This window comes from Monodelphis domestica, chromosome 1 (genome assembly GCF_027887165.1).
Source record: "Monodelphis domestica isolate mMonDom1 chromosome 1, mMonDom1.pri, whole genome shotgun sequence".
Lineage (NCBI taxonomy): Eukaryota > Metazoa > Chordata > Mammalia > Didelphimorphia > Didelphidae > Monodelphis > Monodelphis domestica.
Window position 1 is genome coordinate 262123584 of NC_077227.1, and position 493020 is coordinate 262616603.

Sequence of the window (493020 nt, forward strand, 5' to 3'; positions counted from 1 at the left end):
CGGATAACTCCTTTTTAAAGAATTTGTGAGCAGCTAGGTGGGCAGTTGAGAGAGTGTTGGACTTGGAGTTAGGAAGACTTATTTTTTGAATAATATGGAAAAAGGTATCAAGTGATACCATTTGCACAACCCAGTGGAATTGCTTGTCAGTTCTGGAAGGGGAGAAGAAAAAGGGGTGGGAAAGAAAATGAATCATGTAAATATGGAAAAATATTCAAAAATTTTTAAAAAATTTAAAGGAAGACTCATTTTCCCAATGGCTTCAGATACTGATTAGCTGTATGATCTTGGGCAAGTCACTTAACCTTGTTTGTTCCATTTCCTCATCTGAAATGAATGGAAATGGCAAACTATTCTGCTATCTTTGCCAAGAAAACCCCAAATGGAGTCAGGAAGAGTTAGATGCAACTGAACAATGATAAAAGACAGTTGGCAGGATAAAAATGGTGGAAATATTATGAGGTCCTTTGCTTTCTAAAAACATAGGAAGCAAAGCTGTCTTTATATGATTAAGGATATATATATATATATATACATATGTATATATAAAAATTCACCTGGAAGAAAGGGGACTATTTAGCTTGTTTCACAGCAATGCTTTGATCCTAGATGAAGATGTAGGGAGTCTTTATTCAGCCTTCATAAAAGAAGACCTCTAAATGGACAAAGACTTGGTATTATCCCCTTGATGAAGCCCATAGCCAGGGGACAACTTTGACTGGTGGGCTAGGGAACACTAAATGAACGAGAAGATTTATGTGTCATTAAAGGGACTGATAATAAGATATTTTACAGTAAAAATGCACTGTGCCAGGCGATTCCTCTATCACCTGTAAATATTCTTTTCTAATTTTAGAAAAGGAACAATGCCACAAGATAAATAATGATCATGACCCGGGATGGCCTTTAAAAGACAGTCCACTATTTGGAGAAGATCCTAGTTCTTCATCATTTGAAAAGTAGGAAGGATTTTCCCTTTATTCCCAACTCCTTTTGACTCTATCAGTTATTCACCCAGAAAGAGACACCTCTCTCACCCATTTAGCAGTTTAATAGTCCATCAGTTTGGGAGACTTTGAGCAGTAGCCACTGGTCAAGAAGATACCTACTTTCCAAACACACAAATGCAGAGGGGCAGTCACAAAGCCAGAAGCATTTTCAAGGAAAATGACTCCTGGCAGCAGAGAAGAGATCCATCTCTGGCAGGGAAAAGAGAGCAGGGAAGATGCCTGAGCTATAGTTTTAGAAGAATGGTCCTATAGGGTAGACCCTTGAACCTCTGGGTAGTAGTTCAAACCCTGCCTCAGACACTTACTAGCTGTGTGACCTTGGTTGAGTTACTTACCTTCTTCTTCTTTTGTTTCATTGACACCAGTGGAGAGAATGCTTAGGAATGATATAGCATTGATACAATAGAACAGTTTTCCAATTTCTGTGATGGTTGTGTTGGCTTTCAGCATAAGGGAGAGCAGCTCTTGCCTTCCCATTGGCTGTTTTTTATATCCAGACCACAACGAAGTGACATCAATTCAAGATCCAAGTCCAAGAGTTAGTCTTTTGAGCCAATCAAGTTCCAAGGAAGATTTCAATATCTTTTAAGGAAAAACTAGCTTAGCTTCCATGAAAGGAAAGAAGAAAGTAATCATTTATTAAATGTCTAATATGTGCCAGATAATGTGCACTTCACAAATATTATCTCATTTGATCCTTGCAACAACCCTGGGAGACACGTGCTATTATTATCCCCATTTTATAGGGGAGAAAATGGAGGCAGACAAAGGTTAAGGGACTTGCCCAGAATCACATAGAGAACTTGCCTGAGGCTGCATTTGAACTCAGATCTTCCTGATTCTGAGCTAAGCACTCTATTAATGACAGTTATTACGTCTTCCATAAAAACCTATGGAACTTTGGAAAATTGTTCTCATACTCCCTCTGTTTTTTGGAATCTCTAGCATCCTTAAAAAATTCAGTTCATGGTCCTCCTACATGATCCACCCAGGTGTTAGTACTCACTTCTACTAGGAAATTACTTTTATCATTTGTGTACTTTTGTACCAGAGGATATGTCATTTTCCCCTTAGTAGATTGTAAATATGGAGCAGATAAGTAGCACAGTGGATAGAATGACAGACCTGGAATGGGGAGAACCTGGGTTCAAATATAACCTCAGACACTTCCCAGCTCTGTGACTCTGAGCAAGTCACATAACTCTATTTGTCTAGCCTTACTTGAACGAAGATAAGGGTTTGTTTGTTTGTTTTTTTAATGTGGTTTGTAAACTCCTTGAAGGTAGGGGTTATTTAATTTTGGAATGGAACTGGAAGTCTTTTTGACTCCCAGACAGAACAAAATTGTCAGAGACATGGAAAGTAGGTAAGAGTTGATTGGTCAATTTTTTGGCCAAGATTTTCCATCTTAATTAGACCACCAAGTTGCCAGATAAAAGACACAAGGTAGCGGATAAATTGGAAAATTCATACAGGAAGGGAGTAGAGTGGGTGGCATCCAGCATATCTTATGCTTCTATAACTTTATGCTGAGTAGTTAATGCAAAGACTTCTATTAGGTCGAAATTATAACTAGTCATTGAATGTCTCAGACAAGTAACCTGCTTGGAAAAGTCATTCTCTCTAAAGGTTCTGGAGAGCTCTGGGCAAGTTGGGGGAGGGCAGTAACAGAGGAAAGGGCCAGTCCAATAATAGAAAGAAGTGAATCGAAACAAATTGCTAAGGACTTATTCACAAGTATGTGCTTAATTCCCAGTGATAGTAACTGGCAGTTGGTTTGCTCGTTGTGGTAATTTCTAGCCATCCTCCCACAGAATGACTTGGCTTTCATCCCAAGCTGTTCTCAGTCCCGTAGGAGTTGAAGGTCCTTAAAAGGATGGATAACAGAAGCAATTGGGGGGGAGGTGGAGTGGTTCTTCTTAATCCAGGTGTTCTATCCTTGGGCAATTCAAGTCAGTGACTATGGGCTCCAGTAGCCCTGAATGGACTCTTCATGAGAAACTCAAAGCATTTGATTAAAAATAAGTCTCATCGTAGCTCAGAGTGTCAGGAGTACCTAGCAGTTAATTCATTTTTTCCCAGAAGATCCTATGTTTAAACCTGGAAGGACCCTCAGAGATCATCTCATCCAAATCCAGTTACAGATGAGGAAACTGAGGAAATGAAGGACATAACTGTAAGGCATCATAGCCTCTCAGAGTTGGAAGGAGGTCATCTGGTCTAAATTGTACCTTTTTGGAAGAGAACCTTTTCTCTGAAATCTATCCCCGATAAAAGATCCTTGGCAGTGGTGGTAGGGATGGGACTGAAAACCTCCTTGTGAAGGGGAAACTTCCCGAGGCAAGTCAAGGAGTACATAGCATTTTGGAAGTTGCAGAACATAGGCAGTTTGGGAAGTAGGACTGCTGTAAGCAAGTTAGATATATGTCCAGAAATAGAACCCAGGAGACCATGCCTTCTAAGTTCTTCAGGCTACAGGGTGTCTTTCAATATAGCACTGGGCTTGAGTTACAACCCATTTTCATTTCTGAGAAAAACCACAGTGGGCAACAAATCTGGGAAACATGTTCCAGAAGCACTTGGCCTCTAGGGCTCAGCTCAAGTCCTAATTTCTCCATTAATTATTTTAGTTTATAGGAGACTTTCCCTCATCTGGTTCCTAAGGGCATCTCATCAGTACCTTTCTTTGATAATTACTTAGCATTGTCTGCATACAGAATGGCTAGAGCACTGGACTTGGCAAGAAAAAGAACTGAATTCAAATCCTGCTTGTTCACTTACTAATAGTGTGATTATGGACAAATCCCTTGACTTCTCTCAATTTTGGTTTCTTCCTCTATAAAATTGGGATGATCATACCTAAAGTGCCTATCTCATAGGGTTGTTGGGAGAATCAAAATGGATTCATATGTGCAAATTGCTTTGTAAAACTCAAATCATTATATAAATGTCTGTTGCTATTTTTTAAATTAAATGATTTCAACATTTATTCAGTGTTTTCTATTAGCAAGTTTCCATGATCTAATGATAAAAATGGTAAAATCCTGACCCTTTTTTATTTGGTGTTGCTATTTTTTTAAACTCTTACCTTCCATCTTAGAATCAATACTGGATATTGGTTCCAAGGCAAAAGAGTGGTATGGGCTTGACAATGGGGGTTAAGTGACTTGCCCAGGGTCACACAGCTGGGAAGTGTCTGAAGCTGGATTTGAACCTAAGACCTCCCATCTTTAGGTCTGGCTCTCAATCCACTGAGCTACCTAGATGCCCCCATGTCTGTTGCTATTTTATTATTATTATCATAAATATGTCTCTCCATCTAAGTTTTAAGCACTTTGAAGACTGAGGCTTTCTTCCTCTCTTGTAAACTTGTAACCTACAGATAGTAGATACTCATCTGTTTGCTGAACTAAAGTAAAAAAGAACAATAACAATGATGACAGCTATTATTATTATAGACATTTATATAATGCCTCAAGGTTTGCAAAGTGCTTTATATTACTTATCTCATTTGATGCTCGTTAACACTGATTCCAATGATATGGACATTATTAAAGACTATTTTGGAGAAGAGGAAACTGACTAATGGAAGTTAAGGGACTTGTTCATGTTCAAAGCTAGCAAGCTAGCAAATATATGAGGTGGGAATGAATCCAGGGCTTCCTGATTTGAAGTTCAGAAATTCCTGTGCATAGTAAGAATTTTAATGCTTTTTCTTTCACAAGGATAGCTATCTGGAAAACAATTCAGTACCTTTATATCAGAATCTTTTCTTAGAAAAGTCTACCTGGATGAAACACATAAATCTTTTTTCCCCTTCTAGTTGAAAAAGCCACATAGAAATGGGAATCTGATGTGACTAGATAAACCAGATGCCAGGATAGCTGGGCTGTTTTGGAGTATACGCCCAGCCTCAAGGGAAAGGACATCCCTATTGGCTTCACTTTCTAACTTGGATGATCTGAGAGAGTCTGGCAGAAGAAAGATTTGTGAGGCTCTGAATTCTCTGGAATTTCTAACCTTCTCTGAGCTTGGTAGGACTCAGGAGAAGGAAATGCATTGTTTGAATGGCAGCCATGGTTACAAAAGGTCTCCAGGCCTCTTATGCCAACCAGAGAGAAATAAAATACTTGGTGAGTAGAGTAATTGGAAAGCAATTGGTCATGTGTTAAAGTAGGCTGCATGGGTTAGATCCAGAACAATGAAGACTTCTGGCATAGGAACCATTTGGAAATAAGACTTCTGCCTGGAAGGTAATATTTGATGTTAAGAAATGGAAAGGACTATTGCAATCCACTTTATGCCTACTCTTCTCCCTGCCAAATACAAGATTGGCCTCTCTAACTCGTTTAGAATTATTTGCTTCAGTCTCTTTCTCAATAACCCCAATAATAAGATGTTGGCCAACTTGGTAGTGACAGTCTTCCTCACTGATATGTTTCAGAAAAGGCTATCTGTCAGGCTGGTGAATAGGACCTTGTGGCATCTGGTCCATCAAAAGGACTCTCAAGGTGAATAAGATTCAGGGTTGGACAACTGCCAATCCAAATAGGGGTGTGTTCAGTCCTTTCAGACCATTACCTCTTCCCTCATCATCTTCCCTGTGGTCCTCTTCAAAACTCCCACCATTCTGTGTTTATGCAATCAAGGTCCTCACTGGAACAGCATCATGACTTTGCTGTGTCCTTTTTACCACTGTCACCAAACTCAAATAAAAACAGGACCACTAAACTGTTCAAGAAGATCCCTCAAACGGCATATTGACTTAGAAAACCACACGTTGACATTATCTACATCATACTCTATTCTTCTTTATTTTTTTAAAACATTTCCCAATTGCATTTTAATCTGGTTCTGGTCCCATTTGAGAATGGTGCCAGTGGGCAGCATATTTGATATTTATGTCTTATACTACAAAGAAGTTTGAGTAAATCCCTGATGTCAGACCTCAAGGTAGAGTTAATAGGATCAAAGATGCAGAGCTGTGGATCTTTCCTAAGAGATCACAAGCCATCACATTCTTCTTCCTAGGAAGTAAAAAAGTGTGATTTACCTCATAGACCACTGAAGAAATTCCCAATTTGCTTCTAGGGGTAAAACTTTGAACAGAGGTTACTTCATCTCCAAATTAATGAACAGTTGTGTTTTCCTCCATCTTCAAGAAGTTCATAGTCAAGCAGGACAGATGGTAAGCAACCCTTTATAAATTTCCACCCATTTTTACCACCTTGCCCCATGTTTTTTCCTACACAACTGACTTTGAATTGGGAAAGGCAGAGAACTAGAGCTCCACAGATGGCTATTTGGGGACTGGAATAGCATCCACTGAAACACTTCTACATGGTTCTAACCAGACCATATCTTTCTTTCTCTCAAGTAGTACCCAATCTAATCCAAGAAGCATTTAAATACCTATATAGGCACTCAGGATAATGAAGACAAATAAAAAATCTCTATCCTCAAATAACTTGCAGTCTGTTATTTTTTCTTTTCTTTTCTTTTTGAAGCCCTTACCTTCCATTTAAAAATCAATATAAAGTATCAGTCCCAAGGCAGAAGATCAAGAAGGGCTAGGCAATTGGGTTAAATGACTTGCCCAAGAGCACATTGCTAGGAAGTATCTCAGGTCAGATTTGAATCCATGTGCTTCTGACTCCAGGTCTGCTTCTTTTTCCACTGTATTACCCAACTGCCCCTGTTCCATTTTATTTTCAGTTCAATATAGGCTTAACACATGGCTAATATTCAATTCATATGTATAACTATTGCCTTCTGACCTGAATGATGGAGGGACTGATACATTCTCAGAGATGCTTTATACCTTGAGCTTTGACTCTCAGTTCTTTTTTTGGCTTCTACTTTCTTTGCCAAGGAGAATGACTTTTGAACTGGAAAGTGCAGAATGAAAATGTCTAGAAGGGAACACATTGGAAATAAGGAGATACTCTAAGAGAGTACTAGGTAGCGTTAATATTAACTGCCCTTGATGAGTTCAAGTGATCTGACCCAGATGAACAACATCCTCCAGTACTGAATGAATTGGCAAATGGAAGTGGTCATCTACCATTAGTGATAGGTAAAAGATCATGGAGAATGGGGGAGGTACTAGAGGACTGGAAGAGGGCAAATGTCTCCATTTTTTTAAGTGGAGGGAGAGGGGCAGCTAGGTGGCTCAGGAGATAGAGAGCCAAGCCTAGGGATAGGATGTCCTGGGTTCAAATATGGCCTCAGATACTTCTTCCCAAGGTGAGTTGCTTAACCCTGATTGCCCAGCCCTTGCCACACTTCTGCCTTGGAACCAATACTTATTATTGATTCTAAGTCAGAAAGTATGTTGTTTTTTTTTTTTAATCAGGGGGAAGGGTAGAAAGAAAATTCTTCAAACTATAAACTAGAGAGTTTGAATTCAATTCAAGGGAGAAAAATGGTTAATAAATCAGTTTGCTAGTATTTTTAAGTGCCTATTGTATACCAGGCACTGTGTTAAGAGTTAGGGATTCAAAGAAGGGCAAAAATAATGTTCTTATTAAAAAAATGCTCTTAGGGAATTCACAGTCTAATGAGGGAGACAATACATAAACAAGATATGTATAGGATAAATTGTGGGTAATGTGAGTTTTAAAAATGGCTCTGAACCCTGAGAGACTATATCTCCCAGGACTCTCTACCTCAGCTTCCTCAGACACATCCCACTTCCTTTGTGGGAGATGTCTGAGAAGATATAAAAGAAGAGAGAAGCTCTACTTTTGGCACCCTTTCCCCCCCAGAGTGCCTTTTCCCAGAGCCTTTGGTCCCTGCATTGCTGCTGGAGATCAAATTTTCTCTAGCTTTCCCAAACTTTTATTTTATTTTCTTAGCCCAAATAAATCTATCCAACTATCCCTAGAGTCTGGCTTGATTTAATTTAAGTCCCTAGCATAATTATACTAGAAAAGAAAGCCTGCTCAATTTCCCTACTAGGGCTGGGGGAGACCCAGCTACCTTCTTTCCTTTCCTTCCTCGACCTTTCCCTCCATTTCCCCAACAGTAATCTGAGGCAGTGAGGAGACATTAAGATGAAGGAGGACTGGGAAAAGATTCCTTTATTTTATTTTATTTTTTTACAGTAAGTGACTTGCCCAAGGTCACACAGTGGGAAAGGTTTCTTACAGAAGGATTTTTACAGAAGGTCAGACTTTAACTGAGACTTGAAGGAAGCCAGGGAAGCTTAGAAAACATAGAGAAAAGGAGGCAATGACAAAAGGGAAAGAAAGGAAAGAAAAAGAAAAAAGGAAAAAAAGGAAGGGAAGAGAAGAGAAGAGAAAGTTGTGATCACAAATAGCTAATGTGGCTCCATCAAGGACAGGTTAGATTAATTTTTCTTCCCTTTTTTGATAGGTTTACTAAATTGTTAGGTAAGAGAATGTTTTAGGTCAGTTCAGTAGTTTTAGATTTGGTCTGATTCTTCATGATCCCATTTGGGATTTTCTTGATAAAGATACTGGAGTGGTTTGCCATTTTCTTTTCCAATTCATTTTGCAGATTAGGAAACTGAGGCAAACAGGGTTAAGTGACTTGAGTAGGGTCAGACATCTAGTGTTTGAGGTCAGATTTGAACTCAGGGAAATGAGTCTTCCAGACTGTGCCACCTAGTTGTCCTATAATGAATGTTGTAGATAGAGTTTATCTAAATGTTAAATCTTTTGATAAAATCTTTCATGCTATTGTTGTTGGGGAAAAATGTGGAGTTTGACTTCAAATTCTATGGGAGAAAATGGTTTATAAGTCAGTCAGCTAATATTTTTAAATGCCTACTATATTATGCCAGGCATTGTGTTAAGAATTAGGGATTCAAAGAAGGATCAAAAAAAGTTTCTGCTCTCAGAGACCTCACAGTTTAATGAGGGAGACAACATACAAACAAGCTATGGACAGGATAAATTGTGGGTAATCTCAGGGGAAGGCACAAAGATGTAGTGTGGACTAGATGGTAGTATAGTTGGACAGATTTACAAATGATTCCATGACTAGCCTCGAGAAGGAGTCTTTAAAGTCTAATATCAGCTTGTAAGGGGATCAGCTGCAGGATGACCGTGATCTATGCTCCACTCTGTGCTATACTTTTTTCAATGACATAAAGGCAGAAATAGCAGGTTCATCAAATTTGTATCTGACACAAAACTGAGGAAATACTAACACATTGACAGATCACAGATCCAAAAAGATCTCAACCAGCTAGAATACTGAACTAAATCTAATTAAGATGAAATTTAATAGGGATAAATGTAAAGTTCTGGGCTGAAAAATCAACATTACAAGGGAAAAAAAAGAGAGGAAGCTTGGTTGGTCGACAATTGGCCTGAAAAATATATAGGAGTTTTAATGGGCTGTAAACTTAATATAAGAAAGCACTGTGATGTAGTAGCCAAAAAAGCTATTGGGATCTTGGAATGCATTAAGGGAAACCTAGCTTGTAGGAAAGGGGCAGCTAGGTAGTATAGTGTATAAAGCACTGGGCCTGGAATCAAGAAGCCTTATTTCTCTGGATTCAGATCTATCCTTAGACACTTAGTAGCTGTGTGTCCCTGGGCAAGTCATTTAACCCTGTTTGCCTCAGTTTCCCCATTTGCAAAATGAGCTGAAGAAGAAAATGGCAAAACATTCCAGGATCTTTACCAAGAAAACCTCAAATGAAGTCATGTAGAGTCAGATACAACCGAAAAATGACCGAACAACAAGTTTATGGAAAAAAGGCAGCAGTAGTTCCACTGTGCTCTGCCTTTTTCAGACCATAGTTGGAGAGTTGTGTTCAGTTCTGGGTACCATTGTTTAGAAAGCACTGATAAATGGATGAGCATCCAGAGATATGTAATTAGGATAGTGAAGGGTCTCCAGTTTCTGTCACCTGAAGATTGGTTGAAGGAACTAGGCATGTTCATTTAGGATATTTAGGGTTTTAAAAAGTATTTAGTAAGCCCTTACTATCCACCAGGTACTGTGCTAAATACATACTGGGGATACAAATACAGGAGAGCAAGAAAGTCTCTCCCCTTCTAGTTTAACAGGGGGAAAGAAAGCATAAAGAGAAGTAGGAAAGGAGTTGGGAACAAAGGATATGGAGCCATAGTTTGAAAATGGTGGTCCAGACATGAAACGGGAGTCTGATTCATAGCAAGTTCTACCAGAAGAGAAGTTCTATTAAAAGAGAAGTTTTGGGGTTGGGGGAGGGTGTTGATAGTTATCTTCAAACATTTGAAGGGCTGTGGAGCTCTAAAGGACAAAATTGATAATAATGGGTGGTGGTTGTAAACATTTAGGCTTGATGTTGGGAAAACTTAGAGCTACTCAAGAGTGAAAGGGGCTTCTTTGGGAGGTATTGGGTTAATTAAAGATCATCCAGATGTTAGATGTATCATCAGCTGTATTGTAATAGGAATTATTTGGGGGGGGGACAGATTGGACAAGAAGGTCACAGTTCTTTCTCAAATCTAAAATTCTAGAAAATCAAATTCTCTGAAAGCTATGAACTTGGACATAGCACTAAGATTACATATTGCCATGTAGGTTAGCACTGGTGGAAGCTAAGTGGTCCAATGGAGACAGTGCTGTGGCTGGAGTCAGGAAGAATCATTTTCATGGGTTCAAAGATGGCGTCAGACACTTGTTAGCTGTGTGAAGCTGGGCAAGTCACTTAACCCTGTTTGCCTCAAGGTCCTCATCTGTAAAATAGCGAACCACTCCAATATCTTTACCAAGAAAACCCCAAATAGGGACAAGAAGAATTGGACCTGAAAAACTACAATTAGGGACAGAGACAACTAGCCTAAGCAAGAGAAAGATGGATCATACCCGGACCAGAACATATCAGTCTCCCAAGGACAGATGAGAGGTACTAGGTCAGAAATCTGAGTATAACACAGGAAAATAGAGAAGAATCTTTCTGGCAAGGGTTTTGAGAAATGGAGGAATAAGTTTTTTTATGGTTCATGAAAATGTTGGAGGGAGCAGAGAAAAATATTTCATGCGTTTGTTTTTTTTTTTTTTACAGGCAGTTAGGTGTTGTGATGGATAGAGTACTGGGTCTGGTGTCTGGAAGATTTGAGTTTAAATCTGTCCTCAAACATAATTCGAGCAATCTGCTTAACTTCTGTCTGTCTCAATTTCCCTAACTTCAAATGGGGAAATAATAGCATTATCTTCCAGGGTTATAAGGACCAAATGAAATAATAAAGCCTTTAGCATATTGCTTGGTATATAGTAGGTGCTTAATAAATGTTGAATTCTCTTCTCCTTCCCTTTTATTTACAAATAAGACTGTGGAATTGTATTAAAGAGCATTGAGACACTCACAGACTTGTTAGCCCAGTCAACAAAAATATATCTATATCTATTTATAATTTATCTAACATTAAGAATAAAAGAAGTCAAGAGGGAAGTAAAGAGCATGATAATGATCTCAAGTGATTATTACACTAAACCAAAATTCATACAAACCGTGTATGTAACTTAAAACTTCATTCTTTTCACATCTGTTGTTATAAGCTTGTCTGCCTAAACTTTACCTTCTAGTACTTTCCAAAAAACCTTTTAAAACACATTAGAGGGGCAGCTAAGTGGTTCAATGGATTGAGAGTGAAGCCTAGAGCTTGGGTTCAGACACTTCCTAGCTATGTGACCCTGGGCAACTTGCTTAACCCCCATTGCCTACTCTTATTACTCTTCTGCTTTGTAACCAATATTTAGTATTGATTCTAAGATGGAAGACAATGTTTTTTTTTTACTTAAAAAAAGATAGAGAGAAAATTCTTTTTTACAGAACAGGGAGAAAATTAACCTGTAGTCTTCCTTATCTCCCAATTCCCAAGGGTCATCTAGGTAAGTAAACTTATGATATATAGATTATTAGTGGAAAGAATTTGGGTGAAGAGCCATGGAAGCAGAAACAGAATGAAACTATCATCAAAATGTACCACAAACCATTTAGACAGAAAGACAAAATAGATGAGGAGGTAGGGAAATAGACCATAAGTCTGGCACAGAGTTTCCTAGAATACTGATTGGAGATCTTTGTTGTTTTTGTTGTTGATTGGTTTCAGTTCTATCAGACCCTTCATGACCCTATTTGGGGTTTTCTTGGCAAAAATACTGGAATGGTTTGGTATTTTCTTCTCTATTTCATTTTACATATGAGGAAGTGGAGGCAAATAAGGTTAAGTGACTTCCCTACATTCACACAATTAGTGTCTGAGGCCATATTTGAATTGAGGTCCTCCTGATTCTAGACCCAGCATCTATCCACTGTGCCACCTAGCTGCCCTTTTTAGGGTGGGACTTTATTTATTATATGGGACTGACTATAACTAAATATCTGCTAGAGTTCTCTCTCTACCAAGGACAATGTATCTAATAATTTTTAAAACTAGCCTTAATGATAACTCCATCCTTCAAAGGGTAGAGAAAACAAGAGAAAACTTCTTTTTAAAAATAAGCATTTATTAAATACATAATAAATGCCAAGTGTTGTGCTAACCACACACACATAAATAACAAGGATATGCTCATTTTCTGGGGTGGGAATCAAAAGAGTCTTGGAGGAAGTGATCATTTTAGAATCTGACAGTGGAGAAGAAAGCTGTGCATAATCTAAAGAATAAAGGAGAACATACATATATCAAAGGGTTCAGAGAAAAAAAAAAGGTAGAATCCCATAGCTCAAAACCTATAGGCGAAGTTGGCCTAGGAGAGAAGAGAGTGCTCTCAGGAAGGAAATGCTGAAGATATGAAGGAAAGTATTTTGACAAGGATTTAAAAAATCAGAAAGAGATTGATAAAGAATCATATGGGGAATTTGCTGACCAACTTAGATTTCATGAAGACATGCAGAAGAATGAGGTCTGATTGACAGAACTGGGATATTTAAAGAGAAAACTCAGGGTGAACATGACAGATGTCTTCAAGTATTTGAAGAACTGACACAGAGAAGAAGGATTCATTTTGGTCCCCTTGGCCCCAGAACTAGTAGCAATGGGTGGAAATTATAAAAGCAGATTTAGTCTTGGCATTAGGAAAGAGCTTATAACAATTACTGCTATTTAAATGATGGGATGAATCTCTCTGATAGATTTACATATTCTATAATTTTCACTTTACATTTTAATTGTTTACATTTTGAGGCAGCTCTTCATCCATGGAGTGATTCCATTTCTCTAGCATCAAGACTAAAATACTGGTGAAAGCTGGATTCTATAAGGAACAGATCATTTTTCTTAGGAACCATACAGATAATCTAGGAAGACAAAATGGCAAAGGAAGAATGTTTAATTACTTAAAAAAATGTGGACTACTTTGACCAATATACTCATGTCACCAGCAAAATTGTTTCATCTCCTTTTCATTACTGAAACACAAGACAGAGCTGGACTAGAAAAAGGATGGTGGAACAAAGCTAAATAAATGGTAAAAACCAAAATGCCTGAGGGCAAAGGATTTAGGCAACAATCAGAAAATATTCCCAGGATGTGAAAGAGGAATATCTTCATTCATTAATCACACAATTTAACATCCATTCATTAATTAGAAAGCTACAATGTACTAACCATGCTGGCAATGCTTTTTGGAGAAATGGGCTATAAAAATATTAATGAGATATAATCTCTGTCCTTGATGACCTTACAGTTTAAAAGATGGAGATAAAATATGTATTTACCCAAGTAACTATAATGAAAGATAGAATGGGAACGCAAAGTACAAAGAAAAAACAATGGGAGTTCAGAGGAGTTAGCACAGTATAGTGCCTAAGAGCTCATGGATACAAATTACACCTTTTATGCTTATTACTTGTGTGACCATAGGCAGGTCATCTCACTTTCTAGCTCTATATTTATGATTTATTGTTCAGTTGTTGTTCAGTCATATCCAATCCTTTGTGACCCCATTTGGGGTTTCTTTGGCAAAGATAATAGATTTTATCACTTCTTTCTCCAGTTCATTTTACAGATGAGGCAACAGAGGCAAAAAGGTTAAGTGACTTGCTGAGGATCACATAGCTAGTAAGTGTTTGAGCCCAGATTTGAACTCATGAAGATGTTTTCCTGTCTCCAGAACTGGCACTCTAGGCACTGTGCCACCTAGCTATGATTTAATTATATTATTTCTGTATGGGAAGAAGCATAACTTAATGGAAAAAGCATTCAACAAGACATTAGGAGAATTGTGTAGTAGTCTCAGCTCCACCAAGTTGCACAACTTTAAGCAAGTAACTTCATACCTCTGGGCCTCCTTTTTTCACTTGTAAAATAAGTGGGTTGGACTAGATGACGTCTGAAGTATCCCTAATATTATGGTTTTATGATGCTTTAATGTGGATGCATAAAGTGGCTATCAGAAAACTGTAGGGATGGATGAGATCACCACGAGAGAATATGTAAGAATAGGAATGGCTGAAGAATAGAACCTTGAAGAGAACTGGGCAAAATTTATAGGAATACAAAGCATTATCCAACTGGCATTTCTCACAGGAAGAAATTAAAACTATAGTCATATGAGGAAATGCTCCAAATCACTATTAATTAGAGAAATGCAAATGAAAATAAATCTGATATACTACCTCACATCTATTAGAGTAGCTAATATGACCAAAAAGGAAAATGATACATGTTGGAGGAGGATGTAAGAAAGTTGGGACACTAATGTACTCTTGATGAAACTGGAACAACTATTCTGCGAGAGCAATATGGAAGCACACCCCTAGTGCCATAAAACTGTGCATACCCTTTGATTAAGTCATATCACTACTGGGTCTTTTATATCAGAGATGGGAAAAAGGACCTATTTGTACAACAATATTTTTAGCAGCAATTTTTTTAATTTAAGTTAATTTATTTAGTAAATTTAGAACATTATTCCTTGTTACAAGAATTATATTATTTCCCTCCCTCCCCTAACCCCATCCTTCCCACAGCTGATGTGCAACTTCATTGGGTATTACATGTGTCCTTGATCAGAACCTATTTTCATGTTGTTGATGTTTGCACTAGGATGTTCATTAGAATCTACATCTCCAACCATATCCCCTCGACCCATGTATTCAAGCAATTGTTTTTCTTTGGTGTTTCTACTCCCACAGTTTTTCTTCTGAATGTGGATACTGGTTTTTCTCGTAGATTCCTCCAAGTTGTTCAGGATCACTGCATTGCCACTAATGGAGAAGTCCATTACATTCTATTGTACCACAGTGTATCAGTCTCTGTGTACAATGTTTTCCTGGTTCTGCTCCTTTCGCTCTGCATCACTTCCTGGAGGTTGTTCCAGTCTCCATGGAATTCCTCCACTTTATTATTCCTTTGAGCACAGTAGTATTCCATCCCCAAAAGATACCACAATTTGTTCAGCCATTCCCCAATTGAAAGGCATCCCCTCATTTTCTAATTTTTTGCCACCTCAAAGAGTGCAGCTATGAATATTCTTGTACAAGTCTTTTTCCTTATTATCTTTTTGGGGTACAAACCTAGCAATACTATGGCTGGATCAAAGGGCAGACAGTTTTTTAGCACCCTTTGGGCATAGTTCCAAATTGCCCTCCCGAATGGTTGGATTAATTCACAACTCTACCAGCAATGCATTAATGTCCCAACTTTGCCAGATCCCCTCCAGCATTCATTACTTTCCTTTGCTGTCATGTTAGCCAATCTGCTAGGTGTGAGGTGATACCTCAAAGTTGTTTTGATTTGCATCTCTCTGATTATAAAAGATTTAGAACACTTTTTCATGTGCTTGTTAATACTTTTGATTTCTTTAACTGAAAATTGCCTATTCATGTCCCTTGCCCATTTATCAATTGGAGAATGGCTTGATTTTTTGTACAATTGGTTTAGCTCTTTATAAATTTGAGTAATTAGACCTTTGTCAGAGGCTTTTGTTATGAAGATTGTGTCCCAATTGGTTGCTTCCCTTCTAATTTTGGTTGCATTGGCTTTGTGCAAAACCTTTTTAATTTGATGTAATCAAAATTATTGATTTTATATTTTTTGATTTTTTCTAATTCTTGCTTGGGTTTAAAGTCTTTCCTTTCCCAAAGATCTGACATGTATACTATTCTGTGTTCACCTAATTTACTTATAGTTTCCTTCTTTATATTCAGGTCATTCACCCATTCTGAGTTTATCTTGGTGTAGGGTGTGAGATATTGATCCAAACCTAATCTCTCCCATACTGTCTTCCAATTTTCCCAGCAGTTTTTTTTTTATCAAATAGTGGGTTTTGGTCCCAAAAGCTGGGATCTTTGGGCTTATCATATACTGTCTTGCTGAGGTCACTTACCCCAAGTCTATTCCACTGGTCTTCCTCTCTGTCTCTTAGCCAGTACCAAATTGTTTTGATGACCACTGCTTTATAGTATAGTTTGAGAACTGGGGCTGGAAGTCCTCCTTCCTTCACTCCCCCCCCCTCATGATTTCCCTGGATATCCTTGATCTTTTGTTATTCCAAATGAACATTATTATGGTTTTTTATAATTCAGTAAAAAAGTTTTTTGGTAGTTCAATGGATATGGTACTGAATAAGTAAATTAATTTGGGTAGGATTGTCATTTTTATTATGTTAGGTTAACAGCAATTTTTGTAGAGGCAAGGAATTGGAAACTGAGTAGGTTGTCCATCAATTGGGGAATGGTTGAACAAATTGTAGTATATAGTTGTAATGAAAACCATAAGAAATGATTAACAGGATGAGTTCAGAAAAACCTGGAAATACTTATATGAACTGATGCAAAATGAAAAAGAGTACATGTAGTAATAGAAATATTGTACAATGATCAACTGTGAAGGACTAAACTATCATCAGCGAACCAAGGTTCTAAGGCAGTGATGGCAAACCTTTTAGAGACAAAGTCCCAATCCTCATGCCACATTTGAGCACCCCGTCTTACCCTGGACAGGGGAGAGAGGAAGCACTCCCAAATGGGCTGCTGAGCAGAGAAGTGGGTGATGTGAGAAATATCCTCAGGTGCATGGAGAAGGGAAAGGGAGCAGCAACACTCTGGCATGCTCTGGCACATGTGCCATAGGTTCACTGACATGGTTCTAAGATAACCCCAAGAGACTCATGATAAAAACTTCTATCCACAACCAAAGAAGAAACTATTGGAATCTGATTGCCCATCAAAGCATCCTATCCTTTACTTTGTTTCCTTCATGAGTTTTTTTTCTTGTCTATGTGATATGTGTTTTTAGTCATGACATGAGGAACTTAAAAATATGTATTGCATGAAAGTACTGGTATAACCCATATCTGACTATTCACTGCCTAGTAGGGAGGTGGAGAGAGGGTGGGTGGGGAGAATCTGAGTTGCAAAATGTCAGAAAACAATTGTAAAAAATCATTTCTGCATGGAATTGAAAGAAATAAAATTCAATAAAAACAGAAACAAACAAGAATAGAACCCTGAAGGAAGTCAGCACATATAATCAGGATTAGACGAAAAGCCAATGAAAGAAATAGGAGAAACAATTATAGAGGGAGGAAGAAAGAAGTCTGAGGAAACAATGTTGGGAGAGCTAAGGGAGGAGAGAGTAGCTTTCAAAAGGGAATAGTCAAATGTATCAAATATTATAGATATACTAAGGAGGCTGAAGATGGATAAAAAGCCATTAGTTTTAGTGATTACGGCATAGTATCATTGAAGATGGTTGAGGACGGAATCTGGAGTGCAAGGGAGTGAAAAGTGAATTGATGGCAACCAAATAAAGGCAGGAAAGTATTAAATATAAATGTTGGGGGAAGAGTTAGGCAGCAATTAGGACAGAGAATGAGCTAATGGCAGTTTAAGGGAAAAAATAAGGGTTTAGGAAAGCTTATTTTTTTAAGACTAGGGGAAACACAAAGATGATCAATGATATTATAGGTGTTTCTTGATTTAAGTGAGACAGAGTATACAAAGTCATCAGCCTCATTCTTCCTTCCAGATTCATTGAAGTCCAGCAGCAAGATAAAAGACAGGACAACTGGTGATGGGTGATGACCCCACCAAAGGTGAATGAGCAGTCTTGGGCTCAGCAAACCCTCACACTAGAGATGCTAGCCTTTCTGGAACACCTCATATACCCCCCTCTGATAGAATATAGATGGCATGGATAGTATTAAGAAGAAGGGCTAGAAAAGTCAGTTGGGGCCAGACCATAGAAGGCCTTGAATGTCATAGTAAGAAAAAAATTGTTTTCTTGTAGGCCTGTGGTCTCCAAACTTTTTTGTATTATACATCCCTAAAGCAAAATATATTGTCTGTAATTTAAATATATATGATATTGTTTTTTGGTCATTTTTGTCATTTCAGTTTGACTGTCATATACTAATTATTATTTATGTGTATTAGGAAACAGGTAAAAAGAGACATTGAAATGGGTAAGATAAAAATGAAATAATATGATTGGAGTTTCCTGATTAGAAAGTAGAAGTCTTGCAGGTCACTGTACTGACTGAAAACTCCTCCCTACACACACACACACACACACACACACACACACACACAAACACACACAAACACATACACACAAAACACACATACACACAAGCATATAATTACTAATATATAAACACACACATCCAACCCATCAGGGGTTCTTGCTATAGTGATTGCCTGATCTGAGGGACAGCATATGCTAGGAGAAGGGGAGGAGTAACGATTTTCCCAATAGCATCTGTACAGCTACTGTGGGTGGCCAGAGAAGCAAGTTTTAAGTTTAACTGCTCTTTCAGGCTAATGCTCAGCTCAGAATGAAGGAGCTTGAGGGCTTCCAAAAAGGAGGGAAGGTGATGATTGGGGACATATGGAAGATTAAGAGTAAGAATGCTGGTGTTGGAGACAAACTCCACAATTGTTCTACCCTGCAACTCCTGGGGAACAAGATGCCCACCTCCCAGGTTAAACTCATCATCTCTAATCTCATCACCATGCAGCTAATTCAAGTATTGATTTTTTTTAACCCTTACCTTCTGTCTTGGAATCTATACTATGCACTGGTTCCAAGGCTGAAGAGTGATAAGGGCAAGGCAATAGGGATTAAGTGTCTGAGGCCAGATTTGAGCCCAGGACCTCTTGTCTCCAGGCTGACCACTTAACTACCTCCAATACCTACCTCTTTTTTCTCTCCCCTCTAAATGGAGGGATGGAGGACTGAAGGGCCAGAAGGAGTACCAAAATTTTCTCAAAGCTTTCCTTTACAGAGGGCAGAAACTGTATTTTACAAACTTGCTCTACTCTGCATTTGCTTCTCTGCTCCACAGAAGATGCCCCTAGTATACTGTCCCTTTCCTGCCTCCTTTTGTAATTAGATTGTAAGCTTCTTGAAAGCAGGGACTATCTTTTTATTACTTGTATTCCAGTGCCTGGTGCATGGTAAGTGCTTTAAAAATGTTGGCTTGATTAGATTGGATGTGACCCAACTTCTAGTCCTCTGATCAGATAATTGCATATCTCTAGGTAAGAAGTCACTGTAAGTTTTTGAGACCCATAGGATCATTGATCTAGAGTTGAAAGAGACCTTGTGGTTCATCAAGTCCAAATTCCCCCACTTTAGAGCTGAGGAAATAGAGGCCAACAGTGAACCATCAGACTTTCCTAGTATCACTTAGATAGCAAGATCTGAACCCAGGTCTTTTGATTGAAGAGCCAATCTTTTTCATTCTTGTGCATGAAGGGGCAGGTCGGTGATGCAGTGGATAGAGCACTGGGCTTGGAGTCATAAAGAATCAACTTCTGGAGTTCAAATCCAGTCTCATACACTCACTAACTGTGTGACCCTGGGCAAGTCACAACCCTTTTTTGCCTTAATTTCTTCATCTGTAAAATGACCTGAAGAAGGAAATGGAATGTCATTCAACAATCTTTCCTGGGAAAACCCCAAATAGGGTCATGAAGAGTGGAGAGCCCTGAATGACTGAACATCAACAATTTAACCCCCTCAATTTCTGGATTAGGAAATTGAGGTATAAGAAGTGACCTGGCTTGCCCAACGTCCCATAGATAATCAGTGTCAGAGCTGGCATTTGAACATAAGCTCTTCTACTCAATCCTGTGCTCTGATTGATTACAGTGGAGAGAGGATATGGGAAGTAAGCTGTTAGAAAGCTATGTGTTTTAATAAGGAAAGGTGAGGATCCCAGCTCTGGGAACTAGAATTTAGCACCTTAGAACATTCAACTTTAGAAATTAGTTAGTTCTTTAGAGTTGGAAGAAGCATTAGAGGTCATTTAATCCAACCCTATCCAATAAATTCCTCTTTACAATATTGCCAGCTAGCTGTCAACCAACCTCTGCTTAAATACTCCCATGATGTATAATTTAATATTTCACTTCCAGTGATACTTAAATCTGTCTTCTACCCTAGCCCTTTCTAGGAGCAGCAAGGCAGTGCAAGGTATGGATCACTTGCCCTGGAATCAGGAGAACCTGAATTTAAATCTGACCTAAGCTGTGTGACCCTGGACAAACATCTTAACCCTGTTGACTTCAGTTTTCTCATCTGTAAAATGAGTTGAAGAAGGAAATGGCAAACCACTCCAGGATCTTTGCCAAGAAAACCTCAAAAACAGGTCACAAAGAGTCAGACACAACAAATTGACTAAACAATAGCAGTCCTTTCCATTCTTTAAAAATTACTATTAATACTATTAACTTTCTCCTTCGTTTTGCTTCTCTCAAGAAGGCACATACAAATGTCCTCTTCTTATTTTACCTGACATTACTGGTTACAGAAATTAGTAGGACAACAACAACAACAAAAACCAGGTTTGATTTCTGCTCCTGTCACTACTAGCCCTGAGACATTGGCTACCGCCCTCCCTTAACCTCAGTTTCCTAGTCTTTAAAACGGGGATAGTAAGACCTACATATCCACCCCCGTAGGAAAGCTGATAATATAAAAGTATTTCGGTAATGGGAAAGCGTTTTGCATGGCTATTAGACAATTGCCAACCAGTTACTGCTGTCTCGCTATTCCTGGGGTGATGGGATGGAAGTTGGGGGTGGAAATGCCTTCTCTGGTTGTGCTAACCCTGTTCAAGTTGGAAGTAAGGGAGTAATGAAGAGAGCAAGGGCTTTCTTTTTATCCTCCTTGCTTGGGAATTAGGCTGTGCAAACCCAGCTCTTTTACCCAAGTCCAGCGAAGTAGTGAAGGGGAGTGAAAGAGGTGGGAAGGGGGAGAACGACCCCTCCCCCTCCTTTCCTTTTCCCATTGGCTGCTACTTGTCAGTATTTAGACTGCCACTGGCCCTCCGCACAGTCCATCAGGCCTGCCTGGCTCCGCCCCTCCCAGAGTTTATAACGGGGATTCTCATGGCCCAGGGATAAGGCTTTTAACCTGCTACCTCTGTGGGACAGGCAAAGCCCAGTCGAGCCGTCTCAGAAGAGCACGCGCTCGCGGTCCGCTGCACCCCAGGCTCTCCGCCTGCCTCCCTCGCATCCCACCCCCGCTCCCTGTTTCATGACCTTGATTTTTAAAAGCAGCCTCCAGGAGCACCCGCAGAGGGACCTCTCCTCTCTTCTCCCACGAACCGCGAGTCTCCTCCAGGGGCGAAGCAGGGGGTGGGGAGGCGGTGTGTGCCGAGCCTGCTACCCACCCCACGACTGTCGCTGTCAAAATGCTTCCCGGGCGCTGGGGGCGGCTGGTGACTTCCCAGCTGCTCCTGGTGCTAGTGCATCTCCCGCAGACTCCCAGCCACAGAGCTACTGGACCCCGGGTAAGTGCATGCCTGTATAGCCCTCTCCCTGTGCGCAGTAGTCTCTCCCGGGCAGGGAGGCAGGCAGGGGAACGCATAGACTCAGCCCTGCTTCTCCTCCTCCAGCCCACCCCGACTCACCCTTCCACCTAGAGAGAGGCAACTGTGCCTTGTTCCTATGGCATTTCCCCTTACCCCTTAAAAAGGGGGCAAAGGTCTGTTGCTCTCCCTACCTTCCTGCCCTGTGCCCTTGTTGGCTTAATTTGAGAAGAGGTTAGAACAGAGAAGGTTTTCTTCAGTTGCCTTCTCTTACTTTCCCGCAATTTCTCTGGGACTGTCAGGTTACTACAGTCAAGTTAGAAATGTGTTTGTTCCCCACCTCCCATCTCCTGGAGTATTTTGGTCTAAAGGTGCTCAATGTTCTCTCCTGCTTTGTGGTTAATTACTAGTTTCACTATCGCTCCAGTTGTTTCAGCATCCTTCCCTTTCACGACTAAGTCTGCTGATTGCCCCAATTCCTGCTGACTCCTGCTATGTATGGAGTTTCACCTAAAGTATGGGTTTCCTGTTGTCACAACCTGCAACTGCTTCCTCGGTGCTAGGGGCTCAGGCAGGGAACAGTACTCCTCTTCGCCATCACCTCCTCCCCCACCCCCACCTAGCCCGTTTTGAGTTATCTATCCACTGGCAAAACAAGATCTTGTGTGTTATTTTGTGTGTATGTGTGTGTATTTTAAACGACCATTTCTAATGAAATCAAAACAGAAAACCTTAGTGCTCCTATATAGAGAACATAACTGAAATGCTGGAGTGAGGGATTGGCAAATAGCTATATAATGAGAGAATAGAAGAAAAAATGTGCAGTATGAAGTAGCAACTCTCCATGCTTCCAACACTACTCTGTTTGGAAGTTGTATGATTCTGACCTTTGCTCTATTTGGAAAGAGGAATAAAATGCAATTCCTTTTCAGGGAAAAAGGATTGTCCCTGGTATACTATTGATAACTCTGTTGTGAATTTCCTGGATAGATTTCTCTTTGCAATTTTAAGGGGAAATGATTTTGTGGTCATTAAGAGTTCAGTTTCTTCAGGCAATTTCTAGGCCAGGAATTAGTTACCTACTCATCTGAACCCAGGAATAGCTGTTATCTCAAAGTAATATGAAAGTTCAATGTATAAAAGAAAGTAAGCTTGATTTTTATGAAAGCCAACTGATTTCTCCATCAGTGTGCTTCACTAAATATTCTCACTGGCTTTCCCCCCTTGTATCTGCTTGAAAAATCTCAGAATCTTTATTAGCCCAAGTACCTCTATATGGGAATCATCTTTATAGCAGTAGCTTGAGTATGAAAGGAGAAAATGGCAAGGCAGTGGAGAGACTTAATCACTCATCAGGCATAGTGATTTCTTTTGAAGCCCCTTTATCATTGTGAGATCAGTGCTCTAACCACTCTAAGAAAGAAAAGTGTTTGTCTGTGTTAGGCTCTACCTTGCTTTTATGACCAGATGTGTAACAGCAGCAGTTAAAATGTGGCAGATTAGACCCAGTATGTGTCCTAAATCCTTGGCAGCAGGGTTTTTCAAGGTTGAAAAGTAAAGGCTTTGTATGAGTGACTTTTATGATTGTAGATGATGCCTTTTAAATGAAGCCACTTGATTTGATATTAAAGCCTCTTAAACTGAGAGGTTGGATGAGCAAGGGTGTTCCTTTCAACTAATTAGGAACAGCAAAGATTGGAGAAATAGACTAGAGTTCTTTCAAATAAAATAAAGATGCCAGCCTCCCCACCATGATGGCAAAAATTAGTTTATCTTAACAAATGATTTGAGGGTGAAATCTTGCCTTACATTCCTAGCTTAATAAGTTCCTCTTTCTTCATTTATTACTTAGAATAAAACTTTTTTTGAGAAATGTAGCTCATATCTTTTATTTTGTACTACAATTATTTTTGTATTGGTCATTTCTTCCAGTGCCTAATACCATAGTCTGTACACAGTAGGCTCTTAATAAATCATTGCTCAGTAAATGAATTGACCAATTGATGACTCTCCCTCTGCCTCCCCTCCTCCCTAGCTCCTTTAGCTCATCAATTCAATACAAGTGGTGGTACATAAACAATAAATTGAATAGGCTTCTGTGTCTTCCACTCACACACACCCACTTCTAACCCCTTAAACACGTGAGCCAAAACACGTGAGCCAATGATATATTTTGGATTTTACCAGGAGTAAATTCTCTGTTTGAGTTTGTGGTTGCCTTAAGTTATTTAATAGATTTAAAGCATTAAAATTATGTTCAAATAAAGGTCTTAAAGGCCAGACCTGACTCAAATGTTCTGGAAGTTCAGGTTAGAAATTAGAATGAGATGAGACACTTCTAGACCACCTAATAGTCAAAGAAAGAAAATTTACTTAGCCATTGTATGGAAAGGATACTCAGCAAGGATACAGGACTCGTTCAAGTAGATGCAGCCCATTTTATCTTTGTAGAGAAATGGATCTGGTCAGCAGAGTATGATGACATACATGACAGTGGGACATTTGCTCTGACTCCCTGTGAACTAGCTTCTTTAATGCTCCTTGGTTCTGGACTAGTTCAGGCTCAAGGATAGTTTCCTTACCTTTTCTGGAAAACCCCAAATAGTTAAGATTTATGAAATATTTTAATGTTACAAGCTACCTTATGAATATTATCTCATATAATCTTCACCATAATCCTGTGAGGTAGTGCAACTATTATTCCTATTTACAGAAGAAGAAACTGAGGCTGAGGGAAATTACTTGCCCAGTGTCACACAGTGAGTAAGTATCTGGGGCAGGGTTTAAACTTGGGTCTTCCTGTCTCAAAGCCAGTACACTCCCTATGTGGCATGAACCATGGAGTAAAATATATAAGAGGCCATAACTCTCTTGCATTTATTTAACTTGTCCCAAGATCTGAGTTAATACTGAGACTCATCCTGAACTTGGTCATTATTCCTTGGCCCATCATTCCATATCTCATCCTCCCTGAGAGCTTTATCACATCAAATGTATCAACTCTTTGCCCATTTAGAGGTCTCAGCTTGGGTAGTGTCCCCTACTTCCATAAGGGCTAGGTAGAGACTCTTTCTCACTTACTTCCAGGTTTGCCACCAGGTTGGCTAAAGGCTCTTCTTTCTCTGGTAAATTCACAATGATCACAGTCATGCAACAGCTAGGTACCATGGTAGATAGAGTGTCGGACCCAGAGGCAGGAAGACTCTTAATCCTCAGTCCAGATCTGGCTCCAGATATTTACTTAATTCTGTTGGCCTCAGTTTCTCCATTTGTCAAAAGAGCTGGAGAAGGAAATGGCAAACCACTCTAATATTATTGCCAAGAAAACCCTAAATGGGGTTACAAGGAATCAAACACAACTGAAATGATTATAAAATAAAAACAAATATTATTAGAAATCAATAGACTTCACAATTCCACCCGCTGGTCTCCAAATCCTTTCTGTGATGTTATGTGAAGCATCCTGAAGGAAAGGAGATCTGCCAAATGAGTCATTTCCTCAGATTTCAGAGAGCCCTCTGAGTAGTCTGGGACCTTGACATGCAGGAAACTGTACAGGAGATGGAATAAGGAATGGTCCTCCTCTCAGGAGGCAACTGAGATAATGTCTAAAATCAGTCCATCCTTATCTGGTAAATCTTCCAGAAGCCAATGGCCCAGAGAGACTTCCCCTTCCTGGATTAGTGTTGATTCATTGAAGACATCGCTTATAGGATGTGGGGCAAGGGGCCATGATGAAACTTGCGTTTAAAAAGTTTAAATGTTGTTTAAAGAGCTAATTCCAGGGTTAAACACTCTAAGTAGTATGGAAATGGTACAAGAAGGGTTAAAATTCAGGAGTCTTGATGCTCAATCACAGACCTTCTTGAGGATGAAGTAAGAACCCTGATCAAAGAATGGAGTTTAACAAGGAAGAAGGATATATTCTGTGTGAGCTTTGGTTGTGGTTGCCACAGTGACAAACTCAGCTGGTACAATGACATATCAACAACAAAAGGGCAAACCTCTTGCCTCAAAATGAAGGAAGGCCAGTATTAGCAATATGCTCATTGGAGGCTAGTGGGAAACCATGCAGGATTGTGCCATGCTAGTCTTTTGGAGGTGGGCATTGATTGATAAGAGAAGAACATTGCTTCATCCTTAGGGGGATCATATGATCCTATATGTATTGCAAAATAGCATCATAGCCCCCCCCCCCCAAGTCCAGATTGGCTCTAGCAGAGTGTATATGATGAGTCTGATGAGTTTTGGCATATTCCATCAATAGCTATGAGTTAGAGGGAGGCATCTGGAAAATTCCTCCACTGGGGATCTAACTCCAAAAAAGAGAAACTTAGATGTCTAGCTTTGTTCTCTCTAGGCTCCAGACCACTTGACCAGTCCCATAGCTATTGCCAGGAATCAACATAGATGAAATTCCTATCTACCATGTCCCTCAAGGATCCCATATGTCAACTATGTGGTCCCACATTTGAGTCCTCTGGGAGGATTTGACAGAATCTCTATTCTGCCGGATATCCCTCTTAGCTTGATTAATGTTAGTGGTAATTAGATGGTACCGTAGACAAAATGCTGACCCTTAATGAAGACCTGAGTTCAAATCTAAGCTTCAGACACTAACTACCCAGGGTAAATCACTTGGCTTCTGCCTCAGTTTCCTCATCTACAAAATGGGGATAATAATACCCTCTTTATTGGGTTATAGTAACCTGATATAATAGAGTTGCTGTGAAGATCATATGAGATAATATTTATAAAGTGCTTAGCACAGTGCCTGGCACATAGTAGATACTTAATAAATGGTTATTTCCTTCCTTCCTTCCTTCCTTCCTTCCTTCCTTCCTTCCTAGCCTCTGAAATGCACTTGAGCATGTTTTTTCTAGCAGCAGATAGTGCTCTTGTTGAACCAGGCAAAATTGTGATTATCTCAAGATCAGGTCCTCATAGGTAGGGGTGCCATTGGGCTAGTGGAGGAGTCAAGGTGTTGGAACTTGGATTGGAGATCCCTCTCTCTGAAAGAATCAAGACCTGTTTTTGAAGGGGTGCTAATACTACCTAAGGAACTGGGTAAGATATTTAATGTACAATTTCCATTTAACAAAAGAATCTTGTGCTCTATCTTGTTAGGATGACCATCTTATTTCATGTGACTCATAATAAATAACTCTTACTAAAGTGTGATAAAATTGGTTCATTAGCAACTTGGAACCAGTAATATCTGAGTCACTGCTTTTCAAAAGTGGCAAAGTGAATGACTGCTTCTGGAAATTCTAGAAGCCAAAGTCTACTAATAATTTGGTTTGGCCATGCCTAGAGGCTTGCTGAAGGTGCTATTCTAATCCTCATATGATATAAAACCTTACAGAGATTACTGGACCTGATTCATGTCTTCCAAATGTTGTAAAATGTACTGGACCCAACTAGGAGAGGCAGATATGTGGGTGGCTTGGTCAATGGGACCATCAGTAATCTAAATGGAGAGAGTGGGTTTTCCAAATCCCAGAATTCAACAAACCTCTGGATTATCTTTTTTTTTAGGGTGGAGTTGTTTGGAGCTAATTCTTGACTTTATCCAAAATCATCTGAATTTTCCTTATCCATTCTTTGCCCCAAACTGGACTGAGTAGACTAAATATCTAGGTTCATTATAGGGATAATTTTCATTTCTTCTTCTTGCTTGACCTAAGGCATGTGTCCATTACTTCTCAAGAAAGGAAATTTCTCTTGGATTTCTGCTCACCAAACTCCAGAAGTGTCCAGAGAATTCAGGTAGGCAGCCATTGGGAAGAATTGGGAATTCCTTCCCAGGTGAAATCAAACAACTTCTGACTAGTTTCAGCTGCAGGGTTAAAAAAAAAAAAGCATTGGTAAATTCAATAATTTCATGCCTCTCACTAGGTGCCTGGGCTATCAAATTTTCTATGTTGATGAGGTCAGGAATGATTGCAATGATGAATCTGAAAATGTTGCTCAACTTTTTCCAGTTCACTGTGTGCCAGGCATCACCTCCCCACCCCCCTTTTTTTTTTACCAACAAACTAGAATCCTTGTAAAGAGAATTACAATCTCCTTCATCCCCATCACTAGGGAGGCAATATCTTTCATCTTTCTTCCATCCCAGATCTTATATTATTTGTAGCTATACAAGATAGTTCAGGTAATTCTAAGAGTTTCTGTTTGACTCAGAACACAATAACAGGCATGGAGGTTGCCAAAAGGATCATATAGATGCTGAAGAATTCATAAGACTGATTGTGGGTTGAGATCTTCCCACATTCCTTGGTAATCTGTCCTTTGAAGCCTTCAATGGACAGTAAAATGTCTTTATGATTCTATTAAGGGACCCCTGGTATAATAGTAATCTGGTTACCAGTATCTAGGAGCCCTTTGTACATACAATGGCTCTTCCCTTTCCAGGCTAGTATAACTTGGGCGTATAGGGTCTGATTTCCCCATAGTCCTACAGTTAGGATGAACTTAACCTTAAGGGAACTTTGGCCTTTGGCCCTTGCCCTTGAAGCCCCTCAAATCTATATACAGTGAACTAAAATTGGGTAGGGGCTTAAGCTTGGATAGGGCAAAAGAGTTGTTACTTCCCTGATTCCAGATACCAGAATACAAGTTTTACTGGTATCCATAAAACTGGTGATCAATTAGCTCCTTATTAACTGCATGTTCCATGAACCATATATATAGTTCCTTCTAGTCAAGAAAAAATCCACCTCAACTGTGGCACATTTGTATAGCATCTGGCCATTTCCAGTATTACTATGTGCATTGATGGCTATTTTTTTAGCCACTATTAACCTTATCTTCTATTCAGATTTAACTATTGATATGCCCATGCTTATGTAGGGTCATGGTAAGATAGGTACATAGGTAAAGCTTCATGCCATTTAGGCAAAGTTCTACCCAGAAGATGGGACTCTAATTACACAAGCTGGTCATAGGATGAAGTATGCTATGTGTTGTGGTGAGGTAGGGTTTGGGGGGAGTACCCAGACTTGGTCTCCCAAACTCATCTCTTTTAGGAACTTCACTTCCTTCCTTGCAAATCCACATTGGGCAACCAGATATAACAGAAATTCATCTTTATGAGGTTAGGCATGAACAACTTCCCTTAATAGTTCCCTAAGGGAACTTTGCAAAAATAAGTTCTATAAGCATATAAAACTTTAGAACTCATCTGAGTTGTGGAAATCTTCAAATTGGCTCCACTGGACCACAATTTCAACTACCAGAGAGTCATTAGGTTGATTAAATTTCTTCAAATTCTTCAGGTCCTTGATGATAAGTATCCCCCCCAAAACACACACACATACATATAACCCCATGAAGGGGGGTGGTAGAGATAGTAATAATATATCCCCAAGGCTTTTGAACCACCAGTGATAGATCCCAATTTCCCTTACTTTGGCTTCTATTCTCTTACTTTATAGCCTGAATCTCAACAGGATTTAACACCTTTTCCAGCTAAATCTTTAGGTTAGAGACCATATGTTCTGCCTCTATCCTGACAGTCCCTGCCCCCATTAGCATTACCCCCTTTTGCTTATACTGTTAATAGATCCATCATCCATGCCTCTGCTCTTGTGTCCTGGTCCTTAAAAACCAGGAGTTTTATTCTTAGTTGTTGAAAAGTAGTGAACTAGAGTTTTCATTTGTATGTTCCATTTTCCATATGTTAGCAATTTCTCTAGAACTGTTAGTAGTCACCAAAGTGGGCTTCCTCCCCCCCACTCCCAGTATTATCTTTAAACTCTTCATCAACCTTCTTTAGCCTAAAACAAACTAATTCCTTTGAGTTGGTGAGGTCTTTTTTCTGTCCCATTTAGAGGAGCCTCAATATGTCACTAGGAGGACCTTTACCATGGGATATGGTGCTACTTTATCTGGCCATCTAATCATCCCATCCTTGGCATACCTTTCCCTCATCTTCAGCCATAATGCCATTTAGATAAAATTCTAGTTTAATCATCCAAAATGTAATTGACTAGACCTGAGTCACACCAGTCTGATAGCTCAAATTCTAGACTGGAATGAAATGAAATATGCATAAATAGTCTAACAGTTAACAAAAGAAGGTTTACTAAGCCATAGAATGGCAAGAATACTCAGCAAGGATACAAGACTGGTTAAGGTCTACCCAATGTCTCCATAGAGAAATATACTTAATCAGTAAAGAGTGAAGATTTGCATGGCTAAGTAGTCTGATAGGCACTGACTCTTTGTGAATGGCCCTCAAGCAACAGGAAAACCACATTAATGATTGGAGTAGCTACTTTGCTTTGTGAGGTTTGGAGGAGGAATTAGATAATTCTAATATTACAAAGTAATACAAAAGGAATAAGAAAATATTGAAGGCAACTGAGTATTAGTTTAACTATGCTATTAATATCTCCTTGATATTAAACCTATCATTTGTAGAATCTCATAATTATCAGGGATCCTATTTTCTTTTTTCTTCAAGATCCAGCATATAATGAGAGTTACAAAATTCATTTTCTCACATTAAGAACAGTTCCAACTATTACACATATTGTTGACAAGATAATAATCCTACATGGCAGAATTTCCAGGTATCAGAAAGTCAACTGTAGGTAGAGATCCTAGTTTCTTGCTCTAACTCTTCAATGATTAAGAGGTGACCAAGAGTGGCACTAATAAAAGTGAGAATACCTGGTTTGCTATAGCATTCCAACTGGCAATCCCTGCATATCTTTGGTTCATCTTTTGAGTGACAGGAAATTGAGGTGTGACATTTTTCTTCAGTAGCCTCTCAAGAAAATCAAGATTGTCCCTCCTAATTAGAGAAATGCAAATCAAAACAACTCTGAGGTACCACCTCGCACCTAGCAGATTGGCCAAAGGAAAATAAAAAAAATGTTGGAGGGAATGTGGCAAAATTGAGACTAATACACTGCTGGTAGAGTTGTAAGTTGGTCCAATCATTCTGGAGGGCAATTTGGAACTATGCCCAAAGGGCGCTAAAAGACTGGCTGCCCTTTGATCTAGTCATTGCACTGCTGGATTTATACCCCAAAGAGATAATAAGGAAAAAGAATTGTACAATAATATTCATAGCTGTGCTCTCTGTGGTGGCAAAAAAATTGGAAAATGAGGGGATTCCCTTCAACTGGGGAATGTCTGAACAAATTGTGGAATCTGTTGGTGATGGAATACTATTGTGCTCAAAGGAATAAGTAACTGGAGGAATTTTGTGGGAACTGGAACAACCTCCAGGAATTGATGCAGCATGAGAGGAGCAGAACCAGGAAAACATTGTACACAGAGACTGATACACTGTGGTAAAATTGAATGTAATGGACTTCTCCATTAGTGGCAATGCAGTGATCCTGAACAACTTGGAGGTATCAATGAGAAAAAAACACTTTCCAAATTCAGAGGAAAAACTGTGGGAGTAGAAACACAGAAGAAAAACAACTTCTTGAATACATGAGTGGAGTGGATATGGTTGGGGATGTAGACTCTAATTGAATATCCTAATGCAAACACCAACAACATGGAAATAGGTTTTGATCAAGGACACATGTAATACCCAATGAAATTGCGCATCGGCTGCAGTAAGGGTGGGGGTAGGGGAGGGAGGGAAAGAATATGATTCTTATAACCAAGGAATAATGTTCTAAATTGATGAAATAAATTAATTTAAATAAAAAAAACAAAACCCCATATCCAATACCCATATAAAGAAGTAAAAAATCAAATGTTTTCCTTCTGAAAAAAAATGACAGATATTTGTACAGAAATATTCATAGCTGTGCTCTTTGTGGTGGCAAAAAATTGGAAAATGGGGGGATGCCCATTGATTGGGGAATGGTTGAACATATTGTGGTATCTGTTGGTGATGGAATACTATTGAGCTATGAGAAACAATATACTGCTTGATTTCCATACAAGCTAGAAAGACGTCCACAAACTGATGAGGAGTGAAATGAGCAAAACCAGGAGAACATTGTACACACAGACTGAAAAATTGTGGGATGATCATATGTAATTGACTTTGCTACTGATAGTAGTGCAATGATCCAGGACAATCCCAAGGGACTTAAAGGAAAACTATCTATATCAAGATAAAGAACTGTGGGAATAGAAACACAGAAGGAAAACATTTGATTTTTCATTTGTTTATAGGGGTACTGGACGTGGGGTTTTGGTTTTTTAAAAGATTATCACAAAAATGAATAATATGGAAATAAAAAATCAAAATTGTGCCCTTTAGGCTTAACTTTATCTGACTCACTAGTTGAATTCCCCTGAGACTTAATTTCTCCCCCCTCTTTTGGTTTTCATTAAATTCTTGCCTTTCATTTGGCATTGCATATCAGTCACTGTTAACTGTCAAATTTATGCCTATTCTGTAGGAAGGCCTTCATTTTTTTTTTGAAGCAAAGAGGTTCTCAGATCAGGGCAGACACTTGCAATATTAGTATTCTTTGAGGTAAAAGAGACTTTACTATTCCTTTAAAGCAGTGTTCCTACAGAAACTTCTCTATTGTGAAATTTATATACCAGTAGAAGATAAATTTGTACTGCAGTTCCAAATGCATCAAGAAAATTGTGACTCCTTCTTGATGATTATTACTTGTATACTACATGAAAAGAAAAAAACAAACCATGGTTTGTGGATACTAAGCTTTGAGTGCTTAGTTGGTAAGGAGATTTAAAAAATTTCTGATAAATATATTTTTTAAACCTTTGCTTTCTGTCCTCATAACAACTCTAAGACAGAAGGACAAGAGCCAGGCAAACAGGATTAAGTGACTTGCCCAGGGTCCCACTGCTAGAGTATCTGGGGTCACATTTGAAACCAGGTCCTTCTGTCTCCAGGCTTGGCTCTCTATCCACTGTGCCAATTAGCTGTCCCATTGATGAATTTTAAAAGAATAGAGCCAAAGTTAGCTTTTATCTTACATTAAAATTCTGTAATTACACTCCCAGTTTTAGACATACCCAAAGATATGACTCAAATTTAGTAGATGAGATTCACACACAATGCAATAATGGAGGGGGGAGAAACTAGTTTCAATTCTACATTTTTTTTGTTCCTTCTCTTTACCATCCCCTCACTTAAATCTATAGTCCACTTGATATATTAGCTCAATTTGGGTCTTGATGCTCTCTGTTCACTGGAACACCTGCCTTGTAAACACGGGGGTAGGATAGGGAGACTTACCTGAGAAGCAACTGGTAAGAATGAAAGACAAAGGGCTTAAGTTGAAGACTTTGACTGCCTCAAGACTGTCCCCACTCCAATCCATCCTCCATTCAGCTAAATCATTGAAATGATTTTCCTAAAGTGTAGGTCTGATCATCACTCCCCTAATCAATCAACCTCAGCCCTTCATGACCTAACCCCATCCTGCCTTTCCAATCTTTGATCCAGTGGTTCTTGCCTCCTGCCTCTTCTATGAGCAAGGCATTCCATCTCTCAGATCCAGACTGTCCCCCTCTCTAGCTGTCCCCCATGCCTGGAATATTGTTGTCCAACTGCTATGACTTCTAACCTCCATGGCTTCCTTTAAGTCCCAGCTAAAATCCTATGTCCTTCAGGATGTCTTTCCTAACCCCTCTCAATGACAGTGCCTCCTTTCTGTTTATTATTTTCTATTGATCCTGCATATAATATATTTGCATGTTTTCTCTCTCATGTTGTAAGCTCCTTGCAGGCAGGGACTTGTTCTATTTCTCCCTGGAACTTAACACAGTGCCTGACACATGATGCTTAATAAATATTGATTGATTGATTGAGATGCATATCTAAGATGTTGGTGATAAAAATACCATTAGCTGACTCAAGTGGCAATCTTATTGATTCCATGGATTAAATGTAGTTGTCCTCTCCCCTGGTACAGCTAACAGGTGATTAGGTCAAGAGCTTCAGGTTAAAAGAGCCTGGGCTGAAGATTTGCTTCTGAGTTGATATTTTTTCTCTCTTTCTTCTCCTTTTTACCAAAAAACTGGAGGAAGGAGCAGCCATGGCCCCATTTAGCAGGTAAAGGTCCTCCGAGAAGGATTTGAATCACATAGAGGTTTAATTGTTCAGCTAGCCAGGTTTCTGGTATTCCTGCTTGAAGCATCAGGATGCAAAGCCACGTCTTTCTACATTTGTCACTGCAAAATTATTTCAGGAAGGACAAGGGTTGACTTGGTGAAGAGAAATCGATCAGGGCAATTCCTAATGTCTGCCAAACAGGATTAGCATTGTACAATATTTGCTCAATGGGAGATCATGATTCTAGGTAGAGTAAAGGTTAAGGGGTAGATGGAAAATTGGATTTCCACTTAATTGATCCATCTTCTCCCTACCCCTAAAAAAGATAACTTTACACACCAAACTAAGTTCATTATACTAATTAGAGGACTTTCCCTTTTCATATTTTAATATTAATTTTCACTTTAGTATTCATATTTCCCTTCAAGTTTGTTGCATTGAGAAAAATGCCTAATAGACAATTCCTTTTTAAATTAATTTTTAAATCAGGCCTGTGATTTCATTGTATCAGGGTTAGAAATACCCTCAATTAATGTAGATCAGCAAACAGTGTTGATGTTACTTGAGTCACTTCGAAGTAAAACTACTTTCCTAGAGATCATAGCTCTAGTATGTGTCAGACTATCAATGCCTATGTTGCGTGAAAGATAGTATTTTCTGACTTTAAAAATATGCACTTGTATTAAATATAACATATTGTGTGAGATATACATTCTATGTTAAAAAAGTATTTTGTATTAACTGCCTAATTTATTTACTCCTGGGCAAGCTAGATGGTGAAGTGGATAGAGTGCTGGGCTTGGAGTCAGGAAGACTCATCTTCCTGAATTCAGATCTGGTTAGCTGTGTGACCCTGGGCCAGTCACTTAACTCTGTTGGCCTCAGTTTCTTCATCTGTAAAATTAGTTGGAGAAGGAATGGCAAACCATTCCAGTATCTTTGCCAAGAAAATCCCAAATAGGGTCACAGAGTCAGACACAACTAAAACAACTGAACAACAAAATTGTTTACTTCCATTCATGGTTTTGCTGACACTCTAAGTCCCAAATTCAGGCTATCCTTGAAATGTCACTGGGAAAAACATTGGGATTCTGTGAGAGAGGCCCAAGATTAGCTAGTCCAATTTTTTGGTTTACAGATAAAGAAGATGAGGCATGCATGGGGAGGTGACTTGCCCAAGGTCATCTAAATAGAAAGTTGGGAATTAGTAGAAAGTTGGCAGTGATTCTAAATCTAGTGCTTACAAAATGAGAGTGTTGCAAGAGACCCCAGAAAGCACCTAACTCAGCCTTTCCCTACTTAGGAATCCCATCTACAACTTCCCAACAAGGGATCATACCCCTTTTTCTAAAGCTCTCCAGTGCAGAGTCCTCTCCCTTACTCACCCATTCTACTCTGGGTGATTAATTTTTCCAAAGTTTTTTCTTCATATTGTGCCTAAATCCACTTATTTGCAGCTTCTATTCATTATTCCTGGTTCTACCATCCAGGATTAAGTAGAACAAATCTAATTCTTCTTTTACCTGGCAGGCCTTCAGATATTTGAAGATAGCCAAGTCCCTCTTTCCTCTAAGCCTTGACTTTGTTGTTCAATTGTTTTTAGTTATGTCTGGGTCTTCATGACCCCATTTGGGGTTTTCTTGGCAGAGATAACTGGAATGGTTTCTCATTTCCTTCACCAGCTCATCTTACAGATAAGGAAACTGAATTAAGTGACTAGCCCAAGTTCACACAGCTAGTATATGTCTGAGGCCAGATTTGAACTCAGGAAGAGGACCCAATACTTTATCCACTATGCTGCCCCTAAGATGTGGCTACTCCATACCAAATATTCCTAGTTCCTTTAGCTGATCCTCTTCTGACATGATCTTCAGTGTACTTACAGTCCTAATGAACCTTCTCCAAATACTCTCTCTTGTTAATATATTTTCTAAAAAGAAGGTAGCCAGGACAAAAACCATGTTTCATATGTGGGACCAATGTAGAACAAAGCAAAAATATCACCTCCTTACTCTTGGATACTTTGATTTTCTTAATATACCTTTTTCGTCTACTTTGTAGCACTTGTTGACTTGGTGAGCATTAAGTCCACTGAAAACTATCATCAAGCCATTCTTCTTGTTTTAGAGATTTTTACACATGAGTTTATTGCCATTAAATTCTATCTGATTTAGATTCATTCTTTCATTATAGCATGCCAAGGTCTTTTGGAGTTTTGGTCCTCAAAGCAAGCATTCTGTGCTATTTTTCTGACATTTGTGTCATCTGTAAATTTGATGAATGCCATAATGTACAGTATATTTTATTCAAGCCATTGACAAAAATGTAGCCTTGTAATGCAGGGCTAAAGATAGGTCTCTAAGGTATCCTACTAGAGCTAGTCTTTCCAATCTCTTTCCAAGTTGTCATTAGACTACTGATCATACAAATAGTTTCGAATTGACCTAACTACGTTTTTTTTTTCTTGTTCTCACTTTTTTTTTCTAACCAGAGGCAATGTGATGTAATGGATGGAGTGCTAGACTTGGAATTTGCAAGATCTGGTTTGAATCTCACCCCTGACACTTATTAGTTGTATGACCAAAGGCAAATTATTTAACTTAGCCTAAGTTTCACTAGAGGCAGTTGTGAAAATCAAATGAGATAATGTATATAAAGTGTTTTATGAACTTTAAAGTGCTATAAATGTCAGTTTTCATTAAAAATTTTTATTGATTCTGTTTCAAAGTCAGTGAATTAGGAGTTATTAAGTATTTATGATGTCAGGCACTGTGCTAAGCACTGAGGATACAAATACAGACAAAAAGAATGAAAGTTCTTTTCCCTCAAAGAGCTTATATTCCAATGGGGGGGTGTTATACATAAAAGGGAGTTAAAATTTTGGAGTAGGAGAGGGTACTGTCCTGGGGAGTCTAATAACAGAATCCAGAACATCAGAATCAGAGCCAGTAGAGGAATGAAAGGTGGTTCTCAAAGCATCTTATAAACACCCCTTATACTCCACTTCCATATAATCTACTTCCAACTGGATCACAAATGGCTTTGAATTTGTTATACTCACATTTAAAATGACCATGTTTTATATAATTATTATTACATATATTTTTGTGATTCTACTTTTTTCTCTCTGCCTTACTTCCTACAAATCTTCCTATATTTAAATTCTTTAAATTTGTCATTCCTTATGGCCCAATATTTTATTTCATCCATAGACCATGATTTGTTCAACCATTCCCAAATTTGGGGTCCTACAATTTTCCAGTTTATTGCTCTTACAAATAATGCTACGAATCTCATACAGATTATTCATTTTTGGTTGTTGTCAAATGCATCCTTGGTAATGGTATAAACTCATTAACTATTTAGCTTTAAGTGAATAATTCTGTAACTCTTCTTATATTTCCAAATCATTTATCCAAATGTTTGGATCAATTCATAGCTCTACCAGCAGTGAATTAATATGTTTGATTTTCCTCATCCTTGTTGTTGATCTTTTTTAATCATTGATGAGTGTGAAGTGATCTTAATTGCTTTTATATATCCTTCTTTGATTTGGAGCAAACTTGAATACCTTTTTATTTTTTTGATAATTTATTTTTCCAACTACATGTAAAAATTTTAACATTTGTTTTCTAAAAATTGCGTTACAAAATCTTTCTATTCCCCCCCTTCCTCCTCCTTTCATGAGAGAGTAATTTGTTATAGGTTATAAACATGTACCAAACATTTCTATATTAATTATGCTGAACACCTTTTTATATGGTTGCTGAAAGTTCATTTCTTCTTTTGAGAATTTTTTTGATTATAGCCTTTGAATACTTATCTATAGGGAAATGACTTTTTTCTTCTAGGTTTATACTTATAAGGCTTTATCGGATAGCCTATGTAAATATATATATATATATATATATAAATATATATATTTATATATATATATATATACATATATATATGTAGGACTGGAAAAGACCTCAATCTTATCCAGCTTTCTCATTTTACAGATTGAACTGAGGGCCAGGAAGTTGGAATGACTTGTCCACGATCACACAGATAATTATTATCGAAAGTAGGATATGAACCCAGGTAGAAGGGCAACTAGGTGGTGCAGTGGATAGAGAGCCAGATCTGGAGTCAAGAAGTTTCATCTTTCTGACCCCAAATCTGGCCTCAGACACTTATTAGGTATGTGACCTTGGGCAAGTCACTTAACCCCATTTGTCACAGATTCCTCATCTGTAAAATGAGCTAGAGAAGGAAATGGCAAATCACTCCAGTGTTGAAAACCCCCACAGGCAGGGGTCACAAAAACTCAGACACACCTGAACATAACTAAACAACAATCTCTTACTAGAAAGCCAAATTTTTCCTTAGTCCATATCTCTTCTTTGTATTCCATTGTTTTTATTTTTTAAATGTTTAAGTAGCCTATCTTATCCATTATGTTTCCAATCCACAGCTGAAAAATATACTTTTTTTGTTATTGTTCTAGGACTTTTTAATTGTACTATCTTTTAAAATTTAAGGCATTGGTCTGTTTTGAATTTATTGTGCTATATGATGTAAGATATGATCTCAGTCTATTTTTCTGCAAGATTATTAGCCTATTTTCATAGCAAATCTTGCCAAATAGAGTTTCCACCCTACTACATTATATTCTCACATTTATGAAAGATTAGAGCATTTTTTCAAAGTCTTAATTTGTTATATTCACCAACTTTTCAATATTTTATTCAGTGTATATAGTTTGACATATACTTTATGATATAATTTGAAATATGACAATATTAAACTGTCTTTATTCCTGTTTTTTTAATTATTTCCCTAAATATTTTTTAATTTCACCCCCCTCCCATATGAATAAATTCTGGTAGCTCCCTATAACCTGTTATATAAAATTCTCTGCTTTTAAAGCCCTTTATAACCTGACCCGTCCTGCCTTTCCAGGCTTCTTATACCATACTCTTCTTTTTACTCCCAGCCTCATGCACTCTGTGATCCAATGACACTGGCCTCTTTACCATTTCTTGAACAAGACATTCCATCTTGGACTCCAGGCATTTTCACTGGCTGTCTTCCATGTCTGGAACTCTCTCATCTTAATGGCAGCTTCTTGGCTTTCTTCAAGTTTCATCTAAGTTCCCATCTTCTGCTAGTTTTTCCTTGAACTCCTTCATCTTAATGCTTTCTTTGTGAAATTATTCCCAATTTATCTTTTAAATATCTTCTTTGTTCACAGTAGTTTGCATGTCATCTCCTCTATTAGACTGTGAGCTCCTGAGAGAACAGACTGACTTTTTGTTTGTTTATATTTTGCCTTTTTTGTACCTCCAGCTCTTAGAAAAATGTCTGGCACAAGGAAGATAACTAATAAATGCTTATTGACTGTTCGATTATTTTACTTTGTGTAATATTGGAAAATATTTCATTTGTATGGTATTATTACAGCATTAAATCTGCAGATTTGTTTGATAGTATAATCAATTTGCAATTTTATCTGACTTAGTCATGAATATTGATTGTCTATTTAACCATCTTTTACTTATATGAAAATTGTTTTTTCCAGTTGTATTTATTTAATTCTACTAGGTTTACTCTGGTATATTGAATACCTTTTTGTTTTAAGTAATATTTCGTTCCTTTGTTTGTTTGTTGTTGTTGTTAACATGGAAAGATGTTGATTTGTTTATTTATTTTTGTTTCCTGCTAAACTGTCAAAAATATCTTAATTTTTTGGTTGGTTCCATCAGATTTTTTTTTGTTTTTCTCTATCCCTATTTTTTAAAATTTAAGTTATTTTATTTAGTCAATTTAGAGCATTATTCCTTGGTTACAAGCATTATATTATTTCCCTCCCTCTCCTCCTTCTACCCTTCCTGCAACTGATGGGCAATTTCATTGGGTATTACATGTGTCCTTGATCAAAACCTATTTCTATGTTGTTGGTGTTTGCACTAGGATGTTCATTTAGAGTCTACATCCCCAACCATATCCCCTCGACCCATGTATTCAAGCAATTGTTTTTCTTTGGTGTTTCTATTCCCACAGTGTTTCCTCTGAATGTGGATAGTGGTTTTTCTCATAGATTCCTCCAAGTTGTTCAGGATCACTGCACTGCCACTAATGGAGAAGTCCATTACATGCTATTGTACCACAGTGTATCCATCTCTGTGTACAATGTTCTCCTGGTTCTGCTCCTCTCATGCTACATCAATTCCTGGAGGTCGTTCCAGTTCACATGGAATTCCTCCACTTTATTATTCCTTTGAGCACAATAATATTCCATCACCAACAGATACCACAATTTGTTCAGCCATTCCCCAATTGAAGGGCATCCCCTCATTTTCCAATTTTTTGCCACCACAGAGAGCACAGCTATGAATATTCTTGTACGTGTCGCATCAGATTTTTAAAGTTGTGCCTTCCACTTATTTGCTTTACCCTCCCTTACTTCCCTATGGAGATTTCCATAAAAGAAGCAAACTGTCTAAGAATGCCAAAAGCAACAGGTTTTTGTTTTGACATTTTTTCACTTGTATAAGGAAAGGTGCTTAATGAGACATCCGGAGGGAGAATATGAAGAGGAAGTCATGGAGTGGAGGGAGAGGTTAAGGACAAAGCTGGAGCACAGTCCCTGGTAAGAAGAAGATTCCAAGGGGCATCTGGTTAGCTCAGTGGATTGAGAACCACACTTAGAGATGGGAAGTCCTAAGTTCAAATTTGGCCTCAGGCTCTTCCCAGCTGTGTGACCCTGAGCAAGTCACTTGACCCCCATTGCCTAGCTCTTAACACTCTTCTGCCTTAGAACCAATACCCAGTATTGATTACAAGACGGAAGGTAAGGGTTTAAAAAAAGAAGATTCCACTTACATCCATGATTTAGGCAGCAGGGGTCCCCAGTGAGATGATCTACATACAAGTTACAGTATGGTCATGGATGAACCTGTGAAAAGTGACCCTCCTGACTTGGTACTTGTGTTATACTTCCTCCAGTTCTGTTCAGGCATGTCTGTGCTCTTTCCCATATTACAAGGTTGCTAATTACTTTAGAAGAAGGCTAAGTGTTTTATATGAAGGGGGAACGTATCATTCAGTTGAAGATAGTTTCTCTTATCTAGTTGAAGATAGTTTCTCTTATCTGGTGTCAGGCAGGGAGGGGTCAACTAATGGTCTTGGAAGTTTCAAAGGATAGGGGGTTTCAGACCAAAGATGGCAAGAGTAGGCAACAGATGGCACTATTGAGCAAGACAAGCCTGAGCTTCCAATGGGCAATCTGGGAGGGTGGGGGACAGGGAATCCAGTCTTTTGTGGAAGCATGACTTTATTTCCATTCTCTTCTCCATCAAAGGAGTGGCTTTCCTTTCAAATACAGTCCTCCAAGAACTGCTGTTAAAAGTTTGAAAATGAGACTACTATTACCCATTCTTGGTTCCTCCCAGATTTTTTTCTCATCACCTCTTGATTTTATTCTAGAAGTAACTGAATCTTAAAATCATATGTGAGGCACATATAATCTACTTACTACTCTTCCTTTATCTTAATTTCTTAGATCATTCCCAATGATTATACTTTTCATCTCTCCAGAAAAAGAAATCTACCCTCTTTTTGTTGGCAAGGTTTTGTAGTAGATAAATAAGATCTGACTTGAAAATAAGAGATAAGGAAATGACCAGTTTGTCTACCTGGTTAAATGAAAATAGTTAGGGGTACAGCTTTGCCAGTGAGTAGAGGAGTTTTTAGATCTGTTTCCTCTCTTGGGCCAATTCTTATTGCCTTGGACCTATGGATTCCTGACTCTGACACTCCCACTGTGTCTCATGTTGTCCAAGTCCATGTTCAGCTCTCCATTCACTTCTTCCTGATTCACTAATTCTCCCATTTCTCCTTCTTACAATTTGCTTTCAAAAGAAAGGCTAAAGCAAACTTCTCCCAGGTCTTTCTGCCCAAAAGTGACTAACTCCAAAATAAACCTTCATATTGTTGAAAAATAGAGAATTTTACCTCCTTTTAAAATAATAAATGACATTTACATAGAGCTTTTAAAGTTTGTAAGGACTTTATATGCCTTATCTCATTTTGGTCTCACAATAATCCTATGAGATTTTGTACAAGTAATATTAACACCTATCTTACAGATACACTGAAGCTCAGAGGTTAAATAGTTTGCCTATGGTCTCATAGCTAAGAATATATGAGGAAGAATTTGAACCCAACTCTTCTAGCTCAAGTATCCAATTTCTCTGACTTGTTAGTGACATACCTTTCCTCCAAATCATTGTGTATATCCTACTTTTATGTTTCTATGAACATAGTCTGTCCCAATAGATGTAAGCTCTTTGAGGATAGCTTTGTCTTTTGTATTTGAATCTCCAAAGTTTTGCTTAAAGTAAATATTTAGTAAGATACTATTGATTGGTTCATGACTCTAAGTCTAGTACTCTATTCAAATGCCACATTACTTTGACAGTGTTTATTAAACCTTAATTTGTTTTTCTTGTCAGATTGATATAACTAGCATGTCTTGTAACTATGTGAAATAATAATGATGACCCTGGGCATCCTTGTTTTACTCCTGGTCTTAGTGGGAAAGTTTCTGATATTTCTCTGTTACAAGTATTGATAGTTCTTGGTTTTAGGCAGATATTTTTAATCATGTTAAAGAAAGTCTCAGTTTTGTGAAGTTTTTTAAGGTTTTTACAAACAAAATAAGCATTATGTTTTGTGGAAGATTTTCTGCATCTCTGGATAGAATTAAATGGCTTTTTGTTTTAACTATTGTTATATGCTTTATTATACACAATGTTGAACTGTTCAGGCATTCATGCTATAAGTCTAACTTAACCATAAAGAATAAGTTATTTATGTGATAATTTTATATGTTTCCTTAGTAGGATCTCCCTATTCCAATGAAATTACAGTTTCAATTAAAAAATCTTTTACTATTTAGATCTTTTAATAACTCGTAAACTTTTCCTTTAAGAATTTAGTGTCATTTGGCATTTATGTATTCATTATGGATACTGTTTATTATATGTAGTATGCTCAATAATAATTTAGTTTCCCACCTCTTTTAATAGTATCAAAAAATGACTTTCAACTGACACCTTTTTGGATCCAGCTCAAGTGTAATAGGTTTTGTTCAATCCTTCACTTTTAATTTATACAAATTCCTGTGCTCTCAACATGTTTCTTGTAAGCATAAATTGTCACATTTTGTTTAATATTCCATTCTGTAATTTGTTTCTTTTTCACTTGTGAATTTGGCCCTTAACAATTGTTTATAATATAGGCTGTCCAAAAAGCCTTAGTGTAGTTTAAAGCTATTAAAGCTCTATGTAAGCTCTTAAAGCTCTGTATTAGGTGTGACTTAAAATCTATGATAGCCTCAATCCCGTCTTACAAAATGCTAACATTGAGACACTCTATTCTCTTGCATTCTTAAAAGGAAAGAATACTGGATTGGATATCAGAGCACCTGGGCCCAAATTATGCCTCTGTTAATAATTTTATGAATAGAACAGCAATGACAACATTATTTTCTCCATCAGCGAGAGTGGAGCTATTGTTTTTGGATCCTAATAATCATATTTCAGGAAGAAGTATAAATGTTTCTAAAGAAAAAGGACAGAAAGAATAACTGGGCCAAAATATTTACAGACTATGTCTATGAAGATGATGAAAATTTTGAGGACATTTAAGAATTATATCAAAATTATATCAAAATATGTGGAAAAAGGAAGAAATAAAATAGAAAAAAATCATGAGAACTATTCATGTGGGAAAAGGCAATAAATACCAGCTCCTATACATGCAGTTTGATGATACAGTGGATAGAACATTGGGCTTAGAATCAGGAAAATGTATCATAATCTTCAGGAGTTCAAATCCAGCTTTAGAAATTTACTAGATATATGTCCCTGGGAGAGTCACCTCATCTTTTTGCCTCAGTTTCCTTGTATATAAAATAAGTTGGAGAAGGAAATGGTAAATCACAGCTTTGTCAAGAAAACCCCAAGATGGGGTCACAAAGAGTTGGACATGACTGAAAAGACTCAACAACAATAAAAACCAACCCCTGTGCCTGATTTCTTAGTACTACAAAATCATAATGTGTGAGTATAAAGGGTATCCTTGATAAAGGGAATATTAGAGGTAATAAGATTAGGTCTACTATAGTAAGAGATAAGGTATAAACTGAAGAATGGACAAAATCAAACTAAGCAAACAAACAAAAGCTCGGAACATAGTCTAAACTTGTAGATAAAATCAGAATAGTAACTAGCATGGGGGCTAGTATGACTTTGCTCTAGAGAAGGGGATGTATACACTTCTATCCAGGACCAAACCTGCCAGATTCCTGTTTAGAATGAGTTTGAAGGCTGACTTTCACAAATTATTCAATATCAGACTGTATCTTTATAGTCATACAAGTTGACTCAAAGGTACAGAGATCAAAAAAAAGATTAGATCCATTGAATCCCACTGTTTATTGTTTGAATATTTTTTTAGCATTTGAGTCCTCAGTGAAAGATGAAGCTTTAAATGGTCTTTTCTAACAAGGTATGTCACTCATAAGTTCATATGAGATACATAGATTGATGCAATCATAGAGATAATTTCTGATTATCTTTATTACTCAAAGAATAATGCAGGGAGTTCCCCAAAATTCCCTGGTCTCAAGAAATGTCCAGCATGAAGTTGAAATAGAAGAGGGTTTCTCTATAAATGGTGAAGTTCTGCAGATGCTTCTGTTCACAAGATGACATTGTGCCAATTGCATCAACTCTGAGAGCACCATGGAGCCTCCTAAATGAGATTCAGAACTATTCAACAGTTCTAACAATCTGCTCAGGGAAAAACCATGTGGATGAAGAATGCCTATTGTCTAGGGTATGATATGCAGTTGATGGATTGGCCATTGAAGTTCATGAGTGTATATATCTTAGACACACACTACAGCTGGGCAGTGAACTGGGACCAGAATTAAATAGGAAAGAGAGAGGAGATTGAATTGCATGTGAGAAATTGGGCAGGCTTTTAAATGATTTCAACCTGTTCTTTGACACATCTTTCTAATGCCAATATTCTACCATTGGTGATATTTTACCATTGATATTTACCATTGATGATGAATCATGGAATATCACAATCTTCAAATCATCAGAATTGTGGATCATCAAAAGGAAAGATACAAATGGTGGATGCAAATAATTTCTAGCATTTTACCAATGGCTACTTGAATGAATGCAAGGAGCAGAGTAAGATGTAAGATTAGAAAAGAACTGGACCAATCCTGTAATGAGAGAGAGATAAAAGGCTGTGCTAGTAACTCCTGTAATTAAAAAGATTTTGAGGAATTTCCCCCTAACGTATTGGGTGGACACTCCATAGAAGAATTTTTTGAGTTATACAAGATTAGGAAATGTAGCTAAATTATAGTTTGACTGTTAGAGGTAATAAGATGAGATCCATTGAAGTGAGAGATGATATTATAAATTGAAGAATGGGAGAAATTAAACTTAGAAAACAAAACAACTCAGGACATAATCTGTACTTGTGCTATAAAGTCAGAATCACAACTAGCATGGGACTAATACAGTTTTGCCTTAGGGAAAGGAATCTTCAAACTACTGCCTAGGACCACCTTCCTGTTAAGAATGGTTTTTACATTTTAAAATATGAGAAAATGTTATCTATAAATATAAATACAATAAATATAAATATAAATAAACATAAATGGTTTGCAGTTCCTATATTAGAAATAAGCAACAACAAGCACAAAAGCCTGTAGACTCCTACAATAGGGCATGAACATCTAGGGGTGGGGTGTACTTTTTAGTTCATGAAAATCCAGGTTTGTGGCCATTGCTGTCCCAATGGTGACCAGTACTTACCTACTTCTTGGGTCTCCACTGGTCCATATTATTATGTGAAACAGTGACTTTCAGGTTGTTCTGCATCCCCAATCCCCACCACCAACCTCATCTAATTTCCATTATTTTGTTACCTCTGTGATTGTTCACTTTTCCCACTTAAACTGTCTATATTTGTAGGAGAATATACCTCAGGTTTAGAGAGAGAATGGTTTGTAGCTACTGTTCTTATAATACCAAGTCAGCAAATGCCTTTATTTTGAGGAATTGTATCATCTGTCTGACTCTTAAAAATAGATATACTAGTGGGAGCTTCTAGAGTATGATTTTTTTTAAGGCAACCTCACTTTGAACCTTGAACCCAGCAGTGGTTCACTCTTGCTGAGGACCTAATCAGTAAAGGCAACTGCAAGGAGATGCAACAAGAACAGACAGAAAACAAAAGCTTATAGAATAAGAAATAAGAGGAGCCAATCCTAAAAGTGGCAGCCAAAGTGAAAAAGAAGGGAGAAGGGAGATCCAAAAGGACCTTAAACATTTTTAGTCCAACTTAACTCATTTTACAATTGAGGAAACTGAGACTGAGAGATGTTGAATGTACAAAGTCATACAACTGGTTAGGGAGAATACTGGGACTAGAACCTTGGGCTTTTGAATTCCATTTTCTTTCCTTTGGTCTTATATTAGCCTCTCAAAAATCTTCTGGAATAGAAAGGAATATGGCAAAAATTCAAAAGAGGAGAGAAAATGGTTTACACTTTAGTGGAAGATTATGTTTTTGAGTTGTTTTTGGCCTATGCGCTGACAGAAATTGGAACTTATGGCTAAAATTCTGAAGCAACTATTTTGCCCACTCTGAGTATGGCTATGTTATTCTTTCTTCCTCAAACTTCTCTCACTCTGCAAAATGAATGGAACACCTGGGTTTGGCAAAATGTAAAGGTTTTGGCTATGAAATGGTGCTGTTTTTTTTTTATTTACCTCTGACTTTTTAAAGAAAAAATCAGGAAAAAAGTGAAGGGTGAGGTAGTTCTTGGTGAAGACATTGAATAGATGTTCATACATGGTACCTAAACAAAATTTTTTTCTCAAGTTATTCAGAACCTAAAGACTAATAGACTTATTAGAAGTTCTTAATTTAATAGAAAAATATGTGTATTTTATATTCAACATGGATTTTGTACAGAAGAGTTTCTATGAAGAATAAAGCAGATCAGAATTCATTTGGGATAGTTCTAAGGATTTGTCATTGGGCAGGTATGAATTTTTGTGACTGCTTTGGAGATGGGGGTCTGAATGCTTGCAGGAGAAAATGTTGAGTCTTCTTTTAATCCTATAATAAAGAATGTTCAGGATATGATTTCAGTTTATCATTAAGCATGACACTCCTTCCTGAAAACTTTCAATAGGTCCATGTTGTCTTCATCCATCAACAAACTACCTTTTCAACTTTATCTCACATAATCCCCTTTCACAGGCTCCATTTCAGTCAAATTAGACTGCTAGATTTCCCCAAAGAATGATACTCAACTTTCTGCCACTTGTATCCCTGCATTATTCAGGTTTTGTCCTTGCTTAGAAGATGCTTTCTTAATCTTTTTCTTTCTTTTGACTCAGATCAGGTACTCTCTGATTCTAACTAGCCTACTTGTACTCTTAATTCTCAAATTAACTTGTATTGATTTATCTATGAGCATGTTTCAACTGTTTACCCCCTCGTACCTGTTATATTTGAACACAGTAGGGACTCAATAAATGTTTGTTCAGTTGAATTTGTAGTATATGGGATCCCTCAGAATAGGCGCCTCTGTCCAAAATACAGTAAGTCTTTGTTTTTACATGAATTCAGCACATGTGAATTCATGTATACATAATGCAAAATTAAAAAAAATAAAAACAGAAAAATAGGTAAAATAAAAAATTTTAATTATGTGCTAAATTGGCACCATTTTCCCAAACAGGCACAGTCTTGCAGCAGTTCGCCAATCACATTCATTCTCACTCTGAGAAGTGTTAGTGTGAGTCATTATGCTGTTTGGGGCCAAACATTAGCTCTTGCATCAGACCATATTTATCTGAAGTCTTTGTTTTATTAGCGCTATTTAGTTATTAATAATGGCCCCAAAGTACAAGCATAGTGATGCTGGTAGCTCTAAAAAAAAACCCTAAAAAAAAAATAAAGTGACTAGGTATATTTGTATAAGAAATATCTATTAAATAATGTTCACTATAATGCATGATTTTTCAACTTATGTGAAGGGTCTTGGAATGTATTGGTCTAAAAAAACTCTATGAGTCCACATCCACTTAAAACAGTAGTTCATTGAGCACCTAATAATAACTTTTTTCTAATTAGCTAGAGGACACAATTAGTATAATTAAAGGTATTTAAAAATAATTTAAAGAACACCGTACCTCAGTAAACCTAGGGCACATTCTCCCACTAGTTCAAGGTACTCTATGAATCTTTTCTTTTAAACCATATATTTTAAAATTATTAAGCCATATAATATATTAAGCAATATATTATATAATATATTGTTCAATATAAATAATATAATAAATATATTAAACCATATTTTAAACCACAAGCCTCCCATAACTATTGAGCTATGCTCTCTTCAACCATCTTCTAGTTCTGGCCTAATTTCTTCAGGGCTGCCCATTGGCCATCTCAGCTTCAGTCTGCTAGAATATTGTGATATTGGTGAGAGTACTCTGAAAGTTTTTTTAATCATAACTACCACACTCAGTTCACAAAAGCCAGACAAAATGACTCCTGGCTAAAATTGTGGCTTTCCTTCTCAACTCCAGTGGCTGGGTAGTTGGCCAAAAACTCCTGTTACTGATAAGTGTCTAGCTTAATTTTAGATGTTCTTAAATACTCTCTGGCTTAGCATGCAAATGAATTTAAGTCAAGTTAAAAGGTTAGCTAAGGAGGGCCCTTCTATCTTTTACAATCTATAATACAGTTCGTTTTGTGTATAATAATAATAATAATAATAAAATGGCTGGCACATTCATACATTATCTTATTCTACCTTCAAGATAATATTGAAATAACTGATGTAACTCTGGAAGGGTCATTTAAACCTGAATCACAGCCTCCCCATCTATAAAATGGCAGCAGTAGTTGTAACTTATATAATACTTTAAGATTTGCAAAATTCTTTCCTATCAGTAACTCGTTTGGCATGTAGTATAAATGTGCCTATCTCAGGAATGATAAAAATGGTTCTGAGAGTTTGAATGATTTGTTCATGATCAAAAAAGTAGGTGCTAAATGTTTGAAACAGTATGTGGTGACCTCAAGTCTTCTGGTTCCAAGTCCAGAAGTCTATCCACTGAGCCATATTGCCTTTCATAATATCTGTAATACCTATAAGAGAGTGTGTGGTATAGTAGAAAGCTGGGCTTGAAGTTATAAAAACCTGGGTTCAAGGGCTTTGACTTTGAGTAAGTCACTTATCCTCTTAGTGCCACAAGCAACTTTCTAGTAACAAAAAGTCAAGAGCATTTGACAACCTGAGTTGTTGGGAATTTCCTCATTGGGAAGTCCCTCATTGGAAATTCCCTATACCAGTGAAATCAGAAAGCAGGAAGAAAGATCCCCTATAATATCATCTATTGAGAAGTTTTCCATCTATCAATGAAGAGTGTTTTATTTAAAAGTTATTTTGCACATGACTTCTTCACAAATTCCACACAAAGCCACTTAGAAAAAAGTTATTCTTGGGAAAAGTATAGACAAGAAAAGATAAAATAATAGATTAGAAAGTTGTAAGTGGAATATTTTATCATTGCTGGGCTTTTGATTGTAGATGCTGATACATCACCAAGGCCCCATTGTTTAGAAATAGGGAAAAAAGGGTAAATTTTTACCTCTGAAGACTTGTACTGATTTGTGAGTAATCATAAAGAAGGGCTTTTCTTCCCACCTTCATTTGAAATGAAGGTTTCTTGTAGAACTTCTATCCTTGATGCTTATTTTCCTTTTGAGTTTTTCCTTTGAGATTACATGCTTTCAGTTGAGTACAACAGACATCTATTAAGTACCTACTTTGCAAACACTGTGTTCCCCAAAGTGGGGAGATAGAAAGTTCAAATAAGACATGTTTTCAGCCTTCATGGAACTCAGTCTAATAGATCTATAGAGAGAGCAAATAACTATAGTTCCACAGATTGTCTCTATGAGAAATGTAAACAAAAGTCCAAGAAGCATAAAAGTTCTAAAGAATAGAAAGTATGGACCAATTAATCAACAAACATTTATTAAGAGCCTACTATGTGACAAACATTTGCTAAATGCTAGAGATACCGAGGGAAAAGACAGTCCCTGTTCTCAAGCATTTTACAATCCAAACTGATTTTTTTTTAATTTACTGGCATTTATTTTCTTTTTCTCTCCTCACACCCTCATTGGGAAGAAACAGAGAATAAAGAAAAAGAAAAAAACAAAGCCCTTGTAAGAGACCTGCAAAATCAAATAAAACAAATTCTTGCATTGGTCACATCCAAAGGAATACATTTCTTGAATCCTTTTTCTCAGGAGAAGAGAGTGTGGATCATTATTGAAGACCACTAACTTAGGGGGAACATTAACTGGCTATGCTAATGAACAAGACCAAGACTTTCTCAAAGTTAAACAATTTATACTATAGTAGGTTTTATATGTAAGGGTGTACCCCTCTCAGATTCCAGCAAATTCACAGGTCACAGAATCAATGAGATGTAAGGTGTATCTTATTCACACATGGCATAGTCCTATTTTTACCTTCTAATAAATATGAAATTTCAAATATGCTTAAAGGTGAGAGACTTTGAGTAGTGCTTTGGCATGGGAAAAGGTCAAGAAAGTTGATGAAGCAATCAACAGAGACTGTGAACTTGTCTTTAAGGCATAGATTGCTTTGGTATCATTTAGCACCCATTCATTTGCATGGACATATGGGAGAGAGTTGGAATTTGTTTAAAAAGTAGAAAACCTTGAATTTCTGAGCCACAGTGAATATTGGGCAAATGACTACAGTCTGAAGAGATGAACTTTGGGGAAGTTTGCTGGATTGTCACCATAAGTCAAAGTGATGTCCCTCTCTGGGGAGACCCAGCCCTATAGCAGGATATGCCACCAAGGAAAAGCTAAGAGTTTGTTAGGAGGAAGGACCTTGCTCTCTTGACCTGTCTAGAAAGAGGTAGGCTTCAGAACCCAGGTTCTGGAGGAATGAACTGAGGGAAGTTTCTGCCGTTACTAAGGGTAAGAATTTTCACTTACTCTGAAAGAGCCAGCAATACCACAGCCAAAGGTTACAGCTGAGCTGAAGCCAGAAAAAGCTAGGAATTCTGCCCTGCAAAGCAGTAAACTGAGCTTAGTAGCAGAGTGACCTGATTTTAAGAAATGTCAAGTATTGACAGTATGAATTGCCTTGGCCACATTGTGTTGCCTAAGTTTGTGCTTCCCTATTAACTTGTAATATGCGTAGCCCTTTTTCTCCTTGATGCCACATGGAATTGTGGGAGAATATACTGTGGGTTTCTGGGAAAGGGGATGCTTTAAAGATTATTATGCCCTTTAAGTAAATGCTTTTGTTTTGCGCTAACCATGAGTCTGATCATTGAAAGTGAAGCTAGGTGACTCAGTGGAAAGAAGGCTGGGCTTGAAGTCATAATGACCTGAATTCAAATGCTGCAGCCTCAGATACTTACTAGCTGTGTGACCCTGGGCAAGTTACTTAAGCTCTGTTTGCCTTAATTCACTGGAGAAGGAAATGGCAAACCACTCTAGTTTCTTTACCAAGAAAACCCCATGGATAGTATTGGTCATCACATTGGTTTTTATTTTGTTAAGAGTCTCAGTCTGCCATTACATGAAGTGATTGACATATTTAATAGCATTAATATAAGACATTTTCCCCCTTTGCCAGAGATCATAGTTCTTGGAGGATCTAAATCCTCTTCACCAAAGTTATTGGTCAGTATCTCATCGTGACGTAGAGGTTCTTGGAGGCTATGCTATCAGAGGATGGACAAAACTCAGGACAAAGAATTAAAAGGATCTTATTAAAAATGCATCATGGTAACAACATGTTGACAGGTTGATCACCAGAGGTCAGCAAGGGATTCAAGAAGGAGCCAGCTTTTATGGAAAACTTCATAGTGAGACTAGGACAATTCAGATATAGGTTAGCAGAGATAGGTCATTGCACCTCAGCTCTTCCCCAAGGTGGCAGATATGTGACAACCATCAGGTACAAACAGATAGGGAGGGGGTGACTTTCTACATGCAAAGAAAAGCTAAGTTTTCTATTGTGTTCAGAGAGAAGGACATTTTCTTGCCCTTGTCCCCACCGCTACTCCCCTGTTTTGTTACCTTATGGTAATTGTTACTTTTTGTTTTTAAATGTTTGGGTGACTTCTTATCCCGTCTACACTTCCCTCTCTGAAGGTATGTCCAGGCTGGAAAATGTGCAAGTATATAGACTGTGATGGGCTATGCTGTTTTACTTGGAAGACCAATCTTGCTGAGTTTAGAAACAAATTGTAAAATCTACAGCCGTATGCAACATTTAAAGTCATTTTGTCCAGCCCTTTTTTTTATAGAAACAGAAACTAACAGATCCCAGAGGTCAAGTGAGTTGCCCAAGTTCACATGGGTAGTAAGTTGCAGAACCCAAATGAATCTAGGTCCTGTGACTCCAAGTTTAGCAGTCTTTCCACTGTGTTGCAATAGTTGACCACTAGCAACCTGGGTGCAACTTAGCATCTACTTAGATGCAAGTAAGCAACCTCCAGTAATGGAAGAAATATCTACCTTGGATGAATGAGAAATCACTAAAGATGTCTTCTTGGTGTTTCTGTTCAGATTGATGATAGCAGTGGATAGAGGGCAGGACTTAGAGTCAGAAAGCTCTGAGTTCTAATTCTTCCTCCCATGCTTATTGTGTGAGTCTCAAGTAAATCATTCAACCTCTCTGTATCAGTTTCCTCATCGATAAAATGGGGATAATAATATACCCTACCTACAGGGTTGTCGTAAAGACCAAATGAGTAAACATGGGAAAAGCTTTGTAAACCTTGAAGCTAGCTATCATCAGTATCATTATCCTTTCAGAATTGACATTTCAAGTGTAGGCTTATGAATCTCCCACTACTACATTCAGGTGGGAGAGAAATCTAGCTGGGAGGAAGAAGGTCATCAGGAAAATTTTATATATGCCAGATTTCATGTGAAAACTTTTCAAGGTTGTGAGGTCCTTTTAAAATGTGTGTTCAGACTCTTTTTTGTAAAGAGTCATTTTCCGTTTGAAAACATTTTTGGTTTTAAATTATGCTTTGAAAAGAGTTTTTCCAAAAAATTTCAAGGTATAATAGGAGCTAGGAATAATAAAGTTCTTGAAATAATGGCCTGCCTCCATCATCCAACAGAAAAGTTAAAAAAGAAAAAAAGACTGATTATTGATCATAGAATTCCAGGAGGATATGAGTGAGAGATTTGAGGTTACAATTGTTTTGATACAAAAGATCAATAGCCTTGGGAAATAAACAAAATCAAAACCTTATGTAGAAATATAGAGAATTAATTGACTTTTTTTCTCCCAGCCCCCATTACAGATTATCCATTTCTCTAAACCAGGCTCTAAATCTAAAGGAAGAATCCTATCCCTCTCTCCCCCCAGAAATGGCCCACATTACCCATTTTTGCCTAGTGTATTTGCCAGAATTTTTAGGTGTCTTTAAGGTTCATATTGGTGGGGGAAATTACCCACTATTTAAGTTAGACACATTAGAACAAAAGGGAACCTCAGCTAGTAGGTAAGTAGAAATAGGCAGTCATGTAGCAACTTTCCTGTACAAGTTTAAAAAGTAATCTTTTTGGGGTGGCTGCTGGGAAAAGACTTGAAGTTGGCAAAGCTGCCTTGGCACAGTAAACCCATAAGACAGGCTCTGTTTACTTTTGTTTCCCAAGAATTGCATGCCAAAAATGTGGAGGGCAGTAGCAATGATTTATGATGAAAAGATTATTTATTTATTTATTTGCTTGACAGAATGCTGCTATTGCAGTAAGTCTTGGGTACCTAACTTCTAATAAACCACACAGCCTTAGCAGCTGGGTGAGGTCAAAAGAGACAGACTGTGTTTATATTGAGGAGGTGTCAAGTCAAATGTATTACTTGCCAGAAATCCAACATAGATGAATTTGCCATGTCCTGCCAATTTAGGCACCCAATACTTCTAAAGCAGTCAAGAACAATGTCTATAGAGGACTTTCAAATGGAGAAACATCACCAAGGACACTTTTTGTAAAACCTGAAACTAGGCACTTTCGTAAGAGTGGTTGTTTATATATATTACAAGAGAGAGTTTCCAAGGACAGATTCCAAATTTGGGGCAGTAGATTTAAGACTGACACGCTTAATTGTGTCCAGAATCAGTGTCAACCTGGGCAAATTCTCAAATACTGGGAGAAAAAGGTTAAAAAAAATGAGAAAAGAGCAATCATGAAACTTTTTTATGCGTTGATTATAAAGTACATTGTTTTTCTCAGAGGGCTTTGAAAGATTGCTTTTGAAAAAGTTCTTCATTATTTCTGACTTTCTAGTATCTTACAAAATTAATTGGAATGTTTCAATATTTGAGTATTAGTTGTTTGCCTACCTTCAAAGAAGCACATAGTGTAATTCTTATCTTCAAGCAAGTCCTTGTGAAAATTGTTGGCCTCTCATATGTATGCACAAATGCATAAATTTTCGGTATTGAGTAAGGTCAACTAGAAATTTTAATGCAAGAGGTAAATGTGTTATGGGCATCAATGAGACTTGGAGAAATGAGATGAATGGAATACAATTCTGGAATGGCATAGCTTATTATTTTGTTTTTAAGTTATTTGCCTCTGGTACATCCTGCCTGGGTGACTGTGGCTAAGGTGGTTTGGTTTTGTTGTTGTTGTTGTTTTTTACTTCTTAGTTCCTTGGAAAGCTTTCTAAAATTTTATGTAGTAGAGAAGGTGCTACCCTGCATTGGTAGAGAAACTTTCCTCGTTTGATTGTCTCCTATTTCCATGAAATCCATAGATCCACTCCTCCCCCATTACACACCCTTTGAACAATTAAAAAATAAAAAAAACTCCTTATAACAAATATACATCACCAAGCAAAACAAGTTCCCGCTTCAGCTATATCTAAAAAAATATGTCTCATTCTGCATTTTAAGTTCATCAAGTTTGGTCAGAAGTGGGTGATAAGTTTCTTCTTCAGGCCTCTGGACTTGTGGTTTATGTTTACACTGATAAAAGTTTCGAAGTTTTTCAAGTTTGTTTTCTCTATAATGTTGTCATTGTACATATTTTTTTCATAGTTCTCACTTCATTCTACATCACCTCCTAGAAGATATCTTGCCAGTGTCTTTTTAAGTTGTCCATTTTGTAATTTCTTATGACAATAATATTTTATTATAGTTATATCCCATAATTTGGTAAGACATTCACCAGGAGGTGGGACCCTTCTTAGTTTCCAGTTTGGAGCTACTATGCTACAATGACTGCTACAAATGTCTTTGTAGATATGAGTCCTTGGATGTCTGGGGAGTAGGCCTAGCAGTACTGTAGATGGGTCTAAGAGACAGTTCAGTAACCTTTTTTGGCATAATTTCAAATTGATTTAAATCACAGTTCTACTAGCAATGCACTGAAGAGCCTGTTTTCCCACAGCCCCACAAATACTTGTCATTCTCCTTCCTTTGAAATGAACTGTTTTGGGGTTTTTTGGCTTTTTTTTAAAAAGCTTTTAACTTTTATCTTAGAATGGATAGTAAGTATAGATTTTAAGGCAAAAGAGCAGCAAGGGCTAGGCCAGTTGGAGTTAAGTGACTTGCTGAGGTCAGAATCAAACCCAGGGCCTCCCATCTTTAGGCCATCTGCTGAGCCACATAGCTGCACCCCGCCCCCCATTCCTCTGTCTCTGTCTCTCTGTGTCTCTTTCTCTTCCTCTTTCTTTCTGCCTATCTCTGACTCTGTGTCTCTCTGACTCTGTCTTACTCTCACTCTGTCTCACTCTCTCTTGCCTTGCTCTCTCTGACTCTGTCTCTCTGTGTCTGTCTTTCTGTCTCTCTGTCTCTGTTTCTCTCTGTGTCTTGTAATATTTATAGGGAAAAATGTATTGGGGATTGAAGAACAGGGAGTATGGAAGGTTTTGTAGCAGAGAATGGAGGAGTTGAAGAGAGAGAGGGAATATGGCTGCCAATGAGGTAAAAGGAGAGAGATGCCCCCTGCTGAGAGGCTATTTTTGAAAAATGGGGTTCCTGACAAATGGGCCACTTATGATAGCCTGCAGGGGATGTTTTCTTTATGGCTTGATGGTGAAGATACACCACAGCAGGTAAGCACAGACTCTCCTGAGGAACAAGCCTCCCCTGGACCAAAGTCACCCAGCAGGGGTCCAATAAGGACAGTTTATAGTTGAATGGCTGAATCAGCTCACTCTATGTCCCCTGAAATGATAGTTCTCTTATCTGATTGTGGTTATTTAAATAAAGATAAATTTTAATAACAAGTTTGGATTGGGAGGTATTTGGGAAGAGGGAACAGGGTGTCCCTAAATGAAGTTTGAGTCTCTCTCAGCTTTTGAGCTGAGGTCAGGCCTCGCAGGCTGGTGGAGGGTTTCTTTTATTCCTGTCTTTGCTAATCTGTGCTAGTTTTCTTAAATTCAAAGTCTTAGCAGTAGACAGTGAGAGGAAGAAAACATTCTGACCTTCAGAGCTGGTTGGGCCTATCTCTTCAGGCTGACGACCCTAAAGACCAGCCTTATAGTTCAAAGTGCTTCCCTTAAGTCCTTTTGTCTGATGACACGATCACAGGAATCCAGGTAGAGCACACAGTTGGGAAAATCAGGAATAAAGGCACTTCTATCAAGAGACAGGGAGAGAGGCTCCTTTCAGTTGGAGGGCCAGGAAGAGAGTGTCAGGAGACCAAACTGCCACTCCCAGTTGCCCCTCCCCCCACCAACTGTCATTCTTATCAATATCTTCTCTAACATTCCAACTACTGTTTATTCCAACTGATTGGCAGAAACAAAACTTGCTTTAGTTTTCCTTTCCACAGTCTCTGTCTCTATCTCTGTCTCTCTGTCTCTGTCTCTCTCTCTTTCTGTCTCTCTGTGTCTCTGTCTGTCCTCTCTCCTACAGGTATGAGGTGGAAACTCAGAATTGCTTTCGTTTCCTCTAATTGCTTACATTCCTCTAATTATTAGTGATAGGGAACATTTTCACATGGTTTGTTGCCTCTCTTAATTTTTATGTTTTGAAAGAAAATTGTATGGTCATTTACCTTTATAAATGAGGCAAATCCCAAGACAAAGCAATTTATTATAAGTATACCAGAGCAGCAACACATTGACAGGCAGATCCCTGGAAATCAGCAAATGGTTTCAAGGCGAGTCAGCTTTTATTAGTTATTTTCATCTGGGTCTGCATCAGCAAAAAACTCTCACATCTCAGTTCCGCCTCAAATAGCCAGTGTGTGATGACTCGCAGGTAGGGGTACAACTATCCTAGGAAGGGGTACGTGACAAAGAGCAGGGAATGTAGAAACCTGCAGACTCGGTGTCGCCTTCTCCAACAGAACCTCCCCAACACTGATTGACAAGCAGGGCTGGGAACAATGGGTCACTGAGTCAACATCGCTTTCAATATATGGATGTGACAAATATCAACAAAGAATGAATATTTTCTTATATACAGAATAGAAAAAGAGGATTATACATAACACCATAAATCTTATTTTGTACAGCTTGGCTTTTTAAAGTATATATTAAATTTGACTAACTAGTTCCACCGCTGCCAAGCTTGCCTGTGTTTCTTTCTGAAATTCTTCCTGAGCTACTGTGTGTATTTTTAGAAATGTTTCATTGGCATTTTATTTTGAGGGTGGGGGAGTAGTATCACCCCCCCCCCATATACTCGGCAATTCCCTGTCTCACAAAAACAACAAAAATAAATCCAAATATGGGCCATGTCTGAAAATAGATGATTTACTCTATACCTCTATACCTTCACCTCTCTGCCAATAAAAGTAAGGATGGGGTGTGTGTGTGGGGGAAGTATTATGCTTCATTAGTTTTCCAGAGTCTATATTGATCATTCATTGGTCAGGGTTCTTAAATATTGCTAAGTTTTTTTTCATTAGCAATGCTGTAGTAATTATGTAAATGGTTCTCCTGGTTCTTCTCACTTTATTCTTTTTGTTGTTGAGTTATTTCAGTCACATTCAATTCTTCATGATCCAGTTTCGGGCTTTCTTAACAAAGATACTGGTGTGGTTTGATATTTTCTTCTCTAGATAATTTTACAGATGAGGAACTGAGGCAGAATGAAGTGACTTTCTCGGAGTCACACAGCTTCTAAGTGTCTGAGGTCATAAGATGAGTCTTCCTGACTTCAATCCTGGCATCTTATCTTCTGTACCATCTAGCTGCCATGCTTCACTCAAATTAATCAATAAAGACTTCTCAGGATTCTCTGAATTGATGTCTTTTAACATTTTCATCTTTTTTTTTTTTGCTCTGGTGGCAAAACTCAGTAAAGTAAAGAAGGCTTCTACCTCTCATGTGTGGTGGTCTTTGCCCCAAATCTCTTAGTCTTTTCTCCCTTGGGGAGAGGGCATGTATAGGAAGGGAGGAAGGGGTCTATGTCCAATAAATCTCTGAGAAAATCAAACAATTATTTGTATGCCATAATTTATTGAAATGTTCTTTAATTGATAGACATTCCTTCATTTTTAGTTCTTTATTTCTTTGGTATATTTAATTGAGTTATTGGGAATGCACATTTTAATGATTTTAGGAGTAGATTTCTAAGTTGTTTTACAGAATAGTTGGATCAATTCACAGCACAGCCAGAAGTGCATTATTGTGCCTTTCCTCCCACATTCCCTGCAACAATTTTAATAGGATTTTTTTTGGTCAGGTTTATCAATTGAATAATGGAACTTCAGAGTTATTTGTTTGTTTGTTTCAGTTTGCATTTCTTTCATAGAGATTTCAAGCATTTTGTTTCATATAGTTGCTCATAACTTGTGTTTCTTCTTTTGAGGATTACATTCATCCTTTATCTATTGGGGAATGTCTTGTTTTTATATATTTGAATCAATTCCTTCTTGTTTTGAATATTAGGTTGTTACTGAGAAATTACAAAGATTTTTTTCCAGTTAATAGTTTCTCTTTCAAATTCAAACTACATTGATTTTGTTTGTGCAAAAACCATGAAATTACAAAAAAAAGTAATCAAACTTATCTTCTGTGATCCTCTCTATCCTTTGTGTGATCAAGGACTCTTTCCCTATCCATACTTGTGAAAGTATCTCTTTTCCTGTTCCTTTTATATGCTTATGCTATGACTTTCTATATCTATGCAACACTAGCTACCCTGATCTCCACTGCCTGAAGGCCAGGTATGTTAAAACTTACTCTTTCCCTAGAGTTTTCTGGGGATTGGATTTGTCTAGGGTCTCTGAAAATGCTTTCAGCCCCACTGATATTGTTCTCCCAGTTGTGTGGTGTGGTTCTCTGCACCCCAGTTCATTCAGCTGCTTGTCAGTAGAATTAGCTTACACAAAGAAATATTTACTTCTAAAAGTGTTATTTTAAATATATAAATTTACTGCTCAAAATGTGAGGGTGATAATCTCATTTTCCTCCCATTCAACTCATTCTCTGAGGTAGGAAAGAGGATTAGGTTCACCACTTAGTTTAGTTCCTATGGAGCCTAATCCCAGGTCTAAATCTAAAACTCTCCTCAGATTTTAGCTACAGTGAGCTAACTATATCTATCCCTCTCCTATCTCATCAGAAATCCTGGCTCTGAAGATGCTATGGTTATGGACTCCTGGGTCCATCAGGGATCATTTCTGTACCCCAAACTGAGAAGGACAAGCAAAATAGAACAGAAACAAACACAAACATCCCTACGTCCATTTCTTAGCTAGAATGAAGAAAGCCAGTTCAGTTCATAGTATTTGTGCTGTGAGTAAACTATGATTTTCACCCTCTGGATACAGTAAGAAAGAGCATAAGCTAGAAAACCTGGTAGGAAAAACAACCATCTCATTCTCGCCAGTGTTAAAAGATAAAACCTGTTCTGATTAGATATCCCATCAAAGAAGGCTATGCCTGCCCATGTGGTAGGGGCCACAGAGGCTACCATGTTAGTCCACCTAGGCATGCTTAGACAAGCCTGGACTGCATCTAGGATCTGTATCAATTTGGAGTTCATTGTGATATATATAGCCCACACAAAGGATGAGGTGGTGTCTGAACCCATTTTTTTCTAATCTGCTTTCCAGCATTCCCATTAGTGTTTGTCAAGTAGTGGCAAATGACTTTTGCCAGTAATTGAAGTTTTAGAGTCAATCAAAAACAATTTTTCATGTTTTATTAATTTTGTAACTAATCTATTGCACTTGTCAACCTTTCAGTTTCTTAACCAGTACCAAATGGTTTTGATATTCTTTAGTGGTAAAGTTTGAGATATAGTGCTGTGAGACAATATTCCTAACCTTTCCCCCCCATTTTAGCATTTTTAACTCTCTGTTTCACTATATAATTGTTGTTATTATTTTTGTTTGTAATGATACTGAATAATACTGATTAACCTAGGCAGTATTGTTTCTGTTTTGTACATCCTTATGTCAGGTAATCAGTTACTTGGGTAAAATTCTGCCCTTTTTAGTATTAAGTTGCTTTCTCTCCTTTGCTCTAAACTTCTCATTATATTTATATCTTTTATTTTTTTGCTTATTTCATCACCTCTAGAATGCTAATAAAACTTGTGGCAAAACTATACCTCTGAGGATCTTCCCATAATTATCATCAAGTCACTGTCTTCTTCTAGGCTTAGATTGTGGATGACCCTGGATCTATTAAATGTCTTAATCATTAGTGTCTTTTTCTCTTTACTCATGTTTCCAGCTTTACTTTCTGAATTGGAACCTTTGATTAATGGTAGGATCTGATTGCTCTTGTATGCTTGGATAGGATAATGGGACTGGGAATGGTCTTAATTTTTTTTGTCATCTGTTATTGGTCCTCTCTTCTAATGTCTGTTCACCTCAAAGTTCTGGCAGGTCCCAGAATAGTCTATAATCTGGAGCTCTTTAAGACTGTTAGAAGCAGCTTATATCAGCTTGCTTCAAACTTTCAGAGACCCTAACATATGTAGACTGATCATTGTCTTCTTAGTAGGAGCTTTTCTGGTTCCTATTTGGGGTCTAGAAATTTACATTGGCTACCTACTGGAGCAGATCTCTATATTTTGGGCATTCTTGATTGCCCAGAGTCTTCTTGATCACTGTACTCCAGAGTTGTTGGAGCTGGAATAGTGACTCTACAAAAATTATGGTAAGACCCTCAGAGACATAGTTTTACCACAAGTTTTATTAAAATTTTAGAAGGGATGAAATAAGAAAAAAAAAGATATCATAAATGAAACAAGAGCTCTAGAGGAAAGGAGAATTAACAGCTTTATACAAAAAAGGGCAAAATCTTACCCAAATAACGGATACTCTGACAATAAGGATGGGCAAGACAGAAACCATGAGACTCCATGAGACATTAAGAAATACCAGAACAAATTCAGGAGACTAGAAAAAGAAGTAGATAGACACATTGTTTCAACTTTTTCTAGTTGAATATCCCTCCTAAATGTCTTCAGGTTTCTGGTGCCTCCTATTGCTGACTGTAGTTCTACCATTTATCTCTCCCATAATGGCAGTCAATACCTTCTAAGAATCTTTTCTTCCAAATAATGTCTACATGCCATATCCTCTCTACAAGAGTTAAACTTAGATCTCTCAAATGTCCCTTCAAAACTTCTTTTTTTTCTCCATTTTTATTGTCATGCAAAACACACTTCCATATTGGTCATTGTTGTAAGAGCAAAGTCATTCATAAACAAAACCCCACAATTAAACTAAAGATACACTGATATGAAAGATGACTACAACAATTCTTTCTCTGGAGGTGCATAGCATTCTCTGTCATAAGTCTTTCAGGATTGTCCCAGATCACTGCATGGCAAGAGCAGCCAAGTTTTCATAGATAATCATCATCCAATAGTGCTGATGTTGTGTACAATGTCCTCCCAGTTCTGCTTATTTCGCTCTGCATGTATTCCCACAGATTTTCTAGCTTTTTCTGAAATCAACTTGCTTATTTCTTATGGCACAATAGTATTCCATTACCAACATGTATCACAATGTGTTCAGCCAGTTGATGGATATTGCCTCATTTTCCAATTCTTTACCACCACAAAAAGAGTAGCTATAAATATTTTAGTACAAGTAGGTCCTTTCCCCTTTTTATTATCTCTTTGAGATATAGACCTATAGTAGTATTAGTTCCAAATTGCCCTTCAGAATAGTTAGATCAGTTCACAACTTTACCAACAATGCTTTAGTGCCCCAACTTTGCCACATCCCCTCCAATATTTACCACTTTACTGCCATATTGACCAGTCTGATAGGTATGAGATGGTACCTCAGCTTGTTTTAATTTGCATTTCTCTAATCAAGAGTGATTTAGAACATTTTTTTCATATGATTATTGATGGCTTTGATTTCTTCATCTGAAAATTGCTTGTTTCAATCCTTTGACGATTTGTCAATTTGAGAATGGCTTATATTCTTATAAACTTGAGTTAATTCTTTATAAATTGGAGAAATTAGGCCTTTAACAGAGACATTAGTTATAAATTTTTTCCCAGTTTGTTTTTTCCCTTCCAATCTTGGTTACATTAGTTTTGTTTGTACAAAAGCCTTTTAATTTAATATAATCAAAATTATTCATTTCACATCTTAAAGTATCCCCTATCTCTTGTTTGACAGTAAATTTTTTCTTTCTCCAAATATCTGCCAGGTAAACGAGTCTATGTTCCTCTAACTTAGTTACAGTATCACTCTTTATATCTAAATCATATACCCATTTTGACCATATCTTCTTATAGGATGTGAGATATTGGTCTATACCTAGCTTCTGCCATACTGTTTTCCAATTTTCCTAGCAGTTTTTGTTAAAGAGTAAGTTCATATTTCAAAAGCTGGGATCTTTGGGTTTATCAGATTCTAGGTTGCTAAAGTCATTTACACCTGTATATTATGTATCTAATCTACTTCATTTTTTACCATTCTATTCCTTAACCAATACTAGATTATTTTAATGATTATTGGTTTATAATACAGTTTGAGATCTGGTATTGCTAAGCCTCCTTCCTTCAATTTTTTTCATTAGTTCCCTTGGGTCTTCTAGATAAATTTTGTTGTTATTTCTTCTAGTTCTATAAAATAATTATTTGGTAGTTTGGTATGGCATTGAATAAATTAATTAATTTAGGTAAAATTGTCATTTTAATTATATTAGCTCAGCCTACCCATAAGCAATTAATATTTATCTAGTTATTTAGATCGGATTTTTATTTGTGTGAAAAGTGTTTTGTAATTGTGTTGATGTAATTCCTGTGTTTTCCTTGGTGAGTATATTCCCCAGGTTTTTTTGTTTCTATTTTTGTTTTTTTTTAGTGTTTAGAGTATTTTTAAATTGAATTTTTCTTTCTAACCCTTACAGCTGGACTTTGTTGGTAATATATAGAAGTGCTAATGATTTATGTGGTTTTATTTTATATCCTGCAACTTTAGAAAAATTATTAATTATTTCAACTACATTTTTAGTTGAATCTCTAGGATTCTCTAAGAATACCATCATATCATCTGTGAAGAATAATACTTTGGTTTCCTCATTGCCTTCTTTAATTCCTTCAATTTCTTTTTCTTTCCTTATTGTTACAGCTAGCATTTAAAATACAATATTAAATAATAGTGGTGATAATAGGCATCCTTGCTTTACACCTGATTTTATTTGGAAGACTGCTAACATCCCCATTGCAGATAATACCTGCCGAATGTTTTAGGTATATACTACTTATCATTTTAAGGAATGACCCATTTATTCTTATTGCTTTCTAGTGTTTTTTTATAATAGGATTGGATGTTGTATTTTGTCTAAGGCTTTTTTCTGTATCTATCAAGATAATCATATGATTTCTGTTAGTTTGGTTATTGATAAAGTAAATTATACTGATAGTTTCCCTAATACTAAACCAGCTCTGTATTCTTGGTGTAAATTCATAGTGAATAATTCTTGTAATATATTTTGTTGTATTATTCTCCTTGCTAGCATCTTATTTAAAATTTTTTGCATCTATATTCATAAATGAAATTGGCCTATAATTTTCTTTCTGTTTTTGCTCTTCCTGGCTTAGGTAAGATTACCATATTCATTTCATAAAAAGAATTTAATAGGATTCTTTCTTTTCCTATTTTCCTAAATAGTTTGTGTAGTATTGGGATTAATTGTTCTTTAAATGATTGATAGAATTTACTTATGAATCCATCTGGCCCTCGGGATTTTTTCTTAGGGAGTTCATCGATGACTTGTTCAATTTCTTTTTCTGATATGGGATTATTTAAGGATTCTATTTCTACTTTTGCTAATCTGGGCAATTTTTATTTTTGTAAAAATTCATATATTTTACTTAGACTGTCGGATTTATTGGCATATAATTGCGCAAAATAAGTCCTAATGATTGCTTTAATTTCCTATTCATTGGTGGTGAGTTCACCCTTTTTATTTTTTATATTAATTATTTTATTTTCTTCTTTTCTTTTTTAAATCAAATTAACCAACACTGTCTATTTTTAAATAAAACTAACTCCTAATCTTACTTATTAGTTCAATGGTTCCCTTACTTTAAATTTTTTAAATTTTTAGAATTTCCAATTTAATCTTTAAATGAGTTTTAATTTGTTCTTTTTCTAGGTTTTTAGTTACTTGCCCAATTCATTAACTTATATTTTCTCTATTATACTGATGTAAGCATTTAGAGATATACATTTTTCCCCAAGTACTGCTTTGTCTGTGTCCCATAAATTTTGATATGTTGTCTCCTCATTGACATTTTCATTAATAAAATTTTGTTTTGATAATTTGTTCTTTGACCCACCCTTTTTTAGCATTATATTATTTAGTTTCTGATGAATTTTTGACTCATCTTTCCATGGAGTTTATTGATTATATTTTTATTGCATTATGATCTATAAAGAATGCATTTATTATTTCTGCCTTTCTGCATTTGATTGTGAAGTTTTTATGCCCTAATAATATAATTAATCTTTGTGTAGGAGCCATGTACTACTGAAAAGAAAATATATTCCTTTCTATTGCCATTTAATTCTCTCCAGAGATCTATAAGTTCCAAATTTTCTAAGATTTCATTCACTTCCTTTACTTCTTTCTTGTTTATTTTTTTGGTTTGATTTATCTAGATCTAAAAGGGGGAAGTTGAGGTCCCCCGCTACTATAGTTTTTACTGTTTATTTCTTCCTGAAGTTCATATAATTTCTCCTATAAAAATTTATAGGCTACACCATATAGTTCATATAGTTTTGGTATTGATATTCATTGTTTATAGTATCTTTTAGCAAGGTGTAATTTCCTTCCTTATCTCTTTTAATCAGATATATTTTTGCTTTAGCTTGTCTTGAGATTATGATTGCTACTTCTGCTTTTTTTACTTTAGATGATGCACAATAAATTCTGCTCCAGGCCCTTACTTTTATTGTGTGTGTCACTGTGCTTCATATGTGCTTTTTATAAAAAAATATGTAGTAGGATTCTGGTTTTTAATCCAACTCTGCTATCCTCTTCCATTTTATGGGTGAGTTCATCCCATATACACTCACAGTTATGATTACCAACTTTGTATTCCCCTCCATCTTATTTTCTTCCTTTTGATCTTGCTATTTTCACTTTCACCCTGTTCCTCCTCCCAGTGTTTTGTTTTTTATCATCCCCCCACTTCCTCCTCCCTCCTATTACCATCCCCCTTTCCCCTTCTCTCTCTATATATACTTCTCTATACCCCAATGAGTATTGTCATGTAAAAATGGGGATTTGAACCCCAGACTTCAATACCCAGAAGTCCTTGGTGCTTCTCAGAAAGCCCTATAATCTCACCTGAGATCCCCACCTGGGCCGAGAACAAAATGGGTATTTAAACCAACTATACCACCTACTTGGGCTCTCTCTGCTTCCACTTCTAAGCACACGTGTCTCTCAAGATGTAGAGTAAGTGGCTGTGAATGGGCTATTCAGCCCTAGACATGTGCTTTTCTTATTCTGTATTTTCTTATTTCCTCGATTTCTAATAATCTTTAATAAACCTCTAAAAATATAATACTTTTTGTAGAGAAACTAATTTAACTGTTATAGTCGTTATTCCCTATAACTGTTATAGTCGTTATTCCCTATCTGAGCAGTTACAATGAGAGTATAGTTTAAGCATTACTTATCACCATCCTCATCCTCCCTTCCACTGTAATAGTTTTTCACATCTCTTTAGGTTAGAAAACTTATCCCATTCCATCTGTCCTTTCTCTTTTCTCCAGGGGAATCCTCTTTTTCACCCCTTGATATTTTTTTTGCATATCATATTATCCTAATCAATTTACTTCCCCACCCTATGTCTAAGTATACTCCTTTTAACTGTTCTACTACTAATAAGAATTTTTAAGAGTTACAGATATCCTCTTTCCAGGTAGGAATACATATAGTTTGACCATATTGATTCCCATTGATATTCTCTTTCTCATTTACCTTTCTAGGCTTCTCTTGGATCTTATGTTTGGACTTCAGATTTTCTGCTTAAAATTTTTTTAAAGAAGACAGTTAACTCAGTCTTTCACAAAAGTTCTCTCAATCCTTTCTTTCCTACCCATAGATATTCTCTAGCTATGACAGGTGGCTCTTTCCAGAATGACAGATAAACTATAACTCCTTAATATACTATTTCTTTTCTTTCTATTTAAAAAAATTTGTTTCCCAAATATATGTAAAAACAATTTTCGTCATTAACCTTTCAAAATTTTGAGTTCCAAATCCTCTATTCCTTCTCTCTTAAACGTATAGTAATCATGTCCAAAGTCTCTGTGAAAGAGTTGACCTAAACTAGACTTACACAAACATGAGCTTTGATGCTGTTTCAGGTGTGCTAACACTTATGGACTCCTTTGATTCCCTTATGTCATGAAGGAGAAGGTAAAAGGAGGGAAGAATACTGTTTAAGCATTTATATAGTGACTGCTATTTACCAGACACTATAGTAGATGCTTTTTAAATAAATTATCTCATTTACTCCTTACAACAGCCATGGGAAATACATGTTATTATTGGTGCGACTATTATCTCCATTTTATAATTAAGTAAACAGAGCTAGTAAGTATTTGAGGCCACATTTGAACTTGGGTCTTCCTTATTCCAATCACAGAAGTCTTCTCATTGTGTCACAAGCTGCCTCACAAAATGGAGATAACCCTGGGTTCTTGAGGAATAAGCTAGCAAGTGCTAAGAGGTTCTATTAAATTATACAAGGTTCAATTACAATGGAATATGCATATGTAATCTGAAGACCAGACTAATTAAATTGATAGAGTCCTGTCAAAAGGTTGGCTACCAGATGACACACATTTTTGGCCACTGCAAATAAGACCATCTGCTATAGCAGGAGGACTTCTGATGTATGTTGGTGGGAGCATACCCATATCAAAGAAATTACCATTGTTACCAAGGACAAGCAATAAAATCAGGAATGGATATTTGTGGAATGCCAAGTGGTTAAGTCATTATTATTTTTTAAATAATGAATTTAATTTTGTGTTTTACATTTGTCAATCCTGATATATATCTCACTTTCCTCCAACCCCAGAACACTGGGTCATCAAAGTTGACTAATATCAATATCTGCCTATGCCACATTAAGCATCCATACCCACTTCTCTTCCTATCTACATTGAGGAACTTAGCATGATGGTCAGGTTACTAGATTTGTATTTGGGGGGACTTTGACTCAAATCTACCTCAGAGAACCCTCTGTTTTGTAATCCTAGGCAATTAATTTTCTTTTTTGCCTTGTTCTACTCATATATAAAATGGGGGAGGATGGACTAATGGTTTTAAAATTCCTTCCAACTCTAAATTTATGATTCTATAATTTCATGAATATTTTATCTTTCCTATGAATTCAATATTGGGCATTGTATTTCATCTGAGTTCATCTACCTTCTTAAAGATTATTTTAGTTATTGTTAATGTCCTCTTTGTACTGTGTTTTCTGATTTGCACCAATTTATATTTATAATCTCATGTTTCTCTGAATCAATAGGCTAAATCATACTTTACATGTTATGTTTAAGGGGATATATGTGGTATATATTGCAGGGAAATCTCATCAGAATGGTTAAAACAAATTGTAGTCCTTAGGAAAAGAAATTTAACTGGAAAATTGAGTTTATTTTCTATTTGTGCAGAATAAATTAAATGTTGCTGTGGAAACCAGGGATACTACTTTCAATAAATTTATAAATTAGGACATAGTTAAATGTGCAGAATTAGTGCAAACATCAAGCTATGGTGCTGGATAAATGGGAGGAAATGAAATGAAAGATGGGAAATTATTGGAGTAACTGGAAAAAAGTAGTTTGTAAAACCTTGATGCAGATGGTAACCATCATTACTTTTTGTAGAATTTAGGAAGAGGAGGATAGGAAAAGTACCTGACATCCCTGGGGTTGGCTTCTTGAGCTTGTGGCCACATTGAATAACTCTTCTAAAGGCTTCCAGCATCCTGTGTTTTCTTTGCCTTTCCTTTCTTTCCTTGGTTTATCCTTCTTTCCCTTTTCCACCTCTCTCCCCTTCCCATTTGGTCCTGGTTCCAAAAGTAGAGCACAAAAGAATAGGATCAATGAAGTGCTAGCTTTGATCAGTCTTATCAAGTTGTTAAGTCTTTGAGTAAGGCACCATAATGGAATAGACACACATGTGTGAATTTATGTACACATGTACACACATATATGCATTTACAAATCTGTGTGCAATACATACATATGTGTACATAAATATGTCTGATATCCACTTAGTTAAGTTTTAAAGGGCCAGTAAGTGGATAGGACACTGGACCCGGAGTCATGAAGACTCATGTTTCTAAGTTCAAATAAGACTTCAGATACTTACTAGCTGCATGACACTGGGCACCTCTCTTAACCCTGGTTGACTCATTTTCTTCATGTGCAAAAATGAACTGGAAAAGAAAATGGCAAGCCAGTCTATCATTTTTGCCAGAAAAACACCCAAATAGAGTCACAAAAGAGTTGAACACAATTGAAAATGACTCAACAACAAAATTTTGAAAAGTTTCATTACCAGGTTGGCTACAAACTGATATATTTTTCATCCATGACAACTCTAGAAGACCATTTATAACATTATAGAGAGGATTTCAATCTGTATCCGTGAAAGATGGTTGCACACACTATAAGAATTAGATTCTTGACATTTTGGGAAATTGGGATTCTGAAATGGAAGTCTCCCCAGTTCTGTCTCCAACTTGTACAAATTAGAGGCAGGAAGAAGGTGTGCTTCAAAACAGATTTTTCCACCTTAAGTTGAATGAGCAAAATGTCTAAAGTATTTGAATCTGATCTCTCTACCTCACAGCTTAAAGAAGAGAGAGTCAACAATGTGAAAAGGCAGGAAAACTTTACTAGGTGTATTTTTCCTATTTAGTCTCTATTCTATACCCCGCCCCTCACCTTTACTTTCCCTTAAGATTGTCATCTATGATATTTGCTTTGATAATCACACTTTTTGATCTTTGATATAGTTCTTGGATTTAGTGTCCTTTACTCAGTAAGGGAAAAAAGACAAATTAACACATCTAGAACCAATTTATGCTATGGTATGGAGTTCATTGTTGTCAGGTTGATAGAACAGCAGTCCACTTAAAGCTAAGGTTCCATTTCCATATCTACCTTGCTTGCAATAGAGTTTAGCAGATTATTCTTTCTGCTTTGTGTTTCTGGTTCCCCATTTTGGTAAATGGAGACAATGCATTCTTCCTTTATAGTACAGACTGTGGGAGGGATGTATGAGATCATGTCTATGTGAAAGACTTTGAACTTTGGCAAGAAGTTGCATAAGTACCAAGGAGGATTCTCATTCTTCTATTCCCAACAAAAAGACCATCATCCCAAGAGATGGGGTGTACCCTTAAACTGGGTGGTCTCTACAATACTGTACAGCTGGATGCAGAGCCGAAATTTATCATGCATTTTTCATAAAAGGGTCAGAGAAGTCTTGGGAACAGCTAGTGCTTTTGTGGAAAAAAGCCAGAAACAGCAGGTTAAGAATAAATTAGAAACTACAAGGATAGAGCAAGACAGCAGAGGGCTGGCTAGTCAAGAGTTAGTGTCTCTGGGCCCCTGAAGTGCTGGGTGTTAGAGAAACACAGATGGTGGGGTGGTATGAATTATTGGCTGGCTTTGGCAGTGTAATGCTCTTAGATTCTCCATTCTCTAATTTAATTCTCTCTTTTTATCCAGAAAAAAATAATGGACACTTCAACTATTGGAATAGATTATCTTTTTTTCTCCTACCTAGTCCCAGGTAATGCAGTCTCTTGTCCTTGCATGGAAGTGGTAGAATGTGGCCTAGAGTTAAATGAACTCTTCTTGGCAACCTCAAATTTCCTTAAGAAATTGATTTTGTATCTTCAGGTAGTCATCATGTTGGTGTCTATAACTGTAGATGATTGATGAACTGCACAGTCTCATGATGGGAAAGAGTTTAAAATTTTTATTTTAAAATTTTCTTCCCCATCTTTATTTTATTTTTATTACAATTTAATTTTTAGGTTTCTGAAAACGATCTTCTTCCCTATTCCCCATTAAGAAAGCAGTAAAGTAGTGGCAAAAATTTTCAAAAATGAGTGGATGCCCCTTCAATTGTGGAATGGCTAAACAAATTGTGGTATCTGTTGGTGATGGAATACTATCGTGCTGAAAGGAAAAATGAACTGGAGGAATTCCATGGGAACTGGAATGACCTCCAGAAATTGATGCAGAGTGAAGGGAGCAGAACCAGGAGAACATTGTACACAGAGACTGATACACTATGGTACAATAGAATGTAATGGACATCTGTACTAGCAGCAATACAATGATCCAGGACAATTCTGAGGGATTTATGAGAAAGAACACTATCCACATCCAGAGAAAGAACTGTGGGAGCAGAAACACAGAAGAAAAACAGCTGCTTGATCACATGGGTTGGTGGAGATATGACTGGGGATATAGACTCCAAATGATCACCCTCGTGTAATTATCAATAATATGGAAATAGGTATTGATCAACAACACAAGTAAAACCCAGTGGAATTGTGCGCAGGAGGTGAGGGGGGGAAGAAGGGAGGGAAAGAACATAAATAATGTAACCATGGAAAATTATTCTAAAGTAATTAATTAAATAAAAAATTTCAATTAAAAAAAGAAAGCAGGAAAAATAAAAGCCATTAAAATATGTATTAATATATTAAAAAACAAATATCTGTATTACCTATGCATTTTAGAACAAAGGCAAAAATAAAGAAATATCAGAAAATATGCTCCAATCTGCTCACTAAATCCATTCCTTCTCTTTCTGGAGGTGAATACCATGTTTCATTCTAAGTCTTTTGGAATTGTGTTTGGTCATTGCATTAATCAGGAATACTAAGTCTTTTTGAATTAATTATTTTTACAATATTGCCATTATTATATAAATTGTTCTCCTGGTTCTGCTCACTTCACTTTGTGTCAGTATATGAATCTTTCCAGGTTTCTCTAAAACCATCCCCTTCACCATTTTATATAGCAAACAATATTTAGTTATATGCATATGCCATAACTTCTTCAACTGTTTCTCAGTTGATGAGCATCCCATCATTTCCAATTTCTTTGCTACCACAAAGAGTTGTCATAAATATTTTTATACATACATAGCCTTTTCATCTTTCTTTGCTCTATTTGAGATATAGACCTTGTGGTGATATCACTGGGTCAAAGCATATGTACAGCATATGTATTCTTTGGGCAGAGATTCAAATTGCTTTCCAGAAGAGTTGAACTGTTTCAGAACTCTACCATTAGTGAGATCTAGTGTATTAGTTTATCTGTTTTTCCACATCCTTTCCAACATTTGTCATTTGCCTTTTTTGTTATCTTAGCTAATCTGATAAGTGCTAGGTGATAACTCAGAGTTCTTTTTATTTGCACATCTATAATTATTAGTGATTTAGAACATATTTTCATATGACTATTAATAGATTTCATTTCTTCCTCGGAAAACTGCCTATTCATGTCCTTGGAGAATGGCTCCTATTTTTGTAGATTTTAATTGATTACACATATATTATTTTATAAATGATACTTTTATCAGTATAATTTGTTACAAAGATTTCTCCCCTCCCAGGTTTCTGTATTTCTTCTAACTTGAGCTGCCTTGGGTTTTACTTATGCAAAAACTTAGTTAAATTTCATCTAATCAAAATTATTGATTTCATCTCCCTTGAACTTTTGATCATTTGGTTATGAACTCTTTCCCTATCCATTGATCTGACAGGTAATTTCTTCCAAACTCTATTAATTTGCTTATCATATTCCACTTAATGTATAAATCATGTATCCAAGTGTGAGGTGTTGGTCTACAGTTGTCCCTCGCTATATTGTGGTTCACGTATCATGGCTTCACTGTATTACAGGGGTTTTTTTCTTTTTTTTTCCTTTAGAATATTTTTCCATGGTTACATGATTCATGATCACTCCCCGCTATCCTACCCCCTCCCGAATATGACAAGCAATTCTACCGGGTTATACATATATCATTGTTCAAAACCTACTTCCATGTTATTCATATCTACAGTAGAGTGATCCTTTAACATCAAAACCCCAATCTTATCCCTATGGAACTACGTGATCAGGCACCTATTTCTGTTCCCACAATTCTTTTTCTGAATATGGGCAGCATTTTTTCTCCTCTGGATTGTCCTGGATCATTGCATTTATCATAAGTTAAAAAAATTATCTAATTCTGTATTGAGTTTTTGCTGTATCATGGGATTTTGCAAATGAATACTGTACTGTACACAGTGGAGATACAGTATGCCACTACTGTTTGGGCACATTTGCCAATGTGAGATTGTATATGGTACACTATTGGCTGATGGAATGGAAGACAACCAACCACAGTGTTGTGTTCTGTATCCTATGTATTTATTGGTTCAGTGTTTATAAGAGTGTGGGAAAGGTTCATAAGAGTGTGGAAAAGGTTTATAAGAGAATGGGAAGGTTTTATGAAGTCTTAAAATATATTTAAATAATAAAATAAATATAACACCGCTACCTTATGGATTTTCATCTATCATGGGGTCTCTGGAATGTAACTCCTGAGATAGGTGAGGGATCACTGTATACCTAGTTTCTGCCAGATTACTTTCTAGTTTCCCAGTATTTTTTAATTGATCTTGATTTTTTGATTCATTAGATGGATTCTTTTAGTTTATAAAGTACTAGGTTTTTGTAATATCCTCTATATATTGTTTTGTGTAACTAATTTGTCACATTGATGATTTAAAAAAATTTTTAACCTAGTATCAAATTGTTTTGATTATAGCTTTGTAGTATAGTTGAGATTTCATGCTCCTAGCCCCCCTTTCTTCAATTTATTTTGATTGATTCCCTTGTCTTTCTTGACTTTTTATTTCTCCAGATGAATTTTGTTAAGATGTTTTTCTAGCTCTATAAAGGAATTCCGTAGAAATATAATTATCATAGCAACAAATACAGTACTTTAGGTAATATTGTAATTTTCATTATGCTGACCTTGCCTAACCTTGGGAAATTAAATTTCTCTAGTTATTTAAGTCTGTATTTTGGTGAAGAATGTTTTGTAGTTGTGCTGATTTAGTTCCTGTACATGTCTTGGCAGGTAGATTCCCAAACATTTTATACTCTCTATAGCTGTTTTAAATGGAATCTCTCTATCTCATTTTGATGGATTTTCTTGAAACTATATAGAAATGTCATTGATTTGTGTGGATTTATTTTACATTCCACAACTTTGTGACGTTGTCCATTATTTTGACAAAAAAAATTTTTTTTGTTGTTCTCTAGGGTTCTCTAAGTAAACCATCATATCATCTGCAAAAAAGTGATAGTTTTGTTTCTTCATTGCCTATGCTTATTCTTTCAATGTATTTGTTTCCGTATTATTGCTACACCCAGAATTTCTAGTAAAATATTGAATGATATAGTGATAATGGATATCCTTGCTTCACCCCTGATCTTATTTGAAAGACTTCTAATTTATCTTCATTATAGGTAGTTTGCAGTTGGTTTTGAATACATACTAATCATTTTAAGAAAAACTCTATTTTTATGTTTTCTAGTGTTTTTATTACAAATTGGTATTCCATTTTATCAAAAGCTTTTTTTGTGTGTATTGATACAATGGGATTTTTATTGTTTTTATTACTGATATGATTATGCTTATAGCTTTCCTAATCTTGAACCAGCCATACATTTTTGCTACAAATCCAGTCTAGTCATAGTATATGATCTTTGTGAAATATTGCTGTAATCTCCTTTTTAACATTTTATTTTAAATTTTTGCTTCAGCATTCATTAAGGAAATTGACCCAAGCTACTATTTAATGTCCTAGAAGTCCAAGTTATTATTTCATATGAGAAAAGATCTTTTTCTTCTCCTTCAAAGTAACTCATGTTTAATTGTTATCACTAACATCTTAACAGATTTGTTATAGATCCCAGGATTTCAATTTATAGGTTTAAACAATCAATTTACTGTAGTCCCTTTTAGGATCACATCTTTGAAGACTAGAAAGCAAGATTTCATTAGAATATTAACTGGTGATTCTGAAGATAAGAGCAACAACTTTATTTCCTCTTTGGGACTCTGTGCTAATTCATGCTTTACCACCTCTTGACCTCTTAATTAGGGTAGTTAAGCCCTATTGATGATTTCTCTGATTTTAGGAACTCATGCTAGTGGTTTCCACTTTCCCTGGCATATCTAACCTCTGAATTTGGTAAACTAAATCCTCTGCTTTCCTGTCTTCCTACTTTCTTTGGATTATCCAGAGAGCCATGGATCACCAATCTGTGGAACATCTTTAGTCAAAGTTTTGTCAGGTTTCAGACCTGTTGTCCTGAGCTTGTTCTAGCTTTCCTGGTGGGCCACTTCTCTCAATTCCAAATGATCCATTTCTGTTTTGTTGTGTTCTTTAAATTTTTTTTAAACTTTTACTTTCCATCTTATAATCAATACTGGTTATTGGTTCCAAGGCAGAAGAGTGGCAAGGACTAGGCAATGGGGGCTAAGTGACTTGCCCAGTGTCACACAGCTAGAAAGTCTCTAAGGTCATATTTGAACCCAGGACCTCCCATCTCTGGGCCTGGCTCTCAATCCATTGAGCTACCCAGCTGCTCCCTCATTTCTGTTTTTTTAATGTATAATCCTGCACGAGATAGAAGAAATTCTTTTGATTTCTTGATCATTGTTAATTCTGATGCACATTTTAGGTCTCTACAATACAAATTACTCATCCTTATACTTTAAGTTGTCCACAATGATTTAGGCTACTTTTCCAGCCTTGTTTCACATTATTATTCATTACATAATCCATGCATTCCAGTCAAAGTGGACTATCAACAGTTCCCCAAACTTTGCATTCCTTCTCCAATCCTTACAAATCACACAAACTGTGTCCCATACCTGGAATATGATCCTTCTTTATTTCTCAGAGAGGGTGGTAATAGTTCTACTGCACATTGCCCTGGTCAGGTTATATCTGAAGCACCATGTACCCTTTTAGGAATTAGATTTTTGGAAGGACACAAACAAATTAGAATGCATCTAGAGAGGAAAACTTGGGTGATAGTGAATTGGAGAATATGCCAAGCAAAGGGCTAGTTGAAGGAATTGGAAACAGACTAGAGAAGAAAAGGCTTAAAGGATATATAATAACTATCTTTAAATATTTAAGAGGATGTTTAGTGAAAGAAGGGCAGATATAGTGCCAAGCCTAGAACAGGGAAGACTCATTTTCCTGAGTTCAAATCTGACCTCAGTCCTTTAATAGCTATGTAACCCTGGGCAAATCACTTAACCCCATTTGCCTCAGTTCCCTTATCTGTGAAATGATCTGGAGAAGGAAATGGCAAATAACTTCAGTAACTCTATAAAGAAAACTTCAAGTGAAGTCATAAAGGGTTGGACATAACTGGAAGAACAAAAAACAACTGATGGAAGAAAGATTAGATTTGTTCTGGTTGGCCCCAAAGAACAAAATGAAAAGCAATGGATAGAAGGTGTAGATGGGCTCTTAGGTGGTATAGTGGTTTGAGTTCTGGGCCTGGAGTCAGGAAGAACTGAGTTCAAATCTGGAATCAGACACTTATCAACTCTATGAGTCATTTAATTCTTTTTGCCTCTGTTTCCTCATTTATAAAATGAGCTGGAAAAGGAAATGGCAAACCACTCAAGTATCTTTATCAAGAAAATCCCAAACAGGGTCATGAAAAGTTGAATATGACAAACAACAAGAAGTTGGCAAGGGGCAGGTTTTGGTTCCATGTAAGGAAAAAAATTGAACCATCTAAAATTGGAATGGGCCACCCCTGGAAGTAGTGCATTCTTCCTCAGTAAAGAACTTCTTCATTCAGAAGTTGGATGACTGCTTGTCAGGAATACTGTAATCAAGATTCCTGGACCCCTTATGTACCAGATTAAGTTCTTCCTCTTAGAGAAGTTTCTCTTCCAGAGACTGTGACTCTTAAGTCTATCATTCTTAGCTGTAGTCAATGGTCCCTCTATTGCACTCCTACTTCATATCCATCCTTTAAACATCGTGCTCAGTGTCACAAATATCCTTTTCAAGGGGGCACCATATACTTAGGAGATTTGAGCCCCCAGGTCAATATTTGGTCATCATGGAGGCTGTACTTGGATAGAGAAATATTTGCTGGCAAATATATATTGTTTCTTCATTGACTGAGAACTGAAAGCATACTGGGGAGGAGTAGAGTATGAACAACAACAAATTGTATGTGTATACATACATAGTTATAGAGAATATTGCGTGGTGTAACAAGTAAGTTTGGAAGACAGAAGACACGAGTTCTTGTTCAAGTATACACAAAACCTCTCATAGGTTCATTCATACAATTGCCTAAAGGAAGTGTTACCCCAGAGAAGACCAGAGAAGACAGGGGCAGGGGGCTCTCCCAGGAGGGAGATTGTTCTGAATTCAGACAACTTGAATTTCCTTCAGGTCTTGGGGACACAGCCTAAGAAAAAGGAGAATGATAGCAGCACTGGACTTGCTCTTTTTGACTTTCAATCAGGACCTAGGTAAAACAAAACTTGAGGTAGCAACTTCAAGTCATCAGTAAATGAACATATTTCTTTTCTGTCATGTTTTCTTTTTCTAAAGGGATTCAGGGAAGCATGTTTTCTCTTGTTTAGTCATTCAGTCATGTCCAACTCTTTATGGTCCATAACCTGCCAATGCTATTGATGGAGTTTTCCTGTCAAAAATACTGGAGTGATTTGCCATTTTCTAGAGTTAAGTAACTTGCACAAGGTCACACAACTTCTAAATGATTAAGGCTAGCTTTGAACTCAGACCTTCCTGACATTCTGTCCTGCACTCTGTCCACTCCATGTAATTCACTGCCAAATTGTACTGTAAAACTTAAAATTGATCTCAAATAATAAAAATATATTATATTTTAAGGAGGATTTGTTAAATGACCATTAGAAATCAAGGAGTAAAGAGGATACAAATAAAAACTATGTGCCCATTGCTGATTAACCATTTCAAAATCCCCACCTTACCACCATTACCTCTGGCTGCATGCCAAAAGAGAGGAGGAGCAGGACTGCCCCCTGGATATTTATTCCCTGTCTACAGGAAGTGTGTAATGACAGCAAGTCAGTGGGCTCTCGGGAAATGTAGTTCTCCTTTAGGGTGACAGATTTTCAATTATATAGTACTCCATGTAATTCGCTGCCAAAAATAAATACCTAAACAGTTAACCCTTAAACTGCACTCTAAGATTTGCAAATTATTTTACAAACTCTGATCTCACTGAATCCTCACAAGGGACTTATGGTGTAGGTGGTATTCTTGTCCCCTCCTTACAGATGAAGAAACTGAGTCCTAGAGAGATTGTGTTAAGAGTAAACCCAAGATCATACAATTCTTAAGTAAGTGAGGTATGAATACTAGTTAATTCTCCCTGAACTTATGTCCAAGTTACCTAAATAACAAGAATAAAGCTCAGTTTCAGGATGGATAGGGTGCATGTGTGTGTGTATACATACATATGTGCATGTATAATATATGTGTATATAGAGAGAAAAAGAGTGTGTGTGCATGAATACATACATGTACATACACATAGAGTATTGTTTAATGTAAAGAGCACATTTGAAGACAAAGACCTGGAATCAAGTCCTTGCTTGGCTATTTATACTTTGAATGACATTGGTAAGGAGCTTCATATCATGCTTACTATGTGCCAAGCACCACACTAAACATTTTATAATTATTATCTCATTTAATCCTCACAACAATCCTGGGAGGTAGGATCTGGTTGTTCACTTGATTTTTCAGTTCTGTCTAACTCTTTGTGATTATGTTTGGGGTTTTCTTGCAAAGATATTTGAGTGGTTTGATTGCACATGTAAAAGTCACACAAAATATGTTTTCATATTAACTATGTTGAAAAAGAAAGCACAAATAAAATAAAACAATAAAAATAAAGAAAATGAAAAAAGTGTGCTTCATTCTTCACTCAGAGTCCATCAATCCTCTATTTGGAAGTAGATTATGGATCCTTTGGAATTCTTTTGGATCATTGTCTTGAGCAGATTAAGTCTTTCTTTTTAAAATATTTTTTCTTTTTTTAATTACATGTAGAAACAATTTTTGACAATTGTTTTCTGACATTTTGTGATTCAAATTTTCTTCTTGTCACCTCCTGCTCCTTCTCTGAGGCAATAAATAGACAGATATAGGTTATTCCAATGCTTTCATGCAATTTCTATTTCCATATTCCCAATGCTGACACATGTTACTCATACAACACACACATACAATTTAAAAAAAAACTCATGAAGAAAATAAAGTGAAAGATGATATGCTTTGATCTGCGATCAGATTCCAACAATTCCTTCATTGGCTATGGGTAGCATTTTTATCATGAATCCCTTGTAGTTATCTTGGAATCTTCTTTTGCTGATAATAGTTTAATCCCTCACAGTTGACCATCTTACAATTTTTTGGTTACTGTATACTGTTCTCCTTGTTCTGCTCACTTCATTTTGCATCAATTCATTCAAATGTTTCCAAGTTTTCCTGAACTCATTCTGCTTGTCATTTCTTATGGCACAATAGTATTTCATATACCACAATTTTTTCAACCATTCCCAAGTTGATGGACACCTTTCATTTTCCAATTCTTTGCCACTACACGAAGAGCCACTAAGACTAGTTTTGTGTAAGTTTGTTCACCCTATATCTGAACCCTTTGGGATACAATTCCAGTAATGATATTGTTAGATATAGGTTATAAAAAACAGTAAGAGAAATGAGGATTTTTCCTATAAAAAAACAAATTTGGGGAAACTGCTTAACTCAGAATTACTTGCCATACTAATTAATGTTTACAACTGGGTACAGTGTCAATTATTTAAATAGTTTGAGAAATTGTTGTCTATAACTTATCTTATTTTTTCTTTGGAATATTAATTCCATAGGGAGATATAATGTATCTTACCCAAACTATTTGCCATTTATGCTAGCATATAGGATCATGTATTTTGTGCCTGTGGGTCTGACACTCTGAGAGTAGCAAGTAATATCAAATGAGAAAGTGTCTTCATTAAAGAGTATATTGACTCACCTGGATAGGAAGGGGACTCATTTTACCTTTTACTACCCTGTGTAATTTGTGGCACAGTCTTTTGTTTTAGAAGCAGTTAAGTCATGTAGTGGATAGAGCTGTGGGCCTGGATTCAGGAAAATCAGTGTTCAAATCCAGCTTCAGACACTTAATAGCTATATATGACTCTGGGAAAGTCATTTAACTACTGTTTGTCTCAGTTTCCTCAACTGTAAAATGGAGATGATAATAGCACTATTTCTAAGGATTATTGCGAGGTTTAAATGAGATAATATTTATAAAGTGCTTAGCACACTGTCTGGATCATAATAAATATTTAATAAATGCTGAATTTCTTCTTCCTTCTGGTAGCTTCCAGTCATCATTTATTTTATTCAGAGGGCTTTCTAAGGACTTCAGTATTTTGCTTCCTTTTGGTCCTCTAGGATCAAGCTACCATTTGGTGACCAAGAGAAGCTACACACTGACCACTGTTCACAAGGTATATGGAGAGAAAGAAATCAGCTCCTCTCAGTACCCCAAGTTTGGAACAATATTGTATCCCAAGAAGGGATACTGTGTAGGAGATATGTGGGTGGTAAAGAATTCAATATAGGAACCATTGATTACAGCTGAGAACCGTGGTCACAAGAGTCTGTGGGGAGAGAAGCCACCTCCAGGGGAAAAAATGTTAGTAAGCAAATAACATGTTACTCCAGATTAAATGCAGGTGGGCTTTCTTGATTGGTAGCAACTGGTATTTGACAAATTGTTAGCTAAAGCTCTACAGTGCATGGAGTGAACATGGAAAAAAGAAGCAAAAGTGGAGCTTGGATCCTTAAATATCTTGGGCAATGGTCGGGGTGGGGAATGCTTAAGGTTCTCAAATCTACTTGCCAGTGTGTGGTACAAAGAGTTCTCTAGATTCTGGAGGCTGTGCATTGCACCTCAATGAGAATTTGACAGAAACTTATATCTAATGTTGTCACTTACTGTCAGGGTGTCAGGGAGACAATATCAAGAGGGGCTAAAGATGGCGGGCAAGCAACAACTACTTTAGAAAGCACCATTCGCTTTTGCCTTTTTAACACAGACCAAGCTAGAAAAATCTTACTCTGATGCCCCATTCCCAGACTTTCACATGGTGTATTTGTTGTTTTTCAATTGTTTCAGTAGTATCTGACTCTATGTGATCCCATTTGGGGTTTTCTTTGCAAAGATACTGAAGTGGTTTGGCATTTCCTTCTTTTGCTCATTTTACAGACTGGATAGAAGGAGATATGAGAGTCTGAAAAATTGAGGTTAATACCCAAGTTGTGAGTGTGTAGGACTAAAAGGACATCTATGCCTTTTGATAGTATTCAGAAAGTCTGAAAAAAGGGGAGAGTCTGAGAGGAAAGATAATAAGTTCAGTTTGGGATGTGTTGAGTTTAAGATGTCTACAGGATGTCCAGCACAAGATGTCTGCTAGGCAGTTGGAGATCTGAAACTGGAAAAGGAGATAACTGAATCAATGAGAGCTGATGAGAATACCAAGTGAAATAGTCATATTACCAAAATAACTTTTTTTTTGAGGAAGGAAAATGATGATGTTAGAGAAAGGTAGGATTTGCCCAGGGTTACACAGCTGGCAAGTGTCTGAGGCTGGATCTGAAGTCAGATTTTCCTAATTCAAGCCTGGTGTTCTATCCACTGAACCACTTAGCTGCCCTTACCTGGTACAGGGTAGGTACTTAAAAGTGTTTTAATGAATATTGACCCAATAGATATAGATTTATAGATCCCAGTTTTCATATTCTCGGTATGTCCAAATGAACAGTAATTTTCTTGACTTTCCCCCTTTCTAAATTAAGTCTATGCCAGCCAAACCAGGAAGAACAACAGGTTGGGTATCACCTCCCTACACCCAGACTTAGTTTCAACACTATTTGGAGATATTGCTGCTAAAACAAGGGTGCTCTGTCCTTCTTTCTGTCATGTAAACCAAGGGGGTGGATAGAGAAAAATGGAGCAGTGCAAGTAAGACAAGAAACAAAGAGAACTATATAAGGGTATGAAAAAAGGAGGGGTCGTAGTGAAAGACCTTTGGGGTGCCTATTTGGGTTTCAGATGCAGCATTGTTAATACAGGTGCAGTCCTTTCATCCTGACTTTCAATGGGCAGATTAGTCTCATTCAATCTTTGTTCCAGCCTCACCAGCCTGGCTTTCTACACTATTCATTAGTTAGCTGCATTGTGAAACTTGGGACCTACCCTGGTGTTTGGAGGGTTCTTCCCCACCCCGCTTCCCTGCACAATTGAGTTGATGCTGGTCATGTGGATGTGAGGCACCTTACGGAAGTCTTAGTAAAAGATAACATTCACTCTGACTGCTCTCATGGGAGCCACCGAGCCTCAGATAGATCCCTGAACAGTGGCAGAAAGTTTCCAAAGGGGAGCAGTGGCAAAACTCAATTTTATAGTCACCCCAAGGGGGAGTTCTAAACTTGAGTTGAGCAATAGCATGAGAGACTTAGGACAGTTGAAAGAGAGATTTTTCTAACCTTTTGAAATCATGGAATCCTTCGATAGTAAGTCATAGATCCTTGATAAAAAGTTTTCCTAGATTTAAGGTACAACTCTGGCCCATTGGATAATGAATTCATAAGCCCCACATTCTCCAATAAATATCTGATTGACAGGCAGATCTGGATTTGGATAGAAACTAGAATGCCTGAGTGACAGATGCATCTAATCACTCTCTTTGTACTGGTGTTCTCTCTCACCTTTCTGTAACAGGCATAATATCACACTCCTCCCTAGGCGAGTAATAGAACATTCTCAGTCATAGTTGCCCTGGTTTCCATTTAGTCATGCCTTTCCCTGAGGAGTAGAGACAGAGGCATGCTTAGCTAGGTTTTCTTCTCAGGTTAGACGTTTCAAGTAAGCAGAGGACCAGCCAGGTGTAAAGATGCTCGTTTCCAGATTAGGAGTCTATAGTCAGAGTGGAGCATCATAGCAAGGAGTCCAAATTCTTTGCTTGAGTTTCCTTTTTCTTTTTTTCTTGCTTTTAACTTTCTCCATCCATAGTCTGTATTGAACAAAGGAGAAGGTATAGTAAATTCCCTCCTCTCACTTTTATCCACTCTATGAACACAACCAGGTAAGACTGAGATGTTGAACTTTCTTGGTTTTGTAATTTGAGGCAGAAAAACTAGGAACATGACATCCTACTAGATCTTGTGATACAGTGTCTAACTCTTTTTCCTCTGGTTCTGAAAAGCAACTCTTCCCTGCTGCAACCCCCTCCCCTAATTGTGGGGCTTTGCTGCTTCACCACACCCTATGAAGTGGTTACATATGCACAGTGTGCTGTTAGGTGGTATATGGTATTTGGTCAAACAGATGTGACTCGTCCCTGAGAACTTATGTTCCAAAATGCAGAGTATTCATGTAGGTCAACATCTGGGAAGCACTTAAAGTCATTTTCTTTTGATCTAATATAGGACTATGGAACTGAAATCGTTTAAAGGGCACGATCTGCTCTAATTAAAGAATAATAATTCAAGATTTCCCAATTGTATTGCTAGACCCATAGATAAAAGAGTCTAACATTGGTACCATTTACTAGAACACTTGATCCATAAATCTTATGCCTCCTTAGAGGTTAATAATTTGAACCCAAACCAGACAAGAATGGGTAGCCTCTGAGCTGTTGTCAGTCTGAGGAGACAAAGAAGGAGACTGTAGAGCTGATCTGGGAGTTTGGATCACTGTGACCTCTGGGGTTCAAAAATGAACCGACTTTCTGGATCATCAGTTAGTGGTTGTCCTGGATTCTCTTGGGCACTAAATTTAGGTGTTTTATGAATTAAAACCCAGACTTTCCTGATTTATCTCCACCTTCCAACCCTCAACACAGCTAGTGCCTTCTCTCTGAGATGACAATATGTAAGATTAGAAATTAATATCCAAATACCCCAATGATTATATTTTATAAAGTTTATTAATAAATACTTGAAGCATAAGAAAATTAATAACCTCAGTAAAGAAAGAAAGCTTCCTGGGACCCCACACACAGCCACAAGAGTGCAGAGCACCATCAGAAGAGAGAGAGAGAGAGAGAGAGAGAGAGAGAGAGAGAGAGAGAGAGAGAGAGAGAGAGAGAGAGAGAGAGAGGGCAGAGTTACACACAACTCATTTACCAAATGTGAGGACTTAAGGTGGATGAAGGGAAAAGGATTCTGGGAGAGGAAGTCCAAGGATTAAAGATTTCTAATTACACACTCCCATCTACTCTGAATATATCTTTTATGTATATACTTGTTTGCCTGTTATCTGTACTGTTCTGAATATATCAAGAATTTATTGTTGTCTAAACTACTGTGTGTCTTACTGTTTATAGCCCATAGGTATATACTTGTTTGCTGGACTCTTTGAAGGCAGGGACCTTATTTTTGCTTTTTTTTCCCCAAAATCCTCCAAACTAAGTACAGTTCCTGGCACACAGGAAATGCTTAATAAGTGCTTATTGATTGACTAATTAAATAATCTTAATTTACTGCCTGCACAGTTTAAAGAATCTTCTTGGGTATTATCTACTTAAAGTTCCGATCAAGACTATTCTCTGAATAGGGTTGGTACTCAGTGAGAGTTGTTAACTGATTTCCTCAGGAGGCAAGTAGTAAAGGTGAGAGGTCTCCTTATGAAGTCATTAGAGTGCTTGAATCTGGAGTCAAGAAGGCCAGAGTTCAAATCCTGTCTCAGAACCTTCCTGTTTAACTTGAGCCAAATCACTCAACTTCAGTTTCCTTCTCTGTAAAATGAGGCAATTAGATTCAGTGGCTTCTAAGGACCTAAGCCTTATTCTAAAACATTTTCAGGTGCAAGAATATCTTTAATAACCCATGCCGTAAATTCTCCTGGTTTATTGTTGTTGTTGTTTGTTTTTGTACTCCTCAGGTTGGGTTTGTCCTTTTTCATTAGCTTTTTTGGGGTTCATTATGTGATTCCACTTCATTTTTTTTTACCTCCTCTTCTCTTAAATATTCTACTTGATGCCCTTTGTCTTGAAATATGGAATGTGACACTTGAAGGTTTCCAGCACTCCTCATCCAAAAATTGCATTTAACAAAGAAAGCTGTATTTTGGCATGACTTAATGAAACCAAGAATTTCTTCAGTATAACAGGAGCTAAAATTACACAGATTTGCTGCCTAAATTGCAAAACATAGTAGTACAGGAATAGTGATGATGACCATCGCTACATCAAAATTAGATTGGTGCATTTACAGACTGACTTTTTAAATGGGTAAATGTCTTTTACTGTGGGGCAGGTAAACAGCTAAGGATGGACTGTTACTTTGTTAGAGCTCTTGAGCAAGAGAAAGTTAGCAAAGGTTTCCTATTCCTCTATGTGTTCACACCTGTCCTATTCCTTCCATTGAATGGCTTTGCATTATAATAATGTCCAGCTTTTGTTGTTCAGTTATTTGTCATATCTGCCTCTTCATGACCTCATTTGGTGTTTTCTTGACAAAGATCCTGGAGTGGTTTGCCATTTCCTCCTCCAGCTCACTTAATACGTGAGGAAACTGAGGCAAAAAGGGTTAAGTGACTTACCCAGGTTTACATACGAATTGTCTGAGGCTTGAGAATTCAAGTCTTCCTGATTCCAGGCCAGGAGCTTTATCCACTGTGCCATCTAGCTGCCTGATGAAGGGATTATTAGCTTGAGGTAATATAAAGAATCTAGTGACAAGATTTAGGGAATCATTTTGCTTTAGAGAAAGGATCCTAAAATTTTATTTTTTTACTTTGAACCCCTTTAGGAGTCTATGATAAAGTCTATGAACTCCTCTCAATGTTTTGAAATAATGGATAACTAAATTTCAGCTAGAGATTACTGAAACTAAAGGGGTGTCTTTGCCCCATTCAAGTTCATAGACTCCTCTGAAATCCATTTGTGAGCCCCTTGTAGACCTTGAGAATCCCTACTTTAGAGGCAAGATCTAGGCCAGTGATGGCAAACCTATGGCACTGGAGCCATAGAGCACTCTCTGTGGGCCCATAGCCACCCTCCCTTCCAGTTCATAACTAGAAAGGCAGAGGGACTCTGGTAGAGCTGCTCCCCTCCCCCTTATCCCCATCCCTTTGCCCAGTAGCCCAATGGGAGAGCTTTCTCCCTCTCCTTTGTGGGTTAAAGGGAAGGCAGGGCACTCCCAGCACTTGGTAGAAGGGGAGGGGCATGGCATGTGGTCTTTTGGGAGGGGGCAGCACAGTACTTGGTCTGGGGGAGTTGGCACCTGGCACTCCATGTCTAAAAGGTTCACCATCACTGATCTAGGCTTTTGATTCTAATACTTATGGAAATCACTTTCCATTTATTGTCCCACAACATACACAAGTTCCCTCAAAAACTTGTTTGTGTTAGCCAAAATACTTATAGAGAGGTTTTGAAGGCCCCAGTGATCTGTTTTGCCTTGGGATGGGCTTCTATTATGCCTAGTGAAGCAATGTCTAACCCAAATACATTAATGGTAAGAAGTAGAGTAGTTTGGGTTCTACATCATGGATATGGTCATATCATTCTTTGTGGATATATTCTCATCTGCAAAATCACAAGAGGAGGTTAGTTGCTAAATCACATTCTATGAAAGCTAGTTTTACTGAATCATGTTGTTGTTCTTACTTTCTGGGCCTTTGTGCTCCATCTTAGAGTCCTTATCTGGCCCCTACATCAAGGATAATTATGAAGATGGGCTTTCCCAGACATGTGGTGCCATTTTCTTTCTGAAACTTTTTCTGATGCCACCAACATACACTGACTTCCTCTTTCTCTAATGCCTGTTGCACATCTCACCTTTATTATGTATGTAGTACTTCAGAGATACATCTCACATACACTTTCAGAACAAATTATCTCCTCTTCTCTCTATGCATCCTTGGTGATCTCATCAGTTTTCATGGATTCAAGTATCCTCTCCATACAGATGATTCCCAAATCTATTTATTCAGTCCTTATTTCTCTCCTGAACCCTAGTCCTTCGTCTGACCATCTGCTATGCATCTGTACCTAGATGTCCCATAGTCCCAAACTGAACTTGTAAAAAATGTAAATATGTAAAACTGTCATTTTCTCACCCAAAGTATATGAAATTCACTCCTTTATAGCTTCCCTTTTTGAACTGTGGTCATTTCTGAGCTTCTAGTCACTCAGGAGTGTAAGCTCAGAGTCGTCCTTAACACTTTATTCTCCCTTCCCCCCTTCCCCTATAGGGGTTGTTTTTCACCTCTCCATCTTTCATAACTGCCCCAATTTTCTCTACAAACAGGGTCAACATTCTACTTCATACTCTAATTCCCTCTTCTTTTTTAGAAAAATCTTCACATTCAGTCTTAGACTCAATACTGAATGTCAGTTCCAAGGACTGGGCAATCAAGGCTAAGCAACTTATCCGGCAAGGATCTGAGGTCAGGTTTGAACCTAAGTCCTCCCATCTCCAGACCTGGCTCTCCTTCCACTGAGCCACCTAGCTACGCCTCTACTTACCTCTTGTCAGTTGTCATTGAATCATTTCAGGCATGTCTGCCTCTTTGGCTATACTGGAGTGGCTTGTCATTTCCTTTTCCAGTTCATTTTACAAATGAGGAAACTGAGGCAAACAGGGTTGAGTGACTTATTCAGGTTTTGATTCCAAGATGGAAGGAAAGGGTTTTATAATATATATGAATATATATATAAAAAATATATATATATATGTATGTATGTATCTGGAGGTCAGATTTGAACCTTTGTCCTCCCAACTCCAGGTCTGACTCTATCCACTGTGCTATGTAGCTAATATTTAGTATTGATTCTAAGACAGAACTAAGGGTTAAAAAGAAAGTGGCCTAAACTTATATATACTATTTTGTGCATCTCTTTGCTCAGCATTATGTTTATATTCAAAGTCCAAATGTAATGAACACTTGTTTTTGATATTGTGTTGGAGAAGAGTTTCTCTGCATCAGGGATATCCTTGATTGTAAACATCCTTGATTAAGGCTTTGGCAAGACTGTGACCGTGGCTGATTTGAGGGCTTAGGGATTAAAACTGTAGACAAGGCTGCATTTAGGAGCCTTTAGCTGATGACCATTTTATATATGCCCCATTCTACAGGAATGTGGATCAGGACCCCAAAGTGCTTGAGAGTCAATGATAGAATCTTGTCTGGTTTGGGGGGACTTCCCTTAGGATTAAGACCCAGTGTGTTGTTTGGTGTTTTTTTTTTCCTATGGAGAAATAATTTTTAAAAAATTATAATAAAAATAAGAATAGCTGACCTTTATATTACACTTTAAGATTTATGAAGTGTTTGAACGTTGTTGAGTTGTTTCAGTTGTGTCTGACTCTTTGTAAATCTATCTTGGAAAAGATACTGGTGGGGCAGCCAGGTGGCTCAGTAGATAGACAGGGAGGTCTAGAGATGAGGGGTTCTGAGTTCAAATCTGATCTCAGATACTTCCCATCTATGTGGCCCTGGGCAAGTCACTTAACCCCAGTTGCCTAGTTCTTCCACTTATTTCCTTAGAACCAATATTTACTATCAGTTCTAAGACAGAAGGTAAGGGTTTAAAAAAAAAAGAAAGAAAATATACTGGAGTCGTTTACCATTTCCCTCTTCATCTCATTTTACAGATGAGGAAACTGAGGCAAACATGTTAAGTGACTTGTCCAGGGTCACCCAGTCTTTGGCTAGATTTGAACTCAAGTCTACTTGACTCCAGTCCTACCACTCTACCTTGTCACATAAATGCCCTGGCAAAGTGCTTCATATTCTTTGTCTAATGAGATATTCACAACAACTTTGTATGGTAGGTCTTACTAATTTCCCTGTTTTGCAGATGGGGTGCCCAGTCTAGGGGATAACATGGGTGTCTGAATTTCATATCTTATGATCTAGACTTGGCAAAGGGCCACGTGCTTCAGCAGAGCTGCTCAGGGAGGACTGGGCCACTATGACCCACTAGACACATCTGGTACCTGGGCAAATACACAAAGAAAACATAGCATAGCTGGTTCAACTAGAACAAGTCATGAGTCAACTATGTTGGGGATTAATGCAGAGTGAAGTGGGTTTTTTTAAAAAAAAATTAAAGCAGGTCTCTATATATTTTTTCTTACATTGGCTATTCCACAACCTTTGTGGAAAGCAGCCAGGGGGGTATTTCTTCCTTAGGGTAGCTGTATCCTTGCTCAGGACTCTATAAATGTTTCCCTATTGCCTTAGCAGACCTAGAAATCTACTACAATATTATGGCATCTTGAAAATAGGCTGCTTCCCCTGGGGTTCTTCTGGCTGGAGGTCAAGAAGCATTGGCTTCTATTCTTGGCTCTGCCACTTGGATTTGGGGCAAATCATTTTGCTTCTTGTATACCTTTTTATTCTTTCTCCTGCCCCCCTTTCTATCTTCCATGCCAAATCCTGAATATATAACTGTTTTCAAGTTAGTTTACAGGGATTTGATGAATAGCTTATGACTTTCCAATCATTTTCCTTTCTCTCAAGTTCTATAGACAGAAGATTGTTGTAAATCTTACACAATAAAATTTAAAGTAGAGCTTTACTGATTCAGACCAACTGTAAGTAAGGAAAGGTTGTCTAAGTTACAGAATGCATTTTTAAATGAGGTGGTTTTATTACTTTTTTAAAAATTCAGACAGTAAGTATAGGATCTTTTGCCTTTAAGGAATAAAGAGAATTCATAGGATCATTGGATTTAGAGCCACTGGGACTGGTTCATTTAGCCAAGGTTTGGAAAACCAAAGCTTAGAAAAGAAGTGACTTGCCCAGAGTTAAGTAGATTGTGAATAACAGAGCTAAATTAAAACCAATGTTCTTTTATTCTTTTTTTCCTAATTGTTGGATATTTTTGTACTATTCTATACTGCCCCCCGCATGCTAGCAGCTACTAGGAACCACAAGTGAGAGGTGGGTGTCAGGTGAGGGTCAGAGGCCACCTAACTGTCCCCTTACTAGTTGTATGACCCTAAGCAAGTCACTTAACCCTGTCAGCCTCAGTTTCCTCAAATGAAAAAGAGCTATGGAAGAAAATAGCGAACCACTTAAGGATCTTTGCCTAGAAAATCCCAAATGGATTCATGAACAGTTGGACACAAGTGAAATAATTGAAAAACAACAAAAGACCAATACTTAATATGTACATGGCACTTTTAACTTTTCTATGAACTTTCATAGCTATGATCTAATTTTATAAATTTCACAATCCTTAATGAGTTGATTTTCTTTGGTAAGTTAATATACTTTTTGTAAACTGTGGTTATACCCTTTGCTTAACATAACCCATTAAGGGAAAATATAAAGGTTCAGTCTTAGACTCAATACTGAATGTCAGTTCCAAGGACTGGGCAATCAAGGCTAAGCAACTTATCCGGCAAGGATCTGAGGTCAGGTTTGAACCTAAGTCCTCCCATCTCCAGACCTGGCTCTCCTTCCACTGAGCCACCTAGCTACGCCTCTACTTACCTCTTGTCAGTTGTCATTGAATCATTTCAGGCATGTCTGCCTCTTTGGCTATACTGGAGTGGCTTGTCATTTCCTTTTCCAGTTCATTTTACAAATGAGGAACTGAGGCAAACAGGGTTGAGTGACTTATTCAGGTTTTGATTCCAAGATGGAAGGAAAGGGTTTTATAATATATATGAATATATATATAAAAAATATATATATATATATGTATGTATGTATCTGGAGGTCAGATTTGAACCTTTGTCCTCCCAACTCCAGGTCTGACTCTATCCACTGTGCTAGGTTTGAATTGTTACAGAATTCTGAATAGAATCTGAATTAATTAGAATTTTGTGTCAAAATAACTCAGCTAAAACAAAAATCTTTAAGTTAGTAAAGGTTCTGCTCCTTACTGTGTGACCTTGAACAAATTCCTTCATCTTTATGGGCCAAATTATATTCTTATCTACATAATCTACATCTAGATCTATACCTATAGATAATCTCTATAAAATTCTTATCTATAAAATAAGGAATTATATCTGATGATTTAAATTATCTTGAAGGTCCTTTCTGTCTTTAAAGTCTATAATCTAGATCTACAAGAAGGAAGGATGAATCATATTCTCTTTCTTAAGAGCGAGTTACATTTGCCTTGGCTTCCTATTTTGTGCCTGTAGAATTTGCCATTGTTTTATTTACCTTTCCTTGACCCAGTAGGAGGTCAGCAGGATTTTTCTCCTCTGCTCTGAAGAGCCCCACATTTGTGGGAAATATCCAATGAGCCAGGGGCCTTGGAGAGGAGCAATCTATCCTTATCTTCCTTCCTCCTTTCCCCCCTCCTCCTTTCCTTTCTTCACTCCCTCTCTCTTCCTTTCTCTCTTTCTCCCTCTCACTGATCCTATTCCTCATCCTTTGGATATTCCATACATTGCTCTTTGGCTATTACCTCTGCTTTGGTTTTAGTTTCCTTCCTTCCCAAACTTGACCCTATAATACAGCACAACTATATACTCTGAATCTTTTGTTCCTCACCCTTTCCTTCCTAATGTCTTATGAGATCCAACTATCTATTTTTTCTCTCTTCCTTTTTCTATGCTGGTGGAAGAAGCCATTCATCCATACCGACTCAGTCTGCTGTGAATTTGTTATCTAATTGGTTCATGATTCCATCTTATTCTCCATCCCCTCAGAGATTGAAATAGACAGATTTATGTCCTCTCAAACAACCTCCCAGTCTTCAATTTTTCCTCAATTCCCATGATCTTCATCTTTGCTTCACTTTAGCCATGTTCAAAAGTCCAGGATGTGATGAAAAGAAAGTTGGCTTTGCAGTCAAGAAATTCCCACCTCTGTCATACTATGTGAATGAGGCAAGTCACTTAATCTCTCATTGTCCCAAGCAACTCTTAAAAATCTATACATAACAGAAAACCAAGATAGTAAGAATGTGTTGAATGCCTACTGTATGTGAGGACCTGTGCTAAGCATCAGATTCAAAGAAAGGCAAAAACAATTCCTGAAGGTGCCAATCTGCATTAGTAGGTGTTCCTCAGTGGAAGTTTCTCCAAGAGATGAAATCACAGATCTGTTGCTGTTTTGTCCTCCAATCTCTATTACAGTCTCTGCAAGTTATCCCTCCCTTTGCCTTGATTAAAGAAAGTTCATCCATTACCAGTTCCTCCTCTCCTCCTTATTCCCAATGAAATATATAGATATATGGCACAGTGGGTAGAGATCTTGGACTGGAGTCAGGAAGACTCAAGTTCAAATCTACCCTTATAAACTTCCTAGCTATGTGATAGGGAGCAAGTTTCTTAACTTTCTTAATTTATCTACTTCAGTTTCCTCAGCCACAAAAATGAGAATAACAATAGCATCAGACTCAAAGGATTGGCATGAGGATCAAATGAGATAATATTTGTAAAGGACTTAACACAGTACCTAGCACATAATGCATGCTTAATAAATGTTCTTTCTCTTCTTTCTGAGCCCCTTGGATATCATTCTCTCCTTATTGGCTCCATTTTCTCATGCTCCTTTTGCAAAGCCAGATCCTGCATTTGTGCTCCTAATCCCTTACTTTTTTGTTTGTTTGTTTTCTCAAGGAGCTTTTCCCCTAATTTTCCATCTGAAATAATCTACTAGATTCTTTTCTGTGGCTCACAGACATTTCCTAGTCTACCTAGCCCTAAAAGGAGGGGATGAGGAACAGGTAGAATCTTCTCTCACCCCTTCTTACTATAGAATACTCTCTTCTCTTTTACAATAAAACTTTGAGAAAATGACTTTTACACTTTTTAACTCCACATCCTTACTCCTTTAACCACTCCTTAGTTCTTTGCATTCTGACTTCCCACCCTACCAAACAATCTTACTTAAGTCTGACAATTTTTCTCAACTAGGGTCCTTTATTTTTTACTGTTTTTTAAATAATTGGACATCTCTCCTCCTGAATACTCTCTCCTCCATGAGCTCCTGCAACATTGATATTCTTGTCATTCTCATACCTATCTTACCTCTTCATCTGTTTCCTTTTCTGGATCATCATCTATTCCCTGCCCCTTATATATAAGAATATCTCAAGGCTCTGTTCTGGGTCTTCTCTATGTACACCTAAATGTTGTTCTCCTCAATTAGCCTATCTAGGCACATCTGTTTATCTATATATCACCCCCCAAATCTGCATGTTTAGGCTTACTCTCTCTCTCTCCTGACTCCCAGTATAACATCTCCAACTCCTGGCTAGTCCTACAGCATTACTAATGCCTGAATATCTTGCCAGAACCTCAGATCCAACATATCTACAGAATCAATCCATCATCTTTGCTTTTAAACCTATATTTCCTTCAAATTTCCTTATTTCTGTTGAAGGAGCACCATTGTCCTTTCAGCCACCCAGGTTAATAATGTTGGAATCATCTCCATCTCTTCTTTCTCACTCATCACTCTGCTTCCCCACCCAATATCCATTCTGTTGATGTACCAACATATCTTTTATGTTGTCCTCTTATCTCAACTTACACTGCTACCACCTTAGAAAATAATAAATAATTAATAGCTAGTGTTTATGTAGTGCCTGTGTGCCACTGTTAAGTGCTTTATAAGTTTTATCTCATTTGATGTTTACAGGTCTAGGGTATAGATATTATTATTATCCCCTTTTTATAACTCAGGAAAGTGAGATAAATAAGTTAAGTAACTTAACCAAGATCACACAACTAGTAAGAATCTGAGGTACGACTTGAACTTAGGTCTTCTTGACTTAGGGTACAATGCTCTATCTATTGTACCACCTAGATATCCTAGTTAAAGATCTCATCATCCCTCCTCTGGATCTATGGTTCTCAACCCTTTCAGAGAGTTCATCAAGTCTAGACTTTTTCCATAGTAACACTAAGATTTTTAAATTTCTAATGTGGTAAATATTGAAAGCCCAAACCTACTTAAACAAAAAACATTTTGTGAGAGGGATGTTGGAGGGTTGTCTTCAATACTTTTTAAGAGTATAATGGGGTCCTTAGACCAAAACCTTTTGAGAACTGCTGTCTTACACTAATACAACAAGCTCCCTTCCAGTCTCTCCCATCTCCAACCCATCTTCCATTCAACTGTCAGATGGATGTTCTAAAAATACACATTGGATGATGTCCCACCTCTGTTCAAGGTTCTTTGTCACAATATGTCATCAGCTTACCTTTCCAGAATTGTTTCCTATTACCCTCCTTCTCTACCTCTCCACTTCTTCCTCATCTTTCTCTCCCTTTAGAAACCTGGAAAGAGGTTGAAATTGAACATTTTTTTCTCTTCAAGTTGGAAAGAGAGAAGCTCAAATTTTCCCCAATTCTGCCCCCTCCTTTCATAGGCATGGGTCCTTGAGTAATCTATCTTCATCAGTGAGGAGAGAGTCCCATATAAATGGCCCTTGAAACCAAGGGTTATTTTATTTTATTTTTTTCATGGCACCTTAGTGGTATTACTAGATAGAAGCTGGTATTTAGAGTAAGGAAAACAAGTTCAAATCCTGCCTTAATTGTATGACCTTGGGTGACTTAGCCATTGTGTGTCTTAGTTACCTACTGTTTAAAATGGGGATTAAAAATAGTATCTCTATCACAGGACTATTGTTAGTGTCAAATGAGTTTAATGTATGTAAAGTACTTTGTAGATTTTAAAAACTCTATATAAATGCTAGCTATTATTATTCCTGTGTTATTATTATTATTTAGTGCTTTGACTATCTTTATTTTACAGTTGAAGAAACTGAGGCAAACAGCTTAAGTGATGTGCTGAAGGTCATACAGCTAGTAAGTGTCTGAGGTTGGATCTGACTTTGGCTCTTTCTGACTCTAGGTCTAGGAATCTATCCATTGCATCATTTACCTGCCTTGACCTAGTATGTCTAAATTACTTAAACCTGTCTGGGCACTCTAATCCTCATCTGGAAAAAAGAGGAGGCTAGACTAGATAACCTTTAAAATCCTTCATATCCTCCCACAGCATCCACTTCCTCATCCATAAAAGAGGGATAGGCATCCTACCTCTCAGGATTGTTGTGAAAATCAAATGAGGAAATATGTATAAAATGTTTTGTGAACTTAAAAAAGCTCTATATAAATGAGCTATAAATAAAAACACTACATAAATGCTAGCTGTTATTATTATGATATACAAATCCTGTTTCAAACCTTGAACTTTTCAAATAGCTACTTGCCAAGGAGAAATATAATTGCTTCCACTGGGTAAATAAAAAAATTCTAATTTCATTGAATTTTACTCCTCAATTCATAGAATGATAGAATCATAGATTTCAACCTTGGAGGTCATCTAATCCAATCCCATCATTTAATAGATAAGAAAACTGAAGCCCAGAAAAGTTAGTGACTTACTAAAGTCACAATGAGTAAGTAGTAAAGGAATTTAAACCCAAGTCCTTTGGATTTATATCCACCATGAAGGGCAGACTAGTCATAACAAAATCAGACTTCCGAATAAAGGGAAGATTGTATTCTGCTCTCAAAACACCTTCCATGATTCAAGGGAAAGCGTACTAGATTTATAGCCAAATAACCTGAATTTAAATCATGACTTTGTCTCTTACTACTTTTGTGATCTCTTGGCCAAGTTACTCGAACCAATCTAGATATCAAATTCTTCACTGGCAAGAAGAAAGGAGTTAGACTAGCCTATCTAGACTTTTAAAATCTCTTTGAGATCTATGTTCCTATAAAGCTGTAATAACCTTGAATTGAGAATTCAAGATAATACAAGACACTTTTAAATATTCTTAGTGTATATGTATGTTTCAGCATTTGCCAGTGATCAGAATTCCCTAACCTTTTATTATTCATTGCTTCTGATTTAGAGTTAGTTAAATTTTGGTTACAAAATTTCAAGGAGAAGGGGACTGGATTTCTTCGAACTTTTGGTTCTATGAAACCTATCTAGGGTCCTGTGTTTATATCATTTATATCATTTCTACCAAATGGGAAACAAACCAGTGCTTCAATTACTGATGGAAACGTTTATAGACTTGCCTTTCGATCTGACATTTCCTCATTTGATTTTCACAACCACCCTGTGAGGTTTACATTAGAAAAGATAAAAAAAAATCTACAAAATATCCACTTGAACTGTTCAAGCCCACTTATTCAGAAAAAATGTTTGTACTTTTCTTCTCTTTGTGATCTCTCTATACTTTCTTCACCATTTGCTTTTTTCTTGCCCCTTTCTGTAGGGCAACTAAGTGGCCCAGTGTATAAAGTATCAAGCCTGGAGTCAGGAAGACTCATCTTCCTGAGTTCAAATCCAACTTCAGACAATTACTAGCTATGTGAGCATGGGCAAATCACTTAACCTGTTGGACCCAGTTTCCTCATCTATAAATTAGCTGGAGAAGGAAATAGCAAACTGCTTCAGTATCTTTGCCAATAAAACTCCAAATGGGATCAGCAAGAATCTGATTGAACTACAACACTCACTTTTGCATTTAGAATCCTAGAATCTCATTGGTTAGCTAAACCAACCACAACTGAAGTATGAATCTCTCATAAAACACCTGACAAGTGGTTCTATAACCCCTGCTTGAAATCTTCCACTGATAGGGAACTCACTACTCTTCTAAGGCAGACTATTCCAGTTTTAAATGTCAGAAAATTTATCTTTATGTCAAGCTGAAATGGGTTTCTCTGCAAATTCTATCCAATGTTTCTAATTCTGCCCTGTAGAATCAATCCTACTTTGATTTGACAGTTTTTCTTATTGAAGTTATCTTATTGAAGACAACCAGCATGCCTTCTTGTTCCAGGTCAAATATCTTTTTAGCTATTTCCCTGGTGCTTCCTATGGTATGTTTTCCAGTCCCCTCATTTTAGATCTTTTGATATGAGACAGTGAAATACTAAGTAGCTATTTGATTGTTTATCAAATTCTACTTAACTTTTATTGTCTACTCACGACAGTATGTGTCATCATCTCTCTTGGCAGTCTGATAAAGTTTATGGATCCCCTTTCAGGAAAATGTTTTTAAATACATAAAATAAAATTCATAGGACTACAAAGAAAATCAATTATAAGGAAACATGATTATCAAAATATTTTTAAAAAATAAATTTATAGACCTCCAGGTAAGAACCTCTAACTTAGGATGTTCTGCATCTTGGCCTAACACAGTTTTCAAATGCTTCAATGATGGACTAGTTCAGTGTAGGATATCTGGGCATCTTAAAATGGTAGGATATCTTTTGGGAGGGTAAGGGAGTCCTTGAATATTTTCTAAGACAGTTGTTACAGCTTGAAGAGACACCTTCACAGAGAAAACTGTCAACCCCTTTGACTAAGAGCATCACCCCTAGGCTTTCAGGCAAGGAGGATAGGGAAGAAGGGAGGATGAGAAGGTAGAAGAGTGACAGAAAGAGAGACAGAGATAAAGGAGGTCCATTTGGTGATTGGAGGGGGAGGAGTAAGAGAGAGAGGGATATAACAGGGGCCACCAGAAACTGCCAATGGAGTCTTCTCTGATGTGCCTGTAGAAACAAACAAGCTGTGGGAGCTTATTTAGCTAGCTCCCCAGGGATTCTGGAGTCTTGGCCCAAGTTTCACCTATACACGCATTTCCAAGAAACTGGCTGATGGACTGGGGACTCAGGACCTCTTTTGGACTCAATATTTTGAGCAAATTTCATTCTCTGTGCATTGGTCAGTTTCTAGTCCCAAGAATCTCAAATCTAAACACTGAATATATTTTCTTTATTGGCAGCTAACTCCACAATGCACAATTCCACCATACACACAAAAGTCTCTCTCTCTCTCTCTCTCTCTCTCTCTCTCTCTCTCTCTCTCTCTCTCTCTCTCTCTCTCTCTCTCTCTCTCTCTCTCTCCTTTCTTCTTCTCTCTGTCTCTTTCCCTTCCTCCCTGTCTGTCTGTCTCTTTTCCTTCTTCCTCTCTCTCTCTCTCTCTCTCTCTCTCTCTCTCTCTCTCTCTCTCTCTCTCTCTCTCTCTCTCTCTCTCTCTCTCTGTCTGTCTCACACAACTCTCCCTCACTCCTCTAAGGTTCTTGCTTTGTAGAAAACTGCCAGGTTGTCTTGAGGTTTCTCTTCAGTTCACAAAAATGTGAGATGAGCATACAGAGAAGGACCAAGCAGATGGAGCAAAATAATCCACCAGATCCCTTGTTTTGGGGTGCAAAGAGACAAGTCAGAAGATTCCCAGCTAAAACAACAGAAGTGTTTCCAGCTGCTAAACAGCTGGAGGGGGGTGTCTGCTTTCCCACAGTGCAGTGAAAAGAACTTTAATCAGTGTTTTGCTCTTTGTCAATCCAGTCAGTTGAGGTGTGGAGAAGAGCAGATGTGGCTTTTGTTGGCAGATCTCTCTTTTCATTTGACCCTCTTATCTCCCCTCCTCAATCTTCCCCAAATCTCAGTCTGAAGCCAGCCAAGTTAGAGAATCTCCTGTGCACCTGTGTAAATGCCTTTACAGTGGGGTCAGGGAAGGGTTAGAGTTAACAGCAGAAATAGTGATTCGGATTTCCAATGCAAATTGAAGATTAGATAATGGTGGTAAGTGGGAAGAGTAGGAGGTGCTTAACTTAATGGTTTTTGTTTCAAAGGATTCACTCCACTGGTGGCTTCTGCAGATCAGCCCCTATTGCTGGAGTGTGGATGATCACTTGTGAAGAATGTTGCAGTGGACATTTTGGTTTACAAATGGGTTAGACTAGATGGCCTCTGAAATCCTTTCCAATTTTGGACCTTGATGATTTGAGGCAACTGGTTGCTAAGTAGATAGAGCACTGGGTCTAGTCAGAAAGACCATTAAAAATAGAGCCTCAGATAGGTAATAGCTGTGTGACCCTGGGCAAGTCACTTAACTTCTGTTTACCTCAGTTTTTTCAACTGCAAAATGGGGATAATAGCAGTACCTACCTCACAGGGTTGTTAGGAGCATCAAATGCTATAATATTTATAAAAAGCACTTAGCACAGTGTTAGATTATATATAAAAGTTTGTATTTTTAATATTTATTTGCATTTATTTACATTTTTAATTTTTATTTATATATATTACTATATACACTATTTTTATTTGTCTCTATATAATGTCTGTATACATTACGATAATATACACAAAATGTCTATAATAATACATATATAATGTATATGTAATCAATATATAATTTAATGCTGTGCTAAGTACTTTTTATAAATATTATATCATTATATATACTTATCCTCTTCTCTTCTCCCACTTTCCCTTCCCATTCCCCAATGAAACAGATCATAGAAGTGGGCAAACTAAATTCTCAAAGTACAGATGAGAAATCTAAGTGTCTCCTCTTCACCTCCTATTGCATGCACCAATCCTTAGAGAATCTTGTCTTCATCTGGACTGTAGAACATAACAGCAAGGAAATCTTTTGACTCCAGTTCTTGGGCTACCTGGATGCAGAAGTAGCCTCATTGAAGGACTAGTACTAGACTCATGAATGACTCTCTTTGGGAGACTATGATCCTTCAGAAATATTTAGGGCCATTGTTCTCTTTATTTTCCTTAGAAGTGACCCAGAAGTACCTGTTGTGATTGACCGCCCATTAAATGAACAGACAGTTTTGCTCAAGTACTTGGGGATTACCAAGTACATGGCACAGTAGACAGCTCATCTCAAAGCTAGAAAAACCTGGATTCCAGACCTGCCCGTAGAACCCAGGACTAGAGCACTTGCTCTAGTCAACTCCCCCAAACCATGAATTGTAAAGATCCTATCAGCCTGCCTAGGTGGTGAGAGTTTAATTTGCTGGTAGTTTTCTATATCAACCAAATCATGGGGTTCATTTTTCCTCTCCCTGTAGACAATCAAGGGAAATTTCTAGCTAAGTACAAACAAAAATGTACTAAAATTAGTCTCTTACACAAAGAAATTTAAATTGTTGACAAAATCTTTGCTGTTGTTTAGTCATTTTCCAGTTGTGTATGACTTTTCATGAAGCTATTTGGAATTTTCTTGACAGTTTCTGTAGTAGTTTGCCGTTTTTCTTCTCCAGTCGATTTTACAGGTGAGGAAACTGAGGCAAATAGGGTTAACTGACCTTCCCATTGTCTATGCCATCTACATATAAGAGGTGGCTATTTGTTCACATAAAAATGTATTAAGCACCTGTTATGTGCTATGCTATTTCATCTGATCTTTATGACAACCCTGTAAAGTAGGTGATTCCTGATTTACAGTTGAGGAAACTGAGGCAACAGAAGTTAAGCAACAACTAGCTTTGTGACTAGCTAATATTACTAGCTTTGTGACCTTGGGTAAGTCACTTAACTCTGTTTGCCTCAGTTTCCTCATCTGCAAAATGAGCTGGAGAAGGAAATGACAAATTTCTCCTGAATCTACCAAGAAAACTAAATGGGATCCCAAAGAGTTGAACATGACTGAAATGCCTGAACAAAAACCTCTTTTCATAGATAAGGAAACATGTTTCTGGATCCTTCAGTAACAACATTTAATTAACAGTGAACATAAATAATTTAATTAATGTGACGTAATTAGTAATTTAAATAACAGATAATGTTCATTTAAGACCTAATCTTCTTAATAAGAAATGTTCTCCTAAATGGAACATTTCACTCCTACTGATCCATCCTCCATAGTAATGGAGTTCTTTGGGAAATAGCAGTCAAATATCAGAATTGCAAACTGTTTGAGCATAAGAAAGAGGAACAAATAACTGTGACAGTAAATGAAAGCCAAGGGGGGTACATGGGGGAGTCCCTGTGGAAGGGAGTATTGGTTCAACAATTTTTGCCAACGTGTGGGAAGGTGATCCTGGCTGAAAACATTACTCACCAAATTGTTCCTCAATTTCCAAATGGGAAGGACAGATTGTCTATGAGGATAAAAAATGTGCTTCTGGCATCTGTTTTGTGACACAATTCCAAAGGGAGGACAAAGCACTCTGAGTTTGCCCTGGAGTCATTCGTTCCTGAAAGTGGGGAGGGGAGGAGAACATGTTTTCTCCTTTCTGTGTGGTTCCCCCATTGTGCAATCATATTGAAGTGTTATTGTTTTGTTTCTCTTTGTGATTTTGTCTGGGAGAGGTAGGAGTATGGACAAATATCTTTATAAATAGAATTAATCCCCCCCCCCCATTCCTCCACACACACACTGAGGGAATTACTTGGTGTTTGGTGATGGAAAGACTCAAAATCCTGACAACCACCACAGACACCCAGGAACCACAGGTTCAAATCCCAGCAAGGTGACTCAGATGGTCTGAGCAAGGCTTTGTTTGAGCACACTTACCAGACCCTGGACACAGCAGATGTGGCATCTGCTTTACTTAGGCTAGGTTAGTTTCCCTCTTAAGGAATCAGGGAGGTCATTTTAAGGGTTTTATTCATCGAAGAGATTGAACTTTAAATCAGTCAGTTACTAAGCTTTAATTAAATACCTACTATGTGCTAAACCCTGGGGACATAATGAAAGTCAAAAAAATAATGCTTGAGAGCAAGAACTTCACAGTCTATTGAAATAACATGAAAACAGCTATATATGTATGTGTGTGTGTATAAAGGTACATGTTTATCTTCATACACACACAAACACACATATATGATATATCAGAGATACTCAATAGAGGAAAGGCACCCCTAGCATTAAAGGGGGTCAGGAAGTCATTGATTTGTCTTGCCATCTGAGGCATAAACATTCCAAACTATAGGGGAGCGGGAGGGGTCTATGCTCCCTGATTTAGGGGAATTCCTGTTGTTATTTAGTGGCATAAGATTTTTACGACCCCGTTTAGGCAGTTCTTGGCAAATATACTGGAGTTGTTTGCCATTTCCTTCTCCAGCACATTTTAGAAATTTGTAACTTGAGACAAAGGGCAATTAGATGGTACAGTGGGTAGTTCCTGGGCTTGGAATCACAAAGACTCATCTTCCTGAATTCAAATCCGGCTTTCAACATTTCCTAGCTGTGTGACCTTGGGCAAGTCACTTAAAGGAGTTTACCTCTGTTTCTTCATCTGAATAATGAGCTAGAGAAGGAAATGACAAATCACTCTAGTATCTCTTCCAAGAAAACTCCAAATGGGATCATAGAGACTTGAATATAACAGCACCCAAGAAACAGATGACAAGAGAAAACATATCTGCCTTTGATGAATTTATGTTCCCAAGTCAGTCTAAACTACTCAAAAAACTGGCAGAAGTCATCTCAGAGCCCCTGTGCATGATCTTTGAAAGACTGTGGAGAATTGTGCAAATAGAAATTTGATACACCTGAACTACATTTACCCAGCATTCTTTTAAGTTATGTCCTCACTTTGTGTCCCAACATTTTGGGAAATAAATTTGCTGAAAACCCTGCCCTATGGGGCTTCTCTAGCAGCTCTTTACTGAGGCTGTTCTTTCCTTTGCTTCAAGTTATTATTATTAAATCTTATAAAAATAATACTTGGAGTATTTGAATATTAATTTTAATATTACATATTGAATGAGAAATTTCAAGATTAAAGAAAGGCAGATGTCTTAATTTTCAATAAAGGAGTTTGCAAGTCACAGGACAAGGAGCATAACTTCAATTCCTGGCTACATTATAGACTATATTACAATGTGGATTGTTAGTGAACTTCTAGAAAAGGAAGTTGTGATCCTAAAGAGGCAACATTGCATGCTTAAGACCATGAGATATCAGTTTTAAAGAATTTCTTTTTTTTGACAGAATTACTGGACTGATAGATAATAGAAATTCTGTAAATTTAATTGTTCTCATTTTAACAAAGCATCTGACAAAGTCTCTCATAATCTTCTTATGGAAAAGATGAAAATATCTTAGATAGATGATAATGCAGGTTTTGCCCTAGATAAATGGCCATAACCAAAGAATGATCTAATGATCTAATTTAGAAAAAAAGGTCTCCGTATTTCCATAAAAGCACAACCAAGATGATGAAAGGTCTTGAGATCATGTTTTATTAGGAAGAGATGAAGGACTTGGTCATATTAGTTAAACTGCTTTCCATTTAAGATATCCCCCATATGTGAAGCACTTTGTTGCTGAGTTGTTGCTTTGACAATTCATCACTTCTTGCATTAAATTCCCATCTAACAACAGCAAGGAATATTATAGCCAAGTTCAAGAATTTCCAGACCAAGGAAAAGATACTACAAACTGCTAAAAAGAAACAATTCAGATATCATGGAGCCACAGTTAGGATTACCCAGGTTCTGGCTCTAACCACCAGAAAGCATGGAATATGATATTCCAGAAAGCAAGGGAACTGGATCTACAACCAAGAATCAACTACCCAACAAAATTGACTATATTCTTCCAGGGGAAAGTATGGTCATTTAATAAAATAGAAGACTTCCAAGTATTCCTGAAGAAAAGACTAAACTTAAATAGAAAATTTGGTGCCCAAATATAGAACTCAAGAGAATCATCCAAAGGTAATTAAGACAGAAAAAAAAATTAATGGACCCAATAAGTTCAAATGATTTGTATTCCTATATGAAAGGATAATATTGGCAACTCTTAAAAATTGTTATCATTGAAGTAGCTAGAAGTATACTTACAGGGTATAGTAGTAAACCATATAGGACAATATGTCAAAAAATTTCTTGTCTTTGCTTTAGATATGATTTCCTGTGTTATCATTTCTTTTCCTTTGTTGTTAAGTGTTTGACCATGTTTAAAATAAAAGAAGTGTCACTATTGTAAGTGAATGGTTTTGTGTAAAGGGAAAAAAATTGGTGGAGTAATTAGTTAGTAAAGGAGAATGTATTCCTCCCATAACAAGTTACTTGTAGAACCATGAGAGAGTTTAAGGGTAGTAGTGGTGATCCTTTTCTGGAAATCTAAACCTATCAGTGTGAGAGTATATTAGAGTGATGAACCAACCCAAGAGTGCGTAGAAGTCCAGAAACCCTTGTGTGAGAAGAATGGGCAGCCACTCCATGAATGTTTTATATTAATCTGGAGATTAAAAGAGATGGAGGGACACAATAGGTGCTTTTCAAGTATCAATAAGGGCTGTCACATGGAATAGGGACCTGGAATTAAGCATTATTTATTTGACTGTAGAGAGAGCTTGGATAAAAGCAGTAGGAAGCAATGGAAAGGAAATGAAAATGGGCTCGATGTTAAGAAAAACTTCCTAACAGTTAGAGCCATCAAAAAATAACAAATAAGCTACCTGAGGAGGGAGTGTGTTTCCCTTCACTGGAGGTCTAAAAACAAAGATAAGATGACCACATACTGGAAATGTCACAGAGTATATTCTTATTCAAATATATCTTGGACTAGATAATGCTAACAAAGACATTTGGCATTTCTGTGAGGGAAGAAGAAAAAAAAAAGATCTCGGTCAAATTCCAAGACAGTAAGAAACTTAGTAATGGAAACTTTCACTTGTGTGTCTAATCCTGCTCCCTTTCAATAGTTAGAAGCCAATCTTAGGTTAACATCCCAAACTCTATGTGTGATCGAGTCAATCATTAAATCGTTTTAATTTAATTTTTTTGAAATTCTGGACAAAATAACAAATAATCATCATTTATATATTTGGAAGGAATAACAGAAAATGAATTATATATAAAATGGCAAATCTCTTAAACATAGCTTATTTTTTTTCCTTTTATGTTTGGTACATTAGTTTCAAAGCTTTTCTTTTTCTGTTACTTCTCACTTCCCTTCTGATACTACTTCAGTATTCTTAAAATGATCCATTGACATTCTCTTCCTTTATGTTTTCTTTTTTAAAAAAAAATTTAGCTACCCTATCGTTCAGACTTTTCCCTTAAAACTTGCCTCTCTCTCTTATCCCCCATACAAAAAATGTAAAAAAGAAAACCAAAAACGTGTAAGAAAAGTACATCATCAAAACAAATTCCCCCACTGGCATGTCTAAAAATGCATATCTTATTCTGTTTTTGAGTCCACCAATCATTTCTCTGACAGAAGGTGGGTAGCACACTACATCACCAATCCTCTAGAATTATGAATCTTTATTAACAAATAGTTGATTATTATATTAATCAGAATTCTTAAAACCTTTTTTTCTTTGAGATGTTGTTATTGTATAAATTGTTTAGTGTGTCTTGTTCACTACAATGCTTCTCAGTTCTGGTGTGCCTTTCTAGTATTTTCTTTGAAATCCTTCCATTTGTTATTTCTTACAATGCACTAATAATATTTTATTATATTAATGTAGCATACATCTTATTCTTTCATTCCTAACTGGTGATTATGCCCCCGCCTTCCAATTCTTTATAATAATAGCTGCTGAAAACATCCCTTATATATATAATTCCTTTTCCTCTCCAATCTCTTTGGATTGTAGGCTGTAGTTATATCATGCTGTCAAAGGGTATACACAGTTTGGGGGTTTAGTTACAAATTGCTTCCTGGACTGGTTAGACCAAGTCAGAGCTCCATCAAAAGCAATGCATCAGTGCTTCTCTTTTCTTGGAGCACTTTCATCTATTGCCATTTTTCTTTCTTATTATCTTTGCCAATATGATTGGTATGAGGTAAAAAATCAGAGTTATTTTATCATGCATTTTCGGATTATTAGCAATTGGGTATATTCCTTGATATGATTGCTGATAGCATGTTTCTCTTACTTTGGCAATTGCCTGTTTATGTCCCAATAGAAAAAGATTTTTGTTCTTATATATTTAAATCAGTTCCTCATCTGTTTTGGATGTCAGACTTCTTTCAGAGAAATGGACTACAAAGTTGTTGAAATCTCGCCCCCCCCCTTGCCAGTTTCACTTCGAATTATAACAGATTTAGTTTTGTTTGTGCAAAAAACTTTAGTTTCATGGAATCAGATTTTCCCTTTTATCTTTTGCAGTCTTGGTCATAAATTCTTTCCCTATTCATAGTCAGGAATGACTTTTCTTTCTTGAATCAGGCAATTTGTCTTTGATGTAGCATTTAATATCTAAGGTCTAAAGTTATATATCCATTTGGATCTTATCTTAGTTTATGGTATGAGTATTGGTTAAAATCAAATTTCTACCAGGACCTTTTGCAGTTAGTTTTTTCAGCAGCTATTGTCGAATGGTAAATTTCTACCTAAGTAGTTGAGGTCTTTTGATTTATAGAGCTATATGCTACAATGCTCATTTGCTTCTGCATATGTATTAACTTTGCTGTTTTTTAAACTAAACCCAGATAGTTTTGATTATTACTTTTTTCTAGTCTGGTAATGCTAGATCTCTTTCCTTTACATTCCCCCCCCCATTATTTTCTGTAACATTATCAATTTTTTTGTTACTGTTGTTAACAGATGAATGTTTTCATATATTTTTATTTCCATAAAGAAATCCTTTAGTGATTTGGCATAGCATTGAATAATTTTACTAATTTATATTATGTCATATTCCAGCAACAAGCAATTACTCTCTAAAATTATTTGAAAACTATCCTTATTTTGGTACAGGGTGTTTTGAAATTACTTTGTTTAGTTCCTATGTGTAAGAGAACTGCCAAATGTTTTATATTTTAATGTTACAAAGGTCACTACAAATATTTTATTTAAATTCTTTGCATTGATATTAAGAATATCAGTCTATGTTTTTTTTCTGTTTTGTCTCTAGTTATCAAGACTATATTTGTATCATAGAAGGAAGTTGATAGAATCTCATTTTCCTTTTTTCAAAATGCTTATGTAATATTAAAAATAATTATTTGAATGTTTGATAGAATTCACTCATAAATTCATCTCTTCCTGGAGTTGTTTTTATCATTCTTTGGGAGTTCATTATGGCTTATTCAATTTCTTTTTCTGAGACTAGACTATTTAAATTCTCTATTCTTTTACCCCAGATATTTTGCATTTTTTAAATGTAGTCCTCTGTTTCACTGAAGTAATTTTTTGTCGCAAAGTAAGCAAAACAGTTTCTACTAGTTCCTTTTTTAAAATTTGTCATAAAATTTCCTTTTTCCTTTTTTCTTTTTCTTCTGGAGATTTGGTTTTCTTTCCTCTTTAAATTGCTAATGGTTTATTTGTTTATTCTCTCTCCAGTCTGAGGGAATAGGTCAGCATCAAAGTAACAAAAGCAAAATTAATCACAAGTATATTATGTTGAGAAAAAGAATAAAAATCAATACAAAACAAACAAATGAATGAACACATAAATCTAACAATAATCTTAAATTTTAAACAAATAATACAATAAAATGAGGGCAGTAGAATTGGATAAAGGATCAAAACTCTACAATTTCCTTCATACAAGAAATATATTTAAAAATAAATTGTGTACAGAATAAAAAGCAGATATTGAAAAATATTTAATATATTCCAGGTGATTTGGAAAGATAATAATTATAACATATGAGAAAAAACTAAAAATTAAAGTGAACAATGTCAACAGATATATGGGAAAAATTTTGCCACAAAGGTACAATAGATAATGAAAAATATGCTAAAGGGAAAAAATACTAAACATAGGCTCTAAATTAATAAAAAAAGTTAAGTGAATTGAAACAATAATATAGTAATATAATAATTTTGGACTTATTTAATGGAGCACAATGAATACAATAGAAGATTAAAAAATAGAGAACTGAGCAAACCATTGGAAGTTATATATAAAAGATGTCATTTTTCAAATGGAACATTAAAATATGCATATTTCTCAGTACCTCTCAATATAGTTTTTTTTTTAACTCTTACTTTCTTTCTTAGAATAAATTCTGTGTATTGGTTCCAAGGCAGAAGAGTGGTAAGGGTTAAGCAATGGGGGTTATGTAATTTGCCCAGGGTCACACAGCTAGGAAATGTCTGAGGCTAAATTTGAACCCAAGCCCTCCTTTCTCTAGTCCTGCCTCTCAATCACTGAGCCACTTAGCTGCCCACCCCTCTCAATATCTTTACAGAAGTAGGCCGTGTGATAGAGTATGGAAAATTATATGTGCATTAAAAAAAAAGACTAAATACATCCTTTACAAAAAGTTGAATAAAAATAATAATGAATATAAGAATCTTGGGAATCAAACTAAAGTAGTACTAAAAGAAAAAATTATATTTCTGAAAGTTTTTTTTATTAAAAAATTAGTTCCATAATGTTAGCAGTATTCCTCACTTCAAGATCAGTTTTATGCCCTTATATGATGATGCTTTTCCTGTGAAAACATTCATTAGGAAAATAGAAGGGGGGGATAATTGATTATGTATATAATTAGAAAAGCTAAAAAGTCAATAAACAAACCTAAAATAAATATAGGAGAGGGAATCTTGAATATAAATGGGAATTTAAGTGGGAATATGAATATTAAAGGAAATCTAATGGTTTGGCTTTTTAAAAGTCTAAATGATATGATTTTAACTACCCTTATCAAAAGCATAAAAAAGAAGAAAATAAAATTTCTAATTTATGGATTATATTTATATTTGTTCCTTTATTGTTTTTATGCCTTTCCTGTGTATGGAACTTCCTTAGTCCCAAAAGGTAAAATCAAGAAAGATAAAAAGGAAAAGAATTAATATAATTAATTCTCTGCACACAATTATATGTTACCAAAGTCAATAATTTAAAGGAAATGGATTATTAGGTATGCCAATATAAGGTATCCAATTTAAGAGAAAATGGAAGTCTCCACCCAATCTCATCAAATGAAATTGAACAAATTATGAAGAAATTCAAAAAGAATAATAACAGATTTTTCAATTGAGACAAATAAGGTTCTAATACTCTAGGAAGGATAATGCAAAGAAATAGAACTATAAATCAATATCTCTTAACAAATTTGATGCAAAAATTGTTCTATATTCTCCCTACCAAAAAAAAAGAAGTAGTTTTATAAATGACAAAAAAAACCCATATATTTTAAACCCAAAGTTAGCATTATTTAGAATGGAGGAGCCCCAGAAGCTTTAGATGTAGAAATAAAGTAAGCATACTCCTTCTCCTCTATATTATGTGCCATAGTTCTAGAAAGGTAGATGACAGCATTAAGACAAAAAGTAAATATATATATATATATATATATATATCTTTATATATATCTATATTGGCAAAGCTGGGGGGGATTCTTATCTGCAATTGGAATTATGGTTTACTTAGCTTCTTTTACTGATGTTCTATGGTTTTCTGATAGAAATGATTGCCAGCTTTATTAGAGTAGAAGTATGCAAAACTAATCCACAGAAATCATTCGCATTTCTATGAATAATGAAATATATTATAATACATAACATATTTCTATATGTAATAAAAAATAAAAGCCAAGAAGTTATAATGGAAAGGAATGCCACTCAAAATAAATAAAAAATTTCTTAGCTAGCTGGGAATCAATCATTAAAGACAATTCCCATATAAATACAATTATATAATATTTTTTCATTTGAAAATTTTTATTTAATTAATTAATTTAGAATATTTTTCCATGGTTACATGATTCATGTTCTTTCCCTCTTCTCCTCCCACCCACCTCCCATAGCCAACTAGCAACTCCATTGGGTTTTACTTTTGTCATTGATCAAGACCTATTTCTATATTATTAATATTTGCATTAGGGTGATCCCTTAGAGTCTACATCCCTGATCCATGTGATCTGGCAGTTGTTTTTCTTCTGTGTTTCTGCTCCCACATTTCTTTCTCTGGATATAGATAGTGTTCTTTCTCACAAGTCCCTCAAAATTGTCCTGAATTATTTATTGTATTGCTGCTTGTACCATTATGTTCAATTGTGCCACAGTGTATCTTATATAACATTATTTAAATAATTAATTAGCTAATTTATTGGAAAGGTATTCATTCTTCATGGTTGGGTTGAACCAGTATAACAAAAATATTCAAGTGTTAATACTATTTGAAATAAGTTTGCACTTTAGTTCTATACAAATCAAATTAGCAAAGGTTTACTTTTATAGAGCAAACAAAATAATTAACCAATTTCATTTGGAGAAAAATAAAAGAAACACTGAACATATAACATTGGAAAGAATTGTACTTGTAGATTTCAAATTATATTATGAAGCAGTAATCATTAAAGATATTTGAGACTAGCTTAAAAAATTAAAGTATATTAGTGAAATAGACTAAATGAGCAAGTATCAGAAAAATAATCCAGAACTCTTCACAAAAATTTATTAATAAATTTAAGCAGTTCTCAAAAAAAGTATTAGGATACATGAATGTAGTGGAATCTTACTCTACCAAAAGAAAAAAAGATTTATACACGCACACACATATATAACATATAAGGAATACAGAGAAAAAAAAGAAAATTTACATGAAATGATATCAGGAAGATGACAGAACCAAAAACACCATTATACATTGATACAATAAATTAGTTTATACAATAATGTAAGTGGAAAGAATAGTAGGATGAAACTTAAAGTCATATACTGCCTAAGCTTGATTTGGGAGAATTGAAAATGCACTTCTCTAATTTTATTGCAGTGGTGGAGGCTTTGGGTATTATTTATGCTATCAGGCACAGTTGATGCATTGTTTGGTTTTGGTGAACCTTTCCTTTAGAAACTTTGTTATAGGAGTAGTACTGTGGTAAAGGTAGAAGGGATGTATTCAGAAATGAAGGCTTCAATACATTTCAATACAATACAAAAGGCTCCAATTAAAAATAAATTAAAATAAAAAGAAAGTTTGAGTTGAGGCAAGAGTTTTTTTTTTTTAATTCTAACCTCTAAGGAAGAGGGGAAAGAGTCAGATTTATATGCTTAGGCCATTATAGGTTGGGACTTATATCAGAAGCTTCAGACCACTTGTATGGAAACTGAATTTAGAGGTTTGTTAGAGTCAGTTCAGACCAGCTAGCTGATTGTTAAATTTTCACTGGGAGCATTTATACTTCAGAAATCAGTAAATGCTACCAATTGGGATTCAATTTTTGTTTTGTTGCTTACCAAGCCTTAAAAAATAATGGAGAAAATAATAATAATGCAGATTAGACTTAGAAGTGTGCCACTGATACATTTTCCCCACTGTAGAACTGGTTGTTAAACATTTGCCAGTTTACGACTCTATTTGAAGTGGAAGGCATAGAAACTACAGGTAGCGGTAGTCTCAGAAATAAGCTACGTAAGGCAAGAGTTTGTGGCATAAGCAAAAAGCTTTTCCTTGAAAAGCCAGACTTGCCCAAAACACTTAGTAATAAAGGTGTTGTTAAGTAAGTGCTTCCACAGGGAATGAGATTCCAGGCTATAATTATATAATGATAAATACCACCACTACCACCACCATAATAGCTATCCTTTATTTAGTACTAGAAATTGTGTGAAGAGCCTCACATTATGTATTATCACATTTGATACATGCCAATGGTGCTTCTAAATTCTTCATATGTTTATTCTTACATGTAAGATAAGACATCTATTATGGTTCCTATCTATATAAATATGACTTATTAATGTAATCCTTCTCTTAATGTCATTGTCACCACTTTTATCAGATATGTTAACATCTGATATGGTAATAATGTTATCTCATTTGATCTTCACAATGAACTTATAAGTATTATTATCCCAATTTTACAGGTAAGGAAACCAGGGCTGAGAGTTTAAGTGACTTATCCAAGTTCATAGAACAGGAAAATTCTAGGAGGCAGTATTCAAACTGACATCTTCCTGACTCCAAGTCCAGAACTCTATTTGGACCCTTAGAAGCTAAAATCATGAGCATTTTTAATTCCTACCTCTTCTCATCTAAGTCTTATTTTCTTTTTTAAATACCGAAAATTTATATAGCACTTCACAAATATTATCTCATTTGATCATCACACCAATCCTAGGAGATAAGGGCTATTATTATCTCTATGTTAAAAAGGAGGAAACCAAGGCAGTTGGCGGTTAACTGACTTGCTCAGCTAGAAAGTGCCTGAGGCTGAACTTGAAATTAATTCTCCATGACTACAGGTTGAGCATTACCCACCACATCACCTAGAACAGTGATGATGAACCTATGGCAAGAGTGTCAAAATGGCATACAGAGCTCCCTCTGTGGGCACGTGGCCACCCCCTCACCCCTGAGTTTGTTACTAGAAAGGCAAAGAGACTCAGGCAGAGATGCTCCCTTCCCCCTCTCCACTGTGCCTGAGGACATACTCACTTCACCCACCCCTCTTCCCAGCAGCCCAATGGGAGCACTTTCTCCCTCCCCTGTGTGGGATAAAGGGGTGGGGCACACTTGGCACTCAGAGGGGGGATGGGCACAGCACTTGGTCTGGGGGGTGGGGATGGGTTTCTGCACTCCATCTCTAAAAGGTTTGCCATCACTGACCTGGAATGATGAGGGAAGAGAAAGCTTGTAGCTAATTGGATGGCTTGTTCTGCTACCTACTTTCTGTGGTTTAACTGATTCACTTCAATAGACCTTGACCTAAGGCTAAGAGGTGTCTTTGTAGTTTAACGAGCATCAGCATAAAATTTTATTAGGATGCACTTCCAAATACAAGCCTCCTTTGTAACAAAAAAAGGATAATTAATAAAACCAGATAAACATATTTGCCATATCTTGACAAGGTATGCATTTTTTACCTAAAGTGTAGGTGGGAATCTCCCTCTGGGATAATGCTCTATCATCAGTTCTACAAAGCTGTGATTGCATTGAGCAGAGTTCTGATTTCTTTTCATGTTTTTTTCTCTTAAAATAGAGTGATCATTGAGTAAAATTTATCTAATTGTTATCATCAGCATGCTGGATACTATCCCAAATGGTGTGCTGATTGGGTTTATCTGGTAGGAACTACCAGTGTAAACTTCACTGAGGAAGTTTCAGGAATCACATATGAAAGCCAATTTTAATGATAAAATGATATGAAATGCTAAGACCTGGGAGAGTACTTTAGATATCAATAGTCCAACATCCACATTCTATAGATGAGAAAACTGAGACCAAAAGGAATTAAGTAACTTTTCCAACATTACATAGTTATTGATAGAACTGGGACACTCTTGATTCCTCGCCTAATGCTCTTTTAGTTACATGTTGGTCTCTGAAGCAAGACTCAGTGGTAAGCTGTTAATGTTCTTTACTCTCTGTTAATCAGATAACTCCTGGTGATACAGTTACTTCTTGGGATGACCAGGGACATTTTAATTTCTTCCAATCATCCTTTTTTCACATGTTATCGAGATTCCTCATAATCTTACAATCTTAGTTACATTCTAGTTTATTATTGTGTTGTTTAGCATTTAGTTTATGTTTAGATTTTTCTTTGTAGTGTTTAGAATTGAGCCTTCTTAAAGATGAAGCCTAATCAACTCAAAAAATACAATGGGATTTTTTTTTTGTGATCAGGATTCTATTGCTAAAGTTTTTGTAAAAAAAATGATAGACCATCACACATCATCCCCCCAAGCTTACATGTAATTAGATAGGAAAAATGAGCAAACAACCAAAAAAGCACCCAACTAAAGAATTTTTATGGAGACAAAGAGCAAGGTACAGACACAGAAGGGGACAGTGAAAGCAAAGCTAACACATATGAAGTCCAAAAGAAAAACATGGATTGAACACAGATTCTGGAAGAATGCAAAAAAGACTTTGAAAAGCAATTAAGAGAGGCAGAGGAAAAGTGGGAAAGAGAAATGAAAGTGATACAAGAAGAAATGGACTAATTTAAAAAGGAGAACCAAAAACTGACAGTGGAAAATCAGATATTAAAAATCAGGATTGACCATCTAGAAACTAATGATTTCATGAGAAATCAAGACATAATAAAAGCAGAATCAAAGGAATGAAAAAAAAAACACACAGGAAAACATGAAATATCTTATTTATAAAACAACTGACCTAGAAAATAGATCTAGGAGACACAATTTGAGAATTCTTGGACTACCTGAAAGCCTTGATCAAGAAAAAACCTTAGACATCATATTACAAGAAATTATCAAAGATTACTGCCCAGAGATCTTCGAACAAGAAAATAAAATTGAAATTGAAAGAATTCACAGATTACCTCCAGAAAGAAATTCTCTAATGATAACTTCCAGGAATGTAATAACTAAATTCAAGAGCCACCAAGTCATGGAAAATAAACTTCAAGCAGTCAGAAAGAAACCATTCAAATACCATGGAGCTACAATCAGGATCCCACAGGATCTAGTGGCTTCTATATGAAAGGCATGGAATATGATATTCAGGAAGGCAAAAGATTTGGGTTTACAACCTAGAATCACCTATCCAGCAAAATGAGTATATTCTTTCAGTGGGGGTGGGGAGTGATGGACATTCAGTAAGATAAAAGATTTCTATACATTTCTGAGGAATAGGCCAGACTTAAACAAAAATTTTGAAGTTCAAACACAAAACACAAGAGAAGCCTAAAAAATGAATTGGAGGGATTTCTGTGTGAAATGGAAAGACCTCCAGGAAGTGATGCAAAGCAAAATGAGAAGAACCAGGAGAACATTGTACACAGAGACAGAAACACTGTGCCACAATAGAATGTAATAGACTTTTCTATTAGCAGCAAAGCAACAATCCAGGGCAATCCAGAGGAACTTATAAGAACACTATCCACATCCAGAGAAAGAACTGTGAGAGCAGAAACGCAGAAGAAAATATATGATCAATCATGTAGTTTGATGGGGTACCATTAGAGTTTTATTGTTAAAAGATCATTCTATGGCAAATATGAATATTATGTAAATAGATTTTGAACAATAATACATGTATAACCCAATAGAATTGTTTGTCAGGTCTGGGAGAGGGGAGGGAAGAGAAGTGGGAAAAATCATGAATCATGGAACCAGGAAAATATTCTAAATTTAAAAAAATCTTTTAATGATGCATTTTTTCTGTTTTGTCACAGCAAATATATTCCAAACTATACCCAAAGCACATCATCATACTCATGATTCACATTGAATTGATTGTGATGGACTAAAATATCCAAATCTCAACATATGATACTCTGTGATCATGTTAGACAATGATTCTCGATATATTCCTCAGACTTAAATACATACCCTCGTGATCAGAAGAACCCAAGATCAAATGTTCTAGTCATTCCAGGAGAATTCTCAAATTCCACTGGCAAAGTCAGTGGAAGAGTATCCATGGATTCCTTAAAATACTATTGCTAATAGTACAAATAATCAAATTATTTCAGTTGTGATCTTAAAATATAATACTTTAAGATTGCATATATTCATACATTTTCATTTGATTCCTGTAATAATTCTATGAGGTAGGTTACATCTTAAAGATGAGAAAACTGAGTTGCAGAGAAACTGCCCCAGTACTACCAGAAAAAAAAAAATTTTTAAACCACGTCTCTTGTTTCTGTCTAGCTCTCACCTATTCATTATGCTGCTTATCATTCCTTTTTCTGTTAGCAGGACTAAATACCCTTATCCAGAGAGGTGCTGGTAAATGTTGAACAGCAAGTTCTCTGTAAAAAAACAAACTGTAATGGATGGGGAAATGGAGCCATCCACTATGTTTATTTGAGGCTAGAGAGTGAGAGAGATGGAATAGAGCAAGAAGATGGAGAGAGGGGATAGATTGTTCCTCCTCTCTCTTTCCTTAGTAAAACCAGCACTAGTTGTCTTCAGAATTACAAAGTATATCTTTTCAGAGACTGGGTTGAATGTAAAGTCAAGGACTGAAATGGATTCTTATTCCTTGAGGAGAAAGTATAGTTCTCCTACCCAAGCTTCAGATCTCTCTCCCTGGATATTATGAGACAGGCACTTGATCTAAGGAATAACTATTTATTCTAAAGGGACATACACAAGATAGGGTAAATAGAATTATTGGGTAAGGAAGTGGAAAGTGGGAAGTAGGAGATCCCTGAAGTTAACAACTGACCCCCTTCCCCAAATCTCCTAGGTCAGTTGTGAGAGCTGTCTTGACTTCTACCTACCCAGGCTGTAGCACAAAGTTCAAGGACAGACCTTAGGGGATAGAGAGGAAAATCTTTGGATGGATGTTTTGTAATAAAAGTCCTTTTCTCATCAGCTGGATCCAAGGGGTTTGAGTTCACAGAGAGATGATCAGATGCTCAGGTCTTTCTGCTTCAGACATTTCTCTTAGACCAACCACCATTGAGGAGTTCCCAAAGAGAAATGAAGTAACTGCTTTTGAATCTTCTCAGCTCCTCTGTTCCTTCCTGGAATTCTGTTTTCATTGCTCCTACCCCCTCCCCTCCCACTAGGGTTGCTCTTTTGCATGCTGAATCAGACTTTTCTCAATTACAAAACAAACAACCCAAGTATATATGTGCATACTTTATGTTTCGTCTTCATTAACATTTTCTCCATCACTTTTTAAAGTCTAGACAATTAACAAAATAATCAACCAAGCTCTAATTGGTATTGTTGAATGATTTCTGAGGTGTAAATATTAACATCAAAATGTTAAGAGCTCTCCCATTTGAACTAGATTCAGCACACTCCTGGCTCTATTCCAATTCTACAAATATATACTCTACTATAGATTTCTACAAACTAATAGGGATCAATCCCATTAAGCCAAGATACTTTCTCAAACACACCAGTCTCTTTAGTGCCCTCCTTCAGAGATGGTAGTAGAGAACATTTGGAAGATTCTAAAATTGGGCAGCTAAGTGGCTGAGTGGATAGAATGTCAGACTTGGAGTCAGATTCAACTTCATGAATTCAAATTTGGCTTCAGATACTTATTAGCTGTGTGACCCTGGGCATGTCACGTAACTCTGTTGGCCTCAGCTTCCTCATGTATAAAATGAGCTGGAGAACAAAATATCAAGCCACTCTGGTATCTCAGCCAAGAAAATTCCAAATGGGGTCATGGAGAATCAGATATAACTGAAGAATAACAACAGCAACAAGAACAAATATTGAAATTGATTTGCCTACTATATATTTTAAAATTTAGAAAAAGGCATTGAGCAAGATAATCAAAATATGTTGTTGGGGGCTCATTAATTATTTATATAATTTATATAATTATTTTATTTATTAATTATTTAACTTCTAGATGATGAAAGGGATGATGATCAATAGCTTAAAAACTAATATGATTTTGCCAGACTTTCTTCAAGTATTAGTATTCCCATTGTACAAATGAAGAAACTGAAGCTTAAAAAATTAAATGACACAGGAACAAACTAACATGCTTAGAAATAATAGCTAGCTTTTAATTAATCCTTTAAAGTTTGCAAAACATTTTACATATATTATCTCCTTTAATTCTTACAACAACCACAGGAGGCAAGTACTTTCATTTTACAGATGGAAAACCTGAGGATGAAAGAGATTAAGTGACTTGGGTCACACAGCTTTTAAGTCTATAAGGCAGGATTTTAGCTTGCGTCTTTCTGACTCTATGTCCAGCTCACTATTCATTGTACCACCTAGCTTACTAATCATTGGTGAGAGAGAAACAATTAGTTTGAATAAACAATTGAAGCAACCAGATGGAGCCCAGGTGTATGAAATTTCTCATTGTACGCTCTACTTGGTATTTTTTTCCTCCAATGAAATTATTCAGTGTTTAGCAGCTGTGTGACATTAGACAAGTCTCTTAATATCCTTAGCCTTTGATTTCTTCATCCGTAAAATGAAGGGTTTAAACTAGGGGGCTTCTCAGTTCCCTTTGAGCTACAAATCTATAACCCTATTTAAAAAAAAAAACTCATATAGGGTTTCTCAAAAATTTTAGTGCAATTTCAAGCTACTAACTGAAACTTTAATTATTAAACACTTTACTAGCTTAAATTGCACTATGATTTTGGGATGCCCTGCACAGTAAGAAGTGTCTATTGAATTGATTGAAAAAAACACTTATCTGCCTGGATGTCAGTGATACATGGGAAAGGCACAGACAAAGGGGATGTGACTGTGGCATCATGAGACTACTGTTTCAGGTGTTTTCTTGCTACTCTTTTTTTTTTTTTGGTATTAGATAACAAAGCATTAACCCCATTTCACAAAGAAACTAAGTGATATATGGCAGCACTGTTCCTGAAGCCATCCTAAGTGGGAATCAGAAAAACTCCATTTTCACCTTGAAATTCAGACCTTTGACCTTTAGTAATTTACTTTAGGGGACATTGACAGAAAACAGTGACTGGGAATACCAGTCTCAAGAAACTATCCCATGGGAAGAAAAGTTGAAGGAACTGGGGATGTTTAGCCTGGAGAAGACTGAGGAGAGGCATAATAGTAACTGCTGTTTATAAAAAAGGAGTAGACTTGTATGGTTTGAGGATAGTGCTAGGGCCAAACAAAGCTGTTGAACAGTGCAACTATTTGCCCTATTAACAGAGGTATCTGTTAATATACCTCCATGCCTTGGGGATGGAGGTGTAGCAGACCAAGGATAGTCAACATGGTATGGCAATGGGTGCTGAAAGAATGCTGTTTTGGCAATGGGATCCTGGGATCAGCAGCCTCAGGTTCAATAAGGAAACAGTGTCATGCAGTCTTTTGATGGAGAACCACAGATAAATATTCCATCCCCAATCCAACTCCTGCCCAGAGGTAGAGATCTTTTGAACCTTGGTGGAAAAGAAAGCATTTCTCCTCTGGGCAATTGAATCTGAGAAAAATTCTAATTAGCTTTCTTCTAGTTTCAGTTCTGTTCATTAGGTTGTACAAATCACTTCCTCTCTCTGGACCTCAGCTTTCTCAGTGGTAAATTGAATAGTGTTGGATGGCCTCTAAAGGGCCTCTTAATTCTAAATCTATAATTCTATTAACTTGTCTTTTATTTTTTAATCAATGGAAGCAAAAGGAAAGAAGATGTATCAGAAAGAACAATGGAGAGAAGGGGAGGACAACTAGGTGGCTCAGTGGATTGAGAGCTAGATCCAGAGATAAGAGGTCCTAGGTTCAAATTTGACCTCACATGCTTCCTAGCTTTGTGACCCTGGGCAATTCACTTAACCCCCATTTTACCTAGCCTTTCCTGCTCTTCTACCCTGGAACCAATATATATTATTGATTCTAAGATGGAAGATAAGGGTTTTAAAAAAACATGGGGAGAAAAGCAAAAAGAAAACTTGGATCCATGTCTCAGCCCTGCTTCTTAGATGTGTGACCTTATCTTGGTTTCAGTTTCCACATATCTAAATTTAAGGTGTGTAATAGTTAAAATGGTTTGGTGTCATAAACCGTAGTGATTAAAATAGTGGAAGATATAAATTGTGATAGATATAAAGAGTGGGTGAGTAAGTTGTGACCGCAGGAAATATGTTTTCACTACAGTGTTTTGTTTTTAAATCAAATATAAGGTGGTCACCAGGGAAATATTCCCAATTATTCAAATATACCCAAGTCAGCTGGGTTTTATAGAGATTTTAATTAATACAAATGAGGAATTAAAGAAAAGGAGAGAAAGAGAGAAAAAGGAGAATAATGAGAAAAGGATAAGCCAGCCCTGGCCAGTCCTGGCCAACCCAGGCCTAAGCCCTAAGAGAAAAGATCAGTCAGTCCTTAATCACTCACCACAAGATCTGTCCAAGCAAGGGACAACAGGCCAGCTCCATCTCAGCTGACTTCACCAGCTCAATCCTCAATCTGAATGTTTCAGAATCTCTCTCGAGCTCCTATCTGAGCTCCTATTTAAAGGGCATTTTCTCCTATGTCACCTCCCCTAAGTCCTTACATCTACCAATCACAGTAGACATTTTTCAAAGGACAGACCATTCTTAGTTCACACCTGAGTAGACTAATCTTTTGAGTAATTCACACCTGAGTAGACTAGAATCTCTGAGTAAGTTCTCACCTCTTTGCTCCTTGTAAGTTCACAAGTTGCTTGACCTTTATAGGTATTTAGCACCCTTTTTATATTAGTCCTAAAATAGGCATGGCTTAAGTATGGGTTTAAGTACTTTTCATTGTTCAGAAAAGTACACACTTTAGGTGAGTTCTCACATTCCTGATCTAAGTAGAGTTCACTGCCCAAATGGGGAATGGTCTTAATCCAATCTTATGAAGTAGGGTCTGGGAATTTTTAAGGTTCACAGGTGTTGGATTAAGTGATTTTATAAAGTATCTTCCAACTCTAAAACTGTTTCTTTGTAAGCACAGGTTAGATGCTCATATGTCAGAGATGTTGTAGAAGGGATTTCTGAATAGGGTGAGTAGTAGGTTGTACTAGATAATTTAATTAATAAATGCATTAGATAATCAAGATTGTAAACTTGGTAGAAATAGAGCACTGGACTTGGGGTCTTTGATGTGATATGAGTTCAAATCATACCTCAGATATTTATTAGTTGTGTGACCATGGGCACACCACTTAACCTTTCATAGACTCAATTTCCTTATCTATGAAATAGGGATAATTCTTGCTCTATCTATTTAATAGAGTTGGTATAAAGAAAATGTGCCCAAGTTATCATTGTGATTTATTGTTATTTGTCTTTCGTTTTCAGGGGACCAATAAATTACATCATGAGGTGATTCTTGACTTGTGCATGAATTAGATTTAAGTGAGGCAGAATCGAACAAAGTCATCAGCCTCATTTTCTCTTCCAGAGTCATTAAAATCCAGTAGCAAGGCAAAAGTTAGGCTGTCTGGAATGTGATTTACTATCATAACATCAAAGGCCCTTTCTGGGGCAGTTAGATGCTGCGGCAGACAGAGTTCTGGGCCTGGAGTCAGGAAGAATCATCTTCCTAAGTTCAAATCTGGCCTCAGACACTTATTAACTGGGTAATCCTAGGCAAGTCACGTTACCCTATTGGCCTCAGTTTTCTCATCTGTAAAATGAGTGGGAGAAGAAAATGGGAAACTTTTCCAAGAAAACTCCAAATGAGGCCAGGAAGAGTCAGACATGACTGAGTAACAACAATGGCCTTTAAGTTCTCTTCCTATGACTTGGTGCCACCTTGGGTGAACCAATATTGCACATGATGTATTTACTATGATTTCTTTTTCTCTTTCCTCTCTTCATCTCTCCTAGTTTCTGATAAGTGATCGTGACCCTCAGTGCAACCTTCACTGTTCCCGGTCTCAGCCCAAGCCACTCTGTGCTTCAGATGGCAGGACTTATGAGTCAATGTGTGACTACCAGAGAGCCAAGTGTAGAGATGCAGCCTTGGGAGTGGTACATCGAGGCAGGTGTAAAGGTAAGTGTGGGCATTTCTGAATATAATGAGTGAAGTGGAGGGATGAAAGAATCCTAAATCATAAAAATATTATAGGTCTAATTATTAAAGGAACCTTAGAGGTCAACTAGGATAACTCTCCGAGGCTCAGAAAAGTTAAGTGACTTGGTCAGGGTCACAAAGGGGTAGTGTCAGTAGCAGGATTTGAACTCAGATTTTCTGACTCCAGAACTGGTCCTCTTTCCCCTGTATGACACTACCTTCCACAGTCCCAGTCTCCTCTCTGTCAATATTTTTATATACAAGCACTTGACATATTTTATTCCTCTCCTTTACTTTCATCAAAGGGAAGGATAAGATGGAGAGAGCTCCTTTATCTAAAGGATGAACTATATTTCTGAACTATTAAGTCTACCTGAAAAAAATTTGGGGAAGGAACTGTTATCCTCTTTGTTTTTTTCCTAATTGAAATTTATAAAATACAAGCTCTTAATGGATCTTGGGGACAGGTAGGTGGCTCATTAGATAGAGTGCCAAGCCTGGAGTCAAGAAGATTCATTGTCCTGAATTCAAATTTGGTCTTAGACACTTACTAAATGTGCCATCCTGGATAAGTCACCTAACCATGTTGGCTTCTATTTTCTCATCTATAAAATGAGTTGGAGAAGGAAATGGCAAACCACTGCAGTATCTTTGCCAAGGAAACCCCAAATGAAGTCATTAAGAGTTAGACATGACTGAAAAAAGACTCGACAAAAACAGATCTCAACTCTTTCTATGATACCATCCTATTGATAGCTAAAAATATGTTGTTTCAAACCCTTTGGCATATAAAATAAATGCCTTATAATTGTCGGATAGGAAGGCATCTTTGAAAAGCCCAAGTCAACAATTTCCTAAGAGAAAAAAGTAAAAGTTTGAAGGAAAGACTTCTTTCCCTGAGAGTTATTGAGGAGTAATTCCAATCTCTTGGAAAATGGGCCGTTTTTCTTGTTAAATAGTAACATTAAGAGGAAACTTAGAGTGGATGATAACATTGCCTTTTTTGTTGTCCAGGGAATCTGTTGGTCACATGTTAATTATGTGTTAGGTGGTAGAGTGGGTAGAGCACTGAGCCTGAAGTCAGGAAGACTCATCTTCGTGAGTTCAAATGCAGCCATCCATATATACATATACATCACATACTAACTTTGGTTGGAGATTAAGAGATGGTATCACTATTATTTTAATCACCCCTTTCCCTAAATATCCCCTAATTGCTTATTCTCAGTTACCTTCAAGACCATACCTCTGACAGAAGGGATTCTTTCATTACATGATACTATATTCAAGAGTTATAAGGGAACTTAGATCTCACCTAGTCCACATTTGAAGTAACTGAGCCTTAATGAAAGGAACATCTAGGTAGCTCAGTGGATAGAATACTGGGTCTGGAGTCAGGAGGACTCATCTTCCTTGAGTTCAAGTCTGACCTCAGACACTTACTAGCTGTGTGACCCTAGGCAAGTCATTTAATCCTGTTTGCTTCAGTTCCTCATCTGTAAAATGAGCTCAAGAAGGAAATGACAAGACATTCTATTATCTTTGCCAAGAAAACACTATATGGGGTTGGATACAACTGAAAAACAGTGGAGAAGGAGAAGACAACCCCATGGATAGTAATAGTCTTTGGGGTCATTAAGAGTCAGATACAACTGAACAACAATGAGAGGAAGGCCACCCAGACAGTAATTAGTGAGTCAGGATTCAAACCTAGCTCCTTGTATTAATTGATCTTTCTACTGTATTCTACTGTCTTCCACTAAATGTGGAAATTTCCTCTAATGTTCCCAACAGTAGCTTTTCCCTAAACTGCTTCTGGTGGAAATTGGTCATTAAGGTGGTCTTGATTAAAGAGCTTTAATCAAAGAATGACTCTTTTCAGTGCTTTTCCCCAATTCTCACCCAGTTTTCATCTGCTTTCAGATGCTGGCCAAAGTAAGTGTCGCCAAGAAAGGGCTCAAGCACTGGAGCAAGCCAAGAAACCCCAGGAGGCGGTGTTTGTACCTGAGTGCAATGAGGATGGCTCTTTCACACAGGTAAGCCCTTTACCATCACTCTTTCCAGGTTCATTTTTTTTAACTGAGGGTTAAGGGAGATGCTTTCTGGGTTTTGGGGAAGAGAACAAACATTTTTCCTTTCCTATTTTATAAGGCACTATGCAATTTCTCTCTTCAACAGTTTCTTGGTCATCTCTGTTTCTTCTTTCTTCTCCCCTTCCCCACTGTACCTTGCCAGCTGGCAATGGAATTTTTAAGAGATGTGTGAAATGGGGAGCCAGGAAACCTGAATTTTTTGGTCCTCATGCTCCCTGCTGAATTTCTCCTCTTAAAGCCAGACTTTCATTTGTCTCCTCTGTCAAATGTGGTCTGATTTTTTTCTCATGCTTTGCCAATTTCCATGAAATTTTACTTTCAACTACCCTCTTCTTCCCCTCGTTCCTCTTTCTTCTTCCTATATAGTCCTTTACTCTTCTCTGACCCACCCCAAAGCTCTTTAGTGAAACATTGTCCAATTTGAGTTCAATAGGAATCTTTTTCCCTTGAAAGGGGAGGAGAGTGGGGTAGGTTGTAGTCTCCAACAATCCCCTGGTTAATGTTTTGTGTAGAGGTATTCTGGCTATATCGATGTTGGCATGGAGTATTTATAGAACACAGTGCTATGGTGGACCAATTAAATGCTCCTTTGGTGAAGGATTTAGTTTGCCTCCATCTCCACCTCCTCACAAAGGTGTATCTTTCAGAGATAAGCCTATGAACCTAGTTGGGTCAGAGAGATTGGCGTATGGATAAAAAAAAAAAAAACAAGCTTGGTAAGAATTGTGGACCTCTCTGGCAAGAACTCCACAGCTTTATGAAATTAGTGAGGGCCATTAAGTGAAAACAGTTTTTCCTTATCTCTTCTCAGTCAGTAATGATTTTTGTTTGCACCATTATCATTACTAGCCGTGTCCACTCTGTGTCTTTCCAATGTCCTTTGGATAGCCTGAAATTTTGATTCTTTGGAGACTGTGGTATTCTTTGATTCAACATATCACATGTAAAATCTGAGTGTTCAAAAGATGGGGTTTTATTTCTGTGGAGGTGCTTAGGGATCTTGAAAGCACTATGCTATTTCCCAAATATATTCCAGAAACTTATTTTCTCCTATTTAGTTGTGGTCCAGCACAGTGATCATCTGTACTGTCTGTCCAAGATGTAGGAAATGATGAATAAACTCAGTGAGATTTTCCTCCAACTACATGTCATAATCTGGATAATAGTTATTAATCATCGACTTTGTTTTTCATATGTAGTGTGTTAGGCTGAGGTCTAAAATAGTTGAGAGTCTTATTTAAGAAACTCCCCAGTGTCTTGAGCTTTAGACAAATGTAATCTACAGATAAACAGGGCTGTAAAACTCTCTCCACTCATATGTATAGGGAAATAGCTATGCTCTATCCTTTATTGATAGTGGCAAACTAAAAATCTTTGGCAAGTACATGTCTTTTGGTTTTTTACATCTCACTTCAGCAAGTCCTAAGTATTTATAGAGTGCTTGCAGTGTGTCAAGCACTTTGCTATGTTATGGGAATCAAAGAGAAAGCAGCCTCTGCCCTCAAAGAGTTATATTCTGATGGGGGGTGGGGAATATCATGTAAGAAGCTGAAAAGGAAGGTCAAGTAGGAAGGTACCCAGATTGGGAGTTTGGTGGAGAAAATATAGCAATACAGGAGTGGAATCTGGAAAGGAATGAAGATAGGGCTGGAATGGGCACTTTCCTTAAAACACCTACCAACCAATCTGAGTAAGGGACCACAGGGTCAGAATGTACTTTGAGCATGAGTAAGCCAATGATGTCTTGGACTTCCAGGACAAGAAGGCTGCTATGGCATGGAGGAGAAAACCTAGAAAGTTAAGGAGTGGAACATAGAAGAGGAATGAAGATAAAGATGAATTCAACACTTCATTTTTTTCCTTTATAGGAGCAACATCACATGATATTACTTATTGTGTGTTGTTGAGTAAAATTTTCTATTAATTCTAGTTATTGAGGTTTTATTTTGTGCAGCGGAATCAGTATGAAAGGAAGGTGACCCAACAGTACTATATCTTCCATCATTTTGCAAAGCAGTAATTATCAAATCTATTTGATACTAGTTAAAAAATAGGAAAGTTAATTAGTGGACAGATTAGGAATACATGATTCAGAAGAGAACTAATAGTAGTAGAAAGTCTAATAAACCAAACTATTGGGGTAAGGACTCACTTTTCAACAAAATTTTGTGGGAAGACTGGAAAGTAGTTTGGCAGAAATTAAATTTAGACAGACATAGCACACCTTCTACCATAAGAAGCTCCAGATGGATACATGGCTTAGATAGAAAAGGTCACATCAGAAACAAATTAGTGAAGCTGGGAAGGAGATACTTTTTGAAGTTATGGATGGGAAAGACTTCTTGATGCTATAAGGAATAGAAGGGATCACAAACCATAAAATAGGTAATTTTGGTTATATAAAACTGAAAGGCTTTTGCAAAATATCACTGCAGCAAAAATGAGAAAAAATGAGAAAACTTGGGGGGAAATGTTTGTAGTAATTTTTTCTGATAAAAATCTGATATCCAAAATACATAGAGAACTGATTTAATTTAATAAAAGTATCACTTTCCAATAGATAAATGGTCAATTGATATGAACAGGCAATTCTCAAAAGAAGAAAGGCAAGCTATCAACCATCTTGAAACAATGCTCCAAATCAATTAGAGGTGAGAATAAACTAAAACAACTCTCATGTTCCACCTCTTACTTATTGAACTAGGAAAGACATGGAAAAAGACCATTGTTGGAGAGAATGTGTGAGTTCAGGCACACTAACTCAATATTGGTGGAGTGTGGATTAATTAAACCATTTTTAAAAGCAATTTAGCAACTACTAAATTCTGTATACCAATTTACTCACTGATACTAATGGTAGGTCCAAAGAAATAAAAGAGGCAAAGGACCCATTTGTGTAACATTATCGAAAGTAAAATTATTTCTTGTAGCAAAGAACTAGAAACTAAGGAGATGTCCATTGACTGGGGAATTGCTGAACCAGTTATAGTATGTGAATATATGAGATTCATGATAAGAAATGACTAAAGGTAGAGATTCAAAAAAGCTTAGGAAGACTTAAGTAAATCAATGCAATCAAATGAGCAGTACCAAATTGCTGTTTTATATACAATCCTCATTTTTTGTTCTTTGTACATGAAAATGTTCATGTTTGAGAGTGTCAAATGTAGGTTGCTAAAAAAGAGTCGTTTTAATTTAAAAAATAACCTAACAAAGTTTTTTTTTTTTAATATGGTTTGATCAGAGTTCAGGGTTCCATATCTGGTCTATGTCAAGGTTGCTATCTACCAAGGTCAGTAAGACAGCAGGGTATATTAAAATTGAGCATAGGACTGACTTGGGCCATGTCATTTTTTTCCCTCTTACTAACTAGTCATATAATCTGAGGTGACACTTCTTTTGGGGGCTTAATTTCCTGATTGATAAAATAAAGAGGTTTTACTAAATGATCATTAAGAATCTTCCTATAATATTCTTCTAGTCCACTCCTTGGGGTGAGAGGTCCATGATTGTGCCATATCACATATTTTAAGACTTTTTCCAAAGTATTGAGCAATTTTGCTGATTTTTTTCTCTTCTTTGTTTTTTATGCTTTAAAATATAAATTGTTTTATTAGAAGCAGGGGCAGAGGAAGGGGTACTGGATAATTTTTGTAATTAACAAAAGATATCAGTAATTTTTTTAAGTTAACAAATCTAAGGTATCGAAGAAAATATTTAGCATTACTAGGTCAGAAGTAATATTCTAAGTTTTGAACCACTAGGTATGTTGAAAGAGTAGGAGGCATGGAAGAGAAAGATTTCCCCTGCAGATTAGGTATGGGTTGGGTCACTATACACACACACACACACACACACACACACACACACACACACACACACACACACATATATATATACACATATATAAAACATAGATTTTATAATTATATAATTGAAGAATTTCATAACATATAGATCTACCAATTTATATTCTGTTATCTGAGTCTTAACTAATGCTATATTATCCTTACTATGTTGGTGTATTTTTTTTAACCCTTACCTTCTGTCTTGGAATCAATACTGTGTGTTGGTTCCAAAGCAGAAGAGTGGTAAAGGCTAGGCAATAGGGGTTGGGGGTTAAGTGACTTGTCCAGGGTCACACAGCTAGAAAGTGTCTGAGTTCAGTTTTGACCTTAGGACCTCCCATCTCTAGGCCTGGCTTTCCATCCACTGAGCTACCCAGCTGCCCCCTTATATTGATATATTTTAACTGAAATTGAGGCTCTTGGATTAGGGGTGGGTGGGAGGCCATTGGAAGATTGCTTTCTATATTAGTTTATCATACTACTAGATAAGCATTGTCTTGGACAGTCTTCCCAAACTAGTGTTTTTGTTTGTTTTTCTTAAAACCTTATTTTCCATCTTAGAATCAATATTGTGTATTGGTTCCAAGGCAGAAAAGCAGCAAGGGCTAGGCAATGGAGGTTAAGTGACTTGCTCAGGGTCACACATCTAAGAAGCATCTGAAACCAGATTTGAACCAGGGACCTCCCATGCCTCTCAATTCAGTTGCTGCCCCCCAAGCTAGTGTGTTTTTTTTTTTAAATAGCATTTTTATTCTGATCAGCTGTCTCCACTTCTGGGGAAAAATGTCTTTTAAAAAAACCCTTGGAAGACAAGCATGAACAGATGTAAAGTGATGAAAGCAGAACCAGAACTACATAGGCAACTACAGTAATGTAGGGTAGCAAGATGGTACAATGGACAGGGGGCCAATCCTGGCGTCAGGAAGCTTCATTTTCCTGAAAACAAATTGGTCCTCAGATTAGCTGGGTTACCCTCCATCATTTAATCCTGTTTGACTAGTTTCTTCATCTGTAAAATGAGCTGAAGCAGGAAATGGCAAACTATTTGAGTACCTTTGCCAAAAAAAAAACAAACAAACCAAAAAAACCCAAATGGGGTCCCAAAGAGCTGGACATGGATGAAAAACAATTGAACAGCAACAAACAATAACATAAGTTAAAGCAACCCTATAAGACAGCTAAAACTCTGATTAAAGACAATGATTAATATTGATTCCAGGGAACTGATAATGAAAAACTCTTTGCTCTTCCCTGTAGAGGGATAAATGATGCTGAGTGCTGAATGTTACATACCCTGTTAATTATAATTGTTGGTTAATTTTGCTAGGTTCCCCCCCCTCCCATGACAAAGTTCTATGTGTGTGGGAGGAGGTATTGGGAAATGCCTCTAGCATGAGAAAAAAACAAACAAACCAAAAGGCATCAATGAAACTAAACACACACACACACACATACACACATAAAACCCTTTCTTTGGGGTATGGATTAGATCATGGAGATTTTTCTCAAAAAAGTTGTTTTTGCATATTTAGTATTGGAAGGGGCCTTAGAGGCCCTGTAGTCCAAACTCTGGTTCTTAATCTGTCCTTTCTCCCCTATGGAGTAATTTAAGACAATTGAAAAAAAAAGAAAAGAAAAAATCCTCAATATTTACATGTACAGTTCCTCAGAATAAATCCCCCTGTTGGCCATCACTTCCCTGGCAGGAGATGAATGACATGTTTCACCTTCATTCTTTTAGATTCGTGGCTTTTCATTGTGTTATTCAAAATCCTAAAGACTTTTCTCTACATTGTTTCATTGTATAGATTGTTCTCAATATGCTCACTTAACTGCATCAGTCTATAGTTTTTCCCAGCATCTTCTGAAACTGTCAATTTCTTATTGCATATTTCATTACATTCAAATGCCATAATTTGTCTAATCATTCCCCAAAGAGAAGAAATTGTTTTAGCATCTACTTTTTGGCTATCCTAAAAAGAATTGCAATAAATAATCTTGTTACATCTCAAACCTTTTCCTCTTTCTTTGAGAGGAAGCTTGGTGCTTTAGGTGAAGAAGACCTAAATTCAAATCTGGACTCAGGTACTTACTGTCTGTGTAACTTTTGACAAATCACTTCCATCTACTTCAATTTCTTCAACTGTAAAATGAAGATAACAATAACACCTACCTCCCAGGGTTGTTGTGAAGACGAAATGAGATAATGGGCACAAAGCAGGTATTTAATAAATGTTGGTTTTCTTTCTTTCCTTTGGGGCATAGACTTTGAAGTGGCATTTACAGCTGGATTACAGGGTATTAATAAATGGAATATAGGCGGACATTGTGTAACTGTCTTTCCAAAAGAGAGATTAATACTTGTGAGGAATTTTTAAGCTCAAAACAATTTTATTTCTTTTAGTTTGAAACACACAGGGTGAGAATGACAAGAAGGAAAAATCATAGTAGGTTTTCTATTTAAATTAGGACTGAGGAAAAATATGCCTTCCCTTGTCTGTTCTCTTATGAGCATCACTTTTCAACAATTTTCTTTTCAGTCTTCATGGTTAGGAGGATATGCCATGACTTGGGGCATAATGGCTCCTAGTTTGATGACAATTTCAGGGATTCAGAGTAGTATGCATATAGAGATAGTCTGGGGCAGGGGGATTACTTTGGGAGCAAGATTGACATACCTTTATTAAATGTGCAAAGCATTGTACTAAAGAAGATACCAAGTTTACTCAAGATATGGTACCTGCCCTTGGTTTAATAGGACCTCATGAATCAAAGATCTTGTTCTAAGTTGTCTGATTGCTTTTATTTTGGCTAGGTAAAGCTTGACGAGACAAAGGTTTGCTACAAAAGACAGCCATTCAACTAGGTGGAAGCTGAAATATTAAATGTAAGGGCAGAAAAGTTTGGGGCAGACCCAGGTGGCAGCACAAATAAATGGTTAAGGATTGCCTCTTTCATTTGGCATCCTAAGTGTTACCATGTGCTTGCTGTTCAATCTGTGATGTTTGATTACCCTGGTGGGCAGACAGACAGCTAGATTGAAGGTCCATTTCAGCTAAAGTGATGGGAATGGATTTGCTTTTTCCCTTGATCAAAGACATTGCAATAACTTTTTGAAATGAGGCTGTCTTTTCTCGTGTTGGTTCAATTATGTTGATGGCTTCTAAGTCCTTTGAGATTTGCCTTTTCTAAACTTCTTTGTGTGTGAGTGTGTGTGTGTATGTGTGTGTGTGTGTGTGTGTCTGTTTTTTGTTTTGTTTTTTCTTCATAAAGAGTAAAATCCATAGGCCATAAGTTTCTCCAGGTCTTTAAGAATTTAGATCTATAACAATTCCAGAGTTTATGGGAGAGCAGACACTAATGTTTTATCCTAATTTCTCCCTCCTCACAAAGGAAGTATATGACACTTACAGTGAAATGTTGCTGAGTATGAATCTGAGGCAGAGATGTTTTAGTTATATCTAAGACAAGATACTTTAATGTGTCTAGTTTTGACAGTTACGTTGCAGCTATACGAATTACTACATGGCAGAATTATACTGATGTTTTTGAAGGAATGAAAGGCCCACAGATGGCTATGATTTGCCCAGCTTTGCTTAGGGCTTTTGATCACATGACTGTGATTTGGCTTTAATGGGATTCCTGCAGGATCCAGCACCACATGTACTCATCACTTCTCTCTTTGTGGTCTTGTCTTCGCTCCCACCTTACCCTCACTGAAGGAGAGAATAATATGTGCTTCTTCCTCTTACTTGTGGATTTTCCCAACCTTGTGTTTCTATAAAGTGCTGGGTTTTACAATGCTTCCCAATAGCAGAGTATCATGGTGTGAGAGGCTTGTTTGAACAGATTACATGCTATGTTGCCTTGTATTTTGCTCCTGTTATTTTCCTCTTTAGTGTGTTCAATATGCCATGCTAGACATTGAAATGCTCACAATACTTAAAAATCTTTCTTGAGCCACTTGTGTTTTATACTTAAATGCTTTTCATTCCCTCCCTTTACTAGCTACTAAGCTTCTGGTAGATGGACATTATGCCTTATTCGTTTACTTAAAACATTACCCCATGGCAAAGAATTGGACTAAAGGGATGTCCATCAATTAGGGAATGGCTGAACAAATTGTGGTATATGGTGGTGATGGAATTCATTACGTTGTAAGAAATGACAAACAGGATGATTTCAGAAAGAGCTGGAAAGACCTCCATGAACTGATGCAGAGTAAAATAATCAGAACCAGGAGAACATTGTACATTAGGAATGGCAACATTGTGAAACGATCAAATGTGATAGACTTAGCTACTGTCAGTAATACAATGATTCAAGATAATTCTGAGGGAATTATGAGAAAGAATGCTATTCAACTCCAGAGACAGAACTGTTGGAGTCAGATGAAAGCATATGATTTTTCACTTATTTATTTGGGTATATGTTTTGGGGTTTGGGTTTTATAAGGCAAGCAATATGGAAGTATATTTTGTGTGATAATACATGTATAACCTAGATTGAATTGCTTGTCAACTCTGGGAAGGGGAAGGGAAAGGGAAGGAAACAATTTGAATCATATCACTTTAGAAAACTTATATGAACATTTTGTAAAAAAAAAAGGAAAGGATGAAAAGGAAAAGGAAAAATACTACCCTACATGGAAATGGCAATTTGTAAATTTAAAATGAGTGATGGTCCTACTAAGCTCAAGTGCCTTGGTTGTTCCTATGCAATTTCAGTAGATTATTCTATCTATATAATCATGAAGCTGATTGTATTTTCACAATTATAGAAAAATGGATTTAGGGCTTGAAGGTCCTTCAGTGGTTATCTTATTTTTATAATGAAGAAAACAAGTCCTGGAAAGCTAAAGAACTAGTCCAATGTGACACAGGGAATAAATAGTCAAAAACTTAGCTTGTGCAAATAACTTAATAACTCAACTATTAGTGGAGGAAATTTTATAATGATTCTAAAGAATTAAAGTGTGCTGGGAAAACTTGTATCTTGCTCAAAGTGGCCATAGTTGTTTGTTTGTTTTTTAAACTCTTACTTTTTGTCTTGGAATCAATATTAAATATCAATTCCAAGGCAGAAACTAGGCAATTGGGGTTAAGTGACTTGACTAGGGCCACACAGCTAGGAAGTACCTGAGATTAGATTTGCCCCTAGGCCTGGCTCTATCCATTGAGCCACCTAACTGTCCCAGCCATAATTTTTATGTAGTTCTTTGATACTGTTCATCTCTATCTCTATAATATCAATTAGTTTACAAATAGTTGTGTGCCATCTGTGTGCAAAATACTATTTTAGGTATTATGGGAAACATACATGTGGGTATATATATATATATATATGTGTGTGTGTGTGTGTATATGTATACACATATATCCATATATCCATACATATATCCAAAGTTATCCCATAGTGGCTCCCATCTTGCTTTTTGCTGGGCTGTTGATAAACAAAATTCTGACAACCTCTTCAGGGAAGCATTCTTTATATTTATTATTCACTAATAGTGCTTTATTCTGAAGTTAAGTTCTGTGAACCCTTGGTGAAACAAATGAACAGAAAGAACACTGGATTTTTAGTTAGGAGAGACCAAAAGTGATGGAAAAAGTGAGTGGGGAAGAGGGATTGGAAGAGGGACACACTTTAAGTTTGGTGAATGATTAACATTTTCTCCATATCCTTTTTAATTCCAAGCAATCAACAAAATAATAAATCAAGCCTTGATTTTATAGCCTTTGGCAATTTCCAAGGTGTAAACACACACTGAAAATTTAATAATCATCTCTGAGGAGCTGATGAGAGTAGGTACCAGTACATGAGATTAAAATATACATTTGGTTGCCTGAATATGTCTGAGTTACCATGGAAGTGTCATATAACTTTTTGCAACCTGTTTCCTCATTATAAGTGGAGATAATGATACCTGTAGTGCCTACCTCCCCAGGTTACTATAAGAATCAAATGAGATGATGTATATAAAATTGCTTGTGAGCTTTAAAATAATATTATCATATGTTAAAATGAGTATAACATTAATAATTATGATAGTAAACATGAGTAAACATCAATGAGCTTGATTGGGTGAGAATAATTATCTTTTTTAATTCAATCTAAGAAATTAAAACAAAATAAAAAAGTCAGAAGCAACTATAAATTCCCCAAACTCACTCACAAAATCAGTGGAAAGGACCTCTAAGGCAGAATCTATTTTGCTTTTGTCTTTGTATTCTCAGTGCTTAGCCCGGTATCTTAGACATTGTTGGCATTTTAATAAATGTCTGTATTTTGAAAAGCAAGATTTGATTTGCTAGTTTATATATATATATCTTTCTTGATGTAGAAAGAACTTAACTGGGGGAAATTATTTTTAAATTCAACAAACATTCTGAAAGCTGGACTAGAAAATGGGAATACAAAAAAGCCACAAGGTATACAGCCTCTCGAAAGTCAAGTTCTCATCAGGTAAAGGTGAGCCTAACCACAATTCCTCCTCCTTAGATTACTCTGTGTTTGTGTATCTTAGTATTTTGAGTGTATCTGGTCCCTTGGGCACAAGAAACAAAGCTGTTTCTGTCTGTGGCTGTGGCTGCTACCCCTGTTTCGGGCTCCCTACATAGTGTACAATGTTCATTAAAAAAAATCACACTGTTAAATATGCACACTTGTCTATTATGTGGAGGGATGGCATAAATGGTAAATGGCTTCACTATTGGGCAAGAAGCTGCTTTTCTGTAATTAAAGAAAGGAGAAATTCCCAAGTTTAACATGGAGATAAAATTTGTTCTTCGAGCTTGCTGTAATTTCACTACCCACCTCTTCTCACCCTCCAACACTTCCTGGGGACAACACCTATTTAGGGAGTGAATAGCCATCTTACTATCAAAACTGTTTTTAGAATTATAAAGTAGAAAATCATCATCAAACATAAAAATTTCCATATACAAAGGCCAGAAAATTATTGACATATACATACACATCTATAATCATATATGGAATAATATATGAAATCTTTACTTTATACAGCTTATTCTTTTTCACATACATTAAATTTGATGTAGTACCTACCTGTTTGTGTCCCCCTTAAAACTCTCTATGGCATTCTATCTGTATTTTTAAAAAATGTTTTATTAATATTATTTTGATTCCTTTCTTACTTTTTAAAAAAATTATTTTTTTTTACTATTACTATCCCTATTCCTTTACTCTCCTGGTATTGGAATCTTCCTCTTCTTGCCCTTCAATGAAAGACCTCCTTTGTAATAAATGTATAGTCAAACAAAATAAATTTGAAATGTTGCCACAAATGTTGCAATGATCATGTCTTAAGAAGTGTGCCTCACTCAAAAACTGTCAATCACCTCTCTCCAGGAGCAGGGAAACATGTTTCATCTTCAGCCTTCCGTGTTGTGATTGATCAAAGTTTTTAAGTGTTTCAAAGATACTTTCCTTTACAAGGTTGCTGTCACTGTATATCTACTTCTGCTTTTTCCACAAATTTTGTTTGACGTCTTTCTCTTTTATTGTTTCTTTGACCACAATATTTCTTTACTTTCATGTACCTTAATTTGTTCAGTCATTAAATCTATAAAATAATTTACATATTATTATCATTTTTATTATATGAATATGTCTCAATATGAGAAAATACATTCTTTACCATTTAAACTTTCCTTAAGACTTGTTTTACATGTATCTTGATATAGGAACCACCAGGTATTTTATGCAATTCTATAATAATTTTGAATGAAATTTTTTCTCTATCTAAGTTGTAACACATGCAATGTGTTAGGCTAATGATTTTCATCTCTGGATTTCATAAGTAAGTTATCATGTCACTTGCAAGAAATGATCTTTTTGTTTCTTTGCTATGTTTATTCCCTTAATTGCATTTTTCAATTTTATTGCTATATCTCATATTTCTAGAACTGTACCTGATATTAGTCACCATATTGCTAGAGCATAAAAATAGGTGCAAAAAGGTGGAAATATTAAACTCATCTTTTATTTACCAAAATGCAATAAAATTTCAATCAACAAATATCTTTGAAGAAAGAATGAAAACATGTAGCAAGAAATATATAATAAAACTTATAATAATAATAAAGCTTCTATATTAAAATACTGAAAAATATGTGTGAATCAAAGAACAAATCATAAAATCAAAAGAATTTTATTAAACAAAATGGCAATAAGAAGATATGATACCTAAACTTTTGGGATACATCCAAAATAGTTAAGGTAAAATTTATGTTTCCAAATACTTCAACAAAAGAGTCAATGATTCAACCCAGCTGTCATCTTTTTATCAGGACTACTTTTAAGTTCTATTCTCTTAACACTTCATTTTTGTTCTTTAAAATGATACTCAATTTTGTAGGATAATTTATTTTTTGTTGTAAGCTCCCCCCCCCCTTTTCTATTGGTATTTTTGTTCCAATATTTTCTCTCAATTTTAGAAATTTCAGTATAATCTTACGTGTTTTCTTGGCACTTGAATTTTATCTTTCTGGCCCCTTGTTGCAATTTTCTGGACCTAGATGCACTAGATTTGGATTATAACATTACTGGGTATTTTCAATTTGGGATTTTTTTTATAGTGACTGATAAAATCTCTTTTTTTCTGTTTACTCTCTTGTTCTAATAGACCTAGAAGTTTTATTTTGTGATTTCTTGAAATATATCTACTTATTTTTCTAACAGTTATGGTTTTCAAGGAATTTGATTATTCTTAAATTATCTCTCCTTATCCTGTTTTTCAGGTCATTTGTTACTAATAATAGATGTCTTACACATTCTTCCAAAGATATTCACTCTCTTCTCCCTCATTCCAAGTTTACCCCAGTTGTGAGGGATATAGTAAGCTTCCCCCTCTTCTGTCAAAGACTAGATTCTTCATTTCCCCCAAAGCCCTTTTTTTAAGGTTCAGAACCAATAATCTAGCACAGGGTGAATATGGTTGTACCCTAAGGTGCTACAAAATGGGCAAAGGAACTATATGTCCTTTTCAGGAGAGCCTACTTCCTCCTTGAAGTAGCTGTCATTTTGCTACTTAACTTCATGTACCCCTGAAGTTAGGTGATGTATATGTTTAGTCCTTTGGGAATCTCAGGGAATGCTTTGCCCTGTCCAGGTGCATTTGTATCCCTTATGGAGTTATTTCCTACAGAACCAGCACCACTCTCTCCTTTTTTCCCCTTCCACCACCCCAAAAATTGCCCTAGATACAGTTTCAACTGATTGTACCTCTACTTATGTTCTACCATCAACTTGCTTGCCTGTCTGGGGCATTTTACCATGTTGCCAGATTAGTTGTGTGTTAATTGTTTTTCTGGGTTAGTCTACCTATGGCATTTTGGGGGGGCTAGAAATTGTGTTCTCCTTTCTTTTCTATACCATGACTATCTCTTACTCAAGACAAATAAACATGCTTCCTGGCCCTAGGCTACATTTTCACTCTTCTCTAGCCTCCTCTTTTATGAGTATTTCCACATTCCTGTTGCTAAACCAACATCTTTAAAATTCAGGTGACTGAAGTTCCATTCTTTCTTTTCAAAAAAATATTTAACTTTAGTTGGTTCCTTAACTCTCAAATCTTTACTTTTCTCCTTTATCATCTCTCTTATCCTTCCCAAAATATGCCAGTTTAAAGCACATTTCCCCTACATATAGATACAAAAATATGTTTCTCTCTCTAAACTTCTATAGATATACTAGATATTTTGGTACTGATTGTTCATTCTACTCAAGTCACTATGAGGTAATGGTTATTAGTGGACGTATTAGGTTCATGTTTATGCTTCTATTTTCAGTTAAAATATTTCATTGAAGATTTAATATATTATCTATCCCTCTTGCTTGTGAGAAAGAGAACTGTTTGAATATCACAGGTATTCATGAATTACATATCTCTACATTTCCTCATAGAGCTCTCCATTCTACCTTTATAGTAGAATTTTATTTAAATTTATTAAATTTTATTTCCCCTATACCATCCTACTTACTGTTCCTCATTCAATACTTCATCTCCTAATTTCAAGCCTTTACACTGGTTCTCCCCAACATCTGAATGTATTCTTTCCTTACCTCTGCCTCCTAGTTTCCCTAACTTCTTATTGGACTCAACTTAACTCCCTCCTTCCACCTTTCTTCATTCTGAGATTGTCTTCCTTCTCCATTGTCCTATCTTGTATATACATAATTTTGCATGTTGTTTACCCTATTAGGTTGTGAGCTTCTTGATGGCAGGGACTGTGTTTTTTGCCCTTTTCCAGCACTTAGCACAGAGCCTGGCATATAGCAGGTGCTTAATTAATGCTTATTGACTAATTCTTTACTCCAATTCCTAATAGTTGTGTATACATTTTGTTTTGCAACCTGCACTCATACACCATATCTCTTTCCATTGCCCTGTGAGTGATATTTTTGATTAGGCAATATAATATAAAGAATGGGGCACTGCGTTTAGAGTCATTAAGATCTTGGTATACTTCTCACTACTAACACTTTTTAGCTACATGACCCTGAATAAGCCACCTTAACTCTCTAAGCCTCAGTTTCCTCATCTGTGAAATGAAGAGGTTGAATTTAGTGACTTGCAAGGCCCTTTCTAGCTTTTTATAGCTATGACCCTATGAATTCTTCTTTAGATTGGAGTCTTTTGAGACTTGTGGATATACATAGCCATCACTAGATAATTACCATTAAAAAGATGAACTTTTGGTGGTGGGTAAAGAGAGCTCCATTAAAGAGGCTTTGCAATATCCTAAAGGAAATTCATCTACTCTCCTCCTTCTCTTTAATTCTATATCCAGCTCACTATCCATTTGTAGTATTTGTCTAAGATCTATATAATGATGAACAAGTTCTCTGGATTGCGCATCTTCTGAATGACAGTTGTAAGCCTACTAGGCATGGGATTTCATAAATTTTAAAGCCAAAAAAAGCTAGATAATATTTTTAGCAGTTTAAATTAGTCTTGCCCTCAATCAGATGTCTATGGCTTCATTGCATATCAGTATGCAGAATTTACTAAGAAAGAACATAACATAGAGGATAGAATGCTGGATGTTGAACTAGGAAGACAAGTTTAAATCTTATCTCAGATACCTATTAATGATGTGATTCTGGGAAAGTCACACTAACTGCTTTCAGCCTTAGTTTCTTCCTTTCTCAAATGGAGATGATGCCAATAGTTGTTACATCAAAGCTTCTTGAAAGGTTCTTCTGTGTGTGTGTGTGTGTGTGTGTGTGAAGTACTCTGTTCTCAAGAGCTGCATAAATGCTAGTTATTAATTGCTCTATCTTTGGGGCAAAAACATCTTTCTACTAGTTGGCTAAAAAGAGCCCAAAATTTCCTGGAAAAATAAATTATATACATTTTCAGGCATATCCTCTCTTTCACAGCAACAACAGATTTTAAAAGCCCTTTTTTAAAAGTGTCTAGTTTTTAAAGCTAGATCTGGTTACTCTTTAAAAGCAGTTCTTGTAGAAAAGGAAATTCACTAAAATAATTCCACCTGCCCTTTGAACTTGTTCTGACCCAAGTTTGCTTCAGTTTTCTTCTTTGCCTAAGGCCTTCTGCTATGGAGTTACTCTGTACTCCTAAACTCAGTAAGAGAATACGAGTTTTATTTTGTACTTGCTCCAAAGAAAATGGTAAACTCTCTTTCTCCCTTTTTCTCCCCTCCTTATTTCCACATCATTGGACTAGTAATCAATCCATTATTATCTTTCAGCTGTGCCATGGTAGTTCAATCTAAGCAGCAAAATCCAAGGGTAAGAATTCTAAGTTTAAGCCTGTGTGCTTTGAGACTCCTCCCATCCCTGGGGAAGAGATCCTGGCATACCAACCTCTATTTTATACAGTAAGCTTATGGAGAGCCAGAGGCTCGTTGAGTGGAAAGAGATTTCAAAGGATATCTAGTCTAACTAAAGTTTACATAATGCCTTCTAAAAGTCTATAAATTGCTTTGCATGTGTGATTTCATTTGAGCCACATATCAATCTTCTTTACTACAGGTCCTATTCCTCCCTTTTACAGATGAGGAAACTGAGCTTTTTAACAGACTTGTTCATATTTATGTAGCTTAGAAGATGAGATTCAATTCAAGTCTTGCTGGCTCAGAGTCCATCTCTATCCCCAATACCACAGCTTTCCGCTTTATAGACTTGGATGGACCATATGTCATGTCCCCTGAATCATAATATAATAAAAGTCTGGTATTACATTGTTGACCACTAATATAGATGCCCTGTTCTCTCTTGACACCAGCAGATGGTATTGACTTTGGCTACTCACCGTGTATCTGGGTGGATACAAAATTCTTCCAGAAGTAGCATGAATCTGAGATGAACCCACAAAGCTGGCTTGGCATCTCTTCCCATATCCCATTTTTCACATCTCTTCTCCAAATTCAACAGTCAATCTCTTTGGATAGGAAACTTGAACAAGCCCAGGATGCTAGGCTCAGTTGGCACTGCCTGCTTGGATGAAGACAGCTTCATGGAGCAGTAGGAGTCAAAAGAGCTTCAGATCGAGTCAGAATGGTTGGCATGGTCTCCCAGACACATCTTTCTCTAAAGATGATTTGTGTCAGAGAAGGGGAAAGTTAACAGCTAGATCTCATTAAACTCTTAGCTATAAGAGAAGAATGATTTCTGTATGAGTTTATTCCTGTGGTGCTGACAAAATCTAGAGGGGTCCCCTCCAAGTTTTCAGCCATGTTTCCCACCCAAGAAGTCCTGCTGGAGACATCTAGGGATTTAGAAAGATTCTGGGTGTTTGCCACTCTTGATGTAAGAGGTGTTTCTTTACCCAGCTGAGAGTGAACAGACCTGGGTCAGTGCCCAGTATCACAAGGGACTTGGGCTCAGCTAGACTTGTTGAGCTCCCATTCGAAGACTTTGTTCAGTGTTATGGTCTGTATAGAATGAGCTTCTCAGCATTACTATTGGCTCAAGGTACCATTGAAATAGTTATTTTGGGGAATAGATGATCATTTAGCCTCATTACTTGGAAGGCAATGATGGGAGGAGGAGAAGGACACAGAGATGCCTGCTTCCTGATTTTTAGAAACTTTTTTATACCATCCTGGAAAGTGTAGTTAAGGGGATAAGATGATATTCTTTCTCACCTAGAATACAAAGGGAAGACAAAATTTGCTGATGTAAGTTGGATGCTTTTTTGATTGTATAAGGTTTAGGATGTAGGTGTTACAGAGGATAGTGTACTAAACCTAGAGTTGAGATGATCTGAATTCAAATCTTTTCTCAGATACTCACTAGTAGTATGACTCTGGGCAAGTCACTTAACCTTGGTTTGCCTCAATTTCCTCATCTGTAAAATGGGGATAATACTAATATCCACCTCCCAGAACTGTGAAGATAAGATAAACTATCTGAAAGGTGATTTGCAAATCTTTGATTAATATATAAATGCTAGTTTTATTATGTCTCCAATATGAACCACAACATTCCATTGTTCCCACAGTCCTTCTGTTGCTTTATTATGTTGTGGTCCTCACACTAATTAAGGACAGCGAGATGGCTCAGTGTATAAGAGTGCAGGCCCTGGAGTCAAGAATATTCATCTTCCTATGTTCAAATCTGGCCTCAGACACTTACTGTGTGTCCCAGGGCAAGTCACTTAATCCTGTTAGTCTCAGTTTCTTCATCTGTAAAATGAATTGGAGAAAGAAATAGTATACCACTCCAGTAACTTTGCCAAGAAAACCCCCCAAATGGGATCATAAGAAGTCAGAAATGACTGATAAAATGGCTGACCATCATACTAATTTGATAAAATTCCTTCTGACTTGTGTCCATTACAATAGAAGCATTGCCATCATCTAATACTCGTCTCTTTGACCTTGGACAAGGTACTCAATCAAATAAATAATGTTACAAATAAACAAAATGCAGCTGGAACAAAAAGAAAAGATATGTACTAAGGTAAAATTTAACTCTGGAGGCAGACAACCAAGGTTTGAATCCCACTTCTGAAGCTTACTACCTATGTGACTTTGGAGAAATCCCTTTATCATCCTCCTGGACCTCAGTTTCTATGTCTGTAAAATGAAGAATTGGACTTGATTTCCTCTGAGGCCTCTTCTAGCTCTATACCTTTGATCCTCTCATTTGTGTTAAGACATTAACCAAGTAGAGTAAAAATAAAAAACAGTACCCTCTTCAATGCAAGTCATCTCCCTAAAAGCAAGGACCATTTGTTGCCATCTTTAATATTAAAATTTCCCCTCCTCCAGAGATCTTCCTGATTGACCCAATCTGAGAGTAACTCCCCATTTCTTACTATTTCTTCAACACTTAGGTTCTCAGTTGGTATGATATTACAGGAAGTACTGCTTTAAAAGCCTTTTTTAAATAAATTACCCTTGAAAGCAGATATCTCTACTATTTTTTTTTTTCAGTATCTACTCTTATTCCTAGGATGTAATATGGCAGGCTTTTTTTTTAAACCCTTACCTTCTGTCTTAGAATCAATACTGTGTATCAGTTCCAAGGCAGAAGAGTGGTAAGGGCTAGGCACTCAGAGTAAAGTGACTTGCCCAGGGTCACACAGCTAGGAAGTATCTGAAGCCAAATTTGAACCCAGAACCTTTTGTGTTTAGTTAGGCTTGACTCTATCCACTGAGCCATCTAGCTGCCCCCTGTAATAGGCTTTTAATTAATGATATTGGCTGACTGACTCCTTTATGTGAATACTCTCTGAAGGTGAGTATAGGAAAGGTAGAAATGGTAGTAAGTATCAATTATAAGATATGTCATTTACCTTCACATGCTAGTTCTACCCAGCCCTGCTGAAACAATGCCTGAGTCTAATGACCATTGCTCATTTCCTTAAACAGGTGCAGTGTCATACATATACTGGATACTGCTGGTGTGTCACCACTGATGGAAAGCCCATCAGTGGCTCTTCTGTGCAGAACAAAACTCCTGTATGTTCAGGTACTATGGGGTATTACGGGAGGAATCAGTGGCTGGAAAGAGAAACTCCATTGGGTCTGATAAAATGGGTCTGGTTGGAGGAGGCGTTGGAATACTTGGGAACATTGGTGGGGATTGTGAGGTCTTACTGGATCTAACAGAGGAAGACTCAACTCGAACAGGTCATACTTAGACCTGAGTAGAAATGATGCTAAGTGACCAGAGTCTATGGGCTTTGCTTCCTAGTCCAATCCTTGTGTCTTTTCTTAAAAATGCCACATTTTTCAGGTTAGATGAATATGTGATACTATAAACCACACAATATCCTTTGGGTTGATTTATGAAAGAAGTACCTGTTTCTATTTTTTGTTTCTAATTTTTGTGAGCAAAATTTCTGCTTAGACTAGTTTCATATGGTGGGATAGAGAAGAAGGGACAAAGTTGATAAATTTTATTTCCACAAAGAAAATAAAGATAGAAGTCTCATATGCTTAACATAAGGGTTTATCGTCACTCAGAAATGAATAACCTATTAATTTCCCTTCATTTTCCTAAATACTTCTTCCCTTGGACCCATTCCCAGGGAAATTTCAAGCAAACAAAAACAATTTAATGCTACCGGGACCAGGTTCATTTTTTCCTGACCAAGGTCTAATGAATTCTAATTGCACTGTTGTAGTGACTTTTCTGTAAACACCTTGGTATTTTCCACATTCTTCATGATCTTTGTAGGGGGGAATGAGTAGAAAGGGATGTAAGTATTAGCACGAGCCGACTTAAATTCATAAGACAAAATGGGAAGTTTGCTTTTTAAAAGAGGAATGGGAAAGTTTTGCTTACACAGAGAGAAAGCAAGCCTTCTTTGGCTTTGTACATCTTATAAATGATCTGGGTGGCTTTCTTTAAAACAAAGCATAACCAAACTAAATGAATTCTCCCCTAAATCCAGTATATAGAAGGATGATATTGTAAGAGTCATAGTTCCACATCATTACAGCACCTTTTTTCAAGAATATTTAGTGGTTTATCTAAGAGAATATCTTTCCCTGAGTAGTATTTCGTAGATGAGTTACCAATAGTGTCTCCCTTTCTCCCTATAACACTGTCATTTTTATGGATATGGGTTCCCTAGAGCATACAGGTGTCTCAGCTGTAGAACAGGTCTGTGGAAGACACCCAGATGTGTACAGCAGCATGTTTAACCAAGTAGACTTGACATCCATTCCCTCAAGGGACAAGCCCACTCAGTGGAAAATTGTTTCCATGTCTTGGACCATTTTTGCCCATTCAGTATGATTGGACCAACTATTTTCCAGTTAATGCAATTGGAAAATCACTGATTTCCTGCTCTAGCCAATAAGATGTCAGTTATTGCAGCTGGGATGAGAGGTGTTTTTCTTCTCAGCTTGTTTTGCTGAAGAAATTAGCCTACCAGACTGGGATACTGCTTAGTGCACAGTAGAGGTAACTAAGGGAGAGAGTTATATTGAATAGGAATAGTAGTAGTATGGAAATGATTCTTGAGTTGGGGAAATGAGAAAATCATGAATCACTTCACTAGCACTTGAATATTGGGAGCATTGAAGGAAAACAAATCTCTTCATATGAATACTATACATTAAAATTACATATGGTTATCCTAGATGTGTTTAAAGGAAATGGTTCCATACCATGGGCTTATACCATCAGAATGTACCAAAACTTTAAAAGAAGTCAACTCAGAATGCATCCTGATGTGTTTTTTTTCCCCTTCTCCAACAAAGGTTCAGTCACAGATAAGCCCTCAGGCCACGGTAACTCAGGAAGGAAAGGTGAGTGAAGTTTTGTGCTTTATTCATTGTTTACCTCCAGTAAGAAGAATCATGGTATAGTACACTGGTTATTAAAAGTGTGGTCCGGTCTAAGAGCTCTGTGTTTTCCTGAGACCTTTTCAGGGGGCTATAAGGTCAAAACTATTTTCATAATATTAAAATGTTTCAATTCTTAATAGGATAAATAAATATTATGTAGATGGGTTTGTATGGGTAATATTGTTCCAAGAACAATAGAACCATCTCTACTATAATTTAACTTCCCTGGATTTCAATTGTCTCCTCTGTAAAAAATGAAGAAATTAGACAAGATGGCCTCTGAGTTACCTTCTGGTTCTAGGTCTATGAACTGAACTTATCTACTACTACATTGTATTTCCTTTGTTTCAATGCTGGACACACACATAGGAGATAATGAATACAACATCTGTATTGGCAGACAGACTGAATCGTCTACAGTGGGTGAACTATACCACTCCATCCTTGCTTAATAGCATTTATGATGTGTTTATTATATGACTAACAATCAAGGCTCATAACTTATATGAGCCAAAGGACACCTAGTTGGTTCAATGGATAGAGAGGTGCATCTGAAGTCAGCAAGTCTCATCTTCTTAAGTTCAAATCTGACCTCAAATGCTTACTAGATGTGTTATGCTAGGCTAGTCACTTAACCCTGTTTGCCTCAGTTTCCTCACCTGTAAAATGATCTGGAGAAGGAAATGACAAACTATTCTGGTTTTTTTTTTTTTGGTCAGGAAAATCCTAAAAGGAATCACATAGAATTGGACACTATTCAACAACAAAAACCAGAACAACATGAACAGAAGCTCTTTGGGGAGGTCCTCATTGAATTTTAAGACTATAAAGGGGTCCTTAGATGAAAAAGCTTGAGAAGTGATGATATAGCAAATAGTTCAGAGCCAAGGAAACCTCACTTAAAATTTTGCCTGACATTTAACTGGCTATGTGATCCTCAGCAGATTGCTTAAACTTGATAAGTCTTAAGAAATTGTTTAGACCCACTAAGTCATCTGCTTTGGTGGAAGGAGTTCCCCTACATGACAAAAATATGAGTCCAACTTCCTTAGCCATTTATAAACAGTCAGCCCTTAGACAAAGTGGAAAGAGCCTCTGGTAAAAGCTAGATCTATCCCCTAGAGAGTCTTTGCCTCCCTTCCCTGCCCCTCCTTTTTAAAGCAAATAATTATTCACACCAATTTTGGTCAGGCCTGAGGATATGAGGGCAAACACCTGGAATCCCGAGACAAGAGCCTTGATTGTTAGTCATATAACAAACATTCCATAAATGCTATTGAGCAAGGATGGAGTGGTGTAGGTCACCACTGTGGGATGATTCAGTCTTCCAGCCAGTAAGAATGTAGTATTCTGTATCTCCTGTGTGTGTGTCCAGCACTGAATCAGGGAAAACACAATATAGTAGCAGAAAAGATCATAGATCTAGAACCAGAAAGTAACTCAGAGGCCATCTTGTCTAATTTCCTCATTTTTTACAGAAGAGAAACTGAGGTCCAGGGAAGTTAAGAGACATCAAAGATGTTCTTGGAACAATATTACCCATTATACATCCCAGTATAACCAAGGAAAGCAGGTATTCTTGAGGCTAAATCAGTCATGGTTTCTAGTTTTCTCAAACCGAAAGCCTTCAGCACAGAGCCTAGAAGGATGCCAGAAAGAGATACTGTAGAAATAAATGGACCCTTGTCAAAGAACATTGTCTCAATGGTTGTCAGTGGAAACTCAGAATCACATCTAGGGGATAACTGATGAGATGGAATGTCCTTGAGTTGAGAATTAGCTTCAGTTTAGTCATTTTGGTGTATTTCAATGGAACAGGGAAGGGATAGACCTGAGGATATTATATAGAATTTTGGCAGAAACCATTTACTGGAGATACTCAAAGACTCAGGAATTGATGGAGCTGAGGAGGCTACTTAGAGGATTTGAAGTAGTGTGACTTCAAGGGCAGGGAGAATCCCATTGAGTAGCTCCTTATTTAAAAAAAAACACTTTTTGTCTTAAAATTGACATTAAGTATCACTTTCAAGACATAAGAATGCTTAGGATTAGGCAGTTGGGGATAAATTAGTTGCCAGCAAATTTCATTTTCTATGTCACTCCAAATGCCCCATCAGAGCAAGGCTAATACTGAGGCACTTATTGAGGCTTGCCCAGGGTCACACAGCTAGAAAATATCTGAGACCAGATATCCCAGCTCCAGGTCTGGCCCTCTATCCAATGAACCATCTTGCTGTCCCTAATAGCTCTTTAATTTAACAAATTATTCTTGCTAACTAAATTACAAACTTAGTTTTTCTAAACTAAGATGTTATGAATGCACTCTAAATGTCAATGCCTGGGACAAAGTTTTAATTGCTTTGCCCTGGTTATCTGGTAAGAGATTGAGAGAATGAAAAATAATAGATAACTTAAAAACAAACCCAACACAAACAACTTTATTATATTGATGATGTTTAGGGTTTAAGATGGTTTATGGGTAACTTTACAGAAATTGAGATTGTGGGAGAGTTTTTCAATTTTCTTAAAGCATTAGAAATCCTTGCAAAAATTAACATCATGCCTTCAGGAGAGATCCTAGAAGTGGAATTGACCAACAATAATGCAAAACGAGTTACATAGGGGTTTCTTTTCTCCTGTCCACTAAAAGGAGCAATGTGGAAAACCATGAGTGATCTGCATAAAAGGAATAAAGATGAGTCATAGGATTTATTTTATTTTTTTTATGAACTAAAGAAGAACTTACCCAATAGGTTTCTAGGTTGATTTGGATACCTTCCCCCAAGGGATAACAAATGGCAGAAATATTGCTTCTCAAATAAGCTAGACTTGGGCCATGGTTCCTGTATGTTTAATTAGCACTAATAGGTGCCTCAATATTAGCCCTGCTCTGATGGGGCATTTGGAGTGACATAGAAAATGAAATTTGCTGGCAACTATCAATAGTAGGACTTCTCAAGGGTGAAATATTAGCAATTTCCATACCTTCCTTTCTGGTGCACCCTTCAGTGCTAATTTCCATAGACCCTAGTGCTCCCACAGAGGACTGTATCTTTGGAAGAACAACAGCAGTGAAGAATCTGGGGAATTGCTCCGCCTCTGATGAGAAAACCACCTTAGGGAGGTAATGTATTCCCTGCCTGTCAGGGTGGATTTGAGATGAGAGATGGTGTCTTTGGAATGTGTGGTCTCCCTCCCAGGGGCAGAGGCTCAGGCCACCTGGTGGAAATGACCACCCTCAAGCACACCTGTCCAGGAAAGCTGGATTTGAACCGGTGCCCTAAAGGTGGGAGAGGGCATTTGTAATATCCTGAGTCAACCTGCCAAGGTTCCTCTTTCAGCTGCCACTTAAGAATGGAATGTGTTCTGGAGGGCAGCAGGTGGGATAGGGACAAAAGACGCCTTGTGAGATTTGGTGCCCACCCATGGGGTCTCTACTCTTCTATACCAGAGCCTAGCATAATGACAGGACGTCTCCATCCTTCTCGAATTTGTTTTTGTAGTCAACCTCAAAAATGCATTAGGCATATGGAGGATTTAGAGAGCAGAGAGGCAAAGGAAGACAGGTGAAGAGGAGGGCATGACCGTAACCTATGTCATGCATGTAGCAGGGTAGATTGGATCCAAAGCCAATATAATGTTCCTTCCCCCCACCACCTTGCCCCTATGAACATGACTTATTGACAAGACTAGAAAAGGATCCTTCCTCTTTAGTTGGGAGAAATAAAAAGTTATATTGTGAGCTAGAGTCTGATTGTCAACCAGGAATTAGCCCTTTAAAGGATAGGAGGGGAATGGCAAGCTGACAAAGTCCATGGAAACAGGGAGTGACAGAGAAGCTCAATCACAGGGTTTGGGCAGTTTGGGATGGTGTGGCCCTAGAGGGGAACCTCTGAGTGCTCCCACTACTGGATCCCAAGTGTGAGACCTGAGGGAAGGAAGGAAGGGAAGGGGAGGCAGAAGCCCTGTTATCTTAGACAGAAACACCTGTGGGAAGGGAGGAGGGTGAAAACTGCAGACTATTTACTTAATCTTTCAGAATAGCTTTTCCTTCTCTGTTCTTTGTGCTCTGTGGATTTAACAGACTCTTTTATGGGGCACATGTGTGGTAATTAACACAAGCTATATTAGGTCTTGTGCCATATGTTTGAATTTCAAACAACAATTGATCTGAAAAGATCATATCCACAGCCTTTCCTCCACTTCAGGTCTGTCACTTCAAGATGTGTGTGTGTGTCTGTGTGTGTGTTTCACACACTAGCTAATTTTAGCAATGCCACCTGAAACTTCTATAGCAGTTTGTACTTTATGGAGCCTATTTCTCATGTATTTTCTCATGTGATCCCCAAAACAAAACACTCCTATAAGGCAGGTGTCCTCCTTTTACAAATGAAGGAACTGCATCTCAGAGTTGTGACCATCCCACTTTCATAGGGAACATAGCTGCAATTCCAGCTTAGATCTCTCTCTCTCTCTCTGTCTCTCTCTCTCTGTCTCTCTGTCTCTCTGTCTCTGTCTGTCTGTCTGTCTCTCTCTCTCTCTCTCTCTCTCTCTCTCTTTCTCTCTCTTTCTCTCTGTCTCTCTCTCTGTCTCTCTCTCTGTCTCTCTGTCTCTGTCTCTCTATCTCTGTCTCTCCCTTTTCCTCTCCCTCTCCCTCTCCTTCTCCCTCTCCCTCTCCAAGCAAAGATCATTAAACTTGACTTTAACCCTGGCTCTGACACTAACTAGCTGTGTGACCATGGGTATGGAACAATCTCTCTGAGGTTCAGTCTCTTTATCTGTAAATGAAGGAAATATTTAAACTTGTAAGGTTGTTGCAGAGGCAGCGAGAACTTGGAGGGGAAAATTCTGTTAACCTTAAAGAATTAAATGAATACATATTGTTGTTAGTATTATTTCAACTAGGGCAGCTAAGTGGCACTGCAGGGCCTAGAATCAGGAAGATTCATCTCCCTGAGTTCAAATCTGGCTTCAGACACTTATTAGCTGGATGACCCTGGAGAAGTCACTTAACTCTGTTGGCCTCAGTTTCCTCATCTGTAAAACAAAAAAAAAACTTACTAGATGTATGATCCTAGGCAAGTCACTTAGTCTTGTTTGCCTCAGTTTCCACATCTGTAAAATAATCTGGAGAAGGAAATAGCAAGAAAACCCCAAGTGGGGTCATGAGGAGTCAGATGTGATTTCAATTTTATCACAGTGCTGTAGAGCCAGTGACTTCTATAGCCTGACTGATGGGCATAAGAGTGTGAGATATATGAGAAGAAAAGACATGATGATGCATGATGAATGATTTTTTTTCAAAACTCAAGAAACTCAAATCATTCATTCATTTCTCCTCTGACAAGAAAATCATGCCCAAAATAGATGTGAGCAAAATATCTGACTCTTGGAACTTTTACTTCTATATACCTTTCTGAATGTTTTAGGTAAGATGACTGGGAAATGGAAAAACTTTTAAGGCAAAAATAAACCCCCAAATCCTTTAGAATTCTATGTAGAAGCTTTTGTCTTTTCTAGGCAAATGTTTCTGGTTATGAGGGGGAGAGAAGACCTCTTAGATTAAGAGACACATTTAGTTTTGAAAGTCTTTCCCGCATCTTCACAACTTTCTCATACTGTTTTTAGCATGGGCTGAAATACATATATAGTCTTTCAATATAGCTTCAAGTGTGAAGAACTGTGAGAATTTTCTTATCCAAAGTCTCTTTCTTCCTCTTTATTTTTAATCTTTTTGTAGCTAGTGCACTGAGTACACTGACTAGTGCCAAATCTGATACATCATCACTCATATTCTAGTTTTAATAGTTCTTAGGAGGACTTTACCTTTTTTTCAGTAGGGATGGGGAGAGGAAGATGAGTAGTTAATAGAATGAAAAACAGTCATCGACATATGGCATATTTTTTTATTTTTTAAATTTATTTAGAATATTTTTCAATGGTTCCATAATTCTTCTTGTGTCCCTCCCTTCCCTCTTCTGCTCCCCCTCTCCTGGAGCTGACAAGCAATTCCACTAGGTTATACATATATTATTGCTCAAAACCTATTTCCATATTATTTATATCTATAACAGAGTGATCTTTTAAAACCCAAATGCCCCAATCATGACATATGGCATATTAACATTTGCAAGGGCTTTTATCTTTTATTTATTTGCTTTTTGCAACAGCAGAATTTGAAATTCTTGATTCCCAAACCAGCACTGTCTCCATGATACCATACTATATATGATAAAGGGATCAATATGCTAGTAACTGAGAAGAGACCAAGTGATAATTAGGGTTGGGGCAACTCTACCATATCTCTCTGTTATCAGTGATAATCCACTGCCACATTAAAGCATTTTTTTCATTATCGCTTTACTTCCTGATAGAAATCTGTACCTTTAATAATAGTCTCCTTCAGACAGAAGGGTAGGCTGTATTCATTTGATAGGAAATCTGACACCAAAAAAAGGAAAGCAATTTGCTCAAGAGTCTTCCTCTGGTTACCAGGCAGAGTTGGGATTAGTAGCTCATAACCTCTTACTTTTATTCTGTCATTTGATACGACTTCTAACATTATTAACCCAGACTCAACTCAGATGGATGATAGAAAGTTGACTTTCTTTAAATCACCACCTTAGGTTATGTTTGTCATGGAAGTGCCTCTGGCTTTGTTAATGTCAAAGATCCATATGAATGAAGAGAAATTGTTGTTAGTATTATTTCAGTTATGTCACAATACTGTGTACTGAGAGAAATGTAATTTACAGCTATAATGAAGTTAAATACCACCAATTCTGGCTGATATTCCTTGGATGAGATGCCTCATGTCAGCCTTGCCAATTGTGTTTAATTGTTCATTTGTTTCAATCATGCCTAACTCTTTGTGATCCCATTTGAGATTTTCTTGGCAAATATACTCAAGTGGTTTGCCATTTTCTTCTCTAGTTCATTTTATAAATGGAGGAAACCGAGGTAAATAGGATTAAGTGACTTGCCCAGGGTCACATAGTTTGTGTCTGAGGCTAGATTTGAACTCAGATCTTCCTGACTCTAGGTCTTCTACTCTATCCCTTGGGACACCTTGCTATTCCTAGTTCCATTGGTTGGAGAGAGAAATATTGGCTTTCTTCTTTCTCCAATAGCCTATTCCTAATGCCCTAGAAAGGAAATAGAAGCCACAGACAGGAACATTTTAGAAGATTTCATGAAGCTAAGCACTCTCATTGCAGTGTCCATGAGAGACTACAAACCTGAGGGCATGGATTTTTTTTGGTTCTCTAGACATAGATTTGAGAAATAATACAGGACTTGATTCTTTGGCAGTTTTGACTTTGGGTTATACAGGGATAGTAGAGGACACTTTGCTGGTAAGAATAAAATGCATGCACCCTGAATTGCTGTCCGTTTCCAGACAGCAATTTCTTCTACTGTTCTCTTTTTCTCAGCTCTGCCCAAGTCCATTGGGGAATAAAGGGAACCAATAAGGTCACTGACCCTCTCATTCTTATAGGAATGGTCCTTCTGGAAGACATTTGGTCCTTTTGAAGCAACTTTGACAAAATAACAAAATAATGTTACACAGTCTCTCTCTGCTCTAATGCAGCCTCATATAATTACAAAATACAAAAGTAATATGATTAAAGCAATTTAAAGAATTAAAGAATTATCTGACTATGATACTTCTCTACTTGTGAAACTTCAGTGGCTCCCCGTTATCTCTGGTATAAAGTAAAAATTCAACAGCATGGCATTTTAATCCCTTCAGAATCTGGTTCCTACCTACTATCCCAGCTTTATTGAACTTAACTCCTTCACACACTCATTCAAGCTAAAATAGCCTACTGGTTGTTCCTTGAAGTCAGCATTTTATTTCCTGACTCCTTGTGTAGACTGTTCCCTGTGGCTGGAATACAATTTCTCTTCATCTCTGTCTCTTAGAATTCCTACTTCCTTCTAGGTTTGGGTCATGTGTTATCTCCTATAGGAATCTTTTTTTAGATACCCTGAATTGCCTTTCCCCCCCTTCTTGTCAAATTATCAATTATATACTTATCTATTTATAATTTGCTTATTCCTCAGTTCCTTTAGGGCATGGACTGTATTTCATTTTGTCTTTGTGTGTCAAAACCTAGCATGAGACATTGCACATAGTAGATACTTAATAAATGCCTGTTCAAAAAGAATAAAAGAAACTGAGGCACTGCATATAGTAGGTGTTTAATAAATGCTTGTTCAGTTAAGATGGATAAAGAAAACTGAGGCTCCGGGAAATTAGATGAACTGCCTAAAACTACAGTGAATACTTACAGAGGTGTAGGATTTGAACCAAGGTCTACCTTGATTCTCATTCCTGAACTTACCTTGAAGCTTCTGTAAAAATATTGATTCATTCTGTCTTTCCTCAGCTTCGGAGCCTGGTGTAAGTTAATTTAGAAAGAGAGGCATTGTAGTTAAGAGTTCTAGATAAGGGTTTGTCTTCTTTCCAACTTCAAAAGGGAAAAAAACATTTTCAGTTGCCTGTGCCCAGAGCATAAGAAGTAGGACTCAAATGTTCAAGATGAGGAGTCAGGGTAATTTTGAATTTGGGGGGCTATGGAGTCCCCAAGTTGTAACGCCAATTGAAGTTGGCTCCTTGTTCTTTTCCTCTTTTTGGGTGGTGGTTCTTTTCTTTTTTAAACCTTCCCCCTCCATCTTAGGTCAATAGTAAATCTCAGTTCTAAGGCAGAAGGCAAGGGCTAGACGATTGGAGTTCGGTGACTTACCCAGGATCACACATCTAGGAAGTGTCAGAGGCCAAATTTGAACCAAAGACTCCTGTCTTTAATCTTGACTGAGCCTCTGAGCCACCTAGCTGCTCTTGGTGGTAGTTTATCTTCAGATATAGAGAAGAAATAAATCCTCTCTTATAAAAAAATTTTTTTTCTAGATGTGTCAAATTTAGTTCTCTCTGGGAGAAAAAGAAGGCAAGTGGTTCCTATAACATGTCTTTGTATTACCATGGTCTCAACTTTTAAAGTGACTTAAAAGCATCCATTGATCTGAGAACAGATGCATATGTCTAAGGGCATGGTCCTTGGATCTGGTTTTTAATCCCAACCTATCTCTGAGGCTGGATTTGGAGCTCAAGTCTTCCTGACCCCAGGCCAACTCCCCCAGAGGAGTAGATAGAGTGCCTGATTGAAAGTCAGGAAGACCTACTATTAAAGCGAGCCTCAGACACTTGCTAGCTATATGACCCTGGGCAAATCACTTAACCCAGGTTGCCTCAATTTCATCATCTGCAAAATGAGATGGAGAAGACAATGACAAACCACTCGAGTTTCTTTGTCAAAAAATCTTCAACTGGGGTCAGGACAAGTTGGACACAAGTGAAACAACTGAATAGCAACAAACATCCTCTTATCTATGGGACTCTGAATAAGTTAACTTCATTTGAGTTTTGGCATACTCACCTGTGAAATGGATGTAACAATAACTGATATGATCTACCAATTAGTCAAAAGGCACTACGATGCTAAGCTTAAGGGTAGGAAAAAAGGCAAATTTAGTTCCTGCCCTCCAGGAGCTCACATTCAAATGTAGTAGCCCATTTGTCAACTCCAAAGAAGGGTGCTGGGAAGAAAGTGTTTCATAAATAATAAAGTGTTACAAAAATGACAGCTGCTTTTATAGCAGGTATCAAGAATGAATTGGCTTTCATGTCTAAGAACAAAATCTGTCCCTAAAGAAGGGATTTACCTCTAAACAAAGGGGTGGCCAAACTCTTGAGGGTTGGAGGGTAGGGAGCATTTCATTTTTATTTTTGTATTCCCCATGCCAATGATAGTATTCTGCATCCTTATTTGTTCAATCAAATTAAATTTGAGAGTAGCAGAAATTTCTTAGGCATAGGTCCAGATGTGGAACCCATCATTGAATGGGATGATATTTCCTTTCCTTTCTGCCCTTGTAGCCTGGCATGTCAAGGAGTTATCCAAACTAGCTTGACCATTCAGCTCAATATTCCCAATGTGACACCTTCAGGGAACAGAGGAGGGAGATTGGTTCCAAGAAAGCCAATGAAAACATGTCAATGTCCCTGATATTACCTTTAAATCCAGATGTCACATACTGTTCCAGGGAGAAGTAGAAAGCAGCCACGGATCATGAGCCTGGTCATGGAAAGAGCTTAGAACCAATTTGAAAGTACCACACCCCAGCTCTGAAACACAGCAATAAAGAGTTTTGCTCTTTTTTTCTCCTAGGCCTTTATCTGAGCCAAGTCTTAGTCTTTTGGCTCTTTTTTTCCTTTTTCTTCTATCACTTATCTGATTCAGAAGCACTATTCCAGCCCCCCTTTTTGGAGACCTAGGAGAGATGTGTCCAGATGAGGATGTGAATGATCTAAATCTGTCCCCATGCCTATACTCATGTATAGGGTGAGCATAAAGGCTTAGAAAATAATTTTTCTTCTTTCCTTCTCCAAAATATTTATACTTCCAAATACTAATCAGCATAGCTAATAACAGGGTTAATAGATCTTAATGGATGGAAAATGCTCACAGTAAAGATGCCCTGAAGAAATCCTGTTCAGCTTAGTAGATAAAGAAGGGGGTTAAGATTTAATTTTCCATAGCTATCCTTCTGCAGTATATATTTCCAGTCATATTTACAAAGGAATTTTGCAAACAGGTGCTATCTGCTCCTTGTAATCACTTCAATACTACCCACATTGGGGCCATGACTTTTAGAAAGTCCCAGCCCACTGGCTATGAAAAGCATGAACTTTCTTCCCCTACTCCCAAGGGAGAATTAGTGGACTAGAACTCTGTAGAGGATAGGAGTTCTTTTAAGTTGCCTGTATACATAAACAAGCACTGATGTCTCCATAATAGTCACAATGGACTCCAGGAGAAAGATGTCCATAGACAGAAGTGGTTTAAGAAGAGATCAGGAAGCAAAGAGAGACTTTGGATCATAGAGAAGCCCTTTTTGTGACATTTGGAAGGGGCAATGGTTTTCTTTTCTTTCCTCCTTTTCCAAGGCTGCGTGATCTTAGAGAGCTCAAGAGGTGCCATTAGTATAGAATGTTATTCCAGCCTCTTTGACACATTTGCTTTTGAAGGACCTGGAAGAGAAAGCTCTTTGTATATAGTCAGAATAAACTCATTGTACACCCAAACAATTAACTCTTCAATTGACTTGCCAGTGCCTTGAAAACCCCAGCCCTGCCTCTCTGGACCTCTTAGGCTCTATTCAGCCCCTTAAACACACCACCATTTTTTCTTTTTCTGTTTTTGTTTTGTTTTGTTTTTTTATTCTGAAAGGTCTTTCGCCTAGAATAGTCAGAGCAGATCAACATTCTCCTCTGTACCACATTTATCTCCACCTGCCACTGAATGTCAATCAGGAATCAAAAAGCCAAACAGAGAAGGCTTTGAATGGTGTCATTGGGGTCGAAGTGACTTCCAGCTGTCTGTGCATGGGCCAGGCTTTCTGGCAGGGCTAGGAATTGAGCTGTTACATAAACTCACTGTCTGTACTGGCCTACAGAGCCCTTTGAGGGACTGTGATTCCCTCTGGGAAACACCTTCAAGGGAACTATAATACTATGAGAGGGGAGAGAATTAAATAATGAATTTTGGAGGGCCAGTCATATAAATAAATGTCTGAGCCACTAGAAAACACTTCTGAGCTTCCAAAGCTGCTGACCTACCACAGGATTTGGGACAAATCACTGAGATTCTCTGGACCTTGGTCCTCCATGTATTCGTCCTCTGCCTTTTTCCTAGGTGGATTAGAAAATGAGTGATAAAACTTAGCCTAAAGTACACAGAATGGAAAAAAAAGGAACAAGATCTATCCAAAGTGGTAATGTTATCATTGCTATTCTTAAACTCATCTCCATGGAATTAATGCAAATTGACTTTCCTTTTTAAAAAAAATTAAATCACTTATAAACAAATTTAATTTTATTGTTATAGAAACTCTATTTTCTTATATAAAAACTATATTTTCCCAATCACATATGCATATTCAAGTTCTCCCTCTGTCTCTCTCTGTCTCTCTCTGTCTCTCTCTCTCTCTTTCTCATCTATACTTCTTTACTTTGTAGGTTGGAAATAATAACAAAACTGGTACTATTTGATCTCACACCAGAGAATCTCATTCTTTGACTCTTGGTCTTAGATCTGTGAACTGATAGCACTCCTGAAATTTGGTAACAGGTAGTTTATTCTGGCACTTGTTATCAGGCAGCTGTTATCCTGAGCACCTGATAAGGCCCACCAGGAAACTGATATACATCTTAGATCTGGGATTTAGACTTGTGTACCGGTAGCATGTTATAATGGTTTGGTCAAATATTTGATTCTTTGTTTTAAATGAAAAACCCACTGACTTCATCATGGCTTTCTGGGTCTTTGGATGTTTGGATTTAACAGTCTTCTGACACAATAGCATAAATCACTGCCTGATCTTAGTATGGTATGGTAATCTTTTTCCTAATTTTTTTGGAAGTCTGAGGGGAAAAACTACTTTCTTAGAATATAAGAAGCATCTTCCTCTTGCATGCAGGAACTTCGGAGGTTTATTTAATTAACAATGATTTGGGGTAGTTGAGTAACCTCAAGTTCTCCATCTGGGAAATGGGACAAATAGATTAAATGTCAGTACTAACTCATGATATTATTTCATCATGAAAAAACTTTGCAATCATAGCATTAAACATTAAACATTTAATAGGCTCCTTCATTAGAATACTCTTATGATTACTACTTGTAGAATGGTAATGATACTGGGTTTTCAATTTTCAATTTATTTCTTTTTAATTAAGAAGAATCTATTTTTCTCTCCCTTTCATTGCCCCCCCCACTCCTACCCCAGTAGGAAAACAAAACTAAAACCCTTATAATAGATATGTACAATCAAAACAAACTCCAGAAATGGCCACATCCAAAAAATGTGTGTCTTAGTCTTCACCCTGAGTTTATCACCTTTTTGTCAAGAGGTGGATAGAAAACTTCATTGCAGGTCCTTTAAGAATCATACTAGGTTACTGCATTAATCAGAGTTCTTAAGACTTCCAAAGTTTTGTTGCTAATGATGCTTGGCTTTCAAAGAATATACCAGTGGAATTTAAACGAGGAGCAAGTTGGAAAAGCTTTGAGAAGAGGCCAGGCTATGGTAACTCTAAAAACTAGCCCAGCTAAGTACAAAAAGGCTTTTCACCTGTTTGGCTGAAGAGGAATTAATTTTTTGACCATAGCAATGTTCAGAGATTCTACTAATTTGAATGGAATGGTTGCAGTATGTGTCAGTAAGAACTCAACATTGAGAAAGGCAGTTTGGCTTAGCACAATGAGCACTGGATTTAGAGGATCAGGGTTCAAATTCAGGGTGGCTGTTTATTAGATGTAAGCCTATGGGCTAGTCCCTTCAAGCCTCTTCCATGTCCTCATCTGCAAAACATGGGGCTGGAAACTAGATAATTATGAAGGTCTTTCCTAATTCTAAATTATGTGATTTTGTGATATTGTGTGTGGGAGGGATGTGTGTGTGTGTGTGTGTGTGTGTGTGTGTGAGAGAGAGAGAGAGAGAGAGAGAGAGAGAGAGAGAGAGAGAGAGAGAGAGAGAGAGAGAGAGAGAGAGAGAGAGAGGGAGGGAGGGAGAGGGAGACAGAGAGACAGAGACAGAGATAGAGTGTAAACTCTTATAGTTCAGTGTAGGACTATTTACCTAGAGGTTCCTTTGGCCAAAGTGTGGTCCTCTCTTTTTTAGTAACCAATCTTTAAAATGAAAAAAAAATAGCTTACCTTTTGAGGGGAAAGCTCATTATAAAGGTATAGACAAAAAATAAGCAAAATTTCAGAGAAAATACCAGTTCACCAGGCAGCAGTGAGGGGGAGAGAAAGGAGATAAATTCATTCTTCCAGTTTGGCAGTAAATTCTGTCCAGATAAGTTACACTTCAAGTGGGTCAGGGAGCCAGACAAGACTCCAACTGCTCATGATTATATTCAGTTCAGGGTAGCAACATCCTTCCTTTCAGTCAGCTAGTTGATGTTTTTTTCACTGGCATATTTCTGCATTATCCTCAGGCCATTCTGTGGAGCTCAGAAGGTTGAAATTTCCCTAGCCTCCATAGTTTCTACCTCTCATGATCTTTTACCCTTTCTTTCCACCTGAGGAAAAAAAAACTACACTTCCCATCAACACCTTTGACAATAAGAGTCCTGCAGTCCCAAAGGTCTTAGTGCAGTTGTAAGTTTTTCTCTCTCAAAGTCAAAGGTGTTTTATACTTCACAGTTCCATTGGGGATGCTTATTTTCTCTTTATATAGATTTATAAGACTTAGAACTGAAAGGAATTTTGTAGAGATCTGAATCACTCTTCCACACCCCATTCCTTTTCTCCTCCAATATTTGGGGAAACCATAGAGGTCCAAAGAGACAATCTAAGGTCACATAATTAGTAAAGGAGATGACATTTGAACCCAGGTTTACTAACTCTCTAGTCAGTGATCTTTCTATAAGATGATAGGATCATAGCTTTAAAACAGAAAGGATTCATGAAATACAACTTCCTCATTTTACAAATGGGTAAACTGAGGATCAGACAAACAAAGTGATTTGTCTAGGGGCAAATGGGTAGAATTGGAGCAGAGCCAGAATTGGAATGGTGGTTCTTTAACTGTAAATCCAACATTCATTCCATTCATACCACATTGCTTCTTGAAACTCTTTCTCTTAACACTCCTTTGTTACATGGAGAATGGATGTGGGCTAGGACAATAAACCTCAATTGGCAGAGAAGCTGAGTGTACAGAGGTATTTGGAGTATGAACTTCATATCCAGCAAGAGCCACTAAGTATATACTGGAGCAACCAAGAGGGTTTCAGTGGTTTGTTGAATTGAATGGAAAGAGGTGTTAATAGAGTCAGGGGAAGTGATGCTATAAAAATGACACTGTATGGCTCTGGGCTATGTTTATTTTCCCTCAATGACTTCCAGATCAACCTTGGTCCGCTTAGGAGTCAAAAGATCTTTGTTTCAGGAGTCTGCTTAAGACATGCAAATACAGCTGGATTTCTTATTTTTTTTACTGGTCTGGCATTTGACCCTTCTCTTCTCCAAATCTCAGTATCACGCCCTTGACAGACACATACACCCACACTCACGTACATTGCCCAGGAGTCCAAATCTGACTGGTTACTACAGACAATTCTGTATCTCTTAGAATTGTGTGAGTTGAGTAGGAGTGTGAGCTTATTGGTGTCAGCAAATAAAGGATTTAGGTTTTCATTTCCTATTAATATGAGCAGTCTTCACCTCTATAGGGATAAGCCCATCAATAGTTAAAGGACTGATTTATTTTTTTCTAGAAGGGTAAGCATTAGAGATGCTGCAAATGTGATCAGAAATCTCAACTCCCTTCTTTCACTCTGATTGCTGTTGTTTGTTCTCTGTTTTTGAAGAGGACCAATGAAATAATCAGATAATGTCTTGACTTGTGCATGAATCACTGAGGCAGATTGGCCCAAAGTTGTTAGCTTCACTCTCTCTTCTAGTCATCACCATCCAGTGTCAAGACAAAAGTCAGGATGGCTGATCATGGCCAGGATACAGTGGATGATCTTGGCATCTTTGATGTCTGACCAAGCTCCCCAAAGCATGCTTCAGCCGCCCTCTTGGTCCCTGGAACAAATTATTCTCATCTGCCCATTCAAGCAAGGGAAGTCTTCACATGCTTGGGGTAGACACTAATTCACTGATGGATTTATGTTCCATTGGTTACTCTCAACCTGGTTAGCCTATATGCTGAGAAAGAGTTTACAGGGTTTAATTTGATTAAATGTTAGGCCTAAAGGAGGGTCAAGTTTATCCTAGAACACCAATATCTGGAGAATATGCTTTTAACTGTTAGCCTCCTGTTCTGCTGTCCCCATTCCTTTTGCCTCTCCACTAAGGCTCTGACCACATTTTTCCCCCTACCTGACTGGAATTCACCACTCTAAGTGGTAGTGCATTCCTTGGTGCACTGCCATTGTAGTAATGCAGCACCATTCTTTCAAGGTCCACAGCTTTATCCATTTCAACTTACCATCTCCCTTGGCCTGATTTCAGGGGTTATGAGGTCACGGACCATTAGCAGTGCCATGGGAATGCCGACTAGACTCTCTGGGGGATGAGTCATACACTGCCTCCTCTTGTGGAGTTATGGCACCTGGTGCCCAAGGCCAATTGTCCTCTGTGCTGTCCCTGACCCTTGAATTTACTCTGCATGCAAAAATTCCCAATTTCAGCTCTAGTTAGGTCAAAGGACCTGAGAATTCCAACTGTTGGTTTTTATTGTTGATGATTTAACTAGAATTCTAGGCATTGTCTGAGAATCAGTGTTCTCTATCCTTTATTTAATTTTACTATGTGGGATTATAGTGTATATCATGAATGTATTATGCAATATGACATTACCCATGCTCCCCTGGTACCCTCATGATAAGAAGAAAGCAAGGAAGGCCTCCAGCATGTTGAGCAAACTCCACATGGTGGACTTTTGAGAAAACATGGACAAGACTTCCACAGGATAAATAGAGAGGGCAGGGAAGGGGACAGAACTATTTATTTGACTTTTCTTTTGATATCTTATTTTCCCAATTACATGTAAAAATAATTTTTAGCATTAGTTTTCTAAAATTTCTCATTCCAAATTCTCTTTCTCCCTGCCCTCCCCACCTCCCTGAGATGGCAAACAATTTAATATAGGTTATGCATGTGATATCATGTGAAACATACTTCAATATTGGTCATGTTGTGGAAGAAGACATAAAAAAACTCAGGAAGATAATAAAGTGAAAAGTAATATGAGGAGCAAAGCATTTATGAGGCACCTACCTTGTGCCAGATCCTGTCCTAAATATTTTACAAATCACATTTGATAGGCATGGATGAATTGTAGTTGGCAACATTGTTGGGACTTCTCAAATCAATGAGATCATACCTACCTCGTGCCAGATCCTGTCCTAAATATTTTACAAATAACATCTCATTTGATAGGCATGGATGAATTGCAGTTGGCATCCTTGTTGGGACTTTCAAATCAATGAGATCATACAGCATTTAATATAGTATTACATTAAAGCAATTTTTCCTTTTTTTCTGTGAGATAAGCTTTTGAAGAAAGGAGATATGCAGTAACACATGTCTGGGATTGATGAAGGGAATACCCTACCTCTGTCCTCCATCTCCAATCTCCTTTGGGGATCATTGACACTTTAAACAAGTGATTTCCTGTCCTATAGTACAGAGATATCAAACATACCAGCATGCAACCCACAGCACTTCCAAAAGCTGCTAAACCACATTAAAATGCAATTGGGAAATATTAACAAAATAAAATTTTAAATATAGTAAAACATAGATAACTACATTTTCAAACTATGTTAATATGAGGCCACAGGAATCTTTATGTATGGATTAGTGGCTCCTCATTTGGTTTTGACACCACTTCTGTAAAGGGATCAGAAAATGTTTACTCTAAGACTAGACTAGAATGCCAAAAATATATATTCCCATCTCTGTGTTAAGGACATAGAAAAAATGGAATATTTCATGTGTTTTTTTTCTTTATCATTGTAGTCCTTGCTGAGAGAGGCTTTAGATCAACGTTAAAAAATGTGCAGTTCTCTACAATCCCCATCATAAAAATATATGGGGTAAAAGTGGGTGGTGGGGCAGCTATGAAGCTCAATGGATAGAGTTCCAGGTCTAGCTTTGGGAGGGCCTGGGTTCAGATATGCACTTAGACACTTTCTAGTTGTGTGACCCCGGTCAATCACTTAACCGCAATTGTCTAGCCCTTACTTCTCTTAGAATTGATGTTTAGATTCTAAGACAGAGGGTAAAGGGTTTAAAGAAAAAAAATACAAGGGGATTAGATGTTGCCAAATGGAACTTTTTTGTTTTCTCAAAATGATGAACATCAGAGTTGGTGGTATGGCCAACCTTCTCTCTGGGAGAAGAACCTTTAAGAACTATTTTTAACTCCTTGTTTGTCCACAGCTATGAAACCTGAACCACCAGGTAGGTTTGGTGTGGGTAAGTGTCAGAGAAAGGATGGAGAAGCCAAGAGGGAGTGAGGCCTTTATCCTGATGGTAATATTCTTTTATCCTCTAGGAGAGTATGAAATAGTTATTGCAAAGCACTTAATTCTATCTAAACTTGTCTATCATGCCTATCATTCTTTCTAGCATCAGAATTGGGGAGATGTGAAAGCTGACAAAGGAATTCTTTTTCCCTTTATATTTTACTTGGGAGTAGAAGTCTCTCAAGAAATGAAGACCCACTTCCCTTTTCTCATTCTGTAGGATTTAAATTAATGTTGAATATTTCAAGTATTACTTTTTATAAAGTTTATTATCTGACAAAATAGAATCATGTGACTAAGTTTTTTCACCTGCTCAAAAATCCCTGCTCCACCAAAGCTGCAACAGGAAGGAAAAGGCTAGACACAGACACAGAACTCCACCTAATTTATATCCTGACTACATCAGTAGGATGCTGGGAATCAGAGTTTTGCTGGGGAGTAGAGTTTTTAGGGTAACAGATTCCAATTACACAACCCCCCTGAGATCCTTTGGAAGACTAGTCTCCCCCCCCCCCCCCCCCCCGCCAGTGGATCTTAAATCTGCTATAGTTCAATTTCATTACCAGAATGAACCCAAAGTTCATTCTGAATCTTTTGGTGCAGTGTGAGGTTTCTGCATGCATATCCATGGCACCTTCTTCAAGTAGTTCACTTCCTGTATTCTGAGAGGTAGCAAGTTTCTTAACTTTTATAAAACTAGAATTTTATTGCAACTATACAATTCACCCCAAGCCCTGCTTGAAACAGTAGGTACAGAAATTTGTTTTGATGGATGTCTTCCTCTCCTTGCCCCTTTTTTCTTCACCTATTCTTTCCCTCTCTGTTGCCCTCATTCCGGACTTGGCCAGGCCATGTGTAAACCCCAACCATTCAACAGTTCTGGAGAGTAGATAGTAATTTACCTCAATAATGGTAGTCTCTTTTCGTTTCTTTTTAACCCTCAATTCAGATGATGGATCTAAGCCGACACCCACAATGGAAACACAGCTGGTGTTTGATGGAGATGGTAAGAACTGCTTTTTCTTTTTATTCTACTTAGAACCTTTGATTTGGGAGAAAATCTTGTATTTTGCATAATTAAGCATTAGTTTTTCAACTTAAAAATGATTTAAATTTAAGATCAGGTAACCCAGTCGCCTGAATTTTAGCCTTTATTCTTTCCTTGCTTGTTATGTGGCCCTTTTCAGTAGCCTTCTCTTCTGGTTCTTGGTTTTTGAAATAAAGGCATGCATCATAATCTACCAAGGAAGAGGTGGATTCTACTTGACTGGAATAATTCATCAACATACCCTTTAACCTGTTTCTAATCTGTCCCACTCCAATCTATTTTATATACTGCTATTGGTAAGGAAGCATTCTTCCTCACTCTTCCTAAAACTTCCAAGTCAATCCTCATTGACTATAGGCTAGTCTAAACTCTTTATTCTGTTACTCAAAGTTGTCTACAATCTGGCTCCAATCTACTATCTGTCTTACCTCATCTACCTCCCTTTAATGTACTCAGACTCTAGTCTCACCAGGATTATCAGAATCCACCATTCATATCCCAAGGGATCTTTACATTTGTCCATGGTCTTCCTTATGGTTGCAATGTCTTGTCCTGTGTTATGTCAGCTTATCAAACCCTTAAAAATCCTCCAAGATCTAGTAGCTCAAATTCTCCCTTCTCTATAAAGCCTTATCTCATTTTTTTTCTCCACCCATCCTATAATCTTCTCAGAGCCAGAAGTCAACCTCTCTTTCAGTCAAGAAACCTTTATGGAAGGTTTCTCACACCTTACTAATTTGCCAGTTCTACTCTACTGTGTATTGTATATATTATATATCTATTGTATTATATTTTTTGTGCATGCTTCACCTTCCTTAATAGATTGTAAATTACTTGTGAACTAGGATTGTGTTTGTCTTTGCACACTTAAAGGAAGATCACACAAACCCCAGGGATGTTTTCTTGTTTGTTTGTTTTTTCCTTTGATTCATGACTTTGCTTGGCCAAAATAGCCATTACAGAAGTGGTCAGCCTCTTTACTGACAAGCTTCTCTCCACTTGGCTTGAAGAGCCCTCAGAAATCACACTTGTTGTCAGGACTATATTCCAATTCTTTTCAGGACAATGCAGCCAACTATAGCTTCTGTTCTTCTGGCTTAGCGTCTGAGAACACAGGATAACCTCCCCATCAAAATGAGGCAATGGGGTAGAATTTTTTGCCATGGATATATTGACTCCTCCTGGGAAGGAAGGCCTTTAAAATTTTTTTAAATTTCATAATTTTTTAAACTTGACACATGCACCTTTTGACTCATTTTCTAAGCTAGTATTTGTTCCTTTAGGCAAAGAACTATATGTTCAACTCCCTCTTGTTCCATATGGCAATCAGTCTGGTGTACTGCCTGAGAGAGATTCATAAATAAATTTAAACCTTTATTAACTGTCTAATATGTTTAAGATACTCTGCTAGATGCCAGGAGAGTGATAATGGTCAATAAAGCACAATCCTACTCCACAAGTAACTTTCATAGCTAGTAAATAAGTGTCTGAGGTCAATGTATGAACTTAGGTCTCCCTGACTCAAGGTTCAGCACTCTATGCACTGTGCCACCTACCTGCCTTTAATCATCTATATCAAAAATTCTGGTAGAAATACAGATTTCTTAACCTTTTTATGTCAATGTCTCATTCTCAGAATAATGCTTTTAACGCATAAAATAATATGAATTTTAAAGAAGCTCATTTTATTGAAATAGAGTTACTAATTGTTTAATTAAGTGCCCATTCTCCAGGTTAAGAACTTTCCTGGTAAATCAAACCTAAAGAAAAAAATGGTAATTATACCCAATGGAATGATAGCTCACAGGTTCCTTTTTTAGGGACAAATAAATGAGCTGATCAACTTGCTTTTATTGTGTAAACAGACAAGGAATTTAATCTCATGGGACATTTGGTTACTTCAGATTGCCATGCTTATGATAAGCATTTTCAAGAATCACCACAAAGATGATTATAACTGTTTGAAAGGATGAAGAGAGAGAAATTCAACAAAGAAATTAATAAGTTTTTCCAAATTTAGTCAATGCATACTTGATCATTTCAATGCAAAGGTGGTATTAGGGAAATAGACAAAAATATGTAAGAAAACATGCTAAGAAATGAGCAATCCAAGTTTTTACAGATTCTAAAGGGGCTTTATGCCTGTTTCCAATGAATATTTTCAAGTAGAGTCCAAAAAATTAAAATAAAAAAGTAAAGAGTCATGATAGACAAGAACATAAGGAGCACTGAATAATATCACCAAAATAGTGAAATTATCTCCTAATGGACAAGAGTTGTTAACAATATGGGACTCATTTCAAGTCAGCTGATTCTGTACAGAAAAGATAAAAATCAATACCAATTAGAAGAATAACAATGAGAAGATTATGGAAGGAAATTGAGATGGTTCTTATATAAATTATTTCAACAATATTTTGATGAATTTCTTATGAAATCTAACCCTTGATCAATCAGTTGTCAAAATGAATTGCCAATAAAACCTAAAAATTACTTTAGTAAATCTCCTTGCCAACTAGAGAATACTGAAGGATAATGCTGACTTAGAATATAAACTCCTTTGTGAAATATTTTGGAGACAAGGGTAGAAGATCATAAGTATTCCTTCACAAAATAGGAAGACGTAATATTTAATGGAGGAAAAATAATGTTACAAAAATATTAGTACAAGAACCAATTGAATTAGATCATCATGATAGCACTTGGGGAAAATAACAAAGAAAAATGGACACTGTCAAATTTCTGTAATTTTTCCATCAAGGACAGTGGAGGCACCATATTTAAGACTCAACATCAAAGAATCCTAGATGTGATACCTGAAGAGGTAAATATATTACCAAAGAAAACAAATATGGAGAATCAACTAGACTGTAACCAACATTTCCAGAAAAGTTCTAAATTACAGGCAATTTAATTTTTAGGTCATTGAGGAACAAATTACCTGAACAAGGAGAGGATACCAAATACTTGTGTCTTATTAACAAAAAAAGTTGATCAAGAAATTCCAAATCTATTGACAAATACGCGTACTTTCCTATCCTATAAAATCTTTGGCAATACCATGCACATGCATGAACAATATTCCTGATAAAAATATGAACAAAGGAATAGGTAGATTTTGGGAGATCATGCTTAAAATGGAATAAATCATTACAGATACATATATAATTAACTGGAAAGTTTTATTAGCTATATTTATAAAAGCACTATTAGCCATAAAAATCATTTGATTTGGTGTCTTTTGTATATATTAAAATCATAGAAGACATCTTGAAAGATGTAACAGAATTTTTTTACTCTATGGATTTCAATATTAAATGAGAAGCTGTATACTTGCTAATGGTGTTTTCTACTCAAATGGAGAAGAAGTCTTGGGGTATAGCAAAAGAAGTCAGTAAGTTCACATATACTGACCCATACTAGCTGTGTGACCCTGAGAAAGTGACAACCTATCAATACCCTAAGCAATTTTCTAACAATTGCAAAGTACTAATTTACATTGGCAGAAGTTATTTTTCACCAGGTAGTCTCATACCAATGAAAATCAGAGGGCCAGTCCAAATTAAAAAATCAGTTATCTGCACAAACAAATCAAATCAAAAGGAAGATTTTAGAGGATATGAAACCCTCCTCTTGTTTGCATATGACATTATACTGATTTATATAAAAGCCTAGAATACTAGAGATCAATAATTGCTAAATAATAATGATAAGAGTAATTTTTTAAAAGTTTAGCCTAACTATGCACATTATTCAGATTATGCTGTGCCATTGGATAGACAGCTTATGGAGCCCATTAATCAATATATAATGTAAATACAGGTAGCACTAACTAGCTAACTATAGATAGATATACACAGACAAAGGAATAGATAGGCAGACAGATAATTTTGAACATACAGTGGCTAGACAATGAACTGGACCCAAATTTGAAAAGAAATGATTGAACTGTCTCATAGTTGAAAAATTATTCAGTGATTCTCACTAGAAAAAAAGTTTATCAGTATTCTTTTGGTGAGTTTGTTTGGTTACATGTCATAAGATCACATAGTTTCTGATAACTTCAAGTTCAGAATCACCCAAAAGGCAGTGGGGAGAGGGTAGTTAACCAGCTTCAACAAAAAATAGTGTATACAAAGGGAAGGCATAAAGGAAACCATAAGGAAAGAATGTGCCCAGAAGAAAAGGCAAATTAAAAACAAATAAAAAACCAGAGAGGTTGGTAACTCAAGGACCCTGTATCCACCAATGCCAACATCTATCAGAAATCCCCTATTGGGTGGTTTCTCTATGGAGGATTTATGGGAAGACATGAATAGGAATCAGATGACATAAAGATTCATTTCAATTGTTATTACTGGAGGAGGTACACACATTGCTGATATCCCAGATCCATCAAAGTATAAATGAAAATCAGTACTAATTGAAGAGAAATTTGCCAACCCTCTTTATAATGGAATTGATAATTCTACTCTTGTACTAACTTCAGTTCAAAGGGGAAAATTTTGAGTTTTGCTGTGACATAGAGAATTGACATAACTTTTTTTTTTAATCAGACTCGGCTTTAAGCTCTCACTTCTACATTTGGACAAGAAATGTAGGCAGCAGGATAGGTTTTCATGATATAGGGCTGCAAGCCAGTGTTCTTCACTCCAGTGCAGAAAAGTATAAAAATGACAGTTTCCCCAATGGCCAATGGGCAAATGCCTGATTGCTCCCTGGAGTTGTCCCACCCTGTTCAGCAGCCAGTTGTTTGGTTTTTCCTTTGCATGCTCAAGTTGGCATATTGTACTTTGCTTCTCTGGAACAGCTAAGCCTTTGACTATGTCTTGAGTACAGGGTTATGCAGTTGGCAAAGAAACAGGGCTGTGAGTCAAGACACCTGAGTTTCAACCTTTATTCTTTCCTCACATGCTGTGAGGCCCTATTCAGTAGCTTTCTTTTCTGAATCTTGGTCATTGAAATAAAGATGACCATTGTAATCTTCCAAGAAAGAGGAGGCTCCTACTTGATTGGACTAATTAATCAACAAATCACCTAATCTGCTTCCAGTTTCTCTCACCCCAATTTATCTTATGTACTGCTATCAATAGGTAAGCATTCTTACTCATGCTTCCTATAGCTTCCATGTCAATTTTCATTGACTCGAAAAAGCTCTTTACTCTTCACAACCTGATTCTGTCCTAGTGTATGGGGTATTCAGGGAAAACTAGTAGCTCTAGTTCCTCTTTTGGTATTCATCTGCCATTTAGCTCTCACTGGTGGCTCTAAGAAGCTGTAGCATGCATAGCAGCTACACTTGACTGGCAGGCTAAACCAGGTTGAGGATAATCAACAGAACTCAAACTCATCTGTGAATTAGGAAGTTGTTTAACCCAGTCATGTGAAGACTTTCCTCAGTAGTAAGAACTGATAAGCACAATTTGTTCCATGAAAGCAACTAAATCAGGTGCTGTGGAATGCCTAGAGATTGGTCAGACATCAAAGATGCCAGGATCATCTACTACGTCCTGGGTCATCACCATTCATCCTGACTGTTGACTTACCACTAGACATCAACAACACCAGAAGAGAGGAGTGAGAGTGACAACTTTGTGCAATTCTGCCTCACTTAAGTCCAGTTCATGCATAATTGAAGAAGACTTCACTCCATGATGTTACCGGTCCTCTTTGAAAACAAAGGAGCAACAGCAACAACAGCTATTCCTATGATGGATATTTTCATAAGATCATAATATTTCAAGCTGGAAGCAATACTAGAGATCATCTAGTTCAACCTTCTCACCCGTAGTGTCATTTTGGTCCTCTGTGAATACAAAGGTCAACAACCAACTCCTGACAGTCTAAACTCTTTACCCTGCTATTTAAGGCTGTCTAGAATCTGGCTCCAATTTACTATCTCAGTCTTATCTCACCTACCTCCCTTTAATGTACTCATATTCTAATCTCACAAGGATTCTCAGAATCTGCTGTCCAATTAATGCATTACTGGTGGAGTTGTGAATTTATCCAATCATTCTGGCTGTCTGCCTTTTGATCCAACCATACCACTTATGGGTTTATACCCCAAAGAGATAATAGGGAAAAATATAGGTACAAAAATATTTATAGCCATTCTTTTTGTGGTGGCAAAAAATTGGAAAATGAGGGGATGCTCTTCGATTGGGGAATGGCTGAACAAATTGTGGTATCTGTTGGTGATCGAATACTATTATGCTAAAAGGAATAATGAACTGGAGGAATTCCATGGGCACTGGAATGACCTCCAGGAATTGATGCAGAGTGAAAGAAGTAGAACTAGGAAAACATTGTACACAGAGACTGATACACTGTGGCATAATCAAATGTAATGAACTTCTCTGCTGTCAGCATTGCAATGACCCAGGACAATTCTGAGGGACTTGTGAGAAAGAACACTATCCACATCCAGAGGAAGAACTGTGGGAGAAGAAACACAGAAGAAAAACAACTGCTTGATCACATGGTTCAATGGGGATATGATTGGGGATATAGACTCAAAGCTATCACCCTAATGCAAATATTAATAATATGGAAACAGATCTTGATCAATGACACATGTAAAACCCAGTGGAATTGCTCATTGAATACAGGACAGAGGTGGGAGGAGGGGAGGGAAAGAACATGAATTATGTAACCATGGGAAAATATTCTAAATTATTTAATTAAATAAAAAAATTTAAATAAAAAAAAATAAAGAATCCATTGCCCATATCCCAAGGGATCTTTGCATGTGTCCATATTCTTCCCTATGATTGCAATGTCTTGTCTTGTCTTATCTCAGCTTGTTGAACAGTTAAAAATCCTTCATAGTCCAGATCAAATGTTCCCTTCTCTATAAAACCTTATTTCATATTTCTCTCTATCCATCCCATAATCTTCTCAGAGGCAGAAGTCATTTTCTCTTCCAGTCAAGTTTTATGGAAGGTTTTTCATACCTTTTTCAACCACCTATTCTACTGTATGTGCCTTTTGAATTATTTTTTTCTTACAAGTCTCATCTCCAATCGTAATAGATTCCAAAAGAACTAGGATTATAATTTATTTATCTTTGACTTTCTCCTAACACCTAACAGAGTATCTTAATAAAATAGTAAATGATGGTTTGAATTTATTTAAGCACTTCTCAGGCAATGTACCACCATATGGAACAAGGGGGAGTAGAGCAAACAGTTCTTTGCCTCAAAGAACTAATAATAGCCTTATAAGTGAGGCAAGAGGTGCATGTGTTAAGTTGAATAGCAGTATGAGATTTTAAAAATCAAAATAATAATAGAAGGGAGAGACCCTATTTTTTAAAGCAATCATCCAAACCTATACGTGGCATCTTTAGTTGGGAATGAGTTAGTATTGATTAACCTGACTTTTAGATTTGGTGTTTAGGGCTAGTTAAATAGCAAAACTCTTTGAGTATGAGCTGAAGCTTGCCTTGGCTCAGCACTTTAAGATCTCCAAAAAGCCCTGGGTCTTTGGCAGTCTTAAATTCTCTGAATGTATCAGTTAAGTTTGGGGACAAGCTAAGAATTCAGATGACCCTGTAGTAGGTTCAGGATATCCCTGCAAAAGAATGGATTCCAGACCTCTGGTTTGTTAATTGAGAGACCTAAATAACTCTGGGTCCTAGAACCAACCTTGTTTCCCTGGAGACTTTAGGACAGAGGTATCCTTCAAGGCTGGTCTGGATCAAGCCTGCCTTGAGAGTTTGGCTTATTGAAAAGAGAACAAGAGAGAATTTATGTGATTCTTTGACTTTCTATTCCTTATTGGGTAAAGCCTCAGCAGATCCCAGTTAAAGCGGTCTCTGTGGCTTGTTTGGATCTCATTTTGTTGACTTATCCCCTTTAAATCTTCTCCCAAGGAAGCAGCTGAGAGGAAGTGGGCTTGGCCCAGCCTTCTTCAACTCCTGGGATAATATTTTGATTTCTGGTCAGAATGGCTCAGGGCCTCTGGCCTCCGACCACTTTGTGGACTGGTCCCCACTGTACAGTGCAGATGTTTCCTCAAGCAATCACTGAGGGGTGGGGAAGGAGTTAAACTTGTTATCCTGAATCAGGCCCTTTGAGCTGAGGGTAGTTAGAAGAAAAGGAGAAAGCAAGAGATGAGAGCAAGTCTGGAGGGAGAAGAAAGCATCACCTCACGAGTTTCAGGAGATACCCCAGGCTCTTAAAACGGGTACCAAAGTCAGAATTAAGGAATAAAAAGTCAGCATCTGACAGCAACTTCATGATTGGTAATCACCTCTTCATTTAACCTTTAACCCTTTATCTTTGTCTTTTTTTTTTTAGAAATCACAGCCCCCACTCTATGGATTAAGCACTTGGTAATCAAAGATTCCAAACTAAACAACACTAATGTAAGAAATTCAGGTAAATGATCCTTCTGGGACAGCATTCATTATCCTATATCCTTGCCACTAACTAGCTGTGGGGCCATGTGCATGACTGTACAGTTTGTCATTTTTAAAATGAGAGGGTTGGATTAACATGTCACTCAGTGGTTATTTATTAAGCTCCTACTATGTGCCAGGCATGTGTGAGATGACTTCGAAACCTATTCCTGATTGAACGTTCTATAATATGTGATTTAACTTCATGTTTTAATTTTTTACATTCTAGCTGCCATGCAGAATAGCCCAGAATCTGAGAGAAGCAAGGGGATTCATAAGTATATCAGACAGGGGGCCCTTAAAACCCTACACCTGGACCAATTTCAAGCTACAACTAACTTAAAACTGTTCACTGTCTTTGGATGCTGACAGCATCTGTTCTTTCTGGTTGGTTCTTTTGGACCCTGTTTGATGTTTGTTGGAACTTCTGTGATTGGGACAGATTGACCTGGTAGGACAAATGTGAACCTCTGAAAGTTAATAGATTCAGGGGAAATCTTTTTGTTTATTTTCCTCATCCTAAAGACTAACCTTGGGCTAATGTCCATAAATAGAAAACAGAACAGGACAACATTTTTTAAATTGGTCTTAGGACCCCTTTACACTCATAAAAATTAATGAAGACCCCAGAGAGTTTTTCTTTATATGACATATCTATTGATAACACCTTAGAAATGAAAACATCTTATTTTTATCATTATGAAAATAATATCTACTTAGAAACAAAGTATCTGCCTTGGAAACTGACTTAAAAAGTCCCAGGAGTTACCAGGACTCCCCAAGCGAGAACCACCAGATTAGAGATAAGATCAGTACTATAATTTCACTGATATAGGGAATTTGAGGAAACTCTCTCAACTAGTTCAGGTCACCACTTTCTCTCAAATGTATAAATTTAGGGTAGTGATTCTTAGTCACATATGTGTCTAGAATTCCTCTGGGAGTCTGGTAAAGCCTATGGACCTCTTCTTGGAATATTGTTTTTAAATGTATGAAATAAAGCATATAGGATGACAAAGGAAATTAATTATTTTGAAATGCAGTTATGAAAAAAATTTAAGTTCACAGACCTCAGGTTAAGAAAACCCTTTTCCTACAGAGTTACCTAGGACACTGAGAGATTAGGTGACTTTCCCAAAGTCACATAGCCTTCTAGTATGTGTCAGAAGTGGACAGTGAAATCTAGGTCTTCCTGGTTCTGAAATCAGTACCTTAACCACTATTCTTCTAGACTCTAAATAGGAATATATATATGTATATATATATATATATATATATATATGTGTGTGTGTGTGTGTGTGTATATATATATATGTATATATATAAACTAGTAAATTTGCTAATATATATTAGCAAATTTATTAGTTAGTGGTTTACTTGTTGTTTCATTATAAAGCATAATAATTTGGTAGTCCATCATTCTCTAAAGTGTCAGTCAATAAGCATTTATTAAGAGTCTACACTAGGGGCATATAGCTAGTAAATGACTAAGGCCAGATTTGAACTCTGAAAGATGAATCTTCCTGACTTTAAATCAGGTGATCTATCTATCCTCTGTGCTACCTAGCTGCCCCAGCAGGTCAGTTCTCTGTTATCTTTCTTTTTTAAGGAAAGTACCAGGATTCCTTTCTAAGAGGAGCAAAACCTGCTGGCTCCCATACTCCTTTGCATTGCTTTCAATTGACCAGAAGTTGTTTCTGAAAGAAATATAGATGAGGTCATTATGCTTATTGCTTTAGGATGTGGAAGCTTGGTGTGGGACAGGGATGGGGGAAGATTTAAATGGTGATTCCTCCAAAGGAATTAAAACCAGCACTGACTTCAAGGGTAGGTAGGTAGGTGAGTGGGTGTCCTGGGGATTTGCCAGTAATAATTGTTTTCTCCTCCCTGACTTCTGGGACAGGCTAGTCACTCTGCCTAGAAAGCATGAATTCCACATCCATTCTCCTCAAGGAATTTCCTCCCCTTTTTTTCCCCTTGAAAGCTTAGGCACCACTACTTTAAATCAACAACTCAATTACATAAACATGCATTAAACTCCTATTATTTGCAAATCGCAATTGTAATTGTTGAGCCAGAGAAATAGGCATGAAACAGTTCCTGCCCACAAAGAGCTTACACCTTTCAGAGGAAAGCACTTGTGCACAGGTAAATATAACACAAGGAGTGCCCTGGACAAATGGGGAGATTAAACTAAGTGTTTAGGTAGTGCAAAAGATAGAGTGTTGGACCTAGAGTCAGGAACATTTGAGTTCAAATCTAGCTTCAAACTCTTACTAGCTGTATGACTCTAGGCAAGTCATTTAACCAGCTTGCCTCACTTTCCTCTTTTGTGAAATGGGAATAACATTTACCTCCTAGAGTTGTTGTGAGGATCAAATGAAATCTTAAATGTAAAGAGCTTGACACAGTTCCTGGCATATGTTAAATGCTATGTAAATGTTAGCTATTATTTAATTATGGAAATTTGAGGAGAGGACAGCTAAAGAAAGCTATCCTTATAGAACAAGTTTTTATATATTTAGAGTATCCCAAGACTGTAGATTTGAAGCTGGAAGAGACCAAAGAAGCCATGGAATCTGAGTCTGTCATTTTACAGATGAGATCATTAAGGCATAGAGGGGTAAAACGACTTCAGTGCCCTACAGCCAGTATGTAACTGAGGTAGCATCCGAACTCAGTTCTTCCTGGTTTTCAGGTCCAGTTCTCTGTCCACAAAACCAATCGCCTCTCTTCAGGTTAAGTAGCTTGCTCATAAGTAACTGAGACAGGATTCATATTCCTTACTCTTGAGTCCAACATTTTCCACTTGCTTTGGTGCTATTTGTGGTACTTCATCTGATTTTCAAAGGAGGGGGAAAATTCTGGAAAGTGGAGAAGAAAAAGTGAGATAAGGTTTTTGAAACTGCATAAAGGTGGGACAGTTAGGTGGGAGGAAGCTGGATGGCTCAGTGAATAGAGAGCCATACCTGGAGACGGGATGTTCTGGGTTCAAATTTGACCTCACACACTTTCTAGCTGTGTGACCCTGGGCAAATCACTTAACCCCAATTGTCTAGCCCTTACCACTCTTCTGCCTTGGAACCAATACTCATTATCAATTCTAAGATAAAGAGTTATTTTCAAAAATGAAAAGGAAAGTGCATAGAGGTGAGTACAAGCAACAAAAAGTTGTCTAGTTTGACTGGAATGTAGAATGTGTGAATGGGAAGGATAAAACAAGCCTGGATAGAAAACTTGGCGACAGATCATGGAAGTCTTTTAACTCCAGGTTCTGGAACTTTTTGTTCTAGACTAAAGGGAGGACCATTAAAGGTTTTTGAGTAAGGGAATCACATAACCAGCATTAGAAAAATTATTTGGGCAATTGCATAAAGGAAGAATTGGAGAGAGTTAGAGATAAGCAGGGGAAATCAATTAGAAGACTTTTACCATAGCTTAGATAACTAGGATTGGTGCCCTGTAAGTCAAGAGAAGGATAGAAGAGATGTATGAAGGTAAATCAATACAACTTGGCATTTCATTAGATATGAGGGGTGAGGGAGAATGAAGAATCAAAGATGTCTGAGGATGTCAAAATGGGTAATTGGAAGGATGTTGGTATCTTCAATAGAAATAGGTAAGTTTGAAATAGGATTTGGAATGGGGATGGGGAAGGAGAAGATGATTTTTGTTGTGGATGGCTTGAGTATGAATTACTAATGGAATATCAAAATGGAATGAAGACATATCAATGAGTAATGTGGGATTAGAGTTAAGAAGATTCAAATATATATACATATATATATATATATATATATATAGTTTTGAGCATTATTATAAAACCCATTGGAACAAATCAGATTTCCATGACAAAGTCCAGGATAAATCATTGGAAGGATACCCATACTTATGGTACGGGGAACCAGGTGATGATTCAGAAAAAGAAGCCTGGAAAATATGACTGACCAGGTAAGTGGTAGCCTGGGAAGATTAAGACCAAAATAGTCAAAGTAATGTGGGAGTATCTACAAGCAAAGGGGATCAAAATGGTGTCGAAAACAACAGAATGGATGAGTAGCACAAAGACTTTGAAAAGTACAGAGTGAATCAGTTTTTATCTTTGTATTCCTAGCATCTTGCATGCAGTGGGCAATTAATTATTTGTTGAAATCAGTTTTATTAAGTGACTAGATATTCTCCAAATATGAAATGCTTCATGGTTTTACCCAAGTAAACCATTGCCTTAAGGGTAAAAGGAGCCTGCAAGAAAACCCTGTGATTCTTTTTTGCTTCTCATGTAAACAAGTTATTTGAACTATCTGCCTGGGAGAGTCTCCCAGAATTAGTCTGCAAAATTTGATGGAAGCCTAGAGGTTTGACTTCCATTATAATACCAATGATATTCTCTTAGAGTACAGGAGAAAAACTACGTAGTGAAATAGCTATGCCCTAATAATGACTATGTCCTAAACAGTCAGGCACCTGGTAAAAGTGTTTGATTTTTTTTCTTTTTTTCAGTGAAGATTTGATTGTAGAAATCCTTTTAGCTCTCAGCTATTTCTGATCCTTCCATTCTAGGAAGCTCACCAAGGAACCTGTTGGTGATAATCTCTGAGTACCATCTTTCCTCCTAGAAGGAACATCTCAGCTTCATTTTTACCCAAACATCCTTTTTCACACTCAGACTCTACGATTCTATTTTTTTTCTTGTTGGTCTGGGAATTGTTGGTATTGGAAATGCTCTGCAAAGCCACTAAAGGTTTTGGAAGGCATGACACATTTTCGGACAGACTTAGCCTGCCATCCCCTACCCCCAACACTTTCCTTTCCTCCCAGGTACCTTGGTCTCTCAAGTTCTTAAACTTCACCAAATACTCACCATAGTCTATATTTTCTTTGAGTTGTGTGACAGGTTCCTTTCTTTAAAAAAAAATCTTCCTCCTCCCTCCTATTCTATGAGAAACAACTTAGTGCAATGGAAAGAGTTCTAAATTTGGAGTCAAAAGACTCAAACTTGAATTCTGCCTCTGCCAGTCACTTATCTGCTCTGGGCCTCAGTTGACACATCTGTAAAATGAGAGGATCAAACTAGATTACTTTGTGGTTCTTTATACCTCTAGATCAATGATCCCATGATTCTCCTTAACCCTTTCCCTCAATCTGACTTGACAATCTTTGTTTCCAGGAAAAAGAATACATCCAGATAGATAAATCTTGGCAGTGAGCTTCTCTCAAAGCCAAGTTTTAGCCTAGGTCTCAACTCTCTTGTCTTGCATCTTTTTTTGACAAAAAATTGTCAATTTTTTGTATTTTTTTAGCAATACTCCTTTTGGTTTAGAGATTGGTTTAGTCATATCAATGACCTAGGTTAGAACTTGTATTCCAATGTTTCTAGTGCCCTAGAGCTCAACCCACTCCTCTGACACACATTTACTCACCAGTTCTAGACCCTCTTGTGCCAGAATAAATGTCTTTTTCCCCCTTTACACATGTTAAATGGTAGTGTTTCTGTCCACTGGTCTTTGAGAAGTGGCCTCACAAATAAAGACATGGTCACATGAGTCTTCCTCTGTCTACTAAATATAATATGAATGTTTGAGGCCCCAGACAATTGTCATGGAGAAAGATAGCAGGACCTAGTACATAGAGTTGTTTCTGGGTCAAGAGGATCTCTACTTGAACCCTGCCTCTGCCACTTACTAACCATGCTAAATAAGCAAATCATTTCTAAACTCTCTGACCCTCAGTTTTCTCTTTAGTAAAATAATATTGGCAATATCTATCTCATTTCATAATTGTGAGCATCAAATAAGACAGTCACTTTTTGAGCTTAATGTCAAGGTCATGTATTTTCTGTTTTCACTTCTAGGTTTTTCCTTTGAATGCATAACAGTTTTTGGCTTTCATCTATTTTTGAATTTTTCTTCATTTTTCTCTACCTTATGGTTTGATGTACACTTGGCTCCACTTTCCAAGTAATCTAGTCTCTTTATAGGATTATGCAATAAAGGATATCTTGCAGTATTAATAGAGAGAATATGTAATATAAGAAAGAGTAGAGGTCTTAAAGGAGCAGAAATGCCCACACATGCCACTTTCATTCAATGGATCCCCAAGGTAAAATACAGAATCCCTTTAGCCCAAGGATTTCTGGAACTAGACTCTATAAGTTGACTCAAAGTAGGTCATGGCTTTTTTCTCCCACTCTTTGACTTCCACTGTCCCTTGGTTTTCATGTGTAGAAGGAGTTCTAAATATCTTATATCTTCCTTTAGTGATGCTATAGTTCTCCATAATTTGTAAGAAATGTCAAGAATGTTTCTCACTGGTTTTTAGACATAGACATGGCAATGTTTACTCTTATCTAATTCTATATGTGTCAAAGCTTATGAATTTTTTTTAGCATATGCATATTGGAATATGGGACTCACCTCCTAGTTTCTGACTTGATGCTATCAGATCTTCAAGGCTACCTCTCTCGCCTCTGACAGAGAATCTGTTGTCTTTGGATTTTGATGGCTCAGAGGCTGCTGAGCCTAAAACCCCGGTGCTCCCTCACCCCCTAAACTCCGTTGGTCTGCATTGACTGCTTGCAGGAAAACCACAGAGTGATGTAATAAGTTGAGGTCTGGAAAAATAAACAGCTCTCAGGGAAACCAGTGGTAGTCACCATAAGCAAATACCCCACAGCCACCTGGAGACTTGCACATGACGTGATTGGAAGGAAGAATGAGTAATCCATGAACGTTAGCAGCTGAGGACCAGTCGGGTGCATGTACTTTAAAAAAATGTTTATTTCTTAAATCAACTTTCTGGACTGCTGCCTGCCTACCCTATGCAGGTGATTTGATCCAGTTATGATCCACATTGGTTGGAGGGGGAATGGCAAGAAGAAACCCTTTAGGAGGGAGTAGAGGATAATCCAGTGGCCATCCTCACTATAGCTTTCTTCACCATCACTAAGCCCTTTTTTGCTTTCTCAAGTTTTCCCTCTACAGAGCAGTAAACATGGTTTGAGACAGCAGTGTGGTTATTCTCCTCATTCCATTTTTACCATTTTAAAATTAGGCCTCCCTGTTGATTTTGCTCCTTCTTTTCCCAGAGCCTGTCTAAGGATGTATGGTAGGATGGGGCTAATGGGAATCGCCTGCTTCACTTTCATTAACTTGTTTCTCTGAAAAAAATTATTTGGTTTCTACAAATTAATTCATAGTCTCAACTCAGAAAAAATACAAGCTACAAAATCTACTAGGTTTCCTTTTCGCCTCATCTTCCAGAAAACATAATAACAAATGTATTGCTTTAGTTTCCTTTATAGCTGGTCTATTCCTGGTTCTGACTTAGTCTTAAATTATCATTAAAAAGCAACACTTAAGACACCTTTTAGGTAGATAGGGTACAAATACTAAAAGTGTAAATGTAAATTGTTCTTTCTACATACCTTAATTTGCAGAGGAGATAAGATGAGAGTGGAAGTGAGATGTAGAATTTAAAAAACCAAATAAGATATAATCTTTGCTGTCATAGACCTGAGTTCTAATTGAAGGTTCAAGACAAGCTTCAGTTTTATAATCCATAAAATAGGGATAATAATATCGGTAGCATCTCCCCTTGCTACATTGTTGTGAAGGTCAAGTGAGATAACATAAATAAAGTACTTTTGAGAATTTGTAGCCCTGCATCAGTGTCAAGTCAAATCAAAAGTAGAAACAAGAAGACTGGGCAACCAATCTTATATGGGTGGTGAGAGCAAGTGAGGACTTGAGGGTGACATCAATGTTGTTGAGCCTGGGTGATGGAGAGGATGATGGTGCCATCAACAATAAAGAAGTCCTAACTTCTCTTATAGAGAAGTTAGAAGGGAGACTGCATGGTATGAATAGTAACTGAATTCTGGCTTCCCCTTTAGGATCAAAGAACTGTGATTTTGGTCAATGTGGAATCTCTCACCAAGCATCCACTTGGTTCCTAAAATCTGAGAAGATAAGTCATTTTCCCATTGTCATACTGCCAGACAAAAGTCAAGAAATGAGCCAAGTTAAGTCTTCTGACTCTAAACCTAGTGCTCTATCTAAAATACCATATTGGTCTTTAATACTATCTATCAGCAACAATAATTTTTTTCTTATCCCCAGGTTTTTCTCAAAACTCATATGAGCTTTTGGTAAGATTGCTTGGCTTTTTTTCTCTTCTTGCTAAACTGTTTGTTTGTTTAATTTATTTTTCCCCCCAAGGTAGAACAGTGGCATGATTAATGAAGAGAAACAGAGCATCTGGTTTGGAGGGGGAAATGATTTCAGTTAGGATAGATTGAGATTAAAGTTCTACATCAACAATTAGATGGCAGTATCCAGCAGGGCAATGGAAATCAGAGACTGGAACATAGAAGGTAGATTTGGAAATTTTTAAAATTTAGAATAGGGTAGTTTTCTTCTTCATAAAGAAGGGTAGATAACATGGTTCTTCTATCCTCAATCTTCCATTCTAGCTTTGTGTACTTTTTTTGCAGGGGCTGCTACCAAATTTCTTTGAGATATTACTTTAAACAGGGTGGGATCTCTACCAGCATTCCTCCTCTAAGGCTGAGCTTACTGTGACACACTATGAAGAAGGTAGAAGACAAAGAGTAATTGTGATTGCCTAGAATTGAAATCACAATTTAAACATTGCTCAGTGAATCTCCTGAGAATATGAAGCCAATCGAATAGCAAAAAGTAACTCTCCATAAAATTGATAATTTCCAAAATGCCAAACTACAGAGAAAAATTCTTTATGAATCATCAGACTCAGTTATTCCTGCCTCTCCTCCTAGTCAGAAAATGCTCAATTTACTTCTCTTTCCTCTTTCTCATCTTCCAAGTCTTTTAGCAACATGCTCAGTGATCTTTTGGGGTAGAGTATATGCTTTAACTGGGTAAATATTATTCTAATTCTTACATTTAGAGCTTCTTTTAACTCTGAGTCTATGATCCTTCCCTTCTCCCCTTACCCATGTGCACATACATACACCAAAAATAAACACACCAAAAACACACACATGCATGCACAAACAACACCACTACCGCTACCAGGGAAGATGAGCTAGTCTGTAAATTCTATTGGGCTTTCTTACTTCTACCTGCTTTATTACTTCTCTACCACAATCGAGTTTTAAAAGGATATTCTGTCCAATAGAGTATGCCTTAGAGCATGGGTTCCTAACCTAGAGTCCATAAGTTTGTCTTTTTAATATGTCAATAACTATATTTCAATACAATTGGTTTCCTTTGCAATCCTATGTATTGCACTTTGTGTTTTGAATAGATGATTCTGCGAAAGGGTCCAAGATTTCACCAGATTGTATGAAGGGTCCATGACACAAAAGGTTAAGAATCTCTGCCATAAAGGAAGTGTCCTCTTCTTTTTTTTAAACATTTTTTTATTTGGTCAATTTCAAACATTATTCCTTGGTTACAAAACTCATATTCTATTCATCCCTCCCCACACCCCACTCCTTCCATAGCCGACGCACAATTTCATTGGGTATTACATGTGTCCTTGATCAGAACCCATTTCCATGGTGTTGGTGTTTGCACTAGGATGTTCATTTAGAGTGTACACATCCCCAGCCATATCCCCTTGACCCATGTAATCAAGCAGTTGTTTTTCTTCTGTGTTTCTACTCCCACAGTTTTTCCTCTGAATGTGGATGGTGTTCTTTCTCATAGATCCCTCCAGGTTGTTCAGGATCACTGCATTCCCACTAATGGAGAAGTCCATTACATTCTATTGTACCACCGTGTATCAGTCTCTGAGTACAATGTTCTCCTGGTTCTACTCCTTTCGCTCTGCATCACTTCCTGGAGGTTGTTCCAGTCTCCATGGAACTCCTCCACTTTATTATTCCTTTGAGCACAATAGTTTTCCATCACCAACATATACCATAATTTGTTCAGCCATTCCCCAATTGATGGGCATCCCCTCGTTTTACAATTTTTTGCCACCACAAAGAGCGCAGCTATGAATATTTCTGTACAAGTCTTTTTTCCTTATTATCTCTTTGGGGTACAAACCCAGCAGTGCTATGACTGGATCAAAGGGCAGACAGTCTTTTAGTGCCCTTTGGGCATGGTTCCAAATTGCCCTCCAGAATGGTTGGATCAATTCACAACTCCACCAACAATGTATTAATGTCCCCACTTTGCCACATCCCCTTCAGCATTCATTACTTTCCTTTGCTGTCATGTTGGCCAATCTGCTGGGTGTGAGGTGATACCTCAGAGTTGTTTGGATTTGCATCTCTCTGATTATAAGAGATTTAGAGCACTTTTTCATGTGCTTATTAATAGTTTTGATTTCTTTAACTGAAAATTGCCTATTCATGTCCCTTGCCCATTTATCAATTGGAGAATGGCTTGATTTTTTTGTACAATTGATTGAGCTCTTTGTAAATTTGAGTAATTAGACCTTTGTTAGAGGTTTTTGTTATGAAGATTGTTTCCCAGTTTATTTCCCTTCTAATTTTGGCTACATTGGTTTTGTTTGTACAAAAACTTTTGAAGTGCCCTCTTCTTTTGAAATATCATTGTCGGCTAAGATCTAATTCCGCCCTCTGTTTTACTTTACTATATCTTTTAAAGATTGTATACTAATTCAATTAGGCAAATTAGAGCTAACAAAATTTAAGGTAAAAGTATATCATGGTGGAGAAATTATAGGGAAAATACACGATTATTGTCATTATTTCTAATAGTGAATTATTGTATTTATTAGGGGATTTCTACCTCTACTGTGAGGTAGGTAGGTGGCACAATAGATCACTGGACCCAGAGTCAGGAAGAACTGAGTTCAAATCTAATCCCAGACACTTACTAAGGATGTGACCCTGAGCAAGTCACTTAATCCCATTTGCCTCAGTTTCCTCATCTGTAAAATGAGTTGGAGAAGGAAAGGGCACACCACTTCAATATCTTTGCTAAGAAGCCACAGAGTCAGACATGACTGAAAACAACTCAACAACAATAACCTCCACTACATCTTAGAAGTTAGCTAATGATTCTTTCTAGTATTCTCGCTTAAATACTTGTGTCAGAGACGTGGTCTTTTCTTTCTATCTTATTAAATATTTATAGATTATTCTTTACTTTTTGCATTACTATCATTTCCCATTGGTCCTCCCTACCCCAAATAGAACCTCCTCATAACAAATGAGTACAACTGAGTGAAGAAGTCCACTCATTGGCCTGTCTTATGGTTCACCACCTCTGCTTCGAGGCAGGAGGCATGCTTCAGCATCAAGCTTTCTGAACTTATGATTGATTACTGCATTGTATTGAAGCCTTCCAGTCTTGTTTTCCTTTCCATTGCTGGTGTCATCATGTAAATATTTTTCTCATGGTTCTGCTTTCTTCACTCCATATTACTTCATTTATCTATTCTTAACTTTTTCTGAATTCCTCCCATCCTCTATTTCTTATGGCACAATAATATCCCATTTCATTTATATGCCCCAATTAGTTTAGCTATTCCCTAATTGATAGGCATCCAATTTCCTACCAAATGTTTGTTGTTACAAATAATGCTGCTATAAATATCTCCACATATAGGGTTTAGCTTCCTTCTGCCTTTGAACTCTAAGAATATTCCTTCAACTTGTTTTGACATAGAACCTTGATAGCTGTGGTCCAATTAGTTTACTCCAAGTCCTGACCCCAAATGACTTGCAGCTACTTGGATTTTGAAATATCAAGTTAGCCAAGTAGGAGCTAGAGAGGTAGATATGGTCATAGCAGCTGAAGGACACCTTAGGAACAGAAAAAAAAACTGGCCTTTTCCTCTAGTTAGCAAATAATAAAGCCACAGGAAGCTTATTAATCCCTCCTGTTAAAATGTGAGAAGTACTCATGTGGGAAAAATAACATAATAGCCTGAAACCATAGGGGCTAAAACATGTTTAACTAAATAAATAAATGGGATCCTTCTTAGCACTGCATGAAAAAGGAGAGACAGACAGACAGACAGAGAGAGAGACAGAGACAAAGATAGACACAGAGGGACAGAGACAGAGACAGAGGGACAGAGACACAGAGGGACAGAAAGAGAGAAAGGGACAGAGGGGGAGAGACACAGAGGGAGACAGAGAGAGACAGAGGCAGACAGAGGGACAGAGACACAGAGGGAGAGAGACAGACAGAGACAGAAAGGCAGACAGAGACAGAGAGAGAACTACTATGTATTCCCATTAGAATAAATGCCATGGATATGAGCTATAACATAAGAAAAAATAGTAGTATATCCATTCAGAAGTTCATAGCTGACAAAATCCAAGAAAGGAAACCAGCAATAAAATTCATACCTTTAGATGTCTATACACAAATAAAACAAAGTATAGGTAGCAATCAAGATGATCTAGGTGGAGCTCAGTGGATAGAGCACCTGACCTGGAAACAAGAGGACTTGGATTAAAATATGGCTTCAGACATTTTCTAGCTCTGTGACCCTACTAAAATAAATGAATAAATGAATAAAAATAAAAGGATATCAATGTATTATTATTGTGTGCACATATATAATTTTATATTTACAAATATTTTTAAAAGATCGGAGGTCCTAATACAAAGATTCTTTAGGTGCATAGATATCTCTGAGTCTTAGAAGGATAAGCCCTTATAAATGGAATTCTATGTCTGAATTCTATAAGAATATACCTAATTCAGTAGAAACAAGAGAGGTCAATGGCAAAAGGGAACTGGAAGAGCAGAGACTGTATATTGAACTCGTATGAGGAAATCCAGGAATCAGAGTGGTAAAATATATTAAGAGTATTTGAGTGGCTATCAGTGGTGTATCCATGCTGTCACATGGAGGAGTGAATAGAAAACTGGCTTTAAAGCCAAGAAGGTCTGTGTTCAAGTCTTGCCTCTGACATATACTGGCTATGTGATCCTGGGAAAATGGCTTAATTTCTAAGTGCTTTAGATAAGTTTCAGAAAAGATATTGACATGCATTGGTAGAGGATATTCTTTACCTGGGAGTTCATTCTAGCAGTGAATTCACATGTCCAATCCCTAACCCTATCCATGGAAATAGAACAGATATTGGTTTCTTTTTTCCCTTTTAAAAATTATTTATTTATTTAGAATATTTTTCCATGATTCATGTTCTTTCCCTCTCTTCTACCCTCCCCACTCCCTGAGCTGATGAGAAATTCCACTAGGTTATGCATGTATCCTTGTAGAACAGATATTGTTAATAAAACATACTACGGGACACCTGGAAATGATGAATCTTTTGTAAAACAAATCTCAAGCCTAGCATTGAGTCAAAATATGATAGTTAATGAAGGAAGTAAATCATGTAGATGTATGACGGAATTTCCTCTCTTTTTCTCTCTTTCTCTCTCTCCACCTAAAGCAGAATAGCCATTAACTTTTTGACTTTCATCATTGATTATTTCATTTTTCAAAAGATCCAATAGGGAAAAATTCTATTTTAGACTTGATTCTCTTCAATAGGAAGTAGCTGGATATTGGAGTGGAATTTTAAAGAACCTTGAAGGGAAATGAACATTTTTTAATTTAGAACTTGGGATCTATATAGAGAAAAAAATCTGAGCATAAACTAACTTGTAAATTTTTGGAGAAGAGATTTCAAAGGGTTCAGAGAGAAGATAGGTAGGATCCCACAGATTAAAATTCTACAGGAAAAGTCACAGAAGGATGTTAAAATCTCTCAGGAATGAAATTTTGAAGACACAAGGAGAATTTCTAGAGGGCAAAAAAGAGTTACCTAAACAAACCTGTACAGAGAACTGAGCAACCAAATTATATTTTTTTAAAAACTCACATAAGATGGAAAAAAGAGCAAATAACTGAGGATGAATACAAAATCATGACACAATTCTTTAAGAAATTTTTAAGACACAATTCTTTAAGAATTCTTTAAGAATTTAAGAATTGATAGCCATGTTGAAGCTCATAAAGAACTGAGATTTGTAAGGAAAGCTAAAGATAACAAATAGGATTTTTAAAAAAACTGTTGGAGAAAAGAGGAAGATCAAAGTTGTTGTTCAGGATGGCTAGATAATGATTATAAATAGTAGCGTGAGGGCAAAGCTGTTGAAATCTTAATTTGCTTCAGTTTTCTCTGCCAAGGAGAATGATCTTTGGAAAAGATAACAATGACAAAAGAATAAAAGAAATATATTCCTATCGTAGAGAAATAGCAAGAAATCATCTACTTATCTTTATTGTATTAAAGTTCCCAGACCCTAATAAACTGGAAAAGGTGACACCTAAGTCACTGTCCATGATCTTTGGAAGATGGTGGAGAACTAACTAGAGAGTGGCTGCATCAGACAAGTCAAACCACTACCAACATAACTGCCATCACCCCTGAAAGAGGTAGTTCAAGGACCTCGAATTCAAGAGCCTTTGGAATTGCAAGACTCATAGAAGAATTTTGGCAGCCATTATCCTAGGAAATAACCCCTTTGAAGATGTAATCTGGCAACTACTCCAGCAGGAACTAGAGCAACAGCTACTGAAGACCTAGAAAAGAAAGTTCTTATCCCCAAAGTGTTTGCTACTTTCAAATGGTTTGACATCAGAAACTGAAATAATTTTGGTGAAAAATATCATTAAAGAAGGGGCCCTAATATGCTTTGTTGTTGTACCCTAAGGACTATAGGATCTTTCCATTTAATATGTAGCAAAAACCTTCCATATGTATTGTCTACTCCATTAGAATGGGAACTCCTCAAAATGAAAAATTATCTTGTTACATATATATATATATATATATATATATATATATATATTGCTTAGTATAGAACTCTGCATAGAGTAAGCTCTTAATAAATGCTGTATTCATTGATTCACCAAGTCCCAAATCTACATTATATTATCTAGAATGTACTGCTACATCCTTTCTACATAAACTGTCAAACTATATGCCAAAATCTGGATTGCTGATTTAAGAATGGAGGGTTCCTTTAAAAAATGGGATAAGATTAGTATAGAATGACCTGCTTTTGCTGAACTGTTAAAACTGGCATATTAGCAATCACCATTTCCATTTCTACTATATTTGTTCACTAGCAAAAATTTGAATAATAGTTTAGAATGTTTCTAGGAATTGGAGTAAAACTCATTGAGTCACAAATTTTATTCTCTTCCCAAATCCCCCCACCTTTTAAAAAAGCTATCAGGACTTCTTGTCTTTCTCAAAACCTAAAGCCTCTCTCCAGTTCTCCATCATCTTTCATAAATGATGAACAATGGCTTAGCTGTCAATTTTACCAGTTCATTAGGGCCTGGTAACTTTAATACAGTAATGACAAGATGGCCTTGTGATTGACACTCAATGGGGATAACCAATACCTTCTCTATAAGAGTTGCCTCAGCAGGTGATGACTGTAAAGACTAGGCCAAAAGTAATATTGATAGTCAATTTGGGAGCTGCAAATCCCAGGACTCCTTCACTTACCTGCAAATTAATGACAGTTTGGTCAATAGCTGGTGATGAGGAAAATTGTTCTTTTTTCCACAATGATTTCTCTCCTCCATGTTGGCTTCAAAAGCTGGAATAGAAGCTGGTCTGGTGGCCTGGGAGAAATTGAAATTCCCAAGGCTCTTTGGTTGTAGGCTATTTCCATCAAAATCTGAAGGAAGATAGTGGTCAAAGTGGTTGTGATAAAGTAGAAAGTTGGGGAAAAACATAGAAATATAGACATAAGAGTTAGAATAAGTGATAACTAACAACTTTTAGGAATTCATTCAAACACATTTCATCACCAGAAGGAATCTAAAAAGCACTAGCATAGAGACATAGGTTTTGCTTTCCTCACTGTAGCCTGTTGAAGGCAAGGGATTCAGGATAAAGCCAATTTGGGAAATGAATAACTATGTAAGAAGGTAGTGATAGAGAAAGAGATGGATTTCTAGATCAGAGCTTACAGTATAGGGCTTAAAGTTTCTTAGTTAGTGATAGATTATGCTGAATAAGGACCAGTAAGAATGTATATTCCAGATAGGATGGGGAGATAAGTGCTTGTGTTTATACCCAAAGTTAGTTACTATAACTACAATGAAGTCAGAATAGCAACTGAAAGATCCAGAAATTCATAGAAGACAAAAGTCAAGAAAGTGGCTGGTAGTAAAACACATGGTTCAAGTGTCCGCAAAAAAAACACACAGAGTTTTTCCCCTCTCACAATTAGATAAATCTAAGGGGAAAAATAAACAAGAAGTTAAGGAGATGAACAGAACCTTAGATAAGTTAAAGTAAATATCTTGAGTCCCCACACACCAATATGAGGTTAGTAGTAGATCTAAGTTTGAGCATACACATAATCCAAAGATGGTTTCTGATGGGAAAACAATGACTTAAAGAACATAAATATTCTGCAACTGTCCTGTTTTAATATTCATCATACTATGGAGGTAATCCTGCATCCCTGAGGGGCTGTAGCACTGGAATGAAAGTTCCACTAGGTATGACCAAGCTGGAAAGACTTGTTCTGGAAAAAGTATGGTCTTGGCAAGAGATTGTGTTGGCTGCCCAAGGGGCAATCTGGCAAAATATGGTCCTGGTAATTAATATATGTTAAGAGAGAATCAAATGGGCTAAAGGGATCAAATTAAATGCTGATTGGAAGATGGAGAAAAAAGATTAATATTACATTGATAGAGCAGCTGTGATTTTAAAACAATATGGAAACATACATCAAGAACTGTAAAGCTGTTTATGCTCATTGACCTAGAGATCCTAATGCTAGGGTTAGACCATAGGGCCATTATTGAGGAATAAAAAGCTGTGTATGCATGAAAATGTCCATGAAAACTTTGTTATGAGAAAATAACTGGAAATAACACAAATGCAATGAATCAGAGAAATAGCTGAATAGATTATGATATTTGAATATAATAGATTATATTGTATTATTAGAAATGACTAATATTGGAAATATAAAGAAAATATAAAGGGAATATATGAAGAGAAGAAAAGAGAATAAGAATAATACACATTATGATTACATTAAAAAACAATAGCCACAAAATCAAGAGAAAAAGTATCCAGTTAAAACAAGTCCAAGGAGAACTCAAAAGCAGAGAATGTTTATATAAGCATTACATATATAATTTTCATAGTTTAAACAAATTATCAACAATGTGGAGTTTGTGGTTTTTCACATAATCATTTTTATGCATTTGTTTAGTTAAATGGAGTTTTTGGCAGTGGTGGTTACTAATTATATAATAAAACATTTTTAAAGCAAACATACAAGGTTTAAGCAGCACACAAGATAAACTAGGCTTTTGAATTAACATATTTGCTAATCACCTATATATTTTATATATCAGACTTTTATCAGAGACATTTGATGCAAAATTGTTTTTCTAAGTTACCAACTTTTCTCCTTTTCCTATTTGTGTTAATTTTGTTCAAGTAAGAGCATTGTAATTGATAAAATCTATTTTATCTTTCACAATTGTCTCCTTCCTCTTACTCATAGCTGGGGAAAATGAATAGTATTTTCTTCTCTTCCAATTTTTTATGGAATACTCTTAAGATTTGTCAAACATGCATTTTGAATTTTATTATGGAATATGGTATACACTATTATTCTAAACTTATTTTCTGCCAGTCTGCTTTCCAATTTTCTAGCAATTATTTTTATAGTTTTTTCTTTGATGTTTCATATTTTCATGTTAAGAATGCAATGGGTTATTGAGTGCAATTTCTTGATTCTTCCTCATCTAGTCTGCTTCATTGATCTATTTTTCTATTTTTTTAAAGCCAGTACAAATAGTTTCTATGCCTTCTATTTTATAGTATAGTTTGAAGTCTGGACATGCTTTCCCCTTCATTCCTACCTGTTTTCATAATTGACTTTGCTATTCTGGATCTCTTGTACTTCTGAACAAATTTTTATTAGTTTCTCTGGGTCTATAAAAGATTCCTTCAGTAGTTTAATAGGTATAGCACTAACTCTCTAAATTCATTTTAGAAACATTGTCATTTTTATTATATTGGCATGGCTTAGCTATGAGTACTTGAAGAACCTTCCAATTATATAAGATGTTCTTTCTTTATAGCAATATTACATGTGCTTTGTTTAGCCGATTGACTTCCAGATATTTTCTTCACTTCATTATTTTTGAATGGTACTTTCTATTGCTGTCTCTGTATTTTACTACTATGTAGAAATGCTCTGGATTTTATGGGTTTATTTTGTAGCCTGAAACTCTACTAAAACTATTGTTTCATCTAGTATTTTTGCTAATTATAGATACAGTTTTATGTCCATCTTGCCTATCTATATGCCTTTCTGCCTTTCATTTCTTTCTTTATCATGTTGCTATTGCTAAGATTTCTAAACTTTTGTCAAAAAACACCAAGAAAAGAGGATATCTTTGCCTTATCACATGTATGTGTATGCATGTAATGCTAGCTATTGAGTTTAGATGTATTTTTATCCTATTTAAAAAGATCTTTCTTTATAAGATACTTTTTAATCTATTGATATAATCCTTTTTTGTGTGTGAGATGTTTTATTTTTAAATAAACGATCATGTAATTATTATGAGCCATCCTTTCATACCTGGCATGAATCCAATATGATCTCTATGAATGATTTTTTGGATAAATTGCTGTTAATATTTTTTTCCTGGATTTTCTGTAAATTTCATTAATATTCATTAATAATTTTAGGTTATTCATTCTTTGCTTCATCTCTCCCTAATTTAGGCATTGGGACTACATTTGTCTCATAAAAGGAGCTTGGTAGAGTGCTTTCTTTCTTGAATTTTTAGAATAATTCTTATTGTATAAGTGTTAAATATGCCTTAAAAGTTCAATAGAACTTTCCTATAAATTCATCTGAATGGTTTCTATCTTTTTGTAGTTGCTTTATAGTTACATTAATTTCCTTTTCTGAAATTGAATTTTTAAGTACTCCATTTAATAGTATTCTGTTTATTTGAGGATGTCTTCACACACAAATATGTATATGTATATATATATATATACACACATATACATGTGCATTTACATAAATATATACATATATTAGCTCTTGATAATTTTTCTTTCTTCTCTTTTTCTAATTTTATCTTGATTTTTAAATAATTTTGTTAATATCATTTTTCTATTTAGTTTGGCTAAAGGTTTATCAATTTTGTTAATTTTTTTCAAAGAACAAGATTTTATTTCCTTATCAATTCCATAATCTTTTTGGTTTCCAATTTATTTCTCCTCTAATTTTAAAGATTTTCTCTCCTGCTTATTTTGGATTTACTTGGGTGGAATCTCTTTTTAAAATTTCATAGTTCATTAATCCTTTCTTTTTCTATTTTGTTAACATATATTTTTAGGGATATAATTTTTCCTCTGAGGACTGCTTTATCTGCATCCCAGAAATCTTGGTATGTTGTCTTATTATCATTGTTTTTCTCTCAAGTAGTTATCAGTCATTTTGAACACTTGTTCTTTGGGCCCATTCATTGTTTAGTATGTGTCTCTATTTAAGGTTATGGTTTTGTTAATGCTTTATATTTTTATTGTGTTTTGATCTGAAAGAGATATATTTAGTTTTTCTGCCTTTTTACATTTGTTTTACATTTCTCCATGCACCAATATATGACTTCTTTTTTCAGGGCTGTGTGATATTGAAAAGTATATTAGGGCTCAGAGAAATTGCAAATAAGTGATATCCTAGATAAAAGTACTTAGTTTTTTGAGTCAGGAAGTCTCTACCTCATCTCAGATACTAGTTGTATGACCCTAGAAAAATCACCTGATCTTTATCTGATCTAGTTTCCCCACATGTAAAATGGGGACAACAAAAGCACCTACTTCACAGGGTAATGAGGATCAAATGAGATCACTTTTGCAAACCTTAAAGTGCTATACAAATGTTTTTAAGTTATTGTTGTTTAAAAATCAGAAAAAAAATGAAAAAATAAACCATGACACAATAATGCATGTGTACATTGTGTATACACACATACAGGCCCAACCAGAAAATGGTATAAAACATTTGGTCCTAAATTCTACAGCAGCATATTTAATTCTATATATAGCCTTTTCTCAGTATTTGGGTTGTTGTTGTTTTTTAAGCCCATGCCATCCATCTTAGATTTAATACTGAATATTAGTTCCAAGGCAGAAGAGCAGTAAGGGCTATGCAATGGGGGTTAAGCCCAGAGTCACACAGCTAGGAAGTGTCTGAGGTCAGATTTGAACCAAGGACATCTGGTCTCTAGGTCTGGTTCTTTATCCACTGAGCCCCATAGCGGACCATCTATACCTATTTCTAAAGAATTTTTCTTTGATTTTTTTTCCTCTTCATCAATTCTTTTTTCTTTTAGGCCATCTCAAAATGTTATTCTGTTTGTAGTCTACATACTTATTTAGTCCTTACTTAATCCATATTACTAAACTATATAAATAATAAAAAGAAAAAGAAAAAAGATCATATTAGTATTTCAATTGCTGCTGACAAAATAAAGCACCAATTTCTGTTTAAAAAAAAACACTAAAAACAACTTGATTCAACAAGACTTTTCCTTTATTAAGGTAGATGGTATCCATCTAAAACCTGAGTCTAACATTATATAGAAATTGTGCTAGAAGTGTTTCCAATTCAATTTAAAAAGTGGTCAACTCCTGGAACTTTAATTTCATAAATATTTTCTTTTTTTTTACTAATGCTAATTAGTTTTGATTATTGCTGATTTACAGTGTTTTGAGATGTGAAACTACTTCGCATTCCTTCCTTCCTAGTTTTTTTTTTCATTATCTACCTTGAAATTCTTGACTTCTTCCTCCAGATAAATCTTGCTATTTTGTCTAGTTCTTCAAAGTATCCCTTGGGTAATTTGATATAATACTATACTGGTCAATTAATTTAGATAGTGTTGTCATTTTTCATTAACTTGTCTCAACAATGAATAATGACTATATACTTATATATATACACATCTAAACAATTATCTATTTTAGAAGGTTTTGCTATTGTATTCTTATTACTGTTAATTTTTGTAAGTATGACATGTATATGTTTCTTTTAGTTCCCATTCAGTCATCATCAAAGATATTATATCTAACTCTTCTAAAATTATTTTCACAGTCTTAATTTCTTAATTTTTATCTTTTTTGTTAGATTTATTTCACTATGAAGGGGAGGCATTTAGCTCACTAAACATTTTAATTTTTTCTTCGATTTCTCTGCTATTTGATTAGCTTTTCTTTTAAGTACTTAGAGATGCTATGTCATTCTCTGTGTGTGCATACTATTGATCTTACTTCATTATCTATGGTGAATTCAAGTACAATGTCATTTCCCTACTTAATTCTTTTGACTATGTTCATTTTCATTATTGCTTTATCTGAAATCATGATTATCATTCCTACTTTTTTAGATTTACCTGAGGCACAATAAATCTCCTCTCTGCCCTTATTTTAACTCTGTCTTCCTTTTTGACAAATTTTTGTTATGTTCTGCTACTTCTTTCTGTTTTAAGGGTGAGTTCATCCCATGTTCATAGTTATGATTATTACTTATTAATTTTTCAAATCCCACCCACCTCCAAAATATCCTCCTCAGGCAGAAATGATAGATTGAATAGAAAATTATCCTTGGAACCAGAAATTCTTTGATTCATGTCTTGCCTTTATATATAGAGACTGTGACTGTGGTTGAATGACTTAACCTCTCTAGACAACTTTCTAAAATTTAAGTTGCAGAGAAAGAGGTAGTGTTGGTGGTAGAGGGAGTTTCCTCTTCTTCGTATTCTGTATAGCAGTGAAATCAGAGGTAACAGTCCCTATCCATAAAACTATTCATATCCTCTTATTCCTGTTACTCACTTTTCTCTCTGCCTCCCTCTACCCTTTGCAAAGAAGAAGGAAGTAAGAAAAAGGAAGGAATATGATTAAATCATTATTTATAATTTGAAATGGTCCTTTCCTATCCCTCGGCTATTTCTCACTTCACCAAGCCCAGATTCTGGTTTCTAGTTCCTATACTTTCTTTATCTCTTTCTGCCCTTCTCCCCCACCCCCAATTTATGATCTACCCTCTGAAGTCGAAGTTTTTATTATCACTGATTATTCCCTTCCCAACTCTACTCTCCTTTTTAAGCTAGCCTCTCACCTTCTCCCTTGTCCCTTCCTTATTACATTTTTATGCTTCCATATCAAACCCAATATTGGCATATAATGTATGTTCAGCATTTCTTCATCTGATATTAATAACAGTAGCCTTTCCTCCATGTTTGTGAACTCTTTTTTGGCACACTCCAATTCTGAAAAAAAAAATATTAACTTCCTCTTCTTCCTCATTTCTTCCCTAGTATATTCCTCTTGCTTCTTTTTCCTTTCCTTTTCCAAAACCAGAAAAACAGACCAAAACCACACCTAAACCCTATATTTGTCTTCTTAGCTTCCTCTGTGACCCTTGAAGATTCTGGAATTCTGAAGAGATGGGCTTTTTTTACTCTTCTAGATTAGAATATACACTTAATAATCACTAACCCCTTTCAACTATCCAAATGTGATAACCTTTCTAACTTTTTTTCCTCAGTTGGACTCCTTTATGAACTTTCATGTCACTGTCCTAACCAGAAATTCCCCAAACCAAGAAACTTAACTAGCTGTGAAAAGATCCTATAAAAGGCTTTACTTTTCGTTTTCCTTCAATATTCTATTCATTTTTGCCAGGAGTCTAGAGGGACTAGATTAGTGGGTGAGGTTAGGGCTAATTGCAAGGGACATAGCCTAAATGTTTCCTTTATTTTCTTAAAATCATACTCATATATTGCTTCCTAACTGTGGTCATACCTCCAAGGCTCTGTCTTGAGCCTCCTTTCTTTCTACTTTCTCTCTCTTTGGTAATCACATCAGCTTCCAGTGTGTCATCACTTTGCTGATGACTCTCAGATATATAGTCTGATATGAGATAGTTCTTGCCCTCCTTAAGCTTACCATCTAATTGGGAAGGGAAGGAAACAAGACCCATGTGATGTCTTTTTTAACATCAGCTCAGCATTGCCAATTAATTATTAGACATTTCAAACTTAGTATTCCATATGCATCTCAGATGCAATATAACAAAAACACATTATGATTTCTCTTCCCAAAACTACCCGAATTCTGAACTTCCCTACTTTTGTGAAGGATGACATTTACTCGGTGTCATCCTTAGTTCCCTGACTCTTCCTTCACCATCAGTTGACAATCTTCTCAGTTGTCTACCTCAGTGGCATCTCTTGCATTTTTCTCCTTCCCTCCACTCACCCTATCACCACCCTAATTCAGTCAGTCAGTCCATAAATATTTATTAAAATTCTTACTATATTCCAAGCATTGTGCTAAGCACTGGGGATAGAAAATAAAGCAAAATACAATCCCTAGCCCCAAGTAGCTCAAAATATAATAAAGGACACATGTAAACAACCATGTATAAACAAGATAGGATAAATTAGAAATAATAAATAGAGGGAAGGCTAGGATTAGGGACGGATTGGATTTTTCATCTGTATTTTCTTTCATAACCTGACTAATATAGAAATATGATTTTGTATGACTGCACATATATAACCTTTGTTAAAGGCTATGCTGTCTTAGAGTGGGGAAAAGGAAGAAAATGAGGGAGAGAATTTGGAACTCAAATTTTAAAAAATCATATGTTAAAATTGTTTTTACATTTGATTTTAGAAATATTTTTTAAAAAAGAAAGATTAAGAAAGGCTACTTATAGAAGGTGGGATTTGAAGGAAGCCAAGAACACAGATGAAAAGAGAAAACAATCTGTACATGAGGGACAATCAGTGAAAATGTCCAGTCAGAAGATGAAGTGTCTTTTTTAAGGAGGTCAATACAAATGAATCACAAAGAAGGGGGAAGGGAGTATCAGATGTAAGAAAATTAGAAAGGAGAATGTTGTATTTGTACAACCCAGTGGAATTGTTTGTCGGCTCTGGGAGGGAAGACGGAAGAGAGGAGGGAGAGAAAATTAATTATGTAAACATGGAAAAATATTTTAAAATAAAAAGTAATTTTTAAAAAAGGAACAGAAGTGGAGATATGTTTTATAGATAGCCTTTTCAGGGGGTTTAGCTCCAAAAAGCAGAAGAGATACGGAATGATAGCTAGTGGGGATAGTTGAATCAAAGATGGGTTTTTTGAGGTTGGTGGAGACACAAGCATGTTTTTTTAGGTAGTAAGGAAGCAACAGTCAGTAGATGGAGAGAGTAGGATAAGAGAAGGTGCAATATTTTGGAAAAGAGAGCATGGAATAGGATCATATGTTTGTAGAGAGTTTGACTTGACAATGAGAAGGCTAGCTCTTCATGTGAGATAAGGATGAATAAGGAGAAAATGGCAGAAGGCATTTGGATTGTGTGAAACAAAGTGTAGGGAAGAAATCAAATGATTTCATTTTTTTCCCAGCAAAATATAAGACAAAGTTCTTAGGTAAGAGGGAGGAGGAGGGAAAGATTGGGGAGATTTGAATGGAGAAGAAAAGGTTTAGAAGAGTCACCATGCAGAGTAGAATAATGCATGAATTAAGTAGGGAAATGTAAAAGGATTGCCTTGCTGCAGTGAAAGCCCAGCTGACATTTATGTTAACCCAGGCAGCACCATTTCATGACTTTCTCCAGCTTCATTCAACAGCACATGACCTTTCTATTGGCTAATTTAATACCTTCCTTTTTGACAGACAGTTGCCCAAATGATTTTCCTAAAAGCCAAGTCTGACATATCTCTCCTCTACTCATGCTCTACCTTATGGTTTCCCTATTACTGCTAAGATATCTGCTTTATATGTAAACCCCTTTGCCATCTAGACTTACCCAACCTTTGCAACTTTATTAAAATTACTACATGGTCAAAATTAAGTTTTAGGAAAATCATTTGCTTGAGGCAATATATAATCTTGTTGAGGACTTCCGGTTAAGATGGCGGCTTAGAGAAAGCTGAAGTTCAGATCTCCGGAAAACCCTTCCCGACCGATCTCAAACTAGAAGCTCCTAAGGCGCTGAAATTCAAAACGATCAACAGCACAGACCCTGGGAACCCTCCTCCTGGACCTGGACCCGGTTCAAAAGGTACGGCTCCCCTTAAAAGCCAGAACCCGAGATCCCTCGGACCTCAGGGGTAGGAGCGCAGAGTCCAAGGCTCCGGGAAGCCGCAGCCCGGCCTGGCTCAGAGAGCAGGGTCTGAGGAACAACAACCCTCAGGGTCTTCTACCCAAGTCCCAGTCCGGGTGAAAGTTACTGCCTGGGGCTTCCGCTGCAGAGAGCCGTCGGTCCCGGTGAAAGTTACTGCCTGGGGCCTCCGCTGCAAAGAGCTGGTCGGTCCCGGTGAAAGTTACTGCCTGGGGCCTCCGCTGCAGAGAGCTGGTCAAAACAACAGCAACCCTCAGGGCGGGCAAGACAGCCTCACGGGCTGGATCCTGCTATCCAAGTCTCAGTGAAAGTCTGTGCTCTCGGAGCTTGGGGAAGCGGCAGCCCATCCCCCCGCAGGCCGACGAAACAGCCTCACGGCCAGGGATTCTGAAGGCAACTTCCGGAAATCGAGCCAGGGGGAGAGTGTGGCCTCGTGGTCCGACCCTTCCATTCCAGTTCCAGTGAGGCATATTCAGTTTAACCCAGGGAAAGTCATAGAACCATCTGCCCAGGACTAAAGCCTCTGATCACCAGACAAAGACAAGAAAAGCCAATCCTCCACGTTCAGAGATGACAAACTCCACAGAAGCACAGAAGCCCCAAAATACCAAGAAAAATAAGAAGAAAGGGGCGACTCTGGACACATTCTATGGAGCCAAAATACAAAATACAGAGCAGATAGAAGAAGATATACAAGAAAATTCTCCAAAATCCTCCAAAGGAAATAGAAACTCTCCACAAACCCATGAAGAATTTGAATCAGAAAGGACCAAAAAGATGGAAGCCCTCTGGGAGGAAAAGTGGGAAATGATGCAAAAGAAATTCACGCATCTACAAAACCAGTTTGACCAAACTGTAAAAGAAAACCAGGCTTTAAAGCAAGAACTAATAAAGCAAAGCCAAAACACCAAGAAATTAGAAGAGAACATAAAATATCTCACCGACAAGGTGATAGATCTGGAAAACAGGGGGAGAAGAGAAAATTTAAGAATAATTGGACTCCCAGAAAAGCCAGAAATAAACACCAAACTGGACATGGTGATACAAGATATAATCAAAGAAAATTGCCCAGAGATTCTAGAACAAGGGGGCAATACAGCCACTGACAGAGCTCACAGAACACCTTCTACACTAAACCCCCAAAAGACAACTCCCAGGAATGTAATTGCCAAATTCCAAAGCTATCAAACAAAAGAAAAAATCCTACAGGAAGCCAGAAAAAGACAATTTAGATATAAAGGAATGCCAATCAGGGTCACACAAGACCTTGCAAGTTCTACGCTGAATGATCGTAAGGCATGGAACATGATCTTCAGAAAGGCAAGAGAGCTGGGTCTCCAACCAAGAATCAGCTACCCAGCAAAACTGACTATATACTTCCAAGGGAAAGTATGGGCATTCAACAAAATAGAAGACTTCCAACTTTTTGCAAAGAAAAGACCAGAGCTCTGTGGAAAGTTTGATACCGAAAATCAAAGAGCAAGGAATACCTGAAAAGGTAAATATTAAGGAAAGGGGAAAAATGTTATCTTCTTTTACTCAAACTCTCTTCTATAAGGACTACATTTATATCAACCTATGTATACTAATATGTGGGGAAAATGTAATGTATAAATAGGGGGTAAAGAAAGACCAAATAGAATAATGGTTCTCACACAAAGATTCACAGGGGAAGGGGAGGGGAAGAAAACTCCTATAAGAAGGAGAGGAAGAGAGGGGGGGGGGGGTTTACTTAAACCTCAATCTCAGGGAAATCAACTCTGAGAGGGAAAAACATCCAGATCCATTGGGATCTTGAATTCTATCTTACCCAACAAGGGTAAGGAGAAGGGAAAACCAAGGGGGGGAGGGGGAGAAGGAGAACAAAAAGGGAGGGAAAGAGAGGGGGGAGGGGGAGGGAACAAAAAGGGAGGGACTAAAAAGGGAAACATCAAGGGAGGGGACAAGGGGGACTGATTCAAAGTAAATCACTGGACTAAAAGGTAGAGCCGAAGAAGAAAAGGTTAGAATTAGGGAAGGCAATCAAAATGCCAGGGAGTCCACAAATGACAATCATAACTTTGAACGTGAATGGGATGAACTCACCCATAAAACGTAGACGAATAGCAGAATGGATTAGAATCCAAAACCCTACCATATGTTGTCTTCAAGAAACACACATGAGGCGGGTTGACACCCACAAGGTCAGAATTAAAGGATGGAGTAAGACCTTCTGGGCTTCAACTGATAGAAAGAAGGCAGGAGTGGTAATCATGATATCTGATAAAGCCAATGCAAAAATAGACCTGATCAAAAGGGATAGGGAAGGTAATTATATTTTGTTAAAAGGGACTCTAGACAATGAGGAAATATCATTAATCAACATGTATGCACCAAATAATATAGCACCCAAATTTCTAATGGAGAAACTAGGAGAATTGAAGGAAGAAATAGACAATAAAACCATACTAGTGGGAGACTTAAACCAACCATTATCAAATTTAGATAAATCGAATCAAAAAATAAATAAGAAAGAGGTAAAAGAAGTGAATGAAATCTTAGAAAAATTAGAATTAATAGACATATGGAGAAAAATAAATAGGGATAAAAAGGAATACACCTTCTTCTCAGCACCACATGGCACATTCACAAAAATTGACCATACATTAGGTCACAGAAACATAGCACACAAATGCAAAAAAGCAGAAATAATGAATGCAGCCTTCTCAGATCACAAGGCAATAAAAATAATGATTAGTAATGGTACATGGAAAACCAAATCTAAAACCAATTGGAAATTAAACAATATGATACTCCAAAACCGTTTAGCTAAAGAAGAAATCATAGAAACAATTAATAATTTCATCAAGGAAAATGACAATGGCGAAACATCCTTTCAAACCTTTTGGGATGCAGCCAAAGCGGTAATCAGAGGCAAATTCATATCCCTGAAAGCTCATATTAACAAAGAAGGGAGAGCAGAGATCAATCAATTGGAAATGCAATTGAAAAAACTCGAAAGCGATCAAATTAAAAACCCCCAGCAGAAAACCAAATTAGAAATCCTAAAAATTAAGGGAGAAATTAATAAAATCGAAAGTGATAGAACTATTGATTTAATAAATAAGACAAGAAGCTGGTACTTTGAAAAAACAAACAAAATAGACAAAGTACTGGTCAATCTAATTAAAAAAAGGAAGGAAGAAAAGCAAATTCACAGCATTAAAGATGAAAAGGGGGACAGCACCTCCAATGAGGAGGAAATTAAGGCAATCATTAGAAATTACTTTGCCCAATTATATGGCAATAAATACACCAATTTAGGAGAAATGGATGAATATATACAAAAATACAAACTGCCTAGACTAACAGAAGAGGAAATAGAATTCTTAAATAATCCCATATCAGAAATTGAAATCCATCAAGCCATCAAAGAACTTCCTAAGAAAAAATCCCCAGGGCCTGATGGATTCACCTGTGAATTCTATCAAACATTCAGAGAACAGTTAATCCCAATACTATACAAACTATTTGACATAATAAGCAAAGAGGGAGTTCTACCAAACTCCTTTTACGACACAAACATGGTACTGATTCCAAAACCAGGCAGGTCAAAAACAGAGAAAGAAAACTATAGACCAATCTCCCTAATGAATATAGATGCAAAAATTTTAAATAGGATACTAGCAAAAAGACTCCAGCAAGTGATCAGAAGGATCATTCACCATGATCAAGTAGGATTCATACCAGGGATGCAGGGCTGGTTCAACATTAGGAAAACCATCCACATAATTGACCACATCAACAAGCAAACTAGCAAGAACCACATGATTATCTCAATAGATGCAGAAAAAGCCTTTGATAAAATACAACACCCATTCCTATTAAAAACACTAGAAAGCATAGGAATAGAAGGGTCATTCCTAAAAATAATAAACAGTATATATCTAAAACCAACAGCTAATATCATCTGCAATGGGGATAAACTAGATGCATTCCCAATAAGATCAGGAGTGAAACAAGGATGCCCATTATCACCTCTACTATTTGACATTGTACTAGAAACACTAGCAGTAGCAATTAGAGAAGATAAAGAAATTGAAGGTATCAGAATAGGCAAGGAGGAGACCAAGTTATCACTCTTTGCGGATGACATGATGGTCTACTTAAAGAATCCTAGAGATTCAACCAAAAAGCTAATTGAAATAATCAACAACTTTAGCAAAGTTGCAGGATACAAAATAAACCCACATAAATCATCAGCTTTTCTATATATCTCCAACACAGCTCAGCAGCAAGAACTAGAAAGAGAAATCCCATTCAAAATCACCTTAGACAAAATAAAATACCTAGGAATCTATCTCCCAAGACAAACACAGGAACTATATGAACACAACTACAAAACACTCGCCACACAACTAAAACTAGACTTGAACAATTGGAAAAACATTAACTGCTCATGGATAGGACGAGCCAATATAATAAAAATGACCATCCTACCCAAACTTATTTATCTATTTAGTGCCATACCCATGGAACTACCAAAATACTTCTTCACTGATTTAGAAAAAACCATAACAAAGTTCATTTGGAAGAACAAAAGATCAAGGATATCCAGGGAAATAATGAAAAAAAACACATATGATGGGGGCCTTGCAGTCCCAGACCTCAAACTATATTACAAAGCAGCAGTCATCAAAACAATTTGGTACTGGCTAAGAAACAGAAAGGAAGATCAGTGGAATAGACTGGGGGAAAACGACCTCAGCAAGACAGTATACGATAAACCCAAAGATCCCAGCTTTTGGGACAAAAACCCACTATTCGATAAAAACTGCTGGGAAAATTGGAAGACAGTGTGGGAGAGACTAGGAATAGATCAACACCTCACACCCTACACCAAGATAAATTCAAAATGGGTGAGTGACTTAAACATAAAGAAGGAAACCATAAGTAAATTGGGTAAACACAGAATAGTATACATGTCAGACCTTTGGGAGGGGAAAGGCTTTAAAACCAAGCAAGATATAGAAAGAATCACAAAATGTAAAATAAATAATTTTGACTACATCAAACTAAAAAGCTTTTGTACAAACAAAACCAATATAACTAAAATCAGAAGGGAAACAACAAATTGGGAAAAAATCTTCATAGAAACCTCTGACAAAGGTTTAATTACTCATATTTATAATGAGCTAAATCAATTGTACAAAAAATCAAGCCATTCTCCAATTGATAAATGGGCAAGGGAAATGGATAGGCAGTTCTCAGATAAAGAAATCAAAACTATTAACAAGCACATGAAGAAGTGTTCTACATCTCTTATAATCAGAGAGATGCAAATCAAAACAACTCTGAGGTATCACCTCACACCTAGCAGATTGGCTAACATAACAGCAAAGGAAAGTAATGAATGCTGGAGGGGATGTGGCAAAGTAGGGACATTAATTCATTGCTGGTGGAGTTGTGAACTGATCCAACCATTCTGGAGGGCAATTTGGAACTATGCCCAAAGGGCGACAAAAGAATATCTACCCTTTGACCCAGCCATAGCACTGCTGGGTCTGTACCCCAAAGAGATAATGGACACAAAGACTTGTACAAAAATATTCATAGCTGCGCTCTTTGTGGTGGCCCAAAACTGGAAAACGAGGGGATGCCCATCAATTGGGGAATGGCTGAACAAACTGTGGTATATGTTGGTGATGGAATACTATTGTGCTCAAAGGAATAATAAAGTGGAGAAGTTCCATGGAGACTGGAACAACCTCCAGGAAGTGATGCAGAGCGAGAGGAGCAGAACCAGGAGAACATTGTACACAGAGACTGATACACTGTGGTATAATCGAACGTAATGGACTTCTCCATTGGTGGCGGTGTAATGTCCCTGAACAACTTTCAGGGATCCAGGAGAAAAAAGCACCATTCATAAGCAAAGGATAAACTATGGGAGTGGAAACACCGAGAAAAAGCAACTGCCTGAATACAGAGGTTGAGGGGACATGACAGAGGAGAGGCTCTAAATGAACACTCTAATGCAAATACTATCAACAAAGCAATGGGTTCAAATCAAGAAAACATCTAATGCCCAGTGGACTTACGCGTCGGCTATGGGGGGTGGGGGGGAGGAAAAGAAAATGATCTATGTCTTTAACGAATAATGCTTGGAAATGATCAAATAAAATATATTAAAAAAATATATATATATATAATCTTGTTCCCTGAGCTCTTAGAATCTGACTCATATAACAGTGCAGGCATTAATCTGGAAAATCTGTATAAAAATTTTTGACCTTCCATTTGTACCAGAAAAGAAGTCTGATTTTTTTTTCTTTTTGGGGAGGTGGGTGTGGATATTTTCAGTACCTTATTTTAAATTTTAAAAAGAAATTGTAGGTATAGCTAGGTGACTCAGTGGATTGAGAACTAGGCCTAGAGATGGGAGATCCTGGGTTCAAATTTTCTAACTCTGTGACCCTGGGCAAGTTATTTAACCCCAACTTCCTACCACCTACCACTCTTCCGCCTTGGAATCAAAATTTAATATTGATTTTAAGATGGAAAGTAACAGGTTTTTGTTTAATACGTACAGGCATCCCTTGTTACATTGCAGTTCACTTATCGTGACTTGACTGTATCATGTGTTTAAAATATATATATACATATATAATTCTATCATGGAGTTTTCACTACATGGCAGGATTTTGTATGAATGCTGTACTGTACACAGTGGAAATGCAATAGGCCACTACCTCTTGTGCAAATTTGCCAACATGAGATTATACAGACATACTATTGGCTGATGAAATGAAAGGTGACCAATCAGTGCTGTGTTCTGTATCCTGGTTGCTAATTGACTCAGTGACTGTAGCATCATTGTGCTCATATGTTCAGCATCTCTCCTTGTCCACTTCATGTCAATGTATGATTATTGCATGTAGTGTTGCTCTGTGGTATTGTGTTTTTGTGAAGTTTTCATAAAATGTTGTTTCATAAATTTTTTTTATATTTTTGTATTTTATAAATTTGACCTCAAAATTCTCTCAATCTTTTCCTTGTTGATAAGACAAACAATTTGATATAGGTTATACATGTCTAATTATGCAAAATATATTTTCATATTAGTCATGTTGTGGAAGAAAACACATACTAAGAAAAAAAGAAAAATAAGAATAAAAAAAGTATGCTTCAATCTGCATTTAGATTCCATCAGTTTTTTCTCTGTAGATGAGTAGCAGTTTTTATAATAAGCCCTTAAGAATTGTCTTAGATTGTATTGCCTATATTGATGAGAATAGTTGTTATTCACAATCAATTATTATAAAATATTGCTGTAACTTTGTATAATGTTCTCCTGGTATTTATGGCAATAAATAGCTTTGATTTCTTCTAAAAACTGCCTTTTTATATCATTTGACCATTTATCAAGTTGAGAATGACTTGTATTCTTATAAATTTGCCTCAGTTCTCTCTATATTTGAGAAATGAGACCTTTACTAGAGAATCTTGTAAAAATATTTCTAAAATTTTTGCTTCCCATCCTTTTTCCTTTTCTTTTTCTTAGCTTCACTGGTTTTGTTTGTGCAATTTAATGTAATCACAGTCATCTATTTTCTATTCAAAACTGTTCTCTGTTGTTTTGTCAAAAATTGTTTCTTTATTCAAATCTGGCCTCAGACACTTCCCAGCTGTGTGACCCTGGGCTAGTCACTTAACCCCCATCGCCTAGCCCTTACCACTCTTCTGCCTTGGAACCAATACACAGTATTGATTCCAAGACAGAAGGTAAAGGTTTAAAAAAAAATGTTTCTTCATAGATCTGATAGGTAAACTATTCCATGCTCTCCTAATTTGTTTATGGTATCTATCGCCTTTATATCTAACTTACCCCACTATCTACTACAAATTTATGGGTAAATTAATCCTATTCATATTCACAGGTATTAATACTGTGTATTTCCCTCCAGCCTACACTACCCCACCCATTTGTCCATCTCTCTCTCTCTCTCTCTCTCTCTCTCTCTCTCTCTCTCTCTCTCTCTCTCTCTCTCTCTCTCTCTCTCTCTCCTTTCATCTTCTCCTCTCAAAAATATTTTGCTTCTGACTACCACCTACCCCATCTACCCACCCTTCTATCAGTTTCCTTTGTTCTCTTATCTCTATCCCCTCCTAAATCCCTGTAGGGTAAGATAAATTTCTATATTGAACTCACCTCTATGAACCAATTCCACTTGGAGCAAATTTCAAGCATTACCTAGCACAAACCCCTACATCTTTCCTTCCTCTGTAAAAGTACTTTTGAACTTCTTTTAGGTGAAATAATTTACCCCCTTTTGCCTCTCCCTTTCTCCTTCTCCAGTGCATCCCTCCTTCTCCAGCCTTAATTTTATTTATTTATTTTTTGGATATCATTCCATTATAGTCGTCACATCTGAGCCTTCTGTCTATATATACTCCTTTTAACTGGTATAATAATGATAAAGTTCTTAAGAGTTAAAAGTATCATCTTCCCATTTAGGAATATAAAAAATTTAACCTTATTGGAGTGCTTATGATTTTTCCTTTCTGTTTATATTTTTATGCTTCTTTTGAGACTTGTATTTAACTTTTAAATTTTATATTCAGCTCTGTTTCTTTCATCAGGTATGCTCTTAAGTTCTCTAATTATATGTTCATTTTTTTTTCCTTCTGAAGGATTACATTCAGTGTTTCTGGATAACTGTTTCTTGGTTTCAATCACACCTCCTTTAACTTCTGGAATATTATATTCAAAGCCCAAAGCCCTCTGATCCTTTAATTTAGAAGCTGCTAAGTCTTATGTGATCCTAACATATCAGTATTTTCTCCTTGACCTGGAAGCTCTGGAATTTAGCTATAATCTTGCTGAGAGTTTTCATTTTGGAATCCCTTTTAAGAAGTGGCCTGTGATTCTTTTGATCTATATTTTTATTTTTGATCTCTGGTTTTAGACTATTGGGGCAATTTTCCTTGATAATTTTTTGAAATATGATATCTAGGCCCTTTTTCTGATCATGGCTTTCAGTTAGTTTCACAATTCTTAACTTATCTCTCTTCAATCTTTTTCCAGGGTTTTTGTTTTTCTAAAAATATATTTCACATTTTCTATTTTTTCGTTCTTTTGATTTTATTCTTTTGATTTTGTTCTGTTGTTTCTTGATGTCTTCTGGAGCATTAGTTTCTATTTGACCAATTCTTATTTTTAATAAATTATTTTCTTTGGTGAGTCTTTGTCCTCCCCTTTCCATTTGGCCAGTTCTTCTTTTTAAGGCATTCTCTTCAGTGGCTTTCCCCCTGCTTCTTTTATCATTTAGCCTTTTAAGGTGTTATTTTTCTTCAGTATTTTTGTGCTTCCTTTACTGAGCTATTGACTCTTTTTTAAAATGATTTCCTGGCATCACTCTCATTTTCCCCCTCAGCATTTCCTCTGCCTCTCTAATTTTTAAAATCCTTTTTGAGCTCTTCCAGGAAATTTTTTTTTTAACCTGAGACCAATTCACATTTTTCATTGAGGCTTTGGATACTGCTGTTTATTGAGATTTTCTTCCAAGTTGATGTTTGATTTTCTCTGTCATCATAGTAACTTTATATGGTCAGGTTCTTTTTGTTGTTTGCTTATTTTTCCAACTTATTTTTTTACTTTTAACTTTATATTGAAATTGGGCTCTGCTCAGAGGGTAAAGGAAAGCACTAGAAAATAGCTTGCTATGGTTTTTTAAACTAATTCTAGGGTCTGTAAATTTTCATTTCTTCCAAGGTGGTAAGGAGAGGTGTGATCACTGCTCACCTGTGCTCTGGTCTGTGAACAACCACAAGAACTTTTTTTCTACTCTAGAGCTGTTTCTAGAGTCCATACTCCTGCTTGTGTTCCTCCTTACCCTAGGACTGTGACCTAGAGCCACATATAGACAATGCAACAGAGTCCTGCTGCTAGTGCCAGAAAAGGATTCTCTATAATATCCTTCTGACCAGTTGTCCAAAACTTTTATTGTCTGTGGTCTGGGATCTCTGGGAACCACAGCCAATTCAGCCTTCCCCAAGGCTCACTGTTGGCTTGCCAGGGCGCAGCCTGCTGAGAAGTTATATACCATTCTCACCCCAGTAAGACAGACCTTTCCTGCCAACCATCTAGGTTGTCTTGGGTAGGAAAATTGTTTCATCCCATTCTTTTGTTGTTTCTGCCACTTCATAATTCATTTTGAGGAATTATTTTAACATTGATAGGAAGGAAATTTGGGAGAGCTTAGCAAGTCCCTGCTTTTACTCTGTTATCTTGGCTCTATCTCTTCATTACAGTGATGGAACTCATTGTATTCCTTTGATTGGAAAAAGGTCTCCAAGAGGAGAAAGTGATCTGCTTTTAAGTCCTTATTCCTGTGTTAAGCATTAACCTATAGTGCCATTTAGGGTCCTAATTCTCACTGTGAGACATATTGCTCTTTTCTGAACCCTTCTGAGGAAAAGCAGCCTTTAAAATAGTATCTACTTCTGGAAAGCATTTTTTTAATGAAGCCATAAGTGATTCAGAGACCTTTTCTTCTTGAATCTGGAACCAACTTCATTAACCTTGGGAGAATTTGACAGGTATGAATTCAAAGATTCTATTTGGGGAGAATAAAGTGAGGGTGGAAAGTGACAGACACTTCAAATATTGAAAGTCCAAAAGTATCTGAGATTGGGGTCTTCAGATACAGGACAGATTTAATCTAGTTTCTTAAAGTAGTTTAGAAAGAAAGGATATATTTTAACTACCTGCACAGAAGGGAGTGAAGCCAAAATGTCATCTCTACCTGGTGATTGGAATAGTTATAAGTGGGCAGAGAGGGAGTAAGTAATAAGCACTCATATAGTGCCTACTACATCCCAAGCACTCCAAGTGCTTTACAAATATTACCTCATTTTATAAATATTTATCAGTATGTGATCTTTAGAAAAGAACCACCAAATGAATTATTTGAAGCATTTAATTTCTCTTCTAATCATCTAGCCTGGACTCCATCATTTTACAGGCAAGGAAACTGGGATTCGGAGAGAGAAAGTTTAATGTCACATAGAGCAGATTCCCTTCCCCTCCTAATTTGGATGTGAATTGGGACTAATATTAAATTATCTTCATTTCATAAGGGGAAAACAGATTTTTTTCAGAGCAAATTAACAGTAACAAAAAAGCTCAAGGGACTTTTTATTCTCTGTATTAAAAAACTCAACAATTTTAAAGAATTAATATTGTTCATTGTGTAAAATCATCCTTAGCTATTCCTTTAAGAAAGACCTCTTCTTGAAAATACTGTCAGCCAACTCTGAATGACTTGAAAGCAACAAACCTTAAACTTCTTTAAAAGTATTCTACAGTTTACATTTTTACTAATTCAGACTAAGCTTCTAATTCAAATGAAATGAGCTTTCTACACATATACTTTCAGTTTCATTCTACTTTTCTAATATATGACATTTTGATTGACTCTTATAAGCTCTATGAGTCACCAAGCTCTTTGTAAACATTTGAGAATAGCTGTCAATAATTTCTAGAAATTTCCCAACAGAGTTGAAACTGTAAAGTCACTGCCCTTCTTATCTTTTAGTAAGGTGGTTTCTTTAGGGTTTTATTTCACATGTCCCCAAGAGCTGATGGATAATGATGTTGGAATCTAATGGCTGAAATTTGTATCCATCATATTTTGTTCCATCTGAAAAGCTCTAACTTCCATTTCCTAGTTTTTCTTTCAGTTGCATTTATTACTTCATAATGGTGGCCCATATAATACATTAATTTAAAGCTCCAGTCAGAGTTATATTACATAAACTTCAACACTTAAAAATATCCATGATATCATCAGTGTTAACGCTACCTCCACTGATGTAGATAGAGTCCTTCTGTTCACTAGACATACTTTATAGGTTGCTGTGGCCAAAAATAATTATCACCTGGTGACCAGTCTTTTGGCGATAAGCCTCTTGCAATTTAGCTAGACCAGTTCTAGGAAAATAGTCACTCCATTTATTGCAAAGCCTGTACTTGAAGCCTTCTTTTCTTACAAAAAAGACCCACCAAAGTTTATAATCTACTGGCATAACCTTGGAGAACCAATATCACCTCCATACCACATTGAGTCATTGGAGAATGTCAGTGATGATATATTTCATTAACAAAAGCTCTTGTTGGTTTTGTTGATGATGGGGAAAAGGGTTTCTGTGCTCTCTTCTTGTGTCACATTTTTCTTGTATCATAAAATGTGAGTCAGGAAAATAAGTAAAAAATGACCTTTGGATCTGGATACCTTGGGAAATGCTCAAGGCTTCTTCTTAAGGTAATGCAGAGATATCTTAGCTGAATACTTAAGTTTAGAATCTGAACCCCCACCCAATTTCACTGGTTTCCAATCTACTCTTTTTGACCTTGTTTCCAGGTATCATAGGGATTGATGGGAAGTAGTGTTATGCTTAGGGTCAGCATTTCTAGGATGCATAGGCACTTAACTCTCATTTTTCTTCATCAAGAAAAATTTTTTTCCATCTGGAAAGAATAGGCTAAATATGAATTAAAAAATTAAAGAACAGAACTGGAAATAACAAAGTCAAGGGCTTTTTTACTCAAAGAAATAATATTGTTAGTGGTATCTCTACTAGTTGCCACAGGTTGGAATAGGTACTTAATAAGTGTTTGAATAAAAGTTCAAATTATTTTTTGTTATATACCTTATAGAAATTTATACCTTCTTATCATGATAAAATGTATTTTATATGGCAGCCTAAGAATTCTACAAAGGACTTAAGACCATTATTGTCACTATCTAAAGAAGATTGTACAAGTTGATGGGCCACAGCCTTTAAAGAGTTCTCTATAACTGCATTTAAATGGCTTAAGTGTGTGTTGGATCTAAATTGACTTTCAGATGTTTTATGCATCACCTACAGTTTTTTTTTAATGGTAATGTCCTTTCTGTTAAATTCTCCTACATTTTGTTGCTGTTATATGGAAATGATGATGACTTTTGTGGATTTATTTTGTATCCTGCTACTTTAATGATGTTTCTTTGCTCATTCTCTAGCAAGTCATTATGTCTTCAGCAAACAGGGATAATTATTTTCTCCTCTTTGTTGATGTTTATGACTTTAGCTTCCTTCTCTTATTGCTATGACTAATATTTCTATAATTACATCAAATAATAGTGGAGCCATGGGCTTCCTTTATTTAGTATACTAGTATTATTTGCAAGGGGAAACAGTAGAAACTTTGTATATGTACATACATACATACTCATACCTCTCTCTCTCTCTCTCTCTCTCTCTCTCTCTCTCTTTATATATATCTAGAGAGAGAGAGAGAGAGGTATGAGTATGTATGTATGTACATATACAAAGTTTCTACTGTTTCCCCTTGCAAATAATACTAGTTTGGGGTTTAAATATATACTTTTATCATTAAAAAGGGGATGGGTCAGTCTTCAAGGTGAGGTGGAGAAATGAGATGCCATGACAAAACTCTTTTATTTAAAAAATAAAAACGAAGACAATACAAAGCTCAACACATGAGTGTTAAGATGAACATTCTGTAGTTCTTCCTGGTAGAGAGACTGAGGCTGGGGGGATCAGTAGAGTCTGGGAGTTCTGGGCTTCAGTAGTGTTAAAGCTGATCAAGTATTCACATTAAGTCTGACAGTATTACGTATAAAGTCAGGAAGATCCTTTCGATTTCCCTTTCTATTATTTTCTCCTACATTTTGTAACAGCTTCATGGAAATGCTAATGATTTTTGTGGGATTATATTGTATCCTGTTGTTTTAATGAAATTTCTTTGCTGAATCTTCAGCAAATAGGAATAATTATTTTCTTCCCTTTGTTTAGCCTCAGAAATATAACTAATTATGTGACCTTTGACTAGTCACTTAAATGTCATTTGCCTCAGTTTCTTCATCTATAAAATGGGGAAACAATTAAAAAAAGAAAATAATTGCCCAATAGGCAAATATTAAAATGGTGTATTTCAGGTGCCACTATTATTAGCAAGAGAAAGGAAAATCAGGTCCCACATTGAAGGTTTTTATTTAATATCTTTGGTGAAGGTGCCTTCTTCACATGTCTGGGCCAGGTCCTCATCTTTTAGTTTTGAGTCTTGTCCCAGTAACTAGACCCTGAAAGTGATAAGCTATCTGTCTTTATGGATTCTTATAGAGAAAGTCCATTCATGTGACCAAGAAAGACAGAGTGCCCTAGAAGAAGCTCGTCAGAACCCCCGGGAGGGCATCGTTATCCCGGAATGTGCCCCTGGAGGTCTCTACAAGCCAGTACAGTGCCACCAGTCCACTGGCTATTGTTGGTGTGTCCTCGTTGACACGGGACGCCCACTTCCTGGGACTTCCACTAGGTAAGACTGGTGCTCACTGCTTGCTTTGAGTCTTGAACTAGAAACTGGGGGCTAGAAAAATGCTCAAGATGAGAGATTTGTTCTTATTCTCCAAAAGCAAGCCTTCCCTTTCTAATGGATTTTCTGGTGCTTCATGGGTGGTTACATTTTCTAAACTAGAATGGTGACTTCTTAAAAGTGTTTTTGTGATCCCATTGTAAACAATTATAATGATGTCATGGAATAATTTCTAATGACATTTGTTTAATTTGTGGCATCCTGCAGAGTGATTACAAAAACAACAACTGGTTGCTCGGTGGTGAATGATAGACTAAATCAGCAACATTTCAAATTATTGGTCAGTCTTAACTGAAGCACAATTTTGTCTTCTCCAGGTATGAGACACCTATATGTGAGAGTGATGCCAGGTCAAAGAGTTCAGAGGTAGATGATCCGTTTAAGGAGCGAGAACTACCAGGTGGGATGAAACCTACCTCTTTTCCCCCTTCTTTTGCTTTCACAGAAAAACCTTTCCTCTCCCTATGGACCAGTTTTTCCAAGAAATGACACTGACTGCTTATCTCTCTACTGAATTACCTCAGGATGGATGAGAAGCTAACTTTTAGAGTGCTTTGGGATCCCCTGGAGAAAGGAGATCTATAAATGCAAGAGTGAACGTGACTCATTTGCTTTTAAATTAGTTCCCTTTAAATAGGTCACCATGGATGAAATGTGAAATATATCAGCCAGATTCAGGTTGGGAGGAGCCTCTCATTTTAAGGGCATGCTACCCACTCTCTAGGTAGTAAGCTGACTGTCCTGTTAATGTCAAATAGCATGGGATTGGATTCAAATGGGCATATCCAGGCAAGAGCAGTGGCTTCCAGAGGTGATAGCTGCCCAGTGTTTTTATCTGGCTCTTTTTTTTTTTTGCATTTACCTTTTTTACAAGGTCAGAAAGATGTGGTTTGGAATACTAATGGTACCAGCCCTGTAGTCTCTAAGATCTACACAAAGTGTATTTTTCTTATCATCACTGACTTTTGGATATAGGCAAAAACTATGGAAATCTATGTCACAAGATGAGCCCCTTTAGGAATGGTTGGTTAAAAAAAAAAAACAACCTTACCTTCCACCTTAGAATCAATCCAAATATCGGTTCTAGGCTATAGGAATGGCCTTTGGGGTATGGTATGGTTTTGGAAAGGTTCCCATGAGAGATAACAGAAAATGGATCTAAGAGTTAAAAGGGTAACATGAGAGTCCCTGTCTCTTTTTACACACACACACACACACACACACACACACATTTATAGCCTACTCCTCCCCAATAATTTCATGCATTATACCCCACCCAAAAGAACTATCGCTTATGTTAAATAATCAAAGTGAAGTGAAAGAGAAACATTACCACATCTGACTATGTAAGTACCATCCACCCGAATCCCAAATCCCCCATCTTCTTTCTGCAGAGATATGCTTCCCTATACAGTCACCATTAATCAATACACGGATCAGAATTCTGCTATCTTTCAGTGTTATTTTCCTTTAAATTATTGTGATCAACATATAAATTGTTTTGATTTATCAGTAAACTACTGAATAAGTTGCTATAAATATTCCCAAGTTTTCCAAATCTTCATATTCATCATTTCTTTTGGCAAAATAATACCTATTACATTCATCCATGACAATTTATTGTCATTCTTCAATCAATGGGCACTCACTTTGCTTACACCTTTGTATCTACAAAATGTACTAACACATACATATATACACATTATATGTTATAAAAATTAAATTAGTATCTAATAATAAAATATTATATTTTATGAGGTTTATTAAGGATTATTAGAAATCAAGGATACAAAATAAAAACCACATGAAGGGAAAACATTCATTTTGTTCCCAGTAGGCAAGAAGCAGATTTTGTTTCAATATAAGGAAGATCTTCCAAATACTTGGTTTTCCAGCTATGAAAAATGTTGCTTCTACAGAAAGGCTCCCAGTCACTGGAGCTCTTGTGAGGCATACTGTAGGAATATTCATAGAATGGGTGGCTGGACTAGATGACTTCTAAAGCTCTTCTAATGCAAGATTCTTCTAGTCGGGAGAAGCACATTCTCTGTCTAGCTGACAACAATCATCTTTTCTTTTCCCATAGGCTGTCCAGAAGGAAAGAAAATGGAATTTATTACCAGTTTGCTAGACGCCCTCACCACAGACATGGTTCAGGCCATTAATTCTGCAGCACCCACTGGAGGTGGAAGGTGAGTAGGACTTTTCTGATTCAGCAGGGAACCTGGGGATACAGAAAATCCTTTTTCCTCCCTCATTATAGGACTATGTCCAATTGAAAACTTTCCTTTTTCTCTCTCCTTTTGGCTTAGCAGAATATAATACTCTGTACCTTTTTAGTATTCTTTTTGTAGGCCAAATGACTTCTTATTCATTGGCAAAATATAGAGTATAGAATGAGAATAATTGGATTAGGAGATGGGGAATTCTAATTGGAAGCAATGATTATGGGCATGGTGGGAGGAACGTAATTGGTGAGAGCAGGGGGAAACTATGAGGGACAGTTAGGTGACACAGTGGATGGAGCATAAGACTGGGAGTCAGGAAGACTCATCTTCCTGAGTTCAAATCTAGCCTCAGACACTTATGAGCTATGCGACCCTGAACAAGTCCCTTAACTCTGTTGGCCACAGTTCCTTAGAGGCAGCTAGGTGGTACAGTGGATAGAGCACCAGGCCTGAAATCAGGAGGACTCTGGTTCAAATCTGGCCTCAGACACTTCCTAGCTTTGTGACTTTGGGCATGTCATTTAACTCAATCCCCCCTTTGTATTAGAGTTGTTATTAAGAAGATATGGGTTATAAAAAAGGAAAGGAAACAATGCAGAACTATAGAAGAACAGAGTTTAGGTAGAATTTTAAGAATATGTATATTTTTAAGTATATTTAAATACATTGGTATGACTTCTCACATCAGAAAGAACAAGCAACTAGTCAATGAATCAGGATTTGGAACTTCAGAGTTTGATACTCTCATTGCATCAATTTAATCAACAGGTTCTGCCTTCCACATATAGGTGGACCTCCAGATTGCACAGTCTATAGCATGCAAGTTCATTAGATGTGTCCCTTGTGGCCAAATTGTTGTTGTCATTCAGTTATTTCAGTTGCATCTAGCTCTTTGTAATTCCATTTGGGTTTTCATTTTCATTTTTGTTTTTTTTTTTTTGCAAAAATACTATTGCCATTTCCTTCTCTAGTTCATTTTATAGATGAGGAACTGAGGCAAACAAGGTTAAGTGACTTGCCCAGGGTCACACAGCTAGTAAGTGAGATCAGATTTGAACTCAGAAAGATGATTCTTCCTGACTCCAGCCCAATGCTCTAGCCACTGTGCCACCTGGCTACCCCCTGGGCAAATACTGGATAGCTTCTCTGTCTTTACACTGAGCATGAGAAAATCCCTTCCTATAGGTCCCACTACTATGCAAGCTGATTTTTCTTTTATTAATGAGAAATGAGTCATTCTAAGTTCAAATGGCTTTATCATTCTATATCATCAATATTATTTAAGTCTAAGGATTTAAAATTTTATATTTAATTTTTTTAATCTGAGGATTTTTTTAAATTCAAATCTGGGGATTATTTAAATCTGGGTCAGAGAAAAGTCCCTACAAGAAAAGGTCTAATTTTACTTTAGATTCTCAATCTGAGACAGTTAAAAGAAGCCATTTTCAAGCCTTTAAAATAATTTCCCAAATTCTATATAGGTCATATAGAGAGGCCTTTATTTTGTCCTTGCTTTATGGTGTTACATGCATCAGAAACACCTCTTCTTCTTAGCTTAGAGCAAATGATATTGGGACTTGATTCCTAGTGACTAAAACCCCAGGATTCTTTGGTTTCTTTGGATTTCCCTGGAAGTGCCCCATTTTGGATTTCATGTATACCATGTCACCTTGGTTCTATGGAGGTGGGAAGAGAGAGAAGAGGGCAAAAAGTCCTAGACAATCAAGATCTGTGGCAGCTACCTCAGAAGGTAGGATAGTCTTTGGGAACATAGGCAGAGGATATGTAATGCCCCAAGAACACTTCTCTCTACCAAGAACTTGGGGAAAATGCAGAAGTTTGTCTATTTTGATTACTTAGTGAATGCATGATAATTCTTATCAGACCTGGCCTCTATATTTGGCATAGATCTTCCTAACTCTAGCCATCAGACTCTGGTGATTAAATCTAAAGTTCCCTGGACTTTTGATGGAGGAATCTTACTTGAATGAGAAGTTTTTGGTCTTGATAATGGCAACCACGAAGAGATTTCTACCTCACTGACCAGCCCCCATCCAGAGTATTTTCTCATCCTCTTCTAAGCTCTCTCATAACTCTAACCCTTTTGCTATTTATTATTCTTGACTTTCAAACCTGCCCTGACAGAAAATGTATTGAAATTAGTGAGAATAGATCAAAATTTTTGTGGTGACTTCTGCCTTTCAGTCAGGCATAAAGATCTTGACTGGTTCTTGTGTTCATGGGACCATTTGGGCCATTTGCTGATGATTGGTACTCTTGTCTTTTTCCCTCAAGTTCCTCAGAATGACAAGAATCTGCTGCTATATTTGCATTTTTATTCCACTGGGCTAGGATTTAAGAGGGTAAAGTTCTAAGTCTAGTTTTGCCATTAACCAGCAAGTCACTACATCAGTCTCAACTTTGGTTTAATCAATGGCAAAATGAGGATATTGTTAATTAATTATTAATAATTAATTCTACAATTCTATAAATATTGAGATGTAAAATTGATGGTCTTTGGTCATAGGAAATTTTCCATGCCACCACTTTCAATCCTGAAGAAAGAAAAGAAAACAATCATTCAGATAGCACCAATATAGATATTAAACACCATACTAAGTTCTCTGCAAATGAGATCTCATTTGATCCTCATAACAACTCTGGGAGGTAGGTGCTATTTTACAGGTAGTCTGGATTTGAACTCAGGTGTTCCTGACTCCATAGAGCCATAGGACTTCTAGACTATGGTGAAATGGAGAAAGAACTGGGTCAGGAATTGGGCAATTGAAGCTACCTCTAAAATGCAACTTCAGGGGATAGATGATATCTGAAGTAATATTATATTGAGGATAAAATATATAGTCTTTCATCTCACCAAGCCGCGTAGGTCAATGGATTGAGAACCAGACCTAGGTCCTGGGTTCTGGCATTCTTGTTCCTTACCCCATTGAGAGTCTGCAAAGGCAGTGGCATCATGTCCTGTTCATTAGGTGGCACAGTAGGTAGAGTGCCAACCTACAAGTCAGGAAGACCTGACTTCAAATGCAGCTTCAGACACTTACTGGTTGTATGACCCTGAGCAAGTCACTGAACCTCTGTCTGCCTCAATTTCCTGAACTGTAAAATGCAGATAATATAAAAACTATGTCTCAGGGTTGTCATGAGGATCAAATGGGACATTTGGAACCGTGCTCAGCATGTAGTAGATGCTTAATAAATGTTCTCCTTCGCTTCTATGGCATAAATGCCGTAGAGGACAATAATAGGGTAGTTCCTTGGCTTTCAGATCAGAATTTCTATTTTTTCTTTACTAAAGATCAATTTTGTAACTTCCCCAAAATCTTCTGGTTGCTAATTGATATCACTCAGCAGAACTATCAAGAGTACAAGGTGATAGCTTTTTATTTTTTTATGGAGAAGTGGCTGCCAACCATATTTGCTTAATGTCAAGGAATTCCTGAGAGGCAGGGGGATTGAACAAGATCAGGATTTGAAATCAGATGAAGAATCATAACTCCTAACTGAGTGGAAAGCACTGATCTAAGAGCTGGAGGTAAGATCAAAAGGATTCTAGTCAATGACAATATGAGAGATTTACTGGAAGATACTGGGGATATTTGCTTCCTATTTTATAGCCATGTTTGGGCTGCCCTCTGCTCTGTTCCTTTGTGAAGTAGCCTGTACCTAGCCCGCCTCTTAGGGTCATAGATGTAGAGCTGAGAGGGACCACCAGCTGAGACCCAAGTTAAGTGACTTACCCAAGGTCACACAGGATATAAGCACCAGAAGTGAGATTTTAACATGAGTCCTCTGTCGCTAGAATCTTTTCCCCCCACTATCTGCCTGTTCAGTTGTTAAAGTTGTATCAGACTCTTCCTGACCCCATTCTTGGTCTTTTTGGCAAAGATCCTGGAGAAGTTTGGCATTTCCTTCTCCAGCTCATTTTACAGATGAGAAACTAAGGCAAACAGGGCTAAATAACTTGCCCAGGGTCACACAGCTAGTAAGTGTCTGAGGCTGGATGTGAACTCATGAAGAGGAGTCTACCTGATTCCAAACCCAGTGTTCCATCCACTGTGCCACCTAGTGGCCTTTAGAGCTCTATGTATTTTCAATGTGATGTGCACACATCCAGATCCCATGAGTTGGCTGGGGAAGGCTTAGCCATTGTCCTGCTGGGTTTCAACCTTGGTCAGATTTTGCACAAACTATGGTAATTTGGTTACCTCTCATTGGATTTTCAGAAGCTCCCCAGCCAACAGTGGAGTTTAAATGGTGTTTATCACACAACTTTTATCTGTTCCTCTACTATTCAGATAACTTTCCAAACAAAAATGTCCCTCCCAGGCCCCCACTCTTCCTTTTGTGTCATCCTCCCTCACTAGTACCTCTGGAGGGAATGGGCTGTCTCTGTTTTTGTAGTTGTGCCCCTAGCAGTTAGCATATAATAAATGTTTAATATATCTTTTCATTCATTAAAATTACTTTTAGGGGTTGGGGAGCAGCTAGGTGGCTCAGTGGATTAAGAGTCAGGCCCAAAGACAGGAGGTCCTGATTTCAAATCTAGACTCAAACACTTCCTAGCTGTGTGACCCTGAGCAAGTCACTTAACCCCCATTGTCTAGCCCTTACCACTCTTCTGCCTTAGAACCAATACACAGTATTAACTCCAAGATGGAAGGTAAGGGTTTAAAAAAATACTTTTATGACTAGCCTTCATCATGTGTGCTTGCTTAAAGGTATGATGATTACTCTCCCCAGATTCCCCATCTTCCTAGGGAGCTATTTTTATTCATTAAATATTGCTCTGAGTTTCCTTCCCCTCCTCTCCCCCATGAGGCGTCTTTCTTTCTGGCAGTTCCAGTAGTCTTGACTCTCTGATAGGACACCTGCTTTTTATCTGCCTTCTCTCAGCAAGAACAAGAGCCTTATCCCTTAGAAATAACTTTCCTTATCCTAGGATGGCAGCTGGAGGAGGGAAAGAAGGCAGAAGAAGAGTCACTATTGTATTGTTGTTTGGTTGAATCTGGTGGTGAGAATACTTGAGTTTCCCATTCTGAATTAGCCTAAAATGAGACTTCATCTCTTTGGGGGCTACTCAAACAGGACCCCGTGCTTTTATGCCAACTGTTAGGGGAGCATTATAAGGATCCAAAATGGCACTAATGTATAAGCAGTGGAAAAACATCCAAAGGCATGGTGCTCATTCTGACTAGGACCAGGGGAAACGCTGTACCTAGAGGTTGGAGCAGGAGAAGGGTCCAGAATTCTTGAAGATACAAGTCATCGGGGCTCCATGCTTTGGAGAACTGGCTCCTGGGCACTATATCTGGGGGCATACAGAAAAGGGAGGTGGGAGGAGTGATTGAAGCCATCAGAATGAAGCCGAATTGTGAACAGGAAGCAAGATTCAATTTAAGGATGGTAGGAAGTTTAGGCTTAAGAAATGTTAACTCCTAAGGATGTAGGAGAGGTACACAAGGGTTGCTGATTGATGTGAAATGGGGGGAAATGAGATGACTTATTGCTGTGGCATAACCCTAAGAGAAGGTAGGGAAAGCCTCTGTCGACAGAGCAGTTGAAACCTGGACAGGATGGAGCCCTGGGAGCACATGTTGGAGGGAGCAATCTTTCCTTGGCAGGACCAGTGGGTCGGATGACCCACTGTTTTCCATTTTGCCCTGACTGAGGCTTTATTATTCCATGCTTTAGGTGAGACATTACGTTATGCTGATCCTAAAGGTTAAAGGAAAAGCTTCATTTTGCCTGAGGATCCCATGACCTCCCCCTAGCAAGGGAGGGACAGACAGTAAACCTCACTGCTTCAGGGTTAGCAGCTTTTCCCTCCCTTCTTCTTAGAAATGATTCTGATGGGTAAGTAGGTGTCAGACTCTTTTTGCATCTAGCCAGTCTTTCCTTCTCAATGTCTACTCTTCATGGGGTGTGTAAGGAGATTGTGGCCAATTGGCTGGGTCACTTTTGGAACTATAACTGCAATCTTTCTTCCCCCCCCCCCCAGCAAGGAACTTCATGGGCTATAATCTCAAAAGAAATTGTGTTCAAGTGCCCACCTGGTATAGTCAGATGACAGAGACCAGCCATGCAATTTATTCCTGTAAAAAATGTACTAGAATGCTTAAAAACAGACCACTATATAACTTGAAGACAAAACTCTACCTTCACCAAATTTCTAAACTTTTTCCTAGAAAAATGTGATATTTGGAGGGAACTAGGTGATTCTGTGCTTTGAGAGCCAGACCTAGAGACAGGAGGTCCTGGGTTCAAATCAGACACTTCCTAGCTGTGTGACCCTGGATGAGTCACTTAATCCTCATTGCCTAGCCCTTATTTCTCTTCTGCCTTAGAACCAATCTACAAGATTCTAAAATGGAAGGTAAGGGTTGTTGTTTTTGTTTTTGTTTTTTAGGTTCCATGTCTAAGAATTGTATGGAGCCTGTACAAATAATACCTCCAACTGTCAATAAAAAACTATAAAAACAATTTAAAAAACTGCAACAGTTTTAGGATCCTTAAAGACAGCATTAATGACAACTTACTGGTATTTATGTAATCCTCTTTGGATTCTGTTCAGAACAGATTCTCTGAATTACATATAATCATAAGATAAATGATAGAGCAAAGACACCCCAAACTTTCCATGGGATGTTACTTTTTATTTCTCTAATTTTTTAAGGTCGTCAATGGGAACAGCCATAGAAATTTTTCTGAACAGGAGAAGGGTTGCTGCCACCAGCATAGTTCCTACTCAATCTCCTTTGTTAGGAATCTGAGCAGATCAAAGAGAGGTAATGGACTCTTTTTTTGCATCTAGTCACTCTTCCTGGCATGGAAATCCATCAAATCAAATTTACCAGGCCACCAGTTGATCCTGATCTATTGTGGGTTAATCCCTAGAGGAAGACTTGAAGTTGAATGCCCTGGATATCCATTGTGCTTATCAAATATGTAGATAACCCCAAGCAAGGAAAGGATAGCTAACACATTTGACAACAAAGTCAGGATCCAAAAACATACCCATTAAATATATAGATTGAATTTATTAAAATGAGATTTAATAGTGTTGTAATAGTACACTTGGTTTAAAAATACCAGTGGCAGAAATAGAGACTGGAAGAAGAATGACCAAACAACAGTTTCAATGAAAAACAGAACCTGGGCATATTCATGGACTATAAGTTTAATACCATAGTCCATCAAAAAGTTAAATAAAAGTAGTGTCCAAAATAGTGGGAAGTCCACATAATTTCACTATAGTCTGATCTGATCAACATGGTAGTCTCAGGTTAAGAGTTGTGTTCAATTTTGGGTGGCATATCTAAAGAAAGATTTTGACAAACCAGAATACCTCTGTGGGAGGATGAAAAGAAAGATGCTTAGCAGACAAGAAACTGGGGTTATTTAGTCTGGAGAAGGGAAGACTTCATTGTCTTCATGCATTTGAAGTCCTATTATATGAAAAAAAGATTAAGTTTTTGGTTTTGGTTTTGGTTTTGGTTCTAAAAAGAACCAAGAAAAATAGATCAAATAGATTATAGATAATATAGATTATAGATAGATTATAAAATAGATTATAGATAGAATAGAAAATTACATAGAATTAGATTTAGGCTTGATTTGGAGAAAAATGTCTTATCAGAGCTGTCCAAAAGTAGAAATGAGGAGAGGGAAGAAGGGTTAGGATGTCCCTAGTCCTAGAGGTCTTCTAGTAGATACTGGAAGACTACGTATCAAGGTGGATGTGATGCCTTCTAAAATCTTTTTTCAACTTTATGATTCTTATTCGATAATGAACCTCTAGGAGAGTTTCAAATCTCTTAAGGTCTTCTCTCCCTCTTAGTCAAATGTTTACTCATGATAACCTTCTGTCCTAGAGCTCTGTTGTCAAGGCAAGCTTTGTAGGCTTCTTTGTCTCACATTCCTTTTTCTGGAAAAAAAATTGCCCAGTAATATCAAAGCAAGTGGTGATAATGAAGTCATTTAAAGAGCTGGTGACCAAAACTGGGATTAGAAGCTATTGGGCTTTGCCTGACTCCTCCATCAGGAGATCATATTCATAATCTTCCTTAAGTGATCAGATGGAAGCTTCAGCATTATCAACATAGTCTGTCCATCTAAGAGAAGTGCCTCTATTTAGTTGGTCATGTGCTAAGGGTGTCTGATATATTTTGTTCCTTCTTTTGCAGCTATTTAATAAATTATATGAGATGACTCTAAAGCTGAGAATGGTTTCCATAAGCTGCATGTATAAATGTAACTTTATATTCACCCCATGTCAATGAGGATATATGCAGTTTTTTTTTACTCAAGAATCTAACTCCTATACAAAGTCTTCTCTGACTCATCTAACCCATTATAATCTCTCTTCCAAACTTTTGTGGATTTTTTTTACTATTTTCAACACATTTTGCTATGATACAAACATATATAATGTACATTTATATATATAGTATAGATAGATATACTATAAACTTCTACTACAAATTTATATGGCATTTCCAGTTCTACAAAATATTCTCCTTGTAACAGTCTTGAGTGATAGGCAAGTACAAGTATTATTCAGTCATTCAGCCATGTCCAGCTCTTCGTGACCTCTCATGGACCATAGCACACCAGGTCCTTCTCTCTTCTAAAGTCTGTCCAAGACCATGTTTCTTTGTTTCCATGACACTATCTATCCCATCTCATTCTCTGCCATCTCCTTCTTTTGCCTTCCATCTTTCCCAACCTCAGAGTCTTTTCCAACAATTTCTGCCATCTTGTTATGTGGTCCAAGTATTTAAGCTTTGGCTTCAGTATTTGACCTTCCAGTAAATAGTATGAATTAATTTCTTTCAGTATTAACTTATTTGATTTCCTTGCTATCCAACAGACTCTCAAAAGTCTTCTCCAGCTCCCACAATTCAGAAGCATCAATTCTGCAGTGCTCAGTTTTCCTTATAAAACAACTCTCACAGCCATAGTGTTACTACTGGAGAAACCATAACTTTAACTATATGGACCTCTGTCTATTTCACAAGGGAGGATATTAAGCAGCAGAGTAGGCACTTGGACTCAGGTCATTGGACTTTCCATTCAGTGCTTTTATACCATGCCTAATTATCTCCCCCCTCCCCAGTAATACAAGATACAATTAGCTAAATAGTTTTGTCTTATGTGTTAAAAACGTGTCTCCTCAGTGAATTGCAAGAAGCTCTTTGAGGGCAACTGTAGAAGCAAGCACATAGTATAGACTCAAATACTTAGGAGTGATTACACAGAGAATTTTGGGAAGTATGTGTCAAAATGTATATGTCGAGCAATAAGCATTGAACTAGAACAGGAATTCTTAACCTGGGTTTTGTGAACTCATTTTTTAACCTCTTACCTCCCATCTTGGGACTAATACTGTGTATTGGTTCCAGGGCAGAAGCAGAATAAGGGCTAGGCAATGGAGATTAAGTCATTTTCCCAGGGTCATACAGCTAAGAAGTGTCTGAAAATAAACTTGAACCCAAGACCTCTAGTCTCTCAATCCACAAAACCATTTAGCTGCTCCCAAACTCATTTTTAAAAATATAGTGATAATTGATTTCAGCATATTTGGTTTCCTTTATAATATTTTGAATTTTATTTCTTACATTTAAAAATACTATTCTGAGGAATCCATAGGCATCACCAGGCTACCAAAGTGTCCCGTGACAAAAAAAAGACTAAAATCCCTATTTTAGAAGGAGCTATATATTCTGACCTTTGTCTTTGACTTTCCCACTTAATCTATGGAGCCTTAGTGAGGAATCTCCTGGTCTAACTCAGGCAAGTTCTCTCAGTTTGTGGGTTCTTGAGGGAACAAATGCTCTATCTAGATTCAAATTGGGAGACGGTGAACCAGATGTCCTCAATGGTCTGAGTGGGGAAAGGAACTTACTCAGCCCAGTTCCTTGTGTGTCATTGATTCTCAGGAAATGATCCCACGTGGCTCTGACTTCTGTTTTTGGGAGACATTCTGAGGAATCTGAGTGGTGGGATTGGTATTCTTTGGGCCTAGGTTCTCTGAGCCAGATCCAAGTCACACTCTGGAGGAGCGTGTGGTACACTGGTACTTTAGCCAACTGGATAATAATGGCAGCAATGACATCAGCAAGAGGGAGATGAAGCCCTTCAAAAGATATGTGAAGAAGAAGGCCAAACCCAAGAAATGTGCCCGGCGTTTTACAGACTACTGTGACCTGAACAAGGACAAATCTATCTCACTACAAGAGCTAAAAGGCTGCCTGGGAGTGAGAAAGGAAGGAGGTAAGTGGCTAGTCTCCTCTTGTTCACCACTTCCTCACAAGTGGGGTGATTGGGCATGGTAACCTGATAATGTGAGCCTCTTCAGGTCCAAGTGTTTGGGGTTCTCCTAACCTTCTTTACCTTATAACCTGAGTCTCTCCAGATAACCAATCTAGGTCCCAAGTGTTTGGGGTTCTCCCAACCTTCTTTACCTTATAACCTGAGTCTCTCCAGATAACCAATCTAGGTCCCAAGTGTTTGGGGTTCTCCTAACCTTCTTTACCTTATAACCTGAGTCTCACCAGATGACCAATCCAGGTCCCAAGTGTTTGGGGTTCTCTTAACCTTCTTTACTTTATAGCCTGAGTTTCTCCAGATGACCAATCCAAGTCCCAAGTGTTTGGGGTTCTCCTAACCTTCTTTACCTCAATTTTCTTTTAGAATTCAGAATATTTACATTTAAAGGGAGAAAAATGACAACTGGTGATCCCTGAGGCTTGGGAGTGTCTTAACTTTCTTTAAGAAGACTATCCAACTTTGGTTACCAGACTAAAGAATAATATAGGCTCAGCTGGCTACGCAGGCATGAGCAGTGAATTGCATGCTAAAAAAAGCAGACAAGTGGTGGGGGTTCAGCATTTAGTACAGTACAGAGTTATGGTACAATGACTTAGGATCTCACTTCACTAACCAGAAAAAGTATCCTTGCCAGAAGAAAAGATGAGATGTTCATATCCCTTCCCTTTCTCTGGACCTCAGTTTCTTTATCTGTAAAATGAAAGAATTGGACTCAATTTCTAAGATTCCTTCATGTTTTTACAGACTCTGAATCTGAGAGCCTTATGGTTGCTGTTAAATTCAGAGACCTTTCTGTTTAATAATGTCACCTCTCCTCCACCTCAAGCACTGCTGTTGAATCTATAAAATATGATTTCTATATAGTGACCTGGTGGGTGATTGGGGAAAAAAACCCCAGCCCCAAAGCTCCTCAAGTAGAAAGTACATGCCTTAGTGCTAAACACAAGAGGAACTGTATTGTGAGGGAAGAAAGATAGAGCAAATAAATAGCAAAGAAGTCTGAGGGAAGTTAGGGAGCAGCAGCAAAATGAGCTATTACCTCCCAAAATATTTAGAAGCTCAGCAAGGTTTGGGAAACAGGGACATTGTAGCAGTCATCCCAAGAGGAGGCTATATTGCCCTCTGGTGGATTCCTTGGGGCTTGTACACCAGACAGAAGGAATTTAAGTTGGAGCTATGGATGGTCCTACCTTTGCAATCTCTGAAAGCGCCAGTATATGGGTGGGGAGGCAATCAGGGAATGGCGAAAAAAGGAAATCAGAGTTTTTGATGGAACAATTCTACAGAGTGATAATTTTTTCAAAATTGACCCCTCCTTTAGTCTTCTTGGAATTTGAGTTCTTGGCCCTTCATGTCACAATGAAATAGGTTCCTATGTGAGATACACTCTGCCCTTGAGTTTATCAGAGGACACCCACATTTGGTTTCAATTTTATATGTCTCTCATTCCTAGGTCATCTTTTCCCCTAAGTGTCTAAAACTATTCGTATATCCTCCTCTCTCCATCACATCTGTCTTTATCCCATCCCTTAACCTTCTTACCCACATATTTCTCCCTATGACTTTCACCTCTTTTCCCTCCCCTTCTTGCCTTTCTCCCAGTGTCTGTCTTAGTATATCAGAAACAGCACAAATTTGGAGTCACCGGACCTGTGTTCCATTCCAACTCTCCCGTTTCCTAGCTCTGGACAAGTCATTGTATTTGATCCTCAGTTTAGACTAGCTCACTTCTATCTTCCCATCCCTTATGAAATGCTGCAGGGAATGTCAAGAACAATGAGAACATAGAAAGGGCCATTAGGCTTTTAGCAGTTAAGGGATCATCTCTAACTTCGGAAAGAGCAGTTTCCATGATATCCATTGCTAGAAGGCAGATAGCTGTGGGTTTAAAATTTTTTCTCCCCACCTTCACAAATATACCTTTTCATTTTCTACTTTTTTTTGTTATTATTCATTTGTTTTTTGGTGCTGTCAGTTCTATTCTTAATGGCTGTTTTGCTAAACCACTGCTATTGTCCATATTCTGGACTTCAGGAGCTAGTAGACCCTTTCATAGATTTGTTTCTCTGTCTTTAATCCATTTTAGACAAACAATTACCACTTTTTCTTTTACCCCATTTTAAAGCTCTTTTTTTTTTTGCTTGGGTGTTTCTATTGATATTAGGAATTGAGGGAAAGAAGAAAAAGAAGAGATGAGTGTTTCATTAAGCAATAAGATCCTGCCATCAACTAGCTATCTACTTTTATATCTATCTCCTCCTCAGCCAGACTCTTTGGGAAAAAGCAGCCTATCCTAGGTACCTCCATTTCTTCTTCTCTCACTCTTTCCCAAAGTTGGACATGACCTCCTTAAGTACCAAAGACCTAATGGCCTTTTCTCAACCCTCATTCTTCTAGACCTCTCTGCAGCATTTTTATATTGTTGTGCACCTCTCCTCCTGTCTAACTGCTATTTCACCGTCTCCTTTCCTGAGGCCATCTCTGTATCATGCTTCCTTACTGTGGGGACAGGGGAACGAGGCTCTACCCTGAGCTATCTTCTAAACTCTCACTGTATTTTCCCACTAATGTCTTCATTGACACCCATAGTTTCAACTATCAATGCTATGTAGAAGACCCAGGTTTCTCTTTCTAGCCCTAGTCTCTCTCCTAAGCGTCATTCCTACATCTTTGTTGTTCAAACATGACCTCATTTGGGGTTTTCTTGGAAAAGATACTAAATATACTAAATATACTAAAAAAGATAAAAGATAAAAGATAAAAGATACTAAATATACTAAAGATACTATCCAGCTTATTTTACAGATGAGGAAACTGAGGCAAACAGGGTTAGGTGCCTTGGCCAGTGTCATATAACTATAATTTTCTGAAGGCAGATTTGAATTAAAAAAGAAAAGTCTTTCTGACTCCAGGTTTGGCACTCTATCCACTGTGCTCATTCCCCCTTCATCAACTATCTATTAGATATTTTGAATAGTATATATCCCATAGACATCTCAAACTCGACATCTAAAATACAGCATTACCATTCTCCAGAACACTCCTTCTGAATTTTCCTAGTGCGGTTAAAGACACCACCATCTTTCTACTTACCCAGGTTCAAAACCCGTGTCTTTCTTGACTCCTCACTCTCCCTTGCCCCACATATTCAACCAGTTGCCAAGAATTGCCATTTCTAACCATACAACATTTTTGTATCCATCTCTTTGAGTTTGCCTACATACCTATCACCCTGGTTCAGGTCCTGATCACCTTTTTACCTGGATTATTACCTTGCCTCAAATATTTTCCCAAACCATTCTCCATGCAGTCTCTTGTAATTTTCCTAAAAAGCAAGTCTGTCCTTGTTACCTGCCCTATTCAATAAATTTCAGTGGCTGCTTGTAACCCATGGAATCAAAGATAAATTCCTCTGCTTGGCACTGAAAACTCATCACAATTTCGCTTTATATCCTACCTTCCTGGGTTTTACTCACTTCCATGTCCTCTTCAGTCTAGTCTTACTGCCTTCCCTGCTTTACTTCACACAAAATACTTCATCTCCAACCTCTAGGATGTGGCATGAGCTGATCTCATGCTTGGTCTGTACTTCCCTCTCTTTTCTGTCTCCCATAATACAGTCTCCTTAGGATTTCACTTGAGCATCCTCTACAACATGTCTCCTTTCCTGGTCCCTCTAGCTGCTAGTGACTTCTTTCTCAAAGCTAACTTGTATATATATATATATATATATCTTTTTATTTTGCTTAGAGTCACATATACACACATATATATGTATAAAATCAGAATATATATTAGAATTCTAATTCCAATTCAGATTAATTGGAAGTATGTATGTTATATATAATATATATTTTATATAGAGAATTATATATATATATATGTATTCTAAATATACATAAAGTAGAATACATATATTGCTGTCTCCTCTTCTGGGTCAACCCTAACTCAGGCCAATCCAATTATTCAGGATCAAATCCCAAATACGTCCTCCTTTTTCTCCTTAAAAGGAAATCAGTCAAACCTACCCCAAATAAATGTCATTCCTACCTCATGTGTATTAGAATGTAAGCTTTCGGAGGGCAGTGCCTATTTCACTTTTGACTCTGTACATTTATAAAGCACTTAGCAAAGTGCCTGGCACATAGTAGGCACTTTATAAATGCTTATTCCTTTCCTCTTCCCTTCCCAAAGGCCCTTCTCTTCCTAAATCTGAATGTATAAAACAATGAACCTACAAATCAGTCTCCCCAGGCTTCAGTTTCCTCATCTGTAAAGTCAGACTTACTTTATGCCCATTTCATTATATCCTTGTTTTACGCCTCCTTGGGAACACATGAGGTATTTTGTAATCTTTTAATGTGTTATAGAAATCCAAGTTGTGGCTTAAGACTCCTGTTAGATATGTCAGCCAGAGAATAATTCTCAGATGAGATGAATGAAACAGAGAGATGAGGTCAAAGATTTTAAAGGTAGAAGGGACTTTTGAGATCATTTAATCCAACTCCCTAATCATATTAATGAGGAAACTAAGACCCAGTGAAATAATTTATCCAACATGAAATTTGCCCCAAAGGCCATTCAGTTGATTCGTAGCAATATGGGAACTAGGCAGTGAGATCTCAACTCCTAAACTCATCAATCTCTTCTTTAAGCAAACTGAGATGAAAAGGGAGAGAGTGAAAGGGAAAGTGGGATGTGGAACTAGAAGAGGGACAAGAGAGAGTATACAGAAGGGACAGCCTGGAGTTGTGAGTTTAGTCTGAATTAGACTCAGCCCCTGGCCATTCTTCAAATCAAAAACCTTCTACATTTCAAATAGAAATCTTCTTAACCCTGAGAGATAGGTGCAAGTAATCTCATTTTACAGATGAAACTGAGACTTGAAAAATCTCACCCAGAATCACATAGTTCCTAAATGTCAGAAGTCAGATTCCAACCTAGTTTTTCCTGACTCCAAGTCCAATGCTCTATTCCAGACCTTCCTCAATCTGACAGACAAGGGCTGTGAACACTTCTAGAAAATAGACATGGATTCTTGATTTCTGCTTGTTTCCCATGTGGATAGGGAACAAAAGATATAGTAATGACTGCCCTTCTGTCTCATTTGGTGACAAACTATCTTGACCTTCTCCTTACAGGTAGCAGCATGGGTACCTTTCCTCATGGAAAAAGACAAGGCATTAACCCATTCAGTAAGTCTCTTCCCCCTTCCCTCCCTTTTCTATTGGTCCTCATTTTCCCTTGACTTTTTAAATCTTCTTAGGGAATTTATTCTAGCTTCCTCTCATTTCTCAATGAGAAGATACAAAGGAAATTGCAGGGGAATGCCAGTATTTCTTTCAGCCCCAACCCAGAGGGTAGAAGCAGCTGAACACGACTGAGTTGAGCCCTATTCTCAACCACCAAAATAGCAAACACTTTCCTAGGGTAAGGAATGAGAAAAGAAGAGCACTGAAGTTCCCCATTTTAATCTGCAAAGTGATTTCCCCCAAGGATGAGGGCAGGCTACTAAATTGTGTTTACTTGCAAGCCTAGGTTAAAAGTGATTTCTGACCCAGCCCTCTACTCCCTCTTCCTAAAACCATTTCATTTGAAGCTCCATTTGACTTTGATTTCTATTCTCTTTCTTTCTTTCTTTCTTTCTGTACTTGCCCATCCATGTTCCCAGTAGGACGACTGGTATAAGAGAAGGGCAGATGGGGAGTTCATGAAGAGAGAATGGATCATCAGAGACCTTTGACCCTGACCAGTCACATCCTGCCTAACAGGAGAGGTGCCCAAAATGTTTGCACTTTTAAATCATTCTCTCATTTGTGTGTGTGTGTGTTGTTTTGTTTTGTCTTTAAAAAAAAACACTGTTATTGAATACCACAGTGGGAGAAGAGAAGAGGGGAAAAAAGCAAAACTTTTCTCTTTTGAATCAGCTACTGACAACTTTTAGGGTTTGTTTTGTTTTGTTGGAGTTTGTTCAGCCTTGAGAAGAAAGAGATTTATATACTGTATATAAATATATATGTGAATTGTACAGTTCTTTTGTACAAGTTTCAGAGTTGGTGTTTTTCTTCCTTCACCCTACTAAAGGTTTTTGGGGAAACCAATAGTTTATAATTCATCCTCATTCTGCTTTGAGACTGGCCCTCCTGCTTTATTTTCTTCCTTACTCTCCTTAATAATATGTATGGTGATATGAATCTTACCTCTTCTATTGTAGTAGTGCTGGTGGGATTGCTGCTTATCTTACTGGAAGAGGAAAGCATCCCTACTGCCCTGATGGAAACAGTCCCTGACCTGGTACCCCTTGGGGCAGATTCCTTGCCATGTTAATGCATCCTCCTTATAAAGGAGTTTGGTTTTCAACTTAAGGTCCTCTCCCTACCTTGTGTCCTAAAATCCTCATCAGGTTATCAAGGGTAGAAGTGTCTATCAGAGCACTTGGATAAAAACATCCCCTCCTTTCTCTGGAAAAGAAATCCATTGTAATCTAATTCACCAGCATTGTAGAATCCTCTGGAAGGGAAGTTTAGAGCTTCCTAATGCAGAGGAGGAAATTTTTATATTGACTTTCTTATGCATATTTCTATAAGACCAAGTTTTTAGTTAGTTGGGATTGAGGAAGAACTGAATTCAGTTGAAAGAAAGAGAGAGAGAAAAAGGAGGGGGAAAGAGAGAGAGAGAGAGAGAGAGAGAGAGAGAGAGAGAGAGAGAGAGAGAGAGAGAGAGAGAGAGAGAGAGAGAGTTCTTTAAGCCTGGCATGTCTAAGGTTACCTGGAAGTAGTGATAGAAATATATGTGTGGTGTAGGTTTCCATTGCATTAGCAGAGAAGAGAGTACTGGTGGCAGTAGTATTTCACACAAGGGATGGGACTTAAAAGTTTCTTCCCTCCTTTTCCTAGAATGGACACAGATGGGGAAAGTGGATATTGGGTCAGAGCAGAAAAGAAAGTGACTACATCCGTTCTTATGGCCTTGGCCATCCACAATGGATTTTCTTGAAAGGGGGTTAATAACCAGTAAAAGGTTATGTGTGTGCTTATCACCAAGAGGAAAATGTAAGGAATTGTGCGAACTACTCCTTTATCTAGGGGCTAAGCAAGCTCTTGGACATCAATATATTAATCCTCTCAGTCCACTGCTATGGACTTCTACAATGAGTGTCAATCTAGGAACTTTTATATCACCCCATCACTCTGAGTTTAATGCTATCCCAGGTGAAAGTGAAGACTTAAGTGGTGGTTTCAGCCAACCATCCTTGCAGGAGCTTCCTAATTTACAGATTCTCTTTAACTTCTTTTGGAAATGTGGGACTCCACAGACATGGATATCCCTCCTTTGATGCAGATAGCAATGACTCTATGTCTTGAGTTGTTGTGGCCAAAATGAATTGCCTGGTAGCCAACCCTCTGATGATGAGCCTCTGTGTATTTCATTAAAAGCCCATGGTCAAAGTCTTTCCAAAGTCTTTCAAAGAACATATTAGACTTTGCAAGCCACTGACATAGCCCTTACCAACCCAGGATCACCCCACACACAATGACCAATAATAATAATAGTCCACATTTACATAGTGCTTTATAATTGACAAAAAGCAACATGGCGAAGAGTTCAGGTACTGCTTCAGACATATACTGGCTATGGGACCATAGGCAAATCACTAAAAACTACAAGCTACATAGTAAAATCAAAATATACATTGGTAGAGTTTCTTCTCAGGGAATTCCCAATTCCAATAAAATATTGGGACTGAAAAAAATTACAAAATATTTTTATTATGTTTCATTTGATCCTGACAACAATGCCATGAAATGTTGTTATTACCTCCATTTTACAGGTGAAGAAACTGGTTCAGAGGCATTAGTGACTTATTGAAGGTCTACAGTAAATTTCTGAGGCAGGTTTGAACCCAAGTCTTCCTGACTTGAGTCCAGCCCTCTATCTACCATGCTGTGGTCTAGGCCTTGAGGGAAAGGGTGTTAATATATCATTCAAACAGACACATTATTTTAAGCTAGGATATGGGGAATAAGAAAGCCAACCTCTCACATAAAAAATAATTCCTATTCTAGCCCTTGTTCTCCCACAGAATTTTCCTGGTTCTCCTAGAAATGTAGAGATGAAACCAGAACTTTAGGGAAGTCTTGCACGTGTTCATAAGTATGACACACTTGCTTTTGAGGTGTTTCATTACTTCTTCTAACCCAAGAGAACCATCTAAAGCTTGACTTCACTTTACTTAGGTCAGGGTAGCTGTTGCTGCCTTTAATTTCTGGCTAAGAAATGCCCAAACTATGTCCTACTTCAGTGTGAATTAGCCAGTCCATTCCCTCACCCTCTCATTCCCCCACCCTGGTGACAAGGACCTGGTCTTCTGGTAACCACACTAATATAAACATAAGAGAAATTCATCAACTATTCAGGAAAGGGGACTTAGAATAGCAGTTCTTAATCTTTTTGTGTGTCATGAAGCCCTTTGGCAATCTAGTAAAAGGTATGGACCCCTTCTCAGAAAAAAAAAATTTTTTTGTCTCTATTTAAAAAAATTGAAGAAAATGCTAAGTTTCAGTTAGAGGTCAGCAAAACAAGACTTAATGTTTTCCACTCATTTCCCAGATTCCCCTGAAATCTATTCTTGGGTCTCAGATTAAGAACACTCAGCTTAAAGGTTTATCACATGAAGAGTCCAATCCATTTTGGCTTGAAAGGACCCTGTGTATCCCTCATCTCTCACTTAGAACAAAGACAGCACAGCCTGTCAGGGTGGCCAAGAGTGCTCCTAGACCTTTCTCCTGGATGGTATAATTTGGGAGTGATAGGAGCCTTGGCCATGTGACAGAGATTGATTGGAATGGGAGAGATGCTGATTCAAACCAAGAGTGCTTCTGGTCTCCCAGGAGAGAATGGCTGAATTCCAAGGTAGGTTCAGGAGACAAGGTTCTAGGTTCCCTCCTTATCTAGATGGCTGCCTGCTCTGATTTACAGATTACACTTTTCCATGGAATCATGGGCAGAATACAGATAGCACACCAGGACTTTACTCTCTACTGTGGTTTGGGTGATTTGCGAATGGAAAAAAAAAAAGGCTTTTGGTCACCTTTTAAAATAAAAAATGGATAAATCTCAGTGTCTGCATTCTTTGCCTCTGGGTCCTTCCTATTTCCTAGAAAGTCCAGTCATCTTTCTAGACTGGCTAGAAATGTTCCAACTGTGTGTGGTCTTGGAGCCCTGGGCTTCTGTCCTGCTTCTCTTTCTCTGTTTCTGCAATTGCACTGGCAAGAAAGCCAAGATGTGGCCACAAGATGGCAATATTTACTGGCAAGTCAACAGGAGAAGTTCTGATGGACTTGGGCTTTATTTGAGTTTATCTCCTTATAATTCACCCTTGCAAACACACACTGTGCACATTAGGTTACGAACAACAGACCTGAAAATCATTTAATGTTCAAGCACCAAGAAGCTGAGGCATTCTCTGGAGAACAGATTTACTCGCTGCCTGGGGGCTGGAAGGAAGGGACTGTGTCCTCTACTTTAGCAGATATCCATTGGGGACATGCTGCAAGGGAGGCCTTGATCTACTTGATCAACATCTCCACTTTCTCCATTTATTACCTGCCAACCCTCCCCTACCCCTCACTGCATTATGACCTTCCTCTCTAGACTTCTAGCCAGATGCCATTTCCACTGCTGCCAGCATCTTTTAATTTAACTCCTTATTAAAGGAAAAGAGAATAATTTATTTGTCTGACACTGAATTCACTGTTGGAAGATCTGGGTTTGAACCCCTGGCTCTACCAGGCTTTCATTTCCCCACTTATAAGGGGGGAGGGAAGGCTAGATCACCTATATGGTTCCTTTCAGTTCTAAATCAATTATCCTAAGCTCTTTGGCTGCCTTCTTTAGTTTCCTGTCACCTCTGAAAGTAGCAGGTTTTATGGTAGGTAATCAACCTGAATAGACCACATTGTCCACTAACCTGCCTTCCCTGATGAGAAGCAACTAGGCTTCTAAAAACCACACTGATAATGGTTGCTCCCCCAACTCCCTTCATCTCCGCTTAATTATACCTTCCCAGTGAGAGAAACCCAGGTCCTCGCTCTGAGCTCTGGCTCAATCAACAGATATTTATTAAGCCCCCATGTATTGGGCAGTGGGGATACAAATACAAAGGCTGAAAGCCCCTCTTCTCAAGGAGATTGCTTTCTATAGGAAGACACAGCATATATAAATAAGGATACTCAGAATAAATACAAACTCATTTTGAGAGATGGAACCACTAGTAGCTAGGATTCCTGTTTGCTTTTCTCCAAAATACATGTCCATTTATCCTTGGGTTTGGGTGGGTTTTTTGTTTTTTTAACCATTGACTAGATGATGTGAGAAATTTTTCAGGACATCCAGGAGGAAGTTAGGGATGGAATACACACCGCTGGCTTCTACATGGCAACCAGAGGGACTTATGGGAGAAGATCCTTAGATTTAAAGCTGTGGGTCTTGCCAACTAGCTTTGGCAGGCTGCTCCACTGCATCTTAGCCACAATGTGGGCATTGCCCTTGATCCCTACATGAAAGAAACTACTGCCTTTCCTAGCCAGAGCCCTTCATATCTGCTCTACAAAGTGGTGGCTGGTCCACTCCATTTGTTCAGCTTGGGAAAAGCAAGTCTTGACTTTGAGATTATAACACTACTTCAAGGATCAGTCACAGAATTTCAGTTTGAAGTTATCCCAGAGGCTTCGTCTAGTATGAACTACAACCCTTCATCCATTTTTTTAGCTATCCTGCCCACCTCTATGACACTGGCAAATTGGATAAACAAGTGATCTGAGCTTTTTTCAAGCCATTGATAAAAATATGGAAATAAAATTGTTTGAAAAGTGGAGATCTCTCTAATTCAAATGGGAAAAAAAGTGGAGATCTCATCCCTCAGATGGTGATCCTCAGCACCAAAAAGACTCTACCCTGATTTCTCCAAGTCCACTAGCCCACCCTGACTCAACATTATCTAGCTCCTTCTATCCCTGGCCCCCATTATGGCTCTAATCAGCTAGAGAGCCTAGTGGATAAAGCACTGGACTGAAGTAAGAAAAACCTGAGTCCAAAGTTCTGCCTCAGTCTCTTACTAGCTATGTGACCCTAGCAAGTCACTCAGAGTCTGCCTTAGTATTTCTAACTGAAAAATGGGGATCGTATAATAGTACATACCTCCAGGGTTATTGTGAGGATCCAATGAGATGATATGTGTCTTTTTTTAAGCCTTTACTTTCTGTCATAGTTAACAATTTTAAAACAGAAGCTCAAGGACTAGGCAAACAGAGTTAAAGGACTTGCCCAGGGTCACACAGCTAAGTAGCTGAGATCAGATTTGAACTTAAGTCCTCCTGACTCCAAACCTGACACTCTGTTCACTGTGCTACCTAGTTGTTCCATGAGATAAAATTTATAAAGTGCTTTGCAAACTTTAAAATTCTATGTAAATGCTAGCCATTGTTATTAGTCCCTCTTTCATCTAGGGAGATGTCAAGGAAGCTTGTTGCTTTTGGCACCAGTAAATAGGGGCAGGGAAGGGAAAAATACAGACTTTATTTAATCACCATTATATAAGGAAAAGTAGAGTTTTGGAAGCAATGAAAATCTCCTCTAATATGATGCCCTAGGACTTCCCAGTCCTTTCTCCTGGTTTATGGTGCACTAGCTTTGTTTCTCTCACAAAAATGAAGACTATAAGTATGTTTGGGGAGAAGGAACAGAGAAGAAAATTATTTTTGTTCATTAAAATATAATTATAATAGTAATAGTTCTTCCACAAACCAGTTTCTTCCCCCATCCCACTCTTATTCCTGAGAATAAGGCCATGTCCTTGGTCTCCCAACTATAATTTTAAATGTTGATGGTTCTCTCTCCCCCCCTTCATATATAGACCCCTAAATTTTTGTACCAGATGAGGATAGCCCACAATCTTGGCAGCTGGAACTCCTGTATTCCATCATTCTCATTTGGAAAACTGAGGCTAGTAGGGGTCTAGGGAGTGATTAAATCAAAGGATCTTAATATACGACCCATAAATTCTATGGATAGATTGCAGGGGGTCAGTGAATTTGGGTAGGAGAAAAGCATATTTCTGTCTGAAATTTAGTATTTCCTTCAATTATGAATATAGAAATACAAAACAATATCTTGAGAAAGAGTCCATAAACTTCAGTAGACTGCAAAAAAAGAAATGATGAATACATGTTGTGGGTATGGAGAAAGTGACTGTCAGGTTTTTCTATAAATAGTAACATCTGAATGGTACCCTTTTAGCTACCACTCTCAGGAACCAATATCCCAATACTCATGTTCCCTAATTCTTATGTCACTCCCTTGTTGATAATTCATTAACCCAATCTCCTTTCACAGGTCAAATCTTATTTTCAGTGGACAGTGATGTACCACAATCACTTTATTAAAAAAAAAGTTCTAATTCCTAACTTACATAGCCCACACATTTTAAACACTACTTGACACTGCATAATTTTAGTTCAGCTTGAAGTAATTTGAGGATCATCTAATGGTATCTAGTCAGAGAAAGTCAGAAAAAAAAAGACATCCTACCATGATACTCTCATCCTAGGACTTGAAGGGAAAATGTTCCCAATGGTATAGGTGCAATCTGATGAATGCATACCCACAGCTTCTCCCCCAAGCTTTTTATAAAACAGCCTAGACTCAGAGGAATAGATTTGTCCTGTTCCAGTGAGTACACAAATGCATGGAAGTCAAGAGTGCAACTGTGTTGGTCTTGCTGTCACTCTTTGGTTTTTTGGCATCTCCCACTCAACAACCCCTGCCCCCAAATCCTAAATTCAGGAGTCTCTATCAGCCTTACTGGGTAATATGGACCTTGCTTAAAGCATCCTCCGAGGAAGACGTCCTACTACCCTTCACAAGATAAAAATAGAGAGTCTAGCCATCCTCTTGTGTGGTCCAGTATAGACCTCTCCTTTTCTTCCTCGAAGAGGCATATCTAAAAGTGGTGAGGTGTAGAATTTTAGAACGAAATCCTAGCTTTGTTATATGGAAACATGGACTGAGACCTAGAAGAAACCAACCTGCATATGCATCTTTCCTTAATGCCCTGGGCCTGGAACTAGTCAGTCAGCTGGTCTTTGTTAGAGGTACCTGAACTGCTTGAACCAGTCACTAACTCCCTGAGTTCTTGGGTCCCAAAGGAGCTATATTAAAAAGCACATTTTCCTGGGCAGCTGCATTCAGCCATCTAAGGGTGTGCTGGAACATTTGTGAGCATTTACACCTTAAAAATCAGAAAATGATAAAAATCAAAGTCTGATTTATTGTTTTTGTTGATCATTTAGAATTAAGACAGTAATAGAAAAAAGTGTTATTCATGCAGATTGAACTTAAAAGTGTGCCCTATGTATATCCCCGCCCCCAGCCAGAGTTATTAAACACTTTATAGCACTGCCTTGCAACCATCTGATCTACATCCCAACCCAAGGGAAACAGGGCAGCTACTACAGTTACTGCTCCCTTTCTTACACTTTGCTCTCCCCCACATCTTCCCACAGGGCAACTCTTCTGAGGTCTATGGATCATAGAAAAATTGCATGATAAAAAAAATTTCATTTAATTTATAAAAATATGTCAAACAAGGGGCAGCTAGATGGCTCAGTAGATTTCAAGCCAGGTCCAGAGACAGGAGGTCCTCAGTTCAAATCTGGCCTCAGACACTGCTCTGTGACCCTGGGCAAGTTACTTGCCTAGCCCTTAGCACTCTTCTGCCTTGGACCAATGCACAGTATTGATTCCAAGATGGAAGGTAAGGGTTTAAAAGAAAAAAAGCACATCAAGGTAGCAGCATGCAGATGGGCTGATCCTTGGGAATCAGCAAGATGTCAAGGTGGGCCAGCTAGTTAGAATACAACTTACATACTAAATAAAGACAAAATTCTGATAGGTGGACCTCAGTCAAAGAGGTTGGGCCCTTGCAGCTCGACATGTGACAATTCCCCCACAGGTGAGGTATATGACTAGCCTGTATTCTAGGTGACATGGGGTGGGAGGACTTGACCACATGACAGCCAGAGTGATGCTTCCCTCAACACTGTAAAATCCCATTTTCTCCAGGAAGCCTTTACCAACCCTTCTTAATTATCATGACTTCCCTCTTCTGCTTATTTCCTATTTGTCCTATACACAGCTTGTTTGTACATATTCATTTGCTTGTTGTCTTTCCAATTAGATTGTACACTTCTCAAGGGCTTTTGTTTCTTTTTATATCCCCAGAATTTGGCATAAAGCCTTGCACATAATAGGCAATTAATACATTTGTATTGATTGACTCCTAAGGTCTGCATTTAGCAAGTGACCCAAAAGACAACAGAGAGGAAGATCATGGATAGAAGCAGCCTGTAGCATGTTATTAAAGACTATTAAAATACTAAAAATAATATAAAATTCATTCAGGACATTTGTGATTAGAAAACAACCAGAGTAGTGAGGGATAAGATCATAGCTCTAGAGCTAGAAGGAACCCCAGAGGTCATCTAGGGCAACCCCCTCATTTTACAGAGAAGGGCATTTAAAACCAGACAGGTTCGGTATCCTCCCCATTGTCATGTAGGAAGTGTCAGAGAAGGAATTTGAACCCAATCCCACTGATCCCAGAAATCTTTCCATTTTATCTTAGTACTGATATCTGTGAAATGTTCAACATAGAGAAAGGCCTCTAGGATGTTAGATAAATTCTCTATGAAAAATTTGTGAGAGGACTAGACAAGATTCCATTGATTAAATCAGGGTTGGTGGGTTTCTATTTGCACATTTAGAGAGAATGTCCATGTAGATAAGATCATTTATCTATTAACATCTTTGTTTTGTTTTAATCCTTATCTTTTTAAAAAAAAAAAAACCCTTACCTTCCATCTTAGAAACTATACTGTGTATTGGTTCTAAGGCAGAAGAGTGGTAAGGGCTAGGCAATGGGGGTGAAATGACTTGCCCACGGTCATACAGCTAGGAAGTGTCTAAGACCAAATTTGAACCCAGAACCTCCCTTCTCTAGGTCTGGCTCTCAATCCACTGAGCCACCCAGCTGCCCCCTAATCCTTATCTTCTGATAGAATCAACCAATTTTAAAACAGAAGAACCATAAGTGCTAGGCCATTGAGGTGAAGTGACTTGCCCAAAGCTTACACAGATAGAAAACGTCCAAGGTCAGATTTTAACCCAGGACCGCCCATCTCCAGATCTGTCTCTCTATCCATTGAGCAACCTATTGCCCTTCTCTCTCCCTCATCCCACCCCTATTAATACCTTTGTAGGGAAAGCAGTGATTTCACTGCTGGTAAGAAACAGGACAAATATCCACAGATTGTATGGACTTAAGTTAATGACCAGGAGTAGGAAGAAAAATGAAAGGAAGCTTCTCACCCTAAGAGAGGGTAATTTACTACCTAATATCACCTAATTTAAACTCTAGCTACTTAGGCAGAAGAAAAGCAGTTAAAAAGACAGGTTTCATGTTCCTGGATTTCTCTAAGTAACAGTAAACTGTGGGGTCTGAGTCATAAAAGAACAATAGACCATGCACTCAACTAAAAAAAGCTGAGACTGTTCCCCCACCAGATAAGGCCACATAGCAACTACTATTTGGCAAAGAACCATGGACAAAGAAAGCTACCAGTAGATGTCACAATAACAAAAAGAATAGACTGACTGAAAATTCCAGCATTTTGAGGCAATGAAGAAAGCAACACATACCTTGATGACATTGCCAGACCAACCAGCTGACCTTGCTGGCTAGAGAGGAAGCATGCTGCTGCAGCACTGGACCAGGAGAGCTTCCAACAGGGAGGCAGCCTGAAGGGCATCTAGCCTGAGGGCTCTTCCACCAACAATGGGAGAACAGACTTTTCATCTGGTGGTGGTATATTTTTCTTGTCACTCGTTTTCTATGCTGTTTAATTTCTTTTTGTTTTGAACTATTGTCCTTTGTTTGGAGTGTAAGAATAAACATTAATGGGGGCTTATGAGGTAATATTTAGGAGTGGATGCTTACTTAAAATGAATCTTGATGGGAGGAGATTTCAGGGAACCCACATAGGTAGGGGTGATTCCAAGGCTGTATTCACACACAGGCCAACTGATTGAGGTACCCAATAAACATAAATTTATTCAACCTCCATAAGCATCTCCATTGTAACCTCCTTGGGGATGAAGACTGTACCCTATCTAAACATTGTTTCTATCTCTCTTTCTCTCTCTCTGGATTTTGTTGCCTCATCTATAAGATGAGAGGATTGAATATCTATAAAATAAGGAATTTGAATTTTATATAATTGATTAATTTTTAATTTTATTTAATTGATTAATTAAATTAAATATAAATTAATTTTAAAAATAAATTAAATTAATTTGTTAAAATTCAACTTAGAAACTACATAAAATAAGGAATTTGAACTAGATAATCCATAAGGTTCCTTTCAGATATAAACTTCTACAATACTATGCTCTGAAGAAAAATATAAATGATTCAGAGAAAACATGAGCTGCACATAGGCGTAGAAAGTTATTCAGTTGTTTTCATTCACATCTGACTCTCCATTACCCCTTTTGGGGTTTTTCTTGGCAAAGATACTAGAATAAAGTTGGCCATTTTCCTTCAGCTCCAGTTCATCTTAGAGCTGAAGAAACCGAGACAAACAGGATTAATTGACTTGCCCAGAATCATACAACTAGTGTTTGAAGCCAGATTGTGTAGATGAGTCTATCCTGACACCAGGTCCGGCACTTGATGCATTGTACCAACTAGCTGCTGAACATAGAACTTTATACCGAAGGGCAGCTAGGTGATGCAGTGGATCTTCATGAGTTCAAAATAGGCTTCAGACATTTACTAAGAGTTGATACTGTACAAATCACTTAATCCTGTTTGCCTCCATTTCTTTAGCTGCAAAATGAGCTGGAAATGGTAAACCACTCCAGTATCTTTGCCAAGGAAACCCCAAATGGATCATAGAGTCAGACACAATTGAAACAAATGAACAACAACAAGAAGTCCAGGAATCAGAATATCTGGTTTGGGATAGCTAAATGACACAGAGGATAGATTGTCAGGTCAGAAGTTGGGAGAACCTGGTCCAAATCTGGCCTGAGACGCTTCCTTCCTATACAACCCTGGGCAAGTCATGCTATTAATGTGAATCCTGGCTTTGCTTCTTAAATCTTTCATGACCTTGGACAGATCCTCCCTGGGCCTCAATTTCCTCAATAAAATCAGGGGATCAAAGTGGGGTATGCCTATGATTCCTTCCAGCTCTCAATCTATGATTCTGAGCAATATGTCAAGGTCATAAGCTGATTATTGCTAGAATTCTAGTCTTAAATCCTAGGCAAGAAAATGGTTAGGAACATTTATAGAAAAGTACTTTTTAGTAGAATAATACCTAAAAATGGGATGTTATGACACATGTGTAATTGGGTAGATGCGAAAAGACACCTAGAGAAAATCATATGAACAGCTAGCCAGGGTGGTCCAGTGAGATCTGGGACCACTAAAATACCATTTAAATGTGAGCTTTTGGACATAGCAACCAAAAAAAGGAATGTAATTCAAGGCTGCATGAATACAGTATCCAGAATGTGGGAGGTACTATTTCTGCTCTATTCTACTTCAGTCAGACACTTTTGGACTATTGGGTTGAATTCTGGGAACCATGTTTTGAGAGAGACATGGGCAAATAGACTCTATCCAGAGGGAGGCAACCAAGAGAATATGGGACTGCCAACCACTTCATATAATATTTAAAGAAAAGAGAAAGCTTGAGGAAAACCAAATAATTGATTTCAAATATTTCAAGAAATGATATTTGGAAAGAGATTTAGTTTCGATTCAGTGAAGTCCCAAATTAGAGCCATGAGTGAAAGGCACAGAAGGAAGAACCTTTTAACAATGAATTGTCCAACAATGGGACAGAAGAATGCCTTGACAAGTAGTTAGACTCCTTGTTTTGGCTATATAAGCAGACGCTGGATGGCCATCTGTTAGGGATGCTCACATAACCCACTAAATCTAGCCAGTCCCAGACCATGTTTTATATCCATCCACCCAGAACATCTTTCCATCTGTCCTGCATGTATATTCCCTTCTCTCAACTTCCTTTCCCTATTTGCTTTAGCAATAATAATCCAAACAAAGCTACCATTGTTCTGGAAAGAATCTATCAAAAACTCTATGATTCCATTCAATATTCCTGCGATTCCCTCAGACCAACCTTCTTTTTCTCACCATCACTTTCCTATATATGTTGTCTCCTCCTACTAGAGTATAAGTTCCTTGAGGGCAAGAATGGCTCTACTTTTACTTAGCACCCTGTCTAACACATAGTAGGAGCTTAATAAATGCTTTTTCATTCATTAATTCATGCTAGAGAAGAGAATTTTACATTGGCTCAATTCATATTGCACCTCCTATCTCTCCATTTCCCAAACCCCACCAACTCTTAGTAGCCACCCTCCATATTAATTCTATATACCTTTTGTATTTCCTTCCCTGGGTCCATTTTTTTTGTTTTCTTTAAAAATTAAGTAAAAGGGCAGAAATTTATTCAGTTGTTTCAATTCACATCTGACTCTCCATGACTCCATTTGGGGTTTTCTTGGAAAAGATACTAGAATAGTCAGCCACTTTCCTTCATTCCCATTTCATTTTCATCATTGTATCCCAGTGCCTAGCCTGGAAGATAGTGGGTTATTAAATGTTAAATATACTAATTAATGCACTTTGGGTGAAGCTTTAAATTAGTCCAGCTACTCTGGAAAGCAATTTAGAAATAGGCACCATTTCTAACTAGGAATATACTCCAAAGAAGTCAAAGAAAAGGAAAAAGGATCCATAGGTACAAAAATTATTGTAACAGCTCTTTATGTTGTAACAAAGAGAAAAGAGGTAACCATTCAATTGAAGAACTGCTGAACAAATTTTGGAATATTGACATAATGAATTATGTCACATATGTCTCCACATAATGTAATGAAAAGAAAGGGTTCAGAGAAATGTGAGATTTCTATGAACTGATGCTGAGTGAAGTAAGCAGAACCAGGAGAACAATTTACATAAAGACTATAATAATATAAAGGTAAACAGTTTTCAAAGACTTAAAACTTGGCAGAAAAATGATGGATTATGGTGCAAAAGTATTCAGATATGGTCAATATATTGATTTATTTTGCTTGATTATACTTATTTGTTAAAAAGGGAGGACATTTCTTGCTCAGGGGTTGTGAAGAAGGGATTGACTCTCCCCTGCCCATTTTTAGATTTAATCACCAGAAGCATATACACCCCACTTACACTTGAGTGGGGGAGGTCTGTGACCCACATGTGCAATAGTGGGTGATGAATAAGGATCGACTGACTGCCTCCTGGGCAGTCCTAAGCAAAGCTTTAGCTGTAATTGATAGATGTAAAATGGAAAGAAGTCACAGGAAGTGATGATAAGGAATGGTCTTTAAAAATGCCAAGAAATTCAAGGATTTTTACCTTGAACTTGATCTTGAAGGAGCTCCAGTGTAGGACCTTGGACCGCTCTTGGATTTTTCCCTTAGAACTACCCTGTGGGTAAGTGGAAAAGGCTGATTCCTTTCCTGGATTTTCTGAAGGGACTAGCCTCAGGCGAGGCCTCCCCTCTTAAGAGAGGCTTCCTGACTGAAGCTGTTGCTTTATTCATCCCCAATCCTGGGCTCAAGCCTGAGGCACCTCTGGTTGAGGACTAATTAGCCCTGCCTGGATTGAGCCAGGGACCAGAGCAAAATACTTAGTGTGTTAGGTTAGATATCTTATCCTATCCTCTCTCTGATTTCCTTACTTTTACTCTTTCTATATTTTATAAATAAATTGCTAAAAATCATTTGGAATTTAATTAAATTCCTGGCTACCACACTCTGATAAATTTAGTCCAACCATTTATAATTTTACCCCTTACATTCTGTCCCTTACAGGGTATAGATAAACATGGAGGGCAGGGGAGCTGGTGAGTATGGCTAGTGATGAGAGAGACAGATAAAAACAAAGATAGACAGAAAGAAAGAGACAGAGAGATGGAGGGATAAAGTAACAGAGGAAGGTAGGGGGAATATCAATTAAAATATTCAAAAATACACAGATGAGAGCTGAAGGAAATCAGAAGGGGACACAAATAAGCTTGGCAATTTTGTTACTATTACATTTAATATGCTCATTTAAAAAACTGTTCATAATAGAAGTTCATAGTTTCATATACAATCAGTTTGCTTTGCTTTGTATATTGAATGTTCATGTTTGTTGTTTGTCAAGTTCATGTTTAAAAATAGAACTGTTAAAAAAGGAAAAATGCTTGCTGAATGAATGAATATATGAATGAATTGGGAAGGGATTTGGACTGAATAGCCAAAGCTCTCTTCCAATTCTGTTATACCATGTGCATACTTTAGAGGAGGTATTGGGAAGGCATAAAAATGAATCTGCTAGAAAAACAAAATAAGTTTAAAAATGAGATAATATTTGAAGCAGAATTTGCAAAAGGGTATATAATAAAGGGAATCTATAGGGCAGTGATGGTGAACCTTTTAGAGACCAAGTGCCCTAACTGCACCCTCCTGCTGCATGTGAGCTGCCCTCTTACCCCAGAAAGGGAGGGAGGAAGCTCCCATTGGGCTGCTGGACAGAGGGGTGTGTGATGATGTCCTCAGGTGCAGTAGAGAGGGGAAGGAGAGCAACCCCCTCCAGCAGGCATCCCATAGGTTTGCCAACTTGGCTACATGGTGTCCATTTATCAAGTAATGAAACATTATTTTGTAGGAGTTGTATGCACTCTAAGTTGCAGTGAAATATACACATTCAAAAAGTATAATAATATGGAGCTTCCAAAGTAACTGAGCACCAAATTTAGGTCTTGGCCACTCCTATGAGCTGAGTTGGAATCTTGGTTGTGGTGGCCAAATATTCCCCAGGGATGATTCATTTTAGGAAGAGAGCATGGTCCAGAGGAAAAAATTCCAGAGAGTCAGCTGCAACCTATCTCTTCTGCCACATGGTTCCTATGTGCTCTTTCCCCTTTCTGGGCCTCAATTTTCTCATCTATAAAACAAAGGGGGTGGACTAGATGAATGGATTAGCTCTCCAAGTCTGAATCTATGACTCTACAATTCTATGACTTGTTGCAATTAAGGGAGATAACCTCATTTTTCGAAGGGTGTTTATATAATATTGTGGGAAACTACTTGTACTTTATAGAAAACAAAGACCAGGAAAAATGTAAAAGCAATAGGTCTCTGACAATTTCTAGGAACCCAACTTGCTGGAGGCAGGGGCCTTGATTAAGGGCTATAGGAGAACAAAATGCTGAAAGTTTGGAGAACACTATTTATGAGACATGACCAACAAATTAAAAAGATCAAGAGAAATAAAAATTTAAGGAACATTAATAGTAAACATGATTCATCATGAGTCTCTGAATTCACTGATTGATGTAATTATACTGATTATTTTTCTTTACATTATTGTAGTCATTATATAAATTGTCCTCCTGTTTACTTCAATGTACATCAATTCACAGAAATCTCAGGTTTCTCTGAACCCATTTCTTTCAGCATTTTACGTGATGTAATAATATTTTTAATTAAGGGCTTAAGGATACTAAAGAGCAATATCATCAATGAAAGAATCCTTAACTGGGAGTCAGGAGACCTGAGCTCTAGTACCCATTCTGATACTTATTTTGCTGTGAGTTCTTGGGCAGGTGACTTTTCTCTTAATCTCATTTTCCTTGTCTTTTAAATAAGAATTTTGAACTGGAAAAAATTTAAGGCCTCTTCTGGAAGCAGCATGCAAAGGCAGAAAGAACATTGACTCTGGAATGAGAAGACCTGAATTTGAATCCTGATTCTGCTGATTGTTATCTGTGTGACTATGGATATGCTTCACCTCTAAGGGACTTAGTTTTGAACTCTATAAAATAAATGATACAGCTAAATGGCACATTGGACCTGGAGCCAGGAAGACATCTTCCTGAGTTCAAATCTGACCTAAGTCACTAGCTGGGTGACTCTGGGCAAGCCACTTAACCTTTTCTGCCTCAGTTTCCCCATCTGTAAAATGAGCTAGAGAAGAAAATGGCAAACCACTCTAGTATCTTCACCAAGAAAATCCCAAATGGGTACACAAAGAGTTGTACATGACTGCAGAATGACTGAACAATAATAAAAATAAATGAGTTGAGCTAGGTGAGCTCCCAGTTTCCTTTTATTTCTAAGTTAAGATCCTGTGCTTGCAGCTCCATAGGCTAGGGAATGAACTTGTGATTTCATTGACATAAGAAAATCCAAATAGGAAAATTCCCATGACCTTTCAGTACCTTCTTTGCAACTTGTGTTCTCAGAGGGTTACTTAAAGACTTGAGACAGTAAGGATCTGTTTAGGATCACACCATAAGGACTTTACATAGTAAATATATGGTTCCAGGGGAGAGAACACTGGCCCTGACGTCAGGAAGAACTGATTTCAAATCCTTCCTCAGACACTAAGTGGGTAGTCCTGGGCAAATCACTCAGCCTCTATCTGCCCCAATTTTCCCAACTATAAAATGGGGATTATAATGGAACCTACTTTCAAGGGTTGTTGTGAGAAACAAATAAGACAATATTTGTCAAGAGCTTGAACAGAAGCAAACAATAGTAGATAAACCTGAATTTCCTCATTTATAAAATGAGAGCATTATACTCATTGATTTCTAAGATATCCTAAGAAAAAGGATTATGATACTTTGAGAGCAACTCTGCCTAGGGGACTAAATGTATCTACTCATTTTTTTAAGCTCTTATCTTCCATCTTAGAATCAAGGCAGAAAATTGGTAAGGGTTAGGCAATGAGGGTTAAGTGATTTGCCCAGGGTCACATAGCTAGGAAATATCTGAGGTCAGATTTGAACTCAGGATTTCTTATCTTTAGACCTGGCACTATAGTCACTGAGCCACTGAGCCACTGAGCCACTTAGCCACCCCCTTAAATGTATGTACTCAAAATCTATTCAAATGGTAGGACTTGAGCTCAGATCTTCTTCACTTCAAGACCATCTCTGTCTCCACTACACCACACTGATTCCCATGGATCTATAAAAATGACTGGAGACTAAGAGACTCTATATGATGAAAAAAAGAAGCCAATTGAGGAGAAAGAAGGCTAGAAGACTCTACCAAAGGGAAATACTTAAACTCCAAGAAAAGAGAGACTAGTTGGTTTATACATCACAAGAACCTGTCCATAATAGCTAAAAGAAGACCAACAATTATACCAAGTGATGGTTGATGATGATAGGGAAGAAAGAAAGAAATTAGTCTTAAATACATAGCAAAGAACATTTGTCTCTCCTAAGGAAAATGCAAAAAGAGCTTTAATTTTAGTAGGAAGTTGATAGAAAAAAATTACCTATTGAAGCAATTGGGGTATCTCCAATTGCTAGTAAGTTTTTCTTGAGATCAAGCCTAAATATGTCACTCTAATTTCTGCCCATTGGAACCAAATTTTTAAAAGTCTAATCCATCTCCTAAACTATTGCTTTTCAAATACTTAAAGAAAATTCTCATGTCCCCCTTCTCTAATTATTTTCTTCTCCAATATATTCCTTTAATTGATTTTCCTCAACTGATTTTCCAAAACCCAAGCAATCTTGATTATCTTCCTTGGAACAAGCATTCCAGCTTGTCTGTTTTCTTCCTTAAATGTGGCAAAGAGAACTGAATATAATATTCCAAATATGATCTGACCAGGACAGAATATAGAAGCCATCACTTTCCTTGTTTTGGACCCAAATTTCTCTATTAATATAGCCTAGGATCACATTAGGTTTTTTCATTCTCAAGTCACCACCATGTTGACCCTCATTATGCTTGCAGTAAGTTCAAGTCCCCACTATTTTTCATGCAAACCATTGTCTGACTATGTCTTCCCCTTGTGTACTCATCAGTTCAATTTTTTTAATACTAAATGTTGGATTTTCTATTTATCCCTACTCAATTTCATTTTTGACATCTTTTTTGTGGTCATTCAACATTATTTCTCTCTCTCCCAATTTAGTATTTCTGTACAAACATGATGAGCATGCCATCTATGCCTTCATCGAAGTCATTGAAACAAATAATGGAAAGCATAAGGCCAAAATCATATCCCTGTGGGACTCCCATGCCACTCAAGACTTCCTTCCAGGTTGATAGGGATATATGAAGTGTATAGTAAAGACTAGCACCTCTGGTATGAGGGCTTGCTGGACCCTTTTCAGGGCTTCTTTCCTCCTTTTGTTTCTATCTGCCACCCCACTCTCACTTGTGACTTCAAGAAGCTATAGCAGGAGGAATTGCCATAACCCAATTAACTATCTTGGCATATGAGCTAAGCCAGGTAGAGGGGAACCAACAGGCCTCAAACTTTTTGGTGAGTTAGGAGAGGTGCCTACCCCAGGCATGTGAAGACTTCTGGAAGAATGGGCAGAAGAGAATAATTTGTTCCAACAGCCATGAAGGCAGTAGAAACAAACACTGTGGAGTGCTAAGTCATCCACTGCATTCCAAACCACCATCTTGGCTTTTATCATGCTCCTGAACTTTGAATAACTTTGGGAGAGCAAGACCGACAATTTCATGCAACTCTGCCTCACTTCAATCCAATTTATGCCCAAATCAAAAGACATCACCAGTGATATCATTTTGGTGCTTTTTTTTTTTTTGAGTATGAAAAACACCAACAATCACCAGCTTACTAGGCTGATCAATGCTCTTGGATTCGGTCATTCTGCTAGCTCTGAATACAGCTAACTGTACTTTAGCCCATATCCTTCTATTTTGTTTACAAATATATCAAGAGAAGCTCTGCCAAATGCCCCACTAATATCTAGAATTACCCTATTAATAGTATTCACTTATTCTTATAACTTTGTCAAAAAAGAAATTGGGATTAGTAGGATTCAGTCTCTTCTTGATGTGGCCATCTTTCTGGATGTCTCTGACCAGTTGAAAACAGACTTTCCTAGATCAAGTACCTTTGGGAAAGCTCTTTTTTAAAATTAGAGGTCTTTGATGATCAGTTAGGGTGCTTAATGAAAACCACTTTATTCCGGTGAAAATGTTTAATCTTTTTTAAATGTACTTTTGGCTACTGGAGTGACATACCTAGTCCCCTGCCTCTTCATCAACTTTGTCCCAACAGAGAAGCGACCTCAGTGAAAAGGGAGAGAGGGACTTCGAAGCTGGCCTACTGATTTATTCTCTGCAGGCAAAGAAGCATAAAGTAGAAAGGATTAGCAACACTAGCCAGAAGAAGTCAAAGCTGTGTCACACAGTCTTGACCTTTCTGAGGACAATGGGTCAGTTTAGTTTTTCTCTATTCATGCTCTTCTATATGCCTCCAGCCCTGGTCATTGGTCTCAAAAATGCTCCTTTTCAATCAAAATGACTCCTTTGATGTTCCTAGTGCAGAACATACTATCTCTGCCTCTTGGAAGGTTCCATTCAAGGTTCAAGAAGCTTTTCCTACATGTCCTCACCCTAACACACATACCACCCCATCCATTACTAGTGTTTCCTCATATACTCTCCATCCCAGAAATTTATTTTGTATTGACTTTTTGTCTTTTGGTCACAATAACTCCTTGTGGGCAAGGGGCCATATTTCATTTTTGTCTTTCTATTCTCAGCACCCAGCTCAGTGCTTGGCTCTTAATGGGCATCTGATAAAGGCATGACTTGAACTGATGAATGAAGTGGAACCAGAGAAGGGTGGTGGAAGTGGAATGATGGAATGGAACAGTGGAATAATACCCAAAGCCCTACTATGTGGTGTCCTTTTTGTACAGGAAACCGAATAAAACTCAGGACCATGGAGGTCAAAGGATTGACTTCTACATCCTGGTTCAGACTAATCATCAGTTGTATGAGTTTGGGCTAATCATTGCACCTGTGTGCTTCAATTTTCTATATGACTCCACGCTCCTTTCTCTTTCACAGAGAGAAAGTCAATAGTCTTGCATGAAACAAAATTATCAAATACTTTGATTTCTTCTTGGTGAGAAATTTAAAAATTCAGTCACAAACAAGCCCAATTAAGTCAAGTCAACAAGCATTTATTTATTAAGTACCATCTAGATGCCAGGCACTGGGGATACTATAAGAAGCAAAAACAAACAACCCCCCCCCAAAAAAACCCACCTGTTTCTGCCCTCAAGGAGCAGGATTAGTAGGAAGAAAAGTGTCTAAAGGAGCTTGGTAATTAACTCATATCTTAGAAGATAGACCCTGTACACATGAGCTTGACCAAAAATACTTGTACAGGCAAAGATTTCTAAGAATATTTCCAGGAAAAATAAAGTATTGATTGAACCAAGACTTGCGAAAAACACATGGATGATAAAAAGAACAAGAAGAATAACAAATTAAGGTTATATCTTCTCTTTTGTTGCAGGGTAGGGGGGTGAGATAGAGGTAACAGATTACAGAGAGAACACAGAACTACTCAGCTCTTCATTTTGCTTCTACTTTTTTCTAACAAGGAGTAGTATGATCGTTAACCTAGAAAAGATGAAAAATGCATTGTTAAGAGGCAATTGAAGGCCAAGATAGATAGGCAGGTTTGTAAGAGAGAATTTAGATTCTTTCTATGATTTCAGAACTACAGTCCCAGATGAATTACATCTCAGAATATAGAAAGAATTTGCAGATATATTTTTGAGAAATCATAAAGAAATAAAGGAATCCCAAAAGACCAAAGACAAGTAAAAGCTTTTTCTGATTTTGGAAATGGAAAAGGTAGGGAGTGATAGTGTGATAATTATAAATTAGGGGAACCAGGGGAAAGGAGTGTAGTAATTATAAAATACTAGGGATTCTAGAATTTATTTTTAAAGGTTTGTGAACACTTATGTAAGAAATTAGTGACCTATAGAAAATAAAATGGATTCACTAAGAAGCTATATGAAAGTAAGCTGATTTCCTTTTTTGATAAGGTAAAAGAGTCTGATAATTCCCAGGGATCTTAGACATATGTGTCAGAGGTGTGCTGGAGCCAGCTCATACTGACATACAGAAAATCTTCAGCATGAACATTTACACCTAGAAAATCAGCAGATACTACAAATCAGGGCTTGGTTTACTGTTTTGTAGATTGTCTAGACTTGAGAAAGTGATGAAGAAAATATGATTAATGTAGATTAAACTTCTGTGTTCTGCCTTTTCAGAGAGCAGGTTGTCTGACACTTACCAGCTCATCCTGCATTATGTGTCTGTATTTCAGTAATATGTTTGCTAGAGTCTCAATCTCTTTTTTGACTAAATGAGAAAATGTAGCTAGTTGAAAGACTCTATCCAAAGGATTTTGATAAATGGCTCAATCTATTAATGCTAGCAGAGGTCCAACCTGATTGATGGTCTTAGAGGGAGGTATTTCTGCACCTTGGCCGCTACTGTTCAACAACTTTGTCAGTGCAGACACATACTATTTACTTATCAAATTTGCAGATGACACAAAAAAAAAACAGAAAAAATAACTAAGATGAAAGAATGACAGAAGATGCAAAAAGTTTCTTGGGATCTTGAGTAATGGTCCAACCTCAAGGATAAAAGTTAACACAGATAATGATAAAGACTTAAATTTTATTATTTTTAATCTTAAGTATAAGCACCTGATAAATGAAGTACGTAGCCAGCTGCTATTCTAGAACAGAAATATGCACTAAATTTTGGTTAAAACACAACCAAAGTAGGTGAATCTGGAGTAGTTAATTCCTCACCACTTGGAATCTATTGAAAGATCATAAATTTGGCCTGTCCAATTTGCACTCATCTTTATGACCCCGTTTGTTTACAGAATTAAGGTCTTTAGATAAACTTCCAGCAATCTCTGTATTTTTAATTTCCTGCTTAGCTACTAAATTAAGTTCTCACAGCCCTATTATTCCTAAAGGTTTTTGATTGGATAGACTTGGATTAACAGTAAATAAGACCTGGAGACTGTCAGACTGCAAGATTGGTATGAGCCCACAAAGAATCTAACTTGGTTTTAGGATCCATTGATGAAATTAGAGTGTTCAGACCAAGTGAATTGCCATTCCCACCATAATTCTGGTCAGATCACATTGTGTTCAGCTCTGAAAACCAAATTTTAAGGAGAAAACTGACAAATTACCAAATATTTAGAGGAGGATAACTGAATAGGTCAGTGAAGGGGCTGTAAACTATATTATATGAGTAATGGTTGGCATATTAAGGATGTGTAGCCTAGAGAAAAGATGATTTGGGAAGGAGGTGGTAGCTGCTTTCAAATATTTAAAAGACTGCCCCATAGAATGAAGTTGATATTTATTCTATGTCATTCCAAAGTGAAGAACCAGAACCATCAGATGGAAAAACAAGAGACAGACTTGGGGTGAGCATAACGAGGAATATTATAATATTAGAAGAATAGAAGGAGCTGCCTTTCAAGATTCCACTAAAGACTGTCTTCTACAGGAAGCCTTTCTTGGCACCTCCAGAAGCTAGTGCCTTTCCCTCTCAGATTCCCTTCTAGCTACTCTCTCCCCAGTTAAAATATATGTTCCTTGAAGGCAGCAACGGTTTTTGCCTCTCTGAATTTCCAGAGTTTAGCAGAGTAATTGGCACATGTGAACTTTTAAATTACTCCACCCTACTTAGATAAAGTTGTAATCTCCTGATTGAACAATGAAGGTACTTAGTTCTCACCTTATAATGAAGCTAGAACTTTAATCAGTCTATTTTTATATCTTAATACAAAAAAGGTGTTAAATAACTATAAAGGTTAAATTAATCACAAAAAGATCAAGTAACTAACAAAAGGTGAACTTAACAAAGAAGTGTTAAGTAACTCTAAAGATATAATCTAATCAAAAGAAGATGAGAACTAAAAGTATGGGCAGTCCTGGAGAAAAGCCTTTGATGTGATTGGTAGACGTGAAAATTTAGAGGAGGAGACACAAGGGTGAAAGATCTATATATTGGCTCATTTCCTCTCTCCAGTACCTTTGCAGCAGAAAAACTGGCTGGTAGCAGCTTGCTGGGCATTTCAGTATCTTAGCGTGGCTACAAGTTATTTGTCTGGTTTGGTGGTGAGTTTCTGGCTGAGTTTCCTCCTTTACTTTCCAACTTTATCCTCTTAGAAGCCTCTAATCTTCTTCAGAGATCTAGAGGCAGGGATTTTAAACTCCCCCTGGCATAGGCCAGGCAGGAGAAATCCTATATCCTCTTCCCTCCTCCTTAAATTCCTTCCCTCTATATTAATTAAATTACCATAAATTTTCAGACTGACTTGGGTATTTTATTTGGTGACCAATTAAATCTAGATTTTAAGTCATAACCCTAAAATTATCTTACACACATAATAGGGACTTAATAAATGCTTGTTGTTAACTGATTGGGGAGATAACAACAACAACAATAATAATGATGATGAACAACTTACATGTATATAAGTATTTCCTAGTTTACAGAATACATTACCTCGGTTTATCAGCAGCCTTGTGAGGTAAGCAGGATTGATATTATCCTATGTAACAGATGATTACATTCTGATAAGAAATTACTTTTCTAGCTGTTTGAAATTCAGTTCCTTTCTATCGGTAGCTTCGCATGGCTTTGACTCAGAGGCACCCGCCATACTTGAGGATAAGCCATTCACCTGAAATCTCCTCACCAAGCTGATTGACTCAGACATTGTTACTCAACACCTTCTCAACCCACCCTCAATTGGCTCTCCTTCCTTTCTAGAGGGTCAGCCACCACCACCCCCACTTCCAGGTGACTCCATTTTCCCCTTAAGTTCTGCTTGGCTTGGAACTTCCCTGGGCTCTCCCTCCCCACCCAGGCCACCTAGCAGCCATTTCCCCCTGCCCTCACCCCCTTTTCAGCTTCCTGATGTGTATTGTCTTTCTCTGTTAAACTGTAAGCTCTCTGGGGGCAGAGACTATCTCTCTTTTTCTTATTTGTCTCTCCAGGGCTTCATACGGTGCCTAATACCTAGTAGGTGCTCAATAAATGATGGAACTGAAATAGAGAAGTCCAGACCCTGAAGTGGTGCCTAATCAGAGGATTTTAGGGTCCTTTGGAAAAGTGGGATGCACTATAGGAAAAATTGTATTGCTTGTTCACAGACTATTGTGAGTCTTACAGACTTTGTGAGTAGCAATTCAACCAGAACCAGACTACAGTGTAGTTGTACTATCTGATATTAATGTGTTAATTTGAAAAAAGAAATTTATAAATGTATTTTGGTTTTTTAAGTCAGCATAAAGCCCTCAGGAATCCTTATTATGTTTATGTTTAGTGGCCATTTCTGTTGAGATTGACAATCACCACTTTAGAGGATTTTCTGCGTGATTTTGGGGAAGGTCTCTGAATCTTTTGCATTGTCTCCATATTTATGTGGTGAAATAAAGATTTCCTGCACTCAATAAATATATCCTGACTATTAATATAGGACCCTTTTGCCTATGTTTATAAATACCAAATCACAAGTTCCCAGAGGAAATTCTAGGTAGTGGCATTTTAGGCTAAAGAGATGATAATTTTAAGTGGAAAACCTCAAGATGCAACTCAGCCCATATAAACTCAGAGCTTGGGGTTCTGGGACATGGTTATGTTTGTATCCCTATCTCTTAACAGTGTCTTAAAAACAGTAGGTGATTAATAAAAGTGTATTAAGTTAAACTGAATTGAAGGGGCCTTGGAGATCATTTAGTGTAATCCCTTCTTTTTTTGAAGATATGGAAACTTAGACCCAGTGAGGGAAAATGATTTCCCCAAAGCTATACAGTTGGAGAGTAGGACAGCCAGGACTAGAACTCAGTTCTATTTCCTTTTTTTTTTTTAAATCTTACCTTCTGTCTTAGAATCTATATCATTTCCAGGGAGGAAAAATGGTAAGGGCTAGGCATTTGGGGTTAAGTGACTTGCCCAGGGTCACAGTTTAGGAAGTTTCTGAGGCCAGATTTGAACCCATTACCTCCCATCTCCAAGCCTGATTCTCTATCCACTGAGTCACCTCTTTTAGTATAATGTCCTTCCCATCATGCCACACTGCCTCCCTCTGAGATATAAAACACCTGACTTGGATAAAATCTAAAAGGCTCCCTGACAAACTTTGCCCTTAAATTCATCCTTTTTCCTGTTATGATTATCCCAACAGTCATTTTGCCCTTTGTCATCCTGGAGATGGAGAATAGGAAGATGGCGAGTTTGACAATATAAGAAGAAAAACAATCAGGTTTCTCAATAGGAAGGAGCACGATTTCCCTGGCCCACCCTGTTAACTGACTCCCCCTGCCCTTCCTTCACCCTTCCACACTTTCTGCCCTCAGAGACCTCCTTGTCTCTCAGGTGAAATGCATGGCAAGTGGGAAGCCAAGATAGTTTGTTGAAGCTCTGTAACAACAGCGTCAATACACAGCACAGTGCCTGGAACACAGGAAGCCCTTACATCCTTGATGATTGAGTCACGGGTACCAATCTCAACACAACTCTTCCTTGGTCCCAAAGGTCATTCCAAAAGGGAACACTTGCCCCTGTTTACCTCTCTGACCACATGTCCAGCCTATGTCGTTTTAGATGACATCTTACTAGACTATTAGCTCCAGAAGGGCACAATCTATTGTATCTTATCCAAAGTTGGTATCTTCAGGAGCCTACTAGTTGGTCTCCCTGTCTTGTCTCTTCCCATTCCCATCCATTCTCTACTCAGGTGTCAAATGAATCTTCTTAAAGCACAGGTCTGACCATGTTTTTCTTCCCCTTGTCTCCCCCCCCCTCCCATTCAATAATCTTTAATGGCTCCCTTTTACCTCTAAGAACAAATATAAAATCCTCTATTTCTGTTTTTAAAGACTTTTGATCCCTTTCTACAAGTCTAGTGTTTTTGTACCTTACTCCCTTGCAGATATTCACTTCCAATTTATGCATTGATACCTGAATAGAATCCCTGCCTCATCTCAACCTTATATGTAGATTATATTATATAATGTGTTATATATTATATATAAAATGTACATCTAGTATGTACATAGCTGCTTGCATATTTTCTTTCCTTTACACTATGAGGTCCTTGAAAGCCACATCTGTTTTGTTTGTTTGGAGTTTTTGGCAGGAAGAGGTGTTTCTTCATATCCCCAGTGCTTAGCAAAGTACCTGGTACACTGTAGGCTTTTAATAAATGCTTGTTGACTTCACTTGTTGACATCTTCATGGTACTCTACACACAGTAAATATAAACGTAATATATTCCGAGTTGAATTGAGTTGAACACCCCATAACCTGATAATTTTCCAGACAAATGGTGGAGTTAAATCAGGTCCCATAATTCCACTTCTTTGCTTTTCAACTGGCTTAATTGTGCTATTGATTTGCATCTGACTAATGTAAATTAAGGAATATATTTTGTACAAATGAGCCACCATCAAGTTTGTTGATTTTCCCCCTAGTTGCTTGATCCCATTTCCTCTTGAAAATCCCAGATGTAAAGTTGAACTCTATTTTACCATATAAAACACCAAATTTGTCATTGTGATTTTCTGATATTGACCTTAAAAATGCCAGCATATGCATGGTCTGTAGGACATCCTAACTTGGAATTAAACTGAGGATGCTTGAATATGTTTGTGAAGGAGAAAAAATTATATGTCCTTAGATTATGAAAAAGATTTGCTTTTCCTTATTTGAGATTAGTCCTTGCAATCTCCAAGATCCCTTCCAATCATATAAGGTTCCTTCCTAACTCCCTTTTCTTTCTGCAAAAATTGTGGCTCCATCCCCTGCTACCCTCCAGGATCTTTAATTTCTAATATGGACCTACTGGAGTTTCCTCCTCAGTGTTAGCATGTCTTTTTTTTTTCAAAATCAAATCTGGCATAAATAGCATCATTGGGAACACACCTTGCCATAGATGGCATTTTCATCTCAAACACATTGGCAGAGGAGAGGACACAAAATGGCATTCTGACCTTTGCAGGTAAGAAAAACAATAATAAATGGCATGTATTTTTAAAGAGATTGAGTATAGCTTTTATTAACCACCCCAACATTTCCAATAGTGACTGTCAATAGACCTTATGACAGAAAAACTTTTTTTTCCATTTTTTCTTTAAAAATGGATTTAAAATTAAATGGGTGCTTTTTGTTCTCTTGATATTTTTTATTTTTTAAAAATGGACACGTCAATGAAGAAACCTGAAGAATTGCGGCAGTTTCATGGTGATGTGTGTGTGTGTGTGTGTGTGTGTGTGTGTGTGTGTGTGTGTATTTTAAAGACAAGACCTCTCAAACTTTTTCATGTTCTGAAGAACGTGCCCCAAACTACAATTATGACCACAGAAAAACTCAGGTAGAGAGGAGAAAATATCTTCATGAGACTTACAAACAAACCAAAACAATGAATGTTCATTAAGAGATATCTGTCCAACATATCCCACCAAACTGGCTAATTACAAGACCTATACAGGACTCAGTGCCCATCCTTTAAAGGCAAAGAGAAATTAGAGTAGCAGATAGAAAGGGTCTTAAGAAAGACTTCAGTTTCTCCCAAATTCATGTGACTTTAAGAAATGTGGTGAACTCAAGCACAATGATACTCTAGATGGTAGGACCATGGAGAAGTTGACGTTTCTCAGAAGCACCAAATAGTGAGAACACCAAATAATTGATAAGATTTTTTTCTCTTAAAAAAATAAATCTTGCTATGTTCATATATGCACGTGACTCTCATCCTACCTCAAAAAGCAAATGAGAGAGGACCAAGAAGTCACACACGGCTCCTTCCCCTCCCGGGTCTTTTCCATCTTGGACCTTACCTTCCTATTGCTTCCCCAGAATCAGTCTGTTTCTAGATGTTCTTAAAATACCATGGTTATGAAGGAACTGGCACATATACAAAAGACATGTTGTATTCAAAATGCAGCAACAGGGGCAGAGAACGAAGAGTTTTGTCTTGTTTTGTGAGCTTTTTTCTTTGTTGAAGCATGTGTTCACTTCATGCCCCAATATTCAATTTTCCCCCCAACAAATGTATGTGTGGCTATAGGCGTGTGTGTCTTCATGTGCGCACGTGCCGCATGTGTCTTTTCACCTAAGTATATTTCTTCTAAAGAACTCGGGGAGGTAGGGGGAGTAGGAAACATGATGGATATCCCTTTAGAGAGAGTGAGCTTGTTTGTGGTTGAAAAATTCACACTTTTCTTTCTTCCCACAACAACCAGGTGTTAACTCCGTTTCACCTTTGCCATGGATGTCGAGAGGAAGAGAGAATAAACAATGAGGTAAACCTGGCATCAAATAATAATTAACAATAACAATAATACAAATGAGAAAAAAAGAGGCCAAGTCAACTGATGGTGATCTGATTCACCTCCAAACCAGTCAGTTGGATGTGAAAATATTGTGTGTGTTTGGCATCCATTTGAGACCCGCAAGAGAAATCCCAATCTCAAGGAGAATGTGAAGCAAAACCAAATAAGACGGAGCTGAAAAGCAGTGAGGAGATGGAAGTGAGCCTCATTCGTGAAGGCTAGGACTGTGGGTAGGAAGGAGGCGGACTTTGATGTGGTTGCTATTGTTGGCTTGTATTTAAATACTTGATAACTTGTGACTTCTTTTGTCTTTCGATTTGATTGGTTACAACTTGACCCTTCATGTTGTCCTTTAGTCCCAGGGCCTAGGCTGGGGGAGATTCCACGGAACATGGCGCTCCCATGACGTGGATGTCTGGTGCTTTCTCTCCTCAGCCAAACATCCTGGTGGTTCCTGGAGTAGGGTGGTGAGGCCAAGAGCTTCTTTGGATCCATCAGCCCTTGGCTGCTCAGAACCCCTTGATATAACAATAAGCTTCCAGTGTGGCAAAGAGAATGTACAGGAGCCACAAGGTCACAAAGAGTAAAGTTGTGGCCAGCCTGCAGCCGCGGGGGCCACCCAACTCCCCACCAAGGTGGGGCCGTCTCCGGTATAGGAGGACACTGATGCAGACAAAAGCAAAGATGGTGAAGAGGGTGACGGAGAAGGCCAGGGTACCAGCCGAGACATGGAATTCCTGTCCTTTCAGAGCCCAGTAGATGGCAGCCACTGACCAGGCCAGGCCAATACCCAGGAAGACATTAACTGCATTGCTACCCGTGACATTGCCTATGGAGGCATCAGCATATACATCCTGGATGGCAGCTGCTTTGCTGGCAAAAGTGTCTGGAATAGGGAAAAAGATGGGTTGGAATAAGTAGTGTGAATAATTATGTCTTATACTCAGGAATGGCTTATTCCTAAGAGCTAAACTGCAAAGGGTGGTATAAAAAATGTATTGGGAATTCGGAGACTTGGGTTCAAGTCTAGACTTTGTGGAGATACTTAATACTTATAGGTCTGAAAAATGAGTGGGTTGGATTAAATGACCTCTAAGATCATTTACTTCTCTAAATCTGTGATCCTATAACAGTCCTTGAAGACTGGGACCATTTTTAAAATTCATATTTCAACATTCTATTGTCTTCCTGAGCCCCAGTCCTGGCTTTGATACAAATTAGCTGCATGACGTTGGAAAAGTCAACTCAGTTCTTGGGGCCTCAGTTTGTTCATTTATAAAACAAGTGGACGTGGTTCTCTATGATTCTAATTGGACAGATGATCTCTCCTTCAGACATGTATCCAATATGGGATATTCTAGGCATTTACAGCCTGTCCAATGACTGGACAAGATGATCTCTTTGGGTTTCTAGTTCTAAAACCATGACATGCTCCATAAATCTGGTCCATAAAGATCTTGGACTTTAGTTGTCAAAGGTTATGTAATTAGAGACAGTCTTATGGTGCTCCAGGCTCCATGGGATAGGTTTATGCTAGCTCAGAATAAATGATTTAGGATCACTAAGAGACATGGAGGCACCTAAGACCCTTGACTGCATATGCTCCTTGAGAACAGGTAGTGTGCTTTATGTGCAGCTTGGTGGTGAAGAGGATAGAGTTCTGAGCCTGGAGTCAGGGGAGACCCAAGTTCAAAACTAAAGAAAGAAATGTGCTAGCTATGTGATCTTGATTGGGCAAGTCACTTATTTCCTCTGTACCTCCACAACTCTAAAAGAAGACTGACTGGACCTAGCTCCCAGATCAAATGATAGTGCTTGGCACAATGCCTGGCATCTAGTAGGGGCTTTATAAATGCTTGTTTCCTTCCTCCCTAAATCTTACAGTTTTTGTAGAGCTTAGCACATGAATTCAGTAAAGGAATGGGGATGATAACAATAATATTTTATAGTCAGGAAGCACTTTGTAAGCATTATGTTGTTGGATCCTCACATATCGCCGTGATGTAATATAATCTCTATGTTACAGGTGAGCAAACTGAGGGAGTAAATAACTTGCTGAAGGTCATCCAGGTAATAAATGAAAGCACTACGACTTCAATTTGGGTTTTCTGATTTTAAGTCTTAAGAGGACTTCAAGGGACCAACTTCATATTTAAGGGAGTCCTGAATTTGGGTCATTTTAGGAATACCATAATGTCCCCTTTCCTCACCATGAAGCCCTGGGCAAGATGGTTGACAAAGAAGATGAGGGGGAAATGTTGATAAATATGGCAGGGTATATGAGTCACAGAGCATTTTCTCCCCACAAACCTTATATTTTCAGAATCTCTTTTCCCCCACTCTCACCTGGGACAGAGGTGCCAAAGGCCACAAAAACAACAGCTGTGACTGAGTCCTTGAGGCCAATGGTGCAGCCAAAGTGGGAAGCCAGGTCTCCAATGATGGCGGTGAGCATACCAATGATGAGGATTGAAACCACAAAACAGGCCCAGCCATGGCAATATTCTGTGGGGGGCACACAGGCAAATAGCACCTTCCAGAAGACGGTGAGGAAGTGCATTACATAGTCGAAGCAGGAAGGCAGCCTTTCCTCCCCTGATTCATCTTCATCCTCATCTCCTGCTGGAAGCAAGAAAAATGGGGGCAGGTAAAGAGTACAGATCTAGTTTACTCTTTATTCCTTCTAAGTCCAACCAACTAGCAAAAATGTTCTTTTTCTTTTTTCCCCCTGTATGTGCATGTGTTTGTATGTGTCTGTGTGTGTACATGTGTGAACTGTTATAGTTATGTTGGTATTTAGACCTTTTCCCAAAGAGAGAAGGAAGAGAATCCTGCAGACCTAAGAAAACGCCTCCTTAATTACTTCTGTGCCACAACACACTGAGATTGCTATCTCTCGGGCAATCTCAAACAGAATCTAGGTCAGAGGCCAAGAAGAATTGATGTGGGAGGAAACCAAATTTGCTTCTCTACTGTAGTGAAACAATCTGATCACAAAACTCAGATGTTGGTCATCTGTGCTTATAATACCCAGAAAGGACACAGTTTCAGACCCTTGGAAATTGAATCCTATCAGTGCTTCCCCATCCTTTTTTTCCCCTTCTTTTGGGGGATGATGCTCTGGGGATGATGGGAGAAGCTCTGGCAGCTTTCATCACACCAAAGTAGGTCCTTGAGGAAGGAGAAAGAAAGAAAATAGTTGATTTTTCATGAATTTGGATAAATGGGCCATCACTAAGCAAGAAAGAAAATCAACAGCATGTACTATCAAGGAAAACAGAGGCACAGAGCTTCAGAGGAAAGAATAACCATTGTAGTTTTAAAAGGAAGAGTTCACAGATTCATGGATTTAGAGCTGGAAAGGTTGTGTCATCTAGTCCAATTGTCTAATGGAGCCATGCTGGAATTGAAATCAGGGGACCTGGGTTTAAGGCCTGAGTTTTCTACTGACACCACCCAACTTCTTTGTCAAGGCATCCCCAAGATCTAAAGACAAGGCAATTGGATCCTACTTCAAACATGCCAAGTGAGTCTATTAGGAAAAGATAAACTTTACCTACATACATTTGATACATTCAGCATGGATTTTCCCTGTAATGGCATGGCATGGATGGAGTAGCCTGGACTTCATAACAGGCAGTGTCTAATGGCAAGAAAATTACTAAGCTCAGCATCAGAAAGCATGGATTCTATTTTTTCCTGTCCTCTGTATGACTTTTAACAAATCACTTCTTTCTGGGTCTCCATTTCTTTATTTGTAAAATGAAGGGATAAGAATAGATCTTCAAGGTTCCTCCCATCTCTAATGGTTTGTAATTCAAAGTTGAATTTTTTCAAGAGTTCCCTTAAACACTAGGAAATGCATTACTCCTCTATTTTCCTTCCCCTTTGGCCTCTCTTATCAAGGGACCAAAGTAGTGATCATAGGGTAATACAAGGAAAGGATGGATCCTTAACCATTGATGCTGGAAAGTGGGTCAGCAGCAAGTCCTCTCTCTGAGCTATAACTTTATTCTGACACTGAGACCTGTGAGATATGACCTTGTAGGTTGCTATGGCAATGAAGAATTCTGAAAGCAGACATGGCCATTCAGCAACTCTGTTTACCATTTGCTGAGAGGCAAATAGGCTTGGGCTTTACTGATATGGAAAGACAGAGGGAGAAGGAGAGAGAGGGAGACAGATAGATAGACAGACAGACAGACAGACAGATAGACTCATGGTAGAATTTCTGTAATGAGCTGCAGTCTTTAGCAATACCATGGGACATAACTAAAGGTAATCCTTTGGTCCCAGGCCAACAGAAAAGCAAAACTTCTAGCTTCTGGTTTTGATGAAGAATGTCTTCTACTTAAGGGGCTAAAAACACCTTATAACCAAGCTTGACCTCAGAGAAGAGTTGAGAAAATGCACAAGTAGGGAATTATGACACAGTGTGTACTGTTAAATGGGTTGATATGTTGGTTGGTTTCTCTGAATTGCTTTTCTTCTCCCTATTTTTTTATTATTTATTCCATGGGATTTTTGCTGGGTAGAAGAGGGAGAAGTGTATATATTCAGAAATGAAGGAGATACGAAAACAAAAGATATAAATAAAATTCTTTTTAAAAAGCACCCCCACAATTTTATTGTTCAGAGGCAAATAGGAAAGGAAATCTTGTTGTCTCTCTTTTTATGGAAAGGGAAAACCAATGTAAGAAAAGGGCGTGACTTCACCAAGTTTACCATCACCTTCAGACTTGGGATTAGAATAATGAATCATGGGGTACAGTTATCCTCAGAAATAGGAATATCCATCTTCTCTTAATCCATGGACCAATGGTTCTCCCCAGTATTACCCAGCCTCCTCAACTTCTATAACTCTAACCCGTCTCACCTGCACTGACAGTGATGGCCTCCATGAACTGATCACGCCAGGAATGCGTCCCCACCACCAGGGCAAGGTTTGTCTTCTTGATTAATTTATCCACTGTATTCTGTCAAAGAAACAGAAACCTGAAGCCATAAGGTCAGAATTCTCAGGGCCCACTGAGGAATTCATGGGCCTAGGAAGAAAGGAGCAAAATGAGAGAATATCTCATTGTGAGAGGTGGGAGAAATTACGAATGGATTTGCATAGGCTGAGGACTGAAAAGTGTCAAAGGACCCTTCTCTTTTTATTTTCTTTCCTTACATTTTTCCAGAACAGAATTACAAAAGTCACAATAAACATGCCTAAAAGGCCCTGTGCTGTTGCAAAGAGTTTATATCTCATAAAAAATGAAATTATAATGATTATGATGAAATAAGATTTAGAATTTAAAGGTATTTTAAGGATCATCTGGTCATAGGATTTTAGCATCACAGGATTTAGCTATGAAAGGGACCATAAAGATCATCTTCTTCAGGATGATGAAGAAGAAGAAACTGAAACATAGAGAGGTTAGCAAAGTTACCCGTGCATACAAAGGTTAAATAAGTAGCATTTAAAAATACCCCTCATTCAAATTCTCTAATTTGCCCTCATAACTTGTGCTTGTGACAGAATTATACCCATTTTCCAGACTAAAAAATTGAGACAGCATATTTTAAATTATTTACCCCTCTTACATAGTCATTTAATGGTGGAACAAGATTTAAACCCCAAATCTCTTGCCTCCCATCCCAGAACTCTTTCAATTCAATCTCACTGATGTCCTGACCTTGAATTCATAGGACTCTTCAATGATTACTTCTAATTTGGGGTGCTCGCCCAGCACTGGCTTCCCCATCTCTGCTATCCTCTTGGCCTCCTCCTCCTCCATGGATAGCTTCCTGTCAGTCACATCTGCAAGAAAACAAAATAAAACCAAGCTTCAGGGCATTTCCCCAGAAGTCAGTGGTTCAGTGATCTGGGTGCGAGGAGCAGGGAAAGAATATGAGCACATACATTTCTACTGCAAATTAACACCTTTAATTACTGAGCACTTTGACCCAAAAAGCTCCAGGAACATTAAAGACACCCATCAGTTTCCAGAGTGATTATTGTATCTATTTTGATATATGGGAAATTCTTCAAGGAATTAAATCCTATCCACAATCACTCAGTAAATTGCTGGCAGGATCAAATATAAACCCCAAATCCTTACCTAACATCTATCCCTAAGTCTTTCTGGCTCCTATTTTTGAGATAAGAATACTGCTAGCCTCCCCTTTACTGACATGCAAATTCAGTCACCTTTCATGTGGAAAAGGGCAACTGTTGAATGGCTGAACAATAATTTCATGACATAGTCCTGGGTGGAAAGTAAAAAACATTGGACCCAGTAGAAATGCCTGCCATTTCACATAAACAGCTGTTTACAGCACTTCAGAATTGGGATGGTGCCAAAAAAGAGAAGGAAGCTGCCTCCAGGAATATCAGCATTTAAAGTTCATGCCATTCTCACAATAAGGACTCTGGAACATTTCCCAAAAACTTCATTGGCTTTCATCTAGTGGTGCCTAAAACTGACTCCATGGGAGCCGGGCAAAATTTTCTCAAAACAATTCTGATTGTTTAACTCCAATCAGTCTCTTTACTTTCTTCCAGAGCTCCCCCTGGGAAGCATAGCATCCTGACTCTGTGGCCAACAGAGGCTTTCATGGGTTGAAACAGTCAGAGGCTCTTCCCAATTATGCTGGCAAGTCCCTTTTAAGGCAGCTTCAATATGCAGACAGATTTATTTTCTGTCTTAAAGAATAAGAAGTGTTTGGCAGCTAGTTCCTTCCAGAGCTTATTTTAACTTATACACATCCAATTCCACATGTGCTCATGTAATTAATTCTTTCATTTGGCACCTTAATTACTTCCACACTACATGCTGAGTTTCCTTGGGGATTCCTATGCTTTGGATAGTCTCAGAGCAGAGAGATGTCATAAGGCCTTTTCTTTCTCTGTAGCTTGATGAATTGGTATGAGGTAGAAGAGAACTAACTTCAGCACATGTTGAAATGAGAATCCATTAAAAAGATCAACAATGAATGATCCATTGAGGAATTTCTCCAATGTCAAGGATGGCAAATAGCCAGTGGGGACCTGAAGGAGTGTTGAAAAGATCTTCAATAGAGAGGTTGAAGAATGAAAACCAAGTAGACTCAGAACTGTCCATGGTGCTGTCTTTCTTTATCTAGGTTTTATCTATATTAATTTTATCTAGGTTTAAAACAGTCAGACTTTGACTATTCCCCAAAAGAGTTGAGAATTACTTGTGGGAAATTTTCTCTTCAGACCTCCATCATCTAAGTGTTTCAATGACTAATTCCTTTCTAATAGACCAATAGGCTATGGTTAGAATTCTTATAAGTAAACCTAGGCACACAATAGGGAGTTATCTTCCTGTTTAGGCAGCCATAAAGAGCAGCCTTGGGCTCTTCGGGCCACTCCATCTAATTATTCAAAAATCAGAGCATGGATTCTGTGTGTGTGTGTGTGTGTGTGTGTGTGTGTGTGTGTGTGTGTTATTGGATGTCACTGTCTCACAAAAGAAGGGTTATACTCTGTCTAGAAGAATCTGTGCTACTTTCCCGTAGGTCATATTTGTACATGGCCAAACAGCTCTTTATGCCAGCATAATGAGTTCCCTAGTGACATGTCATTGTACCTGTCTAAGTCTTTGTCTATCCGCCAATCTAGCAGTGTATCTATCAGGCAGAATATCGATTTACCTATTGACCTCTCCACTTCCTTGTAATGGCAGTCAGGTTTATTAACCAGCTTTCTATATAAATTTCTGGGTCTTGTTTCTGAGTCTCTGTCTAGAACCTTATACCTTGTATACTCTACAACACTTGGGAAAGTGCTTTATAATATCATATCCTCCACAAATAGTTTGCTGATGTATATGTTTCTAATTGCACTATAGATGCCAGACCTCAGTTTCATCAACAGTATCCATTTTTTGTTCTTTCATTAAACTTAAACCTCAATTAGGATTTCTTGAGAGAAAGCTGAGCCAGGAAACAATTATGTTCACTCTTATGTAACCAAAACTCCCCCTAAACCTCTCCCCCACCCATGATACAAGGGAAAGTAGGGATTACTGATGACCTGGACAATCCATTTTGTGTATGAGCAATATTTATCAAATTCTGAAGACTAGGAGAATTTCAAAGGAGGAAAGGAAGATAAAATGGAGGCTTGAAAAGCATAGGAAGAGAGGATTGTCAGACTTAAAGCAGATAAGGTTATAGATAATGATTCAAAAGCTCTTTCACATGGTAAAAGGGGACAGAGAGATTCCCTGGATCTCCGAATGCACCCCTTGGCTTGATTAGATAGTTTAACATCCAAAGGTTTCATCCCCATCACCCCACTGGCAAAGGTTGCCAACCCAATAAAAATAGTTTCAAAAACAAAAAAACAAGAACTTGAAACTACACAATGGACTTAAGTCATGTTCCCAAATGACAGATTCCCAATTTCAGAAGACTATGAAAATACACTCTTGCATCTATTATGAGTTTCTAGTCATACCGAAATTGACATCCATGGGGGTGGGGTAAGAATAAGAAATGAATAAGTTTTGGAGAAAAAGCCTTTTCCTCTAAACTGAAACCATGAAAGAACAATTTTTAAATTACTGACATTGGTTGAATGTTTTGGTAGAACTCCATTTGACAAAATTAAATCATGACAACTATCAGAGAGAAGGGGAAATGGGAACAAGTGAAGATAAGACTTCTGGAACCAAATTAATTTATTCTCCTCCCCTCTTTTCTTCTCTTGTTTTGTCTTATCTTCTCTCTTCTCTTCTTTTTCTACTTCTTTTCCTTCCTTTTTTAAAAAAAAATATCTACACTATTAAAATAGAAACCCACTGAAACAGATGTGTAATCTACACTGAGACTTGTCAAACCAGTATTAAGTTTGAAGGGTGACTTCAGCTACAGAAAAATAATGTGGATTGTGGTAGGAAAGAAGATGTTTGTGCCTCATATGACTTCAGATGGTTCTTCACCAAAAGGTCTGGAGTGAAGCAGCTGGGTGGCTCAGGGAATGGTGAACCAGTCCTAGAGATGAGAGGTCCAGGGTTCAAATCTGACCTCAGATACTTCCTGTGTGACCCTGGGCATGTCACTTAACTCCAATTGCCTGGCTCTTACTGCTCTTCTGCCTTGGAACCAATACTTAGTATGTATTCTAAGGCAGAAGGTAAGGGCTTAGAGAGGGGAAAAAAGGTCTGGAGAGATATATATGACATTTTCTTAAAAGGCAATAAAACATCTTCTAAAACCACATTTCCTTTTTCCTTGACCCTTTCTGCACTAAGTTCTTAGCTCCAGTTCCTCTCTAATATCCACAGGAAAGGTAATGCTAACTTTCACTTTGAGTCTGACTAATACTTCATAATCACAGAATAATAATAATAATAATATGTATAATACCAATAATAATATTCCATAGATACTTTTCACTCATAGAATCATCCAGAAAAAAAAAGGTTCAAATATTTCTTTGAGTTTACTTACACATTTCTTGGTATGGATATGTTTGAAGGTCAGTGATGACATTTCCAAACATTTTAGAAGCTTGAGTCTCAGCACCATGCAAAGAGTCTTGAATATGTTGTTTAATAACTTAGCCAAGTTATATTGAATTCATGAGATAGAAAAGTTCCAGTATCAACAAAATTCCCAAATTATTGCAGAATTGACTTTTCTAGTTCCGGCTGATGGTTTGAGGGGTTTTTCCCCACAAGGCCCTTAGAGCTTTTTTTCTTTAAACCCTCACCTTCTATCACTTCCAAGGCAGAAGAGTGGCAAGGACTAGACAATTGGGGTTAAGTGACTTGTCCAGAGTCACACAGTTAGGAAGTGTCTGAGGCTAGACTTGAACCCAAGACCAATCATATCTAGGCCTGGCTTTCTATCCAACTGAGGCACCAAGCTGTCTCTGCTAGAGTTTTTGAAACAAAATGATATCATCAAAATTCATCTTCAAGATCATGTTTTCAGCAGCTATACAGCTCAATCTCTCATTCCTCTATATCCTATTTGAGATATGAGATGAATCAGAACTAGGAAAGAATCTTGATACTTTTCATTTTCTTTCCAAGAGTCAGAAGAGATCAGCTAAATAATAGGCTCAAAGAATTTTGTATTTGGAAAGGATCTTTAAAAGTCATAAAGTCCCACCCCTTCTTTATTCATGAATTCTTTCAACAACATTCCTGACAAGCCATTATCCAAACACTGCTTGAACACTGTCAATGAAGAGAAACTTCTTCCTTCACAGGGCAGACCATTTCATTTTTGTACATTTCTGCCAGTAAATCCTTCCTTATATTAAGCTAAATTTGCCTTCCTGTAACCTCCAACCACTGGTCTCATTTTTTTTATTTGTACGGAATAAATGTAAAATATTTTCCATATTAGAACCCTTCAGATATTTATTTGGAAATAGTGACAATATTTCTGCCCCCTTCCCTTATAAGTCCATGTGAAAAAATTACTGAAATGAGGCCACAAGCCTTTGAAGAACTTGCCAGGATTAAATATCCTTAGCACCCCCAAACTGACTGCCAAACCTCAGTCCCTACTGACCCAATGTGTCCCTTTAAAAAGGGCAAAGGGCCGAAGCCATCTGACAACTGACAGGAAAAGAAGAGGAAAAACAAACCTCTTACCTGGAGATAACAGGAGTGCTGTTTGTAAATGGATATCATACAGGAAAAAGAGAGAAAATGGAAGAGAGTTAATGTCCCATATGGAAACATTTTCTTGGGTTTTTTAAAAGTGCCATAAAAAGGAGAGCAGTGCTATTAGTGAGAACTTTGCAGCCACAAGTAAGCATGTGTAGTAGTAGCTGAAGGATGCAAATGAAGCTGTAAGAGGGGTGTCCACCAAGGACCCTGGAATTCCAAATTGTCTCCTTTTTATTTCCAGTATCTCAGGGATTAGAATAGAGGACAGAGCAGAGTCAGGACTAGAGGAAGGACTAGGGCTAGGGGAAGAGAGAAGGTTGGTCTTGTGAGACATAAGAGCCTGAGTTCAACAGAACTGAAAGGAAGCCAAAGGAAGGACAAAGCCATCATCAAAAGCCAAAAGGAACAGTGCTAGGCTTATCATTAAGTGGTGGGTATGATCAGGGGCATGAACCCTAACGGTGATTGTACATTCTAGCCTGGGAAAATGAAACAGTTGCTGGTTCTGTGCCTCACCTCCTGGGTCAAACTTCCTGCTAGAAGGTAGGACAACCTCTCAAGTTGTGTATTAGACCTAAATAATTACAAACAGCCTCCTAGCTATTATATAAAACAAACTTCTGTCTAGAGAGGAGAAAGAGGAGATGTAAGGCATTGGATGTAGAGCATATAGATGTAGCAGTTGTCTCTGCAACAAGATTGTAAATTCCTTTTGGACAAAGTCCTTCTCATGTTTTAAGACCTGGAACTAACCAATTTTTTTGATGATAGAACACATTATAATTTGAAGTTTGTGAAGATTAAATTTAACCCTCCCCTGATTATAACAATGAAATTAATTAACTCTTCCCTGATTGTGAAGATTAAATTGTAACCACTACTTGTTTTTAGATTTAATCACAAAAAGTATAAACACCCTACTTACAGTAGTGGGAAGATCTGCCCATTTTTTATATTTAATCACCAAAGGTGTAAACACGCCATGTCACATAGTAAGTGGGAGGTCTGTGAACCACGAGTGAAATAGTGGGTGATGAATCAAAATCAACTGACTGCCCCTGGGCAGTCCTAAAAGCAAAAGCATCAACTATGATTGGTACACATAAAAATTAGGCACAAAAGAAAGTGCCTTTAAAAGGGAGTGACAACTGCCTGAGTGCAGTTCAACTTGGAACTCTCAACTTGGAGTGGAACCTCTTGTGAGAGAGAGTTCTAGTGGGAGCTCTACTGGGAGTTCAACTTGGAGTGGAGGCTGATAAAGAATCTGCTGATTGAACTGGTATGTGGTGAGTGAAAAGCTGACTCTTAACTGCTGGATTTTTCTGAAAAACTAACCTCAGGAGAGACTTACCTCTTGAGAGAGACTTCCCCAGGTCCTCAGCTTTGCCAAGGCCTAAGGGAGTAAATTACTCAGTGCTTAAGCTAGATATCTTACCCTATCCTCTCTCTGATTTTCTTACCTCACTCTTACATTTTGTAAATAAATTAAATTCCTGGTCTTAAATAATCCAGTCCAACTCTTTTAAAATAACTCCTTTTCCCCCTTACAAGTTTTACTTCTATAGCATTTCACTTTAAGGAATTCCAGGCACTGTTTCCAAAGTGCCTCTGGGATGGACAGGAAGGAGTCTGTGCTATTTTACTGATATGAATTAGTGGAAAACAAACAAGGGATTATGAGTTATATTATAATGAAAGTCTCTAGGAATGGAACTCAGGTCTTCTGACTCAAGTTTATTGGTCAATGCCACCAAAATTACATATGAATTTGCTTCTGGAAAAAGCCATTGAGGAAGTAAAACAGTGCACCTTTTTTCATTTCACTGACTATGCCCAAACTCTCAGCTAAAGAACAACCCTCCAATGGAAATAACTAACCACAATACTTTACATACATCTAAATTTGTCAGGTATAGCCCCTCTAGAAAACACCCAGGAGCCCACAGTTAGTGGCCCTAATCATTCATCTCTAACTTATTTTTTGAAGGAGGTAGACTCCAAGAGTGGTAATCAATGGGAATCTTCTGACAGTTGTCTCAATAAATCTGATGCAGCTCAGCAGCTGCTGAGTGGTTCAGAAATATCCAGGAAGAATTGACCTTTACTGACACTGAACTCCAAGGCTACTCCTTTTTGGATGCTGATGTTAGGGAATCCAGGGGCTTTTGTTAGGAACACCAAAGCAGCATTGTCCAATATATATGATCTTCTAATGCTTAAGGAAGAATCCTTTGCTCATTCTCAGAGTATTCCAGGAAAGAAGAGGAAAAGCCATTTTCTTCCATAAACAATAAGGAACAACATCTTAGTAGCCTCCACAGATTCCCAGCTTGATGCCTTATCAAGAGGTGTCTTTGCATTGTCAAAGGCTGTGCAAGCAGCTTTGGTTCTGGAAGATTCTACCCTACTATGAAGGCTTTATGTATGGTTTTTGGCAACAGAATGAATCTGCTTTCTGAAGACCAGAGAGAAATCATCACTGGAAAACCACAAAACAAAAATACAAAATGCTCCATGGTACTAGGCAGTGTGAATCTTAAAAATTCTCAGACCCTACTTCAGAACACTTGGTTATGACCATTCCCCACTTTAAACAATGAAGGGACTTAGTCAGGAATGTGAAAACTCTACTCCACCCATACTTAAGCATACTTTAGGGGAAAATAAAGTTGTAAACTCTTTACTGAACAATGTAAAAGTACTTAACTCATACTTATAGTAAAGCAAAAGCCTTAAGCTAAGTCTATTTTTAGGAAGGTGCTAAGTACCCATGAAGGTCAGGCAACAAAGAAGTGAGAACTTACTCAGAGGTTTTTTCAGGTGTGAATTACTCAAAAGTTTAGTCTACTCAAGTGTGAATTAAGAATGGTCTGTCCTTTGGAAAACATCTACTGTGATTGGTAGATGTGAGAACTTAGGGGAGGTGACATAGGAGAAAATTCTCTTTAAAAGGAGATGAGAAGCTGAGAGCAGGGGACTCTCTCTCAGAGAACTCTCTCTGGAGATGGAGCTGGCAAAAGCTGAATTGGTACGGGTCTCTGAACACTAGAGTCTTGCTTGGACAAATCTTGTGGTGAGTTGATAAAAGACTGACTGATCTCTCTCTTAAAGCTTAAGCCTTAAGGCTGGCCTAAACCGGTCTAGCCCTTTTCCTACTATTCCCTCCTACTCTTATTCTCTCCTTTTCATTAATCCCTTATTTGTATTAAGTTAAATCTCCATTAAAAACCCATCTGACTTGGGTATATTTCATATTTGGGAATTTTTCCCTAGTGACCACTTTATTTTTAATATAAAAAACATATCTTTGTGGTTACAGCTTATACCAACCACTCTTTTAAATGTTACAGCAGTCCCCCTCTTGATTCTTCAATAATGGTAGTGGCATAGTAGGAAAAGGAATAAGGGATGCTAAGAATTATGCAGGTTTTAGGCTGTCTATATATTTTAACCTTGCTGATGATGCACTAAATGTAAGATACTTGTCCAACAATTGACAAGGAACATATTACCAGAGGAAAGGAATCTTATCAATCTTGACATTCTTCCTATAAATGAAACAAGAAGAAAAAAAGAAAGTTGCAACTAATTGGAAGGATGGTTCACAAGTTCTCCTTGAAGAAACAAAGACTTTGGGGAAGATGATATTATCATGTATCCAAAAGCAATAAGACATAAAAAATGTCATAGGATGGCTCATATTACATTGCCCTTGGTAATCATTTGCAAAAAAGGCCAACATGAAATAATTATATTAAGCACCAATATTTGTTGCATGAACTGAAGGAGTAGGGAAATTCTAGGAATAACTTGATTAGACCTGCCAAATCAAATCAAAACCCAGACTTAAACTTTGTGAATTCAATTCAAAAGTGAGAATAGATGAAGGTGACAATGGAAGGGGAGAAAACCTTTTCAATGACTCAAAAACCTTCTTTTTCTATATCATAGTTTCTTTGGGGAAATAGTAGGTAGGTCCTAGATATAATGAACAGTGAATAATGTAGTATGTGCAAAAAAGAAATTGATTATTTTTAATATATAGAAAATGAGAACCATTCCTGATTCGGCTGTTTGAGTATAATCAGACCATCAACTAATAAGGACAAAGATCAAAACTGGTACAAAGCCATAAGAAATGGATTAGAAATATACACAGCAAATAAAACCATTTAATCTTAACTTTTTCAAATAAATATGCTGCTAACTTATTCAAAGTTATTGATAATGTAAAACAGATTATGGGTGGAAGATAGGATATAGACACAGTAATTTCATACATTAGTTTAAACCAATGTAAATCAATTGCTATTACAGGAAATCAAAAGAATCTTTTAATACTTTGTTCAGCAACACTCATTTCTAAGCAGTGAAAATTGTCAACCAAAGACAATGCTGGCTTAGACTATAAACTTATTAGGAAAAATCTTATAGAGAAGAATATAATGGAAATTTATAAGCAATGCCACTTCATACAATTGAGAAAAGCAATAGAAGGTAAAACCAACTTGTAGAAAGCTTGGCCATTGACTCAGCTAAACAAAGTTATCCTAAAGGCATTCAAGAGTAAAAATGGAAGGAGGGCAATAAACAAGAAAAAAATGAGGGAAATCTGTAGATTTTTTTAAACAAATTCTTTTCATTGTTGAGAACAGTACAGCTACCATACTTGGACTGTAACATAACAGCCCCAACTATACTTCTAAAAGAGGAAGAAATGACATTAAAGAGAACAAAGACAGGAAAATCACATGGTTTAGACAAAATATATATAAAGAAAGCCAATGCTGGATCAGTTGGGATGCTGTTGAGCCAGCCATCAATTCACAAGGTTGCTGAAGGTAAAGAAGATGCCTAAGGCATAGAAAAATATCTTAAATGTTATTAATGCCAAAAATTTTAAGGTAACTGAGAAACCATCAATATCTATTGACCTATATGTCTACTTTCCTATCTATATAATTTTATGAGATCATTTAGACATGTTTCAGAGGAATCCTCAGTTAGAGTACGGGCAGAGAACAGTCAGCTTTTGCAAGTGATATCCCATGCTAGGCAATATCTTTGACATTAAATAATTATCTAAAGGATATGACCCTGGGCATGTCACTTAATCTTCTCTATACCTTTTTCTCATCTGCAAATTGAGGGTGTTGAATAAGATGGACCCTTTGAGCCTTGAAATCTGTGATCGCATGACCTATAAACTTCTCTAAGAAACAAAAGTTCATATTTTTAATACAAATATGCTATTGGTGTTGTTATATGAAAGCAAGATATAGAATATAAATCTCTGAAGAACTGAAAATGAGAATCACTTAGAGAGCAATGAAGAGGTTTGTGATGGATGTGAGCAGACTATAAATTTTAACAAGTAAGGAACTTTAAAGAGTAAAGGATTCAGCAAGGAAATGTATAATAGGAAGTGTTACCCTCATGATAATTATGAAAGATAAAAAGTATACAGTCCTCTTGGAGATGGGAGGTCCTGGGTTCAATTCTGGTCTTATATACTTTCTGGCTGTGTGACCCTAGGCAAGTCACTTGATCCAAATTGCCTAGCCCTTACCACTTTTCTGCCTTGGAACCAAAGTAAATTCTAAGACAAAAGGATTTAAAAAGGAAAAAAATAAATAGCCATAATGCACTAGAGGTACACTTGTAACATAAGAAGTAAGTGAGGAATTCCATCCCCAGCATATTGGACAGATCCTCAGGAAGTAATTTATAAGAGGACATGAAGAAGAATTGAATAGGATGAGTGGGTATAGATGGGTCAGGATCTTTTTTGATGGAGAAGATATTTAACTTTATGAGACCACAAATCCTTTTGAGTGCTGAAATAACGCAGACCTAGAGTGCTAGGATATGCCATATAGACAAATGGAGGATGTTTAGATTTTCTGCTAAATTAGGGACATGGTCAGGGGTGGTTGCACACACTGTCATCTCTGCTGCTAGGGAGGCTGAGGTTGGCAAATCATTTGAGTTTGGGTGTACTGAAGAGCAGAGCTAAAGTTGATCTGGTGCCTGCATTAATACTTAATTAATATGATGGAATCTTGTTAATGTAGGTCTACTTGGCTACATATGGAGTGGCAAACTAGCCCAGGTCAGAAAAAAAGAATAAAGCTTCTGTATTGATCACTCTTGAGTCTGGGCTCATAAATGGCCACCATACTTTGAAAGATCAGAAAAAGATTTCAGTTCATTCATTTTTTTCACTTGTGTCCAACTCTTCATGATCTTTTTAGGGTTTTCTTGGTAAAGATATTGAAGTAGTTTGCCATTTCCTTCTCTAGATCACTTTAAAATGAGGAAACTGAGGCAAATAAGACTTAGTGACTTGCCTAGGTTCACATAGCTAGTAAGTGTCTGAAGCCTGATCTGAATTTAGGAAGATAAATATTCCTGACACCAGGCACTCTATGCACTATATCATAGAGCTGCCCATCTGACGAGATAGAGAGACTCAGACTTTAAATTAAACAAAAAAGTCATGTTCATGGAAACAAGGCCCTTAGCTGATGTTTCATCTTGGAACTTGACCCTACCTCAACACTCAAGGAAAGCTCTCAATGGAATTTCCAGCAAGGATGTGCCACAGTCCAAGGGGATGTCTATGGTTTCATGACTTCTGTCATAGAAAGATCCAGAAGTGACCTGTCTAAACTTCCCTTTCTTCATAAAATTTGTAAATTCCTTTACAATAAATAGTTACTGGTAAATAAAGCTAAAATTATCTTAATGATAATCTTGTTCATGTTCATTATAAGCACTATAAAATGACAAGATATATCAACTCATGAAGTTTCTTTTGTTTTTGTGAAATACTAAAACCAATTCCTTTACTTGCCTCTCAAAGGAGACCTTATGAACCATCTTCTTTCCTTCACATAATTGTCAAATTAATCTTCCTAAGTCACAAGTGTGAATATGTTGCTTCCCTGCTCAAAAATTTCAACTTTCTCCCTTTTGACCAAAACAAAAATTCTTTGATGAAGCACTTGACACCTTCTACAACCTGATATGCTCTCCAGATTTATTTCACATTACTTCCCTTTCATTTCCCTTTTTTATTGTTCCAGTCAAATTACAAACATGTCCCTTCTCATCTTCTTACATCTGCATAAGCTATCCTTTTCCCCTGAAATGTACTCTCTCCTCATTTCTGGCAGCTAGGTAGCACAAAGGATAGAACACTGTGCCTAGTGCTCAGGAAGACTCGTCTTCCTGAATTCATATCTGCTTCAGACACTTAAAAGCTATATAATCCTGGGCTAGTCATTTTATCCCGTCTGCCTCAGTTTCTTCGTCTGTAAAATGAGTTGCAGAAGGGAATGGCAAACTATTCCAGGATCTTTGCCAGGAAAACTCCAAATGGGGTCACAAAGAGTCAGATGCATGACTGAACCTCATTTACAAATTTTACAATCCTTATCTTCCTTCTATGCTCAGCTGAAGGGTCACCTTTTCTGTGAAGCTTTTCCTGATCAGTACATCTCCCTGATGTTATTAATCCTCTCTCTTTCTTCTTAGCTGTGCCCAGAGCTTTTTCTCAAATCTCTTCCTTTATCTTTGCCACTGCCCATGCCTTTTTCATCTTGTATCCCCCTTAGATAGAATGGAAGCCCTTTGTGGTCTAGGCTGTCTCACTTTTGCCTTTGTATTTCCATTACAAAGCACAATATTTGCATATAAGATCATCGAGTCATAAATTTAAGGTTAGAATAGAATAGGTACCCAATCAGTATTTGTTAATTTGAAATCAGGCATATGGATGTGAAAATGGAGAATGACAGTATTGAGTCAGACAACAGCTTAGAGAAAGACTTTGTATGGCTGGATCCATGAGCTCCACTCAGCACCCAGTTTCATGTGATGGGCCATCCCAGAAAATGAACACTTTGCCTCTGTTACCCCTAAGGATCTTTGCTTGGACATGAATTTCTGTTGCCCTAGGAATACCAGTCATCAGCTTCCTGTTTTGGGTCATCCTAAGCATCTTCTTTGACTTCCTCTTCTCTGCTGGTTTTCTTTCTACATTGGGTAACTAGTGTAGAAGGTAAGCAAAGGAGGAGGGAAGCCACATTCGCTTTTCTAATTATTTTCCATAGGAGGTATACATGGTGCTCCCTATGAACCTGGGGAAAGTATTTCTGCCATGATGTCTCTTGGACTCCTTCTCCATGTTTGAAAGTCCTGCTAAGGTATCTCAATCTCGGATCCCCAGAAATATAATAGGATTGGGGGTAATCTAAAAGATGGGAAAAGATACCAGAAGCCCATATGTCATAGTGCTGCCCCCCAAAAGCCCTCTGGATTTCTTGCCTTTCTTGTGACAGGTTGTTTCAACTCTCAGAGGAGGATAAGGGAAATCGATTCTCCTACCACCTGGTACCTCTGGCCTGCCCTCTGGAATCCCCATACTTAGAGCCCTTGGCACTTTCCGACCTGTGATATCAGAAATGGAAAATAAATCAGAGAAGCCTAAGTGAGATGTCTCCCTTCCCTCCAAAAACCTCATCTGTATTTTAGTAGCCTATTGAATGGGACAAACCCAAGTGTTTCCACATTCCCAAAGAAAATTAGAAGTGAAAAGAGTCTGGCCTAACCTGGGTAGCAGGTCAGGAAAGCAGCTTCCTACTGGAGCATTGATCTTCCTCCCCAAAGAAACCTCAAGATCATCTCATATGAAACTCAAATACCTCTTTCTCTGAAGGCTGAACCACAGATATGCCCTGCTCCTCTGCAGAGGTGGTTACATCCTCATTTCTGTGGTAGCTGTACTTTATGCCATATTTCTCCTGGACCCAGGTAATAATAATAATAATTGTTACCATTTGTATAGTACTTTGAAGTTTTGCAAAGTGTTTTACATGTTATCTTTCTTGACCTTTGTAATGACCTTGTGAAGTAGATGCTATTACTATCCCCATTTTACAGATAAGGAACTGAGGTTGAGCATTCAGTGTCTTGTTCAGGGTCACATAAATGTCTGAGCAAAGATTCAGATCTTCCTGATTCTGAATTCCTGATTCTGAATCCAATACTCCACTTTTCCACTTGGCTTACATAGCAGGCCTTCTCGTATTAGTTAGAGGTCAAATAAAGGCTTAGAATTTTTGACATCATGGGCCAGTTTGCTTCTTCCCATGGAAATATCTAAATTCCTACAAACGGTTTTAATGAATACAGCGATGGCATACCAGGATCAGTAGAACCCACTTCATTAGATACCAAATGGCTAAACAGTAAATACCATCCCCTGAAGAACTATACTTTTACCACAATTATTCTTTGAATGTATATGAAAATGGATTCTGGTGGCACAATTTAGAAGACAAGACAAGTTTAATTTTGTTCAGTTAGGTCCAACTCTTTGTGACCCCATTTGGGATTTTCTTGGCAAGGATAGTGGAGTGGTTTGCCATCTCCTTCTCCAACTCATTTTCCAGATGAGGAAACTGAGGCAAACAAGGTTAAGTGAATTGCCCAGGGTAGTGAGCCAAGGTCACACACTAATGAATAGCAAAAATGAGATTTTTAACTCAAGTCCTCTAAGTCTAAATCCAGTGTTCTTTCTACTATTACATTATCTCTCTCCCTTCCCACCCCTCCAAACTATTCCCTATCCTCACAATAGTTTTAATGATGAATATTAAGCATGCCTTGCAGAATTCCAATTCTAGCCTTTTAGGTATCTGATATTGTTCTTGACTTCTGCTGAACAATCCTCTCCTCCTCCAGGCCAGCTGTGTTCCTTGTTTCAGCCTCCCCCATCTTAGCAGCTCATCCAGAGCTTTTAATCCTACTTTTGAAATCTGCTCTGTTTTCTCAGCCTAGGGTCTTCTGTTTCTAATCCAGTTTCTTTCCATAAATGGAATTGTAATTTTGGCTACATGAAGAAAAGGGGAATGTTTAAAGCTCATCTAACTGTACCATTTTAAATACTTGATGACCCTTGCTTCAAATACCCACACCTAAACGTTTACAATAATGAAAAACGTTGTCTCTTGTATTATTGTCTGAAACTTTTAGAATAGCAAAGAATTCTGAGGATTAGGGCTTGCTGGCTAGTTTGCTATTGGGGCTCAAGCATGAAGTTTGTCTCCCTTTTACTTCTGATCTTATATACAATCACTAAAGGAAACTTAAGAAACAAAAAACTAGGCCCTCAGGATACCAGAATAGATGGTAAAGAAACTGCCCTGAATTGTATCATTAGGAAAATGTGTTTCCCAAATTCCACTGCCATTCTAGGATCATGGCCCCTGTCCCATAGCAAAATTCAGATCTATCCTTGCATCAGAACTCTGCTGACATTTTTCCATCCTAACTCCCTTAATCAAGCTAGGCACTCCACATGTGCCTCCTAACCGAAAGGAAAGGTGTTAACAAGAGATGGATGATGCTTTCTATAGCTATTTGTTTTCTCATTGGATGGCAAATTTGATCCATATTACTGACTCCTTTGGTGCTATTAAGGGAGAAGGGGAAGGTGGAACAGTAAAAGAACTAGTTGATCTGATGGAGGAAAAGAATTATGAAACATACCCTTGCTTCTTTCCACTTTAGGCTGTTGCCAAACCCCATCACCATCTTCAGCCAACTGTCTGACAAAGAACAGTTGAGACATTTTCATTTTTACCTATGCAGCTTTTACTATGAAAGTAGAGGGAAGCAGCTTCTGAGGGCCTTAGGGCTGAAGATGCACCATATCTTAACATATACTTCTATTCCGGAGGTTGGGGGAGGGGGTGGTGGTCTTTCTGGTAACCATGGCGTTTCCATGACAATCCTGGGATAAGGTGCCCAAGGGAGCAGCCAGCCAAGGCAGCATCCTCAGACTACTGCTGAGGAACTTTTCACAAGAAAGGAAGGATCCTGTACAGCCTTGGATGGGAAGCATTGAAAATGTAGATTTCTCCATACTCTGGTCTTTCTTTTTTTCTGGCGGAATTGTTAGATCAAGGTAAGAATAGCTTGAGAGTCAGAAATGGGGAAGACAGAATTGTAAGTGGATGCTGGCTGGGGAAATAAAGGCTTTGGATCACCAGTTGTAAAATATCTACAGGCACCAAGTAAGGGTAATGTCACCTTGGAGAAAGCAGAGCATTAGGACCATCAGACCTGAATGTAAGGCAAGAGCACTGATGGTGGCATCTATAGCTGAGTCACTGAGATTCCAATTGTAGGATTTGTTGCATTCTTCCTTGAGTCTCTTGGAAGGAGAAAGGTACCATTCAATACTGATGTCACACTTTTAATCTAAGGGAACAGAATCCTTCCATAATGATTGATCCCTTCTTGACTAGGATCGTATCCCCCATTGTTCCACTGTCAAATATGAAGCTCACCAAACTTAATCGTTTTTGAAGAGGGGTATAATAAGCAGATGCCTGGGCCTACCTGGACTGTCCCCAAAATGAAACCATATCCACTGTCCTGAAGTTTGTGTATTTCCAGGTACTCACATTCCCTTATCACTTTAATTTCTACCCAGAAATTTCCAAAGGAGTGGCCTCCAACAGGCTTCCTGCCCTTCACAAAAGGCAGTCTTCCTCACATTAAACATATAGTCTCATCTTCTTGGTGCCAGCGGGGCGGCAGCAGCAGCACTTGACTTTGACTTACCCCCAAACCCCAGGAGCAAAAATCCTATTTCCAAGCTTCCCTGCCTTGAAAGAAGAGATCACTTTACCTGGGGTGGTAGAAGAAGTATGGAAACTGGAGGTCCCTGAAAGTAGTCCCCATTTGCCCTGCTTCACAAGCAAAGGCAGAATTAAATCAGGTATAATGTCCATATCTTCACCCCCCAGCTCCAAATCTGGAAAACCCATCCCCTGCAGAATGGGTCAATCCTAGAAGAGGCTAGGCCACTTCCAGTTTCCATTAGATTCTGCTAGGAGATCCAACAAATGTGAAATTTCTATACTTAGTCACATCGAGATCTTGTATTCTGTTGGAAGGGTGGTAAAACATGGGACGTAGCTTTATCTCCAAAATAAACAGTAAATATGAAGATACCATCTGGTAGTGGGAAAGGGCTAGATTGCTAGCCCCCTTCTTTTCATAACATCTCTGTTCTTTGCCTTGTTTCCCCCTTCATGAAACAGGCAAGCAGGCACACTTACCTCAGTCCAAGGAAGAGGGAACATGTGGTCAGCCTGCTGAGAGCTCAATTGAGGGGGTGGAATGCAGCAAAAAAAACAAACCATCAAAGCATCCCAATAACAAACCCAGAGAGCACACAGTTACTCCTCCTTTCTCCCAGCCCCCACCCCCACCCAGCCCAGACCTACTTCCAAGGAACTCATGAGCAGCATTCAATCCAGGCTAGTGGGTGAGGGGGTGGGGAGGGAGGGAGGACAGACATGCAGAGCATCCCTTTCTTTTCCTTCTCTTCCCCACCCACCAAGGAGTTTGCCTGAGAAGAGGTTGAGGAGTGGGGGAAGGGAGGGAAGAATGCATCATCAGAAACACAAAGGAAATAAAACTAAAGGAGGAGGGGGATTAATCATAAATTGGGGCTGCTGCAGCTGCACAGAAGGTGGAAAAGGAGGACTGGAAGTAAGCTAAGGCTACAAAGGCAGAGATGATACCGAAACAGGGTGAGAGCGAGAATACAGGACAAGTAAAGAATAAAAAAAGTCCATTGATTTAAAAGAGGAAGGAGGAGAAGGGAGAAAAAAAAGGTTGGGGGGGGGGGGAGAAAATAGAGCTATTTCATTTGCTTTTTTTGTTTGTCAATTTTTCATTTTTAAAAAAATGTCTTTCTTTCTTTCTTTTTTAAGAATCTCACACCTGATATCCCACGTTCCATCCATTTCGGTTCACCAAGGGCAATGAAGAAATTCTCTTGCCTTTCGTATTCCTCCTCATCTACTATTTTAACCCTTATGGTTTTCCTGTAGGGACAACAAGAGAGACAGTGTGTATAGTGGGTTGGTTGGCTGGTCTCCTGGAGTGCATTCTGCAACATAGTACCCATTGCTCTCACCACATGCAGCCCCATCCCGCCGCGGCCTTTGGCAGGATTATGGTGGTTTTTGTTGGTGGTGGTGCTTTTGGCATTTTGTAGGTTGGGGATTTTTATTTGGTTGTCATTCTAAAAATAATAATAATAATAATAATTGGTCTCTGTTTTTCTTAGCATCTCAGTTGAAATTCTTACAGGTGAGTGGGGAAGGGAGTTGGAGGCGGCAGGAAAGACAGGTAGGAGGGAAGGGGGAAGAAAAGGGTAGAAGTCTGGGAGAAGATTTAGACCCTGCTGATGGTTAGTGGGAGGTTTCTTTCTGCCACACACATTCCATCTGGCATCACATGGTATTGATGACTGTCAGCCAAGATTGGGCAATATAGCCAAGGTGATAATTTACCTCCCATGAGTCTAATTCCCTTCTTTCAAGAAAGATCTAAGCAGTAAGGAGGGAGAGAGAGAGAGAGAGAGAGAGAGAGAGAGAGAGAGAGACAGAGACAGAGAGAGAGAGAGAGAGAGGTAGACAGACAAGACAGAGGAAGAGAGGAAGAAAGAAACAGAGAGACAAAAAAAACATAGAAAGAGGAGAGACAGAGAAACAGAGATAAGAGACAGAGACAGAGAGAGAAGCAAACCTTCCTATACTGTCTCTGGCTCGAAGATGGCTGATTCTATACTATCCCTTTGTTCTGTTTCAGAGCTTTTATTGGGAGAAAAGATGTCAAAGGTGCCCTTCAACAGTTTCAACAGACACATTGTTAAAAAGTTGCCTGTAAAGCAAAATTATGTCAATTGAATCCTAAATGCCTGTTAACTTTTATTATATAAGTGATGCTGTGTCCTAAAGCTGGCTCCACTAGATGTCATAATTAGTCACCATGGAAAAAACACTCCCAGTGCCTAACAGAATATTTGGTATATAGCAAATGCCAAATAATTGCTTGTTGATTTATCATGATATGGATACAGGAGGATAATAGTTTTCTGTCTCTGAGTAGGTCAACAAAATATAGTTTCTTTAAAAAGAAAAATTAAAGAAAAAGGTAGAGGTGGGAAATTTTCTGTGTCTGTGACCACAGCAAGGCAACTTCCATTGCAATCTACTCCTTTAACACACACACACACACACACAAACACACACACAAGCAGCCACATTCTCATCGTTATTTTTAGCTGCTTGCATTGGATTGAGGCTGAAATGGCCCCAGGGGTTGAGAGGACTTGAACATTTTTCATAACCCTGAATCTTTAGGTATTGTCTGCTGAATTGGTTTCCCACCTCATTTCAGTGAAATTTTGTAGGTTTGCTTTTTTTGTTGTTGTCAGGATCACTTGTTCTACATAGATGTTAGCAGTCTAGGAATCTGTCACCAAGGTAGATGGTTCTGCATACTTGTCCTCGGCTACCTCACATGTATGGATTTTTGTTGTATGTGTTCCTATGTATTTTCCCAATCTTATCTCCCTTAGGTCAAGGCTTCTTAACCTGGTGTCAATGAATATGGTTGTTTGTTTAGTGTTTTATTAGCTGTATTTCAATATAATTACTTTCCAGTGAAATTTTATCTACTCTTCATTTAAAAACATTGTTCCATAGATTTCACCCACTTCCAAAGGAATCATGAGTAGCATTTATTTAATTCAAGCTAGCAAGTAAGGAGGTGGGAAGAAAGAGACTGTCAGTATGTATAATATCCCTGTCTTTTCCTTTTCTTCTCCAACCATCAATGAGTTTGTTGGAGAAGAGGTTGAAGATGACTGGGAGAATGGCAGAAGGAGGCATCAACAGATTGCAAAAGGAGTCAGTGCCATTTAAAAAAAAAAGGCTAAGAACCCTTCCTCTTAGATTGTAAACTCTTTGAGGATGGAGACTGTCCATACAATTTTCTCTGGAGACAAGTGATTTTGATACCCAAGTAAAATATTTCTTTTCTTGCTCGACAGTCATCCATGGTTGGTGGAAGCCTCTAATAAAATATTGATCAGAATTTTTTCTTTCCTACTTTCTTCTCTGTCTCTCTTTCCACTCATTCTCTTGGACCCACCCTGGTTACACAAAGAAAGCAAGCAGCACTGAAGAGATCCTTATGGGTACCATGTGACAGGTTGGAATGTGTATGTCAGTTGTTAAGGACTGAGCAGAGAAATAGAGAGAAAAAGGGAGGAAGAATAAGAGAAAAAGGGAGAGTGAATAACAAGAGAAGAAAGGAGGAGAAAAAAAGGAGGTGAAAGAAGAAGAAAGAATGTTAATGTTAGTGTGGAGGACAGGGTACTACACCTTTCTGTAAACTCATATCCACCATGCGGGGCCCCATCAGTTCAATGAAGTAATTCTTGTTTTTCTCATATTCCTCATCATCAATTACCTTGATGTGAACTGTTTTGCTGTGGATGGAAAAAAAGTATCATAAGCAGGCAGAAGTGGGGTAGGCTAACCAGGGAAGGAGAGGGCAAGAGTTAAGAACAAAAAAAAATTAAATTAAAAAACCAATGAGACCAGAAGGTCAAAGTTAATTCAACCACCATACAATTTCCTGTAGACAAAGAAGATATGCTGAGGCCCCTCTAGAATCTAAACTTCAGAGGGGTCTAGTTATAATATCTGTAAGTTTCAATGAGATCTACAAAGAATAGCCAGGTCTTTGAGCCTAGAGAAACTACAATAGTGCCTCAACTTTATATAGATAACTAAAATAAGCATGGTTGGTTCAAACTGTATCTGAAATTTCTTTTTAAGGACATAAGGTAGTGTGGGAGGGCATAGGTCAAGGAGGGGTTTCAAAATCAGACTTGTTTTGAGTTCAATGAATTTATTTATTTTTTAAAATACTAGTAAATTTTTTTTCACAAAAGAACTACTTCTTGGGGGAGGAGTAGGGGAGAAAGACAGGAAGACCTCTATGCCCCCCACTACCTAGCACAATCCCTTATACACAGTAGATGTTTTACAGATATTTACTGAATTAAATTGTGACTGTTCTCAAAACATCCAGGACTTGCCTACAGGGATGGATAACATTGTTGGGTGGAATAATATCCAATCCATTTGAAATGGATTGGAGTAATGGCTTTTAAGGTCAGATTTAAGAGCTCAATCCTACCACTTATTGAAGTGTGTATTCCCAAATCCTGATATAATTTTCCTCATCCATTATGGACTAGTGCCCTTTCTATTCTTTTCCACTCTCCATTTTTTAACATCAATATCTTAATTGGCAGATGTGATCCAATGCTTCTACTCAACCAAGATTTACCAAGTCATTATAAAGTCCTTGGTTATTATCCCCTGAATCCATTTCCTGAATACCACTGCTTCTGCTGTTTAACTAAAGACAAATTTATACTCTTATTATTTTCAAAATGAAAACTCAATGCTCACTAAACCAAAAACTCAACCCCCTAACCATGAATAAAAAATTCTACACACTCATTGGCTAGCCTCTGGGCAACTTATATGGGTAATTCAAAGACTAGAAAGAGGTCACCAAAGGTCATCTTGAGGATATGTGGTCTTTCACCTTCCTTCCTTCAAAGAAGAAAGTTGATCTCTCAACCACTATTTGGGATTTGATAGTAATTCATCCAATGAATTTTCTCCTAACTTTTATTGTCATGAAAAGTAAAGGAGCACAAACATATACAACTTGAAATAGCATAGGCTAGAAACAAATGCTTTAGTAATATGTATATGATTCCAGCAGGATGTATTCTCTCCTCAAATGCAGATTGCAACCCCTCTACAATTAGACTGATTCATGGTCTTCAAGAATATTGTAGCTGAAGAGTTCAATTGCTTGTGGCCAACCTCCCCTCACTTAGTTCCATGGTATGCCATGGCTTTTACTCAAAAGACTTTCCAATTTGATAGGACCTGCCAGTTTGTGCTCCACTGACATAGTCTTCAGGGGCCCAGGTTCACCTTCATAACTTAATGAGATATTAGAATAGGAGTTCAGTGTAGGAGAAACAGAAATAGACTCAAGGTAATCTTAAGAGAAGTCCATGGGGGGCAGCAGGGTGGCTTAGTGGATTGAGAGCTGAGCCTAGAGATGGGAGGTCCATAGGTTCAAATCTGACCTCAGACATTTCCCAGTTGTGTGACCCTGGGCAAATCACTTGACCCCCACTTCCTAGCTCTCACCACTCTTCTGCCTTGGAGCCAATACACAGTATTGATTCCAAGAAGGAAGGTAAGGGTTTTAAAAAGAGAGAGAAAGAGAGAAGTCCATGGAAGGAAAAAACCCAAGTTATTAAGGAGAATTTAGGAAATGCTATAATTTCTTTTTTTTTTCAAAATAGACTTTTCATTCTATATCTAGTATCTCAATCTAAAGACCACTTTTGTACAGTTCCTGGTAAGTCTCTAGAATAATGGCTGATCAATTCAATAAGAGGCGTGACATCTTTTCAAGTTGTTAGCTTTCACCAGGTTCTTTTTTTTAAAAATCAATTCCTACCATTAGTTCCTATACCTCTTTCTGGGTTCCAATGAAATTACCCATTTTAGGGCATATTATTGTTCCATAATATATAAATGCCAAAATTTGTTCAGCTATTGCCCTATTGCATCACATCTTATTTTCTAGGTCTTTCACATCACACAAGAAACTGTTATCAATATTTGTACACTTGGGTCCCTTTCCTTTCCTTTCTTTAAGGATTTATGCCTTCTAATAATATTACTGTCCGAGTATTGCCAGTTTTTTCATTTGGGGATGGTAGGACTTAACAGCTTCACTAATAGCAAATTTAATAATATGTTCATTTTAGGAAATGCTATAATTTCTGAGGACATCATGAAACGTGGCCATGATAGTTTCCTAAAAATATTCCCCTGGTGTCTTTGTTTAAGCCACAATACCAGATTAATTGAACTAGGAGCCTAAAACAGTATGGCCTTTTTATGCTCTCTTTTATTCTGTTATGAGCAGAATTATGAAATCCAGCCTCTATCCCTGTGAAAAGCAGAGATAAGAGATTGGGAATTAAATTGCAATTAAAGGCTTGTTAGATTTCAGGTAGAATGAATTATGGGAAGAGAATAAGCCTGTATATACTAGGTACTGTGCTAGGCACTTTCATTTTACAAATACCTTATTTGATCCTTACAGAACTCTGCAAGGTAAATGCTACTATCTCCATTTTATTATTGAGGAAACTGAAGCAAACAGAGGTTAAATGACTTGCCCTGGGTCACACAGCTAGGAAATGTCCAAGATCAGATATTCTTGACAATAGACCCAGTGCTCTATCAACTGTGCCACTAGCTGCCTCAAGTTACCCAGTAAGGCTATAGAATGCCCCCTCCCCACCTACAGATTGAGTAAAAAGACACCGTGCTCAATTCATTGAGATGCTCTCTTATTTGGAGGCTTTCTAAATCACTTCCAACCCCTGAATTCTATAACTAGTCCTCATTTCTGTTCACAGCCCCAAGTGAAGTCATATGGGACAACTAGAATTCAATAAGAAACATAGTCTAGCTTGCATGGCTTCCCATGAGTTTTAACCCAAAATTTTATTTTATAACTCTCTTTGCATAAACATATGTTATATCTGCAATTCAGGTAAAACTAAGTCTTAACCTGAAAAACACAAAGAACCTAAACTTAATGGGTTTCTTTGGACCTACACACCATCAACTGAGAGACATGTCAATAGTCCCTACCAAATTCTTTGTTTCTCAGTGGAATGGTTACCATGCAAATCTTCCAAATTCTTCACACACATGCGTACTAAATGTCAGAGGCTTCTTCACATTTCTAATCATATGCATTCTCCTTCAGCCTCAAAGTTGAACTGAAATAAGGAAATCTGAAATGTGATCCAGTCTACTATTTTGGGACCTTTATGCCCAATTCATCCACCATCCCCTCCTTCATCTCCTATCTCTGTGGTCATTTATGCAATGTCCCCAGAGCCAAAGTATTCTAAGCAGTTGGTCCTAAATTTAATCTGGCACCTTAAGAGCCAAGAGTGCTTTCAGAGGTTTCCATGCCTGGTCACACCTCCACTACAATCCCTTCTGCTGAAGTCAGTGCCAGACTATGCAGGGCTTTCATCCCAAGACCTGGCTGTGGCCATGGGAAAAAGAGAAGCACCCATGACATAATGGCATTAGTAGCCAAGACAAGATTAGTCAGTGCTTACCCATGTTTGCTGGATCATAACTCAGCAGATTCCCTTGTGCTTGGGACATACTACCTTTCAGATCAGTCCCCTGGGTCTGCAAAGAGTATTCTTCCATCATTGGGAGGCCAGAGCCTTCAGTGGGGAAAATATACTCCTGCTAACTCCTAGATTTTTTCTTAAGAGTATGTGAGTTAATTGCTACAGATAAGGTTGGTGATCATTTTATTCTGCTTTGTCCCAGAGAGCAAAAGAAGGACTGATTGGCAAAGTTTCAGGGAGGTAGATTTCAAAACAATATAAGAAAGAATAATAAAAAATACAGAATCTCTGAATTAGAAAGGACCTCCAATGTCATTCATTCTTAACTCGTACCAGAAGAGGAATCTCCTCTACAACTTATCATCCAATGGACATTCACTATCCATTTAAAGATATTCAATGGAGGCAGGTTGATGGTTCAATGGATAGAGAGTCAGAGAGGTCCTGGATTCAAATTTGGTCTCATATATTTCCTAGCTATGTGTGACCCTGGGCAAGTCACTTAACCCCAATTACCTAAACCTGTACCACTTTTCTGCCTTGGAACTATTAGATAGTATAGATTCTAAGACAGAAAGTAAGGGTTTAAAAAAGCTAATCTCCATTTACAGTAGAATTCATACCCAGCCTGCTTTTGGACATCACTAATTGTTTTGGAAGTTTTTCCTTATGTTAAGCCAAAATCTCCATCTTTACCACTTCTACCAATAAGTGGGATGCTATTACTAGTTCTCATCTCTGGAGTCAAGTAGGAAAAATTGACAGCTCTCATGTCCTTTCTAGTTCCTTTCTTCTTCAAGCTAAAAATCCCTATTTCCTTCAAGTAGCATGCTTTTGGGGCCCTTCACTAACCTAGTCATAGTCCAATTTATCAAAATCCTTCCCAAAAAGTGAGTGAGCTGAGAATTGAATGAATAAGATTTAAATTATAGACAAACGAAGATATACAATATTCATATCTAGCAACTAGGTAGTACAGTGGAGAAAGTAGCAGGCCTGGAGTCAGGAAGACTCATCTTCCTGAGTTCATATCTGGCCTCAGACACTTACTAACTGTGTGTCCCTGGGCAAGTCACTTAACTCTGCTTCAATTTCCTCATCTGTAATATGAAATGAAGAAATGCAAACTAAAAAACAAAAATGAAAAAGAAATGACAAACTATTCTAGCATCTTTGCAAAAAAAAAAAAGCCCAAATGGGGTCACAGTCACAAAGAGTCAGACACAACTGAAACAACTGAACAACAACATATCTAACTAAGGAATTCAATTACTTAATTGGAATGTGATAAAGTGTTGGATCCTTTAGCCACAAAAAATGGCAAAATCAAGACACAAACCTATTTTGTTATGTAAGGTTCAAAAAGAAAAGATAATGCATTTAAAGTGTTTTCAAAACTTTAAAGTCTTATTTAATGTCAACTATTGTTACTCTATGAGATCTTTAAAGTATTGAAATTGAGGGTTCCCCAGAGAGGAACGGAGAAGTACAAGGTGTGAGCTGCTGCAACATTGCAAATGAGGAATTAGGAAAGAGAAGCAGGTAAAGGAGGTTCTTAGAGGAATGAAGATAGATTGGTCACATGGTGAAATGGAAGGATATAAAGTAGATCATTAGCAGGAAGATCAATTGATGTGTAACCTTGTGCACCATTGATATCCTCATAATGCAATAAGCCTAAAAACCTGGGTGGATGCCCTGTGATAAAGGGCATGGACAAGAGCAAGAACAGTAGCTTACCTCCTGATAAAGATATGATGAACTCAAGAGGCAGAATGAGATAAACAATTTTAAATGTGACCAATGTAGAAAGTTGTTTTGCTTCTTATAATAGTTTTGTTTTTCTCTTGAATGTTGGGAGAGAAGATAGAGATAGGAAGGAGAATGGGGAAAGAATAGAGTTCTCAAAAAAAAAGAGAAGAAAAGAACAAAAGCCCAAAAGGAATCATAAACAAGCAGGATACCTTTGAAAGTTATATGGTGAATTTGTTATATTCTTTAAAAGAAATCCAAATTCTAAATAATGGAGAATAACCATTTCCCTCCTCTCCTATAGCATATATTGAAATTATGTGGTATTTGTTCAATTTTTTTTAAAAGAAAAAAATTGATGAGCAGGCATGAGTGGTCTGCCATCTAAATTATTGGAGGCATTTCTCAAAACGATGAGATCACAGATCTATCTAAATATGTAATGAGTAATTAAGTGGTCATAAGGGACAGCATCCTCTTTCTAAATAACAAAAATATTGTGCATAACCTTGTGAATCCTCAAAACAAGTCCTGCTTTATCTCAGTGAATTTTACCACTGGATGTTTAGAACAACTTTCTCAAAATGCATTGTTTTCAAATTATATCCTCAGGCTGATAATACTTCTTACTGTCTAAAGCTAAGCTGTCCAAAAATAGCAAAAGCTATGTCACTAAATAGTGAGTTTTTCATCACTGGGGACTATATGACCCTTTTTTAGCAATGGTGTAGATGGGAAGTATATGCTTCCCATGGAAATTTGGCAAGATGAACTCTCAGGTCTTTCTCAACTCTAAAAATCTTGAATATTGGTAGTACATCCTTGAGAGAAGGATAACCAAATCCCTACATCAAGCAGATGACATGCTAACCTCTATGACTCCCATTTTTCAAAGTAACCTCCAAGACCAGGCTTTGGGTCAGGCATAATGACTTCTTCCCTTCTCATTTCTACTACATTATCAAGAAGGCTTCACTAATTCTAAATTTATCATTCTTTTCAGGTCAGCTAGAGCTCATAAATCTTTTTTATTCCAAGATTGTGGGGAAAAATATAGATAATAAACTATTGAGTTTCCCCTGGTGCTTTCTGAAACCTCAAACCCTAAACTACTATTTCTTCACCTAGACTCCTTCATATTCTTGTTGATTAAGACCAAGAACTTCCAACTTTCCCTAAACTCAGACTTTGGGGTGTGGAAAACAGGGAAGGTGAGTTTCATTACAGTCATATTGTGTTGCCAGAGCAACCTGGGTGGTTTCAGGTTCTCACTCTGGGTCTCCTTAGTTGTGAATTGGAAAACTAAAACCTAAACAAATCACTTTTTCTCAAGAATAAATAATAGACATGAGGACACCTAGAACTCTCAGAGGTATATCTGTGTTAACTGACTTACATGTGAGAGAGCTACTAAAAATGTCAACACAAACAGGTTGAATTAATCATAATAATACTAAAATATAGCTGTATATATAGCTATATGTAATAAATATAATATATATAAAAATCTGACCTCCAACACTTACTAGATGTGTGATCCTGGGCAATTCATTTAACTCTATTTGCCTCAGTTTTCTCATCTGGAAAATGAACTAGAGAAAGAAGTGGCAAACCACTCTCATATCTTTGCCAAGAAAATCCCAAATGGAATCAATGAAAAGTTGGACACAATTGAACAACAACAAAAATATGGCACCTGCTTTGTGCCAGGAACTATGCTAAGTGTTTTTCAATGATTTTACTTCATCCTCACAACAGCCCAACAAAGTAGGTGCTATTATTATCTCCTTCTTATAGATAAGTGAGGAAAACAGAGATTAAATGACAAGGTCACACAGGAAGTACATGAGGTCAAATTTGAACTCAGGTCTTCCTGACTCTGACTAGATTTGGTACTCTCCCCACTCTACCACTTAGTTGCCATGATATAATAGATCTTAAATGTCCTACTACAAGGATATCATATCCCACTGTGCTCTGCACGAGTCAGATAATATTGGGAGTATTGATTTCAAATTCACAAATATGTTTTTTTAAACTTTAAAAAATGTAAAGCTTAAATTTTCAAATAAATTTAAATTATAAAATAAAATAATTTAAGTTTTACATTGAAAAATTTCCCTTTTTGTTATTATAGGCATGACAAACATTAACATTTCCCTATACCTGTGTTGGTGAACCTATGGTATGTGTGCCACAGTGTGCCAGAGGGGGCTGCTCCCCTTTCCCTCTCCATTCCACATGAGGACATTTCTCACATGACCCACCCCTCTGCCCAGCAGTCCAATGAGTGCATTTCTTCCCTCCCCTATCTGGTATACAAGGTAGTTTGGGTACTTGGTCTCTAAGGTGTCTAAAAGGTTCGCCATCATTACCTTATATAAAGAAGGAAAAAGAAGACTACATATAAAACTGTGAATCTCTACTACTCTGAGGTTTTTGCATATTTCAAATTTTAAATGGTAGTTCCAAAACTACCTTGCTCATCTATGTCCCCATCTAAATTTCTCTCCCTTGTTTATTTTTAAATGATCAGTTGATGAAATGATCAACTGATGAATGGAAAAAATAAATTGATTTCTTCCTTTAATAGTATTATTATCTTTCTATACCCTGTACCATCACCATGCAGCCCCCTAAGTGTTTGTATACTTTAACAAATTAATTGGGAAAAGGCTCTTGTTCTTATATATTTGTTCAATTTTTTTCTGATATCAGGCTATTTGGATGATCTATTTATGTTATTATTCTGTTTTTTTTAATAAAAATTCATTATACTTAAGGCATAAGATTTCTTGGCAAATAATTGGTTAAAAGTTTTTAATAACTTCCTATTTGTGTTTTCCTTTGTTACAAAGTCTCCGTTTTCATTAATAATATTGGAGATTTATTTTTTCTTCCTTTTGTTTTAAATTAAATTAGGTATATTTACCTATTTCAATCATACCCCCAAAAGCTTCTAGTCTTAATTATCAATTAATTTTCATAGTTGTTTCATTTTTAATCTCTTTTTTGATTTTCAGAATTTCTATTTTTGTATTTGGTTGGATTTTTTTCCTTCATGTTTTTCTACCTTTTTTTTTTTAGTTGCATGTCCAATTTATTAATTTGTTGTTTATTTTTTAGTTGTTGAAAGTGTTTGGAGATATAAACATTCCCTGAAGGACTGCTTTGGCAGCATCCCAAAAGTTTTGATATGTAGCTTCATTGTTTTTTTTTTTTGTTTGTTGGATTAAATTATCCATTGTTTCTATGGTTTGTTCTTTGACCTATCAATTTTTTAGGAATAAATTAGTTTCCACATAAGTTTGAATCTTTCTTTCAAAGTCCCTTAATTGAGTAAAGTTTTTATTGTGCTATAGTCTGTAAATGATATATATAATATTTTCTCATTTTCTAAGTTTGTTTCTCATTTGGGGGGGGCTATCACATGATTAATTTTAGTAGAGCTGGGCACCTTATTTCAAGGGGATCATGGATGAATTGGAAGATATCTAAAAGGCAACTATCATGGTAAGGAATCTGGAAATCATAACATACCAGGGATGGAGCCAGAGAGAAAAAAATACAAAGGGTAGGCATGATTGCTATTGTCAAATGTTCTTAAACTCTTAAACGGTAAAGGGAATTGATTTTTTTGTTATTCATGAAGGTAGACTGAGAACCAATGGTTAGAAATTACAAGGGGGCAGATTTTAGCTAGATGGCTAAACTATATACATATATATGTATAGATGCATATATATACATATATAAACTATATACATATATATGTATAGATGCATATACATATAATTTTTAAAAATAAGTACACTGGGCCTAGAGTCTGGAAGACTCATTTTCCTGAACCCAAATCTTATCTCAGACACTTATGAGCTGTGTGATCCTGGGTAAGTCACTTAACCCTGTCTGCCTCAGTTTCTTCATCTGGAAAATGAACTAGAGAAGAAAATGGCAAACCACTCCAGTATCTTTGCCAAGAAAAACCCCCAAAAAGGGGTCACAAAGACTCAGTCATGACTGAAAAATGACTGAAGCAAAAATCCTTATCCATGTACAAAAAAACATCTGGGAGAAAGAACAGCTGCGGCAGAAAAAATTGGTTTTACTCAAAAATGCTTTGCTTCTTCTGAGGACAAGCTAAAAGGCATTCACTAAATGGGAGGGAAAGGAAAAGGGAATAAGCATTTCTAGAGAGCCTACTGGCCACTGAGGGCTCAGTTGATAAAAGGCTATAGCCTAGAGTCAGAAAGACTTAGGTTCAAATCTGGTCCCAGACTCTTACTAGTCTGACCCTGAGTAAATCACTTAACCTCTGCTTGCCTTAATCCACTGAAGAAGGAATTGGATTGTTGCCAAGAAAACCCCATGGACAGTGCTACAACCACTGGGCCACAAAGAGTCAGATATGACTAAGTAACAACAAATAAAGCCTACAATGGGCCAGACATTGTGCTAAGAACTTCCCAAATATCATCTCATTTGAATCTCAAAATAGGTATTGTCATTATTCTCATTTTATAGTAGAGGAAATTGAGGCAGAGAGAGATTAAGTAACTCACCCAAGGTCACTAAGCTAAGATCACTTTTGAACTCAGGTCTTCATAACTCCAGGACTAGCATTCTTTCCACCATGCCACCAATAGGCTCTCCAATGCTGACACACTCCCCATAGCAAGTCTACTAACCAAAGCACAGTCAAAGCACAGCCCCTAGCCATAGCAGATGTTTAATAAATATTGTTTGACTGATCAATCAGAAGTAACCTTAAAGATATATCCTGTAGGTGGGACTACTGTTTAGTACAATCTGGTCAAGTAACCTATTGTTTCTATTGACAATTCAGCCATAGTTGTTAGATATATTTAGGGGAAGTACATCTACACAAATGGCAAGTTTAGGTGACTTTCAACCCATCCACTTCACACCAAAACATCCACAACTATTCATGACAGCTAATAACTGAATACCCTCTGGTTGTCCCCATGGACTCAAGTACATAGCATGTTAGGACCATTGTTTCAGAGATGGAAGGTCATCAAGTTCAAACTAATTATTTTACACATGAGTAAACTGAGGCACCACATGTTGAAGTGACTTATCCAAGGTGACACAACTAGTAAGGGTCTGATGCAGGATATGAATACAGGTCTTTCTTACACTCCAAGTCCAACACTCTCTCCACTTTAGTGCCCAGCAATCACACTGGCTCTTGCCTGAATGGCTTCTTCTTTCAGTGGCTAAAGAGTAAGCAGGAAAGAAAAGAAAGAAAAGAAAAATGGAAAGCACCTCTGATAAAAGTCTTTGTTTCTCTGTTGGGCAACAAGATCATGGACCATGACAAGCAGCAGAATAACCACTCTCGGGAAAGCAATGAAGTTTATATCTCCAATGGTAACCATCTTCTAGAGAGCAGTAATGACCTTAATGGATACATGTCATGCCCCTGTTCAAAAATATCTAATGGCTTTGTCATGTAGACAAAAACAAGGATAGAGAAAGGAACTAGACCTATGATTTCTTTTGATGCAGAGAGCTCTTCCCCCAACACAGGTCTAAGCTTTTCTACCACTTAGTCTTAGAAAGTTCAAATTCCTCAACCTGGCATTCATGGTACAATACAATCTGGGTCAACCTCTATCCATTCAACTTTATCTACTACTACTCATATATCCATATATAGATACATATCCATATAATCTATATCTGTAGATATGGATGTAGATAGAGGCAGCTGGGTGTCATAGTAGATAGAGTGCCAAGTCTGGAATCAAGAAGACTCATCTTCCTGAGTTTAAATCTGGCCTCAGACACTTACCATCTGTGTGATCCTGGGCAAGTCATTAACCCTATTTGCCTCAATTTCCACATTTGGAAAATGAGCTGGAGAAGGAAATGACAGACCACTCCAGTAGTACTGCCTCCCCCCCAAAAAACCCCAACTGGGGTCACAAAGAGTCAGACATGACTGAAAAACAACTGCATAACTAACTCTGTATATAAATCCTCCACTCTAGCCAATCTAATCATCTCACTGTTCTCCAAGGAGGACATGGTCATTCTGTGCTCTACGGCTTTGGCCCCAATATTCTATTTTCATTCCACCCATCCAAAGTCTATCTATCCATCCTGCAGGATCAGGTTTATTTGCCCCAAACCACAGTAACGTCTCTTGTCTTATATATTTATTGATTTCAATCGATCATATGCTATGATGCCTTACATTGTCACTCGATGTAATATTTGTAGGTTTTGACTTCCCAAATTGATTCTAAGTTCATAAGGCTAGGAGTTGTGTCATATACTTCTATATTCCCCTTCGATATTAATAATTATGGTTAACATTTAAATGGTGCTTAATATGTGCTTAATGACTCTCCTATATAGAAGATCTTCCACTTATTGTCCCTTCCTGTGTGCAACCCATTTGTAGACTCTGGACTCTGGGGTAGTTTCTGCAGACAAAAACAAACTCTTGGGATTCATCAATTAAACATAGTCGCCTCAAAGCTATTCCTGGTTTTCATTCTCCATCGTCATAATTTTTTTTTAATTGAGAGTTAAGAGAAGTGAAGAAAGAATTTTTCATTATTAACTCATTTGGAAAATTTGCTTACAAATTTGACTAAGGAAAAATTTGTGTCTGTGAAAGGACAGTGTGGGGAAGATCTCCAGCCAGACTGTCCTGTGGTCAGAAGTGCTCTCACTGAAGGAAGTGGGGTTAGAAGTAGGAGAAGTGACACATTAGGAACCAACTCATGCTGGGAAAGTTGTTTCTAGGATGCCTCATTGAGGAACTTCATTAAGATGTTTGCCTACTTTTTTCCTCAGTGGTGATAGTTTGAGGTTTCCAGATCATCAGAAGGAAAATTGATCTCCAGGCTTTGAGCTATAATTTTCCTGTTCCATATAATCCATCCATTTCCCAATCTTCTCAGGGAAGGAGACTTCCAACTTCCAACTCTATTTCTTTCAATTTGTTCCTGAAACACTAGGCCAAGAAGAAAAAAATTGGAGTCACTGGTCTGGGAATAAATGATTCCCAAGCCCTAAAGTTGATAAATCACCCTTATGGAAAGGCAGTGAGAATAATCTATAAAAATCATTTCATTTAACAATGTGTCTACAACTAGCACATCAGGGAACAACTGGCTGGTTATCTGATTAATGGCTTTGACAGTGTTGTATCTGTCTGTCTTACTTTTTCTCTTTGCTAGGAATGTTATTTTTTTAAATGACTTGGATCCAAGCAGAAAGGAGAGATTCATATTGCTTTTTGGTTCAGATGCTCTAACCTCATTGTGCCTGAAAAAAGGAGAGAAGAATCCAGGTCCTGATGACCTGAGTAAAATACAATTGAAGGAGGCTCTGTGTTCTGCAGTTAATATTCCTACTGTTTCAAGCTCATAGGTTTAAATAGGGAAAAGATCTTATGTTTTGTCTAGTCTAACCCTCTCATTTTATAGATAATGAAATGGAGGAGCCAAGAACTTTCATGGCTTATCCAAGGCACAGAAATAGTAAATATCAGAAAAGGGATTTGAATCTGAACCCATTTACAAATCTGGTGCTCTTTCTACCCTACCATACCATTCTTCATATCCAGATATTTAGGTGGTAGTTTGCAAAATCTTGTAACGTACCAAAAGTTTTAAAAGCCTTCAGTTAGAACCTTGGCTTCAAGTCTTCCTGCAGTACACAGTGAATATTCAAATATTCAGATTTCAATATTCAAAACCACAAGTTACAAAACCACAGGTAAGGAAGTCTTCCTCCTTACTTTTTCCCAAGCTTCCAAAGTGGTCACATTCTTTAGCATTCTATAATCTCTGCTAAGACCCAGGCTAGACCAGGTAATTCTGGGAACCAGTAGCTTGGGTTCTAGTCCCAGCTAAGCCACCAAGTAATTAAATCACTTCAGCTGAGTCTTTTGATTGACTGCTAACTATTTTTTTCTTGTCTAGACACAAATAACAATCAACAGTCTCACTTGGATATTGTGTGGCGATGATATAAGTATTTATTTTGTGTATACATGCACACCTGCACAATATAGATGTATACATGCACACACACACACGTGTGTGTGTGTGTGTGTGTGTGTGTGTGTGTGTGTGTGTGTGTGTGTAGTCTCCCCTAGAGAATCTAAAAAATAGCCTCTGTCCTCCAGGATTACCTTCTATGATGGGCTGGTAAATATTTAACAACCAGCTCTCTAGAAAAACAAAGTTTAATGTTTAAATTTAATCTTCCTTATTGACATTTTTCCATCATTTCAAAAGTCCAGACAAGCAACGAAATAATAAAGCAACCTCTGATTTTTAAAGTGTTACTGCTGACAATGAAAATTTAACAATCAGTCCCAGTTGGAACTGGCTCCAGATTACCTCTCCACTTTGAAGTATTTAAGTTTCTCAACGAAAAGGTTCTGAAATCAAAAGCTTTTACTCAAAAGCAAGTTTGAATATCTCAAGGGAAAGCTACTAGTTGCCCAATGCAGAATGAATGAAAGGATGTATTAATGAATGAATAAGGAAGTGAATGGATGAATGAAAAATCATTTATTATGTATCAACACTGTGTTGAATTCTGAGCACACAAACACAAGCAAGCAGGAAAGTCCCTGCCTACAGGGAGCTTACATTTGAACAAGAGAGTCTTAGACAATGAGGAGTGTCAATTGATTGAAACATGGTTTTCCAGGAAATTGAAGTGTTGACAGAAGCTAGAACTGGAAAAGGGAAGGGAAGGAGGGGGTGTATGTGGCATGGTATAGAGATGGCCTGGACCTGGATCCAGACAATTTAAAGTGAAATTTCACCTTACCAGAGCCAGGAGAGCTTTATGTCACTTTGGTAATAGATATATTTTTCTTCAAAACACAAATGGACAGGCATTTTGATTATTTAGAAACTTCAGACCCAACTTATGGGATTCTGTAGCTTTTAATAACTAATTTTTTACTCATCCATGCTCTCCTTCCTTCTCTGATAAGAGTTTGATACTCACCAGAAAGAAATGATGTTTTCAACCCATCACTTTCCCATCTAGTCATCCCCTTCCTCCTGGCTACACTGCATCAGAGATCAGGTCCATTAACAACAATAACCAACAAATTCTTATTAAGCGCTTTTTATATTCCAAACACTTTGCTAGGTGCTGGAGAATCCAAGCACAAAGAATGAAATCCTTGGTCTTAAGGGAATTTGTTCTAATAGGGTTCATTTCAGGGCAAATCTCATAAGATCTCCAATTGATTCTCATTTTATATGGTCACAGGGAGGTAGAGGAGGCATTTCATGGGTTACCCTTTGGTAAGGCACATGGATGCCAAGTTCCTGGGTTCCTATATTATCTGAAGAGACTTATGTCTACATCCCATTGGATTGGCTACTTATATGATTAGAGAAGGTGCTTGGGTCTAGGGATTACCTACATCCTATGATCACCTTGTATGATTTCTAACACACATAAAGATCTGGATGCATCTACATTCTAAAAATGGGGTATCCTAGCCCTGGCTATCTATCTAAACCAGCCCTTATCCAGTACCTGGCACATTTTATTGTTTAGTCATTTTTCAATTGGTCTGATTCTTCATGACCCCATTTACGGTTTCCTTGGCAAAGATACCAGAGCAGTTTGCCATTTCATTCTCCAGCTCATTTTCCAGATGAGGAAACTGAGGCAAACAGGGTTAAGTGACTTATCTAGGATTATACAGTAGGCACTTAAATGTGTATTACATTTTGAATATAGTAATATATATATTTGTGTGTATATTTATGAGTATACAGATATGTATGTATGTATGCTTACTATCGCCTCAAGAAATTATAAATCTCTGAAAGAGATCTATGTGCCTGACACTTGGTTCTATGAAACTGGACCTATGTCATTTGCTAAAGAACTTTCCCATTTGACCTTTCAGATATAATTCACAGGCACACACATACAAATACATTTATGGAGGTCAGCTGAGGTTAGTGGAAGGAATGCTGGACTTGAGAGTCAGGAGACATCTGGGCTCAAGGCAACTATTATATTTCCCCTAAGTGCTCTCTTCTCTGGGCTCCCAGATCTTTTGATTTTTCATAAGACATGGTTTTAAAACTCCTCACCATAATAAATGACATTTATATAGCACCTAAATGACATTTAGAAGGCACTTTTTTGGATTCTAAAAGATTGCCCTAGTGCAAATACTAATAACAAGGAAATGGGTCTTGATCGATGGCACACGTTAAATCCAGTGGAATTGTGCATCATTTAGGGGAGGGAAGGAACATAAGTCTTGTAACCATGGAAATTTATTCTAAATCATCTAATTAAATACAATTTTTAAAAATAAAAAAATAGAAGGCACTTTTCGTATACAATCTCATTTGACTCTTTCATATCTAGTAAGATGAGTGCTACAGTTATCTTTTTTTCTTCTACAGATGAGGAAACTGAGGCTAAGAGTGATGAAGTGCCTTGTTTTAGGGTCATAAAGCTAGTGTGTGAAGCAGGATTTCCCCCAAATCTTTCCTGGCTCAGAGCCCAGCATTCAATCTACTACACCATGCTGCTAGTCACCCTCGTCAAAACATACTCCAGCTTGTCCTCGCCTATCTTTGGTTCTAATTCCCTCTTAATTATATTGGTTCTACCCTTCTCAGTCTGAAAATCACTCTCCTTGTCAGAGAAGATAAAAGCAAAATAGCAGATGAATAGTTCTGCTTTCTCCTTGCCATCTGTTAACAGTATAACATCTGCCCTGAGCCGCGGACCTCTCTACCTTGCTCTTCTTCTTACCCCAAATATAGCTTTAAAAGTCCTTTTTTGTTGTCTTTACCATTATTCACCAGCGTTCGCTCGCTCTGGGCTTTAACCTCCCTGACACAATTCTTACAAGGGAGTCTTTTTACACTACCCTTGTTATATACGCCTGCTTCTATTTTGGGGGACTTGTGTCCTTTTAGAAGTGGAGCTTGTTAGAGCTCAAAAACCATATTTATTTCTTTAGACATCTTTCCATTTGCTTTCTCATTAAGATCATTTCAATTTCAGCATATGAAAATTGTTAATAAGAACTTCTTGGAATCCATCACTTTCAGGTCTTCTCTTTTTTATAAGGGGTTCCAGCATGGAATTGGTGAGATTCCTGAAATAGTCGCCTAGTGATTTCTATTCTCTCCCTACTTCATATTATATTATTTTTGTTGTTGTTCAGTTCTGTCTGACTCTTTGTGACCCCATTTGGGGTTTTCTTGACAAAGATACCAGAGTGGTTTACCATTTCCTTCTCGAGCTCATTTTGCAGATGAGAAAACTATGGTTAACAGGGATAAGTGACTTGGCCAGGGTCACACAGCTAGTAAGTGTCTAAGGCCAGAGTTGAAGTCAGGAAGATGAGTCTTCCTGACTCCAGACCTGGTACTCTATCTACTGAGCCACCTGGCTGCCCTAAACCTACATTATACATCTTCCTTTTTTTTCCAGATCTTAGAGGAGCCTTTATTAGGAAGACAGAATGTTATACTTGGAGTCAGGGAGACCCAAGTTTCAAACCCGGCCTTAGATATTCACTAGCTATGTGACTCTGGACAAGTCACCTCACCATGTTTGCCTCAGTTTCTTCATCTGAAAATGAGTTGGAGAAGGAAATAGCAAACCACTGTGGTATCTTTGCCAAGAAAATCCCAAATGGGGTTATGAAGAGGTGATCGCTACTGAAACAACCAAACAAAAATTATGTGCTATAAACCTTAAATTTTATTGTTGCTATTGATTATTTAAGGTCAGAAATACAAACACAACCCACTACCTGGGATTCATTGCAAAATTCTCCTTGCTTTAGAAGAGAGCCTCAATCTGGCCCCAGCCACTTCCTAGTTGTGTGTCCCTGGACAAGTCACTTGACCCCCATTGCCTAACCCTTACCACTCTTCTGCCTTGGAAAAACAGAAGGTAAGGGTTTAAATAAAAAATAAAAAAAAGAAGAGAGCCTCAGTCCTTTGTCTTCCTTTTGGTATCTCTTTTCCCTAACCCTTGGAAAGAAATCAGAATCATAATGAGGAAGAGGAAGGAAATATGCATTTATTAAGGACCTAATATGAACTAAACACTGTGCTAATTTCATTCTAATAGCTGGGGCAAATGCATTTGGGGAAGGGAAAGGGGGATTGCCCCCAGGATGCAGGTAGGCTTAGAATCTTGCCTTGGTCAGCACATAACTACAATCACTTCTGATCCCAGGTTCCCCTGTTGTGGCATAAGTCTACAAGCACTAGATGCATCTTCCTGAAACACTGATGTCATCCTGTCATTTCCTAAGGCATTTCCTTGTTTCTGAGGAAAGCAAGGGCTCAGAACTGCCATTCCTGATTCTAGATAACCAGTTGGGAGCTTTGAGGTCAGCTTCCAGCCATATATGATTCATTGATGAGGGGTTTGCAATGGGAGATGATGAAGAATTCCATAACTTGCTGTTGAATCAGGAAAACTAATAACTAAGTGGATATGCCAAAGGGATAAGCCTGCCTCTCCACTCTTCTCTTCCTCTCTGGCTGGGAATCCTGAAAGACCAGTTTTGAGTTCTATCCTAAGAGCCAAGTGGTGGAGGGGAGGCTGTCCCATTCCCCAACCCTAAACTACAAGGGTCTGCTAGCACGAGGCTGCTCATGCACATGTCGTGCCTGTGTAAACTTGAGAATACATCTTTCATGTTTCCCATCTCCAGGACACAACCATGCAGCCTTTAGACAGATACATCAGGAAAGTACATGCGTAAGTTTAAATCAAGTAAAGGACTGTGAGTTTGGCTATGTCAGTGTCTGTGCTTTCTGGATATCCACTAAATCACCAACTTTTCTAGCTCAATTGCCAATTGGGGGACTCTTCATTATCTCCCTTTGCAAGCTCGTCACTGCTGACATGGTCAGATGCCAACTTCTAAGTACCCACATATAGTTGATCAGAATCAGGAAGGGCAGCCGTGAGCCCTTTTACAACTCCTTCGTTACATTACTAAATCAAGTCTAATTCCCCTATCTGAATTCTAAAGCCCTTCACAATCAGGTTTCATTCTACCTGTCCAAATCTATTTCCCACTATGCCCCAATATGGACCTTCTATTCTAGTTAAATCAGTTTGCTAACTGTCCTGCTGATACGTCACAGCTACTTACCAGTCCATATCTTTGAAAAAAGCATTCCTCTCCTCTGAAACACTTTCCTCTCTCCTTTATCCCAATTCAGATCCTACCCTTTCTTCTAGGGGAGGAGATCACATCTTAAACCTTATTTGCCCAGCACTTAGGTAGGTAGGTACCCAGCCAAATGTCTGTCAGTTATAATGATGAGGAAGTTCAAGGGATATCTCCTTTCTGTAACTTCCTCCAGCTCTCATTGACTGACCTCTGAATTCCTGTAACACTTAATAGTCTGCACCATCCACTTTAGCACTAAATGATATATAGTCTTCTCTATTGTTCTCTAATTGCTTTCTGTCTCTATGCCCCATCATTCCTTTAGGTGAGCTCCTTTGAGGACCAATAAAATAACTATTATTTCTGGTGTCTTGCCTAGAATTTTTACCCAGAATAGTTCTGGGCATACAATAAACACCTCAAGAATACTGATAGGAAAAAATGCTAGTAAAACAATTAGATTGATGGAATAGAGGCTGGCCATGCAACGCCAAAGCTCAGTAGGTTCAGATGTTACCAACAGCTTCCAGGATCATTAATGGGTACTACATGAAGTGTCATCAAGAGCTGAACAACTGGAAGAGAATGGTCTGGATCAACAACGTTGATGTTGTATTTAAAACAGCTGAAGTCATTTCTAAAACCATAGACTCTCAGAGTAAGAAGGAACTTTCAAGGTTTGAAAATGGTGCTTGAAAGTGGTCATCCATCTTCTCCCTGAATGCATCCAGTGGTGGACAATCGCTTACCTCATGAGACTTCACTTTTGGACAGCTCTAACTAGCTATTGCCTTTCACTTTCTTATTCCTGTGAAATCTATTTCTCCACAACTTCTACCAATATTGGAAACTGTTGTGTGTTTGTTGTTCTTTTCTTCTATTGCAATTCTTTTGTATATTAGCCTTCAAAAGTTCTAATGGGCCAAGTGAGGCGAGGAACTGAATGATAGCAAAGCAATCCTAAAAGAAGAAAGATTATTTGGATATATGTATGGAAGCCTGAAAACAGGGTGAAAAGAAGGATAAGTGTAATGGTATGCTGGAGTGCTTCTTTTGCTGTGTGGTAAACCTGTTGATTGCCCTGCAAATTCAACCACCTGTCATCCAGGGTTGGGTTGCTTCTTTCAGAAAAAAAAAATGTATTAACCATAAGCCACAAATACAGGAGCAGCTTGGTGTCCCAAGTGGACAGAGTTGCAAGAAGATTCATCTTCCTGAGCTCAGACACTAGCTGTGGGATCCTAAGCAAGTCACTTAACCCTGTTGGCTTCAATTTCCTCATCTATAAAATGAGCTGGAGAAGGAAATGGAAAAACCATTCTGGTATTTCTGTCAAGAAAACCACAAATAGGGTCATGAAGAGTTGGGCATGACTAATGACTGAACAAGAAACATAGATCTAGAATTCTTTCCTTCTTTCCTCCCTCCCTCCCTTTCTTCTTTCTTATGTTTTCCTTCCAATAGGAACCACAGATCTAATTATAGGTGTTCAATACAGTATGGAAAAGATTATAGGTCAGTACTTGACTTAGAGGAAGCATATAAGACAGTCACATAAGCATCAGTAGCTTTGATATAAAGAAGGTTTACTGGTTAGTCATCTAGACTCTACTGTCTTTCAAAACACTTTTTTTCCTGTTCAAATCTCAAAGAACTTTAGGTTGAATTTCTCCATCCTAATCACTTAAAAATAGATTTTACACTTAAGAATATAATGAAGCATGGGAGATTAAATGACTCATCCAAATTATACAGCTGATTATGGCTTCAGCTAAGACTCTTCTCAGAGGAAATCAGTTCAGTTTGATGGAAAGAGTACTTGACTTAACATTAAAAAATGAGTTCGAATCCCAATTATCACATGCGAGCTATGTGATCTTGGGTAGATCATTTAACTTTTCTGAATTTCAGTTTCTCCATCTGTAAAATGTGTATAATCCTAACTCCATTACCTGCCTCACAAGGACTGTTGTGGGAAATCAAATGAGATAAATGATGGGAAGCACTCTGCAAATACTAAGTAAAATCTAAATTAGTGTTTCTCTTCAGGGGAGGGCATTCCATAGAAATATCAATCTCATTAATTGGTTTTTTTAAAACCTCATCTTCTGTCTTAGAATTGATACTGAGTATCAGTTGCAGAAGAGAAATTAAAGGCTAAGTAATGGGGATTCAGTGTCTTGCCCAGAGTCACACAGCTAGGAAGAAGAAAAACATTTGAACTCAGGACATCTCTCCAGACCTGGCTCTCTATCCATCAAACCACCTAGCTGCCTCCTCATTAATTTTTATTTTAATTGAATTTATTTTGAACTAAACAAACAACAAATAAATGAGCATTTCCATGTACAGAGTGGAACCAAAGAAGAGGATTGTACACGAAACTGCTAATCTCTATTATACACAGTTTGCTTTCCCTTTTAAGTAATAGTAAGAAATAAACTCAATAGGCAACCTTCAAAGCTTGCCTGTGTTTCCTTCTGGCCTTCTCTTATGTTCTTTTCTGAGCATTTAAAAACATGCTTTGGTGATCCCTTTTCTTAACTTTTCTTTTTTTTTTTTGACAACCCTATCTCTATGCTCCTCTTCCTCCATATCTCCCCAATCAAAAAAATGAATAAAGCCCTTCAAATGAATATGCAAACTCAAACAAACCAAATTCCCAGATTGTCCATGTTTAATAATGCATATTCAGAACCAGTTAGTTTTAAGTGGAACAACTTCTAATTGGACTGTCTTCCGACAGCTTGTAGGTCAGGAAGAACTGAGTTCCAATCTTTTCTCAGATACTTATTAGACATGTAAATTTAGGCAAGTCACATAAATGCTAGTTGCCTCGGTTCCCTCATATGTAAAATGCAGATTAAATCACAATTACTACCCAAGGCCACTGTGAATATAATACAATATAATATGATATGATTTTATGTTATAATATGATATAATATAATTAATATAATATAACATAATAGGATATATGGCATGACACAACATAACATGATATAATATAGTATAACATAGCATGATATGATATGATATAACATAATAAAATATAATAAATGTAATGTAATATAATATAACATAATATAATGTCATGTCATGTCATATCATGTCATGTCGTGTCATATCATATCATATCATGTAGTAAAGCATGTTGCAGACCCTAGTACGATACTATATAGGGCAGCTAGGTGGTACAGTAAATAGAGAGACAGTCCTGGAGTCAGAAAAACTTGTATACAAATCTGACCTCAGTTATTAGCTCTGTGACCTTAGGCAAGTCCCTTAACCCTGTTTGCCTCGGTTTCTTCATCTGTAAATCAGAGAATCAGTTCAGTTTAGGGGAAAGACTTGCCTTAGCATTAAAAGACAAGAGTTTAAATCCTCACTATCACATGCTAACTATATGATCTTGGGCAAATCATTTCACTTTTGCTGAATTTCAACAAACCAATCCAGTACCTTGGCCAAGAAAACTCCAAATGGGGTCATGGAGAGTCAGATACAACAACAGCAACAACAAAATGCTATATACATTTTAGCTATTACTATTATTCTTAGGTTCTGGGCTGAAAGGTTTTCTCTAGACACATTAACTCTCAATTTGATACATTCTATTGGTCTCATTTGGGAGATCAGCATGGAGCCTAAACAAAGCATTTCCTGACTTCCAAAGTCTTGTCTGAGTAAAAACTACACAAGAGAGTACCTCCTAGAAGTCATATTCCTTGATTTTCTCTATTATTTCCTAGTTATAAATAAATGGATCTTGGTACACCCTTAAAGTAAATTAGTCTGGTTCAAAGATGGTAGGGTTTTGCTTTTTTTTTCTGTACCTCTTTTAATATTCCATTGGTGCTATAGTCTCACTGATTTGGCTATTTTCTCCATCTACACAGATTGCACCCCATCCATATTTCATATTCTTGTGCGACTCTTGTCCACATACTCACATAAATTTACCAGAAGTAACTAAATTTGCCCAACATGCTGGTGGACTTCCTTTAGTTTTCCTGATAGCAAGGAAATACTAATGAATCACATGTGCTATGCATTGTTTATCCCTTTTCCCCAATTCATGATATGACCATTTTTGGTCAGACATTTCTTTGATGGCATCCATTAAGCCATTTCCTCTTCATAATTCATTTTTTATAATGTGTTGACAAGCCTTCTTACACCCATAAGTGCATCTCTTCATTATACTTTGGGTAATTCTAAACCAGTTCTTTGAGGACTAGTATTGTATGACTTTGAGTCATAAAACAGCACTGAAAGAATATTGTATTAAGGCAGAAAGGAAGAGAGCAAGCATTTAATAAGAGTATACAATGTGTGAGGTGCCATGTTCAGTACTTTACAAATACTAATTTTTTTTTATTTTTATACCCCCTTGAGAGAGAAGTGCTATTATGAACCCTATTTTACAGCTGAGGAAACTGAGGCAGGTAGAAGTGAAGTGTTTTTTGCCCAACCTCACACAACTAGTTAGATGTCTAAAGCCATATTTGAACTTGAGTCTTCCTGACTCTAGACCCAGCACTCTATCTACTATGCTACCTAGATGAGCTTTATTTTAGGAAGAGGTTTGGAGTCATTCAAAGCACTTTGCAATTTCCCAAAGGCAACTGAACCCACAGTTTTCTTCTTAATTGATTCTCAGCAATAGATCTTCCCTACCCACTTGATTCCCCCCAAACCCCCCCACCCCACCCCTGTGGATAGATGACGAGGTCACATTCTTCTGAATGATTGTCAATCTCACTGTAACTTTTTCTTTTCCATTTTTTTAACATTTACCTTCTGTCTTAGAATCAATACTAGGTATTGGTTCCAAAGCAGAATAATAAGGGCTAGGTATTGGGGGTTAAGTGACTTGCTCAGGGTTACATAGGTAGGATGTATCTGAGGTCAGATTTGAACCCAGGACCTCCTGGCTCTAGTCCTGGTTCTCAATCTACTGAGCCACCCAGCTGCCCCCACATTAATGTCTATCAGTACTCATAAGCACTTTTTCCCTGCCTTTTCCCTATCCTAATTTCCTGGTGTTTGTTTCTCAGATAGGTTGATTATAATTGATTATAGAATGATTATAATCAATGTGATTATCTATGCAGCCTCTACTACTACCTATGGCTAAGCCAGATCACTGAAGGCAAGCAAATGAATTTCTATATTTCAATCTTATGGGTTAGATAGACAAAGTAATTGATTTGAGCCCTGTTTCTATAGAATTTTGGTCATGAAAGTTACTAAATTGGTATTCCAGGATGTAGTAAAATCCTCTAATAATGTTAAAAATGGTGGAGGTACAGCTAAAAAATTCCTGCATCAAAATCCTCAGCCCAGAGTTGCAGCAGCCTACCTATAAAGGCAATCCGTTGCTTTTTGGTATCCTTGATTCTCTAATGACAAGAAATCCTCTTGGGCTTACAGAGCTATAGAATCCTGATTCTGGTTCCTATCCTGTTCTCTGTATTTTGTTTTCTTTCTCTTTCCTGTCTCACTCCATGACTCCCCACCCCAGATTCTTCTCACTATCTCTAATTGATGAGCTCTGTTTTTATCTAAGATGCTTCTCTTTCCAATTCCCTTCCCCATTTTTTTCTTTCAGACTTCCTTCTCTGCCCTTTCTCTGCCTTAACCACTGACCTATATATTTTGTTCAAGGCGAGTCTGCCTCAGAGTGAGTACATACTATAACCAAAGATATTGGTCTCAGAGACAGAAAACATAGTCTTTGGTCCCATCTCAAACATTAACAGTATTACCTTGAACAAGTCATTTCTCCCCCAGAGTCTCAATTTCCTCATCTGCAAAATGACCAGGGTCCTTTCCACTTGTAAAGTGACTGTGAAAGGAGTACTCAATCTTAACTAACTCCTTGGGAATAAAACACCTAGTACTACATTATTATTTCCATTTTCAAATAAAGAAATTGGATCAGAGGGCTTAAATCACTTACCCATGTTCATGCAGCTAACAAATTGTCTGACTCCCAGGCCGGGTGTTCTTAATCCTAGGATTCTATACCCTTACAACATACCTAATACTCCTTCTCTGCAGTCTATTTGCATCCTGCTAGCCTGCTAGCTAAAATACAACATGTTTTGGGAAAATCTAGGGTGATTCAAGTTGAAGAGGATAAACAGTCAAATCCTTTGGCTCAAAAGCAGGGGAGCTGGACGTCTTGACTTCTTTTTGGCTTTCCCAATGACACTCCAAGCTTGAAACAGCATGGTAGAATCATTCACCAGAAATTCAAAAAAGTGCCACTCGAGAGTAAATGAAAGATCCTCATGGTTGTTAAAATGCTGTCATACATTCGGTCTAGATATCTGAAGGGTATTTAATCAAAGATTTCAAAGCACTTTACCTAGGCAATTCCCATTTATGCTTCCTTTTCCCCCATCCTATTTCCAGTTTAGTAAAATAGCTTTTAGTTACTGTGGATGTATAAACAGAATGCTGTATCATTAGCACTGAATATGCACACCTAGTATTTAGACAGCACTTTTCTCTGGAGTGCTAAAGGGCTTCATACACATTTGCTAATTCATTTATTTGTACATCATCCTCAAGTCTGTAGCTGTGAACAAAGCTTTGGGTCCAAGGAAATTTTAGAAGCCCACAAGTTCCCCATTCATGGGCAACTACTAATTCTTCACATCTGTGCTTTTTAAATTTTTATTTCTTTATTTTATCAATTACATGTATTAATCAATTTACCCACAAGCTTTCCAAAGTTATATGATCCAAATTGTCTCCCTCCCTTCTTCCCTCCCCACTTACAGAGCTGATAAGCAATTCAATCTGGGTTATACATGTATTATCACACAAAACATTTCCATATTATTCATTTTTCACATCAATCTACTGCATATTTAAAATAAAATTGGACTAAAAATGAGACAAGGTTCATATACATTTTGTTTAAAACAGCTGCCTGATTTCCTTTTGACCTAGTTTGATATTTCTCAGGCTTTAGAGGCTTGGGCTAATCTCTAGAAAAAGATGGAAATGGGGCACTGGAATCACCATCTCCATTTCATCAATGAGGAAATACAGAAGGTAAGAGTACAAAGATGAGCCCTGATCCTGGATAGCCACACAGGGAAGATAATGCTGCCTTGTCAAAGAAGCATAGGCTGAGAAACTGGCACAGCCTTGTCAGCCACCCTGAGTAGGGCATGAGTTTTAGGATGACCCAAATGACTTCCATTGGTAACAAACACCAAATTTCCTCTCCACCAATTCTATCTATGACAAATGGGTGGGAACTTTATTCTGTGCAGGGCTTGACCTCCTTCCAGTGACTTCGTTTTACATTCTAGAGACCAGAGTGAACTTTTGTAAGAAGATTCTTTCCTTGCCCATTGCCCTATCATTTCCGGAAAGAGAAATTTTTATCATATACTTCTAGGGCTCCCTTTACCTTTAACCAGCCAGTGTGCTAACGTAGAAAGGGGAATAGATTTTGAGTCAGAGAATCTAAATTTGAATCTCAGTTCTGCTATTTATATAGCCTTGGGCAAATGACCATCTCTCTGGACCTCATGAGGTTTCCTTTTTCATAAAAGAGAAAATTAAACTAGATGACCTTTAAGGTACTATTGAGCACTAAATCTATAGTCCTATGTCACTTCTTTTGAAGTTTAGGGCCAGAGCAATTGTCAGTGATAGGGACAAAGTGAGGATTCACCATTTCAATAAGGGAGAGCACCAAGCTGGTCATGGCTGAGATACATCACATGATACTGTCATTTGGGGGATATTCAGGGAGAAAATGCAATAGGAATATTTAAAGAACAGGAAGATTCAAGCCCAATTCTGTGAGCTAATAAACAGGTAGCTTCTATGGAGCCCTACTGCATTATTTGCTTGCCTATGGAGCACAGCTCAGACCTAGGGGAATGTCAGGGGTTCAACAAAGTCATGATCACATTGTTTGGACCCAAAGGTGTCTTCTTCTATAGATGAATTTCCCAAGATGATGACCCTTAGGAAAGTGACCTGAGAGTATACATATCACATTTGTATCTCATTCTGTCCCTTTCCCCAGGCATCCTGTCTGCTGCCAAGGGAAGGGAAAAGGCTTTTATTAAATATCTTCTATGTACCTTAGCTGGACTAAGAAGCTCTTTACAGATATTATCTCACTTGATCTTCATGAAAAGACCTGGGAGGTAGATGTTATTATGGTTAGTTATTATAAAGTAGCTTGCCCAAGGTCACATAGCTAGTATAGGAAGATAGATTTGAACTCAGATTTTCCTGACTCTAGCTGAGTGCCCTATCCAGTGTGCCAGCCAGCTGGCACTCTGCAGACTATGTGGGCTGGGAGATTATCCTTCAGAGGTAGGCAAGTCTGTGATTATAGTCCTTCCTGGGACTTCCTAGGTTATATTTCTGATAAATATCAGAAAATCTGTCTCCATTAACTCTGAGAAATGCTTGAGAACACTAGGAATAATGCCCAGGTGAGTGGGCAACAGAGCTATTCCTAGTGTTAACCATAGGCATGAGCATAGGTACATTCAAAATATCAGTTCCCTCTTTCTCTCTCTCTCCTTCCCTCCCTCCTTTTTCTCTATTTTTCTTTCTTTATTCCTTCCTTCCTACCTTTCTTTTTTCCTCCTTTTCCTCCCTTTTTTCCTCCTTCCTTTTTTCTTCCCTTCCTCCCTCCCTCCCTTTTTCCCTCCTTCTGTCCTGCCTTTCTTCCTTCCTTTCTTTCTTGTTTCTTTCTTGCTTTCTCTTCCTTTCTTTCTTGTTTCTTTCTTGTTTTCTCTTTCTTTCTTTTTTCTTTCTTTCCCTTCCTTCCTTCCTTCCTTCCTTCCTTCCTTCCTTCCTTCCTTCCTTCCTTCCTTCCTTCCTTCCTTTCTTTCTTTCTTTCTTTCTTTCTTTCTTTCTTTCTTTCTTTCTTTCTTTCTTTCTTTCTTTCTTTCTTCTCTCTCATTTTCTTTCTTCCTTCCTTCCTTTCTTTCCACTTACTTTTTTTTAGAATTGATATAAGTATCAGTCCAAAGCAGAAGAATAATAAAAACTAGACAATTGGATTTAATAGGTGATTTTCCCAGGGTCACACAGCTAGGAAGTGTCTAAGCCTACATTTGAACCCAGGACCTCCCATCTCTAGGCCTCTTCTGGAGATCTGGAAGTTTTCATAGCTTACAAATCCAATGTGAGTCAATAGTGTAATATGGCAACCCAAAACAACTAATGTGCTCTTGACTTTGTTAAGTATAGGCAGGATCCAGCCATACAGATGTGACACATTTGCTACACTCTACTCTTACCCAATCACCCCAGAAGAACTATGTTTTACAACCATTTTTAAGCTGTATGGAGGAGGGCAACCAGGATGGCTAAGGAACTCAAGATCATGCTCTATGAAGGTCAGTTGAAGGAATTGGGGAAGTTTAATTTGGAGAAGAGAAAACTTAGTAGTGACATGACAGCTGTCTTCAAGTATTTTAAGAGTTGTCATGTGAAAGATGAATTAATTGGTTCTACTTGGCCCCAGAGAATAGAATGAGACACTTCTCTCATGGCAGAAGTTGCAAATGGGTAGAAGAAAAAGGGCAAATTTAGCCCTAATATAAGGTAAAGTAATTTCCTAACAATTTTTCTTCTGGTTGTTCAGTAAGTCATTCAGTCAATCTTGTTTGATTCTTCATGACCCCATGGACCATAGCATGCCAAGCCCTTCTTTCCTTCACTATCTCTTAAAATCTGTCCAAGTTCATGCTCATTGTTTCCATGAACACTATCTATCCATCTACTCTTCTGTCATCCCCTTTACATTTTGTCTTCAATCTTTCTCAACATCAAGGTCTTTTCCAGTGAGTCCTATCTTCTTATTGTGTAAACAAAGTATTTAAACTTGAGCTTCAGTATTTGACCCCAGTGATAGTCTGAATTCTAATAGTTCTATTATCCCAAAGTGGAAATAATCTAATTGTTAGATTAAAATTGTTAGAACCTGCCTTGGAGGTTCCTCTGTATTGAAGGTCTTCTAGCAAAGGAGGGATGGTCATTTATTGGTCTGTATGTTATAGAAGGTATTCTCATGAATGTATTGTTGGTCTCCATTGTGTTTCAAGTTCCATTCAATTCTGAGATTCTAGGATTAGTTCATCCTTGCCTCTCCTTGTTACTCATCCTGCTCTCTTCCTCTGAGTATTTCTAGCTGCCACCCTCTGGGCTTTAGGCTCCACTGGAGGTGCTTGGACTCAGAGTCTATATTTAGATGTCTTGGCTGGTATTTTTTTTCTGGAAACACTATGTTACTATGGTGATGCCAGGTGGGGGAAAGGCAGCTTGGAAGGAAAGATGGAGCTAAACCTTGACATTACATCTACATTGGTTGCTGACATCAGACTCCTCTATTGCTATTTTTCTCTGAGGATCCTTCTCTCAGAGACCTCATCAGGAGGGACCATATGGAGGTTGGAGAAGTGTTAGTGATGAGGAAAGTTCTCTGAAGAAATGGAAATGTGAAGTCTGGCAGATGAAGAACTTTCAGTGAAGCTTTTATCCCATCAGACCAAACATAATCTTTTGGGTGTTAGGGAGGGAAACAAGAAGCAATCAGTGGATTGAGTGGTAGATCTGAAGGCAAGAAGCACTAAGTTCAAATCCTGCCTCAGAAACTTAATAATTGTATAACCCTGGGCAAGTAATAACTGCTCCCAGCCTCAGTTTCCTCATATGTATAACAGATATCAAAATAGCACCCTACTCCAAGTATTGTTGAGGCTCAAATGAGGTAATATTTATAAAGCATTTTGCAAACCTTAAAGTTATGTATAAATCTATTACTATTATGTTTACTTCAAATGATTGCTATTAAGTTAGTAAGGGAGCAGCTGGGGTAGAGAAAGGACACGTGGACATTCATAAATGGAATATTAGAGATCATCTAGCCCAATCATCTCATTTTACAAGTGAAGAAACTTAGAGGTGAAGAGATTTGCCAAAGGTCACACAGCTGATTAGTTGTAGATTCAGAACTAGAACACTGCTACTTTGGGTCATTGGAGGAATTCCAAACCTGATTCCTGGCTTGGATTTCTTCATGCTGAGCCTAGGGAAATGCTTGAGTCAATCAAAGCTAAGAAGTTGGAGCTATATGCTTCTTTATCTATGGTATCAGTGTCAATACCCAGAGTTCAATGTGACTCTGCTCAGAGGGAAATCTAAAGACCCATATGAAAAAGGGGCCAAAGGGAGGGAGGGGATTATTCTTGCCAGAATGAATCCATCATGGCTGAAGGTTTGAAAATGGGTCAGACAGATGCAAAGCTGATGCTCAGTAGAAAATATATGTGTGCTTAGGGCAGGCCACCACTGATGGTACAAAAGAATATGATTGGGAAATATCAGTCATAATCTAAAGATGGCAAGAAATACAAAAGAGAGTTTTTAGAGCATCCACAACTTGGAGACTATTTTCTCTCTTTCTTCCAACCTTGGAGAATTAATCAATGAGCATTTATTGAGTAGGGCTTACTCTGAGCTAGGGACTGTGATAAATGCTGAGGATATAAATACAAGCAAGGGAGTAGTGTCCAGGAAGGAGAATCAATTGATTGATATATCTTTTTCCAGAAATGGTAGTGTTCATTTGATTACTGTTTTTAGAAATAGAGGCAAAAAAGTAAGAGAGAAGAGATAATTTGAGCAGCGTAGGTGATCCAGTGAATAGAATGTTGGGCCTAAATCAGGAAAACAGAGTTCAAATCTAACTTTAGATACTTACTAGCTGTGTGACCTAGAGTTCAGTTAATCTCTGTTTGCCTCAGTTCCCTCATCCCTAAAATGCAGACAAGGCTAGATAGATAGATAGATAGATAGATAGATAGATAGATAGATAGATAGGCTCTTGGATAGATAGAGAGCCAGGACTTGAAGATAAGAATCCTGGGTTCAAATCTAGCCTCAGACATTTCCTAGCTTGTGACCTTTAGTAAGTCACTTAAACCCAATTGCCTAGCTCTTCCCACTTCTCTGCCTTGGAATTTTATACCTAAAATCAATTTGGGGGGAGGGGGTTCAGTGCATATATAATAGCCTTTGCCTCCAAGGGTTGTTGGGAAACTCAAATGAAATCATCATTGTAAAGCACTTAGCACAGTGCATGGTGCATAGTAAACACTATATAACTGTTAGCTTCCATTATGGTGATGATATGGCATGGCAGGGAGATGAATGGGCAGTGATAGTCAGTCTGGGCAAATGAAAGTTTACCTGAGTTAGAGCCCAGGATCCCAAGTCTTAGTTCTAGGCAAAGGAGGTTATTATATGGGTTCAAATTTAGACTGTGACATCCATGTATTATGTGACCATGGACACTTAAGTCTTAGCTGTAAAGTAGGAATGTTAATATTAAAATTTGTAAGGTTATTTTGAGTAAAATGCTTTGCCAAAGTGCCATATAAATATGAATTTTTATCAGGAGACTGTCAAGCCAAATTTTCTGTTCTAAAGAATTTTCTTCATGTTCTCATGACATGGATTGTTTTCCAAACTAATAAAGAAAGTTTATGTCCTTCATTTTGAAGTTTCAGTTCCCATTGTGACCCTTCTTGGTCTTGAGGACTTCAAAATATATGCAAGAACTTATCTCATTTCCTCCTATTAGTCATCATTCAGTCAAGCTACATATATTTCTGCCTTTTCATTTTTCTCTCCACTCTATCCATCCAGAGCTTTCAAAAAGAAAAAAAGAAAGCTCTTCATGGAAGAGATCACAGAGAATATTTATCATTTCCCTCATGCTTGTACATATTTTCCAGTACTTTTCCACCTGCTGTCCAACTCTGTGGTCCTGAGATGAGGTGGTATCAGGATCCCTCTTTGAGAATGTGGCATTAACAGAAGACCAAGGAGAGCTCCTCCGACAGTACTATATGCCCAATGAAAATTTGATGAATACTTGTTGGGAAGGAAGAGGACTACTTGGCTTCTAAGAGCCCTTTTAATTTATGGGTTCCATGAGCAGTGACAAGGGAAAAGGGTAAGATAAGTTGAGGAAAGGAGATGGCAAAATAGGTTTGTGACACAATCAAGGTCAAACAATAAATTGATTAGAGGGCAAGAGGAGGTCACTTCCTTCCAACAGGGTAATGGGATACTTGGGTATGCTATGAAATTACCTTTGGTTTTTCAACACATCCTGTGTTTCCATATTCCCTTTGCCAATACTGGAGCAATAAATGGGGATGAATATAGCAGTGCTAGTAGTCAAGGTAGAGAAAAGCAAGGTGGCTAAATTATGTGTATATACATAGTATATACACATATACAGTATATATGTGTGTGTGTGTGTGTGTTTATACAGCACACTTCATTTTTTTTGCACTTTACTGTACTTTGCAGACATTGCATTATTTACAAATGGAACGTTTGTAGTGATCCTGCATCAAGCAAGTCTATCGGTGCCATTTTCCCAACAGTATGTGTTCATATCCTGTCTCTGTGTCATAATTTAGTAATTCTCCCAATATTTCAAAAAGTTTACTATCATTACATTTGTTCTGGCAATTTGTGATCAGCAGTCTTTGATGTTAGTAGCCCAGAAGTAGAACAGACACTTGTCCCTTTAGTGGAATGTTCATTCAGAAGCTCAGCTTCCCTTGGGGACAGTGGCCCTTAGAAGGCAATAGTCCCTAGTCTCAAGGCTCATCCCCACAGGCCCTTTGATTCTTCCTAACTCCAGGCCCAGTGCCCTATCCGCTGCCCTACCTAGCTGCCCTGGATATCAGTCCCTGAGTTTCTACAATCAAGGAATGGGGTCTGAGGGCAGTGTGGTAGTATAACTGTTTGGAGGCACTACAAGCCACACTCAGATACGTTGGTAAACTTGATAAATATTGTGTGTTCTGACTGCTCCACTGACCAGTAGTTCTCACATCAGGCCTCCTCCCTATTCCTGAAATGCAACAATATTGGAATTAGGCCAATCAGGAACCCTACTATGGCTTCTAAGTAAATGTTCTAGCGAAAGGAAGAGTCGACCAATGGGGCAAACTTCACTGTTTCCTTATTTTAAGAAATTGCCACAGCTTCCCCAACCTGCAGCAACCACTGCCTTGATCAGTCAGTATTCATCAACACTGAAGCAAGACCCTCCAAAAGCAAAAACAATTATGACTTACTAACAGATCAAATGGTTAGCATTTTTTAGCAATAAAGTATTTTTAATGGAGATATGTATTTTTTAGACACAATAGTATTGCATGGTTAATAGTCTATGGCATAGTATAAATAACTTTTATATGCACTGGGAGGCCAAAAGATTCATGGACCTGCTTTAATACAATATTCACTTTATTGGTGTGTCCTGGAACTGAATACACAATCTCAGTATGTATGTATAGATGAGTGTTAACATATGTATATTAACAGATACACATATGTTTACATGTATTTTTCAGAGATCTGCTGGATATTTAATAATATTAGTGTTGTGTCAGGGATTAAAATTGGCTGAGAAATGCTACTCTGGAACTTCTCCTACCTCCTTCTTTAAACACACTCTGACAAGGCCATTCCTTTACTTTATTTCAACTAGACAAGTTTCTGAAGGTGCTGAAATGTTTGACAAGTTATCTGGAGAAAAATATATGTACACCACACACTTTTAAGGTTACCCTGTATTTTCTTCCACTAGACAGTAAGGACCTCAAGAAATGACTAGGTTTGTATGTATCTTTGGGTCTCTAATGTCTATCACAGTGTTTTTCATGGAGTAGGTGCTGAGCTCTGCCTAACCCAATGTTCTTTCCTGTGGGCAACACTGCCCCTTAGGGACAGTATAAAAGGACACTGGTACTACCCACCTCCCGTGAATGTGAGTTATTAACCTCTTTATCCTCCTTCTCATAAATCAGGGTCAAGATGGTCACCAAAAGAAATTACTAAATGATGGGGCAAGGATCATAACAACAATAATAATAGTTGTTATTAAATGGGGATACATTCAAGATCATGTAAATGAAACCAGAAGGGTTCTTACAAATCTTCTTGTCCAATCCTTTCATTTAGTATTTGGGGAAACTAAGGCCAAGAAAAGTCATGGGGCTAAAGTTAGAAAGGTAGTTAAGTGTCAAAACCAGAATTCAAACCTAGGATTTCTGCCCAAATTCCATTTTCTTTGCAATATACCATATTTGTGAGGCAGCTAGGTGGCTCAGTAGATAGACCACTGATAGACCACAGCCTAGAATCAGGAATACCTGAGTGCAAATTTGTCTTTACTAGCTGTGTGACCCTGGGCAAGTTATTTAATCTCCATTTGCCTTAATTCACTGGAGAAGGAAATAGCAAACCACTCCAGTGTCTTTACCAAGAAAACTCCATGGACATCATGAGACCATGGAGTCATGAAGAGTTGAAAATGCCTCAAAGACTAAACAACCAAAAAATATTTGTTTGTTTTAATTAATTAATTTGTTGTTAATGGAGAAAGATGCATGAATTTAGGGTTCCATGGAAAGAGCTCTGACTCTGAAGTCAAGACCTGAGGTCAAATACTGCCTTTGTCATCACTACCTTTGTGGCACTTGGCCAAGTTACTTTTCTGCTCAGGGTCTCAGTTTTTTCATCTATAAAATGAGAGTTGAATTAGATGGTTATTAAAGTTCCTTAAGTCTATGATTCTGTGATTCAAGAACCATCCCCTCTAAAAAACCAACAGGCTTAGCTGGAATGAGTGACTGAGATATTGACACTGTCACCATTCAGGAAAAATACAGAACTGAAGTGGTTTCTCGGGTGTATGTGTGTTTGTGGAGGGGGGGGGGAGTGCACACATGTATTTTATGATGATTTACTTCAGAAGTATAGAAATGCCATGATATAGCTTCCAAATGTTATAACCAAATTCCAAGTTGATGGAATTACTGGCATATCTGATTTAATAATTGACCTTCCATCTTAGAATCAATATTGGGTATTGGTTCCAAGGCAGAAGAATGGTAAGGACTAGGCAAAGGTGGTTAAGTGACATTCCCATAAATGATTTGTGGATGGAGCCAATATGGCAGAAGGAAAAAAACACTCATCCAAGCTCTCCCAGCATTCCCCTCCAAACAACTTTAAAGTAATACCTCAAATCAAATTCTGGAATCTTGCATCCAATAGAAGGTCAGAATAAGACATTTTTCTAGCCCAATAAAATTAAGGAGTTCATAAAGGGAGATCTATATCACAGTGATGGAGTCTGGTCTTGATGGATGAAACACTAGTGGTGAGAGAACCAGCAGCTTTTGGGAGCCCTCAAACCAGAGATGGAAAGTCCTCAGAAAGAAATTACAAGGGCCCTGGTACTAGGAATGGCACAGGGCCAGGTGTTGTTTGGCAATTCCATTGCCTATACCCATTTCTGGTTCATAGTTCAAGAGTGGAAAGGACTTTTAATCAAGAGAGAGTGGAGGCCCTAAGAAGCAGTATTGCTTTTAATCACAAAGGACCAAGGGCCCTGAAGAACAGTATCATTTCTAGTCCCAAGGAAACAGGGCTCCTGAGGAACAATATCATTTTTGGTCCCAATGGATCAGGGACCATGAGGAATAGTATTCTTTCCAGTTCAAAGGGAATAGAAGCCCTTTCTAGGCAAAGACAAGAGTGCAGACCAGGAGAGCAGTAACCATACCTCTCCCTAGATCACACCTCCTTGGAAGCACTGAAAACTTCCAAACTCTTAGAATTAGCTCTGAAAATAGTATTTAGAAAAAAGCCTGAAGCTTAAGACAGTAGCTCCTACTCATGCCAGGAACAGAGCCTAATTATTTCAAAATAAAGAAAATAGGGTGGGAACATGAGAAACAACAACAGCAAAAAAGAAAAGAAACTGACAATTAAAACCCACTAGGTTAACAGAGAAGATCAAGACACAAACTCAAACAAAGACAATAACATGAAAACATCTACAAGGACTCAAAGGAAATTGTGAATTAAACACAATCCCCCCAAAAATTGCTGTGAGGGCTATAAAATAATTTTCAAAATCAAATAAGAGTGGTAGGGAAAAAGTAGGTAAAGAAATGAGAGCAAAGGAAGAAAATTATGAAACAAAAACAACTTGGTTTTTAAAAGAAATAAAAAATACTGAAGAAAATAATACCTTTAAAACTGTATTAGCCAAATGGAAAAAGAAGTACAATTGTTCACTGAAGAAAATAATTAAAAATTTGAATGAAAAAGTGGAAGCTAATGACACCATGAACATCAAAAACAATCAATCAAAATCATTAGGGTGAAAAAATGGAAGAAAATATAAAATATCTCATTGGAAAAAAACTGACCAAGAAAATAGATTGAGGAAAGAAAGAAGCCATGATCAAAGAAAGAATCTAGGCATCATATTTCAGTAAATTATCAAAGAAAATTGCCTTGTTATCCTAGAACCAGAGGGCAAAACAGAAATTAAAATAATCCATTGATCACCAGTTAAAAGAGATCCCAAAATGAAAACATCCAGGAATATTATAGCAAAATCCCAAGGCTCCTAAGTCAAAGAAAAAATATTTCAAGCAGACAGCAAAATAATGATGGAAACACAGTGATGATAACACAAGATTTAGCAGCTACTAAAATAAATGAGTAGAGGATTCAGAAAAAGCAATTACTTTCTTATTCATTGTTAAAATATAGGGAATACCAATATATAAAGCCAAATGCCATTCTACAATGTGGGCTAAGGAGATAAATAAAAAATGTCAAAAGAACTACAAAATATTAATAACCATATGAACAATTCTTCTAAATCATTAATAATAAAGGAAATGCTAACCAAAAGACTTAAGTTTAACCTTACATCTGACAAATTATTAAAAAGATGACCAGAAAATAGACATACTTAGTGTTGGAAGATTTGCAGAAAGATCGGTACGCTATACACTATTGATGGAGCTGTAAATTGTTCTAACCATTGTTGGAAATTTTGGAATTCTGCTAAAACGATAAATAGCATGGCCATACTATTTGATCTAGAGATGCCACTGGTAGGCATATATATCAAGGAGATCAATGATAGACACAAAGGTTCAAAATACACTAAAATATTTATAGCAATTTTAAGTAGTTGCCTATTAGTTGAAAATGGGTAGAATGTGGTAAAAGTATGTGATAAAATTGTTGCCAACCCATAAAAATCAATGAATATAAAGAATATAGGTAAACATATATATTTCTTCTAGCTTTAGAGCTATAACTTTATGATACAGTGTGAAGTAAATAGAACCAAGAAAACTATATGCAAATAGTACAATAATGTATGTGGAAATAACAATAAAATAAAAAAATAGAATTACAACGAACATGTTTGTCCCCTTAGATAGATGATGGATGACTATGAATGGGGAACATTGCATATTCTATTGTACTTAATTAATATATTGATTTTGATTCAACAAACTACTTTCCCTCCCCATCCATTCTGAGAGAAAAGGGAGTAACATGTTACAAAATGATGATAATGTAAAAACAAAAATTATCAAGAAAAAATTTTAATGTTACTTATCTTGAAAGGAAAGAATAAGTATTATACTTATGTAAGTATATATACATATATGTATTTGCCAGACAATATACTGACAGTTACTTGTCATCATAGAAAAGATGGGCGAATTTGGGACATTTGTCTTTTGGTGAAAGAAAAATGCATGACATCTTTAAGTTAAATGACTCATGTAGGCACTATATCAGGAAACAACTGGTGAACCCCTATATGAAGAAAATGTTGGCATATTGTGATCTTCTTAGGTAAAGTTTTGGGGAGATGCTTTCAGGGGATAGTTTGGTAGCACATGCCAAGTAAATATTCTAAGATGAAATATTTGCATTTTCTCCAATATGCAAGTGTAGAACTCTGCAAATGTTTTGTCTGATACATTGGGTATCTAATCTCATACTTTTTTCTCACACAATCTCATTCTTCCTATGGCTCATTTCATGAATTCAAAACTCTAGTTGCATTTGTAGATGCTGAAATCAAACAAAAGAATCTCTTAAATGTTTAAATGAATCTATGAGCTCATAGATTTGGAAGATCCCTCTGATAATTATTCAATAAATATTTATTAAATATTTACTAAGTATTAAATGCTAGGAATAAAAAGGCCAAAATGAGATAATTTCTGACCTTAAGGAACTTATATTCTGTTGGGGGAGACAACATGTACACAAACAATATTTTGGGTTTTTTAACCAACACTAGGTTTTATTGGTAAAGGACTACTAGTAAGGAATTTCTTCTATTAAGGCAGATTGGTACCAGCTCCATAATTAAGAGATAGAAAAATGCTTAGAGAAGTGAGAAGTTAATTGACTTACTCAGAGTAATACAGGCATTATATATCGGAGATAGGACTTTAATCCAGATATTCTTGAATTCAAGGCTACCTCTTTCTTCATTATGCTACAAGTCAGTAGATACAGAATAGATACAAAATAAATAAATAAGGGTCATTTTGGGCAGCTAGGTGGAACAGTGGATAGAGTGCCAAACCTATAGTCAATCTTCCTCACTTCGAATCTAGCCTTAGATATTTCCTAGCTGTGTGAGCCAGAGCAAATCATTTACTCCTGTTAGCCTAAGCTTTTCATCTGTAAAATGAACTGAAGAAGAAAATGGGGAACTATTCCAGTATCTTTTCCAAGAAAACCCAAAAAGGGACCATAAAGAGTCAGATGCAACTGAAAAAAAAAACAACTAAACCACAACATTTTGGAAAGAAGGTGACTAATAGCTAGGAAGTCAGGAAAAGGTTCATGCAGAATATGATGTTTCAGGGAGAGTAACAAGTGGTCTTAGAAAGGCAGAGGTAAGGAGCAAGTGGATTCCGGGCATGGGGTGTGAGGACAGCAAGAAGGCAACCACCAAGTTCATGAAGGGTAGTAATCTTGGATAAGGTTGAAAAGGTAGTAAAGATTCAAGTGGTAAAGGACTTTAAATGCTAAATAGAGGAGTTTGCATTTGATCCTAGAGTTAACAGGGAGCCATTGAAGTTTATTGAGTAGGAAACTGACTTGGTCAGTTCTGTGCCTTAGGAAAATCACTTAGATCCTTGTGTGAAGACAGACTGAAGAGGAGAGATTTGAAAAAAGAGATCAAAGAGGAAGCTACTACCATAGTCTAGGCATGGGCCAATGAGGACCTGAACTAAACTGGTGGCCTGCAATGGAAATTAGCAAACACTTCCTATCCCACATCCTATTACATCCATCAAAAAAGTATCATTCTTGAGAATAGAATTGCAAAGGAACAAAACAATAATAATAATTAACTGATTTTTAAAAAAACACTAATTAAGGAAAAGTTAAAAATGAACATTGCTGAAACAGAAGAATGGATAAGGAAAGGGAAAGGGAGAATTAGGGGCTATACACTTAATTTAAGCTGGGATGGGGAAGGGAAAAACAAACAAGAGAATAATTTAAAATAAAAGTAAAACTTTTAAGTTCTTCAAGGGAAAGAAGGAAGGAAGAAGATATATTTCAGATAAATATAAGCAAAACAAATTTCAAAGATAAAGTTCTTTTTTTAAAAAGGTCAAGAAAACAATTATTTTTTTAAAAACTCCTTCCTGGCAGAGGTAGAGGACAACCAAGAAATAATATCATATATATTATCCAATAAGGTCTCTGTAGAGATGTTTTTCCTGAAACATTTTTCCTTCTCCTAAAGGAGATCTCAACCTGGAGTATGTAGGTAGTGATATAAAGACAAAAAATATCAAAACTATATTCAATATTTTTAAAATAAATTATTTAATAATTCAATTAATTGATTTAATAATCAAAAAAATAAGTAATTTGTTGACTTTATTAATATTCATTAATTTAAGTAGAAATCTTTAGTAAAATGAAAACTAGGATCATTTCCATTATTCCATGATGTGGAATGACTCCAGTCACCTTGGGTATAACATTAATGAAGGACTCTGCCTGCTCCTTCTATACCTTTATCACTCAAATTAGATCTTCAAGCTAAACATGAAGGGGTATTTGTTGTTTCCAAAACAAGCAAATTATAGAACTTACTCTTTCTTAAATAGTTTGTGAACTTCCTCTCAGTCATAATGCCTTGGATCAAGACATTTGACTGCTGTCTCTTCCTTTATTTTAACACATCTTATCACTCCCGGGAATCAGAACATCCACTAAACAATTGTGATTTCTACTTATCTTCCAGAAAATATCTCAGGGCAAGGGCCTTCTTTGATCTCTCTAACTTTGAGCTGAATTTTTGGACAGGCCTTTTCCATGTTGAATTTCCCATGGAAAATTGATAGGCATCTCTTGAAAATTCTAAGACTTTTTAGCCTCTCTTATTCATGGCAATCCCCATTGCCTATCACAGACAGAAAATTCGATTTTTAAGACCATTGTATATTTTTCTTTTCTTCTCTTCCATCCTCATTTCCTCCCATACACATGCATGCACAATCTGCTAAATATAAATTTTTGTTAACTAATATTTAATCAGTTGAAGTAAAGACTCCAGGGATATTAATCACAGAATGTTCAAGTAAGGAATCAACTACACCAACTCCTTCATTTGACAAGGGGAAAGGGGAAAGAAAATTATAACCCTGAAACTTAAACATCTTAAAACAGTTAAAACTTTAAATAAAACCATCATTGCTTTCAGAATAACCATCAATAAATAGGTTTTTATTTCATCATAATATTAGCTAGCATTTATATAGTGCAAAGCACTTTTAAAAATATCTCACTTTATCCTCACAACAACATTGGGAGGTAGGCAATGGTGTGCTAGTAAATATTTAATAACCAACTCTTCAAAAAATGGACATGACAGTTTATTTAAATTAATTTGACATTATTAATGGTTTGTTCAGCACTTTCTTAAGTCTAAACAATCAATAAAACAATTAGACTCTAATTTGTGGTGTCTTCTGTTTTCTGAGGTGTAAAAGCTCACATTGAGAATTTAAAAATCAATGTTTAGAAGCCATTTTGAACCGGCTCCAACAATGTATCTCTGAAATTAGATATTATTATCCATTTTTAGTTTTATTTCAAGAAACTGAGGCAGAGATTAAGTGAATTTCCTGAAGATATATTTACCAATAGTTCTATTTTTTGTTTCTTCTGATATAAGTATGTAAAAACATACCCTCAAGTTCCAATCTATTTTTGCTTCTAACCTTTCATTCCTTTTCTTTCTCCCTAAGTAGAGATATAGTGAATTGGCCTAAAGAAATTACAGAGCTCATTATTTTGTCTCAGACTACACGTTTCTTTTCAAAATGCTGAAAGCCTTTAACTCTCCTCTTGGCAAAATAAGAGAAGTGTCCATTAATAAATGAAGATGTATTTCAAAGAACTACATTTCTTACCAAAGAGAGCCAAGTTCAGCCAATATTTGCAGGGTAGAAGGGGATTAGACTTGTTCTGTTCCGCCACAGGAGGCAGAACCAGGAGTAAACATTAGAAGAGCTGAGTGGGAGGCTTAGGCTTGAAATAAAGAGAAATGTCCTAATAATTAGAATTATCCAAAAGTGGAATGGGTAGCCTCAGAAGGTAGTGGGTTGGTTTTTACCCCATGCTTAATAGAAGTCTTCAAATATATCTTAAAAGGGATTTCATTCAAGTAGAGGTTGGACTAGATGGCGTCTGGTTTCCCTCTAAACCCTGAGATTCTGTAATTTTCATGTAATGATATATTGACAACATATGATCAAAGCATAGGGATTTACTAAAACTACTAATTATCTTTGAGAGTTAAAATAGAAACAGGATGCCCAAGAATCTGATCATTATGCTTTCTTGCCATGAAGAACAAGTATCTTAAACACACTCCCTACACAGAATTTCTAGTAAATCCAGTACTGATTCATTTGAAATAGTCTCAATTCTTAACCATAAGGAGCTTTTGCATTTAGAATATGGATCGCTATCAGAGTAACATTTTCTGTTGAAGTGTGACACTGCCATATATTTCTATCAACTACTGACAGTACCCAGCTAAAGGGAAGAAGGAAGAAAGATGGGAAAGAAGTTTGGGGAGCTGCCACTGGGGATTTGGGAAATCTCCAGGCATGGGAGAAATTTCTAAGGAATTCAGAGCAGGTTTAATGTTGAAATAAAGATACCAGAGTTGGAAAATGGTTTCAAATCCACAGGATAGGACAGCCTCAAAGAAATGTGTTATGTTACATTCTTCAATCGTAGATGACCACTAGAATATTTTGGAATATTCTGGATTATAAATGTAGTTGGAAAGAGAGAGAAATAAGGGAAATTTCTTCCTTTGAGGAGTTTAAGGTTATTGTTTATACCTCGATCTTGTTGCCCATTTCCAAGTCATCATTAAGAAAGTAGGAGAAGGGCAACCCAAAGTGTAATAAATGATGCTAAGGAAAAGCAAATGGTTAATTGTTAGAATATAGGGCACTGCTACTCTACAAGAAATGTCTTTCAGCTAGCTTTCATCTCTTTCTGCACTGAATTTTTACCAAAAATTTCCTGGGGACTTTTATTCCCAGGGAATGCAGTTCTGGGTTTATAATAAAAATCAATATAAAAATTGAGTTAATTTGCTAGGAATTTGCTTTATAGACAACTGATATACACTTATTCAGAGGATGATAGATTAAAGTAAGAAATTTATCTAGTTGCTATATTTTTTTACATATGGGAAAACTGTACTTCAGGGAGGTGAAGAGACTTGTCAAAGATCACAGAGACAGAAAGCATCAGAAGTCGAATTTGGCCACAGGATCCACTGATTCCAGGGGTTATGCTATAGACAAAGGAGCTGGACATAGAGCTGGGCCTGGAGTCAGAAGATCTGAGTTTGAATGTAGCCTGAGATATATCCTAGCAGTGTGACTCTGGGCAAGTCATTTGATCTCTTCCTACCTCCTTTTCCTCAACTATAAAATGGGGATCATAATGCCATCTATCTTGCAGGGTTGTTGTGAGGATCAAATGAGATATTTGTAAAGTATTTAGCTTCTCCTAGAAAGGATACCAGTACCTGACATACATAGTAATTGGTATAAATGCTTATTCTCTCCCCTATCTCTGATTCCTTGCTAAGGCATATGCAGATATTTTGGTTTCTAGTGGGTCCCTGTGGGTCCCTATGTTAAAGACAACCGAATATGAAATCAGAATCAAAGAAAAATAATTTCTTCTCTCTTTTGAGGGTGATTCTTTGCTGAGATACAGCCATGCCATCTTTCACCTGGATTTCTAGCAAAGGGAGAAAATGATTTTTAAGACCCTTCCAGCTTTAGGCTGAACCAGGCAACCAAGCAGTGATACTGAGATAAATAGATGAATATTTCTGCAACTATCTCTTGTGTGTGTGTGTGAGAGAGAGAGAAATAGAGAGAGGGAGAGAGAGACAGAGAGAGACAGAGAGAGACAGAGAGAGACAGAGAGAGAAAGGAAGAAGGAGAGACAGAGAGAGACAGAGACAGAGACAGAGACAGAGAGACAGAGACAGAGAGACAGAGACTGAGGCTTCAGGAAGTTTGAAATTACTTGGAAGACATGTTGGTTACCAAACAGGAGATGATTTCTATAATAACTTCTCAGAGAAAAAGGTGCCTACAACCTAAAGGATGCTGTTTCTGAAAGATCTAAGAAATCCCAAGGAATACCCTTACTTGTAAGAAAATTGAACTTGTGAGCTAAATATAAAGGTTATAGATGAAAGTGAAATATCTCCTCATTCTTTCAAAGAGGTCTTTTCCTCCCTGGAAAGTATAGTCGAGGTAATGGTTTAGTGTTTTAAATATTTGTTAATACACCTTTACAAGCCTTTTGTGTTTCATGTATTTTTTCTGTGGTGGACAAAAAAAAATAGCTGTCCTATGTCTGATCTCTAGGGCAGCAAGCTAGCATAGTGGATAGGGCACTGGGCCTGGAGTTAGGTAGACTTATCTTCCTGAATACAAACTTGGTCTTGCTAGCTTTGTGATCCTGAATAAGTCACTTAACCTTGTTGGCTTCATTTTCCTTATCTGTATAATGAGTTGGAGAAGGAAATGGCAAACCACTTGGATGTCTTTGCCAAGAAAATTCCAAATGAGGTCACAAAGAGTGAAGAATGGGGTCACAGAGTCAGATGTGCCTGAAAAATGACTGAATAAAATGTCTAGCTAATTTGCAGATTAAGTACTTAAATAACTTTTCAAGCAGTGACCCTGTTAAATTCCTTTGAAGAAAACCCAAATATGATCCATACCTAACTTTGTTACAGAGATTTTCCCAAAAGTCCATAGAAGGGTGGATATAATGAGTGATAAAGTGCAAGAAAAAATCCTGATTCCTCAGGACTGAATTTAACATATGTGAGTCCAGAGCCGGGTTACCTTTGTGGAAATGACCTCCTCTTCCCCCAATCTCAGGTCACAAGTGATAACTATAGAATCTATCATTATTAATTCAATATAGAGTTATTACCTTGACTGTTGCTATTTTTGCCTCCCTTTCGTTTCTGATTGAATTTGAGTTCTTTGCACACAGAACTCCTTAACCAATACTCTAATACCTTACTCTTTTGCCTGATATTCTCTATTTGATCTATCTATTCCTGGAGCAGTCAGCTAGCAAACATGTATCAGTTCCAATCTTTCGGTTGTCTGGCATTTAACTTACTCCACATTGCTTTTCACATACCTGATTTCTGGTCCTTTCACCATTCCCTGTATCCTAGCAGGTACCCCTGCTCTTTGGATCATCTGATTTACCGATCTATTCAGTCCTTTCTACTCTAGGCAAAATTATATCAATCCTAAAATCCCCTTTCCCAGCTACCTGACCTTTAATCATTCAAAGTTATTTTTAAAAGTGTAAGTTGAAAATCAGGTCAATTTACTAGCCACTAATTAGTCTTAACCAAATGGACATTTTTCCTGCCCTCCTTATCAGCACATGACATTGTAATAGCTACTGGGATCTTATAAGATTTTAATCTTAATGTTTAAATTGAAAAAAAAAAGATTTTAATCTTTCTTTCTAAAAGAAGGATGCTATTCTTTAATCCAACCTTCTTTGTATATATGCTAACTCCATAAAATGAGTTAACACATGCAAAGTTCTTTGCAAATCTTAAAGTCCTATAAACGCAAGCTGTTATATGTCTCAAGCTGTATCCTTTTAAATTTTTAACACTACTACCCCATCATTTCAAATTTTGATTCTCATTTATTTCTCAACAAGTCCTTTCCACGCATAGTTAGATCAGCAAAAAGGCCATGAAATTTAGTTAAAGGACTCAGGTTCAAATCTCTGCTTTGCTAGTTATTAACTATATATATAACTTTGGGCAAGTAAGTCACTTCCCATCTCTTGGCCTCAGTTTCCTCATCTGAAAAGAAGGTGGTTGGACTAGATGACTTCCTAGACTTGATAGCTAGCCTCCTCCTACCTTTCCAATCTTCTTACATCTTACATGTACTCGTCCTTCCAATAACACTGGCCTCATTGTTCTAGGAACAAGACACTCTGCTCTGGGCATTTTCTCTGGAAATCTCCCATGCCTAGAATACTCCCTCTTTCACTCTGACTTTCAACTTTCCTGAGTTTTTAAAATACCAACAAAATCCCACCTTCTAAAAGAAGCCTTTCCTAGTCCCACTTAATTCCAGTGCCTTCCTTTTGTTATCTCTTTCCTACTTATCCTGTATAATTTGCTTTATATGCATTTGTTGGTATATTGTCTTCCCCAATCCATTGTAAATTGCTTGAGGGCAGGGACTGTCTTTTGCCTCTTTTTGTATCCTCAGCCCTTAGCACAATATTTGGAACATGGTAGATGCTTAATAAATATTTATTGAATTGAATTTAAGAGCCTAATTTTACAGGGGTTTTTTGAGGGATAATTATTATCCTGTCCTTAATATTAATGTCTCACTTATGCCTCTTCCCATCTTCAGTCTAATAACTGAAACATTCCTTCAAAAGAGACCAAATATCTCATTTTCTTTAGCACAGGTAGGATTGATCATGTACCAACATGATGAATGGGACCTGTGTCATCATTCAAGGGGTAAGTCCCACTTCTCAGTAGACATCTTAGAGTGATAGAATATTAATGAAGAATTCCTGTGGTGTCCAACTCAAAAAGAAATAGTCACTAAACCCTGTGGGTCATATATTGACATCTTGTTAAATCATTCAGACTCTTTGTAATCACACTTGGGATTTCCTTGGCAACAATCCTGGAGTGATTTGTCATTTCCTTTTCTAGTTTATTTTTCAGATAAGGAAACTGAGGCAAACAAGGTTAAATGACTTGTTCACGGTCACTCAACTAGTAAGTGTCCTAGGACAGATTTAAAATTGGGAAGATCAGTCTTCTAGACTTCAGGACAATAGACACTCTATTGTCCCACCTTTTTTTCCTTTTTTCTTTTGTGTTTAATTATTTTACTTTGATTAATTAATTTAGAATATTTTCCATGGTTACATGATTCATGTTCTTCCCCCCTCTCCTCTTTGCCCCCTCCCAGAGACAATAAGCAATTTCACTGGGTTTTACATGTGTCATTGATCAAGACCTGTTTCCATATTATTAACATTTGCACTAGGGTGATCATAGAGTTTATATCCCCAATCATGTCCCCATAGAACCATGTGATCAAGCAGTTGTTTTACATCTGCATTTCCATTTCCACAGTTCTTCCTCTGGATGTGGATAGTGTTCTTTCTCATAAATCCCTCAGAATTGTCCTAGATCATTGCATTGCTGCTAGTAAAGAAGTCCATTACATTAGATTGTGCCAAAGGGTATTAGTATCTATGTATAATGTTCTCCTGGTTCTGCTCCTCTCACTCTGCATCAATTCCTGGAAGTTGTTCCAGTTCACATGGAATTCTTCCAATTCATTATTCCTTTTAGCACAATAGTACTCCATCACCAACATATACCACAATTTGTTCAGCCATTCCCCAATTAAAGGGCATTCCCTCATTTTCCAATTTTTTGCCACCACAAAGAGTGTGTGTACCACCTTTTATTATTTTAGTTTTTATTTTATTTTATAATTATGGATTTATATTGACTTAAAAACTACATATCAGCATGATCTATTAGCAGTTTATTAATATGTGCTATTATATTTTATTTATTATGTCAAATATTCTCCAATTATAGTTTAATCTAATTCCTCCAGCACTCAGGAGTGTTATCCAGTAGCTACAGTTGGATACCCCTGATCTAGTCCAATCCATTCAGTTTTGCAGATGAAGATCCTGAGGTCCCACGAGAAGAAATCACTTGCCTACATATCCAAGCTAAGACTAGACCTCAGATCTTGTGCCTTTATAGTTACTGATCCTTTTACCTACTACACTATACTATTTCCCTATTGCGTGACTACATTTTTTTCGCAGATATTTAATTAGTTGTTCAGAAGAAGCACTGGTTTGGATTAAATGAGCAATTCTTTCCCTTTTAGGAAAAAGCCCAAAGAGATAACAAAAATATTATAGTCAACTTCCAATAGTGAGCCACTTAGTTTCCTAGTTAGTTTCCTGCTTGCATTTCAAAAAAAAGTAAGAAAAACTCTTACATTTCATCTTACAATCAATACTCTGTATTGATTCCAGGCAAAAGAGCAGTAAGGACTAGGCAATGAGAGTTAAGTGAAGCATCCAGGGTCACACATCTAGGAAGTATCTGAGGCCACATTGAACCCACAACTTCTGGTCTCTAGGCCTGACTCTCAATCCACTGAGCCACATAACTGCCCTCATATTTTTTAAGTAAAAAATCCATACTAGACAGAGTGTTGGGTTTGTCAGAAAGACCTGGAATAAAATCTTGCCTCTTATGCTTAATAGCTATGTTACCCTAGTCATGTTACCTAAAATTACCAGTATTTAGGAGGGGGAGGAGATGAAGAGAATTTTTTAATGGCACCTGTAGTTCCCAAGTCAGGATTAGACCATAACTGCCCTCTTTTGGACATGGGAATGTTGGGAGCTTTCCCAGTGGGTAGAAGCGGAACAGGGAATGTTATGCTGAAATATGTAAAGGTTGGTATGGTTGTGTTGGAGACAGAGCCCATGACTGGCTGTGGATGCACCCCAAATTACCACCCTCTGATTTTAATTACATATCCTTGGGGTCATGCCATGGCTCCCATTTTGGAGACCACAGTTTTTGTTTGTTTGTTTTTTTAAAACTTTTATCTTCCATCTTAGAATCAATACTGGGTGTTGTTTCCATGCCTCACAGGATTGTTTTTGAGGAATAAATGTGTTAATAGATGTAAAACATTTTATAAATTTCATAGCAATAGGTAAATATGATCAATCATTATTATATTAGCCTACGCTTCAGCAAATGCAGAGGCTATAATGGGATTGACACAGATGTTTTGGCATATGTTTCCCAAAGCAGACATTCAGAATAGACCTGAGATCCCCTTCTGCCAGGAGCAATTAAACCAACACTGTTTGACATGGTCACATGTGGAAACTGGGGGCTGTACAGTGGCCCCAAGGAAGGATGGAAACATCCACTCAGACCCCCCCAGTGACTCTTCTATTATTAACACCCCATTTTTATTGGAATTGTTAGGATTATTATCCTTACCCAACCCCAGGAAAAATAGATGAGAGCAAAATGCCTGCAGGATTGAAATACATGTCCCACTCCATCCCCTCAGAATACTACCAAGAGATGCTACTTACAAAATTAAACTGAAGGATTCCTATGCACCCATTTAAATAAAGGATCATAGATGAGACCCCTCTTTTAGGTATGAAACTTCTAATAAAACTGTGCCTAGATTCCCCACTCCCATGTACAGGCCAGGGACAAGCTTCCCTGAGCTGGTATATCAATTACCTTTCAAGGAGAGGCTGGCACATTCTACTTCACTAATTTGTTTTGAACTATTGGCTAGGCAACATGCCATAGATACCTTAGTAAAACATTAGAAAAATGAAAGCCTGATATTGGAAAAATACTTAAAACTGAGTTATGTTTTCTCTACCCCTCTGATCTCACACTTGACGACAGTGTTTTGTTGATTAGCTCCTTAGAAATTCTGATTGATTATGTATTTGATTAAAGTAATGAATAATCACTCTTAGCTTAACCACATGTCTGAGCACCTCCCAGGTTAATGAAAACTTACCTCTGACTATCCTGCCCGTGATGAGAAAACATCCATCTTTTGTAAAGCTTTGCATTTGTTGTTAGACTCTATAGAAACAAGGTATGTGGGGTAATTATAGAATGTTAATCAAATGATTTGTTAAAATTTAATGTATGACATCCAGTTATCTGTAAGGAAACATGTATGCTGACAAATGAAACTGTGTCAAGTATATATGTAACCATGAGGGTATAAAAATAAAGCCAAGCCTGAGCCAAGTGGAGCAGTTTCTTTTGACACCTGAGTACAGGTGAAAACTTTAACTGTCTACTCATCCTTTACGCTGATGCTGCCCCACCAGCCAAAGACCCCCAACTCTGCAATGAGGGCTGGTCCTACTCACCACAGTACCCTTCTATCAAACTGATGTCTTGCTAATGACTCCATATCACTTAAGTCACATAGATTATGATATATAGTGATCCCACATCTTGTATATTACATATGATTTATAGCATAATACAGAGACCCCACATCATCATATAGAGTGGATATATAGTATATGTAATATGACTTGGGGTTATCACAAAGCATTGGCTTAGTAGAAGAAGATGTCAGATCAGTTCTGGAAATCTGCTGTGGGCAACACATCTGTCAAAACATCTATGTCAATTGTGACTTCTATGTTTGCCAAAAATATAGCAACATAATAATTGTTCAAATTTACCTATTTCCAATATATGTTTATATATGTATATGTCCATATGACAGGATGATCCATCTTCCTGAGTTCAAATCTGGACTCAGATACTAGTTGTATAACCCTGGGTAAGTCATTTAGCCTTGTTTATCTCAGTTTCCTCATCTGTCAAATGAGCTGGAGAAGGAAATGGCAAATTACACTAGTATCTTTGCCAAAAAAAAATCCAGAAGAGTTATACACTACTGAAACACTGAGCAACCACAAAAATACATATATTATACATATATAATATATAAATATATGTGCATATACATGTGTCTTTGTGTGTACATATGTGTATATATGTATGTCTTCATTGTGTATATAAATATAAGGATATATACATGCAAATCTTGATAATGTATGTGTCTATCCTTATTTGGACAATCTTGATCCTTGCCATATAGAAGTTATTCATCTCCTCAAATCCATTTAATTCCCTCAGAGAATATTGCCCCAAGTCAGTGAATATCTCAGCCAGAACTTACTGGACTGTTACTGTGAAGGTTCTCACTGGTTTTCATCACAGAAGGTTATTACAACATCACAAAGGATTAGAGAAGATGACAAAGACTAAAAGGCACTACAGGCCATCCAAGGGGTGGTACTTGATGGGGAGTATGACCGAACACTCTGGGACTGAAGTCTGATTCAGTATCTCCGCTTTCCATCAGACCTCTGGGCTTGTAGTTTCATGGGATTCTAAGATTTACAGCCAGAAGGGACCAAAAACGTTTCATCCTATCTAGCTCTGCCCTCCCCACTACCATCACTACCACTACATGTTTTACAGAGGAAGAAACTGAAAGGATAAATAATTTGTCCAAGGTAACATCAGTCATAGAAAACTGGTGCAGAAATCCCAACCCAAGCATTCAGACATCAAATCGAGGGCTCTTCCCATGTCTCCACATTGGCCTTTTGCACCTTGATTTACCCATCAACTGTGATATACACAGCTTTTGAAGGAATGCCTGAGCTACTCATTCTAGGATGAGCAAGTTGGAATAAATTCCTTCCATTTAAAACAAAACAAAGCCAATCCCTGCATCTCTTACAGAACAAGCACACCAACTTGAAGTGACACATACATTTCAGAATGAAATCACTGGAAGTTATCTTCTCCTCTCTTCAACCTGCTAAGATCCAAATTTGGGGTGCTATGTTCTCTGGGCAACAAAGAATGGGATAGCCTGAGTTATATGCCTTCCACTGCTGGGGGGGGGGGGGAATAAGAGAGCTCAGAGGAGTGGCTAAGCTCAAGCCAGGAGAGACATTTTTTGTAGGCATCCCTTCCACTAGCCCCCTATTGCTTAGGAAGAGGGGTTACACAGCTAAACACTAAGACTAAACAGGCTGACAAAATAGAGGTATTTTTATATTAATATATATATTATATATAATAATATCTATATTAATAATACCTTATATTGAAAGAATATGGGAATTTAACCCTTTCAAAACACCTTCTTGAATTTTAACTCTCAAAATTAAAAGGGAAGGCAAAAACTCCCCACCCATATTGGCCTTATCAGATGCCACAACTACAGTACAGAAAAAAAAGAATGACAAGAGAAATGACCAGTGAACAGGAAGCAATAGTTTAAAAAAATAAATAAAAAGGGGACAGTTGGGTAGCTCAGTGAATTGAGAGCCAGGCATAAAGAAGGGAGGTCCTAGGTTCAAATCTTACCTGAGACACTTCCTAGCTGTGTGACCCTGGTCAAGTTACTTAACCTCCATTGCCGAGCCCTAACTGCTCTCTTCTGTCTTGAAACCAATGTGCAGTATTGATACTAAGACAGAAGATAAGGGTTTTTTTTCTTAATAGAAAAGAACCAGCAATACAGCCCATCATATGAGATGTCTCTAGACATATAGATGTCTCTATAAAGTATGGGAAATAAAGAAGATGAACTAGCCAATTAAAATTAAGGGGGCAAATTTAATCTCACATGGATCATCTCATACTTGGCCTGGAACTCAGGAATCTCCAATTTCCTCCTCTATAAAATGGAGATTATTTATAGTATATGGTATATACACACACATATAAAATATATATGCATATTATTTTTATATATGTATATATTTGACACCAGCCTCAGGGGTGGTCTGGGTTCAAATGTACATTAAGTGATTTTGATTACACCAATAGCCATATAAATGTCACTTATTACAATCAACAACTAATAACAATAGCTAGCATTTATGTATCCCTTTAAGTTTTGCAAACATTTATATATATGTTAGCTGATTTGATCCTTACAACTGTATAAGGTAGATACTATTATTATTTCCATTTTTCAATTTTAAAGAAACTGTAACAAGATGAAGAAACCAAACAAAAAGAGAATAAGTGGCTTGCTCAACTAGTACATGTCTAAGGCAGGATTTGAATTTGGGTCTTCCTGATGCTTTGTCTATGGTGTCACCTAGCTGCCATATTACTATCATCATCATCATTATTAACAATTGGAGCTGTCCAAAATACAATGGGCTGCCTTGAGAAATGATGCTTTTCCTTCACTGGAGGACTTCAAGTTGAGCCCAGTGTCTGGCACATAGTAGGCCCTTAATAACTGTTTATTAATTGATTGATGCTAAAGAGGGATTCAGGCTACAGGTTGACCTAGATGACCTCTGTGGTCCTCTGAGGTTTTATGATTCCTTAAATCAAATTTTTCTCATAACATTACTGTGAATTGGGTATCATTCTGAAACTTATCCCTGATAACCCTGATAAAATTCAATGAGCCCTTTGATCTTAGGTTTGTAAACAATAAGCATAGAGCTCTAATCACACAAGGAACAGAAAATCTGGACCTGGAACAATGGTCCGCTTCTATTTTTCTTGTTTTATTTCCATTATGGCCCAACAACAATTCAATCTAATTCAACAAACGTTTATTAAATGCTAACTATGAGGTAGGCATTGTGCTGAGCAGTCAGAATCCAAAGAAGAAAACAAAACAGCCCCTGCCCTCTAGAAGCTTATGTTCTACTTGAGCATCTTGATGGAGGTGATCTTGATGACTCCCTCTCCCTTCCCTCCATCCTCAATATAAAGGGACCAAGTATGAAATATCTTTAAGAAGCCATATGTTCCAAATTCAGTACATGCATAGCCACAGAAATAAAATAAATTGGAAGAGACAAAGAGACTCCATTTAGGTAGGATGATGGTAGCAACTGGCTATTATAACCATGATATATAGCTCACAGCAAATATGATCTGGCTTAGAATAGAAGACCTGGCACTTGAATTCCTGATTGATTAATTATATCTAAATCACATCACTCTGTGCTTCAATCTATTCATCAGTGAAAATGACAGAAAATGGTTTATGACCTACCAGTTCCACCTTCTGTCCCTAGACCCATTTGATGGGAACTTAAAAGTTAAATCCAAAATGACTGCTCCAAATATAACATGGAAGATTAGGTGTTTTTTTTTAATTGTTAATATGTACACTGACTCACCTCAGGGATTCCCAAGCTAACTGACCAATCCTTGTGTGTGTGTGTGTGTGTGTGTGTGTGTGTGTGAGAGAGAGAGAGAGAGAGAGAGAGAGAGAGAGAGAGAGAGAGAGAGAGAAGCAGACAGAGACAGAGAGAGAAGAAATAGAGACAGAGAGAGAGACAGAAAAGAGAGGGAGACAGAGAGAGAGAAGCAGACAGAGATAGAGACAGAGAGAGACAGACAGAGAGAGAAGAGATAGAGACAGACAAAGAGACAGAGACAGAAGAGAGGGAGACAGAGAGAGAGAGAGAGAAGAGACAGAGACAGACAGAGAGAGAAGAGATAGAGACAGAGAGAGAGACAGAAAAGAGAGGGAGACAGAGAGAGAGAGAAGCAGACAGAGATAGAGACAGAAAGAGACAGACAGAGAGAGAAGAGATAGAGACAGACAAAGAGACAGAGACAGAAGAGAGGGAGACAGAGAGAGAGAGAGAGAGAGAGAGAGAGAGAAGAGAGAGAGAGACAGAGAAAGAGGAGAAGAGTGATATAGAGGTCTAAGAAGCAAGGGAAGGGAAGGGATATAAAAAAGGATTCTGCCTTCTGGATAGAGCCATATTCCAGAGGTGTCAGACATTAGTTATGACCCTCCCTTCTCAACTCCATATAAAATCATGAGCATAATTGATGAAATTCCCACAAGGGATAAAAATAGGCTTTCTGAAGCTAGCAAGAGAAAGGGAGACCAAAGCCCTGCTATGTGGGCAGAGAGTAATGACAGAGAATTAGAACACTTGAAAGTGCTCTGAGTATGGCTCCTGAAACATGAGGTTGATAAGAAGATACTTGAACACTGGCCTTTGGGCTTGTTAGGAAAGCTGTGCTATCAGGTCAGTTAGGGTCCTTTTCTATCTTGCTCAAGCTTAAGGCACCTTCTAAAGCCCTCATTGCACTTGGCAGACTACTCCCAGTGGCCAGGAAAGGGTCAGGTACCCAAGAGAGAAGGGGTTTTGGGACACTAATAGCCATATCAGGTCTAAAGGATCTATAGGGTCACCTCAGTTTCCATTGGGAATTTGGGAGACCGGATCACCAAAGGGGTATCCTTGTCCAGGTGGAAGAGGGTGGAAGACCCTTCCTCTGGGTCACAGCTGTGATAGCTAACCAGAGTGAGTAGATGTGGATATGGACATTAGGGATTCTTCTGGCAACCTCTATGCTGGTTATTATGGGAAAGACCAATGAGAATCCCTGGAATTTCCTGAGCCATCCAGTGTAGTTAATACCAAACCCATTTGCTACACCACTTTTGCTATTGAATGAATGATGTAGCTGCATAGCATCACCATTTCTCCAGAGTGGCTTACAATAAGTTGGGAAATGCAAAATGTTCCTTCCAATAAAAAGGATAGAGTACAGGAGGCCTCTCTCATTAAATGGAAATAATATATTCAAGACCTAATCTTACCAATCTCATTCTGGTATTAGTGTCCTTCCCTAAGAGTTTGCCAAGGCTATAGCCTCCAGTCTAGGCCCTGCCACCTTGCTTCCTCTGCTAACCCAATGATTTTCAAGACCTGGTTTGCCAACTGCTGGACAGCTAGAAGATAAACAAGTGCAACTCAACTTCAGCAACCATCAGGATGATAACAAGGGTCAGGGGAACTAGGATTTTCTCCCAGTTAGATGAATTATGGGTTCCATGACTAATGTGTGCATGAACTTTGAGGGATGCAATGGATAAGATCTTCATCTATACTGGTTTCTGGGCAGTGGCTATGAGTCTGGCCAAGTGGCCTGAGGCTGGAGAGTTTAGGACTATATAATCAATGGCTCATTCCTTTGGGTTCAGGAACAGTGAAGGAATTCTCCAATGTCCTTCCTCCTCAACAATCCATTTTAGGGTAGAGACCTCCTATGCTCTCTGCTGAACTGAAGAGCCAAGTTGATGTTCTCAAAAGAACAACAGAACAAAGAAGGACTTATTGGAATCTGACTGCATAGCAAAGCATCCCATCTTTCACTTTATTTTCTTCATGAGTTTTTTATTGTTGTTGTTGTATGTGTGATATGTGTCTTCTGTCATGGCACAGGGAATATGAAAATACGTACTGCATGAAAACATGAACCATTTGCCACCTGGGGAGGTAGAGAGAAAGAATCTGAATTGCAAAATGTCAGAAAATAATTTTAACTGGTTTTACATGAAATTGAAAAAATAAAATTTTAATGTTAAAAAAATAAACAGCAAAAATTGGGTACTAAGTCCATGGCCAATTTGGACATTTTGAAAGGGTGGGAGTGGGAGGGTTAGATGCCATGTGAAGAGGCTAAGATAGTTACTTCTGCCCAATGGTAATCCTATCCCATCAGAGCACCCACTTCTGAAAGACCAGTATAGTATAATCATACATGGTTACCAGGACAGGTGGGTAGTGCAATGGATAAAATGCCAGGCCCAAAGTCAGAAAGACTCATCTTCCTGAGTTCAAATTCAGTCTCAGACACTATTAGCTGTGTGACCTCGGGCAAGTCACTTTACCCTGTTTGTCTCAGCTTCCTCATCTGCAAAATAAGCTGGAGAAGGAAATAGCAAACTACTTCAGTATCTTTGCCAAGAAAATCCCAAATGGGATCATGAACAGTCAGATATAACTGAAATGACTGAACCACAACAATGTGATTCCTAATCTGCCTCCTCCTGAAAAACTGATTATTTTTTCTTTCCCCATCTCAAAGCAAGAAGTTTATTCTTCCTAGAGTTGATATGTATTTGAGATATAGCACTGCTTCCTCGGTGCAAAATCTAACAACTGTAATGGAGACAATAGCACCATGGTTTGAGAGCTAAATTGGAAGGTTGGAAGGGAGGAGGTTGGAATGCCTTCAAAGTTTGAACCCTCCAGCTGGATGACAGGGCTAATCTCACTCCATTATACTAAACTATGGCTGAGCTCTTCCTGTGAAAAGTCAGAGGTGCAATCCTTGGTCCTAATAGCAAGATAGCAAAGAGGACTTCATTATGTGCTACATGCCAGCCTAAGATGTAGACTTTGTGATGATGTGGTTCTAAGGCACATCATCTTCCATTTATGGGGATGCCCTGCTAAGCACAGAAAGAAAAAGAATTGTAGTGCTAAGGCTAAGGGACATGGTAGTACTGGTCAAAGGAGATACCTAAAAATTGTTTGCCATGGATCCAAAACCATGTCATGAATCCTAAGCCTAAGAAGGCAGATGTGCAGCACCTGACACGTCTGGAAGATTTGAGTGTATGTTCAAATAAATGTTTTAAATCAAAAAACAACTATGAACAGTTCTATTAATTCACTAATCACCTTAGTCAGACACAGAAGTATTGGTATGCTTTTTGTGGGTTCTGTTTTATGGATGGGGTATTTTAACAATCAGTAATTAGGTTTACTTAGTAATTTGATCTCATTAGATTATTCTGCTTTCTGGTAAATCATTTGTAGCCAGAGAAGTAACTTGATGATGAATGGGAAGAGCACTGAACCTGGAGTAAGGAAGACCTAATTCAAATTTAGCTTCATACATATACAAACTGTGTGATCCTGGGCAAGTCACTTAACCTCTGTTTGACTCAGTTTCCTCAACTTTAAAATGATGATAATAATAGCATCTACCTCACAGAGTTGCTGCCAGGATCAAATAAAATATTTGTAAAGTGGTTATCACAGTGTCTAATAAATAGTAGATGATATAGAAATACTTATTCCTGGACTTATCTTTTTTTGTTGTTGTTTATACATCTTTATTGAAGAAAAATAATTCTACTTATTCCCCTTCCCTTCCCACCATTCCCCTTTATGCATTAAAATTTGAGAGGTTTGATAATAGAGAAGTCAGAGTGCCAGACCAGGAAGATTTGGATCAAATCCTTCCTCAGATACTCATTAGCTGTGTGATATCAGACTGAACTATTTTCAGGGAGCCCAGAATTAACAGTTAGCCTCAACCATAAAAAAAGAAACTTTTGGAACCCACACTTTTTTTTTCTTCTGCACTAGGTGAGAAAAAAGGAGATCTGACCAGAAAAGATAAAGGGCTATTAATAATGGCTAGGTCTTTAAACCCATGAAAAGCAAGTTCTATGTAGCACAGAGTTAGGGGAGAATGGATTAGGTTTGCAAAACACATACTCCATGAGTGACTCTCATGCTTACACATACCACAGTCAGCAGACTGACCTATTCCTCCCTTTACACCCTTTCCCATTGGAGGCTTTAGCCCTGGGAAAATCTGTGATCCTGCCTGCTTTCATCAGCAACACCCCCTGGCTTAGGTGACACCCAGGGCTGGGGTCAGCTGAGCTCATGGAAAAGGAGAGCTAAGGCTCCTGGGGGCATGTGACGGGGACAGCTGTCATTGCTGGAGCGCCACAGGTTTTCCTGTGGAACCCCCCTAGCCAAGGAGCAGTTATAGAGGCTCAGGCAAAGATTCAGCCCCCATCTGCTTTTATCTCTTGTTTACACACTCTTCCTTCTCATTTCCCCCATCCTGATGTCCAAAGCTGCACACCCCCCCCTTCTCATCCCCTTCTCAATTGCCACAGGCTAAAAATACAACAAGCAGCAATAATAAAGCCCAGACTGAGCAAGATGCAGATTTTAACGAGGCTTCCATGGTAACAAGAATCTCTTTGCCGTGTGTGTGTGTGTGTGTGTGTGTGTGTGTGTGTGTGTGTGTGTGTGTGTGTGTGTGTGTGTCTTGGTAGGGAGGGAAGAGCAGAGATTGGGGCTAGAGAAGATGGGGGAGTTGTTTGCTGGGAGGAGAGATGGGAGAAATCAAGAAAAAAGCTCCTGGCCCAAACAACCTTTGCAGGGAGCTGCTGCAGCCCAAAGAGGATGATTGAATTAGCTCAGAACATTCAGTGATTCTCCTTGGATGTGGCCAAACAGCCTGGTTGTGTGGGCTCACCAAAGGAAAATCTTAGCCTTTTCCAGAATCAAGATAAATATTTACAACACACTTCCCTTAAATAGTCAAACACATGGCAGGTGGAAGGTTGGGGGTGGGGTGGGGGAAGGGCTGCAATCTTGGGTTGGTTGCAGTATTTCTCATGCAGCAGAGAAAGTACATCATCTCTCCCCAACCAACCCGGGCAGAGCTGGCACAGAGGGACCTGGGTCAGTGCAGGAGCTCTGGACCTTCAAGGGTAGAGATGCTTCTGAGGATCTTCCAAGCATGGGGAGATAGGGCACTTCCTGCTTGCAGGGGATGTACTCTCTCCAGGAAAATATCTTCTCCTCTCTCTAAATCCCTGTGTGATGCTAGGCACAAAATGCTAGAATGAGCTGGTTCCTTTGAAGAGAAAGCTCTCCATCTGCATGTGGCCAAAGTTTCCATAAAGTGACTCCGGCTCTCTTTCTTTTGAGTTAGCTAGATGGTGCAGGGGATAGATAGATCCTGGGTCCTGAAGTCAGGAAGATCTGCATTCAGATTTTATCTCAGACACTTCCTAGCTAAGTGACCCTGGGCAAGTCACTTCTGACTGCCTCAGTTTCCCCATCTATAAAATACAGATAACAGGGATACCCTACCTAACAGGGATCTTGTGAGAATCAAATGAGGTAAAATTTGTAAAGTGTTCGGCACATAGTAAGTACTTAAATTAATATTAGTTTTCTCCTCTTTCCTTTTTACCTAATCAGAGATTTCAGACAGCCTCTGTGATGTTAATAGCCTGTCTTTCTCCAGGAAGATTCAATCTATTTTCTTCACTTTCTTTTGAGGAAGTTTGATGGTACAGTGGCTAGAGCAATAGACCTGGAGTCAGGAAATCCTGACTTCAAATCCAACCTGACATACTTATTAGTTGGATAAGTCTGGATAAATCGGTGCCTCAGTTTCCTCATCTGTAAAATGGGAAATATCTTCCAGAGTTGTCATGAGGATAAGATGAGATAATACTTATAAAGTCTTTTTAAAACCTTAAAGCTCTATATAAATGTTAGTTAGCATTCTTTTGGGAAGAGCTGCTAGGGGTACTCTAAAGTCATTCTTCACTAATTTACACCCTTTCCAAAAGAAAAGCGCAATGAACCCAGCATTTTTCTGTCTCTACTCCTCCAATACTCTAAAGAGGTGGCGTTATCCCTATCCTGATGACATGATGGTTTACTTAGAAAATATGAAGGAATATGCAAAGAAGCTAATTGAGACAATAGTTTTATAGTTCAAGAACTGGAATGGACCCCACGGGCCAACCCCTTCATTTTACAAATAAGTAAAGTGAGGCCCATAGAGGATTAAGAAAATAACATAAGAGAAAGTTTTTGAATTTAGGAGCTCCTAGGTCAGAGCCAGTGCCCCCTTTCCATTGTAGGGATATCCTTATTGCTTTTGTTGTTCTGTCATTTCAATCCTAACTGACTCTTCATGATCCCATTTGGGGCTTTCTTAGCAAAGATACTGGAGTGGTTTGCCATATCCTTCTCCAGTTCATTTTACAGATAAGGAAACTGAGGCCAATAAGGTGAAGCAATTTTCCCAAGCTCATCCAATTAGTATCTGAGGCCACATTTGAGCTCAGGTCTTCCTGAATCCGGGGCAAGAGCTTCATCTTCTGCATCACCTAGTTACACCCCCTGCTCCCATTGCTTTAGTCCAGAATAAGGACATAAAATAAATCCACAGCCTTTCTATGCAGAAATAACAAAATCTTGGAGGAAATAATAGATAGGGAAGTCCCATCCATTCAACAAAACCTGAGTTTCCAAGGCTAGTCCAAGCATGTGCTGAGGCTTTCTTGCCCAAAATTATCATATTAAAAATTCCCACAGCCAGATTAACCAATAATTTGATTTGTTTAGCTCAGTTGTTGCTAATGAGGTCAGTCATAGGCTCAATCTCCCTAGAGGTCAGTTTGCTTTACATAAAGGAAAAACCATACTGCATTCTAAGCTCTCTTCTCCTGGAAATTCATGTATTGGTCACAAAAGGGATGTAGATCGAAACTGCAAATAGCTCAGTATAATCAATCTCCCCTGACATCAGTAGAGAGCCCACATGAGTCAGTAGCATTCATTCATTCATCCATCCATCCATCTGTTCATTCATTCATATTTCATAAGCATTTCAAAGAATGGTAGCAGAAGGCATTGTTGGGACACAAAGATAAGTAAGACATAATCCTCATCGTCAAAAAACTTACAATCCATTGGGTGAGGAAAGGGTTAGTCATGAATTCACACAGGGTTTGCTGGAAGCCACTCTAACTTATGAAAGCTGATTGTTAAATTTTCAGTGTGAGAATTTATACCTCAGAAATCTATAATCACTACAAATCAGAGGCTGATTTAGTATTTTGTGAATTATCTAGACTTAAGAAAGTGTTAATAATGCAGATTAAATTTAAAATTATATATTAATAGATTTTTTAAATCTGGGAAACTGGTTGTTAAACATTTCCCAGCACCCACTCTTGTGACAATACCCCCCTGAAGTATCTGATTACCATTGCTTGAGGTGATCAGGATTGCAATAAAAAGCTCAGAGAATGAAGTCATCCCTACATTGGAGACCTGGTGACTGTAAGCTAATAATAATAATATGGTATTTTAAATTTTAAAATTTAAGATTTGCAAAGTGCTTTATATCCCTCATCTCATTTGAGCCTCACAACACTCCTGGATTCACACAATCTTTTACACCTGGAAGACAGCATCATTTTGGATTTGTGGATTTGTTTTGGGCACCTCCAGTGCTGGTTAGGGAAAAAAATATATAAACAGTATTAGAACATAGAGGGCAACTTGGTGGTGCATTGGTTCTAGTGGTGGGTCTAGAGTCAGGAAGACATCTTCCAGAGTTCAAATCTTGCCTCAAGCACTTACTAGCTGGGTGACCCTGGGCAAGTCATTTCACCCTATTTGCTTCAATTTACTCAGCTGTAAAAAGAATTAGAGAAGGAAATGGCAAACCACTTCAGTATCTTTGCCAAGAAAACCTCACATGGGGTCAGAAAAAGTCAGAATTGACCAAAATGACTTAACAACATTAGGGCGTAGGGAGTTCATTTGTGGCTGTGGTTTGCCACATATTGTCCCAGAAACCAATACCTTGTGGGAGGACGGTAAAGAGTATTTCAAAGCACAGTAATCATCTAAAGGGATCTCCTTTCTGGGTGCTGGATTGTGAAGCAGAATGCTGTAAACCCCTAAAGAAAATGGGTGTCTTCAGAGTTCACACAGATAAACTAACCAAGCCACACAGATGTGTACAAACATATATGAGGACCCAGGTTTTCTGATCCCTAGCCCTAGACAGGACTATTCCCACTATATGATACTGCCTCTCCTGTGGCAGTATTCTCATTACATTTTAATTTGGCATCACACAGTTTTCAAAGCACTTTCCCGTTTGTTATCTTGTTTGAACCATAAGGCAACCCTATAAGATAGGCAGAAAGGGCACTATTATTTCCATTTTATAGATGAGAAAGTTGATGCACATTTAATAAATCATCTAAGCTTTTAATAACTGGCTTGCCCAATATCACACAGGTATTAAACAGTTGGGCCAGAATGAGAACCCAGGGATTCAGACTCTTAATTCAGGGCTGCCTTTCTGACACAGAGAAGATAGAGGGATAACTTAACCACATCAAAATAGAAGAAATAAGAGGACTAGCAAAGATGAAGGAGTAGGAAAAAGCAGTGAGGCTGAGCTCTCCCTACAATCCCTCCAATAAAGACCTAAGAAGAGCACTAGACCAAGTAATGATTGGGAAATCTAAAGAGAAACCACAGGATCATTTTTTTCCCAGTCCCAAATCATAAATCCAGTGTATAGGTTAGGTCTGGAACTATGGAACAGGAGTAGCTTATTTAAATTTAAATTTAAAGCATTGTAGATTCTTTAAACTATAGAGAGACCTTGGACTCAGATCCTGGGCTCAAGGACATCATTATGGCTGCAGAAGAGAAACAAGGATTCAGACTTCTGGTTCAGACCAGGGATGAGCCAGCTGTGCTGATGCTCAGACCTGTAGAACCTTCCAGAGAGCTGATTGAAGCTTAGTCTCTTTGCTGTCACTAATCTAATCTTGGTGTATCTCCTCTACCCCCCAAATCCCCTTCTCTCCTATTACCCTGCTCAGTCCCCAAATCCCTCAATTTACTTATATTGATTCTGTCTCTATCATCAATTTCTTGCTTCTGGGTGTCTCTCTCACTGTATATCTCATTGTCTGTCTCTGTCTCTCTGTCTTTGTCTTTGTCTCTGTCTCTGTCTCTCTCTCTGTCTCTGTCTTCCTCCCTCCCTCCCTCCCTCCTCCCTCTCTCTCTCTCTCTCTCTCTCTCTCTCTCTCTCTCTCTCTCTCGCTCTCGCTCTCTCGCTCTCTTTTCTCTCTGTTTTACTCTTCCTTTTCTCAGTTCTGTGGAGAGCAGGAGGTATCTCTTCCACTCGACCTCATTCATTCTTCTATTTCAGTGATATAAATATTTAATTCCTCTTTCTAAGACATGTTATCAATCTACTTTATTATTACTTCTTTCCCCTTATAGGATACTCTGAAATCTGTGAACTTGTAAAAAAATCTTTTTATAAATACATTTTATTGTAATTGGTTTTCTTTCTACCCCTATGTATTTTTGTTTGTGCACTTAAAAACATGATTCTGAGAAGGGTTCCATACATAAAGCAGTTTTTTTAAAAATCTCTTTTGTTTCTACACATTCATTTTGAATGGGAAGGCAGTATAGAATATAGTAGGAAAAAAACTGAATTTAAAGTGAGAATTGGGGTTCAAGCTTAGCCCTTTCAGTTGCAACTAGATGTGATAACTTAAGTGTTGTTCTTCAGTCACATTTGACTCTTTGTGATCCCATTTGGGGTTTTCTTGGCAAAAGGTACTGTAGTGGCTTGCCATTTCCTTCTCCAGTTCATTTCACAGATGAGGAAATGGAGGCAAAAAGGATTAAGCTCAGGGCCATGCAGCTAGTAAGTACTCAAGGCCAAATTTGAACTCAGTTCTCCCTGACTTCAAGCCCTATGCTCTATCAACCTAGATGTGTGAAATTAATTAGTGATTATTGATTAACTGTTAAGAGTTTTACTAATTGAGGCAGCTAAGTGGCTCAGTAAATAAAAAGCCAGGTCTGGAGTTGAGAGGTTCTCAAATTCAAATCTGGACTCAGATACTTCCTAGTTTTGTGATCTTGAGCAAGTTACTCACCCCCAATTACCTCTCCCTTGCCACTCTTCTACCTTGGAGCCAATATTTAGTACTGATTCTAAAACAGAAGGCTAGGATGTTTTTTAAAAGTTTTATTAAGCACAGTATTAATCATGGTAACTAAGTTTTCAAGGCTTACATTCAGAGTAATTTTGAACAACCTTCACAATACTCGCTAGGTGACTATTAATATCACTCAATGTTAATATCACCAAAGTAACTATGCCACCTGAGGGACATAAAGATGAATGAAGGATGGATGAAGATGGATAAAGAATGATGTAACTTGGTTGGATGTTCTTCCTAGTCCTGGGTTCTGCTGGTACAGGGAATGATGAGTTAGGGACTTTCCAAAGAATATTCTGAGGGACAATGACTGAATCTATGCTCTGCTGTTACCACAGGCCCTAGAAGACCCCCCCCCAACAAGTCTCTATCTGCCACCGGGCTTTCCAGAGGATGTTGGCTAATTGTATTTTCCTTGTTGCTATAGACTTTGAAGACCCTTCTTTGGCAAGTCAGCAGTAATTATGAACCAATCACAGTCCTAGTTTAGCTTGTGCCACTGGACCATAAGTAGTCACCAAATATATAAAAAGCTTCTCTGATTACATGTCATTGGGAAAATAAAATATAAAAAAAAAGAGAAGGGAAACTGCTCTAATCTCTAATATTGGTAACTCCTAGCCTTGCCAATAAAAAGATTATGTTTTGACCTTTTTTGCCTCCTTTTCTCATTATCAAAGTTTTATTTTAATAGCTGTCTAACCTTAAGTGACCTTGGATAAACCACTCAATTTCTTTTAACTTTGGTTTTTTATCTATAAGAAGGAGTAGGAACTTCAAGGTCTCTTCCAGATCTAAATCTATGATCCTATGATCCCATAAAAAAAAAAGCCTCCCACTGAGGCATTCCTTTAACAAAGATTTTAAAAGGAGAAAAAAATAGTTTTAGAAAAAGAAAGGATACATCTGACATTCTATGTAATAATTATATGGCCATCTCTCACTTATACAATAGTAAACATGTATATGGTTATTTATTATACATAATATAAAGTATAGTGTATGTGCATAATATATAACAATATATATACGATATATAACAATACAATATATAACAATACATATAACTGTTTATATGATCAACAGAATTTACATGATGATTTAAGGTTTGAAAAGTATTTTGTAATTATCTCATTCAATTCTCACAACAACTGTAGGAGGTATTTTTATCCCCTTTTCATAGATTAGGAAACTGAGGCAGAGATTAAAAGTGACTCTCTGGTAAATATAATAAACAGGATTTTAAATCAGATTTTCCAGATGGAAGGAAGAAAATGCACTTGTGATTTTTGTTTTTAAAGATGCATCAGAAGACATCTCCCACCCCATTTTCACAGTCTTGTTCAATTGGTATATTGACTACTCTATCTTAAACATAAACATTTCTTTATTAAAAGGGCAGAAGATTGTATATGATAACATGAGTACTGGAAACAGCTAAGTTGTGTTTTTTTAAGTATAGTTAAATTGGCAGTTCATAATTCCTTTGGCTGAGAAGATTTTGACTCAGTTTACTTTGTTGGAAAGTATCTGTTGTTGAGGTGACTTTTCTTAAAAAAGTTTACTCATTTCTCTACCTCATTCAGCTTTTATGATATCAATTACTGATGGTTTTTCTGACAACTTTGCTATAAATGTGGTTTTTACCATGTCTTTGCTTTCTGTGGTGCCAGTGTTGGTGTATCCTGCTCTCCATCTTTGCTATCTGGTCTCTCTTCTCTCAAACCATGATGGTTGAGCAAGACTTTTTGGTCCTCAAGCTGTGTGAGTGACATATTGGTACACTGCTTTGGGGAAACTCCAAAAAACCAACCTACTTTTCTGAGCTCTCCTCTCCTCTCTGGGACTGACTTATTTCAATCTTGAAGCTGACTAAGAGGATAATGAAGATGTTGGGAGAGTCCCTTTGGACACTGCTGGGAGGCAGTTTCTAGGAAACCTATGCAACTGGGTCTCTCCTTTATCTTTCCTTCCCTCTTTCTATTAGTTACTTGTTTCCTCTTGAGCAACACTTGGTAGTTGTAACCAACATCCTATATCTGGGCCCTTCCCCATGATCTCATTCCCCAGCTTTCTTCTGAACTCTTGGAGTTGGTCTGATTTAAGGACCTCTACCAGTCCAGGAGGTAGCTAGATGGCACAGTGGGGAGAGTACCAGACCTGGAGTCAGAAAGACTAATCTTCCTGAGTTCAAAGCTGACCCTAGACACTTACTAGCTATGTGGCCCTGAGCTAGTCACTTAACCCTATCAGCCTCAGTTTTCTCATCTGTAAAATCAGATAAAGAATGAATAGCAAGTAAATCCAGTATTTTTGCCAAAAAAAACCCAAAAGATGTCATATAGTGTCAGATATGATTGAAAAACCATTGAAAAACAACAACCAGCCCTGGGACTGAGGCCCTCTCGTTACCCCAACACATTGCCAAAATACCAAATTTTAAAGGTACCTAAAACTATAGCAATCATTAGGGACCAAGGGATGCCTGAGGTCAGTATGACTGTGGGTAATGGCAGGAGAGTGGCACTACAAATGCCACCTAAGGGCTATTAAGCTAACCCTTCAGCTAATTTTTTTCTCATAACAATTACTTTGCATTAGGTTGTTAAAATTTTTTTCTTCCTTTGCATTTTGGTACCGAGTGGGGATAGGGAAGAAGAGAGCTGTATTCTCCTTTACCTCTTAGTCTTCCATTTTTCCAAGGTCCTGACTTTTTCCCACAATTCATGAAACCATCTAATAAACAGTGAAGGGACTGTAATCTGCCTTCATGAAAGCACATATCTTTTAAAGCAATGATGTGAAATAATAACAAAGATGATCAGGTTTCAGAATAGAATCAAAGTTAAATGACTGTTACAGAGTAAGTTATAGTACCCAGAACATCCCTTGGGAAAAGATAGAACTTAGAGAAACAGAAGTTCTAGGAGTTGGAATTTACATTTAAGCTAGTAGGAAAAAATTGATTCAGAATCAAAGGGACCTTCCTTCCTTCGCTCTTTCCTCCTTCTTTTTTCTTCTCTTCTTCCTTCCTGACCTTCTTCTCTTCTGGCCTTCCCCTTCCTCCTTTCCTTCCCTCCTTCCCTTTTTTCCACTTCTTCCTTTCTTTTCTTACTACTCTCCCTTCTTTCTTTCCTTCTTCCTTCCCTCCCTCCCTTTCTTCCTTCCTTCCCTCCTTCTCTTCTATCCTTCCCTCTTTACTTCTCTACCTCCCTCCTTCCCTTTTCCCCTCCCTTCCCAGCCTTCCTCCTTTTGTTCCTTTCCCCCTTCCTATCTTCCTTCCTTCTCTCCCTGCTCTTTCATTACTTTTTTTCCTCCCCTAGACTTCAGGGTCATCTATAAAATGAGGGAGCTGGGTGAGATGACCTCTAAAACTCTTTCTAGTTCAAAATCCCTATGGTATCCTAAGGCAATCAGTTTTGCTCCAACAGTCCTGATGAGGAAGCTGTTACTGTCTGCCCAGAATTCCTGGATTCTCTGTTCCCTGGACAAAGACAGCATAGAAACTGAAAACATGATGACTATAAAGTATCAGTGTCAGTGTTCTCTCTTGCATTGCCTATAGAGGATAAACATCATCAAAATCCCTACATACAAATATTACTGGGTTTCTGACGCTGATTTTGTGCTAAATTTTGCAAGTATCCCCAATGTGTTCAGAGACCTGCAAGCCCACATCTGATATCATTGGCAAGGACATATAAGGAATTTTTGGCAGCCATACACAGAGACTTTTGGCTTGCTCAGTACATACAGTCCTGGGCTCTGTCCAAGAAGAACCCATCCCCTTCATTTGTGGATATTGCTACCCCAGTGTGATTTACACCAGCACTATCCACTGGGGTCCTAATGTAATTCCAGTGCCTGGCAGGTCTACAGCACCCTTGCAGAGGCTACAACAGGAAACCCAAACTGTCTGCCTATAATAGAAATAAGAACTAGAGAGACTCTAAGACTTCTAGACTCTTCATTAACACAGTCATTCAATGTCCTCATTCAGCCTAGCTCCAAAATGACTCTAGGGATGAGCCTCCTGATCCTGTTTCCCTTGAGGAGAGCTGATTCTATAATCTAATTGACTTTTTTACTACCTGGAAGGTTTTTCTAGACTTTGTCTTCTATTTTTCTTTCCTGAAATTTCACACCATCTTTCTAGAACACATCTGAATTTTGGCAAGTTACAAATTTCCCTTTAGACTTGCTTCTCTCAAACCTCTTTACAATTAATTTCTCTAATAGAGGCTTCAAATAATAATGATGGTGTAGTGCTAGTTAGAATTTATTATACTGCTTTGTTTATTTGCAAGCAGTTTATATTCAAGATCTCATTTGATGCTCAAAACAATCCTGTGAACATCTTGTTACACATTGATATTTTACAGAAAAGGAAACTGAATCATGGAAAGGTTAAGGGCACGTAACTAATAAATTACAAAACCAGGATTTCAAATCTTGTCTTTCCCTTTCAATGCCCAAAGCTATTGCCATTGTACCACAGTCTCTCTTCTCTCCAAATTGTATAAACTGAGTTATTCCTGAGAGTTTGGCTTTTTTCCAATCGCCCTCCAATGTAGCAGTACCTAGAATGCACATGGTATCATTTGTCTTATGCCATTCAAAGGATGAAGATAGATGGGTCACTGATGGATCTCCTCTTTACTTCCCCATAAGGGCAACTCTCAATCAGACTGATTTCTCCTATGTCTTCATCTCCTCCAAAATCCAGGCACTGCTCCAGATGGAATCCTTGACGATAAGGAGACAAGGACACAACACTCTGGAACAGAAAAGGTTTTCCTTCCCAAATCCATTGAAAAGAGTCACTTCAACCATCAGAACAATTTCTGGGGCTCTTGGAAAGACTTATATGAATTGGTTCATAGCAAAGTTAACAGAATCAGGAGAATAACTTTTATGGCAAACGAAGTAATGTAAAAGAAAACAACCATGAAGGACTTCAGAATTCTAATTAATGCAGTGACCAATTCTGAGTCTAGAAGACTGACCCTTAAGCATATCTCCAGCCAGGAGATGCCCTAATTTGTGAGACTATTGCCTTTGTCAGGCTAATATTCAGATTTGTTTTACTTAATTGCATAAATTTGTTAGAAGAAAGGGTTCTATTGATTGGGAATGGAGTTGAGGGAAGGGAGAATGGGACTGTTTGTTGGAAAGAAACAACAAGGTAAAAAATAGCATCAATCAAACATTTTAAAATATTTTTAGATATCTATGTCTCAATTAGAAATTTATGGACAATAGGATCTAGGACAAGAAGTTACCATTTTAGACTTTGTTGTTCAATCATTTCAGTTGTGTTCCCAATTGAGGTTTTCTTGGCAAAGATACTGGAGTGGTTTGCCATTTCCTTTTTACAGATGAGAAAACTGAGGCAAATAGGGCTAAGTGACTTGGTCAGGGTCACACAGCTAGTAACTGTCTGAGGCCAGATTTGAACTCAGGAAAATGAATCTTCCTGACTCCAGACCCAGCACTCTAGCCACTAGGCAAATTCTAAATAGAGGAACTTTGAAGCAAGGATTTTCCCCCATCTTTTTTTTATGACAGAGAAGATACTAAAGTCCTCTAATTTAAATGAACTTTAAGGATCATCTTGTCCAATCTTCTGCCTAATGCATAAATTCTTTCTTGGATTCCCTTCATCTCTTGAATATGTTGTTTCATCTGTAAAATGGTGGAGTTAGGCAACTAGGCAGCACTGTGCTGGGAATCAGGAAGACTCATTTTCATTCGTTCAAATCTGGCTTCAGACACTTTTGAGCTGTGTGATCCTAGGCAAGTCATTTAATCCTGTTTGCCTGAGTTTGTTCTCCATAGGAGTCACAATCAGACAGGTCTAAAAAATAACAATAAAAGTGGAAGAGTGGGAAGAGGGGAGCTGCAGGAAGAAGGGAAGTACCTTGTGCTTATTTCACAGAATTGTTTCAAGGTACGACTGGTATCACTCCCTTGCTCAGGAAGCATTTAGTGGCTCTCCATTACTACTGAGTGAAATGCACCGATTTGAATGAAGGCATGCATGCCATGCCTACGAAATCTGTAGAAATCAAAAAACTTGAAGGGATAGCAAACATTTTATTTTTAATCAAGAAAAAATTTCCTCAACTATTAAATGAAAGGATTGAACTCAATGATCTCTAGGGTCCTTCAGCTCCCAAATCTAGGATATAAGTGATCCCTCTTGCCTTGACTCTAAAGCTAACATTCTACCTCTCTTACGCACTCAATGATTCTCTCCCTCTTGTATGAAAACTATATGTTCCATCATCTTTTGGACCACAAGCTCCTCTGAAAGCACAACACATGCCACTTTTTTCATCATAGCTATCATTTTCTCATTATCCTCTCACAGAGTGCTATAAACACTTAATAATTTTATTAATTGGCTCAAAATTAGGAGGATCAGCACAACAAATTTACATGATGATCACGATGATGCAAGAAAACAAATTGATGACTGAATCATAAATGGAATAGGACTTTATAAGTGTGGGATTTCATTTCTCTTCTTGTCAATTTTATCTTGGAACAGCCTCTCCTTTTACCAGATGGGAAGGAAGGGAATATAGGAAAGTGCTTGCCAAGTGCCAGGTACTATAAGAAGCAATTTTTTTAAACAAAATTTACAAAGGTTTTCTCATTTTTTTCTTTATAAATATTTTTACAAATATTTATGGAAGTTGTTATTGCTTATTAAATACTTACCTTCTGTCTTAGCACTCATTTTAAGAAAGATGAAAAGCAAGGGCTAGGCAATTAAGTGACTGGCCTAGGATCCCACAGCTAGGAAGTGTCTGAGGCCAGATTTAAACCCAGGACCTCCCGACTCCAGGCCTAGCTGCCCCTATACAAATTATTTTTACAAATATTATCTCATCTGATCCTCACAACAATAATCCCATGTAATAGATGTTATTATTCCTATAAAATGTGGCAGATAGAAGTTAGACGGGGGCAGCTAAGTGGCACAGTGGATAGAGTGGCAGGATTGCAGTCTATAATAGGGTCTCAGGTCTAATTCATATCCAAAAGGGTTAGGGAGACTAAGATGAGAAGGTACTTTTTGGTAGGCACAGGTATGCTCCTATTGGGTGATGGAGAAATGTTGTTATTCAGTTGTTTCAGTTGTCTCTGACTCTTTGTGACCCTATCTGGTGTTTTATTGGCAAAGAAAATTGACTGGTTTGTCATTACACTCTCCAACTCATTTTACAGATGAGGAAACTGAGGAAAAAAGTTAAGTGACTTGCCCAGGGTCACATGGCTATTAAGGCCAAATATGAAAGCCTTCCAAGCCCAGCACTCTATCTACTGTGCCACATAGTTGCCTGGTACTTTTCAACCCTTACCCTCTCATATCCCTTCTTCAGAGACAATGGTCAGAATGGTCCCATTCCTTAACTAATTGTTAAGATTTCTTTTCAAATGACAGGTCATGATTCAAACCACTACTATTCTGCTTGTTCTGTGATTAATGTTTTATTATTGCATTATTAATAATATATTGTATATAATAAATAATATTAATAATAGCTATTAATTCTATTATTCAGAAAAATAAAAAGATTTTCAAGTTGAAAACAAGCCTCAACAGAGGTCCAGTGAGGAAAAGTAGCTTGTCCAAGATCACATTGCTACCTAAGGATTTTCCCTATTCCTTCCTGTCTGTGGTTCTTGTAGGATCATTCTTTAAAATAACTTTGGTTTTATGGAAATAGATCTTGATCAATGACACAAGTAAAACCCAATGGAATTGTGTGTTGGCTACAGGGTGGGGGAGGGAGGGGAGGGAAAGAACATGAATCATGGAACCATGGGAAAATATTCTAAATTAATTTTCAATTCAGAAAATAAAATAAAGTAAAATAACTTTGGTTTGGCTTCCATGACTATCAGGCCCTTCTTTCACTGGAGGAGGCAGCTAGGTGGTTCAGTGTGTAGAAAGTCCAGAGATGGGAGATCTTGGGTTCAAATCTGGCCTCAAGTACTTCTTAGGTATGGGACCCTGAGCAAGTCACTTAACCCCTATTGACTAGCCCTTACTGCTCTTCTGCCTTGGAACTGATACTAGTATTGATTATAAGAGAGAAAGTAAGGGTTTAAATTTTTTTCACTGAAGAACTAAAAGCTTCATAGTCTTCTCTAAGACTCCTGAATTCAGTCCCTTGAGCTTTTCCGGTCCTAATTTTTTTCATCTCTACAATAAAAAGAAGAACATCTTCAGAATGATGCCACATGCATCCATCTACTCTTACTGCTAACACCCTAGTACAAAGCACTCATTACCATCCACCTGGATAATTGCCCTCACTTCCAACTCCATTTTATCCTCCATTCAATTTATCCTTTATCCTGATAACTAGAAAAATTCTCCTTATGCAGAGATCTGATCATTTTCTCCTCTACTCAAAATCCCACTGGCTACTAAGTCAATGATAAACCCCTTTATCTGGTATTCATGGTCTTCCACAGTCTAGTACCACTCTTATCTTAGATTTTTCTCTCTACACACTCCACACTAGAGATTTACTGGATGCCTTGCCTACCCACCCCATATTCTTCTGTATCTCTTGCTTTGCTCACAACTGTTTCTAACATCTGCAATACCTTCACTGACTACCGCAGTCTTTTGAATTCTCACCCACTCATTGTATACAATGTAAGAGATTGATTTGAAAGATTTTAAAGTATACAATACAGCAACATTGTACAATGATCCACTGTGAAAGACTTCTCTAGCCACAGCAATACAATGACCCAGCACAATTCTGAAGGACTTAGGACAAAGAATGCTCTCCACCTCCAGAGAAAGCTCTATCAGAGTCAGAATTCAGATGGAAGAATACTATTTTCCACTTTATTTGTAATAGAAATGTGTTTTGTATGATGACACATGCACATATAAACCAGATGAAATTGTTTACCATCTCCAAGAGGAGGAAGGGAAGAAGAGGGAGACAATTTGGATCTTATAATTTCTGAAAATGATATATTGAAAATTATTACATGTAATTGGGAAAATAAAATACCTAAAAAAATAAATCTACTCTATCTCCTCCAAAAAGTCTCTCCTGAGGCTCTAAGTTAGCTCTCCCCTCCAGTGTCACATGGAACATGGCTTATATCTCTCTTATGTAGTTATTACCATTGTGTACTTATTAGTATGCATACATAAATACACAAAGAATATATAATTGGATCAATGTGGAGCTCTCTGCAGACTGAAAACACATCTATGATAGGTTGGCTCCCAAAGGGGTGAAATCAATAGGGATGACCTTTGGTATATTGGAAGAAGAAAGTTATTAAATGGAATTTTCTTATTCCAAATGAAATAGTAGGCAGGCAATGAATGACAAACTTAAATGCTGAAGGACTTTTCTAGCTAGCCAGCCAAGTAAGTAACTAGTCTCAGAATATGACAATTGGAAGGTAATTGAATAATCCAACCCTCTTATTGAGACAATGACTTCCTCTAGGTCACATAGAACATCATTGTCAAAGCCACAACTCAAATCCATGTCTATGGGCCAGTACTCTTACCACTATATCAAAATGCCATAAAAAGAACAAAAAGAATGCAAGAGGTTGAACCTAATACTTCTTACATACTAGAAGACCTCGAGGGATCAATTTTTATTCACAGATTGTTTTTTCCCCCAGGAATTTCTGTTACATCCCAGAAATGGGATGGTTAAATTGGTTGGAAAAGTTAGAATTTAACAGAAAAAAACCCTAAAAATTATTTTCTTCTTCCCCCCCCCCACCTGCTCTCCTCATACCCACCACCCTTTGGCAATTCCAGTAAAAATAGTTTTGACTTGGAATTGGCCTGAGGATCTAATTTACAATTATATAATCTTCCAACTGAATGTATTATCATGCTAAGGAAAAACCCAAATGATGGTGGAGGCTGGGCTTCCACAGATAGCTAACCCAGTGCCCTGCTGGGTAAGTGCCAATACTTTGGGGTTGAATCTCAGACTAAACAGGATTCCTGAGCTGGGGAGCAGGAGGTTGGGGTACAGAAGCTCCCTACAGACTGATGTCCTAGGGAGGTTTTGAGGAGGTAACTTGGTGCTGAGCCTGGTCAGGACCACTGTAAAGTGGAATGTGGGAAGCCCTGAACAAGGCTGGTGAACAGCTACTTGATTTGTAGTTCTTTCAGATAAATGCATCATAGATAGAACTGACCTAAAAGGTGCAACTGATGTGCCTTACATCATATTTAATATGATAGTAATCAAGTAATCAAAAACATGTATTAAGCACTTTTTATATGCCAGGCACTGTGTTAAGGACTGGGGATAAGAGGTAAAAAGATGTCTCTCCCCTCCAACAGCTTACAATCTAATGGGGGAGACAACATACAAACAAATACATACAAAAACAAGCTCTATAGAGGATCCAGAGTAAATAAATAAGAGAGAGATGGAACTAGAATTAAAAGAAATTGGGGAAGGTTTCCTGTAGAAGATGGGATTTTAGATGGTGTATAAAAGAAGTCAGAGAGGTCAGCAGACCCACTGGAGGATTCCAGATATGGGAGATGGCCAGAGAAAATGCCTGAAGGGGAGAGATGGGGTAATTTATTTGTGGAATGGCCAGGAAGTCAGTTTCACTGGATGGAAGAGAAAGGTGTGAGAAGGTTCAGAGAAGATTCAAACCCAGCCCAGACACAACTTTTTTCTTCCCCCATCCTGTTCCTGAAATCCATTCTCCTTTTTACTTGCCAAGTCCCCTGTCTTTCTCTTAGCTACATGGTAAAATGACCCCAAATATTCCAAAGCTGCTGGTCCATACAAGTCAAACAAAGGTCTGCAATCTTCTACGATCTCTTACTATTTTTGAATAGGGGGTTTTAGACTCTCCAAGCCTAAAGGAGATTATATGAGTGGGCAGAGGAAATGGGATGCAATAGGGTATAGAATAGGTAGGGAGAGGGAACAAGGGGAGAACTGAGAATGAGATTAGAACATGCTTGAGCTAGTTGTAAACCAAGACATACAGAACAAGAGTAACCAGACAAGATTTGCTTTAAATCTTCCCTTCCTTTGCTCTCTGTGGTTTTTCTCTCCTTACAGAATCATGGAATGTTAGAACAGGAAGACACATTAGTAATCAGATAGTCACAGGAATTAAACTAGGAGGGAACTTGGAATTCATCTACCTACCACCCTCATCTTAGGGAAGAGAAAATTAGGCCTTTTTTCCCCCAAAGCAAATATTGTGCATTTACATTTCACTTTTCCTCATAGAATTCATTTTGAATTCAGGTCAATTTAGTTCAACAATATTTGTTAAGAACCGACTATGTGTAAGGCAGCATATGAGATACTAGCATTCAAAACAAAAAGAGAGGGAGGGAGGGAGAGACAGAGACAGAAAGACACAGGAAGTGGGAGAGACACAGGAAGCAAGAGAGACAGGAGAGAGGGAGAGAGGGGGAAAGAGCGGGAAAGAGGGGGAAAGAGAGAGAGAGAGAGAGAGAGAGAGAGAGAGAGAGAGAGAGAGAGAGAGAGAGAGAGAGAGAGAGAGAGAGAGAGAGAGAGAGAGAATGCGTTCAGGGTCCCCATTAAAGTAATTTTTAGAAAATCTTTCACTCTCAAGTCTAACCTTACTCAGCTAAACAGATCACTGGCAGGGGCCATCACCCCAAACTGTAGTTTTGAAGTTCTTTAACTTGTTTCTAGAACCTACTTAGAATTCCTTCAGTGCCTTCCCTAGTGAACCAGCCTCGAGGCAAGAAATAGAAGTCTGTTAACATGACACACAGGGTAAAAGCTAGGCATGCAAATAATTCCTTGATGTTTTCCAAGTATGGTAGTCATAACCACTTAAATATTTATTACTTCTAATTGTTTCCACTCATTTCCCTAGATTTTCTTCTTAAAGACAAATTAAAAGAATGAAATAAATATCAATTTTTAAATTCCCACCAATCTTTCTCTGTCTGTCTCAACTCTGTGTCTGTCTCTTTCTCCTTGCCCCATTCTTCCCTATCTCTCTCTCCCTCTCTGCTTCAGTCTATCTCTTCTTCTGCCCTTTCCTTCACAATCTCTTCCTTTCTGTCTCTCCCCTTCAATGAACATTAAAGAGGATGTCCTATGAGATAAGACTTTTGGGATACCCTACATAGGGAGAAGTAGAAAGAACTGAAAATTAATCAGATTATAATGTAATCTACTAAAGAAACTGAAAGTATTTCACACAGAGAAGAGAAGAGTTGGGCAAGACATAGGGAACTATCTTCCAATATTTAGAATGTTTTCAGACTTGTTCTGCTTGTTCTCAGAGAGCAATGGGTAGTAGCTGCAGAAAAATCAATTTAAGGCTTAATGCAGGGGGTAGCAAGGTGACTCAATGACTAGAGAACCAAGCCTCTAGACAGGAAGTCCTAGGTTCAACTCTTGTCCTTCTTAGTTGTATGATCCTGTGCAAGTCACTTAACCCTAATTGTCTAGCCTGGACCACTCTTTTGCCTTGGAACCAATACTTAGTATTGATTCTAAAACATAAAGGGTTGTTTTGTTTTTTTTTAATGTCTTGATGCAAAACAGTTCTAACAAACTTCCCAACAATTAGCACTGGAATGGGCTGCCTTGGGAAATAGAAGGTCCTCCCCAACCTTCCTCCATTCCCCATCCCCAGGTTTTCAGAAAGGGAGTGGCTGAACATTTGGTCCTATTCTAGAGCAGATTCTGGCTCAGGTACAGCTAGCCTAGATGGCCACCAAGGAACCTTCCAGCTCTGAGATTTGGGGATTCTATTTTAGAGAAGAAGGGTTTGGGAGAGGGACAGTGTAGGACCAGGACCTTCTATATCTAGGTCTGACTCTCTATTCACTGAATTACCTAGTCTCACACACACACACACACACACACACACACACACACACACACACACACACACACACATGGCTTTCTTGGGTATAAAGGAAATTCCCTCTACCAAGCTAGACCTGCACCCTTTCTTCAATTTATGGTTTTAGAGAGTGATTTTTGATGCCAAGCTCTTAAATGACTTGCCAGGGGGTACAGAGCCAGAGACAGAACTTGGCCCCAAGTCTTCCTGATGCTAAGGCCCAGATCTCTGTCCACTATGTCAAGCTGCCTCTCTGGTAATTCTATTCGAGTTTGGGTAAAATCAAGTCATATCCCATTCTAGTGACAAATCATTTGTTTTACCCTGGGTCTGATTGTTTCAATGTGACATGTATGTATATACACATACATGTATATGCATGTATATGTGACCACACACATATTTCTAATTTTTTTTGTCTGAATCTCCCTATTTTACCCAGCCTGGAAATATAGCAGCCATTTACCAGCTAAGCCCACTACTGATTAGCATAGGAGCTTTAATCTGCTCTACTTCTAACTAGAGCTTGTTGAGCAGCCTGGTAGGCCCCCCCAATCACCCACACATTCCCCCCACCCTGAGTCTCAAGGGCTCATTATATTTGAGTTGAATTTAATTCAAATACCCAAATCATCTTAGTCTACTGTCCCTGAGAACTCCTGAGCTCAAGCAATCCATCAGCCTTAACCTTCTATGTGTCAGGGCTTCTAGGTGGGAGCCAACACACTTAGGGAATCCAGGAAATAGTAAAATACTGACCAGATAAAGGCTTTTATCATATTAGGTAGATTATCTTTGGAGGATTTATGGAAGGATGTGGACGAGAACCACTCAGGATAAGAAGGGGAAAATGAGTGTGGTTCAGGACCCACAGGAGCCAGTTCAAGGGTTCCCAAAAGTATCAAGGTTGTCTCATAGAACATTCTCTTTATTGCTGGAATAACTGATTGCTTGGGTCCTATAGCCATGTTCCTGATGGGAAAAAGCCTGAGACTGTCCTAAGGCTACATATCTAGTATATTTCAGAAGTGGGACTCCCTTGCTTTTAGGTCAGGTCTCTACTTTGTCTACCATGTTTAGAATTCTCTGAACACACACACACACACACACACACACACACACACACACACACACACACACACACACAAACCTAAAAATAAAATTTTAAAAAAGGAAACAAAAAAAACGCTAACATTGCAGGGAGAGTGAATATAAAAAATACCTTCCATCCCTGGTCAAATTCTACCTTAATGGATGTGATTGTTTAAAGAATCCTGTTTCATTTCCCATCTGGACCTGGCCACAGCTCTGAGCTCACTGTCCTGTCATCACTACCTTTGATTTAAAGCTACAGGGGAAAGTAAATGCTGGGCACTTCATGTAAACTACAGGTTTTAAAATCAGATATCACTATGGGATCCAGAGCTCAAGTGAAAGAATATATTAAAGCAGGCAAGAAGAGTTCTAATTTCATAGGAGGTATTTATTGTTGGAAGGCTATTTCACTGTATCTTTTTTCTCAGTGTACTTATATTTTGGAAGTTGATGCAATTAGCATCTTAGAAATAGGGGTGCTAGATTAGGGGTCCAGAAGTCATCTAGTTAATTCTCAAGTCCATTCCACCAAATGGTCATGGGAGGGAAAAAATCAACTCTATGACTCCGTGTCCTTATCCAATAGAAATAATAAAACTTTTTTTCCTCCCTGTCTTCTACCACAGTGAGAGGACTTTAGAAGTCAAGAGATATGAATTTTATGCTCATATCTACCATTAATTAGCTTTGTGACCCTAGGTAAGCCAGTCAAAGTCTTTGAACCCCAGTTTCCTCATCTGTCAATTAGATGAGTATTTGTTTTATGGTACATTTTAAGCTCCAAAGGGCTGTAAAAATAAGAGCTATTATTACAACTAATAACAGAAATAAACACACACAAAAAACAGAAATTACTACTAAATAGGAAAAAATGAAATAACACAAATAAATTAAATAAATAACAGAAATACTGGAGAGAGAGAGAGAGAGAGAGAGAGAGAGAGAGAGAGAGAGAGAGAGAGAGAGAGAGAGAGAGAGAAAGAGAGAGAGAGAGAGAGAAAGAGAGAGAGAGAGAGATCTGACCTCAAAGCCAAGAAAGCCTGGTTTCAGGTCCCTTCTCTGATAAATATTTGCTGTGGGACCCAGGGCAAGTCTCTAAGACTAAAAGTGCATTGGTAGAGGGTGTTTCCTCGCTGATCATTCCAATAAAATAACAGATTGGGCCAAAATAGACGTAATGTACAAGTGTAATATCTGAATCTATACTCGTGGTTCACCACATGTCATCTGATCAGCTCAGCTGCCAACTTTACCCTTATCCTTCAGTCCCAGGGGTTTGAACAGTTCCTAGGGATAACACTCCTTCCTAGCATATAACCCAGAGTTAAACTTGGGCATTTGTATAAGATTCTCCTCATTGATAGAGAGGATTATCCAATGCCTTAGACACAAAGCAATCTCCAAAAATGAGGTGAGTCTTGTGCAAATACTCAAGGTTGAACTGCAGGCTACATGCAGAGTTTCATTAGTCTAATAAAAATTTCCAAAACTGCACTAACTAACAATGCACTTGGTTAGGAGAAGTAAGACAGCAAGGTGGTTCAGTAGATTGAGGAATAACTGCATTCAAATCCAGCCTCAGACACATACTATTTGTGTGACCCTGGGCTAGTCACTGAACCTATATTTGCCTTAACCCACTGGAGAAGGAAATGGCAGACTATTCCAGTATCTTTGCCAAAAAAAGCCCTTTCGACAGCATTGGCATGCTATGTTCCATGGAGTCATAAAGAGCCAGAAAAGACTGAACAACCGAACAATCACAGGAGAAGCAAGCCAATGGGAAGCAGAGTTGGGATGCTAAGAGTCCCTTCCTAGGTCCTAGTACCTGCACCCGGGTCTTGTGCCCTACTTCTCTGATGCCCCCAGATTGTTGCTTCTCCAACTCTTCAGCCTATATCTGTCTGCCAGCAATTAGCCAAGAGCACAGCCAGAGTCCAAACCGGTCCTACTCCCCAGAGATGCTAACAAAGGCAGTAATGCTGAATGGCAAGAGGAGACTAAATAATTCAGGTCTGGACAGAATGTGTGTTTAATGCCTGTAAAAGAGAAAAGCTAAATTATTAAAAATCAATTCAATAAAAGAGGCAGAATGTCTGGCCTGGAAATCAGGAGACAGGGGTTCTAGCTCTTAATTCTACAATTAGCTATCTGTTAACCTTGGAAAATCATTTAACCTCTTGAGTCTTAGTTTCCTCACCTATAAAATGAGAGGGATAGACTAAAAATTCCTAAGATCTCTTCAAAGAGTAAAATTTTTTAAATTCGAAGGATCTGACTAACACTGAGCAAGATGTCTTTGTTGTCATTGAGTCATTTTTGTTGTGTCTGATTCTTTGTGATCTCATTTTGTCATTTTCTTGGCAAAGATAATGGAATGGTTTGCTATTTCCTTCTCCAGCATACTTTCCAGGTGAGGAAACTGAGGCAAACAAGATTAAGTGACTTGCCCTAGTTCATATAGCCAGTAAGTGCCTGAGGTTGAGTTTGAACTCATGAAGTCATGTTTTTCTGATTCCAAACTTAGTATTCTATGTCATCTAGCTCAGGGATTGGTAAGAGATATAAAGCCTAAGGAAATTCCTAGCTCGGATCTCTTTGTAGTGATGGCGGAATAGTCTATTTTTTACAAAATGGGATACCAGTGCAAAGGACTCAAGGAAATAGTTTTTCATACTCTAAATACTTAGTGAGAAAAATATTCTTAATATTAAAATAGCTATAATATCCAGGGCTGCCCTCATAACTCAGATCTCTCATGTTGGTCTTGAGAAAGACATTAGCAAAACAGGTCTTAACATCATCTCTGAGTGAGATACAGCAAGCATGGAAGAGAGGCTAGTATCTCTAACCTTGGCTTAGTTTCATTAGAATCTGAATCACTTATATTGGGGTTTTGGTTATGTATGAGTGTGCTCTTATGACAATGACCCATACAAAAGTGTGTTTTACATGACAATAAAAATAAAAAATTTTTAAAGCAGATTTCAAATAAAGTTTTTTTCTCTCTAAATTCAACCCTTTTTTTCCACTAGACACAATTAAAGTCAATAAGCATAGTTCAGCTTAAACTTTTTTCAATAACCTTCATTATATGTTAATTTGAGAAAATTTCTTCTGTCTTCTCTAAAGGTACTAGTATCAATCAAGAAAAATTAATTATTTAAATTGTATAAATATGCTTAAATAATTATTGCATCTTAATTATTTAAAATTTTTTAAATGCCAAAAAAAATGAATCTGAATCCCTTGTGTCTGAGAAATGAAAGTAGAATAGTTTCAGGGTTCCTAAGTCATTCTTAAAGAAGGAAATGGCAAACCACTCCAGTATCTTTGCCAAGAAAACCCCATGGATATACCAGTGATGGTGAACTGTCTAGAGACAGAGTACCCAAACTACAACCCTCACACTACATGTGAGCACTCCACCTTACCCTAGAAAGGGGAGAGAGGAAGAGCTACCATTGGGCTACTGTGCCAAGGAGAAGGTGATGTGAAAATGTCCTCAGGAACAGTGGAGAGAGAGAAGGGAGCATCCCCCTCCAGCATGCTCCATCATGGTGCCATCGGTTCACCAACATGGGTCTAGGGGATCACAAAGAGATACAACTAAACAAATGAACGTCAGCAAGACATTCTACTCCAGAATGATTCAGACATCTCCTGCCCTGTCAATCATTTGCTATGAAAAACTTTGGCCAAGCTGTCCCCCTGCTTTGAGTTCAAGTTCCTCCAACCCTCACCTCCAGTTTCCATTGACAAATATCATGCCATTTCACTTATATACAAAAACTCCATAAACATAAAGATCTATTGAAGGCAAACAAGAGAGGAAAGTCAACTACTACCTTTTAGCTGAAAAGATTCAAACTTTTGAGAGAGGAAAAATAATCAGTTGCCATGGGAATACATCTAAGATGTTGTAGGCACTCTTCAGGAGGTCACCTTGGAGTGGAGCCCAGGAGAAGGCTTTCTTCCTCATAAGCAACAAGGCTATTTCTAAGAAAGCTATTTCTATTATCTCTCTGACTTATTCTAGGTCTGAGGAAGATTTCCCCCAGACTCCCTGACCCCACACTAGTGAGATTCTTATGGAATCTCCCAAGTCTTCCAAAACCAAGCCTTACTCCAAGCCCAGGACCTATTCTAAATGGGCACTGAAGACAATGAGGTGTTAGAAGGAAAGAGGAGAAATGGGTTGAAATAAGAGAGAGAGAGAGTTTTGCAAGAGGAGAGATAGGTGCAAGATGAAGAAAACTAGTCCCTCCATTCTATGACCTACACATTCAAGAACAATGCTCTCTATCCTCTTGGTTCCCTTCATCTTTCTATAAGGATTTGAGTCAGCTCAGTTCAGTTCAGCAAACACTGATAGTGACAAACTAAATTCAGAACACTGTTCTAGGCACTGAGAGAATAAAACATGGTTCTTAATCTCTTAGGAGGACAGCAAGGTGGTACAGTGGATAGAGTTAGGAAGACCCATCTTCCTGAGTTCAAATCTAGCCTCAGGCACTTACTAGTTATGTGACCCTGGGCAAGTCACTCAACCGGGTTTGACGCTGTTTCCTCATCTGTAAAATAAGGTGGAGAAGAAAATGGCAAACTGCTCCACTAGCTTTGCCATCCCCTTCAAAAAAAAAAAAACCCTAGGGTCAAGAAGAATCAGGTACTACTGAAATGAATAAACCCCAATAAATTTCATGAAACTTACAGTAGAAGAATAAATATTTATATACCACCTTCTACATTCAAGCACTGTGTTAAGTACCTTCCAAAAATTATCTTGAATCTATGCCCAGAAATAATTTTTTTTTAAAAAGCTATTTATTCAAAAAGTACGATACCCATTGGTCTAGGACCTTGTTCTCAATTATCTTATTTTTCACAAATTACTACTTGCCTTTACTTTATTCTTTTTTCTGCTACATAATTTATAACTTGGTCAACTTAGATCACCATAACTGAGAGAGCACTGGCTCTGTAGTTAGAAGCTATGGGTTCAAATCCTGAATCTGATGCTTATTATCTTAACTCAACATGTCCCAAACAGAACTCATTATTTTTCCTACATCCACCCTTCCCCCCTTGCAAATTTCTCTATTATAAGTCCCCCTCATCCTTACTGCTAGTGCCTTCTGACTGAAATTACCTTCCTTTTAGGAGGTGCATATCTTATACATGCATTTCTGTCCTCCATTAGGATGTGAATTCCCTGAGGGTTTTGCCTTATTTCCCTAGTGCTTAGTGTCATGCCTGTAAGTACTTAACAAGCAAGTTTGTTGGCTGACTTTGGGCAATTCATCTAATTTCTTTGAGCCTCAGTCTCCTAATCTGTAAAATGATAGAGTTGAACTACATAATCTCTTTGGTCCTGTTCAAGCTTTAAGTCAAATGGCTTAAGTTCAAGGTCATGCATGGCAGAGGCAGAATTAGAACTTGGGTCCTATTATTCTCAATCCAATCCTGTTTCTGCTCTACTACACTAAAGAGAAAATTAAAATTTTAGAACTGAAGGGACCTGTCATTTGAAAAAGATGTTAAAGTGGGAAATAGCTTGAAATTATCATTATGAGCCCAGTGTAAAACACTGGACATGAAGTCAGGAAGACCTGAGTTCAAATTTAGACTCAGATACTTCCTAGCTATATGACCCTGGGCAGGTCACTTAATTTCTATTTGCCTTAATATAATGGAAAAGGAAAAGTCAAACCACTCCATTAGCTTTGCCAAAAAAAAAAAAAAATCTACAAAGAGTTGGACACAACTGAACAGCCAGGAAAACTTGAGTTCAAATTTGCCCTCAGTGGCTTGCTAATTGTGCAACCCTACACAAATCACTTAGCCTCTGCCTGCCTCAGTTTTCTCTTCTGTAAAATGGGCATAAGAATAGCTCCTACTTCCCAGAGTTGTTATGAGGATAAGCTGAGAAAATATTTATAAAGTACTTTGCAAACCTTTTTCTGGAAGCAAGATCAGAAACATTGCCCTGGGACTGGTTGCCACAAAGCCCCTTTTTGGATTAGGAAGGCTGAGAATTTTAGTCTGTTTAGCTTGGGCCAAGATGAACTAGGTCACCCATACTCTTTGGATTCTGATGGTCTTATTCCCTTTCTACTTCCTGTGATTGGCCAAGAAAGTGGTACTTTGAGAACACAGAATGTATTATTGCATTCTTCTGTTGGTTTCTACTTTTAGGGACTGAATTCTCCTTTCATACCTTGATTCTGAGCTCAATAGACCACAGTATGGGGATATTGGGCTGGCCATTTACCAAGAAGAATTCAGTTTCAGAACATGTAGAGAACCCATTCAGGCATGTAAACCTTCCAACTCAGGTGGAGACCAACAAGAAGTCAAAACTGACTAGTATATACTGGGAAGTATCTGAAGATGTTTTTGTTTGTTTGTTTGTTTGTTTAAACCCCTACCTTTTGTCTAGGAGTCAAGACTGTGTATTGACTCCCAGGCAGAAGAGTGGTAAGGGCTAGGCAATGGGGGTCAAGTGACTTGCCTAGGGTCACACAGGTGAGAAGTGTCTGAGGCCAAATTTGAACCTAGGACCTCCCTGCTCTAGGCCTGGCTCTCAATCCACTGAGCTAAGCAGTTGCACCCCCCTGAAGATATTTTTAAAATATATTCATTTTTAAAATCAGACCCATTGCTACCCCTTTTTTATGATCACAAAAAGAAGGGATTTTATAAGTTTTAAACAAAAAAAAATTATAGCTATGATGGTGATGATGGTTTCTATGAGCTGTTCTTAAATTTTGTCTTATATTTTCTCATCTATACATTCATATTGTATAATTGAAAATCTGTTACCCTAAAAAAGAACTACATATCTTAAGAGCCCACTGACTTCCTGTCATTACATACTTCCTGTAGGCAGAGGATAAAGGGAATAGGCATTGAGGCTCCTCCTTTCTTTTTGGCATGATGTAGAATCAGCAGTGATGGTGGTGAGTGGGGATTTTTAAAATGGCTAACCAGCCATGGGCACATGGTTTTTATTTTGTATCCTCTTTATTCTTTGATTTCTAATGATCTTTAATAAACCTCATAAAATATATTTTCATTATTAGAGATATAATTTTAAAATTTACAATATGTGTCATTATTCGAAGCCTGCAACATACTTTTCCTACATCTCTACTTTGATGAAATCCTTTGTATCTTCAAGATTGAGCTCAGCATCTATCTCCTACCTAATCCTCTCTAGCTAAAGTCATCTTCTTCTCCCTCCAATTTCTTAGAGTCAGAGGTCCAGATATTTGTGTCCATGCCTTATCCCCCTGCCCCATCCCCATTTGACTGTAAATTCCTTGAAGGCAGAAATCATCCCTTTTTTTCATGGTCATATCCTTGACACCTAACAAAATATCCTGTGCTTTATGGGGGGGGGGGTTGGAAGAAGTAGGCAGGAAAGATTTTAGTTGTGTATAAAATTCCTGGTATGGAAACTCCCTTCACTGATACAGATTAGCAGCTTATGTATAGCAGTATATCCATGATCATTATACTGTTGATACCTATCTGACTCTGAGGCCAGCTCCCTACTCATTTTCCCCCACTGCCTCTTCAGTCTTGCATAGAATAGGTATTTAATAAATGTGTTATTTGATTGAATTAAAATGCCTATTATGAAGATGCAAGACTTTTTCTTTCTTCATGAATCTTCTCATTGGTCTAGGAAAGGAGTATGCTGGTAAATATTTAACAACTAGCTCTCAGAGGAAAAAAAATGCATGTAGGCACACTTTTTAAGTTTAATCTGCATTGGCATTTTTCTCATTACTTTCTCAGGTCTCAAAAATCAACAAAACAATAAAGCAAGTCCTGATTTGTAACTTGCTGATTTTTCAAGATTGTAAAGGCTCACCCTTTATACCAGAACATTTAACATTTGGCTAAAAGTGGGTACAAGCCAGTTCCAGCCCACCACTGGTCTAGGAAAACATAGACATATGCCTTGTATACACTGCTATATTCAGTAGGAAGACTGAAAATGACGGTTTTCTCCTGACCTGTTTTTTTTTCTTTTCCCACATCACAAAAGACTCATTTCCCCAGCCCACACCCAGCTGTCTCTGACTAAGACACCCACCCAAGAGGCCAAGTTCCTCTCCCATTCTTTGTGACACCTCCCAATCTCATCAGGCAACAGATGGGCAAGGAGGCTTTGGGCCAGTTAGGGTTAGCTTGGAATCATTAGAATCATTTCTAGGGCAGAGAGAACATGAGACACTGACATGCTGTTTCTTGTCCCTAATTCCCAGAGAGCCAATCTTTTGTCCATCCTTGTCCCGTCAATTGCTTGAAATAACCTCAGCAAAGTAGGAAAGGTTGAGATTCTAGGGGAATAGCATTTAATCTCATTAAACAGAATCCCTATTTCTTCAGCCTGCTTTTGAGAAGAAGCTACTTTTACTTGAATATCTGTAGGAAAACAGAAAAGTAAAGATGCTAACTGCCAACTACATCAGCAGAGTGGAAAGACCACTTCCTACAATATCCAAAACGAAAATCCCAACCATAACTAGCAGCTAGACCAGTATTTAGGGCATTGCAATTGGATTCAGAAAGAACTGAGTTCAAATCCAACCTCAGACATTTCCTAATTGTGTGACCCTGAACAAGTCACTTAGCCATTGTCTGCCTTAGTTTCCTCATATGTAAAATGGAGCTAATAATAGTACCCACATCCCAAGGTTGTCCTGAGGTTAAAATGTGCTATTTGTTTTTTGCTTTGCTTTGCAAAAGTGCTTTGCAAACCTTAAAGTACCATTTATATGCTATTGTTTTATTATTGTTGTTATTATTATTATTATGCAGCTTCATAGAGGCAATTTGAAAATGGGAAGCAACACTAAGGATCTATAAGATATACCTGTTAAGGATCCCTGTTCCTTGAGTGTCCTACTAGATTCATTCCACAAGCATTGGAATATCTTCAGGTTGGGAAGTCTTGGCTTATTGACAATTAAAACAATGGAAGTAACTAGACTAGGGACAAGGAACTGGACCTGTGAGGAAACTCCCCTTACCAATGAAAGTCAGAACATTCTGTGCAGAGAGTTGCCTAGATCACCGAGAGGGAAAGATTCTTTCCCAGTACATTTCTGAAGTGGTGATTAAGTCTAAGTCCTCCTGGCTTCAAGACCAGCTCTCTATCCACCACCTCATCTCTTATCAGAGAGGGTGGAGGCTGAAAAATGGATCTTCCATTTTAGGAATATACCCAGGCTAGCCATCATTTCTATTTCCCACCCAGCTGAATTCCTCTGGACTTCATCCTACCCCTAATTTCCTCCCTTTACCACTCTTCCCAACTTTTTCAGTGGTTTCTTATTATCATCTCCCATTCAACTGTAAGTTCTTTGAGGGCAGGAACTGCTTTTACTTTTCTTTGCACTCCTTGTACTTAGCACAGTGCCAAGTACATAAGTGTTTAATAAATGTTTACTGAAACTATGCTGTCTCTACGAGACTGAGGATTCATCAGACTATAAGAATTGCCACTTTAGGTCCATTGTCCATGTGGTCAATCCTCTGGTTCTGACAGAACTCTATTATTGAATGCTTGTCCTCCAGCGGTATTGTCACCTAATCCATCCACTCTCTCCATTCCTATTCATTCATTGTTGAACTCTGCTAGTGAAAATCACAAAATCATGCCAACTGGATCCACTAAAAATTTGTGCCATTCAGCCTCAAATGGGATATCACCAATACATAGAGATCCTTTGATTATTCCCTAATTTACTCTCTCTAATATTCCTCACAGTGGCCCTTCTAAACCTTCTCTTTTTTTCAAATCTCTAATACCACCTCCTCTGTAGTCTCTTTTACAGAAGACTTTACTGCCTGCCTACTGAATCAAGACCATCTGTCATGAGCTCCCTTGTCTCCCCTACACTGAACCTCAATACTCTTCTAAATCATCTTTGGCTCTTCTTTCCTCTGGTCTCTAAGGAAGAGGTGGCCTTTCTCCTTGGCAAGCACAATCTGTCTTTATGTGCCCTTGATTCTATTCTCCATCATTTTGAGTGTTCCCTCTGTCCCTCTCAACTTCAGCTTTCTTTGCTGTTGTTTTGGGGGGGTTTCTGCCTTTCTACTGGCTCGTTCCTTCAAGCTTTCAAAAGTCTTCAGGATTCCGCTATCCTTTAAAAACCTTGACTGGACTTTATCATTCTCTTTCAAACCAATCCTCTTCTTTGTTTCATAACTAAAATTTAAGTGTTATCTATATTCATTGACTATTTCCTTACATCTTTTTCAACACCAGGCAAATCTGACTTTCAACCCCAGCACTAGTCTGAAACTATTCTCTCCATAGTTGCTGGCCATCTTTTAACTGCTATTTCAACTGGCCTTTTCTCAAGTCTTTGTCTTGCTTGACCACTCTATAGTTTTTGAGACTATTGTTCAACCCCCAGTTCAAGGAACTCTTAAAAGGAAAATTCTTTTTGGAGGTTTTCACCGTGATTAATGTGGCAAAACAAGAAAAAGAGAAATAAAAGGAGTTTATTAAGAAATAGGTCAAGGCAGCAATACGATGATGAGTTCATCAACAGAGATCCGCAAAGGATTCAAGATGGAGCCAGAAAATTCAGATGGGTCTACTTCAGCAAAAGGGATAAACCATTTGTTTTAGCTCTTCCCCAATTGTTGAATCATAAGGAAATGAAATTATAGGTAAGGGGACTGGACTTCTACTATCTGGCTAACAGGTAGTCCTGAATAGTAGGTAATACACAAGCTGCAAATTAGCTAATGCCTTCCCCAACAGAGCTTCTCTACCACCACCAATACTAATTGGACCAGCAGGATCAGGACCAATGAGGTCACTGAATCAGCATCACTTTCAATAGCACTTTCTTTCTCTCCTGACTTCTAAGACAGTTTTCTCTTTTAGTTCTTCTCCTGTCTAACTACTGTCCTTTACTATGTCATCATCCATTGTCCATTCAATAAGCATATATGTCCTCCAATTCTCTTTCCTGAGCCCTGTTCTGTCTTATCTCTATATTCTCTCTCTTAGTGAATCAAATAGCTTCCATGGGTTCAATTAGCATCTCAGCACAGGATGACTCCCAAATTTATATATTTAACCCCAATCTCCCTCCAGCACTTCAGTCCCATATTTCAAACTGCCTACTAGATATATCCATGTGATTATTGTTGCTGAGTTGTTTCAATTCTTCATGATCCCGTTTGAGGTTTTCTTGGCAAAGATACTAGAGTGGTTTACCATTTCCTTATCCAGCTCATTTGAAAGATGAGGAAACTGAGGCTAATGGAGTAAACAACTTGCCCTAGGCCACACAGCTAGCAAGTGGCTGAAGCTGGATTTGAATTCATCCTCCTGACTCCAAGCCCAGCACTCTATCCATCACCTATGCAAATCCAAGCCCAGCATTCTATGCATCACCTAGCTGCCCCCTGTAATAACCTTCTAAGGAGTTTCTCTGCTTCCAGTTTGTCTTCCGTATAAACTACCCTCTCCAGAGCTACCAAAACCATGGCACTATCCTGCTCAAAAATCTTCAGCAGCTCCTTACTGCTTCTAAGATAAAATGTAAACTCTCAGCTACCATCTGGTTCCATCTACCTTTCTTTTTTATTTTCCTTTAATCCTTACCTACCATCTTAGAATCAATACTAGGTATTGGTTCCAATACAGAAGGACAGTAAGGGATAAGTAATTAATGTTAAATGACTTCCCCAAGGTCACATGGCTAGGAAGTATCTAAGGTTGGATTTGAACCCAGGACCTTCTATCTCTAAGTCTGGCTCTCTATTCACTGAATTACCTAGACACACACACACACACACACACACACACACACACACACACACACACACACACCCCACCACCACCACCACCACCACCATGCCACTACTCCCTTAAATCCCCCATACCTATTTTTCTAAAGCTTTATTGCACATTGCTCTCCTTCACATACTCTTTGTTCCAGACAAGCTGACTTACTAGCTGTTCTGTAACCTTTCTATGGGCTATCCTACACGCCTGCAGGTAATCCTTCCTCATTTCTGTCTCTTAAAATGCTCAGCTTCCTTTAAGGTGCCACTAACTTGACCTACTACTGAAGCTTTTCCTCATTACTTCCTTCCCTTTGTCAGTTGTTAGGGCTCTCTGCCTCCTGAAATTATTCTATATGCACTTATATGCTTACATGTTGTAGTCTAAAAATGAAATTCCTTGAAGACAAGTACTGTTTCACTATAGTCTTTGTGTCTTTTTATTTAAAAAAACTTTCTCCCAATTCCACATAAAAATAATGGTTAACATTATTTCAAAAAAATTTTGAGACCCAAATTCCCTCTTTCCCTTTCTCCCCTTCCCCTGTTGCTGAGACAGTAAGCAATCTGATATAGATTTTACATGTACATTCATGTAAAACATCTTTGCTTATTAGTCCTTTTTGCAAGAAACCCCAAATATAAAAGGTGAAGAAAGTGAAAAATGTATGCTTTGGTTTGGATCTAGACCCCATCAGTTCTCTTTCTGGAAGTGAATAGCATTTTTCATCATGAGTCCTTTGGTATTGTCTTGCATCATTGTATTGATGAAAATAGCTAAATCATTCCTAGTTGTCCATCATACAATAATTGCTCTTACTGTACATAATATTATCCTGTTTCTGCTGATTTTACTCTGCATCAATTTGTATGTAATCTTTCCAGATTTTTCTAAAATCATCCTGCTTGTCATTTCTTTCCTTTTTTTTCTTTCTTGTTTAAACTCTTACAATACTGTGTACTAGTTCCAAAGCAAAAGAGTGGTAAGGGCTGGGCAATGGGGTTTAAGTGACTTGCCCAGCTAAGACGTGTCTAGATTTGAGCCCAAGACCTCCGATCTCCAAGGCAGGCTCTCTATCCACTGAACCACCCAGATGCCCCTCCATCTGTTCTTTCTCTAGAGGCAGATGGCATTTTTCATCCTAAATCCTTTGGGATTATCTTGAATCATTGTATTGTTGAGAATAACTAAGCCATTCACAGTTGATCATGATACAGTGTTGTTACTGTGTACAGCATTCTCCTGGTTCTGCTTCCTTTACTCTGTATCAATTCATGTAGGTCTTTTCAGGTTTGCCTAAAACCATCCTGTTCATTTCTTATAGCACAATAGTATTCCAAGACAATAATATAATACTTGTTCAGTCACTCCCCAATTGATGCACATTCCCTCACTTTCCAATTCTTTTTCACCACAAAAAGAGGTACCATAAATATTTTTATGTATAAATATATATAAAAGTACTTTTCCTTTTTGTTTTTTATCTCTTTAGGGTCTTTGTGTCTTCAGGACCTAGTACAGTGTTTGGTATTATTATCATCATAAGCATAAGGGTAAGAATTTATATAATGCTTTATAGTTTATAAAATGCTTCATAAATAGTCCTTGCCACAACTTTAGAGGTAAATGCTACTATTATCCCCATTTTATAGTGAGTAAATTGAGGCAGAAAGTAGTTGAGTGACTTGCTCAGGGTCACATAGCTAGAAAACATCTGAAGCTAGATTTGACCCAGGTCTGGTACTCTATCCACTATGCCTCCTACCTGTGCTTAATAAATATTTATATGAATTGGAATGAATTAAGTGTTTTATTTTCTTTTATTCTCTTCCCATTACTCATAATCCATTCAATGGGGCCATCTCATTTCCATTATCAATTAATCAACAAAGATTTATGGATCATCTATTAGATACAGAATAAATCTCTTAATCTGAAGTCAGAATAGTTGATCTTGAATCTCAGCCATTGGAAAGCTGTGAGATTTTGGATAAATCATTTAATCTCTCTAGACCTCAGTTTCCCCATCTGTATAATTAGGGAGCCGAACTAAGTTATTTCTAAGCTCCCTCCCAGTTCTAAATCTATAATCCTGGGGTCTCTCTAGTTTTAAATCTGGGATCCTGTGAATCAGTGCTGGACTAGTTGCTGATAAGGATAAAATAAAAGAATAAATTGGCAGTCCCTGCCCTAGGGAGCTTACAATCTAGCTAGGAAGTGAGCACTAACACACAGGAAGCAATTAGAAGACAATTAAATGTTAAACCAAGCAGTGCAGACTATAAATAGACTAGAAGTTCAGAGAAAGGAGGAATCACTAACCTCCCAACACCCCACTCCCAAACAGGCCTTCTCTTAGAATTTTATGGCTATCCCATAACTCCTAGACACTGTAATGTCCTGGCCCCAATTCATGCCCAGGATGAGCTCCCAGGCTATGAGAAAGGCTCCCAGGGTGCCTCCTAATTACTGCACACAGTAGGAAGTAGCCAGGAACACATACCACCCACCCCATCATCTCTGCCTTCTGGATCCCAATAATGGCTCCCTAAAGTAATCTTGAATCATTTACATGCAAATTAGGATAGAAGGCAAAAATATTTGGGGATGGGGATGAGGTATAGTCGGGGAAGTTGTTTCTACCCAGCACCTCCAGTTGGGGGACTAATTAGCTTGCTCCTTGCAAATGGAGTCTCATGGTCCAGAAACTTGGGTCCAGGAAAGGAGCGGTCAGTATGGACCTTGCTGAAGACTACATCTGCTGGGGTCCAAGACTTTTTAAAAATTGAACAGGAATTGGGGTGACGGAACTTTAATGAAAGCTGTGTCACTTGCTGAGTACGAATTCTCTGATCCTCTTTCATCTGTCAAATGGACTTGTTGATTTCTAACATCCCTCAGGAATCTTTGAAAGGCAGCATGATTTCATGGAAATGACTTTGGTTTTGGATTCAAATGTTATGGCTCAACTCCAACAACCTCCCTCCCTATGACCTGGGGCAAATTCACTTCAACTCATTGGGGTCTGGCTCTCATCTATAAAACAAGGGAGCTAGACTAAACAATCTGAAAGGCCACTTCTAGCTTTAAATTATACAATCAACAAACATTCATTAGGCACTGTCCTGAATACTAGAGATACAAATGAAATAGTTCCTGCCTTCAAGGAGTTTACATTCTATCACAGAACACATCATGGAAATATATAAGATATGCTTTTAAAAATATAAAGTCAGGGGATGTGGACCCCAAATGATCATCCTAGTGCAAACATCAACAACATGGAAATAGGTTCTGATCAAGTCCACATGTAATACCCAGTAAAATTGTGCATGAGTTACAGGAAGGGTGAGTGGAGGGGAGGGAGGGAAAGAATATGATTCTTGTAACCAAGGAATAATGTTCCAAATTGACTAAATAAATTAATTTTTTTTAATTATTGAGGAGCCCACAGAGCTTCTGTTTATGTAGGTGATATCTATTGATATTCACTATATTAGAAGTTGAAAAAATATTTACAGATTCCACTGAAAGAACAATATAAATCCATTATATATTAATATAAATAACACATATTTATGAAAAATATGTTTTCCAGGGGCAACTGGATGACTCAGTGGATTTCTGGAGACAGAAAAGAATCAAGTTCAAATCCAAATCCCATCTCAGATACTTATTTAGCTGTGTGACTCTGGGTAAGTAGCAAACTCTACCTTTCTCAGTTTCCTCATCTGTAAAATGAGGATAAAAATAGTACCTAGTCCCACAAGATTGTTGTGAGATCAGGTAAGATAACATATATTAACATTCTTTGCCAGACATAACATGCTACATAAATCTTGACTCTATGACATTACAGTTGTCGCAGAAAACAATTTTCTTACCAACTGTGCTCATATGGATCTCTCCTTCATGATCCCAGGAACTTCATCATTCTGCAAGATTTCATCAGATCCGGTATTCTTTCTTTTTTTTAAACCCTTACCTTCCGTCTTGGAGTCAATACTGTGTATTGGCTCCAAGACGGAAGAGTGGTAAGGGTTAGGCAATGGGGGTCAAGTGACTTGCCCAGGGTCACAGAGCTTTGGTATTCTTGTTTCATCAGTACCTTCTGACTCAGGAACCACTCTGATTGGAGGGTGAGTGAAGAGCTCCTCCCTAGACCTCCATTTAAGAAGGGGGAAAGGAATAAGCATTTATATAGTGCCTACTATGTGCCTGGCACTCAGTGCACCTAGATGAGTCATCTCTTCATTTCATATCAAGCTTCACTCCTTTGGATTTCTACACTATGACCCTGAATCAGGATCCTTCCTCTCCCCACTCTCCTTTTCAGCTTTCTTTTCAGTCTGCTCCCATTGGATTATAATCTCCCTCAGGACAAGGAACATCTTACTTTTTAAAAATTGTATCCCCAGGGTTTGGTATAGTATTTGACCCAAAGTGAGCACAGAAAGTGTTAATTGGCTGACATCTCAAAATAGCACTTATATTCATCATTACTTTGTAATTATGGCTATTGCTAGAAATAGCCCTAGAATCACTGTATCACAAATTTTAAATTATTTCAACGACTATATTTCAGTACAATTATTTCATACGCCTCTGAATTTTATTTTAAGAATTTATAAACATCATTCTGTGAAGGGATCCATGATCTTCACCAGATTGTCAAAGAGTTCTATGACACAGAAAAAGTTAAGAACCCTTGACCTAAGGCATACAGTCCTATAACAAGATTATGTATAAAAGCTATTTGAAAAATGTTAATAAAGAATTTTATAAAGGCAAGGTTCTAGGGGGAAGAAAAGCAATTCAATGATCTGATATCCCTGGAATTTTTGCAGTTATCATTAGTCATGTCCAATAATAAAAGAAGTTCAACATGTTTATATTTCATAGGATAATAAGAAAAAGAGTTAACTGGGGCCCAGGTCAGTTAAATGGCTTTCCAAAAGTCATACAGCAGAACTATGATTAGAATGCTCAGTCAAAGACTTTCTAGTCAATTTTTCAAGACTCTACCAGAGAAATGCCAGCTGCTTACTGGAATTTAGTTGTTTCCTGAAATAAGACAAAGCTGAATTGGATTTAGAAATGTGGATAAAAATGGTTCACAGCCTAAGAAGTGAGATAGTCATTCAGTCAATAAACATTTATTAAGCACTTACTATGTCCCAAGCACTGTTAAGTACTCAGAATACAAAGAAAGGTAAAAGACAGTTAAGAAGCTCATTATCTAATGGGGTTGATAACAACTAGGTACAAACAAGCTATATACAGGATAGATAGGAAATAATCAACTGAGGGAAGGCATTAGAATTAAGAGGGACTAGGAAAGGCTTTCTGTAAGAAGGTAGAATTTTATGCCACCCACATCCAGAGAAAGAACTGTGGGAGCAGAAAGAAACACAGAAGAAAAACATATGATCAATCACATGGTTCCATGGGGATATGATTGGGATTTTAGCTATAAATGATCACTTTATTACAAATATGAATAATAAAGAAATGGTTTTTGAACAATGGTTCCTCAGGGAAGGGGAAGGGAAGAGGGGTGGGGAAAATCATGAATCATGTAAACCATGGAAAAATATTCTAAATTAATTAAATTTTTTAAAAGGTAGAATTTTAGCTGGGACTTGAAGCCAGGAGGCAGAGGTAAAGAGGAAGTGCATTTCAGGCTTAAGGGTCAGGCAGAGAGAGGCTGAGAATCAGGAGATCTACTTCCTATTCCAGTCTCCAAAGAAGTCTGTGAGACCTAGGACAATTCATTTCAGAACTCAGTGTCTCATTTTCCTTACCTGCAAAATGGGGATCTTGGATGAGATGATCTCTTTAGTCTCTTCCAAGTTGACTCTATGACAATCTATATCTTGTCTCCATTGGAAAAAAAGTAAAGGGGATACTAGATTGGTCCCACAATAATTCATTTCCTCCCATCAGAGGATGCCTTTAGTTAGGTTGAGGTTGCCTTGACTCAGAACCAAAAGATATATGGACCTAGTAAATGACTTTGACTTTTCTTTTCCTGTGAAGAGCTTTAGAAGATCCCAGTGAAAGGTACTGGAATCCTTTAGAGGGAAGAAAGCTGAGAGGCTATTACTTAGGGGAAGCCAAGAGAAACTTTAGCAGGGAAGTCTGGCATTTTCACTCACCCAACAAGATAAGTTTACAAGATCATAGATTTGTAACTCACTGATCATCTAGTCCAACTTTTAATTTTATAGAAGAGGCTACCAAGTCCTAGAAAAGGAAAGTCACTATGCCCAAAGTCACACAGATAGAAGTATAACTGGAACCCCAACCTAGGTCTTCTGACTTCAAATCTAGGATTCTTCCTATTTTCTAAAAATTCAGGTTTTGAGTGAATGCAGCCTATGAAGATGACACTGGTGATCCACTTTGAGATGTTTTCTAGTAATGGCAATGGTTTTCATGGGCTCATCTACACTCCTTACCATAGTCATCCTTGGCAAATCAGGCTTTGGATATATTTATATAACCAACATGGCACATTTGACATGAGCCAATGAGGAGATTCTCTAGGATAGATAGATGATCTGGGTTGGAGAAGTGTGGTCTCAAGTGAACGGACCTCAAAGGCTTCTCTGAGGAGGGCATAGGGACTGCTTTCCATGTCACTTGGGAATTCATTAAATGCAAATTAACAACCTTGCAGGTCATTTTTCCTTGGTCAAGACTTAGAAGGCCATAGGGCACTACACTGGATGTACCATATTTTGGACCTCAGTAAAAGAGTGCCTTAATGAGGAATATAGGGGCCTTTGGGTTTATTTTTGCACTAAATAATAAAGAATCCCTCCTGCAATACATGTATTTTCAAGATGGGTGGGCAGGTAGTTCTAGAAGGACTTAAGCAATCTGGTCCACAGTTTGACTGAGTCCATGATTTTCTAATCAGCACACTATACTAACCAATTACACAAATCTAGACCTCTGCTCATCTCACAAAACCCAAACTTTGTCAGATTGTAATCTGAATAGAGGCAGTGAGGTGGCACAGAGGAGAGAGCAATGGACCTGGAGTCAGGTAAACTCATGTTCCTGAGTTCAAATCCAGCCTCAGAAATTTTCTAGTTGTGTGATCTTGGGTAAGTCATTTTGCTCTGTTTACCTCAGTTTCCTCATCTATAAAATGAGTTAGAGAAGGAAATGGTAAACCACTCTGGTATCTTTGCCATGAAAACTCTAAATAGGGTCATGAAGAGTTGAACACAGTTGAACAAAAACAAATCTGAATAAAGATTTGGGGGGGATGAAGATGCCTTATTTTATTTTGGGGTTGAGGGGAAAAGAGAAAATAATAAAATTGAATGAGGTCCTGAGAACCAGAAGTTCTACTCTAGTTTGGTCGGAATACAATTGCAAAATTTTTTTTCACTCTCTCTAACATATGAAGTTTTCTTTGTTCCTTGACTTGTACCAATTCCAAGATATTTCATCGCAAGAAGTTCCAAAATGTGTGCAGCAGGGTTGCCTCATGCTGGAAAGGATGAAGCAATGAATTTATTTCTTACAAAATAAATATCAATGCAGTAGCATGCTATAATGCAATTAAAAAGGACCAATATAAAGGATATGAAGAAATGTGGAAAGACTTTTATGAAATTATTATTTGAAGTGAAGAAAGCAAAGCCAGAAAATCAGTATGCACACTGACTACTATTATATAAAAAAAATGAATCACAAATAAAGTTGTAAATGGATAGAGACAATGGAAAGAAAGGGACACAGAGGAGAACAAGTAATGGATAAGTTGTTCTAGACCACTGAGGGATAAAAGTAGCTTTTTAAAGCTAAAGTGGTTATAAATGTCATTTTAATTGCATTTGTTACTGTTTAAAGCTAAAGCCACAAAAAGCACTTATTTTTCATTAAAGGTAACATTTTTAAAAAGAATTTAGAAATAGCTTAATGTTAGAAATTATTATTTTAGAATAAATTACTTCTTTAGAAGACTGATGTGAATTTGAAAAGCGGGGGAAGTCCATGAGGGAGATAGATAGGTGGAAAGCCAGTATCAAAAGCTAATATTTTAAATACTACAAAGTTCCTTTTTTACCTCATTGACAAGTGACATTTGGAAAATTCCAGAATCTATCCAGAACATGATTATTTACTGATCACTTGTGTAGTTTTTGACTTTTCAAAAGTTTCTCAAATGCCCAATAAAGTAATTACATTTTGGAAATAAGGCCACTGGGCTAAGAGAATAGAAGTAAAAGGAAGGGCTGTAATAAAACTTTTACTTATATAAAAATAAAAGCTAACATTTATATATTCTATATCATTTGATTCTCACAACTATCCTGTGAGACAGTTGTTACTGTTGTCCTAGTTTGATAGATCAGGAAACTGAGTCTCATTGTAAAAGTGAAAATTAATGGTTGAACAATAATTTTATGAAATTATGTGGTCACCAATATTTGTTATATTTCAAGTCAGAAATTTATTTACAAGTATTTATAAATTGAGAAGAAACAATAAAGAGAAATTTGAGGGCAACAGAGAAGTTATCTATCCTATCAACCTAAATGTTTTGACCCTGGTCTGCTTAATCTAAGCACAGATTAATTAACTCTCAACCAGGAAGGCTGGTGGTGAGTAACCATGAGGCCTCCTCCAAGATGGAAGCTAGTCTCTTAGCCTTTCACTCACCTCACAAAGTGGTCCAGGAGTCAGAGTCCAAGTTAAAGCCAAGCTCCACACCCATGATCCAAGCTGCAGTCTCCAGTCAAGCTCTCTCAAAGACTCTCCCCAGTTAGAGGACTATCTCCAGAAGACTATCTCCAGAAGACAATCTCCTCAGACTATTTTCTCAAAGACAATCTGCTCTAAGAGAATTCAGACTTGCTTTTATGGTGTCTCCTTGTCTCCTCCCCTCTTCACAGGGGCCAATCACAGTTTCCAAATTGTCTAGCACTGCCCAGGGGGAAGTGTCTGTGGGATTGATTTCTCACTTTCTGAAGGTCAATTTCTTATCAAAAAGGTTCACAGTTTCCTGACTGAAGAGTTTCTGAGGGTGTGAACTCTTAAATAAATTCATAAGTTTCTGACTGACTGAGTTTTAAAAAGGGTGGAGCTCTCTAAATATCTTGCTGGCTTCTCACCTAGCACTAGGTAAGGTGTTCAATCTTTTGTTGATTCAACTTAAAAGGTAGACAAAGGAGAGTTAGGAGAGACAGCTTCAGCCTAGTGAGGTACTAAGTAGGGGTACTTAAGTTAATATTAACCAAAGTGTCAACTCCAACTAGGCAAAGAGAATAAAGTATTCCCTTTTGACAAGTGTAAACTCAGAAAAGACAAAAAGAGAACAAAGAATTCCCTTTCATATTCCCCCTGTGATTCTTTGGGAGACTAGTCTACCCAAGGAATCATTTTACATAATCAGAAACTACAATAGCTAAAAATAAGAGGGAAATGAAAGAGAAAAAGAGAGCAAACCAATGTTTGTTAGGCGCATTGACAATACTCCAATTGGGGGGAAGTCTCCATTGGCATAAGTGCTTACATTCAGAATAAATGTGTTCAACCCCCCCCCCCCAGTTCAATCAATCATGCTCCAAAGTTCACGCTAGATCTTCTGATGCTGTGATCTTCAAACAGTTCATTAATTTTGGATTTTTTTACAATTATACAATCCCTATGACAATTATGCAGTCCCCCCCCTCCCCCAGGAGGGTGTTGCAATCCCTAAAACAATTATACAATCCCCCTTGAAAAGAGTTCACACCAGACAGGTAACTTACTAGCCAGGTCTCACAAGGCTCTCCTAGTGATACAAGGGAGCTGGCCTGACCCTGTATGGTTGGCCTTTAACCAACTGACCAGCCCCCCTCACAGTAAGAGATGAAGATAGCAGAAACCAGAGAACTTGATGACCCAGAATAACAAACATCAGTGGGAATGTCCCACCCCTAACCTGAGACTGCTTGAACCAATGGTCACAGCAAACACTGAAGGAAAAAAAGTCCCAGAGCCAACACCAGCCAGGAAAAACTCAGTCCCAAATTCTGGGTTTGAAGTTGTTTGAGGGAATCAATGAATGGATTAGGATGGATGCTGTGTAACTGAAATCTATGGTTTCTGAAATTTCAGAAAGCATGTATCTATTACCAAAAACATATCTTTCTTTTTTTTTAAGGTTTGATCATCTACATACTTTTGTCTCTTAAATGATAAAGTATTAACTTAATTTACTAATACTAATTACTAAAAATAAATTGTGTCCCTGATTGATGTGTGTCTGCTCAAATACAATGGTGGGGGGCAAGGGAATACCCAGAATACCCATTGGACAGGAATATATTTTACAACTCTGGGATATTTCTATTAGAGCTGTTTCTGGCTGGGGTCTGAAAAGTATAGAAAGAGAATGATTTCTTTTTTTTATAACTACCCAAAGCAGAAAGAGAATACTTCTTCTATTGGGAACTCTCTCTCTCTAGGCAATGAGTCAGCAGTTGGATTTATGCAAGGCTGGTCCAACATTAGGAATACAATGAACACAATTAATCACCTTAAAAACAAAAACAACCAGTACCACAAGGTTATGTCAAAAGATACAGAAAAAGCCTTGGCTAGGGAAAGCTATGACTAACTAGCTGGCATTGGGAGGTGGGGCCATTGCCATTTTTCTTTCTTTTGTTTCCTGTGGCCCAATTTAAAAGGAAAACCATTGCTCCTGCAGGGGAGGAGCCAACAGATTGCCTAGAAAGGAAGAATTTGGCCTATACAAGAGTGAACTTGAGTAAGAGTGATAACTTTGAAAACTTTGAAAACTCTGCTTACCTATGCAATCTACTAGCACAACACAAGCACCGCCAAACCACTGCTAACATAACCCAGCTGTTAATTATAAAAGACAAGATTCAAAAGTTCTCCTAACTATCACCATTCTTTCTGCCCCACCATACTATTTCTTCAGGGAAAATGAGAGAGGAGCAGGAAAATGTGCTTAGGAATATGGACAATGGTTAGCTATTCAACAGATGTTTAGTCTTCTCAGAAGGCTTCCAAAATTCATAACTTTCCATTTTCAACGGGAAGAGTCTTATCACAATAGAATTGTAGAGCTGAAAGGAAACTTACAGATCATCTAATCTGACCCACTCACCTTATTGATGAAGGAAATGAAGCCCAGAGAGGTTAAGTGATTTGTCCTAGATAGCAATCACAATAGCAATCAGTAGCAATTATAGTCACAAAATGTTAGAGCTGGAAAAAGTAGTAGATGTTATCTAGTCCAATTTCCTCTTCTTATATATAAGGAAACCGAAGCCCGGTTAAGATAAAGATAACAAGTTAGTAGTAAAGATGAGTCTAGAATCCAGGTCACCAGACTTATAGCTCAATGTCATCAACACTTAATAGTACACTCATTTTCTTGTTGAAGTGAATTAAAAATGAATGGTTTGCTTTGCTTTTGTCAGGTGGAAAATGAATAGTTTCCACTCCAAAAATGTTTCTTTGGATAGAAACAGACTCCAGGAGAAAAAATACAGAAGTAAAAGAAAATTTGTTTGAAGAAAAACAAAAGGTAATAACTTTTAAAAAGCACAGAAATTCTATACTAGCCAATATGATTGATCTGAAATATAGTATGAGCATAAATAACATAAAAATCATGGGTCTCTAAGAATTATGTGATAAAATTTTAATATATGAAAATAATATAATAGGAGGCAACATAAGAATACTGCTAAGAACTTTTGAAAATGTCTAGTTAACTACTGGTTGAATGAACCCACAGATCCTGTAAAATTTCAGTAACAAATAACAATATTTTTTGCAATCAACCAGTGAGTTTTAACTATGAAGGAAACCAATTCAAAATAAGGAGGGTTAAGATTTGAGTAGGATTATTCTATCATCATTAAAAAAAATGAAGAAGATAATGGAAAATGATACTCCCCAAAGCAAAGATACTAAAACTATAGCTCAAAATATTCTGAGAAACTGAGTCTAGCCATCAACAAACAAGTTGGACCTTCCACAAAAGAGGAGCATTTAAGGTAGTTTCGAAACACAAACACATGTGTATACACAAACACACACACACACACACACACACACACACACACACATCCACAAAACTGAAGAGGGAGTGCAGTCTATTAGACTTGCAGCCACTTTAAAAGTAAGAAAGATAAACAAATGCAATTAATAATAAAAGGCTAAAAAAATGAAATCAATCCCTCACTTTTATAGACTACTATTTTTTAAGGAAATAACTAAGGAATTAAACAAAGAACAAAAAAGTATCAGCAAGGAATGAAACAAATCAAAGGAAATAAAGGTTTAAGGGGAAAACTTAAAGAGTCAGGGCAGCTGAGTGGTAGTGGATAGAATGTCAGTACTGAAATCAGGAAGGCTCATCTTTCTGAATTCAAATCTGGCTGGGCAAGTCACTTTACCTGGTTGGCCTCTGTTTCCTCATCTGTAAAATGAGCAGGAGAAGGAAATGGCAAATCATTCAAATATCTCTGTCAAGAAAACCCCAAATAGGATAACAATGACAACAACAAAAGAGTCAGGAAAAATAAGGACAAAAGAACTAAATTAAAATTCCATGAACTAAGCCCTAAACCCACCTTTTAAGTTATTCATTGGTGAGGATAGTACATATGCTATCAATTGTGGTTTACGTATAGGTTGGTTTTGCTAAACTAGTTTTTGTTGTATTTTTTGAGTCTTTGCTACCAAAGAAGATTTGTTGAGTAGGAAAAGGGGACAGATATCCTGAGAAATGAAGATGATATAAAAACAAAAGACTCTAATAATAAGAACAGGGGGAGGGAGAAAATTAATATCTTGATCATCGAAAGGCTGAAAGCTGGAAATTAAGCCAAGGTCATAAAACATCAGAGATCTTGAGATATTCAAGGTAATATTTGGAGGTCTAACACCCACATGTGTCATGTGCATGGTATATTGGAAGAACATTAGATTGGGAATTAATACAATATAATAAACATTTTCTAAGCACTTACTGTCAAAGGAACAAGTGCTAGAAGAGATATAAAGTTAAGCAATTTATCACTTAATCTCCTGGAGCCTGAGTTTCCTAATCTGTAAAAAGGAGATTCCTGAATCAAATGATTCCATGGTTATAAGGCATTTTGCAGATCTTGATATCCTATATAAGTGTAAGTTAAAACACAAGATAACATATGACTCATAAGTAGGCTTCATGGCAAGGTACTATTTAAGATAGGCTTTAAAGGACATGGAGAGATACCAAGTGGTAAAGAGGATGGAATAAAATTTTGAGAATAGCTTGAGTAAACTCAACAGAGGTATCAGGTGGTACAATGGATTTTCAGGGTTTCTGATCACCCAGGCTCCAGCTCCAGCTATACATTAGTTCTCTATATAAAATTTTGAAGATTCTTAACCTCTCTGATTAAGGGTCAGCTAGGTGGATCAATGGACAGAGCCCTGGAATCAGGAAGACTTGACTTCACATCTGGCCACAAGCACTTACTAACTATGGGACCATGGTCAATTCACATAATAGTGTCAATTTCCTCATTTATAAAAAAGAGCTAGTGAAAGAAATGGTAAACTACTCCAGTATCTTTGCCAAGAAAACCCCAAATGGGGCCATGAAGAGTTGGACATGACTGAATATAACATGACAACAAAAAGTTTATCTTTAGTATCCCAGTACTATGGGAAGTAGCATAAATTGACAGTGCTCCTCCTTCCCAGTCTTCCCTTCTGTCTGTCCTAACTTTTAAATCAAAGCCTTTGGATGTAGAGACAAGAGGCAGAAAGAACATGATCCATTTGCCAGATCAGTTTGAGGTAATGATCAGGATAATTTGAAGGAAAACTGAGGAATTGTGCCTCCCATAATTATCCATAAAATCACTTTGGTTGTCTGCTATTTACTACATTGTGGTCTTGGGCAAGTCACTTTATTTCTCTAGCCCTCAATTTCTTCATCTGTAAAATGAGGGAGTTAGACTAGATGATATCAAAGGTCCTGCCCAGCTCCAATATTCTGGGATTCTACAGTATGACTCACCTACTAATTAACTATGTGATCTCTGAGCTTCTTTTTCTTCATCTATAAAAGGGAGAGGTTACACTAGATTATATATTTCTGGGCTCACTCCCAATTCTAAACATTCTATGATGCTATGACCTATTAACCATCCTCCTTGAGTCATTCCTCTACTGCTTGTGTCTCTCTAGCACAGCAATGTGCTGTGAGACTATTCAAATATTGTCATTTTACTGAATAAGTTTAAAGGATTCTTAGGACATACTTTTTATTTCTTCTCTCTGATCCACCTACCCACATTCCCCAGAAAGACTGTAAATTTCTTTAAGGCAGAAACAGTCATATGAATCTTTGTAGACAATATAATTGGTGCATTTCTGATGGAGAAGAAAGGGAGGGAGGGAAGGAGGGAGGGAGGGAGGGAGGAAGGAAGGAAGGAAGGAAGGGAAGGAAGGAGGAAAGGAAGGAAGGAAAGAAAGAAGGAAGGAAGGAAGGAAGGAAGGAAGGAAGGAAGGAAGGAAGGAAGGAAGGAAGGAAGGAAGGAAGGAAGGAAGGAAGGAAGGAAGGAAGGAAGGAAGGAAGGAAGGAAGGAAGGAAGGAAGGAAGGAAGGAAGGAAGGAAGGAAGGAAGGAAGGAAGGAAGGAAGGAGGACGAATTTAACATAACTCATTCATTTAAGCCATGAAACCATCCAGTCAATTCAGAGAGCAAGATAAAGTTCTAAATGGAGAGGCAGCCTCAAAGCCATAAAGAACTGGGTTCAAAATTCACCTCTCCCAAACAAATCCCAGTTATTGTAAACAATGAATCTTCTAAAGTGGTCACATGTATTCAAATTCATACTTTCAAGGTTATGATTATTTAAAATATGGTAATTGATTCCAGTAGATGGAAACAGGCAGTGTGAATTCTAATGATGCTACCACTTCAGGGCAATTAGTTCTCACTAAGCAGGACCCAGCTATTCTGGCTTTGTGATCTAGGCAAATATGGCACAGTAGATAGAGCACTGGGCTAGGAGTCAGGAAGACCTGAATTCAAATCGAGACTCAGACCCTTATTCTCTGGGTGACCTTGGATAAGTCATTTAATCTTGTATGCCTCAGTTTCCTCATCTGTAAAATGAGATGAAGAAAAAAATAGCAAACAGTTCCAGTATCTTTGCAACCCCAAATGGGGACACAACTGAACAACAAATTTTAAAATTTGTTGTTGTTCAGTTGTATCCCCTAAGACACAAGAATGTCTAAGAATGAGAGTTGCAGAAAAGTAACTAAATAGCTTTTGGTAGAGCAAGTAACTAAATAGCTTTTGGTAGAGGTATAGTAGAGGGCTCTACCAAAGCTATTTAGTTACTTTTCTGCAACTCTCATTCTTATACATTCTTGTGTCTTAGGGGACACAACTGATCCCTCCCATCCACCAGCTCAATCCTGTATCCTCATCAGGAGTTGAGTCTTTCAATCTTTTACTAGGAAGGAAGGAAGATTAAAGGCATTTCTCTCCCAACTTTCTTAATCACCAAGTAAGCAAAGGTCTTTCCTGATGGATCCCAGGTCTGACTCCCAGTTCTAGCTAGAAGCTGGTCTCTCCAAAGTGACCCAGACCTCAATGGGCATAACGATTCCATCCTTGCCTTCCATTTAGAAATATATAGCCAAACCAATCTCTATCTCTAGCTTTCTGAGTTATACAACTTTTCACCAGCTCCTGTGAGCTGTCTTTCTTTTTATATTTTCTAGCTTTCCAGCTTTGATACCTTTCCTAATGGCCATACCCCGAAGCCACTGATGCAGCTCTATGTTTTGTTTCTTTCTAAAAGAGGACCTCCTTCTTCTCCTCTTCTGGTTTTGCAAAACAGCTTCATCAGCATTTAACCCAAGAGAAATACCATCCCTCAGCCAAGCCTCATTCAATCCAGCCTCCCTCATTAGAAATATTTGCATTTCCCAAGCCAAATTTATACTATGAATCTACTGCCCAGTGCAGAGCTGGGTATCTCTTCACCTTTCCCTGTCTTCCTCCTCTGCCCTCAAAAAATCTTTTATTTACCCTAACTCTGCCTCCATCCATCATATCTCTCATCCTTTCCACACACCTCTCTTGTCACTCTCTAGCAAAGGGAAGAAGATGTCGGCTGCTCCCCCAATATCACGTTTTCTGGCAAGGGCAGGGCATGGAGCAGGGGGCGACCTTGGTTGTGCTGCCAGAGAGAGGCAGGCATCTGACTTCTGGGGGGAAGGGGTTGGCACCATTTCTCCGTGGCCTATTTGGCCCAGTGAGCCGGAGGCCCTCAGGGCTGAAAGGAAGCAGCATTAGGCTTTTTTAAAGGGCAGCAGCAACTAAGAAAGTGACTCTGCCTGAGTTTCCACTGTGTCCTTCCCATCAGGACCCCAAGCATATGAGCTCCTTTCCTCTGTAAAACCTTCTTCTAAGTACTCCATTCTACAGTGATTTCTCCTTCTGCATGAACCTCTAACATTCGTTGCTAGCACCACTCACTCCTCTAGCATTCAGATTCTAACTCTTGTGGTTCAGAACCTGTCTGACTCTTCCTGACCCCATTTGGGGTTTTCTTGGCAAAGGTATTGTAACTGCTTTATCATTTCTTTCTCCAGCTCATTTTACAGATAAGGAAACTGAGGCAAACAGGGTGAAGCGATTTGCCCAGGGTCACACAACTAGTAAGTAACTGAGGCCAGATTTAAATCCAGGTTTTTCTGACTCCAGACTGGGTGCTCTATTCTCTGTGCCACCTGGCTACTAGAGATAACAGGGTATATATGGAAGCTGGTGGCATAGAAGTATCAGGGGTAACCATCCAGTGACCAAGTTGACATATGATGCTTTCAGATCATCAGAAGTGTGGCTAGAACCCTAGACTTAGAGACAGGAAAACCTGAGCCCAAATCTGGTCTTGGGCACCTCCTATTTGTGTGATCCTGGGCAAGTCCCTTAATTTCTCTCTGCCTGAGTTTTCTCAACTGCAAAGTGGGGATAATAATAGCATCTACCCCTCAGGATTGTTATGAAGCTAAAATGAAATAATATTTGTAAAGTACTTTGCAAACTTTAAAGCACTATAAATATACCACCAGCAGCAGCATTATTAAATAGAAAATAAAATCGGTGCCTTCTGTTAGTGTCCTGAATGGATCTCTGATATGTCATGTTATATCATGTAACTACCTGTGACCTCTATGTCTACTGTAAGTATTTTTTTCCATCTTAGAATCAATATTGTATATTGGTTCCAATATACAGTAAGGGCTAGCAGGGATGGAGGAAGAAAAGAAAGGAGAGAAGAAAGGAAAAGAAGGATGGAGGGAGAGAGAGAGGAGGGAAGAAGGGAAAGAAGAAGGGAGGAAGATATATTAATATTAAGAGCACTAAGAACTTTTAAAATATTATCTTGTTTTATCCTCCCTACAGCCTTGTGAAATAGGTTCTGTTAGCCTCATTTTATAGTAATGAAGACTCTACCATCCTAGATATTCTTCTATAATCATTTTAGAGCACAATCTAGAACACCTGTTCTGAACTAAAATGAAACAGCTTCATAAGTAATCATTCTGTCTCTCTTCTTCCTCTTCATTTGATTCTTCACTCTGGCATCATTGTGCTCTACCTAATGTACAGGTCTAATCTAATTACCTTCCTATTAAAAACAAAACAAAACCTTCGATATCCCAGCCCCTACTGCTACAAAACAAAATAAATAACTCTAAGGCTGACAGCCAAGGTACTTTACAATTTATTAGTTCCACCCCTTCTTTACAGCCAAATGTCACACCTACAATATACAATTCATCATAAAGAAGTGTTAGATGCTCAGGATACAAAAACTAAAATTGTCATCTCCATCCTCAATGGAGAATCCCATAATGGAGAAGACAAATGTGCAAATGACTATGCTACCAATTATAATCCAGAAGTTTATCCAAAAAGATAGTGGGTGGTTAATGGACCGTAACTTCAACATCCATCAACAGTAAAATGTGGCAGTCAAAATTTTTTACAAATAAATACAATCATAGACATCAATGAGAGATGCCCAATATCTAGGACTGGGGAGGTAACCCTGTCTTGGTTAGGTCCCAACTGAAGTACAATGTCCTGTTCTGGGAACCATACTTTAAGGTGGACATCACTAAGCTGACAAGTGTCTGGGGAAGAGCAACCAAGATGGTGGTGCACCTCTAAATCCTGCCATGTAAGGACTGGTTGAGTTACCTTGGAGAAGACATCAAGGGACATAAAAGTCTCCTTCAAATATCTGAAGAGAGGTTAGACTTGTTCTGCTTGGCCCCAAAGGTCAGAACTAGTTGAAAGAAGCAAATTTAGACTTGATAAAAGAGAAGACACTAATTAACAATTAGAGATACTGAAAGGCAAATGAGTAAGGGGCAACTAGGTGGTTCGGTGGAATGAGAACCAAGTCTAAAGAGGTCCTGGGTTCAAATATGGCCTCAGACACTTAGCTATGTGAGCCTGGGCAAATCACTTAACCCCATTGCCCAGCCCTTACCACTCTTCTGCCTTGGAACCAATACAGTTTTGGTTTTAAGATGAAAGGTAAGGGTTTTAAAAAAAAAATCAAAAAGGTTAAAAAACCACACCCTAGAATCCTTGTTTTTGTTTTGCAGGTGGCCTCTGATGTAACTGCCATTTTGTGAAGTTTTCAATTCAAGTATATGCCTTTATATTTATCTCTATTCTATTTCCTCATGTTTGTCTTGTTAATTCAATATCTTAATATAGTATAAGAACTGAGAATTAATTGAATTATATTCAGACCAAATAATAGTCATTAATAGGACAAAAAAAATGTCAAATGGCCTACCTTAAGAGGTAGGAAGGAAATAGCATCAGCCAAAGACCAGATGATCACTTGTTTAATGTTTTTTATAGAATATCGCATAGAGGGAAGGGTTGACTTGAATGATGTGGAGGTAACTTTTAACTCTCAGATTCTGTGATTTTGCGATAATGCTTGTGCCAGAGACATATGATCAGTTGTCTGTCTTTGTCTCAGTGGGTATCTCTCTCTCTCTCTCTCTCTCTCTCTCTATATATATATATATATATATATATATATACACACACATATAAAATCATATATGTATGCTTATGTTACATATAATATATACATCTACACACGCACATATGTGTATGTATGTATATATATATATGTATATACATATATATAAATACAAGTATACCTTCCACATTGCAGGTATAGGAGCACAGAACCTCTGTGATATGGAAAATTTGGGAGAATTTTTGGTCTTCTCTTTGTACCAGAGAAATCCAAATTTTTACTTTTTATTTTATGGGGTATTTACAATACATTATTGTAAAATCTGGGCTAAGTATTTGGTCACAGGCTATATAGTGTTTTTTTTAAACCCTTATCTTCCATCTTAGAATTAATACTGTGTATTGGTTCCAAGGCAGAAGAGTGGTAAGGGCTAGGCAATGGGGGTCAAGTGACTTGACCAGGATCACACAGGTAGGAAATATCTGAGGTTGGATTTGACCCAGGACCCCCTCCTCCCCATCTCTAGGCTTGGCTCTCCATCCACTGAGCCATCTAACTACCTCAGCTACATAGTTTCTAAACTTTTTCTGTGTTGTCCACTAGCCTGCATGTGTTATCTGTGGCTTCCATGAAACTTCCCAAAAATTCCTATTTAATTTTTTATGCCAACCATGATTTATCAAAACCTAATAGGGAATGTCACAATGTGGGAAAGATACTTCTGTATATGTGTGTATATATATGTGTGTGTGTGTGTGTGTGTGATATAATATTTATTATATTATTTATAATTTATATATTATTTTGTGTATGAATATATAGCATATTTATACATGTGTCCATATATAAATATATTTATATCATATTACATAATAATAAAACAGACAATATTATATTTATATGCATTAATGTATAAATGTATGTTTTATATTATGATAGATAATAGAATTGATATTATTTATATTTATTAATATATAAATTAGTTGTATATGAATATAATAATTTGCATTTATTATTCTATAAAACATACATATATATAAATATAATTGTTCTGTCACTTGTCATATCCTATTTTTTATGACCCATAGACTATGGCTTTCCATGGGGTTTTCTTCCCAAGATGCTGGAATGTTTGCCATTTCCTTCTCCAATGAATCCAGTAGACTCTTTTGTCATGCAATCAAAGGTTAAATGATTTGCCAAGAGTCACACAGCTAGGAAGTATCTGAGGCCAGACACATCATGTGAACTTAATAAATGCCAAGTGACACATCTTCCCTGACTCTTCCAAGTCCAGCTCAGGTTCTGCTTCCTACATAAGGAAGAAGCTTTCCTCAAGCATCCCAGTCCAAAATGACCTCTTGAGTCTTCTGAACTCCAAAGGTCTGGACTGCTAATGCAGTACCTAGAGTTTAGTGCCCGGTGTCATGGCCATCACTTTGGAGATGCCACTTGGTCTCAGGTCTTGGCTCCCCCCTAGACTGTCACCTCCTTAGGGAAAGGAAACATGACTTACAGTTCTTTCATCTTCTTCAATGCTTAACAGAAGGCTGGGCACAAAGGATAATAAATCTTGTTCTGTGAATGTGGCTGAATGAAAAATATGTCTTCAACAGATGAGAAAAACCAAGGACCTTGGGGACCCCATCACACGTGCTGTAAAAGCAGTCTGGAAATAGTGTCTGGCATTCATAGTGTGCCAAAGCAGTGCTTTCTAAGATTTTTCCCAGTCTGTGAGCCCCTTAAAGTTAGTCCAAAGTTCTTTTGGAGGTGGAGGGATTGGGGAAGAGGGGAGCAAAACCTATCAATTCCACCATTGCTCCTAGAATAGGGATTTTTAATCTAGAGTCCATGAACTAAAATATTTTAATAACTTTATTTCAATACATTTGCTTCCTTTGTAATCCTATGTCTTTTATGCATTTAAATCAAAATGGCTTTCAAAGCATTACTCTGGCCAATAGGCTTTACTGGATTTCCAAAAGGGTCCATAACACAAAGGCTAATAACTCATGTGCTAGGAAAACTCCTCCCCAGAATTAGTAGGAAGAATGGTATTGTGTTGGCTTAGCCATTAGAGTGCTGGAGTGAGAATCATACTGGAATTTGAGTTAGGAGACCTGGGTTCAAATTCTAGCTTTATTACTTAATGGCTACATAATCTTAGGCAAATCACTGCACCTAAACTGTGTCTCATCTGTGAGACACTTGAAAGAGCTGAATTTGCTCTCTAAGGTTCCTGCAAGCTCCAAATCCATGATTTTATGATTTCTGCCATTCTCTACTCTGCCTTGTCCCTCCCAACTTTGAAGCTTACCAATAATAGAACAGTGCCTGGCATATAGTAAGCACTCAATACGTGTTTGTTGATTGATTGGTTTTCTCATTTGCATTAAATATTTCAGGGATCTATGATTATACCCATGTAAAAATTCCCTCTTCCAACTGAGAGCACAACAACTCCGTGCCTTGTTAGGTAATAGTTATGAGTTGTGAAAGCTAAAAAAAATTCATTGTGGTAACCAACCACCTAATGTCTGAGTTAGGCTGGTTCTTGGACCAAAAATAAAAAATTACCAAGTCATTCACTAGACCTAAGCTTGAAGCCTTCCCAGTTTAGTAGGACCTGCCAGGGTTTATGCTTTGTGGGCAAGAGTACAGGGTCACCTCTCTGCCACAATGAGGCATTGGAAAAGACGTCAGTGGAAGTTTTATTAAATATAATAAATCAGTTCACATCAGAAGGAAAAATCTCAACTGGAGCCAAGAGAAGGCATTTATGTGCCTAAGGCAAAGATTGAAAATGGTGCCCCCTGTGCCTTACGGTCCCTAGGGCTGTTTTGAGTCTTCACTATAGCATATCTAACTTGACTTATCACAAAATAGATATATACATGCCATGCAGTGGGGAATTTTTTGCCATTAAAAATCTGTGCAATTACAAAAAGTCATATTTTAAATGTCCCTTATTGGCTGCCCGCCTTCCCTTTCCTCTGTCTGCTGTGTCTATCTCAAGCAATTGCCTGGCTTGTTCATTCCTTGTTCCAGCTGTGGCATAGACATTGTTGGATCATCAACATTAATCCTCCCAATGAGTAGTTCTAGAGTTACTTAAAAAGTCCTTTCTGAACTCTCAGGGGCCCCTGAATCTCACCAGAACTCTGATATTCAATCACGGATATGACTGATAAAGAGGACATTTTGTAAACTATGTCTCTCCTCTTGCCCAATAATATAATAATATTGATAATGGTGATAATAATAATAATAATAATTATAACTTAGCATTTATAAAGCATCTTAAGGTTTGTGGAGCCCTTTACATGTAATCTCACCATCAAAATAATTTTGTGGTGACAGGTAGTATTCTTAGCCTCATTTTATAGATGAGGAAAATGAGGCTGAGAGTTGACTTCTCAGTTATACAGTTAACAAATATGATATTTAGAGTCTTCCTGGGACTCCAGATCCATCATTCTATCCACTATTCAGAAAAAGTATCAGACTGAGAATCAAGAAATCTAGACATTAGTCCTTGTTTTTCCATGGCCATCTTTTCTTCGCCTCCATGTCCACAGCTGTAAATGAAGGAGTCGGGTTAGATGATTTCCAAGGTTCCTGCCACGTCTAAAAGCCAAAGCTTCTAAAATCTACTTTCTTAGCATATTCTGAGGAGGGTGTCAATGGGCAACGTGGAAACCCAACCTGAAGGTCCTGTGTGTTTGTTCCTTCAAGTTCAATGATTACAGTCCTGCTAACCAAGCTGAGCCTATGTCAAGCCCAGTCCAACAACCACATGGCCAAATCATGTCCACAATCAAGAGAATAAATATAATTGTCAGAAATCTGAGAGGGTCTGAGTCAGAGATGACACAAGGAAGCAGGTCTGGCACTGAAGCAGGTGCTATTTCAGCAGTCTCTTTACTGCCAATAATCTGATAGGTTCCAATCAGTCCAGGACAAATGGCTTTGGATGTTGACAGGCTGAATTGCTCCATACTCAGGCTGAATCCAGTACCAAAGAACCTTACTTTAAGCAAACTCGATATACAGAAATGCAGAATGAAGCAAGGATTATACCATCTTCAAGTTGGAAAGGAATGTAGAAATCATCTAATCCAAACTCCTCTCCTCTACGCAAGAGATAAATTGGTTATACAAGAGAGAAATTAGGGAGTGAATATTAAGTTACCAAAAGGATTTGCTAAAGGCTTTATATAAATATCCAGCACCCCTCATGCATTTGAAACCATTTTACCAAAAAAGAAAAAAATGAATATTTCTCTTTATAAACAAATTAATTCTATAAAACAAAAAATACTTGTGCCATTTTTGTTTTTGTTTTGTTTTTTGCTGGTACCAGTCCCAGAGTAGAGAGATGGCAGACTGTGACCAGGAGAGTGATGGACAGAGCTGCCCTTTAAACCATTGGCACATTGACTCCTCCGGAAAGAAAACTCTGGCTTCTCAATTTCTCCAGCTGAAAACTCAGGAGACATTTTTGTCCTTGTCATTTCCAGACAAATTCCATGAATGACATTTAGCCTCCTCTTGAGAAACATAAGCCCAAGTTTACCTTCTGGGTGTTGGGTTGGAGGAAAATCTTTTCATTTGGTAGCTAAATGACAGGCTTGAACAAATTCTTCACTTGCTAGTTTTCTTCCCAGATGGAATTCATCCATTGAGTTCTGGAGGACAAAACTCTGGCCTCTTCACTTACTCAGTATGAATGCAAATAAGTCTAGAATGATAGAATTCTAGTGCTGAAAGTACATCAGCTATTTAGCTCCTAATAAAAAAGAAATTGTTCTTTAATTAATTGATTTTTTTATTATTAAATTAATATTTAGATTTTTATATTTCTTTAATTTTATTAGTAAAGAATTCTTTTTAAAAATAGAATTCACTTGTAATCTTTCCCTAGAACAGGGGTTCTTAGGTTTTTTCTGTGTCCTAGTACCCCTTGAATGTTCTGGTGAAGATTATGAAACCTTTCTTAGAATTCTATTTTTAAATACATATAATAAAATCAATAAAATAATAAAACCAAATATACTAAAATAAAATTATCAAAACATACATTCAGAATAAAGTTGACAGACCTAGGTTAAGAACCCTTTCCATGAGTTACCTTTAAATCCATCTTCTGGTATTCTGTCCTCATTTCTCAACCAGGGATTGACTGACAAAGAGATGACAGAAAGAATATTTATTATATTCAGAGTCAGAAGATAGGTTCAAATTCTGGAATCCTCAATTACAAGCTACACAAATTTAGACAAATCATAGAATTTTAGAGCCAATGAGGATAATCTAGACTCCTTATTTTGTAGATGAGGAAACTGAGGCCCAAAGGGATAATATAGTCAGACAAATCATACCAATAACAAATTTCAGAGTCTCATTGAAACTCAGTTTCTTCATCTGTAAAATGAAATGGTCAATATTTTCCCCTGATGCCTCAGAAAGTCCCCATGACAGTTGAAAAATATAATGTAACCATTCTGGATGGCAATTTGGAACTATGCCCAAAGGGCTTTAAAAGCCAGGCCATAGCACTGCTGAGTTTATACCCCAAAGAGATCATAAGGAAAAAGACTTATACAAAATTATTCATAGTTGTGCTCTTTGTGGTGGCAAAAAATTGGAAAATGAGGGGTTACCCTTCGATTGGGGAATGGCTGGACTAATTGTGGAATATGTTGGTGATGGAATACTATTGTGCTCAAAGAAATAATGAACTTGAGGAAGTCCATGTGAACTGGAATGACCTCCAGGAATTGATGCAGAGTGAAAGGAGCCGAACCAGGAGAACATTGTAAACGGAGATTGATACACTGTGGCACAATCGAATGTAATGGACTTCTCTCCTAGCAGCAATGCAATGATTCAGGACAATTCTGAGAGACTTATGAGAAAGAACACTATCCACATCCAGAGGAAGAACTGTGGGAGTAGAAACACAGAAGGGAAACAACTACTTGATCACATGGGTTGATGGGGATGACTAGGGATATAGACTCTAAAGGATCACCCTAATGCAAATATCAGTAATATGGAAATAGTTCTTGATCAATGGCACATGTAAAACCCAGTGGAATTGTGCTTTGACTATGAAAGTAGGAGGAGGGGAGGGAAAGAACATGAATCATGTGTCCATGGAAATTTTTTCTTAATCAATTAAATAAAATTTTAAAAGAATAAAAAAAAATATATATATATATATATATAATGTAGTAGTTAGCAAATCTTTTGGTCTCAGGACTCTTTTATACTCCTCAAAATTATTGAAGACCACAAAGTCTTATAGGTTATAAGTCTTAAGTTATATCTATCAATATCTACCATATTAGAAATTAACATCTTAATATTATTATGAAAGAACTGAACAACAAAAATTATGATGAAAATAATTTTGATTTCATGGACCCACTGAAAGGATCTCAAAGATACCCAAAGGTCCCTGTAACATTAAAGAACAACTAAGATAATATATGTAAGCACCCTGAACACAGAATGGCTCTGGATGTAAGGCATAATATTCAGACTGTTTCAATATTTGATAGACTAGGTACTACTCCCAGCTACTCACAGGCATCTGGACAAAAGCCCACTTCTTTTCTATGCACATCTTACCTACTTCTCCTCCACCCCCTCCTCAAGAGTCCTTCTGCAGATGAGTTTTCATTTCTTGGCTATATTCACAGACTTTTTAGATTTCTTATCTCCAGAATGCCCTGGATGTTTCAACTTACCACCTCTCAGAATGAAGTGAACTCATGCTCTGAGTAGCCCTGAAATGAGCCCAGCAAAAGCATGAGCCAATCAGCCCCATGGGAGAAATAATATGAATTGGCAATGACCTGAGTGAGTCTGAATCAGTGACCACACTCTGGGAAACACCTACCACCAACATCAATAATGTCACGGAAAACATTTCTTGGTATAAGTTATACAGGTCATCTTGGATAGCCCTCAGCTTCTATACCCAAGAGCTAAGTCTGACCTTTCTCACCCTCTCTCGCTGGTCCTATTAGCTTTCTGGCCATACAACTGTGGCTTAAGACTCTCAGATACCTTTCTACCTACATCATCTTTCCCAGAGAACCAAAATTTATAATACCCTCGCTTCCATGGAGAACTAAAAAACATAGCAGGGACATTATATCATGTGTGTCTGTGTCTGTGTCTGTAAATATATATATACATATATATATACACACACATAAATATAAATATAACTTTATATTATATATAATAGTTCTTAAGAAAATCCCCACTTACTTTATTTTTGATATCTTTCTGTCTCTTCAGATATATCTAACTCTTTGTGACCCCATTTGGGATTTTCTTGGCAAAGATATTAGAATGTTTTGCCATTTCCTTCTCCAGTTCATTTTATAGATAAGGAAACTGAGGCAAACTTAACCCAGGGTCATACTAGTAAGTGTCAAAGGATGGCTTTGAACTTAAGAAAATGAAAGTTCAAGTTCCTCCTCTGACATATTAGCTCTGTGATCATGGGCACGTCATTTAATTTCTTAGTAGCTCAGGCAATTCTCTAAGACTGTTAAAATCTTTAATGTTAAGAATCAGAGGTTTTTAACCTGGGGACTATGAATATGTTTTTTTCAGGATTTTATTGGTATTATTATTTAGATAAATGTATTTCAACATAACTAGTTCCCCTTTTATTTTTTTATTTTTTTACAATTTTAATTTTATTTTGTCAACTTATAACATCATTCTTTGGTTACAAGAATCATATTATTTCCCTCCCTCCCCTCCACTCACCCTTCTGTAGCTGAAGCACAATTTCACTGGGTATTTACATGTGTCCTTGATCAGAACCTATTTCCATGTTGTTGGTGTTTGCATTAGGATGTTCATTTAGAGTCTACATCCCCAACCATATCCCCTCAACCCATGTAATCAAGCAGTTGTTTTTCTTCTGTATTTCTATTCCCACAGTTTTTCTCTCAATGTGGATTGTGTTCTTTCTCATAAGTCCCTCAAAATTGTCCTGAATCATTGCATTGCTGCTAGAAAAGAAGTCCATTACATTCGATTGTACCACAGTGTATCAGTCTCTGTGTACTTTGTTCCCCTAGTTCTGCTCCTTTCACTCTGCATCAATTCCTGGAGGTCATTTCAGTTCACATGGAATTCCTCAAGTTCATTATTTCTTTGAGCACAATAGTATTCCATCACCAACATATACCACAGTTTGTTCAGCCATTCCCCAATTGAAGGGCATCCCCTCATTTTCCAATTTTTTGCCACCACAAAGAATGCAGCTATGAATAATTTTGTACAAGTCTTTTTCCTTATTATCTCTTTGGGGTACAAACCCAGCAGTGCTATGGCTGGATCAAAGGGCAGACAGTCTTTTAAAACCCTTTGGGCATAGTTCCAAATTGCCATCCAGAATGGGTGAATGACCTAAATATAAAGAAGGAAACTATAAGTAAATTAGGTGAACACAGAATAGTATACATGTCAGACCTTTGGGAAAAGAAAGATTTTAAGATCAAGAAGGAGTTTTAAAAAATCACAAAATGTAAAATAAATAATTTTGATTGAATTAAATTAAAAGGATTTTGTACAGACAAAACCAATGCAACAAAAATTAGAAGGGAAGCAACAAATTGGGAAACAATCTTCATAACAAAAACCTCTGACAAAGGTCTAAGTACTCAAATCTACAAAGAGCTAAATCAATTGTACAAAAAATGAAGCCATTCTCCATTTGATAAATGGGCAAGGGACATGAATAGGATATTTTCAGTTAAAGAAATCAAAACTATTAATAAACACATGAAAAGTGTTCTAAATCTCTTATAATCAGAGAGATGCAAATCAAAAAAAAACAAAAAAAAACTCCGAGATACCACCTCATACCTAGCAGATTGGCTAACAGGACAGCAAAGGAAAGTAATGAATGTTAGAAGTGATGTGGCAAAGTTGGGACATTAATACACTGCTGGTGGAGTTGTGAATTGATCCAACTAGCTTCCTTTTTTAATCCAATGTATTTTCCTTCATACATTTAAAAATCTTATTCTGAGAAAGAGTTCTTTGGCTTCAGACTGCCAAAGGGATCTGTGACACAAAAAATGGGCAAGAAATCTACAAATGGAGGTTAGTTACAGAGTTGCATCGACAAATTCTCACACCAGGAATTCCCTAAACTGAAGAATTTCTTTGTATCCTGGTACCCCTTAAGTGTTCTGGTGAATCTTATGGAACCATCTTAGAATAATGTTTTTAAATATGTTTTTAAAAACATAAAATAATTCATAGCATAATAAAGAAAAGTCAAGAGTCATGGAGAAAAATAGTAGAATGTAGAAGAAGAAATAGCAATTATCCATCATCTCAATTCTAGGAGAACTCTTTCATCAATGTCACTCTGAATTCTATATGCCTCTTTTATTAAAAATCAATGTCACCACAAATGGAAGGCATTGGGCCACTGCTAGGTTCAGTGACTTCACTGACATCTTGATATCTTTCTAAATATAGACTTAGGACTCTTATTTTATTTTTAAATAAAGGAAGGAGAAACCTAGCCCCCTGGCCTAAGATACTGCCCTGTGGTACAAGATACCTAAATCCAGTTTCCTGCTAGTGCCTCCTGGTCAGGAAGGAGCCCCTGGACAAGGACCTTAGGAACCACAGATTAATGCTACTAAGCAAATGAAGAGGGCCCAAAGTTTGATATTTTCTTGGTGTGGTGAAAAGGTAAGGAACAAAGAAAAGAAATGAACTCATTTAACATGATGTACCCTCATTGCAGCTAGGGGCAGCTAGATGGCTCAAGTCTGACATCAAGAAGACCTGAGTTCAAATTTGACCCCAGACACTTACTAGTTGTGTGACTCTGGGCAAATCACTTAACTTCTGTTTGCCTTAATCCACTGGAGAAGGAAATGGCAAAAGACTCCAGTATCTTTGCCAAGAAAATCTCATGGACCATATTGGTAGGTTCTGGTCCACAGGGTCACAATTAAACAACCCACAAGGACAACTGTCATGATATCTACATTCCTCTCCTTCCTATCTCCCTTTACCAATTTATAGTTATTGTTACCTTGTCAAAGTATGCCTTCTCTAATGTGGGGAGGGGAAGGAAGGAAGGATTTACCTAGATATTTTAATATGTCAAATAAATAAATTTAAATTTAGAAATAAATAAAACAGACCATGAATGGATACCAAGGGTTTCTGATACCATAAATAAAAAATCCCAAAGGCTAGAGCTAGAGTATTAGGCATAAGTGGTAAGAAAAGGTACAAAATATCATAAAAAGACAAAGAATGTGAATATTAGCTGGAACCTTAGAGACTGAATCCAGGAGTACTTATCCATTTTTGTCTCAAAGACTCCTTTGGCAATCTAAAGAAGCCTGTGACCCCTGCTCAGAATAATGCTTTTAAATTAATAAAATAGAATATGACAGATTTCAAAGGAAACTAATGAAATTAAAATAAAACTATCAAAAAAATTTAAACAAGGTCACAGACCCACTGTTAAGAAGCCTTGCTCTAACCCAACTCTCTCATTTTCAAGATGAGAAAAAAAATGCACAGAAGTGACTTCTAAAGGCCACAGAATTGTCAGGTTAGTTTTATAATGTGTCCTTAGGAATATCCACTTTGTTTTCAAAGTGGCAGCCACCTCTGAATGATGATAGTATGACACACTAAACAGAGAGAGAGAGAGAGAGAGAGAGAGAGAGAGAGAGAGAGAGAGAGATGGATCTCATTCATTATAAGAACATATAAAATGACTAAAAATAATTATAGAAATGGTAATACAGTACCTTAAGTTTTTTTGCTTGTTTTTTAAGACCCTTACCTTCCATCTCAAAATCAGTGACTATGTATTGGTTCTAAGGCAGGAGAGTTCTAAGGGCTAGGCGGGGGGGGGGGGGGGGGGGGGGAGGGAGGAGTGACTTGCCCAGCATAACACAGCTAGGAAATAGCTGAGACCACATTGGAAATCTTTAGGCCTGGCTCTTAATCCACTGAACCACCTACCTACTCCCTTAAGTTTTGTACCTTATTTTGTCTCATTTGATCTTCTCAACATCCCTGTGAAGTAGGAATTATTACTATACCCATTTTACAGATAAGGAAACAGGTGCCAAGATGTTAGATGATTTTCTCAGGAACACACAGCTGGTCAGTGTCTCAGGCAGGATTTGAACCTAGGTCTTCCCAATAGCAAATCCAGCTCACTAATATCAATGTCATCTACTTGATTCTCATTCATTATTACCTTCCAGATGTAACAGCTGCTTTAGACTGATATAGGCAAAGAGGAAGAGGGAATGCACCCCAGGCACAAGGGCATGATATGTGTGAATGCAATAAGGTAGGAGAAGGCATAAGGAGTTGAGAGGGAAAGAATTTGGACCTCATTTTAAAAAAATGAATGTTAAACATTTTTTTACATGTAACTGAGAAAAAGTAAAACAATAATTAAAAACATTTTCTCAAAGGTGGGAGAAGGCAATATGAGACCAGAGAACAGGTTTGGCTATTGTGGCTGGCAAAAAACACATATGAAGAAAAAGGATAAAATAAGGCTGGAAATATTAAGTTGGAACTAAGTAATAGAAGAACCTTAATGTCTGGCTGAAGAGTTTATACTTTATACTGTAGACACTGGAAATCCACTGAAGTTTTTCCAAGTTGGAGAGTGATATATTCAGCATAGTACTTTATTTAGGAAAATCTCTCTGGGTGCCTCAGCTACTTTGTGTTTCTTCCCTGAGTACAGGTGATAAAGAAGCAGTGGGTGTTTATAGCACTTGAAATGGGTGTGTTTATAGTTTTGGGGGCAACTTCATGTGTTCAAGAGGTTGGGGGCAGGGTCTTCAGTCAAAGCTGGCTATACTCCTCTATCTAGGAGAGAATTACTGATATGCTTCCTGAAGAAGATGACCACCAGGAACAGGATGTTCAATCCCTAGCTTGACTTGGTTTGCCAGAAAACAAGGACCTAGAGGAATGTGTTTATATGGTGCAGAGGCAAGGTGAAATGCCAATTCAGTAAACCTACAAAATGCTACATGGTTTATGTTATAAATCTCAACCTCTCTGGAGAATTTAACAATAGTTACGTTGATACTGTTGTTTGTTTAAACCTTTGTTAACATGTATATGTGAATCTCTTGTATTTCGTATTCCTTTTATATGGAGGAAATAAAATAACTGTCACATACCCCATATTCAGTTTCTACTGACTAGCTTTCTAGTTCTCCCCCACATCTTCCCTTTTTAGGGAGATTCCTAGACATGAACTGAAGCTGGGTTTTAAGTGATTTTCCCCAAGGGCTTTAAGTTTGGGGCAAAAAGAACCAGAGAGTTCAAGGGGGAAAAAATCTCAATTTTCTTCTCTAGAGATGAATTTCCTCTAAGACTGAAGTCTGTCTTAAACTAAGGAGAGATCAAGTGTTCCTAATTCTAAACCCAGCAGTGATTCTTACTGTTACATGGAAATGACTAACATGGTCACGATGAGGAGGGAGACTGGTAGCAACTTACCTTTTGTCATAAGCAAGACATAGATGGGTTTTCAGCTAATGCTTGCACCTCCTGAGGATTCACCCATATAAGACCAGAGTGCAAGGAATTAACCTTTTGTATTGGTGAGTTTAATTCTCTACAGGGAGAAGTTTTGCTCAAGGAGAGCCAGAAGTAGTTTCAATAAAGCAATGTTATCTATGGTTGCTGATGTCCATGCAGCCTTCAGGACATTACCTGATGTAATCAGAGACAGATAAAAGTCCTCTGTGAAATATTATAAAAATATACCATTATGATTATTTAATATAGACAACACTCTATTCCAGAGCTATTGAGGGACAGGGACTAAAGGGCTAAATGAAGTCCATTGATAATCCAAACGGCAGCTAAGTGGTTCAACCTCAAACACTAGTTGTGTGATCTTGGGCAGGACCTGGATTCAGGAAGACATCTTCCTAAGTTCAAACCTGGCCTTAGACATTTAACTAGTTGTGGGACTCTGTTTGCCTCAGTTTCCTCATCAGTAAAAATGATCTGGAAAAGGAAAGGCAAACCACTCCAAGTCTTTCACCAAGAAAACCTCCAATGGGTCATGAAGCATGAGGTATGCAGAAAAATGACAACTGATAATCTGAAACCTGTTTTTAGTTGAAAGTCTCTATTTCCATCCTTTCCACACAGAAGTAATGGTTGGCACTAATCAAGACTTATTCATCTTCCTCCAAATTCACCTATGGATCTGGTAAAATCTTGTAGTCTAACCATTATTTCCTTCTCCACCCCACTGGTCATTCCCATTATTTGACAGTAGATTCTTAGATGGAAGGAAGGAAGGAAGGAAGGAAGGAAGGAAGGAAGGAAGGAAGGAAGGAAGGAAGGAAGGAGGGAAGGAAGGGAAGGGAAAAAAGAAGGAGGGAGAGTAGGGAGGGAGAAAGAGGAGGGAGGGAAGGATAAATAAAATAAGGAGGAGGGGAAAATATAGGAAAGAAAGAAGGAGGGAGGGAGAGAGGGAAAGAGAATGGGAAGATAGGGGAGATTTTAGGAGAGGGGAAGGGGAGAGCAGGGGAGGTCAGGAAGGCAAAGAAGGAAGGAAGGAAGCATTTTTTGATGCTTCTATTAAGTGCCAAGCACCGCACTGAGCATTTTACATATATTATCTAATTTGGTCCTCATGACAGTCTGAGAGTCAATTATTATCCCCATTTTTCAGCTGAGAAAACTGAGGCAAGCAAGTTCAGGGGCTTACGGGGACTAACACAGCTAGTAGGCATCTGACATTGGATTTGAATTCTGATCTTCCTGACCCTAAGCCCAACATTCTATCCTCGTACCACAAGGGGACTCATGGATCTATGAGAAGCTCTGACTAGGGATCTGAAGTCAATGGTACACCATAGGCCCTGGCAGTTGGAGCAGACTAAGATTCTTCAGCTCTGCCTATATTTTGCTCAGAAACATGTCAAATTTCTCACTGGAACCTATACTGTAATTACTGTCGACGTTCAAGCCCCAAAGTCCCGCTGGTAAGTGATTCCATGTGTAATTATCCTTGAGAGGAGAAGAGTTTTGCCTATCTCCTCCCAGCCCTTCTCCCTCCCCATCTCTTTCCTCATTTTCTTCTGCCTTGTCTCCTTCTACTTCCTCTCCCTCTGTCTCTCAGGCAAGGTTCAATAAAAAAGTTCCCTTTGGGTGGTAGAACTTTGCCCAAGGGCACCTCTCCTTTGCCCATGGCTGGGTCCCTCCTTAGGCACCACCTCATCATTTTGACATTCTCACAGAGCAATTCAGAGGCAGAAAAGTAGGAATAATGGCATTTCCCTCCCTCAAAGCCCCCTTCTCTTTGTCCTCCCCTACTTTTTCCTCCACTACTTCAACCGGATAAAATGCCTAGACTTTAAAGATCCAGTCTTTATCCCTGATGCTTGTTCTGTGCTCAGGAAAAGCATGCCATTGCTGAGTGGGGGCTTAAATTAAAATGATTCTGAGGCCCAAGTAAGGAATAAATATTTTTATTTATTTAACATTTATGTTATGCCTGATATGTCAGGCATTATGCTAGGCTCTGCAGATCAAAAGATAAAAGTGAAACAGTCCCTGTCCTCAGGGAACTTATATTCTAATGGGGGGGGAGACAACATAGATGCAATGTGTCCCAAAAGTCTTAGTGAAGTTTTAAGCCCATGTTGTGAGTGTGTACAGAGTGTGTAGGGCAGCTGGGTAGTGCAGCAAATAGAGCATGAAAATCTCATCTTCCTGAGTTCAAATCTGTCCTCAGACATTACTAGCTGTGAGACCCTGGCCAAGCCACTTGTGGACTGTCCAAAGTCCAAAGAAGAAAATATAATACAACTTAAACAGTGCAAGTTAATAATGACTTAACTGAATGACACTAGCATTGCCTTGTAATAAAGTATGGAAGTTGCCTTTGTTTCCCATTATTAGAAACTATAAACCATTACTTTTTTCCCTGTGTGTATCTGAGTGGTCCAGTGATCCAGCAGAATTAACTTAGATGCTCTCCAAGAAAATAAATATACAGGGCTAAAGATACTAGTTTCTCAACTTCTCAAGTATTCCTCAAATAGGTGCTCTAATAGCACCAAGAAGGCATCTTCCCTATCCTTTAGACCTCTTGATGTTTGACTCTAGAAGGGACAAGTATAAGGTTGCTTTTGTCCAAGATCAAATTCACAGTCTTGTAGAGCACCACTAATACATGTTTAGTATTATTTTCTTTACTCTTGGTATTTAAGTTGTGCTTTGTATTAATAGCCATTTTGGTCATTTCAGACTGTGTAGCTACATGTTGGTAGTGGGGAGATATTGTATAGAAGAGAATTAACTACCTAAAGAAGTGTGGTTTGGGTCAATAGGAATTTTCATTTCCATGTTCAAAGAGAAAAACCAGTGTGACTCTAATTAACCTGCTTGCCTCGGTTTCCTCAACTGCAAAATGGGCTTTTTGACCTCAGCTCCTCATTTGTAAAAGGAGCTGGAAAAGGAAGCATGTAAACCGCTCTTGTATCTTTGCCAAGAACACTCCAAATGGGGTCATGAAGAATCATTATGAATGAAACAATTGAACAGAATTATATGCATGTGTGTGTGTGGCATTATACTCACACAGAGAGAAAAAGAGAGGGGGAGAAAAGAGAGATACAGGTATAAACTTATGTAAGGTATGGAAAATTGTATATCAATACAAGATGATTTGAGGGAGGATGGCATTAACAGCTACAGAAATTAAGAAATGCTTAGCATAGAAGAGGTCTCCTGAATTGAATTTTGAAAGAAACTAGAGATTCTAAGAGATGGAAATGAGGAGAGAGCACTCTGGACTTGCCAGCTCCAAGACATGGAGATGAGAAATGGAGGGCCATGTCTGCTCAACAACCAGAAGATCAGTTTGACCAGACTGTAGAGTTCATGAAGGAGAGTAAATTGTATGAAGGCAGTAAAGATAAGTTATATAAAATAATAGCTCACATTTGTTATTATTACTCAATAAAATAGTTCTCACATCAAGGTAGGTCTTATGAGAATAAGGCTATGGATCGGATCTGGGATTTCACTGGTGCAGGGAACTCCCAAGTGAGGACATTTCCTTTAAGTGCAGATAGCACTACCTTTGTTGTAGCATATCCACAGACATGTGTCTGTTAGAGATGGTGCTTGAACTTGGATCTTTCTGCCTCCAAAGCTGATTCTCTATTCTATTCCCCCATTCTAGAAAAGTACCTTAGTTCAGAATCACCAGTGCATATCTATAAGAAAAATATTTTGGAAAGGGAAGGGAGTTTCCTCAGCCTCCCAATCATATTGCTAGTTGTGAAACCTTTACCACTTGCATCTGAGAGTCTCCCGTAAGATAAAGAGACAGTAGTCCATGACCTTTCCAGTTCTAGCATTCTGTGACTATGTTATTATTACCTGCTGTGCCACAGTTTCCACAGTATGACCATTAAATAATAAGAAGGATTCTCATCTGTGAATTCACAGTCATGTCATTATATTTTGTCAAATTCTGTCTATATGAACCATGGCAAAGGGGTGACTAAAAATGTAGAATAAAGAATTTTTGAAGGAAAGACCATCTGATCCCATATGCACTATTAAAAAAGACAACAATGATGAATAGATAATTGTCAATTAAATTATTAATATTCAATTAAATATGAATATCCATTACCTATTTTAGATTTTTGTTTTATTGAGGTCTTTTGTTTTTATCTTTTATATTGTATTTTGTTTTTATATCACTTTTGGTTTTTTATCATATCCATTTCTAATCCTTGGAACAAAAATTTTAAAAGAACAAGATTTTTTAAAATAAGTAAAATAAAATAATACATTAATCAGATCTGATAGCATATACCCCTAATTCCCTGCCAACAGGCCCCCCCCCCCACCTCACCAGTGAAAGGAGGAAGCTGTTTTTTCTCAGTTCTTCTCTAGAGGCAAGCTTGGTCATTAGAATCACAAAGGGTTCGGAAGTTTCACTTTAGTATACTTTGCATTTACAAAGCAACCTAAATGTCATCCTCTAATCTTCATACCACAAATTCACTCTGTCACCAAGTCCTTTCAATTCTACTTTTTAAATATTCCTCAATAAGCTCTCCTCTACTTTTGTCCATGTACAGGCTCTCATCACTTACATCTAGACTACTGCAATAATTCACTGAGGGGCAGCTAGGTGGGACAGTGGATAGAATGCTGAGCCTGGAGTCAGGAAGACTCATCTTCTTGAGTGCAAATCTGGTCTCAGATAGTTACTAGCTGTGTGACCCTGGGCAAGTCACTTAACTCTGTTTGCCTTAGTTTCCTCATTTGTAAAATGAGGTAGAGAAAAATATGGCAAACCACTCTGATAGCTTTCCCAAAAAAACTCTAGATGGGGTTGCAAAGAGTTGGACATAACTGAAAAACAGCAATTGCCTCCCTGCCTCAAGTCATTTCCCACTTCAATCCATCTACTCAGCAATCAAAGTGATCCAAATTGCAGGTCTGACCATGTCACCCATCTGTCCAATTCATTAAGTTCCAGTGGCTCCTTATTGCCTCCAGAATCATATATAAAAAATCCTCTATTTGGCTTCTAAAGCCTTTCAGAACTTCCCATTCATACATACATCTTCTGCCTTTCCAGCCTTCTAACAAAATACTTTCCTCCACATATACCACAATACAGTGACAGTGATTTTCTTGTTGCTCTTCATGCAAAATATCCTGCCTCTTCACAATGGATATTTTCACTCTGTCCCCCCATGCCTAGAATTCTCTTCTTCCCTTTCTCTGCTTCCTGAATTCCCTGATATCCTCTCTTAGCTAAAATCTTCTCTCTGTAAGAAGCCTCTCTGAATCTTATTTAATCTTAGTTCATTCCCATTGAGATTAGTTCCAAATTTTCCTGTATATATCTTATTTGTACATCCTTTGTATGTTGTCTCCCCTGCTAGTTTATAACTCCTTGAGATTGCTGATTATTTTCATCTTTCCTTCTATGCCTAGAATGCCTAGGTTAATAAATATTTGTGCTTAATACATACTCATTGACTTAACTTTGTTTCTCAAATTATTTTTTAAATGTAATGTCTTCCATGATTAATTTCAATTTTTGTTGTGACCCTTCTTGGTTTTGAAGATCTCAACATATCCGCAAGAGGATGTCTCATTTCCTCTTATTAGTCATCATTTAATCAAGCTACATGTGCCTTTTCATTTTTCTCTGTACTCTATCCATCCAGGATGGAAAGAGAAAAGGAAATAAGAGTAAAGAAGAAGAGAGCAGAGGAGAGGACAGGACAGGAGAGCAGAAGAGGGGAGAGGACAGGAAAGTACAGGAGAGAAGAGGGGAGGAGAAAACAGGAGAAGAGAGGAGAGGAGAGGAAAGTCTTTGTGATTATAGACATTTTCCTAGTATTTTCCCACTTGTAATCTAACCTATGGTTCTGAGATGGTCATGATCCCTGATGAGGACTTCCAATTTGTGGGTTCTATGAACAGCAATAGTGGGACAGAGGGTGAAATGGAGGTAAATAGGGAGGTAAATGCATCTTTTTGTGTGGGGGTGGGGGTCTGGTCCTGTGGGTATTTTCCAGTTATTTATTTCAAGAGTATAGATATTCTTTGTTCTGATTCCAGGTGATCTGGCCAAATTCCAGGTTGGGGGAATTAATAGTATAAATGATGCCACAAAAAAATGAAAAAAGGAGGACAGGTTCCATGTTACACCCAGTGTCAACGTTAATTCAAAGAAGCTGTTGGCTCCAAGAAGCTGCCCTTCAGAAATAGGCTCTCAAATTGATCTACAATTTATATCATCTCCCCAAAGTTTCTGGAATACTGGCTACTAACAGAGGTTACCAGTTGGAGGCATAAAAACTGTATATACGTATCCAACTAGTTCAAATGCTTTCCACCCAGGATTCTCCAATATATATATTCTCCATTATATATTTTATTGTGAGATGTCATCACAAGTATAAGCCTCTTGAGATCAAGAGCTCTTAATTTTTTTAATCCCTAGAATCTAGAAAATTCCTAGCAAATAAAAAGTGCTTTTTATTCATTAATAAGTAAATGTTAAATTGAATTATATATGTCCTACAAAGGGACAGCTAAGTGGCGTAATGGCTAAGAATACTGAGTTTAGAATCAGGAAGACTCATCTTCTTGAATTCAAATCTGGCCTCACGCTCTTACTAGCTGGGTGACCCTGGGCAAGTCACTTAACCATGTTTGCCTCAGTTTCTTCATCTGTAAAATGAACTAGAGAAAGAAATGGCAAACTATTCTGGTATCTTTGACAACAAATTGTCAAATGGGGTCCCAAAGAGTTGGACACAAAAACTAAAAAGACAAAAAAAATTAAAGTTGGACATAACTAAAAAAGACTGAAGAACAAACAACAAAGAAAACCTCTTGTCTTTAAGATGTTTGGTTTCATTCTCTGAACAGATAGAAAATTATCTGACCCAACACAATTTCAGCTTCTAGATATATCAAAGCCAATTCAAAACAATGGTTACAATTGCTGAAAGAAAATTATAATAGTGATAAGTCAGGACTATTTTTTTCTGTCTTTTCCCAGAAAGGGCTGCAGTTGGCTTTCAGTTGGTACTTTATTTAGAAACCAGTGACAATGGAATTGGAAGGCTTGTATTCAAATTCTAAAGTTAACCCGCTCACTTTCATTATTAATGACATACAAATTATTTTGAGCAACAAAAATGAGAGAAATATTTCCAAACATTCTTTTTCAAAATGCCCACTCGATTGCATGAGTTTCTTTCAAAAAACTGCCATAGACAACCACATCTCCCTACATACAGTGTGCTGAGGCACACCAGTTTGCTAGACACTGCCTTTAAGCACCTCCTAGATATTCTAGTATCGGATCAACATAAGAGCTGCAAAGCCAAACAAAAGAGCTAAAATAGACATCCAAGTGATTCCTTGCAGAGCAGGGAGTCTCTTCTTGGCCCCCTAAATGATCCGGGTAGTTGAGCCAGACATAAGACTCAGTAAAGACCCAGCTTTCCCCTGGAACCCTCCATGGACTGAACAAAGTGTGAACATCTTTGCAAACCAGCCTTCCCAAGCCAGGCACCCTTCGATGATGATGCCAAACTCCAGCAGAATGCTGTTCCTGAACTCGAAACATCTAAGGCTTTCAGGGTACAGGGTCGGGGCAAAGAAATCTCAGGGCAACAATACAATCTGGGAAGCCCCTAAGGCACAGTGAAAGCAATCCCTAGGTTGCAAAGCTTTGCCCACTGGCAGGGATTCATTCCCAGAGGCATTTGGTTAAGTGCTATGCAGAGACCAATCTGTACTAAGAGGATTAGTTCCCTCCCAGGGAAAGGTTTTGGGCAGCCAAGCAGGGCAGCTCCCTATGTGATCCGAGGGGCTGTCATTACAAGGCCCAGATAGGGCATAATTACATGCTCCCTGGAGGGGCCTTCTAATTGAATCACAGGGTGGTTCCTAAACATTGTGGGCTGTGGCTGGAGATGGCAGAGCCAGACGAGAACTAGCTCTATGAGCAGACTTTGGGATGGGAGGCAGAGTAGGTCACAGGGGCACCATCTTGCCAAATATTCCAAGGAAGATTGGTTATTGGGAGGGAGGGAACAAGGAAGCCTTCCTTGTGGTCCATTCATTGTCATTTAGCTATTTTTCTTTCTAATCAAAACATGGAGATAGAGGATAGAGTGCCAAACTTGGATCAAGAAGACCTGCATTCAGATGCCGTTTAGGCACTTACTTATGACCCTGGGCAAGTCATTTTAATCTCTCTGTGACTCAGTTTCCTCATCTGAAAAATTAGAAGACTGGACTCAAGGACCTCTAAGATCCCTTCCCCACTCTAAATTGAGGATTTTACCCAGTGGAATTGCTTGTCAGCTCCAGGAGGGGAGAGGGAAGAGGGGAAGGAGAGAACATGAATCATATAGCCATGGAAAAATGTTTTTAAAATAAAATTATATTAAAAATAAATCAATAAATTGAGGGGTTTAAAGCTTAAAGAGATTTCAGGGAGCAGCTATGAGAGGTTCTAATCTGGCCTCAAACACTTCCCAGCTATGTGACCAGGGAAAGTCATTTGACCCCAAATTATCTATCTCTTATTGCTTTTCTTCTGCCTTGGAATCCATATTAGTATCATTTTTAAGATGGAAAGTAAAGGTTTCAAAAGAAAAAAAAAAGACCTCAACTTTAATCTCATTTAATCCCTGTATAATTGGGAAACTGAGATTGTGAACAAATGAATGAGTAAATAAAGCATTCATTAAGTGCTTACTATGTGCTTGGCCAAGGTCACAAATAAGTAGCAGAGCTGGGATTCTAACCCAAGTCTCCTGAATCCTGGTCTAATATTCTTTCCATTGCACTCCAACTCCTAAGAAATCATGACAGTCCCATTTGCTTGGCTTCCTGGCCCCCTCCTAGCTTAATGTTCTGAAAAGTGGTGCCGAGAACAACAGAATCTACTTTATGCCCAGGCATGGGCCCCAATTAGAGCAGGTTGGACCCAAGTTAAATGTCAGGGTATGATCGATGCATCCCCTTCACACATTCAAATCAATTAGTTGTTCTTTCTATATAGGTCCACCTTGGCCTTTTGAAGCAAGATTGTTTTTGTTGTTGTTTTTAAACAATTAGACATGGATTGAAAGAGGGCATCCAACCTTTCCAGATTTAATTCAGATGCACGGCAAGAGACAATTAGCGGAATAATTGCTCTAGTAGCAGTCAGCTTGTGGCTCCCTTTCAGAGCTGATAGTTAAATTTCCAGTGTGAACCTCGAACCCTTGAAAATCAGCAAAGGCTTCACATCAAGACTTGATTTATTGTTTTATTGATTTTCTAGACTTAAGACAGTAACACAAAAAAAAATTACTAACACAAATTAAATTTATTTTTTTAAAACTCTTACCTTCCATCTTAGAATCAATACTGTATAATGCAATATTGTTCCAAGGAAGAAGAGTGGGAAGAGTTAGGCAATTGGGGTTAAGGGACTTGCTCAGAGTCAGAAAGCTTGGAAGTATCTGAGGCCAGATTTGAACCTAGGATCTCCCTTCTCTAGGCCTGGCACTCAATCTAACAAGCCACCCCTTTTCCCCCAAACACAGATTAAATGTTTTCTTTTTATTTTTTCCATGGTTATGTGATTCCTTTTTTTCCCTCCTCTCATCCTTCCCCACTCCTGGAGTTGACAAGCAATTCCCCTGGGTTATACATATACATATATGTGTGTGTGCATACATATAGATGTATATATATGCATATATATGAAAATATATATAAAATTGTTCAAACCCATTTTCATATTATTCCAGATTAAATTGAAAAGCATGACATGGGAACATTTTTTTTTCCAGTGAGGTGGTTATTAAACATTTCTAATTCATCCCTGCTACTAATCTTTACACCTTTATCCCATCTAAACTAACAATCCCTAAACTGGTATACAACATCTTGCAGAAGGGATGCTAACTACAGATCACATGTCTGCTTTTTTCCTTCTCCAGCCTTATCTCCCTAAACACTGGCTGCCCTTAGGGCCACAGAACAGGCCCTCAAGATCCTAACAAGAGATATTGGGTCAGTTTTGACCTGTAACCTGGGTCACAAAGCCAAGGCATCATCCTTAATAAATCACGGCAATTCTGAATCGACAATTCAGGGGCAAAAGGATGAAAGGAGACAGATCCTTGGTTTAGAAGCTAGAAGTTTTGGATTTGAATCTTGGCTTCTAACTGTCTGATCTTGGGTAAGATCTCAGTCCCTTCATGTGTAAAATGACAATTTCTAACATTCCTACCAGATCTAAAGTCCTACCAACTCTCTGGGTGTCAAGCCTTGATTTCAGATTTGGGGATGAAGAATCTTATGTAACCTTTAAAAATCCCTGGAAAGCTTGCAAACCTAGCTACTGCTGGACCTTCAAGGCTCAGTTCAAGGGTCATTGCTTCTTAGAAGTCAACAGAAAGTTTTGTCCTCATGTAAAATCCAGTGGATTTGTGCAATGGCTATGGGAGGAGGCTGGGAGGAGAAGAGAGAAAGAACATGAATCATGTAACCATGGAAAATTTTTCTTCTTCAATTAAAAAAAATTTTAAGTATCTATTCCTTAGACTCCAAGACTCAGATTTCTTTTGCTTCATTTAAATTCTAGCTTGTTTCATACCTATTTAGAGACATGACTTACCAGCCTCTCCCTCTCATATCTACCACCACCATTGGCCCTCAGAAAACCTTATTGTTTCTTAAAAGACATTGTACCGTAAAGGGAAAAGTCATGAACTTTCCCATTAAATTTAGAATTTAAGGATCCAAGTTCCAAACCTTGCTCTACCATTTACTATCTGTGTGACCCTAGACTTAACTTATCTTGGCCACAGTTTCTTCATCTGTAAAATGTGAGAGTTTGGACGAAGTAAGTGCTTTTTATATTTTAAAAAAAAGCTTTTTCCATAATATCCATAAAGTGGGTAAATATTCTACAGTCCCAGGAAAGATTTAGCACTCTGAAAGAATGGAGTTAGGAGGTACCAGCAGATGACTTTGCAGTCTGGCAGTGCCAATTCTTTTTTTTTTAAACCCTTACCTTTTGTCTTGGAGCCAATACTGTATTGGCTCCAAGGCAGAAGATTGGTAAGGGCTAGGAAATTGGGGTTGAGTGACTTGCCCAGGGTCACACAGGTAGGAAGTGTCTGAGGACAGATTTGAACCTAGGACCTCCCATCTCTAGGCCTGGCTCTCAATCCACTGAGCTACCCAGCTGCCCCCTCTTGCCAATTCTATAACCATAAAAATCTCTAGCAGATGTGGGCTCAAAGGGGCATATTGATATAATAACAATTAACATTTATGTAGCATTTAAAGTTTACAAGGTCCTTTACATATATTATCTCATTTGATCCTCCCAATAACCCTGTGAGGTAGGAGCTATGATAATCCCCATTTTTACTGATGAGGAAACAGAGACTGAGACAAGCAAAGTGACTTCCTACATACAGGTCATACAGCATCTAAGTCTCTGGGACATTGACTGGCAGCTTTAATTTTCTTATCCTGGATAGAAGATGGGAAACAGAGGTCAAGTATCTTGGAGAAGTCTCTGACCAGAGGCAAGTCTCCAATTATTTCATTCTTTCAATCATTGAAATGGTTAGAGCAAGACCTATCTCAGTAGAAGACATTGTATGAAGGCCTGTGGGACAAAGAAGAGAAAGATCTAATCCTCAGAGGATTTATAGTCTAATATAGAGTGGAAACATACACCAATAACTATAAGGTGGAAATAGAATCTGAAAGCACAGTAAAAAGCGTCTCCAAGTGCTATTGGGAGGCAGCTGGGTTTCTCAGGAGATAAAGCACCAGACCTGGAGTAAAGAAGACCTAAGTTCAAATCCAGTTTCAGACATTTCCAAGCTGTGTGACCCTGGGCAAATTACTTAATTCTCTTGCTTTACAGTTTCCTCATCTATAAAATGATCTGGAGAAGGAAATGGCAAACCATTCCAGAATCTTTGCCAAGAAGATCCCAAAGGGAGTCACAAAGGGTCAGATACAACTTAAATGACTTAACAACAAAAGTACTTTGGGAATTCAGAGGAGGGTGGGAGCACTTGCTTTCTTCTGAAGGTCAGGGAAAGAACAAAAGTTTCATAGATGATGTTGAATTTAATCTGTACTTCAAATAATAGAGAGGAAAGATTGAAGTGGGGTAGAGGGGAGAGAGCATACCAGTCTAAGATATGTATATCTCCAAGGCATTCTGAAAGCCAATCTGATACAGCTTTTCAATGTCTTTACTTAAGCAAAACTGTGTCAAAGAAACCCATAGCACCAAGGATCCAGCTTATTTTATGTGGGTTTTACACTTTATTTAAGTAAAGTTCAAAGGTACAGATGAAGGAGACTTGGGAGTCATGGGACATGTCCTTGGAGACATAGGTTGGGGTCAATTTATGGAGGGCCCTTATTTGCAATCTAAAGAGGATGAATTCTATTCTATAGATTATGGGAAGCTACTGAAAGTTATTTTTTAAAAAAGAATGGCATGATGAGAGTTATGCTTTAGAAAAATTAACCTAGTGACAGAGAATTATATGGATTGGAAATTTGGTGAGACCAACCGGAAAGCTGTTATAATACTTTAGGCGAGAGTCAGAGAGTCATTTTACCCCTCTCAGACTCAGTTTCCTCATCTGTAAATGAAGATAATAATAGCACCTACCTCACAGGATTATTTGGGAGGATTGGATGAGATGATACATGCAAAGAGTTTTACAATCTAGAATGCTATACAAATATAACTATGATTATTCTTATTGTTGTTATTATGTTAGCATGCCCATCCAAGGCCACATCAGCTAGTAAAAGACCAAAGTAAAAATAACAATAGCTCTTTAAAATATATTTATGCATTATTTTATGGCTCCAAAACATTTCATACAAATAATTTTATTTCATCTTTATAGCAACTTTGTGAGTGGAAGCAGTAAAAGTATTATTATGTTCATCTGTACGGATGAGGAATGAAGACTAAGAGAAGCTGATTTAAGTCACGTAGTTAATAAGTAGAAGAACTAGATCTCAAATCTAGGTTTTCAAACTCCAAATCCAGTGCATTTTCCACTAAAATTCCTGTCCAGGAATGGAGATGTGGTGATAGATGAAAGGGAATTTTGCAATAGCAGAAATGTCAAAACTTGATGATTTATGGGGGTGAGAGAGAGGAGTCATTGAATTTTGTCATCTTGGAATTATACTGAAACTCACAAATTATCCAGGCTAAATTACATAGGAATTACCTCTAAAACACTCCCAAGAAATAGTTATCCAGTCTCTGCTTAAAAGCCTTCTGTGATAATGATTAATGGTAATAATAATGATTTGCATTTATTTAATACATGAAGGTTTGCAAAGCACCTTACAAAAAATATCTTGTTAAATGGTTAAAAAGAAAATCATAAGGTAGATGCTATTTGTTATATTATCCCCATTTTACATATGAGAAAACTGAAGTTCTGTTAGGATGACTTGCTCAAAGTCACACAGCTAGTAAATATCTAAGGTGAATTTAGAACCCAAGTCTTCCCGAGAAGCCCAGGGATCTAGTCATTCATTATACCACGCTGCCTCTCCCAGTGAAGGGGAACTTAGTGACTCGTGAGGCAACACATTCAGACCAGTTTTTTAAAAGCTTTTCCTCTAACTAAATTGACATCAGACTGTATATGACTTCTCCCTGATGTCCCTTGTTCAGCCCCTGGGACCAAGCAGAAAAAGTTGAATCCTTCTCCAGTGTGATGTTGATGAGTCATTTGAGGCTTGTCCAATTCTTTGTGACCCCATTTTGGGATTGTGTTGGCAAAGATGCTGTAGTGTCTTGCCATTTCTTTCTCCAGCTCGTGTTACAGATGAGGAAACTGAGGCCAACAGGGTTAAGTGATTTGCCCAGGATCACACAGCTAGCAAGTATCCGAGGCTGGTTTGGACTCAGGAACATGAGTGAAGTTATATTTGGAAACCTTATCATCCTTCCAGAATAAATCAACCATGGAGTCAGGAGGACCTGGGTACAAATCTGACCTCAGATACTTCCTAGTTGTATGACCCTGGGAAATTTATTTAACCCTATTTGCCTAGCCCTTGCCACTCTTCTGCCTTAGAACCAATACTGGAGATAAAGTTTTAAAAAAAGAATGGATCAGCCTTAGTATTCACACATCATCAGTCACTATCCTCTGCTCCTCCAATTGAGAACATGTCATGAACTCCAAAGTTTCCATTTAAGAAGGGGGTTCAAGATAAACATTTCTTAATTTCCCACCTGACTATACTACTTTGTAACTTTTCTGACTTCTCTATCATGTCCCCACATCAGGTACTTTCTTCCCTACCCCAATCTCTCTGACCTTTTTCAGCTTCCTTCTCTGTGTTGCCTTCTCCTATTAGAGTGTAAACTTTTTGAGGATAGGGACTTTTTTTTTTGTATTTGTATCTAATATTTATCATAGTGTCTGCACATAGTAGGTACTTTAAAAAAAGGTTACTGATTGGCTAATATGACCAAGGCCACATAGGACAGTAAGGAGCCAAGCTGGTATTTGAGCCCAAGTCCATTGGCTCCAAATGTAATGCTCTTTCCACTAAAACAACAACAACAACGACAAAAGACTTTCCTTTTTAAAAAAATCAGGACAACATATGTCCATCTCTAGTGTCAGAATTTCAGCATTTCTGAGTTGGAAGGGGCCTTAGAGATCACTTAGTCCAGTGATGGTGAACCTTTTAGAGATTGAGTGCCCAAATTATAGCCTCACACCATGTGTGAGCTGTCCTTTACCCCAGATAGAGAGAGGAAGTGCTTCCACTGGGCTGCTGGACAGAGGGGCAGGTGATATGAAAAAAAAAAGGTCTTCAGGCATGGTGGAGAGAGGGAAGTGAGCAGCCCCCTCCAGCACACATGCCATAGGTTTGCCAACATGGACCTAGTCCATCCAAACTGTACTCAAAAAGAAATTACTTTCTACAGCAACCCAGACAAAAGTGGTCATCTAGCCCCAAATGAAGATCTCTTAGGAGAGACAGCAAACTGTCTCCCAAAGTTGCCCATTCCAAGTTGAGACAACTCTGTTAAAAAGTTGGACATGAACAGTCTCCCATCTTCCCCTCAATTTAATTCACCCCTCTTGTGTCTGACCAATTTGGGCTCTAGGCAACTCATTCCCCTTTCTCCATTTGCTATAGCTTGTATCTGAGCATTTTCCTTAATAATTCACATTCCAGTCAGTACATATTTTCTGCTTCCTAAAAAAGAAACTTCTATTATTTCATTAAAATTTGCAGTTGAAACATATATTATCCTCAACAACTATTTGAGAATTTCCATTACTAGACTGATACCAAAATGTTCTCTGCACTAGTGACATGGTGCACTGGCTCACAAGAGGAAATTATGACTTTGAGTCTCCAGGAATTTTCAAAGACTTACTAAATTCACTTTCCCATCAGGACTTTTTGACACGAGCTGTTGTCTGTCTATACCTTCCCAATCCTGTTCTTGTATACTGATTGGTTTAACTAAAGTGTAGAACTTAAAATTCAATGCTATGAATTTTTATAATATTAGTCTCAGCCCCTAATTCTAGCCTGTTGAGAAGTTTGGGATTCTTATCCTTCTATCTGACTTACTAGCTGTCTCTGCCAGTTTCATGTCAACTACAAATTTGATAAGCATAGCAACACTGCATGAGAAATAGAATTCTGGATTTGGGTTCAAATTCTGCCTCTGACACTTATGAGGAGGCTGAGGTCCAGAAATGTTAAGTAACTTTCCCAGAGTCACATAGGTAATAAAAGCAACAGAGCCAGGATTTCAATCTGTGTTCTTTGACTAACTCTAATACTCTTTCCCCTTAACTACAATAAGATATCTACAATATCTATCTAACTCAGAGCTGTTGTGAGGCTCAAATAAAATTGTGTCTAAAGTCTTTTGTAAACTTTAAAGCACTACACAAATGTCAAATGTTATCTGTCACTTCATCTAAGTCATTTTTTTAAGTTGAACAGAAGAGGGTCAGGGACAGAGTCTTATAGCACTTCAATATAGACATTCATCTAGAACAGCACTGTCAAACTCAAAGAGGAATGGGATGACCAGTGCTAGGAGCAGCTAGATAGCATAGCTCATAGAGTACTGAGTCTGGAATCAGGAAGATTCATCTTCCTGAGTTAAAAGCTGGCCTCAGACACTTATTATCTAGATGACCCTGAGCAAGTCACTTAACCCTGCTTGCCTCAGTGTCCTCATCTGTAAAATGAGCTGGAGAAGAAAATGGCAAGCCACTCCAGTATCTTGGCCATAAAAAATGGAATCACAAAGAGCTGGCCACAGCTGAAACAGCTGAACAACAACAAATCTGTACAAAAGGATTCTATAGGTGACATATCGATTTAGGGTTTGTTTGTTTCTTTATTTAAACCCTTCCATCTTAGTATTAATTCTAAGATAGGATTGTGGCAAGGGCTAGGTAATCAGCGACTTTTTAAGTCTTTTTCTAAGACTTTTTTTAAGACTTTTTAATTAAGTGACTTGCCCAGGACCACACAGCTAAGAAGTATCTGAGGCCAAATTTGAACTCAAGTGCTCTCAGCTCTAGGCCTGACACTCTGTCCACTGTGCTACCTAGCTGCCCTTTTGATTTAGTTCTAAATTATTTTGTTAAATATTTTTCTAATAATATTTTATTCTGGTTGGTGCTGCTTTAAGGACTGTGGTCAGTAGCTGTGGGCCACATATTTGACACCACTGAACTAGAAGGACCACAGACTTAGAGCTAAATCAGATCAGACCTTAGAGAACTAAGATAAATGTCAATTTATCATCACTTCTTGAGTCAATTTAATACACTTTTGTTGAATTGAGTTGATCATTCTCCTAGTTCAGAATCTGACTAATTATCCAACCTATATCATGCCCTCTTTTCCACAAGGATGCTGTGAGAGACTTTACCAAATGACACCAGACCAGTCTAATCAAATTATATCATTAAAAATAAATGAGGTTGGTCTTCTGTGATTTTTTTTATGAACCCAAGTGGGTTCCTAATGATTCCTTTTTAAATGTTCACAAATTTTCCCTTTGGAAAAATTTATTAGAATGAAAGTCAAGTTCAATAACATATTTTTTGGGGGGAGGGGGTCAGCTAAATGATGCATTGGGTTGAGAACCAGACCTACAGATGGGAGGTCCTGGGTTCAAATATGACCTCATACTCATTCTAGTTCTGTGACCCTGGGCAAGTCATTTAATCCCCATTGCCTAGTCCTTACCACTCTTCTGATTTAGAACCAACACACACATGGTATTGATTCTAAGATGAAAGGTAAAAGGTTTTTAATAAATAAATAACTTATAGTTTGAAGAATCTACCTTGTTACCCATTTTCAGTTTCCTCATCTATAAAATGAGGGAATTAGATTCAATGGCCTTTAAGATCCCTTCCTGTTGTATGTCTATGTTCCTATGACTTTTCTGAAAGCCTGGGAATTAGGTCACCTATGGTACCTACCTCTCCATCCACCATAATTTTTCAAAAAGATTTTTGATAATGATGTGACAATTTTATTGACCAATTCTTTCAACTAGCTGTGTGGAATGGTGACTAGACTACTGGACCCTGAACCAGGAAGATCTGAGTTAAAAACCCAGCCTCAGACATGTAACCAGCTTCATAACATTAAGCAACCTACTTAGCCTCCATCTACTTCTATTTCTTCAAATATAAAATTAGGATAATAACAGGACCTACATTCCAGGGTTGTTGTGAGGATCAAATGAGATAATATTTGTAAAATGTTTAAAATAGTGCCTGATACATAACAGCCATTTAATAAATGTTTGCTTCTTTCCACTGGGAAATATTTCATCTAACTTTGTTGACTTAAATTAATTGGGGCAAGGTAAATGTTCTCTTAACATCCCCTCGTTTATCTTGGTTTTCAAACCTTTGTTTTAATTGTTTTTCCTATCTCCCGGTCTGAAGATCATTCTCCTTGGTAGAGAAATCAGAAGCAAAATACAGCTTGAATTGGTCTACATTCTCTGCATTATCTATCTCTGCATTATCTATTATCCATATATCCATATCCATATCCATATATCCATATATCCATTGAGTATTCTCAGCCCAAACAGTGGTCTTATTCCTTCTAAATCTTCCTCTTGCTCCCATTATAGCTACAAAAAAATACAACCTTTTCATTGTCCCTTTTTTTATCTATTGCATAACTCATATAATTCTGCTCTTTAATATGTTTGACAATATTCTTAAAGGGTAGAGTCACGGGGGCAGCTGGGTGGTTTAGTATAATTGAGAGCCAAGCCTAGAAATGGTAGATCCTGGGTCAAATCTGGTCTCAGATAGTTCCTGGCTGTGTGACCCTGGACTAGTCATTTAACTCCCATTGCCTAACCCTTACATGGTATTGATTCTTAGACAGAAGACAAGGGTTTTTAAAAATAATAACAAAATAGAATAAAATCTCAGTTATCTCAACTCACTTCTACCTTTTCTACATGCCTTTTAAATCATTAGCCATTGAGTTCCACCAATGTGGCCACTTTGGTCTCTTTAGACAATCTTCTTTCTTCCTCAACAGAATCATCTCATTCATGTGGTTACAATTTTATTTTCCCTATCACTTCCTCAAAGACTAAAACCATCATCAAACCAAGCCAAGAATTTATAAGCTGTTGTGCTTTCAGTTGGAAGAAACCTTCACTAGACATCCTCCATCCTCCTACTATCTTTGTGATTTATTTCTGAAATTCATCATTCAGTTCTGTCTTCTAGACAGGAAATTCTGTAATATATTCTCACAATAATATCACTTCTTTTCCTCCTTCCATTAAGCCTAATCTAAATGCCTTTTATTGTGCCACAATCTGTAGATTTCCTCATGAGAGTTACTGGGTTTTGGCTATATGATGTTGCTTTACTACCCTGTTAATTAATCTGTTCCCTTTGAGTAATTTATGCCTTTCCATAATTTGTCATATTACAGTCATGAGTCACATTCTGCCATGTTTCACTTATAACTAATTTTATTTCCTTGAATCAAGAAAGATCTTTGGTTCCTTTTATTTATGAGCCATGTTCTATGGTTTATGAATAGGCATCAAAAACATATTATTACTGATATTCCTCTTGGACATTTTCTCCTGTGAATCATTAGCCCTCTAATAGTCTTCTTCCTATATCATGCCTACAACTCTTAGAGATATCTGGCTTAGCAGATGAATGAATGCATGTTTCTCTTTTCCTCTTCCATTCCATTCTATTTTTAAAATAAAGATCCTTTCTACCACATCTGCAAGTCTCCAGGAAAATATATTAATTTCAGTCCTCATTAGATGGACTCTATCCCTGTCCAAAAGCCCATTATTTTTCTTTCTTAAGACCAAGCAGAGAAATCCAAAATCCCATTCTGTCACCATCTTCTTTAACAAGCTAATCACTTTCCATATATAACTTTCTCTGTTAAATCCCCTTCCTTCAATCAGGAGCAGTGATGGAAAACACAGTTTCTGTTCTTAAGGTCATCAGTTTCTGGTCTAGAATTTACTAAATCCAAGAGATGTTTTCTAGCTTCCTTCTGGTGGTATCATTTGCCCCTACATGAATCAACAGAAGCGGGCATTAGTCTTCAGGTTTAAACAATTTCTGGAGACTTCCAATTATCAATCTGATATATGCCCTAGGAAGACACTATATCACCAAATTGTTCATGTCAGATCACCCTCTGCATGCCTCAGGGGAGAATTGCTAAACCTTGAGACTTATTTTTTTCTTGCTGTGAAAAGTAGTGAATGTCTTCTCTCCTAGCATAATCTATGGTTCCTCATTTCATCATCATCCCGATGAGTACAGGAAATTATGTGCAATCCTCAGAAACCAACTCTACTCTCTTTGGGAAGATCCTCAAACATTTTACATAGTTCTGACTGCTCTCCCTGCTAAAGGAGGAGGTGCCTCAGTTTCTCAACTATAAAATGAGGATTCTAATAATAATTATTTCACAGAGCTGTAGTGAGGATCAAATGAAATATTTATAAAGAGTTTAGTATGTAGTAGTGTGCTATATAAATGCTAATTGCTTCCACTTCACATACACACATACATATATATACATATATATTCCAACACCTATATTAATTGTTTCCACCTTACCTATATAAATCCCACCACCTCACCTCCATTAATGCTAATTCCCTCCACCTCCTCACCCCATTCCCTAGCTTATCAGGGAGAATGAAGTTCCATTAAAAAAATAGAAAAGTACCCCAAGAAAAAACAGCAAAGGGGAAAAAGAAGCTCAAGAAGCACAAAGAAATATCCAAGCCTCTACATCAAGGACAAGAAAACAAAAGGAAGAGGAAAAGGAGAAATTCTAAAATCTTTGGAGTTTTGCAATAGCCCCTGCCTTCTTCTTCCCCCTACTTCAATCTATCCATCTTGCAAGGATTAAGGCAAATGAAAGTTAAGCAACTTGCCTAGGATCACACAGTTGTTATGTGTCTGAGGTCAGATTTAAACTCAGATCTTCCTGACTCAAGTTCAATATTCTTTCCCCTAAGACACCTAGCTAATATGTGCTTAATAAGTGTTCATTGAATAAATATATGTTGGTTAATATTCAATAAAATAATTTTAATTAATTAATTAAAGCAAGTCACGACCTCTATTTGCCTTAATCCATTAAAGAAATGGTAAACCACTCCAGTATTGTTGCCAAGAAAATCCTTTAGATATTATTGGCATATTATATTCCATGGGTCATAAAGAGTCAGACACAGGAGTCTAGAAAGGAAAAGATGAAATCAGAAAGTGAGGAGCATCTTGAGTTGACCATAACATAAGAGTGTGTGAAGGGAAAATACTCCTCTGGGCAAAAACTGTGTCATATCTCCTTGTACCTCCCAAAACACCTAATATTACCCATTACACATAGCAGCATTTAATAAAAATGTATTGAATGAATGCTAATGATCCTGATCCACAGTCATATGGACATAGGAACTTTTAAAAAATTATCAAGAGAGGGAAACAACCTCCCTAATGGAGATGATATGAAAACTAGCTTGATAGTGAGCAGTTTATGGCAGTTAATCCTTCACATTTAGATGGACCCCAGAAAGTATTGCATGGGGCTTGAAATGATTCACTTTAAATAACAATAATGATAAGAGCCAACATCTATGTGATATTTGACATCCATTATCTCATTTGCTCTTCACAGTAACTCTGTGAGGTAGGTATGTTAAGTTTCATTATCCCTAATTTATAGGGATACTAACTCATTCATATAGGGCTTTACAGTTTACAAAGCAGTTTACACGCATTATTTCACTTGATCCTCAAATCAACCCAATGGGCTAAGCAATGCTAGTGTTCTTATCCCCGTTTCATACTTGGGGAAAGAGATGTTTGGCAGCTTTCCCAAGGTCAAGAAGCTACTAAGTGGCAAATCTGACTCTTAATTGTCCACTTTTCTCTACTATATTTCCACTATACCCTCGGGAAGGGAAGAAGAGCTCAGAGTTAGTTGTACTGCTCATAAGTGGCAAAAACAAGACATAAACCAAGTCTCCTAAGATTATAGTTTGTCTGTACATAGTTGTTTGTGTGCTGTGTCCCCCTTAGACTGAGCCTCTTGAGGCAAGGGACTAGGGTTTGGTTTTTCTTATTATTATTGTTTTTGTTTTGCTTTTCTTCTCATCCTTAATCCTTAGAATGGTTCCTGGAACATAGTCGGTGCTTAATGGTTGTTGGCTGACCAAGATGAGTGCTTTTCTCACTCTACTATGCTTTTTTTCCCAATACCCAGAGAAATTCCATGCCAATACAGAAGATCATGCACAATGGATTCCAAAGGAAAATGCAATTCAAAGAAATTTACATTGGAGAGATTGACCACACTTCACTGAAATGGTTGGTTTATGACTCTTTAGTCAGTGTCTAGGTTATTGCCCCTCCTCACACTGACTCCAGCAATATCCCCTAAGAGACATCCATGGGACAAGGTCACCCACTATGCTAGTTCATGGATGAGAGAGACTATCCCAGCTTCCTGGGAGTTCCTTGAAAGTCATCAAATTACAGCTCTTGGAGGAAGAGGGAGTGCCTGGTGGCCTTAACTAAACCTAGGCGAGCAGCTGTCCCGCTGGGGAGAGGCACAGGAAAGGGAGAAGGGGAGACACAGGGAGGACTCTTGTACTGTCATGGTATTGGCATGACCGGCAGGAAAGCTATCTGCTGGCATTTGGAATTGAGAAGTGACTCTGGGAACCCAGCCCAGGCGGAGGCTTCTAAATGATGCGGGGAAGTGTTAGCATACCTGAGAACAGAGGCAGCCCTCCTCTAACACCAGTGTGCTGGGAGAGGGGGGCCAGAGGGATAGCAAGCAGCCTTGGGCTCTGTGCTGCTGGACAGCACCGACAGGGAATATTTTCTGCTGATCCATGCAGAGGCCAGCTTAATTCCAACCCCTGGTTTGTGCTGAGCTCGATGCATTTTACCAGGGCCAGTGTCTTTCCCCTGAGCCCATCCCCCATGTCTAGTACAAGGCATAGCAAAATCAGAAGTGCCGCCCAGTTTGGCCCAGCAGACCCAGAAGTCTCTGGAAGTAGGTAGTATATGAGATTTGCAGGAAGCAGCACCCCCCCTCCTTGAGTAGAGCACGGGACTGCCCAAGGGATACTGATAATCCCTATGTGCTGTCCAGGGGAGTGATGTAAAGTTCATTCCCTGCCCAGAAGGACACTGCAAACCCTGTATATATCCTACTTGCCTAGAAGAACACCTCAGATCCCTGGACACTACATGGATTACCCAAGAAGCTGTGGATCTTGTACACGATCAATCTCATACACCTACCAGTAGGACACAACAAATCTCTGTCTAATTCTATGCAAATCATGTAGAAGAGCAATAGAATCCACTCAGCAGCACACTGCTGAATCTCCATCTGACATTGTTCTTAACAATGAATTTCTGGGGGCACCTGGGTAGTTCAGTGGATTGAGTCAGGCCCAGAGATGGGAAGTCCTGGGTTCAAATCTGACCTCAGACACTTCCTAGCTGTGTGACTCTGGGCAAGACACTTAATCCCCATTGCCTAGCCTTTACCACTCTTCTGCCTTGGAGCCAATGCACAATATTGATTCTAAGACAGAAGATAAGGATTTTAAAAATGCGTTTCTATGTATAAAGCGACCACCGGGATGCTGAAAACTCCAGATGGTGGCCACCAAGGTACAGCAAATCACATACACTGCAAATCCTTCTCACACTTCAGTAGGCTCCACACTTTTAACTGTTTTCAGTTGAACAAAATGCCTGGTGGGATACTGCAACATCGCTCTATCAAGAACACTGGTCCTACCAAAGGTACAAATCCTATGTTCTAGTTAGCTTGCTGTTAACTAAAGTACCCTGGAACACTTCAGACTCTACTTAGGGTACCTGTTCAATACATAAACTACCTTAAAGAAAGAACCAGAAATTCTCTTGAGCAGTTTGTACAAATAAACTTCAAAGAACTCTGCTTTTAATTTTCAACTGGTGTACATACAGTAGGGCAGTGTAAACAGGGATATGGACGCGCATGAGGAATTGGGAATCCAACAAAAATGGGAACAGACACAAGGCTGGTCCTGAGCTCTTAAAAATAATACCCTCAAATGTGTGAGAACAAAAGGATTATGCCTAAATGTATCTGTCCATTGTGATGAGCAAAGAGTACCGAAGCACATCTCTAGAAAAGCAAACTGTTCTGTTACTGGTCACATTTTATTTCAACTGTATCCCAATATAGTCCCTCGGAAGTATGTGAAGGCAGGGATGGGGATATTGTGGGGGATGAATGGCTAAGAAAAATATACCATAAATCCTCTTAAAATAGTCATGAATACCACCTTTAAATCTGTTTATCATTACTGTCTTCTACAGAAGTCACTGCATGAGTATTGAACAAATTTCTGGGAGCAATTTGAACCCTATTAGATCTTCCAACACTTTTTGACTCCTTACATAAGCTACTTTTGGGACTTCTGCTTTTATAAAAAAAATTATTCGTATTTTATTTCTCCAAATATTCAACATTCCAGGGTCTTCTTGAGTCCTACGAGTTGCTTGGTTTAGGAGACAAACTCATTTTTTCAATTAAAAAAAAATGAGCATACCAGGGACTCCCTTACTTCATGATTTGTCGAGGTCAAGACTAGGAGAGGGATGAGGGGAAGTCTTTTCCTGAGAACTGACACCAACTCAAACTGTAGGAAGTAAGAATCATTGCCAGATCCCTCTGCCTGACCATCCCTCATTTGTCCCTCTCTATCCTTATAGGTGATTGAGGCAACTTTGACCTTAGGAACCATACAAAAGAGCATTAGAAATTAAAAAAGAAAGAAAGAAAAAAAGGGGAGGAAGAGCAGGTCCCATGGCAGGATCTCTTGTTTCCTATTTTTGGCATTATCCAAAGCCCCCAATTAGCATGAGTAGCAGGAGAGGAAAAGCCCTCATAGATTCTGGAGTGTTAGAGCTTGGGTTTACTGAGAGCTCTTCCCTGATGGCCAACTTCATCCAAGTGTGTCCTTCTCTATAGGACATATTAAAGACTCACCCTGATGCCCTCCTTGGAGTCTCCATCTCTATTTTGGCTGGAATTTCCCCAAAGCTGATAGGAAAAAAGTCCTGGTTGCTGACGGACTAGGTGTATACAGACAACCACTGGATTCAGTGTTATTTAGACATATTTAGTGTTTGCTCTCCCTTCTGGTGGTGTCGGAAGTATTGTGTTTGTTGGATGCTAACAAAAGCTATTCAAGAAGACTACGGACATCATCAAAAAAACAAGATCTCAAGAATATTTTATTTGTCATCTTTCCTGAAGACAGGGGAAGAAATAAATAATGCCTTACTGTTACTTAAAGTTCTGTAATTTTTCTGAATTACCACATTTTGCTGGGACCCCGGGGCACTCTACAGGATATAGTTTTTACAAATTAGCTTTTCATGGGCTCTACCCCCACCAGACTGAGAAAGGCTCTAATTTGTGATTGAGCAAGCTAGAATGAAATAAAAATTTAGATAATCTAGCACCAAGAAGCTATTTTCTACTATTGCTAAAATCTTTAAGTATGCACTTATTGAGGGAGGGGGGGCAAATCCAAGCAAATTGCTCTTCCTCTCACTGTCTATTGATCTGCTGTTAGCCAGACTTAAGGTAGTGGAGGCAAATAACAGGTGAGAAGGAGCCTCAGAGCTATTAGGACATATGTCTGCTGTCTACCTACAAGCCATAACATTGGAAAGGGAACATGACCCAGAATAGGAAATGTCTGACTAAGACACAGCAATAGAAATTTTGGTATTTAAGAATAATGGGTCTCAGGCAAGGAAAAAACAACTTCGTCTTAATCATTATAGTTTTTTCCTCCTCCCATCTGTCTTATTCCCTGAGTCTTGCTTGCCCATAGTAATGAAGGAAAGAGTGGTAGAGGATAACAGCTGACCTCCAGTAGCCAGGATTTTTTTCCACCTAGTTTCTTGTTGAGCTTATAGAAGAGGGCAGATCCCACTACGGTTTGACCAAATTAATAACCTTCAAAACTGCAACATTCCAGATTACAATCCATTCTGACAGAAATCTCTTTAGAATGGAAATATCCTTCATAGATAGAGAAGGTCAAATCAGATCTACTGCTGACTTGCTCTCCCTAGGAGATCCACTAAGTCTGAAGGCTATTCTTGTCCATTCTTTCTCAAGATCTTCTAGGGCAGAGAAAGGAAGGAAAGAAACAAGCATTTATTAAGTGTCAATTCTGTGTGTGCTAGGGGACTGTACGAAGCATGTTACAAATATTATCTCATTTGATTCTCACCTGGGAGGTAGGTGCCATTATTATCCCCATTTTATAGTTGAGGAAATAGAAGCAGTTAAAAGTTATGTGACTTGCCCAGGGTCATACAGATAACAAGACTGAGGTCAGATTTGAACTCTAGACCCAATATCTACTCTATCCATATCATCATCTAACTACCCCTAGAAAAAACCATTTTCTCCCTTTCCTTGCAATTGAGATTTTCTAGCCTGACCAAGTTCTAGATGAAATCTGAGGCTGGACATAACATGTGATACAATTATTCTTGGAGAAACAATAGAAACAGAAAATATAATTTGATTTCTCCTCGATAGCACATCTTTCACCCAAGAATTGCTGTTCTGTTCTTTCCAACATGATGCAATGGAGCTTTATTGAAGGACCAAATAAATCACAGGAAATCACAGTAACTTGCCTTCTGTCAGCTTGCAAATGTCACCCACCCATGTTACCTAAAGGTCAGGGCTGTGTTTAGGAAATGATGCTAATGTTAAATCTGAGTCACTAGGACACAAGATAACCACCCCAACAATACATATTGTTTTAAAACCTTTTGGGGGTGGGTGATATCAATGAACCATCTTTGGTAAAATAGAAAATAAACCTGAACAAATGATTTTGTGTTCCCCAAAGATATTGATTTAACAGTGACTAAACTTGAACTAGATTAACTATCCTAAGGGGGGCAGGGGAAGAAAGTTCCAAATCTACAATGCTATTAGGTTTTTGTTTTGTCTTGTTTTTTAAACCTTTACCATCTGCTTTAGTATCATTTCTAAGAAGAGTGGCAAGGACTAGGCAATAGGAGTTAAGTGACTTGCCCAAGGTCACTCAGCCAGGAAGTATCTGAGGGCAGATCTGAACCCAGGTCTTCCCAACTCCAGGCATAGTGCTCTATCTACTATGCTACCTAGCAGCCCAATTTAGAATTTGTATGAAAGAAAAGTCCCTAAAGAGATTGAGGGATCAGAAACAGGGGTAAGATTAGAGATAGACTGTCCCTGAATTAAGAAAAAGTTCAATTGTCTTCCATTTTCTTTCCATTGAATGGTGTTACAATGGTAGGTAGGATATGGTGTAAAAGGAAGTTGGACAAGCAACTGAGGACTCAATCTTGGTCCTGGACTCAGACACAGCTAAGTTGACAGAGAAATATACATACATGCAAGGCAAGATTGTGGACCCTGTAACCTACTTGGAGTCCAGTGTGTTTAGGCATGCTTGGATACCTACAGTATCTTATATGCCCACACTAGGTAATATGGCTTTGGGGAAAGAGTATGAGAGTGAGAATCAGGAGATCTGGGTTCCAATCTTGGCTCAGCCACTAATTGGTTTTCATTTATTCCTTCATTCAACAAGCATTGATTTAACAGTTACAATTTACAAGGCATGATGCAAGGTACTGTGGGTATGAAGGCACAAAAGCAAATAGTCCTTAAACTCAAGGGACTTGAATTCTACTTGGATAAATGTTTGTTGAATGACTGAATTATCTTGGGCATGTCAGCTGACTTATCTCTACTTGATTGTTCTCATCTCTAAAAATGAGAGAATTCAATGAGATGAGCTCTAAGGCCCTTTCCATTTCTAAAATTCTTTTATGTTAAATTAAGATTCCTTACAAAAATAAGAGATCTAAGAAACTGGGGTCACATATATACCTTTGTTGTCAACTAAATAATCTATTCACTGAAATTGAAATGTCCCTAGTTAAATGGCCAAAAGATTTGTAATGAGTTGGGGCTGATATTTGAGCATATTTTGTTATAGAAAGATATAGAAACAGCTAGATGGCTCAGTGTATAGAGAGCTAAACCTGGAGATAGAAAGTACTGGGTTCACATCTGACCTCAGACACCTCCTAGCTGTGTGACCCTGGGTAAGTCACTTGACCACAATTGCCTACCCTTATCATTCTTGTCTTGGAACCAATAGTTAGTATTGATTCTAAGCCAAAGTAAAGGTTTGTTTTGTTTTGTTTTTTTGTTTTAAGAAAGAAAAATATCATTTGAGAAGTTCTATCTTGAAGCCTAAAAGGTCATAAAATTGTATAGATATACACTGACTGGTCCAGCAAATACCTGGAATACTGAAACTAGGAGGTGTTTCAGATGAAACATCCTATAATTTCCTAGGGGCATTTCCTTTCGCATTTATCTGGCACTCACCCTTGGGATGGAGCTCATCTTCTCTCAGGTACTTCCTGTATAAGAGCAAAAATGAACCCTTTCAGCCATTTGGACACATGCAGATAGCTTGCCTGCATTAAGAAAGATCATCTCAGCTTCTAGGTTTTAAGATAACTAGAACTGAATGGTTATGTTTGGGGGGAATAATAACATAATTGAGATCCAAAATAGTACCATTAAGAGCCAGTCACCATTGAAAGGAAGCTTGGCCAGATGTTCTTGTCATGGTCAGAGGTCTAATCTCAAAGGTCTCAGAAACCCAAAAGCATGAGGACAAGAAAAATATCTTGCTCTATTGCAAAGTGCCAAAGTCTTATATTATAATTACTTTTATCCCTCTACTCTGGATTTCAATAGATCCTGCCATAGGATTCCCTGCCCAGGGGAGAAAAAAGTTAAGGTAGGGAATCAGGAGAGATTAGAAGTGGAAAACAGCTCAGAAGTGCCTGATGACCTTGTACACCTGTGATGGAGCCAAAGTAAGAGGTTAACACGATCATGAGAAACATTTATAAAGAGTAATCCAGAATGAAGGAGGAAAATGGAGAGGGTCTGTGGGGAGAAGAGAGTAGAAAGAGGGTACTTACACAGTTTCATCATTCTTGAATTCCAACTCCCCATAGGTGTCTTCAAAGTCCTCACCACCACCCTTGGCTGTCCCTTCCACTGTCCTATAGGGGATGATGACTGTGCCCCTGGCACCTGATGTCCGGAGGACCTTGACCTCCATGATGCCAATGCTCTCACTGACATGAATGACATCACACTCAAATGTAAAGATGCCTGCATGATCATCATCCAGAATGGTGACTGTAGCCACAGATGGAGAGGATAGCACAGCCCTTGGCAAGGGCAGGTTGTTGATTGTGCCAGGGGGCAACCCTTCCTCTGACTGCTCCTCCATGATGCGAACATTGCTGAGCCTTACAAAGAAATGTTCGTCCTCCTCAAAGATGTCATCATCAATAATGCCAACAGAAAATTCCTTTTGGGTTTCACCTGGTTTCAGGACCACTGTGCCTTCTGTGAACTCATAATCAGCTCCAGCATTGGCTGAACCATCTTCCGTCTTGTAGTCCACATACATAGTCTTAGAGGTGTCACCTCCTTTCCGCACCACAGTCAAGAGGACAGCTCCACAGTTCTCCAAGCACTGGTAGGAGCATGGGTCAAAGAAGACTTTAGACACAAAATCTTCAGGCTCATCAGTGTGCACCTCACCCATGCTGGAAGATTTCTTGGCTTGTTCTGCTGCATGTTTCTTCAAGATATTACCTGCTCCAGTCATCATGCGGGTGGCTTGGATCCGGTAGAAGGCCCGGCTCTTCTGTTGATGGGAAAGGGCATAGTAGTTAGCCATTTCCACCAGCTGATCCAGATCCTTTTCTGGGTGCTTCTGTTTCAGGTCCTTGAGGATCCGGATCATTTCTCGGCGAGACTCATCCACTTCTTTCCCTTCCATGGTCACCAGGTTCCCATCCAGGAAGTGAGAGTTCATCATCTTCCCATCCATCTCAATGCCCTTGGGATGGTCACCCTCTGTTTCTATGATGATACCTCGGTGCTTGTCTGTACGGTATTTTTTATGCGTGTACTTGTAGAAGAGTAACCGTCTGTCTGCCATCCAGGCTAGGAGGACACATATAGGAAAGAAGAAGAGAGTAAGCAGGCCCTCCCACACCTGAACCACACCTGGAGAAAATACTGCCAGGATCATGTAGAGCCAGATGTAGGCAAAGATGCTCCATGCAGCGGTGATAAAAAAGACCCGAAGGTGCTTGATCTTACGGGTCTCCCCATCAGGAATCACATAGACACAGATGCCTATGATGATGAACATATTGAAAGCTGCACTGCCCACAATGGTAGAAGGTCCCAGGTCTCCAGCAATGAACCCATGACCACACACCTCAATCAGAGACAAGAGAATCTCTGGGGCAGAGGAACCTAAGGCCATCAAGGTCAGATTGGAGACAGTTTCATTCCAGACCCGAATAGTAGTTGTACTGGTCTCTCCATTAGGCTTCTTGATGGTCACCTCTCTTTCCTGAGAAGTGATGACTTCAATTGATGCCATGAAGCGGTCAGCAATGATAGACACCCCAAGGAACATGTAGATCAGGGCCACAAAATAAACGATGACCCTGGCAATCTTGTCCCCCAAGGAAGGATTCTCTGGGTACCATATTGGCAAAATGACACCCTCCTTGCAGTCTGATGACCCTGAGCAGGACTCATTGTTCTGCCCTGTACTCTCCACATCCCCAGCCGTGCTAGCCTCTGCCCGCAGACCATTGAGGAAGAGTGCAAAAGTAACCAACCCAAAGTGGAGGAAGGCAGAGGTGAGGGGCCGCAACTTTGACCACGCCATACACAAGATTTAGCTGCTGGATTCCACCAAAGCTGCAAAGGTCCTCCTGATGGGCAAGGAACCTGAAATAGAACAGGAAAAAATGGCATAAAAGGGCATTAGACGGAGTTTATAGCAAGAGATAAGATCCCATCAAGATGCTTTGATGTTTCACCCTCAAGAGCCAGATTGCATTAACATATGGAATAGTCTCTCACTTGGAAAAATAGATATGCCACTAGTCAATCCATGGCAAAATAGCAGCTCAACTCTCAGGACCATCTGGTTGAAGTTTAATTGAAGAATAACACAAAGAAATGGAAATCCTGGAACATAAGGAATGCCCTTAGCCCTTTCTCCCTCTCCCAACTGCCAATCAGAGGCAATGTGCCACAGTGGAAAGAATAATGGCCTTAGAGTCAAGAGATACCTTAGTTTGAACCTCACCTCTAAAACTTACCAGTTTGATTGTTGGTGGAATTGTGATTCAACCATTCTGTAGCCATTGGAACTGTGCCCAAAGGTCTATAAAACAATGTATACCTTTGATCCATAAATATAATTACTAGTTCTATATCCCAAAGACATAAAAAGAGGGGGAGAAGGATATATTTATATAAAAATATTTATAGCAGCTCTTTTTGTGGTGGCAAAGAATTGGAAATTGAGGAGCTGTCCATCCATTGGAAAATGGCTAAACAAATTGTGGTATATTCATGGTGATAGAATACTATTATGCTATAAGAAATAATGAACAGAATGATTTCAGAAAGAGCTGAAAAGACCTACATGAACTGATGCAGAGTGAAATATACAGAGCCAGGAGGACATTGTGGAATGATAAGCAGTGAAAGACTTGGCAACTCTCAGCAATACGATGATCTAGGACAATTCTGAGGGATTTAAGAAAAAGAATTCTATCCACCTCCAGAGAAAGAACTGTTGTAGCTGGCGTGAAGAGCAAAGCGTGCAATTTTTCACCTTAGTTTATTTAGGTTTTTATTTGGGAGTTTTGGTTTTATATGAGTATTCTCTTACAAAAATGAAAAATATGGAAACATTTTGCATGATAATATATGTATAACCCAGATCAATTGCTTACTAGTTGCAGGAGGGGTGGGGTGAAGACAATTTAACTTATATAATTTTAGAAAGCTTATGTGGAAAAATATTACTTGTAATTGGTAAAATAAAATATCTTTACTAAAAAATTAAAATCAAAAATCAAAATAAAATTTAACAGCTTGAATAATGAATAAGTCAAAGAACCATAGAATTTAGAGATAAAATCATCCAGCAATCAGGGGGTTCTTAACTTGGAATTCAAGAATATGGGGGTGCAGTTCAAACATTCTGATAACTGTCTAAAGAACTGGTTTCTTTTGTAATTCTATGAATTTCATTTTATACATTTAAAAGCATTAATCTATGAATGGGTCCATAGGCTTTACTAGATGGTCAAGGGGATCCATGACACACAAAAAAAAGAGATTAAGACCCTCCAAACCACTCCCTCAGTCTGTGGAAGAGTACGATGAGACACCAAAATGTTAAATAACCTGCCCGTGATCATCCAAGAAATCTACAGCTTAGCCAAGATTGAAACCATGTCTTTGGAATGTGAGTACCTCAAATTGCTTAACTATGAGGCAGTTCCACTATTTCAAATGGCTTAGCCTTTCTATTAACTAAGTTTCCTACTATGTAAAATAATATTCCTGATTCCTATGTCATAAGGTTCTTGTGAGGAAACTTCTTTTAAACTTTAAAATGTAAATCTTAAATGTCAGCTTATTATTTTAACAATATAATACTAATATAGTAGTGAGAACTCTCAGAGAATGAAATCCAAAGTGTCTCTCCTTGTAATGGACCCATATTAGTTCTAATTTGACTAAACTTCACATCTACCCCAAATTTTATCCTGTCCCTGAACCTTTGTCCCTTTCATCTCACCAAAAAAGTAATAATAATTTTTAAGCCAAATCAGGCTGCCAATGCCTTCCCTTATTATCTTCCCCAATCATCTCTCTAAGTTGGAGGCCAAGTCTAGACTCCTCTACAAATGCAAAAATGTTATCCACTGATTTCACTGTTGTAGTCAAAGTCAATGTTTCCTGGACTTCTGCTAATTAAAATGAAATCCTTCTACCTTTGAGTGATATCTGAGCCCAGTTTCTGCAGGTCATAAAACTTTTGAAGAAGTCCTGTGAGTCACAACATCATAGGATGATTGATTTATTGATTTAGAGCTAGAAGGAACCACAGAGACCATTAAGTGCACATTTTGCAAATTAGGAAATTCTTACCTTCTGCCTTAATTCTAGGACAGAAGAGCAAAGGCTAAGGAATGGGGGTTAAGTGATTTGTTCAGGATCCCACAGATTGGAGGTGTCTGAAAACAGATAGGAACCCAATACCTCCTGTCTCCAGGTCTAGCTCTCTTTCCATTGAGTCACCCAGTTCCCCCTGACTTTGTCTCTTGAACTCAGTTTCCTCATCTATAAAATAGGGATAATTCCTACATGCCTGTTTCACAGAGTTTTGGGGAAGAAGGCACTATGCAAACTGCAAAGTGCAATATAAATCTGAGCTATTGAAGATTATTTTCAGTTATATGGTAAATATTCTATGCAACGTTATATCAATAACTGCAGGAGATGAAAATCACCATGGAATTAAACTGTCTTAACAGGTTAGCCATCATCAAAGTTTCTAACATGATATTCTTCACTTGGTTTTTATTTGGCCAAAATAATAATAATAACTATCATTTGCATAGTGCTTTAAGCTTTGCAAAGTACATAATAAATAACATTTCATCTGATACTGATAACAACCGCTGGAAAGTTCTATTAATTATCCCATTTTGCAGATGAGGAAAGTAAGTTAGAGGCTAAAGGACCAATGGTCACATAGCTAATAAATATCTGAGGCCAGATTTGAGCTCAAGTCTTCACTGAGTCATGTCCAGAATTTAAACTGCCTCATCTAGCTGCCTTATATCGGCAACATTTCAGTACATTCATTTCTCCCATTCCCCAGCTTTCCTTGTATTATAATCATTTGTATTCTTATTGCATCCCCAGCCCCCACCTCTTTAGTCAAAAGTAAGCTTCTTGAAGACAGGGACTGTTTGTTTATTGCTTTGAATCTTCAGAAGGTAGCCCAGTCCTTTGAACAGAATAGCAAATATTTATTAAGTTGATAGTAAATCTATATCCAAAAAAAGAGCACTTGATAACATTCCATGTCCTCCTCTTGATGTCAGGATCCCAGCTAAGAGGCTAGGACAACTTTGGTTGGTACCTCCCCACCTCCTCTTGGAAATCCTTATTGTATGGCGCCTCATTCCCCTCTCTCATAAAAACTAGAGTCTTTTTAACCTGGATGGTAGAAAAAAAACGCTTTTTAAATGTACATGGGCATCTGAACTGGACAAAGATTGTATCAGACAACTTCTGGGCTCTGCCAACACATCTGTGAGAATTCCCAGGATGGACCTCATTAAATCCAAAATCAAAAAAGGTTCAGCTAACATTATTGATATCACTTTTCACTGAAGCACGGCCATCTTGTTATTGGTATTATCTTTAGCTTTTTTATCGCCTTCATTTCCCAATCTATCCCTTCCTTTACCCATTCCTTATAGCTAAGAGGGAAAGAAGGAAAGAAAAATGCAGCCATACCACAAACCAACAAATCAATTAAATCCAACAGTGTACCCAATATTCCACATCTTATAGTCTCCCACCTTTTCAAAGAAGGGAGGAAAGTTTAGTCATTCTTATCTTGGATCACTGCACTGCTGAGAATAACTAGTTCATTCATGGTTGTTCATCAAAAAATATTGTTGTCAATGTGTTCTGTATCTTTCTGGTTCTGCTCACTTCACTTTGCATCAGTTCATGTAAGTCTTTCCAGATTTTTCCAAAATCATCCTATTCCTCATTTCTTATTGCACAATAGTGCAATATACCACATATATCACAACCATATACCACAATTTATTCAGCCATTCCCCCATTGATTTCCTTGATTTCCAATTCTTTGCCACTGCAAAAAAAAAAGATGAAATAGGTATTTTTATACAAATAGGTTCTTTTCTATTTTTAAAAAATGTCTGTGAGATATACCTAATAGGGGTATTTCTGGATCAAAGAATATGCACAATTTAAGAGCCCACCGAACATAGTTCTGAATTGCTCTGTAGACTGGTTGGATCAGATCAATTCCACCAACAGTGCACTAGTGTCCCAATTTTCTCACATTCCCTCCAATATTTAACATTTTCCTTTTCTGCCATCTTGAACAATCTGATATGTGGGAGGTGGTCCCTCAGAGTTGTTTTAATTTATATTTCTCTAATGAAGAGTGATGACTACAGGTGGCTTTGATTTCTTTATCTGAAAATTACCTGTTCATGTACTATGATCATTTATCCATTGGAGAATGACATTTTTTACATTTGACTTAGTTCCCTATAGATTTGAGAAATAAGACATTTGCCAGAGATGAAAGTTCAATCATGCTTACTGACCCTGACAAACAGAATTTAGGGGACTTGGATTTGATGTCCAGCTCATTCTTCACTTTGTCTTGTGACTACAGGAAAGACATTTAAGCAATCCAAGGTTTCTCCCTTTTTTTACCTAACCTCAGGTAAGTTGGGGAGAGAGGGGTTGATCTCATAGAAAGAGAATTGACCTGGGAGTCAAGAGATTTAGATTCCAATTTCAATTCTGTAGTAACTACAGTAAATTTGGGCAAATCCCATTCTCAGTTTCCTAATCTATAAAACAAAAAGATTGTGCTAACATCCCTTCTAAACTCCAAGATTCGTTGGTTTTAGCAATTTGTTTGTGGAGGAAAAAAGAACCAGGGAAGGGGCTTTCAGCAGAGACACCATGGAAGATGTTTTCTAACATCAATCCCCTCCTCCTCCAAATAGTCAGGATACAGAAAATGGAACTTCTCTTCTGGGAAACAGCTCTATCCTTCCCACTTAGCCAAACTACGTTGCTGTCCAAAAAAAGTAGCCAAATTCTAGACTCTAAAAATAAATTATTTATAAAAATAAAAGGGCTCATTTGCATATTGTTTGTTTATAATCTGTATATTCTTTTTTTCTTCCCTGTAGAGAGAAAGTGAGATGTACTGAGTAGAGACTTTGTCTCAAAACCAGAAAGATTGGAGTTTGAGTATTGTCTCTGGCACCTACTGGCTGTGTGACCTTGGGCAAGTACCTATCCTTCTTAGTGCTCTCTAGATAGCCCTCTAAGATTATAAGGTGCAAAAAATTTGTTGGCCTATATTGGAAGTGGGAGCTTCTTGTCACCCAAGTTCCTCATACCAATGAAATCACAAGTCTGGACCTATCTCCTATCCATATAATTAACATATTGCTTATCTCAGGTCAAAATCCTCAGAAATTCCTTAAACTCCCATTCATTGATTCATTCAACAAGCATTTATTAAGAGTTTATTATCCCAAAAAGTGATGAACAAAATGATCACAAAAAACCCGGAAAGACTTATATGAAGTGATAGAAAGTGAAGTGAGTAGAGCCAGGAGAAAGGTGTACACAGTAACAGCAATAAAGTATGATGATCAACTGTGCATGACAATATATCACAAATGCAAGGATCAAGGGCAACTCCAGGAGACTCCTGATGAAAAAGGCAATCCACTGCTATAGAAGGAACTGATGGAGCCTGAATGCAGAGTGAAGCATGCCATTCTTCACTTTATTTCCTCCATTAATTTTTCTCTAGTGTAAGCAATATGTCTTCTTCCACAACATGATGAACATGTAAATATGTATTGTATAATAACACATATACAATCTACATCATTTCATCTGCCATCTTAGGGAAGGGGAAAGGGTATGAGTGGAAGAGAGAACATGGATGACAAAATGTCAGAAAATTATTCTTGAAAATTAAAATGACTTGTTATCTGGAAAAACTAAGATAAAGCAAGAGTTTATTATATGTGTAGAACACAGTAGATACTACACAAATATCAATAATGAAGAGGAGGAGAAGGAACAAAATAAAGATGATGAGGATGAAGTTCTAACTACTGGAATGGGCACTTGGCAAACAAAACAAAAACAAGCCTGTCCCTTGCCTCAAGGAGCTAACATTCTACTAGGGAGAAAATAATATAAAGGAAGACAAGCTAATGCAGAATAGACATATTGAGCAAATAAAAAGTGTAAGCTCTGGCGCCTCTCTCTGCCAAGGAGAAATGCAAGCTGAGGAGGAAGTTCTGCTAAGCAGAACAAAAATGTTTCAGTTGTCATGAGTCTTGTATTCAAGAGGAATTATGATTTAAAGAAACAGGTCAACTTTCCCTTGCCCTAGAGCAGGGATTCTTAATCAGATCTTAGCAGCTAATCACTGAGAACTTGAATAAAAAAAAATACATCTTTATCTTTGATGACCTCCAAATGAAATATAACATTTCCTTCTATTTGGATGAAGGAAACAAAATGTTATTATAAGGAGTCTAGAGGCTTCACCAGACAGCCTAAGAGGACAATGACAAAAAATGGTTGAAGACTTCTGCTTCCTAGGAAACTTCTAGATAAAAGTTAGAAAAGAAAGGACAGTGATTGGCATGATATGCAGAGAAATGGAAGGAAAAAGAAGAAAACAAACTCTCTGTCTGTTTGAATTTTTGTAGGACTCTAAAGTTATGATAAAGAATCATATTGATTTTATATTTTATGTAAATTATAACTTCCCAAAGTGGGGCAAGCTCATGAATTTAATCCTTTTTTTCTAGGCAAAGTGGGTTCTATAACAGCAGCTGTCTAGTGGATGGAGACAGCAGCTACTTTGATATAATGGTTCTTTCCTCTGTTGTTCTCCCCTGCACATGTTCACAGTGACTTACCTTCATCCTAGGGTGGATGTAAGGGCTGTTATTAGAGAATAGGTCATACCCAATGGTATCAGGAACCAGAAGGAAAGTCCTGGTGAAATCCATACTCTTAAGAGTTCCGGGCAGAGGAGTGGGAGCAAGAATTCTATCCCTCCTCTTCTGCAATAGTAGTCCAACAGATTTTTTTTTGGTCTAAGAGTCCCTCACACACTAGAGTCACTAGGGGGTACAGGGGTTAGAGTGTCAGGTATGGAGTCAGGAAGTCTCATTTTCCTGAGTTTAAATATGGCCTCAGACAATTGCTAGCTGTGTGACCTGGGCAAGTCACTTTAACCCTGTTGACCTCAGTTTCCTCATTTGCAAAATGGGCCAGAGAAAGAAATGGCAAACCATTCCAGTATCTTTGCCAAAAAAAAATGGGGTCACAAAGAGTCAGATACAACTGAAAAATGACTGAATAACAACCCTCACACTGCTAAAAGAAAAAGAAATGGGGTGGGGAAAACAGTTTTCAGAATAGTTCTTTTATAGGAGGTAGCACTTTAGCTGATCCTAGAAAACAACCAGAGAAGTTATTAGTCCGCATTCTCTTTTCCCTTAGGCAGAATCACTCAGGATTTAAAAAAATTGACACTGCTGCACCATTTCCTTTTATGATTCAGACTTGCCACTATACCCATCTCTCAAACCCTAAAGGATCTCAGTAATAAACTTAGCATTGATAGGGGGTGGATGATTCCTAAAAATCATCTACTTTCCTCCCAAAAGTCCAATAAATACATAAGGGCAGGAATTGTTTTCCCCATTTTATAGATGAGGAAACTGAGACTTAGACAGTTTCAGTAATTTGCTCAAAGCTACAATGCTAGATAAGTTTCAGAAAAGAGTCTCAAACCTAAATCTAATTTCTGGTCTTGGACTTTTCATTACACCATAGCTCTCTAAAATATAGACATGAATTTTTGAGTGGCACTCCCTAACCCCAAGGAAAAAATTAATATCTGTCTTTAAATCAATTCCTGGTATTTCATTCATTGTCCCCTGTGCCCCTTATTGAAAGAGATAGCTTCATAGACTAGTGATAAGGGAGGAACAGAAGACAAACACAGATAGACAGATACTAGACACTTTGTAGTACAAAGGTCATGCCCAATCCTTGCAGGAAGAAAGATTCCTTAGGTTGTAGAAGAAGGGTCGATCAGGAGAGCATCATAGACTAATTTTCCCAGGCAGAAGTTTAGGATATATTGGAGTTGGGAAACAGATTTTAGCTCAGTACAAAGAGGAACTTTATAAAAATGAGAGCTGTCAATGCAATGAATAAATAGTGAGTTCCCTGTCATGGGAAGAATTTAAGCAGATGCTAAATAATCACTTGTCAGATCTGTTGAAGAGAAAGTTCCTGTTCAGAAAAGATTGGGTTACATGAGCAATTCTCACATATGGGCTAAGGATTTTTAGGGGTTCCTGAGACCCTTATAAAGAATCTACAAGATCAAATCAACTTTCATAATCATACTAAGTTATTTTCATTTCCAGTATGGTAAAAATAGATATAACTCTCCCAAATAAAAGTTCTCGGGGAGAGAGTAGTCCTCCACAATTTTTAAGAGTGTAAATGGGTCCAGAAACCAAAAATTTTGAGAATTTGAAGGAGAAAGGGAAAAAGGAAGTAATGAACAAAAGAAGGAAAGAACAAATGAAGGAACAGAATCTTCCTTAGGAGGGAAATAAGCATTTATTCAGCACCTATGATGTGTGTCTAGCACTGCACTAAGCACCTTACAAACAGTATTTCATTTGATCCTCACAAAACCCTGCAAGATAGGTGCTGTTGTTATCCCTATTTTACAGTTGAGGAAACTGAGGCAGAGGTTAAATGCAAATCCCCAGAGTCACACAGGTAGTATCTGAGGTTGCATTTGAATAAGTTTTCCTGACTCCAAGCCCAGCACTCTATTTATTCAATGCTGTCTACTGATAATCGAGAAAAGCTTCAGCTGCAATTGAGCTTTTTCTTATCATACATAATATAATGTCTGAGTAAAGACACACAGGAAGAGGCAGTCACTCTGTCCAAATAGCCACTGCCTCCCCCCACCCCATCCACCCCTTATAACTATATTTCCCTGAGGTCCCATCGTGATCAGGCATCCTCTGTTGGCCCTGCTCTGAGCATCAGATTCATAGCTGAGAACAGAAGTCCCCCTGGGGAGCTAAATGATCCAGACTCCAATTCATTTCTAAGGTAGCATCTCCCACCTCGCACAAATTGTGCTCTCCTCCCTTCACCCAGAAGTGCCCTCTGTATGTCGCTACCCTGTCCCCTCCACAGTACCCCCTCACTGACTGGCGTCCTGCCAAGCATTCTGGGATTGCCTAGGAAAACCAAGGAGCTGAGTTATGCAACCAGCCCAGGCTGCACTGCAGCTAAACCAAGAAGCAGAGTTGCATCCCTGGCTCAGCTCAGAATGGGGTCCAAATACACATTGCCAGCAGAGCATGCCCAGGAGACAGTTTACAGAGCAAGCTGCAGGCAGATAAAAGTCTCCCAAAGACTCTGTTTCCTTTCTGGCAACTTCAAAACAAATGCTATTGACTCCAACCCTGGAATTGAAAAGAGCAAGGGGGAAGAAAATCTATTTTTTATTTCAGAAAAGCATCTGCAGAGGTGCCTCCATGAATTGCTTTTATTTAGATGCAGATGTGATTTCGGGGCAAAGTATAACCTTCACCTGCTGGGAAGCTCAGTCCAATAGTACAGGGTGAGTTCATAAGAATGGAAAGCAAATCTAGCTAAGATCAGAAAGTACGGCACAATAGACCTATCGCTTCTCACTGCCCTATTTAGGCAAAATGAAAAGTGGAGAGTCACGGCAAAGGTTGAAGTGGTAATTCAACCATGATTTTTCCCCTGGATTGTTTTTTAGTACTTTAGGTACTTTTTAGTAAGATGGAGATTTTCTTTTAAAGCACTGTTTTTGAAAGTCTTGGTCGTGGTGATAATGGACATTTAGAATAGACTAGAGTCTCACATAGGAGGTGGATCTGGGGAAACCACTTGTTAGCTGTTCCTTATTACTCTAAGAAGATGGGGATATGTCCGGATTGGAAATAACAATGGACTTGGAATTAGTTGACCTTGGAGTTAGGATTCCAATCCCAGCGACTTGATGATGAGCCATGAGATCTACAACAGTTCATCTAATTGGTCTGAGCCTCAGTTTCCCCATCAGCAAAATACGTGCCCCAGTGACCTCACAAGGTTGTTGTGAGGGCAATGTAAAGTACCATGCAAATATAGGGGACTATTATTCTCAAGGCGAAGAAAAAGCAAATAATTCCCAAGTCAGCTAGCTGCCCTATATCATGGCTAAGGAAAGGCAAGATGTGCTGTATCTATGCTCTGTAGAAAGGGGATTCCAGCCTTTGAATGGGAAATAAATGCACATTTTAAATGCGCTGTGCATGCTGGAGGGAAAAAAAAAGCAATCAGGCTAGCTAGATGGGTCAGGACATTGGCAATGCCTTTTATACAGGCCTCCCTAGAACCAATCTGAGAGCACATCAGGAGAAAGCTCAACTTCATTACCATCTCATGGCTGGTTAGTAGCTTCAGGTCCATTAGGACCATTAGAAATTGGCCTGTTTGTCATTCCTCTCATAAGAGAGCTTAGAAAATGGATTGGTCACAGGGGTCTGGACAGCTCTCCTGGGGAAACACAATTGAAATGAGGCTTTCCTCTTTTAAGGTCCTACCCACTCATCAGGAGACTGATGGAGCAAAAAGCAGCAGGGGCTCAGGGAGCCAGTTGAGTGGAGGAGAGAGAGAGCCTAGGATCCAGGACCTTATCTGCTGACTCACACAGCATAATGGCGGGCAGGCTACTGGAATTGGGTAGACTTTGGTTTCCTCACCTGTATCTGAGAATAGCAATTATACCATTCACAGGGACACTGTAAAGACCCTACTTCAAGTTTGTTTCTTGCCCTTTTCTCTCTTCCCTTCCTAATCCCCAATATCTCAGTATTTGCAATATACCTTGAGTATCCAATTGAATTCCATTCACAAAACATTTATTGAAGGTGTGGTTGTTCAGTCATTTTAGTTGTGTCCAACACTTCATGACCCCTTTTAGGGTTTTCTTGGCAGAGATAGTGGAGTGGTTTTCCATTTCCTTCTCCAGTTCAATTTACAGAGGAAACTGAGGCAATCAGGGTAAAGTGACTTTCTCAGGGTCACACAGCTAATAAGTATCTGAGGCCAGATTTGAACTTGGAATGATGTGCCACCTAGCTGCCTGATCTGTGTGCTTTAAGAATATCAATTTGGCAGCAATATAAAGAATATACTAGAAAGGGGAAAAGCTGGATATAAGGAGACCAATTAAAAGGCTGTTGCACTAGATCAGGTGAAAGAAATGATGAGGGCTTCATTTAGAGGTATCATAGTGTGTGTAAATGGAGAGTTGGAGATGAATGCGAAAAATGCTGTGAAAGTCAAATCAATAGAAGCTGGCAACTGATTGGATATGGAAAGTGAGGGAACCTGGCAAGTAAGAATAACTCCTGATGAAGTCTGAATGAAGCTGATGAAGTCACTAAGAGAGGACCTAAGAGCCACATCCAGGGTCAGGAGATGGGTCAGTTTTACAAAGGAGTCTTTACAAAGACTAAGAAGGATAGGTCAGACAGGTGGGAGGAGAACCAAGCTGTTTCACATAATCAAGGGAGGAAAGACTATCCAAAGAAATGAGGTGATCATCAGTGTCAAAAGCTGTGGAAACGTCAAAAACGATGAGCACTGAGAAAAGACAAATCTAGAATTCTAAGACCTTAGTATGAATGGTTTTACTCTATTAAGTTCTCCCAAGAATATCACTAACACAAATGGATGAATCTCTAGCACTGAAGTTTCAAGATATCGATCAGTGCTTGCTTATGATACCTAATCATAAAACAACTAGTTCTAAAAGGGACTAATTAAAATGATTGACTTTTTAGGGTAAAAGACAATTAAATCACATGCAAGGACTAGGTAATAGCAAGACCAGGATTAGGAGGCTTGACCCAAAATTTTTATATACATTATATTAGTTATAGTATATTATTATTCTATATCATATATAATCATCAATTATGTGTCCCTCTCTTTCCTTTCCCCTCCTTCCACCAACCCCAATGTCTTTCTCTGCTGAGGCCACAGATCTGATGTCAGTCACCAGATTACCTCAAGCCCCTCCTCTTTGCCCTCACTCAAAAGCAAATTCCTAAATTGAAGATCCTAATTTCAGCTCTAGCAAAGGCAGGAAGGAAAGGAAGGTAGAGGGATGAAACTCACGCATAAAAACCCTTAGAAAAATGCTCATCTGGGCCACTGACAAAAAGTAAGGCTCCATGTACACCAAAATATTTAGAGCAGCACTGTATGAGGTAGCAAAGCTGATGCCCATTGATGGAGAGATAGCTAAAGAAATTGCAGTATATGGATGTAATGGAATGTTACTATGATGGAAGAGATGATGCATACAAAGAATTCAGAGAAACACAGAAAGATTTATATGGACTGAAGTATTCTGCAGTAAGCAGAGCCAGGAAAACAACATACCAATGGCTACAACAATGGAAATGGAAAGAAGCGAATGTAGCAAAATCATACTGCCAAGGCTTGGCCCCAAAGAATATACTTGAGAAGATACCCCACCCTTTGCTCCTTTGCAAAAGTTGGGGTCCACAGCTGTGGGGCATTGCCTTTTACATCAGACATTTTCAATGCATTCATTGATTTTGCTGAATTGTTTTCTCTTCTTTCCCAATTTAATTTTTTTCCCTTGGTTTTCTGAATGAGAGGAGGAAGGGAGGACAAAAGAGGAAATGGAAATGAAATAAAAATAAAATATTGGAGCAGCTAGGTGGCTAAATGGATAGAACATCAGGCCTGGAGTCAAGAGGACCTGGGTTCAAATCTATTTTCAGACACTTCCTGGCTGTGTGACACTGAGCAAGTCACTTAACTCCAATTGCCTAGTACTTGTCACTTCTGTCTTAGAATTGATTATGAGACAGAAGGGAAGGGTTTATCTAGCTATTTATCTATCTGTATATAAAAATCTATTAAAGAAAAAGAAAATTTCTTAACTAAAATCTATGGACTAGCTTGTATAGGTGCTATTTATTCATGAATGAAAATGAGCCTCTTCCTCTCTTGGCCCCATTCTAGCTCTCCAACCCATTTCTAATGATTCTTAGTATTTTCAAAACCTCACAGCACCCCAAAACTTTATTGCCCTAAAAATATTAGCAAAGTCCTATAGTTTCCCATTGGTCAGTGTTGGCACCCTTTTTAACCTCAAGGACAAGATTTTGATTAAAAGCTACTGATTGAAATAATGGTCTTGTTTATCTCTTTGAAACAGCTAGGTAGCACAAAGGAGAGAGTACAGAGCATGAAGTCAGAAAGATCTGAGTTCCAATCCAGCCTCAGACACTCGTTAGCTATGTGACCCTGGATAAGTCACTTAACCCTATTGGCTTCAATCTCCATATCTATAAAATGAGATGGAGAAGGAAATGACAAACCACTCCAGAATCTTTTTTCCAAGAAAACCCCAAATGGGGGCATGAAGAGTCAGACATGCCTGAACAAATTGTCTCTTTTTAGAAGTGACTCCCAGCAGAAGCTTTACAGAAGACAGGGCTGGAAAATGGCAGCTGACTACAATTAAGTGGTAACTATCTCTTGAATCCTGGGTAAGTATAGATCAAGAATCCTTTGTGCCCAGGGTATCTAGCTAAATAAAAGATGAAAAGGCAAAACAGAACACATAGATACTGAGAGCCTGGGAGGACTTTGGTGGACAGCCAGCCAAGAAGGAAAAATGTTAAAATGAAGAGTTGAGTTGTAAAGATTTCTTGAGAGGTGGGGCTCAGTAGACACGGAGGTCTCAGGAGAATTAAGACTAAGGAAGTGTATGTAGAGGGGGAGGGAGTGGTATTCCATATGAACTGGAAAGTAGAAACTAAAAAAACAAAACAAAGCAAAAAAAAACCGACAGAAGGGCCATTTTTCCTCAGGGATCTGGAAAGCCTAGAAACAGTGAACTCTATTTTGAGCAGGACTTGAAACAGTACATAAAACAGGAAGGCAGAAAGAGAAAAACTTGAGCTAAGAGTGAGCTGAATTTAGGTGACTGAATAAAAAAGATTGAACAAAACCTACTTCCTGAGATATATATCCAGAACCCATGTCAGTTCTACGTGGGGGTTTGGGGGACTGCAGAGAGAGGGGGGATAAAATCTCTCACCCTATACTTCTAGACGAAATGATTCTGGTCTTATTAGATGATGGAACTATTGGTGAAGTGTGAAAGTGATTGAATGACAGGATCCAAAATGGTAGAAGGGACGTCAGAGATCAGCTAGTACAGCCATGACCTGAGCAAGACTTTCCTCTACAACAAAACAAACATGTGTTTAACCAGTTTCTCATGAGGCTAAATTCACCTCCCTCTTGAAACATTCTATTCCTTTTCTCAATACCTTATTAGGAAGATTTTCCTTATATCTTATTTAAATTGGCTTTTCTGTAATTTCTACCCATTGCTGCCAGTTAATATTTATAGGTAGGAGCAATGAGTAGAGGCCAAACATAGCAGGGCTAATCTCTCTTCTACTTAAAATCCCTTATATACTTGATGAAAATTTATCCTGTCCCTTCTAAGCCATCTCTTCTTCAAACCAGTCTATCCTCCCATAGCTTAAATTTAAGGTCCTGCACCATCTTGGTTGCACTCCTTTGAATGATTTCTAGTTAATCAAAGCTCTTTCTAAAATGTCACATAGAAGACTGAACACCACATTCTAGAAGTTGTTTAACAAGGACAGAGTATAATTGCACTGTCTTCTCCCCAATGTGCCTCCTCAAGTGTCACCTAAAATGGCTTTGTTGGTTGTCATCCTGTTGACTCTCTTTGAATCCACTCTTTTGTGGTCCACTCTGATTCCCAGATCATTTTCAGATGATCTGCCATCTAGTCATGCTTTCCCAATCTTGTATTTCTGAAGCTTACTTCATATGCCCAAGTATTAAGTAAGACTTTATATTTGTAGCTGTTAAATTTAATACCATTAAAGTTGGCATCATGTTCTAGACTGTTGAGATATTTTTGAATCCTGACACTATCCTTTAAAATGTTAGTTATCCCTTTAAGTGCTTCATCATTTGCAGATTTGATTAGCTTGCTTTCAAAGTGACAAGCTAGACACTTAAGTGAGACAGTGAATAAACCATTGGACTTGGAGCAAGGAAGACTTGAGTTCAAGTCAGCCTCACACAAGTAGGACTTTTATGACCCTGGGTAAGTCTCTTAACCTTTGTCTGCCTCAGTTTTCTCTTTTATAAAAAAAGCATCTAGTTTCCAGAATAATTGTGAGGATAAAATGAGATGCATTTTGCAAACCTAAAAACATTAAATTGATGCTAGCTAATATTATTATCTACATCCTCATCTATATCAAGTTGTTAAGAAAAATATTGAAATAGCCCAGGACCAAACATATATCCATGGATCCCTCCATCAGAAGTCTCCCTCTAAGTAGACATCAGATATTAAATGACTCAACTTTGGGGTATAGAAATTCAGCCATTTCTGAATCATTTAGCCCACATCTCTATCTTCTTGATCTGGTCCATACAGACAAAATAGTTTTCTAAAATCCATATAAATACATCTATAGTATTCCTCCAATTCACCAGTCTAGGATACCTGTGAAAAAAGGAAACAAAGTAGATCCAGGAGGAACTGTTCTCAATGAAGATGCCACAGTAGTTAATGTCTTTTTTCCTAGATGTTTACCTTTTAATAATATGTTCTAGAATTTCCCTAGGAATTGAAGTTAAGTTAACCAGTTAGTAAAAATAATGAATTCTAAAAAAGTGGTCACATGTATTTGAATTCACACTATTCATAGTTAGAATTTCATAAAATGGTAAACAGCCAGGGTTTTGTGGATAAATGTTTAACAACTGGCTCTCTGGAGAAAAAAGTACGTATATACTTTTAACTTAAATATGCATTATGAACATTTTCTCTATCACTTTCATAAATCTAGATAATCAATAAAACAATAAATCAACTCCTGATTTGTAACTTTTGTCAGATTTCTAAGCAGCAAATGCTCACATTGATAATTTAATAATTGGCTCTTCTAAGTTGATTAGAGCTGGCTCCAGCATCACCTAATAAAAATAATGTAATTTCTTTAGTGAGAAAGGTGCTGATCCTTCTACAGTGGTTCTGACACAAGTTTCTCTAGGTAGCCTTGGATGGTCTAAGTGTTTCCTTCTTTCACAAATACAATATAAGATAGTGTTCTTTTTCCAATACTTGACCCTTTGTTTCCATCACATTTTGGAAGTGTTGATGTCCATGAGTTCCTTTTGTTTCCAGTATGGAAGTCTTGAACAGATTGAGAAACACTAACCTTTTCTGGCCATCGTCTACACTTAACCTGACTACCTTATCCTCACCCCGGTCTCCAAAGTACTGATATATATTCCAATACCAGGATGGCTCATAGAAGCCTCTTTGATTTGGTGACCTCATCAACTCCAATGATTCCAATGATCATTTTTATCTAGATGATTCTAAGATCTATATATCCTGCCCTACTAAGGCTGCTAGTGACATCATGGGTAGAGAGCTGGGCTTGGAGTCAGGAAAATCTAAATTCAAACTCACCCTCTGAAATTTACCAACTATGTAATCCCAATCAAGTGACTTAACCCTTACTTGCCTCCATTTCTTCAATTGTAAAACAGGGATAATCACCTACCTCATGGGGTTGTTTTGAGGATTAAATGAGATAACATTCACAAAAAAGCAGTTGGCACAGTGCCTGGCACATGGTAGGTCATATAAATGTTCATTCCCTTCCTTCCCCTTTTTCTTGCTCTCTCTTTTCTGAGCTTTGGTCCCTCCTCCCCAATTTCTTCTGCATCAACCCTCTACTTACAAACCATGGGCACCATTATGCTGGGCATCCTCCTAGGGTCATCCATCCCACCGACTTATCCAGCTCCACAAAGGGCTATGCAGCCTCACAGCTATGAGTCAAGACTCAAAACAGTAGCAATCAAAGGATATCAAAACTGAAGAGCTAGTTCCCTCTACCCTTTCTGGGATCAACTCCTCTCTTAGATGGCAGGCTTTCTCTAGATGATGAGACTTTTTTGGAAACCCTTCCCTTCTAGCCTGGAAGCAATATTGTGTATTGATTCCAAGGCAGAAGAGCACTAATGGCTAGGCAATAGGGGTTAAATGATTTGCCCAGGGTCACATAGCTAGGAAGCATCTGAAGTCAGATTTCAAACCAAGACCTCCCACCTGTAGACTTGGCTCTCCATCCTCTGAGCCACCTAGCTGTCTCCTCCATCCCTCTTTGTTTTATGATGAGACTAATAAAATATCACTCCAATAGCCACAGAGACTCAGAAGATTGTTTTTTTTTCCATTCACCTTTTGTCCAAGGTATTTTTCTCCCTTAAGCTTTGTCTTTACCCTCAGAATTTTTTATCTTTGTGTCCTCAAACATCCTTCTGAAGAGCTTTTTATATCTCTCTAACTTTCACTTTGCAATTTTAGTTCACAAGAGCCTACCTAACCTTTCTCTAAACACTTTCCCTGTTTCGATACCTCATACTTCCAGTCACACAGTCATAACCTTGAGATCATCCTTAATTTTTCAATCCCCCTCTTCTATCTAATCTAATTAGTCCACGATTCTACCTCTACAGCATCTCTTGCCTCTAACCCTTTATCTCCACTCAGATCAAAATACCTTAATTTAGGTCCTCATCACCTCTCACTCCGACTTGGCTTACCACAGTGTCTAGCTCTTGTTCCTCTTTCATTTTCAAAGAGGATCAGTGATATCACATAGTGGTGTCTTGATTTGCATGTGAATTGAATTTAAGTGAGGCAGAGTTGCGCAAGACTGTCAGCTTCACTCCCTCTTCCAGAGTCATTGAAGTCCAGTGGCATGACAAGAGTCAAGATGAGTGATGATGGCCCTGGATGCAGTGGATGACTGAGGCATCTTTGATATCTGACTAAGCTCTAAATGCTCTACAGCACCTGCTTCAGCTGCCCTCACATCAGAGGTGCTAGTCCTCCCTGAACACCCAATACACAAGGTGCTTTAATCAATGGTTGTTGACTTGCTATTGATTGACTATTCTAATAGCCTCCTGATGGGAGTCTCTCCCTCTCTCCAATCCATCATTCCTAGCTGCCAAAACAATTTTCTTCAATCTCCTATTCAAAAATGTTTAACAGAAGGGCAGCTAGGTAACTCAATGGATTGAAAGTCAGACCTAGAGATGAAGGTTCTGGGTTCAAATCTGGATTCAGACACTTCCTAGCTCTATGACCCTAAACTAGTCAGTTAACCCCCATTGCCTAGCCCTTGCCACTCTTCTGCCTTGGAGCCAGTACTTAGTATTAATTCTAAGATGGAAGGTCAAAATTTAAAAAGAAAAGATCCTCATTGTCCCAAGGTTAAAGCATTAACGTACTAACTGGATTTTAAAAGCCATTCACAATTTTGCTACGGAGTATCTTCTCAGCCTTAACTCGCATTTTTACAAAAAAAAAATTTATATATTCCACAATCTAGACAAACTGATCTACTTGATGTCCTCTGAATTTGGCAGTCCAGATCCCATATTTGTCTTTGCACAAGCTGTCCCCTTAGCCTGGAATATATTTTTTCCTTTTTAAAATCCCAAGCTTCCTTTAAGGATCGGCTCATGTATCACCTCCTAAAGGAAGCCTTTTTTCTTTCCCTGCTTAATGTCTGCTCCTTCTTCAAATTACTTTGTATTTGCTTCTCTGGTTATTTGTTTCTCTCCATCAGTATAGAATAAACTGATTTCATTGTTTTCCTTGTACCTATTCCCAGCTTCTAGCATAGTCCGCCATGCCTGGCAAACCCTCTTTTCTCCTCCCTGCCTCCTGGCTTGCTTCAAATCTAAGCTAAAAATCCAACTTTCTGTAGTGGTTCTTTCCCAGTCACCTTCAATGCTAATGACTTCCCTCTGAGATTGCCTTTAATTTGTGCTGCTGATAAATATATATGTACATACATATGTGTATGTATGCATGTACAGAAATGACTGAATAATACATACTCACATGTATATATACATATCTGCACACAATTATAAACATAAATGCATGTATATATATTCATATTGTACGTGTGTCTATATATGTGTTGTTGCTCAGTTATTTCAGTCATGTCCAACTCTTCATGACTCCATTTGGGGATTTCTTGCCAAAGATACTGGAGTGGTTGGCCATTTCCTTCCCCACTCATTTTATAGATGAGGAAACTGAGGCAGACAGGGTGAAATGACTTGCCCAAAGTCACATAGCTAGTGTCTGAGGAAAGACTCAAACTCAGGAAGAGGAATCTTCCTAACTCCAGGCCCAGTGTACCATCTGACTATATTTCTGTTTTCCATATTCCTCATCTATTTCCTCTTTTTGGCCAGGTAATCTATAGAATATTCTGATGACAATATTGCATCTGTTTTTTATTCCATTGATTGAAAAACTATGGGAAAAGCCCATTTTTTGGTAGGTCTAGTAGCTGAGTTTAAATCACAGCTCTGTTATTTGCTACCTGTGTAACCTTGGACAACTCACTTAATCTTTCCAAGTTTTAGTTTCTCATCTATAAAATGACTTGGTGACCCCTAGAGCCTCTTCTTCTAGATCTATGATCTAGGGTCTCTGATCCTATGATGCTATAGCATCTTCACCCAAATGTTCTCTTCCATCCCTTCACCCTCTGGTTCCTGGATTTCCTCACGTAAATATGCCAGTTTCTTTATCTGTAAAATGGGAATAATTGTAGACTCTATCTCAAGGTTGTTCTGAGGATCAAATGATATGACAAAACACTTAACACAGTACCTAGCACTTAGTAGGTGCTATATAAATGTTTATTCCCTTCCCCCTTCTATACTCCTGCAAATGAAATGATACAAGTGAGTTGTAGTCATCAAGCTTGGCAAATCTTGGAAGGTTCTCTAGCATGTCGTATATGGAAAAGCAAACTCTTTTGTCATTAGTGAGCCATTATCCTTTTATCATTTGTGAGGTCACTATCAAGTTGGAAGATTTATAATGGAGGGCCACAGGATTCTGCCCTCTTTTCCCCCCAGTGATTTGGATAAAGGTTTTAACAGGGCATGTTTATCAAATTTGTAGATGCCACCAAGCTAAGAGAGATATTTAGTATGCTGGATGACAGTAACAGGCTAAAATTTTGGACTGAAATATAATATAGAGAAGAGGAGGAGAGGGGAGAAAGCACCTTCAGAACTTTCTTCTTTGTCCCTACAATCCTAATATATTCCATTCAGTTCCCCTCCAGTCTTCTCCAACTACTTTGCCCATTGTACCCTCTTGTAAAGTGGCCTTCCTCCTTTCTACTTATTTTCCTGCAAAAAGGCCATTCTGAATTCTACTATTTGGAAAAATAAAACAACAAAAACAGGAACACATTCTCTATATGCCTTGGAGATACAAATAAAATAGCATGAAAAGCTCCAAAATTTTAAAGCTTCAATTTTTAATTTTTAAAGCCTAATTTTTAAAAATGAATATAATTATAATAGATGGCAAATGACAAAGTCTTTTTAAAAATTCTAACAAGTAGATAATATAGAAGGTATGGCACCTTCAAAAAACAAACAAAAAAAAACCTATTTAGGGATTTTAATGGACAAAAAATGCACAATCTGAGAAAAAGTGTGGCATGGCCATCATAAAAGTAAATATATGATCTTATGCTGCATTGAGAGGCACAAAGTCCAAAAGGAGAGAAGTGGTGGTTCCCTGGTACTCTGCCCTGGTCAGACCACACCTGGAGTACCCTGTATCATGTTCGATTCTGGCTGCCACATTTTAAGAAGGGCATTGGTAAGCTGGAGGGCATCCAGAGGAGAGAAACCAAGATAGTGAAGGGCGTCAAGATCATGTCATATGTTTAGCCTGGAGAAGAAATGATTCAGGATTAGCTGTCTTCAAGTATTTGAAACTGTCATGTAAAAGAGGGATTTGATTTGTTCTCTCTGACCTCAGAGCCAGGAGTTGAAGTCACAGAGTATTCAATTTAGGAAAAGCATTTTACAATTAGATATGTCAATACAGACTTTAAAAAAAAATGCATAGCAAGTTCATGGTTTCATGAAGTCTGCTTTTTCATCTTGTATATTTACATATTCATGTTTGTTGATGATTAATTTCATAATGAGAAAATAATTTGTTGGTTTAAAAAACCATAATTAGAGCTGTGAAAAAGTCAAGAGGAAAGGGCGACTAGGTGGCTCAGTAGATAGAGAACCATACCTAGAAGCAGGAAGTCCTGGGTTCATATCTGACCTCAGACACTTCCTAGCTTTGTACCCTTTGTCACTTAACCCCAATTCTTACTATTCTTCTGCCTTAGAATCAAATCTCAGTATTGATTCTAAGACTGAAGGTAAGAGTTGTTGGGGGGTTTTAAGTCAAGAGGAAATAGTAGGTCTCCTTATTAAAGGTCTTTAAGTGAAGGTGAAATGACCACATATTAATGACAGTCTAGCAAGGGAGTTCCTGACCTGACGTCCAGAAACCTCTCCTCCCACAGAGATCCATGGAAGGGGGGAATTGCACCTTTATTTTTACTAACCTCTAACTAAAATTTCTTCTTGACCCCATTTGGGGTTTTCTTGGTAAAAAAAAATGCTGGAGTAGTTTGTCATTTCCTTTTCCAGAGCATTTTACAGATGACAAAAATGAGATAAATAGGGTTGAGGTACTTTCCTAGGGTCGCATAGCCAGAAAGTATCTAAGGTCATATTTGAATTCTGTCCACTGTGTCACCTAATTGTTAGAGTCAGGAAGACCCAAATTCTAATCTGGCTGTAGATCCTACCTAGCTGTGTAACCCTGAAAAAGTCATTTAATATTTAGTTGTTTGGCAAAAGGATCTTCTAGAGAAGGAAATGGCAAACCACTCCAGTATCTCTGCAAGAAATGCATGAAGATACAGGCATGATTAAATGGATGAACAATATCTACAAACCAAAATTTAGCATTTCCTTCAATTATTTCAAAAAATTAGTCTATAACAAAAAATGGTCTATAACACACACACACACACACACACACACACACACACACACACACACACACACGGTTAGGAACCCTTGCTCAAGAAGGAGTTCTCAGTCTGGAGTGGATTAGCTTCTGAGGTCCCTTCTAAATCAGATATTCCATTATTTCTCTGTGTACTGTGATCAGTCTTCATAGATATAGTGAGGCCACTATGATCAGTTTTTAAAAGCTGACTTCAAGTTTATTGCTGAGACCAGATAGGTACAGATGGAAAAGCCCAAGGAGGAGGCCTCCATTCCCAAGAAATATTCCAAGGTCTTAAGTAGTGAAGAAACCATGAAAGCAATCAGCCAGAGAAAATGGTCCCTTCTTTATACGTTTCCCAACTCCAGCAAGTCTTGTCTTTTTTTTTGTCTCTAGAAATCAATCTACTTGAAGATCATTCTATGACTGAAAGGAGAACCATTTAGTTAAAGGAGATTGGGGAGAGGAGAGTGGTCCTTAAAGAAGCAAAGACTCAGCTTAAATCTTAAAAGAGGAAACAAGTTTCCCTTGAAACTCTCTCAGCTTCAGCTCAAGGAGAAATTGCCCACTTGACACAGCTGCCTGGGCCAAGGTGCATACTGTAACTAAAGGTCATCCTACCCCCACCTCATGAGCACTGTGGATTACTAATGCGGTTTTATGTTTCCTAGAACAGCACCAAAGTATGGATAGACATATTCCCCATTGGTTCAGAAGCTAGACATAAGTTAATCCATAAAAGCTACTGAGTACTGAGGAAAAGGAGTCTGTATAGATGGACAGACAGGTAGAGGAATTGAGAGAGATGGAAAGTAGGACCCTCAAGCAATCCCACCACCACCACAAAAAGAATAGTGAGAACTTCTACCACCTGTTTCTTTAATGAACATTGCATAAAACAGTCATCTTAAAAGGCTTTCAGATTAAACAAAGTAAGACCCAAGAGGGTCAAACACCAAAACCCAAGAGGAGTAGGAACAAAGAAAAGGCTCAATATTCTTCCACTGCAAGTCCAACACCTCTAGAAAAACTGGAGGTCTATGAGGTCTGACCCTACCATGCACAGAAACTGAAGGCTGATACACCAGGCACAATTCTCTAATCAAAGATCATCAATATAATAAGTCCAGAGGAACAATCATGAAAGCAGACAAACTCCTAAGGACCAGGGCATCCATGGAGGGCCCTACAGTCTTCACCAATAAAGTTATATGGAGAACAAAGGAGATAAAACGGGTTTATTTAAGAGAAAAATTCAGGTTTGCTGTGAAAATGTTCCTGCTCCAACCCCCAGAATGATTGAATTCATTCTCTGTCTCTTTCTCTTCACCTCACTTGAGATTGTATAACTATAAGCTAGATGGGAGCATAGAAATTATATAGTACCGTCTCCACATTTTGCAAGGAAATGGGTCTAGGTTGAGGTTGATAGGCAGGAAAGGAGAAATTTGGGGAACCGTCAGTGCTTTAGGAAGGATGCATTTGAGCTAAAAAGCTGAGGTGCTCCAGAATGATTCCATTCCTAGAGGAATGGATGAAAATATTAGAGAAACGAAGAGGAAAGATCACAGGGACAAAGACAGTATTGTCCAAGTCAAGAAGATGACTTTTAAATGTCTTTACAGAGTTGTTGAACATGAAGAAAGATAACCTTCAAGTTTCCCTTTTCTTAGTCCCATCATAATGGGGAATGGTGTTTGGCTGTGAGATGATGGGGGACAGGGCAAATAGTGAGGGCAAGAACTTTGTTTCTTCTGTTCCCTCCCCTCCTGATGATAGAAGGCCAGTTTGGATATAGCCCTGCCTACAAAGTGATTCCCAGTAGGTGCTCAGCTGGGACCAAGGCCAGCTTTCTATTTGTTTCTCCTCACATGTAGGGAAAAGATGTGGGAAATGGCCAAGTGATGGGATCCTGCCTGCTCTAGGGCATGTATAGGAATTTGACTCAGTCTTGGGACTTTCAGAGCTATCCCAGAGTGAACTCAAGTCCCTCAAGAGGCATAAGAACAGAAACAGCCCCAGGGCAGCCAGGAGCAGTACCAGAACAAATAACTATTTGTTTCACTTTGATGCCAGATTTCCATGCTCTGCAGGATACTCCTGAGATTCAGCCTAAATCATTCTCATGAGCAATGAGAATAATTTCTTCCCCATCAAAGAAATTTTGCTAGTAATTGAAATTGTTTGGTGTCCAGACACAGCTCGAATTTAATATTGTTGGGTGTCTTTTAGCTGACCATTTCCTTGCTGGTCATCTCCTGATTGTATTTCTGCCTCCCATTTCCTAAAAGTGGACATGTTTTTCCCTAACAAACCTACCCCAACCCAAGTATACCTTCCCTATTACATTCCCATATAATTACAATATCCAAACACTGAAAGGGATCTTAGAGGGCACCAGGTTCAAATTATATCTGAAGGAAGATTCTTCTCTACACCATCCCTAGAAAATGGTCTTCAATGTTCCACCTTCAGGTTCCACCAGAAAATCAACAATCTAGTCCATTTGGGGACTGTTCTAATTGCTAGAAATGCTCTTTTACTGGAAACCAGATTTAACCACTACACAAGTCCTAACTATCTCATTTATTTCTCCCCTCTCGGCATCAGAAAAACAAATCTAATCTCTTTTGCTTAGCAATGTTTCAAATGCTTGAAGACAAATGTCATGTCCCAGTGTAATTCTTTTCTTCTCCAAGCTAAATATTCCAACTCTTCCATTGGATCTTGGATAGCATTGTTTAGAATCTTTTTCAGCTCATATCTGATGTGATCTATATCTAGATAGGTTCCAGTGGATCATTGCATTGTATTGAGTTCAGTTCTGGACATTTCATTTTAGAAAAGCACTAGCAAAGCCATAGTTTGCACAGGTACAGATATTGGGGATGTTGAAATGATTCAAGATAAAGCCAAACTAAGATTGTTTGAAAGAACTAGAGATGTTTTAGCCTAAAAAAGGAAATACCAGGGACAGGCAGAACTTTAGAACTATTTCCAAATATTTTAAGATTTGTCAGGTAAAAGGGAGATTAGGGTGGTTCTGCTGGTTCCCAGTGAGGAGAACTAAGACAAATAGCTCACATTTGTAGAGAGGCAGATTTCAGCTTAATATAGTGGGGGGAAAAACCTTCAAACAATTAGAGCTACTCTGAAGTAAAATATTCTGCTTCTAAAACTAGGGAATTCTGCATTACTGGAGATCTTAAAACAGAAGTCATTTTCATAGTAGTTGGAGAAGTAGTCCCTGCTGTGCATGTAACAGACTTGAAGACCTTTGAGGTCCTTTCCAACTCTGAAATTCTAGGATGTGAAACACAGGGTACCCCCAAACATATACCTACACACTGGTCTCTCCCATCCTAAGGGGCAGCAGAAAGCTAAATGAGAGGAGAACTGAGAAGCATGTGAGTATACCCACTCAAAGGCAGTGAGTATTCTTCAAGTGCTACAGATGCCCAGAGTATGCTGTGGATCTGTGGGAACTGCATCAGAGACAGATGCCATGAGATAAAGGAATCAGGACTCCAAGATGGAGGCTGTATGATCAAGTCTTGCAGGAGAGGAATGGGATTGGCCTTGGCTCCTTAGAGAAAGCAGTCTATTTGAGGAAGGCTTATCTCCATTTCTTAAAAGTTTAGTTATATATATATCTTATATTGTATATATATTATATATATCTTATATAAAATATATATATTATAGTATATCACATAAATTATATTATTGTTATATTTTATGTTGTTATATAAAAAATTATAACTCAAAAAAAGTTTATTTGCCTTTCTATATTCTTTTTCTTCTGAGGCAATTTTATGATAAATGTGGTTAACTATTGTGTGGCTGATCTATGTATTTCATTACTCAAATGTAGCTGAGAAGGGCCATAAAGGAACAGCAAGAAGAAAATAAATTTAAAGTCACATTATTTTGCCAGAGGATCATTTTTTTCTGACTGGGAGCTCAGAGCTGAAAAAATTTTAAAAAGAGAGAATTACCAATTCAGTTTTACTATTTATCGTGGTGAAGGGAACATAACCCAGGATTTCAGTGTAGGCAATGAATCAGCAGTTTGGCTTGGAGGAGGGATCTTTGCCACTTTTCTTCCCATCATTTCTCTCAGCTGGTTTAAAAGAAAGCCATTCCTCCAGAGGACAGTGCCTAAGTAAGGGTATGCTGAGAAAGCCATACCCAAGGGAGTAGCTGAGAGGAGTAGTTTATTTTACTAGAAAGTAGAAATGAGTTTTATTTTAAGAGGAATGTGTTCACCAGAATAGTAAAGGACCTGGATTCAAATTTGGCCTCAGATATTTCCTAACTGTGGAACCCTAACCCACTGCCTAGCCCTTGTCCCTCTTCTTTCTTAGACATGAAACTAAGACAGAAGGTAAGGTTTGGTGGGGTGTTTTTTTAATTCCATATTGAACTTATTACATATTTAAAAGTAAAAGTTGGGGGAGAGAAGGGCAGCTGGTTGGCACAGAGACTAAAGGTCCTCAGTTCAAATCTGGCCTCAGACACCTTCTAGCTATGTGACCCTGGACAAATCACTTAATTCTCATTGCCTAGCTCTTACTGCTCTTTTTCCCTGGAACTAATATAAAGTATTGATTCTAAGTCGGAAGGTAAGGGTATTTTAAAAAATAAAAGCGGGGCAGTGAGGTGAGTTGGTGGAAAAAGAAGCCGTGGCTACACAAGGATCTGAGTTCAAATATGACCTCAGATACTTCCTAGCTGTGTGATCCTGAGCAAGTCACTTAACTCCAATAGCTAGCCCTTTTCATTCTTCTGCCATGAATTGATACTTAATAATGATTCTAAGGTAGAAAGTAAATATTTTTTAAAGTAAAAGTGAGCTCTATGTAATAGAGATTTACAGTTTTTGGTAAAATCTTCCTGTTTGACTTTATATAAGGAAACGTTGATTCTATTTGGTGTTGAAGTTCAGAATAAGAAAAAAAAAATAAACATTCCCCTCCTGAATTCAAAGATAACATAGTCACTTCCTCCCAAAGTTCCCATTATGTCTACTTATCTATTTTAACAACTAGTTGGCTTTTGCCAAACTGTAAGTAGAGAAAAAAACAGGTTCTCATGTTCTTAATCTCCCTGGACCCATCTGCATGAATTTGTGTCCTCAGTAATGATCCTAGCACCTATTAATACCTTGGCAAATTTAATTAAGTTCATTATTACTCTCTTTCTCTCAATCACTAACAGACTTGACTTTCAAGCCAGACCCTGCACTGCTTCCCCCAGAGACTGTCCCCCACCCCTACACACACACAGAGCATTTCCTGCTGCCTGTCACAAGTCTATGTATCATGTTCCTTCTTTGCTTCTAAATCTGAGTGATGATGTGGAAGAAGCAACCAGTCTGCATTCATTTTTTAGGCAGAGTGAGACACTGTCACCTGAGTTGTCATTCCTTTACTGAGTTTGAAGAGCAGTCCAGAACGTCCTGCTCCAACCCAAACCTGCACCTACAACCCAGATAAAACGATCACTTTGCTCATAAATTATATTCTCTGGCTTCATGGGGCTCTTGTCTCAGGACCCCCAGGGAGGGTTCCAATCCCATGAATGCAAAGGACCCACTCGGGTACCTGATGAAGGAATTTCTGGAGCAGAGACCAGAAAAAGTATCTCTGAATTATTTGACTTTGTATCGCAGAATTGTAACTCTGAAAATGAGTCCATTTTAGTCATTTGATAAACTAAAGGGGATTACATTGGATGCTGGAGATGGCCTCTGGTCAGGATACTTTAGACAAAGGTATCTAAGAAACCTTCTATGGCTACCATTTAATCTCTTCATGCTTTTCTTTGTTCTAGAATGCCCATGCCTCACTGAGTCTTTGCATGGGGATATTAAAAAAATAAGCAGAGAATATCAGGGTTTGAAAGAGTCTTCGAGGATATCGATACCAGCCTATTTTCTGATGCATGAATTCCTTCTGTAACATCCATGACAGGTGAGACAGAGAGATTGGAACCAGGTACCCAGACAGAAGGGAAAGGTTAAGATGACACTGTAAGACGAGTTGACGAGTTCAGATGTCTGAAGATGAAGCGTGACACCAGCTTCCTGCCAGAGAGGTTATGAACTTTCAGTGCAGAATGAAATATATATATATATTGGCTATGGACAATGTGGAAATTTGTTTTGCTGGGCTATATTTTTATGAGGGTGTGGTTTTTTTATTTCAATTGGAGGAGCAGTGGGGGGATAATATAAAATATAAAAATAAATATTTTAAAAATAACATTATAGAAGCTTGAGAAAGAAACAAGAGATTTTTTAAGAGGACCTTGATTTGGGGCAGCTAGGTGACTCAGTGGATGGAGAGTCAGGACCAGAGACAGAAGGTTCTGGGTTCAAATATGGATTCAGACACTTCCTAGCTTCATCCCCCCATTGCCTAGCCCTTGCCACTCTTCTACCGGATAAGCATTTAAAAAATAAATGTTTGCTGCCTTAGAACCAACACTATTTATTGTATAATAATGTGTATTGGTTTTATAGCTCCATAATATATACATATATATATATTATATAGCCCCAGAATATATATTATCTGAAGATTCACAATTGTTCTCATATTGATTCTCTAAACTAACAGGAAATCCATCCCACTTCCCTAACTAGAGTTGTCTCCACTTCAGAGTTACTCAATCTCTTCAGATAATAATAGCCATGTTCATCTAGCACTTTTAAAGGTTAACAAAGCTTTTTTCATAATAACTCCAGAACAGTGCTTGTTCAAGCATTTTTCCCATTTTACATATAAAATCTTATAGTCCTAGGTCTAGCACTGGAAAGAACCTCAGAGGCCATGTCATACAACCCCTTCATTTTTACAGTGAGGAAACTGAGGCAGTGAAATTAAGCAACTTCCTGGGAGCATATGACTAGGAAGGATGACAGGTGGGATACAAACTCAGCTGATTTTAACACTCATGCTCTTTCTACTCTCTCCAAAGAGCTCTGTGAAGAAGACTGCTCATTAAATGGGGCATAATCTTTTATTATTGCATCTCTGACCTCATATGGGCATCATGCCCTGTCTTCCTCTCCTCTTTCCCCCCACACTCCCACCCCATTTACAGTCACTGGCGTTGTTGGCACCATCCTACTCAGCAGCTGCAAGAAGCTCTGATGAGCCACTGCTATATTTCTTCAATTCACCTCTACTCCGAAAAGCACAAGCTCCCCACAAAGGACTGAGATCACCGGCAATGTTCCAGTCTTCCAAGTGTCAGAGAAAGGGGACTGAAAGAGAGATGTAGCCCCTGGAACAAAAGCTAGAAGAGCTACTTTATAGCTCATTTTACACATGAAGAACCTGAGACCCACACAGGTGAAGTGAATTACTCAGAGTCACTTAGCTGATTTGAAGGAGGGCTGGGATCTGAACTCAGGCCATTGGATTCTAAATTGAGTAAGCTTTCTGCTCCATCATGCTGCTCTACATTTATCTGTATGTTCCCAGTCATGAAGCATTATTAGTGTCCTGTCTTGAACCATAGGCTCCAAAAGGGCAAGAATCATGGGGGTTTTTTAACCCTTACCTTCCATCTTAGAATCAATACTACCTATTGGTTCCAAGGCAGAAGAGCATAAGGGCTAGACAATGGGGGTTAAGTGACTTGTCCAGGTTCACACAGCTAGGAAGTGTCTGAGGTCAGATTTGAACCCAGGACCTCCCATCTCTAGGCCTGGCTCTCAATCCACTGAGCCACCCAGCTGTCCCCAAAGGCCATGTTTAACCTGCTGATATGTTGAGTTTTAGATACTACATGGAGATATCCAGGAGGATTGAGATTCTTAGGGCAGAAAGGGTTAGGGAGATAGGTTTTAAAGTTATGCCTATAAAGGCTGTTGATGCTTTAGAAGGGTGAAATCACCAAAGAAGAAAATATAGTGGGGAAAAAATGAAAAGAGGCAAAGACTGAGCTTTGGGGAAACTCCTACACTAAGTAGTGGGGAAAGTCAGCAAAAGGGAGACAAACAGACAGAGATAGAGAGGTCAGAGAGGTAAGACAAGTGCCATGAGAGTGTACTATCAAGGAAGCTAAGGGAAAAGAAAATAAAGTGTGGACAATAGTGCCAAATGTGGCAAAGAAGACAATGAAAACAGGGACTAAGAAAGAAAGGTGCTACATTTAGCTACTAGGAGTTTGTGGGCCATTTTGAAGAGAAGAGTGTTAGTCTAGTAACAGGGACAGAAGCTAGATTGCAAAGGGCTGAGGAACAAATGATGGAAAGGAAGTAAGCAAGCAAGGATAGATGATTCTTCCAAAGAATGTGATGCCAAAAGAGTAAGATGGAACTGTATATGGGAACAGAAAGAGGAGGGGTTTTTCTTTCTTTTTTTAGAATGAGACCCAAACATGTTGACAGGCAAAGGGAGAAGCTGGTAAAGAAGACTGAGGATGGAATGGAGAGATCATTGATGAATCAATATGATGAATCTTAGAGAAGATGAGAAGTGTTCATACATCATCAGTTTTGAGCTGGAAGAGCCCTTGGAGTTCTAAGGTCTAGCCTCCTCATTTAACCTATAACCTCTCTCAAAGGGACATTGCCATGGAGATTTGGTGCCTCAAGAATGTAACATATAGACATTACCCAGAATTCCCCAAGTTTGAAGGGTTTTGATGTGAAAAAAAATAAGTCCTTGTGTTAAGAAGTCACAGGAAGGGGAAAAAAAAACAACCAGGAGAAATAATACTGTGAGCTTTGTTGGTTCACCATTCTTTTCCTGCTCAGGTGCCAGGGTACTAGGTGACTGGGTGTTGCCTTTGAAACTGAAAGACAGGAGACAGAACAGAACTGATATTTCATGGTACCGCAGAGTATAGAGAAAAGCAGGGAGAAAGCTATTGGATTGGCCAGAAGACTAGAGTTGGGAACACTATTAGAATCTAATTCACAACACCTCCTTTCCCTCTGCTTTCTTAGATAAGAGAGGGCCAGCAAAAGATAGATATAGAGACACCAGTTCCTTTTTACCCCGGAACAATTTCACTTCCTATCATCCTTTTAAACATTGAGGACAGGAGAAAGGAAGATTTTGCATTCTTTTCTTTTTTTATTTTAATTAATTAATTTAGAATATTTTTCCATAGACTACAAGATTCATGTTATTCCCCCCTGCTCCTATAGCCAACAAGCAATTCCACTGGATTTTACATGTGTCATTGATGAAGAACTATTTCTATATTATTGATATTTGCACTAGGGTGATTGTTTAGTCTACATACCCAATTATATCCCCCATAGACCCATGTGATCAAGCAGTTGGTTTTCTTCTGTGAAACCCATTCTTTTAAGTCAGAGTTTCTTAACTTGGATCTGTTCATCTGTTTTTATTTTTAATATATTGATAAGTATATGTCAATATAATTGGTTTTCTTTGTAATCCTATGTATTTTGTTTTATGCATTTAAAAACATTATTCTGAGAATAGATGGCTAAGTTTCACCAGATTGCTGAAGGGGTCCATGACACAAAAAAGATTAAGAACTCCTGATTTCAATTCCATTTTGAGTTCTGATGATATTTAAAATCTCTATTAAAGTATATGTACATTTACAATGACTTATTTCTGAGTCTATAAGCATGTGGTTTGGAATTAAGAAAGGGGAAACTGACTCAAAAGGGAGAAGAAATTTTCCTAAACAGAGCCTGAAAAGGAGAGTAAGCAAGTTAGAGACAATTTCAACAATGTTAAGTAATCTATGATACTCCACACTACTTTCAACCCAAAAAGAGACCCAATAAGGAACTAAGCCAATAGCAGTGAAGGGTAGAAGTTGATTCGTTTGTTCAAGTAACTATCACAGGCAAACTACACAGACAATATAGCATGCCTGGATATACATAAATAAGGAAATCAGAGAAACAGTAACTTCCTCAATGTCCCACAAGTAAGTAAGTACCAGAGAAAGGATGTAGACCCAGGTTTTTTTTTTAATCTTATATCTAGAATTTGTTCTATTTTACCAAAAAGAATGGGATCAAGAGCACAGGTGAAGAGGTTAAATCTTGAAAAAGCAAAGTGAGGGGACAGCTAGGTAACATATTAGAGTGCCTGGCCTGGAGTTGGGAAAACCTGAATTCAAATCTAGTTTCTCACACTTCCTAAGTGAGTGATCTTGGGCAAGTCATTTAACCCCATTGCCTCAGCCCTTGTCACTCTTCTGCTTTAGAAGTGATACAAGGAAGGAAGGAAGAAAAGAGAAAATGGTTAAGAATTCCCAGACTTTTTAAATGATTGAAGGAGAGAGGTTCTTAAGTTCCTAACAAATTACCTCCATTTGCTAAACAAAATTAGAGATAAGACCTTCTGTTGACAGTGAAGAGGAAGGAATGGGCTTGAAATCAGACAGAATTTCAGAGCTGGAAGGGATCTCAAGAGTTATCTCGTTTAGTCCATATATGACCAAGAATTCACACGCACACACACACACACACACACACACACACACACACACACGTGCAATGTCCTGGACAAATGTTCAACCAATTTGGTACCTTGAGAACAAGGACTCTTTCGTGTTTATCTTCATACCCTCGGTGCCTAATACAGTACTTGGCATACGGTAAGGTAATAAGAGTTTATTAGTTGATGGAATGGCACAGTCTCTGCTTCGGAATGTGATTAGAGGCTGATAGGATTTCTAAAAGAATTGTTTGCCAGAAGTAAAGATCCAACTGAGATGAGGTAACTTTACTTTGTGGTAGACAAAATTAGTGCAATTTGGGGACTTTTTCCAATCATACTCACACATAGCCCAGGAACAAGAGTAGAATAAACAGATGGTAGAGATTAGCCATGGGTGGAGATTAGCATGGTTGTAAGAAAAAAAAGTTCCTTTGAAGGGATGAGGGAGACTATGGCAATGATAATAGTGTTATCGAAATGTCTGACTATTGGACCTAACTGGATAGGGAAGTAAGTAAAGACAGAACAGGAGCTCTTACAGATGACTTTGGCTCCATCAGAAGCCACTAGCAGACAAATATCTAAATGGATAAAAGATATCAGTCACCAGAAGAAGGACTGCCAGAGACCTAGCAAATTGGGAGCTCTGTTGCTGGCTAGGGCATTCTCCTTTGACAAGTGTAGCATTAATAGTGTGGTTTTATTACAATGTATTGAAATCAGTAAGGTTCTTGTTCCCCAACCCCACCCCAGACCACTCCTTCTTGGTATAATTTTCTGTCTAGTCACTCCTGCTCCTCCTCACCTCTGAAAAAAGGGTTTTCCTTTCAAAATGGAATTTAGAGTTGCAAAAGTCCCACCTCCTCTTCCATCAGCTAGTTAGTCTGCCCTAGACAAACTGTTTCTTCATTGCCTTGAGAGAAAGGTTTTGGATTGTTCTCCCTCTGTCTCTCTATCTCTTTCGGTCTTTCTAGTTCTCTGGCTCTCTGTCTCTATCTCTCTGTCAGCAGCTGTGTGAGGTAAGTGCTATCATTGTCCCCATTTTACAGTTGAGAAAACTGAGGCAAACAGGTTAAGTGATTTGCCATGGGACACATGGTTAGTAACTGTCTGAGGCAAAATTAGAACTCAAGACTTCCCAATTCTAAGAAGGAAGGAAAAAAGAGACAGAGAGGGAAGGAAGGAAGGAAGGAAGGAAGGAAGGAAGGAAGGAAGGAAGGAAGGAAGGAAGGAAGGAAGGAAGGAAGGAAGGAAGGAAGGAAGGAAGGAAGGAAGGAAGGAAGGAAGGAAGGAAGGAAGGAAGGAAGGAAGGAAGGAAGGAAGGAAGGGAGGGAGGGAGGGAGGGAGGGAGGGAGGGAGGGAGGGAGGGAGGGAGGAAATGGAAAATCACCCTTTGTGGGCCTCAGTATTATCTTAGGGGACTTTCTAAACAATATGACTAGTTCTAAAGCCAAACACTGAGGATCTCATATTAGTATTAAGATCTGTCTAAATCCAATTTTCTATCTCCATCATGGCTACATGGTGCTGCTTCTATATTTTTCCTCCTGGTCCTAGAGTGCTTTTCTGAAATACCCTTTAAGGACTGCTTAGCTGCTCATAGTCCCTTATGAATAAAGTAGCTGGGAGGCGGGGCAGCTGGGTAGCTCAGTGGATTGAGAGCCAGGCCTAGAAGCAGGAGGTCCTAGGTTAAAATCTGACCTCAGACACTTCCCAGCTGTGTGACCCTGGGCAAGTCACTTAACCCCCATGGCCTAGCCTTTACCACTCTTCTGCCTTGGAAACAATACAGAGTATTGGTTCCAAGACAGAAGGAAAGGGAAAGAGAAAGGGAAAGGGAAAGGGAAAGGGAAAGGGAAAGGGAAAGGGAAAGGGAAAGGGAAAGGGAAAGGGAAAGGGAAAGGGAAAGGGAAAGGGAAAGGGAAAGGGAAAGGGAAGAAGAGGAAGAGGAAGAAGAAGAAGAAGGAGGAGGAGGAGGAGGAGGAGGAGGAGGAGGAGGAGGAGGAGGTAGCTTGGTTATCAATTTAAATTCAGTCTTCCATCAGGCTCAGATTCTGAGAAACTCCCAGGAGGACTGATGATAGAAACATTGGACAGTATTCTTCCTTACCAGCTGGGACCTACCTATCTCCTGTCAGTACTAAAGTACATTACACACAAATAATATCAAACCCACTGCTTTATCTTAATATTCCTTCTAAATGGATAAAAAAAAATTAGGGAAGTTGAGACTTTGACCTGGGATGAAAAGTGGAGAATTCCTTGGTCAAGGGATTCAGAACAGTGAGGAAGAAACAGGTACAGAGCAGGGTAAAGTTTTTCAGTGGCTTTGGAAAGCCATAGTCAAAAGTGAGGAGAGCTATCCTCTTGATTGTGGATTTCATAAAGAAGGCAAGACTTTCTGAAGAAAAGAAGGTATTTATAGGATATCAAGGAAATTGAGGGAAAGGCTTTAGTTTGCCATGAATATATGAAAGCAAAGAGAGCACAGTAGAAGGAAGTGTCTGTATTAAGAAAACAAAACAAACCATATTTTAAAGCATTAAAGAGTTAGATGTTTAATGGCAAATTCTCTTTGTAAGTTAATTATCCCCTTGCCCCTAATTTATTCCACATAAGACTGAGTTTTCATATCACGGTTTGCTTAAAGTGGAGCAGATAAGTAAAATATTCTTTATATAATAGATGTACCATAAGGATATGAGTCTGACCAATTGGCACTGGGCTCACAACTCACCTGGCAGATACCTGCAGTGTCCAAAGGAGGGCCTTTTTGAAAATGTTAAATTATTGAAATCAACAAAGGAATGACCCTGAGAGAAATGAACAAAAACCAATTAAAGGTGATAAAGAAAGCAGTGGCACCCAGAGAAGGAGAGTAAAGGAGAAAGCATCCTTGAGATGGATCGGCTTGAAATCCTGCAGTATCAAACTGTATCCCTGATGTCTGCTCACTGAGAATCTCTTCAGTCTGGACATTTCCTCTTGGGACCAGATTTCTGACTGGCTAATTTGGAATGGAAGGGGAAACAGGAAAGAAAAAAAAATGGAAGAAGCTAGTTTCTGTCCGTTCTTTCTAGGTGATTGTTACAGAAGGTGGTTGGAGGTTAATGCTGAAGCTGGAGCTATGGCTTCAAAGGAAGAGTCTCTCTTCTCTTTATTACCACAACTCACAGATCAATCCTTAGAGTTGTAATAGTGGAACCTCAAGAAAGGATCTCCAGATACCCTTAGCTGTCATCGTTTCATTAGGTTGATGATGCGGCATGGCATAGTGGACAGAATGCCTGTGACTATGAACAAGTCACGCAACCACTTCGTCTGTCTCCTCATTTTACAAATGAGGATAAAAATATTTATACCAATATAACAAAGTTGTCACAACATTCAAATAAGATAATGTATGAATGAAAAGCATTGCAAATTTCAAAGTGCTTGAATTACTTTTTCCAGAACTAGGGTTCAGGGACCTCAAAAATTTAGACTGCTAAATGGTGAAAATAGCCATGGTAGTTATTCACAAAACCATTTCATCTGCTTATATATGTAATTACACAAAGTCGACCCATAGCTCTTCACAGTTTATCCCCAACTACATTCAGCATCTTTTTGGTCCTGCAGTATAATCTGCTCATACTCAAATAACTGCTTCTCTAGGACAGGTTGTCAAAAAATAGGACTTTCTGTCCCAGCCAAATAGGGAAGACTGGTCAAGGTCACCTTAGCATTTCTAATTCTTTCTACCTTAAGCTTCCCATCTGTTATTTGAGGAGGTCATTTGAGGAGTAGTAAATCAAAATAGACTATGTCAGAGAAGACCCTGGGTGAGGAGTACTATGTAAATGCCACCCATGGGACATCAGGTTAGTGGCTATCAAGTAGCAGAACAAAGAAAGAGTTGGTCTAAGCTTTAGAAAGCTTCTTATATTTATGACTCTGAATCCATTTCAAATTCTTACTTCTGTATAACTTATCCCTAACATCTACCTCTTACTCCCCTACTCCTAAAGCACTCTTTAGATTTTGATTTGAGGGTTCATATGAAGTTGACATAATAAACCAAACACTAGCATAATACGTTTTTTTTATCCCCAGTAGTGATAATGGATTCTTCAAATCATCCACATTCTCTCAGTCTCCTAGCATTTAGCACACAATCTAGAATCCAGTACACTCTTAATAAGTGCTTTTTTACTTGACTCCTTGTAAGAAATTCAGGGTGGTAGAGTAGCAAGGGAGACAGATTTGGTTTTGGGGGACCAGAGTTTGAATCTTGGATCAGCCACTCACTACCTATGTGACCTTGGAAAAATTACCTCTCTTCATCATCTGCCAACTGGTCTACTGAGACATATCAGAACCTCCAAGGCCTCTTTCAACTCAAAATCTTATGATAATATGACCAAAGGTAAACTTTGGCAAAATAGAGAAATACTCAAGATTAAGGAAGGTATGTGTGGTCAGGGTTCTTAAAAAACAGGACCTTTGTCTCATTGGTACCATATTCTAGCCAGATGAGCTACTCTGTTTAGACCATAATCTCAGAGGTCATGCAAAAAGTGTTAGAGTTGAGTTTCTAAAATCCGAGTTCAAATCCAGAAAAAGTTCTATGATACTTTTATGATAATTTCCTTATCTATACAAGGAGGAAACTTGGATATATGACCTTTAAGATATCTTACAACTTTGAATCTATGGTTCAATAACTGCTATATCTATGTCAATAAAACAAGTTGGGAAAATAATAACATTCCATGTTTTCTTTGAAAAATAATAATTTATTTTTGCAGTTTAATAATTTGGTAAAGGAAGGTCTTCCCTGGGAAATCCTTGTGCCAATTGAAATATCAGGGCTAGTTTGTTGGGTTGTTTTTTTTTACTTACAAATTTAAGGTTTACAAAGGGCTTTACAGTTGCAAATCATAGTGATGAAAAGGATTTTGGGACCTAGTCCCTTGCTTTCAGATAACTAAGATAAGATTTTCTCCCAAGCCATGGTGACAGTACTCTGTCCATCCTCATCATCCCCCTTGGACTCTGCTTCTAAAACCCTGGACTCTGATAGGTAAGTTTTCACCTTAGCTTACCCAGAAGCTTTTTATTATATTTTATATTATATATATATTATAAATATATATATTTATATATTTTTATTAAAAATATAAATATTATTTATCCCTTTTTATCTGGTCTTCCTCCATTAGAATATAAGCTCCTTGAGGGGAAGACCTACCTTACTTGCTTTTAACTAACCTCTAGCATCATATCAACTATTCTCATACACCTGACACACTGTGCCTGCTACACAGTAAGAGATTAATAAATGCTTTTTAGGGCATTCTTCTCCTTTTTACAGTTGAGAAAACTAAGACTCAGAAGAGTTCTGACCAAGATCACATAGTTAATAAGTATCAGCTAAGATAAGAGTGCTGACTTTGGAGACAGAAGACCTAAAATCTGACTTCTGATATATTTCTGCCTGTATAAACTTGGCCAAGTGAGTGATTTTACCACTCTGAGACTCAGTTTCCTGATCTGTAAAATAAGGAGGGTAAGCTGTTCTACACATTATCTCTTTCAGGTCCTATTCTCTAGCCTCATAAAGAAGTGCTCACTGGCTGTGAAAATTGGCAAACAGTATGGGAAATATCAGGTCTAGATCAACATATCACACCCTATACCAAGATAAATTCAAAATGGGTAAATGATTTAAATATAGGGAATGAAATCATGAATAAATTAGGTGATCATAAAATACCTGTTAGATCTATGGGAAAGGAAGGAATTTAAGACCAAGTAAGAGATAGAGAACATTACAAAATATAAAATGAATGATTTTGATTACATCAAATTAAAAAGATTTTATACAAACAAAACCAATGTAACCAAAACTAGAAGGGAAGCAATAAAATGTGGAAAAACCTTTTTTATAACAAAAATTGTGACAAAGGTTTAAAAATTTATAAGGAAGTAAGTCAAATTTATAAAAAAAATCAAGCCATTCCCCAATCAAAAAATGGTCAATGGATATGAGTAGGCAATTCTCCAATGAAGAAATCAACACTATCAATAATCACATGAAAGTGTTCTGAATCCCTCCTGATTAGAGAAATGCAAATAAAAATAAACTTTGAGGTACCACCTTACACCTAGCAGATTGGTCAATATGGCAGCAAAAGAAAGTGATAAATGTTGGAGGGGATGTGGCAAAATTGGGACACTAATACACTGCTGGGGAAGTTGTAAATTGGTCCAATCATTCTGGAGAAAAATTTGGAATTGTGCCTAAAAGGCTTTAAAAGAATGCCTACCCTTTGATCCAGCCATACCACTTCTGGGTTTGTAATCCCAAAGAGTTAATGAGGAAAAATACTTGGACAAAAATATTTATAGCCATGCTCTTTGTGGTGGCAAAAAAATAGAAAAAGGGAGGGGGCGGTCCATTGATTAGGGAATGACTGAACAAATTGTGGTATATGCTGGTGATGGAATACTATTGTGCTCAAAGGAATAATGAACTGGAGGAATTCTATGTGAACTGGAATGACCTCTAGGAATTGATGCAGAGTAAAAGGAGCAGAACCAGAAGAATATTGTACACAGAGACTGATACATTATGGTACAATCGATTGTGATAGACTTTTCTACTAGCAGCAATGCAATGATCCAGGACAATCCAGAGGGATCTATGAGAAAGAACCCTATCCGCATCCAGAGAAAGAACTGTGGGAGTAGAAACACAGAAGAAAAACATATGATCGATCATGTGGTTTGATGGGAATATGACTGGGGTTGTTTTAAGTGTTAAAAGATCATTCTATTGCAAATATGAATAACATGGAAATAGGTTTTGAACAATGATACCTGTATAACCCAGTGGAATTGCCTGTCAGCTCTGGGAGCTGATGTGGGGAGGAAAAGGGGTGGGGGTGGAGGATAATGAATTGCATAATTGAATAACCAAGAAAAAAATATTCTAAATAAATAAATAAATATTTTTAAAGTGCTTCCTGCCTTTCCGATCATCACTGTGCTTTCCGTTGAGGTTTTTTAGTACATTCTTCCCAACATATTGAAATGTTTCTTTAGAACTTAGGGATCCTATCTCCCAAGAGAGTAGGATGTCCCTAAAGGCTAGTAAAAGCTCAGCATCTCCATTTTACACACAAGGAAGCTGAGGACCTAAAAAGGAAATGGCTTTGCCAAATTTGCCCAATTTTTTCTGCAGTAGAAAAATAGGAACAGATAGAAGGAGGTTCCATTTGGCAACTACCCTTCAATACTAGACCCATCTCTGCTTTCTGAAGGGGGCCAGATGAGCCAATGAGCAGATGGCAAGCATGCTTGCCCCTTTCCCACTGACTTTTTTCATATACAACACAAACCTTTGTGCCCCTTCTTAGGGAGCTTTCACAATATAGGCCCAACTGTGGCAAAGATGGCACTGAGCTTAGCAAGGACTTTTATTGTAACAGATAATAAGCAACAAAAGGCAGGGATTTTCAGCTCTATACCTCATGCAGCTTGGCAGAATATCTTTTTGCCCTTTTCTTCCTCTGCTTATCCCAAAATGGTACTAAATATGGAGTTGAGGGAAACGTATGTGATCCTGAGATCCAATTTAAGCAGAGTTAGCTCTGATGAAATGTTCTGGGAGCTTTCTGTCTGACCCATCACCTGCTCCTATCTCCACTAGAATCCACCCATATGCTGCATCATTCATTTCAGCAGAAAGGAATGTCTGAAAGAAATCTGGGAGGATACTGAGGAGGAAAAGAAAAGCCTTCTCAAGTACTTCATGAATAATATGTTGTTGTTTAGGCATTTTCCAGTCAAGTCTTTTTGTTACTCCTTTTGGGATTTTCTTGGCAAAGATATTGGAGTGATTTGCTATTTCCTTCTCCAGCTCATTTTACAGATGAGGAAACTGAGGAAAACAGGCTTAAATGACTTGCTGACAGTCACACATGGCTGGTGTGTGAAGCTAGATTTAACCTCAGATCTTCCTGACTCCAGGTCTGGCAGTATATCCACTGTACCACTGCCCATATTATCAGGAATGATACAGCTTCTAGTGAAGATATTAGATCTTTCCAAGAAAACTCAGAATAGAAAAGCAAAGGTCCAAACCTTGATTTTCCCAACCTGTAGCCCGAAAGGACTCAGAGAATAGAATACAAGTCCTTTTCAGTGAAATGTCAAGCTTAGTCTGTCCAGATGAATCTTAAAAGTCTGTGCCTTGATACAACACTCCAAGACATAACTATTCATTCAACAAATATTTATTGAGTTCCTACTGTGCTTAAGTATATGTCAAAGAGTTCAGAGAGAACAGGAGATATAACCAGAATATCTTGATGATCTCATCAGTACCCACAGGTTGAATTATCAACTTTGTGTTGATGATTCCCAGATATATGGATTACTGAAGAAATAATACATACATATACAATATATCTCTTAAGCTTGTCTTTTACTTTAACTCTTACCTTCTGTCTTAGACTCAATACTAGGCATTGGTTCCAAGGCAGAAGAGTGGTAAGGTCTAGGCAATGGGGGTTAAGTGACTTGCTCAGGGTCACACAGCTAAGAAGTGCCTGAGGTCAGATTTGAACCCAGGACCCCCCATCTCTGGAACTGGCTCTCAATCCCCTGAGCCAGCTAGCTGCCCCCCTTAAGCTTGTCCCTTAACACCAACTGCTGATTGGACATCATCAACTTGGAGCCCAACAGGGTTCTCAATCAACTAATATTCCAAAAAACATTGATAACCTACTATAATCAAGCATGATACTCTTAAATTCAACATTCCACACCCAACTCTCCTTCTAGTCTCCAAATGTATAACCTTGGATTAACCCTGATTCTTTACTCTCACTCACCCCTTTTATCCAATTAGTGGGCAAGTTTGGTTGGTTTTACCTCCAGCACATCTCTCAAATCTATCCCTCATCTTAACTCTCGTGGTCTTATTTCAAGCCCCTCAAAACCTTTTACCTGGATTCTTGAAACAGTCTCCTAATTGGTCCCTTGCTCCCAGGCTCTCTACACTTCAGGACATCTACACAGTTGAAAGAAAAAGCTTTCCTAATGCACAGCTCTGATCATGGCACCCCACCACTCAAGAACCTTAAATCTTTCCCTATTTGCTCTAGAAATACTACCTCCTGTGGGGCACTTAAAACTTAGCAGTCTGACTTTAGCCTTGCCTTCCAGGTTGATTATACACTACTATCTTACATGCATTCCTCATTCCAGCCAAATTGGTCTACTTGCCACTCCTAAAACTATTCATTTTGTCTCCTGTCTTATCCCCAAAACCTGAAATAGACCCCATCTTCATCTTCACTTCTGCCTCCTTGATTCCCTAACTTTGTTCACAACTTAGCTTATGTGCCATGTCTTTCTCAAGCTTTTGAAAACCATAGTCATTATTTCTCTCTACCCTTTCCACAAATGATCAGGCACTGGCCTACATGATGCAAATGACAGTGTAGCTGATAGGATATTGAACCTGGAATTGAAAACTTGTGTCCAAATTTTAACTCAGGAACTTACTGGTTGTGCAACCCTGAGCTCTAAGAAGCTTAACCTCTCTGACTCTCAATTTTCTCATCCATAGAATGGCCACAAATATCTCACAGTATTGCTATGAGGATCAAATGAGATGAAATATGGAAAGATTTGTGAACGTGGAATGCTATGTAAATTTGTCATTATTGGCATTATCCCCCTGTAGAATATAAGTTCCTTAGAGTAGTTTTACCTATGATTTCCCAGTGCCTAGCAAAATGTCTTGCACATAACAATATAAATGTTGGATTAGATTGAAAGAAATTCCATAGATTCTTCTAAAGCTGGGGAGAAATAAATGGCAATTTTGTCAGAAATTGGCATTGAGGAGGAAGTAAGGGAGAAAAATTCAGGGGCTAAGCCTAAGAGGAATAGAAAACAACTCTTACCTATTTTCTTTTTTTTTTAACTATTTGGGTTGATTGAAATCCTCCCAAAGCAAAGTCTTCCTCTTGTCATCCTTTCCTGCTGTCTGTCCATTAGGAGCTGCCTACAAGTAGATGCCTACAATTATATGGCTCCCTCAAGACTTTTCTACAGAAACCTGATTTATATTAATATCATTTAATTTGCATTAACATCTTAAATGTTGAAATATGGAATAGATCACATTATTGTTTGATTGCTTTTTAGATTCCATTTGTTCTTCAATCAAAGTCATGACTTAGAGCCATGTGGGAGGGAAAGCTATAGCCCAACCACCCTTGGGGAGACCTTGGTTTCTTATTTCCCAAGACTGACTGATGGAACCAGCTTGGGTTAGATCAACACAATCTGCTGTTTGGGTTGTTATTGTTATCTTTCTTTTCTTCTGTTCTGAACTCATTCCATCCCCTCTGACAAACCAAAAGATATAGACACAAGCCTGTCCTTCCTATCTCACTATACAGAAGCGCGCCTCTGGTGTTTCCAGACCATTTCCAGACTGCCTCCTGAATCCAACTGAAGGGGAGCCTCAGGTCTTGCAGAAGACTGGGCAAAGTAAAAGAATGGAAAGGAATATGAGTTTGGTTAGAGCTCTCATAAGACTAGAACAATCATGAATACTTCTTGATTCTTCAAAGGATAGAAGTAGACAGGAAGAACTGTACACTGTGAATGTGTTCTATCCATGATCAAAATAGCAGGTCAATTCATCTAGAAAAGCACTTAACTAGACCAATCACACAAGTCATTGTCTTCATTTTTAGCTAATTTGACTAGATGTTTTGAGCTAGTATAGACACAACCCACGAAATCAGTGGGAGCAACACATGAGATACTACATTGTCACAGCCAAGAGGGTCTAGTCAATAAACACTGCTATTTTGTTCTACGGAACTCCTATGAGACGGATCTTGGTTTAAATTGGGCAAATAATATCACCTTTCAGTCTCAGTTTCCTCATTCATAAAATGGAAGCGTTAGCATGGATGATCTCTAAAGTCTTTTCCGATTCTAAATCATTCTATGATCATAAGATGGATTGTGGGGGATTGGGAGCCAGGTAAGTTTCTTGTGTTAAATTCATGTTCCTTGGTTTGATCTGGTTTTTAAGATCATGAGAAATTTCTACGTGTGCTTATACCCATGTACTAACTTCAGAAATACAGTACATTACTTTCTGTTGAGAAACAAAGTGTTAGAAGCTACCAAGCCTATATCCCAAAGAGATCAGAAAAAAAAGAAAAGGACCCGCAGGTTACAAAAATATTTATAGCAGTGTCCTTTTGTAGTAACTAAAAATTGGAAACCAAAGATGTGTCCACCTATTAGGGAATAGCTAAACAAGTTGTGAGAGATGCACATAATGAAATATTATCTCATATACATTATAAATTGCAGTTTCAGAGTAAACTAGTAAGATCTCTGTGATCTGATACATAGTGAAGTAAGCTGAACTAGCAGCAGAATTTACACAATGCCAATATCATAGGGGAAAATAGCTCTTAAATGCTAAGACATGAATATTTGGACATGGCATCATAAAAATGTTTTTTCTGTTCTGTTGGTTTGACTTCATCTTTATTTTGAAGGTGTTGGGGTTTTTGTTGTTAAGTTGAGGGCAGAGAAGAGGGAGAGGGAGAGATAATCTTACAAAAATAAATATTTTTTTGAGTTGTGATTTTTCATTTTTTAAAAAAATCAAAGAACCAGAAACAAAGTAAATATCAAAATTTCCCAACAGCTGGCTAAACAAAGCATATTCATGGATTTTGCATCTATGAACATTATTACACGATAAGAAATTATGGACTTTGAAGAATACAAAGACTCGTGTGAACTAATGTGAAGTGAAGTATATAGGACCAGAAAAACAATATAACTACAACAATATAAATGTTGTTTAAAAATTTCCTAAATACTATGCTATTTTAATGAGCAAGTTTGGTCCTGAAGAAGAAATGAGAAAGTTACTTCCCATCCTTCTTTGCAGATGTGATAGACTAGAGATCAAGGATATTTCATATTCTATCAGATTTGGTTGATATATTGGTTAATTTTTGTCTGATTGTCCCTTCTCTTTCTTATTCTTTGTTACAGAGATAGCTCTTTGGGTAGAGGAATCTGAGGTATGCATGCATTTATAGAAATAAAAGTGATATAAAAAGGAAGGTTTTTTTGTAAGTGCTCTAAAAAAAGAAGAAAAGGGGCTGATCATTGAAATATGAATTATGGCATATTGGGGGAAAGTGCACTGAATTGGGGATCAGAGGAGTAAAGTTCAGATCCCATCTGTCATTTAATACCTATGTAACCTTGAGCAATAGACTTTTCTTGGCTTTAGTTTCCTCATATGTAAAATATGAGGTTAAACTCATTGGCCTCTCTGGTACCCTTTCCAACTCTCCATCTATGATCCTCTGAGTTTTGATTTTTTATCATTTCTCCTGAAGAAATGTCTAGAAAATCTTCAGAAGCATTTCATCTTGAACCTACCTCTTCCTTCAGCATTTGGCCCATCAACAAAGATAGCTTCCATGAACTGGAACCCCATCCTCTTTTCCAAGAGAAGCTCCTAATCCCACTCCCTCCAACCATCTCACCTGCCAATTTACCTTTTGGTCATTGGTTCATTTACTATTGTTTTCTATACTTTTGAAATTCATTATTCACAATGAATTAGATAATTTCAAAAATTCTGGTTTTTGACCCACCCTTCCCCCCCCAAAAAAGGCAAGAATACATAAAAGGGAAGGAGTTTGACCTCCTGAGACCCTCTAGACCTGTGTTGGCAAACCTATGGCACACATGTTGAAGAGGGCTGCTCCCTTTCCCCTCTCCACTGTGCCTGAAGACAATTTTTTTCACATTACCCACTCCTCTACCCAGCAGTTAATGGAAACATTTTCTCCCTCTCCTGTCTGAGGTAAGTGGGAGGTTCACATGCAGTATGAGGGTGCAGTTTGGGCACTCTGTCTCTAAAAGGTTTGCCATCACTGCTCTAGACATATCATAGAGTCATAGGGTCAAAACTGAGAGAACTCCTAAAAGAAGCCACCTAAACCCCACCACACTTACAGGTGCATCCAAAAGAGGTGAAGTAATTGGCCCAAAGTCACACTAATAGTGAGTGACAAGGGCAAGATTTGAAACTAGGTTCTCTGACTTCCGATACAGTATTCTTTCTACCCTATTAAGCTACCTCATCCAGAGCCCTGCTCAGAAGTGCTTCCACCTGACCCTAATATCTGATCCAAAACCAAGAAAGTCTCTATCTGCCACTCCAGATGTCAGTGCTCAGAATGCCATTTGTCTCTTTCCAAATCACCCACTCACATAAATGAGATATTTGCTTTCCTGGATGATCTGGAGTCAAAATCCACCTGATATATGAAGGTGTATGTATGTGTGGAGGGTGTAGAAATGCAGTTAGGTAGATATGAGTGTGTGTCTGTGTGTGCATTGATGGCTATATGTTCCTATTTGTAAATGGGCAATATGTGCATAGTAGGAACACAGGTTTAGTATGAGTGGCTCTGGATAGAAGTATATATGTACAAAAAGAATACATATGGGAGCAGCTAGGTGGCTTAGTGAATCTAGAACCAGACCTAGAAATGGGAGATTCTGAGTTCAAATCTGATCTCAGATACTTCCTAGCTGTGTGACCCTGAGCAAGTCACTTAACTCCCATTACCCAGGCCTTACCTCTCTTCTGCCTTGAAACCAATATAAGTATAGAAAGAGAGAAAGAGGGAGAGAGAGAGAGAGAGAGAGAGAGAGAGAGAGAGAGAGAGAGAGAGAGAGAGAGAGAGAGAGAAGGAAGGAAGGAAGGAAGGAAGGAAGGAAGGAAGGAAGGAAGGAAGGAAGGAAGGAAGGAAGGAAGGAAGGAAGGAAGGAAGGAAGGAAGGAAGGAAGGAAGGAAGGAAGGAAGGAAGGAAGGAAGGAAGGAAGGAAGGAAGGAAGGAAGGAAAGAAAGAAAGAAAGAAAGAAAGAAAGAAAGAAAGAAAGAAAGAAAGAAAGAAAGAAAGAAAGAAAGAAAGAAAGAAAGAAAGAAAGAAAGAAAGAAAGAAAGAAAGAAAGAAAGAAAGAAAGAAAGAAAGAAAGAAGGGGAGGGAGGGAGGAAGGAAGGAAGGAAGGAAGGAAGGAAGGAAGGAAGGAAGGAAGGAAGGAAGGAAGGAAGGAAGGAAGGAAGGAAGGAAGGAAGGAAGGAAGGAAGGAAGGAAGGAAGGAGTAAAATGTGTCCTAAGGCAAATTTGTTTGTGTGGTAGAATAAGGAATATAATGTATGTGTGAACATGTCTACACAGTAGGGATGGATAAATGTGTAAGCAAACAGGTAGTGGGATCATAGGCAAGGATCCTTGAACCTGCAGACAGATTCAGTTTTATCCCCCCCAAAAAAATGCTCAAGCTACTTCCCCTACCTGGAATGCCCTACCCACTTCCACTCTGCCCATACAAAATCTAGCCATCCATGAAAACTAACCACCACCCCCTTAACAATCATATCCCCAAAAACACCAATGAAAAGCAACTGCTTGACTACAGGGGTTGAGGGGATATGACTGAGGAGAGACTCTAAATGAACACTCTAATGCAAATACCAACAACAGGGAAATGGGTTCGAGTCAAGAACACATGTGATAACCAGTGGAATCGTGCGTCGGCTATGGGAGAGTGAAAGGTGGTGGGAGAGGGGGAGGGGAGGAAAAGAAAATGATCTTTGTTTCCAGTGAATAATGTTTGGAAATGACCAAATAAAATAATGTTTAAAATTGAAAAAAAAAAACAATCATATTCCCTTAAAACCTGACAGAGACAGCCCATGTCTCTGAATCCAAGGCCCTTAGGAATAGCAAATACTTCCAGCTCAGTGCTCCTCAGACATTGTCCAGGAAAACCACCCCCGTGAAGATGTACCCTGGCAACTGCCCCAGCAGGTTCCTGAAGATTCAGAAAGGAAAGTTCTTGCCACAAAAATCACTGCCATTGTCAAATGGTTCAATATGAGAAAATGAGAGAATTTTATCACTGGAAATGACATTAAAGAAAGAAATTAATATCTGCTTTGCTTCTGTGCCCTAAGATCCATGGCATCTTTCTATCTTACTTTCAGCTGAAAGCTTCCATATGTGTTGTCTCCCTCATAAGAATGTAAACATCTTGACATCAAGGACTGTCCTACTTTTCTTTTTGTATCACCAGCACTTAGCATAGTGCTTTGCACAAAGCAAGAGCTTAATAAATAAATCATTCATTCATTCATTCATTCATTTATTCAGGCTCAGCTCAAGTCTCCCCTGCTCCAGGATATCTATTATTCCTCATCCCTGCTGATCTCTCTTTTCTAATCTGTTGAATTTATATTCTGTACCATATAATCTAGCATTTGCTAATACACCATCTTGAAGAGTTCTCTCAATTGTAAACCTCTTGAAGTACAGGAATATGTCTTTTATTGCTCTTGTCCCCTGCCCCACTTCAACAGTTTTGTATATACAGAAGCTATTCAATAAAGACTTGGTGAAACAGTCTCAGTAACTTCAGTTATAGAGGGAAAAACACATAAACAACCCAATTAGTACTGGAGGAGGTATGTAGAGATGGGTTTAAGAGCAGACCTTTTCTTCTTGAGATATACTCTCCCAGGACTTCACCAAAGGTTTAGACCACTCAGCAGAGCCTTGAGGCCACCGTCTTGGCCAGGTATTTCCTTTTTCATCCCACACTGGCTATCTAAGGATTCCCCAAGATGTGAGAAAAACAGAAATGGGCTGGGGGCAGTGTGACAACCACAATTGCTAGCATTTATATAGCATATAAGATCTGTAGAGGACTCTACAAATGTTATCTCACTTGATCCCTGACCCATAACAATGCAAACTATCACTGTCCATGGATGATGCCAGAGATTTTACATGGAGAGAGTTCAAGGAATGCCCCTGCACAGAAACAGATTGAAACACTGAGGAAAAGAGGTGTAACTTATGATGAAGAAGGGGGCATTTATCCAAACAAAGGGATATTTTACAATTTCACAAAATATCCAAGTTGTTCCTTTCAGTCTGTCCTTGTTCTTTCCTAGAGGAATGAGATGAAAGGAATTTTACAAGAGTAGGGGAAAGATCTCTTTCCTCTAGGATCATAATCTAGGAAGAAGATACACAAGAATTCCAAAGGTCAATCTAATAGCCTCATACTATCTTCTCTAAAGCAAATAAAATGGGAGATGTAAGACAAAAAATGCCAAAGCAAGATAAGAGACAAAAAGGAGATATGGTATACCCTTGAAGGGAAGGGTCCTATAATGAAAAAAGTCCTGATCTTAGTCAATAGACCTGAGTTCCAATCCAGGCTCTAACATTTCCAAGATGTGGCCATGGTCACATCGCTTTGCTTCTATAATCCTCATTTTCTTCATATATAAAATGGGGATAATATTTATACTGCCTCAAGAGGCAACAAAGTATGGTGGACATAGAACTGTCCTTGAAACCAGAAAGACCTGCATTCAATCTAATCCTGCCTCTGGTGTAGACTGGCCATGTAGCTCCAAGCAGGACACAACTTCCTAATATTCTTAGGAAACTAAGGCTATAGTTAGTGTAAGGCAGTGATGGTGAATGCTTTAGAGACTAAGTGTCCAAACTTCAACCCTGCTGTACCCCAGACAGAGGAGGGAGGAAGCATGCCCATTGGGTTGCTGGGCAGAGGGGTTGGTGATGGGAGAAATGTCCTCAGGCATGTGTGGAGAGGGGGAAGGAAGCAGCCTCCTCTGGTGTGGATGCATGTTATTACCTGGTGTAGATAGTCCCTCTACCAATGTGGATTGCCAATTCCTCTAAGTCTAAGAGGTTCACTTACTCATTCTGGGTCATATAACCAGTTTATATCTCAGAAATCTGTGGATGTGAATCTTCTTGAATAGTCTTTAAAACAGGATCAAAGGAGAGTTAGGCTCCCAAAAGGTCTTATATTCATTATCAAAAGGAAAACAGGGTACTAGATCAATAGAACATTCATTTTACTGGCTATAGAAACAAAAGTACCAGGGCAACAAGGCAGGACTAATTGATAGAACACTGGGCCTGGAATCAGGAAAACCTGGGTTCAAATCTAGCTTCAAATACTTCCTAGCTATGTGACCCTGGGCATTTAACCCCTATTGCCTAACCCTTGACCTTCTTCTGTCTTGGAATTGATACTAAGACAGAAGGTAAGGGTTTAAAAAAGGAAAAAAGAAACGAAACAAGAGTGTCTATTATGGGGAAGGTAGTTGTTGAATAAAAGAGAGTAGGGTTGGAAAGGGTAACCAAAAGTGGTATCTGGCTATATCACCATTCTTTGGATTTTGGCAGAAGGAGAAGAGAGGGCATTCATGTTTGCCTTTCTGGATATCAGCTATATTAGGAAAATTAGAAGAAGCTCAAATCAGGAAGGCATGGGACATACACTCATCTCCAATCCTCTTTTCTCCACAAGACAGAAGCCGGACTGCCTCTCACTACAAAGTGAACTGCTCTTGCCCTATTTCGGGAATAGCATGGCGCAGAAGCTATATTTGAAAACGGAGGTAAACAAGATCTCAGCACAAGTGGATGGAGCACAACAGCTGTCTAAGATTAATCGCGCACACACAGAGTCATCCGGACACCAGTAGCTCACAGGCTTTCCCTTTTATCCTCAAGGGTAGCCCCCGGATATGTCTATATCATGTAACCACACACCCCTCTGCTTCGGTTATTTCTTGACCACCCACGAGGAGTCCGGGTCCCTGTGCAGAGCAGCAGCCTGGGGTCCTCTAAATTGCATTAGGGCCATTCTAATTTCCCTCTGTTTTCCCTTCTCTTCCCTTCAGTGAATTGCACTATTCTTCCCTGGCTCTCTACACATTCATCACATTGAACACCTTCACGTGTTTGTTTTTTAATCATCAGAAGCGTGTGTATTGGGTGAAGGCAGGGAAGAAGGGAGGGGAGAAATTTATAGCACTGCATTAAAGACATTTGTTCTCTTTAACGTGCCCGCCCCCTTTACCCCTCCCCCCTTCACATACACATACACATACACACACACTCACACTCATACTCACACTCACACATCCTGGGAAGAGGAAAAGCTTTCTTTCCCCGGGTGCAGCGCTTTCTCCACCACCCCCAGGTGCTGGGCTCCTGGGGTTCCGGCAGGGCAGCCCCAAGCGGACAGCCCTCGGTCCGGAATGGGGGACGGAGTACCCACGCTGCTTTCGGCAAAAAATCCGGGTGAGGCAAGAGGAGGGGACTTCTGGTTAGGTTTTAGTCGTGCATTCTCTCCCCTTCCTCCAGTCCCCCTGACCACCATCAGAGTGGTAGCCAAACGCTGGCAGAGGCCCCGCCAGATTGTCCCAGTCTAAGCACTCCTCCTTCCCTCCCCGTTACCCAAAGCCATACACATTTTTTCTATTCCCCCTGAATGTGCCCCTACCCCCAGTTCCCCACTGAACTGGGTACTCCAGGGCTGCAAGGGCCACTAACTAAACGTGTGTGTGTGCGTGTGCGTGCGTGCGCGCGCAAGCACACACACACACAATAACACAACACACTCTCCCAGACACAAACCAGGGCACACTCGCGCAGACACACCACCCATGACACGCTCACAGACAACACAACACACATATGGCACTCCCAGACGTATACACACACATCTCCTTCCCAGACTCACAAACACATCATATACATAAAAACATTATCTCTTAGGGACACCACACCTCTACATGCATAGACACACAGAGGAACAACTTAAATCAGTACATTTCATAAGGACAATCCACCCAAGGGCCAAGACTGGGCATCCTCAGCCCTCTACCTTCCTGAGTTCCCCATTTCTAAATAGGGGTGGGGGTGGGAGAAGAGCAGGGATGATCGATCCTCTACTCACCTTTGGCGATGGCCTCTGTGCCTCGGTCCTAGCCAGGGGAATTGGGGAAGGGGTCCGGGGAGGGGCGGTGGTGGGGGGCTTGGTGAGGAAGGTGCGTGATCCCCCCACCACAGGGCCTCCAGGTTCACAGGCAGCTCATCGCTCCCGCTGGCCGGCCGCAGACTGGAGCTGAGTCCTGGGCATATCAGTCCTGCGAGCCGCGTGCCCACTGTGGCTCCGCAGCTGTCAGGGCGCCGGGAGGCAGCGCATCTGGAAAGGGAGGTCGGGATGCAAGGGGATCGGGATCAAATGAGCTCGGGTTTCGTCCCAGCACTCTGTCTTTTTTTTTTTTAATGCAACAACAAAAATCCCACCCACCCCCCCAAACCGAAGCACCGACTCTGCACAACGGCTCTGGTAGAGCCTGAGCCAGGGAAGGAGAAAGGAAACAGTAGAGCAGGCGGGGATCGCGCCGGCAAGGGAGGCGTAGAGGAGGGTGATCGATGGGGAGCGACCTGAAGGTTTAGAGGGCCCCCTCAGACCGCAGTCACGTCGACCGGGCTTCCCCCAGTCTGTGGCTCGCCCGCTCCCTCACTCACACCATCACCACGGGAGACTTCCCAGCATCTCGGCGCAAGAGGCGAACGGAATGAACTGCTCGGCTGGTTTCTGGGCGAGAGAGAGAGGCTTGCCCATTAAGCTGCAGCAAGAAGCCAAATCCAAAAGCCAATCTCCAAGCCTCCAAACCAGACGTCACCCTATCAGCTGGGAGCGAGAACTGCAACAGAATGACAAGCCTTGCATATTTATTCCTAAACCAAGGGGGCATTTTCAGATTGCTCGGGCTCCAGTGGTAGGAAAGCCAGGAACAGAATCCCTTGTTCAGAAAACACAAATGTATCCAATTTAAATTTACCACCCCTACCCCCTACACACGCGCGCGCGCTCACACACCTTTAAAACACACAGCAGCAAGGCACCCAAAACTAGTCTGGCCCACCAGAGTTCTTCTAGCAGGAGGGGAAATAGCCAAGTAGCCTGACCTGAATTTCGCCTTGGGCTCTTCTCAAGAGGGAGCCAGGAGGGAGGGGCTCCACGGAGGGGGGGGGGTGTCGAGAGGAGGGGAAAGCAGCGAGGGATGCAGAAGAGGCTTCCCCCTCTGTCATTGAAGTAGCCTCCTGCAATTTTGAAATTCAGGTCTGTGCCAAGCACATCTGTGGGGTTTAAATATAACAGGGAACCCTTACTCTGGCAGGGACCGCCCTGGTCCTGCCTTGGAGAAAACTGTAACTCTTCTCTCTTTTCCCTCTCCTCTCTTCCTAGCTTAACAGAATTCTGCCTTTCATCTTCTTAACCAAAGCCAAATAATAACTTGGGAGGGAGCTGTGGTAAAGGATGGTACATATATATTTTTTAATGTTGAAAGCTAAAAATAAAAAGAGGCTGCCTCCCAACTTGCCGTTTGGTTTGGGGTCTGAAGACAGAAGGGAGACGGCCCTTTGGCGCCTGGCTGAGGTTTGGGGCTTGGCTCTGAGAACAAACTGTACACATGTAGTCTTGGATTCGATACCTATAATTTCTTCTATATTTGTCCATCTTAGCCTTAATGGGTTGAGGGGTGAGATGTATCTCTCCTGAGGATATGCATTATCTACATTATATTTCTATCAAAATATGGCACTCCCATATTAATTCTGTGAATAATCCAGATGCCCAGATACAAATTCTAAGATTAAACCTAGATCTGGAGTTGTCAGAGAGTTTAGAGGTCATTTAATCCAAGCTCCTTATTTTGGAAATTAAAAAAAAAAAACTGAGACTGAGAGATTAGGTGATTTGACAAACTTTATACTGGTTATGAAAGTAAAAGCTCTAATTATGGTCCTGTGAGTACAGACTCATCTGCATTCCACCTCATCAGGTTGCCTAGGATCTGAACAGAATGCAGCTCTACCCAAGCCTCCAGGCCCCTGAAGCCAGGTCACAGCAAGGGCTGAAATAAGGGAAAGACTGTGAAGTCACCTGGTCTCCAAATGGGATGGATAGGTAAAGGTGGTTTCATAATACTAGGTGACCACTGCAGTTTGCCCAAAACCTTAGGCTAGATGTGAATTTTTGCCCCAGTCCCATTTTATATTTCCCATTCTTTCATTTACCAATGAGCAATGGGCTTGGAATCTGGAGACCCTAGTTCTGATCCCATCTCTGCCACAACTTAGCAAATTCCTTATCCTCTTCTGGACTACATCCCTCTCCAGTCCCACTCCTTGCCCCAGCTCCTTGAAAGAAGGGATTATTTAAGGTTGAGAGTCCTGGAGAACTAGGTTCAAATCCCATTGACACACACTGGCTGTTTGCCCCTAGGCAAGTCATTTAACCTCTTAGTGATTCTGGCAACTCTATCAGACTATCTACATTGCAGAATATTTACAGATCTGCCTTAGTAGTGAGTTTCCCCATAGAAGTTCCCTATTTCAATAAAATCAAAAGTTTAGATCCCATATATCTGCATAGCACTTTACAGTTTATTTCACTATTCTATTTGCTATTTGCTAACCTGAGAGTCACAATCCTTCACTTGGTCACATGCACACATGAGACCAAAAGAGGGTGATGGTGATAATGGGTTAGAAGTTTGCCCTTCTGCAGTAATTTAGGATTTGTCAGTGGTTTGAACTTATCTGGTACCTTCCTCAGATGAAACTTAAAAACACTTTATAATTATTATTAGTCGGGAGCTACTATTATCTCCATTACAGGGGTAGGAGAAACCTGGGGAGAAAATCCATGTGGATAAGATCTTGGATCCACTGTCTACAAAATATAAATGATTAAAAGACATAGTGGATAGAAGTCTGAGAGCCTAGGAGTCAGGAAGACCTTAAGTTCAGCTGTTGTCACTGATACATACTTATATGACTATGGACACGTCATTTAATGTTTGCAATACACCAAGCAATTCTCTAAGACTATCAGGGACCCCTTCACCCTCACACACATATACACAAAAGGTATATTGGAATAATAAAATGACTGGAAGGCTATCCACTGGAGAATGTTCTAGTCCTTAGAAATTGTTGGTTTGACAGCAATGTTCCAGGGTCCAATTAATTTCTCCTGGGAGTGAGGGTCATGCCATTTAATCATACTAGCAGCTGCACCAAGTGTCCAGTCCCCAAACTCCATCAGCTGTTTCTGGTGGGGAGAGGGATGGGTTTTCGCTTGTAACTAAAAACAGCTCTGAAAAAAAACTTGGGGGCAGATGGCAGCCCATTGTTTCCCAAATAGCCTTGGAGGATTAAACTAAATGACGATAAAATTCCATCCCAGGGCTGAGATTCTATGATTTTATGAAATGAGAGACAGTTGCTCTTTTAGTACTATATTCCAGCACCTTCTATTCTTAGGATCTCCAAAAAGAAGAAAGAGTTGGCAGGTAGTGGGAGAGGTGATCTCTCCCCACTCACGGGGGCACTCTGTTACCTATAAGGTAACAGAGACTGGACCCCAAGACCTAGATGTTTTCTGCTTCCTAATTCCTTCCCTAAACACAGGTCAACAATTTACAATCTTGAGAAATGGATATTTACCAATTTCATGGTAACCTTGTAGGTCAAAGAATTTCTGAGTTTCCGATTTGCACATCAGCCAACAAGAAGGTGATTTTTACAGCAGTACACTTCTCAGTGGAGATGACCGACAACAGGATTATCCTGTAGGTAGGGGATTAAATAAAGCTATTGCTGGCCAAGAGATCTGGATTTTGTGAATTCCTTGGACAGTGCAAATTTAAAGTGAGTGTAAAATATCTTCAGCAGTCATAAAAATAGGTTTTATCTTGGTAGAAGGTCAAAAGAGGGAGGTGGTCTGGTATAATGAACATTATGGGTCATTGAGGGTTTTTCTAGTTCTGTTTTGCTGTGTGTTTTTGAGTCCTTTGTGACTTTAAGAAAGAGGAGGAGGAAGAAGATGAGGAGGAGGTGGTTGGAAAGTTAGTTATATAGTGTAGAGCCATGTTGGTGAACCTATGGCATGTGTGCCAGAGGGAGCTATTCCCCTCCCCTTCTCCACCATGCCTGAGGACATTTCTCACAGCAGTTCAACAAAAGCATTTCTTCCCTCCCCTGACTGAGATAAGGGAATGACTCACATGTGGCATGAGGGTTGCAGTTTGGGTACTCAGCCTCTAAAAGGTTTGCCATCACTGATGTAGAGCATCTGGCAAGATATAGTGGAGAGAGACTCAGAGTTGAAAATCCTTGATTTCAGCCGAAGTTCTACCAACAGCAAAATGTGACCTTGGATAAGTCACTTCACATTTTGTGCTTCTAAAAAATGAATATATTGGACTAAGGTCCTTTTTATTTCAGAAATGCAACTACAAAGAAATAGGGGGAAAAAGAATGGGCCCAGGAATGAATACTGGAAAGCCTGGATTCTCATTTAGTGGGTAACAAGTTATAATAACCTTATGTTTTTTACATGACCAGGGAGAGGGGTCTTGGTTAATTAAATATGTCAGCTACCAAAAGGATCCTTACTTACTATAAGAATACTATTAACAAAGAATTTTTTAAATAAATAAAATAAAGGAGTGAAACCAGAGGGCTAGGATGCATGCTAAATATTTGTGCTGCATGACCAAATGCAGAAGGCAAAAGAGAGCTCCAGTTCAAATGCTCTGGGACAATTTGAAGAGGAAGGCAGGTTCTAGGTATTACTGTGCTGTGTAACTGTGGACAAATCAATTTCTCTCTGAACCTTAGTCTATCCAATTGTAAAAGGAGATTATGATACTGTCCCTCTTCTCTCACCCACGATGTTTGTGAGGACTGAAAGAGATGACATATATAAAGGGTTATTCAAATTTAAAAAATAAAAGAATCCTATTAACAAGGAGAAGGCATTTTGATTTCACATATCCTACTCATATATTCCCTTCTGTTTACTCTACATTTTGGCCAAAGGGTACTAACTCTCTCTGCCCTCCCACACCTCTGAAACCCGACCTATGCATTTTTCTACCTGTACCTTTAGCTGACTCAAATCCCACCTCCTCTAACGAAGTCTTTCTTGGTCCCTACCCCCCCAAGTGAGTAATGATTTTCCCCTTCATAGCTTTCATAGCACTTTGGTTTCAAAATGGTCTGATATATTTGTCATGCTACTATGGACATATATTTTTCCACTACTAGCCCATAAGCAACATGAGGACAAGAACTATGTGTTATCTAAACTTTGCCTCTCTTCCAGCAAGCAATTAATAAATATTTGATGATTTTTAAACTTTTACCTTCCATCTTAGAATCAATACTGTGTATTGGTTCCAAGGCAGAGGAGTGGTAAGGGCTAGGAAATGGGTGTTAAGTGACTTGCCCAAGATCACACAGCTAGGAAGTGTCTGAAGCCAGATTTGAACCTAGGACCTCCCATCTCTAGGCCTGGTTCTCAATCCACTGAACCACCCAGCTGCCCCCATTTAAATGATTTTTTGAAAAATCAGAAGCTCATAAAATGGTAGGTTTCATAGGAATATATTTCTGAATATCAGATAGGATAAATAGATTATTATATTCAAACAAATACCAACTAAATAATATTAAATGTACCAAGGAATCTGAGGGATAAGATCTGGTGACAGACTTAATAGGACTTCAGGTCCTAAAAAAATCTGGTAAAGAAGGAATGCAGGAAGGTCCGATCAGCCCCAAGACCATAGCTGCTTATTTGAGGAGTAAAATAAAAGTAGCCCCCTTGGGGAAAGAGAACTAGAAGAGAATACTGCCTAATCTTGAACTTCCTCTGTAATAGTCTGGTTCCTCTTGGGTTACTAGCTTGCTCATACTTAAGGGTTGACTGCCTAATTAATACTGATGTTAAAATTATATAGCTAACAGGTGGATAATTAGGTGAATGGGCAGGTATGTGTCTGAAAGTGTCAGGCACATCACACATGTGACTGACATAATGCATGCAGTTAGCAGTACTGACTCTTGATTCACCTGCAAGAGTTCAGTACTCCTGTATAATTGTACCCTAGGGCAACATCAATTCATGTAACCTCACACGACAAATCCCTAGGGTAGTGGAGAGTCTATGAAATCTGCTTTGAGGTATCTTGCCCCTTTTTCAATGACCAGCTTCATTTTGGCCCTAGGAAGACAAAATAACCTAGCAAGATGGATGTCCTTATATCTTTTGTCCTTTCAGAAAATGGCAGCACTCCGTGACATCTCTGCCTCGAAGAACATTTCCTCCTGGATGTTGAGATAATCTCCAGGAAGAGGTGACCTGCTATGTCCACAAGATTATTTCTGCTTTCTCCATTGACTGGCTGCCAGCTCTGAAGAGAACTCTTAAGAGATAGCAGCAAAAAGCCCTACCAAGGGAAGTGATTTAGATGGAACTCTTTGGAGTCCACAGTCATGACCTACTTTTCCACATCCTTGGACAGGTGGAATGCACAGAAATTATCAGAATAATCTAGGCTTAACATATTTTATGACTAGGCAGACTGCTAGATGATGCAGTGGATAGAGCACTGGCCCTGGAGTCAGGAAGATGAATCTTCCCAAGTTCAAATTTGACCTCAGACAAGTCACTTAATCCTGGCCTCAATTTCCTCATCTGTAAAATGGGCTGGATAAGGAGATGGGAAACCTCTCCAGTATCCTTGCCAAGAAAGCCCCAAATGAGTTAATGAAGATTTGGACATGACTATAATGACTGAATGACAAGAGCTAGAGTGGTAACTCCAAGAGAACTATGGGGACAAAAAGTAAGTGTGAGTGAACCGATGAGTCATTATACTTTGTATCAAAGTTGTTCTTCCCTCTTCTTGTTAGCCAATTGCATTTGCTCTTGTTCTTTATCTGTTATTTTCTATTGAAATCTCATTTTCCTCATATGAAACCCTTTTGGCCATATAGAAATGCTATATGTATACCACATACATATGCAGTTTCAAAGTTGCAAACAAAGTAGATAAGGGAGAGAGCATGC

At 38.0% G+C, this 493020-nt stretch overlaps 2 protein-coding genes and 2 long non-coding RNA genes across 18 annotated transcripts; 2 read left to right on the top strand and 2 right to left on the bottom strand.

Moving 5' to 3' along the window:
- The first annotated feature begins 21263 nt into the window (after nt 1-21263).
- Nucleotides 21264-229012, top strand: SMOC1 (SPARC related modular calcium binding 1). 2 transcript variants are annotated; one of them, XM_007472901.3, is made up of 13 exons: nt 21264-21722; nt 120358-120523; nt 122468-122580; nt 141353-141452; nt 143195-143242; nt 162343-162399; nt 170745-170825; nt 210152-210344; nt 210719-210801; nt 212488-212593; nt 222675-222922; nt 228121-228174; nt 228651-229012. In XM_007472901.3, the coding sequence occupies exons 1-13, from the start codon at nt 21624-21626 to the stop codon at nt 228665-228667; spliced, it is 1365 nt and encodes a 454-aa protein (XP_007472963.1). In that variant the 5' UTR covers nt 21264-21623; the 3' UTR covers nt 228668-229012. The 2 variants fall into 2 exon arrangements, with proteins under 2 accessions (XP_007472963.1, XP_007472962.1); XM_007472900.3 differs by having other exon boundaries at nt 21309-21722; nt 162310-162399.
- Nucleotides 212207-222756, bottom strand: LOC103105254 (uncharacterized). The gene is made up of 2 exons (XR_457374.2): nt 222555-222756; nt 212207-212488 (listed from the first exon to the last, which is right to left on the bottom strand). It is a non-coding gene; the product is annotated as an uncharacterized LOC103105254 (long non-coding RNA).
- Nucleotides 229013-238136: 9124 nt separating the features above from the next.
- On the top strand, nt 238137-257639 carry LOC103092720 (uncharacterized). The gene is made up of 2 exons (XR_457376.2): nt 238137-238901; nt 257251-257639. It is a non-coding gene; the product is annotated as an uncharacterized LOC103092720 (long non-coding RNA).
- SLC8A3 (solute carrier family 8 member A3) lies at nt 256035-487201 on the bottom strand. Of its 14 annotated transcripts, none has more exons than XM_056810758.1 (8): nt 486973-487084; nt 432822-434667; nt 283244-283350; nt 267966-267983; nt 263022-263146; nt 262217-262316; nt 259687-259962; nt 256035-258226 (listed from the first exon to the last, which is right to left on the bottom strand). In XM_056810758.1, exons 2-8 carry the CDS (start codon nt 434603-434605, stop codon nt 257850-257852), a joined length of 2787 nt encoding a protein of 928 aa, XP_056666736.1. In that variant the 5' UTR covers nt 434606-434667; nt 486973-487084; the 3' UTR covers nt 256035-257849. The 14 variants fall into 14 exon arrangements, with proteins under 14 accessions (XP_056666736.1, XP_007472970.1, XP_056666737.1 ...); XM_007472908.2 differs by lacking the exons at nt 283244-283350; nt 486973-487084 and adding exons at nt 280791-280894; nt 486040-486815 and having other exon boundaries at nt 259687-259959; XM_056810759.1 differs by lacking the exon at nt 486973-487084 and adding an exon at nt 486040-486815 and having other exon boundaries at nt 259687-259959.
- Nucleotides 487202-493020: the final 5819 nt, after the last annotated feature.

Coding starts and splice junctions, on each gene's coding strand:
- SLC8A3 (XM_056810758.1), bottom strand. CDS start 434,605: ATGGCGTGGTCAAAGTTGCGGCCCCTCACCTCTGCCTTCCTCCACTTT. Junction 259,963..262,216: donor GGCCATCACTGTCAGTGCAG/GTGAGACGGGTT, acceptor TCTTGCTTCCAG/CAGGAGATGAGGATGAAGAT. Junction 258,227..259,686: donor CTTTGGCACCTCTGTCCCAG/GTGAGAGTGGGG, acceptor TCCCTATTCCAG/ACACTTTTGCCAGCAAAGCA.
- SMOC1 (XM_007472900.3), top strand. CDS start 21,624: ATGCTTCCCGGGCGCTGGGGGCGGCTGGTGACTTCCCAGCTGCTCCTG. Junction 21,723..120,357: donor ACAGAGCTACTGGACCCCGG/GTAAGTGCATGC, acceptor CATCTCTCCTAG/TTTCTGATAAGTGATCGTGA. Junction 210,345..210,718: donor CTTCCTGGGACTTCCACTAG/GTAAGACTGGTG, acceptor TGTCTTCTCCAG/GTATGAGACACCTATATGTG.